Below are 546,839 nucleotides of genomic sequence, written 5' to 3' on the forward strand. Positions count from 1 at the left end.
TGTGAGGCACGAAGTGGCCTCCACCCTGCGTCAAGCTCCTGAAAAACGAGAATTGAACAGGAAGTTTGGTGGTGAGACATGCAAAATAAAAGCATGCAAACAGCCACGTTTTGGAGTAAATAACTTTCAGCTGCATAAAACACACAAACACATTCTGGGACATGACAGAATAAATAATAATGCAGCGTTGCGCGTGCGTGAGAGATGCAAAAATAACAAATGCAAATGTAGCGTTTTTGCACAAATGTTTCCTCGTGCACGTCGTGAGCGGAACCCGTGTTATCATTGTGTTTAACTTGACGTCAGTCACCTTTCCTTGATCCCGACCCTCCAGCCAATCAGCGGCTGTCAGAGACACATGAACGGTGATAATATCCACGGAACAGGCAGCAGGCAGGAGGAACAAAGAAAGCCGCCCGTTGCGTGGAAAACGTCCCCTCACTTCGTCAACACGGACAAATACCCACTCCACAGAGGCAGCTTTGGCTTTTACTTTAAGACACTTTCCCTTAAACTGTTACATGCCACAGTGTGTCGTCGGTCCGGCTGGCTGCTTCGGCTCAGGATAGAGGAAACTTGGCGTCGTGAGAGGTTTGTCGGGTCGCGTTTGTCCAAACCTTCGCTGGTCGGAAGGTACCGCACGGTGAGTTTGTTTGCTCTTTCCCGTGAGACTGTGGTGTGTTACAGAGCCCAAACAACTGTGCAAGAGTCGTGACTGTGTTGTGTTGTTGTTTTACATTTTGAGAAGCAGAGAAGTCGTGTTTCAAACTTTTCTGTTGTGTTTTTCCTGATGTAGGTAGCGCTGGTACCTTCGCTTCGCACCCTGCCAGGAGAATGTCTCCAAACCTCGATTAAAAATATGTAAATTTAATGCTGTATTCCTCCTCGACAAACAAACACACAACTTACATTATTTACTGACTCTTTAGTGTCCTCACATGTGTTCGGCATGAAATTATCAACACTAGGAGCTCATTTTATTCACTTAAAACAACATAACTTGTTGAATTGTTTCTCACACTGAACTTAAACAGCAGGGACTGGTGCTGCAGAAAATTGCAGCTTGTTTAATGCGCACAAACATGATCAAAAACACCCTGGTGACACATTAAATCTACCCAGTTGTGTTTTTATGATTCAACGTGTAGGCTATAGATAACGTCAATCCCAAAATGCCAGAATTTGAATGATTATTTTTTTCTCCATTCAAGCGAGAGCAGTTCACACAAGGCTGTGTCTGCTGTTGCAAACCAGTTGGCTGCCTCTGAGGAACACTTGTATTTATGCTTTATTCATGCATGAATCAAATGATCGTTTTCCCTGGAATTAATTTCTCAGTATGTGTGCTGGAGGAAGTGAAAAAGCAAGACGTGAATCTGTTGCCAGCATTTTAAGTTGCTTATATTTTTGTGCAGTTTTCAGCTAAGAGCGGGCAGACTGCTGCTTTTTCTCTCCGAGCCTTGACTATTCAAAAGCTTAAATTATTCCAGGTGAGCAAACAAAGCACCCTAATGCCTGAGAAGCAGTAAAAAAAAAAGTGGGCTGTTTGACTTCATTCAGTGCCCATTGGTTTGAAGTGTGCCTGCTATTCAAAGGCTAAATGCTTTGCCTGTAAGCACACCATCTGCTTTGCCCTCCTGGGCATTGGCAGGCTACTGTCCAGATAGTGTTATGAGAGATTTGTGTGGGTGGACCACAGCAGATGGTGAGATGGAGAACATTGCTGGCTGATGTGGTAGCTAGGCTCACTGTTGTGGTTGTCGGTCTCTTTCAGTTGTGGTTGGTGCAGTAAACAAAAAACAAAATCTTATAACGTGAGCATTTTTTTTAGGACAGCTACAGTCAGCATGACAAATGGTTTGGGTGTTAATTATTCTCTGTGTGCTGTTGAAGCCAGGTCAGACGCTCCCATCACAGAGGAACTATTGACCCCTGCACTCTGTTTCTCATCGTCTGGGGTTTGACCCGGTGACCGCTGTGACATCAGTTGACCTCCCTGTTACCGCGAGGGTGGGTGGCACAAATACACCCACATCCACAGCGTTCAGAGTTCAGCAGTCTGCTCTTTCAATCCAGAGTTTAACAGGAAGCAAATAAAGGTCTGTTTAGTCTGGTGAGCTGAGCTGAAAGGCGAAGCTTTTGATTTACTGGTTCATCTACGCCCCAGCCCTCACCTATGGTCATGAGCTCTGGATAGTGACTGAAAGAATGGGTGTCCCCCGTGGGGTGTCTGGGCTCAGCCTTAGAGATAGGGTGAGGAGCTCGGACATCCAGAGGGAGCTCGGAGTAGAGCTGCTGCTCCTTTGTGTTGAAAGGGGTCAGTTGAGATGGTTCGGGCATCTGATCAGGATCCTCCTGTTACAGGTGTTCTGGGCACGTCCCACTGGTAGGAGGCCCCGAGGCAGACCCAGAACACACTGGAGGAATTACATACCTCATCTGGCCTGGGAACACCTTGGGGTCCCCCAGGAGGAGCTGGGAAGTGTTGCTGGGGAGAGGGATGTCTGGGGTGCTTTGCTTGGCCTGCTGTCCCCCCGCAATAAGTGGGTGAAAATGGATGGATAGATCATGATATTGATCCTTTTTGTGACACAGCCAGTCGGGGTTGATTTGCCACATTTTTTAACCCTGTTAGCAGCATGCAGCTGTGAAAGTGGCTTCATTAATGTACCAATCTGTTCCAGTTCAGATGAGCATCGGTGATATCGTTGTAATAATGTTCTGCTAGAGACACATATAGCCTGCAAATCATCTGTGGGTTTGACCAGCCCGTTAAGCTCCCCCAGAGCTAAAGTACAGCACGGCTTCACTTCTCGGGTGGCGATTATCAAATTAAGTTTGTCTTTTTTTTATTATGAAAAATTGAATGACATAGTGACGTTCAAGCATTAATGTTTTTGTGACGTTGCAAGATCACAGTCGCTGCATCCTGGTCTCAGTGCTGCCCAAGACGATTGTGATTGATTTAAAGAAAGATAATAATAAAAGAGGACAAGAATAACCCGATGACATCACACACGTTGTGAAAGACGACCGGGGATGATTGATGTGGACCATCGCTTAGTGTGTCATGTCTGTCGGCCAAGTCACAGCACAATTTTATGACTCCACAATCGCCTAATGTGACATAATGACTTTCAGTACGGACAGAAATGTTGTGTAGGGTGAACCAGGCATAAGGGCTGCAACTGCAAAGATTATTTAATTATCGACTAATCTAATTATTTTCAAACCTAGTCGTTTATCCTCATCTATAGAATTTCAAAAAAAATAAATCACAATTTCCCAGAGCCCAAAGTAACATGTTCATTTTGCTTCTTATGTCCAACCCACAATCTAAAACCCAAGTACTCTTCATTTACTAACACAACTGACAAAGAAAAGCTGCAAATTTTCACGTTTAAGAAGCTGGAGGCAGCAAACGTTTGACATTTTTGCTCGGAGCAATGACTGAAATTAACAACTGATTATTAGAATTGTCTGTAAATAATTTTCTGTCAATGGACTGATCAGTTAATTAACTAATTGTTGCTGCTCTAATGTAAGTACAAAGGCACGCTGAGCTGTCTACTGAATTGGTGTAACTGGTCCGTCCCACTTGAGTCATAGCTGTCGCCTCATGAGACACACAAGAAATACTTGAATGATTGAACATCACTGAGGGCAACCTCACTAATGACTTGTACACCAGCTATAAAAATGGCACATTGTCTCTGAGATTAAAATTCAACATCTCCACCCATCAGTCAGCTGCAGGAGCCTGACAGTGTAGCTGCTGGTACTTGGGTGATCCCGCTATTATGCTCACAACATCCCTGTCAGGATATCTGGTGGATTTATGTTGACAAATGAGGTGGGAAATGATTGCTGGGCTCCTCCATCGAGCCTCTTGTGTCAAGTAGCAAATTAGTTGTAATGACAGCTGCGGGTGACACCCAGGTAACAACTGCTTACTCTAGCCTTCAGCCTCCTGGTGCTGTCACAGACCCAGTCCTAACATCCATCATGAAAATGAGGCTTCAGTGCGGTCGGCTTCTTTTGCACGATTTGTTTGTCAAGTTTTTATCATCAAGAAGCTGCGTCTTTTTTGATTACACAATCTGACCTGACAGCAGTAGACATGTGACAAAGAAAAGCCGAGCCTGAGATGTAGAAGTGGGCGAGATATCAAATATTCTTTATGTATTGCAGCTTGTTCACGTGTGAGACATAAAATGACTATAACGTGAACATTGAGTAGAAATGGTCACTGCATTTTTTTTTAAACCACTGGCATGAGACTCGCTTTGGCATTTTGGTACTCTCGCTGTCTCCTATGGCTCTCACCCTCCCACAGACACACACACAAGAAAACACACAAACATAATACGTCACACACACAATCCTCCTCCCATCCCATGATCCAGACCACTTCCTCTCGAGCGACAGTATGTGAGCAGGACAAAGCATGTCTCTTATCTGCAGGGCTTCAGACCTCTAACGTTACTATTTAGTCACATTTTGCGACCAACTGTGACATGCAAATATTATTAATATATGGACTGGAGAGCTGTTAGCTTGTTTCCATCTCACAGTTAATTAATCATGGCGTTAAATGGCATTGCACTAACAGTTCAACTTAATGGAATTAACGATAACGTGAGCAGAGGAAGTGTGTGCTTTTTTTGTACCTGCAGGGCTCCAAATGGCGTCTATTAAGTCACATTTTGCAACCATGGAGCACCAGTGCGACTTTCAAATACTAATTATATATGAACTGGAGAGCTGTTAGTTTGTTTCCAGTTCACAGTTAATAAATCCTCATGTTTAAAGGTGCAGCGGTAACAGTTTAACTTTATGCTAACTGCTGACAGCTGACAGCTAGGGGTGGGAATCACCAGAGGATCCACGATACAGTATTATCACATGCAATTTTGCAACATGTGGTGTATGGCGAAAAAATATTGCGATTTATTTCCCTTTTTCAGCTGTAAATTATGTCCACAAATGTAATTTGTAATGTAGTAATTTGTTTAACTTTATCATAACGGTACTTTGTTATGATGGTAGCTAATTTATCTAACTTTATTGTTACTGTTGTTCATTCAATGATTTTGTATATTGGTCGTTTACAGCAGTGTTTCCCAACTGGTGGGTTGCCGTCCTAACGAGGGTCACAGCTTTATTCTAAATGGATCCCCAGGTGACCCGCAAACTTGTCAAGTTTTTAAAATCACACGTTATTTTGAAGTATAATATATTTCCAGCACAGAGCATTCATTTTGAAGTGCCATTTTCTGTTGTACATTAAGTGACTAACAGACAGCTACTTAACAGAGTTGTACCGATGCCAGTATCTGAAATGCCTCTGATACTGCCTAAAATGCGGTATCGGGTATCGGCGAGTACAACCTATGACCAGTCCGATACCACGTAATGCCTCACGTCATTACGCATACGCACGCTACAGGCAAACAAAATGGAAACGGAGCGTTTAAGAAGCATTCTACTGTAGCCTTTAAAATGTTTTTTTTTACCACTTTGTGTGGCTGCACTTCAACCTGTGTCTTGATCTGTGTCAACACTGGACAATAGTAATTAAAAAAAAGTTTTATGGCATTCATTCTACTATTATGTATTTATTTCTTAATATTTTACATAGAGTTTTAGGAGTCGAGACATACAACAATTCATATCCCATCCATTTTTATTTTATGCGCTGGTATCAGATCGGTACTCGGTATTGGCAGATACCTAAGGTTCAGGTATCGGAATCAGTATCAGGAAGGAAAAAGTGGTATCGGTACATCTCTACTTAACAGAGACAACAAACTAGCTCGACAACATGGCCAAACGTAAGTATGATGCTGAATGTATTAAACTTTGAGGACCTTGAACTAATAAGGAGAAATGTTAACCATACATATCTACATAGCCTAAAAATATTGGGATATCATTTTTACGTCACATCACCCAGCCCTACTAAAATGTCCTAAAATTGCACCTTTATAATTCATTCAGAAAATGTTTACAGGAAAAGCAGTGTCCAGAGCCATGACTACTGCAGAATGGTATTTAACTCTGTTTCCAAACAGGAGCTGCTGCGCTCATGAATTTCATCCAGTCAGCTTCATCATGTCAGATGTTTTTCCTCCAGATAGAAACGTCCTGTGCTGCGTCCGTCGAAGGCCCTACATACTATAGCTATTCCTCAGAGGGATTCCAGTCCAGTCAAAGCATGTCTGATAATTGTCCACCCCTGCCACACTGCGCACCCAGTCACTCCCCACCAACCCACACTCATTTCCTTCCCCACACACACACACACACAGTTGTACGCACAGTCAGACATGAGGCTGTTTCAGCAGAGGGGCACTGTAGCCGGCGTGCCTGATGCTGACTCAGTAGAATGTTAATGTTGTGAAATCCCATTAAGAGCAATCCGGTGCTGAGCAGGGCCACGCCTGGGCTTTGCGGGACAGCAGGTCATTTTAAAAGGCGAGCAGCGCCCTTGTGTTTGCGCTGTGTAATAGAATCTAATCACTTGAGTGGCTCACACTAAATTGAATTGCTCTTTTTAAATCGCTGCCACTCATGTTTAGTTGCTCTTAAAGGCCATTTAAATGATTTTGGATGAGTGTCAGTGGTTGAAAATAATTGTTCTCAGAGCCACAGCTGCACTTTGGTGCCGGTGGTAAATACTGCATAGTTTCGCCCAATTGCTTCTGTCACTGTTGTGTTAGAGACACAAAGTGGGAAAAAAAATCCATCAATTGTTTTCATTGCCCTGTCCCTGTGATAAGGTTGATTGAACAGCAGGGACTGCATGCAAAGCAGCAACATTTCCCAGTGGGCTCAGTTGTGAGTGCAGGCGGTGTCAGATTCTGAGGGCTTCTTTAACTGGAAGGGATCTTGGGTAAGACAGTGCTGAGCTCTAACTGCCCACCCTGTCGTTGGTATGTCTCTGATTGCCACTGGCTTCAGACTGTCAGTATTGATTAGAGAGGACACGACTTTTTTTCCCAGCACAAGAGTTTTTCTGATATGCTTACTCGTATGAAGCAAACCCTTCCTCCTGTAGGCATGGTGTGCATGATTATAACAGAATAGGTTACTGCACACGCCAGCCAGCGCTGCCTGTCGCTGCTGGGTGAGTGATGCGTGCTGAAGATTGGATTCTTACCCAGCTCTTGAGGCAGATGACGGATGTTCCTCCCTATAGACAGAGGTGGAGGGAGAGAGAGAGAGAGAGTGAGTGAGGCAGTACCATACAAGTTACTGAGGCTGTTTATCTTTCACATCTGAGAAGGATGTGGTGTAAAGCGCTCCTCCTGGAAGAAGCTTCCACCCACATGTTTCTATACTGGTACACTGAAGCTCTGCATTATGTGCTGCATCGAGCTACTTGCTGCTGTGAATGAAAACTACTCCTGACAGTAGTTGTGCTCAACATGTCTTCACTAAATGCATTCTGTACTCAACATGGCAGCGGATGATACTCCAAATTCTGACCTTTTGTAGCAGTAAGCTGTGTGTAAGAGGGGGGGAATGATAAACAGAAAAACTAGCTGTTATTTAGAGCTGCCATTGAAATACTTTTTTTTTTTTTAATGGAGCCTACTTGTAATCTTCCATTTGCATGCCTTAGCAATATTTTTGGCACTGGAGTTTAGCTGTTAGTATCTTAAATTAGATGATTCTATCAGGGCTGTTGCATTAACCAGATGCCAGAAGTGTGACGAGGTGCTGAGCATCTGCATGTTTGCCATTTTTACACGTCACCGGGGGTTGAAAATTAATTCAACTTTGGGTAAACTGCTGCACCCCCTCATCACTTTCACTTCTTACTAGGGATGCATCATAATATCGACCCGTCATCGGTATCAGTCGATATTAGCTTTAAAATGAACTGTCAGAATTGGCCAACATGATTTTTTGGTATTTCGCTCAATGAATGAATATTACATGGACAGAAAAGCTTTTTGTTTCATGTCTTCATCTGCTGGTAGGCCATTATGATGAAACATGGGCGGCTTCTCACCTTAATCATTCAGGCACACACATCAAAAGAGAGGAGGAGAAAGTTGTTAATTGTCCGTGTTAAACTGAACTGCGGAGCTCTCACTGCTGCGCTGTGCTGCTTGAAGCTGACGAAGCGCGTTTCCGCGTGCCGAAGATGCACGTGTCCGCGTGCTTACTGGCGGGCGCGTTCTGAAGACCTGTGTGAATTTTCCACAGGAGATATTTTTATTTTTTTGTCTATTCAAGAAATTAACCACAAATGCTATACACCAAGAATTATTATTTTATTTATCCATGTTTTTATTTATGTATGCCTTTTTTACCTATTTATTTTAATACTGTACCTGAAGTTATATTTGAGCAAAAAGGAAAATGTTTCTTAACCTGTGTCACTGTTTGTGTTTGTGTTTGTTTGAGATGATTATTGAAAAGCTGGTTGTATTTTGATTAACATATTCTAATAAAGCAAAGATAGAAAATATTGCAATATCTTGTGTGCTGTAAAGTGGTTTGAAAAAAATGAAATGGGAATCGGCCATCCAAACACTCTGCAAATTGGAAATCGGCATTGGCCCAAAAAATTGTAATCGGTGCAAGTCTAGCCTCTTATAGTGATTCAGTGTACTTTTGGGTTCTCCATTTAGCAATGAACAAGTAGGTGAGGGATGACGGTGGCTGTGGCTCAGGACGTAGAGCGTATCATCCACCTTTTGGAAGAGCGGCAGTTAGATCCCCAGCTCCTACATTGTCGAGGTGTCCTTGGACAAGATACTCTTCCATTGGTGTGTGAGTGCATTTGAATGGTCACGGAGTAGCAGGGTCACCATGTAAGGTAGCCTCTGCCACCAGTCTGTGAATGTGTGTGTGTGTGTGTGTGTGAATAGGGGAATGTGACATGTAGTGTAAAAGCGCTATACAAGTGCAGTCCATTTACCATTTATTTGTTTTAATACTTTGTCATCTTCGTCATTGGAAAAGCAACGATATAATAGCCTCACAACAAAGCACTAAAATCAAGATAGATTAAGTCATTTGCAAGAACAACAGTGACAACAAAGGTCACCTTTGAACCAGATTTAATCACGACGACAGCCCTAAGTTCTAGATTGGAAGGAGTGCTTTATTTCACAGTTTACCAGGCAGTTTAGGTAAATGGGGAAGACATGTGGCATACAGTGTCGGTCAGCTGGCCATCAGCTGTAGCCATTATGGTGCGTTCAAGTGCAGCTTTTGACAGAAAACATGAGGTTATGCATCACTTGTCTTTGAGTTAGGCTTAGTTCATGAATGTTGATTTGGTTTGTTAATGTCCTGAGAAAGCAGCACTGACAGTGGACACAGATGGTTTCATGTGGATTAAATAGTCCATAGTATGGATGTTTTATGAGTCTGAAATGTGCGGCGTTATTCAAACAGTTATTGCATGTTGCCCAGTCTTTGACACCGCCAGCCAGGGTGGCTATTCTGAACGGCTGTAAGCACTAAAGCCTGCCAACATAGATGGATGATATGTTGTACCAAGCAGTTCTTTTCTTGCATAATTCAGCCATTTGGAGTAGAGTTGGATGGTGAGCAGATTGAGTGAGAGTCATCTTAATAAAGTCTCACTCTTTCAGGCAGTACATTAAGGTTTAGAGAGCCTGTTGTAACTGAAGCTTTTAGAAATAAGAGACATGGTAATGGTGCTACTGACAATAAAAACAGTGTGATGTCTGATTTTGGTGAGAATTAAAAAAAAAAAAAAGAGGAATCCTCAGAAAAGCTATCTGAAGTAGATGTGATAATAATTCCAGATCTTTTATTCATCGAAGTTGTACAAATCCCCACAGCATCTCATTTTGTATCAGTGTAGTAACAATGAAATAGAATTATTTTGGACTGTTGATAAGCTCATAAAATTTGAGATATTCCTTATTCTGATGACCAAAACATGTGCATGTAAAAATGAAAGCAGGTATTTTAAATGAAAGCACCAAACAGGATGATGAATAATCACACTGTTGTCTAGTATGATGGAGAAATGTACTTTTCTTGAGTTTGCCATTTTTGTCTTTATTCACTTTCCATAGAGAACCTGCTGTTCTCTCCATAGATAACTTATTATAAAGTGATTTTGTTTTCAGCCTAGTGTAAAAGAGAAGCTTAAATCTGACCCGGAAGCAGGAAGTCTCCTTTTAAATGTTATATACCAGACATCCTTCCTTTTCCTCTGTTCCCTCTCCTCCTCGTCATCCTTTTGTTTCCTGCCATGCAAAACAGTGTGCTCAGACTGCTGGGTCATTGTGAGGGCAGAGTCCACATACACACAGCCACTGTGAATCATCTCACCCCAGATGACCTCTTGCGCAGTGGTGTGTATATGTTGGTGCTAAAATGCAGTCATACATGGCTGCTTGCTGTCAGTGTGGTGAAACAGAAACAGAGGATAGCAGGAGCACGGCACATGCACATGTCAATATGCTGAAGCAGAGTCTTCTGATGAGGAGTGTTTTCATAAGCTATTAAAAAAAAAGTGATATAGTAAAGCTTTACCTTTACAGCAGCTGTGCTTGTTTTTTAAGGTGTGTGTGTGTGTGTGATACATCTTGTAAGAGTAGAATATTGACTTTACAGCCCAGTTCAGACCAGAGTTCCCAGATGAGACCGGTGGAAACTTGCAACAGCTTGCAATCCGCCAGTCTTCAGTGTTCTGGAAACCTGTCAGTTTACTCCAATGCAGCTTGATGAGATGGTGTATCATCTCTGTAGCAACAACTGTCTGTACTTCTGTTCTGATTTGCAGCTTTTCAGACGTATTTTGTGGCTGAATATAATTTATAGCTTCTTAAAGTATGAATGAGGATAGCGATGGTGAGATACTGGCAAAGTGATGAAAGGGCAAACACAAACAAAACAACCTGAGATGGGCTTTATTCATAATAAATACATGTCTGACACTGTTACACCATGAGGACAGAGACTGACAGCGTGTCAGTAGCTGTGGGGATGTAAATGAGATGGACTTGGGCTCACGGTCTGCTGATAGTTTGTGACTGACTTGGACAGTGGACTTTGTTAAAGCTGATTTGGTGTTGAAACAGATGATGTGCCTTACGTTCTAAAACCAGCCACTGGTGACTTGACAAGCTGAGTCGCAGGTGACACCATTAACAGGCTTGAGTGGAGCTTAGACCTGTCAGTTCACACTGCTGCAACTTTACTCTGCAATGTTCTAAAACAGTTTTGGCTAGGGTTGTCATGAGAACCGATACTTTGGTACCAAGTCGATGCCAACACGGGAAAAATATGTTGGTACTTGTTTTTTTGGGTACCATAAGTACCAGATGCAACTTTGCCCTCAGCAGGCCGTGTCGATTCCTGTCAGAACTGACAGGGGCAGTATACATGCGTCAGTCGGTGCCGAGGACGAGTGCCGAAGAAGAACGCTTGTTCTCCATCGTCTTTGCTAGAAACAGTGTCTTTTACAAGTGCTGCTGGAGCCACAACAACTCAGCTCGTCGAAAAGTCAAGTAGTAGGAGTTGTGTGTGGAGAGGGTTAGGCCTCATTTACACTGCAAGAGATGTGTTTGCGTACTGCTCGCAAACGGTCGCTGTTTACTCGCGTTTTCATTTCGGGCGAGCATGTTAACAGGTTAGAGCATTCACACCACACCCGTTCTACGCACTGCTCAAGTTGCACTGCTTTCGCAAGCAAGCTTGAAAATAAAAGACGCCAATTTTTTTCTTTCTTTTTTTTTTTTTTTTTTTTTGCGCGAGTCGTGAGGGACTGGTCACGGTATTCGACAAAAAACACGGGTTTGCGTGTGTTGTGACCTCTCCCGGCCACCGTAGACATTTCCCCCTTGACCAAGCGAGACCTGACAGGCACATGTATCATGTATTTACCCATTTGCAGAGCTAAATATTAATTCTCCAAGCCCTGGAATAATCACTGGCACGTGAACCTGTCCACCCTGGGTTTTGGGTCCAAACTCCTCCTTCTTTGGGGTTTGTTGGAGATTTGCAAACATGGTGCACTACTGTCACCAACTGTTTGGGTGTGGTTTGTATTTTAACGGGACAACAGCGGCGACATGTCTGTTTGGTTTTGATGTGAATACACGAGTGCTGCCTTAGAGTTAAAGTTAAAGTTTGAAACAGTTTTAATAAAGTAGAGAATTTAGAAATATATTAGTTCTGTTTTTTGATTTTTATCGTGGTATAGAATGAGTGTCGAGAATTGTGGAAATTCACTGGTATTGGTATCGACTACTGAAATCCTGGTATCGTGACAAGCCTAGTTTTGGCTTATTGTGAATTTTTGGTTGGAACTGGGCTTTAAGTTTAGGGTGGGTAAAAGACTGGTGATCTGTCCAGTGCAGTGGTTCCAAACTGGTCCAACCACAGGGTCCAGATTTCTCCTTAGTCATCAGTTCAAGGTCCACACAGTTTAATGTATTAAGCGTCATACTTGCATTTGGCCATGTCGTCAAGCTGGTTTGCTGTCTCTGGTAGGTAGCTGTCCGTTATTCACTCACTCTACAGCAGGAAGCAGCACTTCAAAATAAAAGCAATGTGCCAGAAATGTACTGTACTTCAAAATGAAGTGTGGTTTTTGTTTTTTGTTTTTTTTTTACAAACTTGAAAAATTCACAAGTCACTTGTGGTCCATTCAGAATGGACGCAGGACCCACCCACTAGTCTAGTGTATACCTCGCCTCTCAGCCAAGGTGTGCTTGGATAGGCTTTCTATTTTATTTAATAAATTTTTTTAATTTGTGGCAGCGTTGTGCCATTCTGTTTAGGAGTGGGCAATATGGCTCATATCGCTGAATAAAAAAAGGTTACTACATAGACTAACATCTTACCCTACCTTCTTTCTCTTTTACGGAAAATCTAGAAACATTTTTCCACCTGGACCTGTGTGCTCCGTCATTCCTGTGTCAGATGGAATATTGCCATTATCACAATAGGAATCCCTTTTATTAAAATGATTAGAAAAATTACACCAGTACCAGAGCTAATCCTGGTCTATGCTACTTCTGATGTGACTTAAACATGGTCATGCACCTCTAGTTTCGGCCAGCCCATGAACCGAGCCATTGTTTTACCACACTGCACTGACATAAATAATTGAGTTGTCCTACGTGCTCATGGATGTGTGCTACTGGAATCCTATTGCTCCTCTGACGTTCAACAGCTTTGTTGCCTGCTGGGTCCCCCGCAAGATGTCAGGATCTTTGTTCACAGCAGTGGGTTCCATCTGAAGAACTCTTGCAATCTTTCCTGTTTCTCTATATTTGTGCATGAATAGTTTAAAAATATGTAGGTCATGTATTCTGTTTAAGGCATGTACACAAAGTTAAAAAAGCAGATGCATTTATTTGTGCACAGTTTTAGCTTGGAAGATTTATCGCACCATTAACTACCTAAGGTACACTTAACCAGCCATTGCCCACCGCTCTGTTGCAGAGTTCTCCTGAGGTCAGGACAAACTAATATGTCTCTGAGGCAGAGTGTTTCTTGGGCGTTGGTGGAAGAAGGAAGAAGGAGAAGGAAGCGGTTAGATCAAAGCATCACAAAAGCGGAACAGACACTTTTCACACCGCCGTCTATTTTTCTCCCCCTCTTTTCCAAATTTTGTTTAGCATTTTTAATTAGAGCTCAGTCAAGTGCTTGAGCTCGGCAGCCCACGAAGCCATCCAAGTTAATGCTCACTGTGTTTGACTGTGGCTAATGACTTATTTTTTCAGGGATAGATGAGGCCACAAGCTCAACAATGGCACATTGGGCTAATTTAGCTGCCAAAGTGACATGGCACTTTTGATCTGCTAACGTGCCTTTCAGTTAAGCTCCATGTCATCAGAAACCATCCTGTGGCCTACATGCAGAGCGTGTCCAGTCATTTTTGAGCATGGCCAGTTACACTGTTAAAATATGCTGCTAATTGGCTGCTTCAGAAGAGGAGATATGTGAAGAAATGAGGCAGTTTGTGTGCTTGAAGCGCTGCAGAGATGGCAGAGACAGGGCTCCAGAATGGAACATTTACTTGAGCTTTTCGGACCACGTTTTGGAGACGGGTCACAGAAAGTTTTAACTGGATGTTCCTGTGCTTCTTGCGAATTTGTCCTATTGTTTTTTTTCTCTCTTTTTAAATAACTCCTTTTACCAGGAAGTAGAGAAGGAATTGGCACAGGTTTACGTGAGAATGGGGAGCAAGGATGAGGCTTCAATCACCATAACAAAGGTGCTTAGATGATCGTGCTAATCTCTTAACAGATATATGCATATATATGCAGGATCTATAGGCGACGGGAGAAGATTTTGGTATCAAGGCATTCTGGTTTCCGTTTGTAGTCTGTTTGAAGTCAGAGTAGTATTGAATAATTGTGTTTGAGCTGGCCTTGGTTATATGGAGGTTAACAGTTAGTGTGAAGAGCAAAAGAGGCAGAACGGCAGAACAGGGTTACCATGGTCATGAAAAAACTGGAAAAGTCATGGAATGCCACCATCTCTGCAAAAGAAATGGAATTTGTAAAAATTATTGAAAGTTTTTGGAAACTCATGAAATTTTGTTGTTTGTTTATATCAATCTTCTGGGGATAACATTCTACGTAATGTAAAATAACAGCAATTTATTTTCTGTAAGTTAGCTGTTGACATAACGTAGCTCTAATACAGATGTTGCGCTAGACTTTTTTGACGACAGTCACTTTGACTGACAGAGTCATAAAAATCAGGTCATAATCTATTTTTACCGGTCATTTTAATTTTCCTTTAAGATATTCAAAGATATTTAGTTTACATTCATTCATTTTTAATAAATCCAACAAGCAAGTTATAAAGTGTGCGTTAATAAGGACATGAACGAAAAGATGAACAGACATTCAGACACCCATGCCATTCTGGACACACCGGACGTGGAACCGAAATGCGGCACCCAGCAGCGGAGGCAGTTTTCAATTGGCGCCCATGTTAACCTATCTGACTGTCCACACAGGCCGCTGAGCAGAGTGGAGCGCCTGCGTAGGCAGTGCTTCAGTTCGGCGTCTGGTCTATTTTTCACCCGAGCCGCGAGTGCTTCTGTCAAGCTGGATAGAGCGGATCGTACCAAACAGGAAGTTGGACACAGACAAGACGAGAGAATCTGGCCAATTTTCAAAATAAAATAACAGCACACACTGAGGAACGGGAGGAGAAAATATCGTGTTTATAATTTAAAATAACACAACAGTGCATAACCGAACACAATTAAAATAATTTTGTGTCATCGAGCCTATAGACTACATAAATAAAATGGTCAGAACAATGTGCCCTATTCATTCAGTGTTTACCCAACATGCTCAATACATGGACATGCAATGACAAATTGTCATTAACTTATTACGTTATAAAAAATGATTAAAATATGGACTTACCCGTGTTTAAAATGAGTTGTTGAAATGAAAAAACGAGTACTGACGGGAACAGTGGAGTCGATGTTTAACCGGCGTGGAGAGCGCAGGAGAAATGCACTGCCTGTGTGGACAGTCAAGCGCCTGCGAGTACACTCGCAGGACTTCCGCAGCACTACGCATCCGGTGTGTTCAGGGCTCAACAACGCTACATGAAGCAGATGGATGACTTTTTCTCTGCAGTGCGAAAACGGCAGCCACTGGCTGTGCACTCCGCCGCCATGTGGGCAGGGGTGGTAATTGCAACCGGTCAAAATGACCGACAGCCTTCAGATTTTCCAGTCATTGTTGTAAAAAACCGGTCAATGACCGAGAATATCTGGTAAACGCGACCCCTGCTCTAATAGGTGTGAACTTTGGGCTGCACGATATATATCGAGGTGCCCAATTTTCCGCCTCGTAGGGTAGACATATTGGCGGAACCCTTTTAGTTTAAACAGACCGAGGCGGCCTTCTGCAACGGGAGGGGCTGTTGATGACTTGTGGGAGGACCTGTTGATGACGCCGCACATGCGAGCCACTGGCGGTGGATAAACAGGAAACAGCTGATAGCAGGAATTAGTGAGCAGCTAGTAGCAAGAGGGAAACGCAAACCTGACAGACACTGTAAAGATGAGCAACTGGGGAGACAAGGAATTGCGCGCCCTCCTTGTCCTCGCAAACGAAGAGGCCATTAACTGTCAGATGACGGAGACGGTGAAGGACGGGCTGACTTACGAGAGAATCACCAAAGAACTGACCAGACGCGGCTTCCCTTCCACATCACTGTTTACGTCACACGCTGAGCTACACGTTTTGTTACTTGCTCACGCCCCCCATTGCCCCGAAAAAGGTGCATTCTGTATGAACAAAAGAAGGTAGGCGGCATTTTGCCGCACTCCCCGATTTTGTTTTTATACTGCCAATGCTGAAAAAAAGACTGATTGGGCTTTCCTGTAAATTTGCACAGTTACTATCTAAAAAGGGCTACTGTGAAGTGCACGTTTATCTAAATTGAAAATTTTATTACATGCAGGAACCCTGATTTCACCACTTGGATTAGCACTTCGGTTCAGCCTTGTGATGTTGTCGGCACAGATTGCTAATGCAGGCTGCTTTTTACTTGTGTCATAGACTGTGTTTACAAGGTCTTTAGTATCCCGGTTTTGAGGCTTATCCCGGCTTTGCGCATATCCGGGATATGATGTTTACATGGAACACAGAGAAACCGGTTTATTCACATCCGTGTATACATGATAAATACCAGTAACCCGTTTTCTGATCACTGCATCCTATCTGCGCAGGCGTGTGTTACGTCTTTTACGTCTTTTGTTTACAACAGATTGAGCGGGAAATGTGATATATTTATTATATTTACAAGACAAAAATGAGACCTCTGTGGCTTCTAGCGGGCTTAGTGTTAGTAAATACTCACGTCGCATTACAGCTATGGCTCATCCACTTCATCTTCAGCAATGGGAGGGGAGAGCGACAACAAATATTGAATACGTCACCAACTTTGATAGGTATTCGGCTGTTACTGCCACCACGCAGTACAAGGCAACAGTGGATGAAAATACGTAGCCGTGACTGGTGGGATAGGATCGTTCTCATGGAGTTTACAGATTCAGAGCGGAGAGAAAACTTCAGAATGAGTAGGGCATCCTTCAGCCGGCTGTGTGACGTAGTTGAACCATTCATGAAACCGGGATAAGGCGTATACATGCTCCAGTATCCCGGCTTCTATCGGAGTACTCCAGGTGGCAAAACCGGGTTTCTTGAAACCGGCAAAAGGGCATAACCCAGTTTCTGAATTCAGGATATGGTGTTTACATGCACAAACACAAAAACGGGATACTTAAAAAATCCAATCAAAACCGGGATACTAAAGACCTTGTAAACAAAGTCATTGTGACAAATCCCAGTTCAGCCTGGTTTGAGCTCATACATCGAGGAGGACTGGCAAAACTGGAAATCGACCCAACTATAATGCAGCGCTCAGAAAAGAAAGTCTTGGTCTGGATATCCATTAATAATGGCATTTGCCCCTATGGCCAAATTGCTGTTAGAGCAATATCTGATGGGTTCTGAGATTGGTCCTGTATAGGTCTGTGCATAGGTAGAGAATAAAGTGAGCTGGTAATTGGTTTTCAAATGAGAAGTTCGACCCTTTGTTGCTGCAACAGAACAAAAGTTCTTAAAGGAGAAAAAAATCAGACAAAACAATGAATCAGTTTTTCAGCAGTGATATAAGCGAAGCTGTTTTTTCTCTCTCTTACCGCAGCCTTTATTTACTGGCTGTCAGTTGAACAAAGGGCTGTGCACCATGTTCTGGGAGGTTTTGGGTTCACAATTCCAGCAATCTCCAGGCTGAGGTGTAGCTGTGCTTATTGTGAAGTATTTGGGAATTTATTTATGGTTTCTCAGCAGTCAGTTGCATTCAGGAGGGGATGATGAGGCGCCCTAGGGCTCCTAACAAGGTTATCCATCTTCACACCACATTGGCACCCTGCACGCATCTTTATTGTATAATTTAATAGTCTCTCTGATGGCCACTATTTCAGCCTGGGCCCATATACAACCCTGAGTCAGACAATAGACAGGATTGGTCGCTTGAGAATGTTTTGGATTGAAACACACAGGCCTGGAAGGAGAGAAGGTAGATGAGGCAGAAACGATTGAGGGCTGTAGTGTCCCAGGGGCCTCCTACTGATAAATGGTTCTCACTCTCTTCCCTCTAACCATCATTAAAACTGTCAAATCATTAAAAGCTGCAGTTCTCCATAATTCCCCCCCACAACACTGACGGCAGATATCTTCTGCCAGCTCAGCTGGCCTCTTCCTTTCTCTCGTGGAGCATGTCAAATTGCACTCCCAAGTGTTTGTGAGCTAAATTGGAGTTATACCTCAGTTACTGCTCACTGATTGTCCTTTTTAATTATCAGCGCATGATAAAATGGCAGTAAAACAGATGCTAACAAATAACTGTGCACTAATTCATATACATGTGTGCAGTAATTGGAATTACAGTATTAAAATGAGTGGCTGCAATGGAGCAGTGATGGCCTGGAGAATATAAACTGGCTTTTCACTGGAAAAACTCTGGAACAGTCGGGTGTTAAGGGCCGTGAACAAGGGTGGTGTGTTCTTGAGAAAGGCAGCACTGGGAAGGCTGAGACATGAATTAATGGCGTTTAACCAGAGAAGAACTCCCATAGGATCAGAGTGTACTTCCTTTGTGTTGTGTCACATTAAGGCAGCTTCATGAATATAGTTAATCTGTTTCTGCTTTGACGAATGTTTCGACGTCATTCAGACTTGTGTTTCCACACCCGCTCGCTGGCTGTTACTGGAGCTGTATGTGGGCAGAGTGGGAGGAAACAGGTGGTGAGGAGTGAGGGGCATTGGAGAGACTGCTATTGTGTAAGCCACGTAAGCCATCCTGCTGTCACGTCAGACCACAAACTATCAGGGCCTGGATCAGTTAGTTGCACATGAGCCTGCATGTGTTTACTTGTTTTTCTCTAGAATACAGTTCGGAAGAGATGCACCCTGCTGCCAGCATATTGAATCAGTAGATCATCTCTGACGCCATTGTACCTGCAATTCAGCTCAGAAACACCCTGATTGAATCATAGTTTGTTGCTGCAATCGTGGGTGTACAATGGTTTAGACAAATGTGTATAAAGTGATGGTGGAGTGAGTATTTATTTATTTTTTGGCTCACTGATCTTCTGTTCATTATGTGTTCATTAGCAGATTAATTGATACCACTGTAATGTTTTTCTGACGAGGTAAAGTTTCCTAATGAACTCGATACCTTCGGGGACCCTGATATCTTACGAGGGGTGCTGGTGCGCTGCAGTTCCTTTAATCAATGTGAGAATCTGCAAACTCCCAATGACGCCACATTCACAACTTCAGTGCTGTCCAAACCCGGTCTGCACCAAATCCAGCAGCACTGCTTTTGTTGCCAAACAGTCCTTCCTTTGCTCATTTGAATGCATTGCATAATTATTAAGATATCACCCCGTGCTGACGTGTGTGTGTGTGTGTGTGTGTGTGTGTGTGTGTGTGTGTGTGTGTGTGAAGGAGGGAATTGAGACCGCCAGTTCATTTTAGTCAGTGATTATATCTCATTCATTACTTTATCACTCATTCTTGAGAATTGGGACAAAACTTTGGAGGTTTTTGACTTTAACTCTTTTAAAGTATCTTTTTTTAAACTCTTTCTTTTTTTCTGGGGAGATATATTTTAAAAAGATCAAAGTCTTACTTATCAAACCTTTTAAGGGGCCTACTTCTCAGGTATTTTCTTTTTTTTTGTGCAGCTGAGGACTTAAGTTATTTCAATTCTGTTAGTCACACAAAAAAAATCATAGTTATATAATGTAAATTTAATATGTTTATTCAAGAAATAAACACCATTTTAATGTTACCCACCTACAAGTTTTGTTGGTCGTGTAATTTGTCTTTGTGATAGTCATCATATATCATTTATGACATAAGGAACACACATTAGATGTGCCACAGAAACATTATTGCAACACAAACTCATTTTGTAAATCATTGTGAACATGGTGAACGTATTGGGGAAAAAATCCATTTGACAGAGTTGACGGCCAACTGCATGATGCTGACGTCATGTAAAACACAAAATAGTGCACAAACATAAAAAACAAACAAACAAACAGCAGCTTCTTAATGGAGATTCAGACCTTGCAAAAATAGTAAAAAATGCTCTGGAGTGTTTATCCCAGTGTATATGTGACCAGACTCCCATATACTGTACATTGTAGAGAATATCAAATAAAAAAAAAAAGTGTCTTTTGATAAAGAATCACGGACAACTGTGTTATTTAATTTTTCATTTTTGGAATATGCCAGTATTTGAATGAATACGGTAAGACTTATGGCCAATGAAACACCTTTGAATGTTTACATTTTTCAGATTAGCCTAAACTAAATACTTTATGGCCATTCGTTTTTCGTTTCGAAATAACAAATTGAAACACGGAAAACCAACCATTATCTGTTATTTGTTTTGAAATGACCAAACGAAAAAGGAAAAAAATGATCTGTCTCCCTTTTTTTAATTTGATAATGAAGAAAAGAAAAACGGAAAACCAATCGTTATCCATTATCCGATTTAATTTAGGAATTAAAAAAAAAAAACCCTTGGGAAACTCCTTTCTCTATTTTTTGTTTGTTTCTTCTCTGTGACCAGAAAGTATGCTGTCGGAATAATTGGAAAAATAACTTTACAACTGGGAAAATACATATGAATGCCTGCTCATGTCGGAAAAACAACTCAGAGATAATTTTGGAACAGGAGTTGCCAATTTGACTGAAATTGATGTCACTTTCACAGCAAAGTGGCGGACAAAAAGGAACGTTTGGTCCATGGTAATAAAACTTTTTATTAATTCACGTATTGCATTCATTTTTTGCGGACATGTAATGTGTAATGTTGTATGCCATTAGTTGCTGTCCATGTAGAGTGACCTAGATTAGTTAGAAAAGTTATTTATTAGCATAACGTGTCAGATAAAGCAATATTCTAGTAGTTATAGGAAGTGTACATGCTCTGTATGTACATTTCATAGACCACATGAATGCAACTTACTGGTCACAGAGAAGAAACAAACAAAAAATAGAGAAAGGAGTTTCCCACAGGGTTTTTTTTTAAATTCCCAAATTAAATTGGATAACGGATAATGGATAACGATTCGTTTTCCGTTTTTCTTTTCTTTATTATCAAATAAAAAACGGAAGATGGATTGTTTTTTTCCTTTTCGTTTGGTCATTTCAAAACAAAAAACGGGTAATGGTTGGTTTTCCGTGTTTCAACTTGTTATTTCGAAACGAAAAACGAATTGCCGCGAAGTACACGGACCATAAATATATTTTCATTATCTTTTTCTTTTTCCTGCTGTACCAAAAATGTATTGAATGTTGACTCCAAAAATGATTGTGTTCATACAGATGAGGAAATTTACAAACACCAAAAACATTCTGATTTATTAAACCCTGCGTACACCTGCCAGTTCACAATTCCCTTTTACAAATCCCAACTCAACTTGGAATTGTCCGCACATGGACCAGCCTCACATTCCATCCCCTACACACCCATATACAACCGGAAGTGTTCAACGCAAAGCACCTCATCAATGCTGATGCATAGACATGATTCAGCTGATCAGCTGCGTATGTGTGGGTCAGAGTTTCCTTAAATTTGTGTACATTTCCATGTCAAGTTTTTCCTTAGAAATCCCAATTTATGCTTAGAAAGTGGGGTGCGCACATTTCAAGCCTTTTTTTGTGTGCGCGCAATGGTTATAAATGAGGCCCCAGAATTGTTGATTTTGGTAAACCCCTAAAACCTTCTATTGTCTATCGATCGCAAAACCTAATGAAAGAAACATCTTCTCATTTACCTGTTTTAGACATTGTGTGACTGTCAAAGGCGAAGTGATTGAATTTCTTGAATATACAGTACAGGCCAAAAGTTTGGACACACCTTCTCATTCAATGCATTTTCTTTATTTTCATGACTATTTACATTGTAGATTCTCACTGAAGGCATCAAAACTATGAATGAACACGTGTGGAGTTATGTACTTAACAAAAAAAGGTGAAATAACTGAAAACATGTTTTATATTCTAGTTTCTTCAAAATAGCCACCCTTTGCTCTGATTACTGCTTTGCACACTCTTGGCATTCTCTCCATGAGCTTCAAGAGGTAGTCACCTGAAATGGTTTCCACTTCACAGGTGTGCCTTATCAGGGTTAATTAGTGGAATTTCTTGCTTTATCAATGGGGTTGGGACCATCAGTTGTGTTGTGCAGAAGTCAGGTTAATACACAGCCGACAGCCCTATTGGACAACTGTTAAAATTCATATTATGGCAAGAACCAATCAGCTAACTAAAGAAAACGAGTGGCCATCATTACTTTAAGAAATGAAGGTCAGTCAGTCCGGAAAATTGCAAAAACTTTAAATGTGTCCCCAAGTGGAGTCGCAAAAACCATCAAGCGCTACAACGAAACTGGCACACATGAGGACCGACCCAGGAAAGGAAGACCAAGAGTCACCTCTGCTTCTGAGGATAAGTTCATCCGAGTCACCAGCCTCAGAAATCGCAAGTTAACAGCAGCTCAGATCAGAGAGCAGATGAATGCCACACAGAGTTCTAGCAGCAGACCCATCTCTAGAACAACTGTTAAGAGGAGACTGCGCGAATCAGGCCTTCATGGTCAAATAGCTGCTAGGAAACCACTGCTAAGGAGAGGCAACAAGCAGAAGAGATTTGTTTGGGCCAAGAAACACAAGGAATGGACATTAGACCAGTGGAAATCTGTGCTTTGGTCTGATGAGTCCAAATTTGAGATCTTTGGTTCCAACCGCCGTGTCTTTGTGAGACGCAGAAAAGGTGAACGGATGGATTCCACATGCCTGGTTCCCACTGTGAAGCATGGAGGAGGAGGTGTGATGGTGTGGGGTGTTTTGCTGGTGACACTGTTGGGGATTTATTCAAAATTGAAGGCACACTGAACCAGCATGGCTACCACAGCATCCTGCAGCGACATGCCATCCCATCCGGTTTGCGTTTAGTTGGACGATCATTTATTTTTCAACAGGACAATGACCCCAAACACACCTCCAGGCTGTGTAAGAGTGATGGAGTGCTGCGGCAGATGACCTGGCCTCCACAGTCACCGGACCTGAACCCAATGGAGATGGTTTGGGGTGAGCTGGACCGCAGAGTGAAGGCAAAGGGGCCAACAAGTGCTAAACACCTCTGGGAACTCCTTCAAGACTGTTGGAAAACCATTTCAGGTGACTACCTCTTGAAGCTCATGGAGAGAATGCCAAGAGTGTGCAAAGCAGTAATCAGAGCAAAGGGTGGCTATTTTGAAGAAACTAGAATATAAAACATGTTTTCAGTTATTTCACCTTTTTTTGTTAAGTACATAACTCCACATGTGTTCATTCATAGTTTTGATGCCTTCAGTGAGAATCTACAATGTAAGTAGTCATGAAAATAAAGAAAACGCACTGAATGAGAAGGTGTGTCCAAACTTTTGGCCTGTACTGTATGTGAAGGCACTGATTATTGCTTATCTCTTCGAGCTTGTCTGGCCAACGCTTGAAGACTCAGTGGACAGAATGACTACTCCAATGAAGCTGCACATGTTGAGGAAAAGCAGTCAGCTCTTTGAGAGCTTTGCTTAACAGATGGAGAAGTAAAGTAGTGCCTGACCACAGGGAGTGATGTTGGCACTGAAGCTGCAGCAGAGCTCTCCCCTGTCTGTCACACAGCTCTCTGGGCTGCTTTGATTCACATTAATGTGTGTACTTGAAAACCCTGATTTATCACACTAATACTAAAACATTCTTTCTACTTCTTAAGTGTGTGTGTGTTTGTGCAGTCCACAGAGTTGTTGCATCAGTATGTCCCTGGACTGATCACCAGTGTAAACTACCAATGACAAGCAGGGGACACCAGCCCCTGTCCCTTTAATGTTTGAAGAGGAGTGGTCTTAAAATTTGATGAACATTAAGATTGCACAGGCTCATGAATATTCAGAGGAGCAGAGGTCCCCCCCTCTTCCTTCTTGTTCCTTTATTCCTTACTTTCTTATCTCTTTGTCGCCGTCCTCTTGTTGTGCATTGCTTCATCTTGGCCTGAGTTTGAACCGGACACAAACCAACAACGGTTTTCTCTGGAGGACATCCACCAGTGCTCCAGTGGCACTTAGTATGTATAATGCAAAGCATTATGTCAGACCATTGCCTCTAATCGTGCCGTGGAGTGTTGAGTGTTGGAGCTCATTAAGACGCTGTGCCAACTGTTGTTTATAAATAAGGAGCGTCCTCTTTCTGTGCTGCTGTAAATGGGTCTATATGTTGTGACCCACAAGACAAACGTATGTTATACACAGGATTGGACCAGTGTAAAAATTTCAAACTGGTTTGACATATAGCTTAACACCAGTTGCTCGGTGTCCCGCTAGACTAAGCTGCTGCTTTGAGTGGAACATAATTGTATGTTTACATGACATTAGAGAAAATTGATTTCTTGTGTTAGTCCGACTAAAACCGGACTTTTAAAATACGTATAAACATGTTAGTCCGACTGTAATTGGACTAAATCGAATAATTCAAAGTTCCACTAACACACCTAGATAATGTGATTGGGAGTTGAATTCCTCCTGCATGTATACAGTCAGTCAGAACCAAGCTGGCCTAGGCGCTCTGAGCATGCTCCAGTTTCTGTACCAGGCTTTGACCTGGAAGTCAAAAGCATGAAATGAATAACGGAAGAAGAACCTGTTAACAACATGGTGAAATTTACATCCAGAGCCGTGCATTTTTGAATGGGCAAAATATACAGAGCTGCAAAGCTGTCCACCATGATACCAGTTTGCCGCTAGCTAACCGTAGCTAACTTGTTCATCGATTGTTTGGTCTGTGATGTAATAGGTCAACTAGGAAAAGGTCCACTACCGACAAACTGAAAGGGGGCATATCTTCACCTATCGTAGCAGAGTCGGACATACTTTGGGCAATAAATCCTAGCCTAGTCGAGTTAGAAGCGTAGCTTTACTATGCACGTAAATGCACTGAGTGACCTCATGTTAACAAACCACATAAATATCAGCTGTGGTTGAGACTACACTAGAGATGTTATCACTGTAAAGATGGGTGAGTACTTGCTATCTTGCTACGTTTGTAATATTACTTTGTAAACGGAGAACACATTTTATGTTGTGATATTTACAGGAAATGACATACAGTGTAGCCAACAGCAAGTAGGATGTTACTAATGATGGTCATTTACCTTACCGGAAACTCTCAGCTTCTTGGTGTTTCTGCTTCCAGCCACAATTTTTAGGTTTTTGTAGTGAAATAAGGAGGTATAGATAATTCCTCATTTCAACGTCATGAATTAGATGTTCCTCATCCATTGCAGCATTCAAAGGGAGTGGCAGGAATAAACAGAAACGGGGAGTCTGAGAAAAGTTCAGCTCACAAAGGCGCAACATGCTGCTAACGTTGGGACACCTCTTGTCAGTTTCAATTCCAAAATGTTGCCATATTTGAGCAGTTTTCTTGAGACTAAGTACGCCATGCCTCATCACTTAAAAAAAAACACATGACCTTTATAGTAAACAAACACAATGTGCCCTGTTTATCCCCCTCCCACCTCAACTAAAATTTGATCTCCTTCATATTGCCTTGTCTCAGCAGTCAACTGTGCAAGTTGCACATGGCCTGTCAGACGTTATTGGCTCTCAGTCCATTTATAAACAAATATAATATTAATTTTTCTTATTACCAAGGCAATAAAAGTTGGATTTAACGCTCTGGGATTTTTAACACAGGTTGCTGATGTAGGCTTCTTTTTAATTTGCCAGGAAGTGTCATAATTACAAATGCTGGTTCGGCAGGTTTCCATTAAATCAAACTTATTTAAGCTCACACATCGGACCAGACCGGCAAATTTGGAAATCGATCCATCTCTAGCAATAGACCGTCTTGCCAATGATTAAACATCTTCTCATGTTTCCTTGTGTCACCCTAATCAAACATTTGCATGTTTTCTCAACAGGAAATAACCAGAGCTTGATAGTGCGACCTGCGTCTTGTGGATTTGGCAAAGATGCACTTTTCTCAGGACGCCTACGCTCGGATGGATTAAGAGGTTAGTACCCAATCCCATACCCAAGACTGATCATCCACCTTTACCATACCTCAGCCCTGCCCCCATTGTCTTTTTAGCTGGTCAAAGCAATGCATTGTATTAGATGATATAGGTGGCGTTGGAAGGGTGATTTTGACTTTGACCCCTGCAACTGATGGTGCTGGAAAGTAACTAAGTACAATTACTGAAGTACTTAAAGGGCCAGTGTGTAATATTTGGCATGGTTTATTTTAGAATCTGAATCTGAATATTCTGCCCATTAATGTGTTTATGTAAGTGTATAATCGCTATAAAATAAAATTTGTTTGGTTTTTGTAGCCTTATAATTTTCCTTTTTATATATATATATATATATATATATATATATATATATATATATATATATATATATATATATATATATAGCAAGGGCCTTGCTTTAGAGAGATCGCCATCTTGCGCCACCATTTATGTAAGGCAGACTGAGCGGACAATCCAGCCAGCCAGAGAACGCGTTTCGCGTGTATAAATGAACCAACGAAGACAGCGGAAGGAAGGAAGAAGGAGGAGGAAACAGCAGAGAGTGTTAGTAGTTCGTTGATAGAGAGTAGTGAAAAGTTTTTTTAGTTATAAAGTTTGCGAATGGACCACACTTACCACGCAGCAGGAGAGAATGAACCCGAACCGTCATCTGCGAGGAAAAGAAGATGCAACTTCACTCCTTGTGATGCACTCTCTGCGGCGCTTTTCTCCTGGTGATATATCTCCCCAACGATGGTAGCAGTAGCACCGAATCCCATTCTGCGCATTCAGCCTCTCTTCTCGCCCGCTCAGCATCAAACACATGGAGTTCCTCATCTGTACGCTCTGGCTCAAACAGGTATGGCTCTGGGTCTGTGTCCGCTACAAGAAACTCTTCAAAGTCGCGTTCAAAGTCGTCCATTGCAGCTACTATAGTCCGGAGATATTGCTAGGCTAAATAAACAGCTGAGGTCTGTTTACAAGCTACGCTGTCAGTCAGTGTGCCGGCTGGAGATTGGTGGAGCAGAGAGGGGAGGGGGTACCCACTAGGTACTATAAGCGGGTATGTGTGTATAAAGTGTGTGTGTTACGCTAGAAGAGTCAGAGTTTGGGACGGAGTCTTTTACCCCCTGGAGTGCTCAAATAAACTGGCCTTTTTCCCGAACGCTCCTCTGGTCTCCTGTGCGTGAGGGATTCGTTACAATATTGTAACATGGTTTAGATTTCTAAATAAACATTCACCTCGTCGCTACATAGACCTACTCCTGAAAAACTTGTCTGCGCAAGGCTTTTTGTCCCTACGAGGCCACCGTCATTTACCCGACGGGAGGGGTGAGCGAGTGAGCCCTGCAACCTAGAATTTGACCACTGATGTCACTGTTTTCAACCCATTTTACACACTGGCCCTTTAAGTACAATTTGAGGTACTTGTTCTTAAGTTAAGTATTTGCTTTTAATGCTACTTTATACGTGTATTCCACGACAGAGACAAACATTGTAGTTAATACTCCGCTACATTCATCAGACAGCTTTAGTTACCAGCTAATTTTCTCAAATTAAGATTTTTACAAAACAGTGATAAGCTTATAAAACATAGTCGTCACAATGAACCCAGTGGTTCCCAACCTTTTTCGTTTTTTAAAATCTCAGAAGCAAGCCATGTCTATTTGGGGCCCCTGTCATGTTTTTGATGTCTATGAGTTGTTAGTCCCCCCCAGGAGACATTTTCCCTCTAAGCTTTTAGATAGTTTCATTCAAATAACTGTTCAAATGATCCAGCACTTAACAACAAACAGAAAATACAGATACAGATTTGTGCAACAGAACTTTTTATTTCCCTTTTTCCTCTCCCATTAATCCTCTCATGGCCCCTCAGGTCATGACTGTGTAGGTTGAAACCACATGAACTACAAATCTGTATCTGCAGCTGCAACAGTAAAATGCTACGTACACACCTATGCACCAGTATTAACAATCTAATCATGTCATATATAATCATATATTAATCTCCAGTAAAATGTCCCCTGTGACGAAGTGCTCTTACTTTGACACTTTACTTGTAATGGACTACATTTATTGGTACTTTGACTTTAGTAAAGGATCTGTATACTTCCTCCACCACTAGCAAGCAATATGCCTTTGTTTGAAAATGACAAATTATCCCCGGTGGTGATGGGAAGTGTATCACGTGAAGACAGATCTACCTCACATTCTATAGCCCAGCTGTGGAAACCTGATCAGACTGGTTTGGGCTTACCTGTAGGCGCAGGGAAACTGATCCATGGCTGCTGCTAAATATTGCAACAGGTCCTAACCCAAAAGCAGCTGATATGTAGTACAGGCTCAGAGAGTTTTGGCTAAGGTTTCACCCTGCAGAGGCCTATTTCACTAACCTAATTGCTACAGTACACTTCAGAATTACAATACAGGGTGACGTGTGTACCTGACCCAGGTCTTTGTATTTGTGTGAGAACTAAAGCTACAGAATCAAGTCTTTGTTTAAACTAGATATAGGTAGAGAATCCGAAGAAACATCAGAGAACTTAAAAACACCATAGTTTTAATTTGCATTGAGACTAAGGTGGCAGAGGCTGGGAGACGTGTGTGGTGCCAACACTTTGTGTGCACCTTTGGAGTGGCTGCTTTACGCAATCAACATGCTGTGAGGGATTGTTTTCTTCAGAGAACACACAACATCCCATCGGGCGTGTTCATGAGCCAGCTACAGCTTTTGAGCCATGCTGGGTCAAAGCCACTTGCTTTGTGATTCCACTTTCTACTTTATGGTGGTGATTTGACTCGTCAGTTTCAACAGTGTGTGTAGTTTTTCTGAGCACCAGCCAACACTACACTGCAGCAACAACAGGTCCTGTCTCTGCATGCTTACTCTGTGTGAATATGGCAACCACACAGCTGGAATTTCACTATCAAGATTCAGCTAAGATGAACTCAGTGACCCCTGCTACCCTGTCAATCTCCTTGTTATCCAGACTAATGGATACTGGAGTAGAGAAGATACAATTGATCCTCAACCATCATGATAACCAGAATAGCATCAGACTCTGTCCGGTGTAGTTGTGTGTCCACTGTCAAACAATCACTGGAATTTTCTCAACTCGTAATATGTGTGAAGCCTGTTTTCTAATCATACCAGTGTGTGAGGAGGAGACTGTTGGTGTGGTTGTGTGCAGGCTTATAAAAGCATGACAAAGATGCGAGTCAGTGCTGAAGAAACCAGCTGCTCACCCTGCCAGCTTTTCAGTCTAACAAACAGTACAGTCAAGCAGTAGACTTCTGTGGCCACACTAGACTAGAGCTCGGCACAGGACTGTTTTCCTAATCCCGTTCCCTCTGGATTTCTGACCATTACCGCTCCAGCAGACTTGTTGTTTATTCCCGCACATTACCACAGGGTGTGAAGCAGACATTCTGACCATTCATGCCCGCACAATAGATTGATTGTCAGTGGATTGAGTCTTCTCCCTGCGGGATCCCAATCCCAATGCAGTCCTCTACACTAGACTAAACAGGGTTGGCTACTGACATCAGGTGCCAATATGGCACCAGTTCCTAGATGACCAGTACCTGCTGGACTGAATCATGGTGCAACAGAATTCAGTGCCAGACTGTGTAGATATAGCAAGTGTGTGGCTGTAGCGGTGCAGTGTGAGCACAGTTTAGTCTATTGGTCAGTGAATAAATGCCATGAATCCGCAAGACCCACGTCAAGGTCCTGTGACTTGCTTGCCATCTGCTGATAAGTGAAGGAGGTTAGCCCTAAAGTTAGCCTCATATTACAAACTGACCAGGTTCCCTTAAGGTGGACTGTTAAGGTGGACCAGCTGTTCTCATTTCTCATGATTTCTCATTAGTGACTATCGCAGTTGCTCCTCAATAGATAATTGAGAAACGTCTGTCTGCTGAGTCTTCCTCAGTTTAGGAGACAAATAATTATCCCAACTCAAAATTAATACTGCTGTTGTAAGTGCTGTAACTGCTACTTAGTGTTAAATTATTGCAGTTGGGTTAGTTTTTATTTACGTTAATGAGTTATGTGAATTTGTTAATAGTGTTTAGTATAAGTAGGCTGTACGTTAAACTGGTAAGAGGTCATATATTATTCAATTTCAAGTTCCATTGCCTCAAATTGCCTTTTAAAAATTAAAAACAACGTTGGTGTGCTTTATTTTGGGAAAAAAGTATCATGGGTATAATTTTGGCACCAATACTGGAAAAACACGGACAACACCTAAATCTGCTAATAAACAGAAACACTGTTTTCCCAGGTTGTCAAAATGGCTGTGACCAAAATATTAGATATCGACACACCTATTTTTTATGGCTGCACCAAGATCTGTAGCTGCATTCATTTTTTTGTCTGCCACTCAGAAATCTAAACTCTGAGTGAGGGATTAACGTTAAGATAATTTAGACACCATTTAATGTAAGAATAAAGTCATTCAGTGTTTAATATATTTACACAAAAAAACATAAGATCTAGTAATTAGGGGGCCCTACTTCTCAGGGCAGAGGGGCAGGTACTGTAGACATGCATGTGAATGTGCCCACCGGTTAGGTTAGGTTAGGTTAGGTTAGGTAACTTTTTTGTCCCAAAAGGGAAACTTTTCTTGCAGTCAGGACAAACCATTTAAACAACGCAGAATGAATAGTACAATACATAAAAACAATACAGTACATCACAATAAGAACAATACCACCAACAATACCACCTGTGTGCAAAAATATACGATAGCTTTCAATTCATAGAGACTCAATATACAACTTCATTGTGAAATTTTCCTCTGCTCTAATCAGCAGCACCTGTCTGCTCTCAGCGCATTTCACTGCACTTGTCCACTCACTTAACTACGCACTTCCTATGCACTAAGCTGTTCCTTCAGACAAAACTGAATCGTGAGTTAGAGAAGTTGATACAGTATATATATGTGTGTGTGAACATCTTTTATTGATTACTATTGGTTAGAATAAGGGATGCACTGAAATGAAAATTTGTGGCCGAAGCCGAATAAAATTAAACGCTTGCCGAATACCGTTGTTTAGTTTTTCATTAGTTTTTGCAGATGAACCCCCTCCAGATTAGTGTTGTCACGGTACCAAAATTGGGACCCACGATACGATACCAGTGAAAATATCATGGTTCTGAGTAGTATCACGACACCACAGCGAAAATGAGGCAGATGTGCCTTTTGTCATTTATAAAAAGATAAATCACTTTTCTATAATACATCAATGATATTTCAATGGAATAAATTACTTATTGACTTATTTATACTTCAAAAACAGCATCAATAAGTGATGAACATAGGGGGGATCAAAATAAAATAAATACATAAAATAAAAATCAGCCAGCCACCCTCCTCCCCTGACAAGTAAAGAACAGTCCCTAAAGTGCGGTGAGGTTTGTGGACCATTACCTGCCACAAAGAGAGAAATGTGAACAGCTGGTCTCTCCTCTGACACGTCACATACCTGTGTGCCGCCACGGCTCGGCTGTTCAGGTACTTTTGGGCAGTCATGACGCCAAGAAGAGGACATTGTTGGAGCCGGAATTCTTCATCGCCGGTAAGCCTTATCTTGCGCCGCGGAGCACTATGGCTGCCGTATTGCTGCTCTGGTTGAAATCTGTACTCACACAGCGTGCTGAATGATTTATTTTGCTCGCACAAAACTATTTTTAGTCGCAAATGCAAGTGCAGTGACGGACAGAGTAAAATATCGCCACACTGCCGACATTTTACTCCGTCCGTCACTGCACACCGTTTGATTGCATTATCAAAACACACCGCTCTTATTCAGCCTTGCTTTTCACTTTTTCCACCGAATATCGAATGTGTGTTTTTTTTGCAATATTCGGCCGAATATATTCAGTTACCGAATATTCGGTGCATCCCTAGTTAGAATTCAGTGAATTTTGACTGTCAGTGAAAACTAATAATATTCAGTTGCAGACAGCTTTCAAATCTGTAGCTTTCTCCATTCATACACCGGCCTTACTACATGTGTCTTTCTGTTGTGCGTTTTCCCTGTCCACCAAAGTTTTGGATGCCCTGACGATTCTACGCGCCACTGCCAACAATTTACCTGTATTTGACAGATTCTAATTTCAGACCCGGGCTGCAACTAAGTCATCATTGATTAATCTGCCAGTTATTTTCCGGATTATCTGTACACCATAAAACAGTGAAAAAAAGGTCAGAATATCCCAAAGCCGAAGATGATGTAATCAAAGATCTTGTTTTGTCTGATCAACAGTCCAGTAGTTTATCTTGAAAAATGATTTAAACTAATAAAATTACTCACAGATTAATTTTGTCTCTCAAATAATTGATCAACAAATTGCAGCAACTCTAATGTTGTTAAGATCATCATGATTATCTTTCCCAGCAAAGCCTTTTAATGCTGTGTACACTGTTGTTCACTGTAGCAGCTGTGAAACTCTCCTCTCCTTCTTAGCCTTCACATTAATAATCTTTTTTTCTCAGAGACTTAATCGCCTACGCATAGTTTAAATTACAATATGGATGCACCATGAGTCATATTCATCTATACTCTTTGCCTGCCTCGTCCTGTTAAGGTTCAGCAGAGGCTGCGGCAGATCGCAGTCACTGGAGAAACGCAAGGCTAACACCTCTCAGCAATTTAGAGTTTCCTATTCAAAGCACCCTCTTGTCATTGGACGATAGTAGGAAACCTGCATAGTCTGAGAAAATCCACACAAACACAAGGAGAACACGCAAACTCCACACAGATGGGCCCTGATGTGTGCTGTGGCTGAAAGTGCTTAGCAACAAAGCCACCGCAGTGTTGAGGTGTTGAATTAAAATATTGCCATATGTGACTGTAAATATCAACAAGCTTTAACTTGTGTATTTTTGGGCTTGCAAAGTGAAAAAATGTGCTTAGTTTACTTGCTGATCACACTTTACCATGAAAAGATTTCTGTCTCCTCTCCAACACTTGGGAGACATTACCATGGACGCAGGTTTACCTTTTATGTGCCTGGTGTTTAGATTGTGGTCCTGTGTTTGTGGACACAAGAAAGAACTGGACTCTCAGAGACCAGTTAGCTTTGGCTCCCATTTCCAACATGTGGTTGCCAACAGATTCTTCTTCTGGGTAAACGGAGACATGGAGACGGCAAACTGCCACTCATCCTCGGCTCTGGGGTGCGTCTTTGTCTGAGGAGCAGGAAGTCATTTAGATAAATGGCTCTATTATTGACTGGCCCACTACCTTGGCTGACTAGACTCTTCGATCTGCACATTGTAAAGTCATCTACTTGAGGAGAGATGAAATGAGAATGGTTTTAATGGTTTTAATCAGAGTGCAGTTCATATGGTTGTGCAGTTTGTACTTCCGTAAAGGATTCACAGGTCTGTGCTGTATGTTTTACTCCATTTTTCTGAAATATCCAGACTTTGGTTTCTTTGTATGTGTTCATTTGTTGACTTGACCTATCTTTATCATTTCATTGCTGTTTTTTTTAAACAATATTCCCAATCAAGTCTGTCCCTGCTAGTTTTGTTGCAATAGCTCTTTTTTATTTATTTTTTGGTACCTATGTTAACGGAGCAGCCACACTGCCAGTGTGAGCAGTGCTAGTCAGGTGCGGAACATCTAGAGCAGTGGTTCTTAACTGGTCGGTTGCGGTCCACACGTGGTTTGCAGATCCATTCTGAATGGACCGCAAGTGACTCGCCAATGTGTCCAGTTTTTTAAAAACACACTTAACTTTGAAGTACAGTCAGTTCCAGTCCAGAGCTTTTATTTTGAAGTGCTATTCCCTGCTGTCGAGTGACTGACTAACCGACAGCTTTTAAACTGGGGCAGCAAACTTGCTCGTCAACACGGCCAAATGCAAGTTTGACGCTAAGTATTGAACTGCGTGGACCTTGAACTAATGACTAAGGAGAAATCTGGACCCTGTAGCCAGACCAGTTGGGAACCACAGATCTAGAAAATAGGAGTCTTGCCTATTTTTTTTTCTTTTTTTTGACGCGTGCGGTTTTCAGCAAAAATAGACAGTGAACATGGTCTTTTGATGATTATATTAACATTACATATTGAAATTCTTTTATTAGGATAAACCCTTTGAGATGTACCATCTTGTTTTCGAGGAGGTCAACATTATACCTTCATCACTTCAGTTTCATTGTCTGTATCTGTCATAGACATGACACCCCTTGTCTCCTGACAATGTCTCTGTGGACAGAACCCCTTCATTTGTCAGCACAAGGCTTTATATTGTGAAATATTTGTGGGACTGTGTTGTTGAAAATGCAGTGGCTTGGAATGCCCCTAATTGTGGAAATACAGTAGTGACAGCAGCAGGCAGCTCTGCAGGAACGGCGCAGCAGCAACGCTGTCTGTTAATTACAGGGTTCCTGTGCAAGTATGGAAAGTATGGAAAAGTATGAAAATAAATTTGATCAATTTCCAGGTATTAAAAAGTATGGAAAATGAAAAATAAAGTATGGAAAAATATTTATGTTTCCAGACTATTACCACTGTTCTAAAATACTGTTTTCTAAAATCGAAAATTAGGTATTTCCAAAAATAATTTAATCAATCCGGATCATGTTTTATGCCGGGCCAAGCACAGTTTGTGTGAGAGCAAAAGTCTCAGAAAACATACCGCCCCTTTCACCTGATTGACAAGTGGTATGTCCAGTCCGCTGCCCCATGACCCTCCTCCAGCCCCCCAGGTATCAAGTTTCACTCCAACACTGCACCTTCGACAAGAAGACGAGTTTCATGTGGGTCACAATGGGTAGATGCAAGTTTTTGGATGGATGGCTTGGCAATACCGTATATAAATACTGGTTGGCCAAGGATTCCCAATTCACACACAGAGCTAGATGCAAGCTTTGTGTGAAATCGTTTGACATCGCCAACATGGAGGAGAAGGCGATTCTGAACCACATGAAAGGAAAAAACACTGACATCTCATTACTGCATCGCTTGCACCCAGAGTCCCAACCTTTTTGCCTCAGCCCAGACATTGAACTTACCTGAGGTTTTATTTGCATGCCATTATGGTACTTGGCTACAATCGCCTATTAAGAATAATTAAATATGATGTGAAATTTGATACACTGATATATTTTCTCAGATGTCGCATATTCTCTGAGAAAAAAAAAGCAGAGAAGTCTGGAAATTAGGGTATGGAACAGTATGGAATTTTGAAATTCCAAATGTGTAGGAACCTTGTAATTATGACAAAGTTTCTCACAAATGTTTAATAGGATAAAATGATGAAATGATAACATTTTATATCCAAAAGGTCAAAGGTCCGCTTCACTGTGACATCATCATATTCTGCAGAAACACTTTTCTAGCCATTAGTCAACATCATATCTCAGGAACACAAGAGACATTTGGTCAGAAACTGAACTGACACTAACCTTGGGTGTCCACCCTGAAACTGTGCTGATTGTACAGGTCGTCTCTGTTGCCGGGGGGATGAAGTGGTGAAGCATCCATGTTTTCACATACATGGATATGAACTGAAAGAGAAGCTTGGCTTGTTTGCGGGGGCATGCAACCATGAGGGGTAATTGTAGTTGATTAATGATAGCGATAGTGCTAATCTCACTGACAAACACATTGCATTTCCTGTGACTACTTCATAATTAAAGTCAACTCATGTGTCACTGGTGAAATGCTTTTAATATGAAGCTGCATTAGTAGGGAATATTTAATTTGTCTTAACCATAACTTAAAAAGCACTCAACAGATATTGACAGTCATCGACAAATATCTTTTCTTGTAGATGTCCGGTGTCATCTGTAACAGCTGTGTTGTCACTAGTGACCATCCCTAGTCCCTGCAGTCAGCTGCCTTCCAAGTTCTTGGTGTTGCAGTTGATAACACAAGTAAAATGTTGTTTTTCCTCCTTCTCGGAATAACAAGTGCCCCGAATTGACTTCACAAACCCACAGACACATGTTTGCCTGTTGAGTGTAGTTCTAGCCCACTCTTTGTGATCCCTACTTGAGGTCATTCAGCCTCTTGCTGCTCTCGTATCAATACACAAGACCACATCAAAACAAGGTAATCCTGCGGCAAGCAGCAGCAACCTTCAGCGTGGGCGGGTGTAGTTGAATCTGTTATGAATGTGGTGACTGTGCATTTTTTGCACAGCGAAAGCTCCTGTGTGGTTTCCCTGCTTGAGTTAATTCTAACCCAGTCATATTGCGTTAATATATACGGACTTCGGCATAAGACACTCTTTAGATGGAGGAGTGCGAGCGTGCAGAGAGGAATGCTGTTGTGCTTTTCCTGGGGGGGGGGGGGGGGGGGGGAACAAGTGAGAGGAGGGCTTTCTTGTCTCCCAGGGGAGAAAGATGAGAGGCAGAGAAACATAGATACATAGGTAGAGAGCGGGGGATGGTGTCAGAGCCAAGGAGAGAGGAAGAGAAAGACAGCTTGGGTGGGGTACCTTGTGTGCTGTGTTTTACATGAAAAAACAAACAAACAAACAAAAAAACAGAGAAAAAGTCATGGCTGAGTGAGTTGAAAATAACGTTTTATTATTAGTCTCAAACATGTTTATGACGCCGCCCACTCAGCTCATTCTCAATCAGATCACACTATAGGACCGTAACAAAGTCCCTTCCTCATGCTGCCTTTGCATTTTTACACCGCACCAAACAATGGCTGCATCATGCCACAATGGCGCGTGATTTTAGACATGTACGCATGTGGTGTATGCATCAGCAGCTTTCTAAACAATAATGACATAACATTGCAGCAACAATCATTTACTGTCTCTGTTAAATGGCGGTGGATCTTGTCCTCTGCTCAGAGGGTGAGGAGCTCCTGGACCTTATTGTTATCCGAATGTATTCATTTTCGGCCGCTGTTCTTCTTTTGTGAGTTAGCTGCTAACTGCTATCAGCTGCTTTTTAAATTTCCCAACAGTGGGTCGCACGCATAAAGCCTAGTTCACATTACACGATTTTCACCGCAATTTTGACGTCACAGAGGATCTTGAGAGCCTCCTTGGGTCGGAGGTGAGTCGGCAGATAGTCTGCCATGACGAGTCCTCGTGTGAACAAGCCTGCTAGCAAGTCGCCCCCTCGTCTATGACTGGGACTGGATATCTGGCATGCTAGAAAACTGGAGAAGTGTGACACGACTGAGAGAGCATCAGCCAGTGAGAGGCGGGATACATCCCACGTCAGCAAGCATGGTATGGAGGTACGCCAGTATGAACACACAAAAGATTATGATAGTCTACGCGACGCAAAATCAGGGTGAAAATTGTGTAATGTGAACTAGGCTTAACACTTCATCAAAATGTTACACCTGTGTTGCCAGGTTTCCTTTTTATACAAACCTTGCTTCAGAGCTGTTACTACCACCGCTGCCGGCTTAAAGTGAGACACCTCTGTCTCCCCATTCTGCATTAACATCTTTAAGGCCCTGACACACCAAGCCGACAAGTTGCCGTCGGTCAAAATTTGCGCCGTTGGTGAGCGTCCGCTGCCCTTGTTGGTGTGGTGTGTGATTGTGTCTGATTGGCAGTTCAGCCCAGCGAACGGGAAGAGAACCAGAAGCAAGGACTGTAAACAAAAAGCTAAAGTCGAGAGGGAGTGAGGTTGAAACAAACTTGTTTTTTTATTTTCATTTGTGCACGGTTAATATGCTCTGATCTTTCAACATTGGATTGTGTTGTTAGTGGCTAACTAGCATTAAGGCGGTCCTCCAGTTTGTCTTTACAGACTGCTGCAATCTGTTGGTATGGAGGGGTATGTCCTCTCACGCAGGCATATGTGCTTGTTTGCCATCAGTTTGGGGTGTTCATGTGCAACTTTTTGGGTGAGGCACGCAGCAAGGGGTTCTTGTCACTGCTAGTTCTCTGATGTTGGTTTGGTGTGTCTGAGGCCTTTATACAGAATGATGAGTCAGCATAACGTGGAATTCCTGCCTTGAAGAGGCAGTGTAATAAAAGGGGTTTTGGCTATTGTGGGTTACTGCTCAATATTCTATAACTGTTCCTTTCACACTACAAGATTTTGAGTCATAAATGTCAAACATGTTTGATATTCACAATTTAACAGAAGGACTCTGATCCAGTTGTAAACTTTAACGTTATGTGTTAATACCCTCAGACTACAGGATCATTTGGTCAGATAATAATACAGAACCGCCTAGAATTGGAAACACCCATGTGATTGTCAGAAGGGGCAAATCAGACCAAATTTCCCTCTTCTAGCATGGAGCCAACATAAATGTCTGAAAAAGGATCCAAAATTATTTTTCTGAATGTTTAATACAAGCTTTGATTGATATTTGGATGTGTTTTGATGAGCATCACATCCTCATGAGGTCACCAGTGTGACTGTAGTGATTAAGTCTTGTTTAAAATATATCGTCGTTCTAAAAGGACAAATGAGGGCTGAAACAAAGTTAATTTTCTCGTAAAATTAAATTAAAGGGGAAAAAATGCACAGATGTGAATGTCCTCTATTGAGATGATAGAAACATCTGAGCTGCACAAACATTTCCAAAGCAAATGTTTACAGTGGAGTTCAGTATCATACAATGTGACCGTCATAGGTTGAATGAGTTCATGTAAAAGATGTCAAAATGCAAATGGAGATGCTGAAGTGCAGATCTATGCTGGATAACATCAAACTGAGGCAAAGAAAGCAAAAAAAGTTTCCTCATAAACATTTTTTTTTTAAGTTATCCCAAAGTATATTTCTTCAACAATGCCCAGAGTGAGAAGCAGATAGGGTTCATGTCTTGAGGAAAATAGGAACATGAGTTTCTGGTAAATGTAGAAATCAGTCTGTCTGAGTTGTCACACAGAGTCTGCTTGTTGTCACAGTAAACATCTGTAAAGGGGAAGTTTATGGGCTGTAAAACAACTCCAGAGATCAATATGAGAAATAAACTCACTTTATGTTGAGTCTAATGCTCTCGGGATGGACTGCTGTCTTGCAGTGAAGGAGAACACAGAGAGTCTGAGTTAATCGAGTCACTTCACAGCTCAGTTTAGTTGATGTTGCAGTTTATATTTTGTAGTGTGAAATATTATGCGGTAATAAAATCATTAAAACCGCCTCGTTAATCTCCCTAACGTAGTGTTTGTATGTCATTTAGAAGTGACTATGATAAAAGACAGACTTCCAGAAGGCGTCTGCTGTCTCCAGCACTCCTCCCTGACTGTCCCGGTGTCTTCTGCCCAGCTCAGCGGAGCAAAGTGGAAATGAGCTGCAAATGTGGGAGAACTGTGTGTGTGTGTGTGTGTGTGTGTGTGTGTGTGTTTGTCCACATTTCTTTCCACCGTTTTCTGGAGGCGCCCAGTCAGTGCATCTGTGAGAGAGTGGGTGGTTTCGTACTGCTTGGGAAACACTTTGAGCGTGCTCCACGCTAAGCCCTCCTCCTTACTCCCTCCCTCCATCCCTCCTCTATATCCTTCCCTCTCTTCCCTCCTCCCTCCAGCAGCTGTTTTCCTGTCTTAGCTGGGAACTGGAGCCAGGCTGTTTTTCCCCATCCTCGCGTCACAAGCAGGAACTCACCAACTTACCGACACACACGAAAAAAGACACACACTCTTTTTGTCCGTCTCAGCCCCTGTCCCACTCTCGTCTGGCTGTTGACTGTGTACTGACCTCATTTTGGACTTCAGACTGAGGAGCAAGTATTCCCTCTCTTCTACTCGGCTGCTGTGATTGCGTGTTCACACTGGTGTGTGAGAGCTGCCTGACTGTTCGGAGAAATGCTTTCATGGTAAGATGCCTCTCCTCTTCTCACAGGCCACTTAAGTCGCTTGACCTCTTGTTGGTGCTTCTTTCCGTCTGTGACATTTTCTCAGGTTTCACCCTGTCTCTCTGAGGCTGTTGCTGGGCTTATCCCATGATGACAGTTTTCAGAAGTCTTTGTGCTTGTTACGACATTCTCAGGGTAACAGCATGTCCCAGGACATATTGGAATGAATGAAATGTAACGAGGCATTCATTTCTTTACATGTGTTTAAAAGGTTTAGTTTGTTGGAGCTATTTGTGTCATATTTTAAAGTTTGAGATTGAGTTTGAGATTATTATTGAGCTTATTGATTGTTAGAAAGAAAGGCTTCTGAATTCAGCTGTCTACCACTTTGAATGCCCTCTTGTTGCATCTGAACTGGATGAATATTTCACGTTTTGGTCTACATGTAAAGTAGAAGACTAGTGTTCAGTCGCCGTCCAGCCGTCCACCCCGTGCTCCCCGTCATGGCTATGCTGCTACCACATTACCTGCAGTGTAGCGTTTCACCCATGTGAATGACTGAGAGGTGGGAGAGTGACACATGACTGCAGACTTTCTGGATTGTGTTTCACTGCTGCCACACCAGGCCAGTTCACTCCTGACTCATAATTACACTTGACATAACCTGTGTCTGGGCTGAGTAGGTGTATGTCTGATGTGAGTGATTAGATAAAAGTTCAGTTCAGTTCAGACACTCTCTAATAAACTGTCACATGTCTGTAAACAAGCAACAGACCCAACTGCAAAGTTTTATGTCCTTACTGATGCCTGAGAGACAATAACATGCTACATCTTCTTTTATTTTGTCAATTTTTTCCAAATCTAGTAGCGTACAGACAAATGTCAAATATCAGTGAACAACAAATGGCGTTGGGGTTCTGGTCAGTCTTCATGGTGATAATATCCTGGCATTGAGATGAGTTTCTGTCAAAGGAAATTAAGTCCCATGTCATTTGTCATTCTCCACTAAATATAAAGTTATATGTCCAGCTGTAGTCGACCTCTATCTGCTTTGGACCTCACAGAATCTCACTTAATCAACTGAAAACAATCTCCCAGTTTCACTTCACTCTGAAACTGTTAAACTGTGTTAGATTGGTCTAACAAAATCTTGGTGGCAATCTGAGACAGACTGAGCAATATCAACTTCGAGGCATGTCAGATGGTGTGATGAAAGCCCAGTGAATCACAGCACTGCGATGATGCAAGCAGAGACATGTTATTAACTCACGTCAGCCGTCAGACTTGTGTCACAGTTGGAGCAGTTTTTTGGATTGAGCACCACATATTTCACCATGTTTTGCTCATAATTGTCTGGGAAAGCCCAAGTTCACAGTGCGTGTGTGTTTTGGAGGGCTTTAAGTCTGCCTTTTAAGAGCCAAAGCAGGCAAAGGCCGACTGATAAATGCTGTGCGTGTCCTCACATCGCCTTACCTCTTCTATTAAAAGTGGCACTTGAAACACACTTGAAGGCTTCGGCCAGCTGACCACTGGCATGCACGTACATCCTATGCCTGTGCAAGATCAAAGAAATAGTTAGTAGTCTGTATTTGTAGTCCAAAAAAACAGAATTTGAAGACCCAAGATTGCTCAAAAACAAACCTGTTCACACAACTATGAAACCAAAATGACATAACGGTCTTGTTATATGCTCAGAATATGAGTTGGCAACATGAAAATATTTTCTTAATAAGTTTCTCAGCAAGATTACATTTGAACACATCTTGGGACCTTTTTAATTTACCCTTGCCCAGGACTTTATTTTTCGGGAGAGAGCTTAAACGCATCAGAATGTAACTCAAAAGCCTTTTTTAGACAGGAGTTGGGCAAATTTGCAGGAAAGCCCAATCAGTATTCGTTCAGCATTGGCAGTATAAAAACAAAATCGGGGAGTGCGGCAAAATGCCACCATCCTACTTTTGTTTATACAGAATGTGCCTTTTTCGGTGCAATGGGTGGCATGACTAAGTAACAAAACGTGTAGCTCAGCATGTGACGTAAACAGTGATGTGGGAGGGAAGCCATGGCTGGTCAATCCTTTGGCGATTCTCTCGTAAGTCGGCCCGTTCCTCACCGTCCCCGTCATCTAGCGGTTAATGGCCTCTTTGTTTGTGAGGACAAGGAGGGCGCACAATTCATTGTCTCCCCAGTTGCTCATCTTTACAGTGTCTGTCAGGTTTATGTTTCCCTCTTGCTACTAGCTGCTCGCTAATTCCTGCTATCAACTGTTTCCTGTTTATCCACCGCCAGTGGCTCGCATGTGCGACGTCATCAACAGGTCCTCCCACAAGTCTTCAACAGCCCCTCCTGTGGCGGAAGGGCGCCTCGTTCTTTATAAACCAAAAAGGTTCCGCCAATACAACTACCCTACGAGGCGGAAAATGGGGCACCTCGGATCAACTCGCCAAAACGGCTCTGTGTGTCTAAATGCTCGCAGCTTGCCGGCAATCGCCGAAAATCTGGCAGCGTAAAAGGGGCTAATGCAACTTCCAGCCACCAAAATAATATTGGTGAATGCCATCTTTTTGCCGACAGGTCGATGTTTGGCCGACAAGTCGGTGCATGCCTAGCAGTTTTTAGCTTTGCTTCGTACCTGTGTTGTCGTGATTTTTTTTGATTATAGAAGAAAAAAAAGAGACAACATGCAGAATCCTGAGAAAAAGTACTTACTGACATTGAAATGTATTGCACAGTCTCATGTCAGAATTCAACAACTATGGTTGTTTTATGCTGTTGGACCACTTCAGATGTCCTTTCTCCCATTCTACTGTTGTCTTCTTCTTCTCACCTATGGCTGTTTGTTCCTTTTTATAGTAATGAATCAGTATCACAATGAATTGATTAATGGATGTCATAAGTGCTATAGTAGGCAACTGGACTTGCTTGTGTTTCTTGAAGACGTTTTGCCTCTCATCCAAATAGCTTCTTTGGTTTTCAGTTTTTCAGTTCCTTAGAAGTGAAGAAGTTTCCTGGATGAGAGGCAAAAACGTTCTCAAGAAACACATGCAAGTCCAGCTGCCTACGATATTGCATTTATGATTACCATGACCTGGATGACTGAGAATCTTCACTGACATAATTAGCGGACGCTGCAGAACTGTAAAGAAGCCATTTTAGTTCATTTTAGTGCCATTTTCAGTCTATGGAAAAAATGTAACTAGCATCTGGAACCGCTCACACCAAATGAGAATGTGTGTAAAGGTTACACATGTTGTCCAGTTTGCATACATGTGTTACCATCTGCAAACTGTCTGTCCATTTATTCATGCCTGTAATGGATACTTAGCTCCCCTAACAGTTTGTCATTGACCGTGTCAGAGGTTGTATACTTATGTACCTGCTCACATGCATGTTGTCATTGCCACCAGCTGATGTTCCAATGCCGATGTGCTGATAAATGTGTATGTGTTTGAGTGGGTGATACTTCAAAGTCCCTGCATTTGTGTGCCCTAAAGCTGCATGTGTGTGTCTATGTGTGGGGGTTGCTTGTGTTAAGACTGGCTGTGCATATTTGATATGCTAACAATGGCTGTCACGCTACCAGCGGCCCTCTTCATGTCACTGCCTCCCTTGCTTAAGATAACAAGTTTATGCCGTGGATTCTGGTCAAGTCGCTTCTTAAACAGTCCCGGTCCCTTCTCCTTGCATCCCGTCTCTCCTACACACAGAGCAGAAGAAAATCACTGGACTTCTTAAAGAAGTGTAGGAAATGAAGCACAGACTGTTCTTGGTTTGTACTCACTGTATCTGGAAGTGGATAATCCCTTCCACTATATTCTGCTCCCTTAATCGGAGGTGGTGTCGGGTTAGATGGCGCATCTCATTCAGTCTTTTAAGCACTTTTTCTCCCCTATCAGGGTTCCTACCATCACCCATCACTCACCTGCCCTATCAGTGTTTCTCTCCTCTGTCATCAGTTCTCTCATCTCTCCCCAGGTCCGTTACGTCATATTTTTTTTTTGACTCTCGTCATCAACTTTTGACCCTCCTGACAGACAGCTTTTTATTCTGTCCTTTTACTGACCTTTTTAATATTAAGCCAGCGTCTTCCACATCTCTTCATCCTCATCTCACTGTGCTGTACAGTGTCTCATATGTAGCTCATATTGATGAGTGACTATACACATTAAGGGTGCTGTCACACCTGTGGTTTTGTTCATTTGGTCTGGACCAAACAAACCAAGAGGAGTTCACATGAAGTTACACAGACTGACAGGGAACCCAATGATTGGACAGTCTTAGTTTGGTTGTCATCATTGCACCATCAGGACCCACATGGGGAAATCAGATTCTGGTGACTGACAGAATTTTATACGCCACTTAAATGCTTCTGATGTGTATATTTATATTCTTTGAGCTCATGAGCATTAATAGACTGCAAATTGACTGCATTAATTGTGACTAACAGGTAGAGACAGGACGAAAAGGAGACATCTTGTACAGTAATGATTCAGGGCTTATTACCGTGGGATCACTGTCACACTCTTTTTAATGGATTTCATGAACTGATGGAGTACACAGTGTTTAAATCACATACCTGCTGTCATTAAAAACCTGTGGTAGGTTCATTTGTTTTCACACCACATACAACCCACACTGTCCACCTGGAAGTGGACCAAGACTCAACTTTTCAAGCGGTCTTGATTTAGTTATTTAATCTGCACCAGAGTTTGCAGCTTCACACCAGCTCAAACAGACTGCACTAACTGGACAAACAGAGCACAGTTGTTTTAACCTAACTAAACAGGTGTGAAAGCCCCTTTCAAGCTTGTTTATACCTGCTATTAACATCTCAGGTGATCCAAACTTAAGTGAACAGCTCTAAATAAGTGTAAATGACTACCAAGATGCATTGTGAGCCCATCAATCAAACCATACTGGGAGGTGGTCTAGGCCAGAGTCCTGTACGGGTCCATTTTTGAAAACCTGCACCCGCCCCTACCTGTAAGGATAAGTACCAGACCCAACCCGTTACCTATCATTATGTCTAAGTCAAAGCTGCATCCAGCCCGCACCCATTAGTAAAAGTCCCGAGACCCGACCTGCACCTGCGATAAAACGCGCACAGGTTACAGTCTCTCACATGAAGCTCGGTTCTCCCTTCTTAAAATGACAAATCCAGCGGAGTAAAAAGTCTCTTTCACTGGCTGCGCTCGATGCCGGGATGGTGAAAACATTCAATCACTGCAAGGTTAGGAAACATTTTAGCATGCTCCTTCCACCACCATAAAACCTCGAAAGGATCCTCCTTGGGTGTCTTGAGCTCGATGTAGGCTGCCACCTCATCCTCAGGTTGCAAAGTTTCATGGCTGGAGTCCATGTGGATGACAATGTGACGAAAAGGTCAAAGGTTCTGCTTGTTTCATTGACTTTCAAAAGATAAGGAATTGCGGTTTGATAATGGTGATTTCAACGTCAAAATATTACATATACTGCACATCTTTTTATTTTGTTTTATTCTAAAAATTAAAAAAAAAATCATTTTTCTTCTCAAACTGCTGCCTGCCCCCGTGTGTTTTTATCTGTGCCCGTACCTGTGAATTTATGTATATATTTTTACCATTTACACAGCTTTCTGTGGGACCTGGTACAGGATGCCTGGGCCACATATGGCCACATTCTTTCAGCAGTGTGAACACTTATGTGTCCTTGGCTGCATTGCATGCAGCTCTACACTTTAAGATTTTACTCATTTGAAATAATCAAGGCTTTAAGTGTGCATATAGCGCTACAAACCTCAACTACACATTTGGTCTTTGCAGCGTGTTCACTTGAGACACGTGGAGATGCATTCTAATGCCATGTGTGAAGACATAGACATAGATCTGTCTGCTTGTGATCACATCATCTGAGATGCTGATTAATACCAGGCATAAACAGGCTCTTCTTTGTTGAAGGTTTGGCCTTGTTGCCACATCATGACCTTGACTCCTGATCCTCCCACTTGTCTGTTGCCATCTTCTCACAGCTCATTTAAAATGGAGAGCCCCTCATCTATGTGGGAACTGCCGGTGGGAGAACAGGGTCAGTAGTTTAATCTGAACTCTTTGACCTGTAGCTGCAGTTTGTGTTGTGGTTTCCATTTTTGTTTTCACAGTGAGACCATCATCACTGGTGTTTGATGACAGCAGCAAGGCTCGCCAAATGTGCTGAGTTTCTCAGGAAATAATCAAACGACTGCAGGAGCTCCACAGCTGTTTATTGCGGAAATTACTTCTTCTCCCTGAACTTGGGACCCATTCTTCTATAAGAAATGAATACACTCAGTAGCGTATTCATTTCTGCAGCAAATTGAAATGCTGAAATGATCTTGGCTTACCCTTTGTTAGTTCGTGACACAATTATAAACCAGCATGTCACAATATCACTGTAAAATATGACTCCCTTCTCCAGACTTACATGTTTTTATTTTTTCTGCAGATGTTGTAAATAAGGGTCCGTTATCAGCTGTGTGTGTGTGTGTGTGTGTGTGTGTGTGTGTGTGTGTGTGTGTGTGTGTGAGAAACAGCTCCCTGCACAGGAGGGCACAGGCAGTCCTGCCGGTCAAGCACTGGGGTGAAGTTGATTGGAAGTTTGATATTCACCAGCTGGAAGTGTCTTTTTGATGTCAGCAGCTCCATGTGGATGACATCAAATATTCCCAAAGGGTTTCTATAGAGAGGCTGACAGGAGCACTTCTCTGCCTCTCCGTCTTGCTCTCCAAAAACACCCTCTGGCTGGAATCCCTAATCGCTGATGCAGCCAGGATCTAGCCGAACAAAAAATTTAACTGGATAGTGTTTTATAGGCTGCGCCGGACAGACGGGCAGATAATAATTAAAGTTTTTCCTTGGTTAAACCCAATTATTTCTGTTTGAGTACGGCTGTGATATTTTAACCCTGCAGGATAGTCGAGCAGGCAAGTGTGGAACATCTGATTTCCCCAGTGAATTGAACATGACCACTGCTACCCACTGCTATTACAAGCTGAATACACACACATAAAAAGTCACAAGTAATAATCGACTTGTACTCTGGCTTAGTGCGCTTCGGATACAGAGCACCGGATTGACTGACTGTAGAAGTGTGTGTGCGATCCAGGCTTGACTGCTGTAGTTAAATTGCAGACATCTGTGTATGTCCCTGCATGTATTGGGGATTCATTCCAGATTATTATAAATTTGGAAGACTATCCAAAATATAACTGATTTTAATTTATTTTCTGTCTTCTGTCATCACGTTTTCCCTCACCCCTCGTCTTGACTCTCATAAATCCTCCCATAATTGTTTGGCTCAGTGTTTCCCCACTGACAGTTCATGTTTGAGCGATAACCAGAAAAATGTGTGTACATGAGCAGTAGGGCTGCAAAATATGTTGGTTTTTAATGTCATTATGATAAGGGTTGGGCTGCTGTAAAATTTTCAAACCAGTTTGATGTCAAGCCAAACACCGAACCGGACTGGTATACAGAATTTTACCAGGTGTTGCACTCGATTCAGCAGCTCCCGAGTGGAAGATAATGATGCTGCATCCCAACAGAAAATGAGCGTCACTGTACGTTCACACCAAAAGCGACCAGAGCTTCCAAAACAGCAGAAGTCATTCATTTTCAATGAAAGCCCGGTGACTTGGGTGACCTGGGCGACCGGAGCGGGTTCGGAGGGAAGTTAAAACTTGTTTAACTTTATGGTAATGAGCTCTGATTTGGTCCGGCGACAACCAATCAGAATGCTGACGTGCTTCGATGAAGTCGGTCCCAGAGAACAAGCCATGTAACTTTGGTTCCTACAGCACACTTGTTCCGACAATGGACATCGAGAAGTTTATTACTTGCGTTCTTGCCCACTCAGTCCTTCATAATGTGTCACTGTTTGGTTACAGAGACCAAAATAAAAAGAAGGAGGCCTGGGACCGCGTCTCGGAGGTGGTCGGTTGGTCTGGTGAGTTTTAAAGTGTGTAATGTTAATAACAGAGGAGAGATTGCAGGCTAATGTTGCGACGTAGCATGCAAGTCTTCTTGCTTGGTTTGAATGGGATGACATATGTTTTCTGTATTCACTGACCAAACATAACCTTCTGTAGGCCAACTATGAGCTTTTTGACTGGACAACAGCAAGCACCAACTACGCTGCTTTCAAGCCAGTAGTCTGCTTTGCTGCTCCTTTATATTGAGAAGCATGATCGAACGTTCAATGATTCACCTGATGAGCGACTAGAGCGACCAAAGCTGCCACAAATATTTTTGACAGGCATGCTTCTTGGGCGTCCTCGAGAGACTTTGCCTCTTTGGAAACTTCTGGTTTGAACGTACAGTCAGGAAACGACGATATAGCCACCAGCAAGTAATGTTAGCATAGTTTGTTATTAACAAGGGTCATTTAGCTCAGCAGAAACTTTCAATTTCTTGGCGATCTTTCTTCAGCCAGCATCCACCTTATTTAGGCTTTTGAAGGGAAATGAGGTTTCATGTAGAGACAAAAGTTCAGCTCACATTGGCAGCCCTACCTCTTTCATTGGCTTCAAATCCAGAAAGATGCCATATTGGTGCACTTTCAGTCTTCTCTCGTCACCCAAAAATCCTAAAACATGATCTCCGTGATGTTGCGGACACCGGCCTGTGGCTCATGGCCTGTCTGACACTAGTGGCTCCATTAATCCATTCAGAAACATATATGACATTATCATATTGCTAATTACTAATGCAATACATGTTGGATTTAGTGCTTTGATACTGTCAACACAGGTTGATGATGTAGGCCACTCTTCAATTTGCAGGAACTGTTATAATGTCCAATGCCAGTTCAGCCAGTTTGGTTTAAGCTGTGCACTGGACTCGACCGGCAAAAGCTGAAATCGACTCAACTCTAATTGGGATGTGAACTTGTGGGATGAACGCCTCATGAAAGACTGCAGTATTGCGCTCAAGGATCTTTTTTAATTAGTTAGTTCAAAGAGAGCTTCAGTAGAAAACTGCATTTAAAAAGTAACTATAATGTGTGATGTCTTTTGTGTTCAGTTTAGTGCTGAGTTGGTTTGATTAAAAGTATTTTAAATAATTTCATTTGATTTTTAATCAACGAGCAACTATATTTTGTCAGTGTATGAAAGCAGCAGAAAGGCAAAACTGAGTACAGTTTAATACGTGTTTATAGCAAGTAGTATCATGATCACTTCATCACCACATATTTTCCTCATATCGTGCAGCCCTAACGAGCAGTAAGGGCTTTTATCTTGCTACGCACGTTACACACACATTCCCAAATGTCAACTGAGTGGTCGACTGCCACAGTGATTACAATCTCAAACATTATTCTTTGTGATAAATATTCTCGTTTGTCCCGGAATGACTTCATGCGTCATGTCTGGTATGAATTAATTAATATGCAGATGTATGGCTCATCACTTTTAATGGGTTGCAGTCATGAGATAGTGTTCTGCAAATTTCCAGCAAGTGTGTTTTTTGATACATCAGTCTTGTTGTCAGAGCTGTTGTCTGTTTATCACAACGTGGATCGAAGCCTTTTCATCTGCCTTCACCACAGCTATTCACAACGCATTCGCTCTGTGACATTTAAACAGACAGCAGAAACAAAATCGAGATGTGTGACAAAGTTTGCCTCTTCTATGTAATCTGAAGTCAGACTGATGAATGCACACCCTTTGTTGGTTTTGTTTTTTAAATGCAGGCATCATCCTCACATGGCACACAGACTTGTTGAACTCTAGATGTGGCTGCTGAAGGTCAACAAGTTGAAGTTGTTTCCATTTGTTGCATTAAACTGATTAAAACTGTAAAAGTTTAAATGTCGAAATTTGATCTTGTTTTCGGCCCCTTCGCCCATTTCAAAGTACAGAACACACACCTGCATCTGTGTGTGTGTGTTAGTGTGTGTGTGTAATTCAGGCCTCCCCCGGTGGGTCAGCACTACTTACTGTTCTGTACTTTCCTGGGAAAAGTCATGCGGAGTCCTTTCCTGAGAAACTGTAGGAGGGCAAGGAAAACATTTGAAGGCGTGCGTGTAGAAGAAAGTGTTAAGATCGAGGACAAGGAGCGGTGTCAGAACAGCACATTTGGAGAGCTTCTCCTGACTCGGCCACACAGGGAAACATGCTTGGAAGTAGATTAGGGCTTTCTGTTTGCTCGCTGTGAAAGCTCAGCATGTACGTGATACATTTTCTTATAAAGACTTATAAAATATGGATTGCGTTGCATTTGTTTGCTCGGAGAAGAAGGGATTAGCTAAGAAGAGGGAGTGCATAGTGCATGACTATTATTCAGAGGAAGTTGGCAGCAAGTTTGCAAAAATCCTCCCTGTGTCTGTTAGTATTTCATTATCGGAGGGTTGCACATAGAATCTCCTTAAAAGCTCTAAGCCCCAAATACCTTCATTCAATATGCATTGAATTAAGGTATAAATGATGGAATGTGCGGGGTATGTGTGTGTTTGTATCTGAAGGAGACCACGTTTTAGTAATTACTGTGGTTGATGTTGGTCTCATCTTCCCAGCTTGTGTAAATGTGCAGCAGAGAGTCCTGCCTGCTGCAATCTCTTTGTTTAGCGCATAGTTTCCAAACTGTCAAGGTATCAAGTGACAAAGAACAAGAAGATCATTCTTACACAGACAAAATCAAATGTGTTTGTCCACACTCCAGACTGGTAAGATGAAGACAGGAAATGGTTTTCTAGAGGAATGCCAGAAGTGAAGAGAATCTCATCCTTCACTTCTCCTTGCCTGTCATTCCCCCTCCTCTCCGCAGCTCTGGCTGGAAGCCAGCGCTGTTGATGCCATATTTCTGCCTCTGTTTCTGCCAGTCTCTGTGTTTGAAGTGCATACATGAGAACTAGTACTTTATTCATCAAGTTTTTACGCCAGGTAGGGCTGCGGCTGACAAATATTTTCAGTGTCAAGTACGCCAAGTGTTTTCTCAACGTGATTGATTAATCGTTTAGTCTGTGAAACATCAGGGGAAAATAAAGAATATCCATCACTTTCCAAGGTGACAAATGTTTTGCTTTGGCCAACTAACAGTCCAAAATCCAAAGATATTCAGTTGTACTAAATTGCAACTGTGAGTTTGGCTTTGTTTGAACAGACTTCCATTGTTATTGTTACACAAGAAAGACCATCAAATGTACACTCAATCATTTGAGTTCATGATATTTAGAATGTTTCTGGCTATTGTAGTTAATTAATAGTGAGCATTGTGAATGTGTAGTTAAATTTGGGAATATTCTTATTGATAATGCAAGTGGTCTGCATCAATTTCATTCTTTCATTCTTCTTCAGTTAGTTTTCCTTTATACCGGCGTAACGCAGTGGTTCCCAGCTGGTCCAGCCATGGGGTCCAGATTATTTCAAGGTCCACACAGTGTGATACATTCTGCGTCATACTTGCATTTGGCCATGTTGACGATCTAGTTTGCCGTCTCTGTCAAGCAGCTGCCCAGCTTTTAGTCAGCACTTCAAAATAAAAGCTCTATGCTGAACATTTGCTGTTCTTAGAAATAAAATGTCACTTGCAGTCCATTCAGAATGGACCCATGACCCACTTTTGGACCCTGACCCAACAGTTGGGAACAGCTGGTGTAAGGTATGACAGTAATACCTGCTCCAGTTGATCAAGGAAAGCAGTGAAGCAGTTACTGTGTCTTGTCTGCTTGGTCATTTTTAGGGTTTTCATACTAACCTAGCCCCTTTTCCACACACACACACACACACACACACCCATCATTAAGAAAGGGTTAACCTTAGCACAGGGGTTCATAGGATTCATACCACACTTCCACTAGCTTTGGGTTAAATGTCAGTTGGAATGCTTAACTCATGTTAATATTCTGAAATTGTATTGTTTGTTTAGCCTTGTTTCACACTGGCAACTTTTAGCCCGTTGTTAAGTCAATTTTCAGGGGCTAACTCTGCTCCAGAGTTGGGCCAACATGCCCTAGGCCAGGTGTAGCAGGTTGCCTACTCATTCCCTAGGTGAAATTTAGTGTTAGCCCAATTGGTTGTTCCAGTGTTAAAGTTTTTTTAGCCTCAAGCTAACAGCTTTCTTAGCCTGAAGCTAAGGGCAGTGTGAAAAGCCAAACTGTTTGGCCAAGAGTGACTAATATCAGCTGTTAAAGATTGTACATTTGATACATGATGTTTTCATTGTGTGTGTTTCAGGAGTGTGGTTCCCCTGGTTGAAGACAGTGTGTGTCCAACAGCACCTTTCCACCCAGGACCTACTGTGATGCCATTGCGCCCATGAGGTAGCGTCAGGACCTACCGTCCCCTCATTACCACCCTTGGTCCATCCATTTCCCTCCCCTCTGTCCCTTCTTCCCTTGGACCCACCCAGCCATGGGCCAGAAGATCTCTGGCAGTATCAAGTCAGTGGATGTACGCGGGGAGCCCTCATATCGGCCCGTGCGCCGCGAACTACGGGGCCCGGATTTCTGTCGGCCCCCCAGGCTGGACTTATTGCTGGACATGCCTGCGGCCACCTCTGAGACCCAGCTTCGTCACGCCTGGAACCCTGATGACCGGTCACTCAATGTCTTTGTTAAGGAGGACGACAAGCTGACTTTTCATCGACATCCAGTGGCACAGAGCACAGACTGTATCCGCGGGAAGGTGGGATACACCAGGGGCCTTCACGTGTGGAGGATTCACTGGCCGGCCAGGCAGAGAGGCACCCATGCTGTCGTGGGCGTGGCCACTGCTGAAGCATCTTTGCACTCAGTGGGCTACACAGCTCTGGTGGGCTCGGACTCTGAGTCCTGGGGCTGGGACCTGGGTCGGAACAGACTCTACCATGATGGAAAGAACCGGCCTGTTTCCACGTTGGCACCCACGTATCCGTGTTTCCTGGAGCCAGACGAGTCATTCGTGCTTCCAGACTCTCTGACAGTAATACTAGATATGGACGAAGGAACACTTAGCTTCATGGTAGACGGACAGTATCTGGGAGTAGCTTTTAGAGGGCTAAAAGGCAAGAGACTGTATCCCATCGTCAGCGCTGTGTGGGGGCACTGTGAAGTATCTATTCGCTATGTCAACGGACTAGATCGTAAGTGGCACAACACTGACGCACACATGTACACGCTTGAAAAAGCCAGTCACTCTCAATGACAGGTGTTTGTGATAGAGTGAACCTGTCATTAGAAAGGTTTCAAGCCAATCTCAAGGCTTGGTATTTGGGCAGAGCAGGACATGTTTGAATGGATCCATATTATTTACTGTGCTCTGCTGTGTGTTGTCCACTTTAGTCTTGCAGTGTGTTGCTCTCTGTGCTCTCTAGTGTATTATTTCGCTTCATATGCAAGTGAAATTTAGGGTGTGAATGTGAAAAATGAAGATTGGTTCTGTCCTGACTTGAGCCGAAACGATAAATCAATTAGTTGTCAACTATTAAATTAGTCGGCAACTAATTTGATATCTGAACATCTTTGGGTTGTGGAAAAAATGGGACATCTGAGGACGTCATCTTGAGCTTTGGGAAGGACATATGGGTGATGTTTAGAGCAGTTCTGACACTCATGTTGGGATAATGCATGATTTCACCAACCTCTCATGGTAATGAGTCTGCTGTCCCTTCTCTTTTCTCTGTTAGCAAAGAACAGTGTACAAAACATGCAGCTCTTTATTTTTAGCCAGCACAGATCGCTGCTTTCACTGGTTAAAGTGGCAAATGTCCATGGCAGCGGGTCATATCAGCTGTCACTATTTAATGTTAAATCTGTGATTAATTTGAAGGCAGGGAAAAACAAACTTGGCTGTAGTTGAGTTTGTGTGCTCTCTGCAATTCAGTGCGTGAGTTAACTGAGATTCTTTAGCTTTCATTTATATCATATGAATCATTTAAGTATTTCAGGGTCATAGTTTTGAATTGACATCAGTGTCTAGGCTTGGTATCCAATGTTAAAAGTACTCCAGTCGAGATCGGGGCCAAGAAAACTTGATCAGACAGTTCTTACATGTCATATTTCTTTCAACTGTCTTCAACACCTGCTATTCCTTCCTCCTGTTTGTTGGCAGTGTTCAGTACTTGAGCAGTATGATTTATCAAAACGTGTTAAATAGCACCATTTATTACAGTAGCTTCCAAGGTGAAAGAGTTTTATCCTCAGCAGGAAATGGTGCAGCTGATAGTCTCGGATGTCTTCCAAAGCAAGACAGAATTCTTTGCTTAGAGATATGTTTGATGTCAAAACGTATTAACCTTTTCAGCTTAATCCCTGTTTAAGTTGAGCGTACCCCCCCCCAATGAAAGATATGTTCATGCTCTGCTATCAGTGTAATAACTTGTATTACACCAGGTGCCAATAACTCACAGTCCTCTTTTACCCAGTCATCTTTCAAATATGAAGACTTGTGCTTGTTTTAGTTCTGCTATTTGCATTTGTGTCGGTGTAAAAATTTGGAGAGGTGGATGTTGAAGGTCATTTTTCACAGTGCATAGATGTCGTGTTTATTAATGAAACTCCAGATAGGCTTATATTAGGGCTGGGGGATAACAACGACTATGTACGATATATCAATATATTTTCAAGCAAGCTATAAATTTAGACAACACCGTTTATATCGATATATGGTCAAGTTGCGTTACACAATGCATACCAGTGTGCAATCCTCCCCTCTCACACTCGCCACACAGCTCCGCCGCACTAATTAACTCACAGGTTCTCTAGCAACACTTTTTGGAGCTGTGGCCTGACATGCACCTCCTCAGAAATGTTGTGGCGACGGAGACCTCCTGTCTGTTTCTGTAAGCTCAAACCATTTCCCTCAGTGGAAACGAAACTTTTATTTATTTTAATTTCACAGATAAGAAACAATAAATTGTGAAGACAAAGCCTCCACAAAAATAGCATTTTAAGTCTTGTGTGTGATTTATCCTGGCTTCATATGAGCAGAGGAAATATCCACTCGTCACTAGGCTAATTTATACAATGTAAAATGCCATTGGCTTGTGCTAATAACGTTAGCATGTTATATTTGTTTGGAAAGTGTGTTTAGTATAAGACAGTTGTTTTGTCAGTGAACCTTGTGAGTTGTAATGGAGATGAATTTTGTAACGTTACCTTTGTTAAATGTTGCTGTTGTCCCTGGCTTCATATGTGTAGAGGAAAAGTCCGCTAGCCGCTAGGCTAATTTATACAATGTAAAATGCCATAGGCTTGTGCTAACAACATTAGCATGTTGTATTTGTGGGGAAAATGTGTCCAGATAAAGACAAGTGTTTGTCTGTGAATGTTGCGAGTTATAGTGAAGCTGATTTGTGTGTATTTTAAATCAACTACACTTTATAGCACTTCACAGAAACCCCACTGCCAAATAGTGTTTTGGTGGTGTAACTTATGTGCAGCTGCATATTTTCAAACAGAGAGAAAAATCCCTGTTTTTGCATTTTATTTTGATCAGTCTGTTTTTATAAAACTGCTTGTGACATCTCAAATGTGGCTCTGACTTGCAACTGAAAACATGTTGCCCATTTCGTAGAAAATACAGAGATGTATATTGCGTATTGCAAGTCAGCCTGCAAATACTGTAATATAGAGGTATGAATTTTTGTCTATATCGTCCAGCCTGAGCTAAATTTGAACCTGCTTATCAATGCTGTAAAGACCCAGGCTCAGATTTGTGCTATAACTCGGGAGGCCAGTGATAACACCCAGGGTAGGACAAGAGGAGAGTGAAGGAGGAAGAGAAACGGGAAAAGAACGATGTGTATTCACTCATCAGTTATTGGCTCTGACCAGTCATGCGTGTCTAGTTGTATGACAATGTGCATTTGTTTTGAAGATAGACAGAGAGTCGAGTCTGAGTCAGGGAGCTGAGTCATTTTGGCAGCCGTCACTTAACTCCTCACCCTCTGCAGGAGACATAGTCGTACACTCCCTAGTGTGGCTGAAATGGTGCCTTTACTGTATACCATATATGAAATATGAGGGATTTTTAATGTCATAAACGTCCTGAAAGACTACTGGTGTGGATAACTTCCAAACACTTATACCTGGTCTTGGCTCTGCAGAAATGTACAGGATTAAGGGGTTAAGGCAAGACAGGAAGGCTTTATTTGCAGATTTGACAGTTTCCTTTAGAGAGGATGGATATGCTGTGCACAATTCAGAATGCACTGATCTATAAAAAGCCCACAATGAAAGGGACTGCTGCTTTGTTTACCAATAGGAAGCAGCTTAAGCATCCTCTGTGTACTATTTCTAGTCTGCCTCCCTCTATCGCTCTTTAGCACTCTCTCAGACATTCTTCCTCAAACTCTCTCAGACTCTAAACTGCATCCAGCTCTCTGATGCAGAGGGAATATCAGTTTCACCACTGTTCTGAAGTCACCATTAAGATCTGTGTGTGTGTGTGTGTGTGTGTGTGTGTGTGTGTCAGCTTGTCTTTCTTGATGTTTCTCTCTGTTGCATGTCATCATTCAAACTAGTAGAGTCATCTCCATCACGTCTGCCCCTCAGATTGTGTAATAGACCTCAGTCCTCCCTCCCGCTCCAGCCCGCATGTTGCACAAAGAGCCAAAGCGGGCTGGGGGCGTTGCCGACAGCAAGGCACGGACACCATGTCCGTGGCTGCGAGCCATGTGTGTGCGTGCGTGCGTGTGTGTGCTGGCGGACGGCAGCCAGTAGAGGAGGAATTCTGGAAGATGTCCCAGTGTGCCTCTGAGCTCAGCGTCTGGCCTTGCATAGTGGGAACTGCCGGGTTAGGTGTGTGTATATCTGTTAAGCAGCTTACGTGAACATAATGTAGACTGGCCCATATTTGTGCTTCATGAAAATATGTCTCTGTACAAAATCTGTTTTGTGTTTGGAAGATCATCAATACTGCCTGTGGTTTATGGAAATGGTCTCACTGTTTTAGTTCTAGTATTCGACATAGCTAGAATGAAAAATATGTTCTTGAATTACCATATTTTGGAAGAATTTGCAATAAATTAACATGAAAGTGTCCTTTCATTCATTTAAAATTGCTTCAAGGACTTTTTTTTAGTTTAGTTTGAGTAAATTACTTCATCTGTAAGTGGAAAACGAGCTGCAGATAATTCTGAGACTCAACATCCTCTGTACAGCTCCCATTGTTTTCTCAGCTCATTGTTTTGGATCCAGATTAATTTCAAAGCAGCTGTATGCTACCTGCCCAGTGCAAACTCCGGGTTAGTCAAGGACATGGCCTAGTGGTTAACAGATTTTAAGAAAGGAATAACCGCCACATATTTTCCAAACTAAACTGGTGCTTAAATTTCAGTGAATCTTACTTTGTCATACAGCAGGTGGTTAGAAAGAGGACTCCAAAGTGATGCCCACATTGTGCCAAATGTGTCGGGGAGTTGTTTTCTTAAAGGGAAATTCCACTGATTTTATGCATCAAAGTCTGTTTACAGGTCTGGGGGAGTGCTGCTGCATATGTGAAGAAAGTTGTACAAAGCTTTTTGTGTCTCCTGAGAGAGCTGTGTGAAGTTTGATAAATAGCCTCCAGTAATGTCACTTGTTGACAAAAACCTGGGGGTGTGGAGTGAGAAACGAGGGAGCTCACCAGACAGCATACACACCCAAATCTTTGACCCAACTGTCGGTGATTGAGTTGCATTGCGGGTATTTTAGGAGGCAGGTTTTTTTGACGAGAAGGAAGAACGTGTGAAATTAAAAGATGATATCTGTGGTTCTGCTGCTGTGATTTTGATTTTTGATGATTGCTCATAGCAGTGAATTGTATTTGTTGCCTTTTTTAACCCCCTATATACCAGAAACAGAGCTGGGTGCCTGGAGTGAAAAGATTGATACAGCTCAGTATTGGGATATTTTTGTGTGCCCATATCTTATCAATATGCAAAACCAAGTAGCGATTTTTCTAATTATATAAATGATTAATGTTACAAATACAAATTAAACTTTTTGTAGCTCACTAGAATAATAAAATCAATTGCTTTTTCAGTCCACTAAATACATTTTGCTGCAATAAAAATGACAGAAGTGAGATAGACAAACTGAAAACTTTTAATGTTACTAATAAATAATAATAATAATAATGCATTTTATTTATAGGCGCCTTTTAAGACACTCAAGGTCACCCTTAAGGCAAAGATATGTAATAGCAGATTAGAGCTTAGATTGGGCCCAAAAAATCCAGCCCGACCCCACCCGAGCCTGTGCACGTTCTGTCCAAGCCCGGCCCAGCCTGACCCTTTTAACTGTAATTATGAGCCCGAGTGCGGTTTAAACCCGACATTTTTTTTAAGGATACAAACATGGACATTGAAGGCTGATTCTTGTCTTTCTTTCCATGGCAAGCCTTCGTCATGTGCCTCTTAAGTGTTGAGGTCCCCGTCTTTTTGCTGTCATATACCAGCTTCCTGCTGCACTTGGTACACTCGACGAAGCCGCCACACAAGTTGTCACCGTCGACAACTCACGTGTGCGGCCAGTGGCGCCGTCAAGGGGGGGGCCTCGTCTTGTGTAAAATCTATTTGCAGATATTAAGGAAATGGCACCCACCAGTGAAAATCGTTTTTGCCACTTTGTGTCCTATAGATGGTGCATCATCATCATCAAGTCCTCATCAACATGAGTACAGCATGGATCAGTGGCCACGTGAATGTATTAACATCTGCGGGATATAGATGCGCACATGATGAAAAATGCTGACAGACATTTTTGATAGAGATGTTTCTTTAATTTCCAAAAAAAAAGGGTGGTGCCATAGTTGGTTACACTCAACAACATCACTGTAAATGGACAAAGAGCAAAGCTGGTAAATTCCATACCTTTTTATCCCTTTGTATCCTTTGCTTCCTGTACAATGTCTGTGCAGTTAGTGCAATGACACATCTCTGATTCTCATATGGTGGTTGATGCCCTGGAAGTGCATGAATAGCTTGATCAGTCTGTTTTAATGTCGGATTAATGAAGCTTGGAGAAGACGAAACAGAGTTTGCTAATAGAAACTGCTAATGATGCTGACTTATGAGCCTGAACTCACATCAGTCACTTGTTGTTTATTTCTTCTCCTCTTGCATTATTGTAGACATCAGAGATGATTGACTACTGATACATCAGCCAACATGATGTCATTTTTCTCATACATTCACTGCTGTCGAGTACAATGTATATGAGATCAGTTGAGTTGGGGATCTTGAGTGTTCAAAGGGCTTGTGACAGTATACACACGAGAGATGGGTGTATAATATCAGGCATAAGGCACATCTACACGTTGTGATAAAGGGAAGAATGAAAGCATTAATATGTATGCTTGGAGATGGCTGCACCTCCCTATTCCCAGATCCTGCTTTTGTGCATCTTCCTATAGCGACTCAGAGAGGATTCACTTTTTGTTCACTTTCTGGGTTCTTGCTCTTTCACTTGTCTTGTAGTCTATTCACGTTCTTTTTTCCCCTTCCTTTTCCCTCCTGTTTAGACTCTTTTATTCTCCATCTCTTACTCCCTGGGAAGTGAGAAGAGATAAGTGTCCTTATACTTTTCTCTCTTGTCTGTATTGTCCCTTAATACCCTGCATTAATGCAGTTTTCTCATCCTCCCTGCGTTTCAGTGAACACTTTAGTCCTTATGCCCTCAGTCCCAGAGACACTTGAAAGCCAACTCTTCTGAGACATGATTGTTATCAGTTTTCATACCTCTGACTTGCTAACGTCTCTTAAAAAAAAAAAAAAAACCACGGAGGTCACTGGATCCTGCCGTCCTCATCCCTCTATTCCTGGAAAGCCATCTTTCAAAGAGCCGGTTTCCACCTGATATTAACATGCGTCATAGCTGATCCGATAACAACTGGGCAGCTCTAAGTCTAACTGTTAACACCTGGTAATAAAATGCTTCTCCAGATGTGTCCACTTGTGATTGGATCTCACTTCCTTGCTCTATATGCAAATTAACAAATACATCATTTCCACTTGGAAAGGCCAAATACATTGTTGTTTTTAATCGGCGAGAGGTTTGTCATACTACACACTCAAGCACCTCCTCAGATATGTAACTACATAATGCAGCAACGCAGACCTCCTGTCTGTTTCTGTAAGCTGAAACCATTTCCCTCAGTGGAAACAAACCTTTTATTTACTTTAATTTCACAGATAAGAAACAATAAATTGTAATAATGTTAGCATGTTATATTTGTTTGGAAAACGTGTTTAGTATAAGACAGTTGTTTTGTCAGTGAACCTTGTGAGTTGTAATGGAGCCAAATTATGTAACGTTACCTTTAAGTGTTGCTGTTGTCCCTGGTTTTATATGAGTAGAGGAAAAGTCGGCTAGCCTCCAGGCTAATTTATACAATGTAAAATGCCATAGGCTTGTGCCAAAAACATTAGCATGTTGTATTTGTGGGGAAAATGCATCCAGATAAAGTGTTTGTCTGTGAATGCTGCGAGTTGTAGTGAAGCTGATTTGTGTACTTGTGTTTGAAGTCGTCACTATTAAGCCATGTTTACTGTGTGTGTAATGTGTGTTTTGAATCAACTAAACTTTCCAGCACTTCACAGAAACCTCACCACTGACTAGTTTTTTTGAAGGTGTAACTGCAGAGTGACACAGACACACAACCACAGCGTTGGCCACGTGCGCAGGCTATGGCGTAGGCTGTGCATAGTAGTGACGCACAAATATAAATCCTGCCTCACTGATGAGCAGGGTTAGATACTGTTCACATTTGAACCTATACTGGTACTGCTACACAGAATTAAGTAATGGTACCCAGTAGTACCTTTCTCAGGTACTTTACTTTATCTGTAATAACAAAAAAATTAAAAACAAGCTGCAGAGGTGACAGAGCAGACTAAACAGCAGTTCTGCTCCTCTACTTTTTCTAATCACGCATAGAGCTCATCTTTTGTCTCTGTCTGTCTGCTTGTTTGTGTGTCTGCTTGTCTCGCAGTTATTCCAGGTTATTACTAAAATAATATAGCAGGGTTTCCCACACATTTATTTGTGGCAGCCTGCCACGATTAAAACACCTGATGCCACATTTGGATTTTCTATTTTTGAGCTGGTACGTTCATTAGGTGTACTGTTGGAATATACTGCATATACCCTTTGGTTATTTATTGCTCCACAGTCTCGCAGTGCAGGATGTACTCTGGGCACAGATGGTGCAGAAGAAAGTCAGGCACACTGAAAGTTAAAGTTAACTGGTCATTGCGCTGGGTCTAAAAGTTTACGTTCACTTACAAACAGCTGTTTCTCTCATCCATCAGTCTGATGTGATCAGCTCTGATTGGATTGACTGATCGGTTATCCACCCCACAACACAACTACACAAACTGCTGCTGAGAGAAAAAATAACTCAGAGTATGCATTGTGTTTACTGACCTGCAAAAACCTCTGAACTTAGAGAGGGGACACAGGCTGATACACAAGGACACACAGGACAAGCTGGTGTGAGTTTGTAGGGACTGTCAAACAGCTGTTGCTGTGTTAAATCATGCTAACAGGGCAGACGTTGAACTGACCCTTCACCGGGAGGAGAGCAGCTCAGGAGACTGTCCTTCAGTGCTGCGTCTACGGGTCGGGAGTCGATTAGTAAGGGCACCAGCTGAGTAGATGGTCCTCGAGTGTGTCCCAGGACACATGAGCGCACACACTGTCTAATAACGTGGCCATATGTGACCCAGATCACCTCTGAATGTGTTCTGAGCGCTCGGATATGAAGACACATTGGGTGCATTCACACCTGTACTTAGAGCCGTCCACTTAATGATCGAATCACCCAACATGCATGTTGATACCAGGTGTGAACAGGGCTAAAAATTTCTCCACCACAACAGCCTAATGACACCACAGAGGCCAGGCCAGCCAAGTGTCATCAAGCTGATCCAGCCTTAGAGAAGAGGAAGCATTTCACACACACTGCTGACATGCTTGCCCTCCCCTTTTGCAAATGAACCCTATTTGACTCCAACTCATTGTGTTTCATCTCCTCCCTCCTGCTCTTCCTGCTACTGTCTTCCTTTTTCTTCCCTCCTCATCCCTTTCAACACTAATCCTTCCTTTCAGTGTTTACGCACCAATTGTGGTGGCAGGTTGCTGTGGAAACAGTTAAGCTGACTTTTTGGCGGATAGGTGGGTGGTTAATTGTTGACCAGGCAGCTTGCTCACTAGTTTGCTGGCTAAGGGCTTGCCCTATGCAAATGGGATGTCTTCTCTCTGCCTGTCTGTAGTTCAGAGTTGTTAGCATTATCCGCAGCACAGATACAAGCTGTAACTTGAGCTTAGACCTTGAATAAATTAAGGCTGAGTTTGTAAAATGCTTTACAGAATAGTACTTTGGATTAAAAATGAGCCAGTCAGTATGTTTGGGTTGTTATAAACAACACAGTGCAGTGGTTGATGACATTTATTTTACATCAGTGGCTAAAAGGCAACACTGTGATTGGACTCAAGGGCCCTGTTCTTCATATGTGGATACATGAGTTAGCTTGATTTGACCCGTGTCTGTGTTTCTCAGGTCTTCTAGTTGGCTTGAAGTTATTTGTCGCTGTTATAGCAACAAGTCCTTAAGCCCAAACCTGCAGAAAAGAAGGCGTATTTACACTTATTTTTAGATACAAATCATTCCTTCTTTTCTTAGAGGTATGATTAAAAAAAAAATGCCAACGTGACTGTAATTAGGCAACCTGAAAACTGTCACAGTATTTTCATGTGGTCATTGCATCTTTCAGACATGCAGCCCTTCAGTTCATGTGATGGTAATTGAACGTGTCTGTCTCATGCACCCTCGTTGCTTTAATGTTCGGGGGCTTTCACACCTGCCCTGTTTGGTTCGGTTCATTCAAACCCAAGTTCATTTGCCCCTTAAGTGCAGTTCGTTTGGGCAGGTGTGAACACAGCAATCACACTCAGGTGTGCACCAAAACAACCGGACCGAGATCTTCTTGAAGAGGTGGTCTCGGTTTGGTTGCAAATGAACTCTGGTGCGGTTGGTTTGTGGTGAGAAGGTGTTCCGACCTGGATGTGAAGCAACTGCAGTCACATGACACATTGTTTGGGTCAAACATGAGCATGTTACAGTCCTGGAGGATTATTAATGTGCACCTCCTCCTGTACTGCCTTAATATGCACATTCAGCACATCCAATGCATCAAAACATTGTTTTCTAGTTGGAGCCGCGCCTCGTTTTCAAACTGTATGCTTTGACTAAAATGAACAATGACAGCAATATAGTCCACGATGAGCAGCGCTAAAATCAACCTGCGTAGTTGTCCCTCCATTGTGACATTAGAAAGTGTCACATTTATCTTGCAAGTGTACTCTTCTTCAATGTTTGCTTTACTTCCTGGATTTTTCCCACATGGAAATTCTGACCAATCAAGAGCAGCTTTCTCACACAAGGCATTTGATCTGGTCCGCTAGTAAAAGCTGCCGTGAGACCACGAACCAACTCTAGGCAATTCGGACCAAAGCAAGAAAACTCCAGGTCTGAAAGCATCCTTAAAGTTAATCTCACTAGGTTTGACTTAGTACCATTTCTCTATCACTTTAGCATGACTCAAGTGTTAGTTGAATGCAGTCAGATTAACATGAAGACTGCAGCAGCACAAGGTGATATATGCCAAGACAAATGTGCATCTTGTCCTTCTAAAATCATGCCAAGTAATTTATCACCTCAGCCATCAAGTTGCTTAGAAGATCAGTTTCAGATCAGGTCTGTGATCGGGACACAAGCAGTTAAGAAACCCTCTTACAACCCTGGTAATAACTTGACCAACAATATCTTCCTTTATTTCCAATCTTCATTCAGCCAACTGTATGCATGAGTAAGTATCTGGCAACACTTTACATACAGCTGGTGAGCAAAGAGGAATTAAACCACAGTCCCATATTAACACCCTATCATTCAGTGCTTCTACTGTTGGGTATTGTAAAACAGACAGCAGAGCTCTGTCTCTAATAAGGTTAAATGATGAAACTGATGTGAAAATGTATGAGTGGATTCACTGTGAGGGGAGGTGGCAGACATCCATCACACTCACAGCAGTCATTAAGGTTTCAACAGCAAAACAGCTTTTTCAATCCATCAGTGATGCAGCCTGTGAGAGAACAGAGCAGTCTTCTTCCTCTCCATCATAATGTTTGTAACTCACCACTGTTCTCTCTCCTGTTCTCTCTCGTGTGCCAAATGTCTCAGAATATTTGTCAGTTTTAGATGATGTTATCTTGAGTAACTGTACACTCTTATTTTGAAGTAAAGGCAGCATGGTAGAGCATTGAAACCACAATCAGCACTTACATGAGCTGATCATACCATTGCACTTATGACATCCAGTAGGTTTGTAGAGAAGCACAGCAGCATGCACTGGGGCAGTAGACTCACGGACATATGTCTCATGTTATCTGTCTTTCAGCATGAGTGTGGTTGTATGCATTATTCATGTGGTTCTCCTTAATGCAGCTGCTGTTGTAGTATTGATTGTAAACCTTGAACAAGAAGTGACTTCACGTCTGGTCTCCGCCTTGTTTCTTCAATCTTCCACCTATGAATTCTGCCAAAGTAGCTGTAACCTACAGCCGATTTTAATTCGATATCCAATCTGCAGCAAATTGTTTGTACTGTACAGTGAACTTATGATGCAAGTACAGCTAATGAATTAAGTCTAAATGCAAACCATCATCATGCCATAGTTGAGTGCCTTGTTGTCTCCTACATTTGGTACTGTTGGGTGGCTCTTGTCACAATTTTTCATTGTTCCTCAAAGAAAATGAGTCATTTGTATCTAGAAAGTAAGTTCATAAGAGGTTAACAGGAAGTAATGTTCGTGATTCAGCTAATCATGATTACATCAGCACTTCTCATACTTTTTGCTCTGACAGCAGCTCCAGAGGCCTGTACTACAAAGCTAGTTTAACTTACTCAGGATATCTTTGCGTTATCAGGTTTGACTAACCCTAACATTAGCCGTCTCGATAACTGGTACTACAAAGCTGGTTAGCAGCTAGTTCAGTCAACTCTGGGTTTTCCTATCCAGCCACAAGTGCACTCATGTAAAAGAGGTGGGGGTGTTAAAGGGATAGTGCACCCAAAAATGAAAATTCACCCATATGCCGAGGAAGGATCAGGTGAAGTTTTAGAGTCCTCACAACACTTGCGGAGATCCAAGGGGAGAGTGGGTAGCAACACAACTCCACCTAATGCAGGCTGACAGCGCCCCAGATCAAAACATCCAAAAGACACATAATTGAAACCACAAAATATCTCCATACTGCTCATCTGTAGTCACTACGAACGAGCAGTATGGAGATATTTTGTTTTTGGACGTTTTAATCTGGGGCGCCGTCAGCCTCCATTAGGTGGAGTTGTGTTGCTACCCCTTCTCCCCTTGGATCTCTGCAAGTGTTGCAAGGACTCTAAAACTTAACCTGAGTCTCCATCGGCATATGGGTGAGTAGATAATGGCTGAATTTTCATTTTTGGGTGCATTATCCCTTTAAGAGCGACATCCTCAGAACCATGGCTGAAGCAGGCTGCTTCATATCAAATGAGATGAAACCGTACTGAAAGTGTCTGCGAGTGGGAGCCCTGAAATAATGAAATCATTATACTGACCTCTAAAAACATATAGACTCCTCTTTTGTACCTGAAACTCAGGGCCTCTGTCCATGGATGCTTTTTTTCTCCACTGATGTGATTGGTCAGAGGTCGGGTTGTTGACAGGCTGTGAACCGATACTCTGAACATAATCTGCTCCAGAGCAGGTGATTTCTACCACAGTGATTTATCCCGGTAAAAAGAGGGCCAGCTTATCCCTTAAGTTACCTCGTTAACTCCAAATCCTAACTCATAGTACAGGCCTCTGATCATTCTGAAGCCAACTTTCAAGACTGAAAAATCCTTGCTTTTGTTTGAACACTAATCACATGGAGCTAACTCAGTTATTGATCTTTAGGAGAACAGGATGACAGGATGAACACACAGATAATGCCAACTAGCAGGAACGTCTTGTTTATATGATAAGCATTTTACTTCCAGTAAAGTTTGTCAGTAGAGATGTGATGTTACACCTGTTCTGTCACGACGGCCACTCCAACAGTCTTTGTCCTTGTCTCGACTCATTTGTTTGTATTTATATTCAGTGAGAGCCCTCTGTTGTTTGAACAAGGCTGATGATGCATCAGTTTCCATCAGAATTACAAACATTTTGACCCCGTTGAACCTTTTCTAGACAGATAGGTTTGGTTTTGGAACAGTGGTGATAAAAATCAGTGCAAGCTGACAGAATAATTAAATGAAAAATGACTGGTATATTGTTGGCACGGTTTTAGGTTTTTCCATCTTATTTTTTAGCCCACTTGAATTTATTCCTTGTGTTCTGTTACTGTGTAAGCAAAGCTCTCCTGGCATCTTTTCTCCTCACTTCATGCTCCAAAACTAGTCCATGAACACAAGTCTTAAAGTTCTCTTTTCTAACAACACACCAAACACAGCCAAACTACAGTTGGAGGTTGTTTTTTTGTCCAACCACTCAGTAGTTGAGTATTACTTGGTTTAGGGGGAAATAAGAATAATGATAAGAATATGGTGGTTGCTATAAATGATGCTGTATATGCATAGTAAGTGCTATTGCTACAGCTGGTGTGTTTGTGTGTGCACATGGTTGTTAAGTGGTGTGTTGTGTGTGCAGTACATGCAGGTATTCCAGTGGTCCTCTTTATAATCATGTCTCCGTAGCCTCTAATTCCCAAGCAGAGTGTGAGAGCAGCAGGAGGAGCATCGGCCAAATTGATGGCAGTCCAGGCTTCTGTCTGGAACTCACTAGCTCGGCGGTGCGAAGTAATAGGAAGTCAGATATCGTCAGTGGAAGGAATCACTAGTTCAGTGAGCAATTGCTTTCTGCTCTGAGCAGACGATTCAATTTGGACACCTGCGTTTCCAATCACGTATAGAGTGACGGTTTGCTGTGTTGCGTCCTCCCTGCTGCTCGCCTCACTTTTCTGCTCCAATTTCCTTTTTTTAAATTCACATACGTCATCGATCTAATTCTGTCCATCTCTAAATATATTCCTCTCTTTTTTCCCCTTTGACCCGTCGGTGAGAGGAGACTGGAGATGTGTCCGCACCTTAAGGGCTGTGAACGTAAGACACATACAGCCGTCATCTTAAAACTAGGTCAGACAGCCCCGACAGTTTTATGCTAATCTATTAGATAAGCACGGCTGGGAGTCGGCACCCTTGCCTGTTACCTAGGTACATCTCTCGTAATGAAGGGAATGCAGGAGGAAGGGGGTGGAGTTAAATCAACAGTAAATTGGAACACTCACCAAAAGAGATGGACCTGTCTTACCCTTTATTTCTAAGTAGGACATAACTGGGCCGTGTTGTCTCTCATAGTGAGCTGATGTATATGCTGTGCACACATACCCACATAAATCCACTGGAGAGTGGAGGAAACTGGGAGGAAGTATCACCAGTCGTGTATTGGCCGTCTCACCTCAGTGAGGACAGACTAAATGACGCGCCGCCGTTCTTTCTCCTTCCTCCACTTTGTTCTCGATTAAGTGTTAGGTAGATGTGCGCGCCTGCCAGCCCGCGGGCCTCTGTAGTCCAACGGTGCATCAGGCGCTCAGTCGTCCTTAACCACACTTTCCCACACTCCATCTCCTCTTTAGTGTGCCATGAATCTGTCAGAAACTAGTCTCTGGCTATTACAAAAAAAAAGACTTGAGTGCTTGAGAGGAAAGGGAGAGCGCAGAGATGGACAGTTACACGACCGATCTGAGTGTGGAGGGAAGATGAAGAACGAGCCGAGAGCTCCACAGTTCACTTCTGGTTAACTGAGATGCCTCCAGCTAATTAGCGTGGAGTAATTATTGAACCTACCTACTTGTTCTGATTCAGTATAAAAGTCATTCAAGGTTTTCATGTGACATCGAGGACAAGTAGTCTGCTTTAGAAATGCACAGACACACAGACTGTAGTTTGAAGGTTTATCATGACTTCAAAGAACATAAAATGTAAATATGGAGAACTGCTATATGTCAAGTTGGTGTTACAGCTCCCTTTGAAAGAACAAAATACCCCAAAGGTCTGTATGAACTTTATGACAGAGAGACATTTCTCACTGGCATTGCAGTTGTTATTTATAATGGCGATATGAGCCAGTGCGTCCCACTCAAAGCCCGCACTTTTAAACAGTGGGGTAGTATTCAAGTTCAGTCTTGGTCTTGAGACCATTCTCGAGGCCACATTTTTCCTTTGTCTTGTCTCGACCTCAGACATAGAGGACTCAGGATTTTATTTCAAGGCTGGTTAAGACTACAACTGCAGAGATAATCACTAAGTTGCCTGTGCAAAAAGTGTTGCGTAAATATGGTCAAGTAGATTCAGCTCCTTAATTTTTGGATTTGTATGCTTATAGACAACAAAGGAAAATTTGGGCACATAAAATTCACCTCCACAATGACTTTTGATTATTTTATCAAAAAGCATTTGTCATGGTACACTCATACATACATATACAGTATGCGCCCCATGGTGGGGTCCTCCATGGGGTGTCTAGGCTCAGTCTTAGAGATAGAGTAAGGATCAGCCTAAGGAGTTCATACATTCAGAGGGAGCTCAAAGTAGAGCTGCTGCTCCTTCTCGTCAAAAGGGGTCAGTGGGAGATGGTTCAGGCATCTGACCAGGATCCTCCTGGGCGCCTCCTGTTAGAGGTGTTCCGGGCACGTCCCACTGGTAGGAGGCCCCGGGGCAGACCCAGAACATGCTCTAGGGATTATATATCTTGTCTGGCCTGGGAAGGCCTCGGGGTCCCCCAGGAGGAGCTGGAAAGCATTCCTGGGGAGAGGGACGTCTGGGGAACTTTGCTTGGCCTGCTGCCCCTGCGACCCGGCACTGGATAAGCAGATGAAAATACATGGATGGATACAGTATGTGTGCAAAGAGATGAATGAAGAGGAATCTTCATTTGTTCTCTGTTGGTGTTTTTATGGGAAGGTGGATCTGTCAGATCAGTCTGAGGAGTGACTATGGTTTGCTTGTTCCACATTTTATCCTAAGTGTATCATGTGCTGTGAGACTCGCCCTTGTCTGGTCTTGGACTTGACTCCGTCTCATTCCCTAAAAGTCTTGATCTCATCTCCGTCTCGATGTACTCTAGTCTGGTCACATAACTTTGTCATATATTTAAAGTAATATTCACAACTGGCAGATGTTGAGCTCCATTGTTACCTCCAGCAAACATTTAAAACCTCATCAACTCACACCCACACAGAGCGGACAGATGTGGGGTTTCCCACACATTCATTAATTAGTGGCAACCAGCCTCTATTAAAACATCTGCTGCCACATTTGGACCGTTCTCTGGGTGCACTGTTGGAATCTAAATAGCATTTATCAGTAATTTATTGCCCCACACTCTCACAGTGCAGAGCGCACTCTGGGCACAGAGGGAGGAGAAGAATGCCAGGTGCAGTAAAAGTGAAACTTAACTTGGTCTAAAAGTTTGCTTTCACTCAGAAACAGCTGCTGCTCTCATCCATCGATCTGTTGTGATAAGCTCTGATCAGATGGACTTATCAGTTATCCACCTTGTGACACAAAACTCAATAAACTGCTGCTGAGGAAAAAAGAAGAGCTCTGTCTTTGTCTTTGGACCCAGCAAAATAACCCCCAAATTTAGAGAAGGGACACAGGCTGATACACAACAGAAAAAAAACAACGTTTTAGTTCATGAAGCAGAGCAGCCATGTATCAGATCACTTCTTAACCACATCATGTTGTCATTTAAGCAGAACAAGTCTGAAACTGCTTTTTAATCTCATCTTAGCCACTTAGCAGTGTTGCTGAATAATTTTACCATAAATTGGACAGTGTGCACTTACTGTTGGCGCTCCTCACCACTGTCTGACAGGACCACTTGTCGCCCCCGGCAACCCTTACCATGGAGACCAGCTTGGGCCAGCAGGGATTGGCTGGTTTTCAGCAAGTTTGTACCATCATCATGTCATCACCTCCCTCAGGAGAGCACTGTCGCAGAGTAATGCTAATGCAGTAGCGTCAGTCTTGTTAGTGCGAGCAGTCATGTTTTCATTTGGAGCTCTAATGAAAGTGATGCACTTAAGTGATAATTTACTTTTTTCTTGGTTTTGATGGGAGCAACACCGGAGGAGAAAACCAGGATTAAATGGGTTCTGGATGCAACAAATGGACAGTGAAGATGCTAACTTCTGTGAGTCTGTCAGATGGAAGTAAAGGAAAGTTCTTTTCCACAGAGTGCTAACAAGTGACACATGTTGGCTGTAAAATCTATTAGCAAGCTGGTGTTTTTCAAGTCATGTTCTTCTAAATATAATTTGAAATGTGCATCTGTGCTCTTGTTTGGAATCCCCCATGGTAATTCTAGTGTATTATCTGTGTCATAGTGAACTGCACCATTTGGTTCAACATTTAAACTGTTTTTAAACTCACAAATCCAGACACAAACAATGCACAGTGCACCTGTGACTGTACACTCCCAGTGCAGTGACATCACACAGTCGTGGTGTGAGGAGCTGGTTACTATGGAAACTGCCTATATGCGGGGGGGGTGCTGGTAGGGGTAAGACTGATTGATAGGTGCTGTTAGGCCCAATGGGAAGTAAATCCATCTCTGCTGGGGGGTCCTGCATTCCTCTGAGGCTCCACGTGCACCCAGACTGTGTGATCTCAGAGTCCTTTATTTAGAGAGCAGGGTTCAACAGGTCACAAGGTGCTGGATGAATGGAGACGTGATCATACTACCAGTTGTATGAGTCTTAGCACCTGATCTGGTAAGCTGACGTTCTAAAGTGTGGACTTGCCTTTGCAGAATCAGGGTAATAAGATGTTGGAGGGATGTGATTGCCCTGCCAAGTACTTCTGGAGCTGCTGTGAAGAATTATCAGCTCTACGGTCTCATTGCACACACCACCGCACATTGTCTTTATTCAGTCCGAGTTCATTCAAAACGTCTTCCTGATACGGGTGCTTGCCACATTGATGTGGCTACAAATGGATCCGCACTCTGCCACTTGTCCCCAAGGTGCTCGTACAAAGGCTTTTCATTAAGCACATGGCAGTCAAATAAATTAGGATAGCTGTACTCCATTTCTTTACACACTGTCTGCTGCTGTTCACTGGTGGGTTTCATTATTTCCCCTCACTGCTGTTTTCAAAGGTCACTTACCAGAACGCAGCGGAGGAATTCAGCGAGAGGTTCCTGCAAAAGTTCACCGCCAGTTGCTAAAAACAACACAAAGCAAAGCACTGGGGTTTTCTGAACAGATAAACCATCAGAAAGTTCATCATCACTGATTCTAACCAAGACATAAAGTAAAGATTTCTGTGCCCGTCTGCTTTTAATTAGGATCTCGATGTAAGCTGAGTCAGTGTTTATTTGCTCCTCACTTCAGACAGCTCCTGTTTCCTTTCAGCTCTGTGTTTGTGTGCTCACCATTCAGCAGTCATGTAGCCACCAGGGCTGCAGTTCATGCCCAGAGGAATGCCTGAGGTCTCTCGACAGGCTCTGTGTGCTCTGGCTCCATGAACGTGCTTCAGGCTGGTCACGTACGTGCTTCTTGTTTGTTTGGTAGGGGGCCTCAGCTTGTGGTGATGTGGTGCACTTTTAATAGACTGCCGAGAGAAACGGCTCAATCAGTCACAGAGGAGGCTCGGTGTGGTTTTCTGTGTATATAACATAAGGTGTGTGTGTTTAAGCAGCTCCTTTGTCTGTGGTAGCAAATGAATTTTTTATCGTGGACAGAACCAACAAAAGAAAATCGTGCAGTATTAGACTGTAGGCTGATTGGAAATTGCAGTGATAGCCTTGATGCTGTCAGTTATTCATACAGAATTTTCAGGGTCTTCGCCCAGACTATGGGCTTTTTGTCCAAACGACAGCTCCATCATTAAATCATGGCATCAAGGCTACAAGCGAGCGTGCGATTGATGTCTTTTGAATTTCCATGCAAACAGTCACGTCGGCTATGTGCGGGTCAGGCAAGTTCATGGAAACAATGACAAACTTTTCTTTTCAATCTCTCGCCCGTCGACTAGTGTGTGTATTATGGTCGAATGCAAGTGTAAATGCCCCTGCTCATGTCCTTCACACAGTGTGTAAGTGGACTGTTAGCAGCAGGAATTCAGCCCTACCAGATGGTGCTTCCAGGTGGAGCAGCTTGACATCCGTAAAGGGACAGCAGTTAAGAGTCTCTGTGTCTGACATACACAGACATCAGTTGCCTCCAAAATTGGCGGGAGGGAAGTTGCCCTGTTTTGCTGGCATAGACAATAGGAAGACCTGAATGTGTGTAGAAATTTTACTATATATATATTTTTTTCTGCTGCTTGTTTTCCCACTTGTTAACATACACCCAGGGTTATGGCATTATAAAAGATTTACAGTAAATTTAATCCAGAGCTGAAACAATTCATGGACTGTGCTCGCCACTGGTTTTCAAGGACATCTGTACAAATGGAGACATTGTTGTCAGTATGCGTACTAGTGTCGATGCATGATTTTGCGATGGCCCATAGCACTGTCTCAAACTACGACACGTACCACTGGTGTGCAGAGGAATCTTAGAAATATTTTTAAAGAGTCAAATACGTTAATTTAAATATATAATGCCATTAAAATATTGCATTTCCATTAAAAATACTTGACATTTAAATTATTTAAATTTGAATTAGTTTTGCATTTCCTGTAATATCTTTGTTTTGATGTCAGCCTGCTCCAAACGGGAACTTTCAACAGGAGAAGTGCAGATGAAGAGTAGAGTATTTTAAGCAGCACTGTTGAAACTGAAGTGGAAGACGATTAACTGAGTGCAAGTGATCTCCTAAGCAACGGCAGTAAAGTCTCCACAGCACCTGATGAGGGTGGCCCTTGTTGTGTGGAAGAGTTTTAAGTGCCAGCGCTAGTGCTACACTTTCTTACAGCATGGCTGTGGCCAACAACAATAATCTTCTGATTAGGAGTAATCCTGCCTCCTGCATGAAGTTTTCGTTTCTCAATAGAGTCGGCCTACGCTCTGTATTTTAACATTGGCCATACTAAGGCTGGGCGATATTACGACTGTACGATAAATTTTCAAGCAAGATATAGTTTGAGACAATTCCATTTATATCGATATAGGGTCAAGATACGTAACAGAACGCATACCAGTCTGCATTTTTCCTTTCTCTCACAGCTCTGCCCCACTCACTCACAAACAAGTCTTCCACAAACACTGAGAGAGACACAGAGCTGCTCCTCAGTTTAATCTGTCTGTTCATTAGTCTGCAGTGAGACATCGGTCTATATGTTATACATGCTATGCTAAATCAGTCTGAGAGATGAATCAAGTTACTGCAGTGGCAAACGTACAATACTGTAGGCCTCTTCCACTCTCACTTTTGGCCGCACTTAGTCAAGCCATGCCCTGCAATTTGCATCTCCATTTCCGCCGTGCCACGCCAAGCTCCACCAGAGATGGACCTTTTCTGGAGAAGGTCCAAAAGCCAGGCCACCCACCCTTAAGCGGGTAACAGTGATGTCCCGCTGACAGCAGCCAGCACCCAATGATCCCGCTTCTCCCCCTCAAATAAGCTGTATGTGTTGCAAGACCGTACTCACCTCTGTCTGCAGGAGACCAGAAAGAAAGGCTTTTTTCAAACTCTCTCAGTACTTTTGTAGCTTCTAACTGAATCTCTGTGGTTTGGAGTTTAGTTTCTCTCCTGCGTCCTGTTTTTACTTCAGATATCTGCTTTATTTTACTGAGTCATGTTCGCTTTCCACCAAACTCAACATTTCCTTATTTTGCTGCTTCACAATAAAAGTTTATACATAACAAAATAAGGGGAGACTTTTATTGTGAAGAATCTATAGAAAATAAAATGTGTTTATCACTGAATTAGCGGAACTTTGTTAGCGGCATTTCTTTAATTAAGACAAGTCTAATAATACGGCAGGGTGGAAGAGTAAAATCAGAAACAGCCACAGTGAGATGTTAGATGAAGAGCTGCAGACAACAGGCTCTTACTACACCTCTGCAAACAGCTCACCTCCAACAGGTAAACTTCTTTTACCTGCCCTGCTGTAGAAACACATGCTGCAGAAATAACAGGGAACTTAAGCCTTGGATCAATTTGCAAGTTACAACTGAACATGTAGCCCATTTCCTGAACATGTAGGCCACAGTGGTGGGACTTGGAGAGCCTAATATTTTCTCAATTGGTATGCAGTGCAAAAAGTCTGAGAACTATTTGCCTGTAGAGTATGAATAAATGTAGGTATAGTTCAGTGAATCACTTGTTGACTGTGAAAAGACTGCTTAGACGGAAGTGCCATGCATTATTAGAGTGTCATCTCTTCATTTAATACCCATAGTACTGTCTGCCCTCGCTCATTCACCTCCTGATAGATGGCAGCGAGTAGAAAAATAAAAAATAAAAAGTGCTTTGCTACATCACAAAATGCAACTCAGTATAGCGTTAGTGGAAAGAAGAGGATTACTTGGCATTTCTTCATCTTACACTGTGTTGTCTATGCTATTGGTCAACACCAGAAATATATGGGAGAAAACACAATCCAGCCAAAGCTGACGGATCTGTTACATTAAGCCCCTTTGAGTCAGGCACCTTGTTATGTAAATATGACAGCAATTTAAAATGTCAGTCTGAATATGCACCTGTGCTCCCTTTATGTTCAAGTCACAACTTCAGTCCTGCTGAGCTGGAGCCGGTAACATCTCTGTGTCACCTCAGCACAAAATGAATTACACAGAGAGAAACTAAATGCATGTTTACGTCTCCTGATTGAGATCACAGCAATACAGAATCATGACAGATTACTCTATGACAGCAGGCAGACAATTAAACTGCTTGTACAACCATAGTAATATTTAGACCAGCTGTCTTCTGCTTGTTGCTTCTCATGCCAACTGCATGGATGATAAAATGAATATCCAGTAAAACGCTTTACACAGCATGTGTGCAAAAAGTCCAGCTTCTGTTCTTCAGTCCTTGGTCTCCACCAGACTTTAGAAAGTACAGGTTACATAATTCTCTACCTAATAAATGATGAAATTGATGAGATAATGTATCTGTGGATTCACCGTGACAATTGATGGCGAGCGCCCTCAGGCTCAGGGTGTTCACGAAAAAGACTTGGACCTTCAAATTCTCGCCTTTTAAATCTGAAAAGAGAACGCTCTATCCGTCCCTCACATCAGTACATTTTCAATTCACCGCTGTTTCCTGGCAGTGATACCTCTCCCTTTGGCACGCCAGGCACCACATATCATACACGCATTGTTGCTCTTTCCATAAATGTCTCATCACATCTAAATAAAGCCACGAGGAACATTATATAAGACACATATGAATGACAGAAGAAGCATGATTTTTAGCAGATGGGTGTCACCTGTGTTTGAGAGGAGCTTCTCGAGGACAGACAAAAGCAGGTGTCTGCCGGGCGTAGCCACCACGACACAAGCGCAGGTGTGTAAATCGAGCGTAAACAAACTCACCGTCTGGACCCTAACCATGTGTCTCCTCTCTGTCGCCCCTCACAGCGGAGCCGCTCCCCCTCATGGACCTGTGCAGACGAGTAGCTCGACTGGCTCTGGGCAGAGAGCGCATCCATCACATCGACACACTCCCACTGCCGCAGACGCTCAAGAACTACCTCCAGTACCAGTGACCACACACACACGTACACACACACACACGGGATGAAACTGTGGTCCATTTGTTCTTATGGTTACCAGCGTCCAAACTGAACTTGATCATAACCATGAGACATCTGCTGAGGATGCGGACGATGATGTTGACTACGAACAGGTGGTGAAGTTGGCGCTGCCAGGGGTTTTGTTTACGACAGTTGGGGGTTTTCCATTTTGAATGTTTTTATCGTCTTGGTTTCTGCATATTTTTTTTTCTCGCTGTCTTTTTTCCTGTACTGGCTGGAGGAGCTGATGAACGAAATGAAGGGAGCGAGGAATTAAAAGAGGGTGTTGCAATCCACCGTCCTGCTAATCATGGCGTATAGTGTCCTTAGTTTGAGAGTTTACACCGACATCTTTTCTGCACAGACTCGGTGGAAGCCTCCTCGGAAACATGTTGGTATTTATATTTATATTCCCAACAACACAGCAGGCTCTGTGGAGACGCAACAATCCCTCCAAGCCACAGGAGAGACAGAGAGGGAGAAGGTCCACACACAGTTCTATTTTTGTTAGTTTGTACACAGTGCAGCACACATAGATTGCATATATACTGTGTGTGTGTGATGAGTGTACAGAAACAGAGCTCAAGCTGTGTGTAGTACGAAGACAACTCACTGACAAGCAGGCAGTTACCACCTACAGGCTAAAGAACACAACAACTGCAATGTGGTTTGAACATTTTGAATCCCCCTCCTCTCTCCTGCCAGCTCTTCTCTCTTTCTCTGCGTCCCTTCATCACTCGCTCCAGTTTGATTTAAGCCTCCATCATGTTTGGTGAACTCAAAGGACCGCGGGCTCTGTTTGTCGCCTCTCCAGCTTCTGTAACGCTGATAGAGATTGATCTGAAGGTGAAGCTGTGTGTTCGACTGCTAATGTGCCTGCTGCTCTGAGACAGAAACACAAGCAAAAAAAAAAAAGCACATTACAACATTTCTGTCATAGCAAAAGACCCCCCAAGTTTTAAATGCTGCTTTTCCATCTTTTTTTTCCCTCCACCATCTCACCCTGAAGTGGGTTTTATGCCTGATTTACTTTTGAAAATTATGGTTTTATGATGAGATTGTTTTTTAAATGTCTTTTTTTTCCTCCATTACATGGATCTTGAGATTTGTTTACGGGACAAGTTGTCTCGCAGGTATAGGTAGAAAAATGTGCTGCCATGAGAATCTTTTAAATGTGAATAAGAATAAACTCAGCTAAACTCGCACTGCCTGTTTTCTGTGCTCTTTGTCATCACTTCTGAGACCTGACATTTTTGATCCAGAGTTGTACTTTCTTTTGCCTAGTTCACACCACATGACTTTAGCCCTGATTTTCTGCTCGCCAACAGTTTTTGGATCACTCTGGACAACAGCACCAGATCAGAGGCAGATCGGTGTTGGCTCGGTGCTCACACACGGCGCTTGAGCGCTGCGTGTGATCTGTTCAAAGATGCATTGCAGACACTCCTCAGATATTTAGCATGCTAAATATCTCGACCTGTTGCAGACTTTATTGGCGAGCTACAACCAAAGACAGTGGAAGGCATGGGTTGAGGACAGAGACAAGTGGCACTGCATCACTCTTCAAAAAGAGGGTGGAAGGTGGACTATTGCATGCAGTCTTTCTGATAGTTTTTAGCCTGATAGCATGCTCAGAATTCTGCTTTATCACTTTAATATTTTTTAGTAAGCAACCCTTGATCCTTGGTTGTGGTTGTGTCACTTGACATTCTCATCATGGATTCCTCCTGGTGACAGATCATGTAGTGTGTCACTGCTCAGTCGTGTCATGTGTAAACCATGGTGACATCAACACTTCCAGATACAAGACCACAAGTTGTGTAATGTGGAATGTACAGCAATCTGTTGACTTTGAAAGTCATGTAGTGTGAACTTAGCTTTAACTGACGTTCACATAACCCCGCCCCTGAGCAACAATTGTCCAATAACAACTCAGCAATCATAACTGGGCATGGCAGGTCTGTGAAGCTTTGGATTCTCCACATGTTGAAGCAGTGTATGTGAGTGATGCACTGTGTCTACAGAGCGTTTGAGAATGCTGTCTATTCCTTATTACCTGTCCAAAACCAAAAATACAAGCACAAAACAAAAGTGTAAGAAATGGATATAACTAAAATATCTGTATCTGCTGTTCTTTATTTCCATGTCCTCAGTGTGGGTCACCAGCTGGTGAAGATGCTGACTTTTGGCCTGAGACGTTCGGCTTCAGGCTCCGCCTTTTGGCATGATCTTAGTATGTAGCACCTTGTGTTTATTTAAGACACTTTAACAGTCTTTTTGCTTTTAAACCGATAAGGTGAAAACATTAAATTGCCACCAAATTTTTAACCAAAGAGTTTTAGCATTAGCATATGCTGGGTAGCTACAGCTGATAAAATTTGCTGTCGTCAGCAGCCTACTTTGTTAACTTCTCTGTGAACTTAAAAGCCTGTTGTTTTGTTAGCTGGACATTGCAGTGGTAAATCTGGGGGTCCTGCCAATTCTTAAAATGTCTTAAAATGCATTGAATTTATTAATGTAAAATTAAGGCCTTAACTGGTGTCAAGTCTTCTTCCCATTTCTTAACATAGGAAGAATAATTTTATTTTATCTTGTGAGATTCAACAAAAAATAGTAAATAAATAAATTCTTCCCACCTGGGAAGAAGAATTTTTATGTTGAATGTAAAATCTCATCATTATTATTATTATTATTATTATTATTATTATTTTATTTATTTATTTATTTATTTATTTATTTTAATAATTTACCGAATGCCTTTGTTTGGCAGATCAGGATAGCGGAACCAACAACAAACATTATGTTTACAGCCAGGATACTCAGAGCAGAGGTACCACTGTCTGCTAGCTTGCTGTCACTGTCACCCTACCCCGGATGAAATGGGGTAAAATAAAGTGTAAGTGCAGTGAAGTGTAAATTAAATGAAAATTGGCAATTTGACCAAAGTAATGCATACAATGCAACAAGTTTTTCAAACTTTGCATAGTGGGAACTGAAACAGTGGGTCTTCATGTGGAAATTGCGTAACTCAAAATTGCCCCTCAACCTGCCAACAGGTTGAGGGGTTCAAACCTGGGTTGGGGAGCCCTTCTGTGTGGAGTCTGCATGTTCTCCCCGTGTCAGCGTGGGTTTCCTCCAGGTGCTCCAGCTTCCTCCCACAGTCCAAAGACATGCAGGTTAACTGTTGACTCTAAATTGTCCGTAGGTGTGAATGTGAGTGTGAATGTTTGTCTATCTCTATGTGTCAGCCCTGTGATAGTCTGGTGACGTGTCCAGGGTGTACCCTGCCTCTCACCCAATGTCAGCTGGGATAGGCTCCACCCCCCTCACGACCCACAACAGGATAAGCGGATGAATATGCCTAACTGTAAGTAACTGATGTCGCTTGCTTGATTTTTTGTTGTTGTTGATGTTATTTTAAAATTGGTCTTATTAATTTTATTCCAAGTGGCATTAAATAAAAGTCTAAAATGTAACTTAACTTCAGCTGTAGGAACCCTGTAAATCTGCCGCTGTTGTTGCTGTAATCGTTACATGTTGGATGTGAGAAGAGATGTAGCAACAGTAACTAAGGAAGCAGAGGCTCAGCAAAGCGAATGGTCAATTTCTCTGTCTTATTTCAATGATGCAAACATTTGTAATGGATGTTCCTTTATCAACACTGATAATACCAGCAACACAACTTACAGCACATCGCATCAAGCTTTGGTGTGGAGCACGTGTAGTTGCTACAAAGGTCCACTGTGACAGAAAATCCTTTGCTGCTGTCAAAGCCCCAGATGCTGGTTTTGGTGTAGAGTCGAGATGAGCCAGTTCTAAACCCGATTCCCATCATCCCAGTGCAGGCTTTGAACACAGAACAAAGCCTGTCTGTGATCAAAGTTCAGCTCAGCGTGGCTTTCCCTGGCACTACCAACAGAAAATCCATTAGTGTTTTGCAGCAGAGAGCAGCCTGTGTTGATAATATCATAATCGCTCTGAGAGGCATCTCTCCCTCTGCTTTTAGACGCAGATGACCGGAGCTAACGCAGGAGAATTGATGGACGTGGACATTTAATGCTTAAATAATGATGACAAAGATGTGTCTATAAAACAACGCAGACTTTAATAACAATAACTGGCTGAAGATCGTGCTCCAGCACACGTGCTCGTTACAATCTGACATCAGAATAAACACAAATATAGAAGACACTGAAATGCAAGTCACTCTATAGAGACGAGATCTGCTATAAGCTCTGGTCTGCTATTGATCCCCAGCTGTAGCGTGCATCCGCCTCAGCATATAGTGCTGTTCAATAATGCAGGGACCGGCCCTTTAAAGGATTATTGAACAAGCTTGAAAGTTAAAGCTGATGACTTGTTTGATCTGGTTAAAAGTGACTTGGCTTTGCTAGATCCATATTTAGCTGCCTCTTGACAGTGAGGCTTCACTTCAATTTATCTCGCTGTCTCTTCCTCTGCCTTCTCTCCTCCACCACACTCTGCCAACTTTCTCCTCTGTCTCCCTTTTACACCGCTTTACTCAGGCTATTTAAATCCCCCCATCTCTGTTTTCCCTTCTCAGAAGCACATTTTCCATCACAGAGCTTTATCTTCTGCCTCACCTGCTTTGACTGGAGGTAAACGGTGTGTTTCAGCTGTGAGAACATTGTTTGGTAGGATATTTGTCCATCACGCCACCTTCCTCATCCGTTCCCCTGTCTATGCATACATGTTATACATATGCATATATGGAGAGTGGCAGAGTGAGCTGAGGAAGGGATGGATGGTTGGAGGCCGGCTGTCTGCTTCAGAGACAGGCAGAGATCCATAATTTATGGAGGAAAAATCCTGCGCCTGCTTTGCTTGGTAAGTCATGTAAAAGCTTACATTTCATATTTCTCCTCACTCTCTGCTCCTTCCTCCAGATCACACATAGAGATTTCTTCAGAGGGCAGAATTCCTCAAAGTAAAGGGTGCTTCTTTGACCTACTTGAGGAATTTTATGCACAGTCACAGATAAGGATGTGACTTTAACCGCATTTATGTTCAATCTATGTTGAGCGGCAACATCAAAGGTGCATCTGCTCCGGTTTTGTTGACTTTTTGCTTGTACTTTGCGATTCATCTTGGAGTTTCAGAAAGAGACTGAACATGACATTTGGACTTTATATGATATGTTTTTCACTGCTTTAAATCCCACTGCAAGAAATGTAATATTTTGCTGTCAAAGCTACCGTTGGCAACTTGTATTTTAAGAAAATAACTTGTCAAATTTTCCTGAAACTCACTATATTCACACAGCATTAAATGAGAGATAACCTGTGGGGGAAAATATTGTATTCCTCTGCCTACTCTTTTGCCTTGTAGCACTTCTAATGGCCTTACCGCACCTGAATGAAAACAACGAATCAGAGCCAAGGAGTCACTCATGTAAATTCATTTCAATCAGTGCTCATGAACACGGGTGAAACTGTCAAAGCAGGCAGCATTAATCAAATATGAATCAAGATTCTGTTACTGCATTGCCTGTTTCTAAACTCAGATGTTTTTAGAAACATAATTTAGTGACTGTTTGGCAGTAAAATGAGAACGTTGGCCCAGCAGGTGGACAGTGCTTGGTGCTTTGGTTTCCAACAGTCACAAACGTTCTCATCTTACAGCTAAACAGTTCACTAAAATTTTTCTGCAAATGTTTCAGGTGAGAAAAAGGCAATGCAGTAACAGAATCTTCACTCATATTTGATCAGTGCTACCTAGTTTGACAGTTTGACCACACACAAACGCTGAGACTCCTCAATCAATCAGTCAGTCAAATTTTATTCATATAGCACCTTTCAAAACAAATCAGTGTCATTCCAAGTGCTTTACATTTTGATTGAAAAATACAGAGAATAAAAAAGTAAAATCAGAAAAAGGACTGGGAAAGTAATGCACACCGTGTCATACAATAACAATTTAAAACAATAATAGAAGATAAAAACAAGATCAAAACTACTGTGCTGCTACAAAAAAAAAAAAAAATATGCAGGATAAAATATAAAATCAAAGTCAGAAGAATAGCAATAAAAAAAAGAGAAAAATACAAATAAGACCACTGAATAAAACAAAAGTAAAAAAATAAAATTAAAATAAAATGCAGGATAGAATATAGAATAAAATAAGATATAAAAAACAATCAGGGAGATAGCAATAAGACAAATACAGATAAAAAGTAATAAATAGAATAATTATAAAACAATAGAACTAACGTAGGACACTACATAAAAGCCAGACTAAAGAGATGGGTTTTTAGCCTACGTTTAAAAGTGTCAGTGTTTCTGACTCCTCTCAGATCCTCCGGCAGTAAATTCCACAGTAAATTCCTCGGCTCTGATTCGTTGTTTTTGATGCACCATAGTCAAATTCATCAAATGGCATTAGAAGCAGTAGAAAGAGGAGGAAAGACATATTTGTTTTCACCACCTGTCTGTCTCATATGTCTTTCAGAATGTTAGTGACAGTGTTAGCAAAGATAAAACAGAAAGAAGTTAAAGCAACTATTGGTGGGACTGGTTTCAGACTGTTGACAGAATTAAGTAGTGGGGAAAAAAAAAACACTAAAATGAATTATTGTGTTTTCTTTGATAATGGTGATATAACAAAAACTATAATAATTCATCTTTGGGTTTTTTTCCTTTTTTTTTTATTATTACTTTTTTTGCATTTATAAGTGGAGCTCAGTGTCTCAGTGTATGCAGGTGGTGATCACATACAGCACAACCAATACACATACAAACAGCGTCACTCAATCATCACAAAAAAACAGGAACAAACAAACAAACAAATAAATACAGCCGACAAAAACTAAACAATGTACCTCACACAACACAACACAGGGACAATAGAAATTTCATATTGGCATAACAATTTTCCAAACCAGCTCAACTGCAACAAGCACAAGTTCACAAAAAAGTAAATAAAAAATAGACACCAGTCACTGTTGTAAGTCAGGCCAAATATCTTTTCTCACCACCCGTCAGCTTCAATAAACTTTTCCCATCTGTCTAAATAACCTTTGCTCTTTGCATAATATACTTCCAAAATAAACTGGTGTTTAAACAAGTGTTTCAAGATCAAGCATCTTTTTAGGACTAAGTGAACAGTACATTAAAATACAGGTTAACCGATGTTTTAACCCTTTTCAGCCCTGAGATGTCTGCATGTGTTCTTGTCAACTGCAGTCAGGTAGGACAGCCTATAGGTGTGGCCCAGAGCAAAAAAGACCCTAAACACTAATTGTAATAAAAAGCAGCTTAGATGGCTACATTTATAGTTTAATCCAAGCACTTCACAAGGTTTATGCTGCTCTTTCACCCACACACTGGTGTCAGGAAGCTGCCACACAGGACACTGGCCTGACCGTCTGTGTCTTCACTGTTTTGTCCAACATTTCACAACTGCTCTATGGTAGCAGGATACTAAGAGCACAATGTCCAGAGAGACTTACATGAGAAAGTCGACCTGAAACAGAAGTGAGGAGGACAAAAATTCAATTTTGGAGACAGGGAGGGACCTGGCTGTCATCCACAGTGGAAATTCCAGTCTTTCTTTGTGATCTTCCCACCCCCTCATCTTTCCTGGGAACACAGAGCGGATGGACTGTAAGTAACTCGCAGGCAGTACCAATGGACACTGGGAATGTTTTATTTTACGTCAAATGAAGCACTTGATGCAGATGCAGTTTCTGGGATGTATCCACGTGGCTGAACGTGCTTACTGGAAGTTGCTTTGGATAAAAGTATCAGCTAAATAAATTTATTATAATGTTAAACCATCAAAGTCATTTTAAAGATGGCCAGTGAATTTAGGGCTGCCACTGAACACTGATTCATCAAAGACGTGAAGAATGTCCATGACTATTTGCCAAGGCCAAGTTGACATATATAAAGTTCTTGATTTGTCCAACTATCAATTAAGAATCACTCTTTCTATATACTATAATCACAGATTAACAAAACAAGGTGATACTTTTTCGTCAAGCTGGAAACTGATTTTTTTTTTCCTGCAATTTTCTGCTGTAAAAAAATCTTAAAAGATTGAGTTCTGTTGCTCAACTAATCAGTTATTCAATACTGTACTAATCAATTTATTGATCATTTCAGCTTTAGTAGCGTTACTGAAGATATGAATCAATATCACGAATTACACAAGTTTGAAACCCTTCAAGTTAACTTTTACTGGCACTTCATACTGCACCCTGCCTGCAACTAAGGACACATATGAGGTGAAGTTTATCTCTTCCTCCAACTTCCTTCATAGGCCACTGTGCAACAAAATGTATTCCAGCCACCCCAAACCAAAGGTTCACATATAAAGATCATTAACAGTTTAAGTGAATGCTGTAATCAGAATATTTTTCCTGCTTTACCTTCCTGTCAGACAACCTGTTCCAACTGGGAACTGAACTCAAAGTAAAACTTATCTGTGATCTCTCCTTTGACCAAACAGTAATTTTAGCATTCTGAACAAGTCCGGATTCACTATTAACACAATAACAGAAACAAACTAACCAATCAAGGTAGCAGTAGACCAGCAGCTCCTGTGTTCACCAGGCTAAAATTACAGTTTTTGTCCAAGGAGTTTGGTGACTTTGAAGACAGCAATATAAAGGGTTCAGATCCTCATTGGAAAGGGCTGTCTTGCACGTTTTACACAGAGATCATGATATATGGCTGCTACTAAGTCCCTTCTTTATGCTGCCTCTGCATTTTTGCACAGAACCATCATTCCACACCAGTATGTGATTTTAGACAGCATGCCAGCATTGCGGAAGCAAAATAGACATGAGCACAGCGGCTTCCATCTCTAGTGTGACTTATAACATACGCATCAGCAGCCCTTTTTAAACACTAGCAATGCCATAACATGACAAGCATTTAACGTCGGAGGATAAGGAGCTCTCAGACTTTATTGCTCTCCCGATTTGTGGACATTTTTGGCTGTCCCTTTTAAACAGAGGGTCGTTGCGGCGCTGTAACTACCTCCTACTTTAATACAGAACAACAAGGCGACATAATGGAGTTAAATTCCAGCCTTGAAGAGGCAGTGTTAGAGGCGCTTGTGATGGCAGGACTACAACAGTTTAAATAATTTAAATACAAAACACTTAAACTAGTTTGAATTTAACTTATTGAAAGAATAGCCCCTTGAGATGGAGCATCTCATTTTCAGGGGGTCCTCAAACACCAACACAAAACTAGCCATACAGGAAAAACTGCATTACATAACAAACATATTGTACAAATACAAAGATACAAACATCTTGCTCACCATCTCCCACCCACACCCCTGGCCCTCAGCTGTTGTACAGGAAAATTAGAATTGGATACGGTGACCTTGAATAGTTACATAGCAGTTTTCAGTACAACATTTTAAAAACATGAACAATTTGTTTTGAGATGTGAATATAAAGAAGTCCTGAAGCAGCTGAAAGAGGTGACAGAGCTCAAGAAAATATGAAGATTATTCCAGTCAGATGGAGCTTTGTGTCGGGACGACCTTCGTCCAGCTAATTTGAAAATTCTGGGGACAAAGCAAAAGGGATATCGCATATGTCTAAGTGGATATGAGCTATTAATGCTGAAGTACAAGGTACAGTTGAAATGAACACATTTGAAAATCAATTTAAACTGATATTTATTTTTTTGGACTGGACTTTTTTATGTGGCTAAAATCAGTTTTGCTGCCACCCCTGTCCACAGCAATATATTGCTTAGCTTCTGTGGCTGTACTCCTGCCTGCTTCTCCAAACTCATTGTGCACTAGTTGCCTTTTATGGTAGGATATGCACTGATCATGGATAAAAACCTCATAAAACCCCACTTCAAAAAAATGTACTATCCCTTATAGCTCCTTCCCCCCTGAATTCTTCCTGTGATGAGATCTTAGTTCCCCAGAGCCCAAGACAACCACCTCAGATTGCTTATTTTGTCAGCGTATGGTACCAAATCCAAAGATAATCAATAAGCACTGATATCAAACATCAAGCCCTCATACTTGAAAAGATTGAACTGACAATTTTTTCTTGAGAAGTAACTTAAGCAACACACAGATTATCAAAACAGTGCATGATTTTAAGTTTCTTTCAGTCAATTTTATTACTCAACGACTCGTCTCAGCCTTAAATTGAATAATGTGTAACCACAGCTCAGCCTCAGTGACAGCACACTCTCGAGTCAGCTATCAGACCAGAGCCCAAAACACTCCTTAAATTCCCCCTGAACAGTTTGTTCCTGCCGGCTGGAACACAGCGCTGATAACTGGAGGAGAAGTAAAAAGCAAATGAACGAAAGATGCAAGAAAAAGTAGGAAGAGGGGAGAGAGGGGATTAGTGAATGAGAGAGGTGCCAGACGGGTTTGACGGAGGAGTGGTGCTGTCAGTGGCACAGAGTGAAGAGGGGAAATACAATAAGGTGACGGCAAAGAAAGAAGGGCTATTTTCATCCTCGTTATGTACTCCTTCCAACATCTGAGTGGAGATAACATAATGGCTCAGACTCTTTTTATTGCCGAGTGTATAGGAGAAAGCTTCAGAGGAGTAAAAATAAAACACACAGTGGCGCAAACCTCATCTTGAGGGCTTTTTATGTTTTGTAAACAGCAGCTTAATGAGCATATAAATGGTCAGGACATTGACTTCTAATTTGAGCAGCGCCAGTTTTGAATCTTACCCGGGTACCTCGAGTCTATGTGAAGGTATGCATGAGTCATACTCTTATCTCACTGTCGCACACATACACTCACAGTAAGGAAACACAGTGTGAGGCCCCATAATAACAGTATGGTGCCTTTTCTTATCCATCCTTCATCTTTTTTTCTATCTCCCCTGTACCATCACTGACTCCCTCTGTATATCTTCAATTTTTTTCATATCGTTCTATTTCTTGTTTTTTTTTTATTTCTATGTGTTTCTTCTGCTGAACATAGGGGGCTTTGCAGGAGAAGTGTCACCCTTATTTTTCAAACTTAAAGGGTGTAAATGAGAGGTAAAACAAGCAGGTGTGGAGTTCCATTCGAGTGTGCTTGTTAATATTGTCAGAGGTTTCCAGTCGGACCTCCTGCCTGTTATCTCAACCTTTTTAAATGTCACCTGCTGCCTATTAGGCAAAAAAACAAACCACCATACAGCAAGGGTGCATCTAAAATTAGTGATAACATGTCCCTGGGTGTGCACACATACTTTCTCACACACACTGAGGTTAATTACTGGCCACATCCTCCGGGCAATACAACGGACTCTGGTTTGTGTGTTAAATCTGTGTGTTTAGATATTGTGGTTTTGTGTGTGTGTGTGTGTGTGTGTGTGCACGTTGGCAGTTTTATCAGACCTCTTGGCTGAGCAGATGACCTCATAATCTCATCAGTGCAACACACACAGCAGCCACTGTTGTCACTGACTGTGTGCCAAAAGTTTTTTTTTTTTTTTTTTTAATGCTCCATATCTACGCACACACCGAGCGTGACGTCAGTGTGCAGTGTACAATGTCATCTGTGCCCACTGGCCTGTTCTGTTTCCTTCGCATTGTGCCCACTGCACCTTATGTAAATATACAAGCAGCCAATAACAGGCAGGATTTTGGATTCATGACCTCTAGTGCTGTTTACCTGGTTTTGACGGATTCATTGCAATAAAAAGGACAATATACCTCTCTGGTCGGAGTGAGCACTCCCTGGTGTTTGCTTTAAAACAGAAAAGCCTCTGGGTCATTGCAGAACAAGTTATTTTGTATTTCATCCATTTTTTATGAATTAAAATATGCTGAAACCACCAGCATCCATCATGATGCTATTTGCATAAATGACCCCACATTTGGCCTTGACTCAAGTTTGATCAACTGATCGGGATGGATTCAGTTTTTGCTACATTACTGCTGCCACCTTTTGGTCATCTGCACTTACTACAACACTGTTTCCATTTAAACAGTGTAAGTGAAAGAATCAAAGCTCAATGGAAAGGGAGTTCCAGGGATTTAATACTGCACTTTAATATGGTCGGGGGAATCACAAAAGACAGACTTATAAAATAGCAATAGTTCCATGTCCGAATTATTATTTTATTATTTATTATTTATTTATTTAAGTTAGAAGGGACAGTGCACATTAATGAACATTTATATGTAAATATACTATTTATAGGCCCAGGCTAATTTTCATCCGTAGTCCCTTCGCAGGTAGTAAAAAAGACAGAGTAGTAAAAAAAAAAAAAAAAAAAAACGTTAGAAGAAAGGAAAAAAGAAAAACATGTGATAGTCAATACATTAGTTCACCGAGGACAAAAGGAGAAAAAATACATACCGTATAAGATAAAACATAACAACATGATGTACAAACATCAAAAACCGGGGCCATTGAGGTGAATGTCTGTCCAGTCCAGTGTATGAAATTGAGTCCAAATAAAGTGCTATGTGCTGTGGTTATTGCATGATGCCCATAATGACGTATGTGGATATAAAAAACAAAAAACAAAACAAAAAAGAGACGATAAACAACAACGACAGTAATTGAGTCCACATAGAATTCCATGTCAGAGTTATTGCTCAGTGCCCATAGCCACACATTTCAAGTATTCAAGAATGTCTTTGAAGAGTCTCCATGTCTCCCTGTGGTTTCTTCAGGTTCTCAAGTTCCTTTCCATGGTCCAAAGACATGCAAGTCATGTTAGTTGTTGATCTTGAATTGCCCGTAGGTGAAGGTGAGGATGAATTGTCTGTCTCTGTGTCAGCCCTGTGATAGTGTGGGTACTTGTCCAAGGTGTACCCCAACATTCGCCCAATGGAAATATTCCTTACAGAGTCAGTGTTTAGTCTGTGAAATTTCAGCACATAGTAAAAACTGGAATATTTAATTGAACAACACAGTTTTGTTTATTTTAGTTTTCTATCAGTCGACTAACTTATGACTTTAGAGAGGCCAGAGACATCTTAACCTTAAGTCCCTGGCAAACTTCAAAAATTCTGGATCCTACATTTCCCCATAGAGCGATGCTCTGGCCCATAAAATCATGCCCAACCCTACATGCATCCGCATAGTTTAATGGTTTCATAGCTTCAAAGTTTTTGGCCCAAGCCTAATTTAAAAATTGAATCCACAGAATTTCCACAGAAATTGCTGATCCTGTTAGGGGTTGTGGATGTGCTGGAGCCTATCCCAGCTGACACTGGGTGAGAGGCAGGGTTCACCCTGGACAGGTCACCAGACTATCACAGGGCTGACACATAGAGACAGACAACCATTCACACTCACATTCACACCTACGGACAATTTAGAGTCACCAGTTAACCTGCATGTCTTTGGACTGTGGGAGGAAGCTGGAGCACCTGGAGGAAACCCACGCTGACACGGGGGGGACATGCAAACTCCATTCAGAGAGGCTCCCCCATCCAGTGGTTCAAACCAGGAGCCCTCTTGCTGTGAGCCAACAATGCTAACCAACCAACAACATTTATGACAAGCTAAATTCAACTTAGCTTTTATCAGTGCAGTATCAGACATTTATGAAATTATTTCAGACTTGGATTCTCCTAATAAACAAACAAACACAGCATGGCTCAAAAACTGTCATATAAACCATATATTAAATAGAGACTGTATAACATGTCTTCTCTTTGATGAGAGTTGGGAGTCAGGATGGGATGGTGGCTGCTCTAAGATCTGAACCAGGCAGGTCGGGTCTGGCCCAATGGGGTTTCGGCAGAGAGTCAAAATTCTGTTTCTCCCATGATGCAACCAATAGAAACTTTTTTATTATAATCCCTTGCGACCTGCTAATTAATAATGATAATAATACAGTTTATTTAAAAGGCACCTTTGAAAAAAACACTCAAGCTCACCTTACAGAGCATTCAATAATATACAGAACAAGAGACGTGAATTCAGGCACACGCTTAATGTTGCTGTGATAAAATCAGACTGCTAAAAAAAGGAGCGTCAGAGGTTAGAGTGTATAAGCCAGTTTGAGTAGGTGGGTTTCAAGAAGGGATTTGACGGATGTTATACTGTCAGACTGTCGAATATGTTGGGGTAGGGAGTTCCAGAGCCCAGGGGCAGTGCAGCTGAAAGCCTTAGTATTCATGGTGCTGAGGCGTGAGGTGGAAATGGTCAGGAGACCAACAGAGGAAGTGCGCAGGGAGTCGGGGGGGGTGTACTCCTGGAGAAGGTCAGAGAGTCAGTTCGGTTCTAAACAGGGAGCCAGTGTAGCTGGGTCATCCACTTCTTTCACATTCCATGTCCCTAGTTTAATGGATGACATCACTTTGACATCATCAGGGTTATTTTCTGAGACTTGGCAAAGCTCCTTCGTAGCCACAAAAACAATCTGCAACAGTTATACATGATGTATAGTACTCCAGGTGACGAGTTAACTGACCTAAAGAGGTAAGAGTGGTGAAGTCACCTTCTACTTTAATAAGAGCTGTGAGTTGAAGTGGCTTGTTGTAAACATTCACACTAACGTAGCTATTTCATGTGTTAATTAGCGTTAATTAGAGTCACAAACTCATTTCCCAGACACTACTCTTATGGTGGCCTCACAATTAGAATAAAGTGGATTAAGTTTGTCCTTGACAGTGAAGTGGTGTGGCGCTGCTGGCCACTGGAGTGTGAGGAGCTGTAATTGTTTGACAGTATAAACCAGACACGTAATCCCATGTTGGTAAGAGGGTTTGTTTATGAGGTGATTATGAAAGGGATTTAGTGTGCTTGGAAGCTGTGAATATACGTGGATATTCTGCTATAGAGGAGGAGGAAGAGACAGTCCCAAAGTAGTTGAAAGGACGATCCTAACTAAAGCTTTACTTACTTGTTGTGGAGCTTTTGACTGTATCATCCAGTCTTTATCAGCAAGTTGAGTTTGCTCAGCTGCCAGGGGAATGTGGGCCGTTAAACTTTCCATGATTGTGAGCACCTCTGGGACTTCTCAACTGTGTTGACTTAAAATGCTCAACAGATCATTCTTAAACAACAACATTCTTCTGTAAAAAATATTTTCATATTAAAAATGTAATAAATGTTGGCCTCCACCAGGGCTGTCCCTTGGCTCCGATTCTGTTTGTGATATTCATGGACAGGATCTCAGGGGGCAGCCGGGGGGAGGAAGGGGTGCGGCTTGGTGACCTCAGAACTGCATCTCTGCTTCTTGCAAATGATGTTGGCTTCATCACACCGTGACCTCCAGCATGCACTGGGGCGGTTTGCAGTCGAGTGTGAAGGGGTCAGGATGAGAGTCGGCACCTCCACGTTTAAGGCCATGGTTCTCTGCAGGAAAACGGTGACCTCTCCAGGTTGAGAGTGAGTTACAGCCTCAAGCGAGGGAGTTCAAGTATCTCGGGGTCTTGTTCACAAGTAAGGGCATGGAATGGATCGGTGGTTTGGCACAGCATCCACAGTGATGTGGGCGCTGTGCCGGACCGTTGTGGTAAAGAGAGAGCTGAACTGTAGGACAAAGCATTCGATTTATTGCCCCATCTGCGTCCCAGCCCTCACCTATGGTCATGAGAACTGGGTAGTGACTGAAAGAATAAGGTTGCAGATACAAGCAGCCAAAATGAGTTTCTTCAGACGGATGGCTGGGCTCAGCCTTAGAGATATCGGACATCCAGAGGGAGCTCAGAGTAGAGACACTGCTCCTTAGCGTCAAAAGGAGTCAGTTGGTGCAACACATTCTCACTCCAACCTTGTCATATATCGAGGTTTTGGTCATGGACTTTCAACGTCCACATATGACACGCAAGGTACCCTGGGTGCGTTGGTTGTTGATGTTCTGTTCAAGTTCTCTTCTGTCAAGATAGACTTTAGTTTTCACAGTAAATTTAACATTTACATACAGTCCTTTTCAAGATAAACACACTACGTCAGTACAACACCGCAAATTGATATTTTAGTTTAGTCTGTGTTTTTTGGACCTGCTCGCCCACTTGGACATTCGGCGCTTTTGTCCTTGTCCTGCCGTGTTTTCCCCTGGCACCGGCTGGCACTGTTAAACTATAACGGTAACCAGCCACAAATCATGCTGACGCAAGTCACTGCCCAAGTGCTGGATTTCTACGACTTCAGAGTGAGACTGGGTCAGTTGAGGTGGTTCAAGCATCTGATCAGGATCCTCCTGGGCGCCTCCCGTTGGAGGTGTTCCGGGCACGTCCCACTGGCAGGAGGCCCTGCGGCAGACCCAGAACACACTGGAGGGATTATATATCTTGTCTGGCCTGGGAACATCTTGGTGTCCCCCAGGACGAGCTGGAAAGCGTTGCTGAGGAGAGGGACAGCTGGAATGCTTCGTTTGGCCTGCTGGCCCCACGACCCGGCTTCAGATAGGTGGTTGAAAATGGATGGATGGATGGAATTGTATCAAATGACTTTGTGTAATGTGAAAGGGGTTGCTCAGAGTGATAAACTCAAGGAATTTATCAAGGACTCCTCAGCTACCATCGGCTTAGTGGAGCATTTAATTGTTTTGGCTTTTCAGCTTTTTGCAGGAGAAGATATTTTGAGACTACTATCATGATACTCAACAGTGGTTTCAAATGACAGCAGCAGTAAAGGTCTTAGGAAAGGAGTGCAGCTGGGTAATGTGCAGGGTTAGGGTTTCCATATACATGGTGCCCAGCCTTTCATTTGTTTGGCTCTGTGCATTGGGAGCTAAGAGTGTGCACTGAAACTGTGGGTGGTTTCTGTTTTTGTCATTGCAGTGACAGTGTCAACTTGCAAGCTGTCAATCCAGCCAGATTTATGCTTTTAACGTCCATCATTACAGACCCTGCTGTCAAGTGAGACTTTGCAGCCCTGTCTTCAGCCTCTGCCACTTTATATGAACATGCAACTGAGCCATCCATGTTGTAGGGGCCTGACTGTGACTGACCAGTCTGAATGTACTGCATGTAGCTTGCAGGAGAATTATTACTGAGTATATAGCGACCACATGAGAAGCTTTCTTGCCCATTTCTTTCACAAACAAGGCGGCAGTGCATGCTCTGTAGGTGAGTTGGAAAATAAATAGTGATATTTAGGAGGGTTACACTTAGCCGTTGTGTAAGCCAGGCTGTTTACTTGGAACACTATTCTCACTATTCTCAGTTCCTCAATGTTGTTTTGTGTTAAGCTTCCATCTCGGGCCAAATATGATGTGTTTTTCCAAAGAGGTTTTTCATTTCCTCCTGTTTTCCTGGACAGCTAACAGGCCTTGTGTTCTTAGGAAGCATTTTTGGTGAGTGAGATAATGTTACCACTTGTTGACCATTGTGGTTCACACTCTGCTTGCTTCCAGTTATCTGGTGCTGCCTCCTGCAGGTTTCTGTGCCAGCAGAGGATTTCTGACTATCAGTGAGTGTTCTTCCCATTTCTGTTTCAGGGGATGTAGTGGAGCACTGACACACCACAGCCATGCCCAAGTAGTTTGCACAGTTTTGGTTACATACATAGTTTTAGGAACATTTATTGAATTCGGTTAGTAAGTCAGTCTTCATTGGATAAGCTTGCAGCCCGGCCATCTTTGTAGGCAACTAAGCTAGAGGACTAACTTGATAATTGACAGAAAAGCTGAAGCTTTTTAGTCATCAGTGTATTTCCTTTTCCAATTTTCCATTTTTCAGTATTATGTTTGGTGGTATGGCTCTGTTTTGGGGCCTCTGCCTTTCCTAGGCCTACACAGAAAGCCTCTTCTATGCGCCTACGTGGAAAGCCTTAAAGGGATAGTGCACCTCAAAATGAAAATTCAGCCATTATCTACTCACCCATATGCCGAGGGAGGCTCAGGTGAAGTTTTAGAGTCCTCACATCACTTGCAGAGATCCAAGGGGAGAGGGGGTAGCAACACAGCTCCACCTAATGGAGGCTGACGGCGCCCCAGATTCAAACGTTCACAAACACATAATTGAAACCACAAAATATCTCCATACTGCTCGTCTGTAGTGATCCAAGTGTCCAAGACTGTGAGACATGGGCACCCCCTTCATGTGTGTTCACGTGCTTTCGCGCAAGCGCAGACACGTGAGCGTGGTGCACAGAGAGGCAGTCAGAGCTACAGGCTACAGTGAGGCTAAAAACAGAGTTCTAATGACGTTTTTCCAAACAACTTTTCATGTTGGGGCTTCAGGACTCTTGGATCACTACAGATGAGCAGTATGGAGATATTTGTGGTTTCAATTATGTGTTTTGGACGTTTGAATCTGGGGCACCATCAGCCTCCATTAGGTGGAGTTGTGTTGCTACCCACTCTCCCCTTGGATTTCCGCAAGTGATGTGAGGACTCTAAAACTTCACCTGAGTCTCCCTCGGCATATGGGTGAGTAGATAATGGCTGAATTTTCATTTTTGGGTGCACTATCCCTTTAAGGCAGAGAGAGCAAACCTCCACCACCCCAGCCTCCACCTTTCTAATTCTAAGTCCTAACATGACTCTAAGGTCAAAATAGTCTGCTTGGGCCCACTCTTTATACTCGGAGGGGTTTTCTGCATTGCGCTCCTTGTTTTAGCGCAGCATGCTGCTTGTCCGATCCAGGGAGCACCTCAAGACGGCAAACAAAATTGTATTTCCATTTGTTGCAATGAATGGTTCAATCAATGATGAGAGTATTCCTGAATTATAGTTATGGCTACTTGAGTGAGAATTATTTTAAGAGCAGTATATTCATAGCTAATGCTATAATTAGCGTTCTTGGTGCAGAGGCCACTTTAAAGATTGGATCATTTCACTTCAGAGTTGTGGAATCCATTTTGATTCAGGAGCAACAGCATGGCATCTCATTTTATTCACAACTGAAACACACATTTTGACTCTCCATCGCTCTGATTTGCACCTCTGACTAGTCTCTTACACAGATGCTGATGACATCAGCACACTGGCTGACTCTGTCGTCTGTGGACATTAGCATTGGAAAGTTTTAATAGAACTAGCGCTGGCTCCTAGCGACAGTGATGTGATTGGATCCTAACCCGTGTACTTCCATACTTCCTCGACCAACAGCTGATTAGCTTTGCCTTACACCCACCTACACCAGAATTGCTGTTCCCCGAATTGTTGTCCGTAGTACAACAGAAAAGGAAGTGTTCAGTGCATCACAAGAAGAGATTAAAATGGATATGATTTCATTTGATTCAGCTATATTGCACGTGCCGCACCTATGGCAATGCCGTCACGTGGTCTGGGTATCCCCACCCATTTCTATTACAAAACGAAAAACGAATGTCCCCAGACTCCCATTTATGAAGTAAGGGAGGCTGGTCACGCGAGACTACCTCTGACTGGCTTCTTCTCCATAGTATTAGCAGCCAAGACTCATGGGTATTGTAGAACTCATACCTATCCGCTGCATCAAATGATGATCAAAACATGATTTCTCAGAAACTATGTTTGAAAATTTAAGACTTGTTGTTTCATTATCAGTGAGAGTTTATGTGTGTTTCTATGTGAGGTAACATGAAGGACATTGTTTGAGTTAAAGCTAGGATGCATGAAAACTTGTGAGCACATGGAGCACAAATGTTGAGAGAAAGCAGAAGAGTAAAACTGACTGAGAGAGCTGATCATTATGCACTTGTGGGGATAATATTTAACAGAGATAAAATAGGGATTTTGTTCGCTAACATAAAATTTTTCTTTGCATTATATTTGTTTCTTTTCAAATTATAATAGCTTGTAAAATTCATTTTTCTGTGCTCAAAATACCCCAGCAAATGTAATGCCATACAAGTGCACAGAGACCCAGCCTTATGAAAACCCTGAAGCCTTCAGCGGCCCGACTTTGTTCACCACACTCATCCACACTGCTGCTCATCTGCAGTTTGTCTACAGCCTGAAGGTGAGTCTCATCCCTTCTCTTCAATATGTGAACCACAAAACTGTGTTTTGTAGAACATAATAACACATTTTTAATTCTGCTTGGCATTCAAGTGGGTCATTTTTACCAGTAAAATGTTAATAACCAGTGTAAAACCAATGAAACAGTCCCCTGCTCAGTGCTGGTATCATGCTTCAGGGCACTGGCAGGCTTAAAGGCCACGGTTTGCTGCATTGGCTTCAAACTCTCCAGTGTGCTCAGGCTTACTGGTTGAACTTTTCAAATCCTTTGCACACCAGCCACCGCTGTGTGACCATCTGCTGTTACTTTCAAATATCACACGGCCACTTGTATTTTGTTGTGGGGAAACAGCTCTGCTTCAATCTCTCCTTCATTGCTTTTGTTTGTGCTTCTGTGCTCACGTCTCATGCTCAGTTTTTCTCAAACAAATCACCACGAGCTTTGGCTTTCTGTCCGCGTGTGTGCAAATCAAACAGAGTCCTGATCTCAGTCGGTTACAATTAAGACTTTGTTCTCACTGCCTGAAGAAACATAATGAATAAAATTTATGGGAATAAATGTATTTTACTTCTGTTTCAGGCAAGTAGGACTTCATTATTTATATACTGCTGCCTGCTGCTTCTGTGATTGACGGGATGTCATAGCCTTTGACACTGACTGCCATCATCCAAGCAACAATATTGATACATACATCTCTCTTCTGACATGGTAAAATAAAGTAAAATATATAAATAAGGAATTGAAAACGATATTAAATGGGTGGATATTTATAGTGATGCTGCTGTCTGTTTACTGGAGAAGCTGAAGAATTTGTCAGAATCTATTTTTGTTTGTGAGTTGAGAGTGAAGGTGACAGTGCCTGGGGCTTCCCCTGCTCTTCTCTCTACACTCACAAATAAAAAAAGTGAATATTTAAATTCTTTTATATGGAGGTGGTGTGTTGTGGCATGCTTATGCAAGCAGTAAGCCTCTTGGGCGATCATTTTTAAACTGATTTTTGAGCAGGGTTTTAGTGATGAGAGGTTCTCCAAAATCATGCTAATCCCTAATTGGCTCAAGGCTGAAATCATAAATAATATTGTTAATACTGCTGCGTGCTCTGGCAAAGAGTGTGAACTGTGAAAAACACAGAGTGGGACCAGGAGAGCTGAGGTGTGACTGCGAAACTGCTCAAACGTAACACTTACAAATGTCTCAGTTTCACTGAGGAAAGCCCAGGGCTCAGACACATCAATATCCTTCATCTGCTGAGCATCATTATAATTATCATCTGCTTATTGGTGAGCTGACAGCCTTATTTGCTAAATTTGTAAGTGTCAAACCAACAGAATTTGCCAGTGGCTTAAAAGGGATGGTGTGTAGTTGTGCAGTATCGTCAATATCCACTAGATGGAGACATTTCATTGTTCATGGACTCTTGATTCCAGCAATCTGTGTCCACGGTAAAGAGACAGATGAGACAGGACAGACTACAATTACTTTGTTCTTATATTCTGACACTGTTTTGATACAGAGTCACGGGTGTAGGCAGTGCAGTTACACTCAGGCCTGTGAAGTGAGAGAGAGCTGGCCCTCCAACAGTGTGTTGGGCGGAGGATGGGCCCTTATGAGTGACTGCCACCTTAAAAACATATGTTCAAACAAGAACTCTAATTATACAATTTTAAATAATGCAAAATTAGATGCTTATTCTACATAAACTACAAAAGGATTAAATTAAATGAATAAATTCCAATTTTCTTTGGTAATTTTTGTCATATACAGAGACAATGTACAAAACAGATGATTGCTGGATAATATATATGTTAATGTTGTCCACTGTTGAGTCTCTGTTCGAGTCAATATGTGCACAATAGCATGCACTAGGGCCCGTTGGAATTACCTTACGCAATTGTACAGAGTGATAGTTGTTTCAGTGTTTTTCATTTTAATATTCTTTAAATCTGTATTGCTGTGACGTCTTGTTTTGCAATGCTGAGTTTCCCATCTGCACAACAGATTTACCCATGGGCACTAATAAAGAAACCTTGAACCTTGAACCTAAGCTACAGAATACATAAAATGTGTTTAACATGGACTTAATTAAAACAACCAACCAACCAACCAACCAACCAACTAAACATATAAAAATATTTCTATAAAGCTTTTTTGTTATTATTCAATCCATGATTGCACCCTCATTTTTTTGCACATAGAAACTGTATAAGGTAAGGTAAGGTAAGGTAAGGTAAGGTAACTTTATTTGTACCCAAAGGTAGATTTGGTTCACAGTTTAAGTGATGATTTGGCTTCATCCACACAAAACAGACAAACAGGTCAGACACAGTAACATAATAACAGTAAAAAGGTAAAGTGTCATCAGTGCGTCAATTCAAAGTGCACGACTAAAAAGGGCATGTAAAACCATTAAAATACCCAAAATATGAATTTAAAAACAATACCAAAGAAAGAAAGAAATAAAAACCGTACTGTCATTAATTCAGTTTAGTTTGGAGTGAGTTTTTGTTTTTGTTTATCTCTCCAATGGCTGATGGGACAAAGCTATCTTTATATTGCTTTGTTTTGCAGGCTGGGAGTTTGTATCTGCGGCCTGATGGGAGGGGCTGAAATTCCCCACGCAGTAGGTGGAAGCCATCTTGCAGGATGGAACCAGCCATCCTCTGTAATTGTTAAGCTGAGGTTCTCCTATCAGCCTACTATTTGATTTAGGGAGTTCTTGTTTTTTAGGGAAAGGTTACTAAACCAAGACACCAAGCAGAAGGATAAAATAGATTTGATAAAAGCATGGTAAAAGAGGGTCAATAAAGTTCGGTCAGTGTGAAAAGAAGACAGCTTTCTCAGACAACACATACGCTGGTTCCCCTTTTTATTCACAGCTTCACAGTTTGCCTCAAATGTGAGCTTATTATCAATGACTGTTCCCAGGGATTTATATTTTTCCACAGACTCTACTGCCTGACCCTTTATTACAGTGGACTCCTGGATCTGTGGGCATTTCCTAAAATCAATTTGTATGTCTTTGGTTTTCGAGATGTTCATCTGCAGGAATGACTTGTCACACCAGTCAGTAAAATCCTGAACAATAGGGCCATGTCAACAACGGAGTCGTCAGCATACTTTAAAATAAATCTGTCTGCCCTGCTGCTGCGACACATATTTGTGTACAGGATGAACAAGAGGGGGGACAGTACACACCCCTGGGGAGAGCCAGTGGAGGTGCAGGTTTGGTCAGATAGGATACCATTAACTCGCACTCTTTGTGTCCTATTAGTTAGGAAGTTAAGAATCCAGCCCACGAGATTATTACTTAAACTGAATTGCTCCACAAGCCTTTCCGTGGAGCAATTCAGCTCAAGTAATAATCTCTTAAGTAATAGTTAAGAATCCAGCCCACAAGATTAAATATATATTGTTTTATTCTATTCTAATATAAACATTTGAATTAGAACAGAACAAAGTGTATAAAAGTACCAGTAAAGGAAGAAATAAAAAGGAAATCTAAGTTATATTTAAAAGGAGGTTACATACAGTAGATACATATATGCAGATAGAAACATGCAAAATGTGTTAAATATGTTTAAGTTTAGCGTAATGTGCAGAAAAAACTTTGGTTGTAGTGGGAATGAGGGTAATTAACTAAACTAAATTAATCTAAACTAAACTAAACTAAACCCCTACCTCAGGTTCAAACCCCTCTGTGTGGACCCTGCATGTTCTCCCCGTGTCAGCGTGGGTTTCCTCCAGGTACTCCAGCTTCCTCCCACAGTCCAAAGACATGCAGGTTAATTGGTGACTCTAAATTGTCCGTAGGTGTGAATGGTTGTCTGTCTCTATGTGTCAGCCCTGTGATAGTCAGGTGATGTGTCCAGGGTGTACCCTGCCTCTCACCCAGTGTCAGCTGGGATAGGCTCCAACCCCTGTGACCCCCAACAGGATAAGCGGTTACAAAAATGAATGAATGAAAGAACTAACAATAAAACTGACACAAACAGAAATGATTGGATACCCCGTTGAGAACTGTAGGAGCTCTGTGCAGAAGCAAGAATGAGCATACTGTTAAGGATACTTGTTAAAAAAAAAAAAGCATGTGTGGCCTATTTCATACAGTACTGAGTCTTTGATAAAAGAATAAAGAGTAATCCAGTGGGGATCAGTGTCGCACCTTCCCCTGCGGAGGAGAAATAGTTGAGAGAGTGAATGGATGATTGAATTCAGTGAAATTAATGTCTGGAGAAATTTTTAAAATTGGCTGTGGCTTTGATTAAAATCCAATACTGCTGTAAACAGAGCGTATCATAATTTAACAGCAGTATTGACAATCTTTCTTCAAGTTTAAAGAGAATATTTTTGACACAATATTCACAATAAAGGGATTTTTTAGCTTCCGTTATGTTCAAAACATAACTGTGATTCCTGTCTAAATAACTGGCATCAGGCTGCACACATTGATTCCACACTGACTGTAGCTTTCCCACTTTCATAATGAGATTCTAAACTTTGTTAATCAGATAAAGGACTGAAGATTAAATTGCAGTTACAGGAATAATGCAGCGCTGACTGAAAGAAATCTCAAGCCTGCGAGAAAGCTCCAGGTCAGCAGAAACACCCACACAATCAGCGAGACCCACAGCTAGATTCCAAAACAAGTTTTTATTGGTCAATTTACAGAAAGTGCTGTAGTGACCATTCCAAAGAAAAACAGACCAAAAAAGTCCAGAAAAAAAAGAAAAGGAAAACTAAAAAAAACTTTTACACATTATACAAGGTATCCATGTTAATTTCACCGTCCTCCTCTTCTAAAACAAACGTCAGGACAACATTAGGGCTCGGGCCGATGCAAAATCCACCAAAGGTTCCAGTGGGGAAAGGGGAGGGTGCAAGGAGCGAGGTGACGTCACAAGAACAGGTGTCACAGTAGATGAGGAAAACTCTTAAACAACATATGAGATCTTTACATGAACATAGAGCTACAGTATACACATACAATAGGTTCTCCCAGCTACACCCACAGGACAGCAGCTGTCAGAGGCTCACTAGGTAGGACGGGGAAACTTTCCAGTGTTTGTGACTTTAACCAAACCTTGATTTATCTGTGGCAGACTTCAGCCACTACACGTCACATGTAACTAAACCTTCTGTTGCTTCTTTGCTATCATACGTTACACACGGACTGGATTCGGGATGGCAGCAGCCAGAGATTAATGCCCTTTCACTTCAAGGTGAGGAAACCTTCGACTGGGTTTTGTGATTACGTCAAATGTGACACTGCCAAATGCCTTCGCCTCTCTGTCCCGAGACCTGCGTCTCTGTCATTAATGCTGCATTTCACTCAGAGTTACAGGTTGGGAAAGTTTCTGGAGGGGAATGTGTAAAGTCTCTGTGCATTCTTGGTGGAAAACACAGGAAGGTTTTGTTTGCTCAATATTTTTCCAAATGTGAATGCTTATTTTGTGTCAGTGATATTTGGCAGCATAAGCTAGCTACTTACAGTGAAGGCCAGTGGTTCCCAACTGGTGGGTCATGGTCCAAAGTGGGTCCTATTCTGAATGGACTGCATGTGACTCCTAAACATGTCGTTTGTAAAAAACACACTTTATTTTTAAGTACAGTGGACTTCTGACATAGAGCTTTTATTTTGAAGTGCTGTTTCCAACTGTTGAGTGAGTGAGTGACTAAAAGACAGCTACATCACAGAGACAGCAAATGAGCTCAAAGACATGGCCAAACAAGTATGACACTGAATATATTCAAGTGTGGACCTTGAACCAATGACTAAGGAGAAATCTGGACCACATGGCTGGACCAGTTGGGAGCCGACTATTATCATGAAAATCACAAAAAGTGTATTTTAGGAAGATGATGTTTAGCATGTAAAGTGCACCCTATAGAGTTGTATTCCTGGCAGCCCAATCACCAGAAGAAAATATTGGCATTATACGTTTCTGCAAACTATGAATATGTTACATTTGCACGTTTCTACGCATTATATTAACACTTTTAATGTGATGTAGTATAGAGCTGAGTTTGTCATCTGGAGGTGGAGGGGATGATGGATGGAGTGACACCAAGGCAAGACGCCTGCCAAGCTGTCTCACCTTGGTGACCACTGTTTGAGACCAAGAAACAACAAAAGCAGTTGTGATTTAGCGGGCTGTGTTTCCATCTGTTTTCAGGCACCAGACATGTGTGTTTTGAATCTGTGGTTTGCAGAAATGTACAAGGCCAACATTTTTCAGCCGATTGTGTTGGTTTCTGGCCACCTGATGACTGTAAGCCCAATATTGACTCCCCTTTAATCTCTGTTTTGATAGAAAAAAGAACCTCCATAGCTGCTAAATGCTCCATTGTGTTCATAATGTTTGTTGTTTGGTGCTGGGCAGGTAGCGTCCAGTGGGTTTATCAGAGCGACTGGTAAACAGACTGACAAGAGGCCGAACCACAACACAAGCTGCGAGTTGTAAAACCAAAACTATAAGCTGAAAGACCATAAAAGGCTCTGCAGAGCTACAGAGTCTCTGTGGGTTCATCACTTCATGTGACACTGCATTTTATATGTAGTCATTTGATCCACTGTTAATATAAAAATATCAATTAGTGCAGCTAAAATGTTAATTTATAATATTTCTACATACTTTACTATAGTTCTTATTTGATGAATCAGAAAAAATAAATATAGGCTGATTTTTTTTTTGCATATTTGAGCCTTAATATTGACTTTAATATTTCATTGTATTTATTTATTTTTTTTTAACCATAAAATGTTCCACTTAGTACATATTCTATATTATATTATATATATTTTTGGTAAACAAATTTACAGAATCCTCATAAAAAAATCATACATTTATAATATATTTCTACATAAAAAAAACAAAATGTAAAATAAAAATATAAATTTAAAAAAAGTATGTAATTGTAAATGTAAATATGTTATTTAAGAGTCAAACAAGGATGTTGGGATTGGCCTTAAAAAATCCAGTATTAGCCAGGCAGGCTCTCATGTTGATATTTGCATTTATTGATTTTCTGTTTTGAAACTCCAGTGTCGCGGGGCAGTTTCTTTGCACTTTTCCCTTTAGAAATTTGGAATTTCTCACTTGTCAATGCAGCATTAATGACTAGTAGGAGTAAGATAGTGGTTAATTAGTGTAACTTTCTTTTAATGAGTACTTGTTATTTAGGCTCTCACTGCCGTGACCACACCTGAGACTAAGGGCCCTGACACACCAAGCCGGCAGTCGGCAATCAGTTTATGTTGGGACGTCAGTGAGCGTCTGTTGCCCTCGTTTTTGTGTTGTGTGTCCAGCAGCATTGAGACTAGGCGGCCATTGTGGCTTTTTTGGCTGATTCAGCATGTTGAATTGATGTCAGAGATAGTGGAGCTCGTTGGTGAATAAAATCAATCTGATTGGCAGTTCAACTCAGTGCACAAGAAGAGAATTAAAAGTGAGGAAAGTAAACAAATGGCTAAAGTCAAGAGGGTGTGTTTTTGAAACAAACGTGTCATATAAAGCAATATTTTTTTCCAGCCATGGTTCGCAATTGTTAGTATTATTAATCGCTAGTGCACAATCAATAGAATTTGTCCTTTCTACATCAGGTTTTATTGTTAATATGCTAACTGGCTAACTAGCATCTTTAATCCGTCTTGTTGGCCTTCTGGTTTCCTTTTTTAATGACGAATACAGACTACCACAGCCTGCTGGTGTGGAGAGTTATTTCCTCTCATGCAGGCACAGAACGCACATGCTAGCTGACCATCAACTGTAGACTCTGCAGTATGTTTAAGTGCAATTTTTTTGGCCAACACAGGTGGCATGAGGCGACACAACAGTTGACTTTCATTACTGCTAGTTCTTTGATGACGGCTTGGTGTGTCTGGGCCTTAAGGTTTAATTTGGGCAACTCTTGTGGACTATCGATGAGCAGTGAGAGGACTTTCTGTCGCATGTGATTTAGGCACATCAGACCGGTGCCTCTTCCCATCAACACCTTGCCTAGCGCACCAGTCACTATGAAGGCAGTGGCACATCCTTCCTAACAAACCCAACGTACAGTCAGCTGGAATGACTTGAAACACACACAGAGGACCGAGGGGTCAGTTCAGTGGTGACTCCTGCAGGCTGAGGGCTCAGGGTTTGTACATACATATGACGAGGTGGCATGTGTGCTGTATACAGGTGGAGAAGAGGGTCTCTGGGTGGAGAAATCTGTGTTAGGGAGTGGGGTGGGGCTGGAGGTGGGGGTTGGGGGGGGTCACCTACTATACTCAATATTTACAAGAAAGGAGCGTATAAAAATTTACAAGGAGACTCCTCTGTCTTTCCCAAAAACCCAGAACTCAGACCCCTCGGCTAGTTCACCATGACTACACACAGATCATCTTTTTTTTTGTTGTTTTTGAGTACCATTGAAAATATGCTATTTCTGTAAAATCACCTGGCTTTGCCACGTAGGCTAGAATAAAGACTGATAAATAACATGAAGTATACAAACCAAAAATAGTCAGTTTCTTTACTTTTGCAACTCAGTTTTCTTAAATAAAGACTGTTTTGCATTTTTATGGGACATCAGAAATCTCACTGTGGAACACATGTGACACAAACTGAATGTATGGTGCAGGGATTCATCGACATAATGAGATTCAAACAACTCTATTTCACTAAGGATCGTAGTTGTGGTGCAGACTGTAATGGGAGAGAGATAACTCGATGAAAGACAGCTCTCAGGGGATGCCTGAAATTTGGTGAGCTGTCCCTTTAAGACAGATGAAAGGCTTTTGATTGACGAGCAGTTTTAGTGTCGTATTATTTCTTATCAGCTGTAGAAAATGGGAGGTTTTCTGACAAGGCTAAGGTTAAATCATTGCACTGTTTGCATTTCAGTGGAGTCTTCCAGTAGGGGGGGGTATAACCTCATTTTTAGAGCATCAACATCACATAAAGTCTTTTTGTTTCAACCATCTGATTTGAGGTTTCAGTATGGACGTGCTGCAGAATGTGTGTGTGCATGTGAGTGACTGTGAGTGTGTGTTTCAATAAGATATCGTTGTTTTGTCCCAGTTTTGGCCCCTCTTGCTCAGGCGTTGCATCCTGGGTAGCTGGACGTCCACTTCCTCCTCGCTGTCGTCTGACTCAGCGCTGGTGATGTCATCCTCTTCCTCCTCTTCGTCTTCCTCCTCCTCTTCTTCCTCCTCCTCCTCCTCCTCCTCGCTGGCCTCCTCCTCTGCAGCCTGGGGCTCCTCCAGGTTCTGTGGTGAGAAATATTCAGTGTTTCAGAAACTAAATGATCAGAAATGAGTATTAATAGTAAGAAAGTATAATAATATCTCCAGATAAATGTGAGAGCAGAGCATGAGGATATCTATTTTTCTCTTGGAGATATTCCAGTCACTAATGCTTTTTAGTTATCTCCTAATCTGTCATATTCCCCGCCCTGACAGCATCCTTCCACACTCCTCCCAGTCCCCGCCCTCCTACCTCCATCGGGTTAACAGTGATCGTCAGAGCCGAGTCGTCCCAGGTCACGTCCGCCTCTTTAGCCGTCTCTGCCAGCTTGACCTCCTGCTGGTGGGTCAGGTGGATGCGATAGATGCCCAGCACCACAACCACCACCAGAGCAGCGATACACATCACAATTACAACAGTGGCGGCACTCGGCATGGCTGAGGATGAGAAGAGCGAGAGAGTGAGAGTAAGAGAAATGGAATGGACTGTTACTTGAGTCACTCCATATGCTTTCATTAATATCCACCACATTGTCGACCTCTATTCAGTTCATTTTTTAAAAAGTATTTTGGTCAGAAGACGTTCACTAGGTAAGAATTATTTTGTTGGAACATGTGTGTTTGGATTCACACTTTTCACATACGTTAAGGTCCAGTGTGTAGGGTTTAGGATGACATACTGACATAAATGGTATAATCCCCTTAAAATAAGATTTATTATGTTGCTGTTACCTTAGAATCAGCTGTTTATATCTACATAGGGAGCAGGTTCTAATCTACTCAGTCCACCATGTTGCACTGCCTAAAACTGACAAACCAGACCAACGCAGCCTCACTCCTAAATTGTCAAGATCCGGTGCTTGGGCAGTGACTTGCGGCGTCAGACACCAACGAAAAAGCTGTCCTTTAACATTGGCATGATATGCAGCCGGTTGCTGTTATATTGTAGTTAAATGGTGCTTGGCGGATTCAGGGGGAAACGTGACGAGACAAGAACTGAAGTTAAGGTGGCGAAAGTCTGAGTGGGGCGGGCTGGAGGGGTGGTAGATGTATCCAACAAACACAGGCTTTCACCTGGGAGAGCAGTATTCGCATCGCGTAAGATTCTAAAGCCAAACCCTGTTCTTTTTTCCTAAACCCAACCACGTGCTTTAGACGTTGGTGCAAAAAACACATCAATTTGCACTTTTGTATGTACCGGCCTAGTGCGGTTAGTTTCAAAGAGACTGTATGTAAACAGTAAATTTCCTGTAAAAAACGGAAGTGTATATTCAAAGAAGACAATGCATGTAACAGGCTGAAGTTGACACAGTGTCCCAGAACGTCAACAACCAACGCACCCAGGGTACCTTTCACTTCGTATCTGGACGTGAAAAGTCCATGAGCAAATGTTGATATGTTACGAGATCGGAGTGAGAATGTGTTGACCAAACACTGGCTCTAGATAGAACCATTTACGTTCCCACATCGGCCACTTTAGTTCGCAGCCCCTCCACGACAAGCCAAACAGCATCTGAAAATGCTGATTTGGAACGTGAAACTGCTTTATTCAGTGTTTCTAGCAGTTTAAATCACCTGGTCTGTTTGTTTTAAAGAGGAGGAGACCTCTGCAGATAATTCGGCTCCCGGTTAAAAACCTTCTGCACATCTGGATTTTAAGTTATCAAAGACAAAAGGTGAACCCAGAGTAGCAGGTGCTTTGCAAGTGGCCTGTCTGCAACAAGCCAAAGAGCATTGGAGAACGATGCTGAAACTGTAACGTAACTGTAATGTGAAACTGCTTTATTCAATGTTTTTACCAGATTTAATCACCCAGTCTGTTTGTTCTGGGGAGGAAGAGAGACCTCTGTGGATAATTCAGCTCAGTAAAAACATCATGAACAATGAACACAGAAATTTCATCTGGTTGCAATCTGCAATCCTCACTGTTTGGTGCCACTAAATCCTACACACTGTTCCTTAAAAGACAAACTCCAGTAATCTAGTATTGCCCTTTCACCATGAGGCAGTTGGGGAATGTGCAAAAGGCAAATTTAAAGAAAAAAAAAACAAAAAAACAAAAAACAGCAGCAGAGGCTGATATATCCTGAATTAGTCCATGACAAGGAGCAGGAGAAGGGGTACTACACATCCCATAATGCAACTCAGCAGCATCTTTCCATCCCTGCCCACATCTCTTACACTCCACACCCCAGTCGCAACACACGCTCTCCAGCCCGGCTATAGATGAATCATTGTTCTTTTCTTTTTCTTGCTGAAGCTGAGGCTTCTCTTCAGCTGCTGTTGTGGTTATATGGCACCCTGGATATTGATTGCCTTTTGTGATACCCTATTGATTTTTTGAATATGTTTTTCTCATGTTATCGTACAAAAGGCCTTTTTAAACTTTAAAGAGCACGATGATTGCGATCTTTAATTATTGTTGTGACAGCTTATTGATTTTTCTGATACTGTAATTTTACTTTTTGGCCTGTTTTCAGTGTATTTTTATCCCCACACTGATCAATACCTGCGGTGTGGCTCTTGGGATAGTGATGTCAGTCAGTCTGTCAGTCTGCCTGTCTGTCCATCACTTTGGTCCAGACTGAAATACCTCAACAGCTATTGATCGACTGCCATGAAAGGTTGTTCAAACAGTTATGTCCCACTCAGGATGAATTGTAATAACTTCAGTGATGCCCTGACTTTTCTGTTATCAGGCGAAAACTTTGACCACTGGTGCACCTTTCTGTCTGCGCAGTGATAAGGTTAGCGGCTGTAGTTTGGTAGAAAGAAAATAGTTCCTACATGAAACTGCTCTGTGAATTATCTAGAGCAACTAGGTCGTGATTTCTGGAAAGAGACGCTGCTGTTTCTGGGGACTTTTAGCATCACAGTCCAAGTGCTGTGTAGATGCATTATATTTGAGGAAAGGCAGACATCTCTACGGCTGATAGCACCAACACTCAGCAACTCGCGCCAAAGCAAACCAGATTGACAAATTGCGCTAAAATATAACATGTTTTTTTTTTTAATTTTGGGGTGGACTGTCCCTTTAAGTTTCCCTTAACTTACAGATTGTTTTAAAAAAAAACAAAAAACAACTTAAACACTTAATTAAGGTCCCAGCGCAGTACATGGCTGCAGTGATGTATCATAAGCCCTATTTAGCAGCATAACCACAACACACATTGAGGGATTTCTCTTGATCTAAAATGCTTCTCTCCCCTGCTCTGATCTCCAGCCTACTGAAATAACACAACTTCTCTGCGCTTGCCCTCTCTCCACTAGTCCCTGCTGGTGTGCGTGTGTGCGTGTGTGCGTGTGTGCATGTGTGTGTGTGTGTGTGTGTGTGTGTGTGTGTGTTTAACGAGAGTGAGACTCACAGAGGACTCTTCAGATGATCATTTGATTCAGTCTAGTTCCCTAGATTTTCACACTAAATCCACGGCCTTTGATCTTCCTCGCAGTGAAGCTTCATGCAGCCCCTTAGAGTAACTTGGGTGAGTGTAAATGCGCACGCACACACACACACACACACACACACACACACACACACACACTGACGTTTTCCTTTGACTTTGTACTCCACATATAGAATTATATCATCTGAAACATTCACGTGCTACAAACACGCCACGGCTGAAGCTACAACTACAAATCTATGTTTTTCATGCAGGCAGACATGCACCCACACACACACACACACACACACACACACACTCACACAAACTCTCTGGGCTGTTAACAGCATTGGCCACTGAGCTCTCCAGGACTCTAAGTAGAATCCATTAGAGTCTGATGAATAATTAAATCCAGTGTGGTAGATTAAGACCAATGTCTCTCCTCCTCACCATGTTCTCTTTACTTTAGATCACTCATATGCACCGAGGGAGGGGAATAACCCCGCTGCATCATTTGAGAGGGGCCCCTCTTTCGGCTGCGCCCTATCACTGAGGACCGCTGTGTGAGAGCAGCAGTCAGATGAACAGAACCATAAACAAACTAGAAAGCGAAACCGAATGTTCCCTTGGATCTCAGACGTGTTTACCCCAGGATGGATAGCTGACATAAACACTCTTTCCAGGCTCATTTCTTCTACAGCTGTGGCTCAATGGTTAGCAAGAAGCTCCTGGGTCTGATCCTCAGCACTTCTCCACCCGTCCTTGAAGGTGTCCAAGTGCCCATCAGTGTTTTGTGAAATCGTCTCGTACATTTAGTCACATTAAGGCTTAATCCCACACACCCCTCGCATCTACAGCTAAGTCCATACTGCTCTTTTTTGCATTTTCACATCTGAGGGGAGGGTGTCCCCATTTTTGTTGGGGTAAAGGGGTAGGGCAAAGTGTTAGGGCTACAGCTGAGGGTGTACAGGGACACATTTCAAACGGACTGTTGTGAAAAATTATTGGCGAGATGGCTGCACTAGCAACAAAAGAACCCCACTATGTATTTTCTTAGTTAATAAAGATCTAGAAATTACCATAACCATTTTATTATCTTGCTTTAATGTCTTTTCAATGCATTATGGTATTTTTCTTTATGACAGGCACGATAAAAAACTACGCTCATGAGTACGCTCATGTTTCGGTAGCTAACTAGCAAGGTAGCTAACGCTTCATTTATACTGCTAAACTGTGCATGACAGTCCTGCACTTTGACATATTTCCTTGTCGCATTTCCCCCTTTGATGGCATGCAACACTTCAAAAGCCTATTTTACACTGCCAGATTTTCGGCAGATGTTAGGCCGTTTTGCTGGCAAGCTGCAAGCGTTTAGACACACAGAGCCGGATTGGCGAGTTGATCTGAGGTGCCCAATTTTCCGCCTCGCAGGGTAGTCATATTGGCAGAACCTTTTTGGTTTAAACAGACCGAGGTGGCCCTCTGCAACAGGAGGGACTGTTGATGACTTGTGGGAGGAGCTGTTGATGACGCCGCACGTGTGAGCCACTGGCGGTGGATAAACAGGAAACAGCTGATAGCAGGAATGAGCGAGCAGCTAGTAGCAAGAGGGAAAGGCAAACCTGAAAGACACTGTAAAGATGGGGAACTGGGGAGACAAGGAATTGCGCACCCTCCTTGTCCTCGCAAACGAAGAGGCCATTAACTGTCAGATGACGGGGACGGTGAAGAACGGGCAAACTTACGAGAGAATCACCGAAGGACTGACTAGACGCAGCTTCCCTCCCACGTCACTGTTTACGTCACACGCTGAGCTACACGTTTTGTTACTTGCTCACGCCCCCCATTGCCCCGAAAAGGCACATTCTGTATAAACAAAAGTAGGTAGGTGGCATTTTGCTGCACTCCCCGATTTTGTTTTTATACTGCCAATGCTGAAAGAAGACTGATTGGGCTTTCCTAGGAATTTGCACAATTCCTGTCTAAAAAGGGCTTGTGTCTCCACCTAGCCATCGCTTCTTCTTATCATTAATATCCAGTGTTTGTGACTATGGTTCTGGGGCTTTGTGTCAATCAATCACTTAATCCACAAACTATATGAACCTTTGACATGAACCTGTGGAAGTTTGTCATGCCGTCCCTCCAAGATTTCGCAGGCTGGTTTTGGGACTGTTGTGGCCTGAGATGTCTGATTTTATGGCAGCTTTCTGAAAAATTTGCAATGCACGTCATGCTGTTTTTAGATGGTTTTTGAAATGAAATTGCGAGGACAGGTGAAAATTGCATAATTAGTTGCTGCGCTGTCTCAGATTCTGAGACAGTTTCTGTTTCCCACAGACTAAGAATCTATCTGTAATGGTTGGAGGGGCTGTTACTGTTGTTTGATGCAGTGTTTAAGGACCATCAGCAGATAACATCTAACAGCGAGCTATTAGATGGTCCCAATAATCTCATACTGACACCAAAATGGCTCGACTCTGTCATTAAACCTGTTAATAACCACTGGGTAATGTTAGGTGTGTGATGCTAAAGTTAGCCCTGACAGAACTATCCCAGGGTACTCTCATGATAGAGATAAAAAGAATCAATAAACTGCACACAGATCTACAATGAAATCAGAATTTACTTTTTTAAATAGTCAAATCTGTAGTAAAGCTGGGGTGACTGGGCAAAACTGCATGCTTACCACATCCTGGAGGAACTGATTAAGCGGCATTTGCGAACCTCTGCTATAGACTGTTAAACATTGCTACCTCACTCCTCTGTAGCTCTGCTGATAATACTGTATCTCAGTGTAATGTGATGTGATCTGACCTGACAGGGTGGGATATTAATATGCCAGGAGATAAGAATGGAACAAATGAAATAAGAAAGGACAAAATTAATCTAACACAAATGTTTACAAAGGAATTAGAGAGTGTTTTCCTACCTGAGCCGTGGCTGGGGTACAGGTCATGAATCATAGATGGATGGTGGACCACTTGCATGTACTGAGGCGGGGCTATCATGTGATTGACATGCTCCCCTGACTCCGAACTGTGCAGTACGCTCACCTGGTTGGGAACAGATGAAGCAGAAGTGATGATTTGTTGAGATATATTTTACAATTTGTCCCACTGTCTCCCGTCTGTATGTCTAAACTAGCCTTTACTCATCCACATTATATAGTGAGGGCAGAATAAAGTAAAGATTTTAGAGAGAGGCCAGGAGAAATGGGGATGTAATGCAATCTATTTATGCCTTTTGGGGGACAGGGTCAGCTCAATACAGGAAATTAAATGTAAACTAGATTCACTGACACCCTCCAAGGTTCCAACTGTGTCTAGTGAAACATTGTGTTCTCTCCAATAAACACCAAAGACTGTATGAATAAGTCAAACAGTGTTCAGACCGGGGACAGAAACAAACTGTGGACATGTTGAGCTGATTTTGGCACATCGTCAAGTAAGAACGGTGTAAAACAGGTGTACGTGAGAAGCCTGATTTAGTGTCCAGTGTTGCAGTGTGCCTTTTTATTGATGTGTTGAACCAGGCTGTGTCTGTGTGTCTAGCTGCTGTTTAAGGTGTACTCGTGCCCCAAAATCTAAAGGTGACTGTGCAGAATTTAATGAGCACATTTTAACTGGAAGGTTCATATTAACAAGGCTGGTCACAACTAGAGTTTCTATAAGGTTTCCATTAAACTGAGCTTGAGTGTGCAAATAAAAGTGTTGCCAGACATCTGGGCTGAGTCAGCTCTTTGCCATCTCAAGCAGGTCCAGCTGGTTGTAAGACGCAGCATTGTCTCTACTGACAACTTGCCGTTACTGAACTATCGCTGACTATCACAAGCAATATTAATGATTTTTAAAAATAGCTTCATTTTTGCAAATTAAGTGCAATGTCATCTGTTATTTTGGAGCTGCCTGTCAGCCCCAGGGATATTTGCTTCAATTGTCACTCCTTATAGGAATGCATGAAACCATGGATGGATAACTGAACAGTACAGGGCACAGACCCAGGGACTCAAAGTGTCAGCAGCCCCCTGGCCTTCACCTGCAAAATGGTGTGAACTTGAATTAACATTTATTGACCAGTTTGAGACTCAAAATGATGACAAAGAGATGCAAAGGAACTACTAAGTGACACAAAACAACCACAAAAGGATACAAAATGGTTAAACCAAATGACAAAATATGGCACAAATATGCCACAAAGAAGCACAAAATGACTTCAAGGGGACACAAAACAACTAGTTAGGTAAACAAAATGACCAAACATGACACAAATATATCTAAAAGAAACACAAATATGCCTTAAAGAGACAAAGAACAACAACTAAGATATACCAAATGACCGAACATGACACAAATATGCATTGAAGAGACACAAAATGACTTCAAGGAGACACAAAACAACTAGTTAGGTAAACAAAATGACCAAACATGACACAAATATATCTAAAAGAAACACAAATATGCCTTAAAGAGACAAAGAACAACAACTAAGATATACCAAATGACCGAACATGACACAAATATGCATTGAAGAGACACAAAATGACTTCAAAGAGACACAAAACAACTAGTTAGGTAAACAAAATGACCAAACATGACACAAATATATCTAAAAGAGATACAAAATCACTTCAAAGAGACAAAAAACAACAACTAAGGTAAACTACAACAATGACACAAATACGCCTAAAAGAGACACAAAACAACCACAGTCCTCAACAAAATGAGCAAACATCACACAAATATGCCTAAAAGAGACAGAAAATGACTTCAAAGAGACACAAAAGAAGTACTAAGATAAACAAAATGACGAAACATGACATAAACATGCCTAAAAGAGACAGAAAATGACTTCAAAGAGACACAAAACAGCTGCAACTAGAGCACTCGGAGAGAGCGGACCTCCACCAAGCAGCTCGGATTTCCCGCCATTTTATTATTTCATCCACTTCGCTTTGACCGATCACCATCAAAATTGTATCATCTATTCTTTGTCCCATCATCAACCTTTCCTGAAAATTTCATCAAAATCCGTTCAGAACTTTTCGAGTTATTTTGCAGACAAACAGACAAACAACGGCAAAAACATAACCTCCTTGGTGGTGGTAAAGATAAACAAAATGACTAAACATGACACAAACATGCCTAGAAGAGACACAAAACAATTTCAAAGAGACAATAAAAACAACTACATGGGTAAACAACACGACCAAACATGAACCAAATTTGCACAGAAGAGACACAAAAATGGCTTTAATGTGATACAGAACAACTACTAAGATAAACAAAATGACCAAACATGAAACAAATATGCCTAAAAAAATACACAAAACGACTTTATAGACATAAAAAAAAAACAACCTATCATAAAAACATTCCTGAACAGGCACAAAATTAATTTAAAGAGACGTATAACAACTACAAAGATAAACAAAAAGACCTCCCCCAAAAAAACAAACAAACAAACTAACAAAAACCCAAATATAATATAATATAATATAATATAATATAATGTAATATATATATATATATATATATATATATATATATATATATATACATATATTTATATTTATATCATATATTGCTCCTATGTAGGTGGTGAGGCCTTTTACATGTCTATTTCTCGGGGGCCCATTGTTTCATAATCCACCTATAATCCACATAGGTTCAGTCTGCCATCTTTATTTCTACACATATTATGTAATCTGACAACTGAAAGCGCTGAGGACAATTGTATTAAACTGGATGATGTTGGTCCAGGCCTCTAATACCGCTTATAAACATTGTTATGGTCTCAAAATACAAGACTCAGCACTCCTAGCTGGCCTACAACTAAGAGTTATTTTCATTAATGATTTAATTCACAGATTTTTTCTCCATTAATTTATAAAATGTCATAAAGTAGTTCAAAAGAAATGCAGAATCTTCCAGAGCCTTGGCCAACGTCTTCAAATGGCTTGTTTTACAGACTGATAGTTAAAGCAATACCCAGAGATACTCAGATAACTTTATATATGATAAAGAATAGCAGCACATCCTCACATTTAGACAGCTGGAACCAGTGAATAAAGAAAAAAATTATTAATTCAAATCACATCAGTCAAGCCGTAGTTCTCACTGACCTCCAGGTTGAACTCGTTGCTGGTGTAGCGTCCATTGAGCTCTGAGCAGGTGAGGCGGAACCTTCTCTCTGTGAGCTGTCCGGGCTGCCAGTTATAGTAGCGCACCTGTCGGATCACCTGTTCATAGTTGGACATGGAGTCCACCCCTGTGGGAAGATGCAGCAGAGTGTTGTTGTAGTTGTTACATGTAGAAAAAGACAAGTGGAAAGTTGGAGGATAGAAACAACTTTTAGACATGGAAGCTTTAAGTAAATCTCTGGACGTGTCAGAGAGAGAGAAGCTGTTGTTGCAATAGCAGCGATGATGTTATCATGCTAACCAGCTAAGAACACATCACTAGCAGATTTGGTGCTGTTACCATAGTAACCTACCATATATGGACATGCCAGAGGTGGAGTTAGTGGCGTCCAGGTGTTTTCCAAGTAGAGCGCTGCGCAGCAGTTGGAGGGACTCCTCATCCGGCCTCAGCTCCTCCCCCAACACCAGGATGTCACAGTAGTCCAAGTTGTGAATAATCTCCTCGAGCAATCCCTGTCGACGTGCTACACACACACACACACACACACACACACACACACACACACACACACACACACACACACACAATGCTGTAATTTCTCTGATGGGCAGTTTCTGTTTGTGGTTTAGAGTATATTCTCACTGTAATGAACTGCTGCAGTTTTATTAGAAGCACATTTTTAAAAACCTCCTCCTTGACTTTTTGTTTCACTAAAATGAGTTAAACTAATAAGCGCAAACCAAATATACTGTTTCTGAGATGACCGGTGTAAATGCATGTACCCGTGCCCGACAGTCTAATTACTGCTGCCGTGCCACAACATTTGTGGGAGAGACCCCTCAACACTTTGAAGCACAATAATTCAAACAGCACAGAACACAACACACCTGCTCGTATGCTCAGACTCCAATTATTCGTCAACCCTCTGAAGACAGACAGCGCCGTGAGCTGCTGCAGTAACAAGTCCCCTCAGACAGCTCCCATCACAGCAGTGCTGGGTGGCTGCTGGGGCTCTTCGACAGCCTGCTAAGTACTAGCCTCCACCTCTCACTGCTACCCAGCTTGCTCCCTCACTGTACGCTCCCTGGGGAGGGAACCGAATATGCCCATTTAACAGCTTCCCAACGGAGAAAGTCAGATATGTGGTGTGTGTGTCTGGATGGGCGTCTCTGAGGGGGGGCAGAGATGAGGTGGAGGAAAGGGAGAAAATGAGCAAAACAAGTCGAAATAAAGTTGCGTTCCAGAAGAGAAGCTCCTGTATCGTCTTTGTGTATGAAGGCGTTCATTTTAAAGGCATGCCTGGTTTGGCATTGTTGCTTTCATTAAAGAAGGGGTTAGGAGGGACAACTTTAATGTAGCTTTACATCGCTTTATAGCCTCTGTTAGCTCTTAGTTTTGGTTGAGCGGCTAGTAAGTTTTCAAGTTTTGCAACACCAAACTAGCCTAGAAATCCAGACTCAAATCTAAAAAGATTTTGAATCTGGCCCTCATGATACACCCTTCCTACCCAAGGGGCGGCACTAACTCAGGCATATAAAATGCTGCTGCACGCAACTGGATAGCATGATGGCCAATCACAGCAAAAAACAAGGTGACATATTCATTGCACTAAGCCCCATTTGTTTGCCGACCAGTGGGGGATAACTGATATTATGCTTTTGCCGTATCCCGTCGGCAAAATGGCAAAAATGTCCTTCCTGGAAGCGAAGGCTTCTAGGGCAGTTTTCTGTTCCTCTCTCAAGGAAAAAGATAAGTGTAGTTGGCTTAGCGTTTCTTGCAAAGCTAAATTGAATGGATGCGGCCCTTCGGCAGCTGCCATCTTGGCTGTTTACTTTTCGAATCCTACGGCGCAGCACTGTCCTCATCGTGTTACGCCCGCCCAGAGCCCGCCTCTGTCAGATAGACTGATCTGATTGGTCCGATAGGCGATTTAGCGGGCTCTGCTCGTCGGGGCCAGATCCCTGTGCACTGCAAATTTAAATTTGCTGGGGGTGGGGCATCTGGATTTCCAGGTTAGCACCAAATTGGAAACAGACTAAATTAGTGACTAGCAGTTAAACATAGTGGAGCTTTTAACCACTAAAGAGACAGAATTTTTTACTCAGAATTTGATGAAAAAAAAGAAAAAAAAAGCAGTGAATATTTGACTAACATTTGTCCGGCGGCCAGAAACGCATTATAAATGAATGCTAAGGTTGCTCTGTGTCTGCTGGATGTTTAAAAGAGCCAATGTTTGTTCACTGAAAACACCTTGTAAGGTGACTATAGGGCAGAGGTGTGTGTGTGTATCAGCTTGTTATGGAGTTTTTCTGATCCAAATTATTCAATACAAATAATAATGATAATCAATAGTAAGAACTAAACTAGCCTACTGTAATGCAGCTTTAAATATCTCTTTATTAGAGTGCTGTGTTTTCATTAAACCAGCCTTTTTCTGCTGCTGCTCAGTTGACTCGTAAGCAACAAAGCAGCATACTGTTATTCAATCAGTACACTTGGTTTGGTTTGGCTGCACCAGGATTAGTTGGTCTTGTATGACCAGAGGCTTATAGTGGCTAATTTTAGCTCAACTCCACAAAGAAGGTCATATAATAAAAAAACCCTAACCCAACAACAATAATTTAACACTAATTTATTATGTAACAGTTACAATAACATCCAGTAAATTTGGAGTTAGAGTCAATCATTTTCTCCCTAACTCCAGTAAGACACAACAGCCAGACGTTCTCTATAACTTGTTTAGGAGCGGCTGAGATTGTAACTACAATGGGAATAGCTGGTCCACCTCAACATCCCACTTAAAGTGCACTTGGTCAGGTTCTAATGGGAGGCTAACTTTGCTTGCTAACTTTGGGGCTAACCCCCTTCAGGTGGCAAGCAAGATGCAGGAACTTGACTTGGGTCTTAAGGAGTTGTTGCATTTATTTACAGTCAAATAGCCTGAACACACACTGCACTAATACATTTAACTTCATGCTCTCTGCTCTAGCTGCTGCAGCTTCACCGTCTCGTCACTGGCACATGCAAGCTCTTCCGCTCTCTGTTAGTGCAATGTGTAGTGCCTTTAAGGGAGGTTTAAGGGGGTTTATAGTTTATAGAAAATGTACCAGTCACAACCTGATGGTGTGCCTCTGTCTTCCATCTTTAGGTTCCAATTCCCTCAGCCAGATCACCTGATATTGATGTCTTTAAAGCTGCTAACTACCACGAAATGGAGGTGAATTAAATGTACCATTAACCTGTAAGTACAACTTGAGGCCACAGTGGGCGCTGTTTCGCAAAGGTCACATTGTCTGACTGTAAGATATAATGTACCTTCCCAAAAATTCAACTTTATTCTTTCATTTTTCTTTCATTTGCAAAACGCATGCTGTTACATGTTAAACCACAGGAGGGAAAGATATTATTATAACAGCCTGTGTGCTTTTTTATTCAATTTATTGGTTGGTTTAATCGTAATAATTCATGGTTGCAGTTGAGGCTTGTCACAGACTGTTCCTCAGTCTGGTGCGTACTTTGCCCTGCTTGGTGTTACATGCTGCTTTGACTTGAATGGAGAACCAAAGAAAGAGCTGACACAAGTTAGTACACTGTAGTAGTACAGCCTGAGAGCAGGACTGTCCCAGGAACAGTTTGTACTACACTGAGGGTGAGATGGAAATAAAGAACTGGGTTCCTTAGACAGAATTACAAAGAGGAGAAAAGAAACAGAGAGAGACTGGGAGAGCTGCTGAAACGGAAGCTAAAGAAAAAAACTCTAAAGCACAGCAGAAGACGAGACAGAACAGGAGACAACTGTAAAGAACATGGGTCAAAATGTTGAGTATTAACGACGAGTTCACAAGAGAATTGATGACCTTGACTTTGAGTAAAGGCATCGGAGTGAGCCTTGAAAAGATACTGTAGTAAAAGATGGAGAGAGGAGCGATGGAGTGCTGAGCACGCTCAATAAAAAGACAAATGAATGACAGAGAGAGACAAAGCATAGAAGAGGGCGAGGGGGTGATTAACAGGGTCCAAAAGAAACTTACTGCATGCCCTGCAAAAGAAATATGTGATTTATCTGAAATCCTTTAAGCCCCGAGAGAACACAAAATCTGTTCATTATGGAACTTCACCGTGCCTCCCTCTCCCACACACACACTCTCTCCTCATTTCTCTTTTCCCTTTCTTTCCATTTCTGTGTCTTTCTCTGGCTTCCAGCTAATCTCTTCCCCCCAGCTGCAGTCTCTATTTCACCAGCAGAAAGAGCTCCACCGACTCCTGAAAGCAATGCCACTTTCTGCTCTTCTTCCTTCGCCGCATTACACACAATGGAGAGCTAAAACCTCCCTCTCGCTCTGCTTATCTGCCCCTAATTGGCCGCCAGCGGCAGGGGCCCGGGGCCGAGGCGGGTTGTCCCTGCCTCGGTGGTCAGATCGTTGGACGAGACTAGAGACGTCGGGATTTAAATGTCATACTCATTTTGGCGACGGTCAAGGCGGTGTGACCCTGGGAATGAGTCTTGTGGTAGGTGAAAGTCTTACTCAGCAGGAGGGCGTCTGCAGTCACACGGGGACAGATAGGAGAGTGGAGGGACTGTACAGCAGCAAATTGACTCAACATATTGGCGAGGCCGGCAGAGGCTGTAGCTTACACTGTAGATTACTGCTGACGAGAAGGGCACGTGTCCTCAGCTGTATCTCATAGTGTTACAATACAGCTGTAAGTGCAAACCAGTGGTACAAATATGTATTTCAAGTAAAAGTTTTGTACTCATGTTCAACATGACTGTGACGAGTACTTCTTCCTTTTACTCCTACTTCATTATGTTAGACCAGTGTTTCCCAGCTGGTCCAGATTTCTCCTTAGTCATTAATTCAAAGTCCACGCAGGTAAAAACATTCAGAGTCACACTTGCGTCCAGCCATGTCGTCAAGCTAGTTTGCTGTCTCTGTTAAATAGCTGTCCGTTAGTCACTCACTCGACGGCTGAAAATGGCACTTCAAAATAAAAGCTCTGTGCTGAAAATTCACTGTACTTAAAAGTAAAGTGGGTTTCTTACAAATATGACATGTTTGCAAGCAACTTGCAGTCCATTCGGAATGGGTCAGCGACCCACTTTTGGAGTGCGACCCACCAGTTGGGAGCCACTGCATTAGAGAAAATACTGTACTTCATCTCAGTTATATGAAAGCTATAGTAAGTGGTCACTTATTGAGTTTGTACAAACAAAAGATGTTGTCATTATACGAAAATAGACAAACTAAATCATTAAAATGCTGCTTACTTGTCTGTGCAATAGTTATAATAATGCTATACTGTAATGCAGGGATACTGAACTTGCTTTGCCTGGGGGCCACTTTCGCATAATGACAGGTGGCCAGGGGCCAGTCGCAGCAGCGCTGCACAGTTCAGATGAATGCAGGGGCTTTTCTAGGATTTGAGGGTCCTCCCTTTTTGATAAACAGGCTCTATTTTTATGCTTTTTTTTTTTTTTTTTTTTTAAAAATGCACACTGGCCCCTGATTTATATTGATATTACAAGAAAAAAAATCAGTGTGACTCAATTTATTTTCATTGTGTATTACAGAATGAGAGAGTGGGCTACCTGGCACTGAATCTTGGGCCAGATTCGGCCCGTGTCCCGCAGGTTGAGTATCCCTTCTACAAAGGACAGTAATATAATTTTACTGTTAATACTTGAATTGCAGTTTGCCAAACTTACCTTTTTACTTTTAAAGACAGTGAAATACATTTTTATCAATTATTTTTTTATTAAGTTTTAATCCAGTGTCTTTGTGTCAAATATGTAAAAAAAAATCATGGATGTAATAAAAGAACTGAACATCAGAGTCCATGCCAGATGGCATTCATTTAATGAAAATTACTCACAAGAGATTATGTTTAAACTCGGAGGTGACCTGTCAACAGTTTTACAGAAGTATCTTTTATATTGATGGTCCTTAGAGAAATGCTTTTTTAAGTGCAGGGGCTTTTTTATTGTTTAATCGACAGCAAGGCTGATGGAAAGTTATTTGGGGTGACTAGCTGACCTTGGCCATTACACAATGTGTCATAGGCAAGCAGGAACCTCCTGGGCTGACAAATTAAACCAACGTGGAAGTGCCAAAAACTGCAGTTCCTCAAATGGCCACTTGAGGCTGGCTCCAAAACAAAGTCAGTCTCTTTAGACAACCATGTTAAATGCCCAACTTTGGGGGATGAATCTTTACATAACTCACCCATTTTAATTATATCAAGGCCCAAAATTACACATATTTAAGGATGGGCAATGTTGAGTGACGGGCTGTCTGCGAGACATTGCTACATCTGTGAATCAGATCTACCCCTTGCTCCTCTACAGCTATGCCCTCTCATCCAAATATAGTCACCTTTGGCTACTAAAAACCAAGATGGCGACGGCTGAAATGCCAAACTTGAGGCTTCAAACAGGAGTCCACAACCAAAGGGTGGCATAACGTAGCTACATTCATCATTTTATACAGTCTATGGTTGTAGGTGGCTAGCAGAGTGTCTTCATGGGTTGGAGGTGTGTATTTAGATCTCAGTTGGCAGAGCCTTTGTCACATTACAGGAGATAGAGATGCTTGAAATTCAGATTATATTGTATTTTATTGTGTCTGTTCATACTTGTACTCAAGCATTTGAATACTCCCATGCTTCTGAACTTTTTTTTCACTTGGACTCATTGGTAACTTCCTTATTGGAGTTTTGAAAACCTTTAATTCCACCAAGCTAGAGAATTACGCAATGTGAGAGCAAGAGCAAAACTTTTGTTTAGTTGAGTTCACAGTTCGTGCAGCTGTACTAGATCAAAGAAATGCTCATTGTTGCTGATTTGCAGTCTCTTGAGGCTTTACGCAGTGTTTTACTTTCTCTGGAGGTTTGTTTTGATAGGGAAACAGGTGGCACTGCATGGCTATGGGACTTCATGAATGAATGAACACATTATCAATATGAAAAACTGCTGAAATATTTAGTCAAGACAGCTTTCTACCTGCAGGGAGGTATGCATCTCCCACCTTGTGAGCTAAGCTTAGACTGCTGCCTTTTGGAGCTGGAGCCTCTCACTGGGAATGTACTCTGTAAAAGTATTTTAAAATACTATGCCCTACAAGTCCGCTGCCCTGGGCCTTTTAATTTTCCCCTTTTCCCCACAGTCTGAATGCTGCAATAATATGCTGATCCCTCACTGGCTTCCCACTCTCAGACCAAATCTTTTAGTGCTGTTGATACAGATTTTTCTTCACTTGTTTTGAACTATTGCCTGAGGTCACCACCATGTAACAGTCCATACCTGCATGATGTGTGATGGCATCTGCCCTGGTGACTGTGCTGATGATGTGGAGGTCTTGGAAAAGGGCTACACCTCCTGATGCTCTGAGGTCTGAGACTGGCTTGTTTAGTCTCTCCACTCCAGTGATGGTTATCCTGGGCTCACTGGGCTGCAACACCATCACCACTGCATCGATGTCTGGGATGGTAATACAAGTGTCTTCACCAAAACACCTTGAAAAGTAAAGAAAGAAAAGACAAGATGACTGACTGAGATGTGAAAAATTAAACTGACACTGATGTCATCTGTCTGGTGTTTCTTTGTACTACAGTACATTAATTGTGTTCAGCCTTGGCTCTGAAATCTAACAAGCAACAGGGGTTTGAAGTAACAGGCACCTCAACACAGCCTGGACTAGCATCAGATGCCTCTCTAATGTTAGCATGCAGAGTCAGGCAGAGTCACGCAGAGTCAGATTAAAGACTGTGTAAAACTCCTACCTAACATACAGTGTAATAAGCATGCTTTTGGTGATAGAACATCATCTACATAACTGTTGAAACAGCAAAGTGTAGTGAGGACTTGTTTTACTTTTAATGATAGTTCTTGAAGTACAGTTTAAACATGTTAGAGGGGATTTGCTTGATATTAAAAATATTTCCAGCACATAACTCACACACAGTCGTTTTTACATCTTGATTTTTGTACAATGAAACAAACAAGGTACATGTATGAATGATATATCAACTGGTGAGCTTCACAGGCAGTTGTATCACTGCACAGAAGGTAGCGTGCATCTACTTATGGACGAGAGCCTTATGCCTATAACAGCACGAGATGTAACATCAATGGTGTCCTCCTCAGCTGAGCTGTAATGTTAGTTAGCTCAGTGGTGCTAGATGAGATAGCAACAGATGCATGCCTCATTCTGCACAGTGATATGGTCAGTGGGTGAACTTTTGTTGCCAATTGAAAAAGCTCACAACGAGATTTGTGGATTATCTTCAGTAACCGGATCATGATTTCTGAGAAGAGACACTGCTGTTGAGTTTTGCATTACATTTGAGAAATGGCAGACATCTCTCCAACACTCCAACCCGATTTCTCCAACATTTGGCATCTCACAAAAAAGCAATATACACTGAGAAACAGCACTACAGGTAAGAGGTACAATTTTGATATTGGGGTGAACTGTCCATTTATCATCTTATCATCTCCAAATGATGACAGGAAAGGTTATGTTGTAGTTTGTCACAGAAACAGGAAGTTATTACAGATATTTGGCTTAAAGCCAAAGTATAATATGATATAAATATGTCAATAAAAAAAGTCATAGTAAAGCATGATAAAAAAAAGTCATAGTGTAGTATGATTAAAAAAGTCATAGTATAGTATGATGAAAAGAAGTCATAGTTAAGAATGTTAAAAAAGTCATAGTATACAGTAGCATAATAAAAAATCATACTATAGCATGATCAAAACAATCATATTATAGCATGATAAAAAAGTCATAATATAACATGATAAAAAAGTCCTAGTATAGCATGATAAAAAAGTCATAGTATAGCATGACAAAAACGTCATAGTATAGCATGATTAAAACAATCATAGCATGATAAAAAAGTCATGGTATAGTTTTATAAAAGAGACATATCATAAAATGATAAAAAAAGTCATAGTATTGTATGGTTAAACAGCCATAGCATAGCATGATGAAAAAGTCATAGTATAGCATTTTAAAAAAAATCCTAGTATAGCAAGATAAATAAGTCATAGTATATCATGATAAAATAGCCATAGTATAGTATGATGAAAAACGTCATATTATGGCATGATAAAAAGTCCTAGTATAGCATGATAAAAAAGTCATTGTATAGCATTATAAAAAAGTCATAGTATAACATGATGAAAAAGTCATTGTATAACATGATAAAAAGTCAGTATAGCATGATAAAAAAAAGTCCTGGTATAGCATGATAAAAAAAAGTCATAGCATAGCATGATGAAAAAGTCATAGTATAGCATTTTAAAAAAATTCATAGTATAGCGAGATAAATAAGTCATAGTATATCATGATAAAATAGCCATAGTGTAGTATGATGAAAAATGTCATTGTATAACATGATAAAAAGTCATAGCATAGCATGATGAAAAAGTCATAGTATAGCATTTTAAAAAAAATCATAGTATAGCGAGATAAATAAGTCATAGTATATCATGACAAAATAGCCATAGTATAGTATGATGAAAAATGTCATATTATGGCATGATAAAAAGTCATAGTATAGAATGATAAAAAAGTCATAGTATAACATGATAAAAAAAGTCCTAGTATAGCATGATAAAAAAAAGTCATAGTATAGCATGATAAAAAAGTCATAGTATAGCATGATAAAAAAGTCCTAGTATAGAATGATAAAAAGTCATAGTATAACATGATAAAAAAGTCATAGTATAGCATGATAAAAAGTCATAGTATAGCATGATAAAAAGTCCTAGTATAGCATGATAAAAAAGTCATAGTATAGCATGATGAAAAAAGTCATAGTATAGCATGATGAAAAAAGTCATAGTATAGCATGATAAAAAGTCCTAGTATAACATGATAAAAAGTCCTAGTATAGCATGATAAAAAAAGTCATAGTATAGCATGATGAAAAAAGTCATAGTATAGCATGATAAAAAAGTCCTAGTATAGCATGATAAAAAAGTCACAGTATAGCATGATGAAAAAATCATAGTATAACATGATAAAAAAAGTCCTAGTATAGCATGATAAAAAAAGTCATAGTATAGCATGATAAAAAAGTCATAGTATAGCATGATGAAAAAATCATAGTATAACATGATAAAAAGTCATAGTATAGCATGATAAAAAAGTCATAGTATAGCATGATAAAAAAGTCCTAGTATAGAATGATAAAAAGTCATAGTATAACATGATAAAAAAGTCCTAGTATAGCATGATAAAAAGTCCTAGTATAGCATGATAAAAAAAGTCATAGTATAGCATGATAAAAAGTCCTAGTATAGCATGATAAAAAAGTCATAGTATAGCATGATGAAAAAAGTCATAGTATAGCATGATGAAAAAAGTCATAGTATAGCATGATAAAAAAGTCCTAGTATAGCATGATAAAAAAGTCATAGTATAGCATGATGAAAAAAGTCATAGTATAGCATGATAAAAAAGTCATAGTATAGCATGATAAAAAAGTCCTAGTATAGAATGATAAAAAGTCATAGTATAACATGATAAAAAAGTCCTAGTATAGCATGATAAAAAAAGTCATAGTATAGCATGATAAAAAGTCCTAGTATAGCATGATAAAAAAGTCATAGTATAGCATGATGAAAAAAGTCATAGTATAGCATGATAAAAAAAATCATAGTATAGCATGATAAAAAGTCCTAGTATAACATGATAAAAAGTCCTAGTATAGCATGATAAAAAAAGTCATAGAATAGCATGATGAAAAAAGTCATAGTATAGCATGATAAAAAAGTCCTAGTATAGCATGATAAAAAAGTCCTAGTATAGCATGATGAAAAAATCATAGTATAACATGATAAAAAAAAGTCCTAGTATAGCATGATAAAAAAGTCATAGTATAGCATGATAAAAAAGTCATAGTATAGCATGATGAAAAAATCATAGTATAACATAAAAAAGTCCTAGTATAGCATGATAAAAAAGTCATAGTATAGCATGATGAAAAAATCATAGTATAGCATGATAAAAAAAGTCATAGTATAGCATGATAAAAAAGTCATAGTATAGCATGATGAAAAAATCATAGTATAACATGATAAAAAAGTCCTAGTATAGCATGATAAAAAAAAGTCATAGTATAGCATGATAAAAAAGTCACAGTATAGCATGATGAAAAAGTCATAGTATAGCATGATAAAAAAAAGTCCTAGTATAGCATGATGAAAAAAGTCACAGTATAGCATGATGAAAAAGTCATAGTATAGCATGATAAAAAAGTCCTAGTATAGCATGATGAAAAAAGTCACAGTATAGCATGATAAAAAAAAGTCCTAGTATAGCATGATGAAAAAAGTCATAGTATAGCATGATGAAAAAATCATAGTATAACATGATAAAAAAAAAGTACTAGTATAGCATGATAAAAAAAGTCATAGTATAGCATGATAAAAAAGTCATAGTATAGCATGATGAAAAAATCATAGTATAACATGATAAAATGTCATAGTATAGCATGATAAAAAAGTCCTAGTATAGCATGATAAAAAAGTCATAGTATAGCATGATGAAAAAATCATAGTATAACATGATAAAAAAAGTCATAGTATAGCATGATAAAAAAGTCCTAGTATAGCATGATAAAAAAGTCATAGTATAGCATGATGAAAAAATCATAGTATAACATGATAAAAAAAGTCATAGTATAGCATGATAAAAAAAGTCACAGTATAGCATGATGAAAAAGTCATAGTATAGCATGATAAAAAAGTCACAGTATAGCATGATGAAAAAGTCATAGTATAGCATGATAAAAAAAGTCCTAGTATAGCATGATGAAAAAAGTCACAGTATAGCATGATGAAAAAGTCATAGTATAGCATGATAAAAAAGTCCTAGTATAGCATGATGAAAAAAGTCACAGTATAGCATGATAAAAAAGTCCTAGTATAGCATGATAAAAAATTCATAGTATAGCATGATGAAAAAATCATAGTATAACATGATAAAAAGTCCTAGTACAGCATGATAAAAAGTCATAGTATAGCATGATAAAAAAGTCATAGTATAGCATGATGAAAAAATCATAGTATAACATGATAAAAAGTCATAGTATAGCATGATAAAAAAGTCCTAGTATAGCATGATAAAAAAGTCATAGTATAGCATGATGAAAAAATCATAGTATAACATGATAAAAAAAAGTCCTAGTATAGCATGATAAAAAAGTCATAGTATAGCATGATGAAAAAATCATAGTATAACATGATAAAAAAAGTCATAGTATAGCATGATAAAAAGTCATAGTATAGCATGATAAAAAAGTCATAGTATAGCATGATGAAAAAATCATAGTATAACATGATAAAAAGTCATAGTATAGCATGATAAAAAAAGTCATAGTATAGCATGATGAAAAAATCATAGTATAACATGATGAAAAAGTCATAGTATAGCATGATAAAAGTCCTAGTATAGCATGATGAAAAAGTCACAGTATAGCATGATGAAAAGTCATAGTATAGCATGATAAAAAGTCAGTATAGCATGATGAAAAAGTCACAGTATAGCATGATAAAAAAGTCCTAGTATAGCATGATAAAAAAGTCATAGTATAGCATGATGAAAAAAGTCATACTATATCTTGATTAAAAAAGTCACAGTATAGAATGAAGAAAAAGTCATAGTATAGCATGATGAAAAAAGTCATAGTATAGCATGATGAAAAAATCATAGTATAACATGATAAAAAGTCATAGTATAGCATGATAAAAAAGTCCTAGTATAGCATGATAAAAAAGTCATAGTATAGCATGATGAAAAAATCATAGTATAACATGATAAAAAGTCATAGTATAGCATGATAAAAAAGTCCTAGTATAGCATGATAAAAAAGTCATAGTATAGCATGATGAAAAAATCATAGTATAACATGATAAAAAAAGTCATAGTATAGCATGATAAAAAAAGTCACAGTATAGCATGATGAAAAAGTCATAGTATAGCATGATAAAAAAGTCACAGTATAGCATGATGAAAAAGTCATAGTATAGCATGATAAAAAAAGTCCTAGTATAGCATGATGAAAAAAGTCACAGAATAGCATGATGAAAAAGTCATAGAAAAGCATGATAAAAAAAGTCCTAGTATAGCATGATGAAAAAAGTCATAGTATAGCATGATAAAAAAGTCCTAGTATAGCATGATAAAAAAGTCATAGTATAGCATGATGAAAAAATCATAGTATAACATGATAAAAAAAGTCCTAGTATAGCATGATAAAAAAGTCATAGTATAGCATGATAAAAAAGTCATAGTATAGCATGATGAAAAAATCATAGTATAACATGATAAAAAGTCATAGTATAGCATGATAAAAAAGTCCTAGTATAGCATGATAAAAAAGTCATAGTATAGCATGATGAAAAAATCATAGTATAACATGATAAAAAAAAGTCCTAGTATAGCATGATAAAAAAGTCATAGTATAGCATGATGAAAAAATCATAGTATAACATGATAAAAAAAGTCATAGTATAGCATGATGAAAAAATCATAGTATAACATGATAAAAAGTCATAGTATAGCATGATAAAAAAGTCATAGTATAGCATGATGAAAAAATCATAGTATAACATGATAAAAAGTCATAGTATAGCATGATAAAAAAGTCCTAGTATAGCATGATAAAAAAAGTCATAGTATAGCATGATAAAAAAGTCATAGTATAGCATGATGAAAAAATCATAGTATAACATGATAAAAAGTAATATTATAGAATTATAAAAAAGTCCTAGTATAGAATCAAAAAAAAGTCATAGTATAGCATGATTAAAAAATCATAGTATAACATGATAAAAAAAGTCCTAGTATAGCATGATAAAAAAGTCATAGTATAGCATGATGAAAAAATCATAGTATAACATGATAAAAAGTCATAGTATAGCATGATAAAAAAGTCATAGTATAGCATGATAAAAAAGTCATAGTATAGCATGATGAAAAAATCATAGTATAACATGATAAAAAGTCATAGTATAGCATGATAAAAAAGTCATAGTATAGCATGATGAAAAAATCATAGTATAACATGATAAAAAGTCATAGTATAGCATGATAAAAAAGTCATAGTATAGCATGATAAAAAAGTCATAGTATAGCATGATAAAAAAGTCCTAGTATAGAATGATAAAAAGTCATAGTATAACATGATAAAAAAGTCCTAGTATAGCATGATAAAAAGTCCTAGTATAGCATGATAAAAAAAGTCATAGTATAGCATGATAAAAAGTCCTATTATAGCATGATAAAAAAGTCCTAGTATAGCATGATGAAAAAAGTCATAGTATAGCATGATAAAAAAAGTCATAGTATAGCATGATAAAAAAGTCCTAGTATAGCATGATAAAAAAGTCCTAGTATAGAATGATAAAAAGTCATAGTATAACATGATAAAAAAGTCCTAGTATAGCATTATAAAAAGTCCTAGTATAGCATGATAAAAAAAGTCATAGTATAGCATGATAAAAAGTCCTAGTATAGCATGATAAAAAAGTCATAGTATAGCATGATGAAAAAAGTCATAGTATAGCATGATGAAAAAAGTCATAGTATAGCATGATAAAAAAAATCATAGTATAGCATGATAAAAAGTCCTAGTATAGCATGATAAAAAAAGTCATAGTATAGCATGATGAAAAAAGTCATAGTATAGCATGATAAAAAAGTCCTAGTATAGCATGATGAAAAAATCATAGTATAACATGATAAAAAGTCCTAGTATAGCATGATAAAAAAAGTCATAGTATAGCATGATGAAAAAAGTCATAGTATAGCATGATAAAAAAGTCCTAGTATAGCATGATGAAAAAATCATAGTATAACATGATAAAAAAAGTCCTAGTATAGCATGATAAAAAGTCATAGTATAGCATGATAAAAAGTCATAGTATAGCAGGATGAAAATATCATAGTAGAACATAAACCAGTACTCGTAGAGCTTGATAAAAAAGTCATAGTATAGCATGATGAAAAAATCATAGTATAGCATGATAAAAAAAGTCATAGTATAGCATGATAAAAAAGTCATAGTATAGCATGATGAAAAAATCATAGTATAACATGATAAAAAAAGTCCTAGTATAGCATGATAAAAAAAGTCATAGTATAGCATGATAAAAAAGTCACAGTATAGCATGATGAAAAAGTCATAGTATAGCATGATAAAAAAAAGTCCTAGTATAGCATGATGAAAAAAGTCACAGTATAGCATGATGAAAAAGTCATAGTATAGCATGATAAAAAAGTCCTAGTATAGCATGATGAAAAAAGTCACAGTATAGCATGATAAAAAAGTCCTAGTATAGCATGATGAAAAAATCATAGTATAACATGATAAAAAAAGTCCTAGTATAGCATGATAAAAAGTCCTAGTATAGCATGATAAAAAGTCCTAGTATAGCATGATAAAAAAGTCATAGTATAGCATGATGAAAAAAGTCATAGTATAGCATGATAAAAAAAGTCATAGTATAGCATGATAAAAAAGTCATAGTATAGCATGATAAAAAATGCATAGTATAACATGATAAAAAGTCATAGTATAGCATGATAAAAAGTCCTAGTATAGCATGATAAAAAGTCATAGTATAGCATGATAAAAAGTCATAGTATAGCATGATGAAAAATCATATTATAACATTATATAAAAAGTAATAGTATAGCATGATAAAAAAAGTCATAGTATAGCATGATGAAAAAAGTCATAGTATAGCATGATGAAAAAATCATAGTATAACATGATAAAAAAGTCCTAGTATAGCATGATAAAAAAAAGTCATAGTATAGCATGATAAAAAGTCCTAGTATAGCATGATAAAAAAGTCATAGTATAGCATGATGAAAAAATCATAGTATAACATGATAAAAAAAGTCATAGTATAGCATGATAAAAAAAGTCATAGTATAGCATGATAAAAAAGTCATAGTATAGCATGATGAAAAAATCATAGTATAACATGATAAAAAGTCATAGTATAGCATGATAAAAAAGTCATAGTATAGCATGATGGAAAAATCATAGTATAACATGATAAAAAGTCATAGTATAGCATGATAAAAAAGTCATAGTATAGCATGATAAAAAAGTCATAGTATAGCATGATAAAAAAGTCCTAGTATAGAATGATAAAAAGTCATAGTATAACATGATAAAAAAGTCCTAGTATAGCATGATAAAAAGTCCTAGTATAGCATGATAAAAAAGTCATAGTATAGCATGATAAAAATTCCTAGTATAGAATGATAAAAAATTCATATTATATAATGATTAAAAAAGTCATAGTATAGCATGATAAAAAAAGTCATAGTATAGCATGATAAAAAAGTCCTAGTATAGCATGATAAAAAAGTCCTAGTATAGAATGATAAAAAGTCATAGTATAACATGATAAAAAAGTCCTAGTATAGCATGATAAAAAGTCCTAGTATAGCATGATAAAAAAAGTCATAGTATAGCATGATAAAAAGTCCTAGTATAGCATGATAAAAAAAAGTCATAGTATAGCATGATAAAAAAGTCATAGTATAGCATGATGAAAAAAGTCATAGTATAGCATGATAAAAAAAGTCATAGTATAGCATGATAAAAAGTCCTAGTATAACATGATAAAAAGTCCTAGTATAGCATGATAAAAAAAGTCATAGTATAGCATGATGAAAAAAGTCATAGTATAGCATGATAAAAAAGTCCTAGTATAGCATGATGAAAAAATCATAGTATAACATGATAAAAAAGTCATAGTATAGCATGATAAAAAATACATAGTATAGCATGATGAAAAGTCATAGTATAACATGATGAAAAATCATAGTATAACATAAAAAGTCCTAGTATAGCATGATAAAAAAGTCATAGTATAGCATGATGAAAAAAGTCATAGTATAGCATGATAAAAAAGTCCTAGTATAGCATGATAAAAAAGTCCTAGTATAGCATGATGAAAAAATCATAGTATAACATGATAAAAAAAGTCCTAGTATAGCATGATAAAAAAAACATAGCATGATGAAAAAAGTCACAGTATAGCATGATGAAAAAGTCATAGTATAGCATGATAAAAAAGTCCTAGTATAGCATGATGAAAAAGTCACAGTATAGCATGATGAAAAAGTCATAGTATAGCATGATAAAAAAGTCCTAGTATAGCATGATGAAAAAAGTCACAGTATAGCATGATAAAAAAGTCCTAGTATAGCATGATGAAAAAAGTCCTAGTATAGCATGATAAAAAAGTCCTAGTATAGCATGATGAAAAAATCATAGTATAACATGATAAAAAAAAGTCCTAGTATAGCATGATAAAAAAAGTCATAGTATAGCATGATAAAAAAGTCATAGTATAGCATGATGAAAAAATCATAGTATAACATGATAAAAAGTCATAGTATAGCATGATAAAAAAGTCATAGTATAGCATGATGAAAAAATCATAGTATAACATGATAAAAAGTCATAGTATAGCATGATAAAAAAGTCATTGTATTGATTTATAAAAAGTGATATTATAACATTATAAAAAAGTCCTTGTATAGCATTATAAAAATTCCTAGTATATCATGATTAAAAAAGTCATAGTATAGCATGATAAAAAAGTCATAGTATAGCATGATAAAAAAGTCATAGTATAGAATGATAAAAATTAATAGTATAAAATGATAAAAAAGTCCTAGTATAGCATGATAAAAAGTCATAGTATAGCATGATAAAAAGTCCTAGTATAGCATGATAAAAAAGTCCTAGTATAGCATGATAAAAAATTAAAATTATAACAAGATGAAAAAAGTCCTAGTATAGCATGATAAAAAAAAAGTCATAGTATAGCATGATAAAAAAGTCACAGTATAGCATGATGAAAAAGTCATAGTATAGCATGATAAAAAAAAGTACTAGTATACCATGATGAAAAAAGTCACAGTATAGCATGATGAAAAAGTCATAGTATAGCATGATAAAAAAGTCCTAGTATAGCATGATGAAAAAAGTCACAGTATAGCATGATAAAAAAGTCCTAGTATAGCATGATGAAAAAAGTCCTAGTATAGCATGATAAAAAAGTCCTAGTATAGCATGATCAAAAAATAAAATTATAAGATGATAAAAATAGACATAGTAGACAATTATAATAAAGTCATAGTATAGCATGATAAAAAAGTCATAGTATAGCATGATGAAAAAATCATAGTATAACATGATAAAAAGTCATAGTATAGCATGATAAAAAAGTCATAGTATAGCATGATGAAAAAATCATAGTATAACATGATAAAAAGTCATAGTATAGCATGATAAAAAGTCCTAGTATAGCATGATAAAAAAGTCATAGTATAGCATGATGAAAAAAGTCATAGTATAGCATGATAAAAAAAGTCATAGTATAGCATGATAAAAAAGTCCTAGTATAGCATGATAAAAAAGTCATAGTATAGCATGATAAAAAAGTCATAGTATAGCATGATGAAAAAATCATAGTATAACATGATAAAAAAAAGTCCTAGTATAGCATGATAAAAAAGTCATAGTATAGCATGATAAAAAAGTCCTAGTATAGCATGATAAAAAAGTCATAGTATAGCATGATGAAAAAATCATAGTATAACATGATAAAAAAAGTCATAGTATATATAGCATGATAAAAAAAGTCATAGTATAGCATGATAAAAAAGTCATAGTATAGCATGATGAAAAAAATCATAGTATAACATGATAAAAAGTCATAGTATAGCATGATAAAAAAGTCATAGTATAGCATGATGAAAAAAGTCATAGTATAGCATGATAAAAAAAAGTCATAGTATAGCATGATAAAAAAGTCATAGTATAGCATGATAAAAAAGTCCTAGTATAGAATGATAAAAAGTCATAGTATAACATGATAAAAAAGTCCTAGTATAGCATGATAAAAAGTCCTAGTATAGCATGATAAAAAAAGTCATAGTATAGCATGATAAAAAGTCCTAGTATAGCATGATAAAAAAGTCCTAGTATAGCATGATGAAAAAAGTCATAGTATAGCATGATAAAAAAAGTCATAGTATAGCATGATAAAAAAGTCCTAGTATAGCATGATAAAAAGTCCTAGTATAGCATGATAAAAAAAAGTCATAGTATAGCATGATAAAAAAGTCATAGTATAGCATGATAAAAAAAGTCCTAGTATAGCATGATAAAAAAAGTCATAGTATAGCATGATAAAAAGTCCTAGTATAGCATGATAAAAAAGTCATAGTATAGCATGATGAAAAAAGTCATAGTATAGCATGATGAAAAAAGTCATAGTATAGCATGATAAAAAAAATCATAGTATAGCATGATAAAAAGTCCTAGTATAACATGATAAAAAGTCCTAGTATAGCATGATAAAAAAGTCATAGTATAGCATGATGAAAAAATCATAGTATAACATGATAAAAAGTCATAGTATAGCATGATAAAAAAGTCCTAGTATAGCATGATAAAAAAGTCATAGTATAGCATGATAAAAAAGTCCTAGTATAGCATGATAAAAAGTCCTAGTATAGCATGATAAAAAAAGTCATAGTATAGCATGATAAAAAGTCCTAGTATAGCATGATAAAAAAGTCATAGTATAGCATGATAAAAAAGTCCTAGTATAGCATGATGAAAAAATCATAGTATAACATGATAAAAAAAAGTCCTAGTATAGCATGATAAAAAAGTCATAGTATAGCATGATGAAAAAATCATAGTATAACATGATAAAAAAAGTCATAGTATAGCATGATAAAAAAAGTCATAGTATAGCATGATAAAAAAGTCATAGTATAGCATGATGAAAAAATCATAGTATAACATAAAAAAAGTCCTAGTATAGCATGATAAAAAAGTCATAGTATAGCATGATGAAAAAATCATAGTATAACATGATAAAAAGTCATAGTATAGCATGATAAAAAAGTCATAGTATAGCATGATAAAAAAGTCATAGTATAGCATGATAAAAAAGTCCTAGTATAGAATGATAAAAAGTCATAGTATAACATGATAAAAAAGTCCTAGTATAGCATGATAAAAAGTCCTAGTATAGCATGATAAAAAAAGTCATAGTATAGCATGATAAAAAGTCCTAGTATAGCATGATAAAAAAGTCCTAGTATAGCATGATGAAAAAAGTCATAGTATAGCATGATAAAAAAAGTCATAGTATAGCATGATAAAAAAGTCCTAGTATAGCATGATAAAAAAGTCCTAGTATAGAATGATAAAAAGTCATAGTATAACATGATAAAAAAGTCCTAGTATAGCATGATAAAAAGTCCTAGTATAGCATGATAAAAAAAGTCATAGTATAGCATGATAAAAAAGTCATAGTATAGCATGATAAAAAAGTCATAGTATAGCATGATGAAAAAATCATAGTATAACATGATAAAAAGTCATAGTATAGCATGATAAAAAAGTCATAGTATAGCATGATAAAAAGTCCTAGTATAGCATGATAAAAAAGTCATAGTATAGCATGATAAAAAAGTCCTAGTATAGCATGATAAAAAGTCCTAGTATAGCATGATGAAAAAATCATAGTATAACATGATAAAAAGTCCTAGTATAGCATGATAAAAAAAGTCATAGTATAGCATGATGAAAAAAGTCATAGTATAGCATGATAAAAAAGTCCTAGTATAGCATGATGAAAAAATCATAGTATAACATGATAAAAAAAGTCCTAGTATAGCATGATAAAAAAAGTCATAGTATAGCATGATAAAAAAGTCATAGTATAGCATGATGAAAAAATCATAGTATAACATAAAAAAGTCCTAGTATAGCATGATAAAAAAAGTCATAGTATAGCATGATAAAAAAGTCATAGTATAGCATGATGAAAAAATCATAGTATAGCATGATAAAAAAGTCATAGTATAGCATGATGAAAAAATCATAGTATAACATGATAAAAAAAGTCCTAGTATAGCATGATAAAAAAAGTCATAGTATAGCATGATAAAAAAGTCATAGTATAGCATGATGAAAAAATCATAGTATAACATGATAAAAAAAGTCCTAGTATAGCATGATAAAAAAAGTCATAGTATAGCATGATAAAAAAGTCATAGTATAGCATGATGAAAAAATCATAGTATAGCATGATAAAAAAAGTCATAGTATAGCATGATAAAAAAGTCCTAGTATAGCATGATGAAAAAATCATAGTATAACATGATAAAAAAAGTCCTAGTATAGCATGATGAAAAAATCATAGTATAACATGATAAAAAAAGTCCTAGTATAGCATGATAAAAAAAGTCATAGTATAGCATGATAAAAAAGTCCTAGTATAGCATGATGAAAAAATCATAGTATAACATGATAAAAAAAGTCATAGTATAGCATGATGAAAAAATCATAGTATAACATGATAAAAAAAGTCCTAGTATAGCATGATAAAAAAAGTCATAGTATAGCATGATAAAAAAGTCATAGTATAGCATGATGAAAAAATCATAGTATAGCATGATAAAAAAAAGTCATAGTATAGCATGATAAAAAAAGTCCTAGTATAGCATGATAAAAAAAAGTCATAGTATAACATGATAAAAAAAGTCCTAGTATAGCATGATAAAAAAAAGTCATAGTATAGCATGATAAAAAAGTCACAGTATAGCATGATGAAAAAGTCATAGTATAGCATGATAAAAAAAAGTCCTAGTATAGCATGATGAAAAAAGTCACAGTATAGCATGATGAAAAAGTCATAGTATAGCATGATAAAAAAGTCCTAGTATAGCATGATGAAAAAAGTCACAGTATAGCATGATAAAAAAGTCCTAGTATAGCATGATGAAAAAATCATAGTATAACATGATAAAAAAAAGTCCTAGTATAGCATGATAAAAAAAAGTCCTAGTATAGCATGATAAAAAAAGTCATAGTATAGCATGATGAAAAAAGTCATAGTATAGCATGATGAAAAAATCATAGTATAACATGATAAAAAGTCATAGTATAGCATGATAAAAAAGTCATAGTATAGCATGATGAAAAAATCATAGTATAACATGATAAAAAGTCATAGTATAGCATGATAAAAAAGTCCTAGTATAGCATGATAAAAAAAGTCATAGTATAGCATGATAAAAAAGTCATAGTATAGCATGATGAAAAAATCATAGTATAACATGATAAAAAGTCATAGTATAGCATGATAAAAAAGTCATAGTATAGCATGATAAAAAAGTCATATTATAGAATGATAAAAACTCATAGTATAACATGATAAAAAAGTCCTAGTATAGCATGATAAAAAAAGTCATAGTATAGCATGATAAAAAGTCCTAGTATAGCATGATAAAAAAGTCATAGTATATCATGATTAAAAAAGTCATAGTATAGCATGATAAAAAAGTCATAGTATAGCATGATGAAAAAAGTCATAGTATAGCATGATAAAAAAGTCATAGTATAGCATGATGAAAAAATCATAGTATAACATGATAAAAAAAGTCCTAGTATAGCATGATAAAAAAGTCATAGTATAGCATGATGAAAAAATCATAGTATAACATGATAAAAAGTCATAGTATAGCATGATAAAAAAAAGTCATAGTATAGCATGATAAAAAAGTCATAGTATAGCATGATAAAAAAGTCCTAGTATAGAATGATAAAAAGTCATAGTATAACATGATAAAAAAGTCCTAGTATAGCATGATAAAAAAGTCATAGTATAGCATGATGAAAAAATCATAGTATAACATGATAAAAAGTCATAGTATAGCATGATAAAAAAGTCATAGTATAGCATGATAAAAAAGTCATAGTATAGCATGATGAAAAGTCATAGTATAACATGATAAAAAAGTCATAGTATAGCATGATAAAAAGTCATAGTATAGCATGATGAAAAAATCATAGTATAACATGATAAAAGTCATATTATAGCATGATAAAAAAGTCATAGTATAGCATGATAAAAAAGTCATAGTATAGCATGATAAAAAAGTCCTAGTATAGAATGATAAAAAGTCATAGTATAACATGATAAAAAAGTCCTAGTATAGCATGATAAAAAGTCCTAGTATAGCATGATAAAAAAAGTCATAGTATAGCATGATAAAAAGTCCTAGTATAGCATGATAAAAAAGTCCTAGTATAGCATGATGAAAAAAGTCATAGTATAGCATGATAAAAAGTCATCGTATATCATGATAAAAAAGTCCTAGTATAGCATGATAAAAAAGTCCTAGTATAGAATGATAAAAAGTCATAGTATAACATGATAAAAAAGTCCTAGTATAGCATGATAAAAAGTCCTAGTATAGCATGATAAAAAAAGTCATAGTATAGCATGATAAAAAGTCCTAGTATAGCATGATAAAAAAGTCATAGTATAGCATGATGAAAAAAGTCATAGTATAGCATGATGAAAAAAGTCATAGTATAGCATGATAAAAAAAATCATAGTATAGCATGATAAAAAGTCCTAGTATAACATGATAAAAAGTCCTAGTATAGCATGATAAAAAAGTCATAGTATAGCATGATGAAAAAAGTCATAGTATAGCATGATAAAAAAGTCCTAGTATAGCATGATGAAAAAATCATAGTATAACATGATAAAAAAAAGTCCCAGTATAGCATGATAAAAAAAGTCATAGTATAGCATGATAAAAAAGTCATAGTATAGCATGATGAAAAAATCATAGTATAACATGATAAAAAGTAATAATAAAGCATGATAAAAAAGTAATTGTATATCATGATGAAAAAATAATAGTATAAAATGATAAAAAGTAATAGTATAGCATGTTAAAAAAGTCATAGTATAGCATGATGAAAAATCATAGTATAACATGATAAAAAGTCCTAGTATAGCATGATAAAAAGTCATAGTATAGCATGATAAAAAGTCACAGTATAGCATGATGAAAAAGTCATAGTATAGCATGATAAAAAAGCTCAGAGTCTAGCATGATAAAAACTTCAGAGTATAGCATGATAATAAAGTCATAGTATAGTATGATAAAAAAAGTCACAGTCTAGCATGATAAAAAAAGTCATAGGAAAGCATGTAAAAAAAACCCATAGCATAGTATGATTAAATAGTCATAGTATAGCACGATAGAAAAGTCATTGTATAGCACGATAGAAAAGTCATTGTATAGCATGATAAAAAATCATAGTATAGCATGATAAAAAATTCATAGTATAGCATGGTAAAAAAAGTCATAGTATAGCATGATAAAAAAGTCATTGTATAGCATGATAGAAAAGTCATAGTATAGCATGATAAAAAAGTCATAGTATAACATGATAATAAAGTCATAGTATAGCATGATCAAAAAAAGTCATAGTATAACATGATAAAAAGTCATAGTATAGCATGATAAAAAAGTCATAGTATAACATGATAATAAAGTCATAGTATAGTATGATAAAAAAAAGTCATAGTATAACATGATAATAAAGTCATAGTATAGCATGATAAAAAAAAGTCATAGGAAAGCATGACAAAAAAACCATAGCATAGTATGATTAAATAGACATAGTATAGCATGATAAAAAAAGTCATAGTATAGCATGATGAAAAAAGTCATAGTATAGCATGATAAAAAAGTCATAGTATAGCATGATGAAAAAATCATAGTATAACATGATAAAAAAAAGTCCTAGTATAGCATGATAAAAAAGTCATAGTATAGCATGATGAAAAAATCATAGTATAGCATGATAAAAAAAGTCATAGTATAGCATGTTAAAAAAGTCATAGTATAGCATGATGAAAAAATCATAGTATAACATGATAAAAAGTCCTAGTATAGCATGATAAAAAGTCATAGTATAGCATGATAAAAAGTCACAGTATAGCATGATGAAAAGTCATATTATAGCATGATAAAAAAAGCTCAGAGTCTAGCATGATAAAAAACTTCAGAGTATAGCATGATAATAAAGTCATAGTATAGTATGATAAAAAAGTCACAGTCTAGCATGATAAAAAAAGTCATAGGAAAGCATGTCAAAAAAACCATAGCATAGTATGATTAAATAGTCATAGTATAGCATGATAAAAAAGTCATTGTATAGCACGATAGAAAAGTCATTGTATAGCACGATAGAAAAATCATAGTATAGCATGATAAAAAAGTCATAGTATAGCATGGTAAAAAAAGTCATAGTATAGCATGATAAAAAAGTCATTGTATAGCATGATAGAAAAGTCATAGTATAGCATGATAAAAAAGTCATAGTATAACATGATAAAAAGTCATAGTATAACATGATAATAAAGTCATAGTATAGCATGATCAAAAAAAGTCATAGTATAACATGATAAAAAAGTCATAGTATAACATGATAATAAAGTCATAGTATAGTATGATAAAAAAAAGTCATAGTATAACATGATAATAAAGTCATAGTATAGCATGATAAAAAAGTCATAGTATAGCATGATAAAAAAGTCCTAGTATAGCATGATAAAAAAGTCCTAGTATAGCATGATAAAAAAAAGTCATAGTATAGCATGATGAAAAAAGTCATAGTATAGCATGATAAAAAAGTCATAGTATAGCATGATGAAAAAATCATAGTATAACATGATAAAAAAAGTCCTAGTATAGCATGATAAAAAAGTCATAGTATAGCATGATGAAAAAATCATAGTATAGCATGATAAAAAAAGTCATAGTATAGCATGTTAAAAAAGTCATAGTATAGCATGATGAAAAAATCATAGTATAACATGATAAAAAAAGTCCTAGTATAGCATGATAAAAAAAAGTCATAGTATAGCATGATAAAAAAGTCACAGTATAGCATGATGAAAAAGTCATAGTATAGCATGATAAAAAAAGCTCAGAGTCTAGCATGATAAAAAACTTCAGAGTATAGCATGATAATAAAGTCATAGTATAGTATGATAAAAAAGTCACAGTCTAGCATGATAAAAAAAGTCATAGGAAAGCATGTCAAAAAAACCATAGCATAGTATGATTAAATAGTCATAGTATAGCATGATAAAAAAGTCATTGTATAGCACGATAGAAAAGTCATTGTATAGCACGATAGAAAAATCATAGTATAGCATGATAAAAAAGTCATAGTATAGCATGATAAAAAAGTCATTGTATAGCATGATAGAAAAGTCATAGTATAGCATGATAAAAAAGTCATAGTATAACATGATAAAAAGTCATAGTATAACATGATAATAAAGTCATAGTATAGCATGATCAAAAAAAGTCATAGTATAACATGATAAAAAGTCATAGTATAGCATGATAAAAAAGTCATAGTATAACATGATAATAAAGTCATAGTATAGTATGATAAAAAAAGTCACAGTCTAGCATGATAAAAAAAGTCATAGGAAAGCATGACAAAAAAAACATAGCATAGTATGATTAAATAGACATAGTATAGCATGATAAAAAAAGTCATAGTATAGCATGATAAAAAAAAAACATAGGATAGCATGATAGAAAAGTCATAGTATAGCATGATCAAAAAAGTCACAGTATAGCATGATAAAAAACTTCAGAGTATAGCATGATAATACAGTCATAGTCTAGCATGATAAAAAAAGTCATAGAATAGTACAGTATGACACAAAATGTCATAGTATAGCAAGATATAAAAATTTCAATAAAAATCATAGTACAGTATGATATAAAACGCCATTAAAAAGCAATAGTATGGTATGATGCAAAAATGTTAATAAAAAGTTATAGTTTAGTATAGTATAAAAAAGTAGCCATGAAAAATGAGATTTTGGGGCATCCTGTAGAGGTGGCATCCCATGTGCAAAGGCAATGTCCATGACCTGTGGCCGTGTGTTCGATTCTCCCATTCACATTAAGTAACGTCCTGTTACAGGCCAAAAAATATTCTTCAAAAAAGGCATAGTATAATATGATATAAAAATGTCAATATAACAAAGCGTAGTATAGTATTATGTCATAAAAATGTTTTTTAAAAGGCCCCAGCAAAGTATGCTACAAAGCATTGTAAAAAAAAAAAAAAGAGAGGCCATAGTATCATATAAAAATGGCATTAAAAAGTGTCAATGTATTATGATATAAAAAAGGCATAGTATATTTTGATAAAGAAAGTCATTAAAAACTTCAAAGTAAAAAAGCATTGTATATCGTCTTATAAAATTCATAGTATGGTATGACTTAAAAATAACACTAAAAAGTTTTGCATAACATGATGTAAAAATGTCAATAAGAAAGTTATAGTACAGAATGGTTCAAAAAAGTCTAGTATAGTGTGACAAACAAAATGTAGTCACTAGCTATGTTTCCATCCAAAAGTGATTTGAATCATTGGGGAATGCGTATCAAAACAAATACGAATCCTGTGTATTTGCATTAAATGTACGGACTTTGGTGAAAACTTCAAACTCACATGAGTTTTCCGCAGAACCGGAAACAAAACAAGTCTTCTTCTTCTTCTACGTTTTCTGGCGGTTGGCAACCAGCTTGTAAATGCATCACTGCATTCCCGACCTAGAGTGTGGATATCACCATGGAGAGTGGTGCGCTATGTCAGACTTAATTCAAACATAACTGTTTCCATCCCCCGTTTTGCGAATCCGCATTTTTTGGAATCAACCAAAACCTAACTAAAGCGAGCATATTTTAATTTGTGCGAATCAGGGGATTTTAATTTGAATTTTGGCGTTTCCATCATAATTTTCCGATGCGATACTTCTAGATGCGCATCTAAACAGGCTGAATAAGTTTCTTTCTGCTTTGTGTGTGTTTGGTATTGTTATTCCAGTAATAACACTGAGATGACAACAAGTTTATTTTTCAGCAGTGACTAATACTCCGGTAACTGAAATCTTTCACAATACGATGACATTGACCACAGTCTCCCACAGACACTATGCCTCCCATGTATAAGATGTCCTTCATGAGTGCATGTCTGTGTCACCAAGTGCATTTCTCTGTTTTCATCCTGATTTTACTCAACACAGCTGAACCCTGTTGAGTGAGGAGAAGGTCTTATAGAAGGAGTGCAGACAGCTCTAAAGGTGACAGCAGACACTGAGGAGCACTTGTAGACATTTTATAAAATAACTCTTTCGCTAACACAAGTAGCTATTCGGCACCAAAATGTAAAACTGTGGAGCAGCAGCTAATCAAGCTTATCAATACCTACAGGACCTCCTCAGCGCACTAAAAGCTGATAAATCCAGACCACAGTGTGTGCAGTTATTCAGGGGTAAAGCGCTCTGTCGGTGCTCAGGCAGCAGACACAGACCTGCAGCAGCGTGCCTGCTGTGATTTCATACGTGCATGCCTGCTTCCCTGCTTGCCCATCGCCGTGTGCTAGCATGTGTTTAAATGCACAGCATCCACTGGCAACCTTTAATAGACGGACACATATCGGCTCTCTAGGACTAGAGCTAGCAAGCTGTGAGCTCACAACACAGCCACACAGGGAAGAGTGCACACACACACACACACACACACATACACGGATTGGCCACATTCACACAAATGAGTGCACTCGTGACTCACAGCCATTGTGATGTATTGGCGGATGCACACATACACACAGCGTAAAGGCTGCAGATTACACATCAATCAAATGGAAAACAAGAGACATTAAAATGAGGAAAGGATAGAGGAGGGAGAGGGAAGGAGAGGAGGGATGGGAGGGTGGGGGGAAGGAATGAGGGTGGTGATGGTGGTGATGGTGGTGGCGTAAGCCGTGAAAGCTGAACAAACAACCTGATTTTTGTTTTTACATTTCACCGAAGGCCTTTCAAGCACACAAACATCTGTCAGTGGGAGGGACATCAATGCTTTCTCTCCCTTCTGTAGCTCTGTAAGCAGCTACAGCAAGAAATCATAACAAGCTTATTTCCTGCATTGGAAACCTGCTGTATATAAGACTTCAGCTGTTATGCATCCTATATTTTCTCACCTACATCTTGATGGAAACTATGCTGCAATGCATAAATCCATATGATGAATGCCCATATGTTTTTTCATCCAGAGCGGGGTAGTTTTATATGAATTTTTACGAATAGAATTAGTGAAACTGAAAGGAAACAGCAATAAGAAGGAGCAGGTTTGGCTGAACATCAAAGTAAACCATTTAAAAAGTGTCTGTGGATACTGGATGTGTAGAAGTTTCTGAAATGTATTTGCTTAGCATGATATATACACACTGTCTCATCCCTGTATATAGTGAACTTTGGATTATACTAGCCAAGAGCATTTTAAGCACAGACAAGCCAGGAGGAACATTTTTTAGTAATTAATTTCAGATGCCCAGTCTACATTATATTATTTAATAGTATAAATACTAATATAAAAGGTAGTATTCAAATAATGACTGCAAATGTAGGCTGGGGAAAAGAAAAAAAAGTCACTTTACTAGTGTAATGTCCATTTTGACAGCACTAATTCCATCAGTAAAACAAAATACAGTTGTTAATGTTATGCTACCGTTCACAAAACTTCCTGATTTTTTCACATTAGACAGACTTTTAATGTAAATATACTACAGGAAGTTTTATTTGTGAATCTATACCCATACTACTAGTGCCAGAAAAAGAATTAGAATGCCACAATACATAGTATGTCAAATGCAGTATACCAAAAATACCAAGATGTTCTACTACATCCGGTCTGATTTTTTAGTATGCAAGTGTAACAGAGTTTATATTCCACTTGCTATAAAGGTGATAGTCATGCACTTGTGTAGTGATGTGGCTGTACCTGGGTTATTAGCCCAAGGGCGCCCTCTCTCAGAGTTAGTAGGTAAATGCCACTGCAGGCGTTAAACATTAGCCCCTTTTCCACTGCAGGAACTTTTACCATTTACGCGGGATTTTAAAACAACCTCGGCGTGTTTCCACCTAAATTACCCGGGGAAAAAACTTTCCCTCAACCCCAAACTTTCCCTGAAACAAAGTAGGGGGTAGGACTTTTCAGATTCCCCGGAATTCTCGATGGGCGGGGCTGTGTGCTGAAGAACGCACTCATGCAGCGTTCCGCACTTCCGTGCCAGTGTGGCTGCAAACCGTATTTCATTTCTACAAGCTTCACTTCGTTTGTGTTTTGATCATTTGGAGAGTGGAGCAAAAAAAGAGAAGTTACAAGAAGTGGACGAACGACGAGGTCCAGGCTTTTTTGAACCTATTTGTCGAGGAAGAAATTCACTGGGACTTCGAGTTGGTGACTCGAAACGACCAAGTCTATAGAAGAATAGCCGACAAGCTGGTGGAGCTAAATTTAGGGCACACACTGACACAAATGTGTGAAAAGTTGAAGAAACTTAAGCAAGATTATAAGAAGCTGAAGGACTACAACAGTCACCGTGGGTTTGCCCGCCGTACAAGTGGTATGACCAGCTCAACGCCATACTGTGCCACAGACCAGCATATTCTGGCAATACAGCAACAAAGGACTTGGCAACCTTGTTGCTTGAGGCCATGTGCCAAGATACACAGGAGGCAGTAAACCAGTGGAACAAAGGTAAATCACATAAACATTAACTATTTAGTTTGTTAGATGCTGTAACAGTAGTCAGCAGCACGCCAATTGTTTAGTTAGCCAAAAGTCGAGTCAACATAATGCTAATGGTAGGCTAATGGTAGGCTAATGCTAACCAGTCAACAGGCTGACGCCTAAACCTAAATCACAGAGAACTGGATGTTTTGTCATCATTGTACAAATGTCTGTATGTCCTTTATATGAACATATACTGTGAGTTATGGAAATGTAACTGGAAAGAGTTACGAGTGGGTCGCTGTTCTTTTCGAGTGATAAAGTGTCCAGATAGCGGCTTAATGCAAGCCTGCATACTTTTCTGTCTGTTCTGACCCACAATCCTCTGTGCAGTGGACGATACATCTCAACAACTGACCCACAAACAGATGACAGCCGATTGACATTTGTCAGAAGTCACAATGACGGATGACAGTGCATTTGAGTAGCTGACCAGCTGAATTGTAATAATAGGAATATTGATAAGTGAACAAATTCATCAGAAATATTGCAAATTGTAATTTCACTGTCCCAAATATAATGTTAGAATCTGCAATCTGTGCAGTTATAACTTAAAAGTTAAACCACATACATTGCAAAGTAACAACAGCAGTGTCTGTGTCTCTGGTGAACTCGGTAAGTGGTGTTTTTTTTCTTTTTTATCTCCAATTTAATGTTATAAAAGCAAGAGGGTCAAAGTTCAGGGCGTAATGTAATGAGAAATTTAAATGTCCTGATAGTGTGCTTACTGCATGCAACATATGCTTTTTAAGGGCAGCTGCAGTGCCTACTAAAAGTAAAAAGAAAACGTATGTGACTCAGAATGCACCCATTGTTTGGGGAAAAAGGTAAAGTGGAACACAAAGTTGAAACTGATCAAGACAACACTTGAACATGGAGGAAGGTTGAGATTGTATTAACCGGGCAATGGCCTGTTGCTTATATAAGCTTGTCCAGAGTAAAAGTCCGGATCTCTCTGCCACTGAGGTAAATAAAAGAACTTTATATTAAAGCTGTGCCCAAGGTCCTCCTCCATTCACTCACTCACTGCTCCCTATATAATAGAAACTCAACAGTGTACTCTATAGAGAGCAGTAAATTGAGACACTAATGAATCATCGTCATTTTTGGTCGACACTAACAGCTGTAAAGTCAGTTGGGTGCATGTCACGGACACTGCTTTTGTCATGCAGTTGAAGGAATTTGTGATGGCACTGAACTGAGGGCATTAAAGTGCAGACATTTGACACTCAGCATTCAGACACTGTAAAATGGTGGACGGTCGATATATTGAGCTACAGGAAGTGATTCTGAATACAACCTAACAGAAACGGCTGTGGTTCGTTCGGCTAACACCTGACAAGAAGGGACGAATCCTCAGCTACTGTGCAAAAAAGATAATTGGATCATAAAACTTAGCGAGGACATCCATAAGTGAGAGTATGACACTAACAACACCAGCATCTCAAAATAACAGAGGTGGAAGTCAACGACACTCCTGCAGAAACCTACATACTGTTAGAGTCATAAACAGATACGAATTACCAGGTTTCATAGCATATCCTGAACATGATCAAATCAGGATAAGACAATAACAGGGACACTGGTGTGCCTGTGAAGTACTATCTGACAGATTTTGTGTTGCTAATGACGAATTTCTGTAAATCCTGTAAGCCTGGACACGTCACCAGACTATCACAGGGCTGACACATAGAGACAGACGACCATTCACACTCACATTCACACCTACGGACAATTTAGAGTCACCAATTAACCTGCATGTCTTTGGACTGTGGGAGGAAGCTGGAGCACCTGGAGGAAACCCACACTGACATGGGGAGAACATGCAAACTCCACACACAAGGGCTCCCCCACCCTTGGGTTCAAACCAGGGATCCTCTTGCTGTGAGACAACAATGCTAACCATTGCACCACTGTGCCGCCTTATTATATTATTTTTTTCTGTAAAAAATGAAGATAAAAGTTGAAATATCATTACATTGTTATAGTACTGTAGAACTTTAATTAATAGCCCGGGCTATTTGCTAAAATCACTGAAATAAACAGGCCTTTATTCTTTTCACACAAAACTGTCGGTCCGCAAAGATCTGAAAATATAATCATACTGTTTATTTAAACCAGTATGAAATTAGGCTTCCAATATCAGTTATAAATCATTCATTTGATCTAGCTCCAAGAGAGAGAAAGAGAGTTAAGGCACTCGAGGATTACAGTACCCGCCGGCATACTGACACAACACCACTTTATCCTGTTAAAACAATACACACAACTTGGATACGTTTTTATGAAAAACCCTTTTGAGTCTTTTGATCTGAGGACACCTACGGTCCAAAGGAACATGAATAACTTACTGGGTAATCTGGAATGGGAATGGGATCTGGAAAGGAATGGACGCATAATTTGAGGTAGCCAACAACCTACTTTTATACATCCGAAACAACCCGGTCTCACTCTGAAGTCGTGGAAATCCAGTGCTTGGGCAGTGACTTTCAGCATCAGACACTGACGAAAAAAGTCATTTAACGTTGGCATGATACACAGCTGGTTGCCGTTACAGTTAAATGGTGCTTGGCGGCATCAGGGGGTAACATGACGGGACAAGAACGAAAGTTACGGTGAGGAAAGTCTGGGTAGGGCGGGTGGGGGAGGTGGTGAATGGGTCCAACAAACAACGACTTTCACCCGGGAGAGCAGTGTTTGCGTCCTGTAAGATTATAAAGCCAAACCCTGTTCTTTTTCCTAAACCCAACCATGTGCGTTAGTTGTTGGAGGAAAAAATCATCAATTTGCATTGTTATACTGACGTAGTGCTTTTATTTTGAAAGAGACTGTATCTAAACGGTAAACCTCCCATTGAAAACGAAAGTGTATATTGAAAGAAGGCAATGCATGTAACAGGCAGAACTTGACACGACGTCCCAGAACGTCAACAACCAACTCAGCCAGGGTACCTTTCATGTCAATTCTAGACATGGAAAGTCCATGACCAAACGTCGGTATGTGATGAGATTGGAGTCAGAATGTGTTGTCCGAAAAACTTCTATTAAAAAAATGAACTGCTTGGCAACCAGACCGGGCGTCTAATTGAGACATATTTATTTGTCAAAACGTGTAGCCACAATGGGCTAGTAAAAGGGACAGGGCTTTTAATTGAAGTTTTACAGTAATTATAAATATTTTAACAAAAGGATCAATTTCTGCAGCGGCACCAAACAAGCCTGGTACTACCGCTGGCTGATTACTTTTTTTTGGTCTCAGATAACACAAACTTCTAGTTAACATGTCTTGACAGACCTGATTGTTTTCATGGATGTGCTTGTGGTATAGATACCTACTGGCTTTGACTCAGCTGATGGAAAAAGATTCACATTAAGTTTTCTGTAACATAAAAAAAAAAAAAAAAAAAGAATCTCTGAAACTTTGTCTGACAGCTGGATGGAAACTTAACTATTGTCTCTAATCCTCCACAGTGAGTTGTCTGAGGCCACAGTTTGAGACAAAAACAGGTTTTGGGGCATCGTGTAATCTCTCCTTTTCTATCCTGTGGCCACAGCCGGTGGTGTGTGTCTGTTCGCTGCTCGGGCACTAAGCCATTGTTGTGAGCAGTGGGAGATACAAACTCAGTGATGCAGGGAGACGGCTGCTGCGTGGGCCTGCCGAGCTGAAAAAAAAAAAAAAAAATCCTGGAGCCAGTCCAACTTAATTATAAAGAAATATGACAAGGGAGTCTAAAAGGGCTGTTGCAAAGATTAGCGCTGGTTACTTTTATTTTCTCGTTGCCTCCAGTAATTGCAGTTATTAGTCGTCAGCACAAAACAAATTTAATCGCATTTGGGGGAATTAATTAACATCTCTGTTTATTTGTGAGGAGTGATACTGTCCGTGGAAGTTTTTTTTTTTTTCTTTTACCCATTCCTTGCTTATGTGTAATGGCGGGAAGCTATTTTTCAGACTCTGAGTAAAACTAACTCAGTTGAGGAGAGTCTTTTCTGCTAGTGTGTGTTCTGGATGAAGTACTAAAACAACAAATTAAAAGTTAAATCACCGGTGCTATCAACGAGACTACACACGCAAATGTGCTGCTGCAAACAGAAGTCGCACACTGGTGGTCACACACACCCTGTGGCTAACACAATCATGACCATGACAACAGGAAGTCCATTCAACAGTCTGAACTTAACATATGTTGTTGAAAAATTGTTGTCATAAGCAAAGCCCCTTAAAGTCTGTTTAAAGTTTCTGAGCAAAGTTGTGTTGCATAAATACAGTTGAGAAAAAAAATTATCACTGAAAATCACACTGAATCTCAAAGTGTGTATTGTGACACTTTGCATGGAACGGGTGGCACACGACTCCCTAAGGGGTCCATGATTCTCTCTGACATGACTAAAAATATTTACCCTGTTAATCACACATTTCAATTTTGAGTTCTCTTTCATCTGCTGCTAGAGTGCCAAAAATATCATGTACACAAACCCTTGTGAATGCCTCTCATAAAATCTAATCATTTTCTAATCAGGCAGATTTACTGTCTCTGCACCTGTGCTAATGCGCAGTAATTGCTTTTTTGCCAACTTGATTTTGTAGGTTTATAGTTATGTGCAGTATGTTATGTGTATGGACAAAGTGACTGACAGCAGGTTACACTTCAAACACACTCGACCTCTGACCTCAGATTAAACCTCGACAACCAATAAAACCAACAGATTTTTGTAAGATATTTTGACAGCATGGAAACTGGAGAAAACACAGAACGTTATCTGTGGCTCGGTTCCTTTAATGTCTCTGTTAGTTGCAGCATCAGACAGCAAAGACCTGAATCCAGCTCACATTAAAAGAATTATTAGCCTTAATAAATGCCACTAATTACAACTGTGCTGTTCCTGCAGAGACACGTAAGTAAATCTAACAGACAATTTGTTGTCCTGCTGTCAGATTTTAGTAACCTAGACTCCTACTGAGGCCTGCTGTGAAATTTGAGCTAAATTCCTTCACAGGTAGCAGGGCTTCTATCTGTATGTGTTTTATGGAGACATTCATAAATAGTAAGAAATAATTAAGAGCCTAAGATTAGCATAAAATTACATTTTTGTCATTGTTTTTAGAGGCTACATAAGAAATAACTTGCTTGTTCACTCAGATTTCAAATGAGACTTGTGAATTATCATTTAGCTTCATTACAGATGGCTGAAGTGTGTTACATCTGTGCAAAAGGCAGAGGCCCCAGAACAGAGCCATGCCACCAAATATTATACTGCAAATGGAACTTAAGTTTTCTTTGTGGTGGTTTTATTAAAATGAACTTAACGACTGAATTGTGGAGAATCTAACTGAGCTAACGATGTGTAGCATCTCCATACTGCTTGAGCGGGTAGTCAGCAACCCACTGGGCTATAAGAGGTTTTGTACATTTGAAAAATTCAACCCGACCCGGCGTCTCATTGAAACCTGTGTTTATTTTATTAAAATGTGTAGTCACACCCAGCTAGTAAAATGGACTCAGCGTTTAATTGAGGCTCAGCGTTTAATTTAAGTTTTACGTTAATGTATAAACCACTCTTCATAAGAGAAGTGGAATAAGTTAGTCCCAGAGAAGAAATATAACAGCGGAGTCCATACGGGTTGTTAATTAGCGCTGTTTGCCTAATTATTTTCTCAATGCCTGCAGTAACTGCAGTTACTAGGCGTCAGCAAGAAACAAGTTTAATTGCATCGGCAGGAAATATTTAACATCTCTTCGCATTTGTGAGGGGCGATACTGTCTGTAGCAGTGACAGGGGGTTTATTCAGTCGTGGCAGGAGGCCATGTTTCAGGCTCTCAGCGTAACTAACTTAGTTGAGGAGATTTTTTTCCACTGGTGTCTCTTCTGGGTGTAAATATGAAAATAAACTGCAACGAGAAAAAATACACCTCATCACTGAGTCTTTACACATGTTCTTAAATGGACGCTCTCTGACACATTTGCCACACAGATCCGCAAGTAGTGTTTCACGCCGTTTTCATCTCTTATATGCACACACACGCACACTCAGGCATGCACACAACTATGGCAACTCGCAGACCAGTCAGCAGTCTGTGAGAGAAACTTAATTTAAACAACATTTAGCAGTGACGCAAGCCTAGCCGTCATTAGCATAATGTATTCCTTGATAATCGGTGTGCCTCCAGCTACGATGACTCTGCTTCATCACCAGCCGCCTGTGCAGCGCACACACCAACACGCACGGACACACACACCCTCACTTCTGCTGTGTTAGTTGAAGTTCTCGGGCCCACGGCCGTGCATCGAACCCAACAGGAGGGCGGAGAGTGAACCCCCAGGGCTGCGCTGTAGGGGTCTACATATATTTAAAACAATCATGAATTTTAATGGTAGCCCGCCGAGGGAGGCTGTTTTACCAGCCAGCCTCAGCCCCACCCCCCCACACACACTTTCTCTCTCTTTTTGTATATCTCTTTCTCTCATTCCTCTGGCAAAATCCAGGCAGAATTATTAATACATGACATGAAAATGTAAAAACTGGCCCCCGGTGGCGACAGCGAACAGAAAATGGTGTATTAAAGGGAAAGGAAAGGAAAGTCACAGCAGAGGAAAGGAGAAACAGAGAGAGAGAGAGGTGAGAGAAGGAGGGATCGGGATCAATGCGTGAGAAGGGAATGATGTATCAAGTCAGGCTGTGATATCGACTGTGTTGTCTTAACACTTAACAGAAGTGTTGAGGTAGGTTGGCACCCCTCGTGTCTCAGATACAGAGAAACCAACACAGCACTAACTGAAAAAATAGGGAACAGAAAGTTTAAATAAAAGTATAGAGACACAGGCAGCAAGTGGAAGGAAGAGAAAAAGAACGGTACGTACTGGACGGCAGTGGAGATGTGCAAACGTCGGATGCCTGGTGTGGGAAACTGACGAGAGTTTATGTAGGAAACTTTCCTCACAGCAGCGTTCATGTTTTCCAAGTCCTCTCCCTCCATTACCAAGATAGACTGGGCTGGGTTAAAGTGGAACTATATGGAGAGAGAAAACAGAGATGTTAGATGGAACCTGAAGCAGTTTGTGATAAAATGTCAACACAAACGGAGCCATTTATAGCTGCACTCAATCAGTTCCAGTCGAGATGCAGTAGATTTGTCTGGCGTCTGGTATGGACCAAGATTTGCTGTGTGGAAATGTGATTCTTTCTGAAACTACATTCTGATGCAGGGGATGTCTTCAGGACAGGGCCTCGAGATCTGATAGTTTAATCGAACTCACCATAAACCTGTATTCATAGATTTTGTTGGCTACTTGGGGGCAGCGCAACAAGCTGTACATACATCAGTTACATGTCATCTCTATGTGAAGTTTATATGGTGAACATGTAAGCAAGGAGTGGCCAAATGGCACAGGGCAACATCAGCATTGATTTGGAGTCGTGTTTCTAGCAATTTGCTGAATACATACTCTAGTTTGTTCTACGTCTATGTAAAACTAATGCAGTCTAATACATACATATTAAGGATCACTGTAAATTTAGTATGTTGATTTGTTCTGTATAAACAACATCTATTGCACGTCTGTCCATCCTGGAAGAGGGATCCCTCCTCAGTTGTTCTTCCTGAGGTTTCTACCATTTTTTAACCTGTTGAAGGTTTTTTTTGGAGAGTTTTTCCTTATCACCTGTGAGGGTCCAAAGGACAGAGGGATGTCGTATGCTGCAAAGCCCTCTAAGGCAAACTGTGATTTGTGATATTGGGCTTTAGAAATGAAATTGAATTTAATTAAATTGATATAATGAAAATTAAAGCAAATTAATATCAGAGGATTGGCTAAATAACTGAAACACTTCTCTGTATAATACGATAAAGTTCAACAGCACCCTTTCACGTTATATACTGTCATTTAATCTATTGGTATTATAAAAATATTAATTAGATGTATTGATTTTGAGATGCATATTTCTAAACACAACTTACAATTAAATTAAAAAAAAGAAAAAAGTGTGGCAAGTTTGGAACTTTTCAGGGATATTTTGCCCTTCTGGGGTCCGTTTCACAAAGCAGGTTTAGTGAAAACTTTGAGTCTGTTAACCCTGAAATGAGGGAAACTCTGGGTTTTCCGTTTCAGAGAGGGAGGTAACTTAAACCAGAGAAAGCGGAGTAACTCCAGCCCGTTTCAGAAACTGAGGTAACTGAAGCTCGGTGTCAGTTACTATGGCAACTGATTCTGTGAACCTAACCTGGTCGGGAGCAGGTTTTCTTCAATGAACCTCGAGTTTCTAGCTGCCTCCTCCCTCTTACGCCACACACAGTGTGATTCAGTCGCGTGGGTTTCAGCGAGTTTGATCATCTGTCCTCAAGGTAAAGTCGGATCCTAAAGTGTGTTCTAGTTCTAAATCTAATTTTTTCGACCATGGCATGTCCGTTCTTGGAGGACCCTGTGGACGAAGAGGCAGTGTTACTGAGGAGGGAGTTACGCATTCGTCGGGAGATTATTCACAGGCCCAGAACTGGGAAAAATTTTCTTTTTGAACGGTAGCGTTTCACATCACAGTCCATCATTTATATCCATAACCTCATCCGTCGTGACATAACCAACGTCACCAACCGTGGACTTGCACTTTCATCTACCCAGATTCTTTGTGTTGCTATTCGTTTTATTGTAAACGGGAGTTTTCTGTATAATATCGGAGATGCAGAATATATCAGTAAGGCCACTGTCTGCAGAGCCGTGAGGAAAGTGTCCCTAGCTCTGAAACGTCTATTAAACTCTTTTGTTGTGTTCCCTGGACATAAACCTGTGAGGGTCATCAAGGAGGAGTTCCGCAGGATTGCAGGTGAATGATGTAGAAATCAGTTAAAATTTATGATTATAAATAATATTCAGTTAATGACATGGTGCTGCAACCTCAGACTGGGATTAGTCATTTTAATTTCTTTTAGGATTTCTCAGTGTGATAGGGTGCATTGATGGAACCCACATTCGCATCATTGCTCCTTCACAAAATGAAGGAGACTATGTGAATATGAAGTCCATTCACAGCATTAATGTGCAGGTAGACTGACTGTCTCAAAATGTCAGACTGCATCACACTGCAAAAACTCAAAATCATACCGAGAATATGTGTCTTATTTCTAGGCAAAACAAATCACACCTAGAAGTAACTTGTTTTGAGACCATTTTCACTTGAAAAATAATTAGGTGGGATTGCATCTAAGTGAATTAAATTTTAGCTTTAACACCATTCCACCTGTTTGCATCTGTAGCCTAATATTATTGTGATTGCATAAATATTTAAAATAAATTTAAACTTTTGCATTGACTCGAGCAGTAATTTTCTCCCACGCCGACTCCCGTTCCTTCGCTGCTGCAGCCGTGTTACTCTTCTTCCTGAAAACAGCTTCAAATTCGCTGTATGAGCGCATTAAAAAAAATGCAGACCTTTTCTTGTAGCTTGTCGCCATGGTGAATCGTGGTATCGGGGCTCCATTGATGACGGCTTTTTAAAGTCGTGGTGCATGCACTTAATGCAGAGTGAACAAACTCTGTGTTGATTGAACCGATTGAAATCACCTGTTCTGAAACCCGTAACCCAGAGTTTCCCATCTCAGAGTTACTCAACTCAGAGTTCAGGGTTAGGCTCAGAGTTTTCTGAACCTCCTTTCTGAAACGGACCCCTGGTATGTCCTTTATTAAACTGAAAAACAAAAAACAAAACAAAAAAAACCCCTACCATCTGTTATCTTGACCTGGTGGCACAAAGTGTGATTTTAATTTTTTTTTTAAAAACTCTTTTCAACCTGGACCCTAGTTTACCATGTTTTTTTCTCTGACTAATGGAAACGACAATTTTTGTAATTGGCCCAGTATCGAGAGACTGCTGCAACGGGGAAACAGATTGCAATGCAACAATAAGGGGCATGTTTGTCCCATCAATTTATGTTCGTAATGGTTCCTACATGGAAAGGCCTTTTTGTTAAAAAACTGTTTAACTAAAAACACCAAAACCTCAATTTAAGTAAACAGTAATTTTATAACTGGAAAACACACTTCATTTAATGTTGATGGAAGCAACATAACACTCACAAAAAACATCTTTTCTTCTTTTCACTGTTCCAGCAATCACCAACTCTGGTTTGATTGCAATAAATCCTTACTTAACGCAGTTAAATGTGAGAATATGCTGACCTATATATGCTTAAATTACTGTTTATTTAAATGGAGTCCTGTTGAATTGTCAGAGGTGATTTACAGGCAGTTTCTGGATAAACAAACAGGATCTTACTCTTTAACAAACAGGTTTTTTTCTCTAAGGATGCTTTCCAGAATGTCGCCAGACACATGTAATCAGTGACAAAAACAAGCGCTTTTAGTGGATGTAAACTGACAGTGCGAACATGACCCGAGTGGTTACATCGCAGTCTGTTTTGTGGCTGTCAGCTGCAGCACTCTCATTTAATACTGGACCAGTTTAACAGAGGTGTTTAAGGTGCTTTCACACCTGCCCTGTTTGGTTCAGTTCAATCAAACTGAAGTTCATTTGCCCCTTAAGTGCAGTTCGATTGGGCAGGTGTGAACACAGCAATCACACTCAGGTGTGCACCAAAACAACCAGACTGAGACCTTCTTCAAGAGGTGGTCTCAGTCCGGTTTCAAATGAACTCTGGTGCGGTTCGTTTGTGGTGAAAGCGTGTTCCGACCTGGATGTGAAGCAACTGCAGTCACATGACACATTGTTTGGGTTAAACATGAGCATGTTACAGTCCTGGAGGATTATTAATGTGCACCTCCTCCTGTACTGCCTTAATATGCACATTCAGCACATCCAATGCATCAAAACATTGTTTTCTAGTTGGAGCCGTGCCTCGTTTTCAAACTGTATGGTTTGACTAAAATGAACAATGACAGCAATATAGTCCACGATGAGCAGCGCTAAAATCAACCTGCGTAGTTGTCCCTCCATTGTGACATTAGAAAGTGTCACCTTTATCTTGCTAGTGTACTCTTCTTCAACGTTTTGTCTACTTCCTGGATTTTTCCCACATGGAAATTCTGACCAATCAGGAGCAGCTTTCTCGCACAAGGCATTTGATCTGGTCCTCTTGTAAATGCTGTAATTGTAATTGCACTGGTTAAAAGGTCCAAAGCATGCAGGGACAACCCCAAATTTTAGTCAACCACTTCAGTCAGCCATTGATTTCTATTCATTTCACTGTGTACTGGTACAGTATGAACCTCAGCTTGCTGAGACTTGAAACTTGCTTGAATCAGGTAATCCATCAAAGTGAACATCATGTTTGTGCTGCATTACCATGCAACAGCAACGTCACTTTGACTAAAAGCAACATGTTCACTGTGATGGATCACCTATTTTAAGGTAGTCTCGAGCCTTTGCAAACAGATTTTCATTCTGTACGGAAATCAGTGGAAGACAGCGGCTGCACAGATGACAGGAAGGAAAACAGTAGCATAATAATAAAAGGAAATGTGTGTATTCATGAAGAAAACACTGGCATGGCCCTTTAAACCAAGAGAGGAAAAAACAGTCAGTGGACTCTTCTCACAAGTACAGTCTGACAGAGGTGTGTGTTTTCCTGCAGAGTTTGATGGCAGGGATTTGAAGCCCTTGTTACTTTAAAGAGGGTTTAGTGGTCTCCTGCTAGAACTGCAGAGTGCACTGAGTGTCTCCCATTTCCTAAAACTGGCTCTCAGCAGCAGGGCGACGGTACTTCGGCACTCCACGGGGCTCTCCGTGCACTCCCTCTCCCCTGTCATTTTCCCATTCACACCTTCCCTTCTCTTGCTGTCTCCTCTCATCTTCTGTTCTCTGTCGCTATACCTCTCGTCTATCTGCCTCAACCTCCCACCGTCTCTCCTTCCCTCCCTGTTATTCTCCTCTGATTGTGCTGTGCCAGTCCTGCACCTGCTTGGCTAAACTGTCCTTAAGCTTCCCGTGGACTTAAGGGAGCCAGACGAGTGTGCAGCTAAGAAGAAAATGAAATAGCTCTCAAAAGATAAACTACACTGGCTCTAGAGAGGTTGTCCTCCTCTCCTCTTCTTTCCTCATCCTACCTTGTCTTCTCAAAAGACTGGCAAGGATCTCTTTGCTGCAACACAGCACAAGGAGCTCTACAGATTGAGCAGCAGAAGTGATGGGAGACAAGAAGACTGAAGATAGAAAGACAGGGTAAGAGTTAAAGGAGCTGAGGATGGGTGGATAGGGGGCCGGCTTTGAGTCTACACAAACCCCTATCCATCTTGTTTGCCCTCTATCTTCCACAGTGCAGGGAGATGGATTAGCTGAGCTGCTGAAAGAGGGGTGGGAGGTGTCTGAGGAGTTTCAAGGAAACCAAGTGGTGATTTAGCTGTGGTAGTTTAAAGAGGAAGTGTTTTTGTGTCGACTGGGATCAAACTCTGTGTTTCTGTGCATGTGCACACACCAGAGAGGATGTTGAATGTATACTCAGTATAGTGAGCACTGTCTCACTCTGAAGTCATCAACATCCGCTTGGGCAGTGACTTGTGGCATCAGAAACCAACGAAACGGGTATCCTTTAACGTTGGCATGATACACAGTCGGTTGCCTTTATAGTTTAACGGTGCCCGCTGGTGTCAGGGGGAAATGCAGCGGGACAAGGACAAAAGTTAAGGCAGCGAAAGTCCGAGTGGGGCGGGTGGTTCCAACAAACACTGACTTTCACCCAAGAGAGCGATGTTCATGTCCCGTAAGATTCTAAAGCCAAACCCTGTTCTTTTTGCTAAACCTAACCACTTCCTTTTGTTGCCTGAACCTAATCCAAGTGTTTGTTGTTGAAGGAAAAAAATGTCAATTTGCGGTGTTGTACCGGCATAGTGGATTTATTTGGAAAGAGACTGTATTTAAATGTTAAATTTCCTTTTGATAACGGAAATGTATCTTGAAAGAAGAGAAATTGACACTGTCCCAGAACGTCAACAACAAATGCACCTAGGCTACACTGCACATCATATGTGGACGTGGAATGTCCATGACCAAAACATCAATATGTGATGAGGTCGGAGTGAGAATGTTGTTAGAAAAACAACTTGAACATGTCAGAGATTGAATTTAAAGATATAGTTAAACATTTTGGCAAATATGCTTTCTTGCCGAGAGTTAGATGACAAGATTGATACCACTGTCACGTGTGAACTGTGAATATGAAGCTATGGCACATAGCTTAGCTTAGCATAAAGACTGGAAACAGCTGGCCTGGCTAAGGTAACAAAATACACCAACCAGCACCTCCAAGGCTCACTAATGTTCCAATTGTCACCACGTTATATAACATTTGTTTAATCCAAATGAAAACTGAATTGTAAAAATGACTGAACAGAAAATCCAACCTTCTGGGATGGTATACATTCTGTTCTTTTTGAGCTCTTGGGATATAGAATCCCACAAACATGTATTGTATTGTACTTGGGGCATATGGAGGACAAGGTGCACAAGAATCGTTCAATATTTGGCCAAGAAAGCAATTACAAAGATGATGCTCCACATCACCAACAATGGCTGACCATCATAGACGATATTCAGGTGATGGAGAATCTTACATACAGGACATGGATCAATGAAGAACAATTTGAAAAAGACTAGGATAAAGATAATATTGCTGTCTAGGTAGAGGTTGGACTTGTTTACTTTTGCAGGCTCTGTTCAACCTTTTTTATGCTCTCGAAGTTTTTCATTTAATGTATATAGTTGAGCATTTTCTGTTCCCTTAGATTTCCCACCTACATGAGGTATTCCTAGAAACAACTTCAAAAAGCAATTAAGTAAAGGGAGGAAAGACAATAGAAACCATAGGACAATGTAAACCACAGCCATGACAATTTATTTGTTTTAATTATTGAAAATTTGACTTATTTTCTACCCTGGAGTTTCAATATTCATTGGCTGAGGACTCTAAAAACGAAATACAGCAGGTGTAGCTGCACAAAAAACTTGGAAATGTTAGGATGAACCTAATGGGACCTGTTTCTATGTAAGAGTGTACTGTATCTCTGTAGACAAATCAATAAAAAGGATACGTTTTTTTTTTTTTTTTAAAAGATTGATGAATAAATACCTACCTTTATGTTCTTATCCAGACTCTCGAGGGAGTTGATGTCTAGTCCCTCTTTGCAGGCCTGCAGACAGGAAATGACTTTCTGACTCTCGATCTTCCCCGGTCGAATGGTCAGTCCGGACAGGCTGCCCCGGAAGTACTGAGTGAACCGTGGCTTGGTCACCTCCCCACCTACACACACAACCATACACACACATACAGTGAAACAGTTTATGAGAGGCCTTTCTGAAATTTAAAGCACAAGTTTATTTGAGGCTTGTGGTGACACTATTGGCTAGAAGCAGTATTTGCTTTGGTGTTTATCCACCCATGTTGCTTTAAGCACAACAACAAAACCTACTGTACAACAAGACATTAAAGTATCTACCAGAGCAAACGCAGTGACCCTTCACCCAGTCTTAACAATCATTATAATGGGTCACAGAAACCTTGCGTAGATATTTGTTTTGGGGGTTAGGGTTAATCTACAGTAATTACCATCAATTCATGCTTGTCTCTGTTGGTATGTGGCACATCTAAGTCCCTTACACACTACAAGATCATCAAGCTAACAGTGACCTTATCCTCTTTCTAATTATAATCCTGATGACCAAATTATGGCTATAATTGGCCTTAAGATGCATGTTTTGTGCCTCCGCTCTGTGACTAAGCAGCAGGGTGCTGCTGTAAAAGTGCAAGTGTTACTCAGCCAGCCCATCCAGGCGAGATAAAGGTAAGGAAAAAGTCAACACATTTAAAGCATGTTCTCGGAACTCCGTAAAGGCCAGTACCAGCCAGAAAAGTCTCAGAACCACTCATTAGCCGAAAGGTTACTAGCTCTGGGTAGCACAACTTCACCTTTATTTCCTCACTACCTCTTCCCTTCTCACTGCTTGGCTCCAGCTCTGACTGTAATCCACCAACGTACTGAAAGTACAGAACAGCCCCTTCATCTAATGACATTTGTTATAAAAAATAATCCTCACACAGTAAAACGTATTCATAGATTAAAAGGAGGATGGAGCAAAGCGAAGATATAGTGAAGATAAGGTTTTTACTAAGAAGCAGTCTTCCTGTCTCTCTATCAATGCATCTGTTTAGCCCCTCTGTAAACCACTGCTCCCAAGTGATTGTTTGAGGCAAGCGGCAAAGAATGGCTTTTAGCATTCTTTTCTTGACTTCACCATTGAGATTGTGCGTACAGTAGTCAGTTGCTTTGTACGCATTCACTGAGCTTATTGGGGACTGTCCATTGTTTCGACAGCCCAATATTCCGAAGTCACAAAAAGTTCCTTTGAACCAAAACCCTTTAACACCCTGGTATCCCTCCTAAAACCTCTAAAGGGCCATTTTTTCAGATGGCACTCACTGAAACAGAAGCACATGGCTAATTATTATGCAGAATGACATCATCGGACCTTATAACTTTGGCTAGCATACGTTGCCACTGTTGATTGGGTTGGTTAGGTTTAGGCATGAGGAGTGGGATTGGATAGGAATAGGATAAGAGGTTAGGATAAGAAGATAAAGGTAAGCCAATCAGAGGCATAGTAGGGCAGGTGGTTAAAGGTGCATCAGCGTCGTTCCGATAGAATTGTCCATGTGCTTCTGTTTGGGAGAGTGTGTGGCATATTTTCGGAGAAACAGCTCTTCAGATTAATGGCCGTTTGTTTTGTGGATAACATGTTATTGGACAAACAGCATTTCGGGCCAATGGGATATTTTTCCAGGGTATTGGGGCTTCGGAATTATGAGCCATCAGAATAATGTCATGGCATCAGTTCATTATCCTGTGTATGTGCGTCTACTGACCATATAGGAAAGCTGCTACTTGCTATTGTAGCCTATAATTCCACCTCACCAGTAGATACAGCAAATGAGGGAAGTGGTCCAATCATCTCACTGCTTTTTAGCCTGACTATTGTTAAAAGCATCACCAGCATGGAAAGTAGAGCACTCAATAACTCCGATGACGATGCATTTGGGACCTTTACATTATGAGAAACAGGACAGTAGCTCCCATGCTGCTCTAAACTGACCTCTAACCCCCTCTGCATCCTGTACATGCCTTTCTTGACCTTTCTATCTGGCTTGAGTATGACCCACATTAGGTAAATGTAACAGTATGTCCTGGCTCCTGAGTATGCATTGAGCAGCCTCCCAGATGCATTCAGTTGCTGGAGGAGAACCAGGAAATCCAGTTGGTGGCTGAAGAAATACTCTGCAATATTCTACAGTAACTGGAGCTGGGGGAATCCTCAATTCAAAACCCCTCAGCTACACTTCATCAGACGTTCCCAACCTTGACCAGGTAATTCCCTGTGGATGATGCAGGCACATGTATCACTGCCCTAAGTGATGTATCCAGGGTCTGAAAAGCTTAGTCAGTGCAGGTGGAGACACGGCTGACCACTACTGGAAACACTTTATCATGCCCTACGGTGCTTTGTGAAAATATAAATTAGAATCATCCCTGCAGTTACTAAACTGGAGCTACATTGTGCGCTGTGGCCATCTGGAAAAGAGCTCCCTTATTGCCTGTGTAGCAGAATCTGACTGGTTGTGTGATATACCCAGATCATATCAACCTTCTAGTCTGTCATCTGCCTGCCTGCCTTCCAAAATGAAAGACTGATGAAGCCTTTTTCTTGACTGGCAACCCAATCACCAGAATTAATGTTGGCATGGTACATTTTAACAAACCAGGGATAGGTTACAGTTGTATGTTGTAGCAAATATGTTGAAACTTCACATTTCAATAATGCTATGGTTAATGTGGGGTTAGGTTCAGACACAAAACTACTTGTTTACGTTAGGAACGGATCTGTTTTGGCTTAAAATACTCACTTTTGGTGGCACAAGCTTGGCTAAAAATACAGTAATGTCTAGATTAGGTACATTTTATGACACTATTCCAGTAGGAAAGTCAGTGATGTCTCTGTATAAAACAAACACTTGTCGTGGTGGTATCCCCAGTGGAAACACAGTGGTGGGATGCTAATAAACAACCATGTTTGGTGACTAAAAAGAAACATGATGATGACTCGCTAAAACCAAATAGTTTGTTGGTCTCAGACACTGGTCTGCAGTCCTGGTGACACCATCTCCTCCAATACCCAATGACAAAGTCAGCTCATATACTACTTCACCCCCTTAACAAAAACATTGCTATGGTATGTATAAAACGTACAATGTAACATATCCATGGTTTGCAGAAATGTGCGACGCCAATATTTTCTTGGCTTTGACTGGGAAGATGCAAATATGGGGGCAGCTTTAAGAATTGACTTTTTGCTAAGCCCTGCCCCTTTGTGATGGTCCAACAAGCTGTTGGAGTAAGCATGGAGCCCAAATTACAACAGTACTTCCTAAAGAAATACGATCATATTTTGGAAAAATGAAAGAGTGATTCCAGAGAGAAGCAGACAGAGGGGTCTACAGTCTGTGTTTGAAGGATATATCCAGGATGTCAAACTGACTCAGCAGCAACAACAGGTTAAAAAGACAAAGATAGTTAGAAGCTAAAGCCGAACTATAGGCTACAGACCACAGTGTAAAAGTGAACCTCCACAACACTGGTGATCGCCAATGCTGAATCAGTGTGTGCAGATGAACGGTGTTTGGCTTCACCGCCGTGCTGCTGCCACTACCCGGACATCTGCCGCTGGATGGGCAGGGATCTCCGGGGGGAAGTCAAGTTTTCCTGCTTCCCTTCACTGGTTCCTGTACAGCAGGGTCGGTCTTTGTTTCACTGTTATAATCATTACAAAGCAAAAGCAGCATGTGTATACATTCAGTAGGCTATATCTTCAGTAGCTAGCTAGCTAACCCTACACTTTTCAGGGTCTGATTTTGGTTTTGGAACAGGAAAGAAATGTATATCTTTTTCTAATCTCTCCAGGTAACGAGTATCATTAATACACGATGTGCCCCAGGCACAACATTTAGCTCCAAATCCACAAAACCAGCCTGAAACGACTGCATTAGAGTCAGTAGAGCTCAGCTGTGTTGTTGTCAGATCCTGGTCTGAACCGGCCCAATGCTACGTTATGATTGGACAGTCTGCGTCCGGTGGTGGGACCTCCTCAAAGGGTCAGTCCTCACACCTGAACTCTCCTCCTTATCTGTGCCTTTCCATCACCACTCTCCCTTTGTATTCAGCATGCTTGTGTGGCACTGTATGTCCTCATGCACCTGCTACTAAATTGCTGAAACAAGAGAAACAAGCAGAAAAAAATACTTGTTGATGTTCTTTTCATGCTTAGTTTTCTGTTGTGCCAATAACTGACAGTTCACTAAAGTCTGTTCCTGAACTTATCCTATCAAGCTTTGGACAGCTGCGTAACTACCTAATAAACCCACAAGATCCCATTTGGATACCAAACTATCCCAAACATATTCTTTCCTGTTTTTTATGCCTCACCTGCACTCCTTCGTCAACGCAGTTATTTTCTTCCCTTTTCCCTGCCCTCTCTCTAGATGTCCACCTATGCGCTCGGTCCCACCCTGACAGATGTTATCAATTTAGGCTTTAGCCAGAGAAACCATTAAGGGTCCCAGACAGAGACGCAGAGGAGAGGGGATTAGCGAGACGCTGCGGAGCGAGAATGATATGGGTGATAAAACCGCTGATCATTCCACTTTACAGAGACTGGTTTTTACGTGGTGTCAGCTCTCTTTGCTCGTTCTGTGCAGCGCTCGTGGCTCTATAGATCCTCACTCTCCCTTCTCCTCAGCTTTATTTGCGTTATTTCCAGAGGAGCAACAGATGATACCGGAGAGGCATGGGTGAACTGGAAATAGGATCATTACTTAAGTGTAAGATAGTCTCTCATTTACTTTGTGATTTATTGTGAGTGTACCTGTATCAGCGCCTGTGCGCCTGCGTTTAGTCATTATACTGTATACACACAGATATTTATGGTTCAATTTGTGCTTGCATGTGATCTTCAATATTTCTTCCTGCATGCTTGCTGCTGCGATGAGGGGAGTCAGAGAGGCAGAGCAGCAGCGTGTGATTACACAGTCGAGGAAAAAGAAGAATGAGGTGAGATGAGTGTGTTGCTCTTCACCACTTGACTGTTCCACACTTCTGGACATGAACACTTGGAGCCAGGTCAGAGGGTAAATATAGGCTGACTGTGTGAAAACTGCACAGCCAGCACTTACTCTTAGAGGTGAGGGAAGAAGGACAGGTGGGGGCAACCCTTCTATCAGAGGATAGGAGAGAAGTGCAAATGCAGACTTTACAGCTGGGTAATTCACAGCTTTGTTGTTGCTGGAAGTCACTCTAACAAGTGCATTGCATGCATCTTAATGAGCAATGCAATCTAGCAGTTTCCCCTGGTGGTGTAGTCTTGTTTATTATGGTGCAGACACATCTTTCCTGGGAGCGACACCCTATAAGCACCACCACACTCACTAACACATACAGTGCATATATTCACACATAATTAAGGGCTTTCCAAAAGACTGGGTATTTGATATCAAGATGAAACCTCCTGAAACATTTTAATGTGAGCAATGGAGGTCTTAAACAGCCAAGGACATTTGGAGCGCTGCCAACTAATAGTCGACCAAACGTTAGTCAACCAGTATCGTCATTAGTCAGGAAGATTTCATTGGTCGCTCAGGAAAAAAAGTGAAACTCTATTAGGAGCTGCGCCTTGTCAAAATAAATCAAAACCTACTGTATATGACTGAACCATGTGGGAATTTACTTTGAAAGGACAGACAGGAAGAGGCCACACTCAGCAGTCAGACAGAAGTCACGGCTGACCGCCCCACTCGGACTTTCGCCACCTTAACTTTTGTTCTTGTCATGCCGCGTTTCCTCCGATGCCACACCGTTAAACTACAATGGCGACCGTGTATTATGCTGATGTTAAAGGACGGCTTTTTTTGTCAGTGTCTGACACAGCAAGTCACTGCCCAGGTGCCGGGTTTGGGTTGAAACAAGTATGTTTGCTATGGGGTTATGGTTCAGTGTTATATAACGTGACGTAAATACGTTGTACTTGATGTACTTATGTTACTCTTGGTTTTACATGGGACACAAACAGCGGTCTCCTGGGTCAAAGTCCTGTGTTTATTCAACCAATCCACCACCCTGACTACCTCCCCGCGTGGATTTTCTCACTCCTTATACTATGTCAGTTCCTCAGAGCGTTAGCTGAAAATCTAGTGGGTCTCATCACGCCAAAGGGAGCTTTGCGCATCAATATTGGATGCAGAAGGGCATGGCAATGTGTCAGTATTTGACAACTTGGGAGTTGGACCTTTCACCCCCTTAACAACAACATTGTTGTCCAACCATGTTTCCCAATGCAACAGACTTGTCAGCCACGTGGTTGTTTAGTCAGCACCAGAGTTTGACTGACAGCTTTCACACCAGCCTAAACAAACCAAATCAAATTGTCCAGCATATCCGAGAATGTCGGAACTGAACCAAACACATTTGGTGTGAAAGATGACTAAACTTAGCCTCAAGGTAACGCAGAGGCAGAAAGCATCATTTTGGAGTAACTCATTATTCACAGTACACAGTTATTGTGACATTGTCACTGCCATCACCTCTCAACCAAGCAACAGCTTCAATATATTAGAGTCAGACTAGTCTGATTATATTGGACTGACACTTTCAAGAATCCATACTTCAAATTTGATTACATTTGACCAAAATGTTTTTTTTTCTTAAGGTATGAATAGCCTCTGAAGTAGAATTTATTGTGCGCCATCTTTGGACACTAAAACTGCCCTGCTAATAAAAACTGATTCATGTGTGTTAGCCGCCCCCAATGGCAGTTTGAGGCAGGTTTAATTACAGACTTCATAGACTGAAACCCTAAAACCTTGTCACACCACGCTAGAATGCTTTCTTTGGATAACTATCTGAAATATGATAATTCTAAATTATGTTCATTTGCTGTGGTCAGGACAGAATTTATTTCCATGCGACAACGCTGACTGACCACTTAAATGTTATGAACCGTGAAATTATATCATGGAATTTAATTAAATATGGACAAAATATCACAGTTGTCTGCCGCCACACTGTTTGGAGCTGACAAATCTTTTTTATTTACCCTGTCATCCATTTGCACACAATCACGTTGTCCTGTTTGTAAGGCCATTCAGCAGTGCAACAGAAAGGCAAAGATAAACCCACTGCCACAACTCTGCAAATGTTGAATTTCTTTTCACCACTGCTCTACAAACACACTCAGAGCCGAGGCTTCTGGAGCCAGTTAGATAATGAATGAGCTCATCTTTGCAACATGTTTGCAATCAACAAGCTGGAAACTTAAAGCTCCTCGCTTTGAAAAGGCAATCTGCTGTGGCTAATGTTCAGATTTCAGGATCACCTTTACAAGTCTTTACTAAGGATTAGCCCACAACTGGAAAAAAAACGCTGAAATAGTCTCTGAACTCCTTTTACTATTCAAGGCCCTTTTAATCCTACTAAAGGCTTGCAGTGTCAAACGAAAGTACTGGGAGGGGAGGAGGAAGACGAGGAGGAGGAGGGGTTCACTGCCACAGATGAAAGCGACACAAGATGACCTGCTCCTGCTCCGGCACAAAAAGATATCTTGACTCTTTATCTGAGGCTAAGCATCGCTGAGCAGTCTCATTTGGGCTATCAAATCAACGGTAAGCTGTACTGTGTGAAAAAGTGCCCTTTCTTCTCCTCTTGTGCAATTAGTGGCAGCTATCAGTTTAGAGGACAGTTTAATTGTGTGCCTTCATTCACGCTGGTTCAATCATTTGTCAACGGCAGACTAAATGTTCTTCTTAATAACATTGTTCATTCAAGGCCAAAGAACATGTTCCACACTCAGTGAATAATAGTACTTCAGAAAAAACATTATTCATATTGTTGAACTTGGTCACATGGACGCTATATTCATCAGCAGAATGCCCAGTATACCTCATCTTTTACATTTAACTTTTATTTTAGTCACAGGCTTCCCCCTTTCATTATCACCACCTCATCATCATCATCATCATCATCATCATCATCATCGCCACTCAGCTGTGCCCACTTACCTTGCCAGCAGGCACCGACTGTGAGCTGCACGTCAATCTGTGAGGGGTGGATGGGCCAGTCGTCAGTCACCAGGTAGGGGTCATAGGTCACTCCGTCCACATAGAGCGTCACCACCGGGAACTCTACGTTGATGACGTAGTAGTGCCACTCCTTGTCACAGATCTGTCAGAGAGAGAAAAAGAGAAAAGAAGAGTGTTGTTAATGGACATGTTTTTGGACCCAGAAAGTCATACATGTTCTAAATAATCATTTAAATATCATGCTGCACAGCTGAGGGTCGCGGGGGGGGCTGGAGCCTATCCCAGCTGACATCGGGCGAGAGGCAGGGTACACCCTGGACAGATCGCCAGACTATCGCAGGGCTGACACATAGAGACAGACAACCATTCACACTCACATTCACACCTACGGACAATTTAGAGTTACCAATTAACCTAGTCCCCAATCTGCATGTCTTTGGACTGTGGGAGGAAGCCGGAGTGCCCGGAGAGAACCCACGCTGACACGGGGAGAACATGCAAACTCCGCACAGAAGGGCTCCCACGCCCGGGATCGAACCGGCAACCCTCTTGCTGTGAGGCGAGAGTGCTAACCACCACACCACCGTGCCGCCCCCAGAAAGTCATACATGTTCTAAATAATCATTTAAATATCATGCTGCACAGCTGCCGTGGTTATCAACTTTCAAAGAAGTCGTGTGACACTTCAGGAATCTTTCTTGCTGAGAGTAAAATTGGAACATTGATACCACTCTGTACACTAAATATGAAGCTACAGCCTACTGAACAGGCCCGTCCCGCACGAGTCAGGGGCCACCTCGACTTTCCCCACAAAATGTCATTCACAATAACTTGTACTGACAAGGAGGAGACCCAAAAAGACCACAAAGAGATGCCCAGGAACTAACTACAGAAAGTGGGCAAAACAACCACAAAGAGACACAACACCAGTACAAGAAGACACACAACAGTCACAAGGAGGCAAACAATAAATACAAAGAGACACAAAATGACCAAAAATGACACAAAATTACATTTAAGAGACACACATTTACCCTAATAATACACAAACTTGCCTCAGAGAGACACAAAACAACCACAAAGAGACACAAAATGACCAAAAAAGACACAACACAACCATAAAAGTGACACAAATCAACCATAAAGAAACACAAAATAACAAACAAGAGACACAAAACTACCAATAAAGAGACACAAATTTACCCCAAAGAGACACATAACAAGCACAAGAAGACAAAAAATAAATACGAAGAGACACAAAATGACTGAAGAGACTCAAAATTGCCTCAATAACACATGAAATGGCCTCACAGAGACACAAACAACTACAAAGAGACATAGAACAACCACAAGAGACACAAAATAGCCGCACAAATTGACCAAAAAAGCACAACAATCTCAAAGAGACACAAAACAACCACATGGAGGCACAAAACGAAAACAGAGACACAAAATGAGACAAAATTGAAAAGAAAATTACCACAAAGAGACACAATTTTACCTCAAACAGACACAAAACTACCAGTAAAGAGACACACGTTTACGCCAAAGAGGCACATAACAAATGAAATGGCCTCACAGAGACACGAAACAACCACAAAGGGACACAAAATTGCCTCAAAGAGACACAAAACCACCACAAATTGTCCTGCTCCATATCTGTGCCCAAGGGCCCATTGTCTCATAATCCCCCTGTGGCTACAGCCAGCAGTTGGTTGGCTTAGTTTAGCATAAATACTGGGACAGGGAGAAACAGCTGGCCTGGCTCTGTCTAAAGGTGACAAAATTCATCTACCAGCACCTCTAATATCTTAAAATGCTCTTGTGATGTGGTGTCACTGCATCAAAAAAGAAACAAAAAGAAACAATCAATGTACTCCTAATGGAAGGACGTTAAAACAGCCTTTATGCCATTATCCTGCACAAAGAACAACTAAAAGGCTGACAACACTGAAAACCATTTTGGCCTCAGTCCTCCTGAGGGAATACAAAGCTCCTTGATCCAAAAAACAATCTACTGAACTGATGTCATTCTAATGTGGAGTGGAAACACTTACAGTGTGCTGGAGACAGCAGACTGATTGACACAAAATTAATCACTGATGGTGATGTAACTGGCCTTTTTTTTTTTTTTGGGTATATAGGGTTTTAAATAGGGGCGATGATGTGTGTGTCAAATTGGTAGACGTGTACAGATTATTCTCTGATGCAGCACCGTCCATTGTCCCCTTTGTTTTTAAATCCCGTAAGGAGAAACCCACAAAGTCTTTGTTGGGCATGTCTGTTTTTCCTCAGGTACATGACAGTGATTATTTTTACATCCATTCAGGTGAGAGAAAAATAAACAAAAAAGAAGCACACACACTCACGCACCAGCCCACACTTGGACAAATGGGAAAACACACACATTCACACTTGAACTCCACCAGTGGATTGATGTTTTTTTTCCATGGGCATGACCTCCTACTACTTTAGCTCTGCTATTCCTCTGTTAATCCTTCTCTTTTTATCATAGAAATGTGTTAAAGGTGTAGTTTTTTTTGGCAGAGCACTTGTAACAGTGATAGATGGTGGTTTTTATTATTTTAACTTTGAGTGCTACCCGGCAATCCTGCAAAGTGCCATTATTAAATCAAATGTCTTGTCCTCTTTACACTGCTGATGTGAATCTACATAATGTTGTCTCAGTTTAGAGGGATGTTTTTTTTCTGTCGCAGCTCCACCTTGTGATTTATTGCGAAACAACAGCAGTATCTTTTGCATTCATTCTTGGCTTGTGAAGTTTTAAAGCCGAATGCTCTCCCCTGTGCTTAGCACTCACTGGAATGCATTCGTACATTACCTGTTTAACCTCTTCTGAAAAATGCTTGACTGTGCCACTCTTCAGCATGCTTGACCATTTACCCTGCCTTACCGTGCATTTTAATTGACTGCACAAGCCCACTGGTGTCTGTCTGCGTGTCTCGGAGCATATCTGTCTCTCCTTCCTCTCTCTCTGCTTTAGGCTATGCTTCACCCCAGCGTTGCCAACACTCATCGGGCCGTACTTCACCTCTCACTCTCGGCTCTTCTGATACAACCTGGGACAGCCTTTGAACACTTAGCCTTGAGTAACCTGTTTCTCTAATGAAGAGCGCCGCGCAGCCTGCTTATTAACACCGTGCTAGCGCAGCAGATGGGAGCGCTAATCAATCCGGTCTATTTTCGCTGCTATTGAGGTGTGAGATACAACATCTGGCCTATTGGTGATCATTCCGCACAGCTGCTTAACACATATGCGGCATGTCGATGTGCTGAGTCAGTGCTCCGAATCAATGGGTGGATAATGTGATTGTGGGTTTGATGGTAGTGCAGATGTGAATAACACTGATGGGATTGACTTTGATTGGCTTGTTAGGTTGTTAGGACATACCTAAATACAGGGGAGCCATGCACCTGCAGTTCCTATGCATTGTGCACACAAGTTAGATATGATTTCAATGTGTCTCCAGGATACATTCATAATACATATTGCACTTGGCTTGTGCTCCTAATCCTAAACGTCGCCCTTGCATTATCACCGGGATCACGTATATTTTCTTTCTCAATCTCGTCACATCTCATTAATCATGTGCCAAGTGTAAAACATTCACATGCACACACACTAATCCCTCTGACATTTACACATGCAGACTATCTCCTCCCCATGCTCTGCTGCTTCTTCCCTGTTTTTCGCTGTTCAGTATTTCAAAGAGAGCTCGGGCCCATGTGGGATCTGACTGCCTAGTGGGTGACTTCCTCATACAGGCTTCAAAGGGGAGACAGCAAGGCGCTCTTGCCTGAGAGGAGTCTGCCTCTGCCGGGTTGGGATATCAGTTGGAGATCTCTCTCAGGGAGTAGAAGGAGGGAGAGAATTATGTAGCCACACATGTCAATACTACTTTGTAATGCAGAGGATGAGCCTGTGACTAGGGTAAGGCTGACGTGGGTGTTTGAAGAGCGAGGTGGATACCAGTTTTCTTGGTGTTAGGCTGCTGATAGCTAATATTAAGTTCAAACATAAATCTTGTGCCTTACCAGTTAAAAATGGTATGAAAATAATAAAAAGTAACTATAGAACTGAGTTATTATATCAAGGACACTTTTAGCCTGACCACTTGACAAGCCCCAAACAGAAGCAATGCATGATGACATGTACTGGCTCACATTTAGCATTGCATGCCTACAGAGTTACTGTCTAATTCTAATCAGCAATCCACATTCAGTGTTTTCTAAAGCATTTTCAGAGAGTTTTCGATGTCTGTCTCAGGGAGGAGATCTGCCTCTGTTTTGAATACACTGGTGGATACACTGTGGCTGATGCACAACACTGTCTCTTCAACACAGCAGTCAGTATAGGTGTGCATAGGGACTACCAAACAGGGGGGGACATGACCCCCTCTCAAGTAAAGCTGTCCTCCTCTAGAATAATTTGAGACACAATTAATGATTTTTGAACAATGCAGTAGTATTTATTGAAAGCACAATGTAAGTGGTGCTCATTATAAAAGCGCAATAATGTGCTATTTAAATCTTAAAAGATTTAGTACCCCCCTCCCATTCCTAGTAGTGGTATATCCCACACTCTTTCCAACGGACGGGGCTAGGCTGGACCCGGCTGCCCACATCGCGCATCGCGGGGTAAGATGTACACTCACACAGACACGTTACAACACATCCCATTTACTGTTACAACAAGCCCCAGGCCCAGGCTGATAATATAAACTGTCTGCAACATTTCTCCTGCATTGTTCAAAAGCCTACTCAGTTACAAGTGCTGCTAAGCTAAAAGCTAATGATTAAGCTCAGAGTTTAGTGATAGTCAGAGAGGACAGGAGAGAAAGAAGAGGGAGAGGACAGGACAAGAACAGTCAGTGGCGGAGCGGCTCGTAGCTAATGGGTACCTGTCTGTAGGCTCTCCACCTGTCAGTGAGACAAACATGTAAGACGTGCAGTTTAACGGACGAGGAGCAGTCATTACACGCGACTGTTACGCACAGTTGTGATGGAGTGGCTCATACCTAATGGGTACCTGTTTGTAGGCTCTCCAACTGTCAGTGAGACAAACATGAAAGACGTGCAGTTTAACCGAGGAGTAGCGGTCATTACACGCGACTATTACGCACAGTTGTGAGGTGCGCAGCGGCAGATCTCACAGCACACTGTTTATAAACCAGTTTACCAGTTTAATTGCAAGAAATGTTTAGTTGTTAAGCCATTTCTCATAAGTATAGACATTCACTGTATATCCACTTTTCTACATGTGGCTGCTGCTGGCTTGAGTCTTGACTCTCTCGTTATCAATAACTTGCAATGCTGAGATAAATGTTTAAAGTCCAAAAAAAGTAATTTATTACAAACAGGTCAATAAAACAGGTTTCAAAATTCAAAATACCCTGTAAACAAATGAAATATTCAGTATTACACATTTTCTTTGGTTACTTTTCTTTCAAACATTTTTTAAAGTTATGATCTCACTGCCGGTAAAAAAACAAAACAAAAACAAAACGGTTTGCTCCTGCAGCCAGCCAGAGACGAGGGATCCATTCCACACACCTGAGCCAGAGAAAAAAGAGGGAGAGAAGGAGAGAGATCGAGTTTCTCTCTTTGATGAATGAAGCCTTATTGTTTTGCTGCTATTAAACAATGAGAGACATGTTTTCTCCCTTTACTTAATAGCATGAATATTCACACTACTGCGCACGGGGAGACAGAGACCTGCTCTGCTCCAGACACACTCAGCATCTTGGACAGCACGGTGCACCTGACTGTTGTTGTTGTGTACATGTTAATTTGATTTCAATCATTTTGTTTTAAATCTGGACATGTGCAGGTGGACTCAGCCAAAGCTGAGAAAGGTCCTATGCCTGCCTGTTGGAGAGATAGAGAGAAGATGTCAAATTGCGGTATAAGATGCTGTATAAAAGACAGGCTACAGGCTTGTCCCCCCTGGAATAATTCCAGCTGGACACGAATGAACGTTAAAACAACGAAAGTCTGAGTAAGGTGGGTAGTACTGGCGGTGGATGGGTCCAACAAACACTGTCTTTAACCTGGGAGAGCGGTGTTCGCATTCCATAAGATTCTAAAGCCAAACCCTGTTTTTTTGTTCCTAAACCCAACCACATGGTTTTGTTGCCTAAATTTAATCACGTGCATTTGTTGCTGGAGGAAAAAAAAAGTCAATTTGCGTTGTTGTACTGACGTAGTGTGTTTATTTTGAACGAGACTGTATGTTAATGGTAAATTTCCTGTGAACACAGAATCGATTTTGAAAGAAGACAATTCATTTAACAGGCAGAACTTGACACGGTGTCCCAAAACATCAACAACCAACGCACCCACAGTACCTTGCACATTGTATCAGGACCTGGAAGATCCATGACGTCAATACCTGATGGTGTTTGAGTGAGAATGTGTTGTATGTGTCAGTACTGAGGGGAGGGTGGGGTGGGGGGGGGGGGGTGGGGGGGGGTGTTACAAAATGTTGATATTTGGCATCCTGGTAATGAGAACGAGTTGATTTCTGACATCATTTCTACAGAGACTGTGGAATCCTGAAAACATTCTTATCTTGTTTGCACAAAACAAAAAGGGTTGCATGTGCAAGATACAGATCTTGTGCACACAAGATAATATGTAGTGCCCACAAGTTAAAAAACAATTAGTAGCCAAATTTCAACCAGCAGCTGGTTCCCCCAAAATCCAAAGATTACAAATAACTTCACTCAGACAATTCAATAATAGTCAGGTGGATATAAATAGTTAACTTCCAGACCACAATGAAATTTAGTGCAGTTGATGGAGTGGGCACAAAAGTTCGGCATGTTGTCAGAAAAATGATTAGATCTTGAGAGAACAGGTGCACTGCTATGCATGGGAAGACGCCAGCTGGACACAGATGGAAAAACTTTGTTGTGTGTGAGTTTAATGGGGGTGTGTGTAGGGGTGGAATCAGTGTCCATTACAAAACCTCAGAACTGGAAATAACTCAAACAACCATCCACTTTGGCACGAGCTCAAAGCTCTACCCTGCTGAAAAAGTCACTGCGAGTGTGTGTACATGTGTATACGGGGGTGTGCTTTGTTCGAGATAGAGCAAGACAGCGATTCCACAAGGATACACCACTTGTAATAACACCTACCCACAAACAGTCATGCATACATGAATGCACAGACATCAATCCAGAACCATTAAGTGTCAACTTCAGAAACTTCAAAGCTCCAAAGTTAAAGTTTGGGAGAGCAGCTCTGGCTTGCCTTGCTTATGAAAGCAAAGCAAAAAGTTTTCTATTCCCCAAACCCTCCACTTTCCTGTGTCTCTGCCTGATGCAAATTGACAGACGGAAGGAATGAATGAAATAAATAACCACACAAACAAAGGAGAGGGAGGACGTGAAACAACCAGAGGACAAAGAAAAGAAAGTGAAGGAGCGAGTGAGAGAGGCAGAGAACGGAAACATCACACATCAAAGATCCTTCATCATCTCTTGGGGCAGTCGATGGCGAGAAGAAAACAAAATTGCTATCTGCCTCCCTCCATCTCACTCTCCTTTTCTCTCTGCAGTTTATTTGGTCCCTTTTTCTTCTTCTCCTGTCTCTCCATTAGAACCTGACTGTGGGAGTCGTTGCCTCAAGTCCTTTGGAGTTGAAAGTCTTTAAGAGATCTGTCACCCAATCCAACCTTCTAACTTCAAACAAGAGATGGAGGAACGAGATAGGGAAGGTAGAAGAATGAGGAGAGATGAGGTGATCTGAGATCGTAAGGTGGCAGGGCAGAGGGATGATAGCGAGGGAGGGTGGAGATGAAAGGAGGAGAGAGAGGAAGAGAGGCGGTGGAGGAAAACAAAGGATCGAAGAAAAGACTTTAAGAAGAAAGTGTAGCCTCACGGAGCCAATAGCAAGGCTGTAGATTGTTAGTGTTTATTCACATCACAACAGGGTGGAAAGCACGCAGCCCGACTGTGTCCCATTGTACCAAGATGGACATCATAAAGGTCATTGGGGAATCAGTTCAATATCTAAACTACATCCAGGTGATACGACTATAAAATAACCTTTTTGATAAATTCATTATTAGATTGTATCGGTGGTGTGCCCATCAAACTGGTAAATCATGTATGAGAAAGATCAGACAAAGACATCAAACGTGCCGTTCCCATAAACATGAGGTTATTCTCAGCTTGGGGTGTGGACGTGGGGAACAGGACTGAGGAGACAGAGGGGGAGCTGGAAGAAAGGTAAGGAGAGGTAAAAGAGGTGGAGGGAGTTGAGGGAGAGGAGGAGGGCCTATAGGGCCTGCTGGAGGAAGGATCCACAACAGAGATTGATGAGCATTGGAAGCAAGGTGACTTTAAGGAGGGGTGGGGAGGAGTCAGGGAAGGAATGAGAAAGTTACGGTAGAGTCAAAGTGAAAGTAGAAGTGTAAACTGAAGGGATTGGATTGGCTGGGGGGGATTGGATGAAAGGGTACCGAAAGAACCTGGAAATAATGACATTATGTTTTGTATCATCATCAGGTCAAATGTGTTTGTTAGGAGCATCAGTGCAATGATAATATCCCATCTGTGTGTCAAAGCAATAACTCTATATAAAAAATATTATGAAATGTAGCAGCTCTGTGGTTAGCTGCCACTTCAGAGAAATGATGTCATGGTAGGATTGTGTGTAGTGACTTTTTTCATGGTGCTCTACTTTCATTGCCCCCCAAAAGTTATGAATAATAGGAAGTACAGATACTCTTGCCATTGTCCTTGACTAAGGCTCTGGCCTTGAATGAGATTTAAATCACTCTGAGATGATCAATGATGTGGTTTATAAAAAGATGCAGTCTAAACATGATGTGCTATATTATCATCCTGAGCTGCACACTCTTTTCAGTGTTACCAACACAATGTGCAAAGGTTTAAAGACAAGCAACACACCTGTAACTTGCTTAAATCTGATAACTGATCATTTCAAAACCCTTAACTCTACTCTAAACAAATAGTTTTTTGAAATACTCTTATTTGTTTTCTGAGAAGATACCACTCTCATATCTGCCCATTAAACATAAGGCTGCAGCCAGTCAGCTAAGTTTAGCATAAAGACAGGAAACATGGGGAACATGCAGCCTGGCTCCGTCCATAGATGTTAAGATGTATACCAACACCTCTAATTAGCACACTAATTAACAAGTTATGTCTTGTTTGTTTGACCTTTTGAACCTTTTGAGGTTTGATACTTTTTGCAAAATGTGATGTGGGTTTCTCCAAGACACTCTATTACAACACATTCACATCTGACAGCTAGTGCTGGCCGCCTTAAAAACTTCTCTTCAATGCACTACCAGTCATCATGTATAAGTTTACATTATTTAAGATGAAATATTCATTTTATGCATTGATTAGGCATCCCAATTACAGGTCATCACAAACTGCAAGAACACAGTTCAAGGGTTCAAGAGGTTTAATAGCAGAGCTTGGCAACGCCTCAAAAAGAGTTTGGTCTATGATATTGCACCAGTGCCCATAACAACAACTGGCATCAAAGTGATGTACATGGATGAAGAGAAGGTGTTTGATACAGTGTTATAGAAATGTCCCTGACCAATGACCAGTGACAGTAGCAGAGGTCCCAATTACCTTCACAGCCTTGTGCTGCATTAATGTGATGTCAGAGTAATATGAAGAATTAACTCCAGATTCATATTTCATGGCTCACCTAATCCATTTCCTTTGTTCTGTTATGTAAATGCTTTGAGCAGTATAATACAGCACACCTTTGTAGCATCCATGGTGTTTCCACATTACAACTTAAAGCTCATGAACACCACAAAGTCGGTAGAACAACCATTCGAGGCGTATGGAGCATGTGAATACACTTTAGGCACTGTAGGCACCATAGGCACGGGGTTGTTAGGGTTGGGGGCTGTTCATTTAGTGCCTTTGCTGCACTACGTTACCACACATTACAGATTCATGAGAACTCAGGTGTTCGACAGACTGACTGGTTCATACTTTACGTACACTAAGAAGAGTAATTCAAAAAGATTTGTTTGGTTATTTAACCCATCACTAAAGAGTCCTACTCACTTGGAGACACGTAATCTTTTGTTTCCATTGTGCTCTTGCATCGATCGTTTCTCTCCTGACTAGTCCTATAGAATGGTATGTCTCTTATAACAGGTTGCTTGTGAATGCGTGGACTTCTGACATTGAAGAGTGAAGCTACAGTCCTGCGATGCCATATTGGCCGGAGCCAGCTGCCAAATACCCCGCAAGACTGAGATAAGGACAACTGATTGTTTTTAAGAATATTTTTATGTGTGCCTTTTGTATTTTTTCATGACGACATTGCATGGTTTTTCAGTAAATAGTATTTTAGTCTTTTAATTCATTGTTTTTTTTAGGATCTTAACACCACTAGTGTGTTTTAATAACTGTAACTATTTAAGTTTTTGTAATAATTCATTCTTTTTAACTTAAGCTTGACTCCTTGGTTATCTGAGTGCTGCACTACTCAGTTTTGGTATACCCTACCCCAACTTACATATGACCATGGTCATACAAGACCAAGTAAGGCTGCAGCAGAAAACAAGGAAAAAGCAGGGCATTAACCCATCAGAAATAAACTAAAGTGCCTTATATGAATGTATTATTGTACCACTTATCATTGAAAGACACTCCATAGGTTAATGTGCATCTAAAATCAGTTATAGGCCTGACGTTACAAATTGTTGTCTAACAGCTCAATGATTATCACTATCATTGAAGCTAAGGCTCTCAACCAGTATACGTTTGTCTAGCCTCAGAAATACTTAGCCTCAACATTCATTAACAAAAGTGCTGTTTGCTAACGCATAATTGCCATGAATCATCATCAGCTCGGTGTCAACACGGAAACCATTATCATGTCAATTGTTGTAAGCATCCAAAATTGGGTGTCTGAAAGCCTATAATTACAAAAATAGAAGTAACAATTAAAAGGAAGTGATAGTGGAGGAGCAGTGGATGTGTGTGTGTATCGTTCTGTGTACAGGATGTACTGTATTCATGTCTATGTGAGTGTGTGGGAGAAGTACTTGAAGGTGACTATGAATTACCGGCTGGCAAAAGTGACTAATTAGAGTAGCAATTATCCAGCCGCTCCCGGCAGAGACTGGGAGTCAACAGCCAAATGACCTCTCCACAAGCTCATAATGGGCCACATGCACGCACACACACAGACACATGTACACACACTCATAAACACACACTCAAACACACACTAACATCCACAGGGTTTTTAGGCTGCATGGTCATTTTAGTGAGACTGATCACATTGACTTTCTCACCCTGTTGGGTTTATATAGAGCAACAGAATGGTTAGAGTGGAGAAAAATACTGTGTAATATTACAAATTTGGGGGCGTCCCGGTGGTTCAGTGGTCTCAGGTGCATACAGTACCATGTAATGTAATGTCCTTGGTTTGAAACGAGCCCTGGTTGATTATACAGGTTGCCTTCCTCCCTGTCTAATTTAGACCGTCTTTAAATAAGTGGTTTGGTTTAGTTTTCTTCATCTACAAAGATCCATTGTTTCCTTTTCGTTGGGAACAATTTAGGGTTTATTATTACAAATGAAGAGTTGTAAATACGAAACCTCATGAACAAACAGGTGACTATTCCATTGGACCTTTTTGGCGACCTACTTCTCTTGTATCATTAGTTCATTCTGGGGCGTGACAGCAAGTCACACAGCACCTATCGACCCTCATGAGGCCCGTTTCCACCGCAGGAACTTCAGGTGAATTTTATGGGGCCGGGGCCGTTGGTGTGTGTCTCCACCGCAGGAACCACCCCCGAAGGACAGAGTTCCGGAACTTTTACGGGGGCTAAACAAGTCCCTGCCTGGGAGTAGGTACTCAGAACCATAGACATATATACATAGACGCCAGATTGACTGCCGCTGCCTATTGGAGCCGACGTCCTCGCCGGCCGCCATCTTGGATGGGTCTTGCTTCGCCTCCACAGTGCATTCACTTCTACTGAGGAAGGAGCTGTATGCACAAGTAAAATAGAATAACTCACTGAATTTTCAACTGATTTTCACACGGTTTGGTTTGTTACAAATGGCACACATGTAGTTATGATACAGGATTTCATGCTTTAATACTTTCTGCAGATAGCAACAGCATGTTATTTAGGTCACAACACAGTTATTTTATTCACCTCAACCCCAGAGTGGGATATATATATATATATATATATATATATATATATATATATATATGTATACACACACACACACACACACACACACATATATATATATATATATATATTTATATATATACACACACACACACACACACACATATATATATATATATATATATATATATACACAGTATTTATATACTGTATAAACATACTGTATAAACACCATATACACAATACAAAACACAGTATAGCATATTATGTACAGCATAATATGTAGATCTGAGGTTTGCTCAAACTGTCAGCTCCTTTAAATCAGGGCTAAAAACACTATTGTTTACTGAAGCGTACTCTTAGATTAAATACTTACCTGCTGTATTCTACTGCCCGCATTTTTAACTACACACTGCTGATTTATGCCTTTTATTATTCTATTTCTTTTCTTATCCTGACGGTTCAATGTATTGAGCCTGTTTTTATTTTATGTTACTGTATTTTATTATTATCACTATCATTCTCAATTTCTATTTCCCTTTTCAATCGGCTGTTTTTATTGTTTTAAATTGTGTCTTGTTGCTTTTAATGTCTCTGTAAAGCACTTTGAATTACCTTGTGTTGAATTGTGCTATACAAATAAACTTGCCTTGCCTTGCCTCGCCTTGCCTAGCACACCTTTGTGCACATATTCACTTTTCCACCAGCTGTGCTGCAAATATCCCCTGCTGCTCATCCTTCTGTATCTTTTTTCAAATTATCTTGACCACAGTCCCATTTTCATAGTTATAATACCAATACCAAAATTAATTTCAGTGTTTGTGTAAATACTGAAAATGTTTTTTACTACTTTTGAGGGATCACAGCAGTCAGTGTAATAAGAATAACTTTACTAATCCCCGAAAAGAAAATTTCAAAGAAGTCTGTAAGATCATCTATTTAACAAAGAATTATTAAGTCTGATGGCTGTGGGTATAAAAGAGAGTGTGTGTGAGAAATAAACTCAATCAACAATAGAGCTTTTTCTTTATTAAAATATATGAATAAATTTATTAATATGCTATACTATGTTTTGTATTGTGTATATTGTGTTAAAACAGTATATATATGTGTGTGTATATCTATATCTATATCTATATATATATATATATATATATATATATATATATCCCACTCTGGGGTTGAGGTGAATAAAATAACTGTGTTGTGACCTAAATAATAATAATAATAAATAATAATAAGTATTAAAGCATGAAATCCCGCATTTTTAATGTACGAAAGCATCCTGTATCATAACTACATGTGTGCTGTTTGTAACAAACTAAACTGCGTGAAAATCAGTTGAAAATTCAGCGAGTTATTCTATTTTACTTGTGCATACAGCTCCTTCCTCAATAGAAATGAATGCACTGTGGAGGTGAAGCGAGACCCATCCAAGATGGCGGCCGGCGAGGACGCGCTCAGGCCGTCGATGCGGCGTCTATGTATATATGTCTATGCTCAGAACGGCCCCGAAAAACTCCCGGCTGGGGCTTGGGGATTACTTGGTGCTGATTGGATATACTCAAGGAGGGATGTGATGTCAACAGAAAGCAACAAAATAGCCAGCATTTTTAAAACTCAGCAGACGAGGGTTAGCTTGTTCATATAGCTTCCTCCGCCATGTAAAAAAAAACCTCACTAAATGGCCCGTGAAAAAAATATTCTTACCAGCGGATATCTTAGTTACAACATGATTGAGCTAGCAAAGCAGTTTTGTGTTGCTATGTGTGGTATTTATTCAGTTTTGGGAAATCACGATGTCTAGAAAGCATCAGTGGCTGCAGCTGACAGGGACAGCTAACAGCAGCAGCAAAGCTAACATCTGGACGTCATCTGTTAAAAGCCTCCTGTTGTCGGATACGACATGAAACTACTCCAGTTAGCTCAATCATGTTGTAACTAAGATATCCGCTGGAATTTTTTTTTTTTTTTCACGGGCCATTTAGTGAGTTATTACAGACACCACTAAGGGCTATCAGCTAACAGCGTCCCTACGTCGCCCGGTAAATGGTCGCGCAACGATTACGTCACATCCAGAGCCCGTAACTTTACAGGAACCTTCCTCCTACTCCGCTCTCTCAGTGGAGACACGGCCAGGAACTTCTTCAGTGGAAACGGGCCTATGTATCTTTTCTGGTGTTCACAAAGATCTCACACACAAACATTTAAGACGGGTGTGTTAGACTATTAATTACAGCCAATCCTGGATGGTTGGATAACTTGATGTTGAAACAGGATTGTATTAGTTAACAAGTCTGTTTTTAAACCTTAGTGCTGGCAGCACCAATGGCCAGAGGCACTATGTTTTCAGGTTGTCAGTCCGTCTGGTTCTTAACAATGTGATATCTCAAAAACGCCTTGAGCGAATTTCTTCAAAGTTGGCAGAAATGTCCTCTTTGACTGAAGGATGAAATTAAAGCACATTCTCACTCTGGTTTGGTCATGGACTTTCCATGTCCAGGTATGACGTGAAAGGTACCCTGGGTGAGTTGGCTTTTGATGTTCTAGGGCACCATGTCAAGTTCTGCCTGTTACATGCATTGTCTGCTTTCAAAATACACTTCTGTTTTCACAGGAAACTTACCATACATACAGTCTCTTTCAAAATAAACGCATTCTGTTGGTAAATGACCGCAAATTGATTTTTTTTTACCTTCAACAACTACCGCACATGGTTGGGTTTAGACAACAAAAACACATGGTTAGGTTTAGGAAAAAAAGAACAGGGTTTGGCTTGAGAATCTTACAGGACACCAACACCACTCTTCTGGGTTAAAGTCTGTGTCTGTTGGACCCATCCATTACCCCTCCCACGCACCCTACTTTTCTTGCCTTAAATTTCGTTCATGTCCCTCCACATTTCCCCCCGACGCCGCATTGATCTATAACGGCGACCTATCACATATCATGGTGGTCATATGTCAAAGGTCAAGGTCACTTTGAGCTAGTCTGTCTCATTCTTGTGAACACAATATCTCAAGAAAACTCTTAAAAAAAATTCTTAAATTTGGTACAAATGTCCAGTTGGTCTCCACGATGAACTAATCTATAATTTGGTGGTCAAAGGTCAAGGTCACTGTGACCTTGCATCCATCAAGTTTTTGTGAACGTGATATCTCAATAAGGCCTTCAGGGAGTTTCACCAAATTTGGCACAAATGCCCGCTTGGAATCAAGGGTGAATGGATTAGAATTTGGTGGTCAAATGTTCAAGATCAAGGTCACTGTGACCTCACAAAACATGTGCTAGGCCATACCTCAGGAATTCATATGCTAATTGTGAAAAAAGGTTCACACCAATGTCTAATAGGATAAAATAATGAAATGGGGCATATATTCAAAAGGTCAAAGGTCGGCTTCACTGTTACATCAATATGTTGTGCAAAAACACTTTCCTGGCCATAACTCAGGAACAGAAGGGGAGACATTTAGTCAGATAACTAATTGGTGACACTAATCTTGGGTGTCTTTGCTCTCTATGTCGGATTGTTACCGGAAAATGATTTTAATTTGAGTTGCTGATGAAAGAAGTGTTTTAAAATTCTGTAAGAACATTTGCATGTGTTACTCCATGTACCTTGGAAAATCAAATGACTTTGGTACACTGTCATAACAAAGCAGTGGAAAGTAAAACCAAAATTAAGTTTATAATTATTATGTTCTTGTCTATTGCCATATTATTAGCTTTAATTAATACTGCAGCAGTCTGGTCTGTCCTCTGAACACACTGCATGTCTGAGAGGACACATTTATTATTATTAGAAATCCAATATTCTTGACATTTAAGTAGAGTGGAAAGAAAAGCTTGACTTACCTTCTAATTTTCATATTTTATGCAATAACGCACTGTTCACACATAATATTAACTGGAAGTTTTAAGATCTGTGACTCCAAATTGTGGTCAAGTTACCGATCAATGTTCAGTGCTCACATTCAAATCATTTTTGTGTACTTCATGAGCATTTTGTTATCAGTAATGAAGATTACTTTAAGCTCTCCAGTGGAGCATAATTTGGTGTAAGTCACCCAAATAAACTATGTTTTAATTTTCTGCATCAACCTGTCTGATGGTGATTTCAATCAGGTAATTTAAAACTAATGATGGACAAAGTGGAAACCTGGGTAAAAACATTTAGGTTAAAGCAGCAGTTTTCAAACTGCAAGAGACATGAGGCAAATATACTGTGAGGTTAAAGAGACAGATGCATGCTGGTGTTCTGAAAAGAACAGAAAGTTAGTTGTGTTAGTTTGGCCCGATGACGCACTCATCAACATAGTCAGCAGATGGAACTACAGCAGTGGCTGAGGGTGCTTTCAGACCTAGAGTTCTGCTGTGCTATGGTCCGAATCAGGGACTAATTTTGTTATAAAGTTGTATAATTGCGTAGAGTTGGTTCGTGTTCTCATGGCAGCATTTACAAGCAGACTGAATTTTTAAGTGCAGTTTTCTACTGTAGAGTGAGTGACTAATGGACAGCTACTTGACAGAGATGGCAAACTAGCTCAACGACATGGCCAAATGCATGTATGATGTTGAATGTATTGAACTGTGTGGACCTTGAACTAATGACTATGGAGAAACCTGGTCCAGTTGGGAACCACTGGGCTGACCCATGTAACATGGGAAGGCTGCGATCACATGACCAATGTGCTGATGGGAGTAAAGATGCAAATGGTATACAGAGCAAAACTCTGTGTAAGGATGTAGGTTGGGGTGGTGGATGGGTCAAACACAGGACTGTCCCCCAGGAGACTGGTGATTGTGTCCCGTGAACTTCGAGTTATTTTAGGGTACATCGTCACCATGTTTCCTTTTCTAAACCTGACCTATGTAACTTTATGTTAAGAACATAACATGACACTAATCCGTGAGCTATCATACAAACTGTTGTATGTGCATTTTCTTAAGATATCATACCAACTTGAATGAGGATAAATTATGTACCCCATGATTCTATTATTGTCTCATGACAGGTGACTCACAGTGCCAGACTTTTGAATGCATAGTTGTTTTCTCACATGTACACTGCTGCACAAACACAGGTGATGCAGATTCCCAGTTCACTGCAAACGCTTGTCGGGTTCAGCAGAGGTGTTGATTTGTGGGACAGCTGCTAATTATCTATCGGAAGCGCTCCTGATTTCCTTTATAATCCACTATGAACAGAACAAGTCTATCGCAAAGCAGGAACAGAGGAGAGGAACAAAGAAACAACAAACAAACAAAAGTGCTGAGCAGATCAGAAGTAAAAGAAAAAACACTAAAAGAAGGACATTTTAAGGCCACCATAAAATATAATGGAAAACCAAAGATATTGATCATGCACTAACTGTGGAATGGTTTGATGTCCTGGGTAAATCAAATGGACAGCCATAATGCCTTCCTCTTGTACATCTTACCCATCTGCTTTTCACCTAAACCCAAGCCACTGGTTTTCAGAGTATGTCATTTAACAGTGTCAGAAACAATACATAAAAAAAGAAAATCTCTGCTATAATTTAAAATAGATTTGTGCTTTTTGTTTTAGGCTTATGTGCCAGACAGGGCAAGCAAATACTTTGTTTACTGCTGTAAATAAAAATGGTGAATGAGGAGCATGTTCAACCAAAATCATAACAACACAAAAAGGTGGCTTCACTTTTTAACTGCTGTGGTTTATATATTACACAACTAAACTCTACAACATCAGTCTGTTAGCACAGACAGCCCTTTTCCTTTAAATGTCTTTCTGGCTTTACACACGTTTTCTCAGTGCTACTTTGGGAACATTTTGGCCCAAATAAGATTTTTTGGATACAAGGCTCCCCAAGGTATTTTTGCTTTGCAAACAGAGAATATTCAGTTACAGAAACCAGGATTACCTTATTTCACCCCAGATGATCATCAGTAGGAATCTCAGCTGTGCATGGCGTGTCTGCAGCTGCACCACAGACTGTAGCTGTGTTGCACCTTAAGCTGTGAATTACCACTGACTATATCCAGTACTTGAGCACTGATAGTGATATATCTGGACAAGTTGTAAACAGACAGTGTTTTGGCCTTTTATTCAGTATTTTTAAATTTCAATTGTGGCTGGTTGGCTGGGACGGAGAGACTCGTCTCTTGTATCTGAGGCAGAACATGAACTGAACAATATGTGTCCAATAATTAGTTAAACATTTGTCTGTACTTATTTGCCTGACCCTCTCTTTTTAATCATATTCTCCTTTTCTGCTCATCTGATAATGTAAAAAAAAATACAAACATACTGCAACACTTTTAAATCCAAATCCGACAGAAACCCTCTGATCTGAGTCTTAAAGCCATTGGTTTGAAATAGGGCCAGACAGGAATGTACTAACAGGTTACACTGGCACCAGGGGCTTGACTGTGTGTGCAGTAGGCGCAAGGGTTTAAGTGGGATTTGTAGAAAGGGAGAATTGGGGCCTTGGAGGTTAAGTGCCTGGAGGCTGTCTTCAAGGTAATCACACTTTTGGGCCACATTTACAGCAAAAGAATCAAGTTATGGCAAGGTTTTTTTGTCAGCTGATGGCCACGAAGGCCAGACCCACATTGAGCCATCTAACATTTACAAATCCATATAAACTATTGGCTTTTACCTCATTTTCCTCCCAAGTGATGATATTTGTGTGATGTTCTGAAGGGTCATGTTCACACAATATGAGCAATACCTCTGATTGTTTTCCAAACATCAACAATCCCATTGTTCCGACCATATTAAACTCATTGTTCCGAAGTCCGTTCCGAAATCATCATGATGCCCTGTGGTTAAGGTCTGGTTAGGTTTAGGCACAAAACCACTTGGTTAGGGTCAGGAAAAGATCATGGTGTGGGTTAAAATGAAAAAGAAAATGACAAACTCATAAGCCGTGAGCCTGCTCTGCCTCAAGTCGGTCGCGGTGCACCATACGCCCGCCGCGAGCCGTTCAGCACCGTGGACAGTCGGACTAATGGGATGTTGAACCAATGGGCTGTCGAACCAATGACATGGACCCCTTTGACTCCAGTAGTTGAAGAAAATCTATGTGTGTTATGGCAACAGTAAGTGTTATGTGACACTGACATGCTATTTTCAAGTAGTGCACGTATATAGTCTCCACTTAGAGTGTTTGTAATGATTGTACTACATCTTTGACTTCTTGTATATTTTCGCTATATGTTCGCAGATATTTCTATATTGGCCATTTCAGCAACACATCTGCTCATGAAAATCTCTGCTCTCGAAGGTCATACTCTATGGCTTATAAACAGAGAGTGATTCAGTCAGCTTGTTGATAAGTTCCCTGAAATGTTTCTGTTGTCTGGTGATTTTGTTTAAGATACAGTGGTGTTTCAGCCTGTTCTCAATCCCAGGTGGTCAAATTCTGATGCTTTGACACCTTTGACCCTTGGCGTGTGATATCAAAACACAAAAGCCCTGTTTCCACCAAACACTTTCAGTGTGGTACCTTTGGAATCAAAAGTAACCCTTCAGACATGGTATCTAGACCCTAGTGTGTCCACCGCAAACAGTGCTCTTAAATGTGGGCGGGGTTGTTGTCACTGTGATTCACTGTATTTCCTCATTACCAGGACACTGAAGGAAGTCTGCCCCTTGCTTACTGTCCACAGAACGAGGCTGCACGCCGACATCTTCAGAACAAAATAAAACAGGCTGCAGTGAGAGTCTCTCTCCATGGGATATTTAAAAATTTGTTTGTACATTTAGTCCTTCTCAGGCAAGCTCAGGGGTTTAGTGTTGCCGTAGCCCACGGGAACGACGCTTCGTGAACAATGCTGATTGTCCGCTGTTGACTAATCCACGGACTGCAGTGTTCACAGCTTCACATTTTAGTACCAGATCTGTGTGCTAGGTACCCCAACAGAGGGGGGACCAAAAATGGAGATGATACAGAACGGTTCAATTGGTACCATCCAAATTTTTTTAAAGTGGAAACGGAATAAATCGTACCAAACTGAACTGAACTGTATCATACTGCGGTGGAAATGGGGCTAAAGGCAACCCTAAGCATGTTTATGAGATGTACATGGCTTTCAGGTAACTCCATTGTAAACCCATTTGCTTCAATACTTGGCACTGAGAGAACCTAAGGCAGTAAAAAGAGTGAGAAGATGTATGGCAGGAAGAAGGGGAGGTGGTAGAGTAAAAAAAAAACAAGACTCTCACCCAAGAGACTGCAAAAGTCAATGTTGTTTTAATGTAATGTTACATGTTTAACATATGGTCATCTGGCACTGCTTTGTTGCCTAAACCTAACCTTACAATGTGTTTCAGCTGTGAGTCACATAGAGACACTAAAGGGTGCCTTGTGCGCTGCTATGGGATGCAGAGGGGCATGACAAATGTTCTGTATTTGACGATCTGGGAATGAGAACAAGTTCAGTTTTTCTGCTGTTGAATCTTTATGGTGAGCAGTAGAAAGTGCAGATATACAATAATATGTAAAAAGTAAATGTGCTGATTCCCTGTACGGCCTGAAACCATTCATTAATGCATGCATGATACTGGATTTGTTTGATGCATCAGTCTGACTGACACAGTGACTCACTGTCTCCTGGAGCCACTTGGTGACTACTCTATATCTGTATATGCTACTTTAAATACAGCAGTAGATATCACAAATGGAGGAAAAGACTGACAGTTAGGGAAGGTACATGTCTGAGTGAGAGAGAGAAGTCGGATGACAGAGAGAGAGGAGAATGTAGAACAACAGCAGCCTCAGCCAGAAAAAAAAAGAAAAGTAAAACATGGTCCCACAGGTTTAAACTGTCAGTACAAACCAAGCAGTGGTGAAAGTTGCCACAGACCTTTAGCAGAGCGGTGGAAGGAGACAGACTGGGGGGAGAAACATTGTGGCATCTCGCCTACTGCCACACTACATCCATCACACACCTCCTCTTGATTACCTTAACCCTGACAACATGTGCACCGCCGGTACTCCTACGCCAAATTTACCAGCCCTCTACCAGGCTCACTTATTCCTCCGCCTCTCCGTCTCTATCTCTTCTTCAATTCATCTCTCTTTCTCATCCCTTTCTCCTACCACACTTAAGGTCAGGGTGGGATGTGCACAATAAATCTTCACTGCAGATTCTGACAGCCACCCTCAATCCAGGAAGTGCTTTAGCCATTTGGAGGGAAGGGCTGCACTGCACATAAACCTTCTCCCTTAAAAACTATTTGGGTAGGCAGAAAGTCTGGGTGGAGAGTTTTGGGAGTGTTATTTGGCCAGAAAGTAAGACAAATTGTTGGGGGAAAAAAACAAAGAAAGTGAGAGGGAGGAAAGGGCGAAGGGTAAAAGGAGAGATTCGCTGGACGAAGAGGGGATTCAGCGAACCTATTTGGACCAGATTAACATGATGAATGGCACAGAACAGCATCTTTTACTGTGCTGTTATTTTCTTTTATTTGGCTTTTGTGCTCCCTTTGACCAGAAAGTGAAATCAAAGGTCTCCAGTCTCTCAGAAACTTACACACAAACACCTACACACATACTGTGTTAATGTGTGAACAGGTGCAGAACTGCACAATGGGCCTATTGTGCCCATATCACACACACACAGACCTACACATTCAGTGGCACAGGGACATATGCAAATATAAGTTTGTACACATAACCTTATATATACTAACAAATATACAGCAACACAATTTCAATAGTCAGAATTAGAGATATGTAGATTTGAGACTTGGGACTGAAGTACAACTTAAACAACACAAAGAATCAATCAAGGCTTGACTTGGACTTGGTGCTAAAGACGTGACCTGACTGGACTTGCATAGCTGAACATCTCGAATGTTAAAATTACTAGCTCTATGCATTGAAACGACTCAACCCCAAAGAGGATTTGCTGCTTTGAATATTGAAATGCCCAATCATTCACTGGTTGGCATTCAAGACACTTCAAGGACTTCCAACAACTGACTTGTATTTATCTTCTGGAGAACTGTGATTTGTCCTTGGGGACTTGAAACATGATTTTAAATATTCTTATTACGTTGTGCATGATTTGATTCAAATGACTTGACACCTGACCTGGACATGCCATGAATGACTGAAGACCTTCACAAATAACTCAAGACATGACTTGACCTGAACATGTAACTAATGACTTGTGCCTTGAGTTGAACTTGTCATAAAGGATTTAAGACTTGAGATGTCACAAAGGATTGGAAATGAGCTTGTCCCCAGTCGACCTTTGTATATGGGGCCCATGAGGGTAGTAATCCCTATATGGGATTGTCCATGGGTTCCATATTGGCCCCATGCCAATTGCCTACATGGGTGGGTTTACCCAAGTAGGCCCCACATGGGTTATGCTATGTTTACCTGTGTACCAAGTGGGTATGTGTCCAAAATGGACATGTTATCTTGGGCCCACTTGAGTAAAACCCATGTGGGAAATTGGCATGGGGCCATTATGGAACCCTTGAACAATCCCATATAGGACCCATTTTCAGCTCAGTTACTACCAACATTGGCCCCACATACAAATGTTGGCTGGCTCATGGATGATGTGAGACTCGATTTGACCTTGTCTCAAATAAAGGCTTTACTTAGGCTTGTGTTTAGGGAATTAAAACATGACTTGATACCTGTAACTGCAAGATCTGTCTCACTGACTTGAGACTTGACCTTATCATGAGTGATTTGAAACTTAACATAAACTTCACACTAACAAAGTCAGACTTCATGTGAATTTGTCTAAAATGACTTGAATCCCCCCTTGAAATGAAGGACTTCAGATTTACCATTCACTTCTGTACTCCAAACTACTTTTGAACTTGTCACAACTGACTTGAGACTTGACCTGAGTTGAGACGTGTTACTGTAAGCACTCTGGTTTTATCTGTAGTCCCTTTGTAGCATGAGTAGTATTGACCTATCACATTTAAGCAGCAGGTAAACAGTCCGTGTGGAGAACAAAAGAGGCGGAACATGTCGGTCATAATGCCATCTTGGAATCCATCGGCTATCATCGGACAACAATTTAGCTTTTTAATTTGATTTTATTCAAATTATCTGCATTAGATAGATACCTATCCAAAAAGACCAGTGAACGAAAGACGACATTTTGGCCCAGATATCTGCAGGCTACACTGGAACCCCCAAAATATTACCCAGAGAGGCTTATTGTCGTCAGACTGACAGTTGATGGATTGCGAGATTGAGTTACAAATAACTTGAAACTTGAATTGGGCGAATCCCAAATGACTTTATCTACACTAAACACCTCTGCTAGATACACACTAAAGCCCTTTCCACTGCCCTGCAACCCTGAACTCATCTAGACATTACCTGGAGGAGCTGTTTGTGAGAATGAAAATGTCCAAATCAGTTGGACCGGACATTAAACGGACACCCTGCTAGCTCCCCAGTGCAATGTTCGTGCAATGTCTGACTGAGCCTGTATATCAATAGAGCAGGTAATTGTCCGGAGGATTCACAGCAAGGGAGTGGGTGTTCTGACGACACTTCTATCACACAATCGGCGTGAAACCAAAAGAATACAAACATCCTAGGGTGAAAAACACGGGTCATTTATTCAAAGACGGCAGTGGAAATGTCTAATGGGAGAGAAGATGAGATTCAGGAACTTCTGTCGGTAAGGGCTGTTGCTGAAATTGTCAAACAAAGCAAAGGAAGTGCAAGAGACTCTGTTATGACCAAATAGTGACTGCCTTTGTAAAACAAACAATGCGATTTCTGCAGTGTACTTTTTGCATCATGTTCTGCCTCCTGCACGCTCTACCCGGATGCCAACCTTCGCCAAACGGACCATAATTGAGTATCTTGAGTAGCTGAGAACACATCTGGCAATGACAATCTCCTGTTGTGTGCTACATGTGTGAAAGAGAAAACTCCTGACTCCTGTTTTATTCTGAATTCATATGAGAAAACTGCTTAAGAAAACAAACACACGTACACATACTGTATAATGCAGTCTCACACACACACACACACACCCAAAGGCCCTCACCTTCCACTCACTAACACATGGATAAGAAATGCGACACACCACTGTTCACAATTACACACACACACAACTATATATAAATGAACTATATATAAACCCTCTGCACGTCACTGATACTGTGTCACACACACACACGCACACACACACACACTCTCTCTCTCTCTCTCTCTCTCTCTCTCTCTCTCACACACACACAGTCAGAGTCAGCAAGGTAATAAAAGCCATTGCTCCTCCGCCCTGTCATTTAGTGGCCTCTCCAGCACGATTTCTGCCTATCTAAGACCTACAGTTCCCACTCTCATAAAGGGGAGGTAATATTATCCAGGGATGGTGGGATGTGAAAGAAATAAAAATGATGGAAAACTGCATGGAACAGGGTTTTGGAAAGTGCGTTTGTAATAAAGGTTGATTTCATTTGTGAAGCAGACTGTGATAGTGGAGGTTGAGAGACACCTCGGCAGAATATGATAGGAGGAGATAATGTTGTATGTGATGAATGAGTGATATCACGCTGAGAGGATTGCAATGATGGAGCCTGCCTGCTCCGATTACACTTACAAACCCAATTATTTTGCATATTATTTTGGCTCCTTATACCCAGGGTGACAGTATCGATCTTATGCCCGTCTATCATCCCTCCGTGTCTTGCCCGCCGAATCTAGCAGAGAGATTGTGTTTGAGTGATATCAGCGGTGAGAAGTCGGACTGGTGTTGTTCTATTGTTTATTGCTCATTGTCTGTTTCTATTTCTTCCATATACTCCCACCATTGTTATATATTGGCATGTGTCTGGTCCAGTGGGAAGCCATTTCTGACATTTCTTTCCTTTGTTGCCTCCATCTCCATTTTTCTTCTCCTCTACTATTTTTCTCTTTCGATCTCTGTCCCCTGAGGTTGGTCTCTCGTTCACCTGTCGTTTCTATCTCTTTTCTAGTTTCTTTACTTCCCCCGTCCTCTGTCTCTACCCTTTCATCTTTCCGTGGTTATTGATTCCTGCTGTCAATAGGATCCTCCAACTGAATACAAACAAGGCCATTTGCATAACTGCCAATCAATATAAAAAAAATTGGCGGATGGCTACTCTGGTGCTTGCAATAAATCCAATGTTTTAACGGGTGTACATGCTGCGTGAGTACCAGAGAGGGGATAGACACTCTGATGACCAGACCACTGTGTGACACAGTAGAACTGTACGCTCCACTTGGTGTGATTTTACAGATGGCGTGGTATAGACGACTGTGTACAAAGGCCAGTGTCAGTCTCCCCCCCACACTCTCAACGTACAGCTTGACAGCGGTCACAGTATTTGTGAGTAAAGCTGTGAGATGTTAGCCTTGAGCTGGGTAAACAGTGAGATCTTAGTCCTGACCCAGAGCTAGATGATGGCTCTGGACACACACACACAGACACACAGAAAAACATCCGGAGGAGCTTAATGGCTCGAAAAAGTGCGGGCAAGGGGCTCAGGCGGACGGACAAGACAAGAATCTGGGTTGAAACCGTACGAGGCAAAAATCTGCATGCACTTCACATAGACAGTCAGAGAGACCCTTCAAAAGGGTGGATGTGTGTATGCGTGTGTGTGCGTGTGTGCCCATCGTGCTCTTTGGAGCAAGTTGGTGCGGCAGAGCTCTAAATTTAGCAGACTCTTTAGTAGGAGTCATCTATCATTCAACAGGGCCCCTCCCATGAGGAGAGAGATGCTGTGTGTGAATGTGTGTGTTACAGACAGACACACAGATAAGGTGAGAAACAGAAAGACCTCTTGCACCTCTTGAACATGAAATCTGATCTAATTTAAAATATTGAAATCTAAAATGTATTTGTCAGCTGTGAAGCTCATGAGTGGAGCAAAGAATGAACAACTTTGTCTAATAAGTAGGGCAGCACAAGACTGCCCTTACAAGAAAAATGACAGCATTAGTCATTTCAACAAGTGCCTCAAAATGATGTATGTTTACACTGAAGTGACAAAACCCTCTAGTGGCCGTAATAATTATAACCAGAACAACGGAGGAAGTCAAGTGAGGACAACTTGGTCTCACTCCCAACACGTCAAATACTGATGCTCGATTAGAGCATATTCCGCACTAGTTTACAGTAACAAATGCAATTTGTAGATGACAATAGCAACACTATAGAAATACAGTATATTACTGGCAGGTTAGCTACAGTATTACACTGTAAACCTCAATTCTACTGTTGAATACTGTAATAAATGTAATGGCGATATACTGTTGAAGTAAATTACAGTAGTAACACCGTAAAATAATGTCAAGATGCTGGCGACTACAGCTGCCTGTAGTTCACCATAATTTTATGGGAGGATTTGTTATAGGGTCGGTGGAAGGGGAGGTGGATGGGTTACACAAACTCTGGTCTTTCACCAAGGAGACAGCTGCTTGTGTCCCACAGGATACAAAAAAAATTAACCTAGTTATTTGAATAACAACAGTGTGCTAATATGTGTAGCATACTATGCTAATGAAATAGCTAAGCTAAGCTAAGCTAAGATAAAATAAGCTAAGCTAAGATAAGATAAGATAAGATAACATAACATAACATAACCACAGGACAAATATGTCATATTATGTAGCCCATATGACGTATGTCACGTGACATTTCATTATTAACAATTGTACTTATTTTAAGCCTAACCATGGTGTTTTTTTCTTAATTTAACCATGTACTTTTGTTGCCTAAACCTAACGAAGTGCACGTAAAAAAAAGAAAAAGTTTTGACATACATTCTAAGTATATTTTGAAAGGAGACTACGCAGTCAACGAACTGAAACTATATTTCCTGTGAAAACAGAAGTTTATTTTGAAAAGACACAATATATGTGACAAGTGTAAACTAACAAGCTGTCCCTGAGCGTCTAAAACTGATGCTGAGGGAGTACCTAGAGCGTCATAGTTTGACACACATGTGTCATATTTTAAATGTTGGAAGTGAGAATGTGTTAGAGAGGGTGTTACAGAGTGACAAAGTCATAGGGAGGTTGGGTAGATGGGTCAACACACCACTGGACTTCCAGCCTGAAGAACAAATTGTTACCTGTGTCTTTTCATCTGCCCAAGTTCCTGCTTTGCCTGTGTTTAAATAAAGGTCATTACCAACTATCACTGACTTCAGTACAATCTGGCCAAGCATGGACCAAGTGCACTCGTCATCACCTCAGTATCATTTGGACCAAGTGAAGGGAATGCTCCAGCGGCATGAGGCACCACTAGCCCGCACTGCAGTGGAGGCTCGGCACACAGAGCAGGCATTAACTTTGCTAGCCACCCAGGTCCAACAGCTAGCAGCCATGATGTCGCAACTGGCCACTCCTGTTCCTGCTCCAGCTACCCTTCCTAACGCCCCTATTCTCTCCCCATAGGGCACTGCACCAGCACCTTGGGTAGGAACCTTGAAGCGTCATTCTGAGGACCCAGAGGGTTGCAACCTGTCCACGACAAACCGCTCAGTCCTGTTGGCTGTGCATTTCCTGTTTCCAACAGACAATCAACATTGCTTTTTTTCCTTGATCTGCATTAGGCTAACCATGGACTTATTTGAACTCAAACTGTGATCCTTCCCTGAACAAAATCAGGATAGTTATGTACTTAAACTCTATTGAAACTTTAACCATAGAGTTCTCATATCATAAAACAGATTATTTTTCAACAGTGGTTTTTAACAGTTCCGGAAGACAGACAAAGACGTTGTGCTGCTGATAGAAGTGTCAGATCACAAAACACTTTGGAGGACTTGTTGGGCACAGCTGTTGCTTGGTGTTTCAGGAAAAAGGAAAAACAGATAACCTAAAAAATCTAGACTTTCCCTGATTGTGGATTTGCAGTTATTCTAAATCCGTCTGTCAGCTAAATGACCAGAATTTCAAAATGTGTAATACCTGTTATTTCACTAACCTGTCTGATGCCATGTTTACGGATCAAAATTGCACCACCCTCATTTGCACTTTAATTTGGTGCAAAATGAGAGACAGCTGCATGCGCTATTATGCCAGCCTGTGTTAATGGTTTGTGCTCCTCAAAGCAGGTCTGGGCCTGAGAGACAGCCAGCATGTGTGAGTGCCGTGTGCCTTTTTTGTCTCTTACCTCTCAGAGCGAGACAGATGCTGTGCGGACCTTTACTGTTTTCTTGCAAAACCCATCTTTTTTTCCTCCCTCCACTTCATAATAAAAACAACATAATTTCATAACCTCATCAGGTAGTGTGGTCCCTAAACATACCGTAATTTACTAACAAGGAGTTTCTGATGACAGCAGTCAACAGCAGCACATCAGCAATTTGAAAATGCCAGATGCTCGGCTTTCAAATTGTGCTCATGAGATGTTTGTTTTGACAATAAGCCTGGACCAGTTAGGAGGCAATGGTGGGGGAAGATCATGCCAAGTGGTTGGCAAAAAAAATCTGCTGCTCTCCATCTTTTGTTGTCATGACTGAGAATACATTCAGCCATTGTTGATGCGCACAATGGAACTGAAATACGCTCGGTGGCTTTTACACCCACATGTGAAGATGGGAAAGGGAGCATATAAATCAATAGTGAAAGACAAAAGTGCCTGCTATCATAAACCTGAATTTACTTTCATAACATGATGTTAAGGGGTATTATCTTCAAGTGTTGGCTTGGAAATTATGTATTTTCTTTACAGCTGCACTATTCAATATTTTTATATGAACAATGTGGCACATTACTATGTGTAATGAGAGGGATTTTTTTGCAGTGAGGGACTTTCAGCTCATTGTTTTGATTTTATGGCTCTCAACTTTACTGTTTTGGATCAGTCCTACCGCCGTCAGCAAACAGTAACCCCTAAATGACTAAAAACTACACAGCAAAAACTGCTGCAGGTAAAATTCTGCGGATATCCACGTACAAATGAGAAAATATACATACGCCAAAACATATTCTGATTTATAAAACCGTGCGCACGTCTGTCAGAACTCAGTTTCCTTTTATGAACCCCGAATCAACTTGGAACTGTTTGCACGTAGACCAGCCTCATATCCGACCCTCTACACGCCAGCATTCAACCATAAATGGTCAATGCAAAGCGCCTTATTAATGCTGATGCACAGACATGAGCTGGCTCAGTGGTTCTTTATGGTTAATTGTGGCAAAGACCAAGAGGTAAACCAATAAAACAAATATTCCTAATGTAGAAATTGAGTTGCTTGTAGGTGAACTGGAGGTTAGAAAGCATATAGCCTATTGTTGCTGCTTCATTTAATGCAGTGAGTTCATCAAACAGGACACTACCTGACATTTAAGGGAAAAAAAAAGGTCAGATGTAAAGGTGGATGCCAGAAAAAAAGAAAAACAGTATTGCACCCTGACGTCTTTGCTCATTTACACAATCCATAGTAATGTGCAGGTGGTGAAGATGTGCCAGGCGTGAGCGGAATGCCTCGGTGTCTCCAGTGCACTCTGTGCGCCTGACAGCAGCCACTTTACACACAACAACTATCTGAAAACTAAAATTGTATTCATTGTTATTATTATTGATATATTCACAGTATTCTAAGAGATCATTGAAAATGTCGCAGTGTGCTGCAGTTATTTAATGCTGGTCGATGTATTCTTGTATTTCTACAATCCACGACATAAATGTCGTCCGTTAGCCTGGTTAACGCAGTTGAGGTGAAAATGACTCGCAGTAAATGCACGCTCATTATCGAGCAAAGGAAAGCCAGACTTTACCGATTCCTTTCACCTGCCATAGCCTGGCCTCATTCAGCTGCACACAGTGCTCTCCACAGCTGACCATCAATATCAGCAGCGTACAATCCGGCCCCTTGCCTCTCCTCTGCACTCCAGTGGTGGGGAATGTGATAGTGACACAGTGCTAATGAAATACTGAGCAGGATTTGATTTTAGATTTAAGGTGGTATGTATTTTGTAATCAAAAGGTGCTTATGGAAAAGTTCTGGCTCACTGGCACAAACAGAAACAACACTGCTGCATTTGAATGTTTATAAAGTGGATCTATGTATAAGAAATGTGTAACATGAGGTGGATTTAAATGTGGGAGAGACATCAATATTCCTATTTAATGATTCCTCTCACATCTAATTTCTCCCTGTCTCCAAAATGTGTGTACGCATAGGTCAGAGTTTCCCTAAATCCACACACATTTCCTCGTCAAGTGTTTCTTTATAAATCCCAATTTATGCTTAGAAAGTGGCGTGCACACATTTCAAGTCATCTTTTGTGCATGTGCAATAGTTATAAATGAGGCCGCTGGCCTAAACATGTAGTGCAGTGAGTGTGAGACAACGACAAACCATTTCCATTAAAACATTTTGTAGCTGTCTCACTTGCTTTCACTTCCCTGACTTCTTTGAGAACACACAAGCCTTTTTAAACCTGTCATATGTACTCTGCATGAACGGTAACAGATTACATTTCATATTTCCCCACTGCTGTCCACTTATAAAATCAAAGCAAGTCCCCCCTGAGTGTTTGCATGATTGCTTTCTGGAGAAAAATAAGTGTTTTCCACGGGGTAGCCGGAGACTTCCACTTTCAATTTAGACTCCTGGTGGAAACATCATTTAGATCTCAATTATCCCAGTCATTTTTTTCCCATTCTTTTCTCAGATGAAAAGCTTGAGGTGACTTCTCATTGATTTTCTCGTCTTGCCAAAGTCCCTCTGTCCTCTCAGACGAGGACACAATGGAGGCTTTGTTCTAACTGTACACACAGAGTTTTCCATTTATCTCTCCACATGGGACACATTATCAAACTCAATGGAAACATGGAAGAAGTGAAATGCCACTGTCAACTATTATTCGCCAGCCTCAAACAGAATTTCTATCTTTAATGGTCTTGACAAGTATCCCATCAGCATTTCGTGAACCACTGTGCTGCGACTCAAAATGTGGGACATAATGCAAAAATGACCAGTTAAATGATTTACAATTGCAGGGGATTGTTTGGGTTGCTGTCTTTGGGAAATTACTGGAGCTCATTGGTGCTTGCAAGAGCAAAAGGCTAATTAATAAAACTTAAGGGAAGGTTTGTCTCTCTTTCTCATTGTGGCCATTGTAACCACCTGCAATTTAGAGATTTTGGAAAAGTGTCACCGCCAAAACAACCAATAACTTTCCGGGCAAGAAATGCAAGTTTCCCAAAGTTTGACAAAGAAAAGTAGATTTTACATAAATCATTTTTAATGCTCATCTCTGAGTCCACACCAAAGTAAACACACAAATTATCCCCATGGGTTAGCAATTTTTGCTAACTGTATGGAGTCTACTTACGAAGCAACCACCCAGCTAATCACGCTAGCTGTTTGATTAGCTTACTGGAAAATTACTTAATGTTTCATTTATATAATGTCTACTTCGGCGGAGGTAAAAAGATATTACGAAAATGTCTAGAAGGCTTTAATGGCTGCTCATCTGCACATATGATCTGCACAGATCAGTATGCAGTTTGCTACAATAGCTGATCCAGGGGCTTCTTTATGTGTTTATCTCATGGATGTATAAAATCAACTGGATACAGTGTTGGAGACAGTGTTTTGTTCATCCCTATGAAAGTTGCTCTGTTGTGCACAGAGCCAAAAAAGTTCAACCCAGCCACCATTTGTATGTGGGGCCCATTTAGGTCGTAAAAAATTAGCCATTTATGGAATTGTTCATGAGTTCCATATTGGCCCCATGCTAACTGTCAACATGAGTGGGTTTACCCAAGTGGGCCCAGGATAATATGCCCATTTTGGGCCCATACCCACTTGGTACCCACGCAGCCCTGGCATAACAATGTGGGGCCCACTTGGGTAAAGCCATGAATGTGGGTAATTGACAGGGGCCACTATTGAACCCATGGACAATCTAATGTTGGGCCCATTTTTCAACCCATTTACCAGCCACATGGGCCCCACATACAAGTGCTGGCTGGGAACTTCCTGTGTAGAAACTTTACCAGATCATCTTTGTCACTGGGCCCATAGAGCAAGCACACTAGAGACTTGTTGGCAAACAACTAACTTCTAATGACCGACCTAACCAAACTGAATTTACGGTTTAGACCTCTGCTAACTCGAATGGGGATAAAATGGTTTAAATTTGACATGCTTCTACACTTTTGTAATTGCCATCGGACCGAATGGACAAGTCCTGCTAGCAAAGCTAATCATTTTGGCCACACAAGTAAGAAACCTTGGTCTCATTTTAGATTATGATCTCAAGTTTAAATTTCATTTTAGTTAATTGAGAAAGACTGCGTTTTATCATTTACACCATGCAGCTAAGGTACGACCTCTACTAAGCCAGCGAGATGCTGAGAAGCTTGTTCATGCTTTTGTTTCCAGTCGTCTTGACTATTGTAACGACCTACACACTGGCCTACCTAAAACTGCAAAGATACAGACCATTCAGAATGCTGCTGCTGCTGCTGCCAGGGTTTTCACAAAAACTAAAAAGAGAGACCATATAGCTCCTGTTCTACGTAATCAATATCTTTTAGAATTCATTTTAAAAATCCTCTATTAGTTTTTAAGGCTCTTAAAGGCATCGCCACCTCCAGTATAATAGACTCCCTATCACCTTATGTCCCTCCACGAACTCTGAGATACTCCACAGCTGCTCTTTTATCTTTTCCTGATGTCACTACAAAAATCTTTGGGGATGCTTCTTTCAGCAACTACTCCCCAAAAACATAGAACGCCCTGCCTTTAAATATTAGACCTGCTGGCTCAGTGGACAGTTTTAAACGACAACTCAAAATATATCTTTTAAACATAGCCTATAACTAGCAGCTATCTGTTTTATAATTCTTCATATGTATTTTTATTATTTGATTAATTCATTGAATTATTAATTAATTTATTCTTCTCTTTTCTCCCTGAATGAGTGTTGTATAACTGCATGGTTTTATTTCTTTGCTGTTCATCTCTGCCGCTGATTTGTAAAGCACTTAGTGCTGCATTCTGTGCGTGAATGGTGCTATATAAATAAAGTTACTTCATTCATTTTGCAGGGGTTGTGATGTTCAAGAAGTGACATCTCTTTCAATATGTAAGTCTATGGAAATAAGTATTTTTGGGATCACTCGACAGACCTGGAAGTTGTAATTCCATAGTTTGGCAACTATGTCCAATTGGCGGAGCTGTTCCTGAGAGACAGATTTACCTATAGTCAGACTCAGAAACAAGTTTTTGGAATGATTTATGTAAAATTTAAGTTAAGTCATAGAGGTTAAGGAGGCTCACACTGCTTGCCCCATCATGCATTGTTTTGCCAGACTTCCTGAATCTCTGTCACACCACATTGAGAAAGCAGGAAGTCTGGCAAAATAATGCATGATGTGTTATTAAAGTAAAGACTCAGGTCTTAAAGTACTGTAATTTCCATCAAAGCTGAAAACGTTTAAGGAGCTGCTTTACATAATACAGAAAAATGTCAGATATGTTGTCAAGTTATCCAAACGAATGATTCCCAACAGCTGCCGATGCATCCTTTAAATAAAATGAGGATGATGGAGCCTGTGAAGACGCTATCAACAATTTAATATAACACCCTTTGAAAAGTAAAGGCTTCTGACTTAATTCAAAAAAGTTTGATTTCTCTGGATCAATGGAATAATGAAGCTTCACTTGCCGTCAATACGCTGTTGAAGAACTAAAGTCTGAGTGGGTGTGTGAGTTCCTCTTTCAGCCCCTGAATTTCCCTGACACCTGTGTGAGCCAAAGGCTATTTTTTTGGACAGTGCAGACTTGATCCAATTTTCTACACACTTATAACATATGCAGGGGCTCACACAGGACTGGCTCATGCAGAAAACAACTTCAAGATTGACAGTCTCCTTTGAGACGCTTGAATGCAAGTCGGCATTTAAAGAATATGAAACCGCACACAAAAGACACGTTCAATACACGCTTAATGCAAAGTGCTTCAATGAAGTCAATAAAAACCTCAGGCCATCTCTCTCCCTCAATAATACACACAGCACAGATAGCAAAGCTTAAAATACTGAATCACACTGAACACAATAGGTCTGGACGCACAATGCCATGCTGCCGTAACTACTCTGTGCCTGTTATTAACAGATAGTACACTCATTTTTTTTTAACAGGTAAAACTAATATCTGCAACCATCTCTTCCCTCCCTCCCCCGTTCCAGTCATTATGTAGCTACTCGCAGTGCCTGATTGGATTGTATGAGAAATTAATTGGACTTCTGTGATAAACCAATGTAGGGATAGAAGGAGATTCTTCTGTGGGAGACTTCTCTGGGCTGGAGGTATTCAGAAGTTCATTTTGTTTAAAATACATTAGCAGGTGACGAAGAAGTGGCAAGAAGGCGAGGGGAGATAGCAACTTAATGAAAGTTTCCTTTCATGCCGCGGGGTTTCAGAGACAACTATTAACAAGAGGGAGGAAGATGAGAGAGGGGACGTAAAAAAGAGAGGGAGATTCAGAAAGTGGTCGGGAAACTTTACAGTTTAACAACTATTGTTCAGCCTGGTTCAATTGATTTATGTGGTGCCGGCGCAGTTCCTAGAAAGTTTTATCACGTAGTAGTAATGAAATAAATAAACTGAGATCAATTTAGACAAGGCCATGGAATTAACTGTCTATATCTCTTTATTAACCTTAGAACTGTCAGAACATAACCTAGTCTGCCAACTTAATTTATGTAGAATTTCATCAAATGTGGCATATGAGGAGACCAATTTAAAGCTGTGCAGAGATGTGATGCATTTTATCATAGGTGATTTACACTTTATGACACTAGAATTACCACAAACAAACAAGCTCATCAAAGAGAAAATTGCTCCCTCTAGCCTCTAAACGGCATTCAACCCTGCAGGTGTAGATTGCATTAGCGTGATTGTTTAACAGCACATAACAGGGAGAGGGAGCTGTTCTTTTAGTGCACGCAAAGTGCCACATCATAGAACTCAGAAAGGCTGAGCATATTGACATGCTGATATTTGCTAACTAGAACTAAACACAAAGTAGAGCTGATGCTGATGTGAATGTCTTTTTTGTTCATGTGAGAATCATGCTGCTACGACAGTATTTTGACAAACTGATCACAATAAATCACATCCGTGAGACTTGGAGGCCAAAGGTTGGATTACAGACCCCGATATATTACCTCCACTCACGTAGACAGACATTCTAAACTACCGAACAACTTCAATTAGTAGCCTGGACTATTATTTGAACTCAGCAGGCCTACATTTGGGACAGGCCTGTATTTCCTTTTACACAAAACTGTTACTCAGCAAAGTTAGGAAATAAAATTAAATTGTTTATTTGAACCAGTATGAACATTACTTGCATAAAAATTAGGCTTTGAATAACATATCAATCATGTGTTATGTTATGGCACTTGTTTCACCGATATATGCCGACACATCACTTTTTCCTGCTAAAGCAATATTCATAACTTGGATTAATATTTATGAAAAACATTTTTGATTCTGTCGATCAGTGGACCTTACAGACCAAAGAAATCTAAATAACTTATCGGGTAATATAGGACTGGACACTTATTCTGTTGTTTTTTCATCATGCCGGTAAATCTGAATGAATTACGATCTTCTCACTTCTCATGGTTACAGTAAAATGAAGAGAACTGAGCTAACGATATGTAGTATTTCCATATTAACAAAAGTTTAAACATTTAGATTTGTATGTGCGATCTATACAGCCAACTATAGTTAGCTCAAGTGGGTACTCAACAACAGTGGCGTGCACAGACTATTTGAAAAGCAGGGGCGAAAAGAAAAAAAAGGGCACATACAGCACGTTCTCGCCACGTTTTGGCTCCCAGGAGGGCACTTTAGCGAGCATTTTTCAACAATTGGGCCCCCCACGTGCACACCACTGGTCAACAATCCAGTTTTATACAGCCTAAGAATTTCTATAAAACTGAACTGCTTGGTAACCAGACCAAGCCTCTAATTGAGACAGGCTTTTATTTGTCAAAATGTGTAGCTACACCAGGCTAGTGAAAGAGATTGGACATTAAATTGGGACTAGGCTGAAGTTTTACGGTATATTGTTTTGGTGATAGAATGATAGAGATAACAGAATTTGACCTAAGGATTTATTTTATTTATTTATTTAACCTTTATTTAACCAGATAAAAGACCCATTGAGATCAAGACCTCTTTCACAAGGGTGACCTGGCCAAGAAAGGCAGCAGCACACGTCATAATAAATACTACAAATGCAAAGACGGATAAAAAGATACAAACATTGAAACACGAGGAGCAGACAGGTGCAAAATGTTATTAGATAGTAAGGCATAATGGCTTTTAGTTCTCTGAAGAAAAGTGCGTAAATAGTGCTAGAGGAAGTGAAGGCATCACCAGAGTTATTATAATCCATTAATGTCTGGACCAAATGTCAGGGAAATCCAGTCACTTGCTGTTGAGACATTTGACTGAAAAACAAAAATGTCAACCCCACGGCGGCGCTAAAGGAAAAGTCAGAGGGTCAACAAACTTACTAGGATGCCTTTTCAGGGGACCATGCATGTCTGTATCAAATTTTGTGCCAATCCATCCAGAAGATATTGAGATATTTTACTGGATAAGTGAAACTTTGACCTGTAGCAACTGCACGAAAAGTCAATGCACCATGAAAGTTAGTCGGATTCATCCTCTGAGAACCTTGAAATATGCACAAACTGCAGCACATCCAATAGTTAGTGATGATCGACTCACAGACCAGCATCGTCATCCCCAGAGTCATGCCACTAGTATGGCTAATAAAATGTTAGATGCTTACAGGACTGTATCCAGGATTTTGGAAACACTACAGTTATTAGTCCAAGGTCCCCAAACATACTCTTTACCCACACTAAGAAACTCTCATAACACCAGACACCAACAAGAAGGTCTCTAAACTCCCTCTTATTTACATTTTATATATGAAATTATTCAGCCCACTGTTGAATATTTTCTGTAAATCTTAATCCCCTAAGTGCAGGTTTTAACGCCTTCTCCATACTGCCAGAAACAAACTGATTTTCAAACTGGATTTTCAGTTCAAGTCAATTCAATTTAACGCAACTTTATTTTTATCCTTGCAAGGGCAGCTCGAGAGCAAGTCAACACATACGCACATTATAAATATGTATTCTTTGGCATTGGCATTCATTCAAAGGAGTCAGTGAGCAAAATTACCACCGAGGTTTTTCTCTTGTTGAATGTAGCTGGGTTTATGGTCTGGATTGCTAGTTTTACGTCTCCTTCAGTACAGCATGATGTTCATTTTTGTACATTAGGTCGCAGTAGAATTAAGTAGACAATAAAGCAGGGCGTGATTACCTTGTGATTGACAAGTTGGTACCACAGCGACCTCACCAGGTCCTCAATCAGATCCTCTCCTCCAAATATGGTCACTTCTGGTCCCAAAAAATAAAGATGGCGATGGCCAAAATGGCAAAATCTGGCTTCAGAACGTTTGTCCACAAACAGTGGGTGACATCATGGTGACTACTTCCAATTTTTTTTTTATCTATTCTATTCAAATTTCCCTAGACGATGCCTCACCCATGCCATGCATCGTCAGCAGAGTGATGGACGACCCCCCCCCCCCCCCCAATCAAGGCCAGTCATGTGTCTGATCAAATTAGGCCTCGGTGCTGTGTCTGGATGTCCAGGCTCAGCTGTGTGTCTTTCCCTGGGATCAAATGTCCTCGCCAGGCGACAGTGGGGTCTTTCGAGTTGAGGTGACCTGTCTGACATTAAGACAGCAGCCTTGATCAACAGACAGCTGCTATCTACACACATACATATATGCACACACACACACACACACACACACACACACACACACACACACACACATATATGTCCCTGGAGTGACCGTGTTTCTGCCTCTGTTTGCTATGCCTGTTTGTTCAACTATCCATCACTTAAAATATTTTGGAAAGGATATCACTCTGCTCTTAATGGATTAAATATTAAATATGAATCACCCAAACGTATGACAAAGTGTCATTTTTTCAACCCATGGATCACTGAATCAAAGCGATGACATTTTTTGGCTGTGTTTTTCTAAAACATTTTTCTTGCCCTACTTATGCCAATATTTCCGTACCAAATAAAAAAGCCTCCCGAAATCATAGTCGCAATCATTTCCAATTCTGATCCCATGTCAGGTAACACAGTGTTTTATCTCTGGAAATATTTGATTCCTTAGATAAATCTCTGTATGACACATCAGGAGATGGCAGAGGAGAGAGGAAGGAGGAAAAAAGAAACAGCTCTGGCTATAATAAAATACTAACAGGAGACACTTCATATCCATGGCAAATATTTATTGCAGAGTCACTAAATCCATTAAAAAACTACACGGTTATTAAGTAGAGTGGTGTGAGAGTTCTCCAAATTAATTGGGGTTAATTAAAGTTTAGCCCGTTTTTTGGATTGGAGGAGGATTTCTGGTGCAGTCGAGCACTAAACAGAAATGCATACAAGAACTTGTGTTCACAAACCCTGGATATATTTAAAGCTTTTTATGAATCTAATGGGCGACCAGTTAGTCAGGGTCCACGGACTGATTAGTCATTTTCACTCCTGTATGAACCCGGATTGGAGCCAGACATTATAAACATTTGGGGGTCAGCCCAAATCCAGGGAGGTGTCGGGGCACGCTTCCCTGGTTAGATCTTATTCCCATTCAACTGATCTATACTTACAGTTTGAGATAATACAATAACTAAAAATCTGTTCATTATTTGGTAAAATGTAATAGTTGCCAAGGAAAAACAAATAATCCTGTAGAGTCTACATCCTGTATTGTTCTTCAGCTGTCTTCATCATTCTGAAACCATAACACAACAAATGTAGAGGATGACTAAAGCAGGATTTATACTTGTGTGTCAGCTCTATGCAGAGCCTACGCCGTAGCTTATGTAGGTGGTCTATGCTGTTGTGAGCATTTATACTTGTGCAGTGGTGTGTCTGTGTCACTCTGTAGTTACACCTCCGAAACACTAGTTGGCAGCAGAGGTTTCTGTGAAGTGCTGTAAAGTTTAGTTTGTTCAAGACACACCCAAAACACACATTAAACATGGCTGAATAGAGACAATTTTAATAGAGCAATTGTCTTTATCTGGACACATTTTCCCCACAAATACAACATGCTAATGTTTTAGCACAAGCCTATGGCATTTTACATGGTAAAAATTAGCTAAGTGGCTAGCAGACTTTTCCTCTACTCATATAAAGCCAGGGACAACAACAAGATTCAACAAAGGTAACATTCCAAAGTTTGACTCCATTCCAACTCACAAGGTTCCCCAACAAAACAACTGTCTCATACTAAACACGTATTTCAAACAAATACAACGCTAACGCTATTAGCACAAGCCTATGGCATTTCACATTGCATAGATTAGCCTAGCGACGAGCAGAGATTTCCTCTACGCATATGAAGCCAGCGCAGATCCTTCAGTATAAATCACACACAAGAATTAAAATGCTATTTTTGTTGAGGCTTTATTGTCTTCACAATTTATTGTTTCTTATCTGATATTAAAGTAAATAAAAGCTTTGTTTCCACTGAGGGAAATGGTTTTGGCTTACAAAAATAGACAGGAGGTCTGCGTTGCTGCGACGCATAATTACATTTCTGGGGAGGTGCACTACTGCGTAGGCTCTATGTCAATGCAGAGCCCACGCTGTAGGTATGGCATTGATTCAACATAGAGGTATAAATCCTGCATAATTTTCTGAGTAAAGTATTGTACGCAATGCAGGAGTAGAGTTCACAGAAAATGTTTAATTGACAAATCTGCTACATTTGAAGCCATCCCATAATAATCTGGGCTGCACTAATTGCAATTCATGGCTCTCCAACAATGCAAAGTAAATGTGGTCTTCAGTACTCTGAATTTAATATTAGGGCAACATAAGAACATTTACTCACTGATATTGGTTTTCTTCAGGGGATAGCATATCAGGATATACAGCATGGGTCTATATTATTATCTGTATGACACAAAGTTGAAGGTATTTTTAAAAACCTCAAAGATTCAAGGCTTTAGAGAAAACATTCAGGGCTGAAGCCACAGAAGCCGCCCCCTGCTTTGCCTCTATCCACACACTGTAAATAAACCCCATGATGTCTTCTAATATTAATGCAAGATGCAGACCAACACAGATTACGCAGACTGGATGTGTGAGGCCAGTTTAGTCCAGGCTAGAGGCTTCATTCCTGCCAATGACATTGGCCCATAACCTACTTATCATATCCACAAAAGTGAAGTTAAGGTTTAAACTGAGGTCACTTGTGTTAAGTGTCACAAAAGTTCCTTTGTCTGCCACATGTGTCCGGAAACATCACAGCGTCTTACCTGCTCCAGTTTCCAGTGAAACTCGGCCGGTCTGAAGGTGTCCACCTGGGTGAAGTCTCTCCTCAGCAGGAACACCAGGCGGCAATTATGGACATACAGCGAGTAGTGATGACGGTTCATCTCTGTGGGAGGGAGGGAGAAAGAGGAGTAGGCACCAGGGACCCAATCATCACACCTACTCCCTGTCATGTAAACCAGACATAGCTCTGTGAAACCTCGCTAAACTGGGACAGCAGCGCTGCTTTGAAGAAGGACAACTTTGCCAAGGTCATATCACATCATTTTTCACTGGAAATTTTTAAAACAAAATCCTCCCTTTGGGCAAAGCATGCTACAGTGTTTCTAAGTTTGTTATGCTGGATCACAACAGAGCTCAGAACTTTGTTTGGTGTGACAGTTTTTGAACAGACCCTCTCCTCATATGAACCTTAGCATCATTTAAAGTATGTATGACATGCACAATATGCTTAAACAACCAACGCACATCTGAACTATCACTATTATGCTTTCAATGAGGATGCAATAGGCCATAATGTTAAGTTGAATTTCACTATAAACTTAAAGTGTGCTGCTTCTATGTATGGAGGCAACATACCTGTGAATGTTTAAATTTACATACATATAATTCTGGTTTTTGTCCATACTAGGTGGCCTATATTGCCTCATTTGTGTTGCCCAACCATTGTGTGTCAGTGCAACCGAGTCTGTTGTATAATGGGTACACCCCATTGTCAACTGACCTCCTGACACATTACACCAGCAACACAATTCAGAGGTGAGCAACAGATCTGCTCAGCTGATTTATAGTGAGTAGAGTTAAGATTTTAATTTTAACCAGCTTACAGCTCCTGCTCAGTTCACAATTTATTAGTAACATTAACATTTCGGCCCTTGTAGATGCCATTATTTCCAGCACTGAGCTTGAAAAAGTTATTCTGCCAGAGAGAGGTGGTAACACTGAAGAAATACTTAAAAGAAGAGAACTGTACTGGATATTTAATCTGCAAGCTCTATTTCCCAAAGGATTAAATGATGAGATACCATGATATGCCATGCAATAATGGGTTTGGGGGTGTCAAAGGACCAATTTATGATACACGGCATAAGAATATACAATTTTGATTATTTTAAATGATTTATGAAAGCTGCAAGGCCAGTGTGTTCTTTCATAAAATCAACATTGTTTGTAAATAATCTTGTACATGGCCTTATTGTGTAAGGAGCTTGGGTTTTATAGGTTTTTCCAATGTTTTTCTTGCTCTCTTGTTCTTCTGTTTCTAGGATATGTGACATATGGTGCACAGGCTGTTGTCAGTTATTAAAGGGACATTGTGAAACATTTTCAGTTGTTTACTGGCAAAAATCTATGTCTGCATTCATAAATATGTCATCACTGATGTATTATTACCTGCACCAATAATCTAACTTATTCTCGTAAAAGGAGAATTTCAGATTTGTTTGTACATTGTGCGGGTAAGTCATCTGGGGGGTTCCATAATGTTTCGCCATCTTGAGAATACATCCGCCAGCAAAAGTTTCCGTTGAGAGCCAGGCCAGCACTGTGTGACTGAGAAGCTGAAGGAGAGGAGTAAGAGGTGTTTCACTACAACATAGTCCCACTCTTTGAGCATAATGCAGGATCATACATATGCAGCATCACGGGAGACGGAATCCTCGTCACCAAGAAAGCGCAAAAGGGAATCAAAAAGGCAACGTGACCGGCGAATTCAAAAAATGAGGGTCAACATCAGGGTAGCCTTTCCCAGATGGAAAGAGCTGCTGAAGGAGAAAGATAATGCACTCACAGGCAGCGGCGCAGTGACTCGACGAGAGGGATGAGGTGTGTGAGGTTGAGCCACTTGTCAGTTGTCAAAGGGCAAGACGTGATTGGTTTGTTTCAATTTACATCCGCCCCAACAGTCCTACATTGTAAACACAGCCAGCATGGTGAGGAGGGGGTTTGTCAACTCGCATTGCGTGTCTGTGTAGCAGCCTGAATGAATACTCCATGTAGTATCGGATGACATGGTTTCATTAGTGTTATCATAGCTTTTTGGTGCACAGCAGCTACAGTTGTTGCAATACGCGTTTGAAACACTGAGGCGCTAGAGTGCACCATCTGTTTGAATGCAATATACAATTCTGAGGTTAGATGGGAGAAATTCCTACACACTGTGGCTTTAAGAAACCCACCCACAGCTGAGTAATTCCCTCACACCTGTGCACACCTGTGAAATGGGTGGGGCAGATTCTATTTATGCTTAAAGCTCTTGATGAAGGTCCAGGAGGACCGAAACGTTAGTGTTACTAATAAATTGTGAGGCTGATTAAGAGCAATGTGTGGGTTTTTCTGTTCAAAGACTCAAGTAATAATTTCCAATGCACCCGCATCTGAGACGGTTGGATGTGCTAATACCTTTCTTCAAACTGATTTCAACCAGCACACATCTACATGTCCGCTTAGCTGTTTGAGGATCATATTGTTGGGATATGGGTGGTGTTATTGTATGTTTTTTATTGTCAGAAATTCCCGTTGAAAGACTGAAACAAACAGTTGATAGCTGGTTTCTTGATAGATTTGACCAAATGTCACTCAAACAGGAGTAAACAGTGCATTTATTGAGGGACTGTTTTCATCTGCGGATTAATACCTATCTGGTGTTCAAGTAAGAATTTACAGTTTGGCAGCAGGGTGGTGTATGTAAGTGAAATTAACAAAAAAATAACCGCAGTGCCTGTGTTCAGTATAATTAAAAAATATGTTACCCAGTGCAACAGTGTGGCTTGTTTGTGGGAATTAATATTTTTTGGGCGACAACAAACAGATCATTTCCTTGTTTCTGGCTTATTTAATTTGGCTTGGTGTATTCCTGACAATAAGAAAAGTATAATTAGAAGATTGTCAGCTTTATACCTCAATTTTAATTTTTGTATGATGTGATCTTTTAGAATATAGTCTAAAAATGGGAACATTATAGTCCTTGCGTGTCAGGCTCACACTCACCGGTCTTATCAGAGTTACAGAGCAGTGTCTCCTTCTCAGCTCTGAGCCCAGGACTTGGTCCATGTTTCATCCAGGTCGCTATGGTGAACTGGTCAGTCAGATTCTGGGGCACCACCCAGTCTGGGATTTTAGCTGCCTGATGACCGTCAAACCTGAAGATCAAGTCGCTGTCCCTGCCGCTGTCAGTCACCAGGGAAGCTGTCCAGTTGGTGGCAGTGCTGGGGGCAGGCAGAAGGTCAGTGCTGCCTGACGAGGCCCCTGAGGTCATTGCCGTGGGGACAAATAAGAGGTGCGACAGGAGAGGTGTCAATAACAATCGTGGCAGATCTGCAGTGTATATTGGCCTAACCTTGGCTATGATTACTTATGAGTGAGGCAGATGGCAGGGCTTAATATGTAATCAATGGGCCGAGATGGATAGAGGATGTGGGTATTGATTCATGGCAAATGAAACTGACTTTCAAAAGGAAAGAGATGTGAGTCATCGTCCCTTAATTCAGAACGTGGCTCCCCACTAAAATGTGACTCTATGGAAACACAAAGGACATATTGACCGAGTACTATTTTAACACAGTAAGAAAAGACACCGGACATGAACTTGGTGAGAAGGACGGTGAGTCACATGATCATATGTGACGCATGGCATGGCACACACTAAGCATTTCTTTTTTTTTTTGATGTTTTTGATGTGGCCAGAATAAATAGGTGAAATTCAGATTCGTCAATGTTGTTCTGAAGATTTGTGTGTGTGCCAGCTTTTTAATTTAGGTCCCAATGTTGAAACTACATTATGTGACCTTTAGTTTAGCACCACAAAGGGAAAAACTTGTAAAGTGCATCCTCTCTAAGACCTAACTACAACTCCATCATTCCTTTGACACAATAACCTCAATATGTTGAGCCCTGAATGATCTTTGTTTTCAAACTGTCACTTTGACAAACGTTATTTTTGCCATGTCGTTCACCTTGTTCCAGAATGTATCCGACATGTCCTTACCGATCTATCTCCATGTGGCAGTGAAAAATGCTTTTCACGCAATTAAATCACATTTATAAATCATTTGTAACAGCTTATGGACGGTAATAAATCAAAGCCATACGGGAACCATGCTGTTCCGAGGAAAAATTGGCAATGTCAGAATTCACCATGTCTCCCTTGTCCGGCAAACAATTGCAACATGCATCTGTTCATTCCTGCTAATAACACGGCGTTAGCACATTAATTGATGTTTTTCCCCCGTCTGTAAAGCTCTGTTTTTCTCCACCTCATACTCATGCCAGTGTCGACGTTCTGACTCCAGTAATTAGATTCCCTCAGTAAATAAATACGCATCGACTTCTCCAGCACCCAGCTGCAGCCTTCTCTTTGCCCGATGTCTTTGTACATTATCTCAAATTGATTGTGCTTTAAAAAAGCAATTACAATTTATTCTATTCGCTATCAGATAACGATTATGAGGTGCCTGAAAAAGACTCTTTAGTGGTAAACCATGCATGGACCGGGAGCCAGGGGAGGCAGGGAGGGGACGCTATGCATTCAGATGAGCTGGAATGGGGCTTGTGAAGGCCGTTAGTCAAAGATGATGACTCTAGCCCCCCTGCTGGCGGTGCAGTGTGGGCGGGGAGGGGGGAGCGGGTAGGCTCGGCTGCTTTGTTGGCGCTCTGGGCACCGACACGGCAGCTCGGCTGCTCATCAGTCACCGAGGAGAAAGCGTGGCTGCATCTGAGGCAGCTAATGCCCTCGCTCTGTCACATCATTAGTGACACAGCTTTAAGTTGCTATTCTTGTGCCTTCATTTAGCACAGGGGTTTACCAGGGACACAAGCGGAGATAAGAAAGCAACATGTACCGGGAGCTTTCAGATGTTGGTTTAAAAAGGGCAGAGAACGGTGCCTCAGGCCCTGTCTGACCCTGGCACTCAGACTGTGGATTCCACTGATGCTTTTAGCAGCAGCTTACTTCATATTCATTGCACTAACTTTCAGTTTGCCACCTCAGTCAGAAGTCACCTTTGATCAGCCATCTACAGTATATTCTACATATCCACCACCATCCTAATAGCCACAGGTCCAACTCTGCTTGTGATTCTGCTCACACAAATATGATTATGATATTCAAAACACAACAGAAATGTCTTTATTTGCAGAACCAACCACAGAGTTTCTGTAGAGACTTCTCAGAGTAGGTCTCACGGTCGCAGCCTTTCCCGATGTGGCTGGTCTGCAGCTCCACTGTGGTCCTCACCGACGACAGGGGCCCACCACAGGTCTCCAGGTGCATTTTAGGAAACAGCTGCTTGCTTCCTGTCCCCGGCTCATAGTCCACACGCTTGCTCCAATCTGGGGGAAGAAGGAGATAGCGAGTGATAGCGTTAGAGATGGCAGAAAGGACAGATTAAACTGCAGTCTGTCGTGGAAACACCAACCCTGCTGCCGATGATTATCTGAAATGATATCTGATTTTCACGAGCCCACTTGTTGCTTTTTGTTATTGCACGTTTTTTTCGCCTCATTTTGTCCACTTAGGCTACCATCAAAACAAGACTCCATTTCCAATTTTTCACTGTCACTGATATTTCTGGCATCACAACTCAATATCCTCCTGGCAGAATGTGCCCGGCTAATGAAATTTTTGCATTGTTGTTGGAGTGCAGTGCAGCGCCGGCATTAGCGGGAGTAGTCATTATGCTGTCACTGTCTGTCCTGTCAGCTGCGAATTGCGTTTTCTGTCCAGGCAGGCTATTATTTTGTGCGATAGTGATGGTTCTGCTTTTCCCTTCATTTTTTGCCAGCCTTTGTGTTGTGAATTTGTGATTGTCTGCACAGTCTCTTTCGGAGATAACAACAGACTGAAGTGCAAAATTAGGTTGCTTGTTTAGGGTTTATATGAGTTTTGTTTGCAGTGAGCCGATCTCAATCATTATCAGAGATTCAAACTGTGTACCCTGCATATCCATAAATGCTGTCAACACAGATTTCCAGCATTTGCTCAGTCAGAGCCCTGTCAGTCCAGTTGCCTTCCACTGTCATGCGGCAGCAACATTGCATCATCACTGTACTAAATTCGTACTTTAAGACCAAGATATACCACCTGACAATTAATTGGACACCAAACTCCCAACCATACTATCCCATCCATCAGGGTTGTTTGCTTCAACACACAAATGAGTTCCCATCCATCCATCTAGGTATCTGTCTATCTATCGAGCATTGCTAGCTAGGAGCTGGAGGCATGAGCATGAAGCCGAGCTGACGTGAGGAGAAGAAAGGGAGCAGCTCTTTGTTGCTCACCAGCCTGTTAAATCTGCCATGTTCGCTTCCTCACACACTCACCACCTCGTGCTCCAACACATACACACACTGCATCTGTTTTGTAGTTGATTTACCTCCTCCAGACTGCGGGTGCTGTGGGCTGCTGCAGCACTGTTACTATGGGATTGTCACTGGCTGTGATGAGAATAGGCACAAACAATGGTGCGGGCTAAACGAGAACAAAAAAACGCAGGCATGAGCACATAAAAAAGGACGCAAACACAAAAGGCTCGACTGAGTTTTTTTTTCTCACACATTTCTTTTGCACACAATTACTGTATATATTGTGTACATGGTTGATTACCCCTATCCCCTTATGCTGTAGTCCCTTTTGGAGGATCATGGCTCAAAGCTAGTCAGGTATAGCTAGCTGACTGATCAAGATCAAGGTTTAAGAAGTATTAGGAATGACTGAAGACCCACATTTAAAGCTCACAACAACAACCGACTTGCATCAGCTTTGTAAGATTAAGCGTTTAGCTAGCCTTGATGTCAGTGATTAAAAAAAAAAATCCTAGTTACTTCTACAACAAAGGTTCATCAGTTATTCTTCTACTGGCTTTTCTCTCCTTCCACCATTATCCATTGCGAGAGGCTTAAAAAACAGCATCTTCTCCAAGAGTTAGATGAGAATATTGCTACCACTCTTTGTTATGACCCAGGTCATTATCTGTCTCAGTGATGTCTCTCTCCTCCCCTCAGAGTGTGTGCATGTGGTTGAGTGTGATTGGACGTTTGCTGGTTGGACCTTCAAAGAGATTGCTGTCACCAAAATGGTCCAGTGCAAGACAGAATATTTTTAAACGCCAGCTGATAGATGCACTTCCCTCTTTTCACAATGCCACTTTCAACAAAGTCAGTACTTGGACTGCAGAGTCCGTTTCCACCAAACACTTTCAGTATGGTACCTGTGGAACCAAAAGTAACCCTTCAGACATGGTACCTAGACCCTAGCGTTTCCATGGCAAACAGTATCCTTAAATGTGGGCGGGGTTGTTGTCACTCACTGCTCCGTCCAGCACTCACTGTATTTCCTCATTATCAGTGACACAGATGGAAGTCTGCACCTTGTTTGTCGTCCACAAAACGGAACAAAATAAAAGAGGCTGCAGTGAGAGAAATAGTGGGTTTGTGCATTTAGTCCTTCTAAGACAAGCTCAGGGGTTTAGTGTTGCCATTGCCCGACGCTACGGCAACACTTTTCTTTTCTCTGAGTGAAGATTACAATATATGCAGTCCACCTAACCTGGCTGAAATTAATATACAGTAAACGCTTCATGATCCACTCATTGCTAGAAGTGTACGTCATATAAAAAATTATGTAATGGTCAGAGTTGTCATATGGAATATTTAAGGTGTGTTGATTGATTCACGTTGTGATCTCATACATTACAAGTGAATGTTCCACCTTAAAAGTTGCCGGCAGTCAGCCCAGTGAATGAAGTTATTGTTTCTCAGACTCCAGCTGCTGTGAGAGGCAGCAAAACATCCTATCATTTCATAGTTACAGTTCACTTACTCTCCATGGTATGAACAGTGGTTACATGAGCCTCAAAGCCAGACACAACTCAGCCCTGAGCAGAGTGACCGTCCTCTACTGACCAATCAGACTGCAGTGTTCACAGCTCCACCTTTTCGTACCAGATCTGTGTGCTAGGTACCCCAACAGAGGGGGGACCAAACATGGGGATGATACGGAACGGTTCCATTGGTACCATCCACAACTTTTCACAGGGGAAATGGAAAAAAAGCGGACTGAACTGAACTGTACCGTACCAAACTGCTCAGTGGAAACAGGGCTCAAATGTAGATTTTGTTTGTGAGTGCCTGCAGGTAAAAACTTTTGTCTTTGTTTACTTGAGTGTTGAATTTGATCACTTTCTTATTTAGGAGAGCTTTCTGATCAGTTTAGAGTAGGTGAGTCGAGTTTTTGTTTCACCTCTTTTTTTAGAGTTGTTAATTGGTTTTCTTGTATTTTTTTGTTTGAGCACAGTAAACAGAGCACTCTCAGCGGGTTTAGTAAGAGTGAGAAGCCCTTTTTGTTTGGCACTGTCATGTTCTTTTCTCTTGTTTTGAATGGTAGAAGTTTAGGTTAGAAACTTGTCTTTTGTTTCACTTTTGTGTTTGGTTGGGGAAGTTCAGTGTCCATGAGTATATGTGTGTTTGCTGTTTTGGAAACTGCTCAACTCTGGAGTCAAACAGATTGCCCACTTTGTTGAAATACTGTAGTATTTTATAACTGGCCTTCCTTGGGAGTGGGAAGAGTGGGGAGTCACAGCATGTTCTAAGTTCCCCTAGACCTGGGACATAACGCTCCTGTTTCTGTCTGTTAAATATATGGAGCCAGGAGATGGTGAGCTTAACTTAGCTTAAATACAGGAAACTGGAGGAAACAGTCAGCCTGTCTCTGTCCAAAATCTGACAACTATCAGCTATAAAGTTAGAGTCTCATCTGTTTTTTTGTCAACGTTCTGGTGACGACAGTCCTCCAGGAAGTCGCTGCACCTGTCTGGCAAAAGTCTGACACATAATCCCCTGTAAAACTGCAATCTGTCTCTTTAACACTTTAGTTTATCTGTAAAATCAGATTTCATATCACATGAAAGTGTAGATGCTGGAAGAAGCAGGAACATTCTCACCCATAATCTTTTGTCTTGGTAACTGATGTAACACAGCAAAGATTAGTCGATACAAAAACACTGTAAACACGTTCAAATCCAGTGGGTTATGTGTTTACTAAATCAGTTTTCTGGCCTTTGTTTTTGCTTTGCCATGCTGAGTGAAGGAATGAGGCTGTGCCTTTTAGATTCAGGTTGGAGCGAGGGCGCAGCAGATGCTCTGGTAATAACACACTCTGTCGACAACTGGGAGTCAAATAACCTGTCAATGACTTGGCTTTTACACTGCCAAGCTGCTTCCACACACAAAGAGGGAGGGCAGGACAGAGCAGAGCCTGGTTAAGGATGCATGGAAAGGAGTGAGGGAACGTAGAAGGACAAATGAGGAGTAATGGGTGGAGGATGTAATGTGCATATCTAAGTGAGAAAGGGTTGGGTTGGGGTTGGAAGTGGGTGATTAAGGTTTATGGGTTAGAGAGCACTGGACAAACATGAGAAATAGGGAAAGGTGCTGGCTTTGAGGTGGTTTCCCTCTCAAGGTCTCTGAATATTTTTTAATGTCATGGAGTAAACGCCTGTAGACTATGTGTCTAGAGTGGGCAGTGACCAGCATCTGTTCACTAATCTTGGTACCTTTAGATATATGGATAAATGCATACGGGCCACTGACATCTCACTAGCCAAGTCCACTACTGAGGATACCCATTTTGGATAAAGACAAGATGTGAGGAGCTTTCCAAGATGATAAATCCTGATGACATGTAGCAACACTAGCAAGTCAATGCTGTCAATTATCCACTGCAGTACTTCCAAATCTGTTACATAGACCGGCACAAAACTGTAGACATTCATGTTCCCCAGAGGATTTATCTTAAAGATATGATGAGCTCCTGACTTTTCCTTAATCAGTTGATTGAAATGATTTGGTTCAGGCTAAAATATCTTGACGACAATGGGATGGATTGCCATGAAATTCCTTGCAGACATTCATGGTTCCTGCAGTGCCAATTTTAATAACTTCTTCTAATTTATTGCCATCAGGTTAACATTTTGATTTGTCCAGTGTATCAGATTTTAATTGGTGGTGTGTTACCAATACCTGCAATACTGATGACATTCCCACCAGCATCAGGCTGCTAACTAGCTTATGCTAGCAAGCTAACAGGCTAAACTTAGATGGTAAACCTGGTTTACATTACCTGCTAAACTAAGGATGTTAACAGTCTAATTGTGAGTGTTAGCATTTGGCACATTACAGCCTCATGTTGTGTTCACACGGGCACAAATACAACAAATTTGCGCAACTGAATTACACATAAAGTCAACGTAAAGACGTGATAAGACGTGAATTCCCACTGGGTAGTGTGATGGAGGCGACGCAAATGATGCAAAATACATGAATTAAGCAGCAGGAATGAAGCGAGTAGCATAATTTCATGTCATATGCTTTTTTCACAAGATTTGAAGAATCTGACCTTCAATGGCCAATCTGTGCCATGATAGCCAATCAGCAATGAAATCCCTTGGGGATGTATGCTGCTGAGGATGTACCAGCAGATGTTCATTGATCGATTCAGCAAATTAATCCGTGTATGACAGGAGTCAACACAAACTACTGTAACTTTCAATGTAGTGTGAATAACACGGCGTGAAAATTTGCATTCGGTGTGAACACAACATCACAAGGCCACTATGGTGTGACTCATGGAGGGATTACTGAGCAGGCCTCCCCCTCCAGTCTTCATCTGTGAGGTTGCAAAATATCACTTGCAGGGGCATAGCCATCATTTCAGAAATGAGGGGGACAAATTGTTCAGAGGTCTATTGAGTGATTTATCATCCAATTGCATTCAATTGTGCCTCTCCTTAGTGGCTAAAGAGCCACATAACACAGTCACAGTACAGCACTAGGGGACCGACTTTAGTTCTTTAAAATTATATACTATCAAAATCTAAAGTTTTAGCTCCAAAACTCTTGTTGAGTTGACACAGAATGACCCTCGAGCATCTACAGGCAGTGGTCGAAGTGCTGATTTTTAACAAGAGGGATGCAATGTAGCTTTGATTTTTTTTTTTTTTTTTTTGCGTGCACACAGCATCAAATATGACAGCACAGATGTGCAAAATTAATCAACATAAAGAAAAATATCATGACCTATACCTGCCACAAATAATGCAGTAGTATTGCTATTGCGATACAGTCAAAAAACATTTCAGAGTATAAATAAGAGTAGGTCTGAAATAGCTGTGAATATTCACTCTTATCCTATAGACATTTCCTTAGGCAGTTATAATTTCTCCTTACCTGTGAAGCCTTGAGCTGATAATTGGTACTGCTGTCAGGTCCCTGTCCTGATACCTGCCTGGTTTCTCCCTGTCCCTCTTCTATCTATTCTAATAATATAGATAATACATGTGCAAAGCAAAATTCATAAATAGAATTAGAAATAGTAGTGGTGACATAGCTGTGGAAATTAACCTCAAAGTCACTTCTATGCTATAGATGTGTTCTCTTAGCCAGTTATAATCCCCCCTCACCTATGAGAACCCTGCTACACCCATGATCACTTGTATTAGTGTACCGACCAGGAAGAGACTCAAAATGACCACTAAGAGGTGCAAAGAGACACAAAATAATTACAATGAGGACTATAAACCAACAAAGAGACACAAAATGACAAACAGACAAAAACAAAAATGATAAAAAATGATCTCAAAGACACAGAAAATCACCAAAAAAAAAAAGCATCATGACGACAAAGACATGCAATACAACAGAAAAAAGAGGTAAAACCACAAAGTCTGTGTGTCTTTCTCCTGTTTGGGTGGTGGCAACTTTTGCATATCTGTGCCCAAGGGCCCACTGTTTCGTTATCTGCCCATGGCGTGACTTTACACTCTCATTCTGGTTATGTTTCGTAGGGAATTGTTGTTATGCAATATCTAATGTTAGTGGAATGGCAACATACTCAAGCAGGCATGATTGACCGTCTTTCATGACAGTTCTGATCACCATGCAGTTCGTGACTGACCCCACTTTGACAGAAGCTGATGATGAATGTAAACAGAAAGTGTCAAATGCACCACCCTCAAATATAATGAGGAATGGGCTCACTGGTGGGAACGCAAATGAGTTACAAGGAGCGTGGGTGCAGCACATCGTGAAAACAAATCACAAGACCAAGTACAGTAGCAGATGTTCCTTCACGCCAAAAGACACATTTCTTTTTGAGACACGACTCCCTTCCATGCTAAGGCCTGAGGTAGGGGGGTGTTGAGACAGTGTGGAACTACTGACGTAGACATATGAGCTGTTAAGGAAAAGAAAATAAAATGAACAGAGATACACTCTCACCACAAAGCAAAAACAGTTTACTCTTCATTTCATAGCCTCTGTTTAGATAAGACCCATACAAATAGCCTCATATCACTGATAAATATATGGCAGCGGCATTTATCTCTAATAATGGGAAACACTGCAGCAATAACATGAAAAACTGTCCTTTGCCAAAAACCCACTGGACTGTACTGAGGTGTGTTTACGGGCACAAACAGAGAAACACATCTCTGCCTTGAATCTGTGTTCTTTTAAAATGTCTCATAATGGAACCTTTCGTCTGTGTTTTGAAACACCAAACCTGTATCGCCATCCTTCTCCCTGACATAGTTTTTAGGCATTGGTATGCTTCTCTCACAAGTTGTTAGAAATGAACTCGAACTAAATACTTTCCACAGAAACCTTGTGTTAGTTTATGAAATAACACAACCTCTTGCTGTACAGGACTGATACTCTGACATCCATATTGTGATAGTTTGTGTTGTCCCTGAGGCAGAAGTGTTTTTCTTTCCTAAAGATATTTAAAGTGCTGTAACGGCATTGACAGAGTGACATAAAAACTGACATCTGATATTGACATAATGGCATCGTATTCACGTTGCAGACTCCAAGGAACACAGTGTGATTAATTTTCATAAACTCCAGTTTATCCAGAATTCAGCCGCCCATATCTATTACTAGAACCCCTTCCGTAGATCATATCACTTCAACTTCACTGGCCTCCTGTTAAATATAACATCGATTTCAAAATTCTGCTTCTCACCTTTAAGGACCCTCATAATCAAGCCCCTTCCTACCTGTCTGAACTCCTTCATATCTACACACCCTCCCATCATCTTAAGCCCCGTTTCCACCAAACACTTGGTGTTATGGTGGTTATGGTACCTTTGGAACCAACAGTAACCCTTCAGACATGAGCCTCAAAACCAGACATAACTCCTCTACTGACCAATCAGACTGCAGTGTTCACAGCTCCACCTTCTAGTACCAGATCTGTGTGCTGGGTACCCCGGTATGGAATGGTCCCATTGGTACCATCCACAACTTTTCATTGTGGCAACAAAAATAAAGTGCACCGATCTGAACTGTACTGTACTGCTCAGTGGAAACAGGGCTTCACATCCTCTTCTGCAATCCAACTCACATCACCATCTGCCCACTTGACTACCATGAATTCTAGAGCCTTCAGCCGTTCTGCCCCCCCGCCTCTGGAACTCTCTCCCCCATGACATTCGCAATATTGACTCCCCTTCCACTTTCAGATCTCGTCTGAAAACACACCTTTTCAAGATGGCATATTTGGTCTGATTTAATGGAGACACACATAGTGACCTGCACTGATGATGACTGTATACCTACTATTCATAATTATGATTTTTGTCCGGTCATTTTTTTTTAACTTTTATTGTATATCTTATCTTATTATATAATGATGATAACTCTGTCTGTCTAGGTTAATTGGTAACTCTAAATTGTCCATAGGTGTGAATGTGAGCGTGAATGGTTGTTTGTCTCTATGTGTCAGCCCTGCGATGGTCTGGCGACCTGTCCAGGGTGTACCCTGCCTCTCGCCCGATGTCAGCTGGGAAAGGCTCCAGCCCCCCCGCGACCCTCAAGAGGATGAAGCGGTTAGAAGATGAATGAATGAATGAACTCTGTCTGTGTCTGTGTGTCTGTGTGTGTTTCTGTGTGTGTGTCTGTTCCACGTTTTTCTCCTCACTGACTTGGTCAATCCATGTGAAATTTGGCACAGTGTTAGAGGGTCATGGGAGGATGGGAATGAAGCAAAACTACATCAATTGACCACCCACTGAAATGTCAAACTTTGAATGGGCATATCTCATGCCCCGTATGTCGTAGAGACATGAAACTTTGCACAGAGATGCCTCTCCTCACGCGGAACACATTTGCCTCAGTAACTCATAGCTACCTGTTATATAGATTTTCCACCATTTTGAATTTTTGAAAAACACTTCAAATGGATCTCTTCCTAGGAAGTTTGAGCGATCTGCATGAAAGTGGGTGAACATAATCTAGGGAGCAATATCTAAAGTTCCCTCTTGGCAAAAGTTGGAAAACTTACTAAAACTGAGCTTCTATAAGGCAATGAATATTGCGGAGGGCGTGGCTCATCACATAAAGGTGTATAACATCTCAAGGGTTTCACCCATCACCACGCAACTTTGTAGGCATATGACCACACATAATCTGAGGGGACCCCTCCATTATTGACCCCATCAAACAAAATGGGGGCGCTAGAGAGCTCATTTCTTTTATTCTGCAATTTCCTATGACCTGCATCCTAAACACACACCATGTGAAACTGTATGTGGGCAACTGTGCACTCAATGGGTATGGACTAGTTACAGAATTTATGATGTAGGGATACACTGCTGCTTGTTGTTTTTCTGTGTCTGGTAAGGTGTCCTTGACTGCTCTGAAAGCCGCCCATAAATATAATGCATTATTACTATTATCATTAGTAGGGCCTCCCAAACTCCATAATGCTATAAATAACTGCAGCATAAGGGTTGATTTTTGCAAAGCTGAAATATGACTATGTGCACTTACTACATTCACTAAAGTATTGTATTCCTAAAGGGTAGCTTTTGCATTTTCTAACCTTGACCCCCACTTTTTGTGTGTGTGTGTGTCTAAGTACACACCAGTTTTTGGAATTGGTCCAGTATTGACTAAAACAGCTGCAGCCAGCAGTGGATAAACAGGTTTTAATGTAAACTCTGTGGGCACTTGTGCACCAACAATTTTCATACACTAAAAAAGCTTGTTTTTGCCACTGACAGGCTCAGAGTGTTTTGTTTTCTATAACTGTATAAGTGTCTGACAACTTACTGAAACATCCATACAGAGGTCGACCTTTGTGTTAAAGAGTAAGATCCTTTTTGTTTAACATCAAACAGCCCTGAAATTGCCATCCTCAAACATGCCAGGCTCCATTTAAATAAATGGTAATTTAAGCGTGTATTGAGCCAGTTTATTTTCTAATTTAGGGAATTAAGAGTTTATTGCAACCAACCCAGAGTTGGCTTGTTGGAACTGTGGAGAAAAAAAAAGTAATGAAGCTTTCTTTTAATTTTGTTTTGTTTCAGATAACTTCCAAAGAGCGTGTTTTAAAATGACTGGTTATTTTAATGTAGTCTGGTGGGTTTAATGATAGTAACTTCAGGGCTGTTTTTGTTTAAACAAAACAAATCTTATTCTTTAAGAACATGGTCGACCTCTGTAGCGATCCTTTCTATAAGTTGTCAGACATTTAGAATAACAATCTGAGCCTGTCAATGTTGTCAAAAACAAACACTTTTAGTGGATGTTAATTGAAGGTGCTCAATTGCTCGCAGGGATTACATTGCAGACTGTTTTGCTTCTGCTGGCCACAGTGGACTCTCTCAATACTGGACCAATTTCAAAAACACAAAAACATAGAAAAATAGTCTCCAGGTTGTAAAATACCAAATGGGATTTTCCTTAAAGACAATGCATAGACTCATACTGAAGGTATTCCTCTCAATCATCACTTACGACCCACTAGAAGCGTGCATATGTATCTGCGGAGCCTGTATTCACTTCTCTTTTTATTCCACCACATTATGTGACTATGGCTACTAGTCATTTTTGATACTTTAAAGTACATTTTGCTGATAATACTTCTGCACTTTTACTAAAGATTTTGAATGCAGGCCTTTTCCCTAACTGAATATTTTTACAGCGTGTAGAAGATCTAATAAATTTCTCTGCCAGTGAATTCTCATTCAGTGAATAATTGATGGGGGGTACATTTTCCTCTTCAGTAATACAGATCATTTGTTTTACAGTAGATTATTTCTTACCGCATATGATGTATTCTTTGATGCTATTGTAAGCATGGTTAACATATCACAGTGGTGGTTAACCTGTGATTTTCAGCCTATTTCAACATCTTTACAAATAGGTCTGTAGCTTTATGGTTCAGTCAACTGAAAGCATCCCATATGTTTTGCATTGCCATTCTGGGCAAGGGTTTACACATGCACACTTAGCCACCATAAAAGGGTTTATTTGAAGTCCGGCTATGTATGAAGCAGCGGTTCCTGTAATCTTCCAGAGCCACTACTAAGCTGCATTTGTGTCCCTGCTAAATAATTTAGTCCTATTTAAGAGGCTCTGAAGGACTCTGCTGCTACTGATGCTATCATCCACAGGTGCAGCATGAATACACTGACAGTACAAACAGGGCTAGTGTATTTACACATACAGACATGTGTCCAAAAATCACACAGAAAGTCTTTGTATGATGTGAGCTGGATGCATACATTTAGATGGACAGAAAAGACATTCAGTACACACACACTCACTGCTCATACACAGGCACAGTAACACACAGACTTGCACTATGGCTCGGCTGTCTTAAAAGCAGTGTGGGTTTAATAGGAAGCTATTTGGTCTCTCTTGAGTAGTGTGCTCGCCTGCAGTACACTGAAGAGAACTCACACAGTGGGCCCAAGAGTTCCTCTCTCTGTGAATGTGAGAGGAAGACGAGGAGCAGAGGAAGCAAGGCAGACATGAAAACGATCATGTGGAAGTAGAAACTCCTCAAAGGGGCTCTGATCATCAAAAAAAAAGGAAAAAAAGGAGAAACTCAATGTGTGAAACTCAGCAGGTTTTTGGCGTTGTGTTGTAACCTGCATATGAAAAGACGAACATGTACAAATCATGATCTAAATGTTTAGTTTAAATTAATGATTATCAGTTTTCAGAGGTGATTGTGTAACCACAGATACATAATGTCAGCCTATTACTGTAAGATGTGTTGGGATTCACTGGACCACAGATGATTTGTGGTTTGTTACAATCTAAACTGGAACATGCGAAGGCTTTTTCTCCGGGTCTTCCTGTCTGAAATGGTGGCTGAGACTGCATGTTTTTTGTTCATGAAAGAAAGGACAGCCATTTGGCACTCATCTGACAGGTCCAGAGCCCCGTCCATGGGCTCAGATTTCAAACTTGACTGGGCACTACTGAAGGACACGTTTCTGCTCTCCATCAGACTTGCTCTCTCTTCTCCTGAACCTCCATAGAGGTAGGACGTAGGCAGGAGGACCTGCTACGCCCTTCCCTCGTTCTCTCATCTCTGCATGCTCACAGTAGGAGCTGTAGCTTCCAGCAGACATAGAACCTGAAGACCAGACAAGTTAGTGTGCAAACACAAGGTTTGCAACCAACAAGGAGAACCAAGCTGAGTTAGCACCAGACTTCTAACTCTGCAAGGATATCAAGCAACCAGTCTCCTGGGATCTGCACCTTTGGAACAAGGACACAGCAAAGACTGCATTTCCAGCCTTCCACTGCCAGCTAACAAAAGGAGCACAACACAGCAGTACAAACTAGAAATAATCACCGGGAAACTGTGTGCCCACTTTGCCTTTTCAACCTTTATTTTTTATAGGTCAGTAAGTCTCGACTCCCTTTACTTCCACAGCAAGCAGATATGTGCATTTACTAGACTATCTGTTGGAGAAACTATGTCTCCATTGTGGCTATTTAAAGTACTTTTAAAGTGCATAAAAGTACTGTATAACGTGTAACGTCAAATGAACTTTGTATCCTGACAAAATTTGTCAGATTATCCAACACTGTTTGAAACCGTATTTTCAGTCGTCTTTTTAAACTGGAGCCAAATAAGACCACTGGCCCAGACGGTCTAAAAGCCAGACTTCTTAAAGACTGTGCTGCTCAACTAAAAGGAGTTTCTGCAAGGTTGTATTAGTCCCTCCTAGACACATGCACAGTGCCAAAATCATGGGAACTCTCAGTAAAAAGGCCAGCACCACAAAAGAAGAAGGTGCAAGTATACCAAATGATTTGCAACCTATTGCAATAACTTCCAAACTGTGTAAAACCATGGACTGTGGTCTGGCCCACAACACTGTGGTCACTACGCTAGATCCACTCCAGTTTGCATATAAGAGCAACAGATGCACCAACGGCGCTGTGCTGACTGTGCTTAATACAGTTTCAAAACATGTTGTGCATCCTAAAGGATATGCCCGGGCTTTATTTGTGGATTTTAGCTCAGTTTCTAACTCGATGAAGACACATATACTCCTGAAAAGGCTGATTGATCTGAACATTAATTCAGCATTAGTTCTCTAGACTTTCTTACCTGCCGCCCACAGAGAGTCTGTGTCAGGGGGAGCATGCTGGAAGTGCTCACTGCAAGCAGAGGCTGCCCACAAGGATGTGTTCTCTCCCCCTGTGCTATCCTCTCTGTTTACTAATGAATTAATGATCAATGAGAAATATTTTAGATTGTTTAAATATGCCGACATGGCATTAGTTGGTCATTTACAACAAACACACCCATTAGGTGAAGCTGCCTACTTTGCCCTTGCGGAGACCCTTCAAACATGGGGTCGCATCAGCAAGTTAGAAATGAATGTGGCCAAGACTGAAGAACTGATTATTTGCACAAAATGAGATCTGTAGACAGAGCCAGTTTCACTCGATGGCCAACATGTTGAAACTGAGGAAAATTTTAAATACCTTGGTATGGTTCTGGACTCCCATGCGACCTTCTCTGGAGTATATTTTCAAGAGATAATCAAAGTGACTCCATCTCAGTGGCCTTGGTGTTAGTCAGCAGGCTTTAGAATTGGTGTACAAAACTATGGTTGAGAGTGTTTTAACTTTTCACCTTCCTGCCTGGTACAGTCATCTTAACTGTACATCCAAGAATAAACTCTCTAGGATTGTGAAAATGGTAAAATAGTTGGCAAGCAACAAAAGCCCTCCACCCAGCCCAGCTCTTGACAGAAAGGATGAGGAAGAAAGCATGCCAACACATTCTCACTCCGACCTCGTCACACATCAGTGTTTAGTCATGCATTTTCCACGTCCAGATATGATTTGAAACCTGGAAACCTTGTACCCTGGGTGCTTGGTTGTTGACGTTCTGAGACACCGTGCCGAGTTCTTCCTGTTACATGCATTGTCTTCTTTCAAAATACACATCTGTTTTCACAGGAAATTTACCATTTACCTGCAGTGTCTTTCAGAATAAACACACTACGTTCAACAAGGCAAATTGCCTTTTTTTTTTACTCCAGCAACTAAGGCACATGGTTGAGTTTAGGAAAAAAGAACAGGGTTTGGCTTTATAATCTTACAGGACGCTAACACCGCTCTCCTGGGTGAAGGTCAGTGTTTGTTGGACCCATCCATCACCACTCCACTCAACTTTCATTCTTGTCCTGCCGCGTTTCCCCCTGACGCTGCCCAGTGCCGTTAAATTATAACAGCGACCAGCTATGTATCATACCAATGTTAAAGGACGTCTTTTTTCATCAGTGTCTGCTGCCATAAGTCACTGCCCAAGCACCGGATTCTGCCGAGCTTGGCGTGAGACTGGGTTGGCTTTTTACAATGTTGTCTTTTGTGTTTGGTGAGCCAAAGACAAATTTCCACCCCTGGTGAACAAAAGGGATATATATAATATCTTACTGTATTGTATTGTATTCTATTCTCAGTCCCCTCTGAAGTTTGAATACTGATGCTGATGATTTTCTGAGAAGGATAATACGACAAGCGTACTTTCTTTTATGCAACAATGGTTTATAAAGCTGGAAAAGTCTGCAGGATGTGACCTTTGCTCCCAAGCTTTTTGTTTTTTACCTTCACACAACCTCTTCAGCCATGTTTTATGTGTACAAAACCCATTAAGTCCTTTGAGTAGAACTGGTACAGAGGTGCACCGTTTGCATGAATCATTGCATCTCACCCCTTTCTAGCTTTTCCCCTGCCTGTGTGAATAGGGATCTGAAAAATACAAATCATAAAACACTTGTGCCTTTTAATATTTTACAGATGACACTTTGTACGACCCAGCTCCATAGAAGCATACTAAACACTTTAGTGCTTTTGTGATATAATTCAGATTTCAGTTTTATTTGTTTGAACTGGATTCAGGACACCATCATGTACTGTGACCTTAATAGAAACTGCATGTGCAGTAGTAGCTGAGGGTCAGAACCAACTGCTCAAATTGGGAAGCTGTACTTCGCTGGCACCCCTGCTTAGCCACTGCTCTCTAAAAAGTTCCTGCAGTAACCACTAACTAAGTCAAGTCAAGTCAGCTTTATTTATATAGCATTTTAAACACAGAGTTGATCCAAAGTGCTCTTACAGCACACACAGAGAAGAACACAAACAAACGAAAGAAGACAAACACTATTAAGTAGTATCATTGGTATCGGGGCAGCGATACAGAAAGCCTTGTCCCCATAACACTTAGTCCAGGATGTCGGGACAGACAGAAGTCTTTGGTCAGACGATCTCAGTTTTCTCACAGTGTGATATGGGAAGAGAAGTAAGAGGAGGCGAGGCCGTTAAACACTTTGTAGACAAACACCATGATCTTAAAATGTATTCTGTAGCCAACAGGCAGTGTGGAGGCAAGAATGGGGGTAATGTGCTCCTTCTTTTTTTGCTTGTCGTCTTCACTGATCTTGCCAGCAAGCTTTTCATCCTCCACAGTCGACTTCATGTTGAAGGCGTACAACTCCAGGCCATTCTTAGCAGACACCTTGTCACGCTGGATGTCGTCTTCAGCTTTGTATTTGTACGGACTTTGGTGAAAACTACGAACTTGCGCGAGTTTTCAGCAGAACCGGAAACAAAACAAGTCTCGCATTCGTTTTCTGGCGGTTGGCAACCAGCTTGTAAATGCATTACCACCTTTCCAACCTGGAGTGTGGATATCACCATGGAGAGAGGTGCGCTACATCAGACTTAATTCGAACATAACTGTTTCCATCCCCCGTTTTGCGAATCAACATGTTTTCCAATCAACCAAAACCCGGCTAAAGCAAGCGTATTTTAATTTGTGCGAATCAGGGGATTTTAATTCGAATTTTGGTGTTTCCATCATAATTTTCCAACGCGATACTTCTAGATGTGCATCTAAACAGGCTGATGGAAACATGGCTACTGGTGATGGTGATCTTATTCTCCTTGCCAGTGGTCTTGTCTACAGCAGGGACATTCATGATACCATTGGCATCAATATCAAATGTAACCTCGATCTCTTGCTGCAGCATTCTGGACTAGTGGAAGACGGGATAAACAAGACTGAGTAATACCAAAATATAATGAGTTGCAATAGTCCAGGCGGGAGGAAATGAAGGTGTCGATGAGGTTTCTTCATGACTTTCTTTTACCATTACAGTATGTTGACAAGACTAAATTTTCCACACACCTGGTTGGATTACCAATTTAATAACTATTTTGTGCACACGGTAAAATATGTTTTTCGATCTTAAAGATGGTCCAAAGACTGAAACATCATCAAAATAAAAGAAATGCATATGGAGCCAGATTGTGCAACACTTGTTTTCTACAATCTCCTGCCAGTGATCAGCACCTCATTATAATTCATTGTGTGTGATGTTTTTTTGGATGCATTTTTTCAATGTTTATTCTCCAAATGATTTTGAGAGGCTCGGTGAAATATGTGGATGTTATACTTGCACACAGATGATCTCTCAGGCATTCTGTTTGGTTGTAAGAACTGGGACACACACGCTCACAGTGTCCAGTTATAATAGTTGGGCATATCCACTGCTCTGTGTGCACCCACATACAGCTGAGGTAAGTTTCCAGCCTCCTCCTTAAAATGAAGGGTGTGAAAAGCAGAGAGTGAGAGACGGTGAGGAAGGGAAGATGGATAGAGGTGCTTAAGAAAATGATGCATCATCACACTTTCACGCTGTTCCTTGTCTCTGGAGGGTGGGGAAGAGTGTGTGTGTGTGTGTGTGCCATCAGTAAGTTCTTGCATGCTTTTAAAATGTGTATGTAGATGTGTGGACGTGTGGGATGATGGTTATGTGAACATATTGTGTGTGTATACGCGTGTGTGTGTATGCAAAAATGCTGACACTACGTTCAAGTAGTCAGAGGGGGTCGTCATTACTCGTCCCAGCCATCAGTGGAAGAGCCAATTTCCATTTAAAAGAGCACTCTGCTCCTCTTTCCCTTCCTTTCCTTTGCTCTCCACCTCTGTCCTCTTCCATCTCTCTCCTCCAGCAAGTTCCATCTCTCTGATTTCTCCTCTTCTTTCCTGGCGGTCCTGCTCTCTCTCTTACCCCACAATGCCCCAAAAGCATTCATTTTAATGCTTTCATGCATGCTCTTTGTACACCATACAAGAGACTTGACTCTTTTTTTTTTCTTTCTTGAGTGCATAGAGAGCTCTTACTTGTTTCATTGGAGCGCGAGGCTTGCAACCGAAAAAAAAGTAGGGCTTTTAAAGTTGGTGGCTGACAAAAATGTGAAAACAAGTCACAAAGTTAAATGACAAAATGAATCGGAGAGGAATCGTTCTTCCTTCCTGAAAGTTCATGTTGGGTTGTCAGGCATTTAGATGGAGGATGCAATGCTCTCTTCAAATCGGGTACTGGCTGATGTGGACAGAAACATGCCTCCAAATGAATGCTGATGTTGCTCCATATTATTTGCTATTAAGTTTGTCCCGTCAGCTTAGAGGGGATATGATATTATACTATCAATTTCCACAGTTATGCAGACGACACGCAGCTTTATGTTACGCTGACTGGTAGTGACAGTCTCTCCCATGTTATGGCTTGTCTCTCAGATTTGCATGTCACAAAACTTTCTCCAGCTCAATGCGTCTCAATCTGAGGTCCTTTCTTTTTTGGTCCCCCAAACCTGACCTCCTGACTCAAAACGGAACTTTGGGAGCATGTCCTCAAATGTAAAGCATCCTGCCCACAATTTGGGTGTCATTTTTGACTCTGAGCTCTGATTCAACATACAAATAACCAAGGCTGTGCAATCGTGCTTTCATCAAATTAGAGACGCTGCAAAAGAAAAATATTTTTTTATCTCTAGGAGACCTTCAAAAAGTCATTCATGCTTTTATCTCATCATGTCTAAGTTACTGTAATTCCCTGTATTCAGGGCTCAGCCAGAAGACCACATCCTGTCTCCAGCTTGTTCAAAACTTGGCTACCAGACTTTTAACTAATTCCAACAGACAAAACCCCATAACACCCACCCTTACAATGCTACACTGGCTATGTGTTATGTATAAAATTGATTTTAAACTTTCACCAAATACTTTTAAAGCCCTACATGGCCTTGCTCCTACATTCATTGCAGATTTACACACACCCTATGAGCCTAGCTGCTGCCTGCGCCCCTCAGGTAGGACCCTCTGAACTGTTCCTGCAACCTGCCTCATTACAAAAGGAAACCAGGCATTTTCCGTTAGAGCCCCACGGCTGGGGAACTCCTTACCTGAAGCACTCAGGTTAGCAAACTCACTGTCTTTGTTTAAAACACTCCTCAAAACATGCTTTTACAGGAAGGCTTTTTTTTTTTTACAGTAAGTCTGTTGTGTGTCAAGTTTTAATCCTTCTTTTTTCAATTTTATTATTTATTTATTGTCATAACAGACTTGGATTTATCTGGTCTTAGCCTATGTTCAATGTTTTTATTGCTGTTTTTATCTTAATGCTGTCTACTATTTTGTTTTGCCTCATAAAGCCCTTTGTTGGTGTGTTTTTAAAGTGCTTTACAGATTGTTTCTGCTGGCCTTGGATGACCACGAAGGAAACAAATTCATGAAGAATGAAAACTTGTGAGAAGCATCTCCTGATGTCAGAATCAGTTAGAAACAAACTGGCATCTGAATAAACTTCCAAGATTAAACAGTGTCACATAATATGTGTCCCAGTTTCATACTATAGGCCTATACCCATTCTCAGGTTTTGTGTATGTGGTGTGTTCACACAAAATGCTCTCAACGACATCAGAATGCATCCTGGATTTTTGATGTACACTACATTCCCACATTTCAATACACAAAGGAAAAGGAAGCTCTACCCATGGCTACAAATTTAAATTTCAGGAAGTGGTGAGACGGCTCCAGGAACATCTTTGAAAACAAACAAAAATAGGCATTAAAATATCTAACCACTTTTTTAAACCCCACCCCAACATCCAAGCTAATATGATATTTTTTATTAACAGTGCGTCCCTTTGAAACAAGTTTGAAAACAACATAAATATGATAAATCTCATCTGTCATCACCGTCTGCTCTGTGCAGCGCCTGCAGTGACAGAAACTATTACGATACTTCTTCTAAAAGTCTCTAATGGGATAATTTCTAATGAAATTGCACTATTTCTCATTCTGCTGGATTCTGTGGAAAGCCTCCTAAAAGACCCCAATTTCATGTCTGGTGTAACTCTAATACTTCTGCCCCCCTTTGTGGATTGAGCGAAAATGACAATTTAATCCTGGGTGTTTAGAGTGGAGACACTGAATCGGCAAAAAGGAGCCAAAAAGTGCTTTTTGGGGCCCCCCACCTTCTCTTCTCTCCGCCTTTATTTTCATCCTGCTCATGATGGCAGCAGACTAAGCGGACTACTCGAGACAGCCCACGTCCTCTATCTCCTCATGGGGGATCCCGAGGGAATCTGAGGCTGGTTGGGATATACGCTGTAATCCCTGCAGCATGTTAGCCCCGGGGTCTGCTCCCCCCCACAGGGAGGTATTCCAGCATGTTGCTCTTTAGTCACTATCTAAAGCTCATAGCCATGGGTGAAGGCCAGAACATAACTGTATATTGACTGGTAAACTGACATCACAGCTGTCCGATGTGTCTACATGATTGCAGCACCCGCCCGACGAGACCCCGATGCTTAAAGTCTCTCCCTTGGGCAAAACCTTTACCTCAGTATCTTTTATCTTTTCCCATGCCTTTTTTCTCCTCTCCCATCCAGCCACTCCCCGCTGTTTTATCCCTCTCACATCTCCCTCCCATACTCCCTTTTACTCTCTTTGTCTTTGTAATCATGATCACTCAATGTCGCCCTGACACTCCAGTGGCACTATAAAGAAAACTCCAATCTCAATAGGCAGAGAGACAGCGACCGAGGGAGTGTAATCCCTCTTGCATAGGTCTGTGGGTGTGTGTCAGGGCGCATCATGCTTTAGCACCTAAGCTATGTCCATTCCCTGTTGTGTCTGCAACCGTGTATCGATGAGGTGTATCTATAATTCGTTAGCAGGACTGTGCAAAAGTATCTTCATTCTGCTAAGATGCACGGACACACATACACAGACACACTTCCTTTTTATCCATCCGTTGCTCTCATCTGACACAATAAGGTGAACCCATGCTGTCGGGCCCCTCTCTATCTTTTTACTCCTGCCACCATTCATTCATCCCTCCCGCCTGAAGCCAGGGAGGGTTCACATGAGTTGATCCCTGTGACAGCATGTGTGTGTGTGTGTATTTGGTGTAATGCAATAACAGCGAAAAGGGGAGCAAGAGGAGAAATCTAGTGACTGTGATTTACACAGGAGACTAGTAGATTCCCACTTTAAACCAGTGGTAGATCAGAGAGGAAAAACAAATGGAGAGACTGAGAGAAAACACAAACATGAGGGCGAAGTGATAAGCCAGGTGGAGAGATGAGAGGAGAGAAAAGTAAAGGGGGCCAAAGTAAGAAATAATCAAGCCAACAAAGGGAAGAAGAAAGAGAACAAAGTGAGGAGGAAAAAAATGCAGGACACAGACACGCACAGGCAAAAGGCAAAAAGGAAACAGCCAATGTAATAAGGGAAAACAAGCTAATACCAGAGAGGGGATGAAAAGTGCTAAAGCAGCAGCCAGACAGCCTCAGTCTGAGATTAGAGAGGAAGCAAGAAAGGAGTAGCAGGTTAGAGGAAATGGGAAAGGGAAGTGCCGAGCCATTTATTTTTCTTCTTCCTCCCTTTAATTCATCCTCTTCCTACTCTTATCAGAGATCAGGACCATTGGCTGCCACACACACACAAACACACCGACACACACCGACACACACACACACACACACACACACACTTGAATAGCATACTGGAGACTGGAGCAGAAAATGCAGCTCCCTGCCTCAAAGAGAGAAAATGCCTGAGAGGCTTTGTTGATTTCAGATACTCCACCGGAGGTTGGCTCTCAACTTTCCACCAACTTTACTGCTAACACACTGCACTCTGTCCCCGAGCCTCTGACACCCTTTTAGCCAAATATCATCAGATCATATCTTAAAAGCTATATTGGTTTGGGAGTGTTGTTTCTGTGACTTTCTCTCACAATTTAAGGCTATTTAAGGTCAGATGATTTAACTCTCAGAAAACAAAATTACACAATCTTCCTCTTAAGTTGAATTTAGCAGAAATAATGCACCCTGGTTCAATTCGACTCACCTTGGGGTTTAGCTGCTACAGCCTTGTTGGGACCAGTAGTTATGATGTCTAATATTAGGCTATATTTTAGCAACAATTAGATAGAGATTACTGTGTGGTGCATATTACTGAGCTAGCTGAGTCATATGATTTTCTATTGGCTACTTATGTTATTGACAAGGTGTGTCAGGGCTGAATGTGCAGGAATTTTAGGACTAATCAGTGGCTGCTCATAGTACTGCAACTCAAGAAAGATCGTTGGGGCCCAAAAAGCATTTTCCCCATACTGTAGAAGAGATTAGGGTTGCCCCCTGAGAATTGAAGATTCAAATCATCAGTCGGAGACCCCTCAATCGACTGAGATTGAAGAGCCAAGCACTCTTTTTTTTTTTCTTTTTTTCTTTGTCAGTCAGTGTGCAGTTTAGCCTACTTGTGGGGACATTTCAGTCCCCAGGTTCAGTTGCAGAGTTAGTGCTCTTCGCTTTCTCCTGAGGAGGAGACGCTTTGCACTGTCAGGCTCCCAGAAGACGTTTCTTCTACCTTGTGTTTAGAAGTGACAAATTTACAGCTCACAGCAACTTAATGACAAACTGTCTCTGGCTTTTGTTTGCAACCCTGTCTCACTCGGAAGTCATTGAATACCGACTCTTGGGAAGTGTCTTCTAGTGTCAGACACTGACAAAAAAAGCAGTCCTTTCACATTGGCATATTATGTGGCTGCTCGCTGTAATTGTGCAATTGTGCAGCCCTACTTGACCCTGACCCATCCAAGTAGGGCGGGCAGGAGGGCTGTGGTGGATTGGTCCTACAAACACTGACTTTCACCCGGAAGGCCAGTGTTTGCTACCTGTATAACTGTAAAGCCAAACCCTGTCCTTCTTTCCTAAACCCAACCACGTAAATGTTAACGTAACAATGCGCACTTGCTGTTGAAGGAAAAAATTGTGGTGTTGTACTGATGTAGTGAGTTTATTTTGAAAAAGACTGTATACAAACTGTACATTTCCTGTGAAAATGGAAGTATACTTTAAAAACAGACAATGCATGTAACAGGCTGAATGTCCCAGAACATCAACAACCAACACACCCAGGGTTCCCTTGCACATAATAGTTGAATATTCATATTAAACAGTTTAACCCAATTTGACTGACATGATGCTGAGTCTGGAACAGCCCTAAAAGAGACAGCTAAATACCTAACAGGACACCTCAAACTATACAAAACGGTCCACAATCCTTTTTGTATAATGAATTTTGCATTCATGAAGGTTAAAGATGTGTCACGCCTGTCCAGAGTAAGAAAGGAGGAGAGGAGGATGGATGTAACCAACACTTGCTTATGGTTAAGAAAAGATCGTGTTTTGGCTTAAAATACCACATTTTGGTGCCACTATCTCTGTGTCTCAGTAAACACTTTCCATGGCACTAGCCCTGGTGGAGAACAGTGACAGGTTGCTAAAAAAAATACTCACTTTTGGTTCGCTAAAAAGCAGCTGAGAAAAACAGCAATGACTCACTGAACAACAACTGCATTTGGTGTTGCTGGTCTCAAATTGTGGTCTGCAGCTTGGCAGGCGTCTTGTCTCAGTGTCACATCCACCGTCTCCTCCACCTCTTGATGACAAAGTCAGCTTGTATACTACTTTGCTTTAGAAACTGTGATATGAAACATACAAAGGCAACACATTTGTGGCTTACAGAAACATACAATGAGTACATTTTCTTCTGGTGAATGGGCCGACTACCAAATAAGGTTTATCAATTTGTCAGAACTGTGTCACAGAAAAGTTTAGTTAAGGTTCTTGCTGATATGTCTTTGTCCTTTAAAAGTGTTTGTGGTTTAGTGTCTCCCTTTGATTTGTGTGTTAATTAGCACAAGTGCTTCCCCCCGTGCTGATCGGTCATTCTTGTCACTTGTGACAGCCTATTCTTTGCTCTGGACATTTGGAATAAACTAATGAGAGCAACAGCTGTTAAGTTAAATAGCCCGTGTGTGAGAGTAAATCACAACATCTATCTCTCTCCATGTCTCTGCATCTTAATTCTCACCTTAAGACTGAATCATTGCTGTGCATTCAGCATTTTCAGGGGCAACCAGCTTACAATGAAACGTTCCTGATTCTGACTGTGATGACAAAATGAACTATGGTGGTATTACTGCTGTCACTGTAATGTTTTACTGATTATTGGATTATTTTGGTTTATTTTCTATCTAATAAAAAACAATTGCGTTACAGATTTACCCAACAAGCAGCAGCCCAGCTGCCAGAATAAAACAGTGGTACATTTGTACATTTTTGCAAACCACAAATATTTTACATTTGTACATTTCATACATGATGATGAATCTCGGGGCGATTACATGTGAGCTGACTTTCTCATCAAGAGGAAGAGGAGATGGTGGATGGAAAGACATTTAGGCAAAATGGCTGCAAAGCAGCAGTTCAATCAGGAGAGACTATTTTTTTTCTCAGTAAAAAGAACATTTATTACTCGTGCACATGCGTATGAAAAATGTGAAAGGTCTTTGGTGATTAGACCCCATTGAGATAGTACATATTTAAGGAGGGTAATGAATCCATAGTAGAATAGGGAATTCACCCCGAGGTCTAGATACTGGTGCTGGTAGAGGTGGTGAAGATGAGAAGATAGAGATTGTGGTGAATACTGATTGGATAAGTAGAAGAGTAAACACCCAAAATCGGCTGATTGGAGGAAGCAGTGGGATAGAGAGAATTATGAATGCATGGGCACAAAGAAAATCTTCCTGATTGAACTTATGCTGAGCTTCATACAGCAGCATACCACTGTTCAAGACCGAGAGTTTGCAACTCTAAAGATGGCTTAACCTTACCACACAGTAACCACAGTTCAATCAGGAATACTTTAGTCAAAGAAAACTTTATTTCCATTTGCTTTATTATGTTTGGTGGTATGGCTTTGTTCTGGGGCTTTTCTGCTTTTCATCGGGCCTACGCAGAAAGCCTCTTCATGCAGAGCAAACCTCTCTGCCCTTCCATGCGCCTACATTGAAAGCCTAAGGCAGGGAGATCAGCAGCAAAGACCCCACGTGAACAGAACAGAGCTAGCCTGGAAATCCAGACTCAAATCTAGAAAGATTTTGAGTCTGGCCCTCACCGATACACCCTTCCTACCCAAGGGGCGGCACTAACTGAGGCATATTAAATGCCGCTGCACGCAATTGGATAGCACGATAGCCAATCAAAGCAAAAAAACGAGGTGATGTATTCATTGCACTAAGCCCCATTGTAAACCACACCCATGGCAAAAATGTCCTTCCTGGAAGCGAAGGCTTCTAGGGCAGTTTTCTGTTCCTCTCTCAAGGAAAAAGATAAGTGTAGTTGGCTTAACGTTTCTTCCAAAGCTAAATTGAATGGACGCGGTCCTTCGGCAGCTGCCATCTTGGCTGTTTACTTTTCGACTCCTACAGTGCAGCGCTGTTGTCATCATGTTACGCCCACCCAGAGCCCGCCTCTGTCAGATAGACTGATCTGATTGGTCCGATGTCGATTCAACAGGCTCTGCTCGTCGGGGCCAGATCCCTGTGCAGAGCAAATTCGAATTTGCAAGGGGCAGGGCATCTGGATTTCCAGGTTAGAACAGAGCAGCATCAATGACAAACAGAAATGACATTGATACGTCAGACACAGCATGAAGAGGAGGAGCTGGGGTGGAGGCAGGTTGCAAAGCGGCTTGCAGAGGAAGCAGCAACAGTAGGCAGGCCAGAGCAGTTTAAATAGGGCGCCCTGAATGAGATTCACCAACTGGGTGCATAGAAAGGAATCATGTGATCTATCAGCTGACTCCCTTCCATCAGTCAGCTGCTCCATCAGTTGATTAGGCTGTTTGAGATCAGCTGATGTAGCTGGGATGTTTCAGCGTTTCAACATTACTGCTACATGTGAGAAGTACAAATCTAACATATCTGAATCAACATACAATTCCAACATTTATTCCAGTGAGTTGTGTGAATCCACTAATTATATTCACTTTGCAGGACATGGAAATGTTTACATTTGAGACAGATTTATTGCAAACATTGGTCCAACCCTTGTTTCAAAAACCCTCTTTCCTAACGAGTGGTATTGACGTGCGGTGCATGCATTTTTAATAACCAGTCACATCTTCTACGCTGCATTTTCCAAAGATATTAATTTTTTATTCAGCTCTTTTTACTCCACACTATTTTTCTCCCAGCATCATCAACACAGTGTCTGTCGATGAACTTCTCTTCATTTGAATTTTGTAGGGAAATAGAGACATCAAACAAGGACGGTATGGGATGTTTTTATACAACAGCCTCACAAGTATCATTCTGTAAAGCCTGTGTACACAAATCATATATTCACTGAACTATCCCAGGGATATTGTGCGGATGCCATGAAAACACTGCTGTTGTCAAAGGTAAATTTTCAACACCACTTCCTTTTCTCTCCTAATAAGAAATAATGATGGTGTCTCATTAATGCAAACATCTAACGCATAAACACCTACTGTATGTTGTCGAAGAAGTCTGAGGTCCAGACTAATTGCCTTGACTGACAATATCCATGGGCTCATTTTTAATTTGGGGCTGTTTAGAGGTAAAACAGCATGCTAAGACTTGTGTGCACCGACCACACACACACACCAGCACGTGGACACACACGTACACAAGGCTCAGAGCCACATTCAACACACAAAGGACAGATATGAATATGCTGATTTATTTTTTTCATCAGTGAGGCAATCTGTCACTCAATGCTGGAGCTAAGCTCTGTGTGTGTGTGTGTGTGTGTGTGTGTGTGTGTGTGTGTGTGTGTGTGTGTGTTCTGGCTCATATTTATAGGCAAGCTCATTGAGGTTTAATAGGACAATAAGGCAACACATTGGTCATGGACTTGCCAGATATGACGTGCAAGGTACCCTGAGTGCGTTGGTTGTTACCTGTTACATGCATTGTCTTCTTTCAAAATACACCTCTGTTTTCACAGGATATTTACCATTTATATACAGTCTCTTTCAGAATAAACGCACAACGTCACAACAACGTGAATTGACATTTTATTCCGCCAACAACTAACACACATGGTTGGGTTTAGGAAAAAAGAACAGGGTTTGGCTTTATAATCTTACGGGATGTGAACACTGCCCTGCCAAGTGAAAGTCTGTTTGTTGGACCCATCCACCACTCCTCCCACCAGCCCTACTCAGACTCAAAGGTTCTCTAAGTCTTCCTAAGCTTGAAAAGTTTTTGTCACATACAGCAAACAGCTCCTCACGATCTGCTAGCTACATGTCCTCTGAATATGCTGTGAAAAAGTCCGGTCTCTGTAGGCAGCCCAGGCTTCACTAATGGCAACAAAAACATTTGGGTCCAGGCTGCACCAACCAACCAGCTAGCTTCGCTGTGTTTGATAACATTGTTGAACATAAACAGAAGGGATGCCCAACGGTGCTTAGAATGCCTTTAAGTACTTTACCTTAACTTTCAGTCTTGTCCCACTGCTTATCCCAGACACCGCCAAGTGCTGGTAAACTAAAATGGCGACCAACAATGAATCAAAACGGACGGTTTTATTTCGTCAGTGTCTGATGCCGCAAGTTACTGCCAAAGTGCCGGAATTTGACAACTCCGTCCCATTTTTGTAGCACATTTTGCCTCCATGGTGAGCTGCTATCTGTCTGTTTGTTTGGGTTAAGCACCAGTGCGTCATTTCATGCTGCATTTCTGTTGGTTGGTTAGTAGACATAGGTCGTAACAGCAGTCATACTGTGAGATGGTCATCCCAAATTTCTGACACTGTTGGAATTTTATTGGCAATGGCCATCCTTACCTTCTTTCACTGTGCCACTTGGAACCACTTCATGTTGGTCATCTTTCGTCTGGGACAGCCCAAAATTATACAGTGTATACCTGTGGCGGCTGCTGGTCACTTTAAGTTTACATGATAAAATTTGTCATATTGTAGCGAGGCAGTAACTTATAAAAGGAACATTTAATTGATGCCGTTTTTCAACCACACTTATGCCATAGAACCACAGCAACACACACTTTAAAGATCTTCAGATGGGTTTAAAATAAGCAGTAAAGTCCAGTCAGACATTTTGAGGCTTAGGTGTTAAAGGGTTAACCACCTGAGCGGCACTCTGTCAGAAGACTCCACTCGCAAATATCCGCATGGGACTGAGCTCGAAATGCGAAGCGCTGTCAGTCACAAAGGGGTTCAGCCTTTTAGACAATTGCTCCAATCATCATGCATACACCGAGTGTCCTCTCCCGCCTATACAGTTCCATTAGGTCCCAGGGAAGCTGAGCCTCCCTGGAAGTGACGATTTTGTCGCATTTATCCAATGACCATCTCGCTTTGCTGCATGAAAAAAACCTGCTCAGTGCTGTCTCATAGGAATGCTGGAGGCTCCGCATCCACCGTGCTGACATGAGAATGTATGACAGGGAGGTCGCGTTTGAAAACTGGTGATAAACAGCTGATGTTTGAACATCATAGTCATGATGTGAAACGCATCCTAGTGCACATTTAATGCAATGTAAATTCTTATTTTAATGTAAATTCAATAGTGCATATTTGACCATTTCTTCTATGAAATTTAAGGGGAAGTTGAGCTTCCCTTGTTGTCTCAGAGCAATCGCCCCTGGTGTATACAGTATTTATCATGATTGCATAAAGAAGGATGAAGTGTGGAAGGAAATAGCAGTGGAGTTGCAGCTGCCAGGTGAGCAACCTAGCAGCTAGCAAACACACTCGAAGACACAACGCAGTATATAGTGCCCACAAAACTTTAGGCTATTCAGTAATGTGACCCGCTATGTTGTGCTTCACAGTTGGAGAAGTAATAACCTGTGCAGCATTCTTGCACACTCAGTACGGGAAGCTACTTTATCATATGTCATAGCCTGCAATTCAGTTGCTGCTGTAATCGTACAGTCTGCGTACATCAAACTTGATTTCCTTACCTAAGATTATTAGATCCATGTTGCACAGTGTAGCTGCACTAAACTTATAAGTCTCACAGTCTGTAGGAGGATTAAAGGACATGTAACAATGTCATATTGTTCCCTCAGCTTAAAGGGCTTTGTTTCATTTCAACAACCTGTGGTTAAAATGTTTAAAGTTGTTGTTGCATGGCTATCTCTACATTTAAACTCTATCCTCAGAAACAAGAAAACACAAGGATGAAGTTTGTTGTCTCAAATTGCTGGTGTCAGGCCTGCAGGCTGTAAGACTGACCACTAATGCTTTCTGTCAAGCTGTCCATTGTGGTGTTAGAGAAACTGTATCACACCAAATAAAACTGATAACTGATATCGAAGGAAGAGAAGAGGCTCTACAGCTGCCTATTTACCCTCTCAGTTATCTTGCCTTCCCTCTACTCATTCCATTATTAGTTTTACTTGTGTGTGTGCTTGTGCAGGTATCTCTGTGTGGAGAGTGGAAGGGAGAGAGGTGAAGGGACAAGATGGGAGATGGCCAGCAGTAGTTTAAAAAGTTTGAAATGATTTTGGACTAGCAGGAAGAAAAACATTGATTAAACAGTTTTTCTCCCTGTTGGCTCTTAATTCGTGACCATTCCAAAGCCTGGTTGTCGTTTCCATTGATTCTTCTCACTTTGCTGAGAGGATTGATGTGTGAGGAAATACAGAGCCATACACACCTAAAATATAGCCGATATCAGCCAATAGTATTTAAGCATGAAAGCCATTTTTATCCTTGGGCGCAGTAGCACTCAGCATATTTGATTTGCAATTGACCTTTCGCTTAGCCCCGCCCCATCAAGTTGTCAGAGTAAGCACTGAGCCCACACTGTAACTAACTGCACTCCCTGAAGAAATGTTATAATATTTCTGGAAAAATGAAAGAGTGATTCCAGAGAGCAGCAGACAGAGGGGTCTACAGTCTGTGTTTGAAGGATATATCCAGGATGTCAAACTGACTCAGCAGCAACAACAGGTTAAAAAGACAAAGATAATTAGAAGCTAAAGCCGAACTATAGGCTACAGATCACAGTGTAAAAGTGAACCAACACATCACTGCTGATCGCCACACAAGACAATGAATATAAAGGGAAACTGATAGGCACAACATTTAGCTCCAAATCCACAAAACCAGCCTGAAAATGAAGGAAATCTGAAACGACTGCATTAGAGTCAATGGAGCACAGCTGCATTATTGTCGGACCCTGGTCTGAGCCGGCTGACACTACATTATGATTGGCCAGTCTGTCTTCAGGGGCAGGACTTAGTAAAGGGTCAGTTATATTTTGGCCTAATTCCCTGAATATTAAAGTTTGTATCCAAAAATATACCCTCACAGATGATGTGTCAAAGTGCATCGCAAGATGTGTGAAGGAACATAAGTTTAGTGGTAACAAATAAACATAGTGTAGTGTATACGGTCGTAGGGTAGACTAGAAATTTAAAAGGAAGAGCTAATATGGTGATGCACACACTTATACGCACACCTGTGTGACTGTGTGTATCCGTGCAGGTGAGCAGGCACTACCCGTCAGTAAAAAGGGATTCCGCAAGCCGAGCGAGGACATGTGATTGGTCACGAGAGACACATAGCTAAACCCTGCTGTCCAGACCCAGAGACCATAGCTAATTTAAACAGACAGATTACTGTTTTTTTACCGGAAGAGGGCACATCTTTTGTGTGTGTGTGTGTGTGTGTGTGTGTGTGTGTGAGCATGTGTGTGTGTGTGTGTGTGTGTGTGTGTGTGCGTGTGTGTGTCTTTGACATTCCCACAGTAGCCTGCCTTTAATACAGCAACCACTAGCCCTATTAAATATCCCCTGATCTGTGGCCATGGCATTTACTTCTCCCTCTCCATCCTCCCTTCATCCCCGCTGCCAAACAACGCTCATAGGGACAACTGCCCTTTCATCAAGGGAGAGCATATCTGTGCTTGTGTGTATTTTCTCGCCATAATCGTGAGCTGAAAAACCTAATTTGAAAAATGCACTCATAAAAAAAAAATATTGCAAACAGGCTTCAAAGACAGGATTATCTCTGAGAGCCTAGAGAGGGAGTTAATGTCACTCTGTACACCCACAACAGCCCCAGCTGTGTGTGTGAATGCATGTGTGCTCGGCGCAGACATAGAACTGGCACATACTCCCACAGAAACTGTGTATGTAGGATATGTGCATCTTAAAAGTTTGAGTGCTTTTGATGTAAGAAAATTTAGGATTTAAGTGCATAACTGTGTCTACGACTATGCAAATGTCTTTGCGTAGCTTACTCTCTCGAGTGTTTCTGCATGCTTTTATTGAACATCATGAAGTCTGTGATTCCACTTGCCATCATCCTTGTTTGTAACTTTGCCCCTTGGCATTAGGCACAAAAAACCCACTCCACAGCATGCTGCCAAGTGCTGCCACAGTGACTTTGTACTACTTACATGAATTCATTTTGAAATCAAGAACAAAGGGTGAAACTTTTACCCCTTTTTTCTTTCATCGTTTCTTTTTCGTTGTTTGATTTGGCGACCTTACTTCATCCGAATCATAGCATCAGTCCCCAGTCTGGTAGAGCTGTAACTGCACTGCAAAAAGTACACTTCTAAAGAAATTATTTAGGCTAGACAGATCCTTGAATCATTTATTTTCTTGATGCAACATGAATTGATTTGGCTTTTTCAGTCTTGTTTTAAGATCCTGACCTTGTGCTTTCTGCCTCACTTCAGAAATATGTAAATTTATCGAAAATCACAGAAGTGTGTTGCCACTTATTTTGAGAAAACACAGATTGGAAGATTGAATATGAGCCAAACAACTTAACAGTTATTTTGCAGGGTTCAGTGGCTGCCACTGAGCTGCTGCCAGGGTCCTCGTTTACCACTGCTTATCACCAGCACGCTAACATCCCGTCCTGTGGGACGATAAATGGCTGAATGCCAAAGAAATCCAGCACATGAATCACCTTGTTAATGACAGAATAACACAGATTGCGCATGGTTACATGTGAAGGCGCACCCCGCGTGTGTTCGTCTTTCATCACATGAGCTGCTGCCCTCTCTGACAAGTGTAAATTGCGTCTGCAGTTATCCCGAGTGCCGTTTGTGTTGTTGTTGTAGCGCTCACCGCAGACACTTGTCTTTGCATTACTCTGGGCCTTGTTAAGGCTGCCATGGCTGCTTTCTGATGTGCTAAGAGCCGTGTTGGCTGTGTCACGGTGCTCTTAGAAAAGTGCTGTTGATCACACCAGCTAAACTTGACAGGCCAATTCCTCAGGGAGGGAAGAAAGAGAGACGCAGAGCGAGAGGGTCGGTAAAAGAAAAGAAAAAGGAAAGAGTGGGAGAGACAGAGAAATATAGAAAGGTATGTCGAAAGAGAGGAGAAACCAGTATGATAAGCACAAATAGAGAAAAATGAGGTATACAGAGAGAAAGTACCACACATTGAGAGGAAAGCACACACATACACAGACGTAATGACATGCAAATAATCCCATCTGTATTTCTGTGAGCATAAAGAAAACACACACAGCTCTTACTTCATGCTCCATCCTTGTGCACATGCTGTACAATACAGCCAGGCACACATATTGAACAAACTTCAAGTAATCACACACAAATAATTGCATCTGCGTGTCAGGATGTATAAACACTGCTCAGTTAGACCAGCCTAAAAGCACTTCACACAGATTCATGTGATGAGGACCCACCTTGCCAGCCAGGCTTGCAGACGGGCTTGACGTCAATGCGGACAGGGACGCTGTGTAAGGCTCTCTTCTGGCCGCAGTCCCAGGCCGTCACCTGGATCTCGTACTGCTGCTGTCGGTCGTAGCTCAGCTTCTCCGTGTTCCGGATGTTACCTTGTGTGGAGAAAAGACAGTGTCTTAAGGTCAAGTTTAAGGAGTTTTTTTTCAGTTATTATTTGCTGTAGAGTAAATTCAGTTCCCTTATCGTGTCTCACACTGAAAACATTTGTGCTGAGCCACTGGGCTCATTGACAGCCACAAATTGCAGTGAGTGAAGTTCTAAGACATCAGAGGACAATTAAAGGTCTAGTGTGTAGGATTTAGTGTCATCTACTGGTAGTGGTGAGGTCACAGATTACAACAAACTTAGAGTCATCTTGCTTTGGTCTGAATCAGGGACTAATTTTGTTATTAAGTTGTATAATTGCCTAGAGTTGGTTTTTGTTCTCACGGCAGCATTTACTAGCGGACCAGATCAAATGCCTTGTGTGAGAAAGCTGCTCTTCATTTTAGTCAAACCATACAGTTTGAAAACGAGGCGCGGCTCCAACTAGAAAACAATGTTTTGATGCGTTGGATGTGCTGAATGTGCATATTAAGGCAGTACAGGAGGAGGTGCACATTAATAATCCTCCAGGACTGTAACATGCTCATGTTTAACCCAAACAATGTGTCATGTGACTGCAGTTGGCTCAGATCCAGGTCGGATTGATCGGACTGATACCATCTCTTCAAGAAGGTCTCAGTCCGGTTGAGTGTGATTGCTGTGTTCACACCTGCCCAAACGAACCGCACTTGGGGGGCCAATTAATGTGAGTTTGACTGAACCAAACCAAACAGGGCAGGTGTGACAGCACCTAAAAACTTTGACAAGTGTGCAGGAGAACTATGGTGTCCGAATGCGATTGCCCCTATCTAGAGCTAGCGTTTGGTTTGTCTGTTCTGGGCTACTGTAGAAACAACATGGCATACTGTGTGGAAAAGGAACCATTTTGTATGTAGGTATAAACAGCTCATTTTAAGGTAACACAAACACAATAATTCTCTGTTTCACATGACTTAACACTGATGAAAACATAGTTATTAATATTATATTCCATTTCTGCCTATATATCCAGCTAATGATACTAAACGTACGGCCAAGAGGCCTGCTGAACATTTTCTTATTCACAATGACAATAAATTGATTCACACTGGGATTTTTGTTTTTCACTTTAAATGTTAATAAGACACCACAGTGCATTAAAACGTGTCAAAATGGAGTGTTTACAAAAAAACTGCCAGGGAAGGAGACCTCAGACCTAAACAGAAGCCCTGCATGTCCTTAAATTCTCCCAAAGCCTCTGCGTGCACCTGACCTGTGTGGGGCTGCTTGTCCAGATTTGTCTCTTGGTAAAGTTAAGTGATGACAACAAATGTTGGAAGGTTGAAAACAGGCAACTTACTGAAAAATGGACAGTTGAATTTGCATCTATATTGCCTTAATTTTTAATGTTTATTCATTATCTGATAAATATTACTACTGTTTGTTTATCAACTGTTAACTGGCCTTGTTTTGCAAATGTGGCCCCAGGCAAAGCAAGTTGAGTCTCCCTGGCCTCATTCTCGGAACCCATCGGCTGTATTTGGCGTCTGACTTCCAGCAGACGGCGATACAGCCTCTGGGGGCAGATCCCCGATTTTTTGGCAGTCCGGTTTGATTTGGGCGGAGGAGGCGAATTTCCATTTCCAACTTCCGTTTATATATAGGTAAATATGCTGAACCATTGCAATGGATTCAGAGTTTGCAGTGACGCCAAATATGTTCCGCCTCGTTAGTTCACTGGACGGAGCGTTTAACCTGGCAACAACTGCAGCCGGCTCAAACATGATTGGTCAATATCACGCGGACTACAAACTGCCTACAACTGCAAACCAGGGCTCTTCCGCTCTTCTTCTGGAGGCAAGATCTCTGGGGTTTGTTTACAGACTCTACATTCACTGAATGTATATAGAGACTACCCTGGCCTAAATCCTCAAACTGGACCTTTAACAAAATGTTCATATTATTGTGTGGCTGGAGAGGATGAGTCAAACTACCTCTGAACAAAGTGCTTTTTCTGTGCAGCTTTGGTTTCTGCATGTCAGTGCGTAGATTCTGCAGCATAAAACACAACACCTGAAATTAATTTTGGCAATTAAGGTGAATATGATTAGTCTCATTAGGGGGTGATGGAATGGTTCATATTTGGGGCAGTACGCCGTCTTCACAGAGGACATGTTGGCATGCCACAGTAGGAAAAGCACAGGTGCACATAATGAAAAAAATAGGCTGGATTCCATTTAGTTGCTTCAGTCCCATAGGGCTGTATGTACAAAACATCAAGGCTAAAAGAAGCCCCTGACTGGCCAAGTTAGAAGAAACTCCAAAAAACTGGGCACGTCAGTCCTGATGGCTGACCGTGACTTTTTGTGCCTGTCTTTGTAAAAAATACAATATTTAACTTTTAAAGTCGTATATAAAGTTAGTAACACTGAATGCACACAGGATTATTGTTTCATCCGCGCTCCTGTCGCAGTTTTAATTTCCACAGGAAACGTTTTAGAAGCAGTGTGCAGGTTCTTCAGCAGCCACGTTTATAACACAGTGTTGGCACTCTGTGTTTTACTTGCAGACATATACTCAGCACATTTAAGCCGTTCTACTCAAACACTTTTGGTATGATACCTTTGTAACCAAAATTAACCCTTCAGACATGGTACCTAGACCCTAGCATTTCTACCGCAAACAGTACTCTTAAATGTGGGCGGCGTTGTTGTCACTCACTGCTCCATCCAGCACCTCGTTTATCATCCACAGAACGAGGCTGCACGCCAACATTTTCAGAACAAAATAAAACAGGCTGCAGTGAGAGTCTCTCTCCATGGGATATTTCAGAATATTGGGTTTGTGCATGTAGTCCTTCTAAGGCAAGAGCAGGGGTTTAGTGTTGATGTAGCCCACAGGAACAACACTCTACCATGCTTTTTTTCCCCTTTTCTCTCCAAGTGAGGATTAGAATATTTGTAGTTGTCATATTTAAGGTGTGCTGATGGATTCACTTTGACAACTCATGCACTGAGTAACATAACAAGTTACAGTCTACTAATATATGTAAAACTCTCCACAGTATGAACAGTGGTTACATGAGCCTCAAAACCAGACACAACTCAGCCCTGAGCAGAGTGACCGTCCTCTACTGACCAATCAGACTGCAGTGTTCACAGCTCCACCTTTTAGGACCAGATCTGTGTGCTAGGTACCCCAACAGAGGGGGGACCAAACATGGGGACGATACGTAACGGTTCCATTGGTACCATCCACAACTTTTCACAGTGGAAACAGAAAAAAAAGCGGACTGAACTGAACTGAACTGAACTGTACTGCTTGGTGGAAACAGGGCTTTAGACGTGTTCACAGATGGTTTTTAGCTGCACCAAAATATGACAACCTCTGGTTGCTTTTACCCTCCCTGTGATCACTGGTCAGGATCCATGATCAAATTTCATACTCGTTATGACAATGAGATAAATCATATTGACTTGAATTTGACCTCATTAAAACACACTTTATGTGATCTTAGAGAGTGGGACTAAAAGGAGGTTAAGGGTGTCATCAGCCTCCGTCCCACTCTCACTAACTACAAACATAAAAACTAGTTTTGCAGCGCACATGTGAAGACACAAATTAAATGCATCATTACAAAACTGTAAATACAGACATTTATATACATTGACAAGGAATGTCACGCTAAGCTGTGCGCACACACACACACACACACACACACACACATACACACACACACACACACACACACACACACACACACTGGCTAGAATGGCAGCGAATCCTCTCTGACAGCTTTGATCTTGTGTACTTTGGCTGTAAGGATTTAATCAGCTCAGCAATGAGTACAAACAATCCAATACCACCAGAAATGATTTGTGCAACTGTCTCTTGTCGAGCCAATGAAAAGAAGCCAGTGAACATTCTTCATCACCACTTTGTTTGATATTTTATTATCATCTCACATTTCCAACAACTCTAACTACTTTTAAAAACAAGCTAAAGACTTTTGTGTTCATTCACTCTCTTGAGTTGCACTTTTGTTTTGCCCTTCACGTCTTTCTAAACTTTTATTATTACGTTTATATGATTTTAGTCTCTTATTATTCTGACTTGTGTCTTTTTAAACTACTTGTGTAAAAAAACAAAAACAGTTTTATGCCCTTTTATGTCTCTTACCTGTGTCTTTTTTTGAACTTCATTACATAAAGAACCTTGAGTTTCCTCTGTGTATGATGTGCTGTATAAATAAACGTGCCTTCATTAAGCGTGGGTTACATTAAATAATCACCAACTGCAATGAATATATGAATAAATATAGAAATGTTATTTCATGGCCATTCCTACTTTCACCAGTAAAGATGGCACAATATGTGGAATTACCCATCAGGATGAAGATTTTTTTGTTTGTCGACTGGGGAAAAATAGTGACAGTATAAATATGCAGATTACTTTTGATGTCACATATAGGCTAATTTACAACCCACAACTCATTTATTGGCACAGACTGGTCACTTGTCAACCAGGCCCATCAATTTGGTGACGCTCTACTTTTAACGTCTGGTAATTTGATGTCATATTGAGTTCAAAATCTCCTTCTTTAAGTCTAGAATAAGGCCTTTAGTTGAGAATTTTCTTTGCAGATTAGTGAGATGGTTTAGGAAGTTATTATGAAATACATCATGTTTTTGTGAAACCTTTTTATTCTGTGATAAACACCGCAAACCCAAATCTCTTACTGAGAAATAGTCTGGAGCAACTTGGTTACCAAAGATTTGGAGGGCTTTATTGGGTCATAAAACAGCTGTGTGAGCTTTGACAGCTAAATCAGCTTTATTTTATTGCAGTCATAAGTTCAGCAGATATGTTTCCATATTCAACAGTACTATTACCTTTCAAATTTACTCTCATTGGAGGTGTGCTTCAGTCCGATGACTTCTCTTCTTTCACTGACATATGAATTCAGAGTTTAGTCTGTGTAACTATATTAAGTATGAAAGGTAAGTATACACTTTAAACTGCCTTGAGGAAAATGAGTAACAGCAGTCCCACTCAAGTGTGGGTCTGCTCGGTGGCCTTGTGTGTCTTTGTGGCATATTTGACTTATTAGATAACACAGAATGCTTGTGTATTCGTGTGTGTGTGTGTGTGTGTGTGTGTGTGTGTTTGCTTAAAGGAGTAATGGACATTTAATTTTAATCTTAAAGCATCATTATATATCATTGTCAAATTAACTGTGATGCCTTAATATAATCACAGTAACAAATGAGATCATGGTCGGGATGACAGGTGGCCTCGACCTCTCACAAGTGCTTTGATTAGCGCTAATGTTGCTCAAAATTAAGACCACGTTTCCATTAAACCCCCGTTGCTTAATGCTGCAATGAAGACATTGGTGTCTGTCCTCTCCTCACCTCCCTGGTGTTACTTTTTTGAAGGTAACAAATACTAAGGGATTGTCTCCCCACATCTTCTCCCCCCATTAGCCCTTTAATCGTATCGTAATCCACCAGAAATGGGATTGCTCTGGAGGTGCAGAGTCCCACACTTTATTATATTGTGGATAAAGTCCTGGTAATGTCATCAGAGGTCACCTCAGCCTGGTCTTGGAGACTTTAGTTGTTCTTTTTTAAACAGAAAGCCTGTGTTACAAACTGAGGCAGTAAAGTTTGAAATGTATGGTGTTTCTCATGGATCGAGGGTCTAACAGAAAACTTTGTTGCATAATGGGAAATGTAGGATCTAGTGTTTATGGATAAAAGTAACAGAATTCTTGCTTCTGCTGCATTCTTACAAATGACTTGGACTCTGGTGCGTTTTCTATGTTAATGCTGCTTGACCTCAATGCAGCATTTGACATGGTTGACCATTACATTATTATAGACAGACTGAAACAGTGGACACGTATTACTGGGACCACTCTGGACTGGTTAATTTTATATATAAACAACAGGAAACTTTTTGTCTCCGTTGGGGAATATTCCTCAAGAACTGCTTGGTCAAAACATGGAATTCCACAGGGATCAGCTTTGGGACCTGTTCTGTTCACCCTCTACATGCTATCCCTGGGACAGACAATATGCCATCACATCTCTTTCCATAGCTATGCAGATGACACACAGCTCTATCTGTCTTTTAAATCCTCTGACACCAATAAATTAGTGTTTCTTCCTTATTGCCTATATGACATAAAAACCTGGATCTCCCAAAACTTCTTTAGAAAAGGCAGAAGTTCTCATCATTGGACCTTAACTTATTTCAAAACAAATTTAGCCACTAATCAGCCCCCTCACTATGAACATAAAATCAGGTGTAAAAAATCTGGGTGTGATTCTGGACAGTAATTTGACCCTGAAGCAACATGTGAAGAACATAGTTCAGTCTTGTTTTTACCATCTGAGGAATATGTCCAAATGTAGGTCACTTCTGTCCTTCAATAACACAGAGAAAATCAGACATGCTCGTCTGTCCTCTCGCCAAGATTACTGTGATGCCTTGTCCACCTGCCTAAACAATTGCACTATACATCAGCTCCAAATCATTCATAATTCTGCTAATAATGCTGTCAGCAAATAGTTTGTTGAGCACAGGGAAACAGAGATCTGTGTGGGTACATGAGACCCTAAAAAAGAGGGTTGGTCATGGGGAGTACCACCAGTTGGTCCAGGAGCTTCTCCTCCATGATGGCCATTTCCAGGCATATTTTAGGATGACTCAGGGGCAGTTTGACAACCTGCTGTCTATTGTCGGGCTGTATAGCTCTGGGTATCCAGCAACTGCTACCACCAGTTTCTCCCTCACTGTTTACCAACTGTAAACTTGTTGTCGTGACCACCACAGAAGGCCCGCCTCTTAAATCATCCGATTGGACAATGGGAAAAAAATTACAAAAAGCCGCCTCCAGCTGCTAAAATGATTTCTGTATGATCAGCATCTAATTCTGCTTTCAGGTTTAAGGCTACATTAGCCAACATTAGCATAACACACATGAATCGATGACTTAATTGTCGGCGATGCATTGTGGGTAATTTAATTCAAACATAAACTCAAACACAAAAGACATTTGTCTCCTTCTAGGCTTGGGTCATGGTAGCAGCCATGGGTCGTTGTCTTCCTCTGAAATAATCGCACTCATGTCCAAATCAAAGGTGTGAATTTGACCCACTTTCTTTTTTGTGCTATGAAACCAAGAAAAAGCCTTTTATGTACAAATGTATGAAAATTAATGTGGCAGTGATTTTGTGCTGCACACAGCATCTCAAAAGAAACACATATGCCACTCGTCTCTACAATACACATTCAGTAACTGAGAGTCTCCTGCCTTGTTGGTAACCGCGACCCATTTACCAAACCAGCGTCTTTTCTCATGCTGAGCAGAGTGCATGAAGGGAGCTCTTGTGCTGCTAATGTGTATGTTAATATTTGATGAGTCTTCCACTACAGACGGATGACAATGCTATACACGCAGCCAGGCCTGTGCAGGGAGGGGGCACTCTGAGTGAGAACACTTGCGGGTGTCGAGAGCATTGAAAAAAGACACTATTGGCCCTTATTGGCTGTGGGTTGAAACGTAGCTGGAATGAGTTATTGCGACTTATATTACAGCCCGGCTTCCTCTTGAGGTTTCTATATTGTGGGGAGAGAGGTGCAGAGGGAGCTGAATGTTGATAATGTGGTATATTTGAATACCAGTGTGTGAGTGGGAGGATTAGATGTAATTCATATGAGGACGGCATTGTTCAGCTCCCCGTCCTCCTCTTCGCCCATTCTCTGTCTCCCTCTCAGCTTGTTTAGAATTCCTTCGCTCTCCGTTCTCCCCTTTTCCAACCTTCCCATTCCATTTCAATGCACATCATTGTCTCACCGTTTTTGCAGCCTCATCCCATTTCACTGTTTGCTGCCTCATCTGTTGTGCAGCTCGCCCCTAACCCCCTCCACCCCCCCACCCCCACCCCCCCAAATAAGCATGCACACTTACACACTCACACCTTTCTGCATGACGGAGGTTCCTATTCCCGCTCCTTCAATTACTACATCAACTTATCCGTGTCAGCAGGCTGTGCGTGCTGTGACTACTGCCAAGGGTGGCCAGCGAGTAAATGACTACTTTACCCTCCATCTCATTCTCTCTATTTGCCTCTCTATCAAATTCGTGTAAACACATACACAAGCAAACAACCTTTGCCTCACTATTTGTGAATTCCTTCTACCATCCCTCAATAATTACAATCCAGTATTACCACACAGCACTTCTTACCTAATGCTGCTCAGTCCGCCTGGTTTTTGTTTATAGGACAAGGCCGGCACTTTTCTCTGTTGTTCCTACTGTCAACAAAGACCAAAAACCAACACTGTGTTAAACCCCATTTACACTGAGCAGTACCGTACAGTTCACCTCAGTTCGGTACGCTTTTCTTCCTGTTTCCTCTGTGAAAAGTTGTGGATGGTACCAATGGAACCGTTCTGTATCGTTACCATGTTTGGTCCCCCCTCTGTTGGGGTACCCAGCACACGGATCTGGTACTAAAAGGTGGAGCTGTGAACACTAGTCCAATGATTGGTCAATAGAGGATGATCACTCTGCTCAGAGCTGAGATGTGGCTGGTTTTGAGGCAGAAACCACTATTCACAGAGTTAATGGAGAGTTTTATACATCAGTAGACTGTAACTATAAAATGGAAGGATGTTTTGCTGCCTCTCACAGCAGCTGGAATTGGAGGAAAAAATAACTTAATTCACTGGGCCTACTGCCGGCGACTTTTAAGGTGAAACGTTTCACTGTGACAATTTTGACCATTCCATTAGTTTTTATATGACATACACCGAGTGGATCTTCAAGCGTTTATATATATATATTAATCTAGACCACATTATCTGAACTGCATATATAAAAAGATTGCAGAGCACCTTTCCTGTGGGCTCTAGCAACACTGGTTGTGGTGAAAACATCAGGGTCTTGGTTACTTTTGGTTCCAAAGGTACCATACCAAAATTGTTTGGTAGAAATGAGGCTTTAGTTGTTCCCTACCCTGTGCGTGGATTGTTCCTGCTGAGGTCATGAATGCATTTTTTTTTTCTTTTTAAATGAATGTTTGCACAACTGTTTGCTGTCCTCGCTCCACAATGGCAGAACACATCACTGAAAATGTATTTGTTCAGACAGCACCTTGGACCATAAATACAAAAATAAATGTAATGTTAGAGAAAAATGCTCAGTAATTCTCCAAAACGTGGGCATTGCAGTTTTTGGCAAACATCACTCAAACAGGACGAAAAAGAGCAACTGTTGGGGACTATTTTCAGTTGCGGATTAATACACATTTAGTGTGCTAGTGGGTATTTACGGTATGACAGTGCATGTCAGATTGACTGAAGATTAACAGTGGTCATGGTGATGAACATGTCACACAGTGTGAGAATGTGACTCACTGATGTATTAATAGTTTTTGTTAGCTAAGTTAGCAGCTATATTGACCTTTTCTAATTTGACAACATAAACATTGTAATAGGGCCCAAACAGCTCACAGAGGTTGCATTGATTTGCATTGTGAGGCATTCAAGCTCTATTCAGTAAATATGAGTATTGGGCGAAGGTAACTTATAATGTTCTTATGACGTGTTCAGTGTAATCTTGTAAAATGTAGCTTTTAGCGAGAAACTTGAATGAATCAGCTGTTTGAAGGAGAAATGTGTTGATGTTTTCACAGCACTGTAAAATAGACATTAAGGAGAGAATTATGATGTAGTATATGCAGTGTGCTTATTACTTTTTGCTTATTTTTTAAAGATGTTTTTTCAGGTGAAAGGAGGTAATATTAAAGGTTGCTTCATAAATGTGTTTTATTGAATTTGAGCTCAATGAAGGACTGAATGACTTCAAAACTTAATTTATTCACTTTGTATTGTGTAGATTTCTGTGTTTCCCTGGCACAAAAGCAGAACAAAAGACACATCAAAATAAAAACACTGGTATTGGCTTTTGGCTATTTGTATCAGTATTGTCCCAGAATTTCAGAATTAGTGCATCCCCAGTTAAATTAGAAAGTTAATTCATATATTTTATTATTATTTTAATATATGCCATATAATTTCATTATTTATTCTTCTGAACAACTTAATTTGTAATTCTTTTTTATTGATTCATATTATTACAACACATGTTACTGTAAGTAAATTAGGACATATTTTCATCTTGTTTTTCTTGTTAGCTACGTTGTTTATTTGCATTTTGGTAATACACATGCAGTACTTTGACTGCTGAGCTGCAGCAACCAACATGGGCACCAAATATGCTGGGGCTGCCACTGAGCAGGAAAGTGTATGTGGACTTGATTTGAAAGATCAGTTCATGCAAAAGTGGCAAAGTGAGCTCAGAAGTATGACATCATGTGACATATATATATATATTGAAATTAAACAAGAGTTTAAACTGGAAAAGTATATGTTGCATAAAAACCAAAAGTACAGACAGGGTATTTGTAATTTTAGAGTAAAAAAAACATCAGAATTCCTAAAGTCACTGGAAGATATAAAGGATCTGCTGCCTCCATGATGATAATCATGTGGGAGATGAGTATCATATTTTGTTTAAATGTCCAAACGTAAGCTTAAGAACTTACAGAGAAAAGTATTTGCCTTCGTATTATTAAAATCGGCCAGCTATGTTTAAATTAATTTTGTTATACAATCAGATAAACCAAAAGTTATTTGTAAACTAGGTGCTTTTTTGAAGAATGTCCGTCCTCTGTTTAAGTAACACTGGTTGTACTTCAGCCACACCATGTGCCATTGCTTTGTTATTGTATGTAATGTTTGTACTCCTTACCATGTGATACGGTTGTGAGTCAAATAAATGAAATGAAATGAGAAATGAGGCAATAAACTACAGAGTGTGTGTTCCTAGTAACAAAGGAAGCGTGGTTCATTGATGTGCTTTAATAGTTTCTGGAGCATGGAGGAGAAATATATGTCAGACTCTGGCTACACAGGAAATACTTGTCATTATTATCTATTCATTGTTGCGTTTGGTCTTTTGATAGGACTTGTTCTCGATGAGCATACTTCTAGAATATCACCATCGCTATCCCTTTTGTTTAATTTATCCACACTACAGCTTTGTATCTACTTCTCTCCCTGATCCTCTCATAGCCATTACTCTCGCCCTCACAGTCAACTCCTCCTGTCCTCCCTCCATCTACTCCCTCCCTCCCTCAGGTGCTCTTGAGTTCAAGAGCTCTCAAAGCCTTTTCCTCAGCGGTCAATGGCTGAGCGAGACCCCTTGAAATGGAGAGAGAGAAGAAAGAGCACTCTGGCTGCAGCCCCCCTCTGTATCATTCACAGTGCAGTTTGGCCCTAACCTCATCCACACAGCCTTTTTATTGCAACACCTCAGCAGTGGGCAACGCTCGGCAGTCTGCATCAACAAAAATCTAAACAGTAATGTCCTTTGCATCCAGTATGTCTCCTACAAGGAGAATAAAAAAGTTTATGCAGATTGTTTAGGAGAGACACTAGAGCCAGATGAGCCATTTGAAAAAGCTTGTCTAACAGCGGTCATCAAGAAGTTTAAAGTTAAAATGTGCACTCAAGGAACACATTTTACCCTACTTGACTTTGTGTGAGCTGCCCAACTAGTGTCGAGTGTTAAAACAAAAAAGACAAAACTGTGGACTATTTTGAAATATGAGTATAATAATACTAAATGTCTGAGCTCAGTGTGTCCTCCATCAAACTAAGATGGCCCAAAAGGTCGGTAGAGGACATGTTATTGGAGAAGATGCCCAATCTGTCAGATTTGTGAGGGTATCTGTCACAAACAAATTATATCGATATTTGTGTGTGTGAGTGACTTTATTTGTAGCGTCCAAGAACCAAGTTACAAAGTGCAAGTGGCAACTCGATGAAGTCAAGTACATTTGTAAGGGTATTTGAGAACGCCCACAGATTTTTCTTAGCATTTATCTCTGTCTGTGTGTGTTTGTCATGTTTGTTTGTGCTCAGACGTCTGTGATCTGATTTGTAGTGACCGATGGCTCTCTGGGCAAAACTTGACTTTGTCCTTGGAAAGAGCAAAGAACATGTTTTATCCTGGGGAGAGGCATCTGTCAGAGTATTAAGTTTTGCTACCGGAGCGTATGCAGGTATGTGTGTGTAGCATGAGTGCCTGTGCGTGTATATCCTGTGGCTGTAAAGTGCGTGCGTGCAGGGATGGGATTTTTAGATCACGAGTGGCATTGTGTTATGACAAAAATGTATTTATATATCCTCTCTCAATAAGATGAAGAGCAGAAAACTTCAAATGTTATTGGGAAGATGTGCTCTGACATGCAGTAAATCACTCAAACAAGTGAAGCGCAAGTGCTGCACATGCAGTAAAGTGGTGAAACCAAAAAAGTGACGTCACTTCAGCACAAAATAAAACTGTAAATACACCTTTTCTCTCTTCTACTCACCGTTGCGATCTATAGCAAAGGGCGTGTTGCTGGTGGTGATCTGGTAGTTGCAGATCTGGCTGTACTGAGGGGAGCAGTCCTGGTCAGTGGCCTCCACCTGCAGGATGCTGTCGTAAATCTTGCCCTCCGTCACTGCAGCTCGGTACTGGGGCTCCCGAAACACTGGGGCGAACTCATTGACATCGTTGACTTGAATGTGCACCACCGCCCTGCAGACAGTAGGGGCAGGGAAAAAGAGAGAAGAAGAGTGGAGGTTAGTATAGAGTAGTTTATCATCTGCATATAGCGTAAATGCTTTAAAGTACTTGAACTTTTTTCCTTGGTTCCTGGGGGAGATAAGGAAGAATTTTATTCATTCGGCTGTAAGATTAGATTTCATGCAACAGTATTTATAATAGATCATAATACACCCTGGGAGCATAGTAGAAAGATCCATTTAAAGGTCTGAAGTGTAAAGGATGAAGGTGGCTGCTATTTCCAGCCATACCTGGGGCGTCAGTCGGTTGGTTGGCACATCTTTTTGATCTAGAGTGCATTATCTCAACAACTATTACATGGACTGGCACACAACTGTGTACAGTTATTCTATCCGTATGACTTCAATGAAGCCCCGACATTTACTATTGTGCCACTATGCAGCCCTTTCCCCGGGAAATTATTCTCTAAATTGTATTCATTATTACAGCATAATCACTGCCTGGATCTTGTTCAGAGACATGTCTTTTAGTTAATGAAATACTACAATTAGGTGACAAGCTGAATTTGCAGAGAGATGGTCGGGGTGGATGGCAGACATATTAAGTGTGGGACTGTGACAGTAGAGGCCGTATTCACAAAGCTTCCGACTACTAAGAGTTGCTCCTACGAAAACTTTAAGAATTGTGATGCTTTCGTGGAAATTCCCCTTAAAGTTAAGACTAGGTCCTTGTAAAGATAAAAATTATTCGCAGAGCATCTTAGCCCTTCATAGAGCTCCTGAGAAAATGTTAGGAGAAGAGAGGAGGACTTTTAAGAGGCTTAAGAGTTTCTGAATCAGAGGAGAAAACAAACTTCTGCCCTCAGTTTTTTGGGGCAGGACCTGTGAATAATATGAATTTAGAAGTATCCTTGGATTGAAATGTATGGACCTGTGGGTGCCGGGGTTTGGATTCTGATATAATTTTTACTACCTTGTTGAAGGTTTGTGTATGAGTGTTTTTGTTTTTCCCTTATCTGCGCTTTCTTTATTCATCTTGCTTAGTACGTTACGTTACTCGGTTACATGTCACAATGGGATCTCACATCATGGAAAAAATAAAGTTACATTTTTTAACAACATAAATAATGTGCAATCTACTACTATTAAAGATGATTGTTATGTTTGGATGGTTGTGCGTAGGAGTTCACTGCCGCAGATTAATTACATCAGTAGCCAACAGACACAATGTGTTTTGCGTAATACATAGTCTGACCTGACCTAATAGGTTGTATGATTGAGACAAAATAACCCCCTGGATCTCTCCATCCACCCTATGCACAGTTCTCCAACTGCACTAAACTGCACAAATTAATTATTCCATAAGTGACCTATCAGCAGTCATTAATGTTAAGTCACACATGGTGGTAAAAAAACAAAACAACATTCATCACTTTAAAACTCTGTTATCAATACTCTCTGGCAGCCAGAAGGCAACAGATTGCATAATCAGTCCTTTGATTCATTGACTGACAACCGCTGACGGATGACAATGGGGCAGACTAATACAGTTTTAAGCTTCGAATGGCAAACACAAAGTGATGCTATGCTTTAAGAGACAAAGGGGGGGACATGAGAGTGTGGTTTATAGGATTAGCTGATGGGAATGGTAATGACGGTGAAATTATCCTATTAAAAGAAGCTGTAAATATCTCTCCAACATGTGGTCGGATGGAGATGGAGACTGTACAGCAAAGACAGAGACAGTTGGGAGGCCGAGCCCACGCAAAATGGATTTCCATGCCGCCTTATCTCTCCCTGTCACAAGTACACAAACATAGAAGACCATTTGTTTTTGAGCTTCTCCACACAAACAGATGCCCAGTCAAATAGAAAATAAGAAATAAACCATGATACAAATGCAACAGGGACAAAAATGGTGACAGGAAGTGATGGTCGTAACTCAGTATATTTACTGAAGTAGTGTCAAGTACAATTTGAATTTAACCAGGGTATTTCCTTCTCATGCTACAATGCTGCATTTACAGTTCTCCTACTTTCTTTATCAGACACCTTTACAAAATAATCTCACCTTACATGGACACATTTCTTTATTTTTCTTTCTTTTCTTTATCTGCATCATTCTATGTAGCTAGTTGGATTTTTATACCCTGACAAAACATTGGAAAAGGTCGGACAAGTTATAAACAGTAAATAAATTAAACTTGGGTCAATCTTTTATTTTTCTCGAGCTTATTTTATATAATACTTCACTGTCACATCTGTCTAGCTGCCTATAGTAGTAGTCTCCAGCTTGTGTCCAAGCAGCCTGCTACACCATGGATCTGCTTGGAGCTGCTTGGGAAAATAGGTTTTGAGGCCTCTACATTTTTCATTCACCATTGGACACAAGTACAGAATACACAAACGAACACCTGTAGACAGTGATTAATCACTGGGCTTTAGGATTGGCGGGATGTTAACAGCGATGCTAACAGCAGCAAAGATGGCGATAAGAGGCGCTGACAGATGATGGCAGTACCAGTGTGTGTGTGCAGTAAATCCCTCAGCCAGCCTTGTTTTGTCATATTAATGACGCTCCCTCATAAACATCGCCCCCCTGCTTTGCCACACTCCCCAGTGGTGAGGGAGCAAACATATGTTCCACTCCTCTGAGGCTTGTATGGAGAAACTGCTGTGTGTGCGTGTGATTATGTATTCATGGACACAAGTGCATAATATATAACTAAATGCAATAATTGTGAATATGTCTCATTGTGAGTGTGCATGTGACTGTGCGTTTCTCTGCTGATGGCTCACATCTGGCTGAAACAGACGCCCGGCTCTCTAGGGCTAGGATGTTTGTGTGTGTGAGAGTGAGTGTGTGTGTGAGGGTTTTCATGTAGCTGGAATATCGCCAAGCTGAGCCCATTCCCAGCCATTCCTTCTTGTGATAGGTCTCAGCTCATAAGCAGGGGGTCCACAATGAGTCAGAGTGACACAGAAAGACAGCGGCGGGTTAAGTGACCCCATGGGTGCGAGAATGATCACAACACCACTAAACAAAGCGGATAAGAACCAGAGACACAAGGGTGGCTACTTAGAAGGAAGTCAAAGGTTAAACCAACTACATAGCCCCAGTGGATGAGGAAATTAAATCTTTGTGCCATTGTGATCATTCATAGTCATGAGAAACCATATCAGCTCAAGTTTTAAAAGCAACTGAAATGCACACTGACCATCTAGAGGCAGAGCATGTACAATCAGCTTTGGTACATCACTTCTAAGATGGATTTATACTTGTACGTCGGCTCTATCCAGACCCTATGCCGTAGCCTATGCACGTGGCCTATGCCATCGTGAGCATTTATACTTGTGCACTGGTGTGTCTGTGTCTCTCTGCAGTTTACACCTCCAAAACACTAGTCAGCGGTGGGGTTTCTGTGAAGTGCTGTAAAATTTAGTTGATTCAAAACACACATTAAACACACATTAAACATGGCTTAATAGAGACAATTTCAAACTCAAGTACACAAATCAGCTTCACTTTAACTCGCAGCATTCACAGACAAACACTTGTCTTTTGCTGGACACGTTTTCCCCTCAAATACAACATGCTAATGTTATTAGTACAAGCCTATGGCATTTCACATTGTATAAATTAGCCTAGTGGCTAGCTGACTTTTCCTCTACTCATATGAAGCCAGGGACAACAGCAACATTTAACAAAGGTAACATGACAAAATGTTCACCAACAAAACAACTGTCTCATACTAAAGAAATTTTCCTATCAAATAAACATGCTAACGTTATTAGCACAAGCCTATGGCATTGTTAGAGTTTGGGCGTAGCCTCTCCCTTTCCTTGTGTTTTCCTGTTTTCCCCTCCCTATTGTGTCTTGTTTGTCTCAGTCTGTCTGTGTTGCTGGGCGTGGACTCTGGGTTCCCTCCTCCTGCCTGCCCATCTGCAGCTCTCCTCCTCCTGCAGCTGCTGGTTCTCCTCACCTGCACCTAATCTCCAATCAAGCCCTGCAGTGTATATAACCCTGGTTCAGACCTCCAGACTCCGCCAGATCGTTCAGTCTCCGTTGCGGTACAGACGTCTAGGTCTCCTTTCCTAAGACTATTTGGATCATTTGTATTTCTGGTGTTTTTTTCCTGGACAACCAGTTTACCTGTTTTTTCTCTGTGCCTCAGATCCTCCACGCCAGCTCCACCACTATACAAGACTTGACCTGCCTCACTTCTGTCTTCAGCAGCCAATTTGGTTTCTCCTCCTTCAACTCCACCGCCTGCCCTGCTCCGCCGAACCCAACCTCCTCAGCCTGTCCACTCCAGCCAAGCCTTCAACCAACTTTCCTTTTTTTTCCAAAAATAAACTGTCTAAACTGTTCAGTCTTCTGGTGGTGTCTGCTTTTGGGTCCTAATATTGAACTGCCTTAACAGGCATTTTACATTGTATAAATTAGCCCAGCAGGATAAATCACACACGAGACTTAAACTGCTATTTTGTGGAGGCTTTTTTGTCTTCACAATTTATTGTTTCTTATCTGTGAAAATAACACTTTTCTTAAACTGTAGGCAAATGAGCTGAGATAAGTTAGCTGTCAGCCACACTTGAGAACAGCTTATACAGCATCATATATTTTAACACTGCTGTCACAGTTTTTTCTTCCATCATTCACCTGAATCAAAGATTTCTGTTTCTGCAGTCAACGGCACTTTAATAGTCTTTAATGGTTAATATACTGTACATGACATTGAGGTGCACTAACATGAAATAATGGAAGGCATCACACTGGGCTTAAGTTAAAAACAATAATTATGTTAAACGATATAACATATTCCCCGCATATACAGTATCCAACATGTGGTTAGCCCACAGTACATTTATATGAGACAGCTGTCACAGGTTAAACTGTGGTTGTTATTGCCAAAAGAGACTCCAGTCTGCAGTATAGTTCCATATAATGTGCTTCATTGCTTTAGACTAACACATAATTGCTAGCCTGAGTGTCAGACTGAAGCTCCCAGAACCTTCAGTCTGACATGGCTTCCATTGAAGGTGATTTACAAGGGGGAGGGAATTTGATTTTTTCCCTAACCAATCAGTAGAGATCAACGACTCACCCATAATCTGACGTCATTAGTATCCATGCCTCGGGGGTGCCGAAAACAAGAGAGCATTGCCCGTTTAAAATGTCTCTGTCGTCGTGCACGCCCAGCTGCATCGCCGTTAAATCCAGTTTAGCAGCTTCCTTAATTTGGTCCTCCATTAACATGAGTAGTGGCGAAATACCTCGATAGCATCGTTAATGTGGTCTGTTGGATCTGTAGCAGTCGCCATTGTTTCTATCCTCACCAGTTACCCACTGGCGTACAGCTTGACATCAGCGTGGCGCTGATTGGCTAATTGCTAGACCCCCAGCGTTCATTGGTCTGTCCATCGTTTGGACGAGATAAATCGCAAATTCATTGAAGTATGCCAGACCAGTAATGCAAGCCTACTCAGTTGAGTGGGCGGGGTCTATGGTCTGGAACCAGGCTACATAATTGCATTACTTTAAAACTACATGAAGTTGAGTGTTTTTTTTTTTTTTTTTTCATTTTCACAAGACAAGAATGACTCATGAAGGATCACGTGTGGGTTAATAACTTCTCGGTTCGTGTTATGGAACGATTGTGGTCATGGTTACAAGATAGGTTCACAATTTTTCATGTGTGTCTTAAAATAATACATACACATCGATAGGTACATTAAAACAGTTTTTGAATGCTATTATCATTTCTCCTGTGTATAATGACCAGTAAAACATCCCTTTCTGATGTGCTTCCAATATAAGTGATGGTGGACAAAATCCACAGTCCCCCACATAAGTTCCGCCTTTGCTTCCAGCAGATAAGAGTTATCATTATTATGGTTACTATGCAACATGAATGTAAACATGAAAGTAATTTTCCTATCCTTATATTTGTGTTAAGCAATGGTAACCTTACATTACCGGTCGGGCTCCTGGATGACAACTCATGTTGAGGAAGTCCAACACAGGTCGATAGGAGGGTTGTGAAGGAGTATTAGCTGACGAGTGATGACCCCAAACACTAATGCTGATTTTACCTGCAATACTGTGTTGACCTGAATGGGATATCAGTCTTCCTGTGTTTATTTTTCTTCTCAAAACCAGAGTAATTATAATATTAACATACGATTAACTGCTAATTGAAACTGCATTGTTGAAAGTAGTAAATGACCTGAGAAGTTCAATTAATTCTAACAAATGTAATCGTCCTCATTCTGTTATATTTGAGAGCTGCATTTGATGCAGTTGATAATGGCTTTTTAATTAACAGGCTTTAGAAATGGATTGGTCTCTCTGCTGTTGTGCTTGAATAATATATTTTCTTCATACATGGTTCCTCTGGGAAATAGCTGTTGCCAGTATAATGTTGAATATCACTGTTATGCAGATGACACACAATTGTATGTCTTTATTTTGGCAAATGACCTCAGTTCTTTTAATGATTTTAGGCAAATACTGTTAGCACTCAGGTGTTCGTAGCCAACGATGCTATTTGCACCTGGGGTGTATACAGGCAATTTGGCTGTTTACACCAGGTGTGTGTATTCCCGGGTGTCCTAGCAATGTTGGAATATGACATGAAGACACATGGGTCTGTTCAGCTTTCCTTCTGAAGTTTATGTACACAGTGTGCATTCAGCAGCCTTATACATCCTAAAACCTGAAAATAAAAAGTCAACTAAGTCTGAAAATCACCAATTTGTCCACCACATCTTACTCCTTCTCTGAACTGTGTCACTCTTTGTGATTCATCAACACATTCTCACTCCAATCTCGTCACATATTGATGTTTGGTTAGACTTTCCACTTTGAGATATGACGTGCAAGGTACCCTGGGTGCGTTCGTTGTTGATGTTCTGGGATGCTGTGTCAACTTCTGGCTGTTTCATGCATTGTCCGATTCAAAATACACTTCTGTTTTCACAGATAATATACAGTTTGCATACAGTCTCTTTCAAAATAAATGCACTATGTTGGTACCACAAATTGACATGTTTTTTTCCTTCAACAACAAACGCAAGTGGTTACGTTTGGCCAACCCACACACGGTCGGGTTTAGGATCAAAGAACAGGAATTGGCTTCACAGTTACATGTGAAGCAGACATTGGCCTCCAGGGTGAAAGTTGCTGGTTGTTGGACCCTTCCACCACCCGACCCACTCACCCTACTCGAACTTCCACCCCCTTAACTTTCATTGTTGTCCCGCCATGTTTCTTTCTGACACCAGGTGCCATTAAACAATAACAGTGTTGGTGTCCGAAGCTGGAAGTCACTCCCCAAGCACCTCTATTCAGCAACTTCGGATTGAGACATTCTGGCAATGTGGGTTTTTTCTCGTAAATGTACCCCTTTAATCTCAGTGAATATTCAGGATTGGCTTGTTAGAGCCCTAACCATGACCTCTTTGCCCTAACCCTAATTGCCTTAGAACTTGATGTGTCAATGTGACAAGTTCTCGTCAATCACATCATACAGTGGAATCCATTAAAATGCTTTGAAAGGATGGGAACAGACACTCATATGATTTTGTATTAATTTATTTCTTTATTTTTATTACCTGTCTCACTGACATCAAGATATGGATGAGTACGTTTCAAAAATGAGCAAAAAAATATCCTACTTGTAGGATGACATGTGTACAGACAGACTGCCACAAGTTGCAGATCTGGGAGTGATTTTAGACACTAACCAAGATGTTTTGCCATTTTAACAATATGTTTTTCATTGTTTCATACATGCTTTATTAGCAGTTGGTTAAATAACAGCAACTTTCTTTTTACTAGGCTATTTAGAAAGTCAATAAGAAAATCACAGTTAATTCAGAATCCAGCAGCCACGATTCTGACTACTACAAAAAAGATATTACATTTCCCCACTGCTTGCAATACTGCATGTTTTAGAACTGATTTAAAGTCCTTCAACTTTTTTATAAAGCCTCACATAACCTACAGCAGTTCCTCCCAGAAGCACTTAAACAAAAAAATAATGTTAATAGAGTGAGTTTCCAATCCATTAATGTCAGAAACACTGTTTACAGAAATAAGACAAAATGTCATTTAGCCAATAAAAAGGAATGAGAAGATGTTTGCTGTCACATTTCGAAGATATACATATCTCATTAGAAGATGAAATTGTGGCAAACGGTGGAGATGTGTGTTGGTGCCAGGTGTGAAACCAATCCAGCTAAATCATATGCAGACACAATCAGATATCTGCTGCATGTTAAAGCCAGGCGATGCATGTTAATGCCAGGTTAGTATTGTTCCCAGTGTATTACATATTCATTCACACCTATTATTTATCAACACTCAGCTACACATAGTCACTCAATGAGAGTCGTTATTGAATGTCTTCGGTCCACACACACACACACCTGCATACCCAGCACAAAGGCAAAGGACTCAATTAATCTTTGTCAAGAATTAGCCAGGAGGTTGAATCATCAATTTCCTTGTGTAAGACTGGAATGGAAATAAACAACCCTAACTATACCAATGGGACCAAATGGAATGGTAACCTCATCAGTATGCAGGGAAATCCCACTTCCGCATCGACCAGAGCCCCGAAGCTCTAGCACAGAGCTCCATGGGGGCCTGTGTAATCTCAATACAAGGTGATTATAATGCGTAGTAATCCAGTTCAGTGTTTAGCTCCATGCCCAGATCCTGCTGTCTTCCCATCAGATAGTATAGATCAAACCAATGATGGATGGCTTGGACTATGATGCCTCAGAAAAGAGGAACAAAAGGAAGTTATGTCCATTTGCTGCGTTGTGCTGACAAACTTCTAAGCGTCTGCTGACGTGCGGCGACGTCTGATCGTGGTTTGAATGTGGGATGCAAACGGGTGTCACTTTCTTTGGTCTGGTAACTGAAGCAGACAAGCACAGATGGTGCAGTTCCTGGCGGTGCATATTCATAATTGAAACGCGGAGAATATACTTTCTTATTACATTATGTTAGCTGAAGATAAACAACATATTCCTACACTAGATGTTTTTTTTTCTTTCTTTCTTGCCAGGAATAATAATCACGTCAACTAACAGGTTTTGACAGAATGAGGTTTCACTCATATTAGCATCAAGTGTGACAAGCGTGAAGTTAAGATTCTTGGTAGAATAAAGCGGCGACACATTGACAGGGCTGCACTATCTATGTGGAGTCCCCTGGTCTTTTCACTGCAGAAATTTATCATGACAGTTTATGCTAACAAGGCCCAGCTTTTGGCCCACTTCGTCACTCATAAGAAAGTGACTTTTTGTTAATGTTGAGTGTGTTTTTAGGTGGTCGTGTGTGTGTGTGTGTGTGTATGTGTGTGTTTGTGTGAGAGTTGGTTATGCAAAATCAGCCTATCTATCCCCCGCTACGGTATTTGTCTTATTTATATGTAAATTTAGGTATATCAGTGTGAATTTGACTCAGCATTTGGGATTTGTGTGTGTGTTTTCTGTGTGTGTGTGTCTGTGTGTGTGTGTGTGCGCAAGTGGCTGTCCTTCAGCTAGCTGTTCGGTGAGATAATTAGCCTCTCCAAACTGCAGCGAGGCTAGGACACACAGGCCTCTAAGATTCGCTAATGATGACTTTAATAACGACTACATTGCCAAGCACTGAGCATGTGTGCGTGCGAATGTGCATCTATCAGACACGATAAAACATCTGTGTGTCTCAATAACATCTACATTTTCTCTCTCACACACACACACACATTTGCAAACACACTCTAAGGGGCACCTAACCCTGTTGTGAATGCATTACCCCCTCCGACAGCGTCCAGGCACACAGGGTCGGTGTTAAATACATGAGTCATGGTTAGGTGCGAGTCCTGGAGAGGATTATGAATATGACATGCTTTGCAAGGCAGTGAGACGTCCCTTAAGCCTAATTACTCCATAGCAACAGGAAGATCTTGCACAGAGCAAGGTGTGTGGGGAATGGCGAGGTACACACAGTACAGAGGAACTTCTAGTCTTCAGATGCTAATTAGTGAGATTATATGGTTGTTTTTCAGCGGCACCCACCCCAAAGGCCTTGAAAGGCTCGGTGCTTAAGTGGCAAGCTACACTGGTGCGTTTTGAGGATTCTACTCAAACAGGAGCAAATATTTTGCATGGTTTCCAGACCTTGGAATCTGCCTAATCCACAGAGTCAGACTTGACTGATTTGTCTGGCATTGTGACATTAAATAAATATGATCCACTGAGCACCATGGGGATCACTGATGAGCCAATCAGCACTATGGGAGCCCACTGTCAAACTATTTCAAAGCGTTGAGTTGCAGCAGCGTGAAGCTAAGTAAAAGTCAAAGTGTAAATAATAAGAGTTTCAGACTTGTATCAGGAAAGTCAGAGCTAGTTAAAGGCTAAAACGAACAGATATGTTTATAGCTTTCTTTAAAAATATTTAGCTCCCTGATATCTATAGGTAGTGTGCTCCATAGCTTAATTGACAAAGACTGCATCCCTGATCCTCTTCTGGCTGTTGCTGGGAACCTCCAATTAACCAGCAGCAAATGGTCGCAGTGTTCTTGGAGGCAAATAGTTAACAAGGGAGTTAGCGATGTAGCTCGGTCCAAACCCATTTAGTGCTTTGTATACAAGGAGGAGGAGCTCAAAATCAGCATCATTACTACAAAATCCCAGTGGAAATCAAGAATCGGCATGTCTGTCCTCTACTTCCTACACCCTTCCCCTCATCCTTCCTTCCTTGAGCCAGTATGTTTACTTCTGATATGCTGTATCATAGCAACTAGGTACATCTAATTCATCCCATCTGAAAAACATGCCGTGCCTCCAAAGCGCTCTCAAACACGCTCTCAAGTGCTCTCAGCTGGATGTTTTCTAAGGATGCTAAACTTAGTGCTTTATAGTCAGTGCTAATATCAGAGTGCTAACATGCTCACAGTGGTGATACAAATATGCTGATATTTAGCAGGGAAAATATTTACTATGTTCATCATCTAAGTTTAGTGTGTTAGCATTTGCTAATTAGCATTAAACACAAAGAACAGCTGGTGATGGAAACAACATAAGTGTTATGGGTCAGAAACGAAAGCATTAGAGACATTTAGGTTTTGACTTGTCGATGGTACTAGATGAAAAGTGAAGGGATCGTCAATGTCACTGCAGTGCATCTTGAGAGGGACATGAATGCATATCCGAAAGTTTTGTTTTTGAGATATTTCAGTCTGTCATCCATGAAGCCATCCTGTTACTAAAGCTCAAAATCTTTGTTCTATTTTGAAGTAGCTTTGAGGATGATGAAATCATCTTATTCAACTCTGTCTCACAGTATGTTCTGTACAGTGTTGTTCCATTTGGCAAATGCTGCATCATTTTATTTCACCAAAATACAGCATGTACACAACAGTCAGGTTTTCCTTTGCAGATGAACTCGAGCTAGGTTGTGATGATTTCATTTTCTGCACACCAGATGATTCTTCTCAGAAAGACCAGCGGTACTTGACACCAATTAAAATTTTTCATTAATGTCTGGGCTGAATTACGATTGTGTTACATCAATATACAGACACTAAATGGACATTCATCACATTTATGGGTCTTTACGACAAAGGCTAAGTGCACTTCACAGTTCAGTACAAAATGTTCATTTGGCAGAGGTCAGCCCTCCAGTGTTGTAGATTAATTTGTGTTTCATTTAAAGCTGACCTGAGCAGAAACAGTCTCAAGGAGTTTAAGGTGAATTCATTTGAGCTTTGCACTTTGCTGACAAGTGACTAAAGCTTCCACGGGCAGCCAAGTAGAATATCTCAGAGGGCAGAGTGAAGCGCTGTGATTCAGAAGTGGAGAATGTGCACGCTGTTATATTGATGCTCTGACTCAAAAAAAACACAGTCATTAACGTCAGTGTTTATGAAGCCGTCTGTTGCTGCAGTGTCTGGCAAAGTCACGGCGGCCGGAGGAATATCACACTTTTACTGGCTTTGCAGAATGATGCATGCATTCAAAGTTTGACATGACATTTTGAAGAGGAAACAACATTTCATTTGTGTTGGGGAAAAATAAAATGCATTTCTGTCACACTGAGAGACAGATTTGTACAGCCAGGGCAGGGAGTGCATCCATTTGTGAGCGCAGAGACAGTCTGACGAAATATTCAAACACTGGAGTCTGTAACAGAGACAGAGGGACTGACAGAAAGAAGGACGTAGTCAGACAGCGGGAGCTAGCTGAGCCGTAGCAGGGCGGGGGAAAGAAAAAAAAAGAAAAAGAAAAAGTGAGAAGTAGGGCAGAAGCCAGTGGTAAGCAGAGCAGGGAGGGATAGAGGATAGAGGGTGAAGTTTAAACTCATCCCGTGTCACTCCTGATCCTCTCCCCTGTCCTCTTTAGCTGCTAATTTTCTTGACTGCTTTCCTTCTCTGCTGTTGCCGTGTCATGTGTAATTTGAGCGCAGCCTTAGGCGGAGATTCTTCTTCCTCTTCCCTGTTAGCTTCTTTCTAAATCGGAGAGAGCGGGCGGTACGATGCAGCGCGGCGCGGAGCGGTGAAAGGCCAGCCTCATCCTTTGAGAGTTGCCAGTGAGAGGACAGGCCATTAAGAGTGTCCCCAAATTCACTTCCCCTCCAGCATCAGCCTGTCTGTACACACCGACCAAAGTGGGTCTGCGTCACAGCGGGCAGTGAGTTATGTTGATAGAAAGTAATAGTGTGACATAACAGAATGCCTGGGTGCTTAAAAGGGATATAAAACATGATCAACAGCATGGAAATAGTAGCACAAATCCATCACCCTTTTTACCTTGCACACACACACACACACACACACACACACACACACACACGCTTCTAACAGCAAACAAGATACAGTAAATACAAGTTACGCTCTACTGATTTAAAACTTTCACCGAGGCTAGAAACCCCTGCTGCTATAATTCCAGGTATAGCGTGTAAAGAGTTTGTGTGTGTATGTGTGTGTGAGCATCTATAAGCTAGACAAGATGATAGATTCCTGTGCTTGGCTCCATTGTTGGCGGAGGTGAGAGGGTTGAGCGGTAACACACAGAGGGAAGATGTGCAGCACACAGCGGACAGAGGTAGTTGTCTGAAAGGCTGAGCGGAGAGCAATTTCAGACAGAAGCTGCTTTCAGGAGGGCCAACAAAGTGTGACAAATTGTTTTTATCAGTTGACCTTTTTAAAGGAGTCTATGGTGCTTGTGGAGGTGGAGGTGGGTGTTGTGCTGCATCTGTGCTGGCATGGATGGTCCTCTGAACAGTCTGGGATTACACTGTAGCCAAGAGGATGGCAGGAGAGGAAAGAGCTGAAGGCATAATGTGTTGAGTAATATTTAACTTGATAGGGAGAGCTTTCTTCAAGCACTTTGTGTGAAAATAGAATTAGAAAGGCATCTTTCCTTTTTAAAATGATGGACTATCATAGGTGGGAGGAAGGTGGACTTGAGTGTGCACTTAGTTATCTTTCAAAATAAAGTTAGACTGGCCCCACAGTCCAGTTTAAAGTCTGCACCATCATTAATCAGTGTTACATGCAAGAAGAAAATATCAAGTAGGTGTAGTGCAGATTTATTATTCTAATTATTGAGGTTACTTTTTAGGCACTTCTACTTTATTATGATAGTGATAGAGAGACAGAAAAGGCAGCGGAGAATGAGGCCTAGGCTCCTTGATATGCAGCAACTAGTCCAGGCCGCACTCATGTCCAGGCCCCCACAGTAAGGACACAGCCGTAATGGTATACACTCTACCAGGTGAGCTAAAAGGTCCCAGGTATTATTGTATTTAACTTAAAGGTGCCTTTGGAGAACCTCACCAATGCAACACAATCAGTAAAACTGCAATTATATCAAACGTTGCGCCAAAATTTTTTTGTCGCCGGCCATTTTGACCGACAGGGTCATAAAAATCCGGTCATAATCTATTTTTACCGGTCATTTTAATTTTCGTTTTTAAATGATAATAAAGATATTCAAAAACATTTAGTTTTCATTCTTTCCTTTTTAATAAATCCAACAAGCAAGTTATAAAGTGTGCATTAATAAGGACATGAACGAAAAGATGAACAGACATCCACACATCGCAGCGCTTCAGTTCAGCGTCTGGTCTATTTTTCACGCGAGCCGCGAGCGCTTCTGTCAAGCTGGATAGAGCGGATCGTAGCAAACAGGAAGTCGGACACAGAAAAGATGAGAGAATCCGGGCAATTTTCAAAATAAAATAACAACAGCATGCAACGTGAGGAGAAAATACCGTGTATATTTTTCAATATCCTAATCATTTCATTACAAGTTTAATTTTGTGTCATCAAGCCTACAGACTACATAAATAAAATGGTCAGAACAATATGCCCTATTCATTCAGTGTTAATCCAATACACTCAATACATGGACATGCAATGACAAATTGTCATTAACTTATTACGTTATAAAAAACGATTAAAATATGGACTTACCCATGTTTAAAATGACCTGCTGAAGTGAAAAAACAAGTACTGACAGGAACAGACGAGTGGAGTCAATGTTTAACCGGTGCGGAGAGCACAGGAGAAATGCACTGCCAGGACTTCTGTGGCACTACCGCATCTGGTGTGTCCAGGCCATTATGTCAACAACGCTACATGAAGCAGATGAATGACTTTTTTCTCTGCAGTGTGAAAATGACAGCCACTTACTTAAACCACTGACTGTGCACTCCGCCGCCAAGTGGGCAGGGGTGGTAATTGCAACCGGTCAAAATGATCGACGACCTTCAGATTTTCCGGTCATTGTTGTAAAAAACCGGTCAATGACTGAGAATATCCGGTTAACGCGACCCCTGAATTATAGGCACAATGACGTACTTCTATGCATGTTTTTTACATTTAGTCATAAAGCTAGACTGAGTCTAGAGTCTAAATTGTGTTTATGCTGCTCGTTTTCACTCTGAAGACTTTGAATACCGCTGCTTTGTGAGTGATTTCTGCGTCAGACACCTGACGCCGAAAGCCACTTTTCGCAGCGGTATGATACGCCTCCGGGTGGTGTCAGTTTGTAACGCAGCTGGATGTACCCACATTTCACAGTGTTAGGTATGTTGCTGGACAGCCAGACAGTACCTGTTGCATCAGTATGATACAAGGATGGGTGGCGTCAGTTCATAGCGCAGCTGGACGGCACCTGTTGCGGCAGTATGATACGCTGCTGGATGGTGTCAGTTTGAGATGCTGCCAGTAACTAAATAATAAAAAGAACTGGGAAGTCCCTATAGGGTGGGCAGGAGGGATGGTGGATGTGTCCAAAATGCTACCAGTAACAATGTAATATAAAGTAGTGGTTCCTAGCTGGTCCAGCCACAGGATCCAGAGTTCTGCCACTTAGTTCAAGGTTCCACACAGTTTGATACATTCAGCATCATACTTGTGTTTGGCCATATTATTGAGCTAGTTTGTTGTCTGCTGGTGACTCAATATACATACACATATATACAGCAGAAAACAGCACTTCAAAATAAAAGCTCTGTGCTGGAAATTCAGTGTACTTAAAATTTAAGCAAATTTTTTTTTTTACATACATGAGACATTTGCAGGTCACTTGTGGTCTATTCAGAATAAACCTGCGACCCACTTTTGGACCGCAACCCACCAGTTGGGAACCACTGATATAAAGAGCTGGAAAGTCCTTATAGGTATGGGCTGGTCCAACAAACCCAGGACTTTCACCCAAGAAGCAAACAAGTTGTGTTTACGCAGCTCGTTTTTATTCCAAAGTCCTTTGATACCCAATTTTCAAAGTATTTTCAAAGTCTTTAAGTGTATGGTGGGCGTAAACCAACATATGTGCCATATTGTAGGCAACTGGACTTGCTTGAATTTCTTGAAGACGTTTTGCCTCTCATCCAAGATGAGATGTTTACTGTCTACCCGCTTTGCTTCTTCTTGTTTGGTCCTGGAGAAGGTGCAGGTATTTGTTGTCGACAATGTTCACGTCATTGAACCTCAGTATTTCCAGGAGCCAAACTTATGATGATATTAAACATGTTTGATTTTGTAGGGACGTCAAGATGAGAAAAAGACTGACTAAAGACAGTGAGGCCACCATGAGTAGCAGCCCTGCTGATCTGAAGAATCTGCACCTGATTATCTACTTTCCCTTTTGTTGAGAATCACTTAGTGGACAATTTCCAGAGAGTTTTTCATTGGATCATCCATGAACTTGAATGAGAATGTCTTTGACACACAGTGTTAAGGTGTTGCTTGAACTAGATATTAGCCCCAAATACTCACTACCATTCTGAGTATTCTCTGAGTTCTCTCACTATGATTCTGAGCCATTCTCCATTCTATCTGTAGTCACCCCTGCTTTCATTTGCACCCACACACAAACTATTTATGCTCAGAAAATGTCTATTGAGAGTTATAAAGAGCCAAATCTGTCATACTTTTTAAGCCACTGATGTTTTCTGGCACAGTTTATTATTTGATTGGACTTTAGCCTTTGTCTAAATGAATGATGAATTATTCAGTATGTAAGTGTAGTTTTATATGATTTAGCATTCAAACATTTTATATGAATTATGAAAAGTCTTGTTTGTTTAATTGCCTGTTGTATTTTCCTTGGAGGTTTTCTCTTTGTATAAACACGGCAGATCTGTCCTGAAATTCACACAAAGGCACAACGTCTATCAAAGGAATCCCACTCTTTGTCTGGAAAGGATCGTGAAGTACTGTACATGTAGTTGTGCGTTCTGTCATATTTCAGTAGTATATTTCAGCAGTCGTACTCACTTGTGGGACTTCTTGCCCTCCGTGCCACCGGGGCCAGAGCCGCAGTCGTGAGCCTGGATGATGAAGGTGTATTCCTTCTGCAGCTCGCAGTCCACCAGGCCGCGGGCCCTCAGCTGGCCCTCACCAGACGTACCGTTCAGCACCACTGCCTCGAACGGAGCCTCCAGCCCGTGGATGTTGAACGCACAGATCTCCCCTGGAGATGAGGAAGGCAGAAGGGAGGAGGTGGAGAGAGAAAGAGGAGGTCAGTGTTAATCACAGTAAATCAGGTGGAATACAGGTGGAGAATCAAAGACACTGACTTGGGGATGTTGGAGAAAAAAGGGAGACGACTGAAGTTTTTCAGTGCAACAAACTTTGTTTTTAATGTAAATTTCTTGTTTCTTTTATTGTACACACACATTATTTTCAATTTATTTTTCTGTTTTATTTTTTGTTTTATTTTCTAATTTATTTTGTTCTCTTTTTTCTTTTTCTGAAACTGAATTATTTCTTTTTTCACCACTATCACTAAGTCAGTGTGAAGCCACATGATTTCATTGCAATCTGTTCTGTCTGCTCCATTTTTATGAAAGCGTTTGAGCGAGTGCAAACTTCAATAACTTCTCTCTTCCCAATGTTCCCAGGCAGTCCTGGAGGTTACACTAGCAACTTCACGCTGCAAACGTCTATCACCTCTGGAATACTGCTTAGTCACATTAATCACAGTAAATCAGGTGGAGTACAGACGGAGAATTAAAGATAAGTGGGTGTAGAAGGATGGTTAAATCGAAAATATCTTGTTTCTTTTGTTGTGCACATTCTATTTATTTATTTTTATTTATTTATGTATTTTTAATTTTTTTTTAGATTATTTTTTTTCTTTTTTTTGGAACTGAATTATTTCCTTTTCACCAGTATCCCAAAGTCAGAGCAGAGCCACGTGATTTCTTTGCAATCTGTTCTGTCTACTCCATTTTTCTGAAAGTCTATGAGTTGTTGTCTAACACAGTTTTGAAGTGGAAGAGGGATTGTGTCAATCGCTGAGCCTGCACACTGAGGAATGCATCGTCCAAAACGCCTGTGCCTGCTACTCTCCTGCATTATAAATGCATAAAGATACAGCGAGTGCAAACTTCAATAACTTCTCTCTTCCCAATGTTCCCAGGCAGTCCTGGAGGTTACACTAGCAACTTCACGTTGCACACATCTATCACCTCTGGAATACTGCTTAGTCAAGGGAAGCTGCAGAACAGAGTCCATTCAAGAAGTGCGTGAATGCTACAGGAGAGCTGGGTTAGCATAAATAGGCTTTCATTGAGTTTTCCCCCTGTTGGGTAATTGCTACTCTCACTTGAGAGTTACGTAGGCTATGCAATGTTGAAAACAAACTGTGATACAGACAGAGCGCAGCAGCAGAAACTCACACTGGAGGTTTATAAATAGATCATATTCCCAGCAATGCATCTTCTGTCTAATTGCTCTTGTGAAAAACACCAAGGGCATCCCTGCTGTTTGCCCCCCCAGCAAGACATTCTCTGTAGCTCACTAAAAAAACAACAAACAGCACAATTGAGTTACACAAGACTCGAATAAAACTACGACGTCTCAAAGTCACCCTTGTGGAGAGATACAGAGGGAGAAAATCCATTTAAATCCAGAGTGAGCAGCTGACAAGAGCAAAACAAAAGAGCCAAGAGGTGGGTGACATTTATTAGCAGGCCGTATAAAGAGAGCGGTTCATTTGCAGAGTTGGTGAGGGAAGTTGTTCCTTTTTCTTTTTTCTTCTTCCTGGCGATTTGACGTCCCCGTCCACTAGTGGGATTTCAGGAAATCACTTAACACGTCCGGCTCACACTCTGACCTATGGCAGCTAATTGCGCTGATATCACTTGAACTAACAGCAAAGACTAAATTGGATTCCCAAGCAGCTTTGTGTGCGCATTGCTCCTGGCAAGTTCTGATAAGAGCAACTTTATTTTCTGCCGCCTTCCCCTTTTCTCTCCCCTTTCATCCTGCTTCTGTCATAATCCCCTCCACCTCACCCCACCTCACCCCACCTCCCATTACCCTCCCTTCCTCGCTTCCTGTTGGGGCAGGGGCTCTGAAATGACAATTTGCCCACAGAGGAGCTAAAGGCAAAATAATAAAGAAAGAGTAGAAAATGGGAAAAGGAGAACAGAGAATGAAAGAATAGGGAGGGGGTTGTCGACACTGTCTGCATACTGTAAAGACTCCCCCCTATGTATTGCCTGAACAATGACTTATCAGGGTTAAATGGGCCTCCACATTATGGAGAAGCATGGCTTGCCGGGGAGAGCAGAATCATAAAATGGCATTGAGCAAACGGTGTGCGACGGGGAGTGACAGAAGATGCAACAGTCTTGATGTGCTGCTTCTCTCAATGGTGCACCACTGTACAAAACAGGCAAATGGAAAATCCATCACCGCCGGAGCGAGAAATAAATCCAATATACACAGGCAAGTGCAGAGGCTTCCCATCAGGGTGAATATGCTGAGGATATGCTGATGGCACACGCCCACAGCTGAGACCGGGTGGCCCCGACATGCTCCTCGTGATTTAATTGTAGCTGATGGGGGAGCGGGGAGACGGGTCAAGGTGACTGCAGGAGGAGGACCTCCTCCTTTAGAGACTCAAATGAACACTCAAACTGCTCTGGAGGGGGGCAACAGACCTGTGGCTTTTCTTCTTCTTATACATCCGCCTATCACTTCACTCCAGACCTGATAAGTGTTCTGCCACCTGCAGAGAGGCAAAGATGGCTGGTGGAGGAGGGAGGGACGAGGGTGGGAGTGCTGGCCCCGGCGGCAGCCGAGGAACAGATGTTGGGCGGCTGGCACTTGGCAGAGGCAGAGAGCTCACAAACGCTAATTACTGCGCTAAACTGTTAGCTAAATATGTGTCTCCGTGTCACATTAGGCTTTTAAGAGGTAGATTTATGGTCAAAAGGAACTCTGTCTTCTTGAAGGGGGGCCGTTTAAAACTAATGGATGCAAACTAATGGATATGGATGCTGCAGTGCTATTTCTTTATTAGTTTATTTGCTGGCTTATCATCAGTGTTTGGCTATTTGGCATAATGAATGGTTTTTATGATCTCCAGTACTCCAGTATGTAGGATGTCTGAAACATTTTTACCCTATATGCTTCACACACTTACTCAGTAAAACTTTAATATTCACTTATTTGACTTTTTAGACACCCTCTATTTCTTTCCACTACCTTATTCTCTACTGCCATGATTACTAACTTTCCCCTTGGGCACCATTTCATTTTCATTTAATCAAGTTTAAATATTAATGACTGTCTATTAGTCAGTGGGAGTGTGTGCTCAGGACTTAAGCTGCTGTCCTGTTGGTGTCAGAAGTCGTGTGGTGCTCGACACCTCAAGGGAATCTGGCACCCGTCCACACTAGACTATCTTTGAGGACACAGAGCTCATTATCAGTGAAGGCAGAGATGCTTTACTGGCAACGGTGGCCTGTGTTTGCAGAGCTGGAGGACTGTGACAAAGTATCGAGGGCCACAGCGCCTCGGGGCCCCAAGTTATTATCAAGGCTGACAGAGCATTGCTGATGAGCTGCCTGCATCCGAATATACACACAAGCTGCTTTAGCTGAAAAGGCGCTCTCGCACATAAGTGCATAGATATGCACGGCAGCTGTTTACTGAGCATTTGAGTGAGAGGTAAGAGTGGAGATATCAGGCGGGAAACAGTTGCACCACTGAGAGGATGAGGAGGAAGAGAAAGATATGAAGGGAGATGAAAGGAGGAGCTGGGAAGGATGGGAACATGGCCACTGCCTTAGGGCAGCTCCGATCTCCCTACTGGAGAGTGACCAAAGCAGCAGCATGAATACACGCGCTCACATTTACTCAAACTGTGCCAGTTCGGTAGCTCTAATCAGAGCTGACATGCCTTTCATCCTCCTACTGTTGGAACATACACCGCAGAGACAGCAAGTAAATCAGATTACTGGATATCACTGTTACTGAACACATTCTGGACCAGGCATCAGTTTGCTGGCACTAAAATGTTTGCACCCACATTATCTTAATATTTTCACTTGCCATTATTAGTAAATCAAGCCTATTTGCACAAGAGTTGCTGTCTACTTTGTGGTTTACACAGTTGTCATGATTTCAGCTGCTTTTCCAATTTGGATTTGGCATGAAATTATCTCTTGTATTAGTCACCCGCCTACCCCGCTAATTCTCCCTCTCATTTTAGTCACAAAAACACAATCGCACATCCACAAGCACTCTGGGATACACGGACACACGCACACACACACACACACACACACACACACACACCGACCCTCTCAGCTGCAGTGCAGAGATAGACTGTCAGCCTCATAACTCTGCAGAGGGCCGAAATTGAAAATGCTGTAATTATGCTCTTCATGAAATTAGCCAGCCAAGGAAAAAACACAAATGAGAAGCTGTCCATTCTGGAGATAAGGATTAATACTAATCAAGCCTGCATGTTCTGACTAGAAACCAGGAGCTGTGTTTGTGTACAGTGTGTGTGTGTGTGTGTGTGTGTGTATGAGTGCGGGTCGAATGGGGGATTTTTAATTAAAGACACACTTTCTTAGGAGTTTAGAGGGGAGGGAGTGTGTTTGGGTGTGTGACTGTTGCAGAAGGGGAGGGGCGGGTGAGATGATTTACTCGACCTCACGGTTGCCACCCCTCGTCTCCTCACTGTTAATTACATTAAAGGCTCCTCTCACAGACTTAATGACATCCTGCTGTCTTCTAACAGAGTGAACACCAACCCTCTGTGTGTGTCAGAGTGAAGGGTGGAGGACTGAACCTGTCAATCAAGATCTCACATCGAGGCAACAGTAGGTGGGCTCTGGGGCGGTTCTAGAAATTCTGGGCCCCCTGGAAACAGCTCACGAGGGCCTTAAAAGAGTAAATATCCACAATCCCTGGCATGTTTCAGGGCCCCTGTCAGAGTCTGGATGTCTTGAATCACTCTTGGGTTTTTTCCCCAATGTTTTTTGCCTTTCCTTTCGATGGACAGTTTGACAGTTGCGCGATGAGCTACCAAGTAGGGTTTTTTTTCCTGCATAGAGAATTGTGAGGCAGCTGCCTCCGTCAAATTTCATGCCGCCTCCAGCTTTCGACAAAACTCTGAGGGTTTTCTTTATGGAAAGAAAATATTTTAGAACAACCATTGCACTTAGTGGATTTCTGTCATTTGTAACTACAATAGCTGCATTAGGCTGATGTGGCCGGGCTGTATCGTAAGCAGCACACTGCACCGGGAGAGGTGCTGCAGCAACTGTCAAAGAGGAAGAAAAGAGCTGTCTGTTTATGGCTGGACTGCAGCAAAGCGAGGGTCAGCCCCATAAATGGAAAAGTCTCTCACTCGGTGACTGACTGACTCAGTGGGTGGTGAAATCGTAGAGTTCTGGTGCTTCCTCAACCTCAGCAGTTTCCTCTGGTAACATCTTGGCCACCATATAGCCAACCAAAAAGAATCACAAAAGAAAACAAAACTTCTTTTTCCTCCTGTTCAGTGTTTTATATAGTTTATTATTCCCCGCTGGTGTTTATAAATGCTGCACCATGCACCTCTACATGAGTGCCTGAACCAAAGACTATATAAATTTAATGGACTCAGCCATTGTGACTTCACCCATTGGTTCATAGACTCCTGTTTTGAAGCCTTGAATTTGGCATTTTGGATGTCGCCATCTTGGATTTCTGGAGCCAGAAGTAACAAACAGCCTGTCACTCAAAGCAGCTATGCTCTTAATTTCTTTAGGTCATGATAAAATGTAAACTCCTGCGTACTCCTGTCCAGTTGTCATAAATGGGGAGATAAGCTGTGGACACCAAAACCATTTTTTGTATCAGGCTGTTAACATGTTTATTTCTGCTGTAAAGTTGGTCACTGTGTCTCTGTGGGGACTGACTTGCTTAAGGAGCCAGCCTCAAGTGGCCATTAGGGGAACTGCAGTTTTTGTAATTTTTTATATGGCTTCATTTTTCAGCCCCGGGGACTGCCGCTTGTCCTAAACACACATCTATGTTTACACCACGAAGAAGTTTATTTTTATCAACATTTTTACCACTTTATCGACTACAGAAGTTTGAATGGACACCTGCAAAGCTATTAGTTCATTACATTTTAGAACATGATTCACGCATCTGAACATGCCATTTCGTCAAGGTCTTCTTCAAATACCCTTAGTCTGGACCCTCTCCTGGGACCACTTTGCCTTGGGAGACCCTACCAGGGACTTTTAGCCCCGTCAACAAAGCTCCCAGGATTACAGGGACACCCTAACCCTCCAACACGTTAAAGTGGCAATTTTCGGAGGAGCATGGGCACGTCCCACTGGTAGGAGGCCTCGGGGCAGACCCAGGACACGCTGGAGGGATTACATATCTCATCTGGCCTGGGAACGCCTTGAGGTCCCCCAGGAGGAGCTGGAAAGTGTTGCTGGGGAGAGGGATATCTGGGTGCTTTGCTTGGCCTGCTGCCCCTGCGACCAGCCCTGGATAAGCGGATGGATAGAGTGGCTATCTAATTAACTGAAGTGTCTTGTAAAAGTGTGTGAGAGGGAACTGCTTAAAATACAATTAAAACAATGTTTTAATGCCTCAAAAACAGGAAGAGATCTACATTTATGTAAATAACATTTTGCCTGCAGAGTCAAACTGATTTACAAGATATTAAGTATATGAATATATTTTTGATTGTGTTCCCAGTTTTAAACATAGTTTAATCGTGTCAGGTGATACACTACTTCAGTACACTTTAAAAACATTATTATTGGGACCACTGCAGAAAATTGCAGATGCACATTTAATATCCAGGAATTTACACTGTAGTGACCACTGACTATCTCTGTATCAAATTTGGCCACAATCTAGTAACTAACAACTGTCATTTTTTTCCAATCACATAATTATTAGAAGCCCTTAAATATGTTGCTTGTAAAAAGTGTTGAAGGCACTTCGTCTCTTCATGTACCTTTTGTATCTTTATGTATCCATATATGCATAAAGTCATCCTTTCAAAATGGGATTTAGGATGATACTGTAAGCTAACCCTATCCATCATGTAAAACCACACCTGACAGTGAGCAACCTCATAAACTGTGGTGAATTAAAGTTGGTCTGATGCAGAGAAACGCCACCGGCAGCAGCTTTTAGTCCGAATCACCACGCCTGTACTCCTTAATCTCCTCTCCCTGCGCGTTTCACTGGACAGCAGTGTTCCTGCTCCTGAAAACATCAATGCTATTTTGTCTTAGCAGCTTGAAAGGCCTGTTAGCTCTGCGGTTGCAATACACCCACCTCCCCCTATATGTCAATAAAGTTAATCACAAACCCCAGCGGGCGACGTGTCAATTACTCCGGCATGGACTTGGAGCCGAGCCAAAGCGCTGCCGTGCAGGCATCAAACTATCAATGACAAACTGGCACCCAATGCAGCACCAGCCAGAACATTACAGTAAACACAAACACCTCCATTTAATCAGCCGGCTTGATGGTTAGGTTTACTCAGAAACAATTCACTCAAGCTTTTCAGTCAGTGATGGCTGTTGTTAATTTCAGACCACGTAGGACAAATTTGACACTTTAAACTACATCCATTAAGTGTTCATTGTGAGGAAATTACATTGCGCAATATGGGAGTAAATTATGTTAATATTTTCTGTCACAGCTTTTGCTTACTGGTTAAATCCTTCTGTGTGCAGTCTCTGTGAGTTTCTATGCGATTTATAATACTATAAGGCCACATTGTTGTTGTCTGTCACCACTGAAAAGTCCACTGTGCACAATGACTGGATTTAGGCCATTTACAGTAAATCTAAGCCTGGATTACACATTTTCCCCTTCATTATTTCGCATACTGTTGCCGGATTACATTTAGATTATGTACAATTATACTTCTAGTCCGATGTCGATAACTTTCTCCCTTAGCCCCCCGCGAAAATACCCTGACACAGCTCTTTTCTCTTGTCTCACACCAGACACAGTCGAGAATACTGTATGAATAATTAACATAATCTATATGTTTTGACTTCTAGGTGGGAAAAAGAAACCAAGTTGGGAAAAAGAGCATGCTTAACATTAACAAAACACAGCCAGGGCAATCACATTAAACACAGCGAGAAATCAATAGTTTCTATTTTCCAATTCTGTTCATGGAAATGGCCCCAGGGGAGAGCATGTGTCCTTGTCTGAGCAAGGCCAGTTAGAGTTCAATGTGTTCAAATATCCGTATCAGAGTTTATGACCCCCATTAATGCCCCTGAGGACGTTCTCGGCACAGCCGAGCTACACAATGAAACAAAGACCATCGCCTCGCTGACGCTCTCTTTGACCATGGATGGGTTTATTAGATCTAAGGTCAACAAAGCAGAACAAATCTAACAGCAACCACACAACAGAATATACAGACTATGTGTAAGTTTGATTTAGAGCCACACTGTCTCCACTGAAGAGATACAGCCTAGTTCATAATCCTTTCTCTAATGGAATATAAAAAAAAAAGATCTGAAGTTCTTTCTTAACACAACTCAAGTGACCTGGTTTCGTTTCAGCAATTACAGTCAACTTTATTTGTTCAGCCCAGGGGTGTCCTAACTTTGTTGAATGGGGGCCAGATTAGATAATGTGGAAATACCTGGGGGCCAGCTGCTTCTTGCATTATATGGGTTATTAAAAAAATCACATACAAATGAGACAAACACAACTGTTTCATCTCTCAGTGAGAAAGTATTCAACTCTCCACCACTCTGGAAAGTGGTTTATGAAAACACATGAAGGGGAAAAAATGCAAAGTGATCTTGCTCAATGAACCAATATTGTGTAGTGGGCCACATATAGTATATTTTGGGAGGTCACAGCTGGCCCCCCAAGCCCCCCAAGACACGCCTGGGTCAGCCCATTGTCAGATACAGAGTTTTAATGGGCTTTACAGGCCCAAAATTGAACAAATGTCATAAGTTTACGCATGGATTATGAGAAGCTTGGTAAAAAAACACTGGCTAACACTCAAACTGAACAGATTCCTGTTGCATGGAAACCATTTCCTTAGGGTTCTCTTCATCATTTCTGAAGTGTAAGACTTTAAATTTTTACATGAACAACTAGAAATGCGCATTCATAATGCAGATCTCCACCAGGTGGCCGCATCTCAGCTACAAAACAGGCCTCCTCGGAGCTGAAAGTGGCCACCCTGGACAAATTACACGATGCAGATGTACCAATTTTCTCCCTCGCGGCTCCCTTACGATTAAGATGACAGCAAAGATTACAAAAATGGGGGTTTGTTCATGTTGTATCGCTCCTAACTTGAGTGATTCATAACATATCGGATATGGAATTAATCTGTAGAAACTCTGGTTCAACATGAGACCAAATTTTTCTATGTATGTCAATTTCTGAGCCACAACAAAAGCCAAAAAGTGTCCTGCAACAGACTTAAGTTTAGCCGACTGCCCCAAAGCCTTTCACTCTATGCTTTTTCTACGTAATTTTTTAAATACTTTTGGCCCCCACCGGCTGGTTAAAAGGAGTGAGGTGTCAGCAGTCAATGACAGCATAAAGCAGCCAATAAAACAGGTTTTGACAACTGTGAAAAACCCAAATCCTGAGAAGTTCTTGAGCATACAGTCATGAATGTGCCCCAAAACATTAGGCAGATTGGTCCAGTAGTACGGGAGATTATCTGCAGAAAGACAAATAAACACACACACAAGCCCACAGCCAAAAGCATGATCCCCTCCAGGTTCACGCCTGATGGAGAAAAGAAAACACAGTTGGCAAAAGGCTGCACTATAAGAGTAGCTCCTAATTTGCTAGATAAATGAACAAAGCACTTCTTTTTTTTCTCTATAGCCCTGCATCCACATGAAAACTGTTTTCCTCTCCCCCAAAACTGAGAATTTCCAAAATGGCCTCCATAGTCAATAAATCTTAAGATGTCAGCTTGCTGTTTCAGTGTGGTGAGGGAAAAGTGAACCTTTGCAAAATGGTGATGTCAGCCCATCCAGTAGGGGCTGAAGGCAGCAGTTTGGGAATGACTGCTTGTTAACAGGTAGTGTTTAATATATTACCATTTTACAATTGTTTCGTTATCTGTATCAAAATGCAGACAACTAAATTGTGGATTCAGGTGCATTAAAACTGTATAGGTGACCACAGAGAGCAGGAAGAGACTGATCAAGCTGACACTCAGAAAGCAACTGGCTGTGTCTGTTGATGCCCAGTCACAGCTGTATGGCAGTGAAGTCAAGAAGACTTTCTATTGTGTCTAACGTTCTGTGTAGTCACTTATTTTAAATGCCGATATCCTCCTGAGACCCTCTGTCTTCATATGAGGACATCACACTTTGGCTTTACTGCACCTTATACGTCATTCTGCTTAACTTAGACCTCTTGTCCTCGTCCTTTTTTTGTCCCATCTAGTGGTAGTATGCGCACAATACACTAATCCATGTAAGAACAAGATGGCAGCCATCTCTGCTGAGTCAGTCTGCAGCCGATCCCGACACGAAAGTGGACAAGGTCCAAAACCTGATCACATTTTATGGTTGAAACTTGTTTATTTATGGTTAATAAAGTTCGTGATGTGCTGTTGTATTGTGTGCAACATGTCATTAAATGACAAAATACATTGTTTGTCCATGCCCTATAGAACAATACATCAAAGTATTGTCTTTTATCTGGTGCCCTCTTTGGTAGAATCAAAAGAGTGCTGTCACTATTACTATCAGTCACTATGGGAATCAAATTTGTATTCCCTATCAGATATAATCTTCTTTTTTAATCTTCTGTGCAGCTGAATCTCTTCTTCAATTGAAAGGGCAGACTCGCATGGAGTCAAAGGTTCATGTTAACAGCATGATGAGCTGAATAAAAACCTGAACCACAGAATGGCCAGTCCAAGAATTAGTATGCACAGTTATGAATCCATTAATTCAAGAAGGATCCCTAATAGTGAAAGCTCTACCTAATATTCTTTCCATTCCTCAAGTCATCACCCTCTGCCCTCCACAGAGCCCAGTAGAAAATTAGAAAGTCCCAGTTCCAGCTCTCTGTGATGAAATAATTATCCCCACTCCACATTATGTAGTGCCACACTGCCCAAACACAGGCTGAAATCCTGCCATTAAGCTATCGATCATCTCATCGCATGCCGGCAGCTCTGGCAGCCAGGCCCAGCTGTTCACCATCATCACCACTGAGTGTTACAGGCTCGCCTCCAACCACACAATGGATATGGCTCCACTCAGCCTGCTTTAGTCTGTTCATGATTCAACAAAACCTGGACCAAGGCCAGCAGTGAGGCGTAAGTCTTTGTCCGGTGCATTCAGGGCTAAAATCCAACAAGAGCTGAGTCTGTGCTCAAATCTGAGGCAAAGACGGATGCTGAGTGTTTATTTTGATTTCTATAAATTCTAAAGAAAATTGGTTAAGCGGGAAATATTTTACAATAAAGGTCATTACAGAACCATAGAGTCATCATGTGCCCACTGACCAAAACACAAAATGCTAATCTTGTTTATGCTCTATTAGGGATTTGAGAGGGAAACAAGATCAAAATGTTGATGCTGCCTCTACGCAGCCCCCATATCTCTGGTGTATTGTATATGTAAATTGCTATCAGTTACATCACCCTGTTTAAAAGCTAATGCAGCCACAGCGTCTAAGAACCTATGCTTTATGGTGGAGTGTGTAGTAATGAGTGCATTAGGCTGATGGTGCAGTGAGAGTGCAGGATGGATGAGCTCGCTGCAAAGCAGTTGCTGCAGACTGTGAAAGACAATGGCCTCGGGTGACACTTCTACTACCGCTGCTGGCAGTGTTTACCTTCAGGGGAGAAGACAGGAAAAGAAAATCATGGACGGAGGAGAGGAAAAAGGGGTGGGGGTAGAGGGGAGTGAATACAGTGACGCCAGGCGTGTACAGTACGTCTGAGAATAGCCGCAGAGAAAATATTGTTCCTGTGTCTGTAGGACGTCCCTGGAGAAGACTGTTGGAAGATTATTCTGTGCTTATTCCTGGGAGTACTACAAACAGAGAAGACATTGCAATCATGGCAGTGAGATGAAACAAAAAGACAGAAGTGATGGATGAGCTATCCTGATATATAAGAATAGCTCTTATAAGGATTCACAAACCGTGCAACGCCCTTTATCATAAAGCTGTTTAATTACATTAAGGTACAGTGTTTTAAGTCTAATTTGGCTCCTCATCAGATGAATCAAACAGTATGTTGACAGTTAGCGTGTTTTTACTATTAAAGGCTGAAAATTGATTGGCGTGCAACAGTCTTTTCTTCTCCCTTAGAGAGTCACTGTCCCTGAGCGAAGAGATACCTGATTTGGCCACATGCTGCTGGATGATGTGCAGGGGACCCTGTTTCAACTAGATGAGTCATAGCCACGTTAATGGCTGTTGTTTTTATGTGTTAATTTGAACTTTGATTTGATCTTACTGGGATCAGTGCACACCTCATCCATCCATCCATCCATTCTTCCATCCATCCATCCATCCATCCATTCTTCCATCCACCCATCCATTCATTCTTCCTTCCATCCATCCATCCATCCATCCATCCATTCTTCCATCCACCCATCCATTCATTCTTCCTTCCATCCATCCATCCATCCATCCAACCAGCCAACCAGCCAGCCAACGATTCATCCATCCATTGATTTATCCACCCATCCATCCATCCATCCATCCATCCATAACTTGTGCTTGGTAATTCCAGCCTGTTCTCATTCCAACTTGTCATCCATCCATCCATCCATCCATCCATCCAGCCAGCCAACCACCCAGCCAACATTCATCCATCCATTGATTTAACATCCATCCATCCATCCATCCATCCATCCATAACTTGTGCTCTGTAATTTCAGCCTGTTCTCATTCCAACTTGTCATCCATCCATCCATCCATCCATCCATCCAGTATCATATACAGACTAGATCAAAACCTAGTGTATGACTGGACTGTGTCTGAAACACTAGAGGACTTTTAATTTGAAATTATGTTTTTTTTTTTTTTTTTTTTTTCAAAACAGGAAGCGGCAGCTTTCACTAAGTCACAGACTTTTACTTACAGTGTTGGCAATGCTGTTTCAGTCCAGCCAAAAGAACATAGTGTAATGTTCCTCCTTTTTAAGATGTATTTACACTAAGACACAGTCACACACCAGAAGGGACCTGCTTTCTCTGGCGCTGTACCCTCTGATCAAGGTCCTTTTTGCTTGATTTAACACAACCCTCCCCTCTTCAGCTCTGGCTGCTGATGTGAAGGCCGATTTACAGTTGTTGCCTATAAGTGGCCAACAATGTTATGAACATTTATCATGGCATTTATAGGCTACCGCAGATGTATACTGATTTATATTTGTGTGGCGGTGTGTCTGGGTCACTCTGCAATTACACCGCAAAAACACTAGCTGGTGATAAGGTTTTATGCCACTGTGTTTAGTTTCTGTGAAGTGTGGTTAGACACACCTGAAACACACATAAAACATGGCTTAATAGCGGCACTGTTGAAACAAAAGTACAAAATTCAGCTCCATTATGACTCACAAGGTTCATAGCAAAATAATTGTCTTTTGCTGGGTGCTTTTTCCTCACTAATAAAACATGCTAATGTCATTAGCATAAGTCAATGAAATTTTACATTGCATAAATTAGCCTAGCAGCCAGTCTTTTCCTCTATTCATATGAAGCCGGGAACAACAACAACTAAGATTAAGTTAAAATTCGTAAGGCCTATTCGTAAGGCCTATTCGTAAGGCCTATTCGTAAGGCCGGTCGCTTGTTCCTTGGTTTCAGTCTGCATATCAAAGTATCCTTGGGCAGGATACTGAACCCTGAAATGTTCCTGATTAATGTGCCATAAATGTGTGAGTATGTGTGTGAATGTCTAACAGATGTGTGTGTGAATGGGTGAATGTGACACGTAGTGTAAAAGCGCTTTGTACGGTCGGAAGACTAGAGAGGCACTATAAAAGTGCACGTCTATTTACACTTTAAACACCAACATCAATCACCCCAACCAAGACTTCGTAGTTAAATCAGACCTTACACCTAAAAACACCTTTCCTGGCTGAAACACAGGGTAACGTAATGCTCCATCCTGTAAAAAGGCACACCACAGATTTAGGATACAATGCCTGGCTAACATTTGTATATGGGGCCCATGTGGGTAGTAAATGTGCTGAAAAATGGGCCCTATGTGGGATTGCCCATGGGTTCCATACTGGATCCTGCTAATAGCCCACATGAGTGGATTTACCCAAGGGGCACTTGGTTTGGGGCCAATATGTCTCTGCAGCATTGCGTGGACATCGGGGGCAGTGCCTCTGGAGTGGCAGACCGGGGTGGTGGTCCCCATTTTCAAGAAAGGGGACCAGAGGGTGTGTTCCAACTACAGGGGGATCGATAGTTGAACCTCGGATCGAGGAGGAGCAATGTGGTTTTCGTCCCGGACGCGGAACCGTGGACCAGCTCTTTACCCTCGCCAGGGTGCTGGAGGGCGCATGGGAGTTCGCCCAACCAGTCCACATGTGTTTTGTGGATTTGGAGAAGGCTTACGACCGTGTCCCCAGGGGCATCCTGTGGGGGGTGCTCCAGGAGTATGGGGTGGGTGGCCCCTTGCTAAGGGCCATCCAGTCCCTGTACCGAAGGAGCATGAGTCTGGTTCGCGTGGCTGGCAGTAAGTCGGACCTGTTCCCGGTGAGGGTTGGACTCCACCAGGGCCACCCTTTGTCACGGGTTCTGTTCATAATTTTTATGGACAGAATTTCTAGGCGCAGCCGAGTGGTGGAGGGTGTCAGGTTCGGTGATGGGAGAATCTCGTCCCTGCTTTTTGCGGATGACGTGGTCCTCCTAGCTCCATCGAACAGTGACCTCCAGCTCTCACTGGGGCGGTTCGCAGCCGAGTGTGAAGCGGCTGGGATGAGAATCAGCACCTCCAAGTCCGAGGCCATGGTCCTCAGCCGGAAAAGGGTGGATTGCCCACTCCAGGTCAGGGGGGAGGTCCTTCCTCAGGTGGAGGAGTTTAAGTATCTCGGGATCTTGTTCACGAGTGAGGGTAGGATGGAGCGGGAGATTGACAGGCGGATTGGGGCAGCGTCAGCAGTGATGCAGGCGCATCCGTTGTGGTGAAAAGGGAGCTTAGCCAGAAAGCGAAGCTCTCGATTTACCGGTCGATCTTCGTTCCAACCCTCACCTATGGTCACGAGCTCTGGGTAGTGACTCAAAGAACGAGATCGTGAATACAAGCGGCCGAAATGAGTTTCCTCCGCAGGGTGGCTGGGCTCAGCCTTAGGGATAGGGTGAGGAGCTCAGACATTCGGGAGGGACTCGGAGTAGAGCCGCTGCTCCTCCACATCGAGAGGAGCCAGTTGAGGTGGTTCAGGCATCTGGTAAGGATGCCTTCCGGACGCCTCCCTTGGGAGGTGTTTCGGGCATGTCCAACCGGGAGGAGACCTCGGGGCCGCCCCAGGACACGCTGGAGGGACTACATCATCCGGCTGGCCTGGGAACGCCTCGGGGTTCCCGCGGAAGAGCTGATGGAAGTGGCTGGGGAGAGGACTGTCTGGGCTTCCTTGCTGAGGCTGCTGCCCCCGCGACCCGGACCCGGATAAGCGGACGACGACGACGTCGACGACGACGATGTCCATTTTAAGCCCATAATGATGTCATCAGGGTTATCTTGGATTGGGCTTGAGGCTTTTTCAATAGCAAACCTAAGTTACAAACTTGGGGTGTGGAGTTTAAAGGATGTAGGTATTAACCAGAGAGGGAGAGTCTGAAACCTGCTAGTGAGTTGCATTATGGGAAATGTAGGATCTTGTGTTATTTTTTGAGTTTGACCAGAGATATTGGATAAAGGAGATACCCCACTGTAGGCTTATCCAATGTTAAGAAAACGGTTACTCTTCCTGTCTCCTAAGTGGGCGTGGTAAGCTCTCCCTCCAGAGCCTGTTCTCCCTCAGCCCCCCTCCCCACCACTGTGTTGAACAGAGGATCTGTGGATGTCTGTGTATGCGGATCGAGAAGCAGGTGGAATGAAAATACATTCTTCCTATTATTGCAGCCTATTGCTGCACAAAGCTTGGGCATTTTTTATTTATTACTAGCGGTAAATAACTGTTTGTAAGCTAACTGTGGTTTTGCGCCTGATTTTACAGCCTGTTTATCAAGATCACAAGATCTTGCGAGAACTTGTTTTCTGAGACGGACAGGGCTCAAACAAAGTTAACTTTATCTTGATCTGTGCGGATGAAAAATGCAGCTTTAGTGTCAGAATGTTGGTAAGATGTGTGGCTTGTGGAAAATGAACCCAATATTTACTTTAGTGACTATAAGGCAAAAGAATTGACCATAAATTGTGATCACATTCATTTTCCTCATTGACGACAATACATTCAGAGCTGCCGCAAGTCTCCTACGGGGGCGTGGCACTGACGTCACTGAATCAGGAAGTGAGCTGAGTGGGGTATCTCGCTTTATCCAATATCTCTGGTTTGACCTACGCAAGGAACTAAAAGTCAGAATACCTTGACCCATTCCTTCTTTTGTTATTATTCTGTCTCATGTGAAACTCGGGGCTCTTTAGGACTAGTACCGAATTCTCAGCTGCATTAGTTTTCAGGACTTTGCCTTATTTGACCAGCCTGGTAAGACCACCCTGACCCTGATGACAAGAGCTCTACATTCTGTTTCACTTTCCTTATCAGCTGGACTCCCCAAATGCTCTCAGTGGATGGGAGCCCTCGCCTCGACAGACAAACTCCCTCAGCCAATCAGCGAAACAAAACAACGGGAAAATCTTCTTCATCACCAGCAGAGCCAGTTGATAAATCAACTTTTACCAAATACAGTCAAAGAAAACATGTTTTCCTCTGACAATCATGAGTACATACTCTTGTTCTTGTTTAACTGCTGTTTTTGACTCAATAACTTCACTTACTGCCGTACTTAATCACCTAACGTTAGAGTTAGCAATTACTGTTGCAAGTGGCGGCCTGCATTTTACACTGTCAACTACAACACAGTCCCTGATTGGCTGCTTATGTTGTCAGCTATGATGCAGATCCCTGAGTGGACACGACTGGATTTTAATTTCTGGGTATGAGGAGGGACGTCACCAAGACCCCACTGATACAAAGAGTGAAACAGGATGTTGAGTTCATGTCATCAGGAGAGTCTTACTAGGCTATAATTTCATCTGTCTATGATAGGTCTTGTTGTTGGATTATCTTTCCCAAACTGATTGTTTTCTCAGTGATTTTGTATAATTTCCTCTGTACAAAATATTTACTTTTTCTTTATGTTAGTTTAAACTGTCTGGGTGAGCCAAGGCCCACACTGACATTTTCTAGATTCAATGTTGTTTTTTGAGAATGCTCAACTTCACAGAATATATTTCATCTAGTAAATTCTTCGGATGCTTTTAAAAGGCATTGAAGTAACAGACACATTTCCCCAAACACAAACTAGAAATGCTTAGAGGCAAAATGTTTTCCCAGCTCTCATTGGAGAGAAGTTTGCGTCAGGGCAAGTTGTGAAAAATGACTCGACTTTTTCTTCTTCTTTTTTTTTTCACCCAGGTCTTCTGGCACCAGTGGGCCACCATCACTCACTGATACTGTTCAAATTGGGCCAGGGACCTAGGAGTGTGAAGGTAGGGCAGCCTCTGCCAGGAATCTGTGTGTGTGTGTATGTGTGTGTGTGGGTGGGTGGGTAGCAAGTGAGAAGGAAAGGTAAGAGATTATGGGAGCAACAATACACATCACAAAAATGCCCCATAGACTCCATTTTCTTGCTGTCTACACCTGTTTTTCTACAGCTGGGTGTAAATGTGTGTGTGTGTGTGTGTGTGTGTGTGTGTGTGTGTGTGTTGTAGAGAGGGAGGGAGGAAAGAGGGAGCAGGCGATCAGGTTGGAAACACTGATAACAGCTCGGCTGATTTGGCCTCTTGCTGTTCCTACACCTGTCTCCTCTCCTAACTAAAAACTGAAAGTATGTGTGTGTGTGTGTGTGTCCCAGCGCTCTCTATTCTCCAGTGTGTGTCGTCGTCACTGCCTTCCACTCCTGAAAACCTGCACGGAATAAAAACACTCAGTGATTGGCTCGAGAACAGCTCTATCCCCGCTATCATTTATTCCTCTCATTCGCGCTCTCATTTATTCCTGTCGTTCACCCGCCGCCATTTCTCAAATTCAGCTTCTTATTAAGTGTCTGTCATCTACGCCATTTGTCCATGGCACCTCGTTCCTTCATTTGCCCTTCGTACCGCTCTTTCCTCCTCTTTTCTTTTCACCTTGCTGGAGAAAAACTGCTGTGTATTTCTACTCTGAAATTGTGTTTCTATCCTTTGTATGTTAACAAAGGACACATTCATCGTAGGTGGCTAGACTGGAGTATTTATGGGTTCAATGTCCTGGACAACAGAGCAGTGTCATGCTTCCTCCTGCTCTCATTTCCTTTTCAATAAAACCAAACATTTAGACCTTGATAAGGTGCTGATAGGACGTTGTGTCTTAACACTGGAAAAATAATAAAGCACCAAAGTAAAAATTGAAACAATATGTCTGCTCATCTACCAACACCGACTGCATCATTTTGTGAAAAAAGGTTTCCAAAGTCTTCCTTATCAACACTTTCTCTCTCCGACCTTGTCACATATTGGTGTTTGGTCATGGACTTTCCACGTCCACATACGATGTGCAAGGTACTCTGGGAGCGTTGGTTGTTGACGTTCTGGGACATCAAGTTCTCTTCTCTTCTCTCAAGATACACTTCCGTAACCTAACGTTTACATACAGTCCCTTCCAAAATAAATGCACTAAGTCGGTACAACACCGCAAATTGACATTTTTTTTTTTTTTTAACTTCAACAAGCACACATGGTTGGGTTTATGCAACAAAAACACGGTCGGGTTTCGGCAACAAAAGGAAGTGGTTAGGTTTAGGAAAAATGGACAGGGTTTGGCTTTAGAATCTTACAGGACGCAAACACAGCTCTCATGGGTGAAAGTCCACTACCACTCCCACCCATCCCACTCAGACTCTAACTTTTGTCCTTGTCCTGCCACGTTTCCCCCTGATGCTGCCGGATGCCATTAACCTTTTGGGCCCTAGGCTTTTTTGGGGTATTTTTTACTGCCTTTACTTTTAAGCTCATATCACAGTCATTATAAAGGCTACATACACGTGCAATGTCTTGTTCAGGACAAGGATAATAGAAAAATAGTAATACTATTATTGCTCACTATATGAAGTGACTGATAACAAGATCTGTATCATGGATTGTAAAGAAATTCCTCAGGTTTTTATTTTGTAGACAATTGATCTGTATTTACAGCGTGATGGAATGACAGCACAATGAAGTGTTTGGTATCATCGGAAAGCTCCGGTCCTGCGCTTTCATGCAATGTGCAACCCTGCATTCGCGAGTAATCCATCTAAGAGTAATGTGTGTGTAAAGCTGTATGAAAACTTTGTTATACATATAGTAATTTTAGTGTAACTTCATCATTGTTTTTCCTTGTGAAAACATTAGATTACCGACAAGTGCTGCGGTTCCGCTGTTTCACGTGATATGCATGGCTTCTTGCTATGACGCATGGTCGCGGAGAAAATCAATAGAGAAGAACAGGTGTGAATTTGGACGCACTTTGCATTATAGGGTTAACCTATAATGGCGACCGGCTGCGTATCATGCTGACGTTAAAGGATGCCTTTTTTCGTTGGTTTCTGACGCTGCAAGTCACTGCCCAAGCACTGGCTTTCAACAACTTCAGAGTGAGACTGTGCTCTTCTTATACCCATTACAGACCTCTTTTGATCCATTTTCAATGTACCACTGAATCAAAATGACGACTTGTTAAAGCTGCTGTTGAACTTGAACACCTCCTGCACATTGATGTACGTCAAAGCTCGCTGTGTTCTGGCTGTCGTTCCCACTTCACTCCCAAGTTAGTCATCTATCTATCTTTCCTGCCTGCTTCCTCTCTTCTGATCCTTGGCAGAGGAACCAAGCTGGATCATTCAGCGAAGGCCCATGGGAGGTGGAAGTCACACTGTACTCTCCTGCTATTCAAAGCCCAGTCACTGTGAGTGAAAAGTGATTAAACCTGGCAAGATAAAGAGAGCCTTTTCCCTTACAGTTTTTAACTGATTTGTGATTAAAAAGCTTTCTTTTGATAGATCAGGGGTCACATATTCCACTGTGTCACTTCTCATGCTGCTGCTCCACTTTACAAGAAGGTCGATTGCCATTGTAGATGAGGACAGGAGAAATGTAAGTCTAGAAAAGTGCTGAGGCTGCATGCAAAATATTTGTTTCAACAACACATACAGATTTGGACAGATTTGTCTAAATGAATAATTTAAATATTGAGGTTAGTCCCTGCACACCATGATGTTCACTAATGTAGCACTGACAGAATCGCTAATAAACCGAGTGAGCCTGGGCTTTCAGATTGGTTTGGTAAGCAGTTTTTCTCTGGCTGCTCATATCTATACTCATATGTAACCAATCAAACATAGTTTATGAAATGGCTGTGAAAAAATAATGGATTCGACTGTGACACAGTGTGTGAACTTTTCTTTGGAGCCTGCCATTGTTCTGTGATGAAGTAATGATGCAATTAAGATAATTATATATTTGCATTTCCAGTTCCTTGACATTTACAATATGACCCAATCTTGTTGCTGCTTGTACCTCAGTTTAGTTCTTTCATGTAATAATCGCCTGTAAAAGCGGCAGTTCTCAAGCTTTTAGCCTTTAGTGGACCATTAAGTCCTTATAACACAGGATCTGAAAGAAACATGCAATATTTACACCAAAGATAATAGAAAAATAGTAATAATATTATTCCTCACTATATGAAGTGACTGATAACAAGATCTGTATCATGGATTGTAAAGAAATTCCTCAGGTTTTTATTTTATAGACACTTGATCTGTATTTACAGCGTGATGGAATGACAGCACAGTGAAGTGTTTGGTATCATCGGAAAGCTCCGGTCCTGCGCTTTCATGTAATGTGCAACCCTGCATTCGCGAGTAATCCATCTAAGAGTAATCTGTGTGCAAAGCTGTATGAAAGCTTTGTTATACATAATTTTAGTCAATATGATCAAATCTTGTTGCTGCTTGTACCTCAGTTTAGTTCTTTCATGTAATAATCGCCTGTAAAAGCAGCAGTTCTCAAGCTTTTAGCCTTTAGTGGACCATTAAGTCCTTATAACACAGGATGGCTCATGGGAGTAGTTTTATTCCCATAATGCAACATTATCTCAAATTGGTTCAGCATGTGACCTTTATATACACATTGTGGAACTGCACAGGTTACACAGGTCCTGGCTGATAGACGGACTGATGGGCCAAATAAACGAACCACTATTACATTATTTCGATCATAAAAGCTTCATAAATGTTTCCTTAAAATAACTAAATTACCGTCATGAAATGAGGCATTTCAACAACCACCTGTGATCAGGGAAGCAAGAAAAAGCCAGTTTTGGACTTCTTTGTTTGTGTGTGTGTGTTACTGTAGGTCGATGTGTTTGCTTGAAGCCAAGCCAAGAGGCCATTGTAACTAACGGCAAAATGAACTTAAAGAGAAACTTTGATGTTTTCCAACCTGGACTCTTTTCCCCAACTTATTCTATAAGGCGGATTTATATCTATGCAGAGCCTACACCATTTGATTTGATTTGATCTTTATTTGTCTCAAACAAGCACAAGCATAAAAACAGGCAGTAAATGTGATAAAAAAAAAAAAAGGCTCACCATGATAACGTGCAAGTTCGAGAAGGGGCTGAAGGAAGCAGAGCTTATCATGTTCAGCCCCCCTTACATTGTCATATAAGCACATACATAATTGATAAATCTGTAGAATCTTAAAAATTTAAAACATTTAATCTTTAATATGAAATAGAGCCCTGCTTATAAACATACAAGGCTAAATAAAATCCTTTCTAAAAAAGTATAAGGTACAAAATTAGCAGTCCAGTTCTTTATAGCTGACCAAGAGTGACTGTTTGTAGTTGTGTTTAAATTGTTTTATGTTAATGCACATTTTTGTGTCCTCATCTAGTTTATTCCACAGTTTTACACCACAGACAGAGATGCACATACTTTTCAGAGTCGAATGGATGGTAGGATGTTTAAAATTGTGATTCCCTCTTAAATTGTATTTTCCCTCTCTGACCATGAACATCATTTGTATATTGCTTGGTAACAATTGATTACAGGCTTTAAAAAAAATTTGAACAGTTTTGAATTTAACTAGGTCTCTCAATTTTAAAATACCCGATTTTAAAAACAAAGGATTAGTATGATCAAGGTACCCAGCATGATGAACCATCCTTACGACTCTTTTTTGTAAAGTGCAAATCTTTTGTAAAGTGCTTTTGTATGCATTTCCCCATACCTCAACACAGTAGGACAGATATGGATCAATAAGTGCATAGTACAGAATTTGAAGTGATTTCAGATCTAAAATGTGTTTAATTTTACCCAGGATTCCAATGCTTCTGGATACTTTGGAGCACAAATATTTGATGTGAGTTTTCCAGCAGAGCTTATGATCAATTAAAACACCAAGAAACTTAATTTCGTAAACTCTTTCGATTTCAACATTTCAATTTCCAAATGTACTTCTTGCTTAATTTGACGATTTCCAAATATCATAAACTTAGTTTTGTTCAGGTTTAATGATAATTTGTTTACATCAAACCAACGCTTTATGTTTTGCAATTCACTTTTGACCACCAATAATAGCTGCTGCAAATCCTCCCCCTAACATAAAATATTTGTGTCATCTGCAAAAACCACTAGTTTTAAAATATTAGACACTTTCCAAATATCATTAATGTATAGAATAAATAGTTTGGGTCCCAAGATTGACCCCTGTGGGATACCGCAGGTAATGTTTAAGCACACTGATTTATGGTTACCCAGATGAACAAACTGCTTCCTATTACTGATATAACTTTGTAACCAGGTGAGTGCTACCCCTCTGACACCATAGCGCTCCATTTTTTTGAGCAATATTGCAACCATAGCCTACATACGTGGTCTACGCTGTTGTAAGGATATATACTTGTGCGGTGGCGTGTCATCGTCACTTTGCCATTACACCTCCAAAACATTGTCAACGACGGGGTGTCTGTGAAGTGCTGTAAAGTTTAGCTGATGCTAAATGCACCTAAAGCACACATTTAACATGGCTTAATAGAGACAAATCCAAACACAAGTACACATATCAAACATGCTAGCGTTATTAGCACAAGCCTATGGTGTTTTACATTGTATAAATTAGCGTAATGACTAGCGGAGATTTCCACTACTCATATGAAGCCAGGTTTAATCACACATAAGACTTAAATACAGTTCTGTGGAAACTTTATTGTCTTCACAGTTTATTGTTTCTTATCTGTGAAATAAAAATAAACAAAAGCTTTGTTTCCACCGAGGGAACTGGTTAAAAGCTCACAAACATAGACAGGAGGTCTGTATCTCTGCGACATGTAGTTACATTTCTGGGGAGGTGCACGTCAAGCTATAGTGTAGGCTGTACGTGGACACAGATCCCATGGCGTAGGTATGATTCAGAAGTACAAATCTCACTTTAAACCTTGTTTGTATGGGACTAGTATTAATTTGGGGACCTAAATTATTGGAAATTGTAGAGTTATCCTTCTTTTTTCTTTTAAATGTTAAACAAACCGATTCTGCCACACAGTGTCTCATTCATCAGTCACATCATCTTTCAAGATTTTACTCTTCTGATGGATCTGGGCTTGATTTTTCTGCAAACAGGTCTCAATGCTGTGTAGTAAGATGAGCGTCCTTCACTCAAAATGCTGTCAAAACTTTAATTTATAAGATCCAATGCCATCTCCATTAATCTCAACAAGGGCAGAGGCTCAGAGAAGACAGAAAACCTAGATAGGGCCCCAAATCGCTGAGATGCTGACTTGCATGGGATGAGTGTTATCACACAACCTCTTTCTTTTTTGCAAAATATGGTAGATAATTTGCAGTAGAATTAGGGTTGCAACAGTATGTAATTTTCACTGTTCAATAACCAGAAATGATTCCGTTACAAAATGTATATTATCATCTGTAACAATGACTCTTATAGGAATGAAAACAGAAGGCTTTTTGTTGGTTGAACAAACGTTTTATTACTATATTGAAACTTCAAACCATTTTGTTAATGGAGGTCAAAAGTCTCCTTTGAAAGTAACTAACATAAAGGGGAGATTCAACGTCCAGTTGCATTTTTTCCCCCAATATCGTAGATAAGCAAATGTGCACAGTATGATAACCATCAACTTCTATTTCAGGGTATACCTTGAATCCGATTGCTGCAACTCTAGGTGGATTTTTCACTTAACAAATTATGGTCACGACAGATTAGGATCACAGACAACCTTCTCAGTTATTACAAATTATCAGAGGTCCTCAGGTAATACTAGTCCAGTGCAAAAAGAGCTGAGTAACTAATGAAGACAACATTTTGTTAAAGTCCAGTATTGAGAGAACAACAGGAAATGTTAGTGAAAATTGAAAAGAGGAGTAGAGCAACATGGAAGAGTTTCAGAGCAGAAAGTTTAGCTTAGTTTTACCCAAAAGATTTTCAGTGTCATGGCTGAATATTCAGCTGATTTCATCAATGTGGAAAAGTCCCTGAGATTTCAGAATGAGATTTCTCCCTGAGTCAACCTTGGTTTCACACTCTAACAAAATAAATGGATCACCTACAGGTAAGGAAGAGCATTTTAATTCTCTGTATTTCCGGTAATGTTGTCAGACGCTTAATAACATTCTGAGCCTGCTGGTGACAAAAACAAGCACTTAACAGACATAAATTGATGGTGTATAATTGCCCACAGGGACAAAGAGACATTGCTGCAGGTTTAGCGTCTGTGGTTCTCTCAATACAGAAACATGGGGAAATGGGGTCTAGGTTGAAAAATATAGATGTTTTCCTTTAATATGTGATTTCCAGTTTGTCTTTATGCATTATACACGATAAATATATTCAGAATCTCAGCCCAGTATCCTTACATTCATATTCACATTCAATGCAGGAGGAAGAGACATGGTAGAAGGTGGTGATTTAAAAACACTGACTGAATGTAATCAGGGGTTTTGCAAAATCAGTCAATATTCTGGGACGACTCAATTTAGATAATGGCACAGAATAATTCAATTTAAATTATTTTTTCAATGTTACACTTGGTGTTTGGTAGACAGGTCAAGCATAACTACACAGAGACGCTGTGATACTGTAGGTCAGTGCCAGAACTGACTCCTTTTTTGTTTCATCTCTGGTCAGATATAAAAAATCTTTTATTCAAAAGCTGAAATGCAAATTTCAAGGATTTTATGAGACCCAAACAGCAATATTACTGTATGATTCACACACTGACTTCTCTTTCAGATTCAAGGGGAATACGTGGGTCAAGTTGCCATGCGGATAAAGCATAGATGAAATTGTTTCACTGTATTTGAAAGGTGAAAACACTGAAAGAAAATAGATTTAAAAAAAAAAACAAAACACACTGTAGGTCAAAAAGGTAACGCAGGCTACTTGACAGCAGGCAGATGCATGGGGTTAGCTTTATATATTGTACTGTATATCCGCCACTCACATTCTTCCCATGACATTTTGAAACCAAGTCGGCCTTACCAGAGAGGTGGACTTTATTACAAAGTGTGATGGAGCATGATAAGGATGTTGTTAAAATAGCAAGGGAAAGCTTGATCTTTCTCCTTGACAGTGTCACACTGTATCAGAGGCTAATCAATATATGCGTGGAAGATGCACATACTCTTTACTCCGCTCTTCTGGCACTCGGCATTGGGTTATACGACACTTTTAACCTTCAATCATTTCATCCTGACCACAGCTCATTACTCAACTCTCTTTCAAAATCTCCTCTATCCTTCCACCTGTCTGTCCTCCATCTCAACCCGCTTCATTCACCTGGCGCACCTCTGCCAGCGAGCTAATTAGCTTTAGCACTTTTACAACCCTTACATTATCTTTACTGCAGCTTCTCAGTACGCCACATTAACCGCAGAATAGATGCTGTCAGCTGTTCTGGAAACAGCCATAGCTATGAGCCACAAGGCCTGTGCCGCTCAATGTTACTACAGACAGAGATAATGTCAAATAAAGCATTGTTCAATGAGATAAAGTCAAGCGTTAATTGCCCAATTAGGGCAATAATCACTGTAATGTCCAACATATAACAATTAAATAGCATATTCAAAATGTAAATTAATGAATTATGTTGGTTGTCTAATTCACAGTTGATGTAAAGGCCAGTGGAGGGTTCTTCTAAACAAATAAAACTTGTGTTTCCTTTCAGTTGTTTCTCAGAAAAATGCATTATGTATCTTTAAGGTACTTGAAAACAAACCTGTTGAATGGATTTCCTCACCCAGAAGTTTTTAAACCTCAGATTGTTTACATTCATGTTTGCTAGCATTCTCCTTCCTTACCTTTGTTGGTGCATTGCTGTGTTTGTTTGCATATTGTTGCTGCCTGCTGTCAATCACATGACCAGTACAAAACCAGCTGCAGGAATGTCTTTCACACTGCCTGCACACTTGAGCATGCGTGTCCTTGTGCGTGTGCATGCACAATAGAGGACCCATTCATCAGAATATTGCAGTGTAGGACTAATAGTGGTCAAAAATTTCACAGGGTGCCTTTAACTAACAGCATGATCATCATCTATCCTGTGAATATATTTTTGGCAAATGTCTTAACGCTAATACAATCTTGTTGGAGATAGTAAATTAGATGCAAAGTCACTTTCTTATACTATCTATTTATCCTGGTCCCATATTATAGTGTTTACTGCAACAATTTATGCACAAGTTATTTTCTAGTAGTTCTCTTCACTTCAGATCACTGTTTATACGACAACGATTTCAACTGAAAACAGTAAACTTTAGTTGCATTTTGGCTGACAGCGGCGTTTTGGGTGCAATTTTTTTGGAAATGGCACTGTCTCCGTTGTCATGTAAACTTGCAATATGCAGTTCCTCTGAAAACGGAGACTTTTCGCACATGCACATTGCGCTTCCAGTCACTAGGCACGCTCGAGAAAGTGGACCATCACAACAACAATGGCGGACTCCCGAGCTTTGCTTGTGCTGCTCACTCTGTTGAATTTATTAACACTTCCCCATCATAGTGTAGATTCACTGGAGCAGCTCCACCTCGTCGTCCGTCCAAACGTTCGCGCAGTTGCCATTTTGTTTATTTATACATCTCTGCTCTGTAGAAGGAAGCGTAAGCCTCATATTGTCAACTACTGGCCTGGCATAGTTGACGGTACAGCGTATACTGCAGCGTTTTTGGTCATTTTTGTGGATCCGTGTGCACGGTGATTGTTATCAAAACGTTGTTGTCTAAATGTGAAACTTTTTTCAAAACGAAAATTAGAAACAACTCTGTTTTCAGTGGATTGTTTTCGTGTAAATATGTGTAAACAATATTTTGTTTTATTTTGTTTGTTTGTTTGTATAACCTGGACCTTATTTTCCCATGTTTTTGTTTCTAAGTGGCAAATGGACACAACAATTTTAGAGACTGGTCCAGTATTGAGCCAGAGTGCTGCAGCCAGCAGAGATTAAACAGGCTGCAATGTATTCGCCTGGGGCAATTTAGCACCGTCAGTTTACGTCCACTACAAGTGTTTGTTTTTGTCACTGACCTATACATTTTTACTCCATGTCACATATTGATGTTTGGTCATGGACTTTCCACATCGACATATGACGTGAAAGGCACCCTGCGTGTGTTGGTTGTTGATGTCCTGGGACACCATGTCAACTTCAGCCTGTTGCAAGCATTAAATGTTTTCAAAATACACTTCTGTTTTCACAGGAAATGTACAGTTTGCGTACAGTCTCTTTCAAAATAAATGCACTTCATCGGTACAACAGCGAAAATTGTTGGGTTTTTTTTAGAGATGCACAATAATGCTCATCAGTTTCAGCCAATATCAGCTTTAAAATGAACTATCAGAATCAGCCAACATGCTTTTTCTTGTCCTGCACAATGACTGAACATTACATACACTGAAAAGTATTGTATTTCATGTCTGCATCAGCCAGTGGGTCATCACAATGAGAGCATGCATGCATAATATGATTTCAGTTTGACTTCAGAAGAGCTGACTTAATGATCACTAAAATTAGGTGGGGAAAAAGTGGATATATTGATAGCAGTATCTGCCATCAGTCAAATGAGTTGTTACATATCAGCATATCGGATATTGGGCAAAAAATCCAATAATGTACATCCCTAGTTTTTTTGTCTTCAACAACAAACGCACATGGCTGGGTTTAGGCAACAAAAGAATATGATTAGATTTAAGAAAAAAGAACAGGGTTTGGCTTTAAAGTCAAACACCAGTGAAAGTCGGTGGTTGTTGGACCCATCCACCATCCCTCCTGCCTGCCCTACCCACACTTCCACCCCCTTAACTTACGCTAATGTTCTGCTGCATTTCCCCCTGACTGTGCCAAGTGCTGTTGAACAATAATGGTGACCAGTTGGATATCATGCCCACATGAAATCATAGCTTTTTTCTTCTGGGTCTGACGCTGGAAGTTACTAACCAAGCAGCGGTATTTGAAGACTTTGGAGTGAGACTAGGCTGCACTGACAGGCTGTGATCATTCGTCTAAGTGTCTGACAAGATTATAAAAAGGATTCCTACAGAGATAGACCTTTTCATAAAAGAGTAAGATCCTTTACTGCTTTTAGTGTAAAGAGCCTCAAAATTGCAACTGTCAAACCAACTAGACTCTATTTGAATAAAATGTCACTTTATCATTGTAAAACACGCTTCATTTAAAGGCAACAGAAGTAAAATAAAATTCACAAAAGCTGCATTGCTTCATCTTGCAACTGTTCCAATTATCACCAACTCTGGTGTATTTTAAATACAACCTTAGTTTACCCAGTTAGATGTGACAATATGCTGTCTCTATACGCGCTTAAATTAATGTTTGTTTAAATGGAGTCAGGTTGAAAAATACAGACGTTACCCTTTAACTCCAAAAATTCTGTGAAAAATCTCATGTACCCTGGGACAGTGTACCCTGAACGTACCAGGTGATGTCACAGTCACACCACACACTACATATGCAGCATGCCAGTAGTGTGGACCATATGGAGAATGGAGAGACAAAGAGCTATAGTGCCAAGCTACTTTACCATGTTAATCAGTGTTTTGCACATTCCCTACATTTAGATGCATTTTTTTCCAAGATAAAACAGGCTATTGCTGTTGTTTTTTTTTAATTAAAACATTGTTATTATGGTCCCTGATACATGTTTACATTTAAAAATGTATTCTTGAATTAAACAAGAGCCATAAATACCAGCCAGCAGTTATAACTGTGCAAAAGCTCTGCTGAGACTTTAGTCATTAGTATGAGAGATACATTCCATTTATATATAATTACTAGTCCATCCCCATTGGTAGCTTTGTCACCTTCTACCTATGCCAGTCCTCAATGCCTATGTGCAGTTTCACATAGATTGACCACATCAGTGAGTAGAAAAACATGGGACAGACAGAATGACTGACTGACAGAATGACACACTGACAGTTTCCGTGATTATGTACAGCATACCATACCATGACTTAGTCATACCAAAAATTAGAAAGAAACACCAACATTGGTCCACAGGGGGAGCCACAGCGATCGGTCGCATTTTAGCCATTTTGAAGCATTTTCTGTTGTTATAGCACCACCCAGTTGCCAATTAGAGTTAAATTTCTCCAGTCACCTTGAGGCGTCCTGTTCTACATATCTACCAAGTTTAGTAAAAATCCATATGGCGGTTAGGCCTAGATAAGAAATGAGCTCTCTAGCGCCCCCATTTTGTTTGATGGGGTCAATAATGGAGGGGTCCCCTCAGATTATGTGTGGTCATATGCCTACAAAGTTGCGTGGTGATGGGTGAAACCCTTGAGATGTTATACACCTTTATGTGATGAGCCACGCCCTCCGCAATATTCATTGCCTTATAGAAGCTCAGTTTTAGTAAGTTTTCCAACTTTTGCCAAGAGGGAACTTTAGATATTGGTCCCTAGATTATGTTCACCCAGTTTCATGCAGATCGCTCAAACTTCCTAGGAAGAGATCCATTTGAAGTGTTTTTCAAAAAATTCAAAATGGCGGAAAATCTGTATAAGCGGAAGTTATGGGTTCTTGAGGCAAATGTGTTCCTCATGAGGAGAGGCATCTCTGTGCAAAGTTTCATGTCTCTACGACATACGGGGCATGAGATATGCCCATTCAAAGTTTGACATTTCAATTGGTTGCTATAGCGCCCCCCTTTGGCCAATTGACATAATATTGCTTAATTCGCATCCTCCCATGACCCTCTACCACTGTGCCAAATTTCACATGGATTGACCAAGTCAGTGAGGAGAAAAACGTGGAACGAACACACACACACACACACACACACACACACACACACACACAGAGTTTTCATCATTATATAGTAAGATATACTTGTTTTTTTATTTTTCTATATATATAATATGAATATACTTACATATCTATATCTAAACAAAGTATACACATGCACACACGCACACACAGGCTGAATAGTTGCTCCACAAATACACTCCTAAAATTAAACCTGGGAATAGCTGTAACTGCAAAATGGTGACATGGTAAATCTCTCACATTTCACTAAAGTGAATATTGTAGCAATAAAGTTAGAAAAAGGCAATATAAAGAACTCCTTTTTTATTGCCTGAAGATATTTTTTCTTGAATTCATTCACCTCTGTGAGCTAAGATAAAGACAGCAGAGGAAGGGAAATTACCTTTTCTTTTTTTCCCCCCAGAACTTAAAGGTATGGCACTGAACAGAAAACACATCCTGTAATTCCACTTAATGTATATTAATAACTTAAATTTGAACATTGATTCATTAGTAAGTCATGAGGCTCGCTAAAGTATTTATGACAACAACAGCCTATGTGTCAAGAGGAGATTAATTATGCATTAACGCCTGCCTACAGCAGATGATAGACAGTGGATGAAGTCTTAGCTGAATGCTTGCTGGACGCTCTTTTAATGCCCAGTCAATATTGAAAAAGACAATGAGAAATGCCTCATGCATGTCAATGTGTCTTCACAGCAGCCATGTTGTCATATTTACAGGCTTGAAATCAATCTTTCTTTTGGACTTGATAATATAATCACAGGGATGTAAATCACGGGCCAGTCTGCACAAATCTCACTCAGTAATTTTCAATCATTTTCCTTTGAGGGTATTATCGCACCAGCCAATTTGGGCTTTGGATCTCTTGCTCACTCCAGCAGAGTGTTTGTGTGTGTGTATGTTTTCACTCCTGCCTCTACACACCACCGCATTGCTCTGGAAGTGTGTGCGTGCATGTGCGTTTACGCCTTGAGTGCATCTTATCCCCCCATTCACCGCGAGCTGGCTGAGCAAATTGATACTGTGCTGGGATTTTTGGCGATCTGTAAGTCCGCTGTCACGGTGATGAGAGCAGCACAAAGACAGCGGCGGCGCGGTAAATGTCAGCATGTCAGCGAGGAGCGACACAGAACATCCGAGCTTGGCACTTGGGGGCCGTCCGCCTCGACCCAGTGCACACATGACAAGGCCAAACTCGTAGAAACATGGATAATCCCACCTCATAAAGTGAATGGGAAATCACAAGCACACACACATACAGTCATGTGTTCACCACTTCATACAACATTCCACCGATTTATATTCATTTCCTGGAGACTTATCCAAACCCTAAAGTTAGCCTAGTCCCAACCTTAAACCCAAGTCATGTTACTGGGAGCTGCATTTTGTAGCCAAAAGCAAGTCCCCACAATGTCACCAGGCACACAGATTTATGTCCTTACAATATGAGTGATACACGTCCACACATAGACGTACGAGTACAAGACGAGCAGATTCACCAAGAGAAATGTTTAAACATGAGATTTAACACTGTGGTGTATGAACTGTAAATCAGTGAAACATCAGTCATACCTGTCAGGAAGCTGGATTTCAGTTTCACGGTTTGAACATTTGTTCTGAGCGAGTGTGACAGATGTGTGTGTGTGTGTGTGTGTGTGTGTGTGTGTGTGTGTGTACATGTGTGAACATCTACTTGGAAGAGTTTTCATTCCCGTCACTCCATCTTCCACTCGCACATATCCACAACGGTAAAAGAGTATGTTCGTCAATGATGCAAGACATTCTGGGAATGGATGTGCATTCTTGCAGTTTTGAACAAACAAGAGCTAATGTTGCGCACATGCAAAAACACACAAATACCAAGTGGGTGGAATTTGATGATTGTTTGTTTGGATAGTTGTATTGACTGGTGTTTCTCTCAGCTTTTTCAGATGATGTAGTTCCCTTCTGTTAGTGACAGTATTTTGCCATATGTTGCAGCACATCATTCTGAATATGAATCATACCGCGTACATGAAATTCTACCTGTTACCAGCTTATTAGCACCCACTTTAAGTTTTAAAATTCAAATAATTTTTGTTTTTATGCTTATTCACACATTTTATAACAGATTAAATCCATTTTAAAATGAATAAAACAACACCACTCTGATTGGTATTCCCTTAAGCGCACAATAAAAAAATCACAATTCATGAAAATGAAATAAACCTGAGATATCTCATCAAAACAACCCAGCACTAGTTTGATTGATGTTCCTTGGATTACAAAAAAAAAAACGTTAACCAGGAAAATAAATAAAAAGAGATATATCTGTTTTTGCAAATAAACCCCACACTGGGTAGGCAAACAAATCTGGGCCCAGTGGAAATGTCTCAGTAACTACTGGATAAATTGCCTTGAAGTTAAGTCAAAATAAGGATGGTGCTGCGAGGAAGAGGGATCAGAAGTTTGGTGTACGTTTCATCTAGCAGCAACAGCAGGTGAATTTTCTTCAGCGAAATTCTCATGTATTGGATTGATTGGCACAAAATTTGGGGCAGACACTAACAGTTTGTAGACAATGTTTTGTGAAGACTTTGGTGATCCAGTGACGTTCATCCAGCGCCATAATCCTCAGGTCAAAATTTGGCCCTGTGATAGTCTGGTGAGCTGACCAGGGTGAACCCTGTCTCTCACCCAATGTCAGCTGGGATAGCCTCCTGCCCTACTAAACTTTGGCAAGTAATTATGATTTTTAGCTTACAGGGTAACTTTGCCAATTTTCAACCAGCTCTGTGTTATCACAGTGTATGCAGCTGGACAGTATTTGGCTTCCCCCATGCTGCAAGTGCAAGGAACTGCAGAATTTCCTGCACATGTCCGTCACATGATGGGAAACCCAGTGGACGGGTGTGCACATGCACAATGTACATTTCATTTCTATTTATCTTACATTTATATTATTTACATACTTCTATTCATTCTTTACATTGGAGTGACTGTAACAAATCACAATCTGTCCTCAGGGATCAATAAAGTATTTCTGATTCTGATTCACAGACACCACACTGTGATGACACAGAGCTGGTCATAATTGGTAAAGTTTCCTTTTCAAGTGCCAGTGTGCCTGAGTAAAAGCTTATAGATCCACCAGCTCCTTCTACACTCTTTGTCTTGATGCAAAAAAAATATATATATTTGGATTTTTTTCCTACATGTGTGCATCACATACCGTAGGCCTACTGTAACATGACTCCAGAACATTTGCCTGTAATTCATTGCTCCCATACGGTCTGTTAAATTCCCAAATAAAATGAATCTTCATGGGACTTGAATCACTGTTTCACTCCACTAAAACTACATTACCAGTCCTCTCCCCTGTTAATACTAATGCTGTCTGTGAACAGGTATAATATTCAGGGAGAATGACTGGCCCTGTCCAGATGGTATTACTGTTAAATCCCGTCCGGACTTGCTCAAATTCCCCTGTGTATTCTGAGTGACATCCCGGTGTTGTTTTAATCCAGGATCAGGATCCACATCAAGTAGGCCTATTTCATCACTCTAATTTGAGTCAGGTGATAGTTGCTGCGGTGGCTAAAATAAATTGATTCTGCTTTAGGGGAGAGGACAAAGTCACTATACTGGAAACACAACTTGTATATTCTACAATATATAATTTCTACAGAACAAATTTAAATGTAGAAAATACTGTACATACTGCTTCTTCCAGTTGAAATGTCCCATCAGATGCCACCCCTTCTTTCCCAACATTTGCATATGTCACATCGTCTCACACTGATGCACATCATGTCCCTGCCTGTGCACACACACATAAATACATACACACACCATCACTATTCCCACAAGTTCCACTGCTGTCGCCACCATCACATCCTTGCCCGAGCCTCCCCAAGGACTGTTTAATGAAATGAGATCTGCTTTCTGCTCACTGTGTTCAGCCTTGATACCACTGATGGAACATGATAACAGCTGTCTCTGTCTTGGCATTGGGAGGGTTAGAGGAGTAGGGAGAAGCAAGAAGGGATGGACTGTTTCATCCCCCAACAGGGAAACACACACACACCCTAACACACACACACACACGCTGTTTGAGAAAAGAGATGGGATTCAGTGGTGGGAAGTTCGGACTGGGAAGCTGTCAGAGTCGCTCCCTCGGGGGGAATGTGACTTAGAAAGGAACAATTTGAGCTTTTAAGCAGTGTGAATTTAACACTTATTTTTCTAATGTGTTCTCTATGCAATGCAAGGTTAGACCCATGATGATGTTTTTTAGTGAGGCTGATATATTAAATCAGATCAGATTTATCAATAATCACATTTCAGCTATTCACACTCATCCACCCTTGATATGATAGATATGGTGCTTCTTCCTTTATGACATGTTTATGGACCAGTTGATTCATCATGTCCGGAGCTAATATCAATGATTGGAATAGGCACAATCAACTCACTTCTAGATTGATCTGTCCGACACTTGATCCTGTCTCATTTCATTTCCTTAAGTGCTTTTCCCCCTGTTCACTCAAGTTACCAGAAATACGCAAACATTAGCCACATTTAAACAACAGTATGATGACTCAGCGTATGATGAATCATGATGAATCAGAATGATGAAGATTGCCAGAAGCAGAATGTATTGTTGCCATAGTAGAGTAGTAGGCCATATAGGAATTCATCATTTTAGATCAATTCATTGTGTTTGTATTGGAGTGTTTGGCTGTTAAGTTCAAAACAACAGTCAGCAGACATACTAGCAGCATGCTAACATGCTAACAACAACAATACTAGCATGCTAATGTTCAGCATTTCATGGCAAGCGATTGGCCAGAGTGCTTAACACTGTTCGTCCAGCCATAGTGAATAAAGGTTTGACGAGCAGGGGCAAAATCCAAGCAAATGACAAAGCTCCACATCCAGCGTCATGTGGACACTTGAAAGAAGACAGAGGGCCCTCTGCTGTGGGCACAGACCTTGCTGACCTCCTGCCTTCTTTCTGGCTCTCAGAGCACAGCCGGGGTCAGTGGGGCTTGCTGAAGGCTGCTCTGGGGCTGCAGCGGGGGTAAAGCTAGGCAGCTGAAAGTCAAGCTGAGCATGCTGGAGGTTGAAGAGGCAGTCATAGTGATGAGAGAATAGCCAGGGCCTGCAAAGCACGTTGGAGAACCGGAGGGAGGGCAAGAGGTCTAAGGGGTCCGTGACCACGGCTGAGTGCTCGCTGCTGACTCTCCACACACTCTTGGATGTAGAGGCTTTGCTGGCCCTGGCTCACTAGCTAAGATTGCCTTTACAGCCTTGGTAAACCCTCCAGCTTTTTACATACAAAACATGAAGAGTCTATAAATGATGATAAACTACCCACAATGATGGCCAAAAAAAAAAAAGAACTCCTCGACTATGGTCAAAGTTAACACTCTGAATGTCAACTGAATGTCTTGCCAATGATGTTCACCATCTTAACATGCTAATGTTTGCTTCAGCACTGAACACAAAGTAAAGCTGAGGATGATTTTGGTTTGAAAAGTTTTTGGTCAAAAACGAAAGTGTTGGACAAATCAGAACTTTGACCTGATGATGGTGCTGATGGCACGAAAAGCACGAAAAAAAAAAAGAAGTAGAGGAGGAAAAAGAAGACATTTGTCTACATTAAGGGTGCTTTCACACCTGACCTGTTTTGTGCGGTTCAGCTGAACTCAAGTCCTTTGTCCCCTAGGTGTGGTTCATTTGGCAGGTGTGAACACAGCAATCGCACTCCAAAACAACCGAATCGAGACCTTCTTGAAGAAGTGGTCTCAGTCTGGTTACAAATGAACTCTGATGCGGTCTTATGTACGACCTGGATGTGAAGCAGCTGCAGTCACATGACACATTGTTTGGGTTAAACATGAGCATGTTACAGTCCTGGAGGATTATTAATGTGCACCTCCTCCTGTACTGCCTTAATATGCACATTCAGCACATCCAATGCATCAAAACATTGTTTTCTAGTTGGAGCCGCGTCTCGTTTTCAAACTGTATGGTTTGACTAAAATGAACAATGACAGCAATATAGTCCACGATGAGCAGCGCTAAAATCAACCTGCGTAGTTGTCCCTCCATTGTGACATTAGAAAGTGTCACATTTATCTTGCAAGTGTACTCTTCTTCAACGTTTGCTTTACTTCCTGGATTTTTCCCACATGGAAATTCTGACCAATCAAGAGCAGCTTTCTCACACAAGGCATTTGATCTGGTCCTCTTGTAAATGCTGCCGTGAGAACACAAACCAACTCTAGGCAATTAGACAACTTTGTTACAAAATGAGTCCCTGATTGAGACCAAAGTGAGACGACTCTAGGTCTGAAAGCACCCTAAAATATGTCAAATCACTGGGTTTGGTTTGACAGCTCTGGTTAACACAACACACAGGAAAACACCGGCAGGAAGAGTCTCGTCTCGTGAAGCAAACTAAAAATAAGTCATTTGGATAATTTTTTTGAGCAAAACCTGTTACCTCCCTGAAATCTTTTTAATAAGCAGTCATAGCTAATTTAACAGGAAACCTGCCTTGAGACACAGGATGGTCCGAGCCAGACTGTATGCTGTTTCTCTACTGGAAAATTCCAACAGAATTTAGGTTGATTTATTCATTTATTCAAACTAGAGTGCGAAGTACCATCATTTACCATCAATGAATGGCATGAAATTTAGAAATCGCACCTCAAAGACCAAGTTTTATGTGGGGATCCCCAGTCAGCTACTTTTAGGCTAAACTCTGAGACAAATCCTGGTTGAAAGTTGTCAGAACATTGAAACTGACCAAAAACTTGTAGCGTACTCACAACCAAAGACTAACTGACAATGTTAATAAAACCAGTGTGCAGAGGAGTAGAAGAAAGCAGGGAGGAGAAAGAAAGCAGCTGAATCCCAATAATCTATTGAGGGTGAGGTTGAAAGGGAGATGAGGAGCATGATTGATTGAGTTTGGGAGAATGATGGGGCACTCGACGAGCCAGAGAGAGACAGAGAGGGATAGTGCAGGGAGGGAGAAAGAGGGAGAGATGCAGGTGGATTACACCCTAATCCATGCCTCTCTCAGTGTGCTCTTATTACATTAGAGCAGAGTGAGAAACACAGCGCCACAGACTGACCTTCTCTAACTCCATTTCATTCCGCTGGATCAGACCAAATGATTTGATCTGAGCTGTGTTGCCCTGAGAGAGGAAACACACGCTACTGTACAAGCCACAATTGCAAAACTGTCATCATTCAGCACAGATTAAATGCCATACATGACGGGAAATGTCCATATAGAACAGACAGAACAAGAAGCTACTGGTATAGATGGATATTAACTGTGACCTTTACCTTAAATACACAGTTGTCCCCTACAATCAACAATCCAATTCAACGTTAATTCATATTCATTCTTTCTGGTAACATCACCAGATATTATGTGATCTGCATTTGTGACAAATGAAAAATGGGAAACACAAAATCTCCGTCAGCATCTATTTTGTTTAATGGTGCTTTTTCTGGGATAATTAGAGCCAATTATTTTACCTTACAATAACATATTTTGCCTCTTTCTCTATGAGCACACATTCCTATTCATCCTTGCTTGTGAAATGCAGTATGTTGCAACATGTACTTTGTTTAACCCCTCACTGGGCTTTTGTTTTGTTGTTCACTCCCTTTATAAAAAGGCTTTTGGGACTTACATGCCATGATTGTTATTTTTAGGATAGGTTGGAGTATTTAGAAATGCCCCTGATTTGCATTTGTTTAAAAAAAATATGCACTTTGAAATTATTATTCTTTTTTTCCCTGTGTGAATGGATAGGGGAGAATTAGTGTTGCAGGAATGTAATGGGCAATGGAAATGATGATGGGACACACTCAATGATAATAACACACACTCAAGACTTGACTTGACTTGTTCGATAGTTCATCCAACTTATGGACTGGGACAAGGCCAGAGTCATACACACCGAGAACAACAAATACTGAGGCTGGATCAGGGAGGCTATCGAAATAAGGAAGCGGGGCCCACGGACGATGAAGAGGGACGAGCGGGCATACATGCTCTCCCACACCTGGAGCAGCGTCCTGGAGAGGCGGCGGAGGCACGTGGCCTCCCTAATATCAGCTGATTGACAGATCAGCTGATAAAGACGCGTCACAACCACCACCAAGTGACACTTCTGAGGAAGGCGGAAGTTTCCGCAGAAACATGTCAAGGTATGTAACATCCTAACAACTAAAGAACAACTAAAGTCGTTGACCTGCTTGATTTTCACCACAGTTGGGACTTGGGACTTGCATAAGACTTGAGGGTTATGACATGAGACTTGCTTATGACTTGTGTGACTTACGCCTACCTCTGATAATTAAAAACTAGAGACCATCTTTCATTGGGATCAAACCAGCTGAGACGCTGATCCATGACTCAATACGAATGTGGGCCATGGGTGTAAAGTTTGTGTGTGGGGGGGAATAAGGGTCCTCTTCATACTTTGGGCCCCTTTGCTCAGATCAAACAGATTTTCAAACTCTGCCTTTATTATAATCTCACCAACACACCTGTAGAGTTCCATGATTGCATGTTGAACGGTTGTGATGCTATTGCTGTGACAAAATCTGTCCACAGTCACATAAACACCTGGCAAAATACTAAAATTGGCTTCTGTTTTAGTTCCCACTACAGTAGGTGTCTGGGTGGGTGGGGCTTAGCTGGAGGCAAAACAATTCTCTGCAAACATTATCCTGTGCTAGCAAGTTCTGTTGGTTTGTTTTAAACAGTGGAGGAAGATAATGTGAGTGGTGCAATCAGAAATACTCTTTTCAAGTGTCGGAAAGCACTCAAACTCACAAAATGGACCATACCCATCGCACTCTGGACACTGTCTGAGGAGACGGAGCAGCAGAGCACCGAGCGGAGTGAATGTGTTATTAACTTAGCCATTCATTAATTCATGTAGAAATATAACACTCTGTTTCTTTGACCAGCAGGGCTCTCATTTTAGTGTAGAGTGTCAGACTGAATTTACCAACACACCATGTCAGGTCACTCACTGTTACTTGAATAAGTAAACACTGACCAACGGGACCAGACTGGCCAACTCGTATGCTCTCACTCAGTGGATGGATGATGTCACAGGAAGCCAGTCTTACAAAGGAGGACGACACTTGAATGGCTCCATTTTGTTTTGCTATTGAAGCTAATGTTAGCTAATGCTGAATTTTTCCTCTTAATCCCTCCCCAGTTTCTGATGAGGTGGACATGATAACCCTTCATACACATAACCTTATTCATCCCTACAACAGGAAATACTTTTTCCCTAACCTGATATGAAGTGTGCGCTGCACATGTGAGCATTTTTGATGATGGCCTCCATCCAGTCCTTTGGTCTTATCACATTTCACCATCTTTGTTTTTGTTGATGGGCAGTGGCGGCTGGTTTTGAGCCATGACTCCTTCTATTCTGGCTCCCAATAACACAACGAGACCACATTTTACGACGCCTATGTGGCCTACAGCCCTGTGGGGGAGAGTCGTGGTTTGCCTCCTGCTAATAAAATGACATCATTGAGACATCGGCCCTAAAAGTTTGGTATTCCTCCTTTTTTCCTTTCTTCATGCTAAGCTGTCTCCTCACTGTGGTACCCGTATTGTTCATGATTTCAAAGCAGATTTATCAAAGTTAATGATAAATTAAAATCAAAGCCACATTAAGACAGAAACATGCTTGCCACAAAATCTAACAGCAATGAAGCTGATCTCCTAACAAAGTCAAAGCAGTGGCACATGAAGAGGCAGCAGAGGCTTCACACCCTCTTAAGAATTGCACTGTTTCATGTTTGTATTACAGCAACAGGATGTTTGGGTAAAAATATTGCAAATGGCACCTTTTGCATAAACAAGTAGTTCTGCTTTAACCTTCTTTGTCATGCTCCACCTTTACTACACATCTGAAGTATGACCTTATTTTCTAACTTTATCTATTTAATTAATCTGTTTACCTGCATTTTCATGATTTAGAGGCCACAGTGAAAGGGCAGGGGCGCCGGTGTATACTTCACCACTGTCAGTTCCTACATGCCTCACAGGGGTCAATAGAGTTGTGTTTTGAAGGTATAATGCATGCATAAGAAACTAATTCATATTCAACGAGCTAGCGCTATGTTTTGTCTTTCTTTTTTTTTGTTGCTTCACAGCCTGCCAGCTACAATTGTGGATGCGCTCTCTTCTTCACATTTCAAAACCCTCCTGCTGTTGCCTCACTATGATTTGAATTTTGAAGACTAATAGCGATATACGCTTTAAAGAGGTTCTAAAATGCTGTTATCCTGGCGTTAAAATCCCGCAAAGTCACATCAACAGGGGCTCAACAGTTCCTTCAACTTATCCAGTAGGAACCTCAAAAGATCGCTCCACCAGCCAATCAATGTGTCTGCAATTAGTGTCGCTCTAATTAGAAGCCATTGTTCTGAGCACAGGCTGAGGCAGTTCATTCATCAATATGAAATTAAGCAGCAGCCACTTAGCATGGGATTACTATCATGAGTTCATTTGTATTGGAATCAATTCATTTGCGTCGTTCACCGCAATCATGCCCCGAGGCGGCACGTGGGAGTCCCTGGGAAGTGTGTGAGAGGAGTCCATAAGGCTTGTCATATTTGAAAGAGAGGAAGAGAGAGAGCAACACAAAGAGGAAAAGACAGAAAGAGAGCACAAACTGTGAAATTACTACCGATTTCTTCCCAAGGAAAAGCCACTTATCGCAAATCAAACACAGTAAATGAAAGGAGCAGTGCAAATCAAATAGCCTATCTTAACCACCTTGGCAATATCCAGCAGCTAATAAAACATCCCGTCTGAGACCCCAATTTCACATCCTGTCTTGTACGGCTCTGACACAGGCGGAGGCACTTCAGACTACAATGAGAGATGTCATCATCGCAAATGTATCATCACAAATGTATCATTAGGAAAGATGAGAGAGCTGTTGGATTTCCACGGTTATCGCTGTCCCTGTCTCTATCTTTGACACCTCCTCTCCTCTCTCTATATCTCTTTTCCTTACACACACACACACACACACACACACACACGCAGAGTCATACGTACACTTGTGAACACACACGCACACGTGTCTTTACATACATATTCCTGATCTCTGTCTCCCCGGGGACGATGTAATGTAATTGTGTGCAGCAGTGGATTCCACGGTCATTTCCACCCTGAATGCCAACTTCAAGGTAGGAGCTGAAAGCAGCAACACGAAGGAATCCCATTCCCTGGCACCCATAGACTGAATTAAATAATGGATGCAGCCACTGTGATGTCACTCCTTGGTTTGTGGAATCCCATTTTGATGTCTCCAGTTTGGCATTTTGGGCATCGCCATCCTGGTTTTATGGAGCCAGAAGTGACCATATTTAAATGAGAGGGTAAAGCTAACTTTACGGCTAGCTGCTAGTGTTATTAAGAATTAAATTAGAAATGAGTTACAGAGATGTAGCCTGATGTTGAACATTTTAATATGGGGGTTAATGAAGACTGAATCACTCTGAGGTCCGGCCTCAAATGGCCATTTAAGAGTGCAGTTTTTGGCACTTCAAAGTGTGCTTCATCTTTTAGCCCCAGAGGTTGCCACTTGCATGCACCTCACAGTGAGGAACTAAAAATAAATAAATCAATTTGAAAATTATATGGGCTGTCAAATGATTAAGAAATTATCTAAAAAATCATATGCTCTGTGATTAATAAATCTAAGTTAATCGCATACATCATTTTTTGCTGTGAAAGTATTTTTTTAAAAAAAAAATTCAACTGAACTTTGGCAGATGTGTCGAAGTAAAGCTGCTGGATTTTGGACACATTTGTCCTGTTTCCTCTATCACTAAAATGGTCTGCAGTCCATTGCATTGCATTTTGCAAGGGAGTTAGTCAGTCGGTGAGTTTGTGTCCGAATGACTGGTCGAGTTAGGCTCGACGAGACTGACTGCTAGCATTAGCATCAGAGGCGGTGCTAGCTCCGACCTTCGGGTTTGTTGCTAAATGCTTTGCATTAACGTGTTATTTCAGGCTTTTACTACTCCAATGGTACAAAAATTCCTTACTGCAGAAATTGAAGCGAACAGCGCTTCTATCATCAGTTCCATTTGGGTGTTGTTTAAATGTAAATGTTCCATTCACAGGGCCAGTCAGCGTTGTTTCATCTGCCTCCATCATGTGACAAAGCAACTGTGGCCTTCAATGACGATCTGGGTCAAAGGACACCATGTATTTTTTTTTTGTTCTGTTTCTGTGACTAATTATTCAAAATGAATGCATGATTTTGACAGCCCTAATATATATATATATATATATATATATATATATATATATATATATATATATATATATATACAGTACAGGCCAAAAGTTTGGACACACCTTCTCATTCAATGCATTTTCTTTATTTTCATGACTATTTACATTGTAGATTCTCACTGAAGGCATCAAAACTATGAATGAACACATGTGGAGTTATGTACTTAACAAAAAAGGTGAAATAACTGAAAACATGTTTTATATTCTAGTTTCTTCAAAATAGCCACCCTTTGCTCTGATTACTGCTTTGCACACTCTTGGCATTCTCTCCATGAGCTTCAAGAGGTAGTCACCTGAAATGGTTTCCACTTCACAGGTGTGCCTTATCGGGGTTAATTAGTGGAATTTCTTGCTTTATCAATGGGGTTGGGACCATCAGTTGTGTTGTGCAGAAGTCAGGTTAATACACAGCCGACAGCCCTATTGGACAACTGTTAAAATTCATATTATGGCAAGAACCAATCAGCTAACTAAAGAAAAACGAGTGGCCATCATTACTTTAAGAAATGAAGGTCAGTCAGTCCGGAAAATTGCAAAAACTTTAAATGTGTCCCCAAGTGGAGTCGCAAAAACCATCAAGTGCTACAACCAAACTGGCACACATGAGGACCGACCCAGGAAAGGAAGACCAAGAGTCACCTCTGCTTCTGAGGATAAGTTCATCCGAGTCACCAGCCTCAGAAATCGCAAGTTAACAGCAGCTCAGATCAGAGACCAGATGAATGCCACACAGAGTTCTAGCAGCAGACCCATCTCTAGAACAACTGTTAAGAGGAGACTGCGAATCAGGCCTTCATGGTCAACCACTGCTAAGGAGAGGCAACAAGCAGAAGAGATTTGTTTGGGCCAAGAAACACAAGGAATGGACATTAGACCAGTGGAAATCTGTGCTTTGGTCTGATGAGTCCAAATTTGAGATCTTTGGTTCCAACCGCCGTGTCTTTGTGAGACGCAGAAAAGGTGAACAGATGGATTCCACATGCCTGGTTCCCACTGTGAAGCATGGAGGAGGAGGTGTGATGGTGTGGGGGTGTTCAAAATTGAAGGCACACTGAACCAGCATGGCTACCACAGCATCCTGCAGCGACATGCCATCCCATCCGCTTTGCGTTTAGTTGGACGATCATTTATTTTTCAACAGGACAATGACCCCAAACACACCTCCAGGCTGTGTAAGGGCTATTTGACCAAGAAGGAGAGTGATGGAGTGCTGCGGCAGATGACCTGGCCTCCACAGTCACCGGACCTGAACCCAGTCGAGATGGTTTGGGGTGAGCTGGACCGCAGAGTGAAGGCAAAGGGGCCAACAAGTGCTAAACACCTCTGGGAACTCCTTCAAGACTGTTGGAAAACCATTTCAGGTGACTACCTCTTGAAGCTCATGGAGAGAATGCCAAGAGTGTGCAAAGCAGTAATCAGAGCAAAGGGTGGCTATTTTGAAGAAACTAGAATATAAAACATGTTTTCAGTTATTTCACCTTTTTTGTTAAGTACATAACTCCACATGTGTTCATTCATAGTTTTGATGCCTTCAGTGAGAATCTACAATGTAAATAGTCATGAAAATAAAGAAAACGCATTGAATGAGAAGGTGTGTCCAAACTTTTGGCCTGTACTGTACATATGTGTGTGTGTGTGTGTGTGTGTGTGTGTATGAATGCATTTCTATTTGCATTCACAGGCAGGGAGTGTATCCCCTGACACAGCATGCTTTTTATACAGTTTGATATACTGGCACAACCTTGACTTATTGTTATGACTCAGCTTTGCTTTAAAAGTTATCAAGCTGTGGTTTTGTGAAAAGCTACAGCCATTACTCAGTTGAGGCATTTCATTTGTGAGTGTATTGTTCAAGCAGTCAGTGTGAATGAAAGACAAAGGGAGAAAGAGAAAAGAACCTTGATAGTAAAGACTGTTCTTTCATGAGGGCTGGCTGGATATATACAACAATCGTACATCACTGATGAATAATGATCCAGACTCTCATGCTGTAAGTTAATTAGCCTGTACTTATGTAATGGCAAGAAAAAAGGACTGTTGAGTTTGGCAGCAGACTAAAGTTGCTGCTTTCACGCTGCTCTCGACTAGTGGAGACTGGCTGCGATCCATTTGATGTGCCGGCATGCTGCTTGTTAGATGGCAAAGATGGGGAAACCCAGAACTACTGTGGCATATGAGGTGACAGGTATGACGTTAAACCTTGTATTGGCTGTGTAGAAACAGTAGCACATGGATGAGAAACTGCATTTTTACTCCTTCCTGTTTATTAGTCTGTATTGTTTACTGAATAGCACACACGGTATTTTGTTGAAGTGCCCCACAGAGACATTGTTTTCAGTCAGCATAACCTCCATGTGTGACGGTCAGGTTTTGCATCACACAAACAAGCTCAGAAACAGGTCAATCTCCGCTGTCTGTGTCTCACAATTAGACCCAAACAGGAAATCCAGCCTCAGACCGAAAACAAGAAGCCTATACCATGCCAAGAAAAAACACACAGAGCAGATGTCTGGTGCAAAACAATAAATATTAGATGGCTGCATTGTATGTAGACAACAGTAAATTTAATCAGCACAATTAAATCAGCTGCAGGAGAACACCAAAGCAGACACGTGCTATGTCCAAACCACTGCGGTACTCCTTTTGGCAAATCATCACAAAATGCTCTATTTCCGTCCAAATCTACCAATCTGACACCTCCAGTGTAAGCCTCACACGGAATCACACTGATTAGCAGAGCACTGACCATACAGTACAGTCTGACATGACTGCACTGCTCATTAAACCTGGAATTAACAACCATTTAACATGTGCTAATAGAGTGGTAGCCACACTAAACTCCAGGGCAATGACCAGATCTGATCTAATCGATGATTAAGACCTTACACATCTTCTTATTTTTTCTCATTCACTGGGTTACAAGATTAGATTACAACTTGGAACACATGCTCTCGCAATCAACTGCCAATTGCAATTTTTTTTTAATTTAGATACACTTGTTTAAGGCTCCACACATCAATGGTCCACCCCCAGAGGTGTATGCCTGATTAGACCTCTCGTTGAGCAGACAGACTGTTTGAATGACATATCACCATGCCGCAGTGGCTCAGTCTATAGGGGCTTGGAACCAGAGGGTTCAAGTCCCCGTGTAGACCAAGTATGGAGTATGGAGTGGTAGCTGGAGAGGTGCCAGTTTGCCACCTGGCCTTGAGCAAGGCACTGTATCCTCAACTGCTTGGGGTGCCTGTCCAAGGCAGCCCCCTCGCTCTGACATCTCTCCATTTAATGCATTTATAACATACAGCGCAGCCTTTATAATCAACTGAAGCTGCTACAGTGACAATGGAGGCCACCCTTGCCCATGCAGGCATCGCACGACTTTTTTCTTTTTTGCACACTGCCCTGCAGCCCTCCCAACAGGTAAGTACATAGAACTATGTCGCGTTGAATGTGTACAATCTCTTTAAAAATTTAAATTATCCATCCATCCATCCATCCATCCATCCATTTTCATCCACTTATCCAGGGCCTGGTCGCGGCCGCAGCAGACCAAGCAAAGCACCCCAGATGTCCCACTGTCCGGCAACTCTTTCCACCTCCTCCTGGGGGACTCCAAGGCGTTCCCAGGCCAGATGAAATCTGTAATCCCTCCAACGTGTTCTGGGTCTGCCCCGGAGCCTCCTACCAGTGGAACGCGCCCGGAACACCTCTAACAAGAGGCGCTCAAGAGGCATCCTTATCAGATGTCCGAATTCCCCCAAAGAATCGCCACCTTAACGTGGTGGAGGGGTTTGCCTGTCCCCCATGATCCTGGGAGCTGTGTTGTCCGGGGCCCCTGGTAGGGTCTCCCAAGGCAAAGTGGTGCCAGGGCAGGGGCCAGTCTAAGAGCTGTTCAAGAAGACCTTGATAGAACTGACTTTTTGGACTTCGAGCACCTCACCCAGTATGGGGACACTGGGGGCCCCCCTGGAGCCAGACCTTGGGAGTGAGCTTGCCAGGGAGTGTTTGGTGGCCCGGGCCTTGGGCCATGGGGCCGGGTGGGCCCCAGCCTGCAAAAATAACATGGCGCCATTGCCCTGTGGGCCCACCACCCGCAGGGACAGGAATCAGGGTTCGATGCATTGTGCGCCAGGGGGCAGGCAGGGGCAGGGCCCCGGGCATGCTGATCCATGGCATCGCAGACTGGTTTGAGCATCTGATCTGATGAAAATTAATTAATAAAAAATGAATACCTCATTGTGCTAGAGGCAGTGTGAAGCAGCAGAGTAACCTCATGTGTGTGGTTTCAAATTTCACATCAAAGTAACTCAATCAGATCCATTCATCCTGTAGTTAAAACGATGCAGTTAATTAATTCAGCACAGGTTAATGTAGCCTATAGCTTTCAAACCCTGCATAAACAAATGCATTATCACTTGGTGAAACTCAATACGCAAACAGTGAAGCTGGCAGCAACCACACACTACAGAAAAGGAGTCTGTGTAGCAAGTAAGAAACTCGGCTCTGCCCCGCCTACATGACGTGTTGCATCCATGCTCCATGTATTTGGTCCATCTGTCCTCCAAAAATCAAAGTTATGTTTGTGGTTGTTTGTTAATTTGCTTCTTTATTGCAAAATGTGTTAATGTAGAATTTAGATTTGGCCAGCACACCATCTGAATGCAGCTTTTTTTCTTATCTGCTGATGTTTTTCTTTTAATTCAACATTTCCATTTAAATAATTTCAGCCAGTCAGAGTGCCGCTGTCATTAGAGTGGATGGAGGCCTGCGGATGTGTCTACAGCCATTTGTCTGTGACAGCCTGTGATTCACAACATGTCCTCTGGAGTTTATTCCTGGTAAATAGGTGGTCATGTGACCATTCCGTTTAAGACTTTATGACTTGTATGACAGTAAGTGTCCTTCAAGTTTGGGCAAAAGACGGCTAAAGGAGCCTTTGAAATGGGACAAGCCTTGTCAGCTTGTAATGACATATTCGGTCTAGAAATGCAGACTTGGGAGGATGCAGTCACTGAATTGGAACACAGACCCCGACACACTACTGCATCATTGCTGCAAGGTGACAACTTCAACCTGTGGAGGCTGAAGTAAAAGATAAGGTTTAGAAAGTTATACACGGGGTGCCCATTTACCTTAGTTCAAAAACCTAGTCATGCAAAGGGTTTGCCACTTTAAGTCAATCTAAAGCAAAAGTATTTCTCTTTGACCTTCATGTAAACCTTACACTAAACCTTACAAAAAGTTCTCTTAGCTTTTTATGTGGCTGGTATAGACTGTGTTGCCAAAGCATGTTACGCAACACACAATAGATCACATAATCTTTTTGTTGTCAGAGAATTTAGTGCTTACTTTTCCATGACGTGTAATCGGCTTTCCAGAATTCACGCTCATCCCAAAATATTGTAAGACTATGTCAAAGGCGTATAATGACGAAAAAATAAAACCCTTTGTGCGGGGCATTCAGTGGGCCTGTAGATCTATCAAGCTAAATTTGATTTCTATTACAAGGGGCAGGGAGTGCTAGATGGCCTTTGGACACGGGGCTTAGAGGACTGACAAATTGAGTCGCTAAATGCCTGCTTTGAGCGATGGTACGATTTTGTGATCGACAGTCCACTAAGGCCTAAGTCACCCTGAGAACAGTGGCTTTGGTTCCCCCCGCTGACAAGCTCCTGTGAAAGGCAACAAAAGCCTGCCTAAAAGCTCTTTCCTTTTTATACTGAGATCTGAACACATACACAGCACAAACTCACCCACACATGTGCATGTTCCCTCAAGAACACAAAGTTAAAACTCTCAACATCTTGCTGCTTCAAGTCCTGGTTGGGATTTCCTGCTTGGCACCTTCTTCTAGTCTTTTTTTCTTCCTCTTGCCAAGGTCGACTTTACCTCGCAGTCTTCAAAACAAGAGCTGTTTTGTTTCAAGTGCAGCGGTAAACTCAACACACGGAGGGTCATGACATCTATTTTTGATACTGTAACAGTGCTTTTACTCACATGTAAGGCTGACTTCACATCTCCTCTCTCATATCAAACTTCATCTTGAAACTTCCCTCTAAGCTCCAAACTTTGAGGCTTGAGAAATCACAGATATGCAAATGACATGTTGACTTAAACAACATTTAGTAATAACATACCCAATGCTTTGACTGATAATTACAATTCCCAAATAAGCGTGGACTCATATGATAATACCCTGCTAATGTGTTTATGTTCATTTCCCTTTTTGTTGTTGTTATTGTTGCAGGCTTTTGCCTTCTTGTGTCTGACTCGCCGGATTCAAAGCCTGTCATTGCTCATGCTGATGCCCTTCTATAATCATATCCCCAGATTCTAATTACTATGGAGTCTTACGCAAATTTGTCTGCTGCTAAATGATGCTTTTCATCCAGAAAATTACCAAAATTCCTTACAGCGTTATTAGTGCTTTACACTCCCCAGGCGATCCCCCTGTCTTTGCTTTATTGTTTTTATCCTCTCCCTCAGTGCATACACATGCTCCTCCAACGATGACAGCTACGGTGAATAGTTGGTGGTTTCCCAATCTTTGTGACAGGCACAGTCTTCAAGCATGTCTATTTCAATCATCCCAAATAAGAGTGAACTCACTCAAAAATCTTTGTACTTTAGAGCAAGATGTGTGATAATGCTGTTCTGTGTGAAGTGATGAAAGATGAAAAGGGTTTTTATGTGAAGTCCAGTAAAAGCTGGAATCTGGGAAAGAGTCCATAAACAAGTGTGGCACAATTCAGTATGTGCTTTTGACTGTGGTCATTGTAAACCTGACAGTGTTGCACACAAAACAAGAAGGCTCTTTATTCAGTATATGAAAAGATGCTCAGATTTTTTTGGGGTCAGAGGGATTTGTTGTCTTATCTTGACTGCTACTGAAAATGTTTATCTCATGGATGCATCATTGTTACAATGACTTTTAATCCTACTTTCTTCGATTTAAGCTCTATAGAGACTTGGTCTGCTTTTTGCTTGCTGTTTATTGCTTGTATGCATCTGGCCCAAGACCATTTGTCATCTTAAATAAGATGGTATTATGCAGACGTTATCCACATTAAAAAAGCATCTGAATGGATGCTGATAAACAAAAATATGACAAGTGGATTGTCAGAATGCAGAGGCTTAAATCTTTGCAAGATTAAAGGTAAATTTCAATTTATTATTTTTTTTGTTTAATTTTATTGTGCCAGTAGTGGCCAGAAACCTGGAGGCTAGAAAATTACCAGTACGCTTAAAGTGATACCAATACCAATAGAGTTCTTCATCTGATACCCATACTGTGAATGGAGTAGTGAGTCGTGTAGCCACGCTTTCAAATGTTTCACTGGCGTCTTGGCATGTTGAATTGCCAACTCTGTCAATACACTGAGCTCAACTTCACCACTTCACACGCTGTATGGTTTGTAGCTGCCACTGTGGGAGTGTCAGCTCTGTGCCGCAGACAGTTGTGACTGTCTGCCTAGCTACTGGCACACACACACAGTGACGGGGTTAACTGTTCACGTCAGACAGCTGATGTTACCTAACAATTAGTAACAGGTTTCAAAATAGAGTTGAGCTGGTTTCTGTGAGGCTGTTTAAAGTGGGAATTATACTTGTGCGTCAGCTCTATGCAAAGCCTAAGCCATGACCTACGCACATGGCAGGGTGCGACAATTTCAAACACAAGTGCACAAGTTGGCTTTATTATAACTCGCAGCATTCACAGACAAACACTTGTCTTTATCCGGACACATTTTCCCCCAAAATACAACATGCTAATGTTTTTAGCACAAGCCTATGGCATTTTACATTGCATATATTAGCCTATTGGCTAGTGGACTTTACCTCTACTCAACTAAAGTCAGGGACAACAGCAACATTTAACAAAGGTAACGTTACAAAATTTGGCACCATTACAACTCACAAGGTTGAGCAAATAATTTATTGCAATAACACACATAAACACAACACTAGATTTGCCGGTAATGGTCATATTGTGGTTCCCAGTCTAAGGACTAACTCATCACAAAAAACTGTCATTTACAGAGCCATAACATACTGGAATAGTTTACCTTTCAAAATCTGGCTAATCCTTTAAAAAGGACATGCAGAGACATCTGCTGGCCTGTAGATGAATGTGAAAAGTAGAAGGTATGCTCTGTGCGTGTTTACAATATTGTGTGTTTCTACAAGTTGTGCAATTTTTTTCTTTGTCTTTTTGACTTTTAAAATATATATGTATATATATGTATATATATATATATATACTTTAGTATTCTACTTTAATGTATGTAGCCTACAGTGTACCCAATTTTGAACTGAAATGACTGAATGTAATTCCTCTTTTTTCTTCTTTATTTTCTTTTTTTCTGTTTAACTTTCATATAAACATAAGCTTTGTATTTTATAATGTAGATTGATGAAATTGAATGTTTTATATGTAATGTAGTGTAATATATTGTATGTAAGGTGTGGACCCCAGGAAGACTAGCTGATTGCCAAGGCATTCAGCTAATGGGGATCCTTAAAATAAACAAGGTTCACTGACAAAACAACTGTCTTATACTAAACATAATTTTCCAAAAAAGTATAACATGCTAGTGTTATTAGTAAAAGCATATGGCATTTTACATTAGCCTAGCGACTTGGTGATATTTCCTCTACTCATATGAAGCCAGGATAAATCACATGAGACTTAAAATGCTATTTTTGCGGAGGCTTTATTGTCTTCACAATTTACTATTTCTCATCTGTGAAAAAAAAAATTAAATAAAAGCTTAGTTTCCACTGAGGGAAATGGTTTCAGCTTACAATAACAGACAGGAAGTCTGCGTCGCTGCGACGTGTAGTCACAATTCTGGGGAGGCTAAAGTCAGGCTATGGTGTAGGGTACAGTGTGTGTAGGTACAGCGTCGATTTGACACAGAAGTATAAATCCCACCTCACAATTTGGTGTTGCATTCTAGCACTGCTGCTGTGTTAGCTTGTGCTAACCGCTCAGATGTGCAGGGAGGAAAATGGCTCCTTGAGATGGCAGCAACAGAAAGTTTGCTGATCTGGCGAGGAGTGTGAATGGCTGGGGATCAGACCACGGGTCCAAGATGATCAAATGCAAGTAATATTTGACTGGAGATGTTTTGTTACTACTTGTTTATTTCATTTGATACCTTAAAGGTTTTGAGTACCAATACCCTAGTACCAATGAGTACCAATGCCCTAGTCACCAATTCAATCCCCAAACCAGCAGAATAAATCTGGCTGGGGATGAACAAGAACTGTGCTGGTCCAAATTCAGAACCTCTTCTTTTGTGTCTGACTGAAATCTGTTATTCTATTAGCTGTTAGTCTTTCAACCCACAATAGCACCCATGCCTTTTATAATCTGCAGTGCACAAGAGAGAGGTAGTTTTATCATTAGTACTGCAGGCACTCCCCTGACTGCTCTCACCAATGTTAGTCCAGCTGTGTTGGGGCCTGCTAGCTGCTGGCTCAGCTCCAGGCTGCCTGTCACGGGGTCAGCTCAGAGAGACGACCACTCACAGCCTGTAAAACACTGCTGATGGCTAAAACACTCACACCATCCATCATGCAGGTGCAAAGACTGTACTTATTCCTGGGAGGCTTCACACACACGGCGTGCACGTGCACACACAGGAACACGTACACATACATGCCTTTGAGCCATCGTTTAGTGGAAGTTATCGATTAGCCCTCTGTAATTAACACAAACTCCGACAGGGAATAAATCAGTGCTGATGAATCACTTATTGTAATGGTTTTGGTGGTGGATGTACGCGTATGTGTGTGTGTGTATATGTGTGTGCAGGTTATTGAGTCATTAAGGTTGAAAGAATGATAGTCAGGCCCTGGGGTGAACTGAACTAAAACTGCCCTGGTAGACAGTATAAAACTGCTGCTGCACTATGATACTGTGACTGGAGGCATCCACTGTAGACTGACAGACATTTGAAGAGCGCAAACCACAAAGACTAAAGTTCCCGCAGGACATGGACATAAAACAAAGGCAGATAATAAGTAAAAAAACACTTCAAAACACGAGGACCTACATCAGATTTTACAGCCAGGACTCAATAACTGGAATCCTTTAACAGTCATAGACTCAGTGAAACTAGGCTGATGATGTCTAAAATCAGATTTTCCCAAACATCACCAACGAAGAAAAGCCTGTGAGCTAAATCAGGCCGGCAACTCAAGGCTGCAGCTATCACTACATGAAATACACCATTCTTTGTAACACAATCCATTGGTGCTCTGCTCACTCCTTTACTTTTCCATGCCTGCTGCTGCACTACTTACCTGAAAGCTAGATGCTGTAACAGCTGTGTTCACTTGCTATCAGGGGTTCCACCACACCAACTTGTGCAAATATAGCATTTCATAAGTCCCATCTCCACGCCAGCATTCACCTTTAGGCTCAGTTCCCTCAAGGAAGTAATGAACGTCACTCCCCAATCCCTGCTGTGCTGAGCTCAGTATATTCTTGGTGGGAGTGACGAGGTATGAATGCATCTACATAAATTTATTCAGTGAATTTGCTGAACTACAATTATTGACACTACTTTTTGCTTATGGTCAACACTGCTGTAGAGACATGGTTTGATTCCATATCTAAGGTTACCCGTGTTGGGGTGCTCTTGAGCAAGACTCCTAACTGAGATCAAATCTAAGGTATTTCACAGGTACATAAACACTGATATTTCACACATGTTTAGTGCCACTTAAGATTAATACAAGTATTGGCAATGTCTGTCACTGTTGGTCAGTCGACCACTTTTCTACCAATATCTCATCAACTGTTGATTGCCATGAAATTTGGTGTAGACATTCAGCTCCCTAACAAGATTAATTTATGTGTGCAGATATCTGCATATGGATGTGTAGGCAATGGGATGAGATTAGAAGTGTTCCTATGTAGTCCATTTGTAGTCCGAGTACTACTGACCCTATCAAGTTTGAGCGACACAAAAAAGGTACGTGTAGGGAGGCAGAACGCATTGGTCAAAATGCAATTTTGGAACCCATCTCTGTCGTCTCATGATAATTTAGCTTTAAATGTCTGTCAGCTTGAGAGTGAGTTAATGTCCTAAGCAAGGGAGTTCAAGTATCTCGGGGTCTCGTTCACAAGTGAGGGTAGAACGGAGCAGGAGATGGATCGGCAGTTTGGCGCATTGTCTACAGTGATGCAGGCGCTGTGCCGGACCGTCATGGTGAAGAGAGAGCTGAGCCGGAAGGCAAAGCTTTCGACTCATTCTTTTGGTCATCACCCAGAGCTTATAACCATAGTTTAGGATTGGGACGTAGATGGACCAGTGAGGTTGCTAATGAGTTTCCTCCAATGGGTGGCTGTGCTCAGCCTTATAGATAGGGTAAGGAGCTCGCACATCCAGAGGGAGCTCGGAGTAGAGCCGCTGCTCCTTCACATTGAAACGGATGGGCTGAGGTGGTTCGGGGCATCTGATCAGGATCCTCCTGGTCGCTTCTTGTTAGAAGTGTTATGGGTACATCCCACTAGTAGGATGCCCCGGGGCAGACCCAGAACATGCTGGAGGGACTACATATCTTGTTTGGCCTGGAAACACCTTGGGGTTCCCCAGGAGGAGCTGGAAAGTGTTGGTGGGGAGAGGGACGTCTGAAATACTTTGCTTAGCCGGCTGCCCCCACGACCTGGCTTCGGATAAGTGGTTAAAAATGGATGGATGGAGGACTAGCACATGATGAGAGGAAGTCTTGGCCTAAATATCCGCTGGCTACACTATCATCAGACTGACAGTGGGTTCTGAGATTGTCACGGGATGGATTGTAATCATTCTGGTGATCCTGTGACCTTTAATTAGCTTCTAATTAACAAATGTTAGCCTGCTAAACATCTCTCTTTGTGTGTGTTATCATGCTGATGTTAGTATTTAGTTTAAAGCACTGCTGTGCCTAACACAGAGCTGTGAGTATGGCTGTACACTCCTTGTCTAGCGCTAATCTATCTACACTATTTTCTCTATGCATCCAGTCACTTCTTTAGTTATGGTCATTTAGGCACATGAGGAGGAGGAGGAGGAGGAGGAGGAGATGTCAACCCCTAAAACAAGAAACAAAACTAGTGGAATTATGATGACAAGCCCCATGAGAGTCCCTTTTGTTTACGAGTCTTGCTTTGCTTGTGTCTGACCATGAAATCTCAGAAGAAATTGAAAACATGTATGAAATCATCCTGACAGATTTGAAGGTGAACACCTAAACAAATCGCCATTTGGGTGGAGCCAGAACATTAGCAAAGAAACCTGTGTGTCTCACTCTGTTTTACGACCGTCCTGTGTTCTTTGTAATGTCTAGTTCTGCCTGTCACTGTAACCCTCCTCCTGCTTTCAGCTCTAACGGGGAAGAAAAGAGCTGCGAAGAAACTAAATCTTGAGCGGACAATTTAATTATACCCAATCCAGCTTTATTTTATTGCACATGCAGGAATCCAATTACCTTCTTAATTTCATCATCCGAGCTTTTATTAGCCAATTCATATATTTTTGTGGTCAAAAAGGTTCCAACCTCACCGTCTCCCTGCTTCACTCTGACAAATTGAGAACTCAACCTAAAAGAAAGCATAGGGGCTCTTAGTTTTTGGTGGTGAGTTATAAAGGTCAAATAGAAAATTGAGGTTGGGGTAATGTATGCCATCAATTTCCCCACTATTTCATTTAGCTTGACCGTTGTCTATCTTCCTTGACAGCTTTAGGTGCTATTCTATTGATGGAATATATTTTTGACAGACAGCACAGTGGGCATCACTGGGATCTTAGTCCACAGTCCAGATGAAAATGTCTGGGTTTGAGATATGAGTTTATTTATTAATTTATCTATTTGTTGGATTTTGCTGAAGAGCCTGAGAAGAAGAAGCTGCTATGAATTAAAAGAGCACACATGCATAGGAAAGCATGACCTCGGACGGCTAGGGAAATGAAAGGTCTGGGTGCTGGAAGTGTAAATTAGATTTATGTGAAAGTACATCATGGTGTTATTTGGAAAATAGAAGCTGTCAGATGTTAATTCGAGAGGTCTCATTGCAGGCCACGGCTGTGGTCATGTTGTGGCCGCAGAGCGACTTTTTTCCTTTCATTTTGTAGCTTTTATTTTAGGATTACATAAACCACAGATGCTTTTGTTTATTTTCTTGTTTTTGTCCTGTGGGCATTGGATTTGAATTTGCAGGCATTTTGACACAAACATACGTGTCTAAGGTCTTGGTTTATCTGAATTTGCTCTCCATGTGCCTATTTATGTCTAGCACGGCCCATTTTAAAACCTGAAACCCTCTTTTCTCGATCGTAGGTGTTCCCAGCTTAGAGGTACAGCAACTTTTCTTCACTGTTAAGCACTCAGTCTCTCTGTGTATAACTCATACCTGTCCCCACAAAACAAGGGCAGGTAGGAACCAATTAGCTCATAACCAAGGGAACACAATGACAATGCCGCACATGAAAATACAAATGAAACAATACACAGAGTACTATAAATGACAATGAAATACCATTAATAAATAACACAGTAATTTAAGTAATAAAAAATAACCCAACAATATGTGTGCAGTAATTAAGGTTACAACCTATTTAGGCTAAGGTTAGTAAAATGTGCCAGTCAAAATAGGCTCAGTCCCAATCCTGGTAACTTTTTTGTCACTGAAACAATAAATGAATGAATGAATATATAAAGAAATACAAATATGCATATCCAGCATTGCTGAAAAGGTATTGTGTAGCCATGTAGACATTTGATAGACATGAAAGTGGTCTTTGCTGCTACTGTTCTGCACTTCATACATCTCCACCCCAGCATCCACCTGTGGCCTCTGAGTCCAGGGGAAAGTAATGATCATCACTCCCCAATCTCTGCTGTGCTGAGCTTGATGTATTCTTTTTGGTGAGTGACAACATCAGAGCCTAAACACCAAATATCAACTGTTAACATATAATGATGTGCATTAACATAATAAGGTAGCAGAGCGAACTAAAACTATTTGTCTTATAATCCAAATACTGGTAATTTTAGCCATAAAAGTTACAAAAATAAATGTAAATGATAAATCCATTTTTGCTATAAAGATTTTTATTAACTTTGCATCAGTACCCTGGAGCATTGGTTCCCAAGTGGTCCAGCCACAGGTCCAGATTTCTCCTCTGTCATCAGTTCAAGGTCCACATGATTTAATATATTCAGCGTCATGCTTGCGTTTGACCATGTCGATAAGCTAGTTTGGTGTCTCTGGTAGGTAGCTGTCCATCATTCACTCACTCTACAGCAGCATCCGACACTTCAAAATAAAGGCTCTGTGCCAGAAATTTAATGCACTTCAAAATAAAGTGTGTTTTAGTAAAGTGTATTTTTGACCGTGACCCACCAGTTGGGAACCACTACTCCACTGCTTTCTGCTTTTGGGAGTATAGGAGTGAACAGGTGGATTGTGCAACCAGATGTATATGAGGTATAGCTAGAAGAAAGACAGAGGAATAATAATTGTCTAAACATCGATTTAATACAGAGTACATGCATCCAGCTCCAGATGTAGAGCTTAACTTCTTCAACACTTTTTTTAAAATTTAAGATATATTCAGGAAACAGGGCAAGTGAAACAGAAAGATGTCAGATGAAAAACAAACAAACACAAAATCCACCATGTCAAACTTGCAACTGGAGAGAAACATCAGAAAAAAAAAAGATGAAACAAAAGAAATCTCCCAAGCATGCAAGAATAATCTCACAAACACAAAAATCCTGACCGAAACACTGCCCTTGTGCAATGCAGGCCTGAAACCAAAACGAGCAGCAGAACATTTGCAATGATTTACGAGGAAAACATACAGCTGTTGTCAGTGCAGTGACAATGGGATCCTCCAGACTCAACCCAGAGCCGCTTTTGTTGATTACTGCATTTCCTTGGAGCTTTCTCAAGGCTAAATGAGCTATAGGATGACTGGCGCTGGCAGAGTGCCCCACCGGAACAGCTCCATCCTTTAACACTCTGATTGATCACATTACAGTTAATTAAATATTGGCAAATTGTTCCCATCCAAGGTTGGGCCATTAAAGTTTACACTCCCGCCACATTTATCACTTTCCATGTCTCTTTTATCACTGCTGCTTGTCGCCTTTCCTGTGTGTCAAGTGGATGATGATGAACGCCCGAACCCTTCATTTCTCTCACTTGTACATTTTTACCTCCTTATTCTCTTTTTTTGGTTCAGCGTCTTACGCTTCCCACTGGCTTTTCATTTCAATGAAGTATGACAGCTCCAATGAAGGAGTGCGCTGCAGTGAGTCTTTTCCATATTCCTCGGTCTGTGTGTAACCGTCAGTATCTCAAAAGGGATCAGGCAAGGGGAAAATGACAGGGAAGAGCTAGGAGCGTGAAAATGACACTATCGGGCAACAGCAGAAATAAAACACAATTGTTCAGCTGTCAGCGAAGGTGCTACCCTAATAAACTACAATAATGCTGATGGGCAGGGTTATGCCGCATGTGTGACACACATATGGTATTAAGATGGCTGTCATCCTCACTGACAATAATATATGAGCAGCCCCCCCTGTTTTCAGCTAGGAGTTGGTCTCTTCCAGAAATCCCTCAGGTCACACATAAGGGTGGTGGAAGAGACCGAGTTAGCAGATAGGGATGGACACAAATTGTTGTCCACTTGGGTATGGTTGCAGAGTGATTCATTACTAATGCATTCAGTTTACAGGCCTGAGGGGAAGTGAAGACAGCATATCACCTCTGATAAGCCACAAGGCGCTCCTTGAAAATGAGCCCGTCCTTTTTATTTGGGGAGAGCTGAGTGGTAGAAGAGGATCTGGGCTGTAAAGCCCAAGCCTGTGATTAAATGCACAAGATAAAATCCTCAGACACTTGACGATTACTTATCAAGAGACCGGCCACCCCTATAAATGAGCCTGATTAAGGCTGCAATGTGGTTTTGCATCGTGTCACAGAGACAGGTTTTTTTGGGAAACTATTGCTCACACCGGCTGCCAAAGCAGGAAGTGTTTCTGCCTCCAATATCTGAAGTACACAAATACAGTATCTGCAGTCCTGTTTGTGAAATTATTGTTTGAGCAGGGAGGGATATCTTTTCCTTTTTTTCAATCTAACTTTTTCTAGACATTGTGATTTTGTTGAAGTGACACATACAGTGTGTGTGCACAAAATGTCCCAAAGCATGCCACGGGCTTCAGCAAGGGGGACAGTGTCCTGAGAATAAAACAGACTCTACAATGTGTTGTTGACTACATCTAAAGGTGCGCGTTCATACCGGTTCAGAAAAGCCATATCCAAAGGCAGTGCAAAAGGCCTACCATCACAGAGAGGGACGGGACACAATGAAAACTCAATACATTCTCACTTGTAACTCGTCATATACAATCATGACGCTCTAGGTACCCCTCTAACATAATTTTTTATACTAGTGCTTGTTACATGCATAGTGTCTTTTTAAAATAAACTTATCGTAGGTCTTGTCACCAAAACAACTTTAGGTTTAGGCAACAAAAGTACTAGGTGAGGTTTAGGGAAAAAAATGTGGTTTGGATTAAAATAAGTGAGTTAGTTACCTAACTTTACTTAATAAGTTAGTTGGCAAGTATGCCATGTGACATATGCCATAGTGTAGTTAAAAAAAACATTTTATAAGGGACACAAACACTGGTCTCCTGGGTGAACAACCCGGTCTCACTCCGAAGTTGTCAAAATCCAGTGCTTGGGCAGTGACCTACGGCATCAGACACCGAAGAAAAAAGCCGTCTTTTAACATCAGCATGATAAGTGGCCGGTCACTGTTATAGTATAACGGCACCCAGCAGCATCAGGGGAAATGTGGCGGGACAATAACGAAAGTTTAGGTGGCAAAAGTCTGAGTGGGGTGGGTGGGAGATAAAATGGATTGGTCCAACAAACACCAACTTTCACCTGGGAGAGTGGTATTTGTGTCCCATAAGATTATGAAGCCAAACCCTGCTCTTTTTTCCTAAACCCAACCACATGCATTTGATGTCGAAAGAAAAAAGGTAAATCCACGGTGTTGCACCGAGGCAGTGAATTTATTTTGAAAGAGACAGTATGTAAAGTTCCTGTGAAAACAGAAGTGTATTTTGAAAGAAGAAAACGCATGTAAGAGGAAGACCTTGACATGGTGTCTCAGAACGTCAACAACCAACACACCCATTGTACCTTGCACATTGTATCTCGATGAGGAAAGCCCATGACCAAACACCGATATGTGAATGTGTTGGGGTGAAGGTCCGGTGTTTCTTTGACCTACTTGGACTTTCTCGCTAATACTGTCATTGCCACGGATGGCTTTCGCTAAAAGCCTCGTACATCTCATGCAGCCACTTAAAGGGTGCCTTGGGCATTGGAATCAAGCTGTAACCTCTGCCGCTGAAACATGAAACCAACTTCTAAGTACCAAAAACTGCAGTTCCTTGAATGGCCACTTGAGGCTGGCTCTAGAAGCAAGTCAATCCCCATAGACCCCCATGTTAAATATCCAACTTTACAGCCTGGTACATAAAACGGCTTTGGTCTCTATAGTCAATTTCATCTTTCATTACAACTGCATGTAGGGTGAATTTTTATATTACTCACCTGTTTACATTTTATTAAGGGTTAATGTTATGCTTGAGTGACAGGCTGTCTGCAGGGTGCTGCTAAAGTCTATGAGTAAGAACCACCCCTCGCTCCTCCACAGCTCCACCATCTTGTATGGATATAGTCAGTTTTGGCTACAAACAAACAAACAAGATGGCAATAGCCGAAATACCAAACTCAGGAGTCCACAAACCAATGGGTGATGTCACGGTAGCTGCATCCATTATTTTATCTATCTATGGTTGGAATCCGACGCCAACAGCCACAAACCAAGCTGCTGTATATGATGCCCTGGGATATAAGAACAGGTTGGAATACTTGGACACTAACAGCATCTTGTAATGTGTATACACAGTGTGCCCACTGTTGTGACATCAAGGTGTAAATTACATTTTGTAAATGGGATGTGGCTACGGATGAAAAAAAAAGACACTGGGCATTTGGCCTGCACTGAGCCTCCTCCTCTTACCCCACTCCCTACATCTTTAAGAGAGTGCTTCTCTTTCATATGTTAATGCATGTTGTCCTGGCACAAATTCAGAAATAGCATTCAATAAAACTAAAAGACGGTCTACATCATTTTGGTGCCAGGTCAGGCTTTTTACTGCGGGCCCCTTGAGCTGACGCTTGCCAAGATATCACTGAGTGTCATCGCTGAGGACCTGACCTAGCTGTAATAACATTAGTGGATTGTGTGGTCTCATAGTGACAGTCAAGAGTGACAACTGGGTTAATAATGTCATGTGTCTCTATACTGACCATCAAATTGGCTGCTTGCCACATAGACATTTGCTGTACAGGAGAGACACTGTGGATTACTCAGCAGTTTTTCAGTAAAGGGTGCCTGTACTGTGTTCAAATGACAAAAAAAGCCATCAATGAGAGTGTTGTATTTTATATTCCACTGGCCACAAACTCTGGATACCAACTGAGTGTGGATGAGGGGATAAACAGAAGTCTCTACTTCTTCTATATATCAGAGTATTTCAAAATATTTCTCTTGGTAAAATGGTTAGAAGCTTTTGCTCTTTTTGAGGTACCGACCCTGAGACCTGACGCTTACTGATATCTTACAGTAGAAGCTTCTTCAACAAGCCGCATTTATGGCTGTGCTACAAATATCTCAATGCCACTCAAGGTGAGAAATAAGAAAGTACAACATGTAACCACAAAATGGATCAGCAGAATGTAACAGCTGTGCTTAACCTGTTTCAGTAAACCAACCAGTTCTGTCGGACAAGGATACCAATATTGAACAATTCTGCAAAACTGGGAATGACATCCTACTTTAAAATGATGAAAACTCATGTCTGTGGGTGTGTCTGTGTGTGTCTGTTCCACATTTTTCTCCTCACTGACTTGGTCAATCCATGTGAAATTTGGCACAGTGGTAGAGGGTCATGGGAGGATGTGAATGAAGCAATATTGCATCAATTGGCCAAAGGGGGGCGCTATAGCAACCGACTGAAATTGCAAACTTTGAATGGGCATATCTCATGCCCCGTATGTCGTAGAGACATGAAACTTTGCACAGAGATGCCTCTCCTCATGAGGAACACATTTGCCTCAAGAACCCATAACTTCCGATTATATAAATTTTCCACCACTTTGAATTTTTTGAAAAACACTTCAAATGGATCTCTTCCTAGGAAGTTTGAGCGATCTGCATGAAAGTGGGTGAACATAATCTAGGGAGCAATATCTAAAGTTCCCTCTTGGCAAAAGTTGGAAAACTTACTAAAACTGAGCTTCTATAAGGCAATGAATATTGCGGAGGGCGTGGCTCATCACATAAAGGTGTATAACATCTCAAGGGTTTCACCCATCACCACGCAACTTTGTAGGCATATGACCACACATAATCTGAGGGGACCCCTCCATTATTGACCCCATCAAACAAAATGGGGGCGCTAGAGAGCTCATTTCTTATCTAGGCCTAACTGCCATATGGATTTTAACCAAACTTGGTAAATAAGTAGAACAGGACGCCTCAAGGTGACTGGAGAAATGTAACTCTAATTGGCAACTGGGTGGCGCTATAACAACAGAAAAATGCTTCAAAATGGCTAAAATGCGACCGATCGCTGTGGCTCCCCCTGTGTTTTTTTTTTTTTTTTCTAATGTTTGGTATGACTAAGTCATGGTATAGTATGCTGTACATAATCACGGAAACTGTCAGTAAGTCATTCTGTCTGTCCCACGTTTTTCTACTCACTGACGTGGTCAATCTATGTGAAACTGCACATAGGCATTGAGGACTGGCATAGGTAGGAGGTGACAAAGCTACCAATGGGTATGGACTAGTTCAGTGAGAATTTTGTTTTTCTTAGTGAAGGATTGTGGTGTGACTTGAGATTTAGTGTAATTGTTAGGATTAGACGTGCTACATGCCCATTCATCACCCTGACCAGTTTTTTCAAATCCAATATGATTCAGAGTGAATGCACACTCCGTGAAATCTGTCTAGTGAAAATAAAGGTCACACAGAAAGACTATCACATGTAGCCATGACAGGAGACAGTGCTGTGTGTGGATATTGCTGTTAAGATGCTACAATCCAAAAACATGGATGCATCACACACATCTTCAACCTGACAGCACGGAAGATCTTTCCAATCAGCATGGCGTCAAGGTGGACAGCCAAGATTAGTGTCACCCATCAGTATCTGATCAAATGTCTCCCCTTCTGTTCTTCAATTATGTTGTTGAATATGTTACAGTGAAACTGACCTTTGACCTTTAAGCCCAGTTCAGACCAATGATTTGTGATGAGACAAAACCATTTAAAAAAATTCCAGAGAAAAGCCGCAGTGGTGGGAGCTGGGCTCGACTCAAGCCGGCTGATGGTGTCATCTGGAGCTCAGCTGGTCAAATCACCGGCAGCTGGTTTTAGAACGTCAGGGCGGTCACCTGTTTTGACAGCCAGTCGGCTTGTAATGAAGTCCACTGGTCAAATCATAATGACCACAGACAGCGTGTTTGCTGGCTGCGACAGGTGCTCCATCCCCACCGAGCCCTCTGTTTCAATCCTCACGGTGTGACGGTGCCGTTTGCTGTATGTGCTTATGCCCCCTCACACACATTCTGATAGACAAACTAATAGTTTTTCGCCCTTTTATCACTACTACAAATGCAACTGTAGCCAGTATCTCACTATCACTTTCCTCATCCATATTTAAAGAAGCTACAAATTATATTCAGCCACAAAATTAACCTGAAAAGCTGCAAATCAGAACAAAAGCACAGAGTTGTTGCATAGGGATGATACACTATCTCATCTAGTTGAATTGGTGTGAACCGGCAGGTTTTTAGAACGTTGCGGAAAGAAACAGAAAGTAGTTGCTTGTCTCAACTCATCTCGTTGTGAATCTTTGGTCTGAACTGGGCTTAAGGATATAACATGTCATCACTTTATCATTTTATCCTCTAGGACATTCGTGTGAAATGTGTCATAATTCGCATACAAGTTCTTAAGTAACAACCATATTTTTGGTTGTAACTTAAGAACTTGTACCACTTGTATCACTAAAGTAGCAATTCATCCTTGAGTCCAAGTGGATGTTCGTGCCAAATTTGAGTGAAATTCTTGCAAGGTATTTTTCAGATGGTGCATTCAAGAGAATGGGATGGACAGATATAGGAAAGGACAACCTGAAAAACATACTGCTTCCAGCCATTGCCGTCACTGACATGTAGGCATAAAAATAAAACGTGTCCAATTAGCGTCCTTGGCTCTGGTCCCAAATAAGCATGTCCCAACTCCAGAACATTGCTGTATGACAAATGTTTTCTATGTTATAGCCAGTCAGGGTCTTTCTGCTCTCTGCAACCTTTTTACACAAGTGCAGCAGTCTGACATCTTGAATGGGTTCCTTTTCCTCCTCTGATGCCAGACCAAGACCCAGAGCTATAACTCCAAAGGACACAACAAACTTTCCGATCCCTCAAAAGTGTTGGACAAACATTTCCCAACTGTGAGCCTGCGCTCAGAAGTCTTCCGACTGTCCCAATGACTGTGGCATTGGCAGCTCGCAGCTTTTCGTTGTTGAAAGAAATCAATAAGTATTTGCATACATCGGTATCTCAGGGCAGACTGTGTGGATTCTATCCATTGAAAGGATATTGCATCCGAGATGAAATACACAGACTTTACTGCTGAGTTTGCCAAGACAACAAGAGAAATGAGTTTCACGTAATTAATTCGATTTAGCCTAGCGAGTCCATCTCACTTATTTACACAACAAGATAGGGTTTCTCACAGTGCTGCTGTCATACTAGAATGTGCCAACATGACTGTCGGAAAACTTTCTGAGTTGTTTCTTTCTTTTGCTTTAAGTGATAAATTTTGAGACTTTTGTAAATGTTGTTTTGGGTGTTCTTAAAACTGTTTTACTTGCGCAAAATGCCTATGGGTGTGTTATTTAAGGTAAGCATAGTTACACCTTGTGATGAAGAAAAAAAAGTTTCGAGTTAAAACACCCAAGAGCACAAAAAAAAAAAAAAACCAAAACAATATGTCAAGAGGACAAAAGGTCGGCTTTGTATATGGCTGATAAAATAATGAGCATGTGATGAAGCAGAAACCTGATAAACATCAGTGTGGTCCCTCTGCCTTGCCCTCTACTTTACCTTTGATGCAGCAAACTTCAGCAACACATGAGTCATTGTGGACATTTAAAGCTCGTAGTGTGGAGGAGACTGTGGTTTGCCACTGCATCTGTTTGCCACAAAAGCTAAGTACCGTGCTGTTCAAAGAGTACCAGAATGATTATGCCTTAAACATTTTATGAGCAGTAAAGCACTTCTCTCTCTTCAGGAATCCACATCTAAGAACATATTATCACCTTTATACATAATGGCACGCAGTGAATCCAAAGATGACTCTGCATGTCATTTAACTATTGTTGTCAGCAATTTCCCTAGGGATAAATATAGTTTCTTCTCTCTTATCTTATCAAACTGATGTCGGCCACATTATAACACTTCACAGTCAGATGCCGTGCAGGTAAATAGTTGGTGATAGGTGGTTTTAACGCCTGCGGCTGGGCTCTGATACACAGATACCGTGTGAAGTTGAGAAGCGAGGGCAGGCTGGAGCTGACGCAAAGACAAAGAGATGCGGAAAAGAGAAGACAGACGAAAATGTCTTGTGGCCTGTACGTACAGCCTGCAGTCATTCCTTGTTACGCCTTGCTTCTGTTTCTCACCTGACATATACCTTTACTTGTGCTGTACCTCCTGCTGGTTGTGCCTCCATGACATAAGGCCATAACCGTACAGACGCCTCAGGCAAAGATGGGGAAAAAGAGGGAGATGAATAAAAGGGGAATTTCACACCACACAATGGAAGGAGTTCACTGACGGAGGCTAAAAAAATAAAAAAGCCTTCTTCGTTCTCTTTTTATTCTTGGTAATGGAGCATTTTACAACTATGATCCACACCCACGCAGTCCATTTGTCTGGAAGATAAAATTTAAGATCTGCTAAATAGTGAACTGTTTCAACAAAACGGAAAGCGAGAGGTGGCGAAGACGGAGGGACCGAGGAGGGGAAGGGAGACAGAAAGCTTGTGAAGAGAAAGCAGAGACCTTAACTGGAACAGGGGATGAAAGTATTAGAAGAGAAAGATAGGAGCGGACAATAAAGGAGGACAGGCGTATTGGGGAATAAGCATAGGGGATATGTACAACAATACTGCACGCAAGCAACTCTTTCTCTCTCTTTTTTTTTAACCCCCCCCCCCGCCGCACACACACTCCTCCGTGGTCTACGAGTGTAGATCACCACTATCTCCTCCTGAGTTGCACCCCCATTTTATGCTCCAGCGGATGACAATAATTTAAGCCTCCCGATATGCAAATATCCTTAATTGGACTGTCACAAGTTCCCAGGCATCGTCAACTTTACAAAATGACTGAGGCTGGGAGCAGATTGGATTTTGGTCGGCCAATCTTGTACACTTAATTTTCAGTAATTTTGCAAGCGTCTCACCACGGGGTCCTGCGACATGCCACTTACAAGACTATCTATACCAGCTGGAAGAGGTAAAGAAAAAAAAAAACTGAAATAAGACAACTCTCTGTCTTGTCATTTTCATTCCCTCCCACATCTCTCTTTCTCTCTCTATACCCAATTACTCCCATCTCAACCAGGCCCTTCAATACTCATGCGACTCATCTTGTTTGTACCTTTTAAAACCTCTATGACTGGGAGGCTGGAGCCAGCAATTTTCCCCCCCTGGAGGCTCCTGTTGTTCCCATTCTGTCAGATAACTATATTTTCTTCTGCACTCAAAAGTCAACCGTGTTTAGAAGAATACGTGTTCTCCGCCTGGCACAAATCTAATGGCTTTTGTTTTTTAAGGACTGGGAGTGCACATGCGTGAGTGAAGTGAGTCACCACAGGAAAATATTGTAATTCATGAGGATTAATATAATACTCATAATACATGAATATTCCACAGGGTTGTAGCTGCTGTGTTTTCTCTGAGGGAAGAGCAGAGCCTCGTTGAACTGTAGAGGTGTACAGCCAGAAGCATCCATCTGTGTGTGTGTGTGTGTGTGTGTGTGTGTGTGTGTGTGTGTGTTCAGGGACAGACAGCAAAACCAGCTTGTGCAATATAAACCCTAATGCATTTAATGTATTCTCCTCTTAGGTAAATAACCTTGATGTGCAGCCTCCTGGATATTGTCTGTCATCTGGAGGTGATCCGAGGCTATCAATTATCCCTGATGTTCTCCTTTCATGTTTTTGTATAATCTTTGTTTATTTAGAACATCCTTTGCTTTTTTTTTTTTTTTTCCACGTTTGCCAGAAGACCATCAATCACCAAGCGAGCGAGTTGGCTGTCAGGTCTGCGTACGCATTTCATTATAACACAGGAAAGAAAATCCCACCTTACGCATAACTTCCACCCCCCTGAGGGCCAATCCATATTATGTCATATTTGAAAGCAAAAAAAAAAAAAAACATTCTCTCCGTGTGTCACCAGTTATGAGAGATTGTTAAAACATGTCATAGCGATGGGTTTTTTTTAAAGTTTTTGCAATTTATCATAATTTCTTAAGTGTTCTTCTTTCTTCTGCAATCATTCTCCTCCCACCTGCACCTATCCACCCACCCAGCCTCGTCTCAGTTAATTGAGTCTTTGATTTACATGCGAGCGAACATGTGGAAATTATATTACCCATGATGACATGAGAAGGAAAGAAGATAAAACACCGGTGTGGGGATAAGAAGCCGAGCCTGATGAGGCTAAAGTGGGCTTCTGACTGCGAGCATCACCTGCCGTAGACGGGGGTGCATAAAATCCCCCGAATTCCTCATCTCAATTTGAAAAGTGCACGCTATCCATTCAGTGTGAATGAACGGTGGAGTGAGAGAATTCTGCAGTGATCTCGCCATCAGGTGATTAAGGCCACGAGACGTTTGGTGGAATGATGTTCTAATAACCTCTATGCTCGGAAATACAGAGGGAGGGAGGCCATCCAGGATTTAACTACATGGATGTGGGTGAGGGATTAGTATTAAATTTAAAGCTCTGACTGTCTGTTATGTTTCTATCAAAAGGAGATTTCCCTTTGATTCCCACGTTCATTTCTCCACGCTCTCCTGGGTGTTGTTTAATAACAGCAGTTCATTGCTTTTGCTATTCAGTGTGACAGACAATTTCTTGCCCTTGTGTGAAGATTGTACCCATTCAATAAAAATCAAGCAAGTGAAAGAGTGAAGGATTAATAAGTTAGTACCAAGGTAAATCAAGGAGCCGAGTGGAAAGTCACTGTGGGTTGCTATGGTGAATGCTTTGAATTTTCCACATTCCCTCACAAAAATCAAAAGCCAGTGTGTGATGCATGTCGCTGTAAGACACTACAGAGACCACTCTATGAAAATATACTTTATGCAACCATTATGCAATAAAATGTTCCCTGTCAGTGTTTTACCATTACATATGCTGGGTTTTTTTTTTTTGTTGTTGTTGTTTTTTTTTCAATAAATATTATTGCTGCATTAATGTGTACTAGTGTGGTGCCCATTCAAACACACTGGTTCAGAACAGAACCATTGATTTGGTATTGCTGCATGCAGCTTTTTTAAGAACTGCTTCCTTGAGTCCTGAGCAAAACACATGAGCCCCAAGCAGCTATAGATTTACTATGATGTTTAGATGTGAAAAATATTTAATTATGTTGCTTTTTAAACTCATAACATACAAAGGCAAATATAATGTGATACTACTTACTATATACTTGTACTTGTACTTTGAGGAAAACATTTTACTACAACATTTACCTGATTGAGATACTGGTTACGTTGTCAGATGCAGATTTTACCCATAAATTATAACAAATAGGGGCACCCAGTAGCTCAGTGGTTAGGGCAGGCGTCACATGTACAAAGGTATTGACCTCGCCACAGTGGCTACAGGTTTAATTCCAACCTGCAGCCATTTGTGCATGTTATCCCCTCTCTTTCGCCCCCTTTCACACTTAATCTGTCGTGTCAAATAAAAAGGAAAAAGCCCCCCAATTAGAATAGGATGCAATATAATTCACTGAACTACCCAGCATAATATTAGAATTTAAAACGCCAAAATGAACTGATGTTAAGTAGATCGAAGTACATGGTGCCTTGCTTTTTCGTTTCACTTTTACATTCACGTTTACTGTATTGCTGTATTAATAGTTTTACTATTAATAGTTTATAGTATAGAGGAAGACTGAAAAAAAGACCATATCACTAAATTTGCCCCTGGAAAACACACCTGAGTCGCTGCTACTCGCGGTTAGAAACACAGTTAAAACATAATAAGCAGCAATATTTTTTCCAAAGAGGCCTATTAGTCGCTTGCTTTGACTTCATCACAGTGGTATTCAAATAAAGCAAAGTTTTCAGTTCAAATAAACACAAGAAATTTGTGCTCTAGATAAAGGATCAGCACTCAGTGAATAACCTCCTAAGCCCTATGATAAGCTATTATGGCAAGGCTTCACTATACAGACCAGTGAGCAGTGATAACTAACATGTCTTTGGGGTCATCAGGTGGGAACTTCCTTTCACCAGTGTTTCGTCTAGTTGGTCCCACGACACCTCCAGCAGGCTAGACAGTGATCTCCGGCATCCCAGAGACACTCCCCTAATGCCAGCTCTCACTGCTCCCCGCACCAACCCAACAACCTCCTTTACCTTACTTACACATGGCTTTCTCAGCCCAAACAGCACTGCCACCTTTAACAAACCCAGGCTCCGTTTATGCGAGCTCCAGGTCGTGACTGTGCCGATACTACCTTTCCTAGCACATTCACCATACTCTATTTCACATATCATAACTACATACCAGCTAAATTTAAAGGAGATAGGGAAGATCAACTCACGGGCTTTCTCAGCCCAAACAGCACTACCACCTTCAACAAACTGAAGTGTTCAAACTGCACCAATTTTGACACTGCCCCTCCTTGTGTCCCCAGCAACACACCTGCCAAGTGTGAAGTAGAATGGATGAATGGCTCTCGAGCTTTACAAAGAATGGACAGAGATTTCTTCCTTTAAACTTAGGTGTTGCATTTTACGGCTGTAAACATTTAAGGTTGAGCTAATTTTAACACATTTATATACTGCTGAGTAGGTCAGTCTACAACAGTGCATATTCCATGAGACCATCACATCTTTGTAGCATTGCCGTCCTGCAAGAGCCATGTACTTCTAAAAAGTCAGCTTTTCATGAGCTCAGAAAAACAGCCACGTTTCCAGCTTTGTGATGATGCATTTTTCCCATTGATCCAAGAGGGATTTATGGAGTTTAATTAACTTAATAGGAAGGAGAATTTTCTGAACACTTGATCCTTGGGTTTTTCAGAAACATTCAATTCCAAACTTATAAAATTTGGAGACACTTGGTTTTTGCTGGACTGGAAGGGTATGGAAAATTGCAATCTGTAAAGTAGCTAAAGGAGTTGTTTCCTCTGAGATGTAGCAGAACAGAAGTGTAAAACTGCCTACAATGGAGAGACTCAAGTAAAGAACAAGTACTTCAATATGTGCTGAAGTGCAGGACTTGAGTTAATGTACTAACATTCCATCACTGGTCTTAACAGATCCGGTCAAAGTTGTTTACAGAGCAGTGTGTCTTATTCCTCACTATTGCATCAGTCTGACCGACACACACACACACACACACACACACACACTGGCTAAAGCTTGTGTGTCTGCTGGATATCTCTCCAGCTCCAAAGAGGAAACAGAAAAACTAGGTGATGGAATGGCAACAGGAGGATAGGTGGTGGGGGGAGCTGTCAAATATCAAAGAGAAAGGGAGGTCCTGTTCAGAAAACAGACAGAAAGAGGACTGGAAGTCAGATGGCATGTATGGAGATCGGACTGGGAGCCAGATCAGAGATAGTGCAATATAAAACACAAGTATTCAAAGGGAGAGCAGACCTCGAAATATAAGTTGTATATCAAAAGCGCCGTCAAAGCCTTTGAAGCGCAGCAGTGATGTACTGGCAAGTGATGAATGTGATATTGACAAACTGCTTAAACATGGATTGCTCTCACGGAGAGCTGCTTCGAAAGTTGAACTTCAGTGGGAAGTCTTTGGAACAACATCCATCCTCTCTCTATCAGACTGTGACGACTTGGAGCAGACTTTTGGTTCACTTGCTTGTATGTTTGTCTCCCAAGAGGAGCGCCAGTTTGTTGACACTTTAATTGGAGGCCTTGAGTCTAGAATGCTAATTGTCGACGAATACACCGATGGCAAATACATATTAACACAACTGCAGACCTGAAAATTTGTCATCTTTGTCACTGAACGTGTTCTCTGCACATTGTGCTAATCAGACGTCTCGATCGCACACTGTACTTCTATTTATTATTCAGAGCGATGTCGTGACAGATGTAGCGAAGCACACCTTATATTGAATGGGTTAAAATAGTTTCACACCTTATGCTGCTGTGATTATAGTATAGTGCTCACTTTTAGTCAAGTCAAGTCAAGTCAGTTTATTTATATAGCACATTTAAAAACAACAGAAGTTGACCAAAGTGCTTCACATAACACAGAAATTATCAATCAAAAAACAACAAAACAAAGCAAAAGTCATAAATAAGAAGATATAATAAATTAGTAAAGAGCGATCGGACAACCAACAAATAAAATATAGAATCGAATAAACACAAGAGCCTATTTACACGATAATAATTAAAAGGCTAAAGAAAAAAGGTGAGTCTTCAGACGTGCTTTGAAGACTTCGATGGACGGGGAAGTTCTAATATTTAGTGGCAAACTATTCCACAATTTTGGGCTGACAACTGAAAATGCACGATCACCTTTGGTTTTTAACTTGGTGTGTGGAATGAGGAGCAGTGATTGGTCAGCAGATCTAAGGGGTCTGGAAGTGGAATAAGGGATGACCATATCAGAAATGTTTTAGCAACATTAATCAGATTTACTGGTCCCACCTCTGTGGAAATCACATTCTGCATTAATTAACAGAATAGAGGTGTACAGTATCTCACAGATGCATGGATACAGTGTACTATTGTGACAATGACCCCCTTAAAACAGAAAATGTCACTGTTCTCCTTGAACATAAAGAGCAGGCTCAATATTGTTAGCATGCCTCTTATTTTTTGTAAGTCAACAGTTATTTCACAATTTAGCAAAACTACAAAATAATACTTTCGGCTGTTATCTGGTAACGTTTATTACAAACTAGTGGCTGTACAGTTGTTCAAAGATGGTTTGTTGCAGACAATAAAATCATGTTTTATCATTTAGACCAGGGGTCGGCAATCTTTAAGACCAAAAGAGCCATTTTAGCCTAATTTTTGAAAATAATAATAATCTGCCTAGAGCCGCAATACATATTTGTTCTTTATAATAAAGGTAGCACAGTACAGTTTGTCTAAATTAGCCTATTATCATTACTTATAGTTCCAAATGAGCATTCATTAATATTTTTTAAAATGTTGTTGATACTCTCCAGTGGGCTATTTATGATTATTAACTTTGCAGCTTTGGCAGTGAAAGCAAACAAATCTGTCCAAGCGCTATTAAATTCTTGATTTTCCTCTTAGAATTTTTCTTTTTTGGATTTTTAATCCGTAGCTAGCCTTGCTAGGGTCGATCAAAACCCGCCACCGCTATTAAGGTTTACCAAAATTTAGGAAAAGGCGCCAGGCTGTTGGTGTATTATGCACATTTTAGTTGTCGGAATGTTTTCACATTTTTTTTTTATTGACTGTAAGGCTACACATTTTTAAGCCTGGAAAATGTAAGAATCACTTTCAGCCGACAACAATGATGAATGAAAATTAAGATGATAAAAATAAGTATTATTCTTTTCCATATAATTTTTCGCAAACCCACAATGAGCCACTGGAGAAGAGCTAAAGAGCCGCATGTGGCTCCAGAGCTACAGGTTGCCTACCCCTGATTAGGACATAAAAGGATGGTTACAACTGTGTCCTATATACGAAACTACAATCAACAAACTAGCTAGCATGATGTTCTAGTCATGTACATTGTTTCTGCATAACAGTCAAGTACTGACCAACAGCTAACATTCGCAGAATCAAAGGAGATGATATCATAACCCTAGCTGTATCAGCACAGGCTCCGCCCTCTACTGGACTCCTCGGGTAATATGAATACGAATTCAGATAGGCATATCCTGATTTACTGGCTATGTTTATGCGAATTTCAGTGGGTGAATGCATGCTCATGATTGGAGGAGAGTAATACCCACAGAGTCCAGTGGAGGCTGTGCAAATACAACTAGGGCTACAATATAATAACCTTTGTTCTATCTCACACAGGCTCCAGACTCCGCTGGACTCTGTGAGTTCAACTTTTGGAACACAGCAGCGTGCACCACCTGTCATGTGACAAGGAACATGACTATAAATATGGAAAAGTTGATCATTTTGGTGCAAGGCTACCCAGCGCTTTACATCTGTCCCACAGACAATATGCCCACACACTTATACACAATTAGCTTAGCAACCGCAGACCCAACATGCCGCTGCGCTCTTGAAAGCTGGCACAAACAAAGCCCCAAAAGTAGATTCCAGCACGCAATGTGGTTAAAGATGCGACATGTGCACAGCCCTACGTGGTCAAATCTGTTTGTAGTGTCAACAGAGTCACAATATCTTCGCTGAATAGCAGAATTCCAGAGTCAACAGAAGCAAACGAACCCACCTCAGCCACGGAGCCTCACAAATCGGTTTCTGATTTCAATAGCAGTGATTGCTCATGTATGAAAGCAACCTCATCACTCAAGCATCCCTGCCTCTCAGTGTGACAAGGAGGTAGTTGACTGGAAATTTGGCTAAATGGCATTCAAGAGAACCTAAAATATGTTGCTTTCCGCTTCCTTTTGAAAGAACAAAGGAGTGAGTCGCAGCGCTAACTCCACTTGGCCCCCCTCTGCCAGCTCTGTAACTCATCAAAAGACAAAAAGCTAAAAGCCTAGAAAAAAAAAAATCTCATTACAAAGACTATTTCCCTCATCTGTGTGGTTCAGTGAGGAAGCAGATTGCATTTCAGTACTTCATTAATAAATGAGTATGTGAACAATGGCAGAGTGATGGCTCCATTGTCTTGAAGCCAAAGTCTGAGGCACTCTGAAGGCCAGAAGCAAGATAGTCATTATGCTGCCTGTGCTTTTCAGCTCAAAAGTCCGCGGGAACAAGCTTGCATGAATAACAGTATCACCGAATAACACTGTGTTTGAGTTTGACTTTGGCTGTGTTAGCATTAAAGTCCTCACCTTGGACAAACTTTGCTCTGTCCATCTGTTTCGTATCAGCCCTTCATATGAGTCAAAAATAGATCTAATTAGATAGAACCTTTTCGGGAAGAAAGAAATGTCATCTGTGGCAAAATCATGTGCCTGCCATGGACAGTGTTGTGTCTCTGGGAGGATAAAGGGCGCCACTACCAACCCCTGAATGCACTGGAGCTGGATGAAATCTGACAGGTGGAAATTATTTGAGAAAAATGAAAAAAGAGCGCGATTGCAGAGGAGGAAGGAAAGAACGCGAGGGCTTGTTCCAGGTCAAAATACAAGCAAAATGACTAAAAGAGGAAGGAGGAGCTGAATTGCAGAGGGAGGTAAGCCTGAACAGAAAGCATAGGCAGATTAAAGGCATCTGACAGCCTTGTTGTGGAAAGGACTATCTCTCCACAAAATTATTTCAATCTGTTAGTTTTTAATCACAGTTTTAAGCAACAGCTTTGAAGTTGGGGATTTTGAGGAAATTGACACAGCGGCACCTGCTGAGAAAAAAAAGTATTTTAAAAAAAAAAACATAAAAAAAAGTGTTGCCTTATTAAAAGCAGCCCCCTGGCCCCTCCAAATGTTCATTCGGCTCATGAAATGAGCTTTAAAAGGCACAAAGGCTCTCTCATCAGACAGTGTCTTCTTTAACTTCACATCTATATTTTTCAATCACGATAGGCTTGGATAAAAGTGAGTTGTAGATTCCATTTATACAGTTTGACAGAAGATGATTTCATTTTAGACTCCACATTTAAGAGATCACCACAGGGCTTTTTGCATAATGTGTGACATTTTTCCTCATGGAAATGATCAAACTGTAGGATACTGAGCTTAAACACAGTGACGGCTTAAATGAATCAGGTGGCCGACTCAAGTAGCTGCAACAGGAATCACAGGGGGGACCGGGGACGGATGTAACATGGGATAGCTGTAACAAATTGAGTTATGTGTTAGTTCAGGCAGGATGTCTCACATCCCAGCTACATCAGCTGATCTCAAGCTGGTGGAGCAGCTGATTGATGGAAGGGAGTCAGCTGATAGATTACATGATTCCTTTCTATGCAACCAGTTGGTGAATCTCATTCAGGGCGCCTTAAACTGCTCTGGCCTGCCTACTGTTGCTGCTTCCTTTGCAAGCTGCTCTGCAACCTGCTTCCACCCCAGCGCCTCCTGACTTATCAATGTCATTTCTGTTTGTCATTGATGCTCTGTTCTGTTCCTGCGCATAGAAGGGTAGGAAGACAAAAATACAAGAGGTTGCAGTGCGGTTATATCAATAAAAATATCTGAATAATAAGCATTAGTCACAGGACTTCGGATAAGCACAAAAAACTAACTTTAAGATAATAAAGTATGTTTTTACTTCATTTATTTTTGTTATAGCAAGGCTTGTGTTGTGGTTAAAGTCATCAAACTTAAATCATGTTTATTATTATGTGTCTAGATACTTTTTCATTCAAGTGATTAGCGCTAATGTTTTAGCTGTTAGCTGTATGGTAAGCTAGTGTGTGGCAACAAGAATATGGGTTAGTTTAACAATGTGAACAAAAATCGAATAGACCAACCCCAAGCAAAAATGTAATATAGGCTACTTGACTCACCCAGTTATGTTAAAAAGTCATTTAAAATACTGAATGAAAAACTTTCAGTGTCTTATGTTTTTGTCATAAAAATGCACCACAACATGTTTATCCTTTATTATTTTTACTAATACTATTATTACTATCATTTTGAAATATTACATAAAGACACAACAACATAGAGTCCCTGCCGCCACCTCCGCCCCTCTCCAGCTTGTTACACTTGACCTGCTCTCTGGGGAAGATGGGCGAGTTATCCGACGTCACATGGACCCTGAAACACACTGTATGTTATCATGTCACGACAAAAGCTCTCTGGTGCTCACTCAGCTACCACTACACTACTGAGAGGAGTGGATGTTAATAGAAAGGAAATGTAAAAAAAAAAAAAAAAAAAGAAAAGAAAAATCTGTATCTTTACCAAGCAGCCGATGGCCGCAACGAACAGCTCACAGAGGTTATATTGATTTACACTGTGAAGCTTTCAAGCTCTGCTCAGTAAGAATTTGTATTAGAGAAAGTTAAATTATAACATTCTCATGAGGTGTTCACTGTAATCTGTAATGTAGCTTTTGGTGAGAAACTTGAATAAATCAGCTGTTTGAAGGGGAAATTTGTTGATGTTTTGGGAGTGGGAATTATGATGTATCATATATGATAAAAACACTTTTTTGCTCATGTCATTTAAAGATGTTTTTCATGTGAAAGAAGGTTACTTCAAAGGTTTTAGTGTAAGATTGAATTTGTGCTCATTCAAATATTGTGTAATGAAGGACTGAATTACTTTAACACTGTTAATTAATTAATTAATTAATTAATTTCTTATAGCGTAGATTTCCCTGGCACAAAAGAAGAATAAAAAACAAAAGAACCACAATTAAAATATTGGTATATGCTATTTGAGAAATTGTCACTTTAAACACTGGTATTAGTATCGGCCTAGAATTTGTACAGTTTATTATTATTTTACAATGTTATATATTTTACTGGTTACTAGTCTGAACAAGTTAATTTGTTATTCTTTTTTATTGATTATTAATTTATATGATTATAATATTATATTTATATGTTACTGAAAGCCAATCAGCACACATATTTTATCTTTTTTTTTTTTATTGTTAGCTAGCTAGATTGTTTATTTGCATTTGGTAATAAACATTTCGTACTTTGACTGTTTGACCGCCAAAGCTTAACACGTGTAAACATGCTGGCTTTAAACTGTCCCACTAAAATAATTTTGATTTGTCCTGTCAACACGTGCACGTTTTAAAATTTACTTAAAAGCACTTGTCCCATTATTTTCTCTTTTACAAACAGAGACATTAACTCCGGCGCTAACCTTTATCTTCTCTACTCATGATGCTATTTATCTCACTTCCACACATTTATCTCGTCTGTGAGCCACACAACATATTTCACCTTTTCAAACAAACCCTTCTCACTCCTCTCTTGTTAATAAACACATCGCAGTGTTCATGCTTCTCCACCTACACACCGTGCTGAGCTCACTGCTACCGTGCTAATGAGATACTTTTCATAATTAGCTCGAGATCTGTTTTCCAATCAGACAGGCAGTGAGAGGCTAATTAATCACAGCACATTAGCCAGCCTGTATGTTTACTCATATCTGTTTACTTTGCTTTATGGCAGTGAATGACGATATGATATTGCCCAGTGTTTTTGGCGTAATGGGAAGGTGTTTGATTCTCTGAAGAACGCCAAGGTCAGAGATAATTGATTTTTAGCAGTGCCTAGAGAAGTACAGTTGGTAATGCAGTAAAATTAGAATTCAGAGACATTGTTTGTTCAGACATCAGATGAGACGGCACGAACGGGCTGATTCCTGCTGTCAGCCTGACTTCTTATTTGCAGTGAATGATTGCAGAACACAGATAGAAATAAAAAGTTAATCCTCCGTTATTCGGAGTTTGAGAAAAGGCAAACTGCCTGTGACACACCAGAGGCAACGTAAAGGGTGAAACATAGGTCTTGTGAACCTGTCTAAGCTGCCAGCGCTGTTGACTGAGCAGCATGCATACGTGGGTCACTGGTGAGACATTAGCTGCGCGTTCAAGCAAACGCCACAGGGCTCCAGCGACCAGTAAAAGTAAAGGATTGACACATGAATATACGATGTGGCATGACACCCATGCCACAAGAAAATGCGTGGGTGTCAGGGTGTGCGTGTGCCGGCAATAGAAAACCAGGAGTGACTGACAGCCGGCTAACCTGTGTCAAATAACGCCGCTCGGCACAGCTTTTGCCCATTAACCTTGTTAACCCGGCACTTTAGAAGCCTAGTCAGTGCAGTGGTGGCAGTCTCCTAAAAAAGCCACTTCAGTTTAATAACCTAATGGACCACTGAGCTGGTCGCACTTATTATCCACTGCTGTGAAGTTCAGAGTACACTTGAAAAGGCAGCAAAGGGAATATTTCAGAATGTACTTTGCATACGTACATCAATAATGTTTAGCTGCTGCTGTCAACCACAGTTAGCACAACCGAATAACCTTAAATTCACATATAGTAAATCCTCAGCATTACATTACTTTGGCAGACGCTCATGTCCAATTTGACGCACAACACTTAAACACACCAGCCTTATCTTTACGTATGATTTGCGGATACCTCACACTACTATCTGAGTTACAGCCGTCTCTCATGGATACCTTTGAATTTGTCTCCAACACATTAAACCTCCCTTGAGTGTTGCAGTTAATCCATTAATCACATCTAAGCAGATGCAAATGAATCCTTTAATACTTGTTCATAGCTTCCATCAAGACAACTGCTGTGGCTTTTTTTTTTTTTTAAACTCTGTGACAAACCAAGCTGATAGAGATGCATTCTGGATGGCACCACAGCACCACACCAAGTCCAAAATAACCCTCCAAAATGACACCTTTGATTAAAAAGTTGTTATAAGTACATATACAGTATATACCAGATCAGGGTAGGAAGAAAATAATTAAATATGATGCAGTACAGTATAGTTATTTAAAACCACTTCTTAATGGAATTGACAGAACAATTACTGCATCCTGATACTTGTACCATAATGAAACTACATATACCATGATAGAAAATCTTGGCCATATTGCACTCCCCTACTCCAGGCCAGTGTGCCTTGGTATTGCGTCCATATTGGACAGTTCTCGCATCGGCATTTATGGCCAATGTCAACGGTCAAAGGACGCAGTAGTGTGTCCTTTACATGTACGTAGAGTGGCAAAAAGTAAAGTACACAAACTACTCATACGCATGTCAAGCATGTCAGAAGGTAAAATAGTCCATGGTTTTTCCAATAGCCTATCTCAAAAAGTGAAGCACTCATAACCATGAACTTTGAACAGTTGTAGCTAGCGATGCACAATAATATCGGCACGTCATCCATATCTGCTTATATTGGCTTTTAAAGGAAATATCTCGGAATTGGCCAACATGCTAATAATATCGGTACATCATCAGTATCGGCTAACATGCTTTTTCTTACACTTTCTGCACAATGAATGAATACCACGTACATTGGCAAGCACTGTATTTCATGTCTCCATCTGCTAGTGGACCATCATGATAAGAGTATGCACGCATAATATAATGTTAATTCCACTACAGAAGAGACTGATCGCTAAAATTAGGTGGGGGAAAAAGTGGATGTACGTATTGATATTGGTATCAGTTATCGGTCAAATGAGTTGTTACATAGCAAAAAATACAATATTGTGCATCCCTAGTCTTAACCAAGTTTTATGACTACTGCAGGGGTAATATAGCAACAATTAATTTTGATAAATACTAGCAATGACTGTTCATAAACCTTACTATTAAACTTAATCTGGGGTTTTGCACAAATCCCCAATATTGACATTATGTCTGGTGTCAGTGCTTTTTCAGTACCACATACAGCCTAGGTATACCAAGTTGAGGCATCACTTACTTTCTCAACAACATGACTTCATGTAAAGCTGTCACAGGAATGGAGAAATTCAAGTTGACGACTGACTGATTTTGTGTTGGCACTTGTCAGCTATTAAGATTATGTGTTTTGACACACCAGACACGAACATATGCTCCAGATGAGTTCCGCTCGTACACATGTGTAACTCAGTTTATGAATAAAAACTAGGCAGGAAGCTTGTGATGTGTGTTTCCTTGATATCGCTATATGTAGCTTTTAACTCTATCATCAACCCTATTGTATTTTCTTTGTGTCTTAGGGTGCGAACAAGACCCCTGCACTTTGTCAGACACAGCCATGCATAAAACAATAGGTCTATCTATACCAGCGCATTTCACTCTTCCTGACATGCTGTCTGGGTGATTTTGAGGCTTGTAGCTGCAGTGATGGCTGATGTCAGTCTTCGCCAGCTTTCAGGCACAGCAGTGCCACTTTTCCTGTTGTTCCAGCCCAGTGAGTGTGGTGACTGTTGCACCCTGGTCGGCAGTCCGAGAGAATTACTGAACAGCTTTAGAGTGATAGAAAAGACTAGCAGGGAGACACTGTGGCTGTGTGTTGTCTTATCGGTATTTTCCTATTGAATTAAAGCTGTGAGGTTCTTTTCGGGAGGTACAGATGGGAAAGTCATGTTTTTAAATGACACACTAACATCTATTCTAAATTCAAAGTGTTTGCTTGGTGTAGATGTATAAACGAAACATAATTACAGCTTTGAAATGAGCACTGTGTGTCACACACGGTGTGAATGTACTGAAGCAGGTGGTGATTTTATGAGCTTATAAATGAAAGTGTTTTCTGTGTATTGCAGTTCTTGCCATCACCGATCCAGCAGCATGATCACAGTCAGTCAGTCGGTGTGTGTCTGTGTCTTAGATGTACTGTAATTAAAACCTGGCTGGCCAAATTAATGAGCCTGAACCGGTACCTGTGCACTTTTGTGCCACTCCGCCCTGGCAATTTGTTGGAAGATGGCATGATTACTGAATAACTGTCTCTGCCTTGAACTGTGTCTGCCTGGTTGGACATCACTACTTAAAGAGGTAAAGAAAAAAAGGGTGACTGCTGCAGGGTGTGTGTGTGTGTGTGTGTGTGTGTGTGCGTGTGTGTGTGTGGGTTTGTTGGGGTAGCTCAAAGGTGCACAGGGAGGGAGGTAAGATACAAAAAAAAATATGTGGGAGGTGGTGATGAGAGGAAACAAGAGAAAAGTGAGAACTGATAGAAATAGCATGGAAAAAAAGAGGGCGAGTGCTGCGAGACAGACTGGTGATGTTAATGTTCTTGTTTATTAATAATTTAGCGCGAAATCTCTCTCAGTACCCTCACATATGAAATCCAGGAATGCCCTTGCGCTCTGCCCACTGTGTGTGGGTGCATGTGTGTACTTTGCCGTTGTGTGGCTGTCAGTCTGTGGAGAGCCAGAGGACATATGCTGGTCAGCCAGCTACCCTCCCTACTGTCTCATCATTTCCTCTCTTTCTCCCTGTAGGGTGGCCATTACAGTGAGCCCCCTCAGGCCATGCCACAGTACATGCACACACTGTACCAAACAATGGGAAAATGTTTTAGTAAGCATATACACATGCACGATTACACACACACACAAACACACCCTCTTCATCCATCCATCCAGCCCAGCTCGAGGGCCTTGGTGAGTGGGCTCCAGCCCCGCATGGCAGCCCTATGCAAGGGCCTTGGCCACATTAGCACCCTGGCGGGAGATAGGCTGGCTGGGCTCGCCAACAGCCTGCAGCTAACGTCCTCCCACAAGAGCTGGCACCCTTTAGAGGAGCTGGAATGGTCACAAAGTGGGAAGAATCTAATCCGGTTGACTCTTTTTTTGTTTTTTTCTTTTTTAGTGTCCTCAGCCACCATGGGGCTTATTTAGGCCACTTTCCACCCTAAATAAATATGAAATATGAGTCCTGTATATGATGTGTGCTCACTGGGAATTATTGGATTAAATGGTTGCAGGGTTAACACTAAAAAAAAAAAGCTGTGATGCAGCAGTTATAGTACACGAAGCCAATTTAAGCCCCTTCACAGTGATATCACATGACAGCTTTATATGGGTTATATCCTTAGTGTAAGTATATCCTGCAGCTATGCTTCCCTGTGCGGATTAACACCTGAGTCATCGTTGACTGCCTCCATTTGGTCTGAGTTAGCCCGCCTTCACCCCTGCTGCTTTGATCACCCTCCAGTTGACAGCCATTAGGGTTGAAATGTACCGTACCTGCGTAGGGGATGGGAGCGTCTTTGTCCAGGGCCACCAGAGGAGGATCCAGCAGAACGATGTCAGTGTTCTCAGTGATCACCCCATGGTACGATGTCTCAATCCACGGCTTGTGTTTGTTCACTGTGGAGACAGGAAGCAAAGTGCGAGACGTCAGTGAAATCCTTTTGCTACCAGCCTTAACACGCCGAGATATACATCTTCAATTTTACTTAACCTGAGAAACTGTCCACAGATAAACTATGTAACTTTGACAGGCACACACAGACGAATAAAGTGTACTGCAGCGGGAATACATGCACTGCATTTTTTATTCTGATCTTGCCAAAGCTCCTACAGCCTTAGTTTCTACAGAACATTCTAATTTTACTAATCTCCCCCGCAACCTCCTTTCTCTCTTTTGTTCTTTCTTTCCTTCAAACATTCCCTGCAGGTTTCAAAGCACAGTGCCATGCTTGATCAATGACCACCACTGTGCTGCCAGCTGAAAACTGTATCCAAGGCCAAGGCAAAACAAAGTTCATGAGCTGAGGGCCTGATTAAGGGCCATAATTGAGTAACGGCCCCCTGGGCTGTGTGCGGCATGGTGCCGACCCACTTGCTATTTGTTTACCATCTTATGGTCAAAAGGAAAAGAAGAAAAAAGGGGGTGAGGAAAAGAACTGGAACCTTCAAATTCTCCTCAGTGCTTTTTAGCTGGGCCAAAAAAAGGCACAAATTACATTTTTTCTGCTTCACGTTCAAGTTTATGGACAGAAAATGACACAAAGCAATGCTGTAATTTGAGTCCCCTGAGAAACATCGCTCAAAAAAACGTGGTTTAATGGCAAATAAAGCGCATAAGCAACAATTATTTTCCATTCAGCAAGAAGGCAAACCAAAGAAAGTGGACTTTCTAAGTGCTAATGAAGTAATCATTGCAGACCACTTCAATTATTCACTGAATGTCGGTAAAAGCCACTTGGCAGTGCTAAAATGTGTGCTTTCCAAACAACCTCAGACAGACACATTTTGCTAACATCTTACTCTATATTGTGAATACACAAAGAAGACTTCAAATCTGATTCAACAGCACTCCAACCAGGGGTACTTGTACCCCAGGGGGTACTTTTGCTGTTGCCAGGGGGGGTGTGGAGCAAATTCTGATTTGATTGAAAATATAAATCAACAAAGTTGGGTTTAGGAGGAAAATAAACATCCAAACAGAATCATTCGATGTGTTGTATGCTGATCTTTAGTATATTTATAGTCACAATAATCACCAAATTTTATCTCACACAGGCTTCGCCCTCCAAAGGGCTCTAGGGGTAATACTCTTCTCCAATCATGAGCACGCATTCGTCCCCTAAATATGCATAAACATAGCCAGCCAATCAGGACACGCCTACTCAAATATGTGCGGAGACTTATAAGGCAGTACATGACACTGTGTGCCACCCTGTTCTCTTCAGCGATGGCAATTAGCCCCCTGATCAGCTGCATCTGACTCTGCTCTGGGCATGATGCAGCCACATGTTCCAGTGCTCTGGGTGTCCTGGTAAATGTGCAGTTCAGGGTGTCTATTGCTTGTCTTTCTACCACAGCAGGGTAAGGCCATGACTCCACCCAGTTTGGTTGCCCATCATTGTCGGCTGGGGCCCCTTACTTCTTTACTGCAGTAGCATAGGCTGTAAAGCAATGGGCAGGCTACGATGGCTAACCTTTAGCCACTCAGAATCGGTGTGGCTGGATCAATGTTATGCCACAATAGGCTGTTCTTTCATCGAGCTCCACCCACTGCACTGATAGAGTCCAGTAGAGAGCGGAGCCTGTGTGCAATAGAATGAAGGTTACAACATTGTAACCCTAGTTCTATTAGCACAAGCAGAGCCCTCTACTTAGGAGCCCTCTCGTTCCTATGGCACTTGCTGAAGAGGGTGTAGGAAGGTGGATAGCGTCATGTACTGCCTTATGTACTGTGGGCTCCTTACATATTCAGGTAGGCACATCCTGACTGGTCAGCTATGTTTCTGCAATTTCAGTGGGCGAATGTGTGCTTGTGATTGGAGGAGAGTATTACCCATAGAGTCCAGTAGGGGGCTTTGTCTGTGCTAATAGAACTAGGGTTGCAATATCCTCCTGAGACCCTGTGTCCTTATATGAGGACATCACATTTTGGGTTTTCTTGACCTCATACTTCATTCTACTTAACTCAGACCTGTTGTCGTCATTCATTGACACATTTGATGCCATCTAGTGGTAGTAAGAGCACAATACACTAGTCCATGTAAAAACAAGATGGCAGCCATTTCTGCCAAGTCATTGTACAGCCGATCCCGACACAAAAGTGGACAAGGTCCAACACCTGATGACATTTTATGATTGAAACTTGTTTATTTATGATTAATAATGTCTGTAGTTTGATGTGGCAACAAATTTGACCAATTTTAGGAACAGTAACAAGCTAAGACACTGTGAGTTTGGAAGTACTCGTTTGAAAACTTTGGGACTTCGGTATCATCTTATTTGAGGACATTGGGACATAACTATCATTGACAATGTTTAGTTTTTTACACTTATCAGGTCCTACTGATCCCAAATAGCTCAGAGAAATTAAAAATGTGTACCAAACAAAAGTTACATAGGGACATTGTAACCTTTGTGCCAGCTAAGGTAGAATGAGTGCACATGTTTTGCTACTGAGGATGCATGAAAACTAGCTAATAGCTTTCAGAGAAGTATAAATAGTTTGGTAAAAGTAATGCCTACATAGGTTAAGTAGGTGACTATGACAATAAACTAATCTCTGATGTGCTCCTTTTCCGTTTATGTTTTGTTTCCTAGAGAAACTTTTGGCAGTTAGTACTGCACATCAGAACACACTGTAACCAAACCAGAATGCTTGCAAAGATACAAAACAAAGGACTGAACTTGATTGATTTTGGCACAAGTTGTGTAATTATGTTTTTGAGGACTCTGGGTAGCCAGAAGAAGCTAATGAGACCTGGGGAAAACATGCTTACACTACAGGGATGCATATTCATGAGTGTCAGCCCAGAAAGCATGGCTAACGGCCCCGATACAGTCAGAGGAGATCATTTACAGGGGCAGAGAGATGGGAACACATTAGTCTATTAGGGTGTGATAAATATGCATGAGTTTGCTACAACAGTGAGGGGTAAAATGATACTGGATTACAACTTTAAATGTCATTTTGGGAATCGATCGCTCGCTGATGCTGCTGTGCAGGAATTTCAAAGGGACATGTGATTTCTATTGGTCAAGCCCGTCACTGTCAAAGCTACCACAAAGAGAGACTAACGTGTATTTTGTGTAATGTGCGATGCAGGCACAGACAAATTAGCACACTGGTACTGTATTTGTCAGATCTGTTTCTGGAATTAAACAGTCACATTTATGCAGATCACCTTCTCCTTCAGCAAGTGTGCTATCAGAAGACAAAAATAGAAAGTGAGAAATTTGGAAGCAGATGAAAAAAGCTAATCTCCTTCTCCGACTTGGGACAAGTGCATAACCCCAATAAATGTGTAATACAGGCTATAGCACTATTTGAGCACAATGCGTGACAGCTAATGAGGAGTCTGGAGAAATGAAGGGGCTCGTCTTCAACTTCATATACAGTTCTCTCACAGCTTAGGAGCCCTATTGACCTTTAAATCCTTGATGTCGAGGTTTGTGCCGCTCACCGCGACTACTTAGCATTGTCAGGCTGACCTAAATGTTCTTTTATCAGCATTGCCGAAATGTTGCGTTGTGAGAGCACTGAGCGATCCAGCCGCAGTGCTACTGTGTGATACAGCGGTGAAAACAGGGGCTTTCACTCGTCATGAGTTACGCAGCGCATAAAATGCAAGTGGCAGCCAACAGAACATCACAATTCAGTGTGATGGGATCTCCACACAGGTGACCTTTGTGATACCACTGGACGACAAGATGGAGTGCATCTCTCCATCAGTCAGCCTGGCCTAGCTGTGTTGCCACTGCGGGTTAATGATGTCTCAAAGCCTCGGCGCTTTCTCTGTGTGTGTGGGATGGAATGGTTTTTCACCAAGAGTGATGAGGGCATTAAAGGAGCGTCCACCTCCAGTAATCGCAGCGCTGTCTCGATGGGGTGCCACCTACATGTCAACACCCCCCCCCCCCAACCTACATCTGCAGCACATCTGATCACTGTTGAGAAATACAATGCTGTCTTAGTCGAATGGGGTCCATGTACTGACAGCTTGAGACATGCCCCTGAGTCATTAACACAAAATGGATGGATACGCTCCTCTCCTCTTGAAAATAATGCAGGCTATCAGAGGTTGAAGAGGGGTGGAGGGGAGCACGGGGGAGGGCGGAGAAATGAACAAGCCCGACCATCAGTTCCAGAGATTCCCAGAGGAAACATTGCAGCCGCTTACCACGATCGAACCCACGGCGGCAAGCACTAATGCCTTGACACTAAGTGATTAGCTACATACTCCTCCATGGCAACTTGAATCAAAACTAAACACGTTTAATCCCCTGATCAATATGAGGGAAACACGACACCCCACACAGCCAAAATCATTTCACTCTGCAGGTAGACTGGGAGAAAGGCGTTTCTCCGAGTTGCTCTCTTTGCTAAACTCTTGAAGCTTTTGTGTGCTTACGACACACGCCCATGAGAGAACGTGTCCTTTTGGCATTTTGATTGAACTGTGCAGTGCTCAACTACGACTCAGCCTTCAGGCTTCAGACAGCCTCTAATAGGATGTGTGCTTTAAAAAAAAATCAGCAAACACACACACACACACACACACACACACACACACCTGGGGAAAAAATGCCCGAGCTGCTCTCCAAGTGACCCCAATTTTTAAAAGCAAACACCTTCATTGGCTACTAAAAGCACTCAGTAAATGGCATGCAATAACCTCTGTTTGTGAATGGAGGGAGGTCGATTTGCCAGCGTCTTATGAAACCTTGTGGCTGTTTGGCTGAACATGACAAGCCAAGATGCAAGGGCTTTTACATCTTCAGGACAGAATGGGAATCAAACGTGCCATTTTCTGTTTCATGTGTTAACAAACAGAGGAAACGGCTCACACGAGATTCATTGTTGTGTTTGCTTATTCAGACCTGAGCTGGGATTCAAAATACCATGACCTTTTGCCACTGTGTCACACAGGGGAAAAGCAGCAGGGTGAATTCTGTTAACTGGCTTCAAGGCAGATGAGACAAAATCCATTTACTTTGTATATATTTACATTGCATCTCTTGGAAAGCCCATAACCTTATTTCTAACCTTTAACTTTATTGTTTTTTTTCTCTTTAATGATAAGCAACTTGTTCCACCTTTTACCGCCTTCAGCTACTCTAAACTCAGCGTACTGAATATGAAACAACTGAGTTAATACAATGTATATCTTACATATTTTAATAATAACCACAAATGAGTGGAGTTAAAGGCCACAGAATTATTTTTGTTCATCGAATCAATTTAATTACAGGGGTTGAGCGATACAGTTATCAACCCTGTACAGGCTAATATAATCAGGATGTGTGACAGCTGAAAGGTGGATGCTGGAGCTCGGCTGCCCTTTACTGCTGGCTGCCGGTCAGCGGGACTATCTCCCTCCGCCATTTCACTGCCAATTAAGCCGAGACTCGTGGATTTGACTTGAGGCTCTGAGCATGGCAGAGGCGCTATAACGGCTGATTAATCTCTGACCAGGCAACGGTGCACCACCGTAACTGTGCTGGCGGGTGCCACCTCTTAACGGGCGGGTACTGCAATCTGAACAGGCCTCGGGGGGACAGGGGGAGGAAGAGAAACAGTTGTAATTAAAAAGAACTCTGTAGGAAATTAAACTCTGATTGATAAGGTCAACAAAAGGGGCTGTGATGAATACATCAGCATAATGAAAAGTAAATGTTGCAGAGACAGTTAGCCATTACTGCGACCAACAGGCAATTACAGCTACACAGCAAGCTGGGAGCTCATGCCAGCTCGGAGAGGCTCAGAGATGCCCATCAACGGGTCACTGCAAACTATTGAGAAACACCCCCCTCTCTGCCGACGTCGAATGGGAGTGTGCCTCAGCTCTCTCTTTTTTCTTTCCCCTCAACCACTCCATCGTTACAGTGATCCGTGTCTTCTTTGAACCTTGGAGATCTTTGCAAACTTTAATCTTCTTTTGCACTCAGTGCACCAGCTTTGTGCTTCACAGAGCGAGCTGACAGGAACCATCTGCCGGGAGAGGACTTTATTAAATATAAAAGCTTCTAAGTAGATTTCTCGTCTAGATGCATTGAGTCCTCAAGTTCCTGAACACTGATTTTGACTTGAGATCAGTAGACTAAAGAGTAGCATATGTAGCCTGAAAGCTAATAAAGCTGACGTGACATTTTTATTTAGACTGCTAATTTATAAAGTATATGAGCTGACGTGACGATCATCTTTATCTTTAAAGGTGTGTTTAGTGATTTAATATAGCACTTACATATGGCTGAGGCACTGACTAGAGACAGGATGTCTGTGCAGAAAACTACAATTCCCATAATGCAATTCAACAGTGTCTTTCATCAGATTCGCCCTACCTGCTAAATCTTTAACGTTGCGTTTCATTAGCGGTTCCATTTTCCCTCAGCCCCTGGTGTTACTTAACGACATTTGTGCACCACTTGGAGAGCAGAGGGAAAGGAGGTGTTGGAGGAGCAGGCGGGTGAAATGGATCACACACCTGCTCTTGCACACTTTGAGCCCAAGCATTCACATATCAGACACCAGCTGTGGGTTGAAGGCATAGCACCATACCTGTGAAGGCGTCTTCTGGGGATAATTTCAATAGATACAGGCACTTGGTAATTAGCTGCATCCGTTTCTGATTCAGAAATTTCTGTATATGGTCTGTATCATGATTATCAGAAAGATTACTGCTATGGGTTTCTGATATCTTGCAAGACAGCAGTGACCCGTACATTTACAGATAATGTTTGGAATAAAGGTTTCACACAGGCTGAACAATACAACAATCTAAGTGAATATTAGCGAAGTTATATGACATTTTCTTAAGAAACGATCTGCTAATAAGTTAAAGAATTTATACACACTTCCTATGCAGACCTGCAAGACACATTAGGGTAACTGAAACTGAAAGGCATGTCAGATAATGCATTTATTTCATGGAATTTTTATTCATTATTTTAAATGTTTTCCAGATTATTCATCATCTTCTTCTTTGGTGCTAAGCAATCGAAGTTTTTACGTTTAACGTTACTACCATCATGGATGGTTTTTCCTTCATCAAATGCCTAACTGCGATGTATTGTGGGTGATATACCTGTATATGGATGGATTACTGAACAGGCCTACCAGGCACAGGCCCAGGGGCTCAAAGTGTCAGGGGGTCCCTTAGGCCAGTAATATACTCGCAGCAAACAACACGAACACAACCCTATCATGGCTGCCATACATGATCTGCGTTTGCTTGATGCGTCGGCCGCACATCTCAACGTGAGGTACCGTGACGTGTGCGCAAGATGCAATATTGATATGACCACTAGAGGCGCTCGTGCGAATGAGCACGGTGACCGTGAGATCAGAGATGGCGTCGCTGTCGGAGCAATGGTGGAACCTTTTGAAGAGAGGCTGACAGACCTGGTGCGGAACTACCCGCATTTCTATGATGTTTCTACGTCGTTACATAGTGACATAGTTCTTCTTCCTCATCAAGCATATCAAGGGCATCCATGTTTGTTTACAACACCCGGCATGCACTACCCGATTTCCGGGTTACATTTTTGTTGTCTGCCCCAAGTGGAGATCACCAGTATTGTGCGTTTCGGCTGTGTAGTGCTGCAGCAAGCATAGACACGGCGCATTGTGTACACGTACATTCCATCAAGCAGCAAGTCTATTACGGTCCTTACCCTTCAGCTGCAAAATGTCACTCAAATTAAGAAAAAACAAGCAGGAAGAGACTCAAAATGACCACAAAAAGACACAAAAAGTCTACAAAGAAAAGGAACTGCAAAGAAACACAAAATAACTAGAAATCAGGCAAAACAACCACAAAAGACACAAAATGACTACGAAGAGACACGAAACAACCACAAAGAGACTGAAAAAGACTAAAAAGGCATGAAAATTACATTAAAGGGACACAAAACTATCTCAAAGAGATCCAAATGACTACGAAAAGACAGAACACATCCACAAGGGAAAACAAAATGTATACAAATAGACACAAAACCACAAAAATATGTGTCTTGGTCCTATGTAGGAGAGGTGGTGGGACCTTTTTATATCTGTGCCCAGGGGCCCATTGTCTCTTAATGGCCTATGGTCCAAGGCTCAGTTTCACCAAGTTCACTTCAGTTTTTCAGATGAATGGAAGGACGCGTATGATGACAGCAGGGGCAAACGCTGAGGCGAAGTCAACCAGGGCATATTGAACGACTAATGAAATGTATCCTTAACCCCCACGCCTTCAGTTTGTAAAGCATGTTGAATAACATTTGCAATTCCAAGCCGAATCCAATATAACCCTGATGACATCATTAGTAAAGTGAATTATTTCCTTTTCATTATTTCCCCTACAAATTATGACCAGCAATAACAAAAAGTCATGAGCGTAATCAAGGACAAAGCAAAATCAAGGACACTTGATGCAACTGTGAGGAGGAGCAATCTAAAGTTATTTCATCGGAATCAGTGGCTCACATGAAAATAAATACGAAAACTGGTTGGAACTTGAATATAAGCTACTTCACTAAAGCCGCGTGCTGAAAACAGATGATGAACGAATCTCAGCTTATTTTCCCATCACGCCAATGTTTGCAATGTTAAATACAACAAGGGAACCAAAGCGAGGATCAAACGACAACAGCTGCCAAGCTCAACAAATAAATATGAGAGGGGCTTTTTGTGCTTGGGTAGAATACAGGCGAGTTCATTACCCAGTCAGAGCATACAGCAAAGGAAACTGTGTTCCTGCCAAAACACCTGGGTCACAGCGAGGCCGCTCCTCCACAGTCCCTCTCAGACAGTGACACCCTGACCTCTGCTGTGCTCTTTACAGAGCTCCTTCTGCTGTCGTCTCGTCTCAGAACAGTGTCTAGAGGACATGCAGTGGAAACTAAACTTCACACTTTCACACCATCTGAAAAAACAGTGTCTTGTGGGATATAATTGAAGCTCTTGACTTGGCCTGAAAATAATTCACCTGTTGGCCCTGTTTGGCCTTTTTGTGGCCGTTATGTTTGGATTTAGTTCCTTGAGATTATGAGCTGTTTGTAGCCCTGGGCAGAGTGAGATGAAACAGGATCACACGGTGCTTTTTTAAGGTTTTTTTGAGAGTGGTATGACCTTACAATTCAGAGGCTCCCCTGTATCGCCCTAGGTGTAAATGTGTAGGTGTGTAAAACGTAGTATGTAAGCCTGTATATGCCTTTGTACATGTGTGTGTGTGCTGCTTTTGTGGCCCACGGCAGGTTGTGCATTCTGGCCATGATCCCAGCGCCTGGTGCCTGGCGTCTGTGTGAGTGTGTAGGTGTGAGCGTGTGGTAGCGCTCAGCGGGGCGTTGGGGGAAGTTCAGCGGCCGGCTGGAGAGCAAAGCAGCGCTGCAGCAAGACCCCACAGCCTCTGAGTGCAGACACCGCCCTGCGAAAACCACCCAGCGAGCGCTCTGACCACAGTAAACAAAACACACAGTCAAGCTCAGAGGTTCGTAGACAAGCAGAACAATTCATAAAGGCGCGTTTATAGTTCTGCGCCGCACAGATGGAAGGACAACACCGAGAGGAGGTAAACACTGCCACACGTATCAAAGTCCGGCTTTATTTGCACCTCAGTGAACAATGGCATTTTTGTTTTGACATTTCTCTCCTTTCTACCCCTCGACATTGTCCCTGCAGCAAAATGATAGAGCCCAGGCAAAGGTCAGGCTTTTATCATGAGCTTGTTTTCTATCCACCTTGGCTGAAGTGCAAAACCCCCCTCTGGAGTCAAAATACACGAGCAAAGAGGAGCTACAGAGGAGAATGGGTAAAGTGCTATACAAATTGTAAGAGCTTGCCTCTGTGCCGTAAGCGACTGTGCAGTGGCGTTACTGTATGTGTTGCTCTACTTTCAGATAGGGACTTATTAACCTGCAGAGATAGGGAAAAGGCTGACTGCACAGTCACACTGTTGCACCGCTACCCCCTAGTGCCCCTGGGGAAGAGCCAGAAAAGCAAAGAGAGAGGGAGAGAAAGAAAGAGAGATGTAGGAGTGTTATGCATTAACGTACAGGGGAAAAAAAGAGAAAAAAAAAAAAAAACTAAAAGCATCCATCCAAATGACCAAGAGTGAATGTATAGAGGCTGAAAATGCACTTTTGGTGCCATTACCCCCAGCTATCATGACCCCTCTTTATCAAATGGCTTCACAGCCACAAATGTTCCCTCTGTGCGTCATTTGAGAGCCATTATCCTGGTCCATTATTGTATGTGCAATTTGAGATATGGCATTTACAGCTTCCTGCTATTCTCTCTTTCTTTCACACTCTCACACCCTCACACACTCACACACGGAGCATGTCACCTACAAAGAGGCTCTATTTTCCTCAAAATCCTGATATTTAGAATTAGTCTGTACAGTGTACTTTTACTCTCTGTAGAGCGTTGGCAATTTACTGACTGATATTATTACACACAGGCGGCACAGTGGTGCAGTGGTTAGCATTGTCACCTAACAGCAAGAGGGTTCCCAAGAGGGGTTCAAATTCCAGGGTGTGTGTGGATTTGTAAAGATACAAAAAAGAAAAGACGGCGCAGCAACTCTATCACAGGCTGTGGCGTAAAATCCTAATAAACATCCAAGAAGAAGAACTTTCCAGAGTGGATGCTCCAGATAAAAAAGAGACTCATCATTCAGAGAGAGGACTGATTAAAGTCCAAAAATAGACTTGTAGAGACGGCTCCCGGGAGCAGGGGTGATGCGATGAGGCCACCAGCAGGTTTACGTTATAAGCATGCGTCCACAGTGTTTACGAAATGATTCTCACTGCCAGAGGGGGGAGCTAAAAGTTCTGCACTCCAGCTTTATACAAGTGGAAGGAATCGTACGTATGGAGAAGGACCTTAAGACGTAGAAAATTCTGAATATAAAATGGACACGGTTAAACACTCCTGCTGATTCAAAGCACTTTGCTCTCTCCTGCCACGCAGTAAGAGTCTCTTATGTGCAGATGGCCTACAGTGTAAGCTGTGTGTGTGCTGGTGTGAGCAAGGAGTCAGCTAAGAGACAAGTTCTCAGGTCTTTTTGATCCCCGCAGAATTTTGTTCTGGCCAGTTTATGCAGCGCCTCGGGACAGCTGTGAAACAGGGGGTTGAAAACACATTGAGCAAATAAAAGTATCCTCGGTGTAATCCTTTTAGAATGGCTGCGCTTTTGAAGTGAAGGCCACCGTCTTCTGGAACACGAGGTGTACTATGCACAGTAATCTGGTTTAAGAGATGTGTGCGTGCGGCTGCATGAGTATGTGTGTGATGTCAGGAAGCACCGCCGCAGAGACACTACACTTCACACCTACAGCTGCCTGACCTTGGGAACAATTTGTCCTCACGTCTGTTCTTATATATATTTAGTCGACCTTATACGTCTTTATCCTTCCCTCTTCTATTGATCTTTGCTTTCAGTTTCTTCTCCACACCCTTTCATCACTAAAATACATCTAATCAAACACTCACTTTTATCTGGTCCGTCACTCTTTTCATCTTAAATGCCTACATACCATGGACACATGCTCTTTCTCTCCCACACACACACACACACACACACACACACACACACACAAACTCTTCACTCTCCACAGCACTTAGTCCCAGGCACTCCTAAGAGTGTGTTCATGATTCCTCCTGGCAGTCCATTCCATTTTGCCTCTCTCTATCTTTCTCATATCACTCCAAAAAATCGAAAGGCAAGTGGGCAAGGAGGTGTGATGAGACGAAGAGAGTATCTCAACAGGGACTCTCTTTGGACTTCTGCTTAACACACACAAGCATGCACACACACCACTGGTTTATCTCATCCTGGAGGGAAGGAACGAAAGAACCTGCAAACTGAAACTTGCAATTTCCCATCCTCCCTGAATGCCACGTAGCATTCAGAGGACTTTGGATTAAACTGGTGGTTATTAGTATTAAAGACCAGCTGCCTGTTGCACAAACTTCCCCAACAAGCCAGCACATGATGCGTCTGTCCATTACCAAAGAATGCAACAACCATTTATTAAAAGTTAGAAGTTTGCTTTACAAGCAGTCCAGTAAGACCAGCAGCAGTGGCCAGGGGGGCATGGTCACTCTGATACTAGCATGATGGTGGTACCAGCCATGTTGACCTAGCTTGTCAGAAAGTCTAAATAACACTTCAAAGTTAGGCTAAATTTTGATGAGGGAACAACTAGCATGGCTGTTTTCAAACCTCAATATATATATATCTGAAAATGGGCTGTGTGGCTACCCAAAGCCCCATTTCCAACAAACAATTTCGGTATGGTATCTTGGGTACCAAAAGTAACCCTTCAGACATGGTACCTAGACCCTGTGTCTGCTTAGCTTTTTCACTGCAATGTGGGTGGAGCTGTCAACGGCAAGCATCCGCTGTATTTCCTCATCACCAGCCACACAGATGGAGGTCTTCACCTCGTTTATCGTCCACAGAACGAGGCTGCACGCCGACATTTTCAGAACAAAATAGAACAGGCTGCAGTGAGAGTCTCTCTCTATGGGATATTTAAAAATAGTGGGTTTGTGCATTTAGTCCTTCTCAGGCAAGCTCACGGGTTTAGTGTTTTGCCGTAGCCCACAGGAACGATGCTCCGTGATGCTTTTTCGTTTCCTCCAAGTAAAGATTAGAATATATGCAGTTCACATAACCCGGTCAGTCAGCTCAGTAAATCAAGTTATTTTTTCTCAGACTCCAGCTGCTGCAAGAGGCAGCAAAATATCCTTTATGTTATATTTAAAGTGGTTACATGAGCCTCAAAACCAGCCACAACTCAGCCCTGAGCAGAGTGACCGTCCTCTACTGACCAATCAGACTGCAGTGTTCACAGCTCCACCTTTTAGTACCAGATCTGTGTGCTAGGTACCCCAACAGAGGGGGGACCAAACATGGGGACGGTATGGAACGGTTCCATTGGTACCATCCACAACTTTTCACAGTGGAAATGGAAAAAAAAAGCGTACCAAACTGAACTGTACCGAAATGGGTCTCAAGAGGCTCCCCTTAACTTCAGATGGCTTGTTCCCAGTAAATGTGTCGTTTCTAACAATCAATGCACTCCTTCAAGTTAAAGCTGTATATTTGTCTTATCAAGGAAGAAGACAATCAGCCTATTTGAAGAACAATGAATCGCCTAACACGTGACGTGATACATAACACATTAAAACAGGATTGTTGTGGAATTCAAAAATTAACAGTCATGATAAAAGTCTGTGCAGTAGTAATATTAGTAATATTAACTATAAGATAAGAAATCAAATATATCAGTGTTTGATTTCTAACTCATACTGACATAGTTTTAAACTAGCCTATACTACAACAGTTCCAACTTTTGGTCTTGGTGTCCCACCTTAAGATTTTCATTAGCCCCACCTGGCCACCTCTGTGACACATTTCTGGGGTCGCCACTGACCAGCAGTTATTCCCTTCTCAACTGATCACAGCATTAAATCACACTTGTGCCTTCAACTGGCCCAACTCCAAGTACTGATAAGGAGTTTTCCACTGATTTGACATTGAGCTTCTACAACACTGCCGGGCTCTGAGGGACTGATGGACAGTGTTTTTCTATTCCATGTATTTTTCCTTGTCTAAACATGGCCCCTACGTTACCCACAATGCACTTGGCCACGGTCAGCTGGGCTTAAGATTTGGGCTGCGAGGAGTGCGCTCCAGAGGTCAGATAAGCTCACTTCCTTCTGACTGCACGCATGTAATTTTGTTCATTTTCAAACTTGTAGTCTTCAGCCCCAAACGACATGGACTTCAGTGACATGACTGGAGGCAATGAATACGATTTTGTAATCCTGAGCCACACAAGGCATTATACAACAATATGCAGTAGCTCTCAACAAGACCTCTAAACAGACCTCGATGAGTAAAATTACTGGACTTCCCCTCTGCCTTGTAACTAACTTGTAAGATGCAAGCACTTCTTACTAAGCTGTAGCTTCACCTCCACACTACACTTAAATTAAACTGTGTTTGAACTGATGCAACAGTCTGTAGAGACGGTGATCCGGCCTTAACTGGCATAAAAGTGGTACAGTTTTTTATTATGTGTGGATTGTTGGCTTCTTAATTGTGTTAAAGCCCTGATGGCCAACAATGTAACTTGCCTCTAGTCAAAGAAAATGGATGGGCTAACAGAAACTGGGCTCTAGAGTTTAGATCCGTGATAACACACACATGCAATTAAAACAAAACCCTGTGTTTTTTCTAGCCGCATGGTTACCTTTTTAAACCTACATCATATTGCACTGAATAGTTAAACCCAAATATTGTGTTTCACCTTTCCAGCACAGTCTCTTTTGAGCCTGGTTGAGCCTGAAGAGCTACAGTGCATGACCATGAAGCCCCGGCTGTGAACTGTGAGAACAGAAAGGCCTGGAAGGCAGCGATGTACATGAAAGGGAAAGGTGCTTCGAACATGCTTAAACCTCCTCCGTATCTGAGAAATATGTGCCCGATCACACACTTAAAATGTCTCTCTCACACACACACAAGCACACATAAACACCGAGGCGGTAGCATCTGATCGGGACTGGCTGTTGGATATGCTTTGGACATGTCTGACATACTGACAGCTGCTTTCCTATCTGAGGGAGATGAAGGCAGCAGGAGAGTTATCACCTCCCAGAAGACTGATCAAGGAGATACACAAGAAGGAACACTTGAGTGTGTGAGACAGGATCTCTTCACACTGCTTGTGTGTATGTTTTAAGCAGTGAGATGATACATTCAGCCTCATGCAAGGTACAAAAAAAGGTAATTGCAGTTTAGGTATTTTAAAAAAAAAAAAAAACAAAGCAGTAAAATAAACACAACAGCAGAGATTCAGCAAACACACCCACAACTCCACATTATTTATTGCAGAACGCACTTCTGTCCCCTTGAATACTCTGACAAACAATAATTGTGCCATCCCTCCCACTGACCGGCACTCTTCATTTCATGGTCTCTGTCTGCACCTTAATTCCAACCCACTGTATGAGGCACTTACATAAGTGCTAAAGCAATCAGTTATTTAGAAAAAAAAATTACAATATCCTCTCAACCTCTTCTTAACCCAGCCAAAGTTTAAGTGGTTTTTCATTATACTGAAGAGAACGAGAGCGAGGGAGAGAGGAGAAAAAAACACACACATTGTTTATTGCACATAATTTGATGAAAAGTTGCACTTTGTTGTTTTGTGAGGGAAATTAATTCAGGTGGAAAACACATCGGGGTTCAGTGGATTAAGCCCTGCATCTGTTTGTGTTGTATTGTGCTGTGGGAGTTCTGAAAAGGCACCTGCCTTGTAATACAATGTAAAACAAGCCGCCACCATTTCACATCACCAAGGCAAAAGCATTTCTGTCTTATTTAGCCTTGAGATCTGCGTTTTTTTTATCAGTGGAGCTAGTAAATAAAAAGCCAAATTGCCGGTAGCCAGAAATGGAACAGCGATAGCTGGTGAGTAATGGGGGGACTCGGCACTATGTATGAGGGAAGTGATTTGGGCTGTTATTGTTGCTCTGCACTGTGTTGGTAGCCTTGACTTGAAACAAAGAGCCGCATCAGCAGCCAGTGGAGGAACAATCCTCCTCACAGCTCTGACACACACACACACACACACACACACACACACACACACACGCGCCGAGAAAGCACCCACATAGGCACAGGAACACAGAGACGCGCTAAGATAAGGATACGTATAAACTCTATTTAAAACTGCTACCAACCGTCGGCACCTTCAGCCATTAAGATGAAAGATGTGACCGTTTCAGAAAGAGAAATGCAGCAATGAACTGGAGACAACCTTGGTGGGCTCATTCATTGGCTGTCTGACGCCATCTCTTTGGGGAATAGTGGTTCTCCTGGAGCTATGAGGCCAGACATTCAAACACACCCACACAAAAATACTGTAGATACACACACATAAAGAAATTCATTCATCCAGATCGTACAGAAGCACATACTGTCAGTGTAGCACAAACAGCACACCACACGCATGCACATTAACAGCACCGATGTTAGATATTCATCACTTTGAAAAGATAACACACTTCAATCAGTCAATCAAACTTTCAAACAGGTTTGAACACTTCAAAGTCCCTTGGAGACAACTGACAAACACACAGCACAACGAACACTAACGCACACCGAAAATTACAAAAATATAGAGATTCAAATGTGAATAAAAATGATAAAAGAGAAAACTTAATAAAAACATTAAAAAAAAAAACATCAAATAGCAGCTAAAACGCTTTCTGATCAAAGGTCACGTTTAGAGATATCAATACTTTCAGCTACACTCATCCTTGTGCAGGCTGTTCCAAATTAAGTCTGACTGCGAAAATAAAATTAATTTTGGAGAACATCTATCATACTGATTTAATTAAAGTTGGAGTATTTTTATGTCTGAAAGCTTTACTGATGAGTTTGTAGACTTAAACGTGTTGCTATGGAGATCATTCATTTGAAGGAACATTTTGGTTAATTACAACTTGGAATATATTTTTGTAGTTTCTGGTCAAATATCTATGATATATCAGATATGATGACACTGAAGTCAGAGTAATGACAAGTAGGAACATGGATACATCACTGCAACAAGGTTTGACTGAATGAGAAACAGCGAGCCAACAGTTTAGCAGCATTAGTAAAGCAATGGTTCCCAACCTGGGCTCAGGACTCCCATAGGGGTTGCAATAGAAATCTGAGGGGTCACAAGATCTACCTGGTCAGGACCCTAAAAAGTTAAAAAGTCCCTCTTTGGTCACATGACTAAAAAGCTTGTGAAACACTGAGGAAAAACTGAAGTAAGACAACCAGAAATGGTTGGTTCCTCACACCCCCTATCCGACAAAGTAGCTCTGGTTCTTGAACCAATGCTCGTCAGGATTGTTGAAACCTTGGTGCTATCCAGCAAACTATCCTGTGTTTCTGGCGGTTTTAGCAGGACAATTGTAATCAAGGATGTGTCATCAATGAAAGGCGTTTGTTCTGACAGCTTTATTGGGAGTTTAATGAATGTCTTGTTGATGTGGGTATGGTTTAGGCAGGTGGTAGGAGGCAGGGTCAACACTGACGTCACACTTGGGAGTTGATGGTATTGATTTATTAGCCGCCATTAGCCGCACTTGGAAGGAGAGCTGGAGAGGCTTTGGAGCTGAACATGAGGACGCTACAGGCAAGACATGCTGAAGACAAAAAGAGACTGAGAAAGTGTCTGATACTCCACCATGAATTATCCATGTAAATACACATTCACTCTGAACAACCACTAAGAGGAGCGAGGTGGCTGACTGGTCCGATGGAACAACACCCAAGGGGTGTCCAGAGGAGAGGTAAAAAATGGTAGCAAGATGGTGGATCGCATTAATAATTGTTATTACAGACATTTACTTTTATCTAAAAACCAAGCCTGGATTAACTAATAACGATAAGAAAATTATTACCTGCAAGACACCACCTCTCTTTCCAACCTGTAGAATCAGCACATTCTCACTCCGACCTCGTCACATATCAACATTTGGTCATCAATTTTCCACGTCCAGATACAACATGCAAGGTACCCTGGATGTGTTGGTTGTTGTCATTCCGGGATGTCATGTCAAGTTCTGCCTGTTGCATACATTGTCTTCTTTCAAAGTACACTTACGTTTTCACAGGAAAACTACAACAACTAAAGCATGTGGTTGAGTTTAGGATTAATGAACAGGGTTTGGGTTTATAATCTTATGGGATACGAACATCACTCTCCCAGGTGAAAAGGCTGTGTTTGTTGGACCCATCCGCCTCCACTACGGCCCACCCTACTCAGATTTTTACTGCCTTAACTTTCATTCTTGCCCTTCTGCGTTACCCCTGACACGCCACCGGCTGCTGGTAAACTATAACAGCGACCAGCCGCATATCATGCAGACGTTAAAGGCCAGAAGTCACTGCCCAAGCACTGGTTTTCGACGACTTCGGTGTGAGACCAGGTTGGTAGAATATGACATGCCCACTGATGTCATTATGGCTCAAACTTTAGTCAAGGTAAACCTACTATCTTTTGGTTCCAGCTGGGAACCAGCCTTCTGGGTTCTGAACCAATTTATTTATTAGTGTAATGTCCAGAACCCTTTCGGTGTTGGTGGAAAAAAAAGTAATGTTTGAGGGTACAGAAAGTTAAAGATGTCATCCTCATACATCTGGAATGTTTCTGAAACAAACACAAGGAGCTGCAGAGTCTGCACCCTCATCATGATTTGACAGTTTTCAGTCAGAGAGAGGCCATACTGTGGATATGGAGAGCTTAGTGAGCGAGAGCACAAAAGCTTAGATGCTACTTATATTGCACTCTCTGAATAGTCCCACATATGGCATGTGGCTCTTTATCCCACACGACCAGTTGGCTAGCTCAGAGGCCAATCATTTCTGACCTACTGTTGCAGATGGCCGGGTGGGTTGGGCAGGCACGCTCACACACAAACAAAAATGAGTGGGGCTGTCAACCTTTACGAGGATAACAGAATCCATCAGTACGGCTATGGAAAAACAACATTTACCTTCTCAAGAAAACACTTCCAGACACAGTGTAGACAGATTCTGCCCACATGCCGAAGCCTCCTTGACTCGTGTCCACCTATGAAGACGTCTAATAACAATGAGACTGTTAGCTAAGCCCCTATTTTGAACAGTAATTGTTCAACCAAAGCTTAGCAAGCTTAGCAAACATAACAAGGCCTGTTAAGCTATGTCCTTACTTTTTTTCCCTCCTGTTTTTTGAACACCATCATCTGGTGAGGATGCTCAGTACATTCTCAGCGCTTCATAAGTGGTAATATATGTCAAGTATGACGTACCCATCCAAAGTCAGCTTTGGATACTCAATTTGTGTTCCTTACCTGCAGTGTCTTTTCAAAATAAACTTCCATTTTCACATGAAAAGGACCATTTCTGCTTGTTAAATGCATAAAGTCTTGTTTCAATATAAACTTCCAGCATTGGTTTATAGGTTTACCTCCTTAGGTTGAGGCAACAAAAGTACGTGGTTAGGTTTTGAGTTTCAACATACAATGGATGTTGCTTGAAGTGTCAAAACATGACAACATCCACAGGGATGCACGTCTCATCCCCATGTTAAGGGTGCTTTGGTGCATTGGTGTCTGACGCCAAAAGAGGACCATTGCCAAAAGTGTCAGTGTTTGACAAGTTAGGTGTGAGACAGGTTTTGGAGGCTGCACTTTTGCCAGGGACATGTAGCTTTGGCCTCAGTCTTAGCACATTACCATGAGCGTAGCCATCAGGTGTATATTTAAGACCCTTTTTACAAGAATGTTATTTCAAAACAATTCAGCTGTAAAACATTAAGAAGTTGGCTGGCAACAGGGGTTTCAAACAACTCTTCAGACTAACATTAGCTTAATTGGCTAGCTGCAGTGGACAAAATTTCCTGGCAACAGTTTTCATTTCAGCTGACAAAATCAACAGTTGCTTGTTATACATGGGGGGGGGGGGGGGGGGGGTCAACTGGTTGACGTAAAAGAGCGTTTTCCTGTTGACCAGTTTCAACAGTTTATTAGAATGACGACTACTTAAAAAGTCAAAGGGGGTGAACACTCATTCTGTGTATAAATGGCCCTTTTTTACACAGTTCGACCCAATGATGTTGGGTTTTTTTGTTGTTTCTCCACTCTCTCTTTTCTGTCTTTTGTTTCCACCAAAGATTCAGATTCACTCTTTGCCATTCACAAGCCCCAGATTACACAAAATCAATTGACTGCAGTGGAGTAAGAACTCTGCAATTCTATTACCCTCCTAGCTCCAGTCCAAATGGCTTTGATTTAAATGGCTTCGCTTTGGGTTACACCCATCTCAACCTAGCTCCAATTATTTTGCAGAGGCGATGACAGGTCAACAAAGGCAATTACATCCCAAACGGCTTTAGGGAGCTATTTCCAACACAGAAAAAAAAGGAGTAATTTCATTGAAATAGCTATGATTATTGAAATGTCCTTTACTGCCAGTTTGAACAGCTTAAATGTTTTATAATTTGACAACTGCTATTCATTTGCTTCTAAAGAAATCTTGAACCTATTCAGCACCATGCAGGATGGGACAAAACACAGAAGAAAAGACACATTTTAAATAACTTTAGATGAGAACTTCTTAAAGGAATACTTACCCTTAAAATGACCATTTGTATATCAGTTAATCATGCTGTGTTACCTTGAATTCATGACTTACACACTTTTTCACATGCCTCCATGGAAAATGGTGAACATACTGATTTACTGATTGACTGGGGACCATGTTTAAACACAGCAAAACTACATAAAAGCATCCATCTAATTATCACACAACTAGTGCAGTATAATCAGAGTCTCATTTATGCATTTATGCTCAGTGCTTCCCAAACACATACATTCTCACTAAAACCTTACTGTTTAAAACTGAACTGAAAGTGAAACTTATACTCTGCAATGCAAGTGTTTAGTAAGCACTGAGGGAACGACTGGATAAATGAGACATGGATTATACTGCATTATACTGAGTTGTGTGAGAGTTTTTAAATGGATATTTTGGTGATACTTTTGCTGGTGTTAAACTCGTTCCCCAATCAATATGTTTGCTGTTTTCTGTGGAGGCATGCAGGAAAAACAAGCTTTGCATCACAAATTCAAGGTAATACGGCATGACTAATTGATATACAAATAGTCATATTGTGGGTATTTCTTCAAAGTAAACATATATTAAAATTAGTTGAGTCTACAGATACCACTCCCTCCACACACACACACAAACACCAACTCACACACTCTCACACAAACAGGAAGAAAAACAGAGAAAATCAAAATCCCAAACTAAACATGAAGATTGATCACTCCAATGCATCTTTCTTGTGGCACAGCAGAGACAGCTCAGCATGTTCTTCATCATTCACAATCAATGGAAAATGCCAGAGCTGAGAGGCAGGATCTGCTGGTGCAGAATAGCACTACGCTGGCCTCGAGACTCGGTTGACAGAATGCTGAGAACATATGTATTACTTACAAAAGCTACTGTCTAGTAATCAACTAGAAGAATGCTTGTGTTGTCAAGTGTGTGATAAATTGAACTGAATACCACAAGGGAAAAGAAACCTATTGTGCTATAATCAGCCCAAATGATATTTGGTTATGAAAAATGGCTTTAATCTAGAGCCAGAGTCTGCATAATGGAGCACAGCCATGCGCAGCACGAGGCTTTGGTTTGGTGAGGCTACCACCTGACACTGGCCATTTGCTAGTGTCATGGCTGCTGACGAAGATGAACGTTTTGCAGAAATAATTAAGCTCCTTCAGACAGCCAAATTCTAGATTTAGAGCACATTAGGCTCTTAGCCAGCTCCATTTCAACACATTAGGGATACTGCATGCATCACTGCATGACAGTCTTATTGTCCTGCTGTGACCTAACCATGAACTTCAACACAAACCTCTGGGCGACCCCCATAACAATGTTTACAGTCAACCCTATAACAAGAGAGAGCGGGATAACCCAGGCTGATGACCTTCGAGGGAATAAAAGACAGTCCTTGCACCTTGCCGTAGTATCCATCACATAAATGCAATGAAATGACATAACCCATTCTACAGGCAGCTCTGTAACCATTTTTACAGCCAGTGCCATAACACGGTTCACATACTGTATCCCTGGTCCAGGCCTGGCCCAGCTTGACACATCGGCTCCCATCCACAGAGTGAAGAGCAGCGTCCATCAGTATTCTAGGTGAGGTCTGGTCCCTATGAATATTTGAGTTGCTCGCAGACTCGCCACCGAGGGCAGCATAAAGATGCTGGCTGCAGTTCAAAGGCCTCTTAGCATCAAAAGGAATACAGGGTTGAAGCAATTTCAGAGGAGAAGGGGAAGAACAAGGGTGTGCGATGGCCAGCTGCAGAGGGGATAAGGTGCAGGAAAAGCCCAGTTAAGATTAGTAACAGGCTATTAAAATAAAATGGAAATGATCATCGTTTTCTGTCTGGTATTTTTTTCACCACTGATCTGAAGCTTTCGCAGGTGTAAATAACAAATACATTTTATTGGCAGCTGATAAAGATTTTCCCAAAGTCAGCATAGTAATTTCTGAGCTTGCATCCAGTGGTTCATATTCATCAATCATCTTCAAGCTCGAGCGCTGGTCTGTTGTCAGCTCAGGTCATTCAGGTTAATGTGAATACGATGATCAAAGTCAGTGAGTCTGTGATTCCGGCTCAGCACTCCTCATCTGTAAAACTGGATAAATATCAGCTAATGTGTACATGGTTAGAGGCTAGCTGCATAGGCTCATCAGAATTGTGTAGCGGTGCATCTACTCATATCAGATGCACACACACAAACACACACGGAGTTGATTAGAGAAAGGTCAATCCTCCTTCTGTCTCCTCTGCTGTTGATACTGCCACATTCAGGCTGCGTATAAGCCATCTCTCTCTCACACACAGACACAGTGGTGGAGATTTAAGGACTTTGAGGGGAATACATTTACCCACAAATCCAAATATCGAATCAAACAATTCACAAGTGTTGGAGCAAGAAGGTGTGGGAGATTGTAAGGTTGCAGTGGTGGCTGATGTATTGACTGACGTGGGGTTTTCTGTAAGTGTGTTTGTGTGTCGGGGGGCTCCAGGTGTGAAAAAGATAAAAACCCAAAGCTTCATTGACCCTCTCTCTGGTTTGTCTTTCCTGCTCACGGTTTTGTGAGCATCGGTGATGACTTTTTTTTTTCCCTTGTTTGTTTGTTTCTGCTCATTCTACCCAGCTATTCTCTGTGATGAGATTTAAAAAAAAAAGAAGAAACTCTGTCCTTCATTCTCGTTACTGGCAAAATAAATATATTACAGCTACGCATGATCAGACTGCAGTGAGGGAGAAAGAAGGGATGAGTGAAGGGAGAAGAAAGAAGTGAGGGAGAAACACACTCATCCATTTTTCATGGCTCCTCGCTGCAGCTGAACCTGCTGGACCGAAGAGAGGGAGGGAGAGAGGTGAATAGGAGAAAAGAAGGGAGGGCTTTTTTTTTTCTTGATACAAGCTAATCTTCAGTTTTTTTGGGGGGTGTCCTCGCATGTTTACTAAACTTGACTAGGAAAGCCAGACGGAGGGTTTTTCTTTTTCAATTGATGCCTGCTGCAGCAGCTCCTTCTTCAAGATTTCTCCTGCTTGTTGTAAATTAATCAAGTCAACTGTTCGCTGAATTCTGTATTAGATTACACTTGTAATTCTATAATCACAAGAGCTGGGTTGTTCAAGTGATTCAGTGCCCAAGAGCTGTGTGTCACGTGTGCAACATGTAGCATGTAGCTGTCCAAAACGTCAGCCATATGCATTTCCCATATACATAATTCAGTCTGCTGCTTGTGCAATGTCAAGCTGCTGTCAATCATGCACTGACAACCACCCTGAGGGCAGGTTTTGGAGGTCACGTCAGGAAGACGGTCATCAGTTGGAGACTTAATGAAAGCAGAATAAGCGAAATATAATCAAATCGGTTCCTCATAACCGCCGTTCATTAATTGTTCAAACTAATCTGATTACGATCTGATTACAACAGTGGAGGCCACAAGACCTACAAAATGATACCACCTGATAAAAATCTCATCCATTAGTCGTACACCTATTCTCATTTTTTGTATCATTTACATATCTTGCCATCTTCCTTTCAGCGCTGGTGTGTGTGCGTGTGTGGCACTAGAAATCTGGATAACCTTTCAGATGATAATCTTTTTCCCCATGACTCACACATTTCCCTTGCTAGATTATGTTAATGCAACATTTGAGCCAGTCAATGACAAAGAGACAGCCGGCCCTATTTTTGTGAATCGGTGGTGCATGACGCACTATGCAGTTGACAAAAACAATGGCAAATTGAACAGAGAATGGTTACTATGTATAGAAATCGTGTAGCCGCGGCATGTAGCACAGTTGTGTGCTGAATAAGTAGGAATGTAGCCTACAACAGTGAGAGTATGGAGGATTGGCACCAGTCATGATCAATCATACTAAACATAACCATTTTTGGGGGAGCTGGAGCTTATCCCAGCTGACGTTGGGCAATCGGTGAGTATAGCTTAGTCAGGTCAGCAGACTATCACAGGGCTGACTCATAAAGACAGACAACTCACACTCACGTTCACACCTACAGGCAATGTAGAGCTAACAGTTATTGTAACCTGCATGTCCTCAGAATTGTGGGAGGAAGCCAGAGGACCAAAGGCCCAAACTGGCCTGCAGATTTAAACCCAGAACTCTGGGTGACAGTACTAACCACCAGTAAACCATTGCTTTGTGACAGTTTTGTAATGGAGAGACTTCAAACCAGCCTTTCCTATTGTTGATCTGAGCCATGCTAGCAGCTTGACACTAGGGATGGCAATGTCACTCTATCGGCACATCACTTTGGTCCAGATTGAAACAAATATTGGATGGATTGGACAGGCAATCATGACACAAGAAGATTTCTCTTAAAGACTTTGCTGATGCCATGACACTTCATCCAGAAATTACAACTTACTTGTTCAGTACTTTGGTTTATGACCAATAACCAATATCAAATATGATCAAATACTTGCTAATGACTTTGCCATCAGCCTCAGGTGTGGTGCAGTGCAATGTTTGGTGCCAAGTAGCAACTGTATGCTAAAAGGAACAGAGTGAACATGGCAGCTAGATGTCATCATGTCACTGTGCAAACCAGTCTCACTCCAAAGCTGTTGAAATCTGGCACTTGGTCAGTGACTTCCAGCGTCAGACACTGATGAAAAAAGCTGTCCTAGGCAGCTTGTCGCCATTATAGTTTAACAGCGGCTGGTGTCATCGGGGAAAATGCGCAGAACAAGAACGGAAGTTAAGTTGTTGAAGTGTGGGTTGTGGATCTACTTGTATATAAACACATGGAATGTGATTTTGAATCAAGTGTCCCGAAATGATTAACAATTGGGCATGCAGTTTGATTAAGCAATGTTACTATAAAGTGGCTGGTTGGTCTAGGGGTATGTTTCTCGCTTCAGGTCAAGGGTTCAAATCCCAAGAATTCCACCTTGGGTAAATAAAGTATCTTGTCAGAAGACAGGTGGGGTTAAAGTCTGTTTGTTGACATGGTTGCCTAAATCTCTCAGACAGACAGATTTGTCTCCACTGCAAAATGAAAGTGCAACTTGTGCAAGAAAGGTTAGAACTCAGGAGATTAGGCACGCAGCTGTTGCAGCCCAACTCTGGACGAACATACATGTCCAGTGCTGTTGGGAATTTATGTACAGGTATTCAATAAGGTAAAGTTGGGCAAAAAATGTCCTCTTTCGCCACCAGACAAATCTCAGACCAGTATTGATTGCTCGATTGACCATCTCATGGGAATATTACCTGGCCCTTGTTAGCTTGGAAGATATTCAAGTGTCTTTCTCCAATCATTACTTTGCATTTTGGCAGAGTCAGGTTTATTTCAAAAGAGCTATAGGTAGTCGAAAGCTGTATAGAGCTGCAGAGTTGGGTGTTGATTCTCAGTGTGATTCACAGCCCTAGCAACTCCTACATTACAGGGAATCAATGCTCATGCCAAAAATATTCCTATATGATGCTTGAACATAAAAAACACTACTTCATTTAAATGCAACCCCCATTCCACTGTCATACCCTACCACCCTTGTGCTATGCCAGGTGTGCAGGGCACTGAAATATCAAATGAACAAGCAGGTGCGTTTCAAGGTCACCAAAATGCCAACATGCTTTAGATCTGCAGCGTTTGCGCAGCTAAGAAACTGCAGCCCAGATATGTAAAGCAAGTAGAAGAAGACACTACAGTATGTAAAATGCATATAACATGTACGTTTATCTGCTATTTGTAGTGTTTCACAGAGCAATAGTATTTGTCGGTACAGTGGGCCCATGCATAACCATGTAAGCCATCCTATCTGTGTGCATATGCACGCCTCTAAATGTGGATGAGAGACTAGTTTAATTAGAGTCTGATTACGCCTCAACATCTTCCCCTCAGCCCTCTCTTCTTCCTCCCCCTCTCCTTTCCTTTTTTTCCTTCTTCCACCACTTTCCATATTACAAGGCCTCTTGTTCCTTATTAATGAGATGCATTAAAATGGATAGACTACCCCGCCATCACCACTCTCCCCCACCACCACCGCCATCTATATTTCTTCCCTTGAATTTTAAGGCATAGCACAGAGTTCATTCGCTGCCTGTTACCGCGTATCCATATTGTCCTCCACTTCATATTCTGCAGGTGTCACCACTGCAATATCCACACTGCACTACATACGATTCCCAAAGGAGCCTGAATACCAGTTAATCTCTAGTTAAAGGGAACAGTTTGGTACACTCTGTGGTTTAAAGTTTAAGTAGTGTAATAATTGCTTAAGTTATTGCCGCAACGCAACAGGGCAAATTCAGCCTTGGAAACTCGGCACAAACTGAGAAACTTTCAACTTCAGAGGAACTTTCTGTGAGGCAGAACCATTAGCTACATGGTGTAATTTAACTGTTTTACTCTGATCAGGACTTTAACAACCTTGAAAGTTTCCAGCCACAGAGAGCAGTTTATCAGCCATTTTCTACCGTGTGTTGATTTACACTGTCATTAGATAGCTTCACACTTTAGCTGTAGTTTTAATCTCCCATAATCCTCAAAGACGCAAATGAGTTCCACTGACATCACATGATAGGAAACTTGTGTTAGTTTGCTCAGGTAACTCCCATTTCCTTGACATCTGTCTGCGCTGTTGTGCAAGTATTTGATATCTTAAAGGCTCTGTTTGCCCTTGGTTCAGCTGCTAACACCAGCTAGCACACCACCTCATCAAATATGACTGTATTTACCTTGGAGGAGACGAGGCAAGACAGGTGGGGATGAACAGCTTCCTTGCAGATTAGCTGTGATGTGATCTTACTTTCAAATGAGCTGAGACTTAAAGCTTAAAGAACTGTGTACCTGTTTTTATTTGAATTCAACTGTATGGCAGAAAAGTTACTCAGTTACGCTGGAGCGTCAAGGATTTCTGAAAGTCACACAGAAATGCTCGCTTGCCAGTTTTTGAAGATGGTGTGGGAGATATGTTACGCTGTACAAAAAGACAGACTGCGCCCGATGTTGTGATTGCGAGAAAAAGTCCCATCTTATCTCCAGGTATTTTTCTAAGAAGGAAACAAACACCTCATATTTTTTCCTCCACTCTTTTTATTTTTGCGATTAATCATTTCTCTTGCTTCCCCCTCCTCTCCCCTTCTTGCTCCTCCTCATCTTTAATATCTCTCTCTTTCTCAGTAGCCGTTCCACGCTGTCAGCCAATTCCTGCCTATCTGCGGCCCAAAAGTGGCTGTGCTTGGCTGATTCTACTGATAAGAGACTGAATGCCTGCTGTCCACAAAGGAGGAGGAGGAGGAGAGGGAAAGGGGGGATGGAAACAGAAAGATGGGGAAACTGAGAAAGGATAAGAATAACAATTACTGTTTGGGTATTATTCGTAAAAAGCCAGCTGGGTTGGTGTTTTGAGACCAAGCTAGCAAGACACTTACACACTTCTAGACTCACCTCAAGTGTATACACATTAAATGATGTTCCAGTGATGTTTAAAAGAGTCCCCGTGAGGTACTTGACTTGTAAGAAAGGGGAAGTGCTCCATAAAAAGCTTTTTTCCTCCCCAGTCATGGGCTGCTGATACTGTATCAGTGGAAGAAGATGAATCATTTGCATTTACATCAAATGGTGATGAGGGGAGTGGTAGAGGCAGTGTGGGAGAGAATGAGGGAGGGTTAAGGTCAAGTTGTACTTCATAGAGGAGACACTAATCCCCTCCAGGGGAAAGAAAGGAAGCTACCCTGGAAAGAGTAGAGCTGGAGGAGGGGTGAGGATCGGGGAAGATGAACATAGTGGAACCATATTTAACTGCTGGCAGCGGCGCTAGGCAGGAGCAGATGTGAGAGCAGAGTGAGGATGGAGGCACACATGCAGCTACAAGTCTGTGTTGCTCATGCACATGGCTCTGTGTAACCAAACACACACACACAGTGAGGTAAAGTCGTTAAGGTCAGGGGTCGGAGGACAGATATAAAGCAAGATGATGCAAAAGAAGCCAGAAGTGGGGATGAGATTTAAGGTAACACACACTCTGAAGTCAAGTCCACACATATTTGTCCACCCTACTTGGACTTTCGCTGCCTTAACTGGATCTGAAAACACCATTCATGTATAGCAAGTTTTCCAGTTGCTGATTTAAAAGTAATTTTCTGCAAATACTAAATATCATTGGCGAACATAAACGTATTAGACAATTCTGCAAAACCCCATTTTTACGTCAAATGCCAACATCAGTCAGGCTTCTTATATTACAGTCTCTTTACAGTACAAAATCAGCACATGACAGTGGTATGGTCAGTAGACATTTGAGGGGATACAAGCAGGGGACGCTACTCCCCTTGTAAACATGTCATCCCTCTCCATTCCCCAGGTCCAGACCCAGATCAAATCAAATCGAGCTTATCTACATCGCACATTCAAAAACAGCCAAAGCAGCTGTACAAAATAAAACAATGACACACAAACATACAGCAGGGGAGGGGAAATTCTGGTTTGACAACCTGGTCCCACTCAGAAGGCGTCGAAATGCTGCGCATGGGCAGTGACTTGCAGCGTTAGACACGGACGAAAAAAGCTGCCCTTTAACGATGGAATGAGACGTGGCCAGTCAGGTGGAAACCTGGCGAGACTAGAACAAAAGTTAAGGCAGCGAAAGTCCGAGTGGGGAAGGCAGGAAGGGTGGTGGATAAGTCCAATAAACACCGACTTGCACCCTGGACAGTGGTGTTCATCGCGGTGTCCCAGAACGTCAACAACCAACACATCCAGGGTACCTCGCACGCTGTATCTGGACGTGGAAAGTCAGTGATCAAACATCAATATGCCACAAGGCTGGAGTGAGAATGTGTTGGGTTTGCATGACAGTCTGCCACACGCCAGTTGGCGACTTCACTACATATAAGGCAAGAATCTTCCTAGACTGACATAAGGAGCTTTATTTTCCTTTATTTATATTATTGTGATCGATGAACAAACAGTAAGTTCTTCGGAGTGAGAGACTAAAGAGACAGTTACTCCATCTCGCTGCCTCTTCAATTTCTTTGTGATTGCTCTGGAATGATAAACTAAAGACTCAATCGAAGGCTATTAATGTCTCTTGGAAACTACAGCTTAATAGTCATTCCTTTTGCAGTAAAGTAAGGCAGTGAGTAGTGTTTGAGAGCTTAAACTAAAAAGATTAAATACAATTACTGTAATTTACACATCATTCAACAAAGAAAGCAATCCCAATATTCTCCTGTACTCTTGTGGGTTATTTTTGCGAAAGTCATAAAAAAAAAAAATTCTGAGCGTCTTGTTCAACATTTGTCTCAAGGACAGAAACTCTGCTGCAGACAGGAGCAGAATTTCCTCCACTGTGCAGCCTCTTTATTTCTCTGTGTGTTACTGCTGTACAGCTGGTCAAAAACTGATCTTAACCTTTTCAGCGGGGGTTGAGACGTTGTCAGCATAACATATAAAAGAATAAGGTTCTTCTACCTTTGGTTATTCGGGATGCAGGTGACAGATTGAGTATGTTACAGTGATACTGTGGTCTTTCCTTGATGTAATTTCAAAACACCCAGCAACTGCATCATTTTCTTTGATAAAGCTGTAGCTGTTGCCGAATTCTGTTGCTTTCTTTCTAATGTGTTGGCCCAGTTTTCACAAAAAAAAAAAAAAAAAAAATTTCAAAAGTCTGACCATTTTAGATAGGGTTTTTTAAAAATGTGGTAAAGTGCGATGAATTGGCTTTGGGTGTAAACCGTTGGCAGTCTCACAGTATTGGTTTTACCCATGAGACCAGCATTTTAGATTCACTTTGGAGAGCATCTTCAAGAACGCCCAGTTTTTGAGAGTGGAAAAAGCCAGCATACTCTAGATGGAAAGCTAAAGCGAAGATAGAAAAAAAAATATGGCTTTCAAACTCATCCGCATCATTGTGAACATGGTCAAAATCTTGAAGGAGATTAAGCTTTCTGTTTGAACTGCAACCCTGAGTTTGCCTCCTGTGTGTTTGTTGCCAACACAGGGGTTTACCCGAGGTTTTTACACAACCTCGGGTGGAGCAAAGATCACACACACGCACAAACACACAAACACACACACACACACACACTCATAGAGACGGACCAGTGTGCATGCTGTGAGCAGTCTGTGCTCTTTGCTGTAGGATTCCTGCTGTGCTACACAGAGCCTGATGCTCTTTTCCCTCCCCATGTCCCCCACTGCTTACACATAGTGATCTCTTTAATGACTGCCAAGAGATCAGATCTTTATTTATCAGACAGACTGCAGAATAAACACCATCGACTGTCTTCACTGAGTGTGTGAGGATCAAATCCTCGGCCCACAGTGACAGATTATAACACGCACTTAAAGTCTCCTATCAAATATGACCCCGCTGAGTAACAAGCAGAGAATGGGCAACACTTAATACTGCCATAGGGTGGTGGTATGATGTATGTTGCTCTAGTAGATCGATCGTTCAATGAGCATTTAATTTCAGGGATAAAAATGCAAATGATTCAGTCAGAAATATTCCTAGTGATTTTTTTTTTTTTAATTTTATTTTCCCTTTCTGTAACGAGACAAGTCAACTGAGACAATAACGACCTGGCCAAGAGGCAGCGACAGGATACAAGTCAATGCAACACATTTAAAGATAGATACAGCTAGTGCAATAAAACAGAGAGAATTAAAATATCATAATACATAGGACTACCGTATTCAACAACATGTACTGTATCCAAGAGAAGCAAATTCAAAAATGATGCACATAACTACAGCCCAGTCACTCAGAAGAAAGGAAAGAAAAGGAAGAATTGAGGGAAAGCCTGAATCTTTTTTTGAAGTTACAGTAGGCTTTGACAGTGAAAGACACACAATCCTTTATTCTAGGAAACACTATGCTGATATCGTGCATACATTCTGTCAATCATGAATCTTTGTGTGTTTGTGAATGTGGGGTGGACGTCTGTGAAATTTAATTACAGGCCAGTCGCAGTGACATCAGCTATGTACCAATTGTTTCCACATTATCGTTATGGAAACTTCACATGGAGTGTCGCGCCTAGGCTCCCCTGATCGCCATGGAGACTAAAATAAAAAAAAGGGAGGAAAACTGATTGATGGCTTTGACTGAAGAAATAAAATCATCATCATTCTCCACATCTTCCTCCTCAAAACTATCAGGAACATCACAGGAAAAACAGGAAATGGATTCCAGATGGATAAATGCATTCCAATGCATGCTGGATACCGTTACCAATCAATATCACATTCACCCATTCACGTATAATGTATGAATGTACCTTTTGAAGCCCACATATACTGAATTGCAGCCTAGCCTACATAGAGGAGAAGAATATTTATGGTACACATATCCCCTCCATATACAGGACTGAGTGATTGACAGGTCCTTATATAACGAGAGAGCGTATAAGCGAGAGTTTCCGTACCTCAGCAAAGGTTCAAAGAAGTTGTCAATGGATGTTGGGCTCCAAGGCATGTCCCTTGTGTCCCTGACTATTGGTGATCTTCACAGGATCTTAAGATGCGGCAAAGAGAAAGGAGCATGTCCAGTTTTGGGGACTTCGACCTCTTCTTTGCAGATGATGTAGTGCTGTTGCCTTCAACAGACTGTGACCTTCAGCACGCACTAGGGCAGTTTGTAACTGACTGTGAAGCAGTCAGGATGAGGTCTTTGTCTGAGGTGGTTCCCTGGGAGAAAATGGTGGATCGCTCGGAGTGAGTTGCTGGCCCAAGTGAATCATGGGGCCTTGCTAACGAGTGAGGCTAAAAAAAGTATGGGAGTGGCAGAAGCACGGATCTGGCAGAAAATGTGGGCACTGCACTAGACTAGTCATAGTGAAGAGAGAGCTGAAGGCAAAGCACTTGATTTGCTAGTCTACCTATTGTCCAACACTTTCCTATGGTCATGCGCTTTGGGTAGTGGACAAAATGAGTTTTGTCAGCAGGGTGGCTGGGCTCACCGTTACAGACAGGGTATGGAGTTCAGACATTCAGAGGGAGCTTGGAGTAGAACCGGAGGGAGCTTGTCGAGGTGGGTAGGGCATTTGACCAGACAACATATCCTTATACAGTGGTTTGTATATTGCAAAAATGCACATACAATGATTTGTTTGATATCCAACAAATAAGTGCCCCATGAATAGCATTGCTGTGTACTTAATGTAAAGTTACATAGGTTAGGTGTAAACATGATGATGACAAACATCAATATAACTTAAAGTTCACTTGGTTTCAAACAGGACACAAAAACCACTCTCCTGGGGAAAAGTCCTGTGCTATTTGACCATCCAACACCCTAACCTACCTTCTTACACAGACTTTCAGTCTTTATACGACCTCCGTCTTTACTATTGTCAGCACATTGGTAACGTGATTTCACCCTTCCCCATTACATGGGTTATACACAAATTCTGGTGCATTACTTTTTTGGATCAAAGTGCCTCCTTGGACCGTCCCTCTGGAGGTTTTCAGGGCATGATGAACTCATAGGAGACCCTGGGAAAGACCAGGAAGACACTGAAGAGTTGATATATCTCATCTGGCTTGAGAATGCCCCAACAGGAGCTTACAAACTTTGGTGGGGAGGACGTTAGGAGTATCTTGCTCAACCTCACAGCAGCCTCACCCTGAGAAACAGCAGAAAGTGGATGGACGGATGTCTCCTCCAGTGTTACAGATGAAGACTGAGGCTAAGTTGCTTTCAAGTCTTCTCATTTTCATTAAGCTGCTGCCTATCAGCCAATTAGGTTGTGACTAATCAATTAAAATCCAATCATTGTCAAGCGGCATAACCAATCAGCTTTATGATGGAAGGTCTAAACATCAGCGTGATGTCTCTGCCTGTTTCTGTGGAGATAAAAGAAGGAGGGCGAGGAAGGAGAGGAGAAAACAGAGAGGTCGCTCCCAAGGACTGGTAGAATGTAGCTGGGCTAATGACAGAAGATAAGAATCAAGGCTAAAAACAACCTTGATGAATATGGTAATGAAGGTACACACACAAGCTGCATTTAATTCCCTCTTACATGCTCACACCTTTTTCTCCAAGATGTAACGCTGCCGGGAATTTTCAGCATGGTTTTAGCAAAAGTGTTAAAGATCAGAGGTTTAAGCGGGACACTGATCCCCAAAATGCCGGATTGTACGAGACACTCTGAGGACCAGCTAAATGTCTGAAATGCAAAGTATAAAGAAAATGAAAAGAAATGAAACACACAAAGGAAGTGGAGATGAAAAGAATTCAAAAAGAAACAACTTTGCCATTGTTCTCTGTTCATTGCGCGGAGGCCGTCTCGGAGCTGGGCTTTGATTGTTCTTAACGAGATTAACGTTTCGAGGAACCCTAACGAGGCTGCGCTGTTAATGAAGGCAGATCAGATAAGAGCAATGCGGGGAAGATTAGAAAGGAGAGGAATAAGGAGGGAAAAAGTTGGGCGGAAAAAAGGATGAATGTGGAAAAAAAGAAAGTTGGGTTCTTCTATAACTGAATTTTAGTTCCATCTACAAGCCAAAAATATGTGTATTTGACATTGATGATAATAAACCAAAAGGTAGTGTTACACTTCAGGATGCTCTGTCTTGGCTTTCACTACACTCACTTAATTATATTTTTGTGAGGAACCATCAATGCGGCATGCCATGAGTGTTAATGCCTGAAAAAAGAGCTCGTGTGTGTGTGTGTGTGTGTGTGTGTGTGTGTGTGTGTGTGTGTGTGTCATTAGACCTGGCGAGAGAGTCTATTAGGTAGGTGGGAGTTGTGAAGGTAATCCCCTTGATACCTCTGCTGCAGAACCAAATCACTTTCCCTCTCTTTCTGTCTCCTTCCCCTCATCCCTCTATCATTTTGTCTTATCACTGCAGCAGCCTAATGATGATGAAGCTGTGGACTCAGCAAAGGAGTCAGAAGAGCATTACCTATGTTGCACACACACGTGCACACGCACACATCCCGTGTAATGGTTCTGGGGTTGAGGCAGTGGGTTTCTGCCTCAGCTATCAGCACTGCCTAATAGCTCAGTTAGAGCAACAGTGATTGGTACGGTGTGTAATTCGTGTTTGGGTGTCTTTTGTGTGGCATGTGTGTGAGATGATTCCTGCAGCAATGGGCACTGAGGCCTAGCCGGCAAAGCTCCGATGCTAACGCAGCGGGTTGAGGGGCTGCAGCCACAGTAACACATAACATGTCCTTGTAAAAATCAATGCATCCCTTTGGACACAAACAGAAAAGAAGCTGGAATGGAAGAGACACTGACAGACAAACAGACAGGCCGGCACAAAGCACCTCAGGTAGAGAGAGCAAAGACGGACTGAACATAGACAAAGTTTGTGTATGTCTGTGTTCCTGTTTAACTTAACATGAAAGCTGATAATGACAGAAGACGGACAAAGGATTGTCTCTCATCACTTGATAACTGCACCCAAGGCCAGCTCCTCTAATCAGTGCTCACAATGAGTGATACTGTTACAAAGTACAGTGAAGTAAACAGAGTGAAGGACCCCGGAGCATACTGGATATTCAAGGGTAATGACTGAGGTTTATGATTTCACTTTATGGATAATAGGCATTCTATTACGGCTAATTTAATCTCAGTTATTTTATCTAAACATTTATGGACACCTTAGTTGGGCTTGTTTTGACTAAGTCTGTGTATGTACATCAAGAGCACAAATAACAAGAATCAAATCCCACATATGTGTCTTCACTGCGTATGTTTACATGCACACTAATACTGAACTGATTTTCCAAATATGACAATACTCCAAATTTTATGCAGGAATGTAAAAAGCATTTCAAATTAGGCCTTTTTCCAAATGTTTTCTGATTAAGGCGTGGGATATGCCTAGCCCAGTCTCACTCCCAAGTCGTTGAAATCTGGCGCTCAGGCAGAGACTTGCGGATTCAGAAACCAATGAAAAAAGGCGTCCTTTGAGGTCGGCATGATACGCTGCTGACTGCCATTATACAGTAGTTGAAAAGTGCCCAGCGGCATTAGGTGGGGATGCAGAGGGACAAAGAAAAAGTTAAGGTGGCGAAAGTCTGACTGGGGCGGAGGGTAGGGACAGTATATGGGACCAACAAACAGCGACCTTCACCCAAGAGAGAGGCGTTCACGTCTCGAAAGATTGTAAAGCTAAACCCTGTTCTTTTTTTTCCTAAACCTAACCACGTATTTTTGTTGCCTAAACCTAACCGTGTGTTTCTGTTGCCTAAACCTAACCATGTGTTTTTGTTGCCTAAATCCAACCATGTGTGTTGGTTGTTGAAGGAAAACATTGTTTGTCGATGTGGAAAGTCCATGACCAAACTTACTGACCATTGGCCAAAATTATCTGGGTTTTAATAGCATACTTGGACATGTATACAGCACATTTAGAATATGCATCTCATATTACCCCCAGAAAGCGACACATGGCCTCTCCCCTGTTTGCAATCAGCTCTGTGCATTGTCATGGATACTCTGTACACAAACCAATTCACCAACAGCAAGGCTAGGGTAGAGATGCATGCCCAAAAGAAAAGCCTACATCTCTAGTTGGAATAAGAAGCCTATCTACTTTTAAACATCTTGAAAGACTTGGATATCAGTAGGGTTTGGATTTGTACAAATATGTCAATGCTGACCTTTTTCAAGAATGTGATGAAAGGAATGAAAGAAGGAGGGTGTGTTCATATGGTACTATGAGTCCACCACCAGTGGAAAACTTTGACTACAATCCTGGCACATGTGGCAGCTGTTCCATTTTTCTATATTCTGACATGATAAATGATGTTAGGGCACTTTAATGTCACTATATCTAGCTGCATGTTAAGGGGAATATAAAGCTGTTCATATTAGCCATGTAAACAGCCCTAGTAGGGATACTGTCTTGGGAATAATGGCAAAAGACAGAAAAGCAGATCCTGACTCCATGTCTGTGCAGGTGTATATTGTATGTGTGGTTTGTGTGAAGAACTAGAGGAATCAAAAAGCATGTAGGTTCCTAGTTCACATGGTTCAGCATTCATTAAATCATTGCCGATTCTCAGGAATCCTTTCCAAATGACAGAATGCAGAGGTCAGATCATAAGTTTACTCCCCAGAGTCTTGTTATGTATTAGAAGTTCTGGGATAAATAGTGGCCCTGCTCACCCAATGATATTCATGTGATTTGCATAGTGTGACAAAGTCCTGCTAAATCACTGTGTGCAACGAGCAATACCATGTTAATGACTCTATAACTTAAAGGAGACCTGACACCCATTCCCATACTACGCGTCTTCCACCCATATACATATATTTACACTTTCAATTATTTAGTTTTATTGTCATCCACCAAGGGCAAAAGATACTTCTGTGAGTAGCAAAAAATCATTTCCCAGACGCAAAGAGAAGACAGAAAACACAGGTAGAGAAAGAGTTGGAAGAGAAGAAATCAGCCCATAAGGTACTCCAATGTTTGTGTCTGCGTTTCTCTTTGTAACACCCAGTGGGTATGTACTCTATGTGTATACTGCTCACTGTGCATGTATCCCCGAAGCAGATGGATAAGTACGCATGAGCTCATGCAACAGCTAATGAAAACAGATTTAGACCAGACCGTCACCACGCACATCCGATAAAGTCAAACACATAAGCAAACGGGAGACGCATAAACCTGCACAGGCGCCACCATTGTCTCCCATTAAGAGCTATGAAATCTCATTAATGTGCATTAGTGTGTTTGAGTGGGGATTTGGGTGGTGAGAAGATTGAATTAGGACCGAGCTCAGCTCCCCTCAAAGCAATTATTTGTCTTCCATCAGCCTATTAAAAGGCAGCAGCCAGCGAAGATTACAGTGCTAGAAAAACACTGACAGCAGCATGTCACTATGTGTTTGTGGTCTTTAGCCAGAGGATGGCTACGATTGCTGTCAGTTTGTTGTCCCTTAATGAGTGGGAATGTGATGGTCCATGGACAGTTTAGTGGGCTCACGAGTCTGCAACACAATGAATCACATTTAGGGAATAAAATCTGCAGTTCTGTCTCTTCATTCTGCTCGGTGTGTGTGTGAGAGAGTGTGTGCACTCTGTCCTCAGGTCTCCAGTGCTTGCAGTTAATTCAACTCCATCGTCACAGGCCTGGGGGAGTCTTGCTTGGTCAAACACTGCAGTATGTGTTGACCTAAGTATATAGTGCTCAACTTATGACAGAGGAGTCTATGAGCGTGTAAGCATATGTGGGCATTTGGGGGAGAAAGATGGAGGCGGGGAAAAAAATCTGTATTCTGGGCTGTAGATATAAGAGTGTGCAAATAATCATAAAGCACTACACTAGATTCTTCTGAGTTTCAGCATGTATGTCTGCAAAAATGTAAATATATCTTTATGTGTGTGAGTGTAAGGGCTTTGTATTGGTATTTCATACCTTCAAGGTATCGGCCGACATAACCCAACACCAAATAGTATCAAAACTAGTATCAATACCCGCATTTACAGCTGGGCAATACGGTCTATAAATAACACTGCATTATTTTTAAGCAATACACCATATATATATATATCTTGATATTCTGAAATGTCCTCTAAACTACAGCAGATTACTAAAGTACTATGCTACAGAACAAACTGCTGTTGAAAAAAAGTTGAAGTAGCCACCATTACAACAAAGTCAAATACAGTACTGCTATAATAAAGTTAAATAAGGTGCTGTTGTGATATAGTTACATTAAGTACTGTTACAATAAAATGAATTAAAGTACTGTTACAATAAAGTTAAAACACTGTTACAACAGAGTCAAACAAAGTACTGTTATATAAAAGTTAAGCAAAGTACTGCTTTAATAAAATCAAATTGGGTACTGTAATAAATATGTACACCGTTATAATTAAGTTAAACAAAGTACCGTTATAATAAATTTAAATAAAGAACTGTTATGATAAAGTTGAATTAAGTACTGTTACAATAAAATTTAACAAATTACCTTTATAATAAAGTTCAATAATGTACTGTTCTAATAAAGTTGCATAATATAATGTTATAATAAAGTTTAACAAAGTACTGTTACAATAAAGTTGAATAAAGTATCATCATAATAAAGTTAATCAAGTACTGTTATAATAAAGTAAAATCAAGCAGGGTTATAATAAAGTTTGAAAAATACTGTCACAATAAAGTTTAAAAAATGTATTGTTATGATAAAGTTCAACAACGTACTGCATTAATAAAGTTAACGCACTGTTAGAATTAAATTAAAAAAAAAAGTACCATTACAATAAAGCTGAATAAAGTACTGTTATAATTAAGTTAAAGATATTTTCTAATAACGTTAAACAAAGTACTGTTTTATAAAGTTAAAACACTTAAAATAAAGTTAAATTATTGTTATATTAAAGTTAAATAAAGGATTTCTATAATAAAATAAAATCAAAGCAGAACCACTGGTGTGTTTATTTTGAAGCACTGGGCAAAGTGCTTCATCTTGGGCCACAAGTGTTGATGTTTTGCTGTGAACTCGAAGCTCCCAGTCAACACTTAGACGTTAGATGCTGATTAAAAATATACGCTTTCAGCTGCACAGTTAATGTAAGCATTTATTCACTGAGTTGATAACAAACTAAGAGCTCTCCAGTTCATGTATTAATAGTATTTGCAAATTGCACTGGTGCTCCATGGTTGCAAATGATTGTGGTCTGGAGTCCCGCAGATATAAAAACACATGCCTTGCCTGCTCACACACTATTGCCCAGGAGTTTCTGTGTTGTTCCACGTGGAACAAGCTGCAGTTTGATTTAAAGGGCCAGTGTGTAATATTTGGCATGGTTTATTGTCAATCTGAATCTGAATCTGAATATTCTACCCATTAATATGTTTATATAAGTGTATAATCGCTATAAAATAAAATTCGTTTGGTTTTCGTAGCTTTATAATTATGCTTTTAATATATATATATACAGTACAGGCCAAAAGTTTGGACACACCTTCTCATTCAATGCGTTTTCTTTATTTTCATGACTATTTACATTGTAGATTCTCACTGAAGGCATCAAAACTATGAATGAACACATGTGGAGTTATGTACTTAACAAAAACAGGTGAAATAACTGAAAACATGTTTTATATTCTAGTTTCTTCAAAATAGCCACCCTTTGCTCTGATTACTGCTTTGCACACTCTTGGCATTCTCTCCATGAGCTTCAAGAGGTAGTCACCTGAAATGGTTTTCCAACAGTCTTGAAGGAGTTCCCAGAGGTGTTTAGCACTTGTTGGCCCCTTTGCCTTCACTCTGCGGTCCAGCTCACCCCAAACCATCTCGATTGGGTTCAGGTCCGGTGACTGTGGAGGCCAGGTCATCTGCCGCAGCACTCCATCACTCTCCTTCTTGGTCAAATAGCCCTTACACAGCCTGGAGGTGTGTTTGGGGTCATTGTCCTGTTGAAAAATAAATGATCGTCCAACTAAACGCAAACCGGATGGGATGGCATGTCGCTGCAGGATGCTGTGGTAGCCATGCTGGTTCAGTGTGCCTTCAGTTTTGAATAAATCCCCAACAGTGTCACCAGCAAAACACCCCCACACCATCACACCTCCTCCTCCATGCTTCACAGTGGGAACCAGGCATGTGGAATCCATCCGTTCACCTTTTCTGCGTCTCACAAAGACACGGCGGTTGGAACCAAAGATCTCAAATTTGGACTCATCAGACCAAAGCACAGATTTCCACTGGTCTAATGTCCATTCCTTGTGTTTCTTGGCCCAAACAAATCTCTTCTGCTTGTTGCCTCTCCTTAGCAGTGGTTTCCTAGCAGCTATTTGACCATGAAGGCCTGATTTGCGCAGTCTCCTCTTAACAGTTGTTCTAGAGATGGGTCTGCTGCTAGAACTCTGTGTGGCATTCATCTGGTCTCTGATCTGAGCTGCTGTTAACTTGCCATTTCTGAGGCTGGTGACTCGGATGAACTTATCCTCAGAAGCAGAGGTGACTCTTGGTCTTCCTTTCCTGGGTCGGTCCTCATGTGTGCCAGTTTCATTGTAGCGCTTGATGGTTTTTGTGACTCCACTTGGGGACACATTTAAAGTTTTTGCAATTTTCCGGACTGACTGACCTTCATTTCTTAAAGTAATGATGGCCACTCGTTTTTCTTTAGTTAGCTGATTGGTTCTTGCCATAATATGAATTTTAACAGTTGTCCAATAGGGCTGTCGGCTGTGTATTAACCTGACTTCTGCACAACACAAACTGATGGTCCCAACCCCATTGATAAAGCAAGAAATTCCACTAATTAACCTAATAAGGCACACCTGTGAAGTGGAAACCATTTCAGGTGACTACCTCTTGAAGCTCATGGAGAGAATGCCAAGAGTGTGCAAAGCAGTAATCAGAGCAAAGGGTGGCTATTTTGAAGAAACTAGAATATAAAACATGTTTTCAGTTATTTCACCTTTTTTTGTTAAGTACATAACTCCACATGTGTTCATTCATAGTTTTGATGCCTTCAGTGAGAATCTACAATGTAAATAGTCATGAAAATAAAGAAAACGCATTGAATGAGAAGGTGTGTCCAAACTTTTGGCCTGTACTGTATATATATATATATATATATATATATATATATATAGCAAGGGCCTTGCTTTAGAGAGATTGCCATCGTGCACCACCATGTATGTACGGCAGACTGAGCGGACAATCCAGCCAGCCAGAGAGCGCGTTTCGCGTGTACAAATAAACCAATGAAGACAGCGGAAGGAAGGAAGAAGGAGGAGGAAACAGCAGAGAGTGTTAGTAGTTCGTCGATAGAGAGTAGGGAAAGGTTTTTTTAGTTATAAAGTTTGCGAATGGACCACACTTACCACACAACAGGAGAGAATGAACCCGAACCGTCATCTGCGAGGAAAAGAAGACGCAACTTCACTCCTTGTGATGCACTCTCTGCGGCGCTTTCCTCCTGGTGATATATCTCCCCAACGATGGTAGCAGTAGCACCGAATCCCATTCTGTGCATTCAGCCTCTCTTCTCACCCGCTCAGCATCAAACACATGGAGTTCCTCATCTGTATGCTCCGGCTCAAACAGGTATGGCTCTGGGTCTGTGTCCGCTACAAGAAACTCTTCAAAATCGTGTTCAAAGTCGTCCATTGCAGCTACTATAGTCCGGAGATATTGCTAGGCTAAATAAACAGCTGAGGTCTGTTTACCGGCTACGCTGTCAGTCAGTGTGCCGGCTGGAGATTGGTGGAGCAGAGAGGGGAGGGGGTCCCCACTCGGTATGGTAAACAAGTATGTGTGTATGAAGTGTGTCTGTTACGCTAGAAGAGTCAGAGTTTGGGACGGAGTCTTTTACCCCCTGGAGTGTAACTGGAGTTTTTGGAGTGCTCAAATAAACTGGCCTTTTTCCCGAACGCTCCTCTGGTCTCCTGCTCGTGAGGGATTCGTTACAATATTGTAACATGGTTTAGATTTCTAAATAAACATTCACCTCGTCACTAGATAGACCTACTCCTGAAAAACTTGTGCGCAGGGCTTTTTGTCCCTACGAGGCCACCGTCATTTAGCCGACGGGAGGAGTGAGCGAGTGAGCCCTGCAATCTAGAATTTGACCACTGATGTCACTGTTTTCAACCCATTTTACACACTGGCCCTTTAAATCAATATCTAGGCCATCCTTACCTGCATTTGATCCTTTCTGTACCCACATCTAGACAAAACAAATTGTATTATTTTGCTCTCTGCCATTACCACAAGAATTCTTCAATTTAATGCTCATGAGACTGGCCCAATACCACAGCCCAAAAGACAAACTAGATTTCAGCCCTGGAAGACACACACTTACACACACCGATGAAATGGTTGATCTGAATTGAGAAAGCACACAATGAAGAAGACTGAATGGAGACAAATCCAAAGAGAGGCCAGGGAAGGAACAACGGGTCAAACCAACCTGAAGGACGAATGGAAAATGCCGGAGAGAAAAGCAACAAGAGATGCAGGCGGTAAACAGATCGTGCTGACTTCAAGCAGGGGATGAAGAAAGTGGAACTCTGAGATTTAAAAAAAAAAAAAAAAAAAAAAAAAAGTGGCACACTCAATCCCCATTCAACCTCGTGAACAAATGTTTACATGAGCGCCGGAGGGCGAGAATGCATCAGTTGCTTTCAGTCCAATTCGGATATTTGAAATTGCAAAACAAAACATTAGACAGATTGTGCAGCTCACACAGAGAGGGAGCCATCAGCCCTGTGACCCCTGCGACCTTCCTCTCAATGCCCCACCGCTGAGCCATCCGCAAGACGGAAAACATTTTTAAAAAAATGTCAGGGAAACATTTCTTCAAGTTTCCTTTTGACAGCCTTTCTACCTGGACAATGGCGCCGTAATAGCCCACTCTGCAGCCCACTTTCAAATAGACAGAGACAAACAAAGCAACCCGGCAAGCATGTACATGTTGAATAGATGTTGATACAGCAGCTTACATCAGAGCTGAAAGCCCTCATGACTGTATTTAAAAAAAAAAGTGTGTGTAGCCTAATTGCTTCTCAGATATCTGCTCAAAACTGTTTCAAGCTATTTTTGAATGTTTTGCTTTGACCACCTCCTGCGCCGCATTCTCTCCAATGCATGCTGGGACATTATTTCACCTTGCTTGTTTTCTATATTGCGTGTGTAACAAAGAGACAGATCACATGTTTGTGAGTAATGGGCACATACAGTATGTTTTACAGATGATGTTATGGTGCTGGATATGTTGATATACATTTCTATGGCAACAGGCAGTAAGTCAACTAATTTCAATGCTCATCTCAGTTCTCCAGTGAGCCTTGAACCGCGCTGAGATGTGAATGTGCAGTATCTTAACATGCAACAGTATATACCATTGAATTGCTTCTGTCTTTCTTTCTTCCGTGTACTTACATTACTCCCACTTCAATTACACATCCAAATATTGATTCATTCAGCACAAATGAGGAAAATGAATCCAGTCGGGTATTATGAAGATGTGCTGATTTGATTATGCCAAAGTATCAAGAATATAATTAATGAAGATTTGCTCTTTTTTATGCATAGCTAATGATGGCACTAATTTCTGTCTACAGGCACATACAAACACAAGGAAGACAGAAGCAGAGGAAAATAATAATATGAGCGCGGAGTGCTTCAAAGAATATTGAGTAAAATATTGAGCATGAAAAAAAATAGTGTTATCTCTTCTTAGAAATGAAGACAAAAAAAACACACACACACAAGCAAATTAAGTACAGACAAAGGCTAATAAAACACAAGTCAATCCCACCATTGGTAATTTCCGAACATAATTAGCGAAAATCACCCCGCAACAACACAACGACTTTTTGGCTGAAATGAGCATTTGCGCTTTTATGAGGCATGTGATTTTGTGCCAGTGCATGTAATTATAGCTTCTCTTATGAGGCATAGACAGCTATTGTTATTCACACTCGCACACCGCATGTTCTACTGTACCCTCTCTGCATCACTGAATCGTGAAATCGACTCATCAGTAATAGGTAGGTACAGAGACAGAGCGAGGGAGAATGGAAGCGGCCAGGGAGAGAGAGGTAAAATAATGCGCAGAAAAGATAGAGGAGTGCAGAATATAAAAGAAATAAAGGCAGAGCGAGAGGCCTCCTGATGAATTCCCGGTGAGCTGGATGATAATACAGCTTATTATGATGCCCGGTTTCTTTTGTGAAACCAAGGTGTGGTACAGGCTGTAGAATAAAGGCTGAGGTACAAAGAGAAGGAGAGGGGCATGCCTCAGACATTGCTGAGTATATGAAGGATGGTATTGGAGGCCAGGTATTGATCGCGGTGTGCATCAGCTCAGCTCCAGAGAGTTGATCAGACGCCTTGGAAGAGGTTCAGCATACACACACACACACACATTCACACAACAAGCTGACCAGAGTCAATAGTGAGGTATCAGTCAGTGTGCTAATGCAGTGTGGTCCTGGTGTAGGGATTAGGAGTGTCTTTTCTCAGCTAACAGAAATGATGTGAAAAAGGCGCCAAATGGGTAATATATGCAAATCGCTGGATTTAAATTATGTAAAGGTTTAATCCATCCATTAGTGAATGTGATAGTTTAACAAAACCATTAGTGGATATTGATAACATATCATGGGTTAACTAACGGTTAATTGAAGCAATTTTTTGATGAAATATCACCATTACGCTATGGTTAATAGCAGGTATTTAAACTACTTAAAGTCCCCGATTTCTGGTCATACCTATTTCTTTATAATGATAAATATTAGGGCTGCCCCCTGATAGTCGACCAAACGTTAGTCGACCAAAAAGGTCATTAGTAGGCAAGATTTCATTGGTCACTTAGTCGCACAAAAACAAAACAAAATAGAAAACAACCAAATGTGAAACTCTATTAGAAGCTGTGCCTTCAAAATAAATCAAAACCTATATCACTGGGCAGTGTGGGAATTTAATTTGAAATGTCCACACTCAACAGTCAGACTGGAGTCAGGCTACAAACCAATCACAGCCGACAGATGTCTTTTCCTTCTTCAGTAAATATTCAGTCTGATAAACACAAAAAAGTTGATCATGTTAGTGCAGGGCTACCCTGAGCTTTACATCTGTCCCATGGATGATAGGCCTACACACTTATAAACAGCTCCTGGAAGAAGATCAGCTCTGCACTCAGGATTTCAGGTAAATAGGCTATACAGTGCTTGTTAAGGCTACTTAGCAACCTCAGACACAACCTGCTGCCATGCTCTTGAAAGCTGGCACAGAAAAGGCACAAGAGTAGCACCCAGAGCCTGACCTCATGTTTTCCAGGTGTTTAAAGACACAGCATGTGTAGCCTACAGCCTCTAATTTCCAGGGCTGGTACCTGCAGTTATTCCACAGGCTAGTTAATAACATGTCGGGCAGGAAATCCAAAGTGTGGGATCATTTTGAGAAGGTGAAGGACGAACCCAAGGTGATATGTAAACTCATCTTCATTGGTCAACTCCAAACATCACGTATCATCTGAAGCATGGAAGTAGCTACATGCCCATTAGCCCACAGCGTCATTAACAGGCGGCTCGCTCAGTGTGTGACGTGCACTTGGAGATAAAATATAGGCCTATATTAATGAAGGTTCATTAGTATGGTTTTGTATTTCTCTGTAATGTAGCACAGTGTTAACAATGTTACTGATACTATTCTTTCTCACACCTTCAACTCAAACCACCAAAATATATCATTTAATATAATAAGTCAACTAATGGCCCTAGATAACAACTATTGGCTGACTAGGAAAACTCTGAGTCGGGGGCAGCCCTAATAAATATTCACAACTACCTTGGCAACACTGCAGCACTGCGATATTGTACGATATCGATGTTGTAGTTTAATATTCAAAAACTCACCATAAGAACCACTGTGGGTGTATTCAGTTGTAAGACTGAAAGTGGCACAGAAAGATAAACAAACAATCCCACAGCTGTCATCACATCTTGATTTAATGATGCTAATCTCATGTGATGTCACGCATTTTCATACACTAATCATTTTCCAACATAGCCACCAAATAAACAAACAAAAAACTTGGATAATGTCAACAGGGATTTTTGTATTCATATGGGAGCCCATTGCTCATACCAGAAAGTAAATTTTAAGATGTAAAGTAATTAAACTTAAAGAACCTGACTGAAAGTTAGCTTTAAAGTTATCAGAACAAAACAAAAGTAATTAAAAGGTCCTTTGAACGCGTCTCATGATGTCTCTGATATGATGTAACTCCAGTTGAAACAGCTATTGGATTGGGACATTGGACAGGGGATTGGTTTTGATGTAGCAGGCAGAAAGAGGGACTTTGAGATGACTTAAGTGATGAGATGTTTGGGTTTTTGGTGCAGCATGAGGTCATCAGTAAAACTGCACTGTTTTCCAAAAGCGGTTATTTTATTATATCTTTAATGCTGGGATAATCAGATATCTGGAAAAGGCATACAAAATGGCAGAATTTGAAAACACACCCTCCTCCTTAGCCCCTCCCACCAGACAACCACAGCCAAATGCTTCATACAGTAGCCCAGTGTTTTACACACACTGATTAATTTACTTATTTCATTGCAGAGTTGTGTGCAGTGTGTTCACTCAGCCTCTCCTTGCTCCTCTCTCTGTTTATCAGACCACAAATGAGACAAGAATTGGCAAGCTACCCGCCCCACAGCCTCTCCTCTGTGCTCCCTGCTGCTGTGGACTGCTTCCCCCGCAGGAGAGTGGGCAGCGGCTTTAGAGACTGACCTACGGTGTGCAGCTGTGGCAGCTCGAATTCGACCAGCGCGAATCCTCCAGGGCTGGGTGTCACAGCAAGGTGGTGGCCAGCAGCAGGGTCGGATCTAACCGGTGTAGCAGCAACAGAAAGTTTGCTGACCCTGCAGGGAGTCGGGCTCTCCGGTCCCCTGGAGCTGGGGTTTGTGCTAGCTGGATTCTGAGTTGCTGTGCCTGCTGACAGGAGCTCTGTCTCTGCAGCTGCTGCCTGCTCTCCTCTCAGTAAAGTGGTCTGCAGTGTGGGAGAGTGAGGCGGAGGATACACTGTGATTTGAGGCTCTAGCTAACATTAGCTACATAAGCATAAACTTGAAGCTACAGACTTTCTTTTTGATTCTTCTTCCTTTTTTGTTAGTTTTCATGTATGCAGTTGTTGCCAATGCTGGAATAGCAACTTAGTCTGCAGGTTTTTCCACCACTGAATCAGGCTTTCCCCAAAGGCACATGCTGCATGCATCTGCATTTGTAGAGCAGCCAACTGGAATTTACTCTCTCTGAAATGACCTGTGATTGGCTAAAGTCTTTCATCGCAAGCAAAATTTTCTAAAGCCTGAAAACAAAGCCAAGAGGAGGTGCGGAAGACTTCTCTAAGTCCACTTGACATACAATACACTGAATATTTTTTCTGGATTTTTGTCCAACAACGTCAAAGTAAAACTCCCTACCTCAGCTTTAGAGCCAATATCATTTGGAGACACTGTGACAGACATCAGTGCCTGGAATCTGTTTCTGAAACGGTGCATTTTCAGATGCAACATCATGCTGCGCTGGTGGCTTTAACTTCAAAGTCCTACCAAAAAAGTCATCACAGTTTTTTTTTTACAGATAGGCCATTTGCTTACAGCTCCAGCTGCCTGATTTCCCATCCCGAACATTTTGCTTGACAAGGAAATGAATCACATATAGACAGCAATTATAGCATATCATGAGCCACTAAAAGCCACTGTGACTAAATATTTGACATTTCTGACTTTGATACAACCTGTGGGTTTGCAGACATGATGCACGCTGCTACAACCCTGAAAGTGTTGGACACATAGATCTTTTTAAAGAGCAATTTAAATCCTCTGAAAATCATTTTATTTATTTAGAGTCGTTTAACTTCTCACCTTGCTACGAAGGTACAAAAGAGTACGACAGAACCCTGTGGGTGCAACAGATCAAACACATGACCACATCCAACTAGTGTTGTCACGGTACCAAAATTGGGACCCACGGTATGATACCAGTGGAAAGTATCATGGTTCTGAGTAGTATCACGACACCACAGCAAAAATGAGGCAGATGTGCCTTTTGTCATTTATAAAAAGATAAATCACTTTTCTATAATACATCAATGATATTTCAATGGAATAAATTACTTATTGACTCATTCATACTTCAAAAACAGCATCAATAAGTGATGAACATAGGGGGGATCAAAATAACATAAATAAATAAAATAAAAATCAACCAGCCACCCTCCTCCCCTGACAAGTAAAGAACAGTCCCTAAAGTGCGGTGAGGTTTGTGGACCGTTACTGACACAAAGAGAGAAATGTGAATGGCTCCTGAATGATTTCTTTTGCTCGCACAAAGCTATTTTTAGTCGCAAATGCGAGTAAAATGCTTGCATTGTAGAGCTCTGTGGAAAACAAATCACTGCAGCATATATAAATACATCTAACCTACAAGTAAAAATAAATTAATAATAACTTAATTAGCAGTAAAGCTCCACTTTTTTTAAAACTCGTGACTTCTTTAACATTTCACTGCAACATTTTAACTTGACAACAAAATTGTTCCACCAGAGCGTTTTTGGCCACTATTATCAATGGGCACTCTCAAAGTTTCTTTTCATTTCACCTCCATTGGCGCAGCCTCTGGGGATCTCGATGAATACCATTTGATTGAAGGGATGTAATCAAGCAAAGAAATGCTGATTACACTCTTTCCCTGCCTGTCAGCATTACAATTGCAAATACAGTAATTGAGGATGATTGATTCTATAATGTACAATTGTTTCCTTAGTCGAGAAAAAAAAGAAAGCAGTTTCTGCCTAACTAAGTTCTTTGTCGGGAGACTGAATCATCAATATGTTAACATTTGATTACAGTTTGTTTTGTGCAGCCTGTCACAGTCTGATTCTTTTTTTCTTTCTCTGCTGTGGCTATAGAAAAATCTCACAAGAAAATATGTCGAGCTGTCTTTATTATTTCTCGCAGCGTGGAATTTCTCTATTTTTCTAATTACTTTTTTATATCATGTCCTGAGTGTTTTCCCTGCTGCTTCTTTACCTCTCTCACAACCTGTCCAGCTCTCACACCTCCATTTCTGTTTCCCTATTCCCCTCATTCTGTTCCTGTACTTATTATGCCACTAGTCCCCCATTTTGAATAGAGTCGTTCCAACAATAACCTGTCACTTCTGTGGTGATGATGGTAGAATGGCAACTGGGTCCAGTCAGGGCAGCACAGCAGTTGTCCATAATTCTCTCTTTGTCCCTCTCATTTGCTTCACTCAGACTCAAAAGTGAGATGACGGAAACATACGAGGGGAGAGATGATTCATGCAAATGGTGCCCACGTACATAAAGGCCAAAATGATGCTTTTGGCATGCTGTCACGCTGCCAATGAGCGCAAACACAATGCATGCACAAGCTGCTCATCGTATACTGAGAAGCTACAAATTAAATTCCTTCAGGATTCCTCCATAGAAAATGTCAAATATGCATGACAATGTGTGCCTTCGGAGGTGACCAAGAGCCATGTCTGCGTTTTCCTGATTTATAGGTAACCGTGTGTGCGTGGGTGTATGTGCGTGTACAGTATGCATGTGTGTGTGTGTGTCTGTGGATGAGAAAGAGAAGATGGGTTAGAGAGTGGTCATCCATCAGCCCCGGGACAGGGCTGTGGATGGTGATTATAGCACGGGGGGATCAGTCCTCCTGATTGATCTACCTCTCTCCTTCCCAGGTCACAGTTCAAGAATGTCCATTTCACACTTTTCACTGGCAGAAGTCCACACCCAAAGCCATAAATCCATACTGCGCTTGTGTGTGTTTATTAGTACCGTGTGTCTGTGTGTGTGTGTGTGTGTGTGTATTAGTGTGTATTAGTGTGTCAGACTTTCTTCACCCAGATTTCCGGCGGTGCTAAATAATTCAGCAACACTGCTCTCTGCTCTGGAAATATTAGATGAAATATTGAAATGTTGAAATTGCAACGCAGAGCAGCGAAATCATGGCACAAACAAGAGAGGGGGCAGAGACGGGATGACACAGAAGAGGCGAGAAGAAGGGATGAGATAAGAGAGGACACTTTTTAAACATATGGACTTTCTCAAATCTCATATCTTCACCTCGAAAAACAAAAACATGAAATAGAATACAGTGAGGAAATACAGCAATAGCTCATTGCTTGTTTGTGTACGCATATATTTGAATATCTAATATGCAATCATGTGAGTGGTGTTTACCGTTCGGCCTCATTTTGGGGACCCCGTGCAAATGAGATGGTTTATGTATGAATAAATTCTCCATGCACATAAACGAGTACATTGTGTTCTGATAATTCAGCTGTAGCCGTTAATGCTGTTAATTGGTTATTATGTTGTCTATTGTAAACCATTATGGATGTGCACTCTAGTATTTCACTGGCATTTGAATTTAATTCTACTTGGAATAATAATGGAATAATAAATGCTTTTTGTGTGCTGTTGTATTATTATCCCTTCCAGGTCGTGGCCCAAAGTAACATGCCGTTGGGCGTTTTTTTGGTGTAATACGTGTCAAAACTCCTGTTTTGGCTTTGCTAAAGCTACGAGAGCCTTCAAAGCATCATGGGGGATTTTGGGGTGATTTGGGTGAAACTGTGAAGCTGCTCGGCCCCTTTGATCTTCCTTTGCTCTGTCCTCATCAGTCTCTTTGTTTATCCCCCTCTGAATCAGTCTCCAGTGTCTCTCTCTCTCTGCCTGCCTCTCATCTCCCAACCCTCCATCCATCTCGTTCACTCTTTTTCATGCTGGCATCTTGGAGTGGGCACCGCTGGCTGCGGAAACTGCCAGATAGCAGGGCGGCCCCCCGGCCTTGCCTGGCATCATCACTTTTGCTTTTGACACTTTCCACCTCGGGCAATAACACTCACTCTGTGCCACTCTCCTCCCCTTAATCTCTGACTCCAAGCCTACCCAAATCTGTCTTCAACCACCCCCCCTAACTGACCTTCTTTATCAGTCTTTCTCACCTGCTTTATTCTCCAGCTGCTGCCAGATGTTGGCCCCCCTGTGCACTTTTGTCTCATTCTTCCTCTCTCACCCCCTGCAGAACTTTCTCCCTGCCTATCAATCCTTTTTATCACCCTCCCCTCCAACCCTGAAATAGACAAGTGCTTCACATTTACTTTACAATAACACTTATCTCCACCAGATCCCCCCCCACCTCCCACCTCCCCTCCTCTATCGCCCTCATACCCTCTGATCAATAGCTCTCACATGGCAAACAAACAACAGCAGCAGCCAAACATTTGTCAGGCTACAGTGCACGGTGGTGTTTTTCCTCACAGTCTAATGCAATGACTAATTGGATTTAGAAATTGATTTGGGGGTGGGTGGGGGGGATTGTCAAGCAGTCTGAAGACAAGAAGGAGAAAACTGAGAGGGATAGAGATGGATGCCTAAATGGAGCAGAGCCCTCGAGCCACTTCAGGCAGACAGCTCAAGCTGTGCTGCTGCTCTCGCCCATGACATACTGATCATATGGCATTTCACAAACCCCACCTCCAACCCGACGTTCACCTCTAAAATCTGAAGTGCTCCTGGGGGACGTTTAGTCTGGTCACTCCCTGTTCTCTCCTACAGCTTAATAAGGCTGCTGTAACCATGGTCCATGTTGGATTGACAGTCGGCATCTAAAATCTCCTTCCCGCACACCTTTCTGACATCAGAATAAGAGAAAAAATCATAAGCCAACAACCTGACAATCTTTCCTACTTCACACAAACAAGGTGTGAAAAATGTGATAATAACTTTATTTATAAAGCATTTAAAGAAGTATTTAACTGCCGGAAAGATGTTCTTTTAAAAAAAACTGGGCTGACTGTGCAGCAGAAAGATGAAAATGCTTTTGAAATTGGTGCATTATGACCACAACACTTGCTTTTGCTCAAGAGGTAGAAAATCAGACAACTACCAGAATGCTCTGTGCAGCACTGGATCAATAAATGCTCCCACTGGTGGGTGACATAATGCGACTTTGTCCATTCTGACATAGTAAACAATATGGCAGCTGGATTGTGACAAACAATTTAGAATTACAGTTAAAGTGTAAGTTAAAATATGTTTCTAAAAGACCCTGGTCTCACTCCAAAGTTCTTGAAATCCAGCGCTTGAGCAGTAACTTGCAATGTCAGAAATCAGTTTAAAAAAAGCATCCTGTAACATTGGCACGCAGCCAGTTGCCATTATAGTTTAATGGTGTCCGGCGGCATCAGGAGGAAACGCAGCGGGATAAGTAAGAAAGTTAAGGCGGCGAAAGTCTGAATGGGGCAGTGGTGGCGGACACCGCCTTTCATCCAAGAGACCGATGTTCGTGTCCCATAAGATTTGAAAGCCAAACCCTGTTCTTTTTGCTGAAACCTAACCACGTGCTTTTGTTGCCTGAACCCAACCCATGTGTGTTTCATGGAAAGGAAGAAAAAACATCAATTTGCGGTGTTGTACCAACGTAGTGCGTTTATTTCTGAAGAGACTGTATGTAAACGTTAAATTTCCTGTGAAAACTAAAGTGTATGTCGAAAGAAGAGAATTTGACACGGTGTCCCAGAACCTCAACAGCCAACGCACCCAGGTAACCTTGCACATCGTATGTGGACGTGGACAGCCCATGACCAAACGTAAATATGTGACAAGGTCGGATAGAGAATGTGTTTGCGTCTAAAAACATTTGAGGTGAGAAAGAGGCAACGCAGAAACATAATCTTGGCTCATATTTGATCAACGCTGCTTAGTTTTACTGTTTGAGCTCAGATTTTGCAGCCTCCATTTTTCAAAAACAGTATGGCACCTACAACCCGTTCACAAATTCTCAAAACATTTCAAGCAAAATAGGCAATACAGTAAAATAATCTTGGTTTATATCTGATCAGTGTTGCCTAGTTTTGCAGTTTGATCAAAGGTGGTTTTGTGTTTGAGACAGAGAGGCGCAGATCGTTCTCTTGATCGACTTCTATGCTCTTTGTCTCCGTGGTGATGGGCATTGAAAAATGAGGATGTAAAATCTGTAGTTCGAGCACCTAGAGCTCCCTAGAGATGAGAAGGGAGATGTGGGCGCTGATAAGATGGAGGGAAGTTTAACATAATTCATTAACACATACTACCCACATTGTTATGATATAACGCTAGATGGAATTTGGCAAAATGTCCCTTTAAAAGCCAAGCCAAAACAACACAAAAAATAAACAGATGAAAAACAACAGCAAAGAAATAAACCAATAAAATGCGATTTGGAAAAGAAGAGTTATTAGAGGTTTTAGGAGAGTTTACTTCCCTGATCGCATCAGGTAAGTCCAGGAGCTTGAAAGGCTCTGACATCTTTGTGTCTGAGGTTAGATCTTGGAACAATGAGGAGGGGAAGTGTCTGAGGATCTCAGGGAGTGAGGAGCAACATTAACCACTAACAGGTCAGACATACAGTATAACTTGGTGTGAGGTCCTTAAAAATAGTTGTTTGATAAACAACAGGTATCCAGTGCAGGGATGCCAGGTTCTGTAAAATAGCCTTGTTTCTTAGTTCCAGAGAAAATCCTGGCATCTGAGTTTTGAATCAGCCGTAAACAGGAAAGATATTTTTGCAGATGCCAGAGAGCATGGAGTTACATTAGTCCCATTGATGGGTGCTGAAGGCGTGAATAACAGTTCCCAGGTTTTTGGTAGATAAGAAATGATCTAATCTTGGAAAGGTTTCTCAAATGCAGAAAACAGGATTGAACCACAGATGCGATGTGTTTATCTGAGATGAGGCAGCAGTCAAAGACTCGTTCTCAAGCTCTCTTTTTTCATTCCTCAAATAACTACTTCTGTCGCTTTTCACACGTGCAAACAAGCGCAACACAATGAATGCTTTCGAGGAAGGATTGTGAGAAAGTGTGCGCTGTTATCCCCACTTTAAAACATTATTATGTCTCACCCCTTTTTTTTTGATGGCACATAAAATGTGACATGCTGAGCAGCTGTAAGGACTTTTCTTTTCGAATGTGGTCGCATGATGGGTTTGACCAACTTCGATTCAAGCATGGCTCTGCCTTAAAGGCCGAACTGAACTGTACTCCTCACATGCTCAGTATTCCATTTCACACTGGTGGTAGAAGTACTCAGATCCTTTACTTAAGGGGAATCTACTATGCTTTTCCTTATTTCCTTGAATATATATCACATTACAATGTCAGATATTCATTTTAAATGTGGCTAAAGTCTCAGATAATAAGGTAAACGTACATAAAAGTAATTGTTCAGACTGTTCTGAATATATGCTTCATCAGGGAAACATAAAAATTTGGTTGCTGCTGTTAATTTCCCAGATTTCAGATCATTTCCTGTTGGAACATATCTGGCTGTGTTTAGAAGCTTTAACTGGTTATTTTTCACAGCAAACAGTGATGCTATTCTCCGTCACAGTTATTTTTCTCTGGCTGCAATGACAGTGAAGAGACACCAAGAGAGGGAAGACCTGTAAACATTGACCTATTAGAGCAGACTAGGCTTTTTCGGGTGGGGGGCTTAAAGAGATAGGTGCTGAAACAGTGTTTCAAACAGAAGGTGAATACCAAGCAGCAACCTCCAGTGCTGAAAAATGAAGCCAAAATGGAGGTGCCCAAAACTGCAGTTCTTCGAATGGCCACTTGAGGCTGGCTCCTGAAGCTAGCAAATCCTCATAGATCCCCATGTTACAATGCCCAACTTTACAACCAAAATAAACATATTGGCTACCTGGTACAAAAACCTTCATGACAACTTGTTGGTCATGTGCTACATCATAGGCAACTTGTCTTGTTTGAGTGTCTTGAAGAAATACGTTTCACTGATAAGAGGCTTCTTCAGTTCCAGAATGGAATGAAGAGAGGTCGACGAGAGGTGAAACGTCTTTAAGAAATTCAAGCAAGTCTAGTTGCTTACGATATAGACTTAGAACTTCATGACAACTGTACGGGGGATGAATCTTTGTATAACTCCTCCCTTTTCCGTTTTATTAAAGGCCTTTGCACACTGAGTCCTTTTTTTTGTCCAAAATTGTCGTACGTCTAAAAATGAATATGACCTCACGATGTGTCAATTATGTTTGCACACTGAGTCCAAAATTTTTTCATAACAGGTTTGATTTTCTGCGTTCTTTGCATCTGTCACAGCCTCTAGAGATGTTTGGCCAAGAATCGGTGAAGAAAATGCAGCAGTTGGACACATCCATGACAAGACAGAGGAACAGTCGCACAGAATCAATACACAACTCAGATAGCTCAGGTTCAACAGGTCAGACAGTAATATTCAGGTGGACAATGATGAAGAGGAGGAGGAGGATGTGGACCGCACACAGAGTGTGGAGGACAGCTCCACCACTTCATGCAGTTGCGGTGTGAAATGTAAGACTGGGAGGGAGTGGTGTCAGCCAGATAAGTAACTCCAGTGGAGAGAGGCAAAGGAGGAAATGTGTCTTTTAATTTTGTCACGTATGGCGAACTTTCACAACGAATAGAACGATAAAACACATCAGAATCAGTGTGCAAGGTTTCTAGGCGTAATGATTTTTTTTTTGGAGGACAGATTAAAAAGGCCTTAAGGTTTAAATGCATAATTTTGCATAATTAAGGGCAAGCTGCTCTGAGTGAGGGGCTGTCTGCTGCTAGTGTCCTCGGCTTCTCTGATCGGGCTCTCGCTCCCTCTTAATGCCAGCCTCTCCTTTCCCTAAAGTAAAGTAACAGCATGACACTGTAAAAAATACTCTAAATTACTACAATTCTACATTACAAGTAAAAGTCCTACATTAAAAAAGCACTGTTGTGAAAATGTACTTCAAAAGGATAAGTACTTGTGTCTGGAAAATTGGCTTAGTGTTGACATGAAAGCATAAGCAGCATTTTACTGCTGTAGCTGGTAGAGGCAGCACTACACTACAAACTACTTCATATACTGTTATCTAATATAGTCGGGCCCCCATTTGTGGGTCACAAAATGCATCTTAGGGGTCGTGAGATGATTTATGGGTGAGGAAAGAGAGAGAGTCCTTATGAGGAACTGCTAAGGGGCCACAAGCCAAAAGGGAACCATTCCATTAATCTTTAACAATGCATTCTGTTGTCTAAGGTGTCCATATTTTTATTTATTTATTTTTATGTAAAATCTTAATATGAACAATAACCAGTAATTATAGCTGTCGGATAAATATAATGGAGTAAGAAGTGGAGTAGAAGTATAAGGTAGCATGCAATGGAAATACTCAAGTAAAGTATAAGAACTGCAAAATAAAGAGTAGCACTTGAGTAAATGTACTTAGTTACTTCCCACTGCATGACTTGGCTGACTGAAATGATCTGTAGGCACATCAAGTGAGAGCTAATTTAAATGTGAAGGAAGTTTTATGGTACCAGTAACAGGACGCAATCAAGGCAATCACCCAGAGACTCATATACCGCAAATACCTCAGCATCTCCACTGTCCGTGTGTGTCTGTGGGCGGAGATTATTGCCAAGAAGATCAGTCTGCAAGCAACCTTATTACACTGATGGGCCGGACGTGTGGATTTGGATCACAGTTATTGTCAAGGAGAACAGTTTTCTCTTGGACAATATAATTCTACTAAAAATAGCCTCCGATTATACCCAACACTTATCTTCGCAGAGGCCAAGGCCTTCTCTTTGTGATGAGAGTGTGTGTGCTGGTGTGTGAAATGCGAATTGAGGAAAGGAAAGTATATGGCGATCAGCTTACAAAACCTGCGCTTGTATCCCAGGCGAGGTGTGTGTGTGTGTGTACAAGACTAAGTACAAAATCCTGTGTGTGTCTCGCCCATTTGGTTTCCTGCAGGTTTTAAATGTTACTGACAGAACAAGTACAAGATACATGACCTTTCACTATTGGTGAGAGTCAGGACAGGGACTAGGGAGGGGGCGGTGGTGTCATTTGGCAGTTACCATGGTGATGATGTGCCGGTCACAGCTATCTATGGATGCCCAGATTCACACCGCCCATTGAGGGGCAAGTGGCTTGGCACCGCGCGGCCTTGTATCAGACCTGGCAGCGGAGCAGTCGAGTGGACATGGCATGCTGGGTGCTGCCAAAGAGGCTTAAGCCGTGTGTGGGTGTATGTGTGTGTGTTTAAAGCTTGGAAGCAGTTAGTGCACCCAGAAGAGATCAAGAAAAGGCTTGTGTATGCTAATTTGTGAGAAATAAACAGACTATTCTAAGATACGAAAACCTCAAACACTCGGGTGCCTGTTCAGCACATTTTTTCGTGCAGATATTGTGAGACAAAAAAAGAGTCTGATGTTAGTTTAAAAAAGAGCAATTTCAGATTCTACCAGCACAATCTGATTCCCAGTATGTGTTTCTCTGTGTGAACATTGTACCATCAAAATAACATCTCTTAACAAATCTTGCCCATAGGCACTTTTCAGATGTTACAGGTCCACCAGGTCCTCTTTTCCTTTCTTTACGGCGCTCGTATATCTTATCTTGTTTTCCCCGCCATCTCTGCGCTCAGCAACCAAGAGCTGTCTCCATGTCTATCTGTGTAGGGTGAATGACTCCGTGATCTCTTGGAATCCATCTTCCAGGCGGCACTCTGGGCTCACCTATCACTGCCTGCTGACTCAAGCCCAACACAAAGTTTCATCTATTCATCCCAACTCTTCCCGTCTCTAGTAGCTCACAATCACACAGAAACACACTACACAGAAATCCTCTCAGAAACACACACATACACACACACACAAAAGCATTTCTGGGGAAACCGTATTTTCTGTAACCATCCATCCCTTAAGTGCATGCTTGAATACAACGCAATCTGAGCTAGATCACACACAAACAAGCTATCCATCTTTATCACTTTTACAAGCAAAAATCCTCTCGCATTCATATGTACACAAACAAGAAACCATACATTCATGCAGTGACAGAGAGATAAATAAATGCCAGGAATAAAAAATAAATAAATCGAAATGAACAACATGCTCAGATTGCTGATATGCTCAACACCTTGCTCCTTATCTCCCACCTCGCCTGTAAAGAAACACATGGGCTGATTTGCAATTCGAAAGGGGAGGTGGATGGGTAGAGGAGGAAAATGGGAAAAAAAAAAAAGAATTGGGAGATAGGGAGATCTTGGTTGAGGGGTTCACGTAGGTTGTATTCACTCACTTGCCTTATCAGCTGCCATATTAAAGCTGCTGTTTCCCCCGTCGTTCTCTCCCCTGCTTCCTCCCCCTGGTACTCAAGCAATCGCGGTCTTCTTGTCAGAGCAATATTGCAACCCGGAGATGAGATGCCAGATTAATGGGCGTGTCAGGAGTGTGTTGTCATCCACCCTTCCCTGTGCACCCTATAATGAACAATGTGCGAATGTGCAAGTTTTCTAAACCTGATGGGGAAAGCCGAGGTGATAATTACGAATGTTTGCAGAAGGAATTACAGGATCTGGAGGGACAGCATGCAGAGATAGCTGAAAACGGGTTCTCAAGAGTGCACAGCTAAGAAGGCATAGCAAAACCGGTGACATTTACATTCAAAACTGATAAGCTGGCTTCGGATTCATAGGTTTACTGTAACAGTGAAATGATGATAATATTGACTGTCTGTCTTATCGGCTGCTACAGCAGGGAGCAGACTAGTCCTAGCCATTCAGTGTCAAGGACATCAAACATGAAGACTGTGATGTAAATTAATATCAGCTGATACATAACTGCATCAAAAGATGAAGGCTTGTTAAATAATGTAGATCATAAAGAGATTTAAGGTCCTATTAACAGGCAAAGCCACTGCAGTTCACGGTGCTACCTCGCTGCTTTGATTCTCAGCAGGCCACTGGGGCCAGCCATCACTGTCATTTTCCTTATGAAGGGTAATGGGATCAACCGTTTGACCTTTTTCATATATTGTAACTTTATTAGCATCCATGGCATCCAGCCATATCCTCATACTTGGGAAAGACGGATCTTTTATACACAGTGGGACTGGATGAACTTACACGGAGGGGGAGCTCAAGGTTTAATTTATCTGGCTGCATTACCTGATATTAGACAAGCACAAACTGGCAGCAGTGTTATAAAACCAGTATTAGTTAATTCTTCTAGGCAGGATTGTCGGTTATTGCTTGCAAACACACCCGCCAGCAAAACTGAAAGTAAAAGCCAACCCCAGATTATCTCTCGATTGGCATTTCACCTCGCTTTATTTGTGTTTTTTGTTTTGTTTTTCAGCTCTGTTTCTCTTAGATATCTGCTGCTTACAGTCTTGCACCTGGACACTACCTTTTTATAAACCCCAACCTTACCTTTGCATTGTGGGGGTACATGCTTTACACTAAAATACAAAGAAAATATGAAAATACAGCAAGAGGACAAGGTCACAGCACAGCTACAAACTTGTGTAATGGGTCATAAATGATGATTAAAGACCAGTTCAGACCAAAGATTCGCAACAAGACGAGTTGAATCACTCAACAGCTTGCAATGCCCCGTTCTGCAACGTTCTAAAAACCTGCAGGTTCACACCAATGCAACTAGATGAGATGCTGTATCATCTCTATGCAACAGCTCTCTGTACTTCCGTTGTGATGTGCAGCTTTTCAGGTTTATTTTGTGGTTGAATATAATTTGTAGCTTCTTAAAATATGAATGAGGATAGTGATAGTGAGATACTGGCTACAGCTGCATTTGTAGTAGTGATGAATCAGCGAAAACATAAAACAAGCATCAGATAGACTGTATTCATAATGAATATTCCACATTAATACAACTAAGCAGCACCAATTAGTTAGTCAATGAGAATGTGTGTGTGGTGGGGGGGAAATACGCACAAACAGCGAGCAACAGCAGGAACCCACCGTCCACCACTGGCACACCGTGAGGACGGAAACAGAGGACAGAGCACCTGCCGCAGCAAGCAAATACGCCGTCTGTGGTCATTTTGACTTGACCAGTGGACGTCACTACAAGCTGATTAGCTGTAGATACAGGCAACGTGCCTTCAATCTAAAACCAGGCACCGGCAATTTGACCAGCTGAGTTGCAGGTGACGACATCAGCCAGCTTGAGTCGAACTCAGACGAGTCAGTTCACACAGCTGCAACTTTTCTCTGCAACATTCTAAAACGGTTTTGTCTTGTCGCAAATCTTTGGTCTGAACTGGGCTTTAGAGGCGTTCATTCTTTTTGAGTCTACACATTGTTTTTTAAAGAAAATCTGGCATGTTATATCTTTATTTTTGTTAACTGATGTTCTTTCCTACTCTGCCTTGTGTGACATGAACCTGACTGGGGCAGTAGTATTCCCTGTAAACGCTCCATTCCAGCACCTGTCTCTTTAAACCTCCTTCACCAAAACAGCTCAGTCTGCTCCTATTGGTCACCTTTACTGGGTCTTCCATCTCTCAGCCTCATAATTGCAGCTGGGGAATGACCTTTACAGAGTATAGCGGCACTTCCTACGATGAAAATCCCTCAGTAAAGGCTTCTGAACCATCATCTTCACAACCAGACATGTTCCAGCAAGAATATGATCAGAAATTGGGGAGAAAATAGCAATATCAGCAACCAAGATGACATGTTTCCTTGATGTTAGCATGTAGCTACATGTAGCAATGTAGGCTACATAATGTAAAACACCTGCAGCGTGCCTGGATCTGTCACAAGCTGATATCATCTTGCAGCCAAAATACAAAACAACAATATTCATAACTGCCTGATGTCTGTGGTCGTTGTTCAAAAATTACTTTCCATCAATATAAACTTTGGCCAACTTTAAAATGAATATCTACGTATATATGACAGAAAATATGGGAAATCATGAGAGGTCCCCTTTAATTTAGCATGGCATATGCAGTTGCTGTAAATGGCAAAGAAACGTTTCATGCCTGAAATAGTTCAGTATGAAAATGAAGCTTAATGTTCAGTCAGCAATCAGAGCTTTCAGCTCGCTGCCTTTTATGAAACATTTTCCTGGGTGGAAGTTTAGAAAAGTAAAGTTGATCGATTTAGCTGCTGCTAGAGGAAAACATTCTCCAAGCCCCTGAAAATGTAGAGTGGGTTTAAAGTTGAACACAAACAATAAAAGCTTCAATAAAGCACATCTTTTTTAGTTAAAAGTTTAAGTTCCTCCATAATATTCTGGAGCTCCTTAAGATACTCTTTGCCTTATACAGGTGCACAGAGACACTCGTTAGCAGCATCTTAAATTACATTGCTTTTGGGGAACTCTTAATCCTGAAAACATTTGTTAAATAGATTTTACAATTATCTCAGCCTTAAGGTGCTTTAAGGAATCAGGGCCCTGCTCTTTAAACATATTTTTAACAATGCATTTAATGTTAATTACTGTCTGTTTATATTTTAGGTGCAATCGTGTGTAAAAGTCAAAATGTAAAATTCAGCCCAGCGATACAAATTTATATTCACCACTGAAGGAACTTGTGTGTCTCGTCTGAAATGATTCTGAACTCGTCTGCTGCACTCTCAACCTCTCAGAGCCTTGATAGAGTGCAGCATGCGAATGTGTTGACACTCCCGTAGTCGTGCAGAGAAATCCCAATCACACCCAACATCAACACGCAGACGCTGCTGCGAGACACGCCGACTCCTCATGACTACAAACGTTTGACAGCGCACGACTGTCAACACCGCTCTGTGGTCCGGGCCTGAGCACACACACACACACACACTGACACCAATTTACCAAGGCAGATTTGTCTGGGCACTGACAGACACAAACAATCTTTCCAGTACCTGACACACTGTCAGCAAGACTTACAGTACATATGAAGCTGTAAAGCTCACAGTAAGCAGACAGAGCAGGGATTTGACCAACTGCATTGATGCTTGTTCTGTTTTCTATGTACAAAACTGGCACATGCACACAATCTTGTACTTAACAGAGTGTACTCACACATCCAGGGCCGTAGCTACTGTTAAGGACACTGAGGACATGCCCTCAGCTTTTTATCTAGGAAACTGGCAGTTTTACTTTTGTCAAGAGAAGCCCTTCACATTTTAGAATTCAAAGACACACGTGGTCATGTTTTAGAAGGCTGATAAGATTTTTGTTTTATATATAGGCTATATATTCTTAAGATTTTAGCCCAGCAAAGAAATACTACATGACTGAAAAAGATGCAGCGAAGGTGGGGTGGAGGAGGGGGTAGGGAATGAGACTTTCTTTATTTTGTATTCCATGCAGAGAAAAGGAAGCATTGGTAAGACGGGACATAGACCAGCATGTACTGAAACACTGAGATAGGTAGCATGATTGCTGTTAACCCTTAATGTTCTCTTTGGGGTCCAGGCACCCTCCAGCCCCCTTTAACACTCCAAAAAACATACTTGTTATATCTGAAAGGAACATATAAGTTGTTTATGAGCCAAATATTTCCTGACATGGTGTATTGCAATGCTGTGTGGTCATTTTCCTATTTTGTCACCTTTAGTTTGTGTCAAAGGAAAATGTTACCGCTATAGGCCAAAAATGAAGGCTTGCATTATTAAAAGTATTCTTGTTTGCACACATAATGCAGCCTATATGCAGAAAGCCTAAGGTGGAGAGAGCACACCTCTCTGACCTTCCACGCACAGTCAAGGAAAGCGTGAGGCAAAAAGAGCAAACCTCCCTGTCCTTCCATGCGCCTACATGGACAGCCTAAGGTGGGAAGAGCAGCAGCAAAGACCCCCTGGGAACAGAACAGAGATGACAAACAGAAATGACATTGATAAGTCCGACACAGTAGGAGCTGGGATGGAGGCAAGTTGCAAAGCAGCTTGCAGAGGAAGCAGCAACAGTAGGCAGGCCAGAGCAGTTTAAATACGGTGCCCTGAATGAGATTCACCAACTGCTTGCATAGAAAGGAATCATGTGATCTATCAGCTGACCCCCTTCCATCAATCAGCTGCTCCATCAGTTGATCGGGTTGTTTGAGATCAGCTGATGTAGCTGGGATGTGAGTTGAGCTTGACATCGTGACCTGCCTGAACTACCGCTATGCTCAGTTTATTTTTCTTGAATAAAGCCCTATTCACATAGGATTAGTATTACCTGGGGACGTCGGGTAATTTGCAAATTACCCCCCCCTCCCATCTGTGTTTCTTGCGGTGCATTCGCACGGGATAAGCGAAGTCTGTATTTTACTCGAATTTACTGACATTACGGCCCGGATATGATGTCAAAGCTGTGCAATAACGTGTAATGTGTAATGTGATAATGTGTTAAAATGATCACTTTTAATGTGCTAAATGTTAGTCGTCATGGCAACAGTGAATAAAATGTCAAAGCAGCAACGGGACTTCGGAACAGTGGGCAGTTGTTGTCAGGATAATGGGCCATCAGGGCGTTTGTATTAGGCCTGCTGAAAGATAGAAAAATGTTCCTTACCGCATGCTGCTACGCATGTCATTTTGCTTGCTGTTTCTGCGAATGGGTCTCCATACTATGTACCGAGATAATGAGTCTCCTGCATTTGCACCTAAAACGCTGTCAAAACTGTCATTCATAATTTCCACCACAGCCTCCATAATTCAACCGGGAAAGGTGCGCAATAAAAACAACAACAACTTAAATACCCCCCAGTCACTGAGATGCAGATTCACACGGGACTAGTATTATCACGGGACGTCTGTGTTTGGCAAAATATAGTCGGTGATTTGCGGTGGAATTTTTACTTTACAAATTACAGACATGGCGCATTCGCACAGGATCAAGATCACAGACATCCTACGCAATTATTACAAATTACCAGAGGTCCCCAGATAATACTAATCCCGTGCGAATAGGGCTTAAGAGTGCATTTATATTTCTAGTAAAACAAAACATTAACCATCATCGTGGCATGTCTTGATAACCCTTACAACGAAGGTGTCAACAAAAAAATAATAATAAATAAGGTCTAATGATTCTTATTTACAAACGTTCTGATCGTTCAGGAACAGACGTGGTTTCTTCCAATTTCTGGACTTTGTTGGCTAAAACTCACAAGAATTCTACTTTACATGGATTGACTACATGTTCACAATGGCAAACTCATTAAAATATACAATAATTAAAATCAGTGTGTTGAATGATTGGCATTAGAATGTACCACAGGCCACCAAATTTGGGCTTTTACGACCATTTTCTTTCTGCCCAGGACCCCCCTGTCCATATCCCTGTGGATTTCCCTGCCCCACTTCACATCTATGCTCAGAGAATACAGAATTCTCTCAGTTGTCATGGCAGTTGTATTTGCTGCTGATCCATGCAGCCTGGCACACACCGCCTAATAAAATCCTAATGGCTAATGGCACCAGACAGCTGAGGCTAAAAGAACCAGTAACCTTAAAGAGTGGATAATTTGATGATGTGATCCCAACTTCTAATTAAAATTCACTTCCAACTGGAGTGTATAACCTCCTGGCTTGGAGGCAGAGTGAGAGAAGAGGTAAGACTCAGACGGGTGCTTCATATAACCCTCACTGCAGTCGAGCGATCTAAACAATCAACATACCCCATACTCACAACCACATTTTCAGAGCTCTGCACTCCACATTTTAATGCTTTTTTCCAAGTTTCTGTGACCAGACACTACCAGACACTCTTCTAACAAAGATTTTAAAAAAGGTGGGCACTTTATTTCACCCTGAAAAGGTTTGCAGAGTGACTTTAGGTGCCTTTATTACTTTCCTTGTAATAAATGAAGTGTTATCACTGCTGGCCAGCTGCAGCTGTGGTCGCTTTACTACTATCCAAGAAGAGGGCAATTTATTTTAATGTCCAAATATGTGCAATTAAGAGCTTCTGTCATTCAGAGGGAGCAACAAGGAGAAAGAGATTTTCAGCCCTGTTCCTGTGTCCCAATATGAACACACACACACACACACACACACACACACACATGGGCGCACACTAAAGCCAATGGGGGGACAATTCTAATTAGCGCTTAGACTGATGACCTGACTAAATAATAAGCTAACGCTTGCTGTCGGCCTCCTGGCCATAAACAGCAGTGCCGGCTGGGGGTTAAAAACAAATCGACCGTCTTGTTATTTTCCTAACTGGGTACAATTGGCAGTGCTTTCTGAGGCCAGTCATCTTGGCGTGTGTTAAATTAGTCCTATTGACAGCGTGTTTACCCCTCTCGTTCCAATCACCGCAGGCACGACTTTGGAGCCGAGGCTTTTAGTTGTGATTACATATTGGAAAATAAAAGCAAAGAAACCAGGACTCAAGGGGGGCAACAGAGCAACAACGCTTCAACTTAACTGCAACTCCACTGCAATGGCGTCTGTTTCTGCTTCTTCTTCTTCAATTAGAATTAGAGGCAACTCTCTCTTGTCTTCTTTTTATGGCTAGAAGCACTGTTGTTCATTGAATACAGCTAAATTATGGCTGATGCATGCCAGAAACTGCTGCCCATTGCTCCAACTGCAATATTACTGTGTTTTGCACTTTTCAAATTGTATCAGATAACATTTGAACAGATAAGCTAATTGATTCTAATTAGGCTGAATAAGATCACTTGTACCTCCAAGACATGCAACAGTCACCTGCACTGTCCAATATGGCTGACTGTCACCAAACTAAAAAGACTTCTGCGGCTAGCGTGCCACTTTGCCAAGTGTGAACACTCCATTTCACACCCCCAATCGGTGTGATTAACAAACCCCGGGTGGTCGACTTTGATAACGCTGCAATGCATGATGGGAGAGAGACCCTCTAACATGGTTAAAAGGCGGAAAGTGGGGAGGAAATAGAGACTAAAGTGGGCAGGAGAGGGGAGGCTTCTAAAGGTAAAAGGCAAGCTGTAAAAGCTGTTCTCAAGGCTTTTAGAGCCATGTTATTTGGACTACTTAGCCCAAAATGCTCCACACGGGAGATGCTGACAGAAATTCCATCCACCACAGCCGAGGGAAAGTAATGGGTAGCATTAACAAGAAAGGCCCTCCAGGTTTTCAAGATGGTTAGTATGAGAGGAGAGAGGCTACTGCTTTATATATCTCTGTGCATATGTGCATGGTTATGGAAGACTCACTCTGGTCTCAGATTGACCTTGAGGACATACAGTAAGTGTACTCAAACACCATTCCCCTGCCGATTTTATTCATTTATTCATGTGCATGTACACAAGCTCACACACACACGGAGCTCTGATGCACATACATAAAAACGGCAGTTCAGACGCTTAAAGCTCAGGATGTATTCACACATGCTTTAGCTGCTGCACCAGCATTCCACGAGAGATTCTCGAATTTTGAAGTGAATATCTGTTTGAGCTGGCAGATCGCCAGACAACTGCATAATGTTTAGAGATGAAGAGAAAACATGACAGGGAGCAGTGTTAAAAAGCAGATGTCCTTTTCCTCTCGCTATTCCTTCCCTCCTGGTCGTTTAAGGCTGCTGATATTTTTAGCTGTGCTTGTTTACAGCCGTCTAGGTGCATTCTCACCCTGACACAATTCACGTTTAGGCGGATACTCAAGCAGCCTCTCCAGTGCGCAACTGCCTTCATGTGTCACTTTGTCAGTGCTCATCATGATATGAGCTGAATGACAGGAAGAGACTATGTTAGCTTCATGGTTGTAACCAGGATTAATGGATACTGGGCTCCTCTTCAGACTGAATGCATTTTGTCAGCAAAATCTGTTTGATTTTATTAGACAGTTCATTTAATAACTGAGCCCTTGCTTGATTATTTAGTGTATAATTGATTTCCTTTGCTGATGGTCCTAATGGATCTCTCCATTTTGCCAGGAATAAAATGGTAAACACTTAGAATAAAAAGGATACCAAAATACACCCTAGAACTGGTTGCATCACTCATAATAGTTGTTATGTTGTTATTTAATATTTACACCCAGTAACTGAAAGCTGTAACTGTTGCCTAGCTGACTTAATTAACAGACAACACGAATGTTAGCTCACTAACAACACAATGGACGAGTAAAATTAAAAAAAAAAAAAAAAAAAAAAAAATGGATGTAGGTGCTGTGACATAACCCACTGGTTTGTGGACGCAAGGGCTGGATGTGAGTCATGGGCAGTCTTTCTCTCACAACAGCTCCATCTTTGATAATGTGTAACTTTAAGCCTTGATAAAATGTAAACAGGTGAGTTAAATAAAAATGTACCCCCTGTACAGTTGTCATGAAGGGAAATTAGCTGTAGAGACAAAAACCATTTTGTTCCAGGTTGCAAACATGTTTCTCTCAGCTGTTAAGTTGGACATTTTAAAGGGAAATTTCGGTGTATTTCAACCCGTCTCCTATCGTCCTAAATTTGTTTCAAGTCACTAGTGACATAGAAATAATAGTTAGCATGTTAGCCGTTAGCCTAGATACAGCCGTAGAGTCAGACCTGTTAAAATGTAATTGAACGGGCATCCGTTCAAGTGCAAAGTTAGTCCACTAAACAAGCTTTTTCTCCACAAAGACCGCCTCATATCGTTAGGATAAATGTCAGAAAACAAATCAGATTTTCCTGCTCCACCCCTGACCAGAAACCAGATAGTTTTGGTGGGCAGCAGATACTTGGTAAGCTTCAGGCTAGTTTCCTGCCCACATCTAACTTTTTAGTCTCTGGTGCCCACTAAAAACAACCAAAACTTCTCAAATTTTCTGTAAGCACAGGCTATGACTTTAGCCCTTAATCACAGCCACTGCCTTGTTAGAACATTCTCACATTTGCATGACTGAATGACTCTAATAAACACATGCACACACTCAGATACAGGCATAATTATTACAACAATCTTGCCACTTTTTTTTTCTCCTTTCTTTTCCTTTCCGGTTTTGCTCCTTCAGCCTCTGTAGAGTCATTATCTAAATAATCTTTTCCACAGGAAACAACAATAGCTGCTAGCTCTGTTTTCACATGGCTGTGCGACGAGGTCTCACAGGAGGAATATTCACACAGTGTATCACCTTATAACACCACATCATGAAATTATAAATACATACATAAATAAGCCACCCAGGGAGTCGCACTGGCATTAGCATTAGATGAAGTAGAGTCTATTTCACTTCCCAGAAGGCGGGTGACACCGCCACTCATTTGCGTTGTCGGGGAAGCGTGTTTACTAAAGCGGGGTAGGGGCACTTTACGATCACCTGCAACAGCATTATGCATTCATAAGTGTAGGCAACATGATGTAAAATGTTTTGGATTGTTTGAAGCATCTCCTCGACGGGATAATTGTGTGCTGAAAGCTGCTAAACCCCTACGTGTAGAGACGCTTGCACCAGTAAATGTACTCCTTTATAAATGGCAACAGTTTCCCCCAAACAGATGTACACACACACACACACACACACACACACACACACACAAACACAGAGAATTACAGCAAGCTGAAGTTCAGCATTATGAAGTGCATTTAAAAACAGCTCAATCTTCTCATTTTAATCCTGCTGTAGATTGATGGTTTGTTAAATCTGATCAGATAAGACTACAGCTCATTTATCTCGACTGTCGGAGGCCTCACCATAGCTCAGATTTACAGCACCACTTTCATTAGATTTTATGAAAACCCAAAAAGAATGTGAGTGATTCGCACAATAAAGTGTCACAGGCACTTAAGTTAGACTTCTTTGGGCTGCGGCCGCTCCTCCCTCCATCTTCTCAATATTGTTATTATGTTTCTTGCAGTTCTCTCTCTCTGACCACACGTCTCCTTATCCTTGAGGCAGCAACAAAATTATGTGCAGTTTATTAAGCTTCACTCCATTTTCAAAGCTGATACTGCTGAATGAGCCCCTGAATAAATGAGCAGTATTTGAGCAATGCAAATTATAGACAATGTGAATGACCAAAAACTGGGTCTTATCATGGCTTGTGTCACATATTGACTCTGAAACATTTTAGTGCCTGTAATTACCTTATTAAATAACACGCTAAGAATGCCTGTTAAATGTTGAGCCATCATTTGTAAAATGGTTCTTTACTTCTTAACTGATAAAGATGGGAAGTGTAAAAACACTCGGCTCTTGTACTTTCTTGAAATTGGTTTTGCTTCCTCATTGTTTAGGGTCCAACAGATATGTATGCTTGTAAAAAATTAAAAAAAAAAAAAAAAAAATCAGTAAAACTTTACTTGAAGGTATCTACATAAGAGTGACATAACACTGTCATAACTATGACATGATACTGTCAAGAATTTGTCATAAACATTATGTACATGTCATAAACATTTATGAATGCTGTCATTAAGTGTCATTCGGTTTTTGTAATGACAAGTTGACATTGTTTGGGTTGTCTTGATTATGACAACTTGACATTAATCAAAGTGACATTACCAGAAGTTGTTGTTGTCATGACAAGTTGACATTAAATTTGTTTGGGATGTCATTATGACAACTTGACATTAACCAGGATGACATTACCAGAGGATGTCTTTGTCAAAACAACTTGACATTAAAAGGACATCCCAAACAAATTCAATGTCAACTTGTCATGTCAAAGACAACTTCTGGTAATGTCACTTTAATTAATGTCAAGTTGTCATAATCAAGACAACCCAAACAATGTCAACTTGTCATTACAAAAACCGAATGACACTTAATGATAGCAGTCATAAACAATTATGTTTAGAGCTACTAGACACAGTTGGTGACTTAAGGCTCATTTATGCTCAATGTTAAATACAGATCCAGATACAGACGGAGCCTTCTGTCCGTGCTCCACGTTCATTTCGTCCGTATTTTTGTATGTTTCCATAAAGCTTATGCATAAGGGCCAAACGGAGCAGTACCACCGGAAACCGTGGAGGCAGTGTTGCTGTCACTATCCAATACGTAGCTCTAGTAAGACACGAAGAAGAAATAACAATTCAATTTCTCTCATTGGCAGCACTAGAGAAAAGAATTCTCCGTCCTCCAGTTGGGATGTATTTAACGGCCTCACCGACCACCGCCTCCTACAACGCTGCCTCTGTTTTTGTCTTTTATGCAAGAGGTACATTATCAATATCTCCTCCACAGTCGCCATGTTTGTTTTTGAGTTTGTTGTTGTCATAAACTTTTGACACTGGGCTGCCTCCTGGTGAATATATTGGTTAACATCCATGCCAACGTAAAGGGTGCATGGAAGTATGTGGGCAGTGACAGTAACATCGTTTGAAACGGACGCGTGCATTTTCATACGTAAAGGGAGCATAAATGGGCCTTTAGTGGTGAACATAGAGGAGAAGTTAGCAGCTAAAAAGTCAGATATTTCTGTCCTGAGGTGGTGGAGACCAAAACGGAGCTCAAAGACAGCGAATAATGGACTTATATCTGTCAAATGCACAGACGTATGTCACCAAATAAATGCCAGTGTTGTTTGCTAACATTACAATTTTAATTTTCAAATTAAAAGCTTGTGTTTTCAGTTTACATATCTTTTTAAGCCTAATGACAGTATTGAAGTTATTATTTCATTTACCTCACACTGGGCTTGCACATTGACTGAGGGTGACAAAACACAGAAATGTGAAAAATAAATTCCTTTTGTTTTGAAAAAGTGATCTCGGAGCTCATAAGCTGACTCATTGTCTGACAACAATAAGCCTCGAGGGTCGAGGACCAATATTTAATATTTAATATCTGAGTCAAGACTTCCTCTTCTGTGCACTGGCCATCTCGGCAAATCCCTATGAACAGATATCTGAATATGAATGCAGATGAAATTAAAGAAAAGCTAATATAACGCCAACTTGTCATTAGACAATGGTAGATGGGTTCTAAAATTGCATTTTGGCCAAAGCAATCTGCCTCTTCACAGGGGCTGTTTCCCTGCCACTCAAACATGATTGGTAAATACTAGTTGGGCCACAAACGGACACTAGAACACTTCCAATACAAAAATCTTGAACTATGGCCGACAGATTCTGCTTCAAATATAGAAACGGTTTATAGAGATTAGTCAAAAGGTCACTCACAGACAAAGAAGTGTTTTCTCTCACAGTGAACAAATTCAAATTGACTTATCTGAGATTTGGGCTGCAACAAAAAATATTGTCAACACCAATCACAGATATAATATGCTACATTATATGAAACTCTTTTTGGATTTCACTATGTTTCCAACCAAGTTTTCCAAGACACCTCCATAGAAGACAGAAGATAGAGGAAATGTGTCAGGGGTATGTCTGACTCATATTGGAAAAAGTCTTTCACGGTGATAAAATAATGTTGTCTTTTGAGCTGTTGCAGAGCACCTGAGTTCTCTCCCGGTAGAACATAGGTTTGATGAACATATGATCATGCCTGCTAATCAGGAGCAACGTTTTCTCTCTTGGATTGTTGGAGACTTTTTGTGCTGTTCCCAAAAAGCATCATGACTTTTTGTCCACCTTAATGCATCCTCTGGTGCCCAGAGACAGCTTGTGAATATGATGCATGTAACGCTATATATCACGAAATGATAAAGTGGGGAGTTTATCTGCAGATTTCACTGGAGTCAGCAACGATAGTGGCAGAGATTAAGGGTCACATTCTCCAAGGACTTCAACAAAATGATGCTGCGCGCAGGGTTAACAAAATACTGATGTGACTGATGTCATCTTTACCCTCTGGTTCATGTACACAGTGTCGTCCTTAGTGGGCTCAGATATGTCACCACCACCACCACCACCACTACCCAAAGGCTTGTGTCAGACAAATAGAGGTTTCAAAGCTCTCTGTACATTCTCCACTTCAAATAACAGACTGTATCGTCAAATAGAAAACAGCGAGTCACGTGTGCATGTACACAACACCTCTATCTACCACCCACAGCCTGGCAGGCTGGCAACGCTTTGGCAAGGTCGTGTTCCCCTTCGCTGCACTCTTGTGAAAGATAAGGCGTCAAAACAAAACGGACTACACTGTAACAAACACAGAAACTTCCAGGAGCAGGGGATCAGTGCCGACCCCCGCAAGAGGAGACACAGAGTGAAGGGGGGGAGAGAGATTGAATGCGGAGAGATGGAGAATGGGAGACGTCAGGATAATCCAGCAGCAGCTATAGTCGGTCTCCCAAGAGAAGGAGAGCAGGGAAGAGTGAAGTGGAGAAAGTCAAATAAACCTCTTTTTCTGTACTTTTCTTTTATCACCTGCCTCTCTGCCATCGCTGAGTCAATCCACAATGGAGAGAGTAAGCAGATTAGCTTGTTCGCCCATCAGAAAAGGGATTACATTTACCCATTTCCTCTGTCGGAGAAAGTTGAAGCTAGATGAAAATGTGTCTGGGAGCGAAAACTTTTTGACGAATCCATGAGTGATTGAGGTTCCACGAAAAGAGGCTTTTCTGTGTCCCTGTCAAATTTACTTGGTGCGGAGCCAGATTTGCTCATGGGGAACATCAAAACAACCAGCACTTGATAACAAATATGATCCCAGAGAGCGCCAGGATGTGTCAGGTGACCTAAACATGTTATCGTTTTCTCAGATGGCACTCAAGAATTAAAGCTTGTTTTTACAAAACTATAATTAAGTAACATGTAGCTTCTGCCACAAACACGAACATAACTAATTATCAAGAAATTAAATAATATGAGCAAAATCAGGCTGTTGCAATCTGTTAAACCATTTACAATAAAATCCAGACTGTACTGCAGACGGGTTTACATGTATTTTTTCAGTCTCCCCTCACTAAACACGCACTCAATACATTTTTGGTTAAAAATTTCATCTCCATTTGCTTGTCTCAAATCAAGTGCTTTTAAATAGTCTCAAAGTAAGCCGATCCTCCTGTGAGTTCAGCACACTTTCTGCTTGAAAGTCAGCCTCTGGTCTTTTTCTGCCTTTGATGTTAACAAGCCTTGTTAATTGCCATGGTGAAAGAAGTTGGCTCCTGTGCCTACTACAATAATTATCCGGCCCTTACCGAGATTGATTCCCGAAAAACAGAGTACATTTCTGGGGAGGTCCCTTTGATGTAGCCGAGGACTTGGAATGGGTAATAAAGAGGTTTATTGGTGCTGTTTGCTATTTTTCTGATCGGAGCAACTCCTGTTTGAATAAAGCAATTGTGTTGTGGTTTATTGATACTGCTCGGCTGTGCGTCAATGAGTAGAATGTATGGTGGTGCTACTGTTTGAATTTAAATGATTTGTAGCACAATCAGCCATAACACTCTAACTCAGAGTGAAATATGATGCAAAATTACATGTGAAAAAGAGATCAATTTTGAAACACTAACTGTACAGTTGTTATTTGCAAGAGCGGCACACAAATATATTAGGTAATGGCAATGTGAATGGCCCCTGTAGAGTCATTTAGTTGAAGGAATAGCCCAACATGTTGGTAAATATGCTTATTACCTTTCTTGGTAAGAGTTAGATGAGAGTATCGATAACAATCTCATATTTGTCCGATCAATAGGGGCTTTGCACACTGTATGTTCTGAGAGCAAAGTAAGCAAAGGAAGCAGACACTCATTTCCAGTTCCCTGCCGTTCCTGTTGAGAAAAACTACCAGTACTGCTCCCATTGAGAAGTCAAGCTAAACCATGGTGCAATGACGCTGCAAGAGTCACTGTGGTGTCCCACATTGTTCCAAAAACATGCCTTCTTTAAGTTTCCATGACTCTCCATTGGGTTACAACAATCAGAAGAGACAAGGGCGCTACTTTTAAAAACCTTTCATGGCAGCACCGATGTCTGCAGTCTTCATTTTAATACGGAGGAGTTCTACTCAACCCTGAAAAGCTTAAAGGTCCAATGTCTAGGATTTGGTGGCATCTTTTGGCAGAGATGGTTTATAATATTCATGTTTTCAGTAATGTATTGCATTTTGCTTACTTAATGCACCATTTATATCCACATACGTAGTGGGTCCTCCATGTTGTCTCTACAGTAGCCCAGAATGCAAAATCAAACACTGACTCTAGATAGGGCCATCTGCGTTTTCGCATCGCCCACCTTAGTTCCCCTACATGCTTGATACAGGGGGGAAGTGTTAGTTGGGCAACCTCATCATTAGATGCCGTAAGTACTACACACTAGACCTTTGAGACGTCTTAAATAGGGATCTGTTCCATTGAGGTTTGTCTGGAATGACTGGGGAAGAAGCTTAATGGTTGGTGTGTGAGAAGGCCGGTGAGCATCTTGGTGTTGACGTCAGTGCTGGGTGTTAGGAGGATGTAACCTTAGCAGATGGAGCTACCACCCCTTGCCCTGATCCTAACTGTGGTTTACTGCCTCCAACAAGTAAGTTTAAGTGCCTCCAAATGAGAGTCAGCAGCAGTAGCTTAGCCCATAGTGATGTGGGTTGGGAACCATAGGGTTGTCTGCGCAAGTCTCCATTCTGACCAAATATTGAGCATGGACTGGTAGCTGGAGGGGTGCCAGTTCTGGCTTATGTGTATATCATAACAGTGTGACAAAATTGAAATTTACTTTGAGGATTAATAAAGTATATTTTCTTCTTTATAGCCCAACATGTTGGTAAATATATAATAAAATATAAAGGGAAAGCTGTAGTAACAGTTAATAAAGCAAATTTGACAGTGTGCTAATGCTGCATGATAATAATGTGCCAGTAACTGTTTTAGAACTAGTGTGTAACATTGCCATACTATTACAATGTCCAGATGCTTTAATGGACTAACTAACTTTCTCAAGTTTCAAACTTGAGGTGAATGAAAACATGTCGGCAATTCTGTTGACATTAGTCAATGTAGTCTTCAGCAGGTTGTGGACAGATTTTATGCTCTACTGTCTCAGTCAGCAGCTAGTTAGCTTAGCTTAGCATAAAGACTGGAAACAGGGGGAAACAGCTAGCCTGGTTCTGTCTAAAGGCAATAAAATCCACCTACCACCTACCTTGTTTGTTTAATATGTAAAAAAAAAAAAGAAAAAGTAAATTTGTGGTTTTACAAAGTTTTTCAAAACATAAGCATGACAGTAACATTTATAATCCCAACCCAGAGCTGTTAGTAATGAACTAAAGTTTGAGGTTCCTTTCCATATTTAACTTTAACTCCAGGAGAAACTCCCACTGAACATTATTTGTTGTGCAGAGTGCACTTACAGAGATGCAGCATCTACTGACATCAAAACCTAATGTCTCCCAACAGTGGGAACAAAGGCTCGAAATCCACAGATCTCTAGGACCAAACAATACATAATACAGGGAGACGAAGGGGAACAATGGGCTGCCACAGTAATAACACAAAGAATGAGGGAGTGGGAACAAATGGAGACAGATGAGAGTGAGCTTCCCTTCGTCATTACGCAGGCTGACACCATCACCAGCTGAAGGACGGCACTGACTCAAAGGTGTATTCAAATATCCTGGCTTTCTTTGAAATGTGACCTCTGTACGCAGGGAGAAGCTGATTTTCCCACCATTTTATTCTCTCAACGTAATCTTACTTCAGGGATGAGCTAAAGACCCCTCTCTCCATTTTAACACCCAAGAAAGTAAGCAGGTTTGAATTTCTCTCCTTTCATCTTTCACACGGTTACGTCTGATACTCCTCGTGTGCGTACAACATAGTGCAACACTGTGACTTTCTGTCTGAAAGACAATGACAGAGTCTGGCCCTTCAGAACAGCTGGGTGTGGCACAATGACAGACTGTGGCCTACTAACTAGTTTGTTTTGAGCACACATACAATTTAAGAATGCACTAGTCAGAGTGGTGGGTGAGTTAAGTGCATCTGACTTTTGTGTGGGAGACTGCCATCTCATTGCAGAACAAGAATTAGTAATGCTTTTTTGTTTTGCTTTTTACCATTAACACTGTCACTCCCTAACATTAACTATAACAGCAAATATGGGTGTTTGAATTTTGGTGAAGTAGTTAGTAGGGAGGCATTTTCACTCCAGATAACCACATGGCTAATATGCCAGTGGGGTTTCTCAAAACTGCTTGCAGCAAGGTAAAATTGTTTCCCAACGTGTCAGCTGTGTCTGACCATTTTAGTAACATTCCCAAACTGGTGATTCAACATTCACAGCCACCCTATGAGATGAGTGGCCAGGCATGCACAGGTGAGGAAGGAACCAGGGTTTGAATCAGTGCAAGGCTGCAGCTGTCTTTCAGGAGACAATGTCTACAATGTCCATATTTAAGAGAGGTCAGGGTTGAATAAACACTTCTGATTCCTGATGAGTTTGGACAACACATCATATAAACTAGTTCTGTTAAAGCACAACCCAAGCCTTATGGTGGTGGCCCCAAGGGGTGCCAAAAACTGCAGTTCCTTTAATGGCCACTTGAGGCTGGCTCCGAAAATGAGTCAGTCCACTTAAACATCCATGTTAAATGAACGACTCTACAGCAGAAATAAACATATTTACAGTCTGCTTTAAACTGCTTTAGCTCATCTTTACAGTATCTGTGCGGTTTGTGTTTCCCTCTTGCTACTAGCTGCTCATTCCTGCTATCAGCTGTTTCCTGTTTATCCACCGCCAGTGGCTCACACGTGCGGCGTCATCAACATCACATCGGCCCAACATTCACGGAAAATCTGGCAGTGTAAAAGGGGCTTTTGAGTCAGATTCACCCCTCGCACCTCCCCAGCTCCACCCTCTCGTCCACATACAACCACTTCTGGTTCCAAAAATCCAAGATGGCAACAGCCAAAATGCCAAACTCAAGGCTTCAAAACAAGAGTCCACAAACCAATGGGTGGCATCACTGCATTCATTATTTTATACAGTTTATGGGTGGCCTCGCTATTACATAATACAAAGCACCTGTGCACTTTGTTGGTGTGTTTGAGTTGTCGGAGTTTTTCACAAAAACAAACACGACTGAGATAAAGATAGCTTATAAATTGCATGCTTGTGCTGTTGTCACATAAAAAACAACTGAATTAATTTACCTCAGTGCCAGTTTGCTCGCTTGTCTGCTAAATCTTTTGTGTTTACCAGTTTGGCACGACTGTTCCCTTCACTGCCATGCACAGACACTGTGGAGTTAAAATAAAAACAGTGAAAAACAGGAAATAATCTGTTGTTGTGCAGAATCGTTAAATGTCATCATTCTTTTCTGACAGTCAGACTGAATTGTTAGAATTCTGTGACCAGAGGACCGGCCCTGGACCTATATTATTGGTTGAGAAATGCTGAGTTAGCAGGACTCAGCAGCCCAAAGGCTGACCTCAATGCTCCCGTCATCCCCTTCAGCTACAGCAAACAACTGCAGTGGTCCAGGAGTAGAGTCCAGCTCTGCTCCTCTGAGGAGGTAACTGGAGGTGCAGAGTCACAGAAAACAAATATACAGGACCCCAGATTTGCTTTCAGGGACAGACATGTCCCCTTCTGAATTAACGTTATGTTTCAGCAGACACAGAAAGTCAATTTCTACAGTTAGCAGCCGGCTTAGCAGCAGCTGAACTTGGTAGCTGGGACCCATTCACTATACTGTAAACACTAGATTGCTCTGCTGCTGCTCCTCCTCCTCCCTGCATCCAGTGTCAGGAGAGCGCTCTCGCCGCTCTGCGAGGGCGATGCTCTGAATAAGCACACAAGAAACTGTTCTGAATGTGTGAAAAATGCAGTTCGGGGCCAGAGTGCACTATGGGCTCCCAGAATGGCGGTTTATGCTCAGATTAGATGCTCAGTATTTGTGCTCTGTGCCCCTGTTTTTACTGCACCTCGCTGACTAACCGTCATGAAACAGATTCTGCTGTATTTTAGGTGAGGTTAGACAAGCCGCTGGGTTACTCACTAAAATTGCTGGATGGATAGATTGTTTACTCTTCTGGTTTACTGGGAATAAACAGAAGCAGGAGAGAGTAGTTAGCATGAGCAGTGACGGCCACCATGAGTGAATGCACCCAGAAACAGAGCTGCCCAGAGCAATCTAAACTCTGTCAACAAGAAATGAAAGGAAAAAGCAGTAAAGGTGAGAAAAAGAATACAGGGACTGGTGCTTCATCAACATTAGCTTTTAAATTGGACTTCCAAAATGGTGGCCCTCATTGTAAGTCACTCAGAGTTGTAAGGACAAACAGGACCCAGGGCCAGCCAAATTACAGCCAACTCAGGATCAAACACTCCAAAAAATGAGGCAAAGTTTCATCTCTTAAAAGTGCCTGTCGATTGCAATCTTAATTAAAAAGCCTCCCCCTCTCTTTGCCTGTCTGAGCCCGTGTCTCCTTGTGTATACATGTCTCCCTCTCTTCGTCTGTAGGAGCGATGGCTGCATTTGAGGACAAGCTGGAGTGATTGATGGCTGAGATACTGGGAAATGAATTGCTGATAAAAGCTCTGGGCAGGAAAGGTTGGAGGCAAGTGAAGTGCGCGCGTGTGTTTGTGCGTGTATGAAGGGAACAGCAGCTCAGACAGCACGAGGCAATGACACGACGACACAAGCCGGCATTATCTGTGGCACCGCAGATTCACACCTCTCGCTATGAAGCATTCACACGTTCTCACACGCATCCAGCTCTTTCTGACGTGCGTGTCTCGAGGACTGACAGGGGGATAACATGACAGAGCACAGTCTGATGAAATGTCACACACACACGTCATCCCGACTATGGGAAACAAGTCCACCCAGTCACACGCCAAACTTCCACCAGGTTTGTGCAAGTTATGCAGCAAACACAGACAGGATTCATCCTCAAATAACAGAGACACGTGTGATTGGTTCTTCCTCTGAGCTGTCAGTGAGCAGAAATCACTCAGGCTTTGGTGCTCATAAACTCACAGATATGTGAGCGAGAAAGCTTAGCTTACTTTTGATCCAGGCCACAGTTGCGTGTATTTAAACAGCAATAAAGCGCAGAGGAGGTTATTGCCTATACCTGACAGAGCAGCCGGAGACTGTACTCCAGGAAATCAAGTTTTAATATGATTTGGAATCTCCCTGTTTTTTTTTCTATTTGAGGAAGCATTAACTGGGTGACACGTTTAACACCCTTCAAATACGTGCCTCCGTATTTCCATCTTCTCTATTTGGACTGTAAGAATCCCATTTGTGCAGAATTGACTGAGTGCTTTGGGTAAGGCTGCCTCACACAGATGAGAGGGAGAGCAAAGAAAGAGATGGATAATAAAAAAATCAGAGCCAAAAGAGCAGAAATGTGTGGGCATCACTGGCAGAAATTATTTGCATCCCACTATTCTGGCACCTCTTTAAGTGTAAATAGGTTGCAGGCATCTTTTGTTACGGAGGTGGTGGGAGGCAAAAAAAATAAAAACTACTGAACAACTGTGCAGCTCCAGCAAAAGCAAGCATCAGCACAACTTTGGATGCTGGCTAACAAACAGCCATGAGGCTCCAAAACAAACACGCAATATACAACCTGTGCCTCCTTTTTTTTATTTCAGCCAGAGAGCCTATCGAGAGACGGGGAAATGAGCAAGAGTGATAGAATGGAGAGAAAATTAGAGAAGGAGTGAGAGATAACAAGGTGTTTATGGAAGACGCCTCTCTGCTATGTTCCCCCCAGCTCACATTAGGGTAAACAGAGCGCTGAGCTGAAAGGAGCGCACAGGGAAATGCTCCGCTGATAATGGCCGTGATGGGAGACGATGATAGCAATCACAGTAACCACAATAATCAGGGACAATTCTCCGGGGACTTTTAAAGCATCTCAGCAGCAGCGTGTGGAGGAGGTGTGTGTTTTTGCACGCGTGTGTCCACAGTTTGGTGCGTGTAATGGACCCAACAGAAGCATTGTTGCAGTAATGGCGCATCGTCGACCTCCCAGGTGGAACAATACTGGAACCTTTGATGATATCAACACCTGACAAACTAGTCAGCAATACTGCAGGTGAGCAGGAGAGGATGGATACAGACAAACCTATAGCTGCTGGTTTCACTAGATTCCTTCTAGTGACTGCCACCTCGGGAAACACTATTTTGATGAGTGCTGTTGAAATGATAGAGGAAAGAAAGGCATTTTATTGGTACTACCAGAACAAGCTATAATCTATTATCTCTAAATAGTTCCTGATACCTAGGAGATGTATACATTTGATAGCATGTAGGTGGAAGCCTAAATTAAAGAGATTTCAGTGAGAAACACTGATTTCGGGATCAGCTTTAAAACTGTAGTCACTGACTTGCTGCCCTTAAAGCTGTAGTTGTTTTATAAAAATAATGTAAACATATTTGCAGAGACTGTCACTATATCTACACAGTATATATGAGATGGATAATCTGTTAGAAAAAAAGTCATGTCCCTCCTCCCATTGCCTCCAATGGCATTTGCGACCCAGTCTCACTCTGAAGTCATCGAAATCCAGCACTCGGGCAGTGACTTGCAGACACTGATGAAAAAAGCTGTCCTTTAATGTCAGCATGACACACAGCCAGTCGCCGTTATAGTGTAACAGCGCTCAGCAGTGTCAAGGGGAAACAAAAGTTAAGGCAGCAAACCTCCAAGTAAGGCTGGTGGGAGATGAGGTGGATGGGTCAAACAAACACTGACTTTCACCCAGGAAAGTGGTGTTTGTGTCCTGTAAGATTATAAAGTCAAACCCTGTTCATTTTTTTACTAAACCTTACCATGTGTATTAGTTGTTGGAGGAAAAAACATGTCAATTTGCGTTGTTGTACTGACAAAGTGCATTTATTTTGAAAGAATACAATGCATGTAACAGACAGAATGTCAACAACCAACGCACCCAGGGCACCTTTCACATCGTATCTGGACGTGGAAAGTCCATGACCAAACGAAGGTCAGAGTGAGAATGTGCTGGCATTTGGTAGAATCCAAAATGACTCACAGAAGCAGTCAATCAGAGCTGAGGAGTCTCTAAAGCAGCTGTCAATCACTGCTGGTGAACCACGATCAAACTAGGCAGCACTGATCAAATACGAATCAAACCTCTGTTACTGCATTGGCTATTAACTTTGCTCTGGCTGGTGGGTGGTGCGTACTGCTTCACTCGATTGTTCCCAACATTGCAGCCAGGTCACAAAGTTTCTCATCTTACGTCTAAACATTACACTAACATTTGTTTCTGAAAACATTTGAGGCAAGACAACTACGTTAGAGACTCCTCGCCTCTGATTGGTTGTTTTTGTTCATGTGCGGAGACTTCTTGCAAATGCCATTAGGAGCACTAGGAGTAGGCAGAGGAACATGATTATATGTCTCATGTCAGGGTATAGGGACCCAGCTGTATACATATCGTAGCTTCTCTGATTTAACTGAAATGTCAGCAGCCTTAATGTGTTGATATTTCAGCACTTCATAGTGTTTTGGGCAGACTTTATTTTAAAAGTACTGATTTTTTTGGACTGACAATTTATGATGAACAGAACAAATCAAAACAAAAAAAACCCCTCTTGAATTAATTTTACTTTGTTCTGGTAATTTCAATTAGAATGTCTGTGCCCTCTGGTATCACCGACCAAATATAAAAAGATCATTCTCAGGTTTTAATTTGTTGAAGCCAAGAAATAAATACACCTACAGGCAATTTATAGTCACCAATTAACCTGCATGTCTTTGGACTGTTGGAGGAAGCTGGAGTATCCAGAGAAAACCCACGCTGACACAAGGAGAACATGCAAACTCCAAACAGCTGGGGTACGAACCCCCCACCCTGGGTTATTATTATTTACTCAATATAGCGGCTGTGGGATGGCGGTGGCTCAGGAGGCAAGGAGCAGTCATCTACGAATCAGACAGTTGGTAGTTCAATCCCTGATCCCTGCAGTCTACATGTTTAAGTGTCCTTGGGCAATATACTGAACCCCAAATCACTCCCAATGGCTGCGCCAACAGTGTGTGAGTGTGCATATGAATGTTTGTCTGATGTGTGCATGAACGGGTGCAGAGTGCTTGTGCTGTAAAGCCCTTTGAGTGGTCGCTAAGACAGGAAAAGTGCTCTGTATATACTGTTCATTTACCATTAACCGTACCAGGAATGTGTGCTAAAAGGTTGCAGCAAATGTTGAGCAAGGTTAAACTTTTTTTCGACGACCTCTGCTGCATTGCTGGAATGGCTCGATTCAAATGAACGAGGAGCTTAAGTCAGCCTGAACGAGGCCCAAGGCTGCTGTTGTGGAAATGAATGTACAGTTTCTGTATACACTTCAGAGAAAGGTTGACACAGAAGTTTTTTGTTTGTTTCAAATCCATAGTGCAAATGGGCAATATATGACATCCTGAGGGATAAGAACTGTAAAATGAAAAGTAAAAGACAGGTGAGTACATTTTGGAAAAAACACAAGTCATGATTTAAGGTTATGTAAGCCCTAATGATTTTCTCATTCATCCCAATGCCCTTGCTCATTTAAGATTAAAACCACAACAAGTTTATAAATACTAAACTCTCATGTGTCGACTTTATTCACATACTTAAAGACAGATAAGTTTGCCTCTAGCAGCAACGTTACACGCTGGAAATTGCTCCTCTGGGAGCAATATGTATCAAATGGCTGAATGTACAAGTGATATAGGTCGGCACCCATCTCATTCCCTCTCTATGACTCTTTGTTGACTATCCCACACAGCAAAAAGACTATAAAATAATGACATAAACATATTTCTCCTCCAATAAAGCTAATGCCATCCCTTTGAAGTGCCTTTATTGCATGATATCGATCTCAGTCACATTCACAATACACTTCACTGTTGTTTTGTGGCAGTCCATAGTGACGTCTACATAAAAGAGCGATTGGGCACATTCCTCTACTTTCCCCTGCTTAACGGCCTCGTCCATCTTCTCCTCTTTTTTAATGACCCACCAGCCATCGGTAATCAAACAATTACCAGTCAGGCAGGGGAGTATTAAAACACGTCGCTGGTTGCTTCCAGAGCGGTAATGCGGAGGACGTGTTTGATCTGATAAGACATCAGGCAGGTGTGTCCCTCAGTCCCGCTGGGTGTCGCCGACCCCGGCACAAAAGCCCTCATCTGTCCCCTGAGGAGATAAATACCGCCCCATCCTCCCCTCTTTTCAGTCACGATGAAAAGACAAGAAGTGAGACAGAACGCCCAACAGACAGCCGCTATGAAGGGAGGGTCAAAGTCATAGCTCTGACACAGAGAAAGGTTTTATCGCAGCGGTCAGGGCTCAAATCCCTGAGATTGATCCCCTGTGGCCACAGGTAATGGCTGGCAGAAGGTAAAGAGAAGTTAAGCAGCTGTATGAGTGACTGCTCTGGCTGGTACCTGCTCTGTGGAGTGATTGTGAAGTATATTTTAAAATGTTTAATTAGCACCGATAACGCCTCTCGCAGAGTGCTCAAGGTGGGCGGTATAGGGAGTCTTCTGTTTCAGTTGAAATGGATCTCACTCCAAGGACAGATTTAGATTTCCAATCTAAAATGTCACGTTATATCACAGACCACTTCAATAAAGAACAGGCACAGCCTACAGCAAAGCCCTTTAATAAGCCACACTCACTGGAAAGCCTGAATACAAAGTGGCATACTATTCACTTAATTAAAACAGCCATTAGTTCTGATTTAATTCTGATTCCAAGCCCATCACGGCCATCAGCACTTAGTGACAGCTACGTAGAAGCTTTGCTCACAAACCAGCAGGTGACAACACGCCTATACGTGGAGTCTTTTATTAATCACACTGCCACTTCTCCCCAACAAGCTCTTTGGAAAGGTGTAATCCAGATAATTGAGCTGAGTTGTAAACATGTCAGGTGTTGTCAAGTGCAGTCACATGGGATCACAAGGATGTGATGCATGTAGCACAAGAAGTAAAACTAGCTTATTAAAGAGCTGTTTGCAAAATCCCTCTTTTCTTTCCCAAGTCAAAGTGCACAGTTAACAAGGATGTCACACATAAAGCAACATCGCGTATAAAGTGAACTATTCTCCGAGGAGTAATTAAATGATGGTCAGTCTTCCAACATCAGTGTGGTCTGATTTTGGATGTGAGAAAAACAATAACATCTCATGTTTAGCCAAGACTAGGGTAAGCCGCCACCGCTCTGTTCTCCAGTCTTTGACTCGAAAATCAGAGCAGTTATGAAACCACAATATGTGTGTGCAGACAAATTAATTAGGAATAACAATGCAAACACACACATCTACACGCACCGTATCTCCGTGGTTTATAATTCCATGTCACACCCAGACACGTTGTAAATCTCTGTCAGTAAATCCATCCTCTCATTTTCATCTGGGGAGAATGAATGGACCCATGAACCCTTTTAGTTTTGTTCTGTTAACCATCTCCTGCATCATGTCTGGATTATTTATACCCTGCTCTCCATTACAAAAAGCATCTGGCTTGCTCACACACACACACATGCCCGAGCTGACACCCTAGTACTCTCTGGTCTTTGTTTGAAATGCTAAGCATCTTCTGCAAGTGTGTTTTCACAGGGAATTTGCCCCGTGCTTTTCAGGAGCACTTTGTCGCAACCACATCTAATTCTGTGAACTCCCTTTCTGTCAATGCATCCGGTCAGCCATGTGTTGTGCTCGGCTGCCGCGAGGCCGAAGAAAATGTCATTAGAAACACTTCTGAAATGCATACATAGAGGAGAGAATGCTGCAAGTCAGTGGAGCCAGTAGCAGTAATGGCTCCATATTAAAGAGTTGTCATTTGAGGTGGCGGACTCCATTATGGATTCTGTGTAATGATGCTTGTCTCTATAATATACTCTGTAAACACTGCTGCGGTCCAGATGCTGAGGTTTAACCTGGTGGTACAGCCTGGCTGAGTGCCATTGTCTCTCTTCGCCTGTGCTCCTGAACAGGGTTATGGGTAGTGTAGTTTGTCAAGCACTGGCGCTTTTGTTACGATTGCAGTGTGAACTTGGGCTTTGAATTCAGATAGCATTGTCAGGCTCTGGCGAAGTTCTCCCTGACTTTATATCTCCTATGCAGCGGGACGGCAAATAGGCCGGATTACGATGCTCTTTCTGAAACAAACACCACAGTGGGAAATGCCACATCCCATAAGAAACAGCAGGCTGTCGGCCAAAAAGCGGTGCACAATAATGCGGAGCGGCTCAGACGCACACAAACCCACACTCGCACTAACATTTCTTAAAAGCTCAGCAAAACAACACGACGTGCAGCTGTCTCACTCTAAGCAGCGCTGACACCCATTGTGGAGCGCATCCCGGGAGATCACAATGCACTGACAAAAAAAAAATCTTCATACACCTTCCTGTGAATTGTCTGTACGGCTTCTGATGTGGCTCCACTGTATGTCTCCAGCGGGAGAAAGGCAGGAAGAGGAAAGACAAGCAGTGGGAGAGTGATGGTGCTGCTCTGAGATGAAATGAAGTTCTTTTTTTTTGTGTGGTGGCGGCACTTTTCAGAGAGCTCCCTTTCATCAACCGATGCTGATCCCTCCTTTTTTTTTTTTTTTTTAAAGCAGTAAAACAATAAAACCTTTTCATCATGGGGAGCAAGACGAGGCAGAAATCCCATCATAATTACAGCTGGTCCACACTGGAATAGTCTCACACTAAGCGCTCACAGTCTTCACTTTGTAAGCCCTAATTACTGTAGACCACATATCATATTTCCTTAATTCTCAAACCGGCCCATTTTCTATTTTTCCATTAATTCTGTTACAAAAGGGAGGCGGATGTCTTTGTCGCTTTAGTTGAGGGAAAGGAGGAGAACCGCACGGTTTCACATTAACGCTCACAGTCGGCCAATTAGCCTAGTGGTCATTTTCACAGTGGAGGCTAGCCCATTTGCTGCAGCACATTTCGGCTGTTTTGTCCCTCTGACTGAGAGCAAGGACAGGACCCTTGTTTAACTGTATTTGATGAGTCCACTCCTTTAGCGGAAGAAATCTGCCTCAGTGCAAGGACAATGAAGCAATTGCACGCTTCAGATTACATTTTTTCTTTGGTAGAGATACACAAAATAAAGGACTGGTTTAAGGTTTCTTGCTAATATCATCACAGAAGCTGTCATGTCCCGGGAAATATCTTGAACCTTAATCCTACATTAGTCACATCCCATGGTCAGACTGTCCAGGCAGAGAAATTCTCCATTTAGCCTCCAATCATTTTAAACGTTCTCGCTTTAGAGTATGAATCCCCCCTTTGATTCAGCTTAACGTAGATGTTTCCCTGCTCTGACAGGTGTTTCATCTTTAATGAAAGATTGTTTCTAATGTTCTGAGGATATCACAAAGAGGGCAGGGACGCCAAGCAGCTGACAATGCTTTGTAATGACATGCTACTGGAGTGGAAATGACGTGATTGGATGTGTGTGTGTAGAGGGATGCAAAGCACAATAAATTGTGTCATGTCTGTCAGAGTGTCGCCAAAACCCAAACCTCCATTGTTCCCATGAGTTCATGTTGCACAGTTGCTGATGTACATTATTAAAAATGACAAGAGCCTTGTTGGTTCAATTTATGACACACCGATGTTGAGGCGTACGCAAACACAATCAGACACACATCAGCGCGGCGTCTGCATAAACGCCACTGGAAGAAAAGACGCAGTGGATCCAATTAATCTTTCTGATGTTAATCAAGAGCCATAAAACTTTAACCAACATCTGTACAGCCTTTCGTAAACAGCGCCATGGCAAATTTCTTTTCCTGTCACTGACGACAGGAGATAGATGACATCATTACAGTCCCTCCAACTCACAGTAACCCAGTTCTATTTGACTTTGAAGGCTGCATTAGCCACAAATGGGCGAGAGAGCCCAGAAAGAGCGACTATATATAATAGGCTACAGTTTGTAACATGCAAGAAACTGTGAAGAGCACATTCACTGCTGATGTGTTCCTTCTCATATTGCACAGACTCCACCTCTCTCCCTCTCTGCCATACCTACACTGCTTTTACATTATTCCATATTTCACTTCTATTCCCTTGCTGTCTTTTGTGTATATCCTCTGGCTCTGTCAGTCAAGCTTTAAATAGCATTTGTACCTTCCCTCTTATGCTCCGTGTCCTGCACTGTGCCCGGAAGACAAGCACAGACTGTACAGCCCCACGGTGTATTTGCAGAGCAGGAGTATCTGTGTTTGAATGTGTATTTGAGTGTGATCTTAGCTTTATGTCTCCCTGGTTGATCAGCTGCCATCATCTCTTTATCTCTTCTTGCAGTATCACGGCATAGTAACTCTGTAGTAACAACCAGCCCTCTAGCTAGCACATGAAATGTACAGTAAATTTAAGTCTTTTAGTTGTATAATGCTCAGTATCCTCAGGTCGCTGACACACAAAGCCAACAGCCGGCCATCGGTCAATGTCGGTGAGTGTCTGTCGCCCTAGATTTTGCGCTGTGTGCCACACTGTTGGCACTAGTTGGCCTTTGTTTTTCGGACGATTCAACATGTTGCTGGAGATGACAGAGTCTGTTAGTGAATGAAATCATTCTCACTGTTAGTTCAGCTCAGCGCACATGAAAAGAAACAGAAGTGAGGAAAGTAAACAAACAACAAACTTATTATATAGGGTGAGATTATTTTTTAGCTATTAAGCTCTGTTTGTTATTGCTTGTGTTATTGTTTGCTAGCACACAGTTAATACCCTTCGTTCCTTCAACATCAGGCTGTGTCAACATGTGCTAACTGGCTAACCTAACTAGCATCTCAAAACTGTCAAGATCTGTCAGCCTTCCGGTTTCTCTTTATGAGTGACAAAAACAGACTACCGCCACCAGCTTGTATCCAGTGTTATTTCCTCTCATGCAGAAGCAGAATGTAGATGCTAGTTGGCACTGTCTGCAGTCTTTGCAGTGTATTCAGGTGCAACTTTTTGGCTGAGACACAGGCGACATGAGGTATACCAACAGTCATCCATCATAGCCACTAGTTCTTCAATGTCAGTTTGGTGTGTATGAGCCTTACGTTCATATTCCGTAGGACGCAGTTTACATCTAAGGACAGCAATCAGTACTGATGTAGGAAGCACTGTGACCTTTATGTAAAGACGCAGGATGTACATGTGTGGGAGTTGGAGTGGTTTATAGGTGTGTAGTACATCTGACTTTTATGTGACTGGAGTTTCTGTTCTATTACTAACCTGCAATTTTTTTTTCTACCATAATCATAATCTTTCCCTGACCTTAAAAAGTCTTTTAGTTGCTGTACCTCTAACCAAAATGTATGTGTTTTTTTTTTCTTTCATTTACACACCCAGCAGATGCAAAGCATTTACATTTATCTGAAGTCGTGCCTCTGCCCAATAATAACTCCTTTTCTTTCTGCCGTTTGGTGCTGAACAGGTAGTGTAAATTTGGTTTATAATGCAGAATTGTCAGGTTTAAAATTCCATAGGTGTCGACGTCCCATCATAAAAACACATCCAAACCCATATTCACTGACATATTTTTATATTTCTTTTAGATTCTGTTGCATAAAATAATAATAGGTTTGCAGCTAGCTCATGCATGCTACAGTACGTCTCCACCAAGATGTGAGAGCTGAGAACATTGATCCTATTATTATTTAGTGTTTGTGTAGTCATCTCACAGCAACAACAGAGATCAATGACGAGCCCTGTGTCATGTCAATGAAGCTACATGCACAATATGCAATCACATTGTGACTTGCAGGCAACAGAAAGTTGGATTCTTAACTTATGTGCAACACAATAACCCATTGTTTTTCTTATTTTGAGTGTGTAAATAGTCATTTGGGGAAATTTCTGTCAGTCAAAACTACAACTAGCATCTATAAATTCAACTCTGGAGGGGATTTTGAAGTTTGTTTTCAAGACAGGAAATGCTAACTCAGTGTGGATGGAAGTTCAGATGGGAGTGAAGAAGATTTGTTTTTTTTCTGCATGAGACTGGGCATGGCCTCACTTCCTGGCTCGAAAGCCGAATTTAAAAACTCAAGGTATGGTGCATGTCCGTTGATTCTATGATGTCAGTTTCCAATTATCATGTTTCTACCTCCTTCTCAGTCCGTTTACTTCTTGCCACATCTCATGCTTACTCCTACAATCTTTCCCCACCCCCCCTTACTTCCTGTCTGTCTCTATGTCCCCATCAAACGCACACACACGCTCACGTTCTCTCTCATCACCTCTCTTCTTCACTCTGTCATCAGCGGCCAGTCAAGGTCAGAGGTTTTTATTTTTAGTTGTCCAATAACAAAACAGCTTGTCCTGGCCGACACTGAAAGACACTTTGAGCGTGAGCGTCCGTCCCCGGGGCCCTGCAGCATTTAAACGGAGAGCACGGCTGCCGCTCCCCAGACGCCCTCACAATCCTCATCACGTCACCGCTGCCACGGCCACAGTAGCCACGGTGATATAAACAACACGGCAGTGACCTAGCAGAGCATGCTATTTAAAAAAACACAAGCAAAAACTTCACGGGGGCAAGTGAAGAAAATATTCGCACTGCTTCACACTTGGTGGGGAAATCAAACCACCGCATGAACTTCTAACACATTAGAATATGTGAGCTGGTAATGGAAAGGTACACTGCCACAGAGGAGCTAGATTTAGTTGTGATTTTATACTGAATCAAAGGGACTTTAAAGGGCGTTCACCACAGGTATAATGATTCATTATCCTGGTAATAATGTCAAATAGAGTTTGCATGGAAACTGCGAGAGAGGAACATTGAGCTGTTCCTTTATGCTGCTTAATGCCATGTCATTAAATCAATCAAACCAGCAGAGGTGAAGGAATGCACTACACTGAATAATGAGCTTAGTTCACCTGAAACTCCTTCAGGTGGACGTGAGTTCTCTCTTTTAGACCAGTGGTTCCTAACTGATGTGCTGCATTCTGAATGTGTCAGTGCTTGTTGGATGGCTGAGCAGCATCTGAAATACCTTTCCTCAGGGGGCAGAGCGGGGGAGCGGGGGTTTGCTTCTTGGGCTCCGGCCCAAATGTTTTCTCATAAGCCTCGAATCTATGTTTTCTCCATAAAGTAATCTAATATAATGGAGGAGATGTTCTTCTGTTGGCCTGTTATTTAATTTAGAGTGAAGAGCACATTGGCTTGTTGGGGATCCTAGATTTGCAATCAGAGCAGCGTCATTATGGCATGGATTCAAATGTAGCAGATTTCGTCAGCTAATCATTCACTCTCTGAACTCTGCTGCATAGTACAAACAAATGTTATGTAACTTAACATCAGGCAAATTTCACCTCTGTTTAGGTGGTAGGATTGAAAATTAATCATCCTCAATATTTGTTATTTTGGTTTCAGAATGAAAGAGACAGTTGGAGAACAGACACGACATAGAAAACAGGATGTACAACTACTGGACAACCCCGTCTTACTCTGATGTCTTAGAAAACCAGCACTAGTCAGTATCTTGCAGTGTCAGACACTGACGAAAAAAGCTGTCCTCTAACATCAGCATGATAGGTGGCCAGTCGCCATTGTAGTCTAACAGCGCTCGGCGGCATCAGGAGGAAACGTGGTTGGACAAGAACGAAAGTTAAGGCACTGAAGGTTGAGGAGGGTGGTGGATGGGTTAAAGCAAACACTGACTTTCATCCAGGAGTGCAGTGTTCCCGTCCTGTAAGATTATAAAGCCAAACCCTGTTCTTTTTTCTAAACCCAACCACGTGTGTTTGTTGGAGGAAAAAAAAAGGTCAGCTCACATTATTTTACTGATGTAGTGCTTTTATTTTGAAAGAGACTGTATGTAAACTGCAAATTTCCTGTGAAAACGGAAGTGTATCTCGAAAGAAGACAATGCATATAACAGGCAGATGGAAGGTCCATGACCAAACGTTGATATATGACGATGTCGGAGTGAGAGTGTGTTGCACAGGATGCTTCTTTTTACCTCGGCAACAATCGTCTTTCTCCCAAATGATGTACAGATTCTGTCATCTCAAATGGCTTTAACAATAGTGCTGCCATATGTGGAAAAAAAAATCTCCACGGGGAGCCCACCCTTGGACCCCCTTTGGTTTGGGCTGAGCCCTACAGCTTTCAACATCTGCCCTTCCTTCACATCTTCCCAACGTTGTTATCTGCTGTGAGGGTCCACGGACAGAGGGATGTTGTATGCTGTAAACCTCTCTGAGGCAAATTGTGATTTGTGATATTGGGCTTTATAAATAAAAATCAAGTTGAACTGAATTGAACTTGAGTGTGATTTATTTGGAATAGCTCTAAGCTACAATTTTTTTTTGCCTCGTGTTTGGATGATGCATCAAACCAACCAGTTTCTCTTGAGCACACCAACAGCTTGAGTGGCTGCGAGATTATCCCAAACCTGTGTTTTTTACCATTGCAGAATAAGCCCTACATCATGTAGTACAACCATTACAAGCAGCCTAATTGTTTTATGCAGCAAAGCTTAAAGTCTGGCTTAAGCTTTTCTACTTTTTATTCTTTTCAGCAAAGCAAATATTTATTTATTTCTCCCAGTACTTGTTCACTGTTACATGTTGTGTATCAAACAACATTGGTGGGGGGTACAAAAAAACACCATCTCCATTCCAGAAGCCTTAGCAGAAATGGAGGTGGGGGAAATGTATGTCCAAGTGAACATGGGATTTCCCCCATCGAGGATTTTGTCCATATTGCACTTGTAGAGGGATTATTTTGTCTCTTAGCCCTGCCCATGAGCCAGGAGCTGAGAAAATCCCTTGTATTCCACACAGTCTGCTGCAACTCATCCTTACTCCAACTGCAAATAATACCTCCATCAACGGCTGAATCAGACAACTTAGACAAACAGCCCATAGCCAGTCGTCTGGGCCTACAGCCAGATGCTCTTAAAAAACACTCCTCTCCTTCTTTTGCCTTCCTTCACAACTGAAAAGACTTGACAAATTAAACACAATATTTCCAAGACGTATTCAGTTTCCTCTATCACTGGACTGTCAAGAGGAGCAGAAGGGGTTGGAAAATCTCCCAATTTACAAGCGTTCGAGTCACTTTGGACGAGCCATCACACCAAGTGAGAAAGGTTTTGAATATTCATTAGCGGTTATATTTTCTTCATGGTGCCAACAGCGAGACAGCAGCTATATTTGTTTGCATTTTTCCTATTAAAAAAACATTTCACTGAACACAGAAGTGGCATTTCCCCACTGTTTGTCCTCACCAAAGACAACACTAAAATTAGAGTCCATAAGCAAGCAATCTCTGCTACATCTATCCATAACAAAAGTTGATTTCTCTATCCCTACAAAGCAAAAGACCTGATTTCAATGAGCGCTTCTTTTTTTCTGCTAGGAGTGAGGGGAGCCCATAACCACTTATGCCTCATCCCAGATGTTAAGATAGAGAGGGAGACAAGAGTCAGCTGCTAAAAGATTAATAAATGCTGCTGAAATGCAGGATAGAAAATGCTTTTAGAGGTACTTGCCCCGATGGGGGTGGAAAGGCATTGATTTTTCTGTTGGAGCCATCGCTGTCGTTTGGCAAGATGGTGCTTTGTAAGCGAAGCAAGCTTTTCATGATAACAGCCTTGGCCTCTCCGTGACCTGTGAAGTGTGCCTGTTAAAGAGGCATGGGATATTTAGCGGCCTAGATCAAAAGCGTTTCCCTCTCCGCCTTGATTTCAGGTCATTTTTCTGGTCATTGGCCAGATTTCAGGTGGGCAGATCGATGGTGGAAAAGGGACACCTAAGTGATGGATCGATGGTATAGGTGGTGTCTCCGGGCAGCCAGCAGGAAAAGATTGTACGTTTGTCTGTGTCTCATCCCATGACATTACCACACCAATGGAAGCATCACGCCCTCCATTACGCAGATCAATAGACATTTCACTCTTGCAGGCTTTCAAAGTTTAACGGATGTCAGAGGAGGGAGAGATCCAGCACTCGCTCACAAAAAGACATCATACGAAGAAGCATCAGTGTGTCACATAGTGATTTATAGTATGATACACATGCGGCGGGACGAGAGGACAGAAAGAGAGAAAAAAGCAGATGTAATCTAACCAGGAGGGATATGGTCATGGACAGACACCGATGGAGATTTACAGCACCCAGAGAGTGATATATAAAGTGTAAACAAGCGACAGATTGCCTGCCATCCACCCACACACACACTTTCTCACACACATTCGCACATGCACACGCACACACACACACACACACGGCTGCATTCCAATCCCACAGAGCCGGCCCGTTGCCCCTGGCAGCCGGTGCTGGTAATGGCACTGCACTGGCTCAAAAGTAGTGCAGCATGAGCATGGTGGTCGCCAAGCGATAAACCATGCATGCAGTTGAGCTGAATGTGGCAGAGCTGGGCTGCGAGGATAAGAAATTAGCGGTATGTGGTTGTGACACCAATATCAGAGAACAACAACAGTGTGAACCAACTTACGTGAGAGATACAATTTCAGACAGGCCATGACAACAAAGCAGATAGCTAATATTCCTCTGCAATTAGTTCTAATGTTATCACAGATCACATCTGCAAACACAAATACAAACGTATATATTTTACTGGTAGTTATGTTCTTTCGGTGCAGTTTTTGTTAAATAATATCTGCTTGTCTCTTCAGTAGCTTTCCAGAAAGACTGCAGCTCCCCTGCCCCAGCTTCATAGTGAATTTTAAGCTCATTGTTTAGCTGTCCAGCCCACAACTTTACTGTGTGTGTTTGCTCTCATGGCTTTCATAGCTCTTTTCAGCCAAAGCAAACAGCAGCTGTTTTGAGTTAAAAAGCTCTATGTGTGGGGTATCGTGTAAGCTTCGAATGTAATCTGGCTGCTGCTATGTTTTACCTGCTCAGCTCCAAACAGTACACAGACACAGTTAGCAGCTAGCTGCTGAACAGAGAGGAGCATTTAGCTGCAGAAGGTTTTTCAGATTTATAGCTGTGTCTAAGTTCCATGTGGAGCCTGTGAGCGTTTTTGTGAGCATACTTGTGTGTGGTGTGTCTGCAATCCTCTGTAATTACAACAACAAAATAATGCTAGTCAGCTGTTGGGTTTCTATGCCACTGTGATGAGTTTCTGTGAGGACCTTTAGAGTTTAGAGGCATAAGCAATTGTCTTTTGCTCCTTAATACATTTTTCCCCTCATACATAATGCTAACATTATTAGCATTAACTTTTGACATTTTACACTGCATAAATTAGATGAGATGAGTTAGATGAGTTTGCCCTGCTCGGTAAATAAAGCAACATTTAACAAAGGTAACGTTACAAAATTAATTTTAGAACTATTTTATAGAGGCTTTATTGCTTTATTGTCTTCATAATTAATGTTTCTTATCTGTGTAAAAAAAGAGTAAATATAAGCTTTGTTTTGACTGAGAGAAATAGTTTTTAGTTGACAAATATAAACAGGAGGACTGCTTGTTGTGACATGTGACATTTCTGGGGAGGTGGGTCAGGCCACAACGCAGGTTACCCCCTACGCATTCGACACAGAGCCTATGTCGTAGGTACGACATCAATTGAAGCCGGAAGTAGCCTACAAACCCCACTTAAGCAGCCAGATATTTCATTAGATTATATCATTAGTTAGTAGAGGGCAGCGTGGTGTTGCAGTTGGTTAGCATTGTTGCTTCACAGCAGTTTGAACTCCCTTGTGTACGGAGTTTGCATGTTCTCTCTGTGTCAGTGTGGGTTTCCTCCAGATACTCCAGCTTCCTCCCACAGTCCAAAGACATGCAGGTTAATTGGTGACTCTAAATTGTCCGTAGGTGTGAATGTGAGTGTGAATGGTTGTCTGTCTCTATGTGTCAGCCCTGTGATGGTCTGGTGACCTGTCCAGGGTGAACCCTACCTCTCATCCAATATCAGCTGAGATAGGCTCCAGCCCCCCATGACCCTTAATAGGGTAAGTGGTTACGGGAAAATGAATGGATGAATAGTTGGTAAAAATGAAAAAATAAAATAAAAATGAAATAAATAGATAGAAAACCAGAGTTAAAAGACAGTGAATATTGGACTTATATTTATCAAGCAGCCAGAGGCAGCACTCTAAATTAATGATAATGTGAAATTCTTTGCTAACAAATTCACCATATAGCCTAAAGATGATGGTACGGCAGTGTCGTGATCACAGCTTGTTTCTTCTGCCCCCTGGTGGCCAAAAAGTCTGATACTGCAGTTAATTTGGACAAAACTGAAGTTATTTTCATTGGTCCAGATACTGTTATGCACAATTATTTCATATTAAGCTGCCCTGCTTGGCCAAAATGTTAAACACATTAAATATAATACGACTTCAGAATGAAAATACAGACAGTACTTACTGACCCTCATGTCGACAAGAAGTCCAGTGTAGTTTTTTAATCCACAAAACTTGTTTGGGGTATTGGAGGATAACAGCTAGCTGGCATAACAGCTACACATGAAGTGCATGGAACCCACATGTTGGCAAGTTGCCATGTAAACACAGCACTCCTCAAAATGTAGGTTCCATGCACTTCATGTGTAGCTGTTATTCCAGCTAGCTGTTATCCTCCGATACCCCGAGCAAGTTTTGTGGTTTAAAAAACTACACTGGACTTCTTTTCTGCATAAGGGTCAGTAAGTACTCTCTGTATTTCTAAAGTGGCCATTTCCTTTAAAGACGTTCAATATTGGCATGAAATATTTGCTGTTGGCAATCTCAGATTAAAAAGGACCATTTTAGCATCAGCCTTGGAAAACATGCATCCGTTGAACCTCAGGGCAAGCAAAAAAAAAAAAAAAAAACCTCACACAAACACACACACACTTCCATCCTGCATCCGTTCACCCATGTAACTTTATGGACACCCTCCTGTCCATAAACCCAGGAGATGGAATGAAGGGGACAGAGAAGGACTTGGGGAGAATTGCCCAGTAAAACACTGCACCCTAATCTCTTGCCACCAGCTCAAATCCTCTCTGCTATTAAATGCCCTCTCTCCCCTTCCACTGGCATTTTATTAACTGCATTTGCTCAATGAGACCTTGAATTCTCTGCCACTTTGGCCATGACATTGGGAGAGGAGTGGTAAAGGTAAAAAAGAGAGAAATCATGACCCATGTTGTGAAAGTGGGGATCGTATTAACTTTAATCCCCCAAATAAAGAGTTTCCATTCTGTGGTAAACAATAAAGCACTGTGCTTACAGGGAGTGGGTTAGACACAAGGCAGCTGACTGGGAGAGGACAGAGATATAGAGAGAAACAGGAAGACAAAGAGAGAGATCAGAGAAGAGGAAATTAAATTCTCACATGCAGACATGTTAAACTGTGTGTGTTTGCATATCTGGGTGTCAGACATTATAAGTATGATTATTTCCCCATTCCTTTTGCTGTACAACACTGTATGGGCCAATTGCTTTCACATCAAAAGGCATCTGCTTTCTACAGTGTCACAGAGCGAAGGTTTTAATCCTCCTCCCATTGCCTCTGCGTCTCGACACTGCTACCTCTGTATTTCATCATGCAGCTTCAGAGGCTCGAGAGAATACAGGACAGACAAAAACAAGTTTGAATGTAAGAAGAGCTAACAAAGCCGGGGTTGTTACTGAAGGCTCAGTTGCAGCAGCTAGGAGTGGCATGGCGCACTTGAAAACAAAGGTAATCCAACTGCCCTCCCATTGGGGATGGAAACCCTGCTTTCACAATTGTACCAAACAGAAGAAAACAACCGTGCCCTAGTTTGGAATTTAACAGTACTTTATGTAACAAGACGTTTTAAACATTTCGTGTTTACCCGTCACCTTCAACATAAATTCTTACAGATGCAGTTGGCCTTGTTCAATGTGATGATTTGCGAGATCCTGGGGAGTCATTATTAACCTTGTGTATGCAGTTTTGTGCTTAATCCACACTCATTTCTATGCATGGAATTTGATTTATCAATTCCCCGTCTGCGTGAGAATGTGCCCACCATCCTGACCATATAAGGCTGTAGCAACAGCACCCCTGGGTGTATTGAACTAAGCAACTGTGTGATGCATTGCTTTTGAAATCAACTGTAAGAAGAAGAATGTCTTGTTTCTACTTTTAAAGTTACGTAATCTCACTTTAAAGATGTCCAACTGTTCCCAATCAGCATCATCACTGAGCTGTTTCTGAACCTTTAATTCAAATTGATACAATTAAGCCACATGTGTTTCTGTTATAATGGAACAATCAAAAAGATAATTAAAAACAAATTCGTAATATTGCAGTCTAACTCATAATTACTTATTTTGTGAAAACAAATCATGTGGAAATGGTGGGAAACCGTTGTCCCAGTGCATGCTGGGAAGCTTTCCCACATGCCAACCCCCAGGGACACATCAGCACAGTGTCTTGACCTCATACTCTGTGATGCTCTTTGTCTTTATCTTTCCCTAATGTTGCATTAGTCTACAAAACGTGAATCAACATTAAGGCTACTTGGGTTTTCCAGAACAATCCAGGAGGCCATAAACACACACACACTGCAGCCTGACTAAGAAACTGGGTACCGTTTGGGTTTTAAAAATGGTACCAGTGCTTTAAAAGAACCTGAACTTTTTTTTTTCTTCATTATAAAGGCACAAAACAATGGTCAACTGCATCTTTTTTAAGGTAAATTCCAACTTATAAATGAAAATATATTCATTCTTAACTCAGTTTAAAGTATACTTAGGCTAAAACTATAAAAATGATGCAGAGATTCAGGATTTCACGAGGAAATATATGTCTATTTTGAGAAAATATGTTTCCACGACTCTCTTGAGAGCTTCAACAACTTCAATCCTCATAGTGAGGGAGCGGTTTCCAACTTTTACCACATTATTTAAATGCACAACACAAAAGCACTTTTGCAGAATTGGAAGAGTGAGTTTGGAGAAGAGATAGACAGTGAGATCTGGGCGGAGAGTCTTGAAAGTGTGCATAAATGTTCAATTATTCTGGACACAATCTCATACAAAACCAGTGCATAGGCAAAACTACTCCAAAGACAGATTGCAAAAATTTTTTCCTGATGTTTCGCCTCTCTGTGGTGGGTGTAAAGAGGCAGATGGGACACCCCAACCCTAACACATCCTCTTTGGACATGTGGGAAATGGTTTAGTAATTGGAAGAGTATATTCGAATGGTTCTCTGATGCCTTTGAGAAGAACTGGGAAGCTAACCCACTAGTTGCTGTCCGAGGTGCCATGAGTGTGTCACCATTGGCAGACAAGTATAAAACTCAGGCCATTTCATTTGGTACGGTTGTGAAAAAGAAACTTATTCTACTCATGTACAAGTCAGGCTGTGCACCAACATACAGTATAATATGTGGATAAGAGAGCTGACAGATGTATTGTACTTCAAAAGGTTAAAGAATAACTTCAGTATTTTTCAACCTGGACCCTATTTCCCCATGTGTATGTGTGCGTATGATTCATAGGTACAACTCGTTCTAAAATTGGTTCAGTATTGAGGGAGCCGCGAAACGAGCTAACACGGTAACAGGGACAAATGCGTCCTGTATAAGTTTGCGCATTTTTCGCCACTGACCGGTTCAGATCGCCAGTGCTATCTCTGTAAATAGCATACTCAGCGTTTCCCTTACCTCTGGGCTGTGTGACGTCATCTCGTGAGAGCTTTGCTCCACTGTGTCTGTAGCTCTCTCTACTTGTGGGACAGCTGTTTTCTTGAGGAAGACGTGTTTCGGGATTGGATGTCTTCTCTTCTTCGGCTGGCAGTAGTCATCTTGGGAGAAGTGAGCACTGCAGACCCGATGGTCTGCAAGGCGCAGTGTCTGGACAGGAGTGTTAGCATCCATTTGTAGCACAACTAGCCACAACTTCAGCATCTCGCCGTCTGACAAAGGCAGCCTATGAAAGCTGTACGGGGTGTTGCACGACATCCTGTTCTTGCAATTCGGATAAGCACAAACACGAACCATTGTTTTCAATCGATGCAGTAAAACTCTCAACTGTACTCCGGGACAACCAGAGCCACTCTGAGGGGCACTCAGCATGGCTCCTCTGTTTTCTTTCTTCCGGCAACAAGCAAAGCTCTCGTGAGATGACGTCACACACAGCCCAGAGCAAGTGAAGAGTAAGGGAAACGCTTAGTATGCTATTTACAGAGATAGCACTGGCGATCTGAACCAGTTAGTGGCGAAAAAAAGCACTTTTAATGCGCAAACTTATACGGACGCATTTGCCCCCGTTACCGTTTTAGCTCGTTTCGCAGCTCCAGGCTGCATCCGCCTCCCTCAATACTGAACCAATTTTAGAACAAGTTGTACCTATGAATCATACGCACACATACACATGGGGAAATAGGGTCCAGGCTGAAAAATACCGAAGTTATCCTTTAAGGTTCTCTGATCAGAATAAGATTTGAATATATGTCCAAATTTGGAGCACTGTACTAGAGTACTTCAGGGGTGGTGTATTAGTGCATTGTAATGGTGTAACTGAGTAGCAGTACACCCTCTATCGCTGTGTATATGTATTTTATTTTCCTAGTAATGTTGAAGTCCTAGGTAGGTAGATAGGTAGGTAGAAAACACTATTAACAAACTCCCATATCAAATAAAAAATACCTCTAACTACAATACACCTTAACAGTCCACCTTATGTGAGCCTGGTCAGGTGTCAATGCAAGGCCAACTTCACAAGCTAACTTTGTTCACTAACTTTATGGCTAACCCTCCACGCTCAAATCAGCAGGTGGCAAGAGAGAAATTGGAGCTTGGTTTGGGTCTTGAGGAGTTGTAGCATTTATTCACTGGCAAATAGCCTAAACTGGACTCACTGCACTACTCTGCTAACTTCATTTTCTGTGCTCCAGTCACTGCAGCCTCATTGTAATGTGTCACTGTGACACACATGCCATCTCTCTCTGAAACCAAAACGAGGTACCAAAATCTGCATTGTGATTTAGTCTGGGTGGCACCGGTTGAATAAGTTGGCACCGTTTTTTGGTTGCGAACACTACTGGAAACATGGACAGTTATAAAGCAGCAGGCTAAAATGTAAGAGGCACAAATCACTAAAATGCTATGCATAAAATGGAGCAACTGACGGGATTGTGTTTCACTGGAGTTGTACCTTGTCTTTCTTCAAGTGCCGAATAAACAGTTGATTAATTAGATGTGGTTTGCTATAATCAGCCTGTACCTCCACAAGCAGATGGATGCAGAACAAGTTAAATGTGGTTCATTGCATAAGTGAGTGAGTGAGTACCCAATACCAACTTTCTTGTTTGGTATTTTAAAGTTTCAAAACTTGTTCTACGCATGATTGGCTAAAGAGGCCTGTGGTTTTGTTTTGGACACTAACAAAGTGTGTTGACAGCTCCAGATGGTAAATGTCAAGAGAAAAAGAAGAAGGCAAAGGAACAGTTCTTCTGTTTATTCAAAACAGGGCAGACACACATAATTCAAAACATTTATTTATATGAAAATTTAATAGATAGCATCTTTAAATGCGCTTCAACAAAATCTCCGTCCTATTTGCTGAACCTCTTTCCAAGCTGTGCTCTCTCTCTCTCCCCTACTCTCTTTCTTCTGGCCTCAGTGTGTTCTTCCTATTTCAATTTCAACCTGTCAGTCAGTTGCTCACCTATTGTCTGCTGTTGCCTCTCCTGCCCTCTAGCAACAGTCCGTCACAGATTTCCATCTTTTTTTTTTTTTTTTTTAAAGCAACTGCATATAAAGCTGAGACCCTCCCGCCTGCCCTCCCAAGGTGCTGGAAATGGAGAGAAAGCAGCAAAGGCGTGATTACGATGTCAATTCATAAACACTGCACCCCGAGAGACTGCATGGATGAAAGCGCCAATGCCACTGGAAAATTACCCACCCAGCCGGGACAAGTCATTTGCTACACTGTGGAGCAAAACAACAAACACTCACACACCAGCATACACACAAAGCGAAAGGCACAAACTGGAGGTAGGTAAATAAAAAGAAGTGAAGAGTGAAAATTGATGGGGGCAACTCAGAGGTGGAAGAAGTGCATCAGGACTTGAGATGTGCCTGTATGCCTGCATGTGTGAATGTGCGTGTTTGCACCTCTCTACAGGTGTTCAGCCCTCTTTGCTGCGGGCAGCAGGGGAGGACTGTCACTATTCAAACAGACAGAGAGAGGCTCACCAGGACTGAGAGGGACTCAGAGGGCAGTGAATAGCAAGGCCAGGTGTGTCGCACACACAAGCATACATGCAGAACACACACATGTACACAAACAGCCATTTCATATGTTCTTGAGCATCAGGTGGCCGACACTCAAGTCACCGATAATACCACCTGGGAAATGCCACACAGCCAGATATAATCCATTTGTTTGGAGACCCACAGCATAGCATAAAAGGAGAGGACTCATGGATATTTAAATGATGCGTGTGTATGTGTGTGTCAAAGAGAGAGAGGAAGAGGAAGGCAGCAGCTGTGTGTGTTCCAGGAACATAAAAGTTCGATTTTCAGATGTAGTGAAGGATTAGAAAGCTGATATTTCTTTGCATTCATGAGGCAGAGATAGATTGTTTCATATCTTCTGGATACATCCGAGCATGACTCATGAGAGGAAAAAACGGTGACAAAGAAAAGCTTGTGCACATCAGTTGCAGTTTCAAGGAAAAAAAAGGAAGGATGTTCAAGATAATTAATAGCACCGTCTTTCAGCGTTTTGGTGGGACGTACTCAGCAGATGGGGAGGACATTTTTTCAGCCGTCCGCAAAGTAGAACTAATAAATTCCTGTTAGTCATTTGATCTTGTAACTGACAGTGACAACCTTCACATACAGTGTAGGGATAATCGGAGCAGCAGAAGAAGCAGAATTTTCAAAATTATATATCTATGTGCTTTTTTAACAGATCACTTTGAGAATAAGGGTCAAGAAAAGAGAACATTTAGTATCCTTGAGCAAGGCAGCAAATCCCCAACTGCTCCACAGAGCTTCACAGGAGCAACAGCACTGGTGAGACTCTAAAACACAGTATCTGTGTTCAGCATCTTAAATATGAACCAGAGTGGTGTTGGGAAAATAATGAATTTCCGTACCCTTGATGAATAAAAGAAGGAGAGAAAAAATATATTCTAAGATCTTATTATATGTACAGAAAAACAAAAGATAAAATCAGGCTTAGATCTCGCAAGGCATCCAAGTGTTTCCCAGTACAGCCTTGTCATATTATTTTTATGTAATCCCTTTAAATATTAAAGGTTCTGTGTGTAGTGATTTGTGTTCTTCTAAGTTAAGACCACATTTCTTATGAGCTCATGCTCCCCCCGTCACACAGACGATGTTGAAATGTGTCCCCACTCTCTGGTGGGAGACACTGTGGTTATTTTCTCTCTGTCTTTACTCAAGAGGACAAACATGTTGGGGATGGAGAGGGATTTTATTTCATCAGTCGTTCACTTTCTCCTCCATCTGTGTTGTGAGAAGGTATGAAAGCTTTAGCTCCGGTTGCGCTCAGTTACATTCTTCAAAGTCAGTCTCCTGTTAAAACTCGAGCCTGAGGCTGATACCAATATTGATACTTGAGAGTAATGACAGAATAATACAAATCCAAATCTGATAGACTGATGCTGTTTGTTTTTTCACGTTGGCATATAAACCACGATGAGAGCTGGGAGGCCGAGCTGATTATTATGAGGAGGGTCTGTTTAGTAGCAGGTCTGGAGCTTTCACATGATCATCATCTTAGGGTGAAGTTCAATTGTTTGCTTCTGACAGTAAACCTTGGTTTCTTTCAATCACCATAGCTGGTCTGAACTGCATGGCCATCATTAGCCCCTTTTACACTGCCAGATTTTCCGTGAATGTTGGGCTGTTTTGCCGGCAAGCTGCGAGCATTTAGACACACAGAGCTGGAATGGCGAGTTGATCCGAGGTGCCCAATTTACCGCCTAGTTGGGTAGTCATGTTGGCGGAACCTTTTTGGTTTAAACAGAATGAGGCGATCTTCCGCCACGGGAGGAGCTGTTGATGACGCCACACGCGCGACCCACTGGCGGTGGATAAACAGGAAACAGCTGACAGTAGGAATTAGTGAGCAGCTAGTAGCAAGAGGGAAACACAAACCTGACAGACACTGTAAAGATGAGCAACTTGGGAGACAAGGAATTGCGCGCCCTCCTTGCCCTCGCAAACGAAGAGGCCATTAACCGTCAGATGACGGGGACGGTGAAGGACGGGCCAACTTATGAGAGAATCGCCGAAGGACTGACCAGCCGTGGCTTCCCTCCCACGTCACTGTTTACGTCACACGCTGAGCTACACGTTTTGTTACTTGCTCACGCCCCCCATTGCCCCGAAAAAGGTGCATTCTGTATAAACAAAAGTAGGCAGGCGGCATTTTGCTGCACTCCCCGATTTTGTTTTTACACTGCCAATGGCTTTCCTGCAAATTTGCACAATTCCTATTTAAAAAGGGCTATTGTAACCGTGACAACAAAGGTCTCCTAACCCCAACAAAGCTGTACATTTAACCAAAAGCATTCCCAACCATTCCCATGATTGTGCAGTGATTAGCATTGTCACTTTTCAGCAAGAGGGTTATTGGTTCAAACCTTGGTTGGGGGAGCCCTTGTGTCAGCGTGGGTTTACTCCGGCTTCCTCCAACAGTCCAAATACATGCACGTCAGGTTAATTGGTGACTCTAAATTGTCCGTAGGTGTGAATGTGAGTGTGAATGGTTGTCTGTCTCTATGTGTCAGCCCTGTGATAGTCTGGTGACTTGTCCAGGGTGAACCCTGCCTCTCACCCAATGACAGCTGGGATAGGCTCCAGCCCCCCCGCGATACTTAACAGGATAAGTGGTTATGGAAAATGAATGAACCCTAACCAAGTTATTTTGTGCCTCAACCTAACCAAACCTTAACCATCTGTATAAGCGCAGAAAATGGTTTATTTAATAATTATTCTTGCCAATAGGGGCATCAAATCAGAAAGCTTAATTTTGAGTTTAAGTTTAAGTTTAATTTTGAGGATTTGGTTTACGCCAACTTGCCTTTGACTATCCCTAAGGTGCTCAGAAGAAAAATAACTGGCCAAATTTCTATCTGCCTGTGAAGCACTGAGCAACAGCTACAGCTATTAAATGGACCTTGTTGTGAGCTGTTGTTTTTCAAAGTCAGGAATGAACTTTGAACCTTAAATGAACAATAAAATGAGCAACAGTGGAGCGTCCAGGAGGCCAGATGCTTTATCAGGGACATTGAACTTGCTTCGCCCAGCGGGCCTTTTGCATAATGATAGGAGGCCAGGAGTCAGTTATAGCAAACAATAATATTTATCAGTATATATAATAAATGAATTGCCTGTTTTAAACATTTTCAGGTTGCTGTCCCTCACTCATCTTTGCCAAGAGGCAAATCCAGTGGAATCTGCCCATGCAGGTCAGGTGTAAATACAAGCGTTTCTAGGATTTGAGGACATTTGGGGCCTCTGTCGGAGCATCCACCCGGGCACTTTTCTGATAAACAAGCTCTGTTCTGATGCTTTATTTTTCATGCATACCTTATTAACATTAAAATTACAAAAATTTTGTCATTGTCATTGTTTCATTGTAAATAAATTTGTTGTCATTGTGAATTAAAAAAAAAAAAGATCTGCAGACCACCCTGCGCCCAGATTTGTCCCACAGGCTGCAAGATGAGTATCACTGTGCTATATACTGTTATTGCATCCTGGTTCTGTCTCAGCTGTCATTTCCCCTCAATATGCTCTTGTTTTCTGTCTCCTCTTAACTGTCCACTATCAAATAATGGCAAGAATACCCCCAAAATAAAGAAAAATAGATGGCACTTACATGGATATCAGTCGAATCATATAGGAGATCATATTAGATGAGTAAGCACTATTGAAATTTAATAACCAATAATAAAAACACATGAAACAAAACAATATTGAAGTCTGTCAATAGAACATTTGAGAGTTTTATATTCCTGTTTGTTTGCTAACATATGCAAAACCCAATTCAGGGCCGATAATGTATCAACCAGGCTCTAGTTAAACTGACTGGATGTCACACACTATGAAATGCAGCATCCTGATGGACTTATTTATTCACAGAGCTTTGTTAAAATGCAACACGTAACAGAAGTGAACTTTTCTGCGGAGCGAGGTGCAGCGGTGTGGTTTGTTATGCAGCAGAAAGCGGCCGCTCCTCCGAGGGTGTTCCCTGGCTACGAGCTCGGTGTGGGGCCCCTCCACTCTCCTAGACAGATGTTAGGGCTGGGCTCGGCCATCCACTCTCACCGTAATGAGAACTCCAGGGGCCCGGGCCGAGGCCCACACACACACACACACACACACACACATATCCATGCACATGCATGGACAGATACAACACCATACCTGCCACATGCACGCATGAGCAAAGAAAAAATAGCACATAACCCCAACACAACCTGAGAACCAAACAGTGCAAGACAGGAGGAGTGAGCGAGCCAGGGGTGAATTCATGATTTAATAATGATGTGCTGGTTAGAAAAATGTGTGACCTTCACACACACAGGCACACACACGGGCATCCATGTTAACATACAGTATTTCTAAGTGACAAGATATTCAAATAGAGGGCAGAGAGCAAAGGAGAGATGGTGTGGCGGACAGAAAGGGCTTATGAGAGGGAGTGTGTATGTCTCCTGCCAACAATTTTTGAGTGGTTAATGAATGAACATAGCACCTTAATTATTCACCACTCTATAATAAGCTTATAGCCCAGGATGTCCAAACACGTACAACCGCGTCTGTGTGTGAGGAGGACGAAAAAATTTGTGTTTCTGCATACTTGCGCAACTTTTTTTGTTTACATGTATGAGTTTATATATATTCATGTATGTGTGCCCAAGAAATTAAGAGTATACATGTAATATGTGTGTGTGCAGCATGCAAAGTTGTTTATGTATATTAACTGTGCATGTTTAGACTGCAGTCTCTTCAGGGTATGTTTGGCCTTAATAAAACACAGCCGGCCTAATAGAGTCAACAAAAGCTACTCTGAGGGCACAACTAACAGAGAAGTCAGATTAAAATATTAGCTTTTAGATGTCCTTAACCCAGTGGCTTTCCAAAAGGAGAATCTCCACGGGGTCCCGGTGGAAGAGGCAGAAGCTGAAAGAGAATGAGGAAGGGGAGAGACGGATCCTGAGGGAAGGAGAGAACAGTGTGATAAGACCTGGCTAAGCCTCGCCGTCGGTAATTACCTCCACGCTAATGCTACATCACGAAATCCCAGCGGGAGCACGGGAAGAGATGAGGACGAAAGATTGAAAAAAACATTGGGGGAAAAAAAGAGGAGTGATTGAATTTGTGATATTATTGGCTCTGAGATTAGACAAAGGCAGACAAGGAAGAGACATGGAAAAAGGGTAAGATGGAGAGAGATAGAACAGAGGGTGAACAAGGGGGGAGTGAGAGGATGCAAGGCAGTGGGAGGAGCAGGTACATGGTGACCCAGATCCTCCTCCTGGTAACACAGGGGGAGCTGCTGCAGCCGGGCTGCTGTCTGCTGCAGGACCACAGCAAAGGATGAAGAGAAACAGGACACAAATATGAGCTAAAGCAGCGGCTGCATGATGACAGCTGGTATAAAGCAAAATAAACATGTGGGCACATGCAGGTTTGAAAAACAATCAAATTGTGGCCTTTCTTTTTACTAACTACTGGAGCCTGTTGGGCGTGTGTACGAGCTGACAGGTACTCTATGTGCTCTCTGCCTTCCTGGGGAGGGAGATGGGAACACCTTGGTGATCTCTCCCAAAACACACAGGGACAAATGAGGCTCTGAGCGTCCCGTTAAAAAATGATATAACCCAGCAGAGAGTTCACATCCCTGAGGATTTGACCTAGAGGCAGGTAAACACACACATGCACAGACGTATACACACACACGTTTGGGAATGCAATTACTGAGCCTGTGCAACAGCCACAGGGAACTGGGGTGCACCTTTAGAGAGGGGAGAGGAGGAGCTCGCAGTGTGTGTGCCACTGTGTGTGTGTGTGCTTGTGTGTGTGTGTGTGTGTCAGTGGCCCAGTTACAGCGGAAGAATAAAATTGCTGCATCCGTGACAGGCCCTTCTACACAAAGCTGGTCCCACCTGTTCATTTCAAATGCTCCACCTGTGCATGTGTGTGTGTTTGTTCGTGTGTGTGTGTGAGTGTGCATTCATGTGTGTGTGTGTGTGTGTGTGTGTGTGTGTGTGACCGAGCAATCGCCAGAGATGTCTTGGAATGAAGGACACTATATCACATGGATACATTTCTAGTTTTGAGCAATCACCTTTTCATAAGTCAAACACACACACACACACACACGCACACTTCTCCACAAAGTCGTCACAAAGCTGCAGGGTTCATGGATCATTGTGCAGAGATTTCTATAGCTGATTTCTATAGCAGCTTGGAAATATGGCCGAGCAGCCGGCAAGTGAGAGTTGTTGGCCACAACTCAATACACTTCAGACTGTTGGAGCAGTATTTATTTTTAGATGTTTTATGGTTCTTGGCTCTGTGGCCCAGATGCTACAGAGAGTCACGGACACACACACAAAAGGAGCACACACACTCACATCGGCATTTGTATATTCTTAATTAGTGCTTCAAGTTTAAAGCTCCTTGAAACTTGGCTGTCAAAACTTCAATTTACAACATGGAGGTTTTTTTGGGAGACAAAGGTTTATATTCAGTGTTTTATACTCAGACCCATTTGTGTATCCTTGAGGTGTTTCCTTCCTCATAGTACATTCGCAAAGCCAAATTTATTAATATTTCAAATCATGCATTGTTTACGTCCGTGCTTGCTAGCTCGCAGTGTTCTTCTCTGCTTTTGTTTGTGCATTTTTTTGCGCATTGAATGCATTTTTTTGGGACATTTTCATGGCTTCAAAACCTTCATCTGCAGCAGTGGTCCAAAACACAAGGTACCAATAACTCACAGATATTATTGGACTCCAGTCAGACTTAAAAAGCTTGATGTAATTCAAAGTAATAAGTGCTGGAGATGTAAAGGTTGGACTGTCGACTTGTTTCCATGTTTTGGACCCAGAGTGGTGAGGGCAAACAAGGAGTGGTTGGAACAGTCCTTGCTAAGTACACCATGTTTTTGCCTTTTTGAAAACAAATCTGTTCAACCACCTGGACTTACAGGCACAATTTAGGTTGGCTCTCACAGGCTTCCTTAATAAAGCCAAAGTTATTCTAAGGAACTGGAAAAATACAAACACACCTTGTTATAAGGACTGGATCGATCTCATGACTGTTAGAGCCTCAAACAAGTTCATGTTAGCCAAACTGAAAGATTTGGAGTTTAGATTCACTTTAGAAAAACAAAGGAATATTATATATGCATAATCAAAGCAACAACTAAGTGCATGTATAAAAAATGCCCTTTGTTATATTTCTTCAGAGTTTAAAGGAGAAATCTACCAATTAATAAGGAATATATATATAAGAATATACAAGAATAGGTCTAGGAGAATTAACTATTGTACAGCTTTGTACTGGTGGGGAGCTACATAATTGACTATTATTAATTCATGGAGAAGGGGTGGGATAAATAAGTTTGTACGTCCACACACTCCTTTTTGAACACGTAAAACAAATCATTATATGTTGTTTTCAGTTTTCATGCTTCATTTAGTAACCTGTTAATGACTATATGAGTATTTTGTTTATTTGCTACTTACATGTTTGAAATAAACTGCTACTAACTAACTAACCAACTAACTAACTAAATAAATAAATAAATAAATAAATACATTTAAAATTGCAATCCTATAACACTGTTAGACTCAACATGGACAGTTTAAAAAAAAAGAAAGATCAAAATTGATGCTGCGGAATCAGAGATGTTCTCTTTTTTTATTTCATACATTATTCTATTTTCGAAAAAACCTAGTGCCTATTACCCACGATACAACTCATCCACCGAGTTCAGTTGGAATGCTTGTGTAATGCTAGTAGTGCTTAACATGCTCTTTAGCCTCTAGCCTCAAGTAGAGATGAGGAGCGGGCTGCAGAGGTCTGATAAGCTCAATTCTTTCTAACTCTACACCACAAGATTTAGGGCCTGTCCCAGTAACCACACTTCCCCTAGAAATACCCACATGCACTTGGTTGTGCACGTTCACGTTTAGGCTAGACGTGTCCCAAAACAGAACTGAGGTAGTGGAAGTGGTTTCCAACACTTAAATCCCGCCCTAGATTCCAAGGGAGCCCGACCTACACTTTGAGTGGAAGATGAAATTTCCCAGAACACCTTGCGAAGTCAGCAACTGTATGATCGGCATGTAGGCTATACAAACAACAGATGGTTGGACTAGCGTAAACTCACTAGCAACTCGGTTGAACACAGTGTCAAAATATTTAAACAAACCGACTTACCCACACAAAATCGATCAGAACTAGAAGACGTCGTAGGCGCCTCCTGTTTTCAGCATTTCTTCTCCGTTGAGTCATCAGACGAAGAAGAATAAACATAGCACACGTCACAACACAGCACTGGAGTTGCTATTTTCAAACCTGAATAACTACCGGTATCTTGCGTTGTTACTACATGTGATGTACGCCTGCATGTTGGCCACACCGATTTGCATGAAGTGGTGTCCCATTTCTTAGGGACAGATCTCTACCCTAATATTTCTCACTTCCCTCATCAAAGGTTATCTTGCAAACGGGGGCACTCAATACCAAGTGGAAGATTTAAGGGGTAGAAATGGGATTGGGCCTAGTCTGCCCCAACTGTCACTGACTCAAGTGACATCACCAGATTTTGCTGTACTCCCTCTTAAGCTACAAAAGTCCCATCAACTTTAAAACAATATAACTGCATCAAAAAATGTCACCACTGTACACTGCATTTGCACATTATGCAGTGCATACAATGAAACTTTACACTTCAACAACACTGTGGTTAATGTGTGGTTATGTGTAGGCACAGCATTCACTTGGTTATAGTAAGGAAAAGATCATGTTTTGGCTTAAAATACCTGGCGTTAAGGGCACAATCCTGGTAGAACAAGCTGCAATATCTTGGTAAAAAACAACTGGTTGTCATGCCAATGTCCCCGCTGGACGAGTCTCTACAAAACATCCACCTTTGGAGCCTGAAAAGCTGCTGGAAGAACACCGATGGGTCTCCACAAAACAGCCAACTTTGGAGCTCTAAAAAGCCCCCGAAAACACAGCAGTGATTTGCTACAATGCAATTGTTTTTTGTTTGTTGGTCTCAAACAGTGGTCTGCGGCTTGGCAGGCATCTCGCCTAGGTGACTTGCCATCCACCATCCACCATCCACCTCTAATTAACAGTCAGCTCACACACTAGAAACGTTGATATGATATGTATGAAACATGCATGTGCAACATATTTATGATTTGCAGAAATGTACAATGCAACATTTTCTTCTGATGATTAGGCTGCTTTAAAGACACTGAGGAGAGCAAGGACAAAAACACAAAGACCTGATGAAACTGTACCAACTCTGGCAGAAAAGGGTGTGTTCAGATAGGAGCCCATCGTTCAGAGTCAGAATCTGATTGTGGAAACAGGCTTGAATTAGTGAGAGTATCCCATCACACAGTCTCACATTGTGTCTCACCCTGTTAGAGTTAATATTAAAACAGTACTGCTCAGGCATCATCATTGAAATGCTGCACATTTCCTGGCCATTTTCACCCGTCCATCTGTCACTCATCAATCACTGCTCAGCCTTATCATAGCTGTGATGGGCTGTCGGGTCCCTGGTGTGTTCTCACATATCTCCGCCCCTCCAATATCCCCACACGCTGGTGTATGCAAATGCCCGCTCACACTGAGGCACGGGCTAATGGAAAGTCAAAAGCGCCCGGTGAGTCTGCTTTCAGCACGACGGACAGCTCCATTGCTGCAGTTTCTTGCTGAGTGCCATTGGCTCATGTCAGGACCGAGGACAGCGCTGGGCATTCGCTTCATGTCTGCTCGTGTAGAACTCCTCTGTTGTCTTGCAGTGTTTTCAGTGAGCGTGCAGTATTTCTTAGGGAGAGTGAAAACAACACTGCCATCAAAACAGCAGCAGCGAGGCAGCAATCAAAGCCTTTCTAGTAATCTAGGATGCACCAGCATATATTAAATATACAAAGGCTTGATGATACAGTGTATTAAAGCAAGATAAGTGTCTGGCACCCGGCTCTTTGTGTTTTAGAAATACATAATGACTCATATTTTAGTCAACAGGAAAAGAAAGCAGCGGCGGTCTGATAATAGCAGAGATAATGTAGGTAAACAGACATAAGCCAGGCAGACCTGATCTCCAATCACTACCTATCATTAACACCGCAGAGGGGTGACAGACTTTTGAGCATCTGCTGGCAGGCTGGACTAATGCCAGGGGCACTGACACAAGTACTGTAACTCACAACGACCAGCACTAAATAACACACCTTTTATCAGGGCTGACGAATCTGTGGACCTCCCGCTGATGAGCTGCCCAAAAAGCCCCGAGTGCAACGAGCCTGCGCATCTACAAGTGGAGAAGAGAATGTTTCCATGTAAAGCGTCCATAGGAAAGCACCAGCATGTGTTTCTTTTATTTGTTTGTGTGTGTGCTCAGGAATGTTTGGGTGTATAGATATAAGCTCTGCCAGCTCCTGTTAAGCTTGTAAGTGGCTAACATATGGGATGACAACTGTTGCCTTCATGGGGAAATGGACGGATTAATTGAAATTGAGCACAGATAGAAGAACAGACACGCAAGTGATGAGCACTTAACACAATCATCAAGGCAAAATCACACAGGGACAGCTTGTGTAGTGTGTGTTTGTGCGGTGCATGCCGGTGTGTTTGTGTTTGTGTCAGGCTTTGAGGGGGATGTAGACTAATGAAGAAAATAAAAATTAAAGCTTGATTAATTTGTGTGTACAGGCAGCCCGGTACCTGTGGATAATCATCAGCCTTGCAAACCATTAGGAAATACATGGTGCTAATGGGGTTTGTGTTTAGACTGGCAATGAAGAGGGTGTGTTGCTGATCACCGCGCTGCTGAAACAAGAAACCAATGCTCAAGCAGGGCTGACCTCAATATGGAGCTGTCCTGAGCTGTGAAGCTGCGGTAGCCTTACACTAGCTTTGAACACAAAGCATTGTAAGCAAGAAAGTGTGAGAATAGGACAAAAGCATATAGCCAGGAGTTTCAGTAAGAACATATACCTGGGATCAAGGCAGTCCAGTCATCTTTCTTGCAGAGAAGCAGGTGAGAAGACTGATGCCATTCTCATGTCTGTATGGTTAATATGTAACCAGAGCCAGAAGCCAATTAAGGTAACTTAACATAAAGAATGGAAACAGGGGGCAACAATTAGCATTGCTCTCTCTATGGGTAACAAAATCAGCCTGTAAAGCTCCGTAATTAACACAGTATATCCTCTTTAATATGTAAAATAGATGAAGTGTAAAATCCATAATTTGCTGTTTTATGAGGGACTACTTCTTGGCTCAGCCAGACATAGTACTGTACTGAATGTTTAATATGTAGGCTAGTGTTGTTTCAAGAGCATTTTAGGAATACTTGCTGGCAGTTAGGGTTAGGGTTAGGGTTAGCTTCACCGTAAGAAAATGATGGCCTTGTAAGTCTTTGTAAACCATGAATAACCATACGGATCATATCCACATTTCTGAAGTGATGGAGTGTATGAACTGACTGTCATCTATGGAATGAGAGGATGGTGGATGGTGTGAAACCTAAGCAAGATGCGTGCCAAGCTGTCTTTTAGTCACCAAACCCAGGTATGTTGTATTGACCTCCTGCTGTATTCATAGCAACCCATCACCATGTCTCGAGCAGAGACAGTGCCATGAAAAGTGGTTGGTTTTTTTTTTTTTAAGACATTACTGCCTATCCTGCTGAGTTAGTGTTGGTAAAACATTGCTCTGTTTCCAGTGGAGATTGTGTCCATAAAACCAGGTGTTTCTAACCAAAATATGATATTTTCCAAGTGGTTTTAGTGCCTAAACCTAACCAGATTCAAGGTTCTTTCACACCTGCCCTGTTTGGTTCGGTTCAATCAAACTCCAGTTCGTTTGCCCCCTAAGTGTGGTTCGTTTGGGCAGGTGTGAACACAGCAATCACACTCTGGTGCACACCTTAACAACCATACCGAGACCATCCAAATGAACTCTGGTGCGGTTCGTTTGCCTAGAGAACGTGTTCCGATCTGGATCCGAACCAACTGCAGTCACATGACACATTGTTTGGGTTAAACATGAGCATGTTACAGTCCTGGAGGATTATTAATGTGCACCTCCTCCTGTACTGCCTTAATATGCACATTCAGCACATCCAATGCATCAAAACATTGTTTTCTAGTTGGAGCCGCGCCTCGTTTTCAAACTGTATGGTTTGACTAAAATGAACAATGACAGCAATATAGTCCACGATGAGCAGCGCTAAAATCAACCTGCATAGTTGTCCCTCCATTGTGACATTAGAAAGTGTCACATTTATCTTGCAAGTGTACTCTTCTTCAACGTTTGCTTTACTTCCTGGATTTTTCCCACATGGAAATTCTGACCAATCAAGAGCAGCTTTCTCACACAAGGCATTTGATCTGGTCCGCTTGTAAATGCTGCCGTGAGAACATGAACCAACTCTAGGCAACTATACAACTTTGTGACAAAATTAATCCCTGATTCATTTCAGACCAAAGGAGACAACTCTAGGTCTGACAGCACCCTAAGAATGTAACATATCCATGGTTCAGCAAACAATGCTGACATTTTTCTCTGGCAATTGGGTTGACTGTATGCCAAAAGGCTAATTTAGTATACATTTAAGATCAGTGTGACTATGAAATAATAGCTTCCTTATCTACTGTGTGCTGGGATAGACTCCTGCCCCCTGCACACCTTTACAGGATAAAAAGGTGTAGGTAATGTATGGATAGATAGACACATATAGATGAATGCCACCACTGAAAGCAGGGAGAGGTCTGTAAGTTACTCAGCCATTCTTGTCCTGTCTACATGTCCATTACAGAAGTCTGCACTCAACTCCGAGTGCTCCACTTGTCAACTGTGAAGATTTATGAGTCACAGAGACAAAGATCTGCAACTTTCTCTCTGACCCTCTCTGCTCTCACTCGTCCTCTAATTCTCTCCATCTTCTCCCTCTGATCATTTCCTCTGAGGTCAGCCAGACCCAGCTGGTGGAGAGGGACAGGTCAGGCACTATCTGTCTGTGTAACCCTTTGCTACTCATCAGTGTGTGTGTGTGTGTGTGTGTGTGTGTGTGTCTGTGTGAGTGAATGTGTGTGTCTCACATGTGTCATCACCCCACGCTGAAAAATAGAAGAGAGCCCGCTGGTGAGATTGGAGCGGAGGTAAGTGATTGGAGGAAAACAGGAGCAAATGGATGAGAGGAGGACTGAAGAAGCAGAGGGAGTCCTTTGAACACCCTGGAGAGCTCTTGGGTGTTATGTGTGTATAAGTGGTGTCTTTGCCATGTGCTGTAGGCCATGAGAGCAAATCACCAAAGGACGGTGAGAGTCGGGCAAGACACTCAAAATGTCTAACAAACTTGATTATCCTGAAGACGTGGGGACTGAGTGCAGCACTCCACACAAAGACATGCAGTTTTGCATATATGACTTCATGTGATAATGACTCTGGAAAGTCCATTGTCAGAGTTTGACAATGCAGCCAAAGGTATATGGACATTATTGTCTAATAGATTCTGTTACTGTTGAGTAGTGACAACTTTCACCTTTACTAATGGAATAGAAGTGGAAGTGGCAGACAGTACCTTGTTGTCGTATCTTTGTGTAGCTTCAGTCTCGATCTGTTTGTCCTGGTTTGGACTCAGCCACTTTGTTCAACTTTGGCAATAATGCAAAGCAAAAAGTGAAATTTAAGATAATAAACTGTCCCTTCCTGTTTCAATAGGACGATGCCCCTGTGTGCAATACCCATAAAAACACTGTTTTCCAATTTGGTAAAGTACCTTGACCTCAACCCCCATCTAACACGTTTGGGATGAATTGGAACACCAACTGTCTTATTCTCCAACATCAGTGTTGGGACCTCACCACTAGAGATGGAGGGAATAAATCAATTCTTAGATGCATTGCAATTTTTGGCAGCATTATGGTGCAGTGGTTGGCACTGTCGCCTCGCAGCAAGAGGGTTACTGGTTCGAACCCAGGGTTCAGTCAGGAAGACTGTGCATGCTTAGGTCTGTAATGTAATTCTCCTATACCATTTGCCATACACTCCTTCTCACTCACAATTTCTCACTGTCACCGTCTGATGCTGCCAATAGAGACATCAGCTGCTCTATCAGCTAATCACATTAAACCAGCAGCCCAGCGACACACCTTTATTATCATCTTGCTGCTGTCTTTTTTAAACATGATTCTCTTTCTGCCTTTCGTATGTCAATGCTGCAGCTGTGTCGGCCCTCCACCTCCCTATCACTGCCTAGTCTTCGTAGATTCATCAGCTTCATCAGCCTAATCAGTTTCTCAGCAGAGTCACCAGCCACCACCACCACAAGTGTCCCCATGGTGGGATTTATCTTGCTGCTGCTCAGTGCAGACACCCCTCAATCACAAAATCTCCCTGTACAGTCTAAGCTCCAAAGTCTTTCTCTCAAATCTTAATCATCCCATATCATCTGTTAATCCATACACCTGTAATCGCTATTAAACAATTATCTTTACTTCATTCATTTGTCTCTCCTGATTAAAATGCTCCTGTAAGTGAAGGGGAGAAAATCTCTACGACCAGTTTCCAAAATGTGTGTGAAAAAAAGTGTGAAAGCAGCAGGATAATGCCCAAGGTTTTGGAATCAGACGTACGATAATCACATACGGATGGAGTGTTTAAGTGTCCATATATTTCTAGTCATGTAGTGTAGCACATGCATTCTCTTCAAATGAAAAGTTTGAATCGTTAGCAATAATACACAGTCTTGCTCAGTTCAATACATTCAAGGATTTTAGCCCAGTTTCCGAGCAGTACCGTATAATTCAGTTCAGTTTGGTACTTTTTTTTCCCCATTTGTGGATGGTACCAATTGTAATTGTTCCTTACATCCGCAATTTTGGTCCCCCCTCTGTTGGGGTACCTAGCACACAGATCTGGTACTAAAAGGTGGAGCTGTGAACACTGCAGTCTGATTGGTCAGTAGAGGACGGTCACTCTGCTCAGGGCTGAGTTGTGTCTGGTTTTGAGGCTCATGTAACCACTGTTCACACTGTGGAGAGTTTTATTAGTCGACTAACAACACAGCAGCTGTAGTCTGAGAAAAACTTCATTCACTGGGCCGACTGCCGGCAACTTTTAAGGTGGAATGTTAACTTGTAATGTTACTCAATGCATGAGTTAACGACGTGAATCCATCAGCACACCTTAAATTTCACTGTGACAACTTTGACCATTACTTTAGTTTTTATATGACATAAAGTTAGTAATGAGTGGAGCGTCGTTCCTGTGGGCTCCAGCAACACTAAACCCCTGAGCTTGCCTGAGAAGGACTAAATGCACAAACCTGCTATTTTTAAACATCCCATGGAGAGAGTCTCTCACTGCAGTCTGTTCTATTTTGTTCTGAAAATGTTGGCGTGCAGCCTCGTTCTGTGGACGATAAACGAGGTGCAGACTTCCATCTGTGTCACCAATAATGACGATAGTGACAACAACCCTACCCACATTTAAGAGTGCTGTTTGCAGTGGGAACTCTAGGGTCTAGGTACCATGTCTGAAAGGTTACTTTGGGTTCCAAAGGCACTATACCAGAAGTGTTTGGTGGAAACTGAGCTTTTGTTGGTACAGCCTTACTGAGTCTCGAATGACCAGTAGAATATGGTGGCTAACGTTAGCCAGCATTAGCAAATTTAAGACAGACAGTTGCATGCATTGTTCAGCCACAGTAGCCTCACTAAAACATCTCTTTCTCAGTTTTTAAGCCAACAAAGATGTGAAGTCTTTCACATTCTCAGTAAAACTTGACAATCTGTGCCCAGTTCCAAGACAACTGGGCAACTCCATCTGCTGATATAGATCATGTAATAGGATTGAAAAATTCAGCAGTTATTAAACAGACCTCGTGGTGAGATTGTTTCTTAAGTGCCGTTTCCAAGGTCAAGAATGAACTTTTAACTGCATCTCTATTCTCCTCTCTAATCTTTTTCTCTGTGTACTTTAATTTCATTTTCCTTTCCTCCCTTGTTTTTTAGATTTCGTTTCTTCCCTCTCCAGTCATGTTCTGTCCGTCCAAACACACCTCAGAAAAACACTGGAGATTCTAATTTAATGCTGCAAAAAAATTGTATTATTCTGGTCAAATCCTGTCTGTCTCTCTCTTTCTTTTTCTCCCTCTTTTTTCTCTCTCACACACACTTTGTTGGGCAAATCAATGAGCCTTGGCTGTCTGAATATCTACTGCCAAGTATGGTCAGCCGTGACCACTCAAAGACACTTAAAAAAAAAAAAAAAAAAAAAAAAAGGGGAGAAAAAGCTCCAGGAAGACGAGACACCCACTCACTGCTCGGTGCACCCAGTTCAGTCAGCTACTGAACTACATGCTCGCACACACTCTGACTCCACTCCAACACCCCCCTCTCTCCACATCTGAAAAGACAATAGAGCTGGAAGAGACAAAAGGTAGAACAAACAGAGTCAGACACTGTATACAGAGTAAAGATGGAGGGAGATGTAAGTGTACAGGCCACGGTGGGATGCTTCACTACACTAAGATCTGATAATAGCTTTCAGGGACAAAACTTCCTTTCATTTGTCACTTTTTGTGTAAGTCTAAAAAGAGACAACAAACACCCACTCAACACTACTCTCATTCCATACTTAACACTGAGGCAGAAAGGAAAGATTATTTTCCTCATTAGCAACAAAAACAGAATTTGCTCACTTTAAAGCTAAAGTTCAATAAGCTGCAGAGCTCCATTTTTATCCCGTATCAGTAATCACAGGATCCTTCCGTCTCCACCTTGTTTGAAGATGACAGCTTAAACACTATCCACCCTGACTCACTCTCCAGCTCTTTCTTTATGTCTCTGATGGCTGTAGGAACTGCGCTGGGATCAGCGGCCGGGTCGCCGTTCCATTGCTGCAGCCACTAAGCCCTACTACTTCCCAAATGGCGTGGCGCTGTACCGAGATCAGCGAAGCTTCGAGGACAAAGCGAGTGTTTATAAAAGCATGTGTGATGTTCCTCCATGTCGCTGAGCCTTGCTTCCCTTGGCCACTACAGGCCGAGGAGGATTTGTGCCGCATCCTGTGTCACAGCCTCGTTGGAGGATTTATAGAGTGCTCCCATAATGCACTTCCTCTCTCCAAAGGGTGGGGGGTGGAGGGGGGGGAATATAAATCTGCCTCTTGTTTTTTTGTCACCCCCCTTTTTTATTTGCTAATGGGATCCTCAAATGACTATCCTCTTGGCTTTCTTTATCCCTTGTACGTGCACACAAAAGCCTACACGCCCAGACACACATGCATGAGACCTATATACGCAAATCCATAAATTATAAGACCTGCGTCAATTAATCCTGCGACTTCACAAGCAGGCGTCAGACTATAGCCACAGTCTAAAGCTTTTTACCGAGAGACATCCTCCGAAGGCGGAATACTACATTCATGCTGTTTGTGTGTTTACAGACTGTAAAACATGTACAGTGTGTTTATTTGGACATAATAAAGCAGCAAAAAAAGGTTCCACCAACAAAGAGTCACACAGTGGGTAGCTGAATTAAAATACACTGTGCTGGTAATGAGCTATCTAAATTCAGAGTTCATATTGCTTGGAATTACACAAAAGCGGGGCTCCGGGCAGCACTGGCAAAAAACTCTATAGCTCTTTCTGCTTCGCTGCCAGAAGATTCTCCCTGTCGAGCGGCGACACGGTCGGTCCTGAGGAAATCGTTTGAGCCACAGCATGTATCTGCGAATGCAATAATTCCTTTGTAAACGACATCACCTCCTCGCCCAATTTTTGCATACTTGGCGGCTGTCAACATGTTGGCTGCACTCTATCACTCTCGCCGCTCGTGCACGCGGGCAAACCCACGCACACACACCTACACACACACCTACACACACACACACACACACACACACACAGAAGCAGAGGGGTGTTAGCGCTTCAAGCTCTGATTACTGACAACTCTGAAACACATACTAAGTAGATGCACGCACATTTAGAGACACACACATGCACGCCGAGTCTAACTGGATGACTCGAGGGTGACGGTGATTAAAGGAAGTTGCACGTCCACGCTTTCCCGGAATGAAACGGTGGCTAAACAGAAAATGACAGGAGTGGCGGCGCTTCAAAGTTATCTGGAAAACAGCTCCGCATATTGCCGCTATGGAGGCGGATCCTTCACCACACTTGACACGAATGCACTCTTTCAGTTGTCATTCCAAAAAAAAACCTGAAATGGAGATACAGATGCACGGGGAAGAAATGGGAAATAATTTAGGTTTGTTGCTTTTTTATGGGCTCTGTTTCCTGCCAACTGTGACAGGAAGTGGGGAAAAGCAGCAAGGGTCAGCGTAGCAACAGATCCTGGAGACAATACACTCTTATTTTCTCCTGGATTTAACTGCACTGTACAGTGGCCCTAGGGAATCAATTAGAATCATGGTGTGCTTGGTTTTTCCACCCCCATTGACTTGGCAGTAATTTGTTTACTTCACAGCCAAGCTCTGGATACAAAAAAATAAAAATAAATCCCTCCTTACAATGCAACTTCCCAGTCTGCTCCTATTTCCCGTCCTGCAGTATTACATAGATAAACCTATCAGGTTAATACACAATATCTTTAAAGAGGTAACAGCATGTAAATGAATACCCAAGAGCACAGACCCTCGACTGCAGCACATTGTGGCTTGCAAAGTAAATCCTATTTAAACGAAAGTGCATATGAGGCAAAAGCTTGACCTCTGTGCCAGGTCACGGCCTGCAACAGGTCTATTAGCATATGTTCTCCTTCCACACGCAGCAAAGATTGCAGCTGCAGCCAGCCAGCCAACCGGCGGGGAGGCTTTTCCCTGTGTCAGGAGGCGAGGAGGATGAACAGCTTATCACACTTGTGTTGTCTCCCCGCCGCCAGACGAAACTGACAGGTGTCACCTTGTTATTTTGCTGTGTAAAAGCCAGCCTCCGTCCACAGGGAGTTGATTAGCACATACTTGTTGCCGTGTTTGCCCCGCTTACCACCGGCACACGCCAGGCTCACTGGAGAATTGAGCGGTCCCACTGCAGTGGGGATACTGGTGGACCTAAAAATAGTTGAGTGGTGAAGCAAAGCTGCCAACAGCATGGCACACATTTATGACATCTGGATGTCATCATTACATATCCATGGCTTTGGGGATTATTTGTTGTGGAATTTTAATGAACTAAACGCAGCTGTAGATTAAATTAGCCTGTTGATAAATCCTCATGTTGCTTCATTTACATTTAGCATTTCAAGCACATTACCTCAGATGGCTTCATCAAAGTTTGGGTACATTTGCAAAAGTAAACCTGAAACCACCCAAATGTTTCTGTAAAATGCACCTGGCTGCTGTCATGTTGCATGTAGACGGAGTTCGCAATCATTGCTTTGCAGCACTTGCAGCTTGGTCTCTTAAGGATATGATCAGCTTTATTATTACAGTTAGCTTTGTTAGCGAGTGAGTTACTCATGCATTCACATCTGGACCTCCCTGTCTAGAAGTGGAGGAAGGATTTGTAAAGTAGGTCCTCCACCATAAGCTAATTATTGGCCATGTGCACTAATAAGACCACTGTTATCATGCTATTCTGCCCATTTTCAAATACGTTGAGCGTCACCGGGAGCCCCCAGATGCTATCTCTTTGCACATTTCCACACAAAACTTATTTAAAAGGACTTCACATATCATCTGCTCCTCTTTCCTCCTCCTTACCTTCACCTATCTGTCACAAACAGACCTTGACAGGAAACACCCACAGTCTCACAACATCTAACAATGTGACAGACTGTTTCTCCTACATCCAGCCGCTCACAAAAAATACTCATAATGTTGCAGCAAAGAAGAAGAAGATACTGTATCACAACAAAAGTGCAAGTCCCTAAATCAATGTTATAGTGATGCCACATGAGATTAGCTCAAAGAATATGCTGTGATAAGGTCATGGTGAAGTACTGTAGGGATGCCACACAAAGCAAATACCATCAAGTGCCATCTGTGCAGTTACAGTAATTATTAAGTGGTCAGTGTCCTCAAGTCCAAAGAGGAACACTGCAGGGAAAAGGCACCAAACACACAGACAGGCTGTAATCTGTTATCTGTATCAGATGGACATTTCTCTGCATCCACATTCCACACACAGCCTCTCCGCTCTGGCCACATTCACCAGGAATAAAGCTGTAGCGCACTCGCTGATGCGCACCACACGGAGCAAGCAAGTTGCCCTTCACCTACCGTACCTTTGGTGTGAGCGGCGCTCAACCCCAGAGCCACTACAGCCAACACGCCGGCTAATCTCAGCATCTTCTCGGTGGAGGTTCAGCTCGAGGAAGGAGAGCGACTACGGCGACTTCTCTCCTCTCTTTCTTTCTTCTTTCCTCTCTCTCCGTCTCTCCTCCTCCTCCTTTTTCCGCCCTCTCCCTCTTATTCAACGCCTCAGGTTCTCTCCTCTCTCTCTCTTTTCAAGCGGAGTGTGGAAACAGTTCACTGATAATTTGGGACAAGACAGGCAGCGTGGAGTGGGAGAAGAAGAAGAAGGACACCGGGTGCCCGCAACGCACCTCGCCGCACCGGAACGCGCGCGTCGCACCGCAGGTTTCTGTGTGTGCACGGACGGAGGCAGCAACTGAAGTGGGTTTCTGCTGAGACGGGACTGGAGAGCAGCGCACCCCGGGACCAGACCGAGCGACGTCACAGGGAGGAGAGAGATGGATACAGGCGCACCCCCCTCCTCCTCCTCCTCTTCACCCCCCCCCCCCCCGACCCCTCCTCTCTTTCTCTCCCCTCTATCTCCCTCTCATCCTTCGCCCTCCCCTCTCTCCTCCCCTCATCTCCGGTCTCTGGAGCATCCCAGCCCACTCCAGCAGCGAGCCTGCCGCGCTGAGGACGGATCCGTCATGAAAACAATTGAGAAGCACTGACCATCTTGTTTTAATTGACTCCACAAACAACTCCCTGAAGACTGCTGTCACATATTCACAATACATCAAACTATTTTAGCATACAAACACTCATAATAACGCCATTAGTATTAAACTGGCACCAACCATAACTCACTAAAGAACATTAGTTATAATGCAGGGATTCAAATGCTATACAACTGAATCACTGTGAACTCACCCTGAGTAGCTACTATGTGTGATTTAAATACTACAGTGTTTTTGTTACTTGCCTGAAGATGCACTTTCATTATGAAACAGTTTTAATTGGCCATGCAGGCTACAACAGAAATAGAATATTACCAGCCCAATGTAGGCCAGCCTTGGCACAAGTCTGCTCCCCTTGTTTTTATGACTTTTAATTTTTTTAAAAATAAATTCCCTCCCCCAAAAGAAAATACATTATTTCTGAATTTCTTGTACCTGCTTACTGAGAGTGATATTTTTGGATTTAAGTGTAGCCCGAGGACTTTGAGTTTGAATGTTTAAGAAAAGAAGGGAAAGATATACTGACAGACTTTAATATAACTGGAACACCGAGACATTCACCACCCCGGTGTTGTTCTTATCAGAGCAAACATTTAAAACTGCTGTTTAAATGTCAAATATTCTCATTTCTTCAAGAAAAAAAAAGCAGCAAAATGAAAAATCCTTGAGCGACATGGCTCATTTAGCAGAGAGAACGTTATTGTTGCCCATGTTTCACAGGAAAAATCCTTATTTCATTGTGTGTGTGGACGTGTGTTGGCACGCACATGAGCGTGTGCATATGTATTAGTTTCTTTCCGTTGGTGCCGGGCAGTGGGATTAATAATAACTTTTTCAATTTTCCTGAGTAGCCTATCTCAAAAGGAACTTTTCTCTTGGACTATCTTCGCTGGTTAAGGATTATTCTGGGAGGCAGAGAAAATATTGCCAGCGTTATCTGGAGGGAGGAAAAAAATAATAATACAAACAGATGACAATGCACAGATTTGAATCCACACCATCCAGTGATGAAATTAAATTTGGTCTTCTTTTCACTGGGAAATGACCTAAGTGGTTTATAGCCGGCGAAAAGGCTTTCCTGGCTCGTGTACAAAGAGGTGACACAGAAACCAAAGTAGTGGTTCTCAAACTGAGGTACTGTGAACCCTTGGGGCCTCTGCACCATTAGTACTAGTTCGATTTTAATGTGTTTTAATGATTACTATAATATTACTTTAACATAATCACCTATTATGTACATGTATAATGATTAAAAAAAACTGGACCCTATTTTTTATGTTTTGTGTCTCAGTGCAAATGGAGACAACATTTGTTTATACTGTTCCAGTATTGAGTGAGACCGCTGCAGCCAACACATTCTCACTCCGACCTCACCACATAATGACGTTTGGTCATGGACTTTTGATGTCCACATACGACGTGAAAGGTACCCTGGGTGCATTGGTTGGTGATGTTCTGGGACACCGTCTCAAGTTCTGCCTGTTACATGCATTGTCTCTCTTCAAAATACACTTCCATTTTCACAGGAAATTTATAATTTACAAACTCTCTCTTTCAAAATAAAAGAGAGTACAACACCACAAATTGACTTTCCTCCAGCGACAAAAGCACATGGTTGGGTTTAGGCAACAAAAACACGTGGTTAGGTTTACGAAAAAAGAACAGGGTTTGGCTTTAGAATCTAATAGGACGTTAGTCTTGCTCACCAGATCTTTCTCAAGAAAAGAAAGGTCTGGCTGGGCCGACTCTCACTTTAATATTGGAGAAAAAAACGCCCCGACTGCTTGTATTTCTTTCAACCAATCACAATCGTTCTGGGCGGTGCCACAGCAATGGTGCGCTTGCAAAAATATTGCCGGGGGGAAACAGGTTTTGGTGTAACACGCCCACAAAAATATCATCTATAGGACGCGAACCATGGCAGAAAAATGACTACATCCCCGCAAGATCAAACACCGCAAAAGTTAGTAAAGGACGTGTTGAAAACGGTTGAAAACTGCTACACAACCGGAGGTGGTTGGGCGGGACTTCAGCAGGTGGCTCGTTTCGCCCAATGAGAGGCTGATGTATGCAGCGAACTTCCGTCCACTCAGACTAATAGGACATGAACACCACTCTCCAGGGTGAAAGTCAGTGTTTGTTCGACCCATCCACCACCTTTCCTGCCCGCCCTACATGGACTTTTGCCACCTTAACTTTCGTTCTTGTCCCATTTCCCTCTGATGCTGCCAAGCGGCAAACTATAATGGCAGCGCGTATCATGCCGACATTACAGGGCGGCTTTTTTGTCAGTGTCTGACGTCGGATTTTGACGACATCGTAGTGAGACCGGATTGCAGCAGCTGGCTGCAATGTAATCGTCCAGGGCAGTAGTGCACCCTCAATGTATGCCCACTAACAGTGCTTGTCTTAGCCACTGAAAGGCTCTTCTGGTGGACATACAGTGACAGTGCACTACTGCCCGAATGACTACATTGCAACTTGTTTCGCGGCAGCCTGCCTCAGTGATCTCACTCAATACTGGACCATTTCCTTAAATTGTTATTTCCATTAGTCACTTAGTGAAGTCGGGTTCAGACAGTCTCTGTCAGACCCAGTTTTGGGGAGAAACTTCTCAGATGTTGTTCTCTCTGACTACAAATTCTTTAAATAATGGCACACCACACACTACTGGATATTATTAGGATTATTACTATGAGTCACATTCACCCATTCACACAACCATTCATACACTGGTGGCCAAGGCTACTATACATGGTGCCACCTGCTACTCAGTAACCATTCACTGATGGAACAGCCATCGGGAGCAATTCGGGGTTCAGTATCTTGCTCAAGGATACTGAGACATGCAGACTGGAGGAGCCGGGGAGCCGATCTCTCGATTGGTGGATGACCCGCTCTACCTCCTAAGCCACAACTGGAAGTAGACGTAAACAAAATGGAGACTGACGTGGTGCGACAACTTGCTGTGGTGTTAACAATACTTTGCAGTGAGAAAAACAAAAGCAGAAGGCTAAACAAGTCCGGGTGAAAAAAATGATTGGGTTGTCTATTCTCTAGCAAGAACTGGAGATGAGATTTTGACTCTCATTTGTAATATCTGTCAGCAGTAGCTAATGTTAGCCTCATGGGCTGGAATGTTTACCATTGCTTGGCACGGTCAGGTGCTCCGTGCTGACATTATCATAACTGTGTACATCCAGATTTGAACTTCTAAATATCAAATATGTGTAAAAATACCAGGGCAGCCCCAGTAAGCCTGTGAGCACTTAAGGAGATTTAAGACTGGATCCAACCCTCACATTAGCAGATAATCTGGGCCGAACATCGATACTGACCAAGGTCCCAGACTGGATTTCTCCTCCAGTTGTGTGGAGGGATGCATCAGGGATAAAAAGGCCTAACACTTCAGCAGTCTGATCCCAGCCTCAGACACAGAAACATGGGAAAATAGGGTCCAAGTTGAAACACCGAAGATTCCCTTTAATATGTTGTTCCCCATATATTAAATGCTGCTTCTTAAGTTAAAGAGCATTTAAGGACATACAGGCTAATATATTGCTCAAGGCATTACAGCACAGCCACAGATCTTCTCCAAATTACAGCCATTAATCAGCAAAAACAAATATGGTAACACAGAAAAGCTGGGCGCGAAATAACTAATCTTAATCTAGCAAGGCAAGTCATCTGGGGGCTCAGCGGGGCAGGTTATTTTCTAAGTTTAATAAGACTTTCTATATCAGTGGCCTAGCTGCATCAGGCAAAATACTTTCATTTTTTCCATCAAGGCCATTTTCAAAATTAGAACCCACTGCAAATGGCCAATTTCGTCAGAATTCTGTTTCTGCTCTCTAGTTTTTTTCGATACTTTTTCATTATTGACACACATTATGCCCACTAGGCTACCATATCCACCATCCTGGGAATAGTGAATTGCAAGCTATAATACTAATGTGATATCACACTGTGTCCGTCTGTCTGCTCAGAGTCCAGAAGGAAAAAAAAAAAAAAGTTTCTCTCATACTGTGTGTATAAGGCAATCTAACCTGGCTGAGTAGTTTAATGTGCTATTCTATTTGTCTCCTGTAACTATTTCACCTCTGGGAGATATCAGTGATATACATTACTGGCAGTCATTTCCTGTGTAGGTTGCTAAATGATGATGGAAACCATAAGAAGAAGATGAGGATATTATTTTCAAATTGATGACTACAGTGTGGTGTAATAAATATATAATGTGCTGTGAGAGCTGTCAGAGTCTGCCCCTCCCAAAACAAGTAAAGCACCAACAGGATTTAAATAAGATGGTTTTTAAAGCAGTTCTGCCTGCAGGGAAGGCAGCTCTGTTTGGTGCCGAGGCACAAGGACGCTTTGAGGTTACCCAAACTATTGACAACCCAGAAATGTCACATAATACTCTGTGTGCTCACAAAACAGCATCAGCGATCACAATGACCTGCCACGCTGAAATTACATCAACTTCCAAAAGAAAGTTTGATTGTGAATACATGGCGCTGTAGTAAAGGCGGCGTCCTAATAGTTGCGTTTCATATTGATTTTTTTGTTCTTTAGGCAAAATCTCAAGGCTGCCCTGGGCTCATTCCAAATCCATTTATGATACACTGCTGCAGAGCACCGCGGTGCTAATGAGTCGCCCTCAGTGCACCTGGGTGACATTTCACATAGCAGAGCATATATTAGCTTTTGTCACTAAGCAGACTTACAGCCAGCAGTAACCTAATGTATGATATATTTCAGGCACTTTGCAGAGATTTATGAGGTATAGATAATGCAGCAGGGGGAGACTGGGGGCAGTTGCAACACTTTCTGCTTTTTTCTCAGTCACTAAGAGACTATTTGGAGCACACCAACCAATTTTTAATGTATTAAACGTACACCTGTCTGTTAATTACCCATACCATTTTAAATTAATTACGTATATTGTTCACAATATTTATTGGAATGGAAAAAGTCCAGGGCTGGAAATTAGCACCAGCCACCAGCCAAATGTTGGTAAAATATGTAAGTGGCTGCTAGATTTGCTTCATTCACCAGCCAAAAAAAACAATGGTAATCTATTGATTGGCTGCTAGATTTTGGAATGCGACAGTGCCAGGTAGACAGAAAAGTTATTTTCCAACTCTGAAGAACTCCAATGTTGCCACTGACCCCAGCCATGGGGCCAGTTGCAACACGATATGCTTGGGTGTACTATCCTTTCATGTGCCCAACAGTGACTTGTTTATGGTGAAAAATACCCTTAAGTGGTCTTTTTGATGTGCCAGCTCAGTTTAAGGCCCTGACAGGGGCATAAATATAGACAGTGCAGGCAGTGCGGTTGCACTGGGGCCCATGGGGTGGAGGGGCCCGACTGCCACCTGGAAATACGCCCGTGTTCAAAGAAGAACTCACATTAAAACAAAAATGGTGCTGTTTTCCATACATGCCCTAAATAAGACAAACCCATCTCCATCATGGTTTTCTGGTTTTGTAAAACAGTGTCAGTCTATCACAAATTATAACCTCATTCTACATAAACTATTTAAAAAACTATAATTTACCAATAAAAAACTATCAAGTTAAACTAATAATTTCCTATTTTCATTTGTAGATTTGTCTTATACAGATATGTAATGATGATTGCTGTATGTTAATGTGTCCAATATCAAGTATCTGCAAGTGGATGTAACGTAAAAGCGGCAGTAAGACACACTGCTGCTAAAATACATATACAGTACACCTAAAACTCTGTACCTTATGCCACTGGGCCCTGACACACCAAGCCGAAAGTCGGCCAGTGATTGATTGAAGTTGGGCTGTTGGTGAGCATCCGTTGAGATAGAGACAAAAGTTGAAAGGAAAGCCCTGTTGTTGTTACTTGGCAACGTATGTTATTATAACTTTTAAATTATGACTGCATACATTATAGACTGATTGTGATTGTTTGATTATAGTCATTGTGGCTTCTGTCAACTGTCACTGTGCTGTCATCTATCTGCAGCTCAGTCACTGTAACATATCTTCCGCTGTGCAGAGAATTGTGGGTCAGAACAGCCAGATAAGCATGCTGGCTTGTGTTTTGCAACATGGGACCAGATGCAGTTGGACACCCTGGTGTATTTGGCATGCTGCATGTGACATACTTTGTATCGGGACATTTTCTGACATCCTAAATAGTGTGGCATTATGGGGTACTGGAACACACTGACTGACCTTGACACATGCTAACCATGTCACTTAGAGGTCAAAGGGCAGGTGACAAAAATACAGCTCCTGAATAAACATTTACTTTCATACCTCAAAACAATTTGTTTTCTTCAGTAAATGCAGCAGCAGAAGTTGAATGTGTCCTCTGTTTCTGGTGAGGGGAGGGTCCAACTGAGCATGTGCAGAGTGTCATCACTCTAGAATGTTTCTGATTGGAGAAATAAGTCTTGCTACAACCATCCCCAGTCTTCCCTATCATTTAACCTGGAATACAACATTATTGATGGTTCAAGCAGTAATGGTTGTCCATGACACCTAACACAACAGAGTTCATGATCTAATAAATTCCCCGCATTTATATTTCAGCCAGGGGGAATACACACCCATGAATGCTGCTGCACAGAGACACACAGTTGGGGGTTTTTCCAGCGAGGCAGGTCTGGGTGGAGATCCCTCTGTGCACAGCAAGTGTGACAGATAGAAAAGCACACTCATGCATCTTAATTTGATCATTTACTGAACACATGGAGAGAATAGAGAAGCTATCTTCTTCACTGCTGAAACCAATGGTCCAGAATGCTGTTATTTGGTATATAATCATCGAGAGAAGAAGTGCATGCTTTATATGTGCATTTTTCTCATCGCAAAGCCCACTTGAATGTTTGAACATTAGTAGCTGTGTGAAATGTGTTTAGACATTTACATTAAAATCAAATGTTTTTCCCTCCGAGGAATATATTTCAGCTCGAGATTGCAGAGCAGGTCAAAGCCAGATGGCTCCCTGCTGTCAGTCTCCTTCCTGTCCAATGTTGCTCCTGGACACGAGACAGCTTCTAACCCCATCGTCAGTTTTGTGTCTTTGAGCAATCAACCATAGCCTTCCTCTTTCTCTTATCTGTCCCTCAAACGTGAGGTCATTTTGTCTCAACTACTCACCCTCCCATGTTTCTATTTGTCCCATCTTTCATCCTGTATCTCCTCCCTTTGTTCCTCCTGATGCCCCTGTCTTCTCCTCAGCTCCATACATGGCCTAATCAGTCTACTGTCACTAAAATTCTGATCTCTCTATCCACCCCTCTCCGCCCTGGCTCTCCAGTTAGTGTGTGTGTGTGTGTGACAGAGTGCAGTGCCTCAGCATACTCCCACTGACAGCTGGCCCGGGCTGGAGGAGGAGGGGAGGCAGGGGAAGGGAGGGATGAGAGGAGGTAGAGAAAGGCAAAGAGATAGACCATCATCCCCCTGGCGTTTCCCCCCGGCTCTTTCTGAGGAAGTGTCGGTGGTGCCGCTTTGATGCCGCCTACATCATACAGAGGTCTGAAGCTGTGAGAGTGCCTTCTGGCCCCGTTTTGCCTCGCCTCACTGGCAGGAACTGGGCCAGGAGTTGTCATCTGCTCAAAGCCTTGCACATCTCTCAATCCCATTACTGAGAACTATAAAAGTAAATATTAGCTCCTCTTCAGTGTGACAATGGAAATTTGTGTTTCAAAACTTCTGCATTTTTTTCCCACACTGATTCTACTTTACTTAACCCAGTTCTTCTTTTTCCTTCTCTTTGCCACGGAAACCTTTAAAGGACCATGTCAGTGGGTTTACAGTTTCCACCCATCTGTTACAACTCATGTATGATGTATCACAGCTAAACAGCAGAGCATGCAGTTGTGTTTTACAAATGTATGTGTAAGTTTTCTAATTTACATAACATCTATTGTCTTCCATTCATTTTATGCACACTAGGCGAAACTCTTAGGACACGAATTGCCCTATCGAGAGTCAGTGTTTGATTTGTCGGTTTTGGGCAACTGTAAAAACAACATGGCGGACTCGCTGGAAGAGGACCTGCTCCATATGTACTGTAGATATAAACAGATCATTCTATAGGCTAACAAAAACACAACGATTCTTAGGTGATTTTAAACTAATAAAAACATAATTACGAATATTATTCACCATTTCTGCCAATAGATGCCCCTAAATCCTACACGGTGGACTTGTAATGTGTAATCCTTCAGTGGTAGAGTTAAAAAAGATGGAGAAAGAGGAGAAGATTTTAGGAGGTATTAACCAAGTCCTTTCTTTAACTTTTACTTGTGTAGGTTTCTCAAATGGAAATGAGTTATTTTCTATGGTAGTAATTGTACTTTTACCTGAATAAACATTTTAAGTACACTATCCACAATTGCATAATCATTATAACATCATGTTATGGAGACTTCCCAGATCATTATTCTGCTCTTAATCTGCATTAACACACAATAACTCCTTTTTCACTACCCTTTCCCGACGAGAATTTTACACTGTCATGTCACTGTGCAACTCTAAATTAAAGGTACAGTTGCAGATTTGGGGAACAGAGTTGTCTCACCTTTAAGGAGCACCAAAACAACATCAGTATAAATGGGACAGTGAGCAGGACAGGGTCATGGGTGGCATGGGTATGACATTTTGACGATGGTAGCTGATAGCAGTTAGTAGCTAATTAAAAAAGGAAGAACAGCGAACAAAAATGTCTGGAAAATGGGAAAACAGTGAGGTCTGGGAGCTCCTTCGAGCAGAGGATGAGCTCAGAAGCCATATAACAGAGACAGTAGCCCTTTTTAGATAGGAGTTGTACAAATTTGCAGGAAAGCCCAATTAGTCTTTTTTCAGCATTGGCAGTATAAACACAAAATCAGGGAGTGCAGCAAAATGCCACCTGCCTACTTTCGTTTACACAGAATGTGCCTTTTTCGGGGCAATGGGGGGCATGAGCAAGTAACAAAACATGTAGCTCAGCGTGTGACGTAAGCAGTGACGTGGGAGGGAAGCCGCGGCTAGTCAGTCCTTCGGCGATTCTCTCGTAAGTTGGCCTGTTCCTCACCGTCCCCGTCATCTGACGGTTAATGGCTTCTTCATTTGCAAGGACAAGGAGGGCGCGCAATTCTTGTCTCCTCAGTTGCTCATCTTTACAGTGTCTGTCAGGTTTGCGTTTCCCTCTTGCTAGCTGCTCATTCCTGCTCTTTATCCACTGCCAGTGGCTCGCACGTATGGCATCATCAACAGCCACTCCCGTTGTGGAAGGCCGCTTCGGTCTGTTTAAACTTGAAGGGGTTCCACCAATATGACTACTCTACGAGTCGGAATATTAGGTGCCTCGGATCAACTAGCCAATCCGGCTCTGTGTGTCTAAACGCTTACAGCGTGCCGGCAAAATGGCCCAACATTCACAGAAAATCTGGCAGTGTAAAAGGGGCTAGTAATGATTGTTAATGTCGTGTCATGATATTGCTATTGTCTAGAAAGAGCTGCAGACATGTTATATCACACCAGAGGCCAACGCTGTTGTGTTATGTCACACTTTTCAGGCATCTTTTGCTTCGGTGATGCCAGCATGCTGTCCAAAATCACACTCTGGATCACCATTATGCCACCATTATTTGGTTCTGTGTTGAAATGCAAAGGTGGCATAAAGAAGGACTCGTAGTGGTCCTATAGCATTGTGTAAAAAGGGCTAAAGATAATGTTATTAATACTTAGTTTGACCTAAAACAGGTTGTTAAAAAAGGTAGTCTTTACAATTACACAACCTAAGCAAGTTTAGAGGGTGTATTGACTTTCAATTTCATACATTTCATCTGTATAAAATAATTTGAAACCATTGGCTGCCTGAAACAGTGGCAAAAATACATTGAAAGAAGTTAAACTTTTATACTATACAGTGAAAATATTCAGCAGCGATATAAAGTGAGTTTTATTTCAGGACCTAAAACTTGCAGACACGCAAGTCTGTTCCATTAAAAGGAGTTTTGGTTCATATGCTTATTCAGAGCCCAGCTTGCTGTTTCTCCCTGTTCCCAGTCTTTATGCTAAGATAAGCTTACCAGCCTCTGGCTGTAGATTTATACTGAGTGGACAGTGAGAGTATATCAAGCAGGTAGGAGTATCTTCTTCTAAGAAATTAAATAAGCGCATTTTTCCAAAAACTATTTCTTAAAGGTGTTGGAAAGATGCAGTAAAAGCAAAATGAAGTAAATATGTGTTGTTGTACTGCAGGTACAGTAGCAGCTGTTTCATTACAAGAGGATTTAAGTTTCATCATAATATCAGATTAAAATTGATTACAGCAGATTTTTAGGTTTTATCTCACAGGCAGTTTTGGCCTCTAACATCATCTGTTTAATTGAAGCAACTGAGCAACGAGCTGCTGGTATTTATGAGCTGTTTCCTGTCACCTCTACATGCCTCTGCCCTTTATTGGTGTCACCTTACTCTCACTGAGTTCAAGTTATTTTAATATGTCTGTGAGGGTTCATCTGAGCTGTCCAGGCGGTATTGTGTCCAGAAAAGGTTGACTCAAAATCACATGCTGCAGTTTTGATTGAAAATAATTCACTTTTCATTGTTTTTGCCTTTTGGATCAGAAGCAAAAGTGCAGTCCAGTGATTGGGATCCAGCCTTCTATCAGTGTTGTTTTAATAGGAATTTGTACTGCACCCTCATGTCATATTGAAAAAAAATGTTTTTGGTTGAGGCTGAATTGAGCCACCTCGTTCATTTCCATCTGTTCATATGATCTGTGGATCCTCTCAAGGCTTCAGATGCTGCAGGATTGTTGTTCCTCTGCTCTTTGGTGTCTCCTCTGTCCATTCAGTCGCTCGGCATTTGTTTTTGTCTGCTCCTTTTTTCTCTTTGCTCTGCTTTTTTTGGCTCTTTGTGCCGCCTGACTCTCCACAGTCACCAAAGCTGCTGCTGTCTTTGAATAGCAGTCCTCCTCTGGTCCAAGGCAGACTTGGCTGCAGCTCAACAGGCTTGTTTGTGGGTCTTGGCAGCGATGCTTGCAGACCTGAATGTACCTATACTGTTTTTTTTCCCCCCTAACAAATGTGGCTGTTTATGTTTGTGTGTGCATGCTGGAGAAAGGAGAAAAGAATGCAACACACACACAAACAGCACACACACACAGAATATGTGTGTATTTCCTGCATTTACCTTGGGGAGGTAAAGGGTCATCTGACCGTGACCAGCTTTAGCAGACACATTCATACTGCAGTCAGACCCTCCCGTCCCTCCAGATCTGGGATATCAGTCACATACAGATGGAGAGCTCTGAACAAACACGAGCTTGACCTTGATACACACATGAAAAACACACAGAGAAATAAAAGGTAATACAGAGACATACAAATCCGAACAAACACACATGGATGAAGAGCTGCGGTTTGGTTCTAAACCATTTCCCCATGAACACAGATCAAGCCGCTTTCAAAAACAATCTGCTCCACGCTGCACAAAGGCTGTCATACATACAGACTGTTTGGTGTTGAGGCGAAATAGCAGCTAAAATTAATTTAGCTTCATGGCCTCGGCAGAGTAAGGACAAGACTGAGCAAACAGTGACCGCAGTGTTGTGCTGTATTACGGCTAAAACAAAGTCAACACAGAGGTGAAGCTGTATAAAGTAGGGGCTGCTTTTCTGTTCAGCCTCTCAGCATTCATCTTCCTCCTGTAGAGGGCACACACAAAGGTCACATTAAACATATATGGAGCTGCTCCAGGGAGGAAACCGCCTCCATGCTGGTCTTCAATTTACGCAGGGTCATGATGAAGCAAGATGTGGTCATCGGCAGCCATACAGATGACCTGACTGTATTTAGAAGACACTATATAACATACAAATAATTATTTGTGTTTTAATTTGCACTTGCTCACTCGAGGGACAGCACATGAATTATGGTTAAAGCTCTAAAACTGGGTAAAATGTAAACACAAGTAAACACAAGTATGAAAGCAGTTGCAAAGGATGTAAACAGTACATGTGGTTTCTGTGGTTTCATCACATTTGTAGTTCACAAGAAAATAACAGGTGTGTCTCTGCTTCAGGTGGCGCACCCTGCATTTCGTGCAAACATAACAGCGTCCTCATAAGCCTTCTCAAAGTGTCCTAATTGTCAACAGCAAATCCCCGGCGTCGGCGTCCAGACATTACATCTGGATTGTTTCAAATCGAGATCCTTTTTGGATCAATTTCCTTCAGGCACATACAGATGCCCCTCTGTTTGGCAAAAGCTTACAGGACTTGAGAGCTGCTGGCTGCCTAACTGAGGCACTGACAAAAAGCACAAAAGCCCCGGCTGCATCACAGGATTTATAACCAAAGACTCACGAGGCGGTGCCAAATGATGTTAAAAGCAATCAAAAGAAAAGCTAACGAGGATGAGGAAGGATTATGTTTTATCCCTGAACTGAAAGTTTACCATAAGCACTTTTTGATGCCACCTACTACTGTATATGTATACAGTATGTCTATATAAGGCATAAAAGAGCATATAACATTAAACCAGTGTGAAGAACACCAAATAATAACTGGAGTAGCTGCGTGTTGATTTCACTAGTAATTTAAAAAGTGCTGCTTGTATCAAATCTCAGAGTATATGTTTAGGGTAAAACATTATACAGGAATTATGTGTAATCAAATAACCTATCTTTAAAACTTGCACAAATACATTCATTTATTAATTTTAAGTTAATTAAAAGTCAAGTCTTGTGTCTTGGAATGAGCCGAATGAATGTGCTGCTGGTGTTCACCAAACTAATCAAATTAAAAAGGTACCCTGTGGAGTTTTTGATCACTAGTGGCATTATGGGGAAATTATTTTTTGAGTGAATCTCTGTTTTGTTTGTATCACAGAGTCCTGCATGGCTATGTTTTGAAGTCATGCTCCCAAACCGAAACCACGACATGTAATACTGCACCCACGGTACAAACAATTAGATCCGCAATCTGCAAATCCAATAATAAGCATGCATTGTTCTAATAATTTGGTTAGGTGTCCATTTAAAGTGATTATTTTGAGACACTTCTTACATGTGAAAGTAAGATATTAAACACTCACTGGCCACTTTATTAGGTACACCTGTTCAAGTTCTCGCTAATGCAAATAGTTAATCAGTTAATCATGTGGCAGCAGCTCAATGCATTTAGGCATGTAGACATGGTCAAGACGACCTGCTGAAGTTCAAACAGAGTGTCAGAATGGCTTGCGCCGGCTCACCAAAATTGGACGATAGAAGACTGGAAAAAAGTCTCAATTTCTGCTGTGACATTCAGATGGTAGGGTCAGAATTTGGTGTAAACAACATGAGAGCATGGATCCATCCTGCCTTGTATCAACAGTTCAGGCTGCTGCTGGTGGTGTAATGGTGTGGGGGAGATTTTCTTAGTACCAACTGAGCATGGTTTAAACACCACAGCCTACCTGAGTATTGTTGCTGACCGTGTCCATCCCTTTATGACCACAGTGTACCCATCTTCTGATGGCTACTTCCAGCAGGATAGCGCACCATGTCACAAAGCTCAGATCATCTCAAACTGGTTTCTTGAACATGACAATGAGTTCACTGTACTCCAATGGCCTCCACAGTCACCAGATCTCAGTCCAATAGAGCACCTTTGGGATGTAGTGGAACGGGAGATTCTCATCATGGATGTGCATCCGACAAATCTGCAGCAACTGTGTGATGTCATCATGTCAATATGGACCCAAATCTCTGAGGAATGTTTCCAGCACCTTGTTGAATCTATGACAGCAAGAATTAAGGCAGTTCTGAAGGCAAAAGGAGTCCAACCCTGTGCTAGCAAGGTGTACCTAATAAAGTGGACAGTAAGTGTATTTTACAATTAAGGTAATTCAGAAAATGCAATTAAAAAAATGTTGCTGATACCCACATGTCTGAAGCTGACATGCCTGTCAGTAATGTACCATCTGGCACTCAATGTATGCAGAAAACAGAGTCGATACAAAAAGCCTGCAGTCAGAGGATTAAAACATTAAATAACACTATGATTATACTCGAGATCTGACCCGCGTGTCTTTTTTTTCACCCAGAACCGAACCCAGAAATACAATTAAGACAAATTACCACCCACGAGTCACCTTTTCACCTGCACTCCCATGAACATGTGGACATGGTTCACATTGATTTCGTGCTATATCCATGCTGAGTTTGTGGTGCTCCAGCAAAGTCAGCGAAGAGGAAGAGTGCACCGCTTAAAGCATTTGTTTAAAAAAAAAAAAAAAAAAAAGCTTTTGTTGTCTTTTGTTTGTTCACAAGAAGACTCAACAGGATATATTTTCATCTTTAAAGAAATATGATTAGCATACTTGCCAGCATGCATGGTTTAGGGTTAAAACTCCTCAGAGACCTTCCTCCTTGCCATGATAGAAGCTAGCTTTGTCCCCTTTGATACACTTTAAGTCATGTTTGTTTCCTCTAACGGAAACCATACTAACCATGATGGAGGTTAGTATATAGGTCAAACGGGGGCAACCTTAGCTGTAAGGTATGTGAGGTCAAACGAACGCCTACTTGGAAAGAAAATGTGACTGTAATGGAACAGTATGTGATTTAAGTTTTTTTTTGTTTTGTTTTTTATTAATATATTATCTTAGTCCTGATATATTTACGTTTTCTCAAGTTCAATAAACTTACCTTAGCTGGTTTTACGTTGTCACAACCTATAAGCCGACTTTGTACCAGTGTAATAATTCAGGTTTACTTCAGTTAACACATTTTTAGGGCGACAGGGGAACCGTATCAGATCAATACTTTCTTTTATTGTGGGCTTTCTTTTATTGTGGGCTTGGTCTACTGATTGGATTACACTCCAGGTGCCGGCTCTTTTTACTAAACTTAGAAAATTCAGTTTTTCATATTGTGCAACTGCAAGGTGGAACAACATGCAGAACAATTTAAAGCTTTCCTCATGTATATCCACAGGGAAATTCAAATATTTAACTGTATCATATTTTACTTCTCAGTGTTTCTGTTTTACCTGATTAATGTATTCTACATTTTAACAGTTTTAAGTCATCATTGATGCTTTTATTTATTTATTTTGTACATTTTTAATTGTGGTTTTATTGCTTTTTACTTCTTGTTGCCACTTTTATGTGGGTTTCTCTTGTTTCTGTGTCTAAGAGCTTTGATTTTATACTGTTTTACTCAGCTACATTGTGAATGAGGTCTCTACCTCAATGTATTTACGAGTTAAAATAAAGCTTGAATGAATGAATGAACCTTGTTCTAAAGGGAATCCGTTTTCAATTTGTGGGGAGGATGCATAAAATCTGCAAAAATATGTCAGAAAGTATATCGTATTTATTTTTAGGTTTTATATGACATTGATCTGGATTGAGGCAGCTTTTTTTAAATATAATATCTTAATCCTGATATATTTATTTTTTCACAAATGTGAAAAACTTAACTCTATATGTTCTACATTTTCACAAATCATGAGCTGACTTTAAACTACTATAATACTTCAAGTTTACTTCAGTTAACTCACATTTTTATGGCAACAAGGGAGTATTTTTATAAGAGGAATCTGTTTTAAATTAGTGTGTAAGATGCATCATATCTGCAAAAATATGTCAGAAAGTAGTAGTAACGGTAGAAGCATACATTTATTTTTAGGTTTTACATGACCTTTATCTGAACTGAAGCAGCTGCAGTGCCTATTAAAGCTCATAGAGCCGACCTGACTTGTGTGACATGTCAGAAAGTTTTATTCATAATCATGGCAACATGGGAAAGTTTTGGTAAGTGTATTCAATACAAGTTGCCAAGATGCCTGGGGCTCCAGTTTTGATCTGAGTTTGGCAGCGCAGATGGGAACTGAAAGAACAAAAAAAAAAGGTGATTTCACATGCCTAGCTTCTACCGAAACATCAGATATGTGTCACAAGTGAAAAGGGGAAAAACAACAACCACTGAAAATCAGCTACACTGAAGGTGACATAAATCTGTATCTCTGTTTTATCAAATATCAGTCTGTGGAATAAAAAAAAATCCAGTACTCTTAGACATTATGATCAATAAAGTGACAGTTACTATGTAAAAGTGAGAATTTTATTTACACAATATACCATAATTCAGTTTTTCACCATGACCTTCATGTCGCACACCCACACATGACACACAAATAATGCCTTAAATAGTATTTAACACCACCTGTCCCTGTTTGCTGTTATTAGCTTCTATTCTCTTGCAGCAGAGGTGTCCACATCCTCTTTGCTCTTCCAAAAACCATCAAAAGAAAAGTAATACAACAGAGGATCCAGGCAGCAGTTCACACTCGCAAGACATATCAGCTGCGTGCGAGCAGGTCTCCAGCTCTTAAAGCAAACCAGCAATGACACAGGCAAGAAAAAGATGGTGAACATCATCAAGTTCATGGCAAAAATCAGCATGACATTCACCTTGTTGCTGACCCTTGCAGAGTCATTCAGGCGTCTGCGTAGAGTGCAAGACACCAGAGCAGTGGACACGATGTTGACTGTCAGCAAGGTGAGCACCAACACAGGCTGAAGATAAGTCAATGTTGGTCTGGGCTGCAGATTGTGACGAAATTCAAAACAGCTGGATTCATTGTGGTGGTTTAAAAACATGTAGAAGTCCCGGCCCTCTGGGATGTTCACCACGAACACAAACAGCCAGACGAATGCGACAGCTTTTGTGGCGTTGGAAGAGGTCCGAAGATGGCGTGACCTCAGAGGATAAACCACAGCCAGCAGCCGGTCCACACTGATGAAGGTGATGAAGATGGAGCTGGAGCGAATGTTGTTGCGAAAGAGCATTGTGGTCCAGGTGCACACCATACGGCCCAGAGGCCAGGTGCCCGTGGCATAAAAGTAGACCCTCATGGACAGGGTGATGACGAGCAGCAGGTCAGAGACGGCCAGGTTGACCATGAAAACAGCACTTGGGGATTTGAGGCTGTGGCAGCGTAACAGAATCCACAGCGACACAGCATTGAGAGGCAGACCCAGCATTGTAACAGATCCAAACACCAGCGCGTACGCTGTGTTCTTAACATCCAGCTCTGTTCCATTTTCTAATGTAATGTTAAACATGTTTCGCCTCTGTGAGAAATGCACAAGTGCAAGGCGAGTGTGTGTAACTCTGAAAGAGACCATCGTAAGCCCGCCTCCTCCGGATTCAGATCAGTGTGAACAAAGGTTGTTGCTACATGTTCAAGAGGCTGAGAGCGTTAAAACAGGAAACAACTCTAACAAGAGTTGAAGTGCTGTGCTGTTCAAGTGAAACAGAGATTGTGTGGGAGTAAGTCATGGAAGAGAAGCGGCTTTTTTTTCTAAAACCACAACCATGCACATTGTATTCATTCGCATATTCTGACACAAGTGTTACAAAGATTTCTGTTCAAAACGGTCCCACTTCTTTGAATTGTATAGGCCATACAAGTATAGTCTATAGAAACACAATCTGTACTACACTTGTAGCTACTTGCATTTGAAATTCCATCTGAACTGGCATGCATGCTAATTAAGCACTATCTGTACACTAATTACTGCGTCAGTAGGGAAGAAAGAATTCCAATTATGTAATTTTGTTGCTATTGACGTGGTGTATATAGCATTTAGCCACGTGTGAGCATGGTGTTGTATGGCTGATGTACTTGTGTGTGTATGCTCGACATACCTGTTGTACACTATGTCTTCAGGGACTGTAAATCACCTAATTACCCTATTTAATCAGTTTGTGTGTTTTATGCAGTTACAATTCACTGACCTACACAAACAGTATTAAAGCAGCACTACACCTATTTTTAAAATCCATACATGTTATTCCTAGTGTCTGAGACAGTCCAAAAAATATTAGTAACATGAACCATCTCCCAAATCCAAAAACTAGAGAGCTAAAACTCAAATTTGCGATGTCATTGGAGATAAAGTCTGGAGCTGCTCTAGAGACAATAAAGTGGAAAAGATAGATGACGCTGAGAGCACTCATGGGAATGTTCTGAGTATATGGATACAAATTCTGTTTCAGCACTGGGGACACTACGGTAGAATAAAACGTATTTGGTTATAAAAAGAAAACAAACATTCTCTTGGTTTACAAAATCAGGTTCCCTTTAACTGTCAATAGAACAGCAAAAGCACAGAAAGTGTTTTGCAGGTTGCAAAAAGCAAGACACACTGCACTGCCGGCGCTTTTTTTCTTTTTATATTGAATGCCACTCGTAAAAAAAAAAACACTTGCCGCACCTTTTTACTGTTGCAAGGCAACCACCCCATCACCTCCTTACTCTAACCTCCCCATATATCGATCTACTGTTTATTTATTTATTTATTTATTTATTTATTTATTTATTTATTTATTTAATTCATTTCACAGTAATCAGTAGCTAGTTCCTAAAATGTTGAGGCAGAGGGTACTTGCTGTAGCTCTGGCTGAGGGTGAGATGCTGTCAGTAAATAGTTTGTTGTGCAAACAGAGATCTGTGTGGGTACATGAGACCCTAAAAAAGAGGCTGGATCATGAGGAGGACCACCAGCTGCTCCAGTAGTTTTGCCTCCATGATGGCTGTTTCCAGGCATATTTTAGGATGACTCAGGGGCAGGCTGACAACCTGCTGTCTATTGTTGGGCCCAGCATAACACAAATGAATACTAGCTACAGGGAGTCTATTGGTCCCGCGGAGGAACTGAGCACCACCACTTTCTCCTCCATTTTTTACTTGTTGTGACCACCACAGGAAGCCCGTCTCAAATCATCTGATTGGACAATGGAAAAACAGCAAAGATGTCGTGTACTTTTTCACTCTGAGTTTACGTTTTTTTTTTTCAACTTGAGGAGTTTAGAGCACTCCGGCAAAAACGCCAGGTGCCAAGAGTGCAGAAATGTGAGGCACGTAACAATACAAAAACAGCGAGAAAAAAGCTTCATTCTCATTTTTTAAAAATTACAATAAGTCCCCTCCAGCTGCTGAAACACTTTGTGTGCTGGGGGCCTAATACTGTCCCTCCAGTATTTTGCGGATTCTTTTGGGGGATAATTACAGCCTTAAATACCTGATTTTGTAAAAATTTTAATGCATGTTGCAATGTTTCCTTCCCACAGTGGAAATTACAAAAGAAGCTGCAATGCTGTCTCGGATTTGGACCCTATTGTTATGAGCATTCGGTGTTTGACACAGAATTAGAATCCATTTGTGATGGTAGGGGGGCACCAGCTGATAACCGACAATCAGTTGTTGCTGCCAATCAGTGCAGTACTGAAGAACCGTCTCCAAGACCCCTCGCCTCCTCTCTTGTCCGGTTCGCAAGATTTAGCACAGCAGCAGCGGTTAACATCCTAAATCCAGCCCTTAAAAGGTCCCAATCAATACACTACATGCAGCTCTACGATGAAATGAGTAAATTGCGAGGTTGTGCAGAATTTCGAGGGATTGGCTGAATTTAAGTGTGTGACAAAACACGTGTTTGAGACTTACTTCTCTGGTTCCTGGCTTTGAGAGAGAGTAGCTCATGTTCACAAATGTTGATTGAACTTCCCTTCCTATGGAATGTACTGTAATTCTTAATTTAGGTGTTGTTCCCCTTTAATAAATAATGTCACTGGAATATTAAACACATGCAAGAATATTTATTTAGGGAATAAAAGAACAGTAGGCTACATCCTACTTTAACTTCTTTTAGATTTCTAACTTGAGTGCACATTACTGTATTTAATTTAGCCAGCATCAACAATGAAGCAGAAGTTATTAGGAAACACAAGGTCTCACAGTGGCCATGAAGTTGAATTCAGAGACAGAACTGTGAGGAGGCGGAAATCATTTTCTGAGCAGTTATTAAGAGTGCTGCATGTAGCTTATTTATCCAGCAGTACATGCCCTGGGAAGAGAGCAGGAATACAGTCACACTAGCAGCAATGTGAGGCTGTGCTTAGGCATAGTGGTGCTTAGAGCTAAATGCTAACGTCTACATGCTAACATGTTGTTTGCATGTTCAGCAAGCAGAATGTTTACCACCTTTGTTTAATGTGTTAGCATGCTAATGTATGCTAATTAGCACTGGACACAAGGAAGGCCTACAGCTGAGGCTGAGAGGATTTTCATCAGCTTGAGAAAAGTTTGATCTGCTGATGCTGACAGATAAAAAGTTAAGGGATCACCGAAGTTATTTACAATTCTTCCTGAGGTGAACATGGTCTGTCCCAAGGTCTATGGCAACCCATCCAATCCAATAGTTGTTGAAATACTGAATTTCAGTCTGGACTAAAGCAGTGGACCGACCAGTCAATCATCAGATTGACATTGCTCGCATGGCTAAAAACAGGCAGAGTATATAAGATGCAGCATCAGCTTGATATCTTACTATATCTTGCTATATAATGACGAAAACTCGTGTCTGTGGGTGTCTCTGTTCCACGTTTTTCTCCTCACTGACTTGGTCAATCCATGTGAAATTTGGCACAGTGGCAGAGGGTCATGGGAGGATATGAATGAAGCAATATTACATCAATTGGCCAAAGGGGGGCGCTATAGCAACCGATTGCAATTGCAGACTTTGAATGGGCATATCTCATGCCCCGTATGTCGTAGAGACATGAAACTTTGCACAGAGATGCCTCTCCTCATGAGGAACAAATTTCCCCCAAGGACCCATAACTTCCGCTTATATAGATTTTCCGCCATTTTTAATTTTTTGAAAAACACTTCAAATCGATCTCTTTCTAGGAAGTTTGAGCGATCTGCATGAAACTAGGTGAACGTAATCTAGGGACCAATATCTGAAGTTCCCTCTTGGCAAAAGCTGGAAAACTTACTAAAACTGAGCTTCTATAAGACAATGAATATTGCGGCGGGCGTGGCTCATCACATAAAGGTGTATAACATCTCAAGGGTTTCACCCATCACCATGCAACTTTGTAGGCATATGACCACACATAATCTGAGGGGACCCCTCCATTATTGTCCCCATCAAACAAAATGGGGGCGCTAGAGAGCTAATTTCTTACCTAGGCCTAACCGCCATATGGATTTTAACCAAACTTGGTAGATATGTAGAACAGGACGCCTCAAGGTGACTGGAGAAATGTAACTCTAATTGGCAACTGGGTGGCGCTATAACAACAGAAAAATGCTTCAAAATGGCTAAAATGCGACCGATCGCTGTGGCTCCCCCTGTGGACCAATGTTTTTACCTCCACCAAGGCAGTTATGGTTTCGCTGGCGTTGGTCTGTTTGTTTGTCTGTTTGTTTGTCTGCAAAATAACTCAAAAAGTTATGAACGGATTTTGATGAAATTTTCTAAAAAAGAAAAGGTGGATAATGGAACAAGGAACAGATGATCAAATTTTGATGGTGATCAGTTGAAGCAAAGTGGATAAAATAATAAATAATAAAGTCTATCATCTGACAGCCTCAGCAGCAATTCCAATTTCTAATGAGACAGTGAATATAGCGCCATCTGGTGGCCGGAAAGCACGTCTAGTTCTACTTGCTAAATATTGTTGTAATTCTAAAGTTGAAATTAACGTTCTGTGTTGGAACAAAATAAAAACGAAATACATACACAGTATCTCCATGGTGAAGGCATAAATAACCTAATAATGATAGTGATGCAAATAACCTAATTGTGATGCAGGCTGCAAAATCTGATGCAGAAGGGGAGGGAATATCACCTACTTGGCAGAGGTCTGCATACTCTGACTGCTTTTCTAGTTTTTCTTCTAATTTCTGGTATGACTAAGTCATGGTATGGTATGCTGTACATAATCATGGAAACTGTCAGTCAGTCATTCTGTCTGTCCCACATTTTTCTACTCACTGACGTGGTCAATCTATGTGAAACTGCACATAGGCATTGAGGACTGGCATAGGTAGGAGGTGACAAAGCTACCAATGGGTGTGGACTAGTGTCTAATGATTTTTGGGTTCACCTAAAGTCCACACCCTACAGGACTCCTGGTCCTCACTACTACATCAAGCCACCTGTGTCTCTCATTAACTCCAGTGTGTAAGCTATACAGACCATATATGCTTTTCTTGTCATGTGCCAGACCATCTATTGCACCATAGCTAATGTGTCTGCCTAACTGCTTGTTCATCAGCTCTGCCTGCGAGTTCTGCTTTTGAGTCCCCAACATGTTGAGCAAAAACACAAGAAACACCACTTTGTTCCTGTCGTGACAGATTTTATCAGGCTTAATGGAGAAGACGATTAAATTAAGTGAACAACGACAACAAAAAAGGAAGCAAATGCGAGACATCCTGCACTAGCTGCTTATCTGCTTTAGAAACAGTATAACCACAATGAACATAATCTGAGAATAATGTTCACAAGGTTTCACCTGCACTCATACAGGTTGTGTATATAACTAGGAAGATGGAGTCATACGTCACCTGGACAGTACCTTTGCTCATGTGGCAATGGCATCATGTATGACCCTTAATGCTATATCAGTGAAGAAGAGAGAAACCAAGAAAAGCCTGCATGTGCACAGCATTTGCTGCAGGACAGGATGTGCTGGGAACTGCAAGATGAACATGTAGTCAGAGAAAAAAGAAAGTGGTTGCACACACATTATGATGATATGATCAAGGATATCTTATCAACACTTGTGACAGTAACACATCCTGCTCAGCAAACACTTGTTTTTTTTTGTTTTTTTTTCAAACATTTATGTTTTCAAACTCATGATATTAAAAATGGAGCCAGCAGCTGGTTAGCTTAGCTTAGAATAAAAAACTGTAAAGGTGGGATCAGTTTGCATGGCTGTGTCTAAAAGGTAACAAATTCCACCTACTGTACCAAGCTCATTAGATAACATGTAGCTCAGTTAATAAATACAAAAAAACAAAGTGTAAAAATTGTCATTAAATGAGGGGTAATGTGCTGGACTATGTCTTGGCTGGTACAGCTAACTTCCTGGAGACTCCTCTGGTTGCCTGGCAATTAAACAGATGAGATGTAATGGGTTGGGAGGATAGCAGTTTATCGGTTTCTAGCATTTATGCTATGCTAAGCTAAATTTCAGCCTGCTCCAGCTACATATTTACCATACAGACATAAGAGTGGTACTGATCTTCAAGCACAGTCTCTGTCCAAAGTCTTCAAAATCTGGCGCGTGGGCAGTGACTTGTGGCATCAAAAACCAACGAAAAAAAGACAGTGGGACAAGGATGAAAGTTAAGGCAACCCTGATTACATGTGTTTGTTGTTGAAGGTAAAAAAAAAAAAAAAACGTTAATTTGCGGTGTGGCACTGACCTAGTGTGTTTGTTTTGAAAGAGACTGTATGTAAACATTGAATTTCCTGTGAAAACTGAGGTGTACCTTGAAAGAAGAGAACTTGACACGGTGTTCCAGAATGTCAACAACCAAAGCACCCAGGATACCTTGCACGTCATATGTGGACGTAGAAAGTCCTTGACCAAAATGTTAATGTGACGAGGTCAGAATGAGAATGTGTCAGATCTTCTTATTGGAATCAGCAAGAAAGTAAATAAGTGTAACCAGTAACCATGAATCATGTGGGTAACATGACACAATTTCTACTTTGTCACTTTTTTGTAGATAATACGTCAGTTAATCTAGCGGTGCTGGACCTGGCACATTTGGTGCCATGGGCAAATCGATAACAAAAAGAAGAATAAGAATAAGAACAAGAAGAACAAGACAAAGAATATTCTTCTCCAAGAGTTGCCATTAACATGGTGGAGGGGTTTGCGTGCCCCCATGATCCTGGGAACTGTGTTGTCCAGAGCTAAAAGCCCTTGGTAGGGTCTCCAAAGGCAAAGTGGTCCCAGGGGAGGGGCCAGACTAAGAGCAATTCAAGAAGACCTTGATGACTTGGCATATTCGGTCTTAGAGTACCTCACCCGGTATGGGGACTCTGGGGCCTCCCCTCTTGGTGCCAGATCTGGGGAGGAGCTCACCAGCGAGCATTCGGAGGCCAGGCCTTAATTCATGGGGTCCAGTCAGGCTCAGCCCGAACCGTTAACATGGAGCCGCCGCCCTGTGGGCCCATCACCCATAGGGACAGGGATCAGAGTCGGCGCATTGTGTGCCAGGTGGCAGGCAGGAATGGGCCCCCTGGCATGCTGATCCCTAGCATTGCAGACCCTAAGAGGTGGTCTGGGCATGTCCCACTAGTAGGAGGCCCGGGGGCAGACCCAGAACACGCTGGAGGGATTGCATATCTCATCTTGCCAGGGAACACCTTGAGGTCCCCCAGGAGGAGCTGGAAAACATTGCTGGGGAGAGGGAGGTCTGGGGTGCTTTGCTTGGCCTGCTGTCGCCACGACCCAACCCCAGATAAGCGGATGAAAAGAACAAGAGCTAATGTGAAATCAACACAAATAAACAACTTGGCTAACAATATGTATGTGCAAATTTTGTCCTCTTTTTTTCGTACTGTGTTTCTCTAACTCATTTCCCTTATGGGAATGTAATTTTGGCCCCTCCCCCTCTAGGAAGTGCCCTAGGTGGCTGCCTATGTCGCCTATAGGAAGATCCGCCACTGATTTCAAGCCACAACAAAATGTACAAAACTCACTAACTCACACTGTGCTACAACGCTGACTTCACCACATACTGACATTATTATTTTGCTCACTGCACAGCCTAACTGACACGGCAATCATACTTACACCTGATGCACTGCTTTTTCACAGGTACGTGTTTATTATCAAATCTTAAAATACAGAGAGGACTCCGCCTGGGAGAGTGAAGTATCTGAGTGCAATCACACCAAAGCAACAAGTGCCAAACTTAATACCTTTCACCTTATCACTCAATCACCAATTTACCACTTACAATGTTCCTTTCAAACTCTCTCAGCCATAACCTTTTGAAAGATTGAAATCGAAATGGCTGCTGTAGTGACAGCAATTATGCGATTTTGCCCGACTCGCACACTTAAGTAAAAAGGTGTGGATCCTATTCAGAGTATTATGCCGGCTGGCTCATCAATGCATGTAGGGCACAAAGGAGCCTAAATTGATTTGTCTGGTAAATGCAAGGATGCTATTATATAATATTTAAGAAACTTGAGTGCTTCTCAAGACAGTATATTTGTGTTATTAGTGCTGCAGGTAAAAAGACTGCTTTAAAATGCTGGACCTGCTGTTGGCGTAGACAGCTAGATGGACAGGGTGGGTGAGGAGAACAAATGTGGGAGAAAGGCAGGCGTGTGTGTGTGTGTGTGTGTGTGTGTGTGTGTGAGTGTGTGTTTGCTGTTGGTGTTTGTATGCAACAAGGCAAGTTTTATTTCTTTATTTATTTTAAATCTAGTTTTCCTTGTCTCTCCTTGTTATTCATAGTCTGCTCTTGTTCTTTTATTCTGTTATGTCTCCCTGTCTAGGTATCAGGGCAAAAATATGATTTCCCAAAAAGTAAAATAACGGTAATAATAACAACAACAACAACAACAACAAATTCAGATTAAGGAGGAAAGGGAAACAATACTATGGTATAAAACATGTTTTGATTCACCCATTTGTATGGTTGACTCTCAACAGCTCTAACCAACTCTAAAAACATGCATTCAGTTACCAACACACAAGCACAAGTCAACAATACCATATGCTACCTGCTCACCAAGAAACATCCTAGAGCCAAAGTTAACGAGCCAAAGATGTTTTTTTCCTCAGGAGTTGGTGGAACAAACTTCCAAGCGTGAAACACCGCTAAATATTTGACGGATATTCAACAGGTGGTGAGACAGAAAATCTAATTGAGACTGTATTGGAGGCTTTCCGCCCCTTAGTGGTCAAAAAATCACTTGGTACATGGCTGACGTTAAAATCATTACAAATTAGGGACGCAAGCTTTAAACTGCATTAATCAATATTTTTTATGTAAACAATGGCTCACAACTCGAGCAAGTTTAAAGAGTCTGGCATTGATTTTGTGCAAAAATGAAATGAAACCAGTGAAATGTCAGGACAAGTCAGTTGTTAAATCTGAAACTGTGTAGCATGCATTCAAAAATGTGAAGAATAGATGATAAGCACTGTGGTCAAAGCCACTTATCAGTACTGCCAATGGACTGAATGGTTATATGCAATGTGAAAAGGGTCACTAGTAGTCACAAACTCTCTGCAACTCCATACAGTTTGAGCATTTCAACATAGTTCCTCTTGATTTGGTTTTGCAGCTCACAACTTCACTGTTTTGGTTCAGTCTAACTGCTCTCTGCACTGTTTTTATTCATTCACACTCACATACACACCTGCAGGCAATTCAGAGCCAACACTTTACCTAACCTGCATGTCTTTGGACTGTGGGAAGAAGCAGGAGAACATGGAGAAAAGCCACACTGACCCGGGGAGAACATACAAACTCCACAGAGAAGGGCTCAGGACAGGAGGTGGGTTCAAAAGCAGGACTGTTTTTTTTTTTTTGTGAGGTGACAGTGCTAACTGCGGCACCACCATGCTGCCCTACAGCTGTTCTTAGCACCAAAAAAAACCCACTGTACATTTCCAAATGGCAGCAAATGGCAGCTGAAAAATGTAACTACAATAACTGCAGTTCCACTAATGGCCACTTGAGGCTACCTCTAAAAGCCAGTCTATCCCCATAGAGCCCCATGTTAAAATGTCCAACTTTACAGCAGCAATAAACATGTTTACAGCCTGGCACAAAAGATAGCTTTGGGTTTTTATATAACTCCCAATTAACATATTACTAGTCCATACCCATTGGTAGCTTTGTCACCTTCTACCTATGCCAATCCTCAATGCCTATGTGCAGTTTCACATAGATTGACCACGTCAGTGAGAAGAAAAACGTGGGACAGACAGAATGACTGACTGACAGAATGACACACTGATAGTTTCCGTGATTATGTACAGCATACCATACCATGACTTAGTCATACCAAAAATTAGAAGAAATGCAACAACATTGGTCCACAGGGGGAGCCACAGCGATCGGTCGCATTTTAGCCATTTTGAAGCATGTTTCTGTTGTTATAGCGCCACCCAGTTGCCAATTAGAGTTAAATTTCTCCAGTCACCTTGAGGCGTCCTGTTCTACATATCTACCAAGTTTAGTAAAAATCCATATGGCGGTTAGGCCTAGATAAGAAATGAGCTCTCTAGCGCCCCCATTTTGTTTGATGGGGACAATAATGGAGGGGTCCCCTCAGATTATGTGTGGTCATATGCCTACAAAGTTGCGTGGTGATGGGTGAAACCCTTGAGATGTTATACACCTTTATGTGATGAGCCACGCCCTCCGCAATATTCATTGCCTTATAGAAGCTCAGTTTTAGGAAGTTTTCCAGCTTTTGCCAAGAGGGAACTTTAGATATTGGTTTCTAGATTATGTTCACCCAGTTTCATGCAGATCGCTCAAACTTCCTAGGAAGAGATCAATTTTAAGTGTTTTCAAAAAATTCAAAATGGCAGAAAGTCTATATTACCGGAAGTTATGGGTTCTAAATGTGTTCCTCATGAGGAGAGGCATCTCTGTGCAAAGTTTCATGTCTCTACGACATACGGGGCATGAGATATGCCCATTCAAAGTTTGACATTTCAGTTGGTTGCTATAGCGCCCCCCTTTGGCCAATTGATGTACTATTGCTTCATTCGCATCCTCCCATGACCCTCTACCACTGTGCCAAATTTCACATGGATTGACCAAGTCAGTGAGGAGAAAAACATGGAACAGAGACACCCACAGACAGAGTTTTCGTCATTACATAGTAAGATTAAGGCTGTTATGCATAAATAAAGGTGTGGTGTCACCATGAGTCAGAGCCATCCCTTGGTCCTCCACAGCTCCACCCCTTCATCCAAATACAGTCACTCCTGCCTCCAAAAATCCAGACCATAAACTAATGTGATGTCCATGGCTGCGGCTCTGTGTTGGGTGGTAATTAGTTACGTATAATTAAAAAAAACCCACTTTGTAACTTATTAAAGTAACCTTCAGTCTATACAGTCTATGCATTTCCTGTTTTGGTGTATTTGTTTTGGTGAACACCAAAACAAAGCTAGGAGAGTGAATATAGGACATAAAGGTCAGGACAGGACAGACACAAAACTCAAACTAAATGCTAATGTTGCTCTGAGTCTCTTGGATGTTTAAAATAGGAAACTGTTTGCCAGCATGTCAGCCATATCGAATTTGTAAAGCTGTAACGTGTCAAATATTTAGCTTACTGTGGAGTTCTGCTCCCAATTGGACAAAACAAACATAAGAAATGCTGCATTAAAAAAAGTGGAAATATAATTTAAAGGGTCTTTTTTTTTTAATTTAACTTTTATTTAACCTGAAAGTCCCATTGAGATTGAAAATCAATTTTACAAGAGAGACCTGGCTGAGGTAGCAGCCAATCAGAACACAAAATCCACAGTAAAACACCAACAACCATAGTGGCCTCTCAAGAAAAACAAGCACATGTCTCTTCACCCAACTAAAACTACTTTCTACTGAAAAAATAAGTTAAAAAAATAAACACTTCACAGCCACATCTGTGGATTATACAGTTTTTTTCTGGAAAGAAACATTGGTATTTGAATCATAGGCTGGTTCTTAAATCATTTGACCTTGTTCAATTTGTTGAGGGCCTCCGACTGCAGATAGTATTCTGGATGGAGCTGCATCATCTGCTGAAGGGCTGTATGAAAAAACACGACCTGACACAACTACAACTATTGCAGAAATTTTTATTTTAACACAGTTTTTACAAGACTTTTTCCAGTTGCAGCTCTGAAAGAAAGTCCTCCATTTTTGAAAAGGACACACAGGAGGTGACTCTTTTTTGATTAAAGAGCTTAAAGTAGGGTGACCTGTCCTGTCCTGTCAAAGAAAGAGAAACAGCAGAGGAAGAAGTGGTTAAAAGCTGAGCAGGAATGAATGAGGTCAATAAGGGTGTATTCACCTCTCCCTTAACATCGTGAGGGCACGAGGAGGGCTGGGGTTATAAGGGGAGAGGCTGACTGGAGTTTTTGCCTCTATCTCTAATGAAATCACTGGTCCATTTTTGGCCAGCGTGCATAAAGTGCCATTCTCCCGCACCAGGAAGGGCGAGGAGACGACCACTGCTGCGCTCACTTCATTAAAATTTCCATTTCTGCAACGGCAGGAGTCACAATGAGCCGTGCTCTTGTGGCCTGCAGAGCAAACGCATGTGTGTGTGTGTGTTCATGCCAGCATCAGTATGCAGCTGGTAGTTTGGAAATGACTGAGCAGTGACCCAGAGGGCTGTGGACGTGTGTTTGTGTGTGCATGTGGCAGGATACCAAGTGTTTGACGAGCGCAAATCAGTATGAAAATGGGCGAATTATGTTTTTTTTTCTCTTCCTGTGCTGCTTCAGTCAGGTAAATATCACTGTTGTAAACACAGAGTCAATACGGCTGTTGAGAGCGAGACTGCTTTGTGTCTCTGTCTGCCGCTCTCCCTCCTTCTCTCCTGGCTGTTGAAGTCAGCATTGTGGAAGAGCCACGGATTTGAAAAGATTATATGCTTTAGACGATTTCTCTGCCATTACCAGCTGGGCCAAGGCAATTAACCCGCTTCATATGTTTCATCTGAGGCCAAAAAAACAAAACAAGTTAATCTGTCCCAAGCTGCAGGGACCTCACTTTATTAGTCCCACGCAAAGAGAGAGGAAGTTGGAAACTCAAGCTCAAACGGTGCTTTATTGCCTTCCCTTTTCCAATTAGTGGCTGCCATCTTGAATCTTAACAGGTTCTGGAAGTATGGGCTGATTACCTATGCAAATGAGTGGAAAGCTATAATAAAGCTGTCAACAGAAATAAACGGTTTTAACAGAGGAGAGTGTTGCAATCTTGAGCATTGCCCGCTGGGCTAAACAAAAAGCAACAAGGCTCTTGAGACGCTTAATGTTGGAATGGGACAAAGTGGCCAGTGTTTATGAATGTACTTTTGGATTTGTGATTTCTGATTTCTTCTTGTGGGTGTGGAGCAGACTTGGAGCCGAGTTTCCTCTTTGTTTCATCCTTTAAAACAGGTTATTTCAGGTAGGTTACCTCTGTTGCTAAAAGAAGAAAGCTATGCGGTTACACTAATAATTGATACCACAATCAATCCTTCATTTATGCAGCTACTGTAACTAAGTGGACCGTAACTAATTACAGGTAATAATTTAGGAATTCAATTTGCGTTCTATTATATTTTAATGAGATTTTAATTACTGACAAAACAACATAATTTTTAATAATGAATCAGCACAACCAGTTGCTTATTTCCACATTGAACAAACCACTATGAAGTCCTTGGGGAAATATGTGGCTCTTTAGCTGCTAAATGCTCCACCGTGTTTACCAGCTAGCCGCAAACTACATCTGCGTGTTATCTGGTGCTAAGCAGGTCGTTTAGAGTTGGTTTTATTGGAGCTTTTTACCTGAAAATAATGGTGAGTGTGCACCAAAATAGTAAAGTTGTGGGCTGGAGAGCTAAACAAAAAGCACACTACTGATAAAGCTCTGTTACGCTGAGGGGAGCTGCAGATTCAGGTGATTATTCTCTGTAGACGTGAGAAGAGACCCGAGATACTTGAACTCATTGGCCTGGAGCAGTCACTCACTCCCAATTCTGCATCTGTAGTGATGCAGGCGCTGTGTTGCTCCGTCGAGGTGAAGAGGGAGCTAGGCCAGAAGACAAAGCTTTTGATTTACTGCTCCATCTATGTCCCAACCCTCACCTATGGTCATGAGCTCTGGGTAATGAGTGAAAGAATGAGGTTACGGATACAAGTGGCCAGAATGAGTTTCCTCAGAAGGGTGGCTGGGCTCAGCCTTAGACATAGGGTAAGCAGCTCGGAGATCCAGAGGGAGCTCGGAGTAGAGCCGCTGGTCATTTCAGGTGGTTCGGGCATCTGATCAGGATCCTCCTGGGCGCCTCCTGTTAGAGGTGTTCTGGGCACGTCCCACTGGTAGGAGGCCCCGGGGCAGACCCAGAACACACTGGAGGGATTACACATCTCGCCTAGCCTGGGAACGCCTCGGGATCCCCCAGGAGGAGCTGGAAAGCGCTGCTGGGAGAGGGGCTCTTGGAAAACTTTGCTCAGCCTGCTGCCCCCACAACCCAGCTATGGATAAGTGGTTGAAAATGGATGGATGGATGGATGGATGGATGGATAGATGGATGGATGGATGGAAATCAAAAGACCAGAACCAACAAAGAATTGACTCTATGAACAAGTATTATCTGCCAACGTCTGATATAGCGTGTTGCTCTGTGCCACGGAGCTCCACTGTTGTCCAAAAACCATTACAACACATCAGTGAGTCACACTGTTGCACTGGCTGATATGCTCCTTTGTGAACATGAGCTCTGTTGTTAATTTTGACTTGATCTCACATGATCCGTCCTGCTGCTATAAATACTCACCACTGCACCGAATCCAAATCCAAAACCCTCCCTCAACAAATACACTGAAGCAATTTTGTAGTAACTGTAGTAATAATGTACTGATTTAGTTGTTAGAAAAGAAGTGTTCGTCAGCAGCATAGTGTAAGCTGTGTTAAAGGTCTCTAAGAATTAAATTGAATTATTGATCTCATGTTGTGCAATGAAGGTTTAACATGTGGTTGATAATTGCAGTAACAAAACGTGGTCTGCAAACCATATGTAGCTGACAGGTGGATATAACAGGATGTCAATATTTCTCTTACTACCTGTTTATTCTTTGAAGGCTGCTGGAACCCATCCAACTTGACTGCAGCTTTTTGTCACCTTCCCCTGCTGCTGCCGCCTGATCTCGTCTACTTTCCAGGCGAGGTGCAGTTCATCTTCAGCAAGCCTAATATTAGTTGTGGTCTTTTCATGGGATTTGCTGACAATGACAAAAATATAGAATATCACCAGCCTCATCCTGACTGTTCATTTTCTGTACCCTGGGGCCTGGAGTATATCCCAACAAGAACTGGGGAAGAGGAGCGCTTGACAGATGGCCTGCCCATCACAAAATTGTGACAGGGAACCTAATATTTCTGTATTTTGTGTCTTACATATAGTGTTATAATGAAGGAGAATTGTATTAAATGTGGCCAAAGTTAAAAGGAGTAATCCCTGTGAGCAACAACCTCAGGTTTCATACTGTTTTTCACACTTAATTTCCAACCGTTTTTTCAAAGTGTGATTTCTTACTAGTCATCTGCTCCTGCCATGCCACGCCAAGTGTTTACATTAAGTAGCCTTCAAATTAATTCCATATTAACCAAATAAGAGATGGCAATATAATGATGTATGATTTTCTCGTTATTGCCAAAGTGTTCAGTCAGCATTTTTCTTTTTTCATGTCTGCCTGACATCTTGCCTTACCTCTCAGAAACTGACAGTTTCAATAATATTTCCTGTTGTCAAAGCAAACATTTTTTTGAAAGTAACACCTTCACAAGTTTTAAATAGTAACCACAAAGTTTGAGCAGTGGTGCAGGATGAGATGTTGTTGAATTCAGGTACATCAAATTAGCATCATATACATATACTCATGCACCCACTTGCTGACTTGTTTAACATGTCCTTAAGTACCTGTGAGTTACAAAAATAATAATAATCTTTCTTTATAAAGCACTTTTCAAAACAAAGTTACAATGTGCTTTACAAATCAACTTTTAAAAGAGACAGGACATGAAAACAACAGGTTTTAAAATAAAACTAAAAAAAAAAAAAACAGGAATAAAAACTGAGGAAATGAAAGCGTTCAAAAGGACTTTAAAACTCTAGTAAATTCAGGAAAGGCTTGCCAATTAAAAGTATGTTTTAAGAAGGGACTTAAGAGATCACAGACCCGGCTGACCTGATTTCCTCAGGCGGACTGTCCCAGACCCTCGAGGCTGTAACAGACAAAGGACCTCTACCCAAAGATCCTCAAAGTACGTCCCGGCGTGTACGGTACTAAGAGGTCGGAGATATAGCCAAATCATTCCCACTCCGAACTTGTCGCATATCGACAAAGGACCTGCCATGTCCAGATACAACAAGAAAGGTACCCTGGTTGTTGACATTCTGGGACATGCATTGTCTTCTTTCAAAATACACTTCCGTTTTTACAGGAAATTTACAGTTTACATACAGTCTCTTTCAAAATAAACCCACTTAGTCAGTACAACAATGCAAATTGACATTTATTTATCCTCCAACTACTAACTCATGTGGTTGGGTTTAGGAAAAAAGAACTCTCGTGGGTAAGAGTCGTTGTTTGTTGGACCCATCAACCATAAGTCCCATCCACCCTACTCAGACTTTTGCTGCCTTAACTTTCATTCTTGTCCCGCCGTGTTTCAACCTGATGCCGCAGAGCATCGTTAAACTATGACTGCAACTGGCCGCATATCATGCAGACGTTAGAGGACGGCTTTTTTCACCAGTGTCTGATGCTGCAAGTCACTGCCCAAGCGCTGGATTTCAATGACTTTGGGGTGAGACCGGGTTGATATAGCTGGGAGAGAGACCATAAAGAGCCTTAAAAGTAATCAGTAAAATCTTTAAATCTGTTCTACTAAATACTGGAAGCCAGAGTAAGGAGGCTAAAATGGAGTGATGTGATCATGTATTTTGGTTCCGGTTAAAAGCCTGGCATCTGAACTCTGAACAGTCTGGAATCGAAACCAACTGTCTGGAAATATTCGCACATTACTCCACTTTACAAAGGCCGTGACATGCTTGACCAAAATAATTATAGGCCTTTATCAATAATCTGTTCTATTGCCAAAATATTTGAAAATGTTAATTTTCTCTCTGATTTTAATTATTTTCTTGCTGGAACATGTCATGATGTGTTCAGAAGCTTCTACTGGTGTTTTTCAGAGCAGAAAGTGACACTAAGCTTTGTTACAGTCATTCCTCGGCTGCAATGACGGTGCAGAGATGCTGAGATATGAAAGACCTTGAAACGCTAACCAATCAGAGCAGACTGGGCTTTTTCGGAGGGGGTCGGCTAAAATGGATGGTTACTCACACAGGGTGAATACGTGTGCTCCAGCACAGACAGTATGAGGAAAATAGAATGTTTGTTGACCATTAAAGCATGTTAACATGTCCTAGTAGAAACCCTGAAGAACCTAAAAATGGGAGGATTGGTTCTCTTTAGATGTTAGATTCAGAAATAAAACTGTGTTAGAACAGGATGTTTGGCACTTGCAAGGTTTGTGGTTCAGTTCGGCTCCTTCCTGTCAGCATGTTTGATTGTCCTTGGCCAAGCCACTGAACCCCAAACTGCCACAGATGAGTACCTTGCATAGCAGCTCCTCTGCTATTAATGCGTGGGTGAATATGAAACACTGTAAAGCGATTTGTACTGCTTTCATGTTGAAAGCACTATAAAAGTCTAGTCCATTTATCTGCCTTTTCTTTTTTTTTTCCCACAATAAAAGGCTTAAAGAGGTGGGCTGCCCACTCTCTATTAACAAAATAAATGATTTACTGTTGTGTAAATTACTTCCTTCAGTCAAACTGAGCCAATCATAGACATTCAGAGACATGTTGCGAGAACATGGGGAGAAAAATCACTTCATATTCAGAAATCAAATAACCTTCTCTAGTCTGCCAGGGGGCAAATCCTTTTACTTTGGTCTGAAAATTGAACTTATTCGATTAACATGTTTGCTTTCATCAGGAATTTCATTTCTTTCAAGTTTGTCTGCGTGCGTGAAAACACTGCCTCAGTTGATTTGCTGCCAGTGGGAGGCTCATATTAGTGTATTTGCAGAGCACAGTCGCACCTTCAAGGGAAGTGTTATGCTAAAACATCATATGTAGCTCATGCCTGCAAGACATTAATAACTATGCATCCATGAAGACATGCCTCACGGAAGGAAGGAAGTCATCACTCACAATATGGTTCCTGTAGGTTGTGCTACAACGGTAAGCTAATTTTACACTATACCACTTGTGCTAATTAGCAACATAGCATAACTTAATTCATTGTTAATGTGGAGTAAATTCCTGCATTTAAATTGGAATAAGCAATACACAATCCCTATCTCCACCTGCTCAATGTTCTTCATACAATTCCCAGAGACCACAGATAAGCACTGTACTGGGAGATAAAACTCTTTTGAGAGACACGGGGGAGTTGAACATTCACTATACGCCATGATGTGGAACAGCGTGGTGCCAAAACAATGCACACTTAGCTGGATGGTTAGAAGTATGATGAGTTGGATTCAAGAAAGTGGAAAGAAGTGGGGAGGAGCGGGAGGGAGAATTGGAAGCTAATGCAGCAACGGTGTGAAAAAAGAAACCGGTGATGGGGAGCATGTGCGTGCGGAGAGGTAGCTGCTAAGTGGAAGAGGGAAATAAGACAGAGAGGTGAGAGAAATTGCAATGCATGGAATAACTAACAAAACAAGGTAAGAGAAAGTGAGTCAGGGTAGGTTAGAGAGATGGGAGGATGGAAATGCAGAGTGAGGAGGAGAAGACAATCGAGATGGAGAGAGAAAGAAAATCTAGTTAATCTGCTTGACGTTTTTGGTCCTCTGTGTCTCTCTGGGGTGTCCCATGCTTTCAAATAAGGGCTGCGGAAAGTAAGACAGACAGCTTGTTTGTTGGAGTTCAGCTTCTCTGTATTTGTTTATTTGAGAAAATTTATAGTTATACTTTTTTGTACTGGTGAGCATGAAGTTGTGTTTTATGTTTGTGTATTAGTATTCTTATAGGTCACAGTGCAGATGTGGTCATGCTGTTGTGTTTTAAAGGACAACGAGCTGATTTAAGTGTTGGACACATTGTTGATGGTCGCAGATTGCGAACTGTGATTGTCATTTTAAAAGCACCATGAGGCAAGGTGACTGTGACCTACAGCGGACCTCATCTCCGCTCAGCAGAAAAATGCTGTGGGCAGGGGAAAAAACACTGTGTGGAATTAAAAGCATCTTCCGGATTAACACAGCCATGGTCTTATTTTGTTAAATGGTAAATTGACTTACATTTGTAACACACTTTTCTAATGCTCCAACCATTAAAAGCGCCTTTACGCTACATGCCATATTCAGTGAATTGGCAGCATCTGCTTATCAGTTAAACGTTCACAAAGTCGTCAAAATACGGCACTTGGGCAGTGACTTGCGGCATCCGACACTGATGAAAAAAGCCGTCCTTTAACATTGGCATGATACGCAGCCAGACGCCGGTGTTGTTTCATAGTGCTCTGCGGCATCAGGGGACACATGGCGGGACAGCAACAAAAATTAAGTTGGTTAAAGTCCAAGTAGGGCGAGTGGGAGTGGCGGTGGATGGGTCCAACAAACATTGAGTTTCGCCCAGGAGAGCGGTGTTCACATCCCGTAAGATTAGAAAGCCGAACCCTGTTCTTTTTTCCTAAGCCAAATCACGTGTGTTATTTGTTGGAGGAAAACACGTCAATTCACGTTGTTGTACTGACGTAGTACGTTTATTTTGATAAATAAATGTAATAGATAAATGTAAAATTCCTGTGAAAACAGAAGTGTATCTTGAAAGAAGACAATGCATGTAACGGGCAGAACTTGACGTGGTGTCCCAGAACGTCATCAACCAACACACCCAGGGTACCTTTCACATCGTATCTGGACATGGAAGGTCCATGACCAAATGTCGATATGTGACGAGGTCGGAGTGAGAAAGTATTGATTGGACAACCTACTCTACCTCCTGAACAGCCCGTTCTCATCCCCCGGTCATCAATGTTTAATCACTCCCCTCGTGTAATATTGACACCAAAGGCACTCTTTAGCGTCTTCATGAGATACACAGAGCTTTTAAGTAAGTCCATTGTAAATCCATTAGCAACATTACTTGATGCTGAGAGCGACTGCCGTAGTATAAAGAGTGAGAAAGACAAGACTTTTACCCAAGAGACCGCAGTTTGTGTCCTGTGACAAACCAAAAGTCAGTTTTGTTTCACCATAACATTACTTTATTTACGTAGAGTCATCATACACTGAAGTTGCCCAGGTGACAAACATGATCTTTTTGCTAAACCAAACCAAGTAATTGTGTTGCCTTAACCTGAAGTTAACCTTTCAGCTGTGCGTTACATAGAGACACTAAAGGGTACCCTGTCCGTCACTATAAGATTCCTCAGGGCATGTTGGTATTTGATGACCTGGCAATGAGACAGGTTGTCCTGAGTTTAAGTTCCCTATCTGCAATTAACTTGGCAAGTTCAATGTTTTTTCTACGGACACCTTGGAATGCTGCAACATTGGTACAAACAAGTCAGACAGTGCAAGAAACACAAGCTGCCGGACAGGTTTTAAACAAACACCCAGCTAAATTATTTGGAAGATAAAACCATTACCCGGACTTGTCAATTGTAAACATTCATCAGAGTTTAACATGGATTTTTGATGAGAACTGAATACAGATGGCGTCCATTTATTCAAATATTAATTGCTGATAAAGCCTAATCCCAAAATCTCTCACATTCTGGTTTGTTGTGAGGCCCACTGCATATGCACCTGTAGACTTAAGATGATGTCAGACACGTGAAAAAGTCGTATGGTTCACTGTATTTTTAAGTTGATAGTATTAAAGGATAACTTCGGTATTTTTAAACCTGGACCCTATTTCCCCATGTGTATGTGTGCGTATGATTCATAGGTACAACTCGTTTTAAAACTGGTTCAGTATTGAGGGAGGCGGATGCAACCGGGAGCTGCAAAATGAGCTAAAACGGTAATGGGGGCAAATGCGTCCCGTATAAGTTTGCACATTAAAAGTGCTTTTTTTTTGCCACTGACCGGTTCAGATCGCCATAGCATACTAAGTGTTTCCCCTACCTCTGGACTGTGACGTCATCTTGCGAGAGCTTTGCTCCACAGTGTCTGTAGTTCTCTCTACTCGTGGGACAGCCGTTTCCACCCAGTGGTCTGCAAGGCGCAATGTCTGGACAGGAGTGTTAGCATCCATTTGTAGCACAACTAGCCACAACTTCAGCATCTCGCCGTCCGACAAAGGCAGCCTATGAAAGCTGTACGGGGTGTTGCGTGACATCCTGTTTTTGCAGCAGTGACATCCTGTTTTTCCACACCCAGCGCCACTCTGAGCGGCGCTCAGCATGGCTCCTCTGTTTTCTTCCGGCAACAAGCAAAGCTCTCACGAGATGACGTCACACACAGCCCAGAGGAAGTGAAGGGTCAGGCAAACGCTTAGTATGCTATTTACAGAGATAGCACTGATGATCTGAACCGGTCAGTGGCAAAAAAAAAGCACTTTTAATGTGCAAACTTATACGGGACGCATTTGCCCCCATTACCGTTTTAGCTCATTTCGCGGCTGCTGGTTGCATCCGCTTCCCTCAATACTGAACCAATTTTAAAACGAGTTGTACCTATGAATCATTTGCACACATGGGGAAATAGGGTCCAGGTTAAAAAATACCGAAGTTATCCTTTAAGTCTACACCAGTGGTTCCCAACTGGTGGGTCGTGGTCCAAAAGTGGGTCGCAGTCCATTCTGAATGGACCTCAAGTGACTAAGGAATGTGTCAAGTTTGTAAAAAGCACAATTTATTTTCAAGTGCAGTGAATTTCTGTCACGGAGCTTTAATTTTAAGGTGCCATTTCCTGTTGTAGAATGAGAAACTACCGGACAGCTACACCACAGAGACAGCAAGCTAGCTCTACAACATGGCCAAACACAGGTATGATAGTGAATGTATACGTGGACCTTGAACTAATGACTAAGGAGAAATCTGGACCCCGTGGCTGAACCGGTTGTGAGGCCCTACACTTATATACTGCAGCGCTTTGAGCTAAATGCTAATATTAGCATGCTAACAGTCACAATGCCATGGCTAACATGCTGATGTTTAGCAGGTAAAAGGTGTACCTATTTCACAATCCTAGCTAACATTTGCTAATGTACACTTATCACAAAATCCAGCTGTCAGAGAAGTTATTTGTTTTGCTGGCATTTGGTCAAAAACCAAAGTCCTGGAAAAAGTGATGATGGCACAGTGAAATGTCAAGGGATCACCACAGTCTGTAGGATTCTCCCTCCATAGGGAGCATGAGGTCAGTCAGTGTCTGTGCAGAAATGTAATGGGAAGCCATTCAGTTGTTAGTATTGAATGATTTGCCAAATAGATGGCTAAAACTACAAATAGGACCCAGGTTGCAATAAACCAGAGTTTTTTTCGTGGAGCAGTGGCACCACACAAATGCATAAGCCCCCAAACTTGGTCACACATAATCTCCAGTGAAAAGAAAATATATTCAGCCCTGAATCAGCAACACTGAACCCGGGCACTTTGTCCTCAGTCATTCACTTTCACTCTTCCTTCCCATCATTCACATCAACACCTATTTAGATGCCACCCACAATACTAAAACAAAATACCCTCACTGGCTTTAGCACAGTTTCTCTTCACCCCAGTGCCTCCCATCCTCGCTACTTTTATCAGTGACAGACCTGCTTCTTGGTAAAAGTGCAACACTGAAGGAAAAAAAAAATGTCAGGGCTGCCTTGGCATTTTCTCCCCTTCACATTCTCCTTGCCAAGCTTATGCTCTGCCATTTCCATCCAAGCCGCCGACTCACAGCCCAGCCCACTACCATCTTTAGTGCCGGTCAGGAAAAGTAGATTACAGAGAGAAAATGTCATAAACTCTATGGAGAGGAAGCATAGGTTGTCAATTATACATGTGCCACTGTGCTGCTATCTCTGACTCTCTTTCTACACCCACTCCAAGCGACTTGGCCAAGGCTGGCCCGCTCTCCGCCTCTCCTCCTCTCCATGCTATCTCTGTCTATGTCTGACATCTGTCTTTTATCGCATTGCCACATGCACACTCAAACACGCACCATCCCACATGGATGCCTGAGGGTTGTCACAGCTGAACCCAAAATATTCTGACAGGTTCGAATCCAGCATGGTTGGAGCAGTGAGGTGATAGAGAGCTGTGTTGCAGGAGATTGAAGCATGTATGTCTACATGCAAATGTCTCTAAAAATAAACAAGCTCACGGGGACCCACAGAGGAAGATGAAACTAGTGCAAAGAGCATGGCTTTGCGTCTGATAAAAGGCACCTACAGTAGGATTTCCCTTCATGTCAAATGATTTTTGAACTGCTTACTGCTTTGGTCTGGCTTATCTGTGCACTCATGAACAATATCATTCAAGCCCACATGCACCAAATAACCGCAACAATATATGTTAAAAAACAGCTGAAGAGAAATCCGCAAGCTTCTCATGAATAGACTGAAAAGATAAGAATTCATTTTCACTGCATTAAACTGGAAGGTATGCAGAAAACGTGTTCCTATAAAAAGCTGGCAAGGTTGTCACTGTGTCACTCCAATTGACAGCAAACTCTGCCCACACAGGTGGCAACTACAAGATAGCTTTAACATTGGAGCTAAGGTAATGGGTTAGCTTGCTCGTTAAAAATAAGCATGTCACTGAGGAAAAATAATCACAATGTCAATTTGTTACAGTGGATAGAGTTCATGACAGAATGTTGTAGGTACAATATGTCAGAAAAAATAAATGTTTCAGTTTTACTTCAGAGGCTAAAATAAGAGGAAGACAGAAAACAGGAAAGATAGCAGAAAGAGATGCACGAGCAGTGAGCAGGCAGGGGCGTATCTAGGATTTGAGGACAATGGGGGCTAAGCCCAGGCCTCTGTAGGGGGGTCTGAGAAGATTGTCTGTGGGAATTTTATTTCTTTATTTATTTTTTGTATGAACAACCTCAGTTTGATGCTGTTTTTGTACACTCTGGCATCTTATTTACCCCCTTTTTAATTTCCAGATTAGTTATGAATTGTGATGTTAGTAGTATTAAAAGCAGAAACGTAATACTTTTCACATGTTCTCATTAAACAATTATTGACTAGAGTTGGAAAAAAATTCAAAAATGTACTGATGTCAAAAGTTGTGGAATACAACTGATGTTACGACTGCTGTCGTAATTTCTTTTTGTTTGGGTTTTGCTGCATGTGTTCTCTGTGCGTATTCTGTTTTCTGTATGCAAATAGGTGTGTGCCATAGCCCGGCGGTGATTGGTGGATTGGATCTGTCCTCGTTTGTGATTGGCTGCAGCTGAGGGCGTTCGGTTTTTAAAGGACCAAGATGGCACCTGCTTGGAGCTAGCAGGCAGACCCCACCTTCCTCCTCTCCCAACCGGCCACAGCAGTTTCTGTAAAATCTTTATTGTGTAACAGACGTAGGGGTGGACCGCCAGTTTTGTTACCCTTTTTTTCTCCTGTTTATTTAGTTAGGGAGGTGAGCTTTTTGTCATTTGTTTTTTTTATTTGTTTGGTTAGGTTATTTACTTACTCCCTGGGCAGGATTGTTTTTGTTTGTTATTTTGGCCTTAGTCCACCCTGAAGCTATTATTTCAGTTAATTGTTATTTAAATATTGTAAATAAATTCGTACTATTGACTTTTTCATTGTGGCTACTTGGGACTTGGGGAAGATGGGGGCCTTTCATGTCATGTCCCAGACACCCCTAGACTGGGCATAACACTGAGCACATTCATTCAAGTACTGTACTTTAGTATAGTTCTAAAAGAACTTGTATTCAAGTATTTCCATTTATGCTCCTTTCTGTGATGCTCTACATCTAAGGCGGTGCTATTGTACTTTTTAATTTCACTACATTTATTTGTCTACTTTATTTTCTGATCAGAATAATAAATGAAATGGGCCATTCTACATAACTGGTATTTATTTTACTTTTGCTTGAAGTTATTTGCATGACTTTTACTTTTAACAGTATTTTAACACTGTAGTATTAATACTCTTATTCAGCTAACAGATATGAGTAGCATACTTCTTACACTGCTGTAGCCTATATTAACATTAGTTTATTTGGCATATTAAATGTTTTTTCTTTCACCCACTCACTCCGCCAATTTCCAGACACAGTTTAAGCAGTGAAATGTGTGCATTGTGTCTGTCTGTCTTTCTGCTTCCCTCTCCAATGTGAAATGAAATGGGTCATTTAGTTTGTAATGTGATGCAATGTGAGACTAAAACAAAGCAGTGCATGCACCCAGTCACATAAAATGTGCTGCTTGAATGACACAGAGATGTCAAAACCTGTATGTTTGATCAGTGATATATTATTTATTGAGGGCTTTAATGCATGAATGGAATGACAGATTAATAGATCCAGGGCTTTTTTATTATCATTAGGCATAAAATATATATTATAGCCTAGATATTTCAGTCCGGCGTTATTCATAAAACATTTGGGCCTAAAAACACCACTGGGACAAGGCATCCATTTTCATTTAATTTTCCTTGGAATAAGTAACCACTGAAACACGTAGAGTCAGTGCAACTTACTTTGTCCAGAGGTGAGAGGATCTGTGATGTCCATCGCAGGTATTATCCATAAATCCATTTAGAAATCATAAGGTTGGGTTTATACTCAAGATTTTCTTCTGAATCAAAAGTAATCCAGGTGATTATTGTCTGTGAAGTGAAAACAGAAGTGCTGGCAGCAGACTTCTCATATTTGCTTAAAGATAAATGGAGGACATAAGGTTAAAAACACAGAGAGGTGTAGAGAGAGTAAACTGGCAGGGGACAGAGGGGAAAATGGCCAAATATATACTGAGGGAGCTGATTGGGGAAATGAGGTCCAGGTGTGTGGGGAAAGCTGGAGATCAGGTGACTTGGGGATGGTGGGAGGAGCTAAGGACAACTGTTGGAAGGTAAGGGAATGACAGGAGAGGTGAAGATGCAATGGGCAAAATAATACAAGTGATATTAAGAGCTGGTACCAGATTTGTTGAGCAGTGCTGGATAAAGTCTGAATTATGTTACACAGGTGGTTTTGTTTTAACTCTCACTGAGTGTCCTGTTTTTGTCAGGCATTTTATTTATGTATGAATCTGTCACAAACACATCAAAACAACTTAATGTCTGGGCTTATTCCCATCTCGCACATAACCACTTTTATTTGTTTCTGTATTTTGTGATTATATAATACAACCTACTTAGTAATAATGGCATATTTTCTCTCATGTTATCACTCTTTTTCATCATTTTTCCATCATTTATCCAGCCCAAACCTTTAACACTTACACATCTTTTATTTAGGTGTGTAGTGTTTACTTCCTTTTTGTATTCATTTCATTTTTTGGAGGAAGATTGATCGTGCTTTATTGTTTGATTAAGGTAAGTATATGACTCAAATATTATGTTCTTTTGTGGGGGGTTTTTGAGCAGCTACACACATACATTTGTGGAGAGTCTAAATACCATCACAAAACTATTGCATATAAAATAAGACCCCAAGTCATCAAATGTCAATACTTTGTCCCGCTCTGCAGCTTCTGAATACACAGGGCACCCTATGGTGTTTCTATGTGACCCACAGCTGAAACACATTGTAACACGTGGTTAATGTTGTGAAACAGTCGCGGTTTGAGTGAGGCAACAAAAAGAAAAGCCTGCTTGGTTGGGTTAAATAAAAAGATCATGTTTTGACTTTAAATAACATTATGTAACATAAGGTAACATAACTTAAATAAGTCACAAGTGACGTCAGCATGCAACAACCATTTGTAATGTTATCCACTGCTCATTAATATAATTATTATTTATTGCTGTTTCTTGTATTTTTTGTACGTCTAGTTTTTGAAGTTTTTAAGTTTTGAAATCTTTAATCTGACTCTTTCCCATTGACTGCTGTAACACTGGAATTTCTCAATTGTGGGATCAGTGAAGGTGTATCTTATCTTACAGTGAAACTAGTTTTAGTTTCACACAGGATGTAGGTACCTAAGTTACAATGCATTACAGTAAAACTCTTTTGGTTTCACATGGGACACAAACTACAATCTCCTGGGTTTAAGTCCGTGTTTGTTTGATCCTTCCACCTCACTTCCCTCCCATCCTACCCGATCTCACTCGAAAATACTCATCGAAATCCGATGCTTGGACAGTGATTTACGGCATCAGACACTGACAAAAAAGCCGTCCTTTTGTGTCGGCATAATATGTGGCTGGTTGCCATTACAATTTAATGGGGGAAAGGGGGAAAACGTGGCAGGACAAGAACAAAGGCGAAAGCGGCGAAAGTCTCAGTTGGGCAGGTGGGAGCTGTGGTGGATGGGGCCAACAAACACTGACTTTTACCCAGGAGAGCCATGTTCGTGTTACTCTCTCGTACAAACCGTGTTCTTTTGGTTTTGTTGTTGAAGGAAAAAAAATGTAAATTTGCAATGCTGTATGACATAATGCATTTATTTTGAAAGAGACTTCATGCAAACTGTACATTTCCTGGGAAAATGGAAGTGTATTTTGAAAGAAGACAATGCATGAAACCGGCAGAACTTGACACGGCGTCCCAGAGCGTCAACAGTGTACCTTACATGTCGTATCTGGATGTGGAAAGTCCATGACCAAACGTCAATATGTGAAATGGTCAGAGTGAGAATGTGTTGTCCCATCCTACACAGACTTTCTTGCCCTATATACCAAGTATTGCCACAGATGGTTTACACTGGAGTTAGCTGAACGCTGGTGCACCTCATAAAGACACTAAAGGTAGCCTTTGGCATCGATATCAAAACACAGTGGAGTATGACAAACTGTCTGTCTTTGACAACCTAGGAATGAGAACAGGCTGTCTAGAGACAATTTCCAATAACTTGCAGTGTCTGCTTACCCACTCTTAGAGCAAATCCAATTACAGATAGGAATTTATGATATCTCCTCTAAAATTAACAGTTACAGATACATTCACCAGATGTGTTACAATTCAGAGCAGTCACGACCTCACACTGTCTAAAAACCAAAACAGAGAAACACAATATCTGTTCAGTAACTATAAACTGCAGAATTCTGCAAGTATCCGTAGCTACATTACCCCAAAACCCCCACCCACCCCCCACCCATAGCACTCAGCATACAAATGAAGCTGTTTCACAACACACCTCTTTGTCTCTCGGAGGAGTTATCAGAGAGGTCTAGTGATTAACACTGAGCGCTGAGAAGTCACTTAAACACGTTTCATAACAGCATGCTACAGTGAATGTGATAATCACTCTGACACAAGTGTAGTCACATCTATTGTTGGGAAGTGATACGGAATGTAAATATGACCAGTCGGAGGGGAAATATAGAAATATGCTCATGAGAACATGAAGTACAAAGGAAGTTTGTGGGGGTCATAAAGGATCGGCCGGCTGCTGATAAAGACTCAGCTTTTTGTATCAGTTGAGCTACCAGGGCACCCCTTCCAGTGAGATTCTGAAGGCTCCTTTTTTTGCATCGAGGCCAATAAACAGACCACTTAAATTTCAAATTCCACAGACGTCCAAGAATCCAGTATTTTCTGCAGTTTAATTATTGTCAAGCTTGTGTAGAGCATCCGCTTTACAGGGTAAGGGTTAAGTTGTGAAATCCATCTTCTGGAGAATATGTCCACTCCTACATTTAAGATTTCTGTCTGTCAGCAGCCATAGATTCTGCAACATGACACCACAGTGAGCGGTAAATTTCTCCTGAATGGGACATTTAGTTGCTGGTCAGAGCGGAAACCTTTTTGGGGTCTTAAGTTTTGATTTACCACCTTCGGCGGGCATAAAAGTGTCGAAAAACTCTCAAAAGGTATAAATCTACAAAATATGCCCATTCAGCTTCAAAGGATGCATGTCCATGAAACACAGCCTCCATTTTCATACTGGCTAATCATCCTGATAGGGATATTCCAGCAATTTAGTATTGTGCTCAACATCTTTTTTCCCCAGAATTGACTACTGTAACAGCATTCTTCATTGTACATCATCCAAAGTCTTAAATAAACTCCAATACATCCAGAACTCTTCTGCCCGTCTTCTCACCCATTCCCTTTCCCACTCCCACGATCACATCACCCTGTCCTCCAGAACCTCCACCAGCACCCCGTGCCACAGCACATCCAATTCAAAGTCCCTCTCCTCACTCATAAAGCCCTCCATATCCAGGCCCCCTCCGACCTCCTCCACCGCCACACTCCTTACCTCAGCCTCCGCTCCTCTGGTGCCAACCTCCTGACTCCACCACTCAGGACCAAGCACCTGACCTGGGGCGACAGAGCCTTCTCCATAGCTGCCCCCTCCCTCTGGAACTCTCTCCCCAAACACTTTCAAGACTGCACCGACCTCTCCGACCTCTCCCAGTTCAAATCACTCATCAAAACTCATCTTTTCAAAACGTCTTTTAATGTTTGAATGATCTTGTGTGTATTTTACTGTATTCTGTTTTATGATTGTTTTTAACAAATGGAAAGTGTCTTTGAGTACTATGAAAAGCGCTCTATAAATAAAATGTATTATTATTATTTTGTTAGATGCTCCCTGCTTGGTCAGTGGCCACATTTCACACATCATCATCGCATACAACTGTGGTTAAGGTTAGGGAAAGACCGTTACGGCTGATAAAAAGTCTGTGACAAGATGCAGATGTCAGATGAGCTACATGGTCATTCATCATCCAAACCTCCACACCCTTATTTGCCTTTCTACACAGAGGACACAATACAACCTGCACTGCACTGACTAATTAAATTATAAGGTGTGGGATGGTGTAATAATGGACCAGTTTAACAAAGACAGGCTTGGAGTGTAGCTTAGATGTAACAAATAGACTGCAAATAGACGTCTTAATTCATCTGTTGCCCTGTAACACAATAAGCATAAGTTTATTTATGCTATATTCATTCACAACTCTCACTCTCTCTATCCCACCTCTTCCTCCAGTCAACTGACTATGGGTGTTCCCTCTCCTCGTTAGCCAAACTTTGCCACAGTCTCCTTAAGCCATTCATGTTGCTGCTGCCAAACTTTAAATCTGTTCTCCTCTCTGCTCCTGTCAGCTGTCACTTCAGGCAGAATCGTCACACCCTCCTCCTACCCGTTCACCTCCAGTCCATCCAGAGCCCAGGACAAGCTCATTAAAAGTCCTGTCCTCTTCACATCCACATCCTCAGCTCCCTCTTCATCTCATCACACCACCACCAGCGTCTAGAATCCATAGAGGGGGCTCCCTTAGCTACTATCTTTACCACCATCCTGGAACAGATGACATCACAATGGGGTCTAAAAGACTTTTCACATTTCTCATACTTAAGTCCACGTGTAAATGAATACGCTCTTCTCTAAGAACGAGTCTCTCCTGATTGAATTATCTTAAGCACAATTAATTTGTCATGAATTCTAGGTGAAAAGACTTTATCCAAACAAAAAAAAAAATGTGGCTGGGATTTTACAATGAAAATACAGCGGAATGTGTAACAATGCAAAATCTTCCAGTTGCATAAAATCTGCAGAGCTGAGATGCTGTGACTTCTAAATGTAGCAGCTGGGCTCATGTGCTGACTCGTCAGTCAGGCTCAGGATACTGTATTCACTGCTGTATATCTCAAACAGGTGACTGCACTCCTTGAAAACGTGTTTCCCTTCTTATTGCTCACTCAGCAATACTGTTGGTAAACCACAAATTATGAGCTTAGTCAGCAGGTGTCACTGGTTGCTACCATGGAAACATGAATCTTCATTCTGAGTTAAACCGGCTTTTTAGACTAGGACGATATTATAAGACATTTTCGGCTTAAAACAGTGTTTTAAAATTAAAAACAATCAGAAATACTCTCCGTCCATTTTAAGAAAGATCATATATCACATCACCATCGCCATTCATGTACCGTGGGCATGCACGTGCTGGTGTTAACAGGAAGCTCTACGATTGGTGTTTTAGTTGCAGAAAATACTAAGAAGGAAGAACAGCAATGGCAAAAACATAAGGCAAGACATTTCTTTTTTTTGCTTGGACTGACAATGAGGTGGAACTGTTACTGAAGGCAACACAAGTTTAAGACAGTCAAGGCAACAGAAAACATAGATAGGGAGTTGTTGTGAAGCAAATACTGCAACATTGCCAGAGGAAGCCGAGGCAATGGAGAAGCAGTACTCTAAAGCAAAACTGAGACTGGTCTAATACCACCACCAAGTCTAGAATCTCTTTGTGCAACTGGTCCCTATGGATACATGGCTGGTTAATTTGAAGTCTTCAAGCATGACATCATCACGGTTATTTTCTAAGACTTTAGAAAGCTTCTCCAGAACCATAGAAGTGTTTTTACAGTGTTTTCATAGTCTTTTTGCTGTGTGCTCTTGTTGTGGCTGAACAGCTGAGGCTCTGAGCGTCTTTGTTAGCAGCAAAGTGCAGAGGCATTGATAGATCTCCATAAATCAAATCAAATCAATCTTGGAAATAGCCTGCCCTTTATTCATTTCTCCAGCCTTTCATCTGTCTGCGCACTTCAAGCTACTTTTATAGACCTCTCATTTTACATCGTAATCTGCAGAAATCTTTGATGGAGAGATTTATTGCTGTTTGAGAGCTGAAGCGGGAGTTAAGTATAAGAAATGGATGACGCAGATGATGAAGACACAGATGAGAGATAGTAAGAGAAGAAAAGACAGGAGAGATTGACAAGAGACAAACAACAAAAAGAGCAGGTCTCTGCATGTAACTCATCAGTGTAGCCATCTCTCCATTTGCAACATGGTGTAAGTGCAGGATCCCAGCTGTCAGTCAGTGATAGGTTTGCTTTACAAAAAAAAAAATCCCCAAAGCTCCTGAGCTCTGCCAGTGCGCTGTCTTCTTTTCACATCGCTCCTAATCTTGCATCTCACCGCTGAGCAAATGCCAGTGCAGTCAGAGGAGCCATATAGTGTACAGAAACAGACATTTTTGCTGAAGTAACTTCTGCAGGGATACTCGATAGAGAGAGGTTTTCAAACGCTTGTGTTTTACTGAACTCATCCAGTGATTTCACAGTAGAAGGAGCGAGATAACTGCTACAACATGGGGTGAATTGCTCATTATGGATGGTGCTGGAGTGAATCACACTTCTACCTATGTGTGTGTGTGTGCGTGTGTGTGTCCATTACAGTTTATTGGATCCATATCCTCTGTCTTCCCTGCAGCATGTACACAGTCTAACGATCTGCCACTCTGAAGCTGGATCAGCCCGTTCTCTTGCCCGAGCACGCTGACACGCTCATATGGATGATCTACTGTATCTCGCCTCTCCAGCCACACAAATACACACATGTACACACACACTTACACACACTTAATAAATTGAACTACCTCTGCAGACACAAAGGCCCAATGTGATAAGCATTGATCGTGGTGTTCGCCTCATATCACTAATAGATGTACTACTGCCCCGTGTCGTTGCTTCCAAATGATCTCCCTGGTTATGACACTAAAGGGCCAGTCCACTACAAAACCACGGAGATAAATCCTTACCCCCGCTATCCGCTATTGGCTGATGCTGGCATCATCCGTCATGTTGCTGCAGCTACGCCTCTATAATACCCTTCATAGCGTCTGGAATCATTCCAGTTCTTAAAATAGTGTCAGGGACTTGGAAGAAGGTACGGCACACTAAGAGAAAAGGAAACGTAGGGGAAGACAAGCGAGAATATGAAAGGGAGGAAAAATGACTGCAGTAGTGCGGGTAAAGAGGGCCCCTATTAGGGCAGTGGAGAGAGAAATATTGGCCAGTGTAGCCCCGTACCATTTGTCCTCGTCAGGATCTTAAATAGAATCAGGATCAATTATTCATAGGGTCTATAACTGGCAATAAATGTTAGCTGAGACAGTGCAGCCTGGGCCAGGCAGAGACAGAAAAGTGGGGTTAGAAGCAGTTACAGAGGGCCAAGTTTAAAAGTCTGGACAAAACAGCTGAATAACCGATTGTAGTTTAAACCTGGAAGTGAAGCCATTTTTTCTCGTTTGATGTGCCACTTTAACTGCATGATAATCTAAGGAAAACGAAAGCAGCTTTAAAACCGATGAACAACGTCATAAAAGCAAGTTAACAGTAGCGCAGATACGCCTCAAAATTCATCATTTGGCTCAGGGGTAGTGCATCACGCTAGATTATCGTGAAGTCTATCGAAGTCTCACATTTTTATTGCAGCTTCAGTGACACTTAAAGATACACTTCAGCTGCAAAATAAAAAAAAAGTTTGTGATCCTGCTGCCATGTTGGATACAGTCGACCAAAAAGCCGAGCACCGCCCTCCAGCTGGACCAGTTGACCCTTCGCTAAGTCCCATGCTTGGACGCAGACTGGCCAATCATAACGTAGCATTGAGCCATCTCAGACCAGGGTCCGACAACAACACAGCTGTGCTCCATTGATTCTAATGCAGTTGTTTCAGATTTCCTTTATTTTCAGTCTGGTTTTGTGGATTTGGAGCTAAATGTTGTGCCTGGGGCACGTCGTGTATTAATGATACTCGTTACCTGGAGAGGTTGGAAAAAGATATATGTTTATAGTTTATACTGTTCCAAAACCAAAATCGAACCCTGAAAAGTGTAGGGTTAGCTAGCTAGCTACTGAAGATATAGCCTACTGAATGTATACACATGCTGCTTTTGCTTTTTAATGATTGTAACAGTGAAACAAAGACCGACCCTGCTGTACAGGAACCAGTGAAGGGAAGCAGGGAAACTTTGCTGATATTCAACCAGCTGTGTGTCATCACAGTGTGTGCAGAAGAACATTGTTTGAGTACTCTCCAAGGTCCCTGCCTGTTCAGCAGCACTGGGGCAAAGCCAAACACCGTTCATCTGCACACACTGTGATGCCACACAGCTGGTTCAATATCAGCAAAATTTCCCTTTATATACATTGTCTTCTGTGGCGATCAGACATCGTGGATATATCCTTCAAACACAGACTGTAGACCCCTCTGTCTGCCTCTCTCTGGAATCACTGTTTAATTTTTCCAAAAATTTGACAATATTTCTTCAGGGAGTGCAGTTACTTACAGTGTGTGCTCCATGTTTACTCTAACAGCTTGTCAAACCATCACAAAGGGGCGGGGCTTAGCGAAAGTTATCTTATTTTTACAGCTAAACCGTACACTAAAAAAAGTTTCTGAAAACATTTAAGGTAAGAAAAAAGGCATTGCAGTAATAGAATCATTATTCATATTCGATCAGCTAGTTTGACGGTTTGGCCACAGTTCACAAGCATGATTGACAGCTGCGAAAAATACTCCTTGGCTCTGATTAGGTGTTTTCAGTCGGTCGAATTTAGCGAGTGCCTTTTTTTTTTCCACAGACTATCTGTATCATGTTCTTCTTTCAGAATATAGTGACAGTCACAGCAAATATGACACGTTATTTTCGTAAAAGTTAGCAGGTGTAGCTTTAAATATGGCAGAATGAGGGTAACATGTCAAGTTAGTGCATTGTGACGAGGTCACTCAGACGTCCTTGATGGTTTACTAGATTAATTACATCAACGTTGACAGACACAAAAGACACAAAGGAGTGCAGAAGGTTTATAAGTTGTGGACTTCAACGTCTACAGCAATGAAGTTTGCCAGGGGACCAAGGACACTTGTTACTATGGATACCATTCAACGATCATAATTACTTGTAACCTCAGCACAGTGCAGCTGGCCTGGTATTTCTCTACACTGGTAATACAGTGGCCTCAACAATCAGGCAGCTACAATGGAAAGGCACTTATGTATTAATGTCTTCTTGCACTCTACATGATGTGCAGACCATTTATAGAAATATGCCTTGGAGATATTTATGGTTTGATCTTTGGTGTTTACAAGTGGAGCGCTGTGAATTGGAAGGTCTCTCAAACATTTCTTTATTGAGTGTAAACCACTGGGATTTTTTTTTAAAAGTTATAATTCATAATAATAAAATATTGTAAATTGGACACCCAGTGTTTGTTTTTTTTTAATTTAACCTTTATTTAACCAGAAAATCTATTTTTCAAGAGTGTACTGGCCAAGACAGGCAGCAACATAAGTTACAGACAGACGAACAAAAGTACAGAATAAAAAATGTAAAGCTCTAAAATGAGCACTATAAAACACAAAATAAGATTAAAAAGGCAAATACATATGAATAAGACCAGCTAAAATACTCTGTGACACTGGCATATAGAGGATTGTGTACAAAAATGCAACAGTGCTTTGAAACGGCTGAGTGGACCCGACGCGTGCAACTTTAAGTCCTTCTGCGGAATTCTATATACGTATATGGAGCTTCCTACATAAATGCTTGTTTGCCAAACTCTGTACATACCCTGGGTACTGACAAGAAAAACAGGTTCTGAGAAAGGAGAGCATAGCCATTTTCTTTTCTTTTTTTTGCTTAATGTAGCTTTTTATGAGCTTTTGACATGATGTGACATGTAACTTTGGTCATAGGAAAATGGGTAGTCGTATTTTTGGAGCAGATCCATGCCAGGCTTTGACGCCTATTTTCTTAGCAGCCAAACACTGGAATTACAACTTCCAGGTCCGTCACGTGATGCCACTGGGCCCAAAAAGACCATTTCCCATAGACTTACATTGTAAAGGAGATGTCCGTAAATCAGTGGACAATTTTTTTGAGCATCACAAACCCAAAGGGCTCGTTTCAGTATCTAGATTTGTTGAATTCAGTCTGACATGATCTTGAAAGTCAAGAAAAGCTGCACAATTAAATCCTCATTCAAGTTAGTGTAGGGCTAAACTGGAAGTTAGACGCTCAACACATAAAAGTTTGTAGTGCACTTGCTTTATGCGCCCAACAATGCAGAAGATCTGGGTGATTTCAAACTTTTAGCAACTTTCACAGGAATTAACAAGGCCCCACCTGTAATGCTGTATCCAGTTCTATTTATACATCCATGAGATCCTCTATATCAGGGGGTGTCAAACATACGGCCCATGGGCCAGAACCGGCCTGCCAAAGGGTCCAATCCAGCCCACTAGGAAGGGCCAGGTTTCTGGAGCAGGTTAAACAATGTAAAATTCTGCTTCAGAGGCTTTTCCACCCTGACCAGGACACAGTCCTCTGATATGATAATGAATGCTTACTGTGACTATGTTTAAAAAAAAATTGAACATTGTGCAAAATATTATCAATCAGCAGCTTCAATTCAAAAGAATCTGTATCAGGAACAGTAAGGGTTACATGCATGTGTAGGGAAATGCCCATTGGTCCGACATCCCATTGTTCCGACCATATTAAACCCATTGTTCCGAAGTCCTTTCCAAAATCATCATGATGCCCTGTGGTTAAGGTCTGGTTAGGTTTAGGTACAAAAACCACTTGGTTAGGGTCAGGAAAAGATCATGGTGTGAAAAAGAAAGTGGCAAACACATAAGCTGTGAGCCTGCTTCGCCTCAAGCCTTTCCCAGCTGACCCAGAGCCGGTCGCGGTGCACCATCAAGGCAGAAATACGACTGCCGGGAGCCGTTCAGCACCGCGGACAGTCGGACTAATGGGATGTCGGACCAATGGGCTGCCGAACCAATGACATGGACCCCATGGGCTCTAGTTTCGCAGACTGGGCGCGGTGGAGGCGCAGCGCACCTGCGCTTCGCCAACTGGGTGTGGCCAGGCGGACTTTGTAAGTTTGGCACACCATGCACCCTGGCGCAGCTACTCCTCTATCCCACCTCCATCCCTCCTACCGGCGCAAGTCGGAAAGAGGGAGGAGTGAAGGCGTGGAGTGGGTTTTACACACATCACACCAATCAAATGAGCCCCTCTCCTCACCCTTAAATGCGCCGCGCGAAGGCGTAATGAGAGTTTACTCAATTCGCCATGACAGAAGAGAGCAGCAGCATCAGATGGCCAAACTTCTCCCAGGAGGAAACTGATGTTTTGGTCCAGGAGCTCCAAGCTTGCAGTGTCCAAATATACGGAACTGCAGCAGACCTCCACGGGCTGATGATGCAAAGGTAGCCTGGGAGGAGGTCACCACAATTGTAAATCAATGTTGCTTTTCTCTCGTGCGTGCGCGCTCTCTCTTTCTCTCTCGCAGTCTCATTCTGTTTCTTTTCTTTTGACTTTTCTAAGATGACAGATGTTGGAATATATGCTCCTTATCTGATGCTGTGGCTGTTTGTGGTTGGCTGAGAGGGATGTGAACTCATTAGTTTGCAGCTGTGTTAATCAAATCAGGTTGGGTTTCCATTACGCGTGCCAAACGTGCCAAATGGTGCCAATCCCCTTTGATTTTTGGGTATTTGTTGTATTGTTAACGTGCCTGATATTCTGGAAACCAGCCTGTGAGGTTTTGGTGACGTGTGTGCACTGTCCGCTGGTCAGCCAAACTTCGGCTTACACCGGCTGCGCTCCGCCTGCACTGACAGTAGACCTGGTTTCAGTTGGCGAGCTTTTAGAGCACCTTCGGCGAAGCCTTTTGGCACGAAACTGTCACTGCTCCAAGCTGGATCTGTCGACACTTCCCCCTGCTGCGCTGCCACACCCATCTCAGCGCACCTCGGTCTGCCAAACTACCAAACTGAGCGCACCTCGGGTTGCACTGCTCCAAACTAGCTTTGCGCGGGGTTCACCACCCTGCGCTGCGCCGGGAAACTAGAGCCCCATGTGTAATGAGAAGCAGACTTACTGAATGTGGAGATATAGTGTTGAAATTGCAGTTACTTTTCTTCGGACATCTGTTCATCTGTTTTGTAAAAGGATGAACATCTACAGAAAATATTAAAGCTGATGGTACTTATTGGTTGTTGTGCGATGGTTTTATTGGTCCGGCACATCTGAGATCAAATCGCCCATGAACTAAAATGAGTTTGACACCCCTGCTCTATAAAATAGAATTCTTACAATTCACACTTTATCAAAACCCTGCTTGATCCTTATTGTGTCTGGCAGTGTTTCAGATGTAGCCACTCAGTGTATTTGCATGTGGTAATTACCCTACACAAAAGACAAAAGTCGGTGCATGCACAGATTTCACTTCACTTCAATTAAGACTTCAGCATTACTGAGTTGGATGACACTGTTAACAGTTTTCTTCAGTCTTCCTGCAGCTCATTTAAATCCAACCCTGTCGACTAGAAATTATACGTTTATATACCACTAATTTGTTTCTTCAAAATTGCCGTGCGCTTCAAGTTGCTGCAGAGTTTTTTTAATATTTAACCAAGACCAAGTATTTCCCTAACCTTCACTGAGAGCTGTAAGTGCATAAACACGGCCATAAAAGAATTTGGAAAGACGTTGTCAGTGCATGTTTTACTGATAGGTTCACCTTCTACATTTTGTTGCCAGATACATTGATTAACATTTCCACAGTATGTTGAAAGTAATGAAACATGATCCAGGGGGCATTATGCTTCCTCCAAAACACATTTGCTGTTGCAAAGTATATAAATGTAATTTCTAGGAGACAGGGGGTGGATAAATCTTCTTGGCCCTCTATTTTTTGGCTGCATAGTGCACACAAATATCCTCAAGTTGCTCTTTCTCTGTTGCATTTCTGTCAGTGTAGCCACTCCAGAAGCATTTGCCCATTGTGTCATTTTGAATGGAACTCTGGGACTGCATAATTAAAATGTTGCCATCCCACAAATGTTGCCAAATCAACCAGCACTGAAATCCCAGGGATTATTTTCAGAGACAAAATGAGAACATACAAAATTGAAAGCTGAATAGCACTCTTTGATGTTTCGTGTTGAAGACTACCTGCTTAAAATCTGATTGTTTGTTTGTTCGCTTGTTTTAAAGTATGTAAAAATATTTTGTTCAACATGGTTTTCCTACATAATAGTAACAATTCCGACAAGGGGCTGGAAGCAGATCTACTCTTTCTCTTCCATTGAGAAATTCTGGATCTGACCTCTGCCCTGCCAACCACCGCTGTAGATTCCTCTTTTGCTTTCCACTTTCTGAGGTGCTGCTCACGCTCGATTGACTGGTGAAAGGGCAGTGTGCATCAAGATGGCTAGTGTTGGCGTGAGAGGAAACATAGAGAGATTCAGCCACACATGTCTGAGCCTCAGTCAGACAAGGAGTTTGCTGTGCAGCAAAATTGACTTCTAGCAAATGGCAAGTATTGTTTATATTGTTTGTCGGTGTGATAGCTTGTAGGGCAGTGGCTGACACACATTAATGGCTGTGGAACATACAATATCTGCGATGATGGGGTTTTTGGTAGATAGTGGAATGCGGCTCCATTCACAGCCCAAACTGCACATTCCATCATGTTTGCTATACAAATTTTCACTATGCTGATGCTACTTACAAGTCTGCTCTGCATTGAAAGGTTTCAGGTTTCTTTGCCAGTGTTCTGTCAAATTATCTTGCCTATCTTTTAGACAGTGATTGGCTTTTGCTCTGGTGACGTGATAATCCAGGCTTCTAGGAAGTGCGTCAGGCTTTAAAGTCAATTTTCCTTTGTGGCCTAATGGTGTAATTATGTCCACCATGTAATGCTTTGTGACCCAAAAATACTTTTTTTCCTCTGACTTAGCTACATGGCAAAGAGATGTCTGTAAATCAGTGGATACTGACTCGTTACTCTATCAGAATTTGATCCATTTGTCCGATTATATTTAGGAAATCTAGAGGAGCCACATTTTCATTTTAACCCCATTTAAGTTAGCGGAGCACTAAAGCAGAAGTAGCTTGCTTGGCTGTTGAAAGTCTTTTCAGGTGCTTGCTCTTTGGGCAACACATTCCTGAAGCAGTGTTGATTATCTGAGTAACCACTGAGCAATTTTCATGTCCAGTTCTCTTTAAACATCCATGACCTTGAATTTTAGATTTTAGGGAAGTTGGTATCATCAAGGTCAGACATTTTAGGGGACATAAACATAAGAACAACACATTTTTGAGTGAAGGGGAACTTTAATATTATGCAGACTGTTCTAATCCACTGTTCATATGTTTTCCTACGAAAAGAAATGCACAGAAATTCGTACATATCCTTCATAATCATGACCCAGTAATTCATGACAAAACCACTTCATATGGGAAGGCTGCAATCATGCAAACAATGCAGTGACAAGAATATAAAAGAAAGCAGTCTCTGTAAGGTTTGGGTGATGGATGGGTCAAAAATCACAGGACTTTCCCCCAGGACGTTCCCAAGGTATTCGTAACCCCCAATTTCCACCAGATGCGTGTTGGTTGCGTCTGCGATCCGTCTCAGCTGTGGTACTCCGGAGCCCTCCGCAACAGATACGCAGGACTTCTATTTCAAGTCTATTGCAGCAATTCAGCACAGAGCAGATTGTGCTTGGCAGGGAGTTGTGCACAGAAACAAAATAAAACATCTGGTTAATTTTCAAAATAAAATACACAGTGTTCACGATGGATCATATTTCCCTGCACTACACCTTGAAAACTACATAATGGGCAGAGGCAGGCCTGAAGTCAACAGGTCAGAGGTTTTCAGACGTCATTTCACCCCATTGACACCATGGACGAGGAGATATTAATCATGGCAGTGCACCGAGATGTCTTCCGGCGGAGCTACACCGCTCCGTACAGCAAAAGCAGCCGGTGGGTATTGATGGATGGCGGAGCACGCAGCGGATAACCAGCGCTGCTGTTCCGCAACGGACACGCATCCAGTGGAAATCCGGCGTAACTGCGCCAAGATGCGTCCTCACCATATTTCTTTTCTTAAACCTCACCAAAATCACTATACTTGCCTAAACCTAATCCATTGACGTTAAGTATGTATTTTTACGTGAAGTGCGTAACATCATTTATGGGGTGCTAATTTGTAGGATATTATACAAACTCTTGTGTGTGCATTTTCATAGGATATCATATGAACTACATGCATTCTCACAGAAAGGCAGGTTGAAATCCACACACTGCACACCAACACATATGCCAGTTAAAAGAATACCTAATTCCATTTCATTCTGTATGTTAATGTTTGTCTTTGAATTAAAAAAAAAAAAGTCTTTACAATTAAAGTGATCACTAGCTTTGGCTTAGTCATTTAAATAATCCTCCTTCCATTGTATCACTCAAGCTCAAGTGTGAGTATGGTGCAGTGATGACTGAAGACTAGTTTGAAATCTCTACTCAAAACCTCCATCAAAATGTCCCTTGTATACCCATCCTGGCGCAGAGACACAAGCCCGAGGCGTGAATTATCACACAGAGACAGTTCTGTTGATAATTGACTGAAGGAATGCCAGGCACTTACTGATGAACATGGAAACACTCCACTGTGCATCTCCAAATGGCTTTAGCAAGCTAATGGTGGTGTGGGAAAAATGAGCTCACATAAGGCAGGGGAGGTAATGTAGCTTCCAGCTCAGCTCATTTTCTCCAAACGAAAGAGATAATCTGGACCCCCCGAAGGCCTCCGAGATTGAAAGCCTCACAAGCGGAAAGGCCAAATAACTAAGAGAAATTAGACGTGAACCTGGGCCAAAGTTTTCTCATTCCACTCCCACGCTTCACATCATGGGCCATACAGTGAGGGAGAAAGTGAAGTAACAGCCTACCTTTTCCTATATTGCCTTTCTTGTATTCCCTATTTCCTTGTTTCCCTCATATCTGTGCTCCTTTTCCCACTCTGCCTTACATCACTTCTTCTTCCACTCTTTTCCATCTTCTTACTTTTTTTCTCCTTCCCTTCCCATGAGTGTTTGCTACAGAGGGCGCAGACAGAAATGCAGAATGTTTGTGACAACTGGAGCACTTTCCTTCTCTACCCAGATGGACTGGCAACCAACTGTCTCAGCTGAACAGGCTTTCATTCCCACAGCTCCTCTCCTCTCTTCTCCTCGCCTCGCCAAAACCTGCACAACCAGTGTTGCCAGAAGGGGATGGAAAACGGGAACAAAGACAGAATATTACCAATGTTTCATTAAGTATTTGTTGGGAATTCTGAGGATATACCTAAGATTACATGTATTAGTTGTCTCCATGCTGAGATAACCCTGATAATCCATATGTAACTAGAGGAGAACATGCACAGGCAATGAATATTCATAAACATAATTACATCAGGTGATCAAAGATCCACACACTGAAGTCACATGATGAAGCCTGAGCCGGCTCCATCTACTGAAGCAGACCATGAACAGTATATTTTTCGTTTCATTTTTCTTCAAGAAAAAACATAGACATGACAGTGTTGCCTTTCATTGTGCTGTGATGCTAGTAAGTAAAATTAGCTTTAAAGTAAGATTTTAAAGCTAACTATGCTACCTGAAGGTTACTTTAGCACCCCAGCATGTAGTGTTGCTACTCCCAAACTGACCTTGAGATGGAGTCGAAAGCTCCATGTAAGTAGTGGACCTATGCAACACAATCACCAGGAAAAATGTTTGTATTATTGAGCATCGCGTTAGTTCAGGCAGGACATGATGTCATCAGCTGATCTCAAACAACCCAATCACATCCTCCACTGCCTGTCCACTGCCTGTCTTTTAGTTGTTCCCAAGGTGTCCCACAAGAGAACCGGTGAAGCTGCTTTTTGTTTTTATGGCCCTAAACTATGGAACACTCTCCCTTTAGATCTGAGAATGGCAGGCTCCTTAGCTATTTTTAAAAAGAAATTGAAAACCTATCTTTTTAATTTGACTTTTAATACGGGTTGATTTGATTTGATTTTTATCACTGTTGTTGTTTTGTTGTTTCTGATATTGCTTTGTTCAAGCACTTTGGGCTACATTCGTGCACGAAAGGTGCTCTATAAATAAATATTTATTTATTAAATATTTTTATTATTATTATTATTATTATTATTATTAATCAACTGATGGAGCAGCTGATTGATGGAAGGGAGTCAGCTGATAGATCACATGATTCCTTTCTATGCAACCAGTTGGTGAATCTCATTCAGGGCGCCCTATTTAAACTGCTCTGGCCTGCCTACTGTTGCTGCTTCCTCTGCAAGCTGCTTTGCAACCCGCCTCCACCCCAGCTCCTCCTTTTCATGCTGTGTCTGACTTATCAATGTCATTTCTGTTTGTCATTGATGATGCGCTGTTCTGTTCCCGGGGGGGTCTTTGCTGCTGCTCTCCCTGCCTTAGGATTCCCATGTAGGCACATGGAAGGGCAGGGAGATGTGCTCTCCCTGCCTTAGGATTCCCATGTAGGCGCATGGAAGGGTAGAGAGGCCCCAGAACAGAGCCATACCGTCAAATACAATTCCGCAAATGTAAATAAAGTTTTCTTTGACTAAAGTTTTCCTGACTAAAGTAATTTTTTTGCTAACCATGGATGTATAGATATTTTGTGGTGGATATGTTGAAACTGCACATTTCTCAGCAACACATGTTTGGTGGCACAACCATGACTGGTAAATGCCGCAGTGTGTTGCAGAAAGCACCCAAGTCCGGTGTCTCAAACACCAGTGGAAACACCACGAAGGGTCACCAACAACTGGTGATGTTGGTTACAAACAGTGGTCTGCAGGGATCTGCAGCTTGTCACACCTAGGTCATGCCATGCACCATCCCCTCCACCTCTAGATGACATAAGTCAGTTTATATATAACACCACTTAAGAAATGTTGATGCCAATAAAACGTGCAAATGCAAGGTTTTCATGATTTGCAGACATGTATACAGTGAACATTGTCTTCTGGCAACTAGGCTGAACTTTGAGCTCATGTTATTTTTCTCACACAACATGAGAATATATTTGGAAGGGAGCCATAGTGTTAAAAAGCCTGTCTGTATGTAAGCCAAACTAACCCCTACCTCAACTGAACCTAACCCAAAAAATCCCCAACTAGCACGTATAAACAATAGACAGTGTGTATTCTATCCACCTGTTTTTATGCACATTTTCAATTCGCGCATAAGTAGTGCAGATACCAGAAATAAGAAGATATAAAAAGTAGCATGAAGCAGAATCATGACATACATGAAGCTTCCGGTCCACTGAAGAAAGAAGAAAGGGAAAATGGTGGCAGACGAAAACAGATCTATGTGAAGCAATGAGGAGACTGTAACCCTCCTCAAGTCGTGACAAACATAGATACCATATTTCCAAAAGTCTCTATACTGTTGTTGTACACATTATTAGTAGTAAATATACCCAGTCGTTCTGCACAGTTTGCCTCCTGTCTCCAATCTAAGAAAACCAAAATAATTACAACTTTACAGGAGTATGGCAGTAATCTGTGCCACTACAAGGCACAGGCAGAGCAATATCCTTCCTCCATCGCCTTTTTTTTGATGCGCCCGGCCCTTCACTGCAGAATGTGAATCTGGACACCCTTTCCCTGGCTGATCCCTCAGGACCCACAGCCCTTTCCAGCTCCACATAGGAAGCCCCATGCATTATGCATCACCATCCAGGCCTATTTCGGTGCAGAAACGCAAAAAATAGAGAGAAACACAGAGCTTCTCGGGCTCCCTCAATCAGTCCCACAGTTGCTCGTGTTTCTGCGGAAAACGAGGTCTCGTTCCGACCGTACGGAATTACCAAGAGGAAAACATGAAATATTTAGCACTGTCATCCCCCTTCTTTCCCTCTCTGTTTTCCAGCTCAAACTTCCTAAGGGGAAAAAATCACACACACAAAAATAAATAAATAAATAAAATAGTGAGAGCTTACAGTATGTTTTCTTCCTATGATTATCTGGATGCTCCTTTCTCAGAGAGGATGGGGTAAGGAAGCACCACACAGATTGGTGGAGGTCAGGATCGCAAGATTTCCCCTCAGGGGACGGGATGACACACGCAGAGGTGGAACATGGGATTTGATTAATGCTCCATGGAAGTGGTGAGGAGAATGGGCTCGGGTGCAGGCTGGTATAGGTCGGATCAAAGCAGGCGTGGTGGAGAGCGATGATGGTCGGCACAGAGAGGCATTTAGCATGCATAAATGGACAAACAACCAAAGGCGAACGCCTACAGTACATGCATACATTCATGACAGGATACAAATGCACAGGACGCTTTTTTTTTTTTTTTTTTTTCTTCTGTAGACCTGGGCATTTGTTTGAAGAAGCGCACACCTACACACAGGGTGACCTTGACATAGAAAAGTCTCCACAGGTACCTTGCTCTGAGATTGTGTCTGTGGCATCTGAATGGGCCCTCGTCTATTGACATCAAGGCTGTCCAACCTGCAGACTTATTATTTTCTGCTCCAAAGGACTGCACACTATAAAAATGGACTGACACTCACCTAGCTTTTGTCCTCTGTCTGAAATTGTAAAGCTTTTTGAGTATGATAATGCAATTTCCTGCCTCTGTGTGTGTGTGTGTGTGTGTGTGTGTGCGTGTATTCCTTCTGTATGCAGAATCTCCTCTAACTTAGTTACTTTTCTTCTTGTACTGACGCATGTAACACCACTGCTGTGTCTTCTTTTTCCCGAAAGGCTTCCATAAGGAGGATAAAAGCAAAACTCATTCAATTGTGTGGGAACACTGGGGCCCTTTCAATTCTCACTGGGACATCAAAGCACACAGCAAGACTCTGCACTATTAGAGTCCATGGGTGGGATGAAAATACATTACAAATATATCTACTCTGTGCTGAAATCCATGACGAGGGTTTCGTAACAAAGAGCAGACTTCTCTCAATCATTTGTCCCCTCTGAGGATTGTGATTAATCTAACCTTTGATGTTTCGAAACAACGGGGAGGAGGAAGAGATGGGAGAGATGTGGGGGCCGCTAGGGGAGCTGCATGTGGGGATGTAAAGACTTAGTAATGCACTGCTTTGAATGCCACGCTAATGAATCAAATTGAATTGAATCACACAGGATATTGAGACTGTATTGCGAGGAGTGACACAGCATGCAGGCACAATGCACAACATCTTACAGTTAAAAGATTACGCTGAGATAGAAGTAGAAAAACTCTCAGAAGGAGAGTGGCAAAATGGTGAGTCGTAAGAAAGAGAAGCGCAGGATAACTTGCTGCCCACTGTATATAATGTTTGATTAAACCGAGACGCTTTGTGTATCAACACACATATCTGTTGCTATGATGTGTGGAGTATAGATAAGCTGGAAGGTGTGATGTGCAGCCAGGTTGTACAGAAACACATTAAACACTGACGTGCACACAAGTATGATCAACTCACAGACGACGCGACACAACAATGCGGAGTGTGTATGTGCGGGTATGTGTTTGTGTGTGTCTCCAAGGTTATGGGGCACAGGAAGCGCCATTAGGTGTGAATTAGGCAGAATTAAAAATGAATCCGCTGTCATGCATTATTAAAACTACCCTAATTGCATTTGCATAAGTATATGAGATGCTGTGTACGTGTGCCAGCGTGCAAGCATGTGTATGCATGTGCAAGTGGATGCAGTCCGTCTTACTTATATGGTTACTTGTCATTTTTTTACATCACAAAGTCCAGTTTCACATTCAAATTCTCTCTTCACCTCGATGTTTACTGTGAAGCAGTTATTGCGTCTCTTTAACCTCTTCTTACAACTTACAAATTCCTCCCAATTCACCTAACGAAAGCAACAACCCACAGAGAACAGACTTCAACTACGTCGGCCCTCGGTAAGCAGATGGCTCTGTGTCATTTTAACTTTGATCACAGTATAACATGTGGTACTATTTTGTACAGAGCACAAGGTATTCCTACCTCTTTTCATGGGGGACTTTGACTTATGTGTAGCAACATTGCCCCTGTGTGGTGAGAGGAGTAAAATAGTCATCCAACCCAGAAGTTGAGCTCAGGTGAAGCTTGAGAAATGATCCCTGTATCAAAAATTGTGTTTGTCGGTTTAATAAGATATGCCATTCTTAATTTGTAATTTTTATGTAAATATGTACTCACGTAAGTGGGCACAAGTGTATTTTTGTAGTGCAGATACAGCACTGAGGTGCAACTTATGAATAGTACATTAAACTTATTTTTAAAAACAAATTTATAAACACTTCAAAGACAAATTAGAGTGTTGAGAGAGTATGCTAAAGCTCAGCTTATTTGTCTAAATCAGGACTGTGTTTGTGGTTTGATCAGATTTGATTACTGTAACATTGGCCTGATAAACACTACACTGCTGTTTCAATACGTGACAATTACAAAACAAAACGCTGGCATATTACCACCCTATAAATTTAGCAGACACAGATCAACATTAGGATTTATTTGATTTGTCATGTGTCTGTCCAACTGACGAATGTTTGTCCAGTATTTACTCTCCTTTAAACTCTGTTTTGGTCTCCAACAACTCCTGATTAATGCTCCACTATGTTCACTAGTTGCTAGCTTTGTCTGTCTTCCTTTAGGGGCAAAGCAGAATTGTACAGCTGGGTCATGAGAGCTTTTTCACAAAGAAAAAATACATGTGCCAGCTACTTCCGTAAATGAGTCTGATGAGAGAGTGGAGCACAACAGTAAAGGTGAGGGCCGTAAATCCAAAACAATTAGCTGAAGGATGCTAAAATGCTCCACAGAGATGTGGATAAAGGCATTTCAGTGATAACTCTGCATGAATTTGTGCACTACATGATCCTTTTCATATTTCCTGTTGTTGTTTCTTTCTACTGATAATAAAGAAATATTGATAAGTGCTTTAATTTTATTTTGCATTTATAACAATGCCTTACTTGCTGCTGCATGGGCCGTCCACTGCATGGAAATGTTCTGGAAAATATGTGAAATACAGCTTGCAGACAAGATTGGTCATTATCATTGCACAACAGGGTAAATGAGGTAAAAGAGTGCAATTAGATATTGCAATCTGGCCATTGCCTGCAGGTAAGAGATAAGTGTTCATGTACATCAATGCATCTTATCAGCACTAAGACACCATGACATGCACCGCCCGCCTCACCTTTGACCCTCCACATACAACCCCATCTCAACTGGATCAAATTAGAATCACTGTCAGATAAAACACTCCAGTTGAACTCGTGAAACCATATCATGGACGCAGCATATTTTACTATATGCTCTTTGATAGCAAACTGTATTAATTACGGCTGCTGACGTCTGAGATAAAGAACAGAGAGGTAGTAGATGCCAGTTCAAGATCAATTTCACATTTCCTTGACATGAATAATGAAATATGGCCCTGTGGTAAGACTGTAACCTCTATATAAACCAGCAGTTTGCATAAACCAACACTGAGAAGCTCAGACTTTGAACACAAACACATTTGTACAAACATGTGCACACATGCTCACACTTTTGCTGATAAAGTAGCTCCAGCTGATTCAAGCAAAGGTGTTTTATCTTGAACTGATTCTTCAAGACAGCTTGAAGTCGAGAATCTTGAGAGACATTCCAATAAAAAAAAAAAAGGTTTTAACTTCGGCCTGGTAAAAACTGCTGTGGTGTTGTATTTGAGTCAACAAAATTTCCTCCCTTGAACTTTGTTCCTTGATATGAAACCAGAGAGGAATCTTTCCACTGCAGGCCCCGAAAAAGGCTCAAGAAATGAACTTTGGTGCAGACGGCGGCCGAGGTAATCAGCACTCATCTCTATCTTTGCTCCTCTCCATCTTCCCTCCATTCCAGTACATTAGAAGGAGTAATTGCTAATGCCGGCTTCATTGGGAGGAAATGGAGATTGAAAAAATGTACAGCCGACTCTTTAAGTGCAACCACGTCAGTGTGCATGTGCTGAATGCACAGACACAGAAGCATGTGCACAAACTATCCTGCACTATCCTATCCTGTATCTTGTGCGCATATTATGTAGTGAAGGAGTGTGTTGACAGTGCACAGCGTAAACCTGAACTATCGCACAAACACACTCACACACTGTCCTGAGAGAATTATCAGGCGGACCCTGTCCTTTGGTCCACACACACACATACGTGCACACGCACAGTCGCGGTGTATTTAAAGGGTTGGGCTTGAACTCACTGTCTCTCTCATTGTGACAAGTACTCCTCAAGGCAAACTACTACCTCCACTCACAAGTCAAAAATGCCTGCAGACTACAGTGGACGTTGGGAGATGGTGAGCAACGAGAACTTCGAGGAGCTCATGAAGGCTCTCGGTAAGTCGCCCTCTTACAGCCTGCCTAATGCATAACAGCAGGGAAAGGGAGACTGCAGCTTGGGAACCCTCATTAAAATCAAGAGTCAATTACAAGTTTGCATTTAAAGATGCAGCCAAGTAGGGAGAGAGGCATGAGCAGAAAATTTGGGACGAGTGACAGAAGGAGAGTGAGTGTAGCATTATGAGGAGGAGGAGGGAGGGCGAGGGAAAAAAGGATGTGGCACTGCTTCATTTCCTCATTGAGCTGCTGTCAGGCCAAGTTAACCTCCAGTCTGTGAGCGGTTGCCGTCTGTTACCGCGCCAAATAAATATTGATTCACTCCTTTCTGAATTTTCATCCTCCTGATCAGGAGAAAAGGAAGACAGATTCCGACCCTGGATCAGGCAGCAGGCCAGCTCGTCATAAAATAGAGTGTGAGACCAGTGTCTCTCTCTCTCTCCTTCACTCACTCTCAGCTTTCCTCCTTTTGGCGCGTCATTGATCAAGCCTAGAAACACTTTCATTATTCACGACCCTATCTGCAATTCATAAAACAACCCTGGTACACTCAGCTCACACAAAATCCGGGAAATTCTGAATGCCGCCACCTAATTTCCATCGAGCGGATAGGAAAATGACATCCTTATGGAAATGGGTCAAAAATATTATTTAGATGGGTAAATATAGGGGCCCCATCTGTAAGAGTGATGGGAAGAAATTGAATTTTCACGTTAAGGCAAATGGGATATGAATATCTAAACGGTCGGGGAGGGTGGCTCTCAGGGCCCGATGCTGAACAGGGGCGGAGGAACTCATTTGACTTGGGGCAAGGTCATTTTTAAAGGGTAAATGAGACTGTCAAAAGGACCAGTAGGAGAGGAATCATAATAAGTGGCCTGGAGTGTCGTGTGTGTGTGTGTGTGCGGATGTGTGCTTTGGTGTGTCTGTGCAAATAAGGATTTATTCTGTAAAAACAGTCCCAGCTACACACATATACGTGACTCACACTGCTGCCACTGACTTTAAATTCCATTCATTTATGTTTGCAGACATTGACTTTGCCACCAGAAAGATAGCCTCCCACCTGCATCAGACAAAGGTGATTGTCCAGAGCGGAGACAAGTTTGAAACAAAGACCCTGAGCACCTTCAGAAACTACGAGGTCAACTTCACCGTGGGGGAGGAGTTTGAGGAGTACACAAAGGGGCTGGACAACCGAAAAGTCAAGGTGGGACTGTTTTCCTATCCTAAACCAGGAACCATGACAGTGCTGTCTTGCCTTTGAATAATAACCTTTGTGTGTGTGTGTTTGTGTGGTGATATCAGACTCTGGTTAACTGGGATGGAGACAAGCTGGTGTGTGTTCAGAAGGGGGAGAAAGAAAACCGTGGCTGGAAACATTGGATCGAGGAAGACCTGCTACACCTGGTGAGCGAAAGTGTGACACGTTGCCTAAATCATGGGAGAATTGTAAAAGTTTTATGATGTATTTGCCTGGAAATTGGATGCTCCTGCGTGACCACAGCTGCAGCAGCTTGTAAATTCATTCCCTCAATTAGCCACACGTTACTACAAAGTAAACACAATCTCAACGAGAGTACACTTTCTCCCCACACCTGCTTGATTAAATATATTACAACCACTAAATTAGACTATCGCAATAACAATAAACAAGATAATGAATCACTATCTAAAACACACAAACTGTAAGCTCTGCCTGATTATGTAACCAAGAGGCATTTATTGCATCATGCTGGACTCGCAGTCTAAAGGTCTGTGTCTTCTCTTTCAGGAAATCACCGTGCTCGACAAAGTCTGCCACCAAGTATTTAAGAAGGCCCAGTAGGATGAAAACTGTCTGTCGTGTGTCGCGTGTTTCTGCCTATTTATAATGTAATTGAGAAGACCTGTAATGTACTGACTCAATACAGCTGTTCTCTTTTAATTGTGTTTTTTTTTAATTAAAATATGTATTACAATTACAGAGCAAGTAGTTGTTTTCAATATTTAGGTCCAGCCTCACACACACACACACACACACACACAATTAAACATAACCAGTGGACTCTAGTGTCGTCTGTGTTGTATTGAAGAGGCCCAGTCTGTGGCTATCTTTGGAGGCTATCTCCATTTATTCCTGACAGCTAGAGGTAAAAACAAAATACAAAATCCAACAAAATCCTTCATCAAATACTAAAATGAACTTATAAACAGCTTAACAGCACTAAAACACACAAATTACTACAAGAGCAATGTTGCTTACCTCTCCCATGGAACACAAAAGCAAAACGGTAGAGGCAAGGCAGGAGACACCCCCAAAGGTGAACATAGGGGTAGCATCAAACATTCCACATGCTGAGTACAGAGGTCTGAGCGTGTCAGGTAATAACAACTGAAACAAATTGCGTGTAATCATAATGCACATTTAACTTTGTTACTCAGGTCCTCTACTAGAGGCCTCGCATTTGAGGGTTCTGCGCAGTACCTTAGCTGTTCCTGGGACTGCACTCTTCTAGACAGACACCCCAGATGTTGTACCTGGAATCAGCTGGAGCCACTCTCCCAGTTCGTGGGTCATTGCCCCCAGTACTATGATTACCACTGGCACCATTGTTGCCTTTACTCCTCACATCTTCTCTAGCTTCTCTTCCAGCCCTTGACATTTTTCGAGGTTCTCCTTCTTCCTGATGATGCTGTCGCTTGAGATTGTTTCATCTATCTATCAACACAATGTCCGACTGGTTAGCCATCACCAGTTTGTCACTCTCGATCTGGAAGTCCCATGGGATCTTAGCTCGGTCATTCTTAATGACCTTATGAGGTGTCTTCCATTGTGACCTTGGGACTTCCAGCCCTTACTCAGTGCAGATTATCATGTACACTATGCCAGCCACTTGATTATGGCGTCCCATGTGTACTGTTCATACATACATATACTGTAGATTAGATAGATAAGATTGCATAAATTGATTATAAGATTAGGCTAACAGCACATTAAAGACATTTATTCAGGTTTTGAAACAGACCTTTGCACTTAAAGTTTTCTCATATATGAAAATAAGGGTTGAATATTTGCACTTCATCACTTCATGTTATAAAAAAAAACGGTGCTAAAGATGCACTGTAAAAAAAAAAAAAAAACTGTCAAAAATAAAACTAGTTTAAGTTTCATATCCATCCTAAAATTCTCTGATCAGACAAAAGACCCAAAGCCATTTTAAGCCCTGGTCATATTTCCTATTGGTTTGGTAAAAGTAGGGATTAAGACTCAAAAGTAAACTTGGTGGATAGTGTGTGTTTTTTACAGTGTACAACAGCGCGAGCTCACAGGTACAACATGTTCTGCCGGATCTTGAGCTGCTCCCGCAGGAAGCAGTGGAGGATCCACGTCGCCAAAACAAGATACGTCAAGTCAGACAGCGGCAGAGAGTTTAACCGGAAAAGGGGCGTGTTGTCTTCAAAATAACAG

The 546,839-nt window shown here is 41.4% G+C and overlaps 4 protein-coding genes across 5 annotated transcripts; 2 read left to right on the plus strand and 2 right to left on the minus strand.

Annotated features, from left to right (window-relative positions):
* The first annotated feature begins 355 nt into the window (after positions 1-355).
* On the plus strand, positions 356-76,761 carry LOC125888264 (SPRY domain-containing SOCS box protein 4-like). 2 transcript variants are annotated; one of them, XM_049575515.1, is made up of 4 exons: positions 356-643; positions 26,031-26,123; positions 52,054-52,939; positions 75,402-76,761. In XM_049575515.1, the coding sequence occupies exons 3-4, from the start codon at positions 52,231-52,233 to the stop codon at positions 75,527-75,529; spliced, it is 837 nt and encodes a 278-aa protein (XP_049431472.1). In that variant the 5' UTR covers positions 356-643; positions 26,031-26,123; positions 52,054-52,230; the 3' UTR covers positions 75,530-76,761. The 2 variants fall into 2 exon arrangements, with proteins under 2 accessions (XP_049431472.1, XP_049431473.1); XM_049575516.1 differs by lacking the exons at positions 356-643; positions 26,031-26,123 and adding an exon at positions 39,595-39,887.
* Positions 76,762-100,054: 23,293 nt separating this feature from the next.
* On the minus strand, positions 100,055-477,529 carry LOC125888249 (calsyntenin-2-like). The gene is made up of 17 exons (XM_049575486.1): positions 477,041-477,529; positions 356,175-356,297; positions 274,094-274,289; positions 257,108-257,316; positions 244,535-244,684; positions 212,489-212,674; positions 210,335-210,592; positions 207,331-207,452; positions 166,755-166,917; positions 158,734-158,900; positions 151,519-151,667; positions 121,417-121,628; positions 114,469-114,639; positions 114,098-114,243; positions 110,906-111,029; positions 104,847-105,031; positions 100,055-104,617 (listed from the first exon to the last, which is right to left on the minus strand). Exons 1-17 carry the CDS (start codon positions 477,102-477,104, stop codon positions 104,402-104,404), a joined length of 2,841 nt encoding a protein of 946 aa, XP_049431443.1. The 5' UTR covers positions 477,105-477,529; the 3' UTR covers positions 100,055-104,401.
* Positions 477,530-493,448: 15,919 nt separating this feature from the next.
* On the minus strand, positions 493,449-494,835 carry LOC125888263 (lysophosphatidic acid receptor 6-like). The gene has a single exon (XM_049575514.1). It carries the CDS (start codon positions 494,821-494,823, stop codon positions 493,948-493,950), a length of 876 nt encoding a protein of 291 aa, XP_049431471.1. The 5' UTR covers positions 494,824-494,835; the 3' UTR covers positions 493,449-493,947.
* Positions 494,836-543,237: 48,402 nt separating this feature from the next.
* LOC125888270 (retinol-binding protein 2-like) lies at positions 543,238-545,354 on the plus strand. The gene is made up of 4 exons (XM_049575526.1): positions 543,238-543,388; positions 544,420-544,598; positions 544,697-544,798; positions 545,163-545,354. The coding sequence occupies exons 1-4, from the start codon at positions 543,316-543,318 to the stop codon at positions 545,214-545,216; spliced, it is 408 nt and encodes a 135-aa protein (XP_049431483.1). The 5' UTR covers positions 543,238-543,315; the 3' UTR covers positions 545,217-545,354.
* The last annotated feature ends 1,485 nt before the right edge of the window (positions 545,355-546,839 follow it).

This window comes from Epinephelus fuscoguttatus, linkage group LG5 (assembly GCF_011397635.1).
Source record: "Epinephelus fuscoguttatus linkage group LG5, E.fuscoguttatus.final_Chr_v1".
Lineage (NCBI taxonomy): Eukaryota > Metazoa > Chordata > Actinopteri > Perciformes > Serranidae > Epinephelus > Epinephelus fuscoguttatus.

Bases quoted from the DNA above. Each gene is read 5' to 3' on its own strand.
- LOC125888270 (XM_049575526.1), top strand. From the start codon at position 543,316: ATGCCTGCAGACTACAGTGGACGTTGGGAGATGGTGAGCAACGAGAAC. The intron at 543,389-544,419 runs GTAAGTCGCCCT...TTATGTTTGCAG, and splicing joins GGAGCTCATGAAGGCTCTCG to ACATTGACTTTGCCACCAGA. The intron at 544,599-544,696 runs GTGGGACTGTTT...TGGTGATATCAG, and splicing joins TGGACAACCGAAAAGTCAAG to ACTCTGGTTAACTGGGATGG.
- LOC125888249 (XM_049575486.1), bottom strand. From the start codon at position 477,104: ATGCTGAGATTAGCCGGCGTGTTGGCTGTAGTGGCTCTGGGGTTGAGC. The intron at 356,298-477,040 runs GTACGGTAGGTG...CTGTCTCCACAG, and splicing joins GAGCGCCGCTCACACCAAAG to TGAACAAACACAAGCCGTGG. The intron at 244,685-257,107 runs GTGAGTAGAAGA...TCTCCACACAAG, and splicing joins CTTTGCTATAGATCGCAACG to GTAACATCCGGAACACGGAG.
- LOC125888263 (XM_049575514.1), bottom strand. From the start codon at position 494,823: ATGTTTAACATTACATTAGAAAATGGAACAGAGCTGGATGTTAAGAAC.
- LOC125888264 (XM_049575515.1), top strand. From the start codon at position 52,231: ATGGGCCAGAAGATCTCTGGCAGTATCAAGTCAGTGGATGTACGCGGG. The intron at 52,940-75,401 runs GTAAGTGGCACA...CGCCCCTCACAG, and splicing joins CTATGTCAACGGACTAGATC to CGGAGCCGCTCCCCCTCATG.